This window comes from Pseudorasbora parva, chromosome 18 (assembly GCF_024679245.1).
Source record: "Pseudorasbora parva isolate DD20220531a chromosome 18, ASM2467924v1, whole genome shotgun sequence".
NCBI classification, from domain to species: Eukaryota; Metazoa; Chordata; class Actinopteri; order Cypriniformes; family Gobionidae; genus Pseudorasbora; species Pseudorasbora parva.
The window spans coordinates 31,707,332-32,284,047 of NC_090189.1; the positions used below are offsets into that span (position 1 = coordinate 31,707,332).

The 576,716-nt window shown below is 39.4% G+C and overlaps 5 protein-coding genes and 2 long non-coding RNA genes across 13 annotated transcripts in view; 3 read left to right on the forward strand and 4 right to left on the reverse strand.

Moving 5' to 3' along the window:
- Nucleotides 1–60,824, reverse strand: part of si:dkeyp-23e4.3 (rho GTPase-activating protein 7) — an 81,175-nt gene extending 20,351 nt beyond the window's left edge. The window contains exon 1 of one of the 2 annotated variants that reach the window (XM_067424498.1): nt 60,349–60,824. In XM_067424498.1, coding sequence (XP_067280599.1) covers nt 60,349–60,469 — 121 coding nt within the window. In that variant the 5' untranslated portion in view covers nt 60,470–60,824. Of the gene's footprint in view, nt 1–1,964; nt 2,165–60,348 lie in introns of those variants that run through there. The other variant, XM_067424499.1, reaches the window with a different exon arrangement.
- A 24,831-nt stretch (nt 60,825–85,655) lies between these two features.
- On the reverse strand, nt 85,656–90,629 carry LOC137046110 (uncharacterized). Its single transcript, XM_067423180.1, has 6 exons — nt 90,418–90,629; nt 90,219–90,323; nt 88,848–90,081; nt 87,625–88,708; nt 87,440–87,512; nt 85,656–87,333 (listed from the first exon to the last, which is right to left on the reverse strand). The coding sequence occupies exons 3-6, from the start codon at nt 89,843–89,845 to the stop codon at nt 86,276–86,278; spliced, it is 3,213 nt and encodes a 1,070-aa protein (XP_067279281.1). The 5' UTR covers nt 89,846–90,081; nt 90,219–90,323; nt 90,418–90,629; the 3' UTR covers nt 85,656–86,275.
- A 171-nt stretch (nt 90,630–90,800) lies between these two features.
- Nucleotides 90,801–95,296, reverse strand: LOC137046712 (uncharacterized). 2 transcript variants are annotated; one of them, XM_067424064.1, is made up of 5 exons: nt 95,163–95,296; nt 93,066–93,759; nt 92,892–92,963; nt 92,452–92,523; nt 90,801–91,334 (listed from the first exon to the last, which is right to left on the reverse strand). In XM_067424064.1, exons 2-5 carry the CDS (start codon nt 93,748–93,750, stop codon nt 91,279–91,281), a joined length of 885 nt encoding a protein of 294 aa, XP_067280165.1. In that variant the 5' UTR covers nt 93,751–93,759; nt 95,163–95,296; the 3' UTR covers nt 90,801–91,278. The 2 variants fall into 2 exon arrangements, with proteins under 2 accessions (XP_067280165.1, XP_067280167.1); XM_067424066.1 differs by having other exon boundaries at nt 90,803–91,334; nt 92,461–92,523.
- Nucleotides 95,297–143,836: 48,540 nt separating this feature from the next.
- On the reverse strand, nt 143,837–422,608 carry sgcd (sarcoglycan, delta (dystrophin-associated glycoprotein)). 3 transcript variants are annotated; one of them, XM_067423887.1, is made up of 8 exons: nt 422,170–422,608; nt 274,020–274,205; nt 221,785–221,886; nt 215,045–215,132; nt 212,427–212,546; nt 170,318–170,390; nt 158,078–158,201; nt 143,837–145,708 (listed from the first exon to the last, which is right to left on the reverse strand). In XM_067423887.1, the coding sequence occupies exons 2-8, from the start codon at nt 274,203–274,205 to the stop codon at nt 145,535–145,537; spliced, it is 867 nt and encodes a 288-aa protein (XP_067279988.1). In that variant the 5' UTR covers nt 422,170–422,608; the 3' UTR covers nt 143,837–145,534. The 3 variants fall into 3 exon arrangements, with proteins under 3 accessions (XP_067279988.1, XP_067279986.1, XP_067279987.1); XM_067423885.1 differs by lacking the exon at nt 422,170–422,608 and adding an exon at nt 366,758–366,880; XM_067423886.1 differs by lacking the exon at nt 422,170–422,608 and adding an exon at nt 294,812–295,117.
- A 77,033-nt stretch (nt 422,609–499,641) lies between these two features.
- LOC137046528 (uncharacterized) lies at nt 499,642–500,271 on the forward strand. The gene is made up of 4 exons (XR_010898991.1): nt 499,642–499,656; nt 499,770–499,929; nt 500,026–500,161; nt 500,244–500,271. It is a non-coding gene; the product is annotated as an uncharacterized lncRNA (long non-coding RNA).
- A 2-nt stretch (nt 500,272–500,273) lies between these two features.
- LOC137046530 (uncharacterized) lies at nt 500,274–501,906 on the forward strand. Of its 3 annotated transcripts, none has more exons than XR_010898993.1 (6): nt 500,274–500,333; nt 500,521–500,573; nt 500,646–500,741; nt 500,816–500,883; nt 501,409–501,486; nt 501,566–501,906. It is a non-coding gene; the product is annotated as an uncharacterized lncRNA (long non-coding RNA). The 3 variants fall into 3 exon arrangements; XR_010898994.1 differs by lacking the exon at nt 500,274–500,333 and having other exon boundaries at nt 500,439–500,573; nt 501,566–501,657; nt 501,744–501,906; XR_010898992.1 differs by lacking the exon at nt 500,274–500,333 and having other exon boundaries at nt 500,439–500,573.
- Nucleotides 501,907–534,914: 33,008 nt separating this feature from the next.
- LOC137046045 (zinc finger protein with KRAB and SCAN domains 7-like) lies at nt 534,915–539,364 on the forward strand. The gene is made up of 2 exons (XM_067423098.1): nt 534,915–535,796; nt 539,112–539,364. Exons 1-2 carry the CDS (start codon nt 534,915–534,917, stop codon nt 539,112–539,114), a joined length of 885 nt encoding a protein of 294 aa, XP_067279199.1. The 3' UTR covers nt 539,115–539,364.
- The last annotated feature ends 37,352 nt before the right edge of the window (nt 539,365–576,716 follow it).

Sequence of the window (576,716 nt, forward strand, 5' to 3'; positions counted from 1 at the left end):
TTGTCACTGTACATTTTCATGCCTCTTTGGGGATAGGATATCTAAGAGATATCTAACTATATAAATATATCTGTGATATTAAAGGGTTAGTTCACCCAAAAATGAAATTTCTTTCATTAATGACTCACCCCAATGTTGTTCCACACCCGTAAGACCTCTGTTCATCCTCGGAACACAGTTTAAGATATTTTAGATTTTGTCCGAGGGCTTTCTGTCCCTTGAATGTAAGTGTATGCCCTCTTGCTGTCCACGTCCAGAAGGCAATGAAAACATCATCAATGTAGTCCATATGTGACATCAGTTGGTTAGTTAGACTCTTTTGAAGCGTCGACAATACATTTTGGTCCAAAAATAACAAAAACTACGACTTTATTCAGCATTGTCTTCTCTTCCGTGTTCCTTAAATAAAGATTAAAACGGTCATGAATCATGATTCGGATCGCCTGTCAAACTGGCAAACTGCTGAAATCACGTGACATTGGCGATACGAATTACGAATCAATCTGCTGATTCACGACCGTTTGAATCTTTATTTGAGGTTTGAAAACAAACTCAGAAAAGAAGACAATGCTGAATAAAGCCGTAGTTTTTGTTATTTTTGGACCAAAATGTATTGTCGACGATTCAAAAGAGTCTAACTAACCAACTGATGTCACATATGGACTACTTTGATGATGTTTTCATTGCCTTCTGGACGTGGATAGCAAAGTGTGCATACACTTACATTCAAATTACAGAAAGCCCTCGGACTAAATCTAAAATATCTTAAACTGTGTTCCGAAGATGAACGGAGGTCTTACGGGTGTGGAACGACATTGGGGTGAGTCATTAATGAAAGAAATTTCATTTTTGGGTGAACTAACCATTTAAGTCTTTCTAAATATTCTATATATTTCTTTAGCTGTAAACATGTATTATTGCTTCGATTTTAGAGGTTGCCACTCAGTCCATATTCACTTTACTATGGATTTTTGCATCTCCAAACATACAAAAAAAGTATAGTTTTGTACCTGTAACAGTTACGTACCCCATATAAACAATGAGACCAGGCTGGGTGCTCCCCATCCCAAGTCTTGTTAGTTTTTGCGATCATACATCAAGGGTAAAAGTGACAAGTCACTGGCTTTCTAACCGTCATCATAATCTCCAGATGTGGCACAGAAAGTTTTCGAGCCATGTTAGCCCATTTTCCTACAATGAACTCCCAGCTGTTTTCTGACTGACAAATATGCTCCATTTGATCAGTGACGGGACTGATTTCGATGAAAATGTTGGCAGGTACAGAAATATGAGGTCATTGGGATAATTGCTCAGACACTCTGTTGTTATTCCTGGTTGCTAGCAACAATCTTTTCATAGATCAGATGTGCCAGTGCAAAGAGAGACCCTGTGACTCCTCAGAGCTAAAGTTACCGCTATCCGCTATTCAGAGATCATTACTGCTTGCACAAATCTTTGCAAACTATTAGATATATTGCTGATGAATTAAATGTTCAATGCCAAGGAGTTGTCATAACCAGCAGACAATAAAACCTTCTAGTGGTCTACCAGCAGACCAAAGTATACACTTGTATGATTCCATCTAATCAAAGCAAAACCATGGGCAGGTATTCAGCTCAATAATAACATGCAACATCCTCTGATACGCTCACTTTTGTGACCGAGTATTCTCTCAAAATTATTAAGCGGGTCCATTAAGTCATTAAGATATTACACCGACTTCAGTGATAACATCTCAATAACTGTTGATTTACAAGCGAACAGTTGTATTCGTTCAACTAAATTATGCCCATGCTTGTTCTGCCATATTTATTCGAATATTGAACCGCTCAAATGTACCATGCTCTCATACCCAATGGGCAATATTAGTCATAAAATAGCTTGGATCAGCTTTTGATTCATTTGAGCTGAAACTTTAGAATTGTTTAAAATAAAAATTAGCAGACGTAAAGATTTCTACTTACTTGTAATGAGCATTGTTGTTCGTTTGGTTCTTACGTAGAAAGTTCATATAAAAACTTCAGACTGCTAAGTATAACAAAGTGTTTCAGGCATTTAAAAAAAAAAGAAATCTAGGCAATAAGCTTCAAGCTTCCATAATGGATGCAAAGGATTGCTACTTTTAGGAGAAAGCTAGGCTTCTCATTCACACTGGTCACCATAATGAAATCACAGGAAGGGCATTCCCTCTTTCCTCACTGGACCAAACCAAACACAACGTCGACTGGGTGGGTTGTTCCCTAAGTAAACAGTGACTTTTGTCAAGGTTATTTACAGTGAGTGCTTGGAATTATTCTAAGCATTTTGAACAACTGTTGAAATTTATTGTCTGTTCATTTATGTAATAAGTATTGATTAATCGCGATTAATTGCATCCAAATTAAAGTCTGTCTATACACAGTACACACACATATATTATTGTGTATTGACTGTATTAATACACACTCATGCATGTGTATATTTAAGAAAGATTTGTATGTATATACTGTATATTTATATAATTTATATTATATATAAATAATTGATATATAAATATAACAAATCTTCTTAAATATATACATGCATGTGTGTGTATTAAATACATAATAATCATACACACATATATTATGTAAACACAAACTTTTATTTTGAACTTTTATTCACACACGCACACGCCGCGCACACACACACACACACACACACACACACACACACACACACACACACGCACACACACACACACACACACACGCACACACACACACACACACACACACACACACACACACACACACACACACACACACACACACACACACACACACACACACACACACACACACACACACACACACACACACACACACACACACTGTATATTAGTGCCATTAATATTAAAAAATAACTAATGCATTTTTCTGTAATTTGTCGTGTTTAATCGCACCTTAAAGTTTTTTCAGTATATTTACAATATTTGTTTAATTTCATTGTTTTATAGATGAAGTTTTTTTTTTCTCTTGGCCTATTTAGACCAGTTCAGATGTTTATTAGCCCTGTCAAAATGCACAAAAAATAGAGTTTTCATTGTTTTTGACCCATGTAACCTTGTAAACAGTGCTTTTTAGATTTGTAGGTAGATCTAACAGAAACTGAATACACTTCACATCATTCATTAAATTATGACTCGACTATAGATTAATACGTTTTAAAGCCAAGTTATTCAGTCAAGAGCAATGAGTGATTTTTCTCTTTTTCTTGTGTTTGACTTTGATTAACATTAATCACGGCAGCAGGTTTTTTTAGGCTGCTGTCCTTTTAAGATCTAACACGCGTCCTATTTTCACACAACTCCACGTTCATTAAGACTTTATTTAACTCATTTGAGCCTGATGAATCTTGACATAGTCATCCTGGAATGACGCCAGGATGTGTCTTCCTACATGAAATGAAAAGCTACACACTCCATCAACTAGGGTTAGAAGAACTGTTGCCAAACATGTTAGAAACATAATAATCACTGCAATAATGATCAAGTCAAAGACTCTTAATCATTTGACTATACCCAAACTTTTAGGCATTACACCATATAACCTTTTCGTTTTATTAGGCGTTTCTAGTATAACAGTACTCAGTTACAAGATAATGTCTCGATGGTGCCAGTTCACTGACGCCTCAATGCAAGTTTTGTGAAGGGGTTTTAGATTTGAACATCTGCTCTTTTTTAGCATTTCTTCGAAGGACAGACGCAGCGCTATGATGCTAATGAGACCCTAAATCCCATAAGTATATCGACACAGCCCATCACAGCTAATAGTTTTTGACTCTGAGGCTTCATCAGGACTTACTCCATAGTAACCCATTAGCACTAATGGCTCTCATTAAATACACCGGTGTTTGATTACATCCTCTTAAGTGAGAAAGCCTGAAGTTCTTAGTTTGAAATTCTCTCCTAAGTGAACATTGAAAGTACAGATGAGGACAGGATGGTTTACTTTACTTGGTTTCTGCAAACATTTCCTAAACTTCACCAGAGAACACTAAGAGTGTTTAATAATAGATGCAGTACTATGCAAACCTATTTGTCAGTTTGCTTGCAGACAATTCTGTTGTTTTGTATTTAAAAAAGATCAGTGTCCAGCGGAAAGAAAGGGGACGGAATCACAAACCAGGCATGTGATAAGTCAACGGAAGGCATGACAGCCGTTCCTGGCTCCATCGTGTCCCCAGCCTGTCCCACCCTCGCTGAAGTCATTTGGCGGCAAGGCACGCAGCACTTCAGCGGTGCAGTTTCCTCTCTGGCTCTGTGTCAAATTGTTCAAAAGTGTCACTATAAAAGCCTGTTCCAATGAAAAAGGAGAAGTAATATATGGAGTACTTCTTTATATATAAACAATAGTGTCTGTTCAGCTTGATCGTATTAGTATTCACAGCTATTTGTTAGTAATGTGTCTATGTGGTGTTTTTAATATGCTTTAAGGAAATTCATGTCAACACTATTGCTGAGGATTTTTTTCCTTAAAACTGCAGTGAACTAAAAGAGTCTATAAAATGCGGTTTGATTTCGACAGTGTTTCTTAGGTCACTCACTACCTTGTAACCAATCACAATGACGCATGGTCAGGACATCTCGGCGCAGTTTTACGACACGCGGGGTACTCTATTGATTTCAGTTGTTTGCCCAATGTAACAGATCAAGACGCATTGGTAACACTTTACAATATGGGTGCACTAATATGCATCAATTCATGCTTAACTAATCCACAGATAATCTATTGACTATTAACTAATTCAAAATTAATTCAAAACCTATAACCACAATTACATATTACTTAATCAATTAGTTATTAGTCATGTGCCCCAACAAGTAAAGTCATAACATAATGACACCTTTATAAATCATTAGCTAATGATTAACTAAAGCAGACAAATGGAAGTAGAAATGCACAGCTTTGACCCGTTGTGGTAATTAACACGTTCATTTAAATTATTACTTAATATAATATGTTATTAAGGACTTAATACATTATGACAAATGTAACTAATAACAATGATTACTTCATCTATGAGTTATGTAGAATCTTCATTAGTGTCTGATGCAGTAATCATTAATAAATGTGTTAGTGCACCATTAGTAATACATTAACTCATGATTATCTGTGGATTAGTTAAGCATGAATTAATGCATATTAGTGCACCTGTATTGTATTATATTTATAATATAATATTATATTTTGGAGCAACTAACCCCCCTCAGGTACCCTAAACCTACCCACTTCTCAACAATATAAACAGCCAAATAAAAGTACAGTCACATGTTTTTATTACAAAAATAGTAAAAAAAATAAAAAAATAACTCTTGTTGGATTCCAAGTCTTCTGAATTCATACAATATCTTCATGTGAAGAACAGAGTTGATATTAAAGTTTAAATCACTAAAATTATGATCCCGCCGCTCCATGATATAATTTCTCATTCAAAAGATACACCCGGCTCTTTAGCATGACACAATCTGTCACAAGACACCATGAGACAATTATATTTTACAATCAAAACTGATGTAATTTTTCTCAGGGAAGCAATTTTTGAATGTGTACATGATCTTCGGCACATGGAGACTTCGGCACATGGAGACATGGAAGCTCAGTCTTTTAAGACTGAACACTGGTCTGGTGAGTCTGCTCACCAGAATTCAAGCAGAATTCAAATGAATCTGTTACCGATTGGATAATCCTTCAAACAATCAGACCACAAGAGGCATGATCAATGGGCATCGATCCATCGCTTCTCTATCTGTCATTGCGTTAAACCCGCTAAAAACGCGCCAGGTGGATAAACCTGTGATTGGTTCCCGCCAATGTGTAACAGAAGCAGGATAAATGAATGTACAGGTTTCCAGCCTGAGCTGCAGGGCGAAATCAAATCGGCACCAGATCGGGCTGGGTTTACCCAGTCTAGATGCTGATCTCTTTGGAAGATTTTCTTCAAATCAATTGTTTGGCCACTTGGGATATTTGTACTTTTTAAATAAATTGTGTCTGCAGTCATAGATGTCTGTTATATGCTGTGTTTTATGTCATATAATACACACATGGGTAGGTTTAGGGATGGGGTTGGGTTACGTGTGTGAATAAAAAATAAAAAATAAAATAAAAAAAAATCATTGTAAATAAAATGATTCTGGCTGATTAAATTGAGAATCAAACTCCAAATTGTCATAATGGCAAAATCATAACTCAATATATAGTTTCATCATGATAATAACATTCCCATACCCAACGCGTCTGTGTATGACGACAAAAGTTTCTGACTGAAATCAATGGAAAATGACGCCAAAGGGGTACCCTGTGCATTAAAAAAGTGACGCCGAAGGGTCCTGACTAGAAGCGATATATGACGAGTTGGGAGTGAGAATGTGTTGGTGAAGCAGGTGAGTCTCAAGAGAACGTTATCCTGGTATATTTTTCTTTTGATATGAAAAATAAGGTACTTTTACCAATATAGCGGGTGAATTATGTATATTACGATATGATGAACTATATGCTTTTCTCCATTGATGTTCTATGATGTTCAAAGCATTTCTGAGGATAATGATTTTTAAAAGAACGCTGTATGACTCAGAATGGCGAACGGGAACATGGTTTGTGAATACATTATTAATTGTTTGATAACATAGTCAAGAAAACGACTAATCATATTAATTACCAATATGTGTCCGACATTGTAAAGAACGATACCATTGTGCAGTTTTTAATGCAGTAAGGTTGGCCGAGTGGATCTCTGAGCTGGTGTGAGTTAGAGGCGGGGCTAATTTGCATATTCCCATGTATATTTAATAAAGCAAGGGTTTAGTTACATTCAAACTCTTTTAAGGCATGAAGAAATGTTTTAAATATGTAGTTTTGGTGAAATTGAGTTTAAAATATATATACCCATATGACTAATTAAAAAACAAAAACAAAAACCTTGTTTAAACCTTTAAATACAAAAATGTTCAATCTTAAAATGCGAGAAAATGCATTTATTTAGATTCACAGAATATAAAACCAAATCACCCCGAAGTATGTGAGAAAATGCAAGTGACTAAAAAGTATTGCATATATATTGAATATATCTACATGTGTGTACATGGTTAGATCACATTATTTATATTTTACACATGTATTTTTATAAAAACTATAACATTGTTCAATTTCAGGGAATGACGTTTCACCTTCAAAACATTGAGTCAGTATTCTTGGTAATGTTTAATTGATAAGGACAAGTGCTGACATTTTACACAACTCTCGTAATAAGTATATAACATATATCAAAGAAATAAGTATATTCACACTGCCTGGTTTCCATGGGAATTTTTGTAATCGGAAAAACTCAGTTACTAGTTACAAAATGAAAGAGACTGGAAAAAGAGGTATTCAGGCATGATACAAGTATTCTATATTATTCAAAGTTAAAAGGTCAAAAGCTTTACAGACAGTAAAGCAAATATAAAGTCTCTCTTTTGCTTTTGCATCTAGCTTCTTTGGATATAAAAGACGCACTCAATCCCCCGACATTAATCGCTTGACAAAGTTATTTATTTCTTTTTTAGTTCTTCTGTAGGAGAATTGCTTGTTCGGGGTAGAGCTATTTTGACACCTGGGGATAATTACAGCTCTGTTTAAGATTTGTTTTCTATACCGCCTGGCATTTGGATTGTCACAGACTTGTCAGATCCCTTCAGGAAGAAGTGCATCTTAGAAGAAGAGTCGTTTGGTGAACGGAGCTGGCACAGACGTGAATATACCCCCGTGAAAAAAATCATTCCAGCTCAGCTCACATAATTGTGTGTTTTCGGACGGGCTGACGTGAACCAGTGGTGGCAGGACTATCAGCGCGTTTCATTTCAAGAGAACACAACATGCTACTTTACTCCGGTGGCAGCCTTCCGCATTCATTAAAGGCTAAGGCATCTGTTTGATCAAACTGTGAGAGGACGGCGTGAAAAAGAGCCCGGTGATCGAGACTTGCACTAACAAAAGTGTTCTAAATCGAATGGAGATGAATTGCTTTGTTTTGGACATGTGTGTTCAGTTGTATACAAAGCGACAGATGGCTGACGGCCGTCTTTCATGAACTCTGCAGAAACGGCAGCACTTTTCCTCATTCTCTCAATGCGAATCTGCTGTTTGCGTGATCTTAAAGTTGCGTCTGGGCGTTGTGTTGACCCCCTGGTCACCCTTAACAGAGGTTACACAATCGCATTTCCTTTTCTGAAATACAGGGATGACCGAAAAGATATATTTGTGTAATGTTATTAAAGGGTGAGCCCCTTGTGTTTTGGTTATATTTATAGATGGGCTCTTTTGTAAATGTGAGGAAGAGCTTTGAGAACCGGCCAACTTGAATCCGTGGCTGCCTCCGAGTCTCTCCAGTGGTATTTCCTATATTTCCGTATAGCGTTCTGCTCCAAGAACTGGCTGGCCTTCCTGTACACCCACACACTCTGTCATCACAGTAGCGGCTATCAGCTCCGCTTCCATGCGACCTGGGGCAGTGCGGCCCCTGATCTGACCATTGTGCAGTCATAATCTTCTCTGGTTCTGTCGCTGTGACCTTCTCGGAGGGCGATGGAGATAGGAAATTAAGAGTGTGAAATACATTATCAAGATAATCCACACTGCGGAGATGACTACTATTTGAGACTTTTTCTCCAAGTAATAGCCTTTTAGAACTGAGAGAGCCAGCTAATCAATCTGGTGTGGGGGCAAGAAGAGATGCAGTGGGCTCGGGTCCAGATGCTTTCAAATGAGATTCAATTAGGAGTGAATATGAATAGATTACATTAACAAGAGCACATAGCTGATCTGTGGCACTTAGTGTTTCCTGTGGCCTTGGAAGACCTGGCAAACTACTGTCAAACTCTGAGTCCAACTGGCCCTCAGGTTTTATGTGGCACTCAGAACTTTGCAAAAAGAAAATTATATATTAAGGGCCTTTCATATACTGAAAGTGGGATTCTGAAATACACTGCTTCTGAAATACCGCTTCAGTATACCCATATGTATATACACTCACCTAAAGGATTATTAGGAACACCTGTTCAAGTTCTCATTAATGCAAATATCTAATCAACCAATCACATGGCAGATGTTTCAGTGCATTTGGGGGTGTGGTCCTGGTCAAGACAATCTCCTGAACTCCAAACTGAGTGTCAGAATGGGAAAGAAAGGTAATTTAAGCAATTTTGAGTGTGGCATGATTGTTGGTGCCAGACGGCCTGGTCTGAGTATTTCACAATCTGCTCAGTTACTGGGATTTTCACGCACAACCATTTCTAGGGTTTACAAAGAATGGTGTGAAAAGGGAAAAACATCCAGTATGCGGCAGTCCTGTGGCCGAAAATGCCTTGTTGATGCTAGAGGTCAGAGGAGAATGGGCCGACTGATTCAAGCTGATAGAAGAGCAACTTTGACTGAAATAACCACTCCTTTCAACCGAGGTATGCAGTAAAGCATTTGTGAAGCCACAACACGCACAAACTTGAGGCGGATGGGCAACAACAGCAGAAGACCCCACCGGGTACCACTCATCTCCACTACAAATAGGAAAAAAAAGGCTACAATTTGCACAAGCTCACCAAAATTAGACAGTTGAAGACTGGAAAAATGTTGCCTGGTCTGATAAGTCTCGAGACATTCATATGGTAAAGTCAGAATTTGGCGTAACCAGAATGAGAACATGGATCCATCATGCCTTGTTACCACTGTGCAGGCTGGTGGTGGTTTAATGGTGTGGGGAAATGTTTTCTTGGCATACTTTAGGTCCCTTAGTGCCCTTTATGACCACCATGTACCCATCCTCTGATGGCTACTTCCAGCAGGATAATGCACCATGTCACAAAGCTTGAATCATTTCAAATTGGTTTCTTGAACATGACAATGAGTTCACTGTACTAAAATGTCCCCCACAGTCTCCAGATCTCAACCCAATAGAGCATCTTTGGGATGTGGTGGAACGGGAGCTTCGTGCCCTGGATGTGCATCCCACAAATCTCCATTAACTGCAAGATGCTATCCTATCAATATGGGCCAACATTTCTAAAGAATGCGTTCAGCACCTTGTTGAATCAATGCCATGGAGAATTAAGGCAGTTTTGAAGGCTAAAGGGGGTCAAACACAGTATTAGTATGGTGTTCCTAATAATCCTTTAGGTGAGGGTATATCCTAATTAAATTCATAATCAAAGCCGTAATCAATATTTATCATCCTATATTATTTTAATGAATCTTTCCAGTTATGATTTTGCTTTTTATTTCTTGTTTTTTAAAGTCTCTGAGGAGTGACTGAGGATCTGACCTAGAGTTGTGTAATGTGTCACTAAAACACTTGATCAACAATGTGTCATGTGTTTGGACTTTTGCGGCATCACACACTCCTAACATGTCAGGAGTGCAGAAACAGCGTTTGCTCACTTAGCCCAGCTTCCAGACACGGAATATGGATTTTTCTTTCATTTAATTTATTATATTTTATTCCTTTTATATTTCCTTTTACTGAAACACTAAAGAGTCAAGATGAATATTGCCTGTACTATTGTCTTTACCTCTCACTGAGAGCGAGCACGTTATCAGTATGTTTTGGTTAGAACTTGCAGAGACTGCGGATCTGTGTATGTGCGCAATATTCTGTGTTACAGATCAGTGTTGAGAATGGTGTACAATGGGCACCCTAAGATATGGGTGGACTTGTTGTTCTGGGCAAGCACTACGGGCCTAATTCTGGAGTAAAAGTGTCAACAAGTGACACGTCTATGGAGAGGTGGATCAGATTAACTGACGTGTGGAAATTTACCATGACTGTGCATTGTCTCTGAGCCAATCAGAAACCATCCACATTGCAGTAATGACGTGGATAGACCTTGAAAACGGTATAAGTGTTGAGACAATTGTATGTACGATAGGGCGAGGCAACGAGACGGTGAGAGAGGGAGCGCGCCTACAGTTCTCACAAGTTCACCTTGTGAGACTTGAAGCTGGCTTCTGCTGTTAAAACTGCAAACTATTCTTAAGTACATTTTTAATTTAATTAATTACACTCCTGACTCTTGATCTTTATTTTGTCACTACTGGTCTTGGGTAATAAACTGTTAACCCCTAACAATACTAATGTATGATCCGATGATGAAAGAATAGAACAATAGATCCCGATGAACATAACTTTTTTGGTTTGGTTCTTAAGGGAGCACTTGGAGATGCTGTCTGGTACTCACACTTTATGCAAAACACTTATCCTACAAGATTTCTTGGCACTTTCCTCCAGATCCTCTCTAACTTCGTTTCATCTCGGACATGAATGATGATGCAGGCCTGCTTCATTCTCACTGGTTAAGCCTACGATTTGCTGTTTTCATCTACAAGTTGCTTGTTTTAACCAACAGCTGGTTAAAAATCTCTGTTGTCATTTTAGACAAGTGAATGTAATATTTCTGTCAAGTTAAACCAAACTGTTATTTTGACAGGCTGCTTATTGTTTCTCTGTGTTTATGATAATTTTTCCTCAAATTAAGTAGTAAAATGCTGATGAAGTGACTCTCAGAGCGGCTCTGGAGACGAAGTTCATGTGTTTATGTCCTTATAGAGTTGGCAAAGGCTGAAAACACTGCGAGCACCACACGTGCTTCACGTGTGTGTTTGTGGAGGAAACAAAATGGTGCACCATTCATTTACACAGAGACACGCAGAACATGCTGGATTCGTATTTAAATAGTCTTTTTTGTTGTTTAATATTTACAGACACTTGCCTATATCATGATTTAGTAGGGCTATGGGCACACTTTAAGAAAAAATTTATTACTCCCATAGTGTATGACTGCAGAAAAAAAAAAAAAAATGTTTATATGGACAATTTGGGGAGCAACCGGTTTTGTCTGAAAATAATTCATAAAAGTTGTTTATTTGGTTTAAAAATTGTATAAATGTATGGGGTGGTCACAATACGTCACACAGTATTGAAAAAAACACTTATTTTTTTGCCATCTCGTGGTTTGGAGGAAAATAAAATCAAAGGAGCCTTTTACCTCGTGGAGCCTTTAGCCCCATTGTACCCTACTGACCTGCTCTTTATTTATTCATAAATAAATGTGTGAAATTATACAGTAAATTCATTTTTTATTACTGGATTTCTCTATTACATCTGCTTTTTTGTATCACAAAAACCATAGGGCCCTAGAAAAAGCAACTAATAATTAATGAACACACTTATCGTCATGATTATCTATCCTAGAGATGTAGAACAATCCTAAAAATCTCCAAAAAGGTTGGTTCTCAAAAGTGATTCCCTCCATGTTTTCTGCTGTGCATTGTTTATTTTTTTACCTCACATGCGCACCAGTTATGTACATCCCTGCCTATGGAGCTATTGACAAAAGGGACAATCAATCATGGTGTGACCAAAGCAAGATTTTTTTTTTCTGACAAGTGAGCTTGAGATCACATGCCTGGAGCCGCTGCTGTTCCACAAAAGGGCATGATTGGTGGTGATGTTTTGAAAACCAGTGTAAACACAGAAGCATTCCGGAAGAGAGAAGAGAATGGATGTTGAGTTCTTGTTTCCACTGGTGTCTGAGAACAGATTTATTCTCACGTTTACTTCATATTTCTTTATACAGAATATCATTTCTATCCAGATTCCACTGAATTATGAGATCTGAAGAGCTTGAAACAGCGCACACTCTATGTCTGTTTTCTTCCAGATACGTGTATGTTACGTTAGCATTTGCTCTCCCTTCCGAGTGCCATGGGCAAAGCATGCTGGGAAAGAAAAAAATCCCAGCCCAGTTCCAGTTAAAGTTAAGTTAGTCTAAAATAAAGGAAATTAATTCATAAAACCTAAAACAAATTAAACAGTTCAGTTTACTTAAAATATGTTAGTGCTGTGAACTCAAAAGAAAAAAAAGTTCTAAATACTTATAACAGTTAATTTAACTAATTTGTTTAATTTAAGTTTGTCCTACTCAACCAATTAAGTATTTTGAGCGTTAGGGTTTACAGTGTGGTTAAATACCCTCTGGCTCCGCCTGCTACAGTAGCCACGCCCCAAACTCACACTACTGGTTGAGCTGGAAAGAGAGTGACAGATCTGAGCGGGCCACTCTCAATATTTTGATGGTCCTTGGGAAGCTCAGTGTTTACACTTTTGGGGGAGAAAAAAACAACACAGTCTCACTCCCCACTCTTCAAATGTCTGATGCTTCGTCAGAACCCCTCTGCGTCACTTTTTAACGCAGGGGGTATCCTTTTAGCTTAATTTTTTAACAAGCAGGGTGCTCCATTCATTTAAACTGTTTGCCTTATATGTCAGATCAAGAAGCATTTAATTATTTCCATTTGTAAAAGTAGACATGATTTTATAAATATTTATAGGCTACTTTTATATTTTGGAGCAACTAACCCAACTCCTACCCTAAACCTACCCACTCTGAACAATATAAAACACATAACAGGCAAAAAAAAAGTACAGGTCACAGCCTCACAGGTATTTATTTGCAAAAACTGACCAAAACAGTATAAACATATTAACTCATGTTGCATTCCAAGTCTTCTGAAGTCATACAATATCTTCATGTGAAGAACAGAGTTGATCTTAAAGGACTACTCCGGCGAATTTTTAAGTTTATCTTGATCGTTATATCTTTGTGAGTACAGTCTATAGAAGAAAAAAAAAACGAACCGGATTGGTGACACGGAGCTATTACACGGAGTTATTACAGTTAATAACCAGAGCCCCCCCTCAGCTAAAACGGCAGCTTTGGGGGCATGGACGTAAAGGGTGTCTTTGTGCCCAGGGTATTCTCACAAAAATGCGTATAAATAGTACGAGTGTGCAATGTCGTGGAATGTATACGCCAAAACTCATTTTGGCGTGTCTATGGCACGCTGTTTTTCGCGTGCATATGATACGCATTTTATGGCGTATTATAGATACGACCCCCCCCCCCACCACCCTAAACCTACCCAAGCGCGTGTCATATATACGCCCCACCACCCTAAACCTACCCAAGCGCGTGTCATATATACGCCCCACCACCCTAAACCTACCCAAGCGCGTGTCATAAATACGCCCCACCACCCTAAACCTACCCAAGCGCGTGTCATATATACGCCCCACCACCCTAAACCTACCCAAGCGCGTGTCATATATACGCCCCACCACCCTAAACCTACCCAAGCGCGTGTCATAAATACGCCCCACCACCCTAAACCTACCCAAGCGCGTGTCATATATACGCCCCACCACCCTAAACCTACCCAAGCGCGTGTCATATATACGCCCCACCACCCTAAACCTACCCAAGCGCGTGTCATATAGACGCCCCACCACCCTAAACCTACCCAAGCGCGTGTCATATATACGCCATAAAGTGCGTATCATATGCACGCGAAAAACAGCGTATCATATGCACGCCAAAATGAGTTTTGGCGTATATATTCCACGACATTGCACACTCGTACTATTTATACGCATTTATGTGTGATCGGGTTGTTGTGCCTCTTAACAGACACAAAATGCAATTAAAATGTCTGTCCAACATGAACAGGTCCCTTACATGACAACGAGATGTGTTTAGCCACTTAGCCATTGTTTAAATTGATCTAAATAGTGTTAGAAGGCTAGCTGTGTCTCGCGCTTAAGTCCCGTGGGAACTCAGCAGTAGCCGGAAAAAAGGCAGATCCAGTTGGGAAGAGCGTCGTGTGTGTAAAGTTTTGTTTTTTTATTAATGCACATCTTTCCTTAAGCCGTGTGTGCCCAAATGAAAGGATAAATAAAGTTTACATTACCTCCACAGTGGTTGCACCCGTCTTTAACCACGGAATGGCATTTTTCTTCAGCCAGCCCGGCTGTGTTGTCTGTGTAAGTTAGTCAAGCGTTCGCTGCAAATGTTCTCAATTCGGAAAGGCACAAACGTGAACCATTTCTTCTTAACTTGTGAGCCCAATTGGATCATCACTCTAGTGATGTCCGGTTCACGAACAAATCGCTCTTTTGAAACGGTTCTTTTTAGTGAACCGGGCAAACCAGTTCACCTAATCGGACTGAATCGTTCTAAACGGATCGCGTCTCAAATCAGCGCTGATCCCACAAGTTACTTTAGTTACTCACTTTCTGACATGAGTGACAGTCTCTCAAACTAGAAATAAACGAATGTCTTGAATTATATGTTGTAACTCCAACCGTTCACTGAACTGAGACATGTTTTGCTGAGAGATCTGATGAACTCAAGAGCCGCTGATACTGAGCATACGCGAGTAACTGAACGAGCAGCGGTCCTCAACGGATCAGCAGGACAGAATCAAAACAGAAAACAAGTTTCTCTTGGACACGTTCAATACAGAGAACCGACGAGCGGATGAGCAGAGCCTCTTCATACACACGATGCTCTTCTCGACTGGACTATTTGCCTTTTCCCGGCTACAACGGAGTTCCCATGAGACTTCAGCGCGAGACACAGCTAGCCACCTAAAACAGGTGAATTTAAACAATGGCTAAGTGGCTAAACGCATCTCGTTGTCATGTAAGGGCCTGTTCATGTTGGACAGACATTTTAATTGCATTTTGTGTCTGTTAAGAGGCACAAAAACACCCTTTACGTTTATGCCCCCATAGCTGCCGTTTTAGCTGAGGGGAGGCTCGGGGCATTAACTGTAATAACTCCGTGTTGCAAGGACCAATCCAGTTAGTTTTTTTTCTATAGACTGTACTCACAAAGATATAACGATCAAGATAAACTTAAAAATTTGCCGGAGCTGTCCTTTAATGTTTTAATCGCCGAAATGATGATCCTGCCGTTCTGTGAACAAACTCATTCAAATCTCATTCAAATGATACACACCTGACTCTAGCATGGTCACAAGACACACAAGAGCCAATGACATCTTACAATCAATACTGACGTAATGACGCAATTGGTCACGAGACATACGAGAGCCAATGGAATTGCACTATGAAATCTGACGTAACATTTCGTTGGTCGGCAATTTTGTTGGTGTGCATGATCTTCGAGCGGATGGAGACACTTTTGGGGATTTTCTTCACACAAATCAATCGTTTGTCCTCAGAAATAGTTTTACTTTTTGAATAGATTGTTCATGCAGTCATATCTGCCTGTTATATCCTGTGTTTTATATCATATAATACACACATGGGTAGGTTTAAGGATGGGATGGGGTTGGGTTACTAACTAGTGTAAATAAAAATAAATGTAAATAAAAATATACTCCAACATGTCATAATGGCAAAATCATAACCCAATATATAATTTCATTATGATTATATTCCAGCACGTCTGTGTATGACGGCAAAGGTTCCTCATTGAAATTAATAAGCACCCTGCTCGTGGAAAAAATTGATGCTTAAGGGGTACCCTGTGCATTAAAATGTGACACAGAGGGGTCCGGATCAAGTGTCAATATATGACGAGTTTGGAGTGAGACGTGCTGAAAAAACCCATGAATGTCTCAATTTAATTACTACTAAAACTGGGATATTAAAAGCTAAGGCTTGCCATATATATGCATCTTTTTACTGACCAGCTCATTTTTGTGGATGGCTTAAGCCATCAAAGTCTGAACTTTCTGTCATTCTGGGTAGCTCTTAAATGTTGATTCTCCATTTGACGCCTGCCTAAAGTTTTAGACTTGGAGAATAAAACACGATCAGTCATCAGTTGACAGTGTTGAAACGGGCAGCAGCTGTTTCTGTTAGGGACACAGGCTTTAACAAGTTATCCAGTTGTTCTTGTTGTTGCAATCTGTGGAGTGGAAAATGCTCAGCCTTGTTGGCATGAAGGTCACTGTGTTCTGTTCATGAGGGATAGAGTGTTCCTATCAGGATTTCCCCATGCCAGTCCTGTTGTTGGTATCAGGGGCAAAAATAGTGCTGTTATTCTCTTGGCCATCACAGGAAATGACTGTGCACAGTGGCTACAAAGTTCTATAATTCCCTTAGAAGTTTGATTTAGTGTTTATCATCAAGTCCATAATCTCCATATGTTTTTCTAATATATTTAAATGAATATGCAGGAATGTCCATGTAGGAGTGAGCTAGTCTGCTGTTTGGTCCCAAAGTCATACAGAATGATTTTACATTCACGCCATCTGAAAATGTAGCATCACCCGTCACAAAATAGTTTTTACTGCATTATATCATATGTCCAGGAAAACAAAGATTGCACTTCACACACTTGGACAGTGTGACATGTTCAGATTTCACAATCAGTCTTGTACGACAACATTTCGGCCAAAAGCACTGTCCTTTCTTTTTCTGTTTTGGAGATTCTAATTGAGATTTTAATAAGAGGGAAATTGAAGAATTGCATCAACTGAGAGGATGCATTCAAACAGTTTTCACACAGAGAGAAAGAGATGTGTTTGTTTCTCCGCTCGAGCTGTAATGCCAGCTGCCTGGCTCTCAGGGGAGCTGGAGCCAGTATGCACAGCGTGATTTCAGAGTATGCAAACTGTTTAGATTCAGCTTTGCGTAATATCTTGCCGGCTTCAGTCAGCAGTGCCAGTAACTGTAAACACTCATTCACCTACGTGTATATATACACATGCACCCATGCATAGTCTCTTTACAGCTATAACTATAATAAAAAATAACTCACACTATATAAAAGCTGAATCATTTACTGTAGCTGACGCTTTTATCCAAAGCAGCTTGCAGTTATGTGTTCAGTCACCAGCCTAGATCTTTAACCACTATACAAAAACACTGTGAACTGAAAAGCTTTAAAATGTGCATACAACTACCACAAAAGTACTTGCATATGACATTTTTTTTTTTGATTTTCAGTGGATTAGATAAAAAAAAAAAAAAAACTATCAATCAATACCAAGTGCAATCAAAACCAATCAAATGATACTAGAGATTTTGAGCTAGAAAAGTCCACAAACTACATCCACACAATTGATATTGGCTCTTTTAATTAATTCAAATACATAATATAAAACTACATCAATTATTCTTATTAACTGACTAAAGTATTACAAATGTGAGAAGGATAGATAAAACATGCATTTTAAAGTTAGACTTTAAATTGATGTTAATTCCACTATTGTATTATATATAATGGTTCTACAGTCTATACACAGTATTAAGTCCAATTACTTGTGAAGTAAAAAATAAGATCAATCACTTACTTTACTTTTTCTAGGGAAAAGTAATTTAATTACAGTAACTAATTACTTGGTAATAGTGACACCCAACACTATGATTGGATAACAATTTTGCATATTATAATGAGCTTCCACTCCCTAACACATGAGGAATTGTTTAGAAAACCGTACAATGTGAGAAACGACAACCGGAATGATTCGCCCACAGGGCTCGCACAATCAAACAAACACAATGATTTATCTCACATCCATCCGCAATTAATTGGAATGTTATTTTTTATTACTTGGCCGGCCCGATCAGTGGATATAACCGTGAACTGTGCATAACTAACACACACATGCGAGCCTGCGCACCCACACACAAAGTACTACATGCATCAGCAAGACTTCACCTCAGACAAATCAGCATGTTCAAAATTTCTCTGATTGTATATTGTATTTTTTAAAAAAATTGCAGCACAATGAAGCAACAACAGCTCAAATACAAAGGATTCTTCAGCCTTTGACAGCATGATAAGTTATGTTTAGTTAGACACGTACATAATCAGTAGATATCAAATATAAAACATATAAAAAACATGTTTTACTCACATGATTGTGTTGCATTTTTTCTGTCAGATTGGTTTTTAAATCTCATCCTGTCTGCAAATCCAGTCTCTTTTTTATACAAATGGATCCACAGTGAAATTAAGCGAACAAATGCATTGTGTTCCCCACGTAAGCTGGATCTTTGGTTCAAATAAAGTTCAACCATGCATTCCTAATATTGGAATCTGAAGAATGTTTGAAACATGCCATAAGCTTTATTGCTTGGAAGTTCGATCCGATTTAGCTCCACGTAGACCTATGTTTTTAATCTAACATGTCATGACATGCTCAAGTCGGTGGGCGGGGCTACAGAATCAGACGACCCATGATTACGCACAATCGCAGATCGATCGTTTGCTGAGCCAGCTGTCAATAAAAGCTTTTCTTTAACTAACAAGGATGCTTTCAGCTGTGAAACTTACAGTATATTCTTATATTACACTAACCTTTTATAAATCAAAAGCTCAAGGGAAAGCTGATTTCTCAATTCATGACCCTTTTAAAAGAGTTTATTCTCAAAATATTCATATGGCCAATGAGCCCATGGTTGAAGAAACACCAATATAAGTGCGAGTGTGTTTTGCACCACTGTCTGTCCTACTTGCACCACCTTGTGCTTTATGAGGCGCATGGCCAAGGCAATCTCAAATAACATTGCCCGTGATTAGAGAGACAGGCCGGAAACAGTCAACTGGCAGTATTAAGTATACGTTTTGGAGTAATGGCATGGTTATTTTATGTCACTTAATTATAATGCATCTGTAATTTTATAAACCAGTGATTTACTTTAGTGTCATTTACACAAAAGTTACACGTCCCGCTGCAAGTCCATCTGCTACACCTTGAAAATCCCCTAAAGTACAACATCAACACCTTCACTTTTCTAAAACATATAGAGGACAGACATCTGTTCAAGGAGTTTGATCGTTGAGGTGTTACTTAAAGGGATAGTTCACTTTAAAATTAAAATTCTGTCATCATTTACTCACCCAAGTTGTTTCAAACCTGTATGAATTTCTTTCTTCAGCTGGGTATTTTTTTTCCTACTATGGAAGTCAATGGCTACAGTTAACTGATGGATAACTGACATTCATCAAAAAAAAAAAAAAAATCTTCCCTTGTGTTCAGCTGAAGAAAGAAATTCATACAGGTTTAAAAACAACTTGAGGGATAACAGAATTTTCAATTAAAAGTGAACTATCCCTTTAAATTGGGAAGAATCCTAAACTGGCAGCAGTTTTGGATTATTTGTGAATGTTAAAAAACAAGCCTGAATATGAACACATTAACGATTATCCCATAAACTATAACATAGTAAAACAATAGAAAAGTTGGATTACTCTGCACTGTAAAAAAAAAGTCTGCAAAAATAGGGCACAATGTACTGTATAAATATGAAGGAATTTCCGTATTGGTTTTTTACAGGTGTTTTACTTGTATTTTCAATTACACATTGCATTAGTTTGTGTTTTAAGGGTTAACAATTTTTTTTTTTTTTTACATTTTTATTTTTACAATTTTTATTTTTACAGACTTTTTTTTTTACAGTGAACATTATAAGTGGAAGTAGTATGTATTAATTTACTTCGTCATTATTAAGACCACATTATTTAGTCCAATTCATAACATAAAGTCTCGGGACAGTTAAACTTTATATCTATTTGTATGGAAAAATGTGTGCTTGCCAAATATGGGTCCGTCATTCATTGAGCGTTCAGACGTTGATTTATGAGGAGAGATCGGTCAGTGACACACAGGATGTAATGATGGAAACTGAACTCTGTGATCTTGAGCGGTGATATTGCCGTTTATAGAAGTTTGTCTCCAGAGGAAATCCTTGCCTGATTAACCAAGTCCTGCCCTCAAGCCCAGAGCCCAGCCCTTTCCTGTTTAGTCCCAAGGTGAGAGAGAGACAGACGCGGAAAGATAAGTAACCGTCTGAGGATGTGGACAGTAATGAATGAGGAACTTTATGAAAGGATAGATGTTCATGAGATGAAGATACAAGGAGTTGTGTCCGCGACGTTGATTATCCCTGACGGTAACAAAACCGAACTGGACTCAACTAAATCACTCGGACTCGTCTCTCGCTAATTGTGTTTGACAGGACTAGAGCAGCGCTCCAAAATAATATTTCCGAACCCTCATGGGCCCCATAAACCTTTGATAGGAAGATGACTGATATTTCAGAGGGAAAATTACTCCTCATAGTTATTGGTCATTCATAATCCTGTTTTGAAGTGTTAATGGAGAACCATATTTAAAGTGCCAGATTTAATACACGCATCCAGCAGATATATTAAATCTTTAAGGCTTATTTTAGAAACGTACACGGCCAACTCCCAAGGACAGCTAAGTTCCTTGAAATAAAAATGCTGAAATGCTGTGCTGTGACCTTTTTTCAGAAAGCAGGGGTGAGATTAAAAAAAGGTTGCCGCTGGTAATATCGTTACATGGAAAGTAGCGGGAACTATATATTATATTTGAGTGCCGCTTTGTGTAATTTGGAAGACGCACCGAACCTATTTACTTTGAGTAACATGTTAGTGAAATCTGTCATAATCGGTGCCGTTAAGGTATTTAGTGCTCCAGGGGACAGAATATCATATCCAAATTGAAAAACTGAGTCATTCATAGAAACAGTATATCTTCATTAGGGTCACTTTTGTTTAACTGACTTTTCAAGCTTTGAGAACAAGAACAATTTAGTGTAGCCCTGATGTAATTATAAACCAGTTTGATGTTTTTTGATCCTTAAAGGGAAATATTTCAAAGTCATTTTTTGTGTGCAGTTACAAACAATAAAGTCATACTCACTTATCACCTCATTAATAAATTAACTGTGTTGTTTAGGCTTTAATACATCATTATTCAGGAATCTGACATTCTTAAAGCAGAAATTGAGTCATTAAATCAGTATAATCTACAATAGATCATTTTTTTGTGATACATTTTGCAATCTGACTGATTCACTATCTTGCACAGAAGAAAATGAACCATTCACCCTTCAAATATTCCCGTCTGACAATTATACCCCTTTTCCACCAAGGAGCCAGAGCCTAGTTTCAAAGAACCTAGTTTTGTCTTTCCACAGCCAAAGCACCAGCTCTGAACCAGGAAAAGTGGTTCTTAAGTAACACCAAAACATTGCTAGGCTCGAACTAAGAACCGCTTGCTTCAGCGGCTGGAGGCGGTGTTACCGTGATCAACAAGTCGAACATAAACTTGTAACCGCCATTTTTTAAATAGCAGCTAATCAAGCTAACAGCTGCTCGATTTTAATCTCCGTCTATACAAAACAATGGAGAGCTGCACGAATGCTTTGGATTTGTGGCGTTTTAATGCTGATGTAGGATCATAAAGCCATGAGCCATTGAGGGAAGGCTAATTCGAGATGCATCGGTGTGCACTGTGCGCCGTATGACATCAAAGAACAGTGAGGGCAAAACGACTCCTTATGCTTTTGAATCGCTCATGCCGATGCATCTCGAACAAGCCTGGTGTGTTTGTATTTCCCGCTGCCTCCCTAGCATTGCAAAAACGCTAGCGAGAAAGATGAGACGTATACAGTGACGTAAGACCTAGCTCTGTGGTGGCTCTCTAGCCTGTGGAAAGCCAAACCAGTTCTTAAAGGCGGTCAAGTCGAACCAACTCAGAACTGACATTAGCACTGGCTCTGAACTAGCACTCGGTTCATTCTGGTGGAAAAGGGGTATCAGACAAAACAGCTTTGAAAAGCAAATTTAAACAGCTATGTCCTATCCAGACGCGACGCGATAAGCAATTTGTTTGTCCAAACCAACCTCGACTCGACCCGACCAAATAAAAGGAGCTTGAATATCATTTTGCATTATTGCTTTCAGTAGGCTATGTCTATAAAGGTCACAAAAAATCATATTTAAACTTCTTTTGTTATGCATCTAAGGCTGATTCACCTCAGATCTTAAAAATAAATTAAGAGAAAACAATATTCAACTCAACGTTTACAAACAAGTATATTCTATGATAAAAACTATGGCTTTAGTCACTCATTATGTTATAATAATATTATAATAATATTTTTTATTAATGTTGAAATAGTGTAAGAAGGAATTTCATGTACTTATCAATTTCATTGTGAATGCTTGCATTTGCAGAGAGAGAGAGAGAGAGAGAGAGAGAGAGAGAGAGAGAGAGAGAGAGAGAGAGAGAGAGAGAGAGAGAGAGAGACACGCCCAGACACTCTTTTGATTGGTTGTGATTTTTGATTGATGTTTTTGCGTAACGTTACATTTCATCAGGAAAACTGTGTAGCCTTATAGGGCTGTTTCAGAATTTGTATTTATTTCGTATTGTTCTTATGTCTGCGTGGACTCTGTCCATTATTTTTGATCATTGATATTAAATGATTACTTGTGAATGTCGTTGTTGTATGGCCACAAGGAATCGTGCCATTTAAAAAATGCATCTCAAGACGAGTATATTTTTCCCCCCATTTCAAAGCAAAAATGCGTTCTGTGTGAATGACGGGGACATTTACATGGAAAAAAATTCCTTTGACAGACGAAAATGTTGTCAAAATGATCTGGCAAAAAAAAATGCTGTATTCTGCTGCCAGGCCAGTAGTTGGCAATGTCCCTTTGTAAAGAAACATATGCGTTTCTTTGCGATTCTATGGACTGAAAACTTTGATGTCACCATTTTCACAAATTTGCATTTTTTTAGTTTACACAATATAAATTAGCACAACTAAAGGGACAGTTCACCCAAAAATGAACATTTGATGTTTATCCGCTTACCCTCAGTGCATCCAACATGTAGGTGTGTTTGTTTCTTCAGTAGAACACAAATGAAGATTTTTAACTCCAACCATTGCTCGTATAATGCATATCAATGGGGTCTAATTGGGGGTAAGCAGATAAAAATATTTTATTTTTTATTTTTGGGTGAACTATCCCTTTTATTATTTTCAAAAACATTGACTTTGAAACCCATTTTCAAAAGTTTGAGTTTATTTGCTCCCAAAACGCTGTTGTTGTGTAAATGAACAGCCAATGCAGGGAAAAGAGTTTTCAGTTTTCATCTTCAGAACACCATTGGTTAAAAAGGGTGTAGTATAAATGGCCCCTGAAATTACTCCTAAAATTGCATGAGATTCCATATATTTAAAGTTGGCAACATTTGGCACTGGTCTGGAGTCAGGGCCCATTCACACCAAGGACAATATAACAATAACGACTAGTATTACTATAAAGTTTTTATAATTATTCTTATACTATGAGAATAGGGAAGTCCAGGGAATATTAAGGAGTATTAAAGGGTTAGTTCACCCAAAAATGAAAATGATTTAATTAATTATTCACCCTCATGTCGTTGGACACTTGTAAGACTTTCGTTCATCTTCAGAACATAAATGAAGATATTTTTGTTGAAAGCTGATGGCTGAGAAAGGCTTCAGAAAGGCCTCCATTGGCATTCAGTACATTCTCACTCACAAGACCCATAAAGGCACTAAACACACCGATACAAAGTCCATCTCACTACAGTGGCTGTACAATAATTTTACAATGCGACGAAAATAATTATTGTGCGCACAAAAATCAAAATAACGACTTTATCCACCAAGTTATTGTCGTGAACTCGACGCATGCGCGAGAATATGACGCAGATCCGCCGTTTGGACACATGACCCGGTAGAGGAGGAGCACCGCTATCAAGTGAGCTCACGTCCGAGATCTACACGGTCATTATTTAGATTTAGTTTTTTTGCGCACAAAAACTATTCTCGTCGCTTCGTAAAATGATTGTACAGCCACTGTAGTGAGATGGACTTTGTATCGGTGTGTTTAGTGCCTTTATGGGTCTTGTGAGTGAGAATGTACTGAATGCCAATGGAGGCCTTTCTGAAGCCTTTCTCAGCCATCAGCTTTCAACAAAAATATCTTCATTTGTGTTCTGAAGATGAACGAAGGTGTTGCGGGTGTCCAACGACATGAGGGTGAGTAATTAACGAAATAATTTTCATTTTTGGGTGAACTAACCCTTTAAGGAATAATATTGTTTGAATAACTTTCAGAACTTTTTTCACTACCAGCCAATCAGAATCCACCCGCTACAGAGCTCAAGCATTTAAAGCAGCAGACAACATAACTCGAAAGTTATTGTGTGTTGGTGTGAACATTCCTTCATGGTATACCTTCTGAGATTTACTGTAACACTAATGAGAAAGTGGTGCGTTGATAAGGTAGCATCTTTTAAGACAGTTTTAGATTGGAAGGAAAGGATGCCGGTGACAGAATAAATATGTTGAGGAAGTAACATGCCAATACTCATAACCTTTCTCCCAAATTGTTGGATGAGCCAGACTTTGATGAAAATGTCACACCATCTTTTCTTATTGAAAATCATTACCACCTTAAAGATCATGACATTAAGGAACTAGCCAGGTACTTAAACATCGTACAAGTAAGCAAAAATGCCCGCTGGCCAACACTGAGTCTTGATGTGGCTGTCCCATTGGTGCCTGAGAAAAATATCATGGACAAGATGTCCATTCATCAGCTGTTAAGGAGACAACATTTCACAAGAGCTGTCCAGATGATCCCATTAATGTCCTATTCTTTGACAGTAATTCATTATCAATATGAATTTTATATATACATAGTTTTCAGGAATGTAAAAGTGTTGATTTAAAGCGGTAATGAACTGCATTGTTTTATTGCTTTATAATGTTGTCCGGGGTGCACTTAAAATTTTAGTACAGTTTTTACATTACTAATGGTCATGATTTAGAAATAAAAGGCATTTTTAGCCCTCTGATTTGAATGCTCTGTTTGAAGGGGTGTGTCTGCTGTGAGACTTCAGTGTAAACGCCCACTGCTCTGATTGGCTGACATTTTTACATATGAAATAGCAAATTATTACATGTGGAACTGTCTGAAACAAACCGTTATGAAACAAGCATATTGTTCTTATCGACTGAACATGTTCAATCAGTGATTATCATACTATGGAATATGTGCTTTATCAACAAACCCTGACATATAATCTGCCATAATCATGGAGTCTGTTCAATGGAGTTTCTGTGTTCTCCATAGATATAGATTACAACATATATTTATAGTATTATTTCAGGGTAAGCAGATTTTAAGCAGATCTTATTTTCAAAACTACAATTATTTTCAGATCATGGTTCATAAAAAGACACACCTATAACACACCACATCAGTGATGGCTTCATCTAAAACCACTTGTTTTTTAAGTCCTCCTCATTGTTTGGGATTAAAACATATCATTATTTTTTGTACCAGTTCTATAGACAAAAAATTATAATATTATTTATATTATATTTTCAGCTTAATTTGTTTCTTTATGTTTCCTCATCAACATTAATTAGTGCAATTCCTATTTTCAGCTCTTGTGTAGGATGTCCAGCCATATGGCAACTAAAGGAAAAAAACATTGGTGACTCTCTTGGCTACCGCTTAGTAAGAAAAAGGATGATTTGCAAACTCCTTCGCATATTCCAGAAGGCTTGATTACATTATTATATTTATATATTTGGCCTGGATTATAGTGACCGATAGTGATCAGCCAAAAAATGAAAATAAACATGCAATAAGTAATATCAGTTGGTTTGTCTTAGTTTGCATGTATATCTGAATTTTTTGAAAACTTTTGAGCGACTTTTCAGACTTTTTACCTGTGACAACTAATCTTATTTTCATGATTCATTCTTCCTTAGAACAATACAAACTAACATTTAAGCACATTATCCTGCTGAAAGAGACCAGGGAATACCATTTCCATGAAAGTGTTTACATGGTCTGCAACAATGCTTAGCTAGGTGGTCGTGTCAAAGTAACATTCACATGGATGCATCCACAAATTCAGACCAAACTAGAGTAACGAAGAGATGAGATGAATCCTCCAGTTACTGGCAGCAGCGCTTCAGTCTTAGCCTGACAAGCCAGACCCACATCAAGATGTTTGGTCTGGAAACTCACCATTGACAGGGCTCAATCCGAGGGACGGATAAACGGTTGTCTTTTAAACTCCCTCTGCACGCGATAGGATAGTGCTACAACCAACCAGAGCAACAAAGGTGAAGCGGAGCTGATAGATTAAACTTTCGCCGTATCCGGTCGGCAAAACTCAGAACACATCTTCCCTTTTTAAGAATGACTTCAGTGCCGTTCTTTGTTCTTTTCTCAGAGAAAAGCTCAACTCCAAGCCGTCCAGAGTCGTGGTCAAAGCTGATTCGAAAAGATCGCCGTTCGCCAGCCTCTGTGTTTACTAGAAGCACGCAAGCTTCTAGTAGCTTGCTCAGGAACATTTTGAGGTAAAAATAGGCTAAAATAGACCTAACTACGTCCTGTGCTCTGACCCAGTCACAATGCACAATCTTGGCCCTTTTCAAACTTGCTCAAATGGCCATTTGTCCTGCTTCTAACACATCAATTTTGAACTTAAAATTCAAATTTTGATTTGAATATTAAAAATTCCTTAGAAGTAACAAATGGAATATTACTATATATTATAAATATTATATTATATTATATTATATTATATTATATTATATTATATTATATTATATTATAAAGTGTTACCCATTAAATATTATTATAATGTGTTGATGATTATTTGAATGGTTTTGCCATTTATCAAGGTATGTAAAACATGTAGTGGTTTCTCTATCCACAAGGGGTCATTGGTCTTAAAAGGTTGAAGACTTGAGTTTTAAACTAAAGTAACCCCTTCATTTCCTTTTCTTACTGTTAAAGACAAAAGACAATACATTTTCACTTGGCGGGTTTCATAGCACATTCAGAAATATTGTCTTCATAAGCTTCAAAGCACCTTTTATTGCTTCCTTGCATTGCTACACATACTCAACTGTTATATTTCCTTCAACACCCCAGCTTATTGATACGACAAATGCCAATCAATGAAGCTTTAAATCCCACCAGCCCACAGTGAGTCAGAATATTTCCATTTGCCTGTAGAGATCGCAGGCAGAGGAAAAACTAAAGTTTGAAGCGTTGTTGTTTATTTGTCACACCTGAAAGGGCAGAGGAGACGTCCTTTGCAGCTGTTAAATGAAGTGAATGGTTGAAGACACTAAACAAATGGCAGGAATGGTAATGCGTTTGTTATGCAGTCTTTGGAAGTCTTCTCAATCTGCGAGATACGGCTCAATGGAACTTTCCGTGATTCGTTTCTGAACGTGTTTCACCTCGTAATTATTTCCGCAGTGTTATCCCTGCATGCTTGGGTCAAGTTGATGTCTGGGCATATAAACCACATAGACTCATTGAAAAACATTCCTACATTTATGCAAATAAATGCGAAAATATGCCTATAAATACAATTTTTACTGCAGTTTCCAGGTGAAATGAACACTATGACTGTAGAACACCAACATCTTTTATACCTTTTCACACTGATGATGAGAACAAGAGGAGATCATCAATTAATATAGACTTATTTTCAACCAGTTCCTTGTCGTGGCCTGAGAACACTTATAAAATGGTTAGTTCCAGTTCTGATTGGTCATTGGTTTTATTCACTATAGCGCACGGCTGTGAATGCTTCACCCAAATCTGTGTATCACAGCACAACAGCCTTAGCAACTGCTCTTAGCAACATAAACAAATGTATCAATGCAAGCCTGCCTTCCGCTGAAAAATATTCCCTGACCGTGAACAGCAACAAAAGTTACATTATTTACACCGTTAGATGGCTTAGTTCACCCAAAAACTAAAATTCTCTCATTAATTACTGACCCTAATGTCATCCGACACCCGTAAGACCTCCGTTCATCTTCGGAACACAAAGCTTTTTTTTTTTTTTGTCGAAATCCAATGGCTCAGACAGGCCCTCATTGACACCAAATATAATTTCCTCGCTCAAGACCCATAAAGGCACTAAATACGTTGTTACACAGCCCATCTCACTACAGTAGCTCTACAATCATTTTATGAAGCAACGAGAATAGTTTTTGTGCGCAAAACAACGACTTATATAATGATGGGCCGATTTCAAACCAAGCTTCGAACCATTATGAAATATGACAAAATGATCTGAATTTGAATTGTATAAATCTGAATTATTGACGTGTATTGAATTATTGAAGTGTAATCTAACAAAATTCAATATTATGTTGCATTTTACATAGTTCTGAATTTAAATTTTTAAATGTTGAATATAGAACATTTGAAATTGAACACATCTGAAAAGTTTTTATGTCGAAATTGTTTAGACATGTATTTTCAAATAGCAGATATTTTGTTCTGAATTAATAGACTGGAAATATTCCGTTTTTGAAAATACAGATTCAAGATTTCATATGAAAAAATTCAGAACATCAAATTCAATATTCTAAAATTAAAACCGCAGAAATTCAGGGAAGTCATCAGGGAAGAGTAAAGGATGTCAGAAAAGTCGAATGGGAGCACCATCTGATCATTTCATTTCCTTTTTGTAATGGAATAAAAAGAAAAGATCAAATGACCCTTTTATACTTTTTAGTTTAGTTTAGATTAATGCACAGAAAATGAGATTTCGGCTAGATTTTAAAATTTTCGGGTGGTTTACTGCACAATTAAACAGGCTGTGAAACGCGTTAAGTTGCACAGAAAAGTTGCCTTATCTAGGAACTGCCCTGTACAGTTTAAGAAGTGGTGGCCTACTGTTGCTACAAGACTATTATTTTAGTCTTATTATTTTAGACTATTATGCCAGACTCGTTCAATTTAACTGTGTTAGTGAACTAAAGTAAGGAATAGTGAATGAGGATTTAAGGGGACATTTTGGATTTAGCCCTGGAGATCGACAGATGACATCAATTGCGGATATTTTCTTCACTAATCAACGTTTTGTAAACCACGCACGAAAAATTTCACATGCATTAATCTAAACTAAACAAAAAGTATAAAAGGGCCATTTGATCTTTTCTCTTTATTCCATTACAAAAAGGAAATGAAATGATCAGATGGTGCTCCGTTCGACTTTTCTGACATCCTTTACTCTTCCCTGATGATGACCTCTGACCTTCACTGTACTTTCTGTAAGCTCTGAATTTCTGCGGTTTTAATTTTAAAATATTGAATTTAATGTTATGAATTTCTTCTTCATCTGAAATCTTGAATCTGTATTTTTTCAAAAACTGAATATTTCCAGTCAGTTAATTCAGAACAAAATATCTGCTGTTTGAAAATACATTTCAGATGTGTTCAATTTCAAATGTTCTATATGCAACATTTAAAAATTCAAATTCAAGTAAAATGCAACATAATATTCAATTTTGTTAGATTACACTTGTCAATAATTCAGATTTATACAATTCAAATTCAGATCATTTTGTCATATTTCTAGCTCCATATATGAATCAGCGTATCGATTCGTGATTCAGATTGCGTGTCAAACTGCCAAACTGCTGAAATCACGTGACATTGGCGATCCGGATCCTGAATTGATACACTGATACATAACCGTTCGAATCTTTGTTTTAAAATCGGCCCATCACTATATAAATCGTAATTTAGTTGTTTTTTGTTTTTTTTTCCGCACAAAAACTATTCTCGTCGCTTCATAAAATGATTATAGAATCACTGTAGTGAGATGGGCTTTGTAATGACGTCTTTAGTGCCTTTTATGGGTCTAGAGAGAGGAAATGACATTGGTGTCAATGAAGGCCTGTCTGAGCCATCAGCTTTAATATTTGTATTGTGTGGTGTCATTTTATAAAAGTAATAAACACTCCACTACGCATTGTGCCTAACAACAGCCCTTAGCTGTAAGTTTAAATTCACTGTAAACCACAGCTTCTTAGTGCACGATTTATACAGTAGATTTTGATGTTTGCATCCCTTAACCAGCTCCATATATCTGGCTGTTCTGATGTAGTAAACCTGCTCAGTATTTTGCCTGGTACAGCACTGCACTTGCAGAGCATTTGGGTATGGGTCCTGCAAAAAACTCAAGGAAGCAATCTGAAATGGCATGGTTAACACTATCGGTTGCGTTTTGGCCAGGGTTTAGTGTAGGTAGTACGTTATTTTCAAACACTCTAGCATTAACCTTTTTCAGTGTTGGGAGTAACGCATTACAAATGTAATGTCTTACAGTAACGTGGCGAGGTGGACGAGACATGGAGGGAGTGAGCAAGTCCGTGGTGTGAGTGCAAATGAGTGCCACCTGCGAGCCACACGAGTCCTCTCACGAGGGAGCTCGGAGGCATATAAGGACGAGCGACACCAGTGAAGGGCGAGGGAGGACCAGGCATGGACTTTGTTATGGTTTTGTTTATGTTTTGTTATGTGTGTGCGGGCAGTCGTCCGTGAGGCGCGTTACTTTTGTTTTGTTTATTTCATTAAACTTGTTGAATGTTCGCCAGTTCCCGACTCCTTCCTTCCCATATTTATGAACTGTGTTACAAGTAACTTTTTAATTTTTGCTGTAACACAGTAGTGTAAGGCATTACTAATCAATTTTCAGTAATATTTTACTCGGTACATTAGTTACAATGCACTTACAAGTTATTACTTGTTTGTGGTCAGTCAATAGCCGTGTGGTGTCCAGGTTAGTAAATAAAGACTAAATGACAGCTTCTGATATATTTTTATAGCGATTTATTTAATTAATCTCCCTCTTGCTGGTGTACCTTTTTATTGTTTGACATATTCCATTGAAGGTGTGTTTAGGGCAGATTTTACAGGAGTGCCGCAGGCATGATTTCAGCATCTGTGCTCGAGCTGGCCAGTGGAAAAGCGGCTAAAGAAGGCTTAAAGGCTCTGTCGTGTCAGAATAGCACAACCGCGATTTGTGTTGTGTGAACCTCTTGAATTCAAAGAGAATAAAATAATGACAACAATTAATGAAAGAACAAATGTGCAGTGTTTATGTAGAGTTTACATACAGTTCTGTTGTGTCTATGAATAGACCTAGTCCCATATTGCCAGATAATCACTTGACCTCTACCTGCTACACCATATCGCCTTCTACTGGATGTGAAATGCTCTGTAGTAGCCTAAATTTTGTTATTTTAGAATTTTAAGGTTCTACTTCTGTAGTTATTTTGGCAAAAATAACTCAAAACATAATGCACGAGTAATGTAACACATTACAATTCTGAGACAATAATATTGTAATGTATTGTAATGCATTAATATTGTAATGTAAATATTTACTTTTAAATAGCAGTAACATGTTATATAAAATGCATTACAGTTTGGAAGTAACTTGCACATCACTGACCTTTTTACCCCACTCGCTGTACATTTAATTTCCGACCTGCCGTGGCCAGCAGTACAACTAATGAAATAAAATGTTTTCATATTCATCTGTTCCATATAAAACTGCATGTTTTTAGCACCCACTGACTGGACATTTCATTTCGAAAGTTTTGCAAAATGTGCAAGAAGCAATGTAACATCCTTTTGCAGAAATTTCGCCGAAGACACTTCCAGATGAGCCTGGGTTGCCTATAAAAGAAAGTCTCCCTGTAATATCAGCAGTTGGTTTGGTTTTTTCATTTAGGAATTGTTCTCTCAGTCGTTGTACGACTTTTGCTTGTTGGGTTGAGATCGAAAGGCAATGTTCTCTTGAAACTGATTTGTTGTGGTCCTCTAAAAGTTTGCACTCCCAGTCAATAAGGATCTCAAGCGTGTCAGGCAAGATCCAGGATAGACTAAAATTTGGAAGGGTTACCAAGCAAATGATTGGGTCTGGATTCCAAGCCATAGTCATTTAGCTTGATAAATAGGTTCTTTGATACCCACCCCCTGCCGACTTGTTGACATTACTCTCTTGTGAAGGTTATTTTCCAAGGGGTACGATCCATACCCCAGATTTTAATGTTCACAAAAGATTCAAAAACCTACCGTTATATTAGAACACCTAGAAAAGCTTAAGCAACATCATCCGTTTTTTTGTGAAGGCTAATACAGAATCACAGTCCACTTTTAATTGCTTTGCAGTATTAATCGATCTTCCTTTATCTCTAGCAACAAAACCATTGTAGAGAGTATCTGAACAGAAAGGCCACTGATCATGTTGAACGGGTGGATCAGTTATTAAGCATTATTGTTATTCTCATCTCTTATTCAAGCCTGCAGTCAAGCACCTTAGCGGCTGTGATAGATTCGAAAACTAAGCAGAGCTGACTGAATTTTCAAGGTTAGGGGGCTTTTTATGGACTCTGCGATGGGAGCGCCAAACTTGGTGGTGATCATGGTTTTCCATTATGGTTAACATGGCCCTGCAGACTACTCATCCGTCATGGTGATGCTGAACGAGTGGAGTGTTCCCTACATCAGGCCTGAGCAGGTGGTGGGTAGAACTGCTCTCCCCTGGCTTAGGAAGTCGGACAAGTCAGTCAGACAAGGTAGGACAAAGCACCATGCGGTGATGTGCATTATGCATTCATATTGAATTGATTGAATAATAAAATGTGATCTAATCTCTACAAGATTGTGTTGTCATAGACTAGGGATTAGCCACAATGGTCTAAGCTTGCCTAGTTTAACTAGACTTGTTGTAGCGTGTATGTGTGTGTGTATATATATTACCATGCATAGGCGTGGGGTCAATAAGATTCAATAAGAAGAAGTCTCTTATGTTCAACAATGCTGCATTTATTTGATCAAAAATACAATGAAAACAGTAATATTGTGAAACTGTATTACAATTTAACCCTTAAATGCATGAATGTTTCACCAATCCTTATTACATACTCGGATCGTTAGCGTCACGGATCTATTTCAAGCACGGATGGATCATTACCTGTCGTGATAATATAAAACTCTCCTGATATTAAAGTAAAAATGACAGAAGAATAAAATAAAGCATATTTTGTTACTTTTTGGAGGCTGGAAGGGTTCAGTTTGAGCAGATGTTTTATACCAGGGGTCGGCAAGTAAGTTTGGCATCGGGCCAAAAAATTAAATATGGCCTAGATGGCGGGCCAGACCATAGTCAAGGGATAATTAAAGAAATGAATTGATGAAAAATGCAACTAGAATTGCCTGACGTACTGTTACAGTGTCTTTTGTAACCGGTAGTGAGCTGTTACTCTGTTAAAAAAAATTGGATAAATTAATACAGCAGTAGTGACACGTAACCTGGCAAGTATCTTCATTCACCAACTTGCAGCACAGACCACCTTGCTAAAACACACATATGTAGGAGACGCGGAATGGATAAAAATAACAAACAAAAATAAGGGAGAACTTGAATAAGCCCATTGTGTGAGTCATGCTTTTAACAAACTATGTTGTATTTCCTATTTCCATGTTGTGAATAATAAATAGGGATGCACCGAATCCAGGATTCGGGTTCGGATTCGGCCGAATATTGGGCTTTTTGACTGGGTTCGGTTTCTGCCGAACCTTAGAATTTTTTTCCACCGAACCGAACCCGCTTGCACTACGCGATACTGGTCGAACATGATGCCGCGGTTGATTATGGCAACGTGTTAACTAGGTGGACCTTTCGAATGCAGTAGGCTGTGAGAGAGTGAAAATGGAACTTGTGAACAGAAAATGTGTTGTTTGGCAGTACTTTCAGTCACAAGAAGGCTATTCAAGTAGAGCTTTATGTTCAATTTGCAATGCCGATTTGTCTCGTGGTGGCAAGAACCCTAAACAATAGCCGCTGGATGTCCGGTTCGCGAACGAATCGTTCTTTTTAACCGGATCTTTTTAGTGATCCGGTCAAACCAGTTCACCAAATCGGACTGAATCGTTCTAAACAGTTCGCGTCTCAAATCAGCACTGATCTCACAAGTTACTTTAGTTACTCACTTTCTGACATGAGTGGCAGTCCCTCAGACTAGAAATAAACTAATGTCTTGAAGTATATGTTGTAACTCCAACAGTTCACTGAACTGAGACATGTTTTGCTGTGAGAACCGGTGAGCTGAGATACTGCATGCGTGATAGCGTCGTCTTGAACAGAACTGTTTCTCTCGGAGTGGGACGGCTGCTGTTTCTCTCGGAGTGGGACGGCTGCTGTTTCTCTCGGAGTGGGACAGCTGCTGTTTCTCTTGGAAAACTGATGCTGATAATATATGAGCACGGGTGAACCAAGAATTTGTGTAATATGTTATGTCAATGTAAGTTTATTTAATCTGTGTAAAACATCAGTGTTTGCACGACAGTAGCTGTATTGAGTGCTTTTGCAAAACATGAATTAAAAAACGTATCCAAGATGATGTTGATTACAATAATAATTATTACTATACTAAGTTTTAATTACAAATACTTTACATGAACGTGTTTGAATGTATTTTCATCGGCCGGTAGGATAGAAATGACATCATTACGTAAAGACGTAAAAGAAGCGGTGATCCATTTTTTTTTGTGCATGAAGGAACCTACAGACAGCAAAACGGCACAGTCATCCGGCACAGTCATCATAATTTTTTTTTAATTAAATTAAAAATACACTGCTGTGGGCGTTGTTTATACTGTGATAATGGACTTAGGATGGGAGTTGGATTCGGTATTTGAATTAAAATCGGTTGGATTTATACTAAACTGCATTTTTTTAAAATTGTTTGTGTGCAGAGTGATGTTAACATTTAAGCTTGCCGGTAAGAGAAAATGACATTATCAAAGATTCTACTGTTAGTTCACAGTAAGTTTTATCATATTGCACATTTCATGGCTATTTTAGAGACATGTCTAGCGATCCATTCCACAGACTCTTTTGAATATCCTTCAGAACTTTTCAAATGAAAAGCTTTCAATTCATCCCAAAATAAAACATTGCTGCAAAAAACGTTTTCATCCTTTTTTTGAAGGCAAAATCACTAAAGACAAATTGCTTGTGAGTAACTGTTCTTGTTGTAATCTCTCCGTCCACTCCAAGCGGTGCTCGAACTCAGGTCTTTCCGCATGGAAGTCGGACGGTCTAACATGGAGGCTAAAGGTTGCAGCCTCTAATGTCAGTCACTAGAGCATCTTTTTGACATCAGGGGAGTGAGATTTACCTGCACAGCTCTCCCTAGCTGGCCTCTGTTACACTATCATGACAGTTCTATTATTCTGGCTGCGGGCGCGGACCAGATATCATTGCTGGCGGGCCGATTTTGCCTCATATTCACAATCTCAAACTCTTCTCAAAACTATCATTTTCAACACAACATCAAAATGACAGTGACACTACTATTTGATTGCATTCATTACAGTAAATTGCTGTGCCATTTCAAGTTTTACTGATGATTCTTCCTGTTCTTTTTTTTCCCTTTCTGCAGTAACTATGAGTGAAACGTCACTTTATCATTGTGTGTCAGACATTGTGTGGAATAAAGGTTAATTGCACTTATTTAGTCATCAAAGATTCAATTATTGTTGTGCCGAGAAAATATACTGATGCTGTTACACAGTTTGCTGTTACTGCATTCAATCGTGGTCAAGTTAACCTGAAATCAGTCTAAGACCACTTTCAGATCTTACCACTTTCAGATCGTTTCTTATACAGCACTTACATAACTTACTGTATACTAGGGATCTACACAAAGTGTAAGTGCGACATGTATGTCTCTTTCTGTTGTTTGTGCTTTAAGTTCCTCTTGTTCAGTCACTCCTTGTCTGGTCTTGAGTTGAGTTATGTTAAGAAAGGTGTTTGGTGTTCTGGTTCACGTTCATTTGAATAAATGCCTATCTGTTTGGAAGTCCGGTATCTCCTCATCTCTGCTGCACTACACACCTGTGACAGTAAGTCCTGAAAGGAACATAAGGAAAGTAATGTAGCAAACTATGCACCAACCATGTCTCTTTGGGGCTCTGCTCATTTTCTGTGCCTTTCCGAATTTGGATTTAGGCTTGGAGCACATACTGTATACAGCAAATATTTTATATTGCCTCTTCACTGTACCTCTAACTGCTGCGTACAGTATATGAACCATGTTCAATTAGCTTTAGGTTTCACTCTGTGAAATGTGGGTTCCTTCAGAAGCTATGGTCAGTGGCTAGCAGGCAAAAGCCACACCAGCCCCTGGCAGGTCACTACAGTTTGTACATGGATGATACTCAAGCTGTGCTGACTCTGGAAGAGTCTGATTCCTGTTGTTACATGGCCTTAAGGTTAACTCTTGCCTTTGTATCCTGCAGAGTGGTAGACATTTTTTTCTGCTCTTTCAAGAATTTTTGCACCTGGCAGCAAGTGGCAAAAAAGTGTCTGTTGTTCATTGCCATGAGCAGTGAAACAGACCTCGCTCTGTAAATGAGCAACTGTCTGACGGAGGAGCAACTAAATTTAAACAGGGTGCACTTAACAAAGCAACAGAAAAAAAAAGTTTGGCTTAAGGCCATAGTTTTTATATTCCACTTATTCTGAAAACATGAATTGTGTGTCATATTAATAAACATACATTTTCAAATGTTTTTATAGACACTGAAACGTCCATTTTAAACATATTGAGAGTACTGGAATTTGAGAGCATTTTACGTATAAACAGCTTGATAAACAAATGATTACAAATTGTTTAGGTTCATAGAATACAATTACATTTGTTATGTTTATTAGTACATTTTAGTACATACATTTTTGGCCAAGATCTTGAATTGACAATTCAAGAGTCAAATACTCTGTAAAGTCTAGCCCAGCACATGATACTTCATGGGCCCTTCCAACCATTCCTTCACAATTTGAGCCTGATCAATCTTGACATTGTCATCCTGAAATATGGCAGTTGTAGGGGTGTCCCCGACTAAGGATTTACACATTCAAATCAGAATTGTCGAATCTCTCTATGGTCGACTGATAGTCGAAAAATCTGTGTGTGTGAATGGGTTGGGAGGGCCACGACACTTGTCAGCAGAAGGGTAAAACTATTTTTATTTTCCTTTGCACACTGCACACAGCAACAACCTTTATCCTTTTAAATAAAAGGTAAAGTGGTGGATAAACAGTCATAAACCGTTTTCTCATACCATTAAAGCTGCGATCGAAATACAGAACATCACACAAATATATAAAATAACATTTTGATAAATAAACCTAAAAAAAAATACCTGCCTAGAGAGGAAACGAATACTTTGAGTGCGTTTACATGCACGTTCTTATGCCGATTATGCCTAAAGGGGGTCACACACCGGACATGAGCTGCGCGTCTCAGGTATCTCACACCGGACATGAAGCTCAGCTGCGTGTCTCAGGTATCTCACACCGGACATGAAGCACAGCACTGCGTCTCAGGTATCTCACACCGGACGTGAAGCTCAGCACTGCGTCTTAGGTATCACACACCGGTGGTGAAGCTCAGCACTGCATCTCAGGTATCTCACACCAGACGTGAAGCTCAGCTGCGCGTCTCAGGTATCTCACACCGGACATGAAGCTCAGCACTGCGTCTCAGGTATCTCACACCGGACGTGAAGCGCAGCTGCGCGTCTCAGGTATCTCACACCGGACGTGAAGCTCAGCACTGCGTCTCAGGTATCTCACACCGGACATGAAGCTCAGCACTGCGTCTCAGGGATCTCACACCGGACGTGAAGCTCAGCACTGCGTCTCAGGTATCTCACACCGGACGTGAAGCTCAGCACTGCGTCTCAGGGATCTCACACCGGACGTGAAGCTCAGCACTGCGTCTCAGGTATCTCACACCAGACGTGAAGCTCAGCACTGTGTCTCAGGTATCTCACACCGGACATGAAGCTCAGCTGCGCGACTCAGTTATCTCACACCGGACGTGAAGCGCAGCTGCGCGTCTCAGGTATCTCACACCGGACGTGAAGCTCAGCACTGCGTCTCAGGTATCTCACACCGGACATGAAGCTCAGCTGCGCGTCTCAGGTATCTCACACCGGACATGAAGCTCAGCACTGCGTCTCAGGTATCTCACACCGGACATGAAGCTCAGCACCGCGTCTCAGGTATCTCACACCGGACATGAAGCTCAGCACTGCGTCTCAGGTATCTCACACCGGACGTGAAGCTCAGCACTGCGTCTCAGGGATCTCACACCGGACGTGAAGCTCAGCACAGCGTCTCAGGTATCTCACACCGGACGTGAAGCTCAGCTGCGCGTCTCAGGTATCTCACACCGGACTTGAAGCTCAGCACTGCGTCTCAGGTATCTCACACCGGACGTGAAGCGCAGCTGCGCGTCTCAGGTATCTCACACCGGACGTGAAGCTCAGCACTGCGTCTCAGGTATCTCACACCGGACATGAAGCTCAGCACTGCGTCTCAGGGATCTCACACCGGACGTGAAGCTCAGCACTGCGTCTCAGGTATCTCACACCGGACGTGAAGCTCAGCACTGCGTCTCAGGGATCTCACACCGGACGTGAAGCTCAGCACTGCGTCTCAGGTATCTCACACCAGACGTGAAGCTCAGCACTGTGTCTCAGGTATCTCACACCGGACATGAAGCTCAGCTGCGCGTCTCAGGTATCTCACACCGGACATGAAGCTCAGCACTGCGTCTCAGGTATCTCACACCGGACGTGAAGCTCAGCACTGCGTCTCAGGGATCTCACACCGGACGTGAAGCTCAGCACAGCGTCTCAGGTATCTCACACCGGACGTGAAGCTCAGCACTGCATCTCAGGTATCTCACACCGGACGTGAAGTTTAGCACTGCGTCTCAGGGATCTCACACCGGACGTGAAGCTCAGCTGCGCGTCTCAGGTATCTCACACCAGACGTGAAGCTCAGCACTGTGTCTCAGGTATCTCACACCGGACATGAAGCTCAGCTGCGCGACTCAGGTATCTCACACCGGACGTGAAGCGCAGCTGCGCGTCTCAGGTATCTCACACCGGACGTGAAGCTCAGCACTGCGTCTCAGGTATCTCACACCGGACATGAAGCTCAGCACTGCGTCTCAGGTATCTCACACCGGACATGAAGCTCAGCACTGCGTCTCAGGGATCTCACACCGGACATGAAGCTCAGCACTGCCTCTCAGGTATCTCACACCGGACATGAAGCTCAGCACTGCCTCTCAGGTATCTCACACCGGACATGAAGCTCAGCTGCGCGTCTCAGGTATCTCACACCGGACATGAAGCTCAGTTGCGCGTCTCAGGTATCTCACACCGGATGTGAAGCTCAGCTGCACATCTCAGGTATCTCAAAACGTACATGAAGCTCAGCTGCGCGTCTCAGGTATCTCACAACGGACATGAAGCTCAGCTGCGCGTCTCAGGTATCTCACGCCGGACATGAAGCTCAGCACTGCATCTCGGTTATCTCACACCGGACGTGAAACTTAGCTGCGCGTCTCAGGTATCTCACACCGGACGTGAAGCTCAGCACTGTGTCTCAGGTATCTCACACCGGAAATGAAGCTCAGCACTGCGTCTCAGGTATCTCACACCGGACATGAAGCTCAGCTGCGCCTCTCAGGTATCTCACACCGGACATGAAGCTCAGCTGCTCCTCTTAGGTATCTCACACCGGACATGAAGCTCAGCTGCGTGTCTCAGGTATCTCACACCGGACATGAAGCTCAGCTGCGTGTTCCAGGTATCTCACACCGGACATGAAGCTCAGCTGCGTGTCTCAGGTATCTCACACCGGACATGAAGCTCAGCTGCGCCTCTCAGGTATCTCACACCGGACATGAAGCTCAGCTGCGCGTCTCAGGTATCTCACACCGGACATGAAGCTCAGCTGCGCGTCTCAGGTATCTCACACCGGACATTAAGCTCAGCTGTGCGTCTCAGGTATCTCACACCGGACATGAAGCTCAGCACTGCGTCTCAGGTATCTCACACCGGACATGAAGCGCAGCTGCGCGTCTCAGGTATCTCACACCGGACGTGAAGCTCAGCACTGTGTCTCAGGTATCTCACACCAGACATGAAGCTCAGTTGCGTGTCTCAGGTATCTCACACCGGATGTGAAGCTCAGCTGCACATCTCAGGTATCTCACACCGGACGTGAAGCTCAGCACTGTGTCTCAGGTATCTCACACCGGACATGAAGCTCAGCACTGCGTCTCAGGTATCTCACACCGGACATGAAGCTCAGCTGCGCGTCTCAGGTATCTCACACCGGACATGAAGCTCAGCTGCGCGTCTCAGGTATCTCACACCGGACATGAAGCTCAGCACTGCATCTCAGGTATCTCACACCGGACGTGAAGCTCAGCACTGCGTCTCAGGGATCTCACACCGGACATGAAGCTCAGCTGCGTCTCAGGTATCTCACACCAGACGTGAAGCTCAGCACTGTGTCTCAGGTATCTCACACCGGACATGAAGCTCAGCTGCGCAACTCAGGTATCTCACACCGGACGTGAAGCGCAGCTGCGCGTCTCAGGTATCTCACACCGGACGTGAAGCTCAGCACTGCGTCTCAGGTATCTCACACCGGACATGAAGCTCAGCACTGCGTCTCAGGTATCTCACACCGGACATGAAGCTCAGCTGCGTCTCAGGTATCTCACACCGGACATGAAGCTCAGCTGTGCGTCTCAGGTATCTCACACCAGACATGAAGCTCAGCACTGTGTCTCAGGGATCTCACACCGGACATGAAGCTCAGCACTGCCTCTCAGGTATCTCACACCGGACATGAAGCTCAGCACTGCCTCTCAGGTATCTCACACCGGACATGAAGCTCAGCTGCGCGTCTCAGGTATCTCACACCGGACATGAAGCTCAGTTGTGCGTCTCAGGTATCTCACACCGGATGTGAAGCTCAGCTGCACATCTCAGGTATCTCACAATGCACATGAAGCTCAGCTGCGCGTCTCAGGTATCTCACAACGGACATGAAGCTCAGCTGCGCGTCTCAGGTATCTCACGCCGGACGTGAAGCTCAGCACTGCATCTCGGGTATCTCACACCGGACGTGAAACTCAGCTGCGCGTCTCAGGTATCTCACACCGGACGTGAAGCTCAGCACTGTGTCTCGGGTATCTCACACCGGACATGAAGCTCAGCACTGCGTCTCAGGTATCTCACACCGGACATGAAGCTCAGCTGCGCCTCTCAGGTATCTCACACCGGACATGAAGCTCAGCTGCTCCTCTTAGGTATCTCACACCGGACATGAAGCTCAGCTGCGTGTCTCAGGTATCTCACACCGGACATGAAGCTCAGCTGCGTGTTCCAGGTATCTCACACCGGACATAAAGCTCAGCTGCGTGTCTCAGGTATCTCACACCGGACATGAAGCTCAGCTGCGCCTCTCAGGTATCTCACACCGGACATGAAGCTCAGCTGCGCGTCTCAGGTATCTCACACCGGACATGAAGCTCAGCTGCGCGTCTCAGGTATCTCACACCGGACATTAAGCTCAGCTGCGCGTCTCAGGTATCTCACACCGGACATGAAGCTCAGCACTGCGTCTCAGGTATCTCACACCGGACGTGAAGCGCAGCTGCGCGTCTCAGGTATCTCACACCGGACGTGAAACGCAGCTGCGCGTCTCAGGTATCTCACACCAGACATGAAGCTCAGCACTGCGTCTCAGGTATCTCACACCGGACATGAAGCTCAGCTGCGCGTCTCAGGTATCTCACACCGGACATGAAGCTCAGTTGCGTGTCTCAGGTATCTCACACCGGATGTGAAGCTCAGCTGCGCATCTCAGGTATCTCACACCGGACGTGAAGCTCAGCACTGTGTCTCAGGTATCTCACACCGGACATGAAGCTCAGCACTGCGTCTCAGGTATCTCACACCGGACATGAAGCTCAGCTGCGCGTCTCAGGTATCTCACACCGGACATGAAGCTCAGCTGCGCCTCTCAGGTATCTCACACCGGACATGAAGCTCAGCTGCGCCTCTCAGGTATCTCACACCGGACATGAAGCTCAGCTGCGTGTCTCAGGTATCTCACACCGGACATGAAGCTCAGCTGCGCCTCTCAGGTATCTCACACCGGACATGAAGCTCAGCTGCGCGTCTCAGGTATCTCACACCGGACATGAAGCTCAGCTGCGTGTCTCAGGTATCTCACACCGGACATGAAGCTCAGCTGCGCCTCTCAGGTATCTCACACCGGACATGAAGCTCAGCTGCGCCTCTCAGGTATCTCACACCGGACATGAAGCTCAGCTGCGCCTCTCAGGTATCTCACACCGGACATGAAGCTCAGCTGCGCGTCTCAGGTATCTCACACCGGACATTAAGCTCAGCTGCGTGTCTCAGGTATCTCACACCGGACATGAAGCTCAGCTGCGCGTCTCAGGTATCTCACACCGGACATGAAGCTCAGCTGCGCGTCTCAGGTATCTCACACCGGACATGAAGCTCAGCTGCGCGTCTCAGGTATCTCACACCAGACGTGAAGCTCAGCACTGCGTCTCAGGTATATCACATCGGACGTGAAGCTCAGCTGCGCGTCTCAGGTATCTCACACCGGACATGAAGCTCAGCTGCGCGTCTCAGGTATCTCACACCAGACGTGAAGCTCAGCACTGCGTCTCAGGTATATCACATCGGACGTGAAGCTCAGCACCGCATCTCAGGTATCTGAGTAAAAGAATTCATCTTAGGAGAAGTGTTCAGTTTTTCCCCTCACAAATGCTGCCATGTAAATAGCAATCTGCCATAGTGCAAGCGAATATTGGCCTTTAAAGGGAATGGGAGATCAGACTCACGTGAGACTCATTGCATGTTATGCCCAAAACACACTCATTACTCTGTAAGAGAATAGGGGCAACCCTTTTAGAACCCTTTTAAAATTGGCACCCTAGAAAAATAATAATCACCTGAATAATGATCAAATCATAGACTCTTAAGCATTTGCCTAATTAAATCTATATATAACAACCAAAAATTGTAAGATTTTAAAGATTTTATTTTTTTGCTTTGCACAACATAAAAAATGGCACCTACGTACAATAATTCTCTGTTTTAATTTCAACTTAAGCCTATAATTTCCACTTTGACTGGCAGCTCAGTGTTTGCATGGTCTTATCCCATGTCAATATTACAAATAGGATCAAATGTGTAAAGTGACCTTTTCCTGCCAGTTTACCAGCAGCTTATTTTCTCTCACGGGGAAGATTTATAGCTCTCCAGCATCTCTCTGCCTTATTGCGTTATAGTCAGCTGTTTTCTCTGTCTGTGCCCTGTTCCTTTAGACCTGCTTAGCCAGCATTATTCGTCCCTCGTCTCACCCTAAAATGAGAGTGTCTTATGTCGGCCTGAATCAATCAAGCCGGGTCCTGAATCACTTATTGCAAAAAAAAAAAGGAGACAGCATTCCATATGTAGGGTGCAGGGAGATGGAGCCAGGTTTCTAGCGGATGAATCAGAGTGAGGAAAGGGAGAAAGATTGAGCGTGCGAGGGAGGGCCCAGAATGGAGTGAGCCGGTAGGTGCGATGCCACGGATAAGAAAAGCCGCACAGCGCGGGCGGGAGAGACCGATTTTTCTGATAAGACTGCAGAGAGCCGAAGATAATAAATAGAGAAACACAGGAGGGTTGAACAGCAAATGTGGAAGTTTAAGGACTTCTGAAAGTAGACGGTATCAACTGAGAAATGTTTGGCTCTATGAGTTCAACTGTGGTCTACTGAATGGGAGAAAGGAGCGAGACATTTCATCTGTTGTCTGAAGACTGTGTGACTGAGATTGTATGACATCAATAAGTGGATACACACAACGTGTGTGTGTCCAATTCTGTAAATTGTTCTTGACCATTGCATCCTCATTCATAGAGACTGAACACACAATAGGGTTTTTATTGTTTGTCTGACTGGGTGTCTAGACGCTGCTGACAGAGACATCTAACCTGAGACCCATGAAGGGCAAACCGACAAACAAATCCACACACCTGAGCCCACAAACCAAGGTTTAAAGGACAGATTTGATGAAGGTTTGATGGCGTATCTTGTGAGCTCTAGTCATTACTGACCTGTACAGTAAATCAGCAGGTTCATTCACCCTACAGGTGCTGTGATTTAAAACAAACACACACACAAACACAGACTCAAGGCTGAGGAAATGCAGATAGACATACTGTGACACATCCTCATTTTGGCAGAAGAAGGCACAACACCAAGCCACTGCTCTCCTTTGTGTTCTATGAATATGTTACATCTGGTGTTCCGTTAATTTAATCATCAGAGACACAAATCTCATATAGATAACAATGTGATTGCAAGCAGGCAAGGACCTATTAGCCTGCGCCATCTAGAGTTACATGACAGAACTTTGTATTTTATTAAGAATAACAAACTGATATTGTCTAATATCTATCCCTTACTGACATACGCTACATCGCCAAAAGTATTGGGACACCCCTCCAAATCATTGAATTCAGGTGTCCCAATCACTTCCATGGCCAAGGTTGTATAAAGCACCTAGGCATGCAGACTGCTTCCACAAACATTTGTGAAAGAATGGGTTGCTCTCAGGAGCTCAGTGAATTCAAAGAGTGGTACCTTGATAGGTTGCCACCTGTGCAATGAGGGCATTTGTGATATTTCCTCACTACTAAATATTCCACAGTCAACTGGGAACAACAGCAACTGAACCAAGAAATGGTAGGCCACATAAAATCACAGAGTGGGTCAGAGCATGCTGAGGGGCACAGTGCGCAGAAATCGCCAACTTTATGCAGAATCAATAGCTAGGCCTCCAAACTTTGTGTGGCCTTCAGATTAGCTCAAGAACAGTGCGTAGAGATTTTTATGGAATGGGTTTCCATGGGCTGAGCAGCTGCATCCAAGCCTTACATCACCAAGTGCAATGAAAAGCGTCTCATGCAGTGGTGTAAAGCACAGCGCCACTGGACTCTAGAGCAGTGTAGTGTATCAGTGTACTCTGGAGTGATGATTCACGATTCTCTGTTGGGCAATCCAATGGACGAGTCTGGGTTTGACTGTTGCCAGGAGAATGATACTTGCCTGACTGTATTGTGCCGAGCGTAAAGTTTGGTGGTGGGGGGATTATGGTGTGGGGTTCATTGTTAGTGGTTGGGCTTGGTCCTTTAGTTCCAATGAAAGGAACTCTTAATGCTTCAGCATACCAAGACATTTTGGGCAATTTCATGCTCCCAACTTTGTGGGAACAGTTTGGTGATGGCCCCTTCCTTTTCCAAAACGACTTCAAACCAGTGCACAAAGCAAGGTCCATAAAGACATGAAGGAGCAATTTTGGTGTGGCGGAACTCGTCCAACATCAGTGCCTGACCTCACAAATGAGCTTGTAGAAGAATGGTTAAATATTCCCATAAACACACTCCTAAACCTTATGTAAAGCCTTCCCAGAAGAGTTGAAGCTGTTATAGCTGCGAAGGGTGGGCCAACTCCATATTAAACCCTACGGATTAAGAATGGGATGCATTAAAGTTCATGTGCATGTGAAGGCAGACGTCCCAAAACTTTTGGCAATCTAATATATATTATTTTAGACAAAATTTGCAAAATATGTTGGCATTGTTTCTTTCTTAAAATGTATAATAGGTTGACTTTCAACATTGTAAACTTAAACACCTCCTTTCATTGATCATTTGCTGAAAAAATGCTTTTCTTTTTCTTTTTTTAAAGAGGCCCTTTTTCTCAGCCCCCAGCTGAATTTTACAGTATCAGTGAATCACCAATAAACAGAAGGTTATTTTTATACTTGACTTATTTTACTTACTAACCAGATGATAGTGTTAATCCATTTAATGGATTATGTTAAACTCCCCAAGATAACAAACAACCCATGCTTCACATATTCTCTGGGCCCCAAAAGTGGAAGTACGTCTTAGTTAGATGGCTCAGGAGCTCAACACGCAACTGTCACTTCCTGTTTGCATGTTCATTCTGTACACACAATAGAGCTTCGGGGTTTAAACAAAGCTCAGCATTAAAATATAATCAAGGGATTCTATCTTCCTACTTTTCATGAGTCTACTGGAAATAATCTGCGATCTCTCTCCAGCTGTGCATGAAACTAGATTGAGATCAAAACTAATATGAGGCGTTGGGAAGCGTCTGTGATTCAGTTTCAAAGGCTCCTCCTTTATCGTCCTCTGCCACATGCGGCCCAGCATGTAGATGAATTGGTCTCAGAATTGGTTGTTCTTTAGGAACCAATGGGGATTAGATCTCTCTGGACTTGGTAACATTCTGTTATCAGCAAACAGTAGAAGACATAATGAAAACTATGAGGGGCCCTACTGAATAAATACAAGGCACAATAAAAGTTATATAAGCTCCAAATAATAATAAATAACAGAACAATGGGGTAGTTTTATTTTTGAAGAGGGCCTCAGTAGAAGTAACTAACTGAGCAAAAGTGCATTGAAATGTACAATGTAAAATATTTTGTCAATTCAAATATATTCATACAAATCAATTGCTCAAGCAGTTAATTAAAGCTGCAGTAACTTTTGTCGCTCTATCGCCATCTCTTTTTGAAACATAAAAATGCAAGTTACTTGCAGAGTTTTATTTGATGTGCTTCAGAACTGCTCTGCGCAGATAAATATGATCACCGGAACAATCATTGTGCGAAACTGTCATTGTGTCGTGACAATAAAAAAACAAAGTCCTTGTAGGCATAATCAGAAAAAAAGTAATCTGAACAAGTAATCAACATATCTGTTGCTTTTGTTTTGGAGTGAACTTCTTTCTAAAGCAAAAAACTGAGCCTTGAAATGTCTTTTTTACATGAAACAATTCACATCGTAAACAGAAATTCTCTAATCATGCAATCTGTATGAAACTAACTTTCCAAGCAGCTGCATCCTCAGCACACAGCAAATAAATCTGGTTTTACGAACGTGACATAACCACACAAATACGGATGTGAAAGTAATTTTTTGCAAATAAGCTTAACCCCTTAGCTGGTTGAAACCCCTTAGGGAGACTGGTGTCTTTTGAACACGGATGTCTTATGTTCTTTCTCAACGATTTCTGCTACTTTTTTTTTAACCAAAAATACCAAGTGGCATACTGCAGCTTTAAAGGAGTTTATTATTATTATTATTCCCACTTTTAAGTGTATATGCGACGTTTCAGCTCAAAATACTTAAATACATTTTTTTATTACCATGTTTAAATTATCACTTTTTGAGGATGAGCAAAATGCACTGTTTTTGTGTTTCTCCCTTTAAATGCAAATAAGTTGGCAAGAAGAGGGCGGAGCTTCAAGAGCTTGTTTAGCAGCTCTAATTACCTCATGCAGACATGCACTGAAAATGTCAAAAACTGTTTAGCCTTTTATGTTCAAACTGGAGTCTGACAGTGATAGTGAGAGACTCAAGAAGAAGTGACAACATGTAGACTGCGACAGGACATTTCTGAATGGTAAGTTGATGAATTTTGGACTTGTATATCTTCAAGTCATCGATTAGCATGTCCTGTCATGATAATCTATAAATCGCTTCTGTGGGAGCTGTTGTAAAGTGCCTAATGAGCTAGAGAATATATGCTGCATGAAGATAGAACAGGGGTGGTTTAGTTTAGTTTAAAGGTCCCGTTCTTCACGTGTTTTCCAAGCATTGATTATATTTATAACTTGCAATATAACATGAGTTCATGTTTCGCGTGTAAAAAACCCAGTATTTTTCTCACAATTTACTTATCTGTACAGCGCTGTTTTCTCTGTCCTAAAAACGGCCTGAGGATTTCCTTGTTCTATGAAGTCCCTCCTTCAGAAATACCTAACGAGTTCTGATTGGACCAGCGCTTCCCGTGTTGTGAATGCTGTGATTTCACCAACTCAGTTAGAAGCTTGTTGTCCTATCAGCCGTTTGTTGAAGTCCTTAAAAAACGATTTCTGTTGAAGATTATATTTCCCTTTACATTGAACTTTTGTAACAACTTTATAGATGTTGTTTAGGTTCAAACAGAAACATTACACACTAATTCAAGTTTAAAAATTTGAATCATAATCAAGGACCCCTTGAAGTTTAGTCTAATAAAATTAAGATCTTTCTTTACAGTGTCTCCAAATCAAGAAAGCTGCTTTATATTTTAATTTTGTAGGTGGATGCAGGAAGTAGACAAAAATAGTTTGATTAAATTGTTGAAGGTTAACAGTATTCCGAAACTAGGCTCTTGGATATCTCCCAGACGGTGTCTAACCATTTAAGGCTATGACACTCTCCATGCTTAAGCGAAAGATACTTAAGCTCAGGCCTTGAATAACAGACATGCTTGCCAAATGGCTCTATAGAAGAGACTGTGCAGATTGCAGTGTGAAAAACCATTAGGAAACCTGCACCTTTGGACCTCATACTGATGACGCAAACTGTTGTAAGTCTTAAAAGACTGCTACTTATCAGGCTTTTGAGCCAGAATAGATCAGCGCCCCTGAAACAAGAGACAAAACCTTCAGCTTCCAGTAATCTCTACATTGAGCAATAAAGCTCTGGTTTTAAATTATGCTAAAGCCTTGATTCCCAACTTGGAACTTACGGCCCTGCCAAAACCTAAAAGGTTAGCCTGTTCTGCTCTTTCATGGTGGGAGATTTAGGTGGAGTTGAACTTAAGTTATCATTTAACTTGATATATAAGTTCTCATATTAATTCAAAGTGCTTTACATGGAAATTAATATGATAACTTAAGTTGCATTTTTTTGGATTGCATTAAAGTTGCATTTAAAAAAAAATGCATTAAAATTGCATTTACATAAATGTCTTGATCAGGGGGGTCGATCCACCAATGTGCAGCGTCTACCTGGATGATGAAACGGCAGCCATTTTGCGCCAGAATGCTCACCACACACCAGCTGATTGGTGGAGAGGAGACCGAGTGATGGAGCCAATCAGTAAATGGGGATGATTAGGATGCCATGATGGACAGAGGCTAATGGGCAAATTTGGCCAGAATGCCGGGGTTACACCCCTACTCTTTGCTAAGAACATCCTGGGATTTTAATGACCCCAGAGAGTCAGGACCTCGGTTTATCGTCTCATCCGAAGGACGGTGCTTGTTACAGTATTGTTTCATTTTGACAATTTGATTCAAAATAATGACGTTGAATGACTTGTATTATTGGTTACAGTCAAAAAGGACAAGACCTCTGAGGTAGAACAGGCCAAAACGTGTATACAGACGGATAATTTCTGACGGAGATTTGTGCCAATAATGCGTGTTAAAAAGCCATGTTTGAAAGTGCACTCAGTTTTTTGGCTAGTCTATTTGACTGAATCCTAGAGTGGCTAATATAAGCTGTTTATTCCGATTTGCTCATTGTTTACTCTGAGAAAGTTGTGTTTTCATGGTCAGATGATGTCATAAAGTTGTCGGTGTGCATCAAAAGGATCAAGTTCACATAACCATTTCTATTCATCTTTTTCTATTCATCTTCACTTGTAAAAGCTTAACAAGTGATAACGCAATGTGGCACTGCAATTTCTTTTAAAATATATCTGTAAGCTTTAAGTGGCAAGGGGTGTTAAAGGAAGCACTGTACAAGTATGCATGTATGCAGAATGTTTTTTTTATTTTTATTGTTAAATCAGACTTGACATTGTGTGACTCTTATTCGTGGCAGTCATTTGCATGCACTTAAAAGTATAGAGTGAAGCTGAAAACTATTGATTTAATAACTTGCAGGGCTGTCGTGACAGTTGCTTTGGCTATGCAAGTACTGAGAGATGACAATTTTATGCATCATCGAAGGTAATGAAGGATCTGGATCCTTCCTTCAGGGAAGAGACTTTTGATTAGGCCATAATTCCAGATTATCCTTTTGAACCGGATAAAAATGAGGGAAAGCTGAAGAGCCTGTCTTTTGAAAAAGGGGAGGAAAATGAGGTCATTAGAGAGAGAAAAGTCATAAACAGTGCCCTGAGTATGGAGGACATTTTTGGCAGTTACAGAGGTCTGTCCTCTAAGCGGCCATTTAACATGTAAACTTTAATTTATGAGTTGTGGGGCAGCACAGCAGGGGGCATTCTCAAATGTTTTATTAGCAAACATATTATTGTATTAAGAGTATTTCATTATTCAAGTTGGAAACTGATCCTCAGCATTGGTCTTGTTTTTCATAAAATTTTACATAAATGTCTTGTTAGAGTCTTGAGGCAATAATATATGACCAATGAGATATGAAAAACAGGACATTCTCGGACCACAATGCAGACGTTTTAAGCCATGCACCCTTAGATTATTGGGCCAAGTTGTTTTCAAATGTAACTTCAAGAAAAAGTAAATTATAATTGGTTTAAATGTATTTTTCCAGGTCCCCAGACATCTTGGTTCTAGATAGATGGATAGATGGGTAGATAGGTAGGTGGATGCATTGATGGATGGATGGATGGATGGATGGATGGATGGATGGATGGATGGATGGATGGATGGATGGATGGATGGATGGATGGATGGATAGATAGATAGATAGATAGATAGATAGATAGATAGATAGATAGATAGATAGATAGATAGATAGATAGATAGATAGATAGATAGATAGATGCATTGATGGATGGATGGATGGATGGATGGATGGATGGATGGAAGGATGGAAGGATGGATAGGTAGGTAGGTAGATGGATGGATGGATGAATAAGTGGATGAATAGATGGATTGATAGGTAAATGGATGGATGGATAAATAGTTGGATGGATTGATGGATAGGTAGGTAGGTAGGTAGGTGGATGGATGGATGGATGGATGGATGGATGGATAGATAGATAGATAGATAGATAGATAGATAGATAGATAGATAGATAGATAGATGATAGATAGATAGATAGATGATAGATAGATAGATAGATAGATAGATAGATAGATAGATAGATAGATAGATAGATAGATAGATAGATAGATAGATAGATAGATAGATAGATAGATAGAGGGTGGATGAATAAGTGGATGATGGATGGATGGATGGATGGATAGATGGAAGGATGGATGGGTGGAGAGGTAGATGGATGGGTGGATGATGGATGGATGAATTGATGGATTGATAGGTAGATGAATGGATGGATAAATAGTTGGATAGATGGATGGATGAATGGATAGGTGGATGATGGATATGTGGATGGATAGGTGGATGATGGATATGTAGATGTATGGATCATTGATGGATGGATTCGATGGATAGATAGATGGAGGGATGGAATTGGGTGAATAGATGGATGGATGGATGAAGGGATTTATTAAATTCTTCATTTTATTTATTTATTTGTTTGTTTGATTGAGGGGTTATTACAACATTTGTTTTCATTGCAATTCTGCATTTTGAAAAAGTTAGCATGCTCATGAAGTCTTTGTCAAAGTGATCTATGAACATTTAGCACAGACCATTCAGTCTTATAACAGTTGTACAAACTGACACTGACCGGAGCAGCACAAAATCTAACACATGCGATGTCCAATCAAGCCCTGGTCACATGGGCCAACAGAGGGAGGCTGAGCAGTAAATCTCAGATACAGCTGCTTTAACGAGCCTTGGCCGGCAATGAGAACCCTGATTATATATGCTCATGATGCTGTGGGAACGCCTACCTCATGCCCACCTAACCTTTGAGCCCTATTTATGGAGAGGTAAATCATGTAAATCTGTTACTCGAATCAGCTATTTTAATAATTTATGGAAAATTACTGACAGATGTGATTCATTGTCCGACGTTTAGTATAACATAGGCCAGTTGTAAGTAGTTAGAATTATAATTCGGACACCCCAGAACTCAGCTCAACCTCTTCCCAACTGTTCTTCTGTATTTTTAATTCCTAGATTTTACAATTTTAATTAAAGGTGTCATGAACTGGCTTTTTTTCTTTTTTTATACTGTTGCCTGAGGTCAACGAATGACGTTCGTGTTGTTTTTACTTTCAAAAACATCATAACTAATAAGTAATATTTTCTACAGGCAGTGCTATTTTCTACACTGGTTTTGAGTCTTCTGAACGCTGGGTTTTGGCGGGCGTGCCGCACTGGAGACTTGGAAGTAAACGAACACGGCTAGGATTGGATAAGATTGGCATATTTAAAGAGCTTAAGCTCTTCTGTCATATCTATGCCCCTGTCAGTTCAGTTCACATGAGGGAGCGGAGGGATTGTTTTGAAAGCGGCAGCTGCAAGGATTTTCTCGATCACAGAGCTCGTAAACGTCTTTATCAAACAAACACAAGGATTTATTTCTCATCCACCCGCGATTGTATTACATGGCCCGCACCCACACGATCGGTCGATATAAGCGTGAATCGCACGCTCACACACACACAAACTAGTGATGGGAAGTTCGGTTCTTTTCCGCGAACCAGTTCTTTCGGACAGTTTGTTTCAATGATCCGGTTAAAAAAACGGATCACCGGTTCTTTTACTTCTTTACGTAATGACGTAATTTCTATCATCCCGGCGGATGAAAATACATTCAAACACATCCCTATAAAGTATTTGTAATCAAAACTTAGTATAGTAATAATTATTGTTGAGTTCATCATCATCTTGGATACATTTTTTCATTTATGTTTTGCAACAGCACTCAATACAGTTCACCAAATTGAACTGAATCGATTGTTATAACATCTACTTCAAGATATTAGTTTTATTTCTAGTTTGAGAGACTATCACTGTCACTGTCGTGCAAACACTGATGTTTCACACGGATTAAATAAACTTACATTGACATAATACTTACACAAATCCTCAGTTTACCCGTGCTCATGTATTATCAGCATCAGCTGTCCCAGTCCGAGAGAAACAGTTCGGTTACGATGCTATCACGCATGCTCAGTATCTCCGCTCACCAGTTCTCAGAATCGAACATGTCCGAAAGATCGAACGTGTCCGATAGACGCGGTTCTCGATTCTGTACTGGTGATCCGTTTCAACCCGGTCGATCTGACTCGAGAACCGCTGTATCAGTGTGTGTGTGTGCTGAGCATAGGGTGCTGAGCTGTGAACTGCTGCAAGCTGAATAGTCTATATCAAACCTACTGTTTTGATTACATTTTAAAATGTGTATCGACTTAGAAAAAAGCTGTTCCTGAAATGATCATGCATTATTGATAAAACAAATAAATGTTTAATTTGACCGTTTTACAATCCATTGTTTCCAAACTTTAAAATAATACAGTGATGAGACAGCTTTGTTATGATGTTTCCAAACATGATTAGTTTTATACACTTAACCTGTATTTCGTTCCTCTGAACAAATAACACGCATGCGCAGCTCATCGGCTCATCGGTTCTCAGTATCGAACGTGTCCGACAGAAACGGTTTTCGATTCTGTACTGCTGAACCGAGGATCCGAGAGCCGCTACGTTCGGTTACACGCGCATGCTCAGTATCGGCTGATCGTGAGTTCATCAGATCTCTCAGCAAAACATGTCTCACTTCAGCTAACGATTGGAGTTACAACATCTACTTCAAGATATTAGTTTTATTTCTAGTTTGAGAGACTGTCACTCATGTCAGAAAGTTAATAACTATAGTAACTTGTGGGATCAGCGCTGATTTGAGACGCGAACCGTTTAGAACGATTCAGTTCGATTTGGTGAACTGGTTCGACCGGTTCACTAAAAAGATCCGGTTAAAAAGAATGATTCGTTCTTCACTAACCGGACATCACTAACACAAACACACACGTGCGCGCCCAGATCAGGAAAGAATTTCTGCCGACGGGCATTTTCGTCTGGTACAGCCCCGGGACTACTATTACGTATAAAAAAGACGTTTTACTCACATAAGTTTGTTGCACCATTCCTGTCGGATCCAATAAAGAAGGCACACCATTGTGTCTGCAAATCTAGCACTTGAGACTTGTTTACAAATGATTCTGCAGTGAAATGAAGCGAACACACGTACACGTTCTTCCCCAAGGGAGCTGGAACTTCATTAAAAATAAATGAAGAATCACACATTCCTAATATTATGATCTGAAGGAAGCTTATGCAGCGACTGTGTTCTTCCACAAGATCTTGCTATCTTCTTCCACATTGTTACTGTTGCTGGCTAGTGATCCGAACAGCTCCATGAGTCGGTGGGTGGTGCTTCTGAATTACAAGTCTGTAGAGGTGTGTGTTTCGTAGCACTATGATGTAAGAATGAAGCTCATGCTTGTTTTTTGGGCCTGGAGTTTATAAAAGATTTTCTTTGACTGTGACGTTCAAACAAGGACGTTTTCAGCTCTGAAACTCACAGGATAATCTTATATTACCATGACCTTTTATATATCAAAAGCTCAAGGGAACGTTGATTTCTCAATTCATCACCCCTTTAACAGATGTCAGCTGACTTTTGTAGTCTTCCACAACTGAAAATTGTCATAATTTACTCTCCCTCAAGTTCTTTATGAGTTTCTTTCTTCTGTTGAACACAAAAGAAGATATTTTGAAGAATGCTGGTAATCAGACAGCCATTGACTTGCATAGTAGAAAAAAAACCCTGTTTGGTTACCAACATTCTTCAAAATATCTTCTTTGTGTTCAGCAGAAGAAAGTAACTCATGCAGGTTTGGAACAACATGAGGGTGAGTAAATGATGACAGATTTTTCATTTTGGGGTGAATTATCCCTTTAATAATCTGTTGTACATATAATATGCTATAAACTATAATTTAATACATTTGCGCATTAGGTAAAGCCTTTGAAATGGAGACATGTAGAGGCTCTGAAAAACAAGTCCGTGGAATTTATTGCCTTACTGATGGACTGCAGTTATTCCAGCAAAGCCACTTGTGGAAAACATTAACAGACTCAAAAGTATTCCGGTTTGAAAATGATATAGTAAAACCAAATGTAGGCATAACTTTAGGTTGGCATTAGGTAAAAGCTTAAAAAATTAAAAGAAAACCAAAATAAATTAATTGGTATTCTTGAAAAAAACGGGTTGTGATTACTTCCTCATAAAGAAATATTAATTGTGATTTATAATCTCATAACTGAAAACTTATATGTCAAAATTGTGACTTTATATCTCAATTGTTACTTCATGTTTCATAACTTTATTTCCTCTAATTGTGACTTAATATCATGTCTCACACTTACAACTTTCATATTGTATTTTACATCTCAAAATGTTATTTTTTTTTACTTTAACCTTTATCTATTATATTTTATTTACTCTGAGATAGAAAAGGGCTTCCATAAGATGGACACTCCAGTAATTTAAGTGACCTAGAAAATACAGACTGACATTTTTTTTACTTCATTTATCTTTTACAAGTTTTACTTGGTACACAATACCCAATGACGATAAAATTGGATCATTTTTTAGTATGAATGTGTCATATTGAGTAGAAAATGAACATTAGAGGTCTTCACAGGTCCAAAAATTCGTACCCGAACCCGAAGAGACCCGCGATGTTCTACACAGAACCGACCCAGACCCATCTTTTATTTTTTTTAAACTGTACCTGGAACCATGCAGATCCAAGAAATGCCAAAAATATAGTACCCGGAACCAACGTGGACCCGTCTATTATTTGATAGCTGGAACCGAACCCGGCGGGAAGACACAGACCCGACTGGACCCGATTGTCTCATATTCCACTATAAACTACTGTTAACAAGTTAATAATCAAGCTGCGAAAAATAACTTTGTCTCAGTCAGCCTACCTAACGATATATAGCCATTGTCTCCCTTCCTTTAGGCTACCTTGATTGTGATGTATTACAATATTCCTCTGTAATTGTTCCAAGCATGCTTAGTTCACTCATCATTTCAGCTGTAAAAGTCAACTTTATTTCACAGTGACGGATTTATGAGTTAACTCGCATAATAACTTTGACTGTTTGCCCTTTTGAACTAATGACTATTGCTCGTTCAGTGTTATGTCTGCTTACGTCAGCATTATTTATTTGCCATAATCTCTCTGAGCCGAGTCTGACTAGCAGAACTTTAAGATTAAACAAGATGGTTCATTCATATTACTTTTAAAGTCATTACAGTCACTTCGGAAGCTCGGGTTGCCAGCTGGAGCAACCTGAAATATGAGCTTTTATTTACGCAATTTGTGCATCACAGAAAACATTTATGTGACAGTTCACCTGAGGTCTTCATATATTCTTAAGTACATTATTACCGCGCGCATGCATTAAATTTGCCCGCTTTCTAAACGGCTGAGTGAGAGAGAGAGAGAGAGAGAGAGAGAGAGAGAGAGAGAGAGAGAGAGAGAGAGAGAGAGAGAGAGAGAGAGAGAGAGAGAGAGAGAGAGAGAGAGAGAGAGAGCTTGTGTTTTTGTTGTTGTTGTGTATTTTTTAAACCTCATTTCCTGGCTCACACTTTTCTCATCCTAATTTAGCAATTTGTAAGTTACACAAAACATGCAAGCTGTTCTCCGAGTACTATCGACGTATTACATAGGCTGCAACGTTAACAGACCCGGGACCCCTTTATTTTATTTTTAAAGGTCCCGTTTTTCATGTGTTTTCGAAGCTTTGATTGTGTTTACATTGTGCGATATAACATGTTTTGCGTGTAAAAAAACAACTGTATTTTTCACACTATTTACTTATCTGTACAGCGCTGTTTTCTCTGTCCTAAAAACGGCCTGATGATTTCCTTGTTCTATGAAGTCCCTCCTTCAGAAATACCTAACGGGTTCTGATTGGCCCAGCGCTTCCCGTGTTGCGATTGGACAGCAGCTTAGCGCACGTTGCCAGAAAGGTCGCGCCTCTTACCATAACGGGGAGATGCACGCGCTCAATGTGCACTCTTCTCCACGTGGGAGAGCAACGAGACCTTTAATGTAAACATTGATATTTACGCTTAAATTTCTACAAGCTTAAAGGTGGGGTAAGTGCTATCTGTTAACCGTTGTTGATATTTCAAATCACCAAAACAAACACGCCCCGACTCCCAGAAAGGGTCTCGGCCCTATTTTGATAGCTCCGCCCCACACATACGTAAACCCAGGCAACGACAATGGCAGAATCTATGCGTTACTAATCCAGGGAGAATATTCAATGAAAAAGTCACCCCTTCCATCGCAAATACGCAAACCGTTCTCATGAACAACTCGATAGTACACGGGCATGACAGTCCAACTAACGACATATTACAATTATGGGTTATATAGATGAAAAGAGGAAACAAACATATATTAGGAGTATAGTATCTTAACTGTCGGACACATTTTGTGAGCTGATGCGTGAATGGGGATTTAGATGCTCCACACGGTGTGGAAATGAACGGGTCTTTATCATCGCTGAAGTGAGCCACAATACAATCGCAAATGGACAACCAAGCGAACATGACATGCAAGCAAAAGCCAGCATATATTAATTATTTCTTGGCTAATGTCCGTCCTGTGTGACTCGTGTGTTTTTAATCATTCTGAGCCTCTCTTCTCACCATAGACACGCCCCTTACCTGCTGATTGGCTACAAGTTTGTTATTCGACTTGGCCCGGTTCTTTTTTTTAAAACTGTTTTGAAATAACACTTACCCCACCTTTAAGTTGAGTGCTAATGTAGAATTTACTAGTAGAACGTAGAAATTTGTCATGTACAAATTAGTTTTTTTGTTGTTGTTGTTGTTGTTGTTGAGTAGCCTAGAAATCTAGACGCACCCTAGCGGCAGCAAAATTAATCTGCCCGCAAGTGTCGTCTAGCAACTCTCAATACCCTTCTGAGCTGTATTCCCCTAACTCTTGCCGGGCCAATCTCATAGTGTATAGAGTCGGTGAGCGGGGCCATAATGATGACGGCCGAGTTGCGTTTGCATGCTTCTAGTAAACACAGAAACTGGCGAACGGCGGTCTTTCGAATCAGCTTTGACCGCAAAGACTTGGAGTTAAGCTTTTCTCTGAGAAAAGAACAAAGAACGGCACTGAAGTTATTCTTAAAAAGGGAAGATGTGTTCAGAGTTTTTTTTCCTCTGTTTCACCTTCGTTGCTCTGGTTGGTTGTAGCGCTATCCTATCGCGTGCAGAGGGAGTTTGAAAGACAACCGTTTATCCCGCCCCTTGGCTTGATCTGCCAATGGTGAGTTTCCAGACCAAACATCTTGATGTGGGTCTGGCTTGTCAGGCTAGTTGTTGAGTATTTACATTTTACATTTACATTTTATCAGTGCAGTTTTATTCTACATAGTGACTGCCATTTTGAGAACACTTGGCAATGATGCAAAGTTTTGGTGGCAGAATAAATTAATGATGTGCGATAAATGTGTCGGTGAATAATATTTCAGTGGTAATGGTAACCAAAATCTGTCCACTCCAAAATCATTTGTCACTTCATCACGTCTGGTTAGGACACAGTATTAAAAACAAATGTAATCCCAGAATATTCCAAATTATGCTTTAGGAGGGTCTGTAAAAAAACTTTTTTTGAACTGTCACGAAAACATTTTCCAATCAGGAATCAGAAGAACAATGATTTCCCAGATGCAATGTTTCAAAATCAAACAATTCCTCAAAACGACCTGCAAAATATCCATGTGGTAAAAAGAAGAACCTCTCTTTTTTTCAGTGATTCTGTTATTGTAGCTTTGGAAAATGTGGAATCTGACCCCATTTCCTTCCATTTTTTCCAGCTGTGTATGTTTCTTTTCTACCCCCCCCCCCCATTTTCTTTCTCTCTTTTTTCAAGATTGCAACATCTGGTGAGGCTTTCTCACAGTAATCTCTGGAGCTAACAGGCCTGCTCTGCATCATAATGGAGCTTGGAACTCTTTATACGCAGTTCCTCTATCGTTCGCACACGCAAACACTCCTCTGACAGGCACACCAAAAACACGTGGCTCTGGTTCCCGCGATGAGGTAATGCCTCTTGGCAAGGGTGAACCAAGAGCTGACAGTACTCAATGGCGAGGACAATCTGTTCAGTGTAAACCTCAGGTAAAAATAAGTGAAGCAATACAATAGAAAAGAAGGAAAAGTAATTATCATTGTTTTCGTTGCGCAGACTCGCGCAAGTAGTACGACTTTGACGTAACCCAGATACTGCAATACCTCACACGTCAGCCCACATCGATAAAAGCTCCAATCTTTCCCGGCCAGATGTTTACCACAGATGCCAGACCATCGCTTTGCAAGTGCCGCATTGTATTTTACTTGGCCGTGGTGTCGTGTGAAGTGGCATGGCAAATGCGAGTCCCTGGCGCCGTGCCGCGTTTAATTGGGGTGAGTTAGTGTTTGGCAACAATCTGTTTTAATTGGCTTTTAGTGCATATTCAGTTCTCGCACGTTTATGGGCCACATCTGGCCAGCACGGATCCTTGGATGCACCTCGTGATCTATGCGCGTGCGACCGTATTTGGACCGAGTTATGACAAGCTGGGTCAGGGAGTAAATATTAGGACAGGCTTGTAATGTATGACGGACAGAAATCCCCACCCTTGAGCGAGAGGAGGCCCCATCATAAAGACTTGGAGATAGAAAAACTATTAAGGAAGATTTAGCCCTCTTATCGAGCAAAGGCCATTTCCTGCGGTGCCTTTCATGCTTCTGGGGTGCCAGTGATGTGGATATCCGAGCAATTAACTGGCCAGTGTTAACATGTCAGGGGCTTTTTGTCAATCACAGAGTTCAAAGAAATGTTTCAAACCATTTTAGACATTTGGAAAGCCATCACTGAAAACTTTGAGACATTGTGGATGACTCAAGTGAAGTGTTTCCACAAACCAGCAACCTTTTAAAACAGATATTATCTGCGGTTCACGTATAAAGCCTTGAAACCAGAGATTTCCCTCTGCGCCCTGCTGGTATGCCTAAACAAACGCTTAGCTTGTCATTACACCTCGGTTATGCAAAGTTCACTGAGAAAACATCAATGAAATGTCAATGGACCACCAAGGCGGTCCGTCGACCACAGCAGAGAAACCCACAATCTCTTTACCTGAGAGACGCTTCTCACGTGCGCTTTTCCAAAATATATCCCAAGCCTTGTTAGTGGAATCCTTCACATGCTCGCTAAAAGACCTCCTGAGTGGAGTTTTCACGGTGTGTGCCATATCCATGCGCTGTCCATACGCTCTTCACTCCATCTGTGCGCCGTGAATCCTCCAAATCCAAAGGGGAGCCCAGAGAGAAGGAGGGTTCTTCTTACTAGCTTGACACTTGATGCAAAAAGTCTGCATGTGGTTTGCAGACACCCTCTAAAATGAGATTGTGTAAGAGAGAGGGAAAGAAAAGGGGAGAGGGAAAAGGAAGGGGGAGAAAAAAATGTTCCTCCTAAGTTAGGGGTCAGAGGAGCCTGAAAAGGAAATAGCATGTACTTCGGGTTAAGCGTCACCACCCCTCCTCATCTCCCTTGCCTCTAAGACAAAGTCAGTCAGTCGTGCATCTGGATGGTCACCAGTCATACACATTTCCAAGGACGCTAAGATAAATATTGCATTTGGATGCCTCTTTTGCCGAAGGGTGGGGAACTAGACTGTCCCCTTTTTTCTTTATCTTTGCTTTTTCTCCAGCCGTTTTGGCTTCACCGTGACTTCCCGTTTCACAGGAGAACTTCTCTGTTTTCTATATTTCATAGTGTCAGCCCTTTTGAGGTTGACTCTTTGATTCCAAACAACTATTTGATTCTGAATAAACAGATTTGTCAAGATTGCGTATTGGCTTGTCACAGTGTTAATAATCGAAGTTCTCACTTTGCTTACAAAGGATGACATTTGAAAGAGTGAATTTTCTTGGTGTTCTTTTATATTGCGGGTCAGTGGATTGATTCTTGTGATGTCGTCTTCCAAATTTAAATGCTAATTCACAATGGATTCTAGCTTTCACGGTGTCATTTTCTTAATTCATATCTTTGTCTCGCTGTACACTAAAAATATTGAAATATCCGTAAAATAAGATTTTGTTTTTGTGAGCAAAATTACGTAATATATGTCTTTATTTCTTGTTTTAAGCATAAGTCTGACTAAATATAGAAATGCCTCATGCCTAATGAGGTAAGAAAAATAAACTTTACAGATTCATTCAGTTTATCTAAAACATTTTTTTTTTAAGTTTGCGTTTGCTTCCCATTAAAAATAAGACTATTTTTATTGCAATGATTCAAGTAAACTAAGATTAACTTGTTAAAAAGATTGCTGTCAAGTTACATTTACATTTGCTCATTTATGTAAATGTAACTTGATAGCAATCTTTTTAACATATAAATATATATAATTGTTAATGTGTATAAATTTATATATCATTTTTTTTTCCAACTTTTTATTTTATTGTAAAACATGTAGAAATATGTCCACCCATACATACAAAGTTCTGTCATGAAATTCTAGATGCCTGATAAGTCTAAAAAACAAACCAAAAATTGCTTGCAATCACATTATTCTCTATAGGGTATCAGTAGCCAATGAGCTTGCTGCTCAACATTCAAATACTTGCCTATCATTTGGAGCGTGCTTTTAGAAATCCTATGAAACCCTCCACCTTCCCCAGTTCCACCTGTATAGATCTTCTCTGGGGGATTCATGTACACTTGTACAGCAGCACCATCTAGCTTGCTCAAACCAGCGTGTTGTGTATGAATTGGCAAGGGCAAGCTCTGTACTTGCTCTGCAGCAGCAGTAGCCTAGAAATCTAGATGCACCCTAGCAGGAGCAAATGTAATTTGCAGCCAGGGTCGTCTAGCATCTAGCAAACTCTAGTCAGTGGACGGGCTTAACATAACGACGGCAGAGTTGTGATGGTTACTCGTGAATTCCCGGCTACTTGAAAACAAAGTAGATGGCTGCTGCTGGCGAACAGCGTTCTTTCAAATCGGCTTTGGCTGCGACTCTGGAAGACTTGGAGTTTAGGTATAGTTCACCCAAAAATACAAATTAGCCCGTGATTTACTCACCCTCAAGCTATCCTAGGTGTATACGATATTCCTCTTTCAGACAAATACAATCAGAGTTATATTAAAAATATTGCCTGTAAAAATAACATGATTTCATGTTTTGCGTGTAAAAAAACTGTATTTTTCAAACAATTTACTTATCTGTACAGCACCTTTTTCTCTGTCCTAAAAACGACCTGATGATTTCCTTGTTCTATGAAGTCCCTCCTTCAGAAACACGTAACGAGTTCTGATTGGGCCAGCGCTTCCCGCGCTGTGATTGGACAGCAGCTTAGCGCACTTTGCAACCCCCCCCCATAACGGGGAGATGCAAGCGCTGAATGTACTCTCATCTCCACGTGGGAGAGCAACAAAACCACGGCCCCTATTTTGCGTGTTCTTGTGGGCGGAGGGTTAGTCAACAAACGGTTCTAGTGACGTCATTCATGCCAGGAAGTGCAGGGCTGTAGTCCAAACCGGCCGTTCGCTGTAGGCTTTGAAAGGGAACTTCTGTTAAATAAAATATCTCGCTTGGCATTAAACTTTGAGCTTTATAATTTTACAGGTATTATTTATGCTCTAACAGCAGCATTACACACTAACTAAAGTTTGAAAGATGGAATCGCGAAGAACAGGACCTTTAAGATTTTCTTTGAGAAAAGAACAAAGAACGGCACTTTTTTTCTTAAAAAAGATTCTCTCTCTGACTACGTCACCTTCTTTATTGCTCTGGTTGGTTGTAGCGCTATCCTATTGCGTGCAGAGGGAATTTGAAAGACAACCGTTTATCACACCCTTCGGATTGAGCCCTGTCAACAGTGTGTTCCCAGACCCATTAATGTAATTTAACCACAGACTGCATTTACTCAAAGGGGACCTATTATGCCTTTTTTTTTTTTTTTACAAGATGTAATATGTCTCAGGTGCCCCCAGAATGTGTATGTGAAGTTTTAGCCCAAAATACCCTACAGATCATTTATTTTACCATGCTGTAAATGCCTTTTTGCATTTAAATGCATTATTTCAGTGGAAGGGAAAACACGCTGTTTTCATGAATGTATCTTTAAATGCAAATTAGCTGCTGATCCCCACGCCGCTTTCTAGAAGATGGAGGAGCCTTTACAACTCATACTTCCGATGCTCTGACAAAAACGCAAATATCTGTTTGGCTTTGATTTGATAATCATCTCTATAGCGGCCATGCTCACGTGACATCCACAGAAAGCAGGATGTAAGACGATGTGAGTTCTCTTTCATATTGCGCATAACCCTTCCGTTACCCTCAAATCTGGTAAAAGTTTGACCCCAGCCATTTAAACCCAGGATATGGCGGAAACATGGCAGACTGTGTACAGTTCATCTCTGTAACTGAAAAACAGAACATTGATTAAACATGACTAATAAACACACGACTACGACAATATATGGTTTATCTGAGTTTGTCAAGCCTTCTCAGGTATTTTCATGATAATAAAGTATAGTTATACTTCAATGCTAATGAACATAGCCTTTTTACTGTATAGGTTACTATGAAATAATATGTTTTGTGCCTTATTCTGTGAAAGAAGCCACATCATCTCATACAGGATTCCCAACTCGTTATGAAGTGAGTTATGAAGTGAGTAAATGTTATTAAATGTTGTCTTTTAAATGTAATAAAAAAGATGTTTGACGTGTGTTGCTTTTTCAAATGCATGATATAAGCGACTCAAACTCACAGTGCTTTCAGAGGGAGCAGCATTTACTACTGATCACAAAGCCTTGCTTCACTGACGGACTGTGCGTAAAAAAATAAATTGCATCCATGGCGATTTCAACATTGCTGTAACCCAAATCGTAACCCAGCTCTACTACATTATTTCATGTTGCCAGAACAAACAGCACATGAACACATAAACTGGACTGAGCCGGGCAGATTCTTCCTGCCCTAGAGAATATGTTGAGCTTCTGGGAGTCCGGATCATGGCATGTCACTGGCACAGATGCTGTGCTGCCATATGTCAGACATAATTCAATTCTGTGTTAACATACCAAATACCCAGCATGAGCTACATATTCTACCATCTTTTTTTATTATTTGCCGTCATTCCCTACCCATTTGCCTTTTTAACTTTTAAACCGTAGCTTAAAAATGCAAGGCGTTGTAGTGAAAATCATCAGTTGGACTTGTGTGATGGCTAAAACGACATCCTGCCACCTTTCTTTGAACTCTTCCCCACACGTTAAACGGTGGAATACTGTTAGCAGAAACTGTGGACAGATTGCAAATGGGGGGCGCTTGTTGAAACTTCAAATGTGCATTCATCTCGACCAGTGAAATATAATAAGCAGTGTCTTATCGTCAGCTTTGTTCCTCACGACTAAACATGAAGTTCTGCATGATTGTTTTCAAGATGAAACAGCAGTTCATGATACTTTCGTAAAGGGAACTGTCAGGCTTCTTTCTAGGAAAAAATCATGAACTGGCAATGTTGATTGATTCACAAAAATCCACTTGGGAATATTTAGGTCCTGTGGAATTCTCTGTTTGCCTGTAAATTAGTGTTACAGGCATCTGGTTCACATTTGCGGCGTTTTGTTCGTATACACACACACACACACACACACACACACACACACACACACACACACACACACACACACACACACACACACACACACACACACACACACACACACACACACACACACACACACACACACACGCACGCACACACGTGTCGTGTTTCCATGTTTTATGGGGACTTTCCATAAGCGTAATGGATTTCATACTGTACAAACTGTACATCCTATCCCCTTACACTGCCCTTACCCCTAAACCTACCCATCACAGGAAACATTCTGCATTTTTACTTTCTCAAAAAAACTCCTTCTGTGTGATTTATAAGATGCTTTCCTCATGGGGACCTAAAAATGTCCCCACAAGGACAAGGATTTCGGATATTGCCATCTTTGTGGGGACATTTTGTCCCCATAATGTAGGGATTACCAGGCCCCCCCCCCCCCCACACACACACACATATAATTAATTGTTGGATGAAATAAAAATAAAAAACTCAAACTTGTTACAGGCAATCGGTTTAATTTTTCTCATTATAACAAAAATGACTACACAAATAACATTTCGACTGTCAATTAAAAGTAAGAATACTCGTCATATCTTATGTTGATGCATCTTGATGCTTTATGGAATTTAAACAAGTCAACATGATGGGGATGAGGGGATCAGTGTAACAGAAGTTTCATTTTTTCAGTTCAGTAAATATACTGTACTGAGACCAATACATCTATTAAATGTTAATAAAGAGGAATTATTCAACTATATGACAGCTATGTAACTAAATATGCTAATAAATATGCATGAAATCTATCTTAATCTAAACCGTGAAATGCACTACATTGTTGAGTGAATCACAAAAATCCACTAGTGAATATTTGGGATTATTATGTTCTTGTGGAATTCCCTGGTTGCCTGTAAATGATTGCCTTACAGTCATCTGGTTCACATTAGCAACACCATTTTCACCCACTATGAATCTGATTGACAAGCGACAATGAAAGTCCCATATTTTGTGTTTTCTTTATTTGCGGGGAAATCACTCTTTTATGTTGTGCAGCAGTTTGCTCAGGAAAAAGGTTACACTCACAGGACAGGTGTTATGGGAAAAAGCTCATTATTTTCACCCTGATATAGAAAAGTGTGTGAAGTAACAGAGGCCAATATAATAAGAAGAACCCTTCTCTGCCATACGCTGCATTCATTATTTAGAGTCGTATGCTGTTATCTTTGCTATGATAAAGATTTATTCAAGCAGTATGTATCCTTACATGCAAAACAGACGACATGGTGGACCTTGAGGGGTTGCGGGTGGTGGTAGTAATGATGTGGTAAAGTAAATCTATGCATTCATTAAAACCAAACTTCACTTGCCATGACTTACTGCACAGAATTAATTACACAAAACCACATGATCTTTCTCAACACTCATTGATTGTTTCTGTATAGTCCAAACCTGTTTTGAATTCCTGCAGTACTTGTGCAATCGTGGGAAAGGATGGGATATATTATAAATGTGAATAATTTTAACAATTTACATACAGTCCTGGAGGAAAAAGCCACGATTTGATTGGTGGATCCAGTGGGTCAACAGTAAATTGCACAATAACTTACAGATTGTTCCTGTTTGGGGAGCTCTAGCCACAAAGCAGAAGTTCTGCATTTGTAAGCAGGACATTTGCCATGCTATAGTCATCCTTTCGGAACCCTAATATACACGTGTGCATGTCGGCATCTCTGTTACAGTACATCTCACTCAGGTGCATTCCCTTTGAAATTAATTGTTCATCCTTCCTGGCATATATTTTCCCAGCAAGAATTAATTCTTGTCTCTTTCTCAGCTCTCTGCTAGCTCTGGAATAAAACATGATTAAAGGTGCCATTTTCTCCTTCCTTCTCACATTGTTCTCTTCCTCTCTACCTCTTCCAGTGAGTGAAAGCACTTTGAGACTTTTAAATAGGACTTCAGTGATCACTTTATGTTGCAGTAATAAATACACTTCATTGTATAGCGAATACAAACCCCAACTGAACAGTCTTGTTAAGCTAACTAAAGTCATGTGTTTCAGGATGTAAGATCTTTCATTACTTGTAATGTTGGGCCTTTTACTAAAGATTGTATTTATTAGCCTGCTCATTACTCCTTTTAAAAGTAACAATATTACTTATTACATCATGGCAACAGTAATTTGTTTCAATGCTAGTTATATTACTTTTCAATTACACGTTCAATTACACGTATATTTTCTCCTTAAAATTCTGACTTTGCATGATTGTGTGCCTCTTTGTGAATGTTAAGTGTATATTTAAATTGAGTTCGTATTTCTTTAGACAGAATTATAATTTCTATTAATTTACCACTGCGATCTGATGAGCATATTAGCATTTAGCGCTATCTCCCTTGCTGCCTTCTATAGAGTAGGCGGAAAACAGTATATGAGCTGAGTAGTATGTCTAAATACATAGTATTCATAAAACAGTAGGCGAAAAGTACCTAGATAACCTACTACTTTCGTCGACATTCTGAACTGTGCATACCATGGACACTTTATCTCAGGAGGCCACGGCAGAGTAGTAAGTTTCATTCATACACAATGTAAAAAAAAAAAACATTTTTACGGTCAGAAAAAGTACAAACCTGAAGTTGGGACACTGTACAATTTGTGAATAAAAAAAAGGAATGCAGTAATATAAAAATCTCATAAACGTATTTTTTATTCACAATAGAATATAGATAACATATCAAATGTCGAAAGGGAAACATTTTGAAATGTCATGCCAAATATTGGCTCATTTTAGATTTCATTAGAGCAACACATTACCAAAAAGTTGGGACAGGTAGCAATAAGAGGCCAGAAAAGTTAAATGTACAAATACGGAACAGCTGGAGGACCAATTTGCAACTTATTAGGTCAATTGGCCTAGTTTATATGAGAAAATTGCAAAGAAGTTTGAAGTTATCATCATCTACAGTGCATAATATCATCCAAAGTGTCAGTGAATCTGGAACAATCTCTGTGCGTAAGGGTCAAGGCTTGAAAGCCATACTGGATGCCCGTGATCTTCAGCCCCTTAGACAGCACTGCATCACATACAGGAATGCTACTGTAATGAAAATCAAAACATGGGCTCAGGAATACTTCCAGAAAGCATTGTTGGTGAACAAAATTCACTGTTCTATTTGCCGTTGCCGGCTAAAACTCTTTAGGTCAAAAAAGAAGCCATATCTAAACATGATCCAGAAGCACAGGTGTTTTCTCTGGGACAAGGCTAATTTAAAATGGACTGTGGCAAAGACCACATATATGCTAGACCACATACTGCATCAATTACAACATCATGGCTGGGTAGAAGAAGTATCCGGGTACTGAAATGTCTGTAGTCAGCAGCCATATCACCCTGTAGCCCAAGACTGGTTTCCCACTGAAGCTAAGCAGGGCTGAGCCTGGTCACTACCTGGATGGGAGACCAACTGGGAAAACCAGGTTTCTGCTGGTAGAGGTGTTAGTGAGGCCAGCAGGGGGCGCTCACCCTGTGGCCTGTGTGGGTCCTAACGCCCCAGTATAGTGATGGGGACTCTATACTCTCTAAGAGCACTGTCCTTCGGATGAGACGTTAAACCAGGGTCCTGACTCTCTGTGGTCGTTAAAAGTCCCAGGATGTCCTTCGATAAAAAGTTTTACCTGTTGAGAAATGCATCACAAACACCCATAAGAGCTCTGATTGCTTTGTCTGAGACTGCTTGATTAACCAGGTTGTAAGACTGTAAATATTATGAGAAATAACCATATAATGTGTATACATTAGTTGCCTCTAGAGACAAAAAAAGAAAGAAAAGAAATTAGATGAAATGCTTTTAGACATTTATTTGCAAGCAGATTTGTTTTAACCATGCTGTTACATGAACCATGTAATTTTTAAGTTCATTAGTATTTTGTGTCACACTACTGCCATGTAAATAGATTACATTATCATCTGCATACATTTGGATGTTAGTGCCATGTAATTTTGTAATTTTTTCTATAGCATTCAAAGCTTCTAACTGCAGCTGTAGTGCATGATGAATTTACTAATCAACGAATGGCTCTTTAATTTAGAAGGCGGGGCTTATTTGCCATACTGGAGTTGCATTTTCTCTCATTCATAAGTAATTAGAGTGCAACGTCTTCCTATATATGGTCTTTGGTCAAAGCCAACAATAGTCTAAAACTGAATACATGGGCTTGGCATCCCCTCTGGTGCTCAGAACTGTTGAAGCGAATAGACTTGACAACAACCCCATGATGCTCATGATCTTTATGCTGGCATCCGAACCCCCCTCCGGCAAGGACAACTTCTGAAGCACATGTTGTGGTCCCCCAAGGCTGCCTGACCTACACGACCATCACATGAGCGTCAGCCCCCCGAGCAAGACAGTACAGGCCCAGGAACACCTGCAAAACAAAGGCAAGGGAGGTTAGTTGACTGAATGATCAGACGGTATCTTAATACACAGTGCGTACCTGTGAGACAGTTGTATTGTGTATTACATCCGCTGTGATGTGATCTTGATTCTCTGATTTAATAGGGAGAGGGCAAGGACATGGATAAATATCTTTAGATAACAGCAAATAGATTATAATAAACACTGCATCACTTTTGTTGAAGCCGAGCTGGTGGCTTTGCGTTTCTTTGACTGATGGATAAATTAATTCCACAGCTAAAGTGTGCTTCCCATATCCAAAGTTGTCATGATCACCTGTCAGCACTAAATTTCCCAGAATCCTTCCTGCTTCCCACCCGCACACAATCCACCATCAACCGCACCTGCCATCAATTACCCTCATGACCTCTATACAAAAGCCTGTACCACACACACAGTAATCTTCTGGTCTATGACCAGGACCCTCCAAAGCATTGGATGATATACTCACCTAGAAGGCTAATGTCTGTGTAAATCTTTTCATTACTGCTCCCTCTGGATTCCTCTTCTCCTGTTTCCCAAGTGTGTGTCTCCAAATGACTGTAAGATAAAGAGAATGTACCTCAAGTCTTTGATAACAGCTGCACACTGGTCTTTGTGTGTGTGTGTGTGTGTGTGTGTGTGTGTGTGTGTGTGTGTGTATGGTATTACATACCTGTCCTGGACTGATTCCCTTCGTCTGATCAGTTGTTTGCTGAAATCCTGACCTTGTGCACTCAAGTTCATTTTATTGTGAACTCACCGATTCTGTCAGGAAACGGTGTATATTTTGTATGTTCATTTTGTATTTGATGTGTAATTATTATATTTAATTTCTTTGTATGGCAACTGTTGTATTAAATTGTGCTTTATAAAGTAAGACGACAACTTCATGCACTCAAGTAAAAGTACACATCTTTCAAATCTTAAAGTACAATTTCTCATAAACTACTTGTTTCTTCACACCCCTGCAAGCGGGTCTGACACGTCTGGTGAACGATTTCTCCTTGCAGAAGTCCCTACTTTCAACCTCCCTATCAATGTCATTTAAAGTCGTCCCTCGGTTCAATGTAAAAGTGCAAAGAAGAAAACAAACGTGGCGCAAAAGAAACAACGGTCTACTCACACTGTCACAAACTCTAAAGCTGTAGTCATCCAAGTATTGATCTCATCTAATACAAGCACTGTTAAGTCGGAACTTCTAGGTTGTGTCCTCCAAACCCGCTCAATGAATTCCCATCTCGGTGCACTGTTGAGTGAAGGGGTAGTATACGCTGCAACATTGACAGAGTAGAGAATTTATTCACAGAGAAGCCACTCGTCAAAGGTAGACGCTATTCTTTCCCGCTACCTTTGTTGTGAGTCTGAAGAACTCTTCAAAGTAGTAAACTGTCTGGATTGGACTAAGGCTTGAAAGTACCAGTCAAAAATTCCTCTTGTGTTTTGTTGAGGCATTGCTCTCAAGACACACAGATCAACAAGATTTTAGTGTCTGGTACAAAAGGATCACATTCTTATTTCACAAGAGACCACAACCAGACGAATATATGCATATAACAGTGCCTAGGATATTCACGTTTTATTATTCATGAAGGTAAATGTGTAAAGAAGAAAAGCCAGCTGGGGTCATTGAAGATGATGCATTGATCAAATAATGAGTCAAGTTACCTTGGGCATTGCTGTAGCTCAAACAGTAGCATGTGCCGCTAGTAACACCAAGGTCATGGCTTTGATTCCCATGGAGTGCTTGAACTGATGAAATGTAACCTTCTGTCAAATGCATGAATAAAAATGTTCCTAAGGAAATACGATTCCCTTGTAAATAATTCCCTAAACTATGTTTATTAACCCTCAAATGCACGAATGATTAGCAAAACTCATATTTGGGTCATTAGTGACCCGCGTCTATATCTAACATGGATGGATGTCTACCCGTCGCGATAATATAAAACTCTCCTGATATTAAAGGTGCCCTAGAATGATTTGAAACAATATGTTAAATTGTTCTCTAATATCTACATAGAGGGTATGTGGCTTATTTAAGGGAAAAAATTGTCCAGATACAGTTTTACAGGTCCATTTACAACCTTATAAATTGTCCCCAGGATGTAATGCTCTGTTTTTGCCTTATTTGGAAGAGTCATGAATATTAATGTTGAGCTCTGCTCTGATTGGCTTATTTCAGCAGCTCACACCTTACAGCAGTTCAGTGAAGCGGCTCCTGAGTCCTGACAGTCCTGACAGAACACAGACAGACTAAATGACACTTTTAAGCAAAACATTTCAAATTGAGATTGATAAAATGCAGCTTACTTGTTTATTTGGTGTTTTCAGATCATTCGTGCGCGAGAGAGCTCACGTTCGTGCGGTTGCCAGATTTCAGTAATTAAATCCCCCAAACAGAGCTTTTCTGTGAAAAGAAACCCGTATACTCTCCGGTTTTTACCTAAACATGTCCAATCTGGCAACCATATGCACGCGGGCTCTTTCTCGCGCACGGACGATCTGAAAACACCAATAAACAAGTAAGCTGCATTTCAGCAATCTCCATTTGAGATGTTCTGCTTAAAGTGTGTCATTCAGCCCACATTTTAGACTTGTCTTTTTTCGTCAATGATATTGCATGTTTATATAACGTTAGTCACAATGTAGGCTAACGTCAAGCAGTGACTGTGATGTAGCCTAATCTGAAATACAAATAGGCAAAATCATCATAGGAAACACCATACTTTAGTTCTCAAAAATATAAATATATTACAAAATGAATAGCCTTGTCAAATGACTGCCGTTTTAACTTATATGGTGGAAAAGGTGACGCTTGCTAAAAGGATCACGTGAACGATCTAAGCAAAGTATCTACGGTTGTATTTTGTAATACACAATAATATTACCCTTTGTCATTAGACACACTATTTAGTTTTGTATGGTACTTGGAGTTTCCTATTGTTACTGTACTAGAATCTTGCGTCATCTAGACAATGCGGCCGCTCTAAGAAACTTTCAATTTAATCAGAAATTGTTTAAACATGTTGTTTAAACCATGTACTGAACTGAACTCTTATTATTTCACCATGACAAGGTTAATTCAATTTTTCATTCTAGGGCACCTTTAAAGAAAGAAAATAAAATAAAGCATTTTGGTACCATTTGGAGCTCGGAAGGGTTCAGTTTAAGCAGATGTTGAGATCCCATCATCACTGTCATCATCAGTGACTGTGACACTAATATTTGATTGTTCATTACAGTAAATCACTGAGCCATTTCAAGTTTTGCTGATGATACTTCTTATTCTTTTGTTTTCAGTCTGCGGTAACTATGAGGGAAACTTCATCTTAACTTAACTTCATTATTGCGTATCAGACATTTAAAATAATAAAGGTGGATTGCACCCAGTCATCAAAGATTCAAGTTTTGTTTTTTGGAAAAAATATACACACTGTTACACAGCTTGGGTTGTTAGCGACCCTCAGTTTTTTACAAAAATAAAAAAAAAAATGAATGGGAAAATGGACATTCTTTGATTTTTAAAAAAAATATATTTATTTTATATTGTTTATAATGAATTGATTGAGTAATTCTAAGAAGGTTGATGCCTAATTTTAAAAAATTATTGAGGAGGAGAGAAGTGAATGAATGATGTTTTAAGCACTAAAGTAAAGGTATGTGTTTAAGGGTTACATTTTATCCATATAATGTAATATTCATATAAAGATAATATAAACAATATACAGTTATATATTATAATATATTAAATGTACATATTAACGCTTTAATGTAGTAGCCTATATATTAAAATGTATACATTGAATGCAAAAACATATCTTTATATTTCATATTTAAAATATATGTATTAAATAAAGGACTATATGTAATAAATATATACTGTATTATAAAATATTATCTTTCATAAGAAAGGAAATATATAAATGTACGTATTGAATGATTCCACCTTTCTCTGAACATTTCCTATAGCCTCTTGGTGGATTCCATTCCCTGGTTTGAAAACTCTTAACCTAGGAAACTTTTACTAAGACAACGTACGCTTCCACCTAATGCTAACAGCGAGTTTTCTAAGGTCAAATGAAACTTGAGCTCATCTATACAGTCTAGTTACGCTACCAGAACCTGTTAACCAAAAGTCAAAGTGTTAAATGTAGCATGAAAGTGAAATGGAAGTGTCTTGGGTGCTTTGATTGAAACAAATCCAGTGTAATGGCAAAGAACAAAATTCTCTAACTTACTTCAGTACAGCATATATTTGAGATTTTATGAGGAATTTGTGGCTTAATAGTATACTGTAGCAGCCAAAAGGATGATACGAGGTTATTCATTTTATAATAACTTTTGTAGTTTTGGTTATAGCTTCCACTGAAAAGGCTCTTAAAAAGACCCCACTTGACCTTTATGCATGCGATAATATAAACTGATCTCAATTAAAGAGCAGTATATCACACAAAAATGTAATACTGTAATCATTTACTCATCCTCAAGGTGTGATGTATGAATTTCTTTCTTTTGATGAACACAAAAGAAGATATTTTGAAGAATATCAGTAACCAAACAGTTGAAGGGCCCCACTGACTTCCATCAAAGGATTTTTTTGAACTGAAAATACATAGACTTGATGAGACTTTAATGTTATACGGTTTTAAAAATTGAATTCCAATATATTATATTAATTAGAGTTAGTGATGTTATAGATGTCTTGTGCTTTTACAAATGAAGACTATGTAATAGTTCAGCTAATTTTAAACATGCATTTCCATTGGACTAAAGAATCCAAAAGCAAGACAAGGTGTCCCAAAGCAGCTGAACTGACATCTGCACTTAATCCTTTTAAAACAATACGTCATTTGGCTATAATTTTTAAACTTCACTTTGTTATAGGCTGGTGTCCCTGTTGGCCAGAGTGACTTTGCTTAATACACTCTTTCATCTCATATTTTATAATATCTAGTTGGTTTCATTTTTGTACTTTTGATTATTTTTCGCATGCCAATTTTTTGAAGTGGCACTGCCTCCTCTGAGAAAACACCCCTGCTGCAGACTGGACAAAATAAAATAACATTTCTTCACCCACGGTTAATCTAGACAGTTCCTCAATACAAGTGAAACTTACTGTATCATCAACTTTCTTAGATATAGCCCTGTCAGCAATCATTACTGCAATGTTTTGTCCCTGAAAACAAGGAACTGAAAGCTTTTACTTCTTCGTTTGCTGTTCTGTTTTCTTTGTGAATTTTTAAAATTGCATAGGAGAATTTCTAAATATTATTCTTTTTTGTCGTTGTTGTTTGAATTAAACCACATCTAAAGTGGGTTATATGTATCCTTTATGACTATTCATAAGGTGCAAGGGCAGAGGGCAGAAAAGGTCAGAGAACATTTTCTTGATAACTGAGTGTTGTCATTCGAATGTAACTGTTGGCTATCCAATAAACACATTTGCTGCATAGTTGAATAACATTTTTTTTTCTTGAACTGAACTGAACCAAATATTCCAAACAAGCTATCTGCAGAAGGCCAAACAAAACCCAGCCATGCTAATATTCTGTAGAACAGCCCACATTTAAAGATGCCCCATGTATTTTATTTATTTTTTTAAACCATGGGCCCTATTTTAACGATCTGTGTGCATGGTCTGAAGCGCATGACGTGGGTGCACTTAGGGCGTGTCCGAATCCACTTTTAACGACTGAAAAAAATGGTTGGCACACCAGGAACATGGTCCAAAAGGCCTGAGTCATGAGTGTGTTTTGCGTGTAATTTGCAATAAACCAATCAGAGTCTCATCTCCCATTCCCTTTAAAAGCCAGTTGCGTATTTACATGACGAAATCTGTGTGTGTAATAAGCGTGCGCATTGTGTTCCCGCCTATAGGCGCATATTAATAACACACCCTTTATATAACACAAAAATAATGTGTTAAAAATATAACTGTTATTTTCAGCTGCCTCAAAATAGCAACGTGCCTGAACACACCTCGTTTTCGGACCAGCACACCCATGGGCGAACAGATTTTTAAACAATGTAGGGATGGGGATGAAACTAGCAAAACATTTTAAAAAACGATATTTTGAATGTGGACCACAGTACCCATTTTAACCACTAGCTGTCATTACATACTGTACCTTTAAGTTTAATGTTGTTTTTATACTATAATTTAATAAACATTAAGTTAATATGGAGAAGCTGACTATTGAGTTTTGGACAAAATGGTCTTTTTAAATATAAATGAATATACAGAACTCTTTCGTGTGTGTGTGTGTGTTATAGTACACTTATATTAAAGGAACATGTAAGAAATGTATTTCAATTAATCATAAAATGGCCCTGATATGTCACTAGACATTAAGAAATCATGTTCATTTCAAATACTTACTGACAGCAGTAGTCCGGGCAGCATAGTGTCATTTAAAAGTTGTTGTTGCAGCCCTCAACTGATGTTGATGTTGTCATGTTGTGTTTTGGCCTGAAGCTCCACCCTCTACCTATTGACCAATCACAAAGTCAGTAGTGTCTGGACATCCGGGTTGCCAGATCTGCTCTAGTTACCACAGCTGCAGATCAACAAACGTTCCTTATGGATCTGGCAACCTCGAGTCAGGGGAGAGAGGGAGAGGGGAAACACCTGCAGTACCAGTTTTGGCCACAATCTTACATACACTTAATTTAAAGGAATTTTTAAAAGTATACATTTCATGCATTCTCTCTCAATAATATGTTGCTTTTAAACAAAATACTGCTTAAAATGTTATGCCAACTGTACATTTACTTGTAAATTTACAGGAAAGCACATTTCAACAAATAAAAATGGTTTAAGTTTAGTTTGTTTTAGTAAAAAGAATCAAACAAAAACTTAATTGAAACCAGACAATTGATGGTAGCCGTTGACCTCCATAGTACGAAATAAAAAGGCAGCGGCTATTTGCACTAGCGATAGATGCTATTTACACCAAGTGTAAATAACAATTAGATTCTATTTACACTCAGTGAAAACAGCATTTTTTTAAATGATAATTGCTCTTTACAAATAGCTAGATGCAAATAGTGATAGATGCTATTCAAGTGAAAATTGTGATATACTGTATTCTATTTACACCATATAAAAGCAGCAGTTCTTTGCAATACAAATAATTCATGTCATTTATACTTTATTTTTACAGATACATACATGATGATGCATACATTTGCCCTTCCCAATAAATGCTTTTATAATTATTAAATATTTTGTTAGGCACTTTATTTCCACATTTAGAACATTTACTTAATTTTTATTGAAAGTAAATGCATTTCCGATGTGATTTCTGATAAGAAAAGGGAGAAGAGCGAGCTTTGCAAAAGGCAGATTTGATCCCGTGTTGATCGCGTCAAAACAATTATCTATTAGCCATACACTTTACTGATTACGTCACTGAAGACGATGAATTATGAGCATTTTTTTTAAATGTTGTTTGGCACAGCCAGGCATTGTTAGGCGGAGCTAGTGTGATAGCACTTGCCAAAGGTACGCTATTTGCACTTGGTGTGAATAGACACTCCAGGAAAAAAAAAATACTATTCATGGGTTTCAGTCACGTGACTTTTTTGCCGCGGCCGCCATCTTTAGGACCTTTTGGTTGCGTAGCCGGTTACGCCCCTGTCTTGCAGACCGCAGACAGACCCATCTGATTGAGATGTACATAATAATTACATTATTACATTATTACTAATTGTAATGTACATAAAACATAGTTGTCGGTTTTGAACAGTGTTGCCACAGTTACTTTGAAAAAGTAATCTGATTACTGATTACTGATTACTCCTTTAAAAAGTAACTTAGTTACTTTACAGATTACTTGATTTTAAAAGTAACTAAGTTAGATTACAAGTTACTTTATTAGTTACATTCAGCAGTTGCCGACAACACCGCTGCCGCCTCAAAATAGAAATGACAACCGTTTTTGGCAACACACTTTATTGTATTTATGCCCGAGACTGACGGTCCCGACTTTTTTACGCCCCCTTTTTTAGGCGTCTCCTTCGTTTTATATTTATTTTAATAATTAAAATGAACAATGAGATGTGCTGGTGGAAACAACATGAGACCATGATAGCTTGCGCCACTGTCAAGATATGGCTCGCGCAGGGTTAAAGAGTCCGTTTCTTCAGAGCAGCTGCTAGAGTTATGGCCTTTTTACAACTGGTTCCTTCATTCGTTTTCTCTGACCAGGTATCTATCTGATTGCGAAATGACCAGGAGTAGGCCTAAATGCCTTCCGAGAGTCTTTCCAGACGTATTTAATTCCGATCACTCAAACAAACCAATTCAGAAGGTGCATGAAAGCATTTCAAACTAAACCGGACAAATGTAAATATCTGGTTGTTTAAACCACATGTGTAAATTTTACTCCTGGCAAATAATTAAAAAATAAATGTGTGAGAGCGTGTTATGTTGTAGTCAGATAGATATGACGGTGCTACTGCAACATCGCTGCAGATGAGTAAAGCAAGCCAACGCATATGGCCGTAAATGAAACTTTAAAATAAGTCACACAAAACACAATCATCTTCAATATAAAATAATGAGACTAATGATCTTACCAGTGCTTAGGTCGCTCTCTCTCTCATATTGCGATCATTGAATTTAAAATGAGCTGCTGAATAAAATGCTGGAATCTTTTGCTTTGATGTGAACTCCGTTAAATGAGCATATACCGCGGGAATTGAAGATCGGATTTATATTAATTTTGCTGAAGTGTAAGGTAGGCTATAAGACAACCTGTCTGTACTTTTTTTTTTTGTTTGTTTAGATTGTGTAGCCCGTTTCGGGTTTTTTGAGCACCGTTGCGAGCATGTTGTGAGCAGTAGGCTAATCTATCAGCTGCCTCAGCTCGTCAGAAATGCCTTTGTGGTGGTATAATAACTAGCCTACTTTGTTTTTAATGTCAAAGTAGTTATATTTCGTTTCGTTTATTTTTTAAGTTCATTTAGAAAAATGTTTGGAGCAATTTTTGTTTGTTAAATTAAAGTTTTAATTTTTTTATGTGACGACCCAGTGAGTTAACCGCATAGTCTCTCAAACCAACTCTTGAATTGTCTTGCCTACAGGGGCGTGGGACTGGGGGGATAAAGGGTACTGAGTAACCAGGGCCCGAGGCAGGGGGGGGGCCTTAGAAGTCAGTTTTCTATACATACACATACATGGTATGGGGGCCCAGCAAGATGGTTTGTACCCAGGGCCCAAAATTTGGTGCTACGCCCCTGCTTGCCTATATAAACTTTAATTTAACAAACAAAATTAGGATAATAAAAAACGAAACGAAAAATAACTACTTTGACATTAAAAACAAAACTGAACTATTTTAATGGCTGCAACAATGTAAAAAATAAAATAAATAAATAAAAAACACGGCTCCAGCCCTCGGGCTGAGAACTTTGATAAGCTGTTGGTTTTTACTAAGGAAAATGACTAAAATAGTAACTCACAGTGACTTGGATAAGTAACTTTAATCTGATTACTGGTTTGGAAATAGTAACGCGTTAGATTACTCGTTACTGGAAAAAAGTAGTCAGATTAGAGTAACGCGTTACTATGTAACGCGTTACTGGCATCACTGGTTTTGAAATATTGCACCTCTCAGTAGCCTACATAACGAAATATTCTTTGGCGTGAATACTGCCGATGATGTCTTTTTGGTCTCATTTTAGTACTTTATTATTATAAATGATTGTTAAAAGTTAGCAGAAAAAGAGCAAAGTATTTCTGACGATGCTTAGGTTTTTTTTTGGATATTGTAAAATGTTAATCCATGTTTTATTTTATTTGCTGTTGTCACAGCCCACAGCACAGCAGATAGACGCATGTTGCAATTCAGTCCTACAAATGGCGGCCGCGCCACTGTGTGACGTCACATGAAATCTAAGAATAGAAGTCAGTGGCTACTGTCACCAACGTTTGCGGGTTACTAACATTCTTTAAAATATCTCCTATCTGTGTTCAACAGAAGAAAGAAACTTATACAGGTTTGAAACAAAATTAGGACCAGTAAATGATGACAGAATTTTCTTCTTTTTTTGACGAACTATCCCTTTGAGATGCAATTCATGTTTTTAATATATCAAGTGACTTAATGTCTTTTATTTTTCATGTAGCTACTACATTATGAAAAGAACTTGACTAGCTTATTTCTGTTCGTCTTTTAAAACGCATTTCTGACTTCAGAAGCTGCTAATTGTGAAAATGACCAACCATCTGCAAACAATAGCAGAGACAATGGCTAGATTGACATCAGTGAGCCTACTTCTGGAACCAGGATATACTACACTTGTTGTCCCATAAGGACACACATTGTGAAATGTGACATCTGATCAATATACCTAACATCCATGTAAATACCAGGTGGTAACCTATGCTAAAGTTCTAGAACGCTGGCTGTTTGTGTTTCTTTCTCCTTGCTTTTTCAATCTTCACAGCAGGGGTCCCTCAGAGCATCGGAGTGTCCTCCTCTAACGTCAGCGATCCCTCAGAGGCTGGTTGGTTTGAGCTTGGTCTCGCTACTCAACCCTCTTCAAAGGTCCGGAATCTCCTGGGACCCTGTGAACCAGTGTAGACTGCATTCTCATGAGACCGCAAGCTGAACGGGAAACATCTTACAAACCAAACACAAATCCGAAAGAAGGGCTGAACATCACAGTTTTCTCAAACACTACATATTTGAGGACATCTGGTAAAGCTCATCTGTCTATATTGGGAAATCGGATCTTGATAGTGCATATGCCACTAATGATTCATGTGGAGTTTGGATAATTGATTAAAGCAATGAAAAGCGTATTATTACAGGAAAATTCATGAATTTTACTCTTGCAAAGCAAACTGGATGTCCATTAACATTCCCATCCATCTCAATGACAGTTTCTCAGCTGGTACATGACGTCCTAGAGGCTGCCATCTTTGCATCATTCTAGAAACATGGTCAAATTAGCCCTGGCTGCAACTGCGCAATTATTATATAAGGCAAGACATCTTTATTCATATGCTGTTCAAAAGTAGCCATATATTCAGAAAAATATATATTTCATATATTGGTAAAGCCCATAAACTTTGTTGAATTGAATTACTTCTTTTATCCCCTAATATATATACTGATATATATATAAAACTTTCAAGGAAGTTAACGCTTGTCAATGGAGAGTGGCCAAACTCACTGTAGTGAAATGTATGAGTCTGGCAGAACCAGGCTAGCAACATGCCAGATCTCTGGGAAACATTGTGATTCATCTTTCTTAGTTTAATTTTTTTCCCTTATAGACTTAAAGCAACACAGAAGAATGAACTGATCTGATCTAATTTCAAGCCAAATCAGGCCAAACCTAAATCCATTTGGAGTTTATTTTGTGATTTTTAAGGAGTTTGCCAAATCGAAATGTCCAGAAAAGGTTGAAGCTGTAGTTCCATCCAAACAAGTGTGCAGTGTTTTTTTCAAATGTTCATCAGAACAATGGTTTGAGGAAACAGCAAACCATTGAAACAATTGAACTTGAAACTATAGTTAGCTAACAATGCTTTTGGGTATGAGTGAATTAGTGTATGAGAAGAAAAACAGAAGTGATGAAAGCCAGCTAACAACGAACGACAAGAGCAGAGCCATTTGCAACTTATCAGTCATTTTGTAAATCCATCTGTGGTGATTAAATTGGCGTAAGCGGCAAACAAGCACCGCTTTGTTCACGGTTTGTATATCTGCGGTCGTAGCGTTTTTGGTTTTCTTTTTTGAATGACAAATACAGACCATACTGCCACCTGCTGGTATGGAGAGTTATTTCATCTCACACAGGCGCAGAACATAAATGATGGTTGGAAATTAGCTGTATTCTGTGTAGTGCTGTGTTCAAATGTAAATGATGCAGGTGACACAACAGTCTGCTTTTGCTGCCTCTAGTTATTTGATCTCTGAGCCTTTAACACGCTTCATATTCTCTATTTTTATTTTGCTTGCATCCACTCCTCTTGCATTTATTAACTTATCTATTGCCATTATTCATGCATTAATGTTTTTTTTTATCAATGCTTTTTGGAAGCGTACCCTTAATCGGTTGTAGCTTAGCGAACCAGTTCATGAGATGAAAAATGGAATAAAAGCAAGCCAGCAACAAATTTAAAGACCAGAGCCATTTGCATTTTATCACGCATATTCAAAGAAATTATTTTATAAATCCGTCTGTGTGGTGATTTAAATTGGTGTTAAAATGGCAAACAAGCACTGCTATGTTTATGGTTTATATCTGCAGTTGTAGATCTTCTCAAGATGCAAGAGACACAGACGGCATGAGGCTAGAACAGTCGGCTTTTGTTGACTATTTCTTTGATGTCGGTTTGGAGTGTCTGCGCCTTTAACACTGTTAATTTTCCCTACTTTTTGTTGTTGCCTGCATCGCCTCCTCTTCCATTAGCTTATCTCTTGTCTTTATTCATGCATTAATGCTGTTTTTTTCCTCTCTAAAGGCAAATTCCTTGCGCAGGCATGTCAACATACAGCCCATAAGAGGCTTATCAAATAATGAATAGAAATTGATGGATTATCAAATAATGAATGCTGGGTTTTTACAACATTTAACAGTGATTTCTTAGAATAAAACACTGTTTTTGAAGAGGAGGATGACTGACAATGGTATTGTGTTATCTCTGGTGAACTTTTAATATGGCTTCTTAATCAGAAATGCACAGACTAAGCACACAAAACCGCATAATTTTATATTTATGCAACAGCAAAACAAAACAAAAAATATTACATTAAATAAAATGTTATAACTTTGCAATAAATGTTGTGATCCTAAGTGGAAATATATTATTATGTACTGTGGACAGTTTAGTTACTCTAATTTAGTTTCTCTATACCGATCAGGCATAACATTATGTCATAATATTCTGTTGGCCCCGCTTTTGCTACCTCCAGTAGAGGTAGCAAAAGTTGATTAGAATTATCTAATCAAACAATCACATGGCAGTTGTTTCAATGCGTTAGGGGTGTGGTCCTGGTCAAGACAATCTCCTGAACTCTAAACTGAATGTCCGAATGGGAAGGAAAGGTGATTTAAGTTATTTTGAGCGTGGCATGGTTGTTGGTGCCAGACGGGCCGGTCTGAGTATTTCACAGTCTGCTCAGTTGCTGGGATTATCACACAAAACCATTTCTAGGATATACAAAGAATGGTGTGAAAAGGGAAAACATCCAGTATGCACCTGTCCTATGGGTGAAAATGCCTTGTTGATGCTAGAGGTCAGAGGAGAATGGGCCGACAGATTCAAGCTGATAGAAGAGCAACTTTGACTGAAATAACCACATGTTACAACTGAGGTATGCAGCAAAGCATTTGTGAAGCCACAACATGCACAACCTTGAGGCCTAATATACTGTATATGTTTCTACCTGCTAAAAAATACTGGGTTGTTTCAACCTAAATTCAGGTCAAAAATGGACAACCTCAGCCACTGGGTTACATTTTTAATTACATTTTTAATCCAATGCTTGGGTTTGACTAGCCTGCCTCCGGCCTCCTTCATACTTCATACCGCCCTCCTTCATACAGCTCAATTTTCTGGAATTGCGGTCAAATTTTAACTGGTCCAATAAGCGGACAGAGGGAGTGGCTGAGAATGATGACATTTATTTTGTGCGCTAGTTTGAGATGAGATACGTCATGACCAAAATGTTAGCGATTGGTTATGGCAGATCCAGAGTGGCTCTGGGCCGATCCAATAGTTTTAAACTTCAACAGAATACCCGCCTTCTTTGAAGTTAACGTTTGTCAAAGGAGAGTATCCAGACTCACTGTGCAAATGAAATGTACAAGAGTCTGGTAGGACCAGGCTTGGGTTTGTCCATATTTGACCCCAAATTTTGCTTAAAACAACCCAGCAGTGTATAAGGCAAGAAGGATTTGGGTATGGTGACCATATAACAGTTTTTCTTGTCTATAAGGAGGACACGAAGGAAGGAGTTTCCTTCCTCACATCAAGGACAGAAAAGGTGCCAGGGCAGATCTTTTCAAAAGCTCTCGTTATCCAACCAGTGCAGCAGCCAGCCAGACAGCGACTTGAGCTCTGCAAGGCATCAAACCGAGCAATAAGCTCTTCTGTCGTCTGCTGTGGATTTCCACTTTTATCCTTGCCTTTCATCCACTTTTCCCTCGTTCTGTCCCTCATTCCTGAATGATGATGCCTGTGCTGCTGTTTCTACAGAGAAACACTGATGGTGTGGCCCCTGCGAGGCTCTCGGCAGGGCTCTGACAGGTAACTCCCCTGGCGATCTTTTGCCCCAGCCGGCTGCTATTAATCCTTCATTCCCGCTTGTAAACGTCTCATATGGAAGCTGTTAGCACCCCTGATGGGGGCGGTGGAGGGAACTGTGAGAGATATTGTTTTTAATTGCACTTCCTCATTGTTTCAAATGAAAATTCTGTCATTAGTGGCCATGTACACTCTAAAAACTAATTCAGAGGACCTTTAGTCATTACTTAAATATATATATTTTTGTGAAATAAAAAATCAAGTTCTGAGAAACTATTAGACTTTTTAATTGTAATTGTTATTTTATTGAGTTGGGATGACACACAAATTATGCCTATTGATGAAATATACTATCATGACTTGTCAGAGTTTAACATTTTCAGTTAATCAAGAAACAATTTAATTTTAAGTTCTGTTAATGTAAAAAACAATTTGATGACGTGCAAACAGCTAGCCCACAGTTTCCGCGCGCAAGGCCATGCAACGAGACGAGTGAAGCATGTGGTGAATGGTAAGTAGTTTTATGCTTAATTACACATATTCGCATTCGCTCAGGATTCAGTTGGTGACAGCCTTCAGTGGTCGGCAACTGGCGGCCCGCGGGCCAAAAGTGGCCCGCCAGCGATAATATCTGTCCCGCGGCGCGCCCGCATCTGCCGAATCTGGCAGATGGTTTTGATAGCGGCTGGTTCTGAAATATATCTGTCAGTGTAACGGAGGCGAGTTAATGAGAACTGTGCAGGTAAACTCCCGTTATGTCAAGAGTCGATCACTTCGTCTAGTGGCCAGTGGAAAGTTACACAGCATTTTAGTCTCATCGTTAGAGCATCAGCCCGCGGAGGCCAGTCGCGCGTAGGTGTAGAGCGCTGCTAGCCAATAGAAAGCGAGGAAAATCCAGAGAGGCGGGCCAAAAATAGTGCATAAAATTGGAGGTTCGAATCCCGCCTCGACCACAAATAACATTACATGTATTTAAAGTTACTGTTCATATAGATTCGCGTAGCGTATGATAAACATACATAATCAAGTATTGAACAGTTATTATTCTTGTGTAAGGTCTGCATAAGTTTTAGTTACTAACATCTATAATAGTTCAGGTGTTGTCGTTAATATTTTAATAATTAAAATATGATTAATTAAAATGAAGACACCCTACAAAATATTTCACACACTTCACACAATAAATATATTTTGTGTGAAGTGTGAACAAAATTTATACTATAGTATATATAGTATATACATTTTATACATTATTTAAAAATTGCTAAAGAATGCACAACTGATATGTAGTTTAAATTAAATTTACTAAGTGCATTACTATAATTGTTTCTATAGTGTAATATTAACAATTATAGTAACATTATTTATAGTCTAATTGTTTTTAAGATAGATACAAAAATAAGAAGCTATAACAGATGTCTTTGTGTACGATGTGTATCATTATTTGAAAATATAAAACTATTTAAAATGATTAATATACAAATATGGAGTTGTGTTATAGTAGTATATTTTTTTATTATGTGATTGTTTTTACATTTCTTTTTAATGTCCCTAAAATATCGTAAATCATATTAAACTAAGATTTACAAATATAAGTCATTTCCTAAGAGTTTTCTCTAAGGTGTCCAAAATTACATAGCCATTGGTAATTAATGTTTCACATATTTAAATATTTATATTTAAAATGAAAACACCACACAACATTCTTTTTATATATATTTAGTTTATTATATATTAATACTAGGATAATAGAGGATAAATATATATCACAGCATATTAAACAGACATTGTCAACATTTAGAACGAGTAAAATGAATTGCTAAAAGAGAACGTGAATTGAACATTTTTTTCTATAATAAAAATATAATAATAAACATGTTATAGCAAGTACTGAAAATATTGCAAATATCAGAATGTTTAAAACACAAGCAAGATCAAACAAATATTTACAAATGTATCTTTTTACACAAGATAAATAAGTTTAACATTCAAAAGAACAAAGCAAAATGTATGCATTCTACCACAACATTATGTAAATATTAATTGCACTATGTAGATAATGTGGGAAAAAAGACAATTGTATTGAATAAAAAAATAAATGAACACTGGGAATATCTTAACATAACCAAAATAAATAATCAGTCTATGAAATCAAGTTACAGTTTAAACTGAACAAAGGTCTATGGAAGAATAAAAAAGAAACCACTTAGGCTACTTTTCAGTTGAACACAGATGATCCTACTGCCCATGTGCGTGTATACAGTACAGTTATAAATATGATTGTACCAAAAGTAATAAACTAATAAAATTTAAGAACAGTATAACAACATGCTTAATAAATATTATATGCAAACATTTCTTACAGGTGAGATACAAAGTATTTACAATTTCAAAAGATTAAAAGTAGTGCTTTCAATCATCTAAATAATCTGAGTTTTGAAAATGTTTTGAAACAATTGTAAACACATTTTCATTGATAAATAAACAAAAATGGCAAATGAATCAGTAAAAGTTAAGCAGAATTTTTTACATTTTACAATCCTTCAATCCTGGACCAACATGGCATTCTAAAATAAAAGAAAGAAGAAACCCCAGAAAGACAATAAGGCAAGAACAAACCAGTGGTTTCAGCATGTAACAGACATCCATAACAAACAAGATACACAGTTATATTTTTATAATACAACAATTACAATATGTACATATTCAAAGCCAGGAAACATGAGGGCAGTCACTTTCCCTTTTCTGCTGCCCATCTCTTCCTTTCAGCCTCATAAAAAGAAGACTGACAGAACTCTCCCCAAGTCATCTCGTGAGGCATCCCTTCTGTCCGATATAGGGAAAACACTTTGGCAGGACAATAGACATATTTCCCTGCCACACCAGGGAACCCAGTATGTGTGTGTGGACTCTCTGGACCTTGTTTGAGTGGCTTGTGACAGAACCTACAGAGGCGACCAGTGGGGTGCTGCTCCAAGGCCTTTCTCTTTCCCCGCTCCTCCATTACCTGTCTTGCCTCTGCAGAACGCTGCTTTACGGCCTCTAGCTCTCGGTTAAAAAAAGGCAATTCAGCAAAGTCAGCAAATGGCATTCGAGGATTGGTGAGGCCTTCCGCTGCATACAGCTGGTATACCTTTGTCGAGCAGTAAAAGTACTTCACGGTCCCAGACTGATAGAAGAAATGAATGGAGGAGCCATCACCAAGGTAACGTGACTTTGGCTGCCCACAAGCAAGACAGTTCCGTGTCCTCTTTGTGGCAGGCTGCTGTTGCAGTTGCTTTTGCTGCTGCTTCTCCACAAGCTCTTTCACCATTTCTTCAATCTCACCCTTAGTTAGCGGGGACTCCTGGGGCTTATTACTGGGTGGGTTCACTGGGGCAGGTTGGAGGGTTAACACTGGAACACTTACAGTTTCACTGCCTTCTGTAAGGTGATGCCACAGCTGCTGGGTTTCCAGGAGTTTCTCTGGACTGGTGTTCAGGGATGAACTTGTGTTTGTCATCTTGGCCAGGTGTTTCACATAACGGGAGATATGCTGTTTTGTGGTGGGGTGTAAAAGGCTATTGGGATCCCTGGAGGCAGCCTGCACAAGGGCAGCATACTCTGCATCCACCTGGATGAGGAGGTCTTTCTGCCCGTGGTACTTTACCAGAAGGCCATCAATGCAATCCCTCATGGGCTGTGTCCACCGAACATGGTCCAGGACAAAAAGTAGACCGCCTGCCTTGATGGAACCTGTGCGAGCAGCACGTGGAGAGGGAGTAAAGGGCAGTGGTGGTGTTATCTCATCTAAAGGAGAGTGGAAAATAAATCATGTTTACGTTTATCTCTCAAATAGCCGTAGTATTCATATAAATAAGGAATAATAAAGGGATGAGGATGGGAGTTAAATTACCTTTTACATTGGTGGGCTGTCCAGGCTGGATCATTGTTTTTGAGCCAAGAGGAGCCACACCAAAGATGTCATCCTGGAGCATAGGGTAATTAATTTTGGATAAAATCAGTGATTACATAGTTACATTTTGTGTTTTAGTGAGTGAGATTGACAGTGAAATTCCTATATACAACAGTCAAGTTTACCTGAGCAAAGTGTTCCTCCCTGACCTCCTCGGGTGGGTCATCAGGTGGGAAACTCTCACTGAGTGCAGACAGCTCTGAGGACTGACGCTCTCCCTCCCCTGCAACATGTACCTTTTGGGACTTGTGCTTGTCCCAGTCCAGGGGTACAGGACGACAACCAGGCTCCAGATACTGCAGTCCAAACCTTTCTCTGGTGTCTGTCTGTGAGACAAGTAAAGCAGGGTACTTGGCTTGACCCGTCACCACGTCTGAAAGCTTGTTTAGTTCCATGATCAGCACTGGATCAAAAACTGCAGGCAGCTTCACTTCAGGCTGCTTCAGGTCCACAAGGCGCTGGAAATTCCAACGAGCCACTCCAATCATGCCCTGCGCCTGGAAAAGTTCTGTGGATACCTGAGTGCCGGTGACCCATCTTGCCTGATGGAAATGGAACCCCTCCTGCTGAGAGGTGCCTCTCACAGGGATCCAAACCGGTACAGCTGCTGCCTCTCCCTTCACATGGTTCAGCTGGACCGTTCCACCATGCCTATAGAGGATCCCCTCTGCAACCTCTGGGTCACTCAGGCAGCCTCTGAGGATGTGGACTCTCTGAATCCTCCACACCTTCAACATTGATGGTTTGAACAGTGGCACACCATCAGGATCACATTCTAAAAAAAATCTTTGCAGAACGCTCTCCACTCTCTCCAGCAGCTCTGTGGGGTGTGGGACCCTGGTGCGGCAGTGCTCCCTGATGTGCTGCTTTGTTGGATTTGCAGGCACTATCCCACAGAAGACATACGCCTGCTTCAGTCTCTGTAGGTCCGTCTGGTCCACAACACTGAAAGCTGCTGACAGAAACTTACAGAAAGCACTGTGCAGTGGATGGTGCTCTGACACACACTCTCTGGAGAATCGCCGCATGCAGTGGAACAAGTCCAGCTTGATGTTGATGTCGCTGTTGTATTCTGCGCGGGAGGAACAGGTGTTGATTATATGCCCAGAGGTTGCCACAGTCACTATAGCCTCAGTGGTCGACCAAGAATCCCAAAGGAGGTGCTCCTGTGGCTCAGGGTTTGGGATCCTGAAGGCAGCACAGCAATCTCTGTTTTAAACACAAAGAGAAGTATATTTAAAATATTAAACATTAAAATACATATGATACATGTATTTGTTATACTATATTGTGTTTATGTTACACATATAATATAGGTGGGAAGTAAAATGTGATGGCTGGTTCTTACCTGTCAACCCACTGGTAGTTGGCTTTTGGCAGTCCAGCAAAAATGTAGCGACGAGACAGCCCCTCATACATTGGCTGCAGGGATTTGTCACTTTCAGACTGCAGCATCACCCAGGACAAGATCATCCAGTTTTCATTCATGACGGCATAGGATGACATAGTACCTGATGCAAGCACAACCTTCCGGGCCAGCTTGCGGGTATGGTCAGCCCTTAATACTTGTCCAAACGTGCCTTGGAGGAGCAGATTGAGTGTGCTCTCTTGCCTATGGTACTCCTGAATGAGGCAGTCAACCAAGTAGTGGGGTGAGACTGTTACTCCGCACCAGCCGACCACATCACTATACCCACCAAATGGAGCAGGAGTGTTTGTTGCTCTTAGTGCTCCTGTGATGGTCTGCTGACCATAAAGTCCACTGTCTCCATCCAGCACATTTTTAACAGTGGACAGGTAAGCCAGGTGTGCACGCTCATACCTGAGGTGGAGAGCCTCATTCAACTGATTAGCCATATCGTTGGGAGACTTTGCTGTGCGCCGCAACTCATCCATCACAGTCTTACATATGGCCTTCTTGTGGGTTAGAAAAGCTGGCAAAATGTTGCAGAAACGACTTGGCAGCATGTCCATCCATTGGGGTTTGTCTGCAAACCAGTACTTTTTACAAACTTTACAGCTGAGCCGAGAGGCAAGTATGTAGTATTGGCTGTTCGTACCAATAATGACACGGGGTCGTCCAACACCTGACGAGACAACGTGGGGATTCGGACAGCCGTACAGGCATGGCAGAGTGTAGTTGTTGCGGACTCTTTCCATAATGCTGTGCTCTGGTTTCCAAATGAAGAATGGATGAAGTTGAAAGTATTTTGGTGATGGGAGCTCATAGATAGCATCAATAAGCTCAGGCTGAGGTGGGTAACGCCACAAGGAGATCATGTTCATTGGATGTCTCACCGGTCTAGATCCTGGCCACAGTCCCAAGTCTTCCATTTCAGTTTTCATCCAGATTCTCTGCTGGTGAGAGCAGTGCCATCGGCTCACATCCTGGTCATAGCTTGGCAATGGTGGAACAGCATGCTTCTCCTCCAACTTAGTAGGGTACCCAGCAGAGGCTGCAGGCAGTGCTGTGGGAGGAGTAGAGGCACCAGGGAGTCCAGAGAAAGCCTCGCCAACAGCTGAAGGGGAACGTGAGGGAGGAGTAGAGGCTGTAGACTGTGCAGAGGTAACTGGGAGGAGGGCTACAGGACGACAAGGATGACATTAGTCATAGATGAGCATTACATTTGTTAAATATGTAAAATCTGTTTTAAATTTGATAAAATTATGTTACAAGTAAAAGTTATACAAGTAAAATTATGTTACATTAAGTCCTTACATTGACAGAACACGGTTTCTTGCCCTGGTCTCAAAGGTACTGTGGTCTTGATTGTAGATAACCCCAGTTTAAGCAACTCTGAAGGTACTGGCAAAGGAACCCTCACTGGAGTGAAGGGAATTGGGGAAAAAACATAACTCTGATCAGAAACAGGCATATCCTTACAGCAGTCGACATGTGTACACGTCCATGTACCAACCTGGCCGTGGAGAGGCAGTTGCACTATATTCTTTAGTCCGGTCTGGTTTTGTTGGTGTTGCTGGTGGTTTACGCCTCCCTAACACAGAAAAATGTAATTTAATTCTAATACCCTGTAGTTCTGTCCCTTAGTAAATGTGTTAATAAGTAGTAATGCAAATACATGCAAACCCATAGAACACTTGACTTCAGTACTATTTTTAGGGGAGAGCGGGGCACAACCTAACGCTTTATGACTGTCTCAGTTTGTGTAAATCCACTTGGGGTTCAGAGTATTAACTGAGATGAAAAATGAATTTAATTAAGACATTTACTTTTGCTATAGTTAAATAAATGTTCAGTGAAATCTTCCAAAGATTTTTTTTAAATTTTGGTGCTTTTCTCTAAATAATGTTGATATGGCAACTAGTAAATACACTAAGTTTCGTCATCCTGGCATGTGTGGAAAGTGTTAAAACGTATGTGTTACAACTAACCCAGCGTTAGGTTGTGCCCTGCGCTCTACTAATATTAGGGGTGTGGTATGTTAGTGGGTCTACATTGCATGAGTAGTCTACAACTTCATGTATCAAATGGGATGCGCCATTCTAGTCCAAATTAAAAATATATTTGTACTTTTGCTGTACTTCTGCATTTTGGACATGTGTTTCTTTTACTCTGTAGAACATGTACATACCAAACCTTTAAGTATAGCATGCAAAACAAGAACTCTGTACTTACCCTCAACGATGAGATACAAATGCCTTCAATGTTAGTAGAACAATTGAACACAAGAATTAGAACAGGCCTGAACGTGGCCTAACCAACAAACAGCAAAAAATAAATGTAGAATAGATAATCCTGATTCATGTCAGAATTATCCTTAGTATGCAGCAGGAATAAGACCTTTGACCACTGGGACTCCAACAATGTCTGAACCTAAAAGCACAGTGAAGATAATTTAACTTTCAAGCATTAATAACATAAACAGAAAAAATTACATATGTACACCTTTACTGTTAGTTTTTTAAGGCTTGTTTTGTCAAAACACTATACACACCTCACACAATCAACACACACAAGTAGCAGAACACCTCAGTTCTTTTGCAAAATGAAACAATAATTTAACGAAACCCAATTTTGACACTGTATGGTTCATACATTCTGATTCTGTTTGATTCATTTACACACTGCTGTTCTCAATCTTAAGCACTTGTAAAATTTACTTTTCTAATGATATAATCTGGGTTTGATATTTTTCAGAGATATTGTTTGAGTAAAGTATATGAATATATTGACCAAACAGTACACACAAGACCAGTACTGTCTATTGATGAAACAATTTATCTCTACCCCTCTCATACCCCTCTCTACCCCTCTCATACCCCTCTCATACCCCTCTCTACCCCTTTCATACCCCTCTCTACCCCTTTCATACCCCTCTCTACCCCTTTCATACCCCTCTCTACCCCTCTCATACCCCTCTCTACCCCTCTCTACCCCTCTCATACCCCTCTCTACCCCTCTCATACCCCTCTCTACCCCTCTCATACCCCTCTCTACCCCTTTCATACCCCTCTCTACCCCTTTCATACCCCTCTCATACCCCTCTCTACCCCTTTCATACCCCTCTCTACCCCTTTCATACCCCTCTCTACCCCTTTCATACCCCTCTCTACCCCTCTCATACCCCTTTCATACCCCTCTCATACCCCTCTCTACCCCTTTCATACCCCTCTCTACCCCTCTCATACCCCTCTCTACCCCTTTCATACCCCTCTCTACCCCTCTCATACCCCTCTCTACCCCTCTCATACCCCTCTCTACCTCTCTCATACCCCTCTCATACCCCTCTCATATTGTAAACTGGAATGCACAGCACAGAAACAATGTAACATCCCAAACATTTACCATCTTGAATAATGCTGGATAAAAATGCAATTATGTTTCATGGGAAAAAATCCAGTTTGATAGAGGGCTGAAGTGTGTGTGTGTGTGTGTGTGTGTGTGTGTGTGTGTGTGTGTGTGTGTGTGTAAGCATATATGTGGTTCTCACTCAGTTGACCTGGAAGTTTCGATGAATATGTGGGTAGCATCATCCTTCCGGATTCTTCACCTTCCTCCATGTCTATTAAAAAAGAACAAATCAAAGATTATTCAGTGAAAAGTGACTGAGCATTAAGCTATTTTACACCAATACCCTGAGTTTACATTCAAACGGGTGTACATTTAAAAAAAAAATACATTTAGAAAAAAATTGATAAAGCAACCATTATAAATACCATGTGTGTGTGTGCGCGCTTGTTTGTGTGATTTATGGGGACACAAATTTGTATAATGACATGGGTATTACATTGGTATAAAAACATAAAAGTGGTTTATGAGGACATTTCATATGTGCGCGTATATCAAATAGCTTTAAAAACATACTAAACAATGTTTTATTAAAAATGTAAAAATGCAGAATGTGTTTGTGTGTGTGAGTGATTTTCTTACTCAATTGGCCTTGGATTTTGGATGGGGATATAGAAAGCATCATTCTCTCCAATTCTTCATCATCCTCCATTTCTGTGAAACAAAGCAAAAAAGCAAAAAAGCAAATCATATGTCATCCCACATTTACATATTTCAGTTTTGACCTAATATATACTCAACTGTACTGTAACAAACCTGGAGGATGAGAGGCAGATGCTGCAAGTTCCACTGAAACACTCTGAAGCTTGGTCTTTTTCTGAGTGAGGTACTGCTGCAGCCGATACATTTTGCTGCCTGGAACACACCGTTTCTGGAGGATGAATGCAGCATATCCATCTGCTCTGCTCTCCCAAACCTCCCTCCAAGTCCTGTCTGCATTAACCCCAAAGCCAACCACGTTATCATCTTCATTCCTCACAGGTGGTGCCACTGATCTTCCAGCTAAATACTTTTTGAGGTCCTCGATTTCCTGGAAGCTTCTACTGAACTCAAGGAATGAAAGTAGGCTCTCCTTCTTGGGACCCTCCGGTTTAAACTGTCCGGCTCTCTCCTCCTCCTCAACCGTCTTAGTCAGGAATAGTGTATAGCCTACATCATTCTCTAGCAGCCACCGGAATGACTTGCCTTTGTACTTTCCAAACTGAAGCACAAACTCTCCCATCACCTCCTGTCTGTCTGACACATCTCCTCCTCTCATGAAGACAACAGAGCGGGCATTCTCCTTGACCTTGTCTTCCCTTTGAGGGGCTGATTTGTCCTGGAGATTGGGGTTGTCTTTGATCCTCTTGGCTTCATCTGAGGGATCTTGTCTCAGATATCCAGTTGGTCCTTTCCTGAAGCACACTTTGATCTTGCCTGGGAAGATCACTTTCGACTTCATCTTGCTGTGCTGTACACAAAGAGCTGATTAGTGTTTATTCGTCTGTTGCATTAACACACCGTATTAATTAATACACTTCTATTCTGAATACATTATTAAGAATTATTTCTTAATAAATAAAACAACATTTAAATGTACCAGTTTATTCTAAAAACAAATTAATAAATGAAAATAAATCTATTTATTTTGTAAAATTCTTTGTGTTTAGTTATTTCTTAATAAAATGTTATTCATTTATTATACCATTAAATTGCACACACATATTTTTGTAATTAAAATGCAATATATGTGTGAGTTATATTTATTACATTCAAATTTTTAAAAATACAATACCCGTCAAGTTAGAAAATAGTAAGATTATTTGAAAATACATTTTTACAGTAGTCTCTTCTGTTCACCAAGGATAAAATAGAACATACAATACAAAAATACAAAACATTTACAATTTAAAATAACTTTTTCTATTTTAATATATTTTAAAAGGCAATTTATTACTGTGATGCAAAGCTGAATCTATCATCGTCACATGATCCTTCACAAATCCTTCTGATATGTATTATTATCAGTGTTGAAAACAGTTGTGTAAAAAATAAATCTGATTATTTAATCAATAGAATTTTTAAAAGAACAGCTTTTATTGAAATATAAAGCTTTTGAAACATTATAAATGCTGTCACTTGATCAGCATCCTTGCTGAATAAACGTATTAATGTATTTAAGTTCTTACAAAAGCTTTATTTCAGATAAATACTGTTCTTTTGAACTTTCTATTCATAAAAGAATCCTAAAAAAATGTTTTACACAACTGCTTTCAACAGTGATAATAATCATAAATGTTTCTTGATTAAATCATCTGAGAATGATTAGTGAAGGATCATGTGACACTGACTGGAGTAATCATGATAAATTCAGCTTTGATCGCAGGAATAAATACAAAATGTATATATATTAAAATATAAAAGTCATTTTATATTTCAAAAATGTTTTTTTTTTTTGTGGTATTTTCATAACATAAATGATGTGTAGAAGAGACTTCTTTAAACACATAAAACATTTTACATTCTCAAACTTTTGGCTGGTAAAATAACAGTGTAACTTATATGTTAACCGTGCAGTATGAGGTGACGTTAGCACTAGTTACTACGTTAGATCATAACGTTACCGCACTGTAAATTAAAATACTTTTATATACATAAAATCAATGAAAAAACAATCCCATTTGCAAACAAACATACTCTAATACAATAACAGGTGTATGTTCGTCGAGGAGTTTAGTTTACTATTTTCTAACGGGACAAACCATTCAACACAATTAACATAGGCTAACGTTACAGTTAACGTTAAACATAATACGATAATATACATGCAAATTAATGGCAGAAATATATAAGTAATAAAGTACATGTAGTCACCTGAGGTAAAATCTGTCTGAATGTAGCTTAGGCAGTATTTGGTGGACAAAACAAGTTTGCTGACGGTAAATAAATATCTCTCCGATCGTAAAACGGGTCTCCCCTCCTCCACTGCGAATGATTGACAGATGACAAGATGACACTGCGCTTCTTTTAAATTCCGCGCCACGGAAACGGCGAAACAGCGCCATGAAATCTACCTGCGGTCAAATATATATTGCATCCGTAGTGTTAAGCACTACCATAGAGAATGAATGGGAAAAGTTAAGGGAAGTTAAGCTTAACCATTTTCGGCTCCGTGCAGAAAAGACCCGAGTTCGAGCCCCGCTCAGAGCGGGCAGTTCGAATTTATATCAACATTCAATCAATTTTGTCTTTAGTGATTTTGCCTTTTTTTAAAAATACAGCAACGTTTCAGCAGTAATGTTTTATTTTAGGATAAATTCAGAGCTTTCAATTTGAAAAGTTCTGAAAGACATTCAAGAGTCTGTGGAATAGATCGCTAGACACAACTCTAAAAGAGCCGTCATGAAATGTCTGGTATGATGACAAAACGAACAGTGAAATATTGAAACGTTTGATTATATCGCGGGGCGTCAGCACCAACACGTGAACAATAACAACTAAAATTCAGCTTCCTTTTTATCAAAAAATATTGACAAGAACCAGCAAAAAGGTGCCATGCTTCAACTTCGTTGCAGATTAGACACACCAGCTTTGCATTCACAAAACCAGGTAGGATGCATGCACAGATGTCTTCCCATTCTTATTGTATGCCCTGTTTTCGTTGTTAACTTTCCTCTTTAGACTCTTTGATAGTGCTATCTTAAATGTTAACATCACTCTGTACTTGGAGAGTTTAGCCTGCCTCCAAAACGCAAACGATTGAAAAAAAAAAATGCAGTTTACTACGTGAGGACGCCAAGGAATAATTCTGAGCTAAAAGTATGCTACATGACGTCAAATAAGTATTACAATAGGTTCCATGTGTAACAATCAAATTAAAATACATTTATAATTCACAATATGGAAAGTGGAAATAATAAAACATAGTTCGTTAAGAGCAATCAAACATGCCAATAATGGGCTTATTCAAATCCTCTTTTATGTTTTGACTTATTTTTATTTATTTATTTATTTATTTATTAAATTATCCCTTGACTATATTCTGGCCCGCCATCTAGTGGCAATTTTTTTTGGCCTGTGGCCAAATATACTTGTAACCAAATACTGAAATCTGTAAGTCCTTACTCTGAAATCTGCGCAGTGTTGATGGTAACGTTATAACTAGTCTGTGTACCGAGGCTAACGTTATAGCTGTAGCCTGTCACTAATTGAGCTAACTTAGCTACACTATTTGTTCAGATACTTGCTCAAAACCAGTCGGAATTATGTAGGGCCCTATGAATTATGTTTTATTTTTTCCTAAATTTCGTTTTATTTTTTTCTCCAAATTTCTTTTTTTTTTTTTTACCTTCTGCTCGTATTTTACCACAAAAAAAGTGTGTTTTACAGCCTGCTCTCGTCTGTTAAGAATTTATTTTGGAGAACCATATTTCATAAGGTTTAATATTCACGTTAAGACCGTGAATGTGATAATTAGTTAAACACATGGGTTACAGTGGGGCTGAGCGATAAAACGACATGTCTCGAGATAGACATGTAATCAATAGGCTATTAATAAAAATGCGTTCGATAAAACGTTCGATATATATTTTTTATTTATTACATATACGTTATATTTTTCTGCGTCGGAACAAACGGGAGGCTGAGTGTGGCTAAAGATTTTTTCTCACGGTCATGACAGAAGAGCAAAAACATGGTAAGCCTGAATATCATTAGGAAAATTTTTTTTATCATTAATGGTGTCTGTTTATATTTAAAAAATTGCCTCCTGGAAAACACAGGAAAAATTATTTTCTATAGGACAGGGCTCAACTTAATTATTAAGCTCATGTTACTTAGAAATGTGTTTTATTGTGGCCAAAAAACTTTTTCACCTAACTTAAAACATTATGTTGGATCAACTTAATTACTTGCATTCATGTAGAAAATTATTAAGTTCATGTTACTTAAAAATGCATTTTTATTGTGGCCTAAACTTCTTCACCTAACTTAAAACATTATGTTGGATCAACTTAATTACTTGCATTCATGTAGAAAATTATTAAGTTCATGCTACTTAAAAATGTGTTTTATTGTTGCATAAAAGGTAATTCACCATACTCAAAATATCGTTTAGAATTAATGTAATTCTGCCAGTAGTCTTAACATTAAAATTCTAGTGGAAAACGTTAACATATTTTTTTTTGTTGACCCAATGTTTTATTTTTTAGAGTGTATGCTAAACTTGGGAAAAAAAACAAAGCTCCATGAAGTACACTAAATGTCGCCCATGTATTTTAAAGTCATAAAATAACAATTAAAAATCTTCTCTTCTGCTGCAGCTGCTCTCAAATGTCACTTTACATTCCCAGCCTGTGTTTACACACATTTGTATATATGAGGAAACATTCACAAATGGATCTAATGACAGAATCTATAACGTAAACCAATGTATGCAATATTTATAATTATATAAATTCTCAGTCAATTTGTTTAAACATCTTTAAGATTTGCAAACCAGTAAGTGCATTTCTCAGTACTATTTGTAGAAACAGCACCACACAATGGATTAGGCCTGCCTGCAAAAGCATGTAACTTACTCAAAATCCTTAGTTCATCTCTCAATAGTATTTATGAAGTCCTTGTGTCACTAATGACAAACAAGATAGTCAAAATGCTTAGTCATGTTGTCAATATAACAGTGTACCCTGTCAGTATTTTCAAATGTAATCACATTGCTATGATTTTGATGATAATCATTAAAAATTCACAAGAATGCACTTCAACTGTATGACATTTATACATTTTAAAATTCAATATTACGAATAACTGGGATATTGATTGCAAGGGACTGGACAGGATACGCTTTTACTGTTGGTCTGTCAACAAATTACTGTACAGTACAATGGTTGAGGAGATTTCCCTCCACCAAGTAAAGAGCTTTGAGTGCCTTGAAAAGTGGCATATAATTGTAACAAATTATATGGCACTTTTCAAGGCACCCACAGCTCTTTACTTGGTGGAGGGAATCTCCTCAACCACTGTACTGTACTGTCATTTCTTACCACACACACACACACATCACATGAAACATTCAAAATTTGTACTTTCTAAAAAAAACTCCTTCTGTGATTTATAAGATGTTTTCCTTATGGGGACCCAAAAATGTCCCCACAAGGACAAGGATTTCAGACATTTTGTCCCCATAACGTAGGGAGTACCAACCCATACCCCACCATATATATATATATATGTGTGTGTGTGTGTGTGTGTGTGTGTGTGTGTGTGTGTGTGTGTGTGTGTGTGTGTGTGTGTGTGTGTGTGTGTGTGTGTGTGTGTGTGTGTGTGTGTGTGTGTGTGTGTGTTTCATTATGCCTTTATAAAGTATATTTACTGCATGATGTAAAATCTATCCTTTTGGATCGCTATCCACCTCAGCCATAAGGTCATGGTTGAGAACATTGTCCACAATAGTTGTCCTTATTTAATCAGAAACAAGTCTACAGTCTTGGCCTCTTATACCTCTTCCACTCTTTTGCCTCTGTACCGTTCCACCACACACCTTTTACTCCTCTTCTTCTTCCCGGCTGTTGACCCTGTTTGTTTCCTAGTTGTTCCTCCATTAAATTATAACACTGTGTTGTCACCTGTTTATATGCTTGATAAATGAAGGTTCGTGAGATGCATCTCAGAGAGCTATTTTAGAGAACTGGTTGATCATTGGTTGATCTAGCCCTTTACATTTCCCTTCATTACTGAAATTAAAAATTCTCCGCAATCAATTCAGGACATGTTTACACGCACGCACGCATGTACGCACGCACGCACACACTAAAAGAAATATACAGAAAAAACACTACCCATTATGACAACTAGTTTAAACATTTTGCATTTAATGACTTATGCAAGCAACTAATGCCTATATGTTTTGAGGGGTAAGCCTATTTAAAGATAACCAGTATAATACATTTAGATAAACATGAAAGCAATTGATAATGTAGGTAACAGCAGACAGTTGCACATAATACATTTCATGACTTTACCAAAGCATTTACAATTTCTTCAAAACAATGGGAAATTGCTTTTATGATTTGAACGATAGATAGATAGATAGATAGATAGATAGATAGATAGATAGATAGATAGATAGATAGATAGACAGACAGACAGACAGACAGACAGACAGACAGACAGACAGACAGACAGACAGACAGACAGACAGACAGACAGACAGACAGATAGATAGATAGATAGATAGATAGATAGATAGATAGATAGATAGATAGATAGATAGATAGATAGATAGATAGATAGATAGATAGATAGCCACTCCCACAACATACATGTGTCAACATAGAACAACTTTTCTCTATTTATAGATATGACGAGACATGGACGAATGAGTAACATATCTACGCAATTTTCCGCAAAAAAACATCCCGTTAGGTCTAAAATATTAACACTTTAATAGTTATTAGTTAATAGTTAAATAGTTAATAGGCATTAATAGTTAATCAGGGTAAGACAAAATATGTTTTGATATAAGGATTGATGATGTATTGACATTGATGATGTTTTAAATTTTGTACAATTTGACCAAAAAAGTGACAGTGTACCTTTAATAATTATTAAAAAAAATAGTTTAAAGTGATTAGTTTAATATGATACATACACAGAAAAGAAGGAAATAACAGTTGTCAAATTAGGTAATTCTCTTAATGTCATAATATTGAACATATTTCATAAATAAAATAAAAGGCACAGTATGTAAGTTTCACCATTAGACGTCACTTATTCAAAACAATAACAAATCCTTAGCTTAATGACGCAGTGATGGAGTGTGGGATCATGGAAGTTGTCGCGTTCAATCCATGGCCATTTTTGCTTTTTGGGATTATATTGATGAATTCACATGCTGTAAATTAGACTGACAGGACTCTCTAAACTGTGGGGCAAACAAACATGGCAGCGCCCATCTCACGTTTTTAAATGACAAAGGTCATTCACTCACTCACTCACTCACTCACTCACTCACTCACTCACTCACTCACTCACTCACTCACTCACTCACTCACTCTCTCACTCACTCACTCACTCACTCACTCACTCACTCACTCACTCACTCACTCACTCACTCACTCACTCACTCACTCACTCACTCTCTCACTCACTCACTCACTCACTCACTCACTCACTCACTCACTCACTCACTCTCACTCACTCTCACTCACTCACTCACCCTCTCACTCATTCACTCATTCACTCATTCACTCACTCACTCACTCACTCACTCACTCACTCACTCACTCACTCACTCACTCACCCTCTCACTCATTCACTCATTCACTCATTCATTCACTCACTCACTCACTCACTCACTCACTCACTCACTCACTCACTCACTCACTCACTCACTCACTCACTCACTCACTCACTCACTCACCCTCTCACTCATTCACTCATTCACTCACTCACTCACTCACTTACTCACTCTCTCACTCTCTCACTCACTCACTCACTCTCTCACTCTCTCACTCTCTCACTCACTCACTCACTCACTCACTCACTCACTCACTCACTCACTCACTCACTCACTCACCCTCTCACTCATTCACTCATTCACTCATTCATTCACTCACTCACTCATTCACTCATTCACTCATTCACTCACTCACTCACTCACTCACTCACTCACTCACTCACTCACTCACTCACTCACTCACTCACTCACCCTCTCACTCATTCACTCACTCACTCACTCACTCACTCACTCACTCACTCACTCACTCACTCACCCTCTCACTCATTCACTCACTCACTCACTCACTCACTCACTCACTCACTCACTCACTCACTCACTCACTCACTCACTCACTCATTTTTGTTAATGCAAAAATCGTACATATTGTACCTTTACTTAAATAGAATAAAATCAAACCAAACTATTAGTTTAATGAATTCAATATTGTATGAACCCATGATTTTTTTTAAACATGTTTATGTCTCTAAATGTGTTCATGCATATAAACAGTTACTTATGTTTAGTTATAAAATAACCACATGAAAAATCTAATTTTGAGGAAAAAAGGGAGAGTACAGTATGACAATATGTTTATTTTTGTGTGAACAGTTCCTTTAATTACTGTATGACTGTATCCAATCTCTCCTGTGACCATTTTAGGTAGACAACTTCTACAGTTTTTCTCGATTGCTTAAACACTATAACCAGGCTTTTGAACTAAAATTTCAAAACCATAACGCCATTTATCAAAAAGCACACCCATTTTACTAAACTATAAACACTATTCCCTGTTTTGACACATGAGTCAGATTTGTTGAACTGTCACTGCAAAACTCTACACACAAATTCCTTAATTTCTCATTGCCTAGACCATGTGGTCATTTAGAAAGCACTAGCATTCAATATTGTTCACTCAAGTCAGCATAGTTTCAGCTCAATTAGCACACAATTACCCAGGTGAAAACACTGAGAGTCAAAATTTAACACACATCAATCAGAACTTTCAAGATACATAAAAGTGCCAGAGTCAGTTCATTTGAGCTTTGGAACAATGGATCCACAAAGAAATGAAGGAAGAGGTCGAGGAGGGAGAGGAAGAGGACGTGGGTGGTGAAGGAGGAGGAAGAGGACATAGTGAAGGAGGAGGGAGAGGAAGAGGACGTGGTGAAGGAGGAGGGAGAGGAAGAGGACGTGGTGAAGGAGGAGGAAGAGGACATGGTGAAGGAGGAGGGAGAGGAAGAGGATGAAGGAGGAGGAGGAGGAGGAGGAGGAGGAGGAGTCTCAGATGAAATTAGAGCCAGTTTAGTTGATCATACGAGAGAAGTGCCAATCATATGCATATTCCACATTTTATCATAAGTGTGGGGACATGCACTGGTCTTGGTCTTGACTCGGTCTCGGCCCTTCAAAGTCTTGGTCTTGTCTTGGTCTCGGTTTAGGTGGTCTTGACTACAACACTAGTGGAAAGTGTATGATCGAGAACCTTATATGCTTGTTCACCTCGTCCAGGCCATGTGTCAGTAGATGCGTGCCAGGGGTGGATCAGGCATGCAAGAGGATTTTACCCCCTCTGCCAGGCTAGGGCTAATATAGCCTGGGATGTGGATGAGATTCTCTGGCCTGACCCAGACCAAAGACGGGAGGCTGAGGCGGAAAACAATATTTTTTTTTTTTTTTTTTTTTTTTTTTTGTACTGTGTAGTATGAATGAATGAATAAAAATGTGCCAATGTATCCATTGGTTGTGTCTTTTGTTCATCATGTGAAAAGGTTTGTGAGGAGGGGAACCACAAGTAACATAACTTACCAGTTTTGGAAATGTTGTTTTGAATTTATTGCACCAGTGTGTTAGACTATGTTGTAGTGTGTGTGATTTTGAGGGCTTGTGTGTCTTTTCTGAGGGCAAAGTTTGTTTTTTCAGCAAGAGTGAATGGTTTTGATCTTAGAGCTTCATTTTGACCTGAAAATAGGTTGTTTGGGAAACTGGGTGAGACGTTATGGATTTGTGTTTATAGTTTTGAGAATATGAGGCATAGTTTCAAGAAATGTGTTTAAGCAATCGAGAAAAACTGTAATAAAGATGAAAGATACTGTATGCAGGCTGCTTGTTGCACTGCAGAACCGATATGTTGTTCACCATTTATTCTGACATTTAAACATTGACTACAGCTTGGTGCATGGTTAAACAGAGCAAAGTGTGCAGTCAATGCCTCAGATATGCACAGGTAGCCAGCCAGGAGCTGTTAGAGGTCAGCGACGGTATGCATTAAGTGGGATTGACTGGGCAGAGATGCTGCAAAGCCCCTAAATAATTCACACATTCCCCACACAAAAGGCTCGGCCCGGCCCAGCAACTTTCTAAGTGAGAATATTTGCTTTGTCAGCGCCACCCATGGGTTGTCAGCTCACACCATTTCACATTTTTCTCCCTCGTGCTCACGCCTTCAAGAACGTTTAACGAGCGACACCATCCTATGAGGATCTCTGGGGTCAGCCTTCAAGACATGGGATCTTTTAGACAGGGCTCAACATTAACGCTTGTTAACATACTGCAGTAAAAAGTAAAAAAAAAAAAAAAAAAAATATATATATATATATATATATATATATATATATATATATATATATATATGTATATATATATATATATATATGTATATATATATATATATATATATATATATATATATATATATATATATATATATATATATATATATATATATATATATATATATAGTACAGGTCCTTCTCAAAAAATTAGCATATTGTGTCATTATTTTCCATAATGTAATGATTAAAAATTAAACTTTCATATATTTTAGATTCATTGCACACAAACTGAAATATTTCAGGTCTTTTATTGTTTTAATACTGATGATTTTGGCATACAGCTCATGAAAACCCAAAATTCTCAAAAAATTTGCATATCATGAAAAGGTTCTCTAAACAAGCTATTAACCTAATCATCTGAATCAACTAATTAACTCTAAACACCTGCAAAAGATTCCTGAGGCTTTTAAAAACTCCCAGCCTGGTTCATTACTCAAAACCGCAATCATGGGTAAGACTGCCGACCTGACTGCTGTCCAGAAGGCCATCATTGACACCCTCAAGCGAGAGGGTAAGACACAGAAAGACATTTCTGAACGAATAGGCTGTTCCCAGAGTGCTGTATCAAGGCACCTCAGTGGGAAGTCTGTGGGAAGGAAAAAGTGTGGCAAAAAACGCTGCACAACGAGAAGAGGTGACCGGACCCTGAGGAAGATCGTGGAGAAAGACCGATTCCAGACCTTGGAACAGACCTTTCTGTTCATAAGCAAATGAATCGACTCAATTACTTACTTACTTACTCAATAAGATGGTCACCTGCTGCAAACTACTGGTGGTTTAGTTTCATGTTTAAACATCCTTTGCAATATTTTTATTTGTATATAAAAAACATATGTAAAACAATCTCAAAATGATTTAATGCAGCTGTAATTTTTCAGTGTAAAATGTTTAATTTGATTGGTGACAACCCTGTAGTGTTTAACTTATTTAATTTATTGATCAAATTTAAGAAATCTGAAGCATGGCATATATTCAATAAGAATAGGTTAATATGCCTTTATAAAAGGTAAAACATGTCACAAATATGCAGCTTTAAGTATATCAAAGCTGACTGAACACTGGTGAGATTCATAACCGTTTGAATCTTTATTTGAGGTTTGAAAACAAACGCAGAAGAGAAGACAATGCTGAATTAAGTTGTAGTTTTTGTTATTTTTGGACTGAAATGTATTTTCGATGCTTCAAGAGATTCTAATAACTAACTGATGTCACATATGTACTACTTTGATGATGTTTTTATTCCCTTTCTGAACATGGACAGTAAAGTGTGCATTCACTTGGATACGCTCTCAGACTAAATATAAAATATCTTAAACTGTGTTCCAAAGATGAACGGAGGTTTTACGGGTGTAGAACAAAATTAGGTCATTAATGACATACTTTTCATTGGTGAACTAACCCTTTAAGTCATAATTATGAGATACCAAGTCAAAGTTATCTTTCTGTGTCATAAGGATGTTATGTTTTAACCAGAATTTGTCTTGTTTTTCTCCATAAATTTGGCTTTCATCTTATAAATATGGCTCAGGATGTCATAATTTCAACTTTTTTTATGTCATAATTAAGTTTTTTCTTATGTGGTGTCTTCCAGACATAACCATTCCATTCATAATAAGGAGGTCTGGAAAGCCTCTGGCTTATCTGCCGATAAGGTGATTTCAAGGAACTTAATCAGACTGCAGCTACGGCCGATGAGCGGGACCGCTGTAAATCAATCTATTTATATGCAACTATCTATGAAAATAATTAGCATACAATTATGATACAGTGTGCCCCTCCGAAATAAGCTTAAACAACAGAGAAAGACATTACAAAACGTCTGACTGCATAGAGGACATATATTGTCCATGCCAATAAATGCAGGTTACCTCATACATAACCCCTGCATACATTAAATATGTATGTTGTAAGCATTCACGCATTGCCTATTATATATTGCTTAATGAGTTTATTTTATATCAGACAAATATTTATGAGACCTCATATAGTTTTATTTTAAGGAGATGATTGTGGACTAATAACAACGCAGCTTTGCTAGATTTACAAAACACATTTGGCCCCAGGTATGCGCCTCAATAAATTATGTACGCATAGTGTACATCAAATTTTTTCCCCAGCCCCGTGCTATGTCCCTTTTTGACTCGTGACAGTTTTGCTAACTCAGAATTAGAGGCATTTTATGGTTTAGAGGGGAAGTATCTATTTTAATGGAATGATTGTGAGCAAAACGACTAACAGTACAAAATGTCTCAAAGAAGTTATTTGTGTCACATTACCCACAAATGACTATTCTGTAATCATTTCCTCATGTCGTTCCAAAAAATGTATTCTTTGTATAACTTTCTTTCACCAAAGAAGAACCTTTGAAGAATGCACTTTTTTAAAATTCAATTATACGTAATTGGGATCTTTCAAGCTCTAAATAGAACACAACGTCTGTGAGCCATATTCCGAGTCTTCTGAAGTCTTGTTCTGAAATACGATAGACTACTTTTGTGTGAGGAACAGACAGAAGTTTAAATCATGAGCCACACAAGCTGTCCTTCACATAATGAGTGAAGTAGTGATGCCTAATCTTGAACAAATCTTTGATCAATCAATCAATCAACTGATTCCTAATGATTCATTCACTAATCTGACTGATGTGGTTCTTGAGTTGAACTCAGTGACTCAATGATCCAGTCACAGCAATTAGCTGATTATCAGTGAATAAGGACTGAAATGTTGGAATATTCCCACGGAAGCCCGTTTCCGCCACTAAAACAATAAAAAAAAGTAATTAGGAGTTTATATCTCAGAATTCTGACTTTTTTCTCACATTTGCGAGCTATAAAGTCCGATTTCTGACATATAAACTCGCAATTGCATGATATAAAGTCAGAATTCAGCGAAATAAACTCGCAATTACATGACTCTTCTGACTTTTGCGTGATACAGTCACACTATTATGAATTCTGTCTGACAATAAAGAGTCAGAATTGTGACTTTATATCACGTAATTGCGAGTTTATATCTCAGAATTCTGACTTTTTTGATATATAAACTCGCAATTGTGTGATATAAAGTCATAATTCTGAGAAATAAACCCAATTGCGTGATATAAAGTCACAATTCTGACTTTTGCATATAGTCACACTATTATGAATTCTGACTGAAAATAAAGAATCAGAATTGTGACTTTATATCACGCAATTGCAAGTTTATATCTCAGAATTCTGACTTTTTTGAGATTTAGTTCACACTTGTAGTTCGGTTCGTTTGGTTAGTTTGGTCCGAACCAAAAAACAAAAACAAACATAATAGTCCTGGTCCGCTTAGCGTTCACACGGGCATTTTTAACAGCGAACCTAAAGTTACCGAACCAAAGGCACAGGGAGACGCTCACAACCTGATTGGTCGGCTTATATGACGTAGGAGCTCGTTTACCGAACATTCAAAACAATGCTGTGTGCGGATTACACGCGCGGGCATTTTATGCGTGTACATATGGCATTATTTTTTACCAGAGAACTCATGAAGAGCTCATGAAATGTTCACAACATTCAAAACAACGCTGTGTGCTGGATTAAACGCGATCATTTTATGCGTGTAACACATATGGCATTATTTTTTACCAGAGAACTCATGAAGAGCTCATGAAATGTTCACAACATTCAAAACAACGCTGTGTGCCGGATTAAACGCGATCATTTTATGCGTGTACATATGGCATTATTTTTACCCGCTGAGAACTCATGAAGAGCTCATAAAATGTTCAAAACATTCAAAACAGCAGCAGGATTTCCTCCGTTGTGCAAAAGAGACGGCCGTTCTGTCGTCTGTACTAATAATGGGCAACACAGGAACTTTGATGAGAAGAGCCAGGTTTGCTTTTTGTGTGTTTTTTCTAGCATTTTCGAAACATGCTCGTCAGACCAAATATTGATGAGGCTCTTCCTCGTTGCTCTACGTTTGCCCTCTAACGTTAAAGTTACTCATTTTGGATAACGTACACCGATCTTTCCGCGTCGTTAAATCAGCTGCATTATGCGTCGCATCTTGTGACATTATACGTCCGGTTTTTGGTCCGTTTACATGTCTTTGGTCCGTGTTGCGTTCATATATCAATCGAACCGCACCAGAGTTCGTTTGGAAGCGGACCGAGACCCATCTTTTTAGCGGTCTCGGTCCGCTTGTTTGGTGCGCACCAGAGTTCGGGTGGCAGCGTTCACATATGTTCAAATGAACCGCACTAACCGAGCAACCGCACCAGGGTTCGTTTTAATCGAACCAAACATGACAAGTGTGAACGCACCCTTAAACTCGCAATTGTAAAGTCACAAGCGTGATGTAAAGTCACAATTCGACTTTTTTTCTCACAATTGCGAATTATAAAATCAGAATTCTGACAGAATCTGACAGAAAATAAAGAGTCAGAATTGTGACTTTATAACTCACTATTGTGAGATAAAAAGTCGCAATTACTCTTTTTTTTATTTTTTTTTATTATTATTTAGTGGAGGAAATGGGCTTCCATATGTTCCTCATACAAAACTATATGAAACAAAACATTTATGGTGAAATGAATGACCAGTGGTCTTCAAGTGTTCAATGGAACAAAGAAAGTCCTTCAGGTTTGGAATGGTGTGATGAACTATTCCACCGCTGCTTTTGACATGAAACAGTATGCATAAGTGAAGTTTTTATTAACAAAATTTCGGGAGGAGCACATGCAGATAATTAAACCTAATTAAAGTGGAGCACATCAAGCTAATCAACGATAAGAGGGGTGTATATATACAGCAGATTTACCTTCTTTTAGTTGACCATTTTCATTTTAGAATCCCTCCACTACTCCATCTCCTCACTTGATTCTAACAAACTCTTATTAGATGTCAACACAATCTATAATACACTTCACGGGGCACTCTGGGTTCGGGCCAAATTCCGAGCCCGGAGCCCTCCCCTGGACAGCACGCCAAATACGCATAATCTTTACTCTATTTAGTTTGATGTAAGTGTGAACTAGTGAAATAGGAATATTTGGAACAGAATCTCGCACAGAATGGCAGGATTGACTCTGGCAACTGACTCTTCTCTTCTCTTCTCTTCTCTTCTCTTCTCTTCTCTTCTCTTCTCTTCTCTTCTCTTCTCTTCTCTTCTCCTCTCCTCTCCTCTCCTCTCCTCCTCTCCTCTCCTCTCCTCTCCTCTCCTCTCCTCTCCTCTCCTCTCCTCTCCTCTCCTCTCCTCTCCTCTCCTCTCCTCTTCTCTTCTCTTCTCTTCTCTTCTCTTCTCTTCTCTTCTCTTCTCTTCAATATCCTTCTCTTGTTCAAACCCCCCCAACTTTGCAAAATGCATTCAGCCCCTGGGGTCCAGGAGAGGAAATGACACTGCGCTATGATCCATGTAGTTTAAAAAGTGCAGCTTTTTTGTCAGACACAGAACTTTTAAAAGTTCCTCGGAAATGAGAGTGTAAATTAACCATACTTAAATTATTAACTATGAATTGCATAATTTAAGTTCATTCCTGAGACTATACAGTATCTCAGTTCGAAAGGACACAAGTTGGAATGAGCTGCTTGAGTTTTGCATGAGGTTTTCTGCAGACAACTGCCTGTTTGAAAAGCATGCTGCACTAATTGTAACCTGCCAACGCTGGAGATAAACAAGAGGGAACATGTTCAAACAAACAAGCTAGTGTCACATTTTTCTGTAAACAAATATTCGCTGATACTAAAAGTAAACTTTGGGATGTTAAAATACGTCATGATATATTGCTGAATTAGTCAGAAATGGGGATGGGGAGGTAAGCAGTGTGCAAACTGACAAATACTCAAAAGTTTGCAATCTTTGAGATGTTTTAAAAGAAGTCTCTTATGTTCCCTTTCAGTCGGTCACGTTCGACGTACGTCAGAACTGAACCGACGAATGGGATCTTACTTTAGAGACCAATCCTTCTTCGAGCATCTAACAACGAGCCAATGAAATTTGGCATGCGATCACCCATTCCACGCTCCGCCCCGCAGCGCGGGTATAAAACAGGAAGTGGAATGATAGATCAGCGCTTTCTACTTCGGAGCCGAACAGTTTTCATTGCTGTTTCTACGAAGAGCTTTCTGACTACGAGTCAAAACACATTCCTGTGAAAGAGTTTGCCAGTGCGGGTGATACGGCGCGTCAGCGAGAGACCGTCCACATCAGTGATAGAGTGTACAAAGAGCTGTTGGTTCGCTGAGCGTTTCCTTACACACACATTACAGTTGGTTCGCTGGGCGCTACACACATACATATCACTGAGAGCTCACGCAGGCTTGCACTATCGAACTGCGTGGAGCCGCGGTCATCTCCCTGAGTACTTCAGCACTAAAAGAGCAACTTCCATTCACAAAAGAGCAACACGGTTTGACCCTGCGTCTTTTTCAAGATGTCATTCAAGCCGTGTGTTTCTGGGTGCGGTCGATTTCTGTCTCCGCTTGACGGACACGTTCGTTGTCTCTCGTGTCTGGGCGCACAGCACGCTGAGGCTGCGTTCGTGGATGAGACATGTTCCCATTGCGGGAATATGTCCGTTGCAGTGTTGCGGTCCCGTCTCCAGTACCTCAGAAGAGGTGGAACACCATCGTCCATCCCCCGATCTAGTGGTCCTCCAGCTGCAAAGCAGAGGGCTACTACTTTGGCTGATGACCTTGGTGGGGACCTGAGGGTGTCGGTCAGGGTAAACCCGACGGGTCTCACGGCTCCTCGGGCCCCTCCCCCCTCCACTGTACCGGTGGAGCTTCCGGAAGGGCGCGCTGACCTCCCACGTGGAGCGCCAGTCGTCTCTTTTGGGGCTCCGGCGGAGGACCAGATGTCGGTTGCTGCATCGGGGGATGAGCTAATGGGTTCCGAGGATGAAGACTCGGCTGCATTGCCCCCTTCGGGTGTGACAGCGTTGCCCGAGTCTGACCCGGAACTTACGGCTATGCTTGCCCGGGCCGCCGCCAGTGTCGGGCTTGAGTGGAACCCTCCACCACGTCCCGAACCTTCGCGGCTGGATGATTGGTTTCTCGGGACGGGTCGCGCTGGTTCTCAGCGTCCCGCCCCGGTGCCATTCTTCCCGGAGGTGCATCAGGAGCTCACGAAGTCGTGGGTGGCGCCGTATAGCGCTCGCCAGCGATCGACTGACTCCTCCATCCTCACCACTCTCGATGGTGGTGCAGCTAAGGGCTACGAGGGGATCCCTGCAGTCGAGCGGTCGGTTGCGATGCACCTGTGTCCTAAGACCGCTGCGGACTGGAGGCACACCCCGCGTCTCCCCTCCCGGGCGTGTAAGTTCTCGTCCGGCTTGACGGGCAAGGCTTACTCAGCCTGTGGAGAAGCTGCATCAGCTTTGCACGCCATGGCGCTCCTGCAGGTCCACCAGGCCAAAGCGCTCATGGAACTGCACGAGGGTGGTTCCGACCAGGCAGTTATGCAGGAACTGCGGGCCGCGACGGACCTCGCCCTCCGGGCGACGAAAGTCACGGCACGCTCCCTGGGTCGGGCGATGTCCACTTTGGTGGTCCAGGAACGCCACCTGTGGCTGAACCTGACAGACATGCGGGATTCGGACAAGGTTCGGTTTCTAAACGCCCCTGTCTGTCAGGCCGGCCTCTTCGGCGACGCCATCGAGGACTTTGCCCAGCAGTTCTCGGTGGCCAAGAAGCAGACGGAGGCCATCAAGAATATCCTGCCCTGGCGGCCCGCTGCTGCCTCCACCCAGCCGTCCGGGGCAGCCCCCCAGTCTGCTCGTCGCCGAGGGCGTCCTCCAGCGTCCGCCTCCGCCCCTGCCAAGCCCAAGCAGCAGCCTCCACCCGCGAAGCAGGGTGCCGGACGCAAGGGGGCCGCCCAACCCGTCCAAGGGCCCGCGAAACCTGCCGGCAAGCGCAAGGGGAAGCGGCCCTGAGACGGGCAGCCCAGGGAGAAGAGGAGCTGCTCTGAGGGAGATGATGTCCGCATCCCTCCCACCCCCCCGGAGGAGGACCGGGGGGGCATCACTGGTCATAACATCTCTGCCGCTGGCTCTCCGGAGTCCAGCGGTACCCACATTTTCACCAAAAGAGCAATTTCCTCTCTCTCTGGGCCCCAAGAGGGTCAGGTTGGCAGTGTGCGACGCCCACGGGCCTTGTCACTCCTTTCCTACCCTCCCGTCGCCAGGGGGCAGCTGTGTGGGCCTCGAGGACGCCCCCGGGCCTTCTCACCCACACACTGCCTCTCTCGTGAGCACTCAGTCAACACTCCGGGCCACCCACGGGCCTTCCGGGTCGGGGCTGAGTGCTTCACTTCCCTGCCTCCGGGCAGTGGACAGCAGAGTGGGCTCCGAGGACGCCCCCGGGCCTTCTCACCCACTCTCTGTCCAAACCAGGAGTGCTCAGGCAACACTACGGGCCGCCTCCGGGCCTCCCGAGTCGGGCCAGAGTACTCCGCTTCGCTGCCCCACCCCGGGCACGTCTGTGGTGCCGTTGGTCCCGCTTGTACGGTCTCTGGGGGCCTGGCTAGGTCTCCCCAGGCCGTCTCGCTGGCTCATCCGTACCATCAGACTCGGCTACGCGATTCAGTTCGCACGCCGGCCGCCCAAGTACAAGGGCATCCTCTTCACCTCCGTGCGAAGCAGCGATGCTCAAGTCTTGCGGTCAGAGATCGAGGTCCTACTGGCGAAGGACGCGATCGAGCCGGTTCCTCCAGCCGATATGAAGACGGGGTTCTACAGCCCCTACTTCATTGTGCCCAAGAAAGGGGGTGGGTTACGGCCAATCCTGGACCTGCGAGTTCTGAATCGGGCCCTGCACAAGCTCCCGTTCAGGATGTTGACGCAGAAACGCATTTTCCAATGCATCCGTCCCCAGGATTGGTTTGCAGCGATCGACCTGAAGGACGCGTACTTCCATGTGTCTATTCTCCCTCGACACAGACCGTTCCTACGCTTTGCGTTTGAGGGGAAAGCATATCAGTACAAGGTCCTGCCCTTCGGGCTGTCCCTGTCGCCCCGCGTCTTTACGAAGGTCGCGGAGGCAGCCATTGTTCCACTCAGAGAACGCGGCGTTCGGATTCTCAACTACCTCGACGATTGGCTGATCCTAGCCCAGTCGAAGGACCAGTTGTGCGAACACAGGGACCTGGTGCTCAGTCACCTCAGCCAGTTGGGCCTTCGGGTCAACCGAGAGAAGAACAAACTCTGTCCCACACAGAGGATCTCTTATCTCGGTATGGAGCTGGACTCGGTCAACCGGACGGCGCGCCTCACCGAGGAGCGAGTCCAGTCGGTGTTGAACTGCTTGAATATGTTCAAGAGCAGGACAGCGGTCCCACTGAAATTCTTTCAGAGGCTCCTGGGGCATATGGCATCTGCAGCCGCGGTCACGCCGCTCGGATTGCTTCATATGAGACCGCTTCAACGCTGGCTCAATGGCCGAGTCCCGAGGTGGGCGTGGCAGAGCGGTCAGTACCGGGTCCCAGTGACTCCTTACTGCCGCCAAACCTTCAGCCCATGGTCCAGCACTTCGTTTCTCCGGGCCGGGGTGCCCCTAGAACAAGTGTCCAGGCATGCTGTGCTATTCACGGATGCCTCCACCACAGGCTGGGGGGCCACGTACAACGGTCATGCAGTTGCTGGTCTGTGGACGGGGCCGCAATTGCATTGGCATATCAATTGCCTCGAGTTACTGGCAGTACATCTGGCACTCCTTCCGCCTCAAGGGGCCGCTGCGTGGCAAGCATGTACTGGTCCGTACGGACAGCACCACGGCCGTTGCGTACATCAACCGTCAGGGTGGTCTACGCTCCCGTCGTCTGCTCCAACTCGCCCGCCACCTCCTCCTGTGGAGTCAGAAGCAGCTGAGGTCGCTTCGGGCCATTCATGTCCCTGGTGTGCTGAACCAGACAGCCGACGAGCTCTCTCGTCAGCCGACACCTCCGGGAGAGTGGCGACTCCACCCCCAGGCGGTCCAGCTGATATGGGACCAGTTCGGAGCCGCACAGGTCGACCTGTTTGCCTCTCCGGACTCGACCCATTGCCAGTGGTACTATTCCCTGACCGGGGGTACCCTCGGCACAGATGCACTGGCGCACAGCTGGCCCCGGGACCTACGCAAATATGCGTTTCCCCCAGTGAGCCTTCTTGCACAGACTCTGTGCAAGGTCAGGGAGGACGAGGAGCAGATCTTGTTAGTTGCGCCGTATTGGCCCAACCGGACCTGGTTCCCAGAACTCACACTCCTCGCGACAGCCCCTCCTTGGCCGATTCCCCTGAGGAAGGACCTTCTTTCTCAGGGACGGGGCACACTATGGCACCCGCGTCCAGACCTCTGGAATCTTCATGTCTGGTCCCTGGACGGGACGCAGAGGTTCTAGATGGACTACCACAAGCTGTCGTAGACACCATCGCTTCAGCTAGAGCCCCCTCTACGAGGCGCCTCTATGCTCTGAAGTGGAACCTGTTCGTTGAGTGGTGCGCTTCCCACCGGGAAGACCCCCGAAGGTGTTCGATCAGTGTCGTGCTTTCCTTCCTGCAAGATGGGTTGGAGAGAAGGCTGTCTCCCTCCACCCTCAAGGTATATGCTGCAGCAATAGCAGCGTACCATGATGTAGTAGAAGGTAAGTCCGTGGGAAAGCACGACCTAATCGTCAGGTTCCTCAGAGGTGCGAGGAGACTAAATCCTCCTCGTCCATCCTCGATACCCTCTTGGGACTTAGCTCTAGTGCTCCGAGCACTTCAGAGCCCTCCCTTCGAGCCTTTGGCGTCTTGTGAGCTGAAAATCTTGTCAATGAAGACAGTGCTCCTGACCGCATTGGCCTCGATCAAGAGGGTAGGGGACCTGCATGCACTTTCGGTCAACGAATCGTGCCTAGAGTTCGGGCCAGGTAACTCTCACGTTGTCCTGAGACCCCGGCCCGGATATGTGCCCAAGGTTCCTACCACTCCCTTCCGGGATCAGGTGGTGAACCTGCAAGCGCTGCCTTCGGAGGAGGCAGACCCAGCCCTGGCTTTGCTGTGTCCGGTCCGCGCTCTTCGCGCTTACATTGACCGGACCCAAAGCCTTCGGACCTCAGAGCAACTCTTCGTCTGTTCCGGAGGCCAGCAGAAGGGAAAGGCTGTCTCCAAGCAGAGGTTAGCCCACTGGATAGTGGATGCTATAGTCTTGGCCTACCAGTCCCAAGACGTGCCTTGCCCGTTCGGTGTAAGAGCTCACTCCACTCGGAGTGTTGCTTCTTCCTGGGCGCTGGCTCAAGGCGCCTCGCTGACAGACATATGTAGAGCTGCGGGCTGGGCGACACCTAACACGTTTGCTAGATTCTATAGCTTACGTGTAGAGCCGGTATCTTCCCGCATCCTCGCCCCCAGTGGCCAGGAGCGCTAAGTGCCCGTTCTAAGTGTCGGCTTGCGAAACGCCACTCCCGCCCTCTGGGCCGAATACGTGCGTCTATTATCTCCAGTTGTGTTCCCCGGGAAACCGGCTAACCCTGTCGAGCTCCTCCGTCACCCCTCCGGTGTCAGACGTTGCGGACCGTCTGACGCCAGGCCTGCACCCGTATGCTGGTGAAACGTGGTTGTAGGCTGGGTTCCATATGTAGCGGTTCCCTCACGGCAACCCCATATGTGTATTCTTCCACGGTATCAGCTACCCTTCGGGCTAGCCCCGTGTCTTTCCCTCGACAGAGCCCGCTCTGTCGTCTCTGGGCGTGTTCTTTCCCCCCTTCAGTCAGGCTGGAACCACCCCAGAGACTGCCATATGTTGCACTACCCTGCCAGGTTAGTCCTTATGTGTACTCTGCCACCTCTCCTTCCCTGAAGAACGTGGCCCCGCAGCGTACCCTCTCTCTCAAGAACGAGGTAGGCACGCTTTCCCAGCGTTATCCAATAGTCATTCTGAGTGGGTCTTGCAGAAACAGCAGTGACTGAACTCCCTGCTTGGAGCCCTGACTTCCGTACCATACTAGACGGTGCAGTGCGCTCAAGCAGGACGCTGGAAGGGCCAGCATCCTGGCGTTTTCCATAGGGATCCCATTCGTCGGTTCAGTTCTGACGTACGTCGAACGTGACCAACTGAAAGGGAACGTCTCGGTTACGTATGTAACCCTCGTTCCCTGAAGGAGGGAACGGAGACGTACGTCCCGTCGCCAGGTGCTGTGCTTCCGCTGGGAGTCCGGTCACCTTCGGCTCCTCAGCAGGAAAAGCGCTGATCTATCATTCCACTTCCTGTTTTATACCCGCGCTGCGGGGCGGAGCGTGGAATGCGTGATCGCATGCCAAATTTCATTGGCTCGTTGTTAGATGCTCGAAGTAGGATTGGTCTCTAAAGTAAGATCCCATTCGTCGGTTCAGTTCTGACGTACGTCTCCGTTCCCTCCTTCAGGGAACGAGGGTTACATACGTAACCGAGACGTTCACAAAGGCTGCTCTTATTTTAGCAAAGATACAGTACAACATTAATATAGTGAAATAGTATTAAAACTTACAAACAATACAAGTACTCTTTTTCTATTTAAATATACACTCACCTAAAGGATTATCAGGAACACGAAAACTGTGTTTGACCCCCTTTCACCTTCAGAGCTGCCTTAATTCTAAGAGGCACAGATTTAACAAGGTGCTGAAAGCATTCTTTAGAAATGTTGGCCCATCCAGGGCACAAAGCTCCCGTTCCACCACATCCCAAAGATGCTCTATTGGGTTGAGATCTGGTGACTGTGGCCATTTTAGTACAGTGAACTCATTGTCATGTTCAAGAAACCAATTTGAAATGATTAGAGCTTTGTGACGTGGTGCATTATCCTGCTGGAAGTAGCCATCAGAGGATGGGTACATGGTGCTCATAAAGGGATGGACATGGTCAGGAACAATGCTCAGGTAGGCCATGGCATTTAAATGATGCCTAATTGGCAGTAAGGGGCCTAAAGTGTGCCAAGAAATCATCCCCCACACCATTACACCACCACCACCAGCCTGCACAGTGGTAACAAGGCATGATGGATCCACGCTCTCATTTTGTTTACACCAAATTCTGACTCTACCATCTGAATTTCTCAACAGAAATCGAGACTCATCAGGCCAGGCAAATTTTTTCCAGTCTTTCACTGTCCAATTTTGGTGAGCTTATGCAAATTGTAGCCTCTTTTTCCTATTTGTAGTGGAGATGAGTGGTACCCGGTGGGGTCTTCTGCTGTTGTAGCCCATCCGCCTCAAGGTTGTGTGTGTTGTGGCCTCACAAATGCTTTGCTGCATACCTCAGTTGTAACGAGTGGTTATTTCAGTCAAAGTTGCTCTTCTATCAGCTTCAATCAATCGGCTCATTCTCCTCTGACCTCTAGCATCAACAAGGCATTTTCGCCCACAGGACTGCCATATACTGGATAGTCTTCCCTTTTCACATCATTCTTTTTAAACCCTAAAAATGTTTGTGTGTGAAAATCCCAGTAACTGAGCAGATTTTGAAATACTCAGACCGGCCCGTCTGTAACTAACAACCATGTCATGCTCAAAATTGCTTAAATCACCAGGAGATTCAGGAGATTTCAGGAGATTGTCTTGACCAGGACCACACCCCTAAATGCATATAAACAACTGCCATGTGATTAGTTGATTAGATAATTGCATTAATGAGAAATTAAACAGTTGTTCCTTATAATCCTTTAGATGAGTGTATAGCAAAGCTGAGCTATTTCATCTTTTTCAGCACCCGTTACATTAGTATTCAAGAAATGTTTCTTATTATTATCAATATTCAATTCACATTTATTTGTATAGTGCTTTTCACACTACATATCGATTCAAAGCAGCTTTACAGAAAATGCATACATCTATTACAATTTAGAGTGATCTGTATCAAGTTATGTATTTCATGTACATATACAAATCATGCAGTCAGCTAACAATGTATTCATTTAAACAATGTATTAAAATAAGACAGAAACAATGAGCTAATTTAAGTAATGAATACATGTTTTTAACAAAATAACTAGGATACTGTATATTGAAAACTTTACACAGGTGCATGTTGTTCAGAGTTTGCTACATCTGGAGTTGGAGCTCTCTCGCATCATCTCCTCAGGTGTTGAGGTGTCTGAAGGCTAGATTCAAACTGGAGCTGGTGTACTCTCTAGTTACCACAGAATGGGCATCCAGGGATAAACATAACTGCAAATGGAAAATAATTAGTGTAAATCCTTTTCATAACATTAAGCAAAGGCAATCATGTGCATTTGATATGATATAACTGAGTACAAGGTTGTGTTTTTCTTGGCTAAAGAGATGAGTCTTTAATCTGGATTTAAAATGGAAGACTGAGCCCTGAACATTATCAGGACGGCTATTCTAGAGTTTAGGAACCAAATGCAAAAATGCTCTCCCTACAATCAGAAACCCAGAGTTTTGTGACCTTAAAGAGTGTGATGGATTTTAGGGCGATAGAATATTGTTTAAATACACAGGAGCTAAACGAAATCTGATCTAATGTAATTTCTGACCTGTAAGGTTGCCAGAATAATAATCATACATGGTATGTTATAGGCCAGAGGAGAACTGGCACCCCGACTGAGTCTGGATTCTCCCAAGGTCTATTTTTCTCCATCATGCCCTGATGGAGTTTTGGTTCCTTGCCATTGTCGTCTTTGGCTTGGCTTGCTCAGTTGGGGACACTAAAATTATGATCCAAGTTATTCAACTAAATATACAAATAAAATGTATGAATTAGGTTTTATTTATTCTATGAACTATAATACTGATCTGTCAACATTGTGGCTATATGATAAATTAAAATAAGCTGATAACATCTTTGGTTTCTCCAGAACGTTTGACACTGTGAAGCTGCTTTGACACAATCGTGATTGTAAAAGTGTTTTATAAATAAAGTTGATTGATTGATTGAACATTATGACAAGTGAAGTGAATAACAATGATTATCTCTTCATCACGGCACCTGTTAGTGGTTGGGATATATTACGCACCAAGTGAGCATTTTGTCCTCCAAGTCGATGTGTTAGAAGCAGGAAAAATGGGCAAGCGTAAGGATTTGAGCAAGCTTTACGGTGCCAAATTGTGATTGCTAGAAGACTGGATCAGAGCATCTCCAAAACTGCAGTTCTATCAAAAGTGGTCCAAGGAAGGAACAGTGGTGAAAAAAAGGTCATGGGTGGCCAAGGCTCATTGATGCACGTGGGGCGCGAAGGCTGGCCCATGTGGTCTGATCAAACAGAACACTGTAGCTCAAATTGTAAATGCTGGTTTTGATAGAAAGAGGATAAACAGTGCAAAATAAATAATAGTCAATATAATAATATGATCACCATTTATTTTCATTTTATTGGTCCTGTGGTGACATTTTTGTTATTTTTTTCCATATAGTATTCTGAATAATACATATAAAAAAGCTCCATAATAATAGGCAAATCATAATCAAAAGGCTCTTTACATTTCACACTTAATGACATTACAACTTCTCACGTAAAGACATTGGTTAATAAAGTGAGATTAAATACATAAAGTACACTTATCATTTAATATATTAATTATTGCTTGTTCCCATAATATTCAAAATTTTAGAATTTAGAATTTTTTAGAATTTTGAAAAGAAATTAGTTGTTTTGTTTGTAATTTTAAAAGCAATGCATTACTTTAATTGATCATTTAAAAAAAAAAGCTATCTGATTGTGCAACTCACGTTGCTTATAATGTGTTTCCCACAACACTGAAAATTAAATGCTTGGCAAACTAGACCAAATTGAGTTGAAGACTTAATAAACTCTAGCAATGGTAGAACGTCATAGTAAAAAGGTATCAAGTTCTTAATTTATTATTCCAGGTGTCGGGAATAATTGCTTCAGGATATCATAAAAGAGCCCCTAGGCTACCTGAGCTGACAGTGAATGTGAAACTAACGCAATTTCAAATGCTTACATCGAGTCAACACCCTATGGCTTTTCAGTTCATTTGTGGGATGAACAAAATCCACATATAGTATGAAAACAACCCTATCTGTGTCAGTTCAACCAATCACAAGCTCATTTCAGGGGTTGTGTGGTGTCCGTAGCCTCAGCAGCTCAACCCTTGAGCTAAAACTGCGGTTCCGCCAGCATTCGCTGTTGCAATGTCAGACTAATTGGCTGACTGAATTAGACCGACTGTGAAGTGAGTGATTTTGATTGTCTCAATCTGTTTGTTTTTTAAGTGAAAGGCTTTTAAGTTTCTAAATTCACTTCTGCAAATGAATTGGACGGAAACAACATGCTCGTTTGCTCAGCACAAAATCAAGCTACTTTCATTTTAACATGCATTTTTCCCTCTAAAATGTCTAGTTATACTAGGGATAATGGCAATCAAGGTCAAGGGTCAGAAGAAAAAAACGGGTTAAGAAAAAATATTGTCCCAGGAAGCGAGACAGGCTTAACTCATCTGAGGCTTTGTCTTGCAGAGAGCTATTTTTCTTACCCCTTAATCTGCATGTCCTTGCAGCGTTTGCATAATTGCACTGGATTTGCTTGCATTAAATGTACCGCAACAGGCTCAATAGTGACACATCCCCACTCAAAGCAAGGACAACAATTATGTAATGTAGCTTACACTGTGCCAGCTGAGCCCTCATGTACGGTAATGAAAACCCCACGGACATATTTATTGTTCGGCAAGGCTTCTGATCACGCTAGCCAGGTGTTGCAGTTATTTTCCTGCTTTTCTCAAACAAGTTTTTTGCTCTGGGGAAAGTGCGGCCATGGAAAAGTGAAGACGTGTGCAAGTTAGGATGAGCACTTACATGCCATTGGGGGACGAGTAAAATAATTTAAAAATGAAAATGAAAATTAGTTGTCGACATAATAAAAAGAACAAAAAAAGGTTATTAGTTCATAAACATTGAGGACATGTTTTATCTCGTAGTGTGCATTCACCTAAAGCTGAAAGCGATAAAGAGGTTTGATAGACCCAATGATCTTTCAAAAGTGAGTCTTCAAAACCAGGTTTGAGTTATGACTGCATATAAGTTTACAATAATGCCAGCAGAAGAAACTCAGCTTGCTTTGATTTGTTGTCTTTGTATACTAGCGCATTGAGCAATTCATCATTATGGGTTTCTCAGTCTCACATCCTCACAGCTCTGTAGCAGGGGAAATGTGTATGAATTATTTTTGCATGTAGGTCATAAGCACTATTGAAGGTGACGTGTCATTTTAGTACCCTTGGTAAGACAAACAGATAGTCCCGCCCCCAAACTCACATTATTGCTTGAGTCATTGTTGCTTTGTCAGCCTGATACAGATGTTCAGATAAAAAGAGTGATAATGCCTCAAAGAGCCACAGCAGTGAATGAATGAATGAATGAATGAACGAATGAATGAATGCATGAATGAATGAATGAATGAATGAATGAATGAATGAATGAATGAATGAATGAATGAATGAATGAACATTGTGCTCTGTCGGATTGGATGGACCGACAGACGGGACGGATGGACGGACAGACAGACAGACAGACAGACAGACAGACAGACAGACAGACAGACAGACAGACAGACAGACAGACAGACAGACAGACAGATAGATAGATGATAGATAGATAGATAGATAGATAGATAGATAGATAGATAGATAGATAGATAGATAGATAGATAGATAGATAGATAGATAGATAGATAGATAGATAGATAGATAGATAGATAGATAGATAGATGTAAGATCACAGACAGACAGACAGACAGACAGACAGAGAGAGATAGACAGACAGATAGTTTGTTTACAGTTAAAACTGCAAATTGCAATATAAATAATGTTAGATAATATCAGTAAAACAGATTTCCAGTGGATGGACACAAACACCCAGCCATTTCACTCTGTTCCATGTTCTAATAACTCAAGTACAAACACAAGCTGAACCTTCCCAGAATTTACTCTGCAGGAGTCAGCTGAGATATTCATTTTTGATTTATTATATGAACTGGATCTTTTGAGCCTTTACATGTTAAACTAGCCGTCACATGTCTTATTTAGCTCTGTGTTTTTGATCAATCAAATTCTGCCCCCTAATGGCAGGCCATATGGAGGCTCACTGGTTGGAGGCCAAAGATCCAGCACACGGTCAGAAGCCTCCTCAGCTTTCTTCCATGTCTCCTTCAGATGGCGTCGAGAGAAGATCACACAAACATGGTAAGTTGTGTCAAGGGCCTTTCATATTGCTGGTTATTCCTCATATATTCAACATGCTTACTGGTGCTCATAGATACAGTCTCTATATTGTCTCTATTGTTTTTGCAGATTACCCAGTGGTGTTGATGACAAACAAAAGGCTCAATAAATTTTTAAATATCTTGTGGTAGTTTGCAAATTATTATATATGGAGACCCTTCGAGTTAAATGTAATTCTTAGATCAAATTTAAAATACAAAATAAAGTCATTTTGTGAGATACAAAGTAACAATTATGAAATAAAAAAAAGGTTCTCACGTACCTTTTTACCCCCCCCCCCTTCCAGAAATCTTTCAGCAATATTACACATGGATGTTACAAAACAAATGAAATGGCATCACAACCAGAGGTTGCGTTAACTGCCATTGACAATTTTTTTTTAGCAGTGACGGAAAAATCTGAAAGCCGTCCAGTAGCTCCTCACTGCAGTACAGGAGATCCAGGGGGCGAGGTTGGATCTAGATCCGGGTGGTGGAGGCGGGTAGGTTTAGGGATCAGTGTTTGGTGTGGTAGGCAATCAGGACTGATTGACATGACCAATACAATCTTAAAGGACAACTCTGGTGCAAAATGAACCTAGGGGTAATTAACAGATGGTTACTGAGTAGATCGTTCTCTGGGATGTGTTTTCATGAAAATCGAATGTAAAGAGTGTTATCTCTAAAAACAGATTAGTTTATAACACTTGTCTATGGGGCACAGAGTAGTGAAATTAAATCGCTAGTTAATACCACTAACAAGGCTCAAAATAGCCTCACACTAACACGGCAGCATAATGAGGGTCCCTACATGCAAACCGCAGCATTGAGAACTTTGTAAGTGTACAAACAGTATAATAAGAAGATAATTTATAAACACAGTGCATTACGCGTTTACGGACAGTCGTGGAAGACAGTCTTGACGAGTCGAGCCACGAACGCTGAGTGAAGAACTGTAACTTGAAATCTCCTAGGATCTGTTGTTTCCGGAAAAAAAGCACTGAACGCAGCAGTAAATGAAATAAAATTAAAAAAAAAGGTCCATGTAATTAGATTTCACAAACGTAATTGACCAGCTCACTTAGCACAGCGTTTGTGGCTCGACTCGTCGAGACTGTCTTCCTAAGATGGGGCCTGTCCGTAACTGCTGTCTTTATAAATGATCTTCTTATTAAACTGTTTGTACACTTACAAAGTTCTCAATGCTTTGTTTTTTTTTTAATGTAGGGACCCTCATTATGCTACCGTGTTAGTGTGAGGCTATTTTGAGCCTTGTTAGTGGTATTAACTAGCGATTTAATTTCACTACCCTGTGCCCCATAGACAAGTTTTATAAGATAATCTGTTTTTAGAGATAAAACTCTTTACATTCGATTTTCATGAAAACGCATTTTAGAGAATGAGCTACTCGGTAATATCTGTTAATTACCCCTAGGGTCATTTTTCACCAGAGTTGTCCTTTAAGAATTGGCTGCAGGGCAGCATTGGTCTGGCTTCTGACGTCACACTTGGATGTGGGTGATCTGTTTGTAACTGTAATTCTCACCCCTATCCACTTGGTGGCGAGTGCCTGACTGCTGACTAAAAATAGGAAAGACCTGGACTGCATCTTTCAACATATTTTCTGATGCTCCTCTTCGCTTGAACTGAGCCGCTACAGTGATCTCTCGTGCCACATTAAAGGGATAGTTCTCCCAAAAATGAACATTTTTATGTTCATCTGCTTACCCCCAGGGCATCCAAGATGTAGGTGTGTTATTTCTTCAGTAGAACACGAATTAACAACCATTGCTCGTATAATGCATGTCAATGGGGTCTAATTTGGGTTTTTTTCTTTTTGTGTGAACTATCCCTTTAAAGAGCGCCAAACCAGTAGACTATATTATATCAAATAAAGATAATATTTGAAAGCTGCAAGACTTTGTTTCATGACAAAAGTAACAAAGCACAAAGCTTATTGCGATGTGGGCAAACATTGTGTGACCCACAGTCCCTAATCAACCTTCTCCTCACAAATAAATAAATGCCTTCTAGCCTATTCGTGTCCTGTAAGTTAAATGAAAATGTGAATAAAAACAGAGCCTATTAAATGGCTTATTATCATTAAAATATGAAAATTTTATTGGAAATTTTATGAACTAATACAGAAAAAAAGCTGATACATTGCCATATTTCAAACACCGTGATTCGTACATGAGGCCAATTTGTTATAATTAAAAAAGTATGGCTTGTTTAACTGTGGAAAAAATGGATGTCACCATCAGGGAAACATGAATGTTTGCCTGGTGCACCCGGAATGCTCTCAGACTGCTGGGATTTGTTCCCAGTTATCCCCAGGGTTTGGCTGGCAGACTCACGAGGATGCAAACGCAATGGTGACTGATGATCCGAAGCATGACACCTGTTTATCCAGACATTTGGTCTGATGTGAAACATATGATAATGAAATTAATCTGCGATGACTGCGTTCAGATGAGTGATTTCACAGTTCACATCTTGCGCGGCATGCACACTAAATTGATTTAATAACTTGAGCTGCCATACACTAATTTGCTTTGAAGGGATATCACTTCATTCTAAGTGCATCTGTACAGAAGAAGTATTTACATCTTCATTGTAATTACTGGGGCTAATATTTCAGGCTGACACTGTAAATAAGAGGAATCTGCATAAAAACACGTTTTCAATTAGAAAGGCAAAGGCAATGCTTCCAAATAATAATTTTATAAATCATTTTGACATTGGTTTACTGTATGCAAATCACTATTGTTCAAATGTAACAATAAGCAAACCCACTCACACACTTACCTTGGTTTATCCAAATGCAAAACGAATCAGTTAATAAAAAGAACTGTACACTGTAAAAAAATATTGTTGGTTTAACTTAAAAAAGTAAGGAACCTGGTTGCCTTAAAATATTGAGTTTATTGAAATTAAAAATTTGAGTTGATACAATGAAATAAATTGGTTTAATAAATAGGAACTCAAAATATTACTGTATCTGAACCACATCAAAAATGTGATAAATCATGAAAATAGCACAATTTGGCTCCGTCATTGCAAATGAAACACGCAATTACACAATATGCTCACACATATTTTTAATAATATTTGAAAAAAGGTTGTCAATTCCTATAAAATGTTCATTGTATTAACTAAATGTTTTAATTTCAATTAACTAAAATTTTTAAGGCAACCAGGTAACTTATTTTTAAATAGTGTAATAATAGTGTAATAATAATAATAGTTTTTAGAGTGTACATATTAGCATACTGTATGGCTAGTGATTGTAATTGAATGTCCTGAGAAAATGAAACTGTTAACAACATCTGTTCAACATTTCAAATATGTGTGTTAATACATTCAAGAAGATGGCTGAATAAAGAAAGAGAATGGGCTGAATAAACAGTATCATCAACAGCTCTGTCCTTCACAAGTTCCTTCCTTTATAACTTCTTGATTACTTTAGTATTAAACAGAGATGAAACGGAGTAGGGGGAGAAAATGACTTTCTGATGAAGTGTAATTCTTCCTGGAAATGTTGCACCTACACTAAGTTCGTCTTAAATTTTAATCTCAAAGTCTGGATGATGAAATAAACATAAAACATATGGATGATAAAGCCGCTGCTTCGCTTAATTGATGCTTCATTCAGCCTTGAAGCATCTGATATAAAGAGTAAACTGAGTTGCAGATTGGCTCCCTGCTCCATTCTGCAAGAGTGCATGCTAAAAAAATGTACAGTCGCAATAACATTATAAGCATGCCTTTGGCAACGACGGAAATATGTCTAAAATTTTAGTTCTCAGGTGTCAGATCTCCCCAAGATGCTTTGTAATTATATGTTTGTCTTATGTTCCTTTTGAAGTCAACATGTCTCTATGGTAACTGAGGAGTGAAACAAATAAATTGCATAGCAGCCGTGTTTTTCTTTCTTTTCCTTTTCAAACCAGCTAAAAGCCTATCAGACTGAATTCAACACAATGTTGATTATTTGATGAAGAGACTGCATTGCATTGTCATGGTAGCAGAGTTAATGCTTCTGTTTATTTCATACATTTTTAACCGGATTTCATGTAGCAAGCTTTTGAACATCTTACAGGTAATGGCTACAGAAACCAGTTCATGGGTTTATTTAATTATACGGAAAACAAAGAAGGCCATCCAGGGATTTTTAATGACCACAGAGAGTCAGGAACTCGGTTTAACATCTCATCTGAAGGATGACCTACACAGACCACAGAAACCCTGCTGAAACTTTATTCGCACAAAGTTGGGAGCATGAAATTGTCCAAAATGTCTTGGTATGCTGAAGCAATAAGAGTTCCTTTCACTGGAACTAAGGGGCCTTGCCCAACCCCTGAAAAACAACCCCACACCATAATCCCCCCTCCACCAATCTTTACACTTGGCACAATGCAGTCAGGCAAGTACAATTCACCTGGCAACTGCCAAACCCAGGCTCTTCCGGGTGGAATATCAGCTAGAGACGAGTGATTCGTCACTCCAAAGAACACGTCTCCACTGCTCTAGAATCCAGTGCCGATGTTCTTTACACCATTGTAAAGACGATATGACCTAAAATCAAAACCTTGATTATTTGAACACCATACCTCAATTACGATTAAGCAAAGATTGTTGTTGTTGTTGTTGTTTTTTTTCCCTCATACTGATAAGTGGTGTTTGGATCCTGGCACTTCGGTCTAGTTTGGTTTCGGCCTTGTGTCAGGATTCGGACATTGATGCTCCTTGCATTTGTCTTCTGTCGTGTGAGCATGCAATCTTCTGATCAAAATGTAATTTGATCATTATCCTCTCGGTTGTTTAAAGGCCCACTGAAATCAAAATTGAATTTGTTTAGCTTTTAATATGACTGTGTTAGCCTAAAGTTATGAATAAACTGGTGTGTTCCAAAACAATGACAAAATTTGCATTTAGGAGATATAAGCATTCAAAATTTACAGTCTACAGTCAGATTACAAACGAATCGCAGATTTTGATGACGTCATCGTCGACTTCACTTTCTCATTAAATCTTCTTGTCCAATCAAAACGCTCTCTAGAATCTAAAGCCCGCCTCCTACAGCCTGCTGCTGAAATCGGTCAGTTTTTAACACATTTACTAACTTCTACATGGTGAAAGGCACATAGTACACTATATTTGCGATAGGAAACGAATGAGTGTAAATATGCTTTCAGTTGAGGTGAATGTTTTACATTAGTTTCACACACCGCGGCAGCACGAACACACCCCCACACAGTCTAAATTTAGACTACAGACACGAGAGCGCAGCGCGGATCATATGCGTGAGTCGGCGCAGACAACAAACTTAACGGACCCATTTGAATTCTGCACAGAATCAGTGCAGCATTTCAAGGCGATATGGAGGAGATTATGATGATAAACGGTTAGAGGAAACTGGCTTTACCAAAAAGAAAGCCTCTAGTCAAACTGTATATTAACAAAACGCTATTGGCTGTTTCAAAAAGGGGAGGAGCTGCTAACAGCTGGAGCCAGGGGAAATCACATCAACACATTGAATAATGTGACGTGTTTCAAGGCACTTCAGTGGGCCTTTAAAAGATTAAGGCAATTATCAAAGTTTGATAAAACATTATTTCATTTTCCGATAAAAGATACTATTTCATTTTTTTTTTACACGATTTGTTATATTTAATTACCTCTTAGCAGATTTATATATATGCTCCAGTGTCCATCACAATCCAAAACGTGCAGTATACTGTCGGTGAATAAGAGACGCTAAATTGTTCGCTGGTGTGAATGCGTGAGAAGTCCCAAGCCATGTAAGACCTTATAACCCCCCAAAAAAATCCTTGCTAAGAAAATTATTTGACAGTCTCCGTGTATGACAAGAGATGGCCTTAGAAGCATCAAGAGTCGGATACGACTGAAATTGTGATAGATCTGTTTTCTGAAGCTGGGATCCTTCTGAAGTCTGTGCAGAGGCACAAATGAGCCATCTAAACTGGACGCGCCAAAGGGAACATTCTTTCACTCTTCCATTTGTCCTGTTGTCGACAGACTCAAGCATGAATACATCACAAAGTAAACTGGCATCTGTATACTGTATCTAGTGTAGACAGCATCAGTGGTTATTTATGGGTTCACATTCGGTGTAGGGAAATGTCAGCCAGAAAGCAACTGAATGCCAGTGGGTGGGGCCTATGGTGCTATGATGTATACAACCCAGGCTCACTGGAAATACGTGACTCTGCCTACATTTTTGCAACACCCGAAATATGTACCTCCAGGTACGCTTACCTGCACTTTTTGGGTGAACCGTCCACTGGAGGCGCTCCACCAACCTGATCAAACAGAATGAATATTTATAGCCTAATTTCATATTTTGGAGCAACTAACTCCACTCCTACCCTAAACCTACCCACTCTCAACAATATAAAACACATAACAGGCAAATATTGCACAGTCACATGTATTTATTGCAAAAACTGACCAAAAAACTGTATAAAAGTATTAACTCATGTTGCATTCCAAGTCTTCTGAAGTCATACGATATCTTCATGTGAAGAACAGAGTTAATCTTAATGTTTTAGTCGTTGAAATGATGATCGCGCTCCTTTGCAAACAGAACACACACACACGCACGCACGCACGCACGCACGCACGCACGCACGCACGCACGCACGCACGCTACACAAGTTGAATGACGCGATCGGTCACGAGACACACGAGAGCCAATGGCATTTTACAATCAAAGCTGACGTAATGACGCAATTGGTCACAAGTCATACGACAGCCAACGCTGTCAAAGCTGACGTGACGTTTCTTCCGGCGGCAATATTTGAAATGTATTATTAATATTCGGTGGATGGACTCGACGTTACTGATCGCTTTTGGGGATTTTCTTCACACAAATCAATCGTTTGGCCTCGGAACACTTGGGATATTTGTACTTTCTGAATAAATTGTGCCTGTATAATACACAAATGGGTAGGTTTAGGGAAGCGCTTGTGTTACGCGTTCAAAATGGGTCTGAATATGTGTGTGTGTCCACAAGGTAAATTGATTTATAAACATACTAAATAGTTTTTTTGAAATGTAAAAATGAAGAATTTTTTATGTGATGGGTAAGTTTAGGGGCTGTGTGTGTGTGTGTGTGTGTGTGTGTGTGTGATGGGTAGGTTTAGGGGTAGGGGCAGTGTAGGGGGGATAGAATGAAACGGCGTTGATAAACACGCTAAAAAGCGATTATGCGTCTTGATAGCACGCCAAAATGGCATACGAATTGCCGTGTCATACATACGCCATTTCATGAGATCAGTCTGTGAATGGAGAAAAAATATTACCATCTAGCGCCTCCGGTGGACGGTTCACCCAAAAAGTGAAGGTAAACGTACCTGGAGGTACATAATTAGGGTGTTGCAAAAATGTAGGCAGAGTCACGTATTTCCAATGAGCCTGGGTTGGATGTATAACTATTCGTTAATGTCTTGCTATGGAGGCAGTCATGTGCAAATGTGTGTATTTGCCATGTGACAACAGATCTCACAAGCTTTTCAGAAACCTGCAGGATGTGTTAATGATACAAAACCCCTTTTAACAGATCAATGCAAATTTGATTTCTCATGTCATGACCCTGTTAAAGTTCTCAGTTTGTGCAGTTTGAAATATAAAAGTTTCACTTCAAAAGCATCTTAAAGGCAGCCATAATTCCATCATGACAAGCATAAGAAACTTAAGCCAATACCTTAACAGTAGCCTTGAGAAGAGCAAATATGTCTTATTCTGGTGTGCGACTGGCAAATAACAGTACTTGAGATAAGGAGCCAAATAAGCACTCATGGATGGCCTTGTTTGAGGTTTGAAAGGGCTAAGTGGCTCATTTGGACGTTGTAAACTTTGAATGGCTAGTCGATGTTTTGCGGTTTGCACTTTTGAAAAGAAAAATGTTGACAGTAGTCAAAGCATCTGTTGTTTGGCAGTTCTTCTGAAAATCCTTTTGAGGCAATCTTTTTCTCCCACAAGAACCATATGATTCTTGATCTAAACATTACATAATAATTCATAAAACATTTAAGGTCTGATGATTTCTTTAAGATTCTGCATCCCTTGAATCTTACTAGCAGCAGTATCTCTATCAAGATACCCATTTATCTTCACAAGCCCTCTTTGAGAAAGGCTGTGGATATTATACAAACATTTAAATCCAATGGGAAATGAGTTGCTTGAAAAGATAATGTTGTGTTGACACTTAATGGACGAACAGGCAGTTCACCAATTCTATTTAAATTCAAGCTGCATTAGCCTTCATTAATATATGTCACAAGTAAAGCAGTCTAAAAGTATATTCCAAAAGTCTGTCATGCCAGCTGGAGGAGTTGAGAAAAACATCTACATAGTTAATGGTAAAGGATGGAGAGTTGACTTTAATTACTACATTGGGACAGGAATGAGTCATTTGTTTACTAAGCTTTCAGCGCAGTTCTTTTCTTCTGTTGCATATCTACACAACATGCTCCCCAATACCATCAAATATTTGCTTAAGAAATGTATCAAATATATAAATTCTATCATCATTTACTCATATTTATGTGATTCCAAACTGTCTTTTGTAGAACCAAAACTATTGCGCAAAAATATGAAAACAAATGTCATCACACTATCAATAGAAGTGCATAACTATTTTATGTTTTGGCGTAAAAAATGAGTCCAATACAATACAATATTCAAAAGGGAGGACTTTCATGCTTACATTTTTCTGAAAATCATACATTTCTATATGAATCACTTCATAGAAAATCATACAAAATCACCACCTTGTTAAATAGTTACATTTTCTCATGAGATTTTTTTTTTTTTGGTCCATACAATGAAAGTCTCAATTCTTCAAAATATTTTCTTTTGCATTCAGCAGAAAAAAGAAGTTATTTGGAAAATTCGAGAGTGAGTAAATGATGACTATTTTCATTTTTAGTTACTGTATCTTTATCCAGGGACTAAAATGAACACTCGTCAACCGCCAAATACGAGTCAAATCTATGTTGGCAAGTATATGTAATGGTGTCAATCGCCATTTGGCTGGCAATATTTGTAATAATTTTATCAATGCAATGTTGTGAGAACATCATTGTGAAAGAAAAAAACATAAACTATGCTTGGTGCAGTTGACAGGCCGGTGCTGTATCGACACAACATTTTTAACCGTGCCAAGTAAAATATATTCAAGAGCAAGAACATGAGAACTCAATTTGTTACTCGCTGTGTCGAAAATTTTCTGTGCACAAACATCTGAAGTATGCACACAGAAAGCCGTGTCCCAAGACAGCGTGCAAATTCCGAATGGAACTTTCTTTTGAGTCTTCTTGCACTTGACAATGTCTGTATTGCGAATATCCTCGCAAACATAGTCAGGTATGTCTTAAATGAACATAAACAGTTGATAATGAAAAAGTATGTGTAGTAGTAGCCTATATTATGCTGCATTCCAGACAGTTCAGAATTTGGATTTTTCCCATCTTGTTCTTGGAAAAGGTCTGGAACCCACCGGCCGCTTAAAATCCACAGCCGAATTACTTACTGTTTTTGACAAACACCAAGGTCATGTGGGGATTTAATTAGATTTAAATTGGGGGGGGGGGGGGGGGGGGGGGGGGGCTTTTTACCCTGTTAAAGACTTGGATTCCCATCCTAAACATAGACAAAGTTTCAAAAACGAATGTTGGACGTTTGATGGAGTATTTCTGTGTCAAAAACTTATTCCGGTATTTCTTCCGGTTTCTAACAAGTTTTGGAGAGTTTTTTTCGAGTATGGGTTGGCTTGACGTTAATAGAGCGGAAGGTCCTTGTATGGGCCGTACGGGCTCTTCTCCCGGTAGGGTGCGCGCGCGCGCGACTAGAGCGAGAGAGGAAATGCACGCCCATAAACACTCGCTCAGATGCAGATCCAGTCGTCCGTGAACACTTATGTCGTTATAGTCCGCGCCACGCTCCACTTTATTCCTATGGGTGACATCAAGCGACTTCAACGCTTCAGCACAGCATTCTGGGAAGGCAGCGCTGCATTTGAACCGATTTGAACGCATAAATGACGGGAAGCTTCACAACATCGCTTCAGTCGCGTCGCAAATTGGATTTCCATGGTCACTGCTGTCACAGGACTTCACCAAATCATACCAAAGAAGTGTGTTTTTGACGGAGCGGTCCCAGCGATAAAGGTTCGGTCCTGCTTTGGAAGCAGCCGGTGAGTAAAACTGCTTTAAATGTCTCTGCTATTGGCTATCGTCGCATGAGTAAACATCAGTAAACGACACGATCGCGTGCTTCGTCATTCAAATGCGCTAAAGGTTAACGTTACTCCATTGTTGTTCTATGTATAACGTTACACTAGTCTGACATGTAAAACCCTTTTGTTTGCTACTGCTAAGGTTTAGTCGCATACAATGGTCCATAAACCGAATCATGTCCTCATGAACTGCGAGTAAACACACACAAATGTTGACAGGCCACTAAATACAGTATATACCACAGAGATGGACGTCCTGCTGTTGCTGTTTCTCCTGTTCAATATATTTTATCCTCCGAATCTGATTCTGGATCATATATCTATTAGCTGAGATCGATAGCCATGGGTTTCTCCACGCTTGAGGACGTCACCGCTTTGTGCGCTTGTCATTCTTTAGCTCCGCCCACACGATACGCCTCCAGGCGCTCGTTTTTTTTTTCCGGAAAGACTCAGTACAGCCTATATTTCTTTTATAAATTTAATAAAACTAAAGACTTTTCGGAGATATGAAGGATGCAATACTACTCTATAGGTACTCAAGATTGACATGAGATTGACTGAAACTGAGTGTTTCACCCCCCCCCCCCCCTTAAATATGATGTTATTCTTATTATTCCAAGCATATGACATTTTTACAGCAGACAATCATTCGACTGACCACGTGAGCAGCCATTCCCAGGTCACAGGATCACAAAACTCGCTCCTCCACTTTGAATAAATTGCCATCCGAATGTACGAGTTTTATCACCGAGGTGGCATGCAAATACATTTTTACAGACGTCCATGTGAAACAATTACTGTCCAAATAGGGTTTATTACTGTTTAGTTGTGCTATCTTTCAATCAATAGGCCTAATGTAAGTTAAGCATTGCAGATGTAACCGGTTAAAACTGTAACCGGCTAAAACCGGTTAAAAGTGGCGCAGTAGAAAATCTTTTTTTCTTTTTTCTGCACCGAGTCGAAGTACTCTCTGAAGTGATATTCTGTCATACATTATAGTTCTCCTTTTTAATCCGCTTAGAAAAGCGCCACGTTTTGTTTTATCACTACACTAGGTCGTTCAACTATTCATGTAACTGTATTTAGATAGGGAAAACGTGGAGGTGTTTGGTCGCTTCTAACTTGATCTCTGTCTGGTACCATAGTGAATGAACTGGGCTTAGTGGGCTAATGGCCGTTTCACACATGCTCCGTCTGCAGTGCGTGTGCGGTGCGTATTTTTTTCCATACTCATGTCAACGGATTACAGCTTTCACACTGCACGCGGATGTGGTCCGTCAGTCCGTTCCAGGAGCGTTGCGTCTGCAGCAGTGTCTATAGAGTCTATTTTTTGCTGCGCTGCACTGCTGCATTAAAGTGACAGAACATTGTTCGCATTAAAATTAACATGTACTGACGCAAAATGTAGTAATTTCACCACAGATGCATATAATTTAAAATATACTCTTGTTTCAAAGTCAACATGGCTTTTTTTCTCAAGTAAAGCAACAAAACGACACCTTACCTGGCATTTAGGTTAAAAAAAAGTGCTGTAATGGAGAGCACTCGTACTTTCTTGGAGGTGGAAAACAGTTCTTTATGACATGCAGGATTTAAAGGGACTTTAAAAACGAAAGAAAAGACGAGAGTCGGCTGTTTTTGAATAGCCTATTGTCAGTTTGTAATTTAAAATGTTTGTGATTTTAGTCTATAACCTATGTATAAATGTTTTGCCACTTGTGTGAGCTAAATCTAAAGTATTAGGCTATATAAATATGAATTAATGAATTGAATAAAATGTTTAAATGTAGTACGTTAACCTGATATCTATGAGAGAGTAAAAAAAGAGAATTGCAATTCTGATGAGCCATGTTCAGAAACAACTTTTGGATTTTAAATCAAAATAATGAATAAATGCTGTGTTTGTGGTATGCAACAGCGGATCAGTTGCGGACTGCAAACGCAGCATATGTGAAAGCACAACAGGGCGTGCGGCTCCTGCACCGCATACGTAACGCAACACGCACCGCATACGTAACTCAACACGCACCACACACACACTGCAGACGGAGTATGTGTGAAACGGGCGTAAGCTAAATGCTATCAGAATGTCACCGCACGTCAGAGCGATTAAGTGCACGCACTCAGAAGAGAGAGGTATGCATCAACTCGTCTTAGTTAAGGGAATAACACAGTTTAATATGAAAAAGCGGTGGAGTATCCCTTTAAAATGTATGGAAAGCCTTGAAAAGGTCTTAAAAGGTATTAAATTTAACACCATGAATCCGGTCATTACATTTCTGTACCTGGAAATTGTACATTTTCACTGGCATCTGAAATGTTGCTGTCGGAACTGTCTGTTTTTGGAAAATAGAGTACCGTGTATGTTCTGTCTCTGCAGTGTCTGTGATTCTGTTTGCCTTAGTTCACTAATTAGTCTTGTTGGTTGTTAAGTTCTCCACACCTGTTCTGTTTTACTCCGATTATCTCTTGAATATTTAAGCCCTCAGTTTGAGTTAGTTCTCTGTTCGGTATTGTTTGGTTAACGTGGTTGTGTTTCTTCACTGATCGCCCTTGGATTTATTATTAATGATTGTTTATTCTTTTGCAATCCCTTTATTGTGTGCTCATTACAACCAGATTGAGTGTGACAAACAGATACATGGCTGGTAAAAGTTTTTTTTTTTTTTTTAGGGCTGGTACATTTTCTTAAGTCACTGGCCATTGGCAGATTGGACATCTCCTGCCGGGGTGGCTGTGGCTTTATATCTCCATCATAGTTTATTACTTGCAATTCTGACTTTATAACACATAATTGCAGGTTTATATCTTGCAATTCTGTCAGAATTGTAAGATAAAAACTCATAATTGTGGGAAAAAAATTCAGAATTGCAAGTTTATATATCACAATTCTGACTGTATAACACGCAATCATAACTTTATATCATGCAATCCTGACTTTTTTTCAGAATGGCAAGATAAAAAGTCACAATTACCTTTTTTATTTTGTGGTGGAAACATGCTTCCATAATGAATAAATATACACACAATTATCAAATAATAAGTCAATAATAGATGCTGCATGACTGCAAATAATAATTGTTAAATTAACAATTTATACTGATGACAGTTAATCTCTCACAGTGGAAATTAAAAGTCGAGCACATTTTGGAATACAGTATTTTTCGCAGTATGGTCTGCTGTATACTGGACATTAGTGTTGTGTTGTGTAGTGTAGTGACATCTATCTATCTATCTATCTATCTATCTATCTATCTATCTATCTATCTATCTATCTATCTATCTATCTATCTATCTATCTATCTATCTATCTATCTATCTATCTAACTATCTATCTATCTATCTATCTATCTATCTATCTATCTATCTATCTATCTATCTATCTATCTATCTATCTATCTATCTATCTATCTATCTATCTATCTATCTATCTATCTATCTATCTATCTATCTATCTACTTTAACTGATAACTAATTCAACATATTCAAATATGAAAGAAACACATCGGATCTTGAACAACTGTCAACATGAAATTTAGCTACACCAATCAAAGGCACAGAACAGTGATTATGATTACACCTCATAAAGTCATGAAATTTGTGTATAATCATTCATAAAATTCTAACATAGTAGAGAAAGAAATTATAAAAAAGAAAGAAATTAAGTATCGAAGCCGCCACTAGGTGGCAGCAATTCACTGTTTAAACGAGTGAGCCACTTAAATCGTTCATTTATCCAATTCGTTCAAAAGTCAGATTGATTTAGTAAGAAATCAAAACACTGATGTGAATACTTTTGTCATTGATAATTAAAGACACTATTGAAAAATGAACTAGCAAAACAGTCGGCTGCTTTGGTAACTTATACTGATAGTTATAGCTAAATACATTGCAATAGATTAGCTAGCTAAATATATGTGGTGTGTACTTAGCTATTACACAATATTCTCATACCTCATTCTCAGTACATGCTTTATTTTTTTTGCATCCCTCTCTAACCAGCAGTTAAATATAGTCCGCTGTGCAGCATTTCTTTTCATTTGTGGCGCTGACGTTTGCTCTCCCATTCAAACACCACTCGCGTTGCTTTGGTGAAAGTGTGACTCACTGGTTAGGCGTTACCAATCGGTTCAATGGAGGGGGAGTATTTTTTGTCTGATTTATTATGACAAACTCATTTGATTAGAAACAAACTTATTGTTACAAAATAAAGGAGTTCTACATATTTTTCATTTGATCTACTGTAATTTTCATGTTGAAATATTAGGGGGGTTGTAATGGATGGATTTGAATATTGGGGGTGTTACCCCCCCCCCATCCCCCCATAAACTACACCCCTGCTGAATATTGTACCCAAGTGGCTAGATTTTTTGATAAATGTGAACTGAGTTCAGGCTGTCTTACTCTGCCTTTGAAAAAAAATGTGAGTCCAGATGAGCTGATCTTGAATACTCCTGTTATGACATCATCAGGAAAGGTTTCCTCCCCTTCCTCTGCTTTGCCCGCCCTGGGAATCAGTAGAGAATGGGTTCAGTTTATCAGTCGCGATGTCAGCACAGGCTTTACCATCAGTGTTGGGCAGTAGCGTCACAACAAGCAGGGCCGGCGCTCCGCACACGCACATCACGCACTGCGCGTACGGCACCAAGTGCTTGGGGGGGCACCAAAAAATCTGGGTCGTGAAAAAATCATCACGATAGACTACTAGTATAAATAACAAATACAATATTTCTAAAAGCATGTTAATATACAAAAGCAATACAAAAGTAATATAGGCCTAGACCAAATTAGTCGAGAAAAAGGTGAATCTTTGTGCCAGTCTCCCTCTGGTGACCCCCCCCCCCCCATTTTCAAGAGGTTTCAATCTGTTGGTGAAACTGCAATTAGAAAACAAAAAAACAAAAAAACAATCTCAGTGTTTGTATATTTTTATATTCACAAAGTTGTCAAATTATTAGGGCTGGGAAAAGATTAATCTTGATTAATCGCATCCAAAATAAAAGTTTGTGTCTACATGATATATGTGTGTGTACTGTGTATAATTATTTTGTATATATAAATTATATATACAAAATAATTATACAAATTATATAAATTATATATACAAAATAATTATACACAGTACACAAACATATATCATGTAGACGAACTTATATTGTTATTTGCACTAAACTTTTTTTTTGCACTTTTAACTTTCTGTGTTTACATTGTTCAGTTCCAATTATTCATTTGGGTGGGGGGCACCGCCAAGCATTTGTGCTTAGGGCACCCAAATGGCTATCGTCGGCCCTGACAAAAAGTAGTGATGATAATAGCTTAGCTACATTTTTCAGTAGCGTGGTGTTAGTGTCGCTGTTTTCTCAATCAAATAGCTTTTTATTAGCGAAGCTCCTTTGTTGATTAAGCAGTGCGGCATGACTGACATACTGCAAGCAGAGATCTGTAGATCTCATTTCTGCTTGTCTTCAGCATTCTTTAGAGCATCTGCAGTACATTCGCGGCGGATAGACGCAAGTGCCATTCCGTACAGAAGCTCTAGTAAAAAAATATAAAAAAGTGAGGTGAGCAATGCTATGCATTTTTCCACCATTCAAAAAATGGTCTTGAGTCCAAGACCGGTCTTAAGTACTACCACACTGCTGGACAGATTTACAAATTAATGTAAAGTACATCAAAAACGTGCATACTACAGTATACACTGCAGTGTGTTCCTTACAACATACTACGTGATGTGTCAGAATCAGTTTTTTTAAATCCAGATTTCCTGTATTATAGCTGGCAAAAGTGGTTTTGATCAAACACAGTCAAATATTCACTTTAAACATAATTACTTTCTTTTTGAGTAATCGTGTGAAATTAATTGGAGCATATCGAAGAATTCATTAGAAACCTGACCAAGTCATTACATTTAATTAACTTTTAAACTGGGCTGTCACTTCTGTGGAGGACTACATAATTAGCGACAAATTAGGCCAAAGTGCTGTAGAAAAATCATCCAAGTGACCTAAAAGGAAGTAAATTCACTCTAAACTGCCAGTGAGTGCAGAATCATAGAATATGTTACTATTACAATAATAATGGATTCAAGCAATACATGCTACAATTATATTAATGATGCACTCTGGAGATACCTTAGATAAATGGGATTCATGTGAGGTCTAAGTCACAATTAGAACGTCCTATCATGCGTGATAAATATTCATGAATAATGCATAGGCCACAATAATTATCGGTTGACAATGCAGAGGTTCGGGTGGGGTTCACTGATGCAACCATGGTAACAGATGTTTTAATTGTCAGGGTTTTCTCTCCGCTGTTGACTTTTGGAATGGCTTGGTCTGCATTTTCCCCCCGAAAGTTTTTTCTTACAAAGTCAAGCTGAAATTTTTAATTCAGTATGGAATGTGGGTGGCAGCATATGACGATTAACGCTTGGAAGTGGAAAGTTGCCAATTTGAGCCCTGCAAAGAAACAAGCAAAGCACCAGGGAGGAAAGCAGTCACTGGAATAGGCATACTGTAAGTTGCATTGGATAAAAGCGTCTCCTTAATGATTACTTTCTTATAAGAGGGTGGTAACTGTAGTCATTGAGGTATAATATGGTCTGCATCTTTAAGTATGTAGCTGGGTGTAATTCAGTAGTCTTGCAGTGAGCTAAGAATAGTTTTGGAGCTGTATTACTTGTTCAAGTCTTTGAGTCGTCATTGACATGCTGGTGTGTATAGTGAGCAGGAATCCTATCTATTCCATAATCTATTCTAGCTATTAGTGCCACTCATGAAATCATTTCCTCTGTGGGGTTGCCATGGTTGCCAGGCCTTTAACAAAGAACATGTTAACAGATGTCACACTAACACACCTAATTTTCCAATTTTACCATGGAGTCATGAAAAAATGCTTTGTAAAAATTCAAAAACTGGTAACACTTGAACAGTCTGTAAAAAAAAGTCTGTAAAATAGGGCACAATGTACTGTATGAAGGAATTTTCCGTATTGTTTTTTTTTTTTTTTTTTTTTTTTTTTTTACAGGTGTTTTACCGTATTTTGAATTACACATTGCATTAGTTTGTGTATTAAGGGTTAACATAAATTTCCGTAAAATTACTGGATAATGAACTACTGGCAGAAAATTAAAATCCGGATTAATACTAATACTAATACTAATATATATGTGAGATAGTTGACATGTAGTTGCAAAGTTAGTAGAATGTCTAAAGTAGACTATAAAGATAAATTGTTACCTAAATATTTTACAATATTCTAAGAATTAATATTACTTCAGTACCCAGTACAGTATCATATAAAATGACATTTAAGGGTGTATAATGTCTGTGATCATTAACGCAAAATAAACTCAGCCAGGGTTATTAAGACAACCACTTATTTTGCAATTATGACTGTCATCTCACATATTGCTAATAAATCAATTAAAAGGAATACAAATACAATGCAAGTTAAAATGGCCCAACAAATATTGATTTATCGATTTTAAGTTTAAATATCCTGGTCAACCTTTGTTTTATCTTTTTGGAATAATGTCTGGCTGTCTGTACATTTACCTCTCTTATTACACACCCACTTATCAAATAAATAAATAAACTATTTGGACATGGCAAATTAATGTGAGTTTAAATACAATGTTTGTTTTTTTTGCTTTTGGTAGAGTGGTCAGTTATACAGTGCTGGCCAGGACATCGTCACTCATTATTCAGAAATATTTGGCTGCTGAATGCAGTTGACTGACCAATCAGAATCAAGTGTTCCACAAATGTGTATTAATACTGTAGATATTTCTAGTTTATGTTTGTAAAGATTCAGGTAACAGCTGATTTAAAGGGAATGTAGTACCGCATTAATAACAGTAAATTATGCATAAACTAACCGTAACCTAAACTCTAACTTTTTCCCAATAAGTGTTTTTAGTTCATTCATATTACTCAGTATTTATTTGTGTCATTACACTTTAACAACATATAGTGTAACCAAGATTCCTGAGCAAATGTTAATGAGTGTTTAACCCTTAAACTGCATTAATGTTTCACTAATCACTATTACATATTCAGGTCTTTAGCGACCCGGATCTATATCTATCGCGGCTTAATCTCTACCTGTCACGATAATATAAAACTCTCCTGATATTAGAGTAACAATTACAGAATAATAAACAAAAGCATTTTGTTACCTTTCGGAGCTTGGAAGGATTCCGTTGGAGCAGATGTTTTATCCCATCATCACTGTTCTCTTCAGAGCTCATTTCCTAGTACATTCAGCATCTGGCTCATAAACACATTCTCAAAACTATATTTTTCAACATCTTTAAAATCAATATTGTGATCGCTGACAGGTTCTTCATCAGATCCACCATCAAGTGACGGTGATGGTAATATTTGATTGCGTTCAGTTTACTGCTCTGCAGTAAATCACTGAGCCATTTCAAGTTTTTCTGATGATTCTTCCTGTTCTTTTGTTTTCTGCCTGCGGTGACTGTGAGTGAAAAGTGACTTCATCATTGTGTTTCAGACATTGAAGCATCCACTTGTGAAATAAAGGTGAACTGCAGTTAATCAGTCATTAAAGATTCAATTATTGTTGTAGAAAATACATTAATACAAACATATAATATACATATAATACACTGTTATACACCTTGGGTCGTTAGTGACCCTATAGAGTTTTTGACAGCAAAAGTTTGTTAGAAAAAAGGCCTTCTTTTTTAATGAATTGATTGAGGAATGCTAAGAAGGTTGTCTAATTTTAAAAACAAATAAATGAGGAGGAGGGAAGTGAATGACGTCCCGGGTCACTAAAGACCCGGGGTATGGGTTAACTAGGAGAAATTGGCCCTTATCCATATTTTCTTTTCTCAAGTTTATTGGTTCAGCTTAGGTTGCAAATCAATTAATAAATACAAACTGTATACATTAAGTTTAATCAATTTTATATAGACAGCTGACATTTCTTTGCATCAATAAGTTTCTCTCTACAACCATGTATGTTTTGCATAGAATATGCGAGGATTTTCATCGTTACCTCAAAAAAAAGAAACCAAATAAAACCACAGAAAAGAAGTTAAATGAGTTTCCAGTCATCACAAAAATGTCAAACAATAGTTTAATGTCACTGCAAAGTGGCCAACAAAAGTCTGATAGACCAAATACAGGATAAAACTCTGCACACCATTTTGAAGAAAACCAAAATAAGTGAGCCCCAGCTTCAGCTGAAGGCATTTCGTTTTGTAATATTAGCTGTTTATGTAATCAAATTCTCAGTTTTATTTACACAAATGTATACATGTGGGAGACTCATCAAGTATAGCTGTCACACACTGAAAGCTAGGTTACGCTAGAGCTGATGTCTTGTTTTATTATCAAAAAATATAGGAAACATTTTGTGCTCCTCGTACAAAATCGTACATACACGTTGTTCTGAAGTAACGTCTGGGAAGAGAGGAACCTAAATGCTGTATCTTCTCCTGAACATTTAAATGGCTGTAGATAAAACCTTTATTATAGCACAAAAATTCATCAAACAATATAATGAGCGCATCAAACAACAGAAGTGTCCGTCCTAAAGTCCTGCTTTTAGCCGAGTCATTCAATACAGGGGGGAAATCAATCAAATTGAACATATAGTACACTTAATGCTTTGGCTCTAACCTCATCAAATTATGTCACTGGCGTCCATCTTTGAGTATCAAGCAAGAGTTTATTACAATAGCAATCAAGCAAACACACACAAACACTATCAAATTTCAAATTCTCCTGAAAAATCAAAAGAGAATGAATATGATTAAGCCCTTCTGTGTTGCTGTGTTGTTCCCCACAGAGTTCCCTGTGTTCCTGTCTCCTTCCACTACCCATAGCATTTAGTGTGTTAATTGGATGTCAACAATTGCTGGGGGCTTTAGCTTTTAAACACAATGATCACAGCTGTCACTCCTCATTGCTTCAGATATAGTGGGCAAGTGGCAATGAATTACAGTGAGAGTCACTTAAATTATACCGAGGGATTTTTTTCCCCCTTCATATTTCAGTGAAATGTAATTATACAAGAGACAAGATTCAGTATTTCATAAGGTCAGCTGAGATCTACATTAAAAACAATGTGCGTCCGAAATCTTGTACTGTCTGAGTAGTTTGAATTTGAACTTGCTTTGCGGCCGTTACAAAATTATTTTCTATATAGTGTGAATGTGGGGATTATGAATAAAATTCAGACGTACTTTATCCACCATGTTGTTAATATCAACGTCAGTTGCATCGCTCCATTGCCATTCATAAATCCTCTTCCGTGGCCTCATGGGATAGTAAAGTGTCAATCGAATGCACACTTCAGAATTGCAGGAAGAACTGCCGGTCATCCGGGTACTTTACAATACTATGCGTGCTGTATTTTGCATACTATATAGAAGGGAAGTATTCAATTTTGTATGCCGTAAATATGTTTGCATTTTGCCATATTGTGCATACTATATTGTAGACACACTACCGTTCAAAGGTTTCAGTAAGGGTTAGTAAGATTTTTGGTAACACCAAATTATTAAACCTTTATATATAATGTATTATAAAAGTATTTGTTATGCATTAATTATGCTTTGCAATGCATCTTATAAAACACTGTATGATATCATGAATAGTTGTAAACAGTGTTAAATATTACATTAGGTCACACTTTATATTAGTCTGTCAAACATGTACTTATTGGTAACACTTTATTTTAGTGTTCTTGTTGAAAAATGTACATGTAGTTACTATAGTAATACCTATAAATTAAGCATAATTACAGTACATATATGTAGTAACAGTCCCACTTTATATTAGGTGGCCTTAACTACTATGTACTTAAATCACAAAATTTACACTTTTGCTTATATTGAGGTGGGATAAGGGTTTAAGTTAGGGTCAGGTGTGGTGGTATGGGTCAGTTTAAGGGTAAAGTTAGGGTCAGGTGTGGTGGTATGGGTCAGTTTAAGGGTAAAGTTAGGGTCAGGTGTGGTGGTATGGGTGAGTTTAAGGCTAAAGTTAGGGTCAGGTGTGGTGGTATGGGTGAGTTTAAGGGTAAAGTTAGGGTCAGGTGTGCTGGTATGGGTGAGTTTAACGGTAAAGTTAGGGTCAGGTGTGCTGGTATGGGTGAGTTTAAGGGTAAAGTTAGGGTCAGGTGTGGTGGTATGGGTCAGTTTAAGGGTAAAGTTAGGGTCAGGTGTGGTGGTATGGGTGAGTTTAAGGGTAAAGTTAGGGTCAGGTGTGGAGGTATGGGTGAGGGTAAGGGTAAAGTTAGGGACAGGTGTGCTGGTATGGGTGAGTTTAAGGGTAAAGTTAGGGACAGGTGTGCTGGTATGGGTGAGTTTAAGGGTAAAGTTAGGGACAGGTGTGCTGGTATGGGTGAGTTTAAGGGTAAAGTTAGGGTCAGGTGTGGAGGTATGGGTGAGTTTAAGGGTAAAGTTAGGGACAGGTGTGCTGGTATGGGTGAGTTTAAGGGTAAAGTTAGGGTCAGGTGTGGTGGTATGGTTGAGTTTAAGGGTAAAGTTAGGGTCAGGTGTGGTGGGATGGGTGAGTTTAAGGATAAAGTTAGGGACAGGTGTGCTGGTATGGGTGAGTTTAAGGGTAAAGTTAGGGTCAGGTGTGGAGGTATGGGTGAGTTTAAGGGTAAAGTTAGGGTCAGGTGTGGTGGTATGGGTGAGTTTAAGGGTAAAGTTAGGGTCAGGTGTGGTGGTATGGGTGAGTTTAAGGGTAAAGTTAGGGACAGGTGTGGAGGTATGGGTGAGTTTAAGGGTAAAGTTAGGGTCAGGTGTGGGGGTATGGGTGAGTTTAATGGTAAAGTTAGGGTCAGGTGTGGTGGTATGGGTGAGTTTAAGGGTAAAGTTAGGGTCAGGTGTGCTGGTATGGGTGAGTTTAAGGGTAAAGTTAGGGTCAGGTGTGGTGGTATGGGTGAGTTTAAGGGTAAAGTTAGGCTCAGGTGTGGTGGTATGGGTGAGTTTAAGGGTAAAGTTAGGGTCAGGTGTGGTGGTATGGGTGAGTTTAAGGGTAAAATTAGGGTCAGGTGTGGTGGTATGGGTGAGTTTAAGGGTAAAGTTAGGGTCAGGTGTGGTGGTATGGGTGAGTTTAAGGGTAAAGTTAGGGTCAGGTGTGGTGGTATGGGTGAGTTTAAGAGTAAAGTTAGGGTCAGATGTGGTGGTATGGGTGAGTTTAAGGGTAAAGTTAGGGTCAGGTGTGGTGGTATGGGTGAGTTTAAGAGTAAAGTTAGGGTCAGATGTGGTGGTATGGGTGAGTTTAAGGGTAAAGTTAGGGTCAGGTGTGGTGGTATGGGTGAGTTTAATGGTAAAGTTAGGGTCAGGTGTGGTGGTATGGGTGAGTTTAAGGGTAAAGTTAGGGACAGGTGTGGTGGTATGGGTGAGTTTAAGGGTAAAGTTAGGGACAGGTGTGGTGGTATGGGTGAGTTTAATGGTAAAGTTAGGGTCAGGTGTGGTGGTATGGGTGAGTTTAAGGGTAAAGTTAGGGACAGGTGTGGTGGTATGGGTGAGTTTAAGGGTAAAGTTAGGGACAGGTGTGGTGGGATGTTATTAATTACAGATGTAATTGCATATAGTTTTTTTTTTTTTTAAATGTAAGTACAATGTAAAAACACGTATGAACACAATAAGTGCATTGTATCAAATGGTTAATTTAAATATTAGTAGTACATATAGTATATAAAGACCCTTAATATAAAGTGGGACCCCCCACCCCACATAAAAAAAAACAAAATGTCTGAACGGTAGTGTGTCCATACAAATAAAAACAAAATTAGCCAATTCCTCTTTCAGTCTTGGGATTTGTGAAGTGCGAACTTTCGGTTCATTTTCAACAGCTTTGTTACATGACAGCTTTGCTTTTTGGCTTGGGTGTCTTGGTTTGTTTAACACATTTTATTGTTCAATTATTCAGAAAGAACAAAAGTCACACAAAAACATCCACACACATCAAGAAAGTGTTTTTCCCTAAACTCAACTTTTCTTCATTCTGTGTCAAGCCAAAAACAAAATAGTTTGAAACTAAATCAGAAATGGTCTTATCTCCTTTAACAAATTAAAGTGGAAATCAGCGCTTAACGTGTGAGTTTGGGGTCACTGGGTTTCTCAACATTTTTTTATGCAATTAAAAAAGTTGATCTGTGGGAGTAAAAGGCAAGTAACTTAAATGCAAGTCTCCTTGTCTAAATAAAAGTCAGTGGGGTGTGCTTCTTGCCACGAGTGCATTGTATTAAGGCACAGGCGCTGTTCTCCTTTTTGAACAGAGTGGGTGCACGGGTTCCATCCCAGTGCAAGCACAGTTTGGGTTCAGGTGATCACCGTCATGAGAGGTGTCCCAGATGGAGGACTGTCGATGTAGGACTTGAGTAATAATACAAAATGTGATGTTACAAATAGTTTTGTCCTCAAAACAGAAGAAAAGCACAAGATAAAGCACCCACTGTACTGTCCTCAGCAAAAAAAATATATAGATTCTGATTGAAAATGAGGACGCTAATGAGTAAAAGCGAGGTATGGATCTGATTGGCGACTGTCATGGTGTGTTGAATGGTTTTCTGGTGATCACCTTGAAAGTTTCTGGTTCAAACATTGTTTTACAAAGTATTTTCACGAATCTTGAGGAAATCCTTTTCGGTTCTTGTCGGATTCTTCAAGAGGAACGAGTCCTCTGCATGTACGAGTGTGATGTAGTGTGTGTGGAAGTGAGTTTGTGAGTATCTAGAGGCATAAGTTGCTGCTGATCTGGCAAGTGGAGCCAGTTCCTGCTTGTGATAAGAAGAGTTTTCCATTGGGACAGACACACACCTCAAATACAGTCTGTCTAGTTCCAGAGGTGGAGGCTTTTCCCTCCGGCAGACGCAGGAGTTTGATTTTCCTGGCATCCAAGCTGATCTAAAGAGAGAGAGGGAAGAGGATCTGAAGTTTATTTCATTGTTTCACATAAGAGCTATTTTAAATAAACATACCTTCAAACGGTTTATGTCACTTTCTATGAACAAGGTGCAATGTAGGTTCTTTTTTTATCAACCTCAGAGGCCTTTATTTTACATTCTTTGTTTTAATGGTACTTTTTAAAGCCTGTTACTAAAAACTTGGGCCATGTTTAAAAAGTATGATTTTGTTATTTTCCATCGGTAAACATTTACATCAGCATCAAAATGAAATAATAAACTTTGGGAGGTTATGGTGGTTTATAGACGGAGATAAACGTATAATTTTCATAAATTCAAAGGGTAGAAAAAACATACACACTGTAAAAAGTGATCAGGTAAAAACATGCACTATTGAAAAGAAAAAGAAAAAGTTATGTGGAATTGCCAAGTTCACATGAACATATTTTTTTTTTTTCCAATTAAGATTGAAGTTTATTACTTTATACTTAATAATGTTAAGGCAACAGGTTTCCTCTTTTTACAGTTAAGACAACTGATATTATTATAGTTTTTGTTAATACAATTAGATAATACAGAAAATATTTCACTACAAAGAATATCATTGTCATAACTACATTAAAAGTTTGGAATGATTACAATTTATTTTTTAGAAAGTAGTCTCTTATATGCTCACCAAGACTCATTTTTAAATGAAATATAGTACAACAGTAATATTGTGAAATATTATTACAATTTTGAATAACTGTTTTCTATTAGAATATACTTTAAAATGTAAATTATTCATGTGATGGTATAGCTGAATTTTCAGCATCATGACTCTAGTCTTCAGTGTAACATGATCCTTTAGAAATCATTGTAAAATGCTGGTTTGCTGCTTACTTATTATTAACAATTGTTACTAAATTATTAATTATTTGTCTTATTATTACCAATGTTGAAAACAGTTTTGGCTGCATAATTTTTAGGATTCTCTGATGAACAGAAAGTTCAAAAGGTTAGCATTTATTTGACATAGAAATCTTTTGTAATATTATACACTTAACTGTCATTTTTTTATCACTTTGAGTTATACTAATATTTCATAATATTGTTTTCACAGTATTTTTAATCAAATAAATGCAACCTTGGGGAGAATGATTTTCAAACATGTTAACATGATTTTATGACATTATGACTTTAATTATTGGATACAAAAAAGAAGGTCAAGACCTTTGAGGTGAACAGGACAGAATTATTATTTTAAACTTTTAAGGAACACATTTTTTTTTGAAAATAGGCTCATTTTCTAACTCCCCTAGATTTAAACAGTTGAGTTTTACCATTTTTGAATCCATTCATCCGATCTCCAGGTCTGGCGGTAGCACTTTTAACATAGCTTTGCATAAATAATTGAATCTAATTAGACCGTTAGCATCGCTCATTCCTGCGTAATAATCAAGGAACATGGCTGCTGTATCATGGGTGCAACGGCGCAATGATATTATGCAGTGCCTGAAAATAGGCTAACTTCCATTAACATAACCAGTGTTACAACCTGCTTACACAGAGTGTGTGCTGGGGACTATTTTCAGGTGCTGTCTAATATCATTGCACCACTGCACCCATGGTACGGCAGGAAAGTTCCTTGACTATTACGCAGAATAAGAGAATAGTCCCCAGCCATATCGGCCTAGAAAATCCCAACTTTTCAAATTTCCATTGGTCTAACACGATATAACTACAGAAGAGATAAGTTTTTCCTCTGTAGAACTCTCAATTTGTAGGCCCAAAAAAGAGCAGCACTGTCATTTTATTGAACAAAATATCTCATCTCGCAGCTTGTTCATCCCAGTCAAGTCCTCTAACCTCCTACATCCAACCAATCGAAGCAGTTTCAGTGACATAAGCACTCCAGTAAGTCTGGCTAAGACACACTTTTAGCCTTTTACCCGAGCTGCACCTTTCTCAATTCTCACTTTCTATTTTTCATGGGACCCTTGAGAAAGCATGTATTACCAAGGCTGGGAGAGGAGCTAGTCAAGGTATAAAAAGGTAAGAGGAGTCATTACTGACAGCCTCAAGGAAGCATTCCCGTCAAATGACCTGAAACACTTTTTTAAGCAGGGGTCTCAGCTGACTTCCCCAGACATCTGCTACCGAGCAAATTCGAGTGAGGGAGGGCTTTTCCCCCTCTCTGAGGTGGCTAATGCGCAAACCTCCAGTCTAATTGTGGTGGAACTGTCAAGGGGCAGTCGGGCCGGTGGAGGTGTCTGTTTCTCCTGGTAAAAAAAGAGCGATGAATGAAAGTGCTGAGGGCTAGTGGAGTGGAATATGCGACAGACGAGAGAAAGTCAAGAAAGCATAACCTGAAACTATGAGGGCTGATTGAAGTTCCTTTGACCTCACTGGGACTCGTTTATCTATTAAACTGCAAGTCATATAGCACAACCCAGGAGCGTAGCAATTATTATAAATGAGGGACATGTCCCCCATCACTCGAAATTTTCGGCATGGGTTCCAATACCCTTTTCTTTCTTTTTTTTTGTTGCAGGGATAATTCTGACATTTAGCTCATTTATTAAATTTTTTTTTTTTTAAAGTTTCCAGTAAAGCTACAAAATCAGAAAACAACACAAAAAACACGACTACGTTTAACAGTAATGCATTTTTATTAAAAGCACTTGACACAATGAAACAATCAAAACTCTTTTTAATTTCTCTGATTATTCGCTAAGGTTATTTTTACCACCATTCTTCTACGGTGGCCCAGTAGTGCAGCCGTACTAAATTAAACCACAACACATGGAATCGACACAACACAACGAAATCGCCACAACACAATGAAATCGCCACAACACAACGGAAACAGAAATCGCCACAACACAACAATATCGCCACAACACAATGAAATCGCCACAACACAACGGAAACAGAAATCGCCACAACACAACGATATCGCCACAACACAATGAAATCGCCACAACACAACAGAATCACCAGAACACAATGAAATCGCCACAACATAACGAAAACAGAAATCGCCACAACACAACGACATCGCCACAACACAACGGATTCGCCAGAACACAATGAAATCGCCACAACACAACAGAAACAAGCCATAACACAACGATATCGCCACAACACAATGAAATCGTCACAACACAACGGAAACAGAAATCGCCACAACACAACGATATCGCCACAACACAATGAAATCGTCACAACACAACGGAAACAGAAATCGCCACAACACAACGATATCGCCACAACACAATGAAATCGTCACAACACAACGGAAACAGAAATCGCCAGAACACAACGATATCGCCACAACACAATGAAATCGCCACAACACAACAGAATCACCAGAACACAATGAAATCGCCACAACATAACGAAAACAGAAATCGCCACAACACAACGACATCGCCACAACACAACGGATTCGCCAGAACACAATGAAATTGCCACAACACAACGGAAACAGAAATCGCCACAACACAAAGATATCGCCACAACACAACGGAAACAGAAATCGCCAAAACACAACGATATCGCCACAACACAACGGAAACAGAAATTGCCAAAACACAACGATATTGCCACAACACAACGGAATCGCCACAACACAACGGAATCGCCACAACACAACGGAAACAAGCCATAACACAACAGATTCGCCACAACACAACGGAAACAAGCTACAACACAACGATATCGCCACAACACAACGATATCGCCACAACACAACGGAATCGCCACAACACAACGGAATCGCCACAACACAACGGAAACAAGCCATAACACAACAGATTCGCCACAACACAACGGAATCGCCACAACACAACGGAAACAAGCCATAACACAACAGATTCGCCACAACACAACGGAAACAAGCTACAACACAACGATATCGCCACAACACAACGATATCGCCACAACACAACGATATCGCCACAACACAACGGAATCGCCACAACACAACGGAATCGCCACAACACAACGGAAACAAGCCATAACACAACAGATTCGCCACAACACAACGGAATCGCCACAACACAACGGAAACAAGCTACAACACAACGATATCGCCACAACACAACAATATCGCCACAACACAACAGAATCGCCACAACACAACGGAATCGCCACAACACAACGGAAACAAGCCATAACACAACAGATTCGCCACAACACAACGGAATCGCCACAACACAACGGAAACAAGCTACAACACAAAGATATTGCCACAACACAATGGAAATGCTTCCGACCACAAGGGGGCTCTCGGAGTGCAATAAAGTTAGTTTTCCTTGCCATTGTTCTATAGATTCACCAGTCTTACAAAGATGTGAACACCATGATCAGTTTTAAGTGTTTAACCATTGTATCGACATGAAATATCAATTTAAAATCACTTACATGAATTATAGATGCATATTTATTCTCGAAAACACTTTTACTTGCTATCAGCGCTTGATACCCAAGCGAACGTCTGTGAATTTCACCATGCAGTTTAAACATATAATTTGTATGAATTACAATTACTTTTCACATTTAAAAACAGACATGTTAAAATTGGTATAAGGAAGTAGCTGGCATAATCACATTATGTTTGGCCTGCTGAGGAGCCAAGTTGAACTCTGTTCCATCGGTACAGCGAATGTGGCAGCGGGAAGTTACGTCTCCGTTCCCTCCTCAGGGAATGAGGGTTACATACGTAACCGAGACGTTCCCTTTCGTTCAGTCACTCCGACGTAACGTCAGTGACTGACGAATGGGGGTCCCAATGTAATCCCGCCACTCGGCTGTCTTCCAGTGCCCTTCGCAAGCGTGAGACCCCTGATGCAAGTTAGGACGGTCAAAGGCCTCTACTTAACGCAGGAATACCAAGGTACACTGGGAAGCATATTCCAGGAGGAGATATGCGCCAAGATGCCTACCCGTAGGGAGGACTTAAAAATACACGTATGACCCGAGGGGCTGCATACGGAAGATCACTGGGGTACCAGCCACAGGTGGATTTTTAACCCCAGGGGGTGGCAAGGTTGCCAAGGGAATACACCCGCTCAGGGAGGCTTACGGTGGAAATACACATGTGGGGGTCGCCGGAGGGGAACCATGCACATGGGGCACCTGGCCGGACACGAGTGTCTGGGCTAAGGGCAGACTTACTGGCGTCGGCGTCGTCAGTGCTGGAGGAGCTCAGGGCTCTCGGGGAGCTCACCTGCAAGCATGGCTGTCAGCTCCGGGTCCGACTCGGGCAATGCTGGCGCGCCCGGAGGCGGCAGCACAGCCGAATCATCATCCTCGGAGGACTCTAGCCCACCTTGTGATGCGGTCACCGACATCTCGTCATCCTCTGGAGTGCCGAACGAAACACGCGGACCGGTCGAAACCGAGGCCGCGGGCTCCATCACAGCGCTCGTGGGTACCGGTGCAACAGAGGGGGGTGTGGGCCGAGGCATGAGCGTAAGAGCTGTGTTCCACACCATCACCCTCAGGTCACCCTGGCCACCAGCCGTAGAGACGACCCGCGGACCGGATGATACCGAGGCCGCAGACACGTCAGATCGGGGGGTGACGGTGGGGACTCTCACTCCGGCAGCCGCACATAGATCATTGAGTCTCGTCCGCAACACGGAGATGGCCATATTCCCGCAGTGGGAACATGACGCATCCACAAGCGCCGCCTGAGCATGCTGGAAGCCCAGGCATGCCAGACAGTGCGAGTGCCCATCAGAAGAGGGTAGAGACCAGCCACACCCAGAAGCACACGGGCGAGACATCCTGAAAAGGACAAGCCACGTGTGAGCTCTTTTTGTGAGAGGATTAACCTCGCAGTCGATGCCGAAGCGCCCAGGGGACCACACACCAACTGGAAACCAATCGTCAGACCAGCAGGCAGGAAGTAAGTGACCGCTGGAACGTGCCGAACACCAACACCGACTGGAAGATCCTGATCGTCTCGAAGAACTGACAGTAACTCAGAAGGCTTATAGGAGTGAAAGGTATGTAACCCTTGGCTTCGAAGCATTAAAACATAATGCGATTATGCCAGCTACTTCCTTATATACCCACGTGGGTAGGTAGAGTTACGCATGCAAATCTCGCATGCCCATGGCATTGGCACTGCCATTGGGCGCTTTCTAGTCTCGGAGATGATATAGGCTTCTAAGCGAAACCCCCATTCGTCAGTCACTGACGTTACGTCGGAGTGACTGAACGAAAGGGAACAATGGGTTAATGCATTAACAATGCAATTGTTAATTATGATGGGATTTTGGCAATATTACTATTAAACTTTACCTCAAGGAAATGCAATACTTTGATTAGACTAATGCATTTAAAGCTGCAGTAGGTCACCTTTGTCACCTTTTTTTTTTTTTTTTTTTTTTTACATATTTGTTAAACCTGTCATTATGTCCTGACAAGTAGAATATGAGACAGATAATCTGTGAAAAAATTCCTCCTCTGGCTCCTTCCTTTAAGTTATAAAGTTGTAAACTTACTGCTTATTGATAAAAATAAACTCCTAATTCACTGCTTATTAATAGTTAGTAAAGTATTTTTTGTAGCATTTAAGTTTAGGTATTGTTTAGGATTAGGGGATGTAGAATAAGGTCATGCAGAATAAGGCATTAATATGTGCTTTATAAGTACTAATAAACAGCCAATATCCTAGTAATATGCATGCTAATAAGCAACTAGCTAACAGTTAATAACTGAACCTTAAAATAAAGTGTTACCTTTTGTCTCTTCAGAATTGTGAGATACAATATATTGGCAAACATTTTGGGACACCTGCCTTTACATGCACATTAACTTTAATGACATCCCATTCCTAATCCATAGGGTTTAATATTGAGTTGGCACACCCTTCCCAGCTATAACAGCTTCAACTCTTCTAGAAGGGCTTTACATAAGGTTTAGGAGTGTGTTTATGGGAATATCTGACCATTCTTCTAGAACAGTGTTCTTCGCTATTTTTTTTCCAGAAGAGCCACACTGAGAGGACAAAATCAAGAGGAGAGCCATTTTTACCGCTAAGTATCAGTTGCATCCAATCATGTCATATCTACTTATTAATCTGTCATCCCTGAACATACAGTAAATGCAATAAACACAAAAGGTAGATAGATAGTGGCTATGCATGATATATGTTTTAATGTAAACTTTATTTCAGTGCTGTCAATCAATCAAATATTTTTATTTTTTTAATTTTTTTTAGATTTATCACACATTTTTCTGATTAATTACGATTAATCACATGCAATTAAAAACAAGTGTTTATATGTTTTTATATATTTTGTGATGTAATAATTTCACAGTAAATCGCCAAATTAATATAGAAAAAACAAAGACAGTATATTTTAAATATTTGTTCAATGGAATCTTTTTTTTTTTTTTTTTTTTATAAATGAAGGCCAGTATCACTGATACTAGATATGTCTATTAAAGGAGTACTTCAGCACTGGGAAGATTAATCTGTATTTAAACTGGGTCATTAATGTAGTATAAATGTGAAACTATTTTTGAATTTGGTGCTTTCTAGACTGAGAAAAGACAGAAAATGTATTTTTGTCTCATGGGGATGAAAGACAACAATTCCCAGAATGCTTCGCTGCCCTGCGAGGCCACTCTCAAAGCCACTGCTACTAGATTACTGAATCACTGATCACTTTCCCACCGCGACTGCGATCATCTTCATAAAATCATTTCAGTTAGAGAACAGACACTACAATTAAAAACTGAACATGAGTGTTCAATATGTGATTTAGCCGCTGAGGGAGTCTCAATCACAGCCCAAAACGCTGCAGGAGTCACAATGAGCTTGTGATGAGAGCTGAGGTAAACGCGACGGCACTCGCGCAGGCATAGATTCACAGTGCATGTTCAGTCTGCTGCGTTTTTAGTTCATGCCTTTAAAAGCTTAACTTTCATAGGAATTAGTTTGAGAAGTTAAAAGACTTACTTTGCTCTGCTGGCCACACCGTTTAAACATGAATGCCTGAGGCTGCAGCTGCGAGCTGAGTGCTGTGAGTGTGATCTCCATCCCCCACACGAGTTGAAAACATGCGGAAATGGCTCCCTCTGCTGGCTGCAGTCTTTAGCCTCTGGCCAACAATTCCTCAGATGGCGCAAATTGATGATAATTGCGTCATGGGAGGAATTTTTCCATAAATGAAATGCATAAATCTCTTGTCTCAGGGGGATATGAGGGGGAGAAGCACAATCATTTGAATATACTCCAGGGTTTCTACTGATACAAAGCCATATGCTAATCGCTGAAGTAACCCTAAAGTTCATTTAAGGGGGGGGGGGGGGGGGGGGGTGAAATGCTGTTTCATGCATACTGAGCTTTTTACACTGTTAAAGACTTGGATTCCCATCCTAAACATAGACAAAGTTTCAAAAACTAATGTTGGACGTTTGATGGAGTATTTCTTTGTCAAAAATACTCCTTCTGGTTTCTCACAAGTTTCAGAGTTTTTTTCGACTATGGCTCGGTTTGACGTTAATAGATCGGAAGGTCCTTGTATGGGCCGTACGGGCTCTTCTCCCGGTAGGGTGTGCGCGCGCGTGACTAGAGCGAGAGAGGAAATGCACGCCCATAAACACTCTCTCAGGTGCAGATCCAGTCGTCCGTGAACACTTATGACGTGCCGCGCTCCCGCTCTTATTCCTATGGTTGATGTCAACGCTTCAGCACAGCATTCCCGGAAGGCAGCGCTGCATTTGAACCGATTTGAACGCAGAAATGACGGGAAGCTTCACAACATCGCAGATTTCCACAGTCACTGCTGTCACAGGACTTCACCAAATCATACCAAAGAAGAGTGTTTTTGACGGAGCGGTCCCAGCGATAAAGGTTCGATCCTGCTTTGGAAGCAGCCGGTGAGTAAAACTGCTTCAAATGTCTCTGCTATTGGCTATCGTCGCATGAGTAAACATCAGTAAACGACACGATCGCGTGCTTCGTCATTCAAATGCGCTAACGGTTACTCCATTGTTGTTCTATGTATAACATTACACTAGTCTAACGTGCAAAACCGTTTTGCTTGCTACTGCTAAGGTTTAGTCGCATACAATAGTCCATAAACCGAATCATGTCCTCATAAACTGCAAGTAAAGACACACAAATGTTGACAGGCCACTAAATACAGTACATACCACAGAGACGGACGTCCTGCTGTTGCTGTTTCTCCTATTCAATTTATTTCAGCCTGATTCTGGATCACGTATTAGCTGAATCCGATCGATAGCATACATGGGTCGATAGCATACTTGGGTTTCTCCACGCTTGAGGACGTCACTGCTTTGCGCTCGTCATTCTTTAGCTCCGCCCACACGATACGCCTGCAGGCGCTCGGTTTTTTCCGGAAAGACTCAGTACAGCCTATATTTTTTTTTTATAAATATAATAAAACTAAAGACTTTTCGGAGATATGAAGGATGCAATACTACTCTATAGGTACTCAAGATTGACATGAGATTGACTGAAACTGAGTGTTTCACCCCCCCTTTAAGACGTTATTTCCACTGAGAATACTTGACAAAACTGACATTTTGCCATAATTCTTTCTGTGTGTTATAGTTTGTTCAAGCGCTAAAGAGAACTGGATTCTAGCGCGCTCTCTGTTCTCATGATGCTGGTGCGTAATCCACTAATCCTAGTTGACAATGTGTATCATATGTACGTAAAATGTCATTTTGCCATATAAATAGCACAATAAATACAATTCTAGTTGTAGATATGCATTTCATGAAAACGTGTTGATCTATAAGGGCACATTCGGAGTTAACCGCAGGAAGGACAGCCAAAACTGGTAACCCTGCAGTCAGTCATGGACGTAAGGGCAAATCAAGTTTAAATATAGGCACTGATGTTGGATGAGAAGGCCTGGCTTGCAGTCTCCGCTCTAATTAATCCCAGAGTTGTTGAGGTCAGGACTCTTGTTCAGACCAGTCAGACCAGTTAAGGCCACCACACCAAACTCACTCATCCATGTCTTTATGGACCTTGATTTGTGCACTGGTGTGCAGCCATGTTGGAACAAAGAAGGGGCCATCCCTGAACTTGGGAGCATGAAACTGTCCAAAATGTCTTTGTATGCTGATGCATTAAGAGTTCCTCTCACAGAAACGAAGAGGCCAAGCCCAAGGCCTGAAAAACAACCCACACAATAATCCACCAAACTTTACACTTGGCACAACTGGCCAAGTTGTGCCATGGAAAGCTGCTCGGACATGGAAACCCATTCCATTAAGCTCTCTACGCACTGTTCTTGAGATAATCTGAAGGCGGTTTGGAGGTCTGTGATTGACTTGCCTGAGTTGCTGTTGTTCCCATTTTCTTCGACTTTGTTTTAATACCACTAACATTTGACCGTGGAATATTTAGTAGTGAAGAAATTTTACGAATGGACTTATTGCACGGGTGCCAAACTATCACGGTATCACTCTTAATTTCACTGAGCTCCTGAGAGCGACCCATTCTTTCATAAATGTTGAATTGAATTGAGAAGTGTCTGCATGCCTATGTGCTTGATTTTATACACCTTTGGCCATGGAAGTGATTGGAAAACCTGAATTCAATATTTGGAAGGGTGTCCCAATACTTTTGACAATATAGAATATAAACTCACAATTTCCCCTCAGAATTGGACTTTATAACTTGCAAGTGCAAGATTATATCTCACAATTCTAAGAAAATAAGTCAGAATTGTGAGTTATAATGTCAGAATTCTAACTTTATTATTCACAATTTACAATTGCAATGCCCTTGTATCACAGTCCTTTGGCTGCATGGGATGAGAACACATTTTTTATTTCTTGGGTCAAGAAAAAGTCTTGACAAGGAGTTTGCAATTATTATTATTATTATTTAATTTTTTTACCTCCCTTACTGCAAAATATTCTCTGTGGCTGGATGTACTTAAATCTGCTGTATAAATAGGATACAAGGGCCTTTTATTGTGGCCGGCCTAAGGTACACCTGTGCCATAATCATGCAGTCTAATCAGCATCTTGATATGTCACACCTGTGAGGTGGATGGATTTTCTCTGCAAAGGAGAAGTGCTCACTAACACAGATTTAGAGATTTGTCAACAATATTTGAGAGGAATAGCCTCTGTACATTGTACATAGAAAAAGCCTTAGATCTTTGAGTTCAGCTCATGAAAAATAGGGGCAAAAACAAAAGTTGTATATATATATATGTGCTTATAATTTTGTGCAATGTACATTAAAACAGTGGACATGCCTACTGTGTCTGAGTTCATCATCTGTGTAATGGGGTAAAATTAATCACACTTCTTAGAGAATAATCAGAATAATGAAAACTGCGTGTAAACAAGAGTGAAGAGTTTTTTGTCATGTAAACACGATGAAATCCTTACTCTGATTATTGGAAATAAATGCATTGTTGCTGAACATGCAAATGTATTCATAGTTTAATAAGATTATGGTTACTACGATTATGAGCTTAATCGCATTAGTTTGATTGAAGCATTGTGTTTAGGCTACATGAGGTATTGCCAAAATCCTATTATGAGGGTACATGTAAACATGCTCATCCTCATCAAATAACAGAATGAGGACATTTTTTTTTATGTCTGAAATTTTCATTTTGGAGGGATTTGGACATTTTGTGAATTGTGGTTCCATACAAGTAGGTATCCGGAATTTCAGACATTTCAGGTGTCAGGCATTTCAGCTTCAGGGCACAAAAATAAAACAGGTAATTATGAAATGAAATTGTAAATAAGAAAAAAAAAAAGTCTCACTGTGAAAGTCCCAGTTATGAGAAATAATGTTGCAGTTGTGAGATTTAAAGTAACAATTATGACCAATAAAGTCATAATAAGCACTTTATTAATTTAGTCTGAAGCAGAACATGGACCTCCACAGATTACAGTTTTGTGCTCTCGCCTAATTATTACTTTTCCATGCATTAATGACTCCCTCCACTTTTGAAATCATTCCATAAATGGGAAAATCATTCTTGTTATTTTTGTTTCTGTCTTTCATAATACATATTACATATTAGTTTCATTAATTAAAAAAAAAAAAACGCTGATAATTTAAAATTCATTACATCTCTCATAAACAGATTCCAACTGCATCTCTTAAAAGACCATCAACAGCTCGTTTATCAACACATCAGCAGTCTGCACAATCTAATCACGGACATTTGAGTCAGATAACTGACATCTACATATTGTATTACAGCATAAATGTTTAACTAAACGTCTGCTTCCCTCGGCAGATGAGAAGGAGACATATGGATGTAGATGGAGCGCTTGTTTTGATGACAATTAATGGCAGATGGAAGTGTCAAAAACACAGAGTACATCCAAGCACAGAATGAAGGACAGTTACCTCTCCGTCTTTTGACTCCAGGCGTAAATCGCTCCTGCAGGTCGCTTGGAAATCACCCGCATCGGCTTCTATTTTCACTCCTTTAGGTGCCTCCATGTAAAGCGAACGTGTGGGAGACTCCAGCCTGAGCAGAAGAAATATCACAAAATGGAATATATGTCTAAATAAGACTTTCAAATCAGATCAATCAAAATAGCCCAAAAGGTTACAGCGATGAAGCTGATGAGACTTTAATGCTTCAAAGGGTGGCTTTGCAAAGTGAATGATTCCCTGGAGACAACGCAATTATGCCGTCTCATTTTTATCACCAAATGTAATTGAAAGATTTGTGAGAATATTCAGAGTGTATAATATGAGAATTATGGAACATTCGGATGTTAATCAAGACACTTTGTGATATATAGTGTTGTGTGTATTAGGTTATTAAGCCAGGTCAATTTCTATATAGACATTTACTATAGAGATCAAAACAAAACAAAACGGATATAATTGACACCATTATTTCTAAAAGAAACATTCCTTTAACACTTACTTTGTCCTTTTGGTTTTGTTTACACCTGGTATTAAGATGCGTTTTGGTCGATCGGATCACAAATAGATGAGGGAGACACATTCATGTTTACATCTGGTGTTTTATTCCACTTTCAACCACTTCTGTCCCGATTTCTTCAGAGGGAAGGTATGTGTGAGTAAATGTATGGGCTTTTTCAGATCTTTTGATCTAATGTACAAAATACGCTTATGCAATTTACATATGAAAGCAACCAGAGACGACAGAGCGCATCGGCTTCTGTTTCTGCTCTGATTGTGTGTTAGAAATCAGGAATGGTGAGAGAGCATGGTGTTGATGGGGTTTTCGTCTTCAAACCAAACTTGGGTCTTCAAAGTTCAAACCCGTAGCGTGCGTCCTATAATGTTTATGCATTAGGTCAGTAGGCGGAGAGTGGCTGTTTGAATGCATTCAACCACATGAGCGTTTACACTACAAAAGCAATCCGGTCAAATGTGTTTTCGACTACCTCTGGAGGTGATCGAAGGTGGACAAGTACAAAACATTTTAGGTCCTGTTTACACCTGGATTTAGTGTCATCCACTTTTGATCGGATCGGCCAAAACACATCTTAATACCAGATGTTAACAGGGCCTTTGTGTCAACATGCCCCAATAGTGAGTAAACAATTGTTTTGTCAAACATATATTGTAATTAATTAATAAAATTCCTAACTTCTCTATGCAACAACTTGCTTTTAAATACATTTGGATTTTAAATTAAAAAAAAATAATACATTTATAATACATTTTGATTTATAAAATTACAATTGTAAATACAAAATAAAATAAAATAAAAAAGGATGGAAGAATGTGCGCATATCCAATTAAACCTTTACAGGTGCCAGATTTAATAAAACATAAATCGAAGTAAACACAAATCTGCACACTGCTGTTACTGCTCCCATAGATTAAAAAAAAAAAAATGTTTCGACTCCAAGGGTCTTGGCAAACACCAGGCAAACAACGTGCACACACAGGTATAATTTGTATCGGTGTGAACCATCACACCAAATCTCATTAGTGAGAAAAGTAATAATAATAATAAAAATAATAATAATAATAATAATAATAATAATAATAATAATAATAATAATAATAATAATAATAATAATAATAATAATAATAAAAACCTTTACATTTTAGTTGTACATTCATTAAGCAATGTTGAATTATGCAATGGAGTTACACCAATATGTGGCACAAGATTATAAATATAAAAAAAAAAATTGTTTTACATGATAATAACATACGAAAAGCTTTCTATTTCAGATAAATATTGTTCTTTTGAACTTTCTATTCATCAAAGAATCCTAAAAAAATAAAATAAATAAGCAACTGATCAAAATTGATAATAATAATTAATATTTCTTGAGCAGCAAATCATATTTGAATGATTTCTAAAGGATCATGACACTGAAGGCTGGAGTAATGATGCTGAAAATTCAGCTTTGAATCACAGAAATAAGTTGCATTTTAAAATATATTCAAATAGAAAACAATTATTATTATTATTATTTTTGAAATATTTCACAATATTACAGCTTTTTGTATTTTTAATAAATAACATAAATGAAGCCTTGGTGAGCAGAAGATACTTTTTTTGAAAAACAATCAAATTAGTACAGTTTCTAAACTTTTGACTAGTAGCATATATACATATATTTTTTAATATATATAATATTTCAATTGCAAAAGATAAAAAAGCATTTCTAAAGAAAAGAAAAGGTTTTGAAAACGGCTTTTTATGAAAAACGCTCATGACACAACACAATGACCTGTTACAGTTAATGAGCTGTATAAGAGCTCTGATTAGCATGTTAGTAGGCGAGGCGAAAGTAAAACGTGAGAAAATGTGAATCTGATGCAAATCACTAATAACAATAGGGAAGATGAGACCTAGCTCAGTAGAGATTTAATTGAAAAATCACTTAAAAAACATTTTGTTTAAACAATAGCCTGGATGGTTACGCCTCAAGATGAAATCTATTTTAGAGTTTAAACGTTACACATCAAAGTAAAATTAGGATCATTAGCTTGATGAAACATGAAAGCATCCTTCATTATCTGGAACCCGGCATTCAACCTTTTGAATTTCAAATAGTAAGCATCTGTGAGATATCGGTATTCACAGTGAGGTGGAGCAGCAACGCAGGTGCTAACAAAAAGCAAATTTAAGCAAATTAAGTGACATCGGGTTGGCGCACCTACCAGGGATAAAAGGGATTCGACTAATTTGTCGCAAGTAGAAAAACAAAGGGAAAATTTAATTTACCCCCTCTTGGGTGTGAGAGAAATATTAGGACAGAGGCAACACAACCTGCGCGTGTTCTACTCAGCTGAGGGAATACAGCCCTATAGCCTACAAATGAAGCTGCACAGAAGGAGAGACAGAAGAGGAGTTTAAATAAATCTGTACAGTAGCTCAAACAGTAGCATGGCGCAAACAATGCTACTATGTAAACCTGCAGCTATACCTTTAAGGCACAATATGTATGATTTTTTGGATACAAATATCCAAAAACCACTAGAACAATGTTTTATATTTTGTTGACTTATTCCATAAGCAATTTTAACCAGGACACGGACCATATCTGTGCATCACCAATCAGTAACATCATACCCACGTTATAACACCAAAGATGCTTTAGTATAATATGTCTTTTATTAGACAGGTGAGCAACTGTTTACAACTGTTTACATTCATCCAAAGAAAACATAGAATTTTATAGCCTGACAAGCCAGACCCAAATCAAGATGTTTGGTCTGGAAACTCACCATAGACAGGGCTCAATCCGAGGGTTGTCAATAAACGGTTGTCTTTTAAACTCCCTTTGCACGCGATAGGATAGCGCTACAACCAACCAGAGCAACGAAGGTAAAGCGGAGCTGATAGATTAAACTTTCGCCGTATCCGGTTGGCAAAACTCAGAACATATCTTCCCATTTTAAGAATGACTTCAGTGCCGTTCTTTGTTCTTTTCTCTGAGAAAAGCTTAACTCCAAGTCTTCCAGAGTCGTGGTCAAAGCGGATTCGAAAGACCGTCGTTCACCAGCTTCTGTGTTTACCAGAAGCACGCAAACGCAACTCGGCAATGCTGAATAAAGTCTTATTTTTTGTTATTTTTGCACCAAAATGTATTGTCGACACTTCAAAAGAGTCTAACTAACCAACTGATGTCACATATGGACTACTTTGATGATGTTTTCATTACCTTTCTGGACGTGGACAGCAAGTGGGCCTACACTTACATTCAAAGGACAGAAAGCCCTCGGACTAAATCTAAAATATCTTAAACTGTGTTCTGAAGATGAACGGAGGTCTTACGGGTGTGGAACGACATTGGGGTGAGTCATTAATGAAAGAAATTTCATTTTTGGGTGAACTAACCCTTTAAGGAGCTAGATTGCTTGGTGCATTAAGCTTGATTCAGTGATATTTAATAATGTTTCTGACCACATGAAATATGTTTTCATAGAAGTCTATGACAAATGTAGATACCTAAAGCATTAGTTAGCATTAGCAGTTAGCATTCCAGTTCAATTAAAACCCTTGGCTTTACCATCGTAATTTCTTTTGTTCATGGTTTTATTCGTTCCATGTTATAGGGCCCTATCTTGCACCCAGCGCAATTGACTTTGTACACCGACGCATGTGTCATTCCTATTTTGCGCCAGCGCAAAGCGCGCTTTTCCCTCCACAGAAGCACGTCGCTAAACTAGTGAATGAACTTGCGCTCCCTGGGTGGTTCAGCGCAAAAAAGGAGGCGTGTTCCAGCGCAAACAATCCCTGGTGCTATTTTGCTGTTCCATTAAACAGTTGCGCCACTGACCAGAAAAAAACTAGTCTAAAGTCAGTGGCGCGTTGCGCGTTGTTCATTATGCTATTTTAAGGGCGTATGCTTGACCATAATGTATAGCGTGCACAACGCGCATACACTTTGCTCATGAAATCTACACAGATGCAACAGTTATTTTTGCAAATCATAAATTGTTACACTAAAAAAAAAATATTAACACATTGTGGTGTGCCACGAAGATGTGAAAAAATAGGCATAAATCTAGCTTACAAATTATTCAGGCTTATTGTAGTAATTAAGGATCAGACCTGTTTGCCCAATAGTGGCAAGACATATATGTATATAAAGACATCTGACAAATTGGTTTGTCCGTCAAGAACCAGGAAAAAAAATTGACTGAAAAAATAAAAAACTGTTTAACCGACGCTATTTCGGGTGGGTTTCTCCCATCCCCATACAATACAACTTCTCTGTCTTTCACTCCCTTACGAAAGGAAAATATATTTACCAATATATTAGTTGAAATATATTTTAATATATTGTAAATATATGGAATAATATATTGATGGTATAATAAAATATATTATATATTCATGTAATATATTGCAAAATATACAAATGATTGCCGCTTTCAGTATGTTGCAATATATTGAAAGATATAAATATTAATTCCCATATATGTTAATATATTTCCTAATGTATTGCATGAAATTTTCCAATATACTGCAATATATTTTTGTTTCGTAAGGGCTGCTCTTACAAGAACATCAGTCACGTCGGCTGTGAACCGCTCCTGGGGTGCGCCTGGTAAATACGCCATATTAATAATCCATAAGGGAACTTGCGCACCTGCTTTTAAAGGGAATGTTGGATGCCGCTCTGATTGGTTTATTCACGTTACATCCAACCACACCTATGAATAATGAAGCTACTTCAGACCAACCCATTTTAGATTTGCGCCGGGCGCAAGAGCCATTTATCCCGCCGGGACAATAGCAACAGCGCCGAGACCCACCCACAAAGTTACTTGTGCTCCGCGCTTTGACACTTGCGTTTCAGATCGTTAAAATAGGGCCCATAATCTGCCACGTGTCCGATGAATTTACGGAAAAATACTACAGTTCTTGACTGGATCCAAGCACAGCACAGACTTGACGTAAACAGCATATGTTTTATATAATTATATGTTTTAACAATGCACAGTTCTATTGTTCATTGTGTTTTATAGCATGCTGGCATTTACATTACATTTAGCCTGCTTACGGCTACAACATTGCTTCTAGCCATGACATTTTTTTACATGTAAGGCTACAAGTTTTTATGCACTTTAGTGTGCTTCTGCCAGTCCTGTGCCAGGTTTGCTTCTGCCAATCAGCAAACCTTATACAAAGCACAAAACAACAATGCAGACAGGTGAAACTAGTGCCTGCATCAGGTTGTTTTGGCAGTTTGTTTTGCTTTTTACAGCCTTACACTCTCACTGAAGACTTTTTCAAGCTTTCTGTTACAATTTTCCAGCCCGCAACTGGCTAAGCTGATTATTCGCAGTACGTTTATTCAACGGTAATGAAAGGACCCAAGGGTGACTGTGACCCTGCGCACGGTGCACAGCATCCACCCAATTACTCCCATAAATACAGGCCGCAATGGGGTTCAGCGACACAGTTCTGGGCTCTTTTCAACTCGGATTGGAGCGATGACCGACGGGTCACGAGCAGCGAGCGCGCTTCCATGACCAAGCGCATAGCTTTCAATAATTACTACCGCCTCCATAAGCTGCGAAAGTAGAACGGACATGGCTGTTGAACAGAAAAGATAAGAGATACCACAGAAGCACTCTTGTTATATTACATGCACACTATAAAATGTGTTTTATGGCCTATTGTTTCACTGTATGCCTCTTCCTCCATCTATTCTCACCGCCTTCCCAACTTTTATGGACTGCAAATTTTCCACAGCGGTTCAATCAGTCTGTACCTGCCACAGTCCAATGTCTCAAAAGTTTAATCATTTCTCAATCTTGCATTATGGGAAAGGAATCGAATAATAAAATGTTAAATCCGTATCGACAACGTGGTATTACAAGGACAAAAACGTTTTGTTCCCGAAAGCCACACAATTCCAGATTGCTACCTGCCAAGCCTTTCAGTCTAATGAAAAATAGAGTGAATTTTACTTCAGCCCGGATGGAGAGCATGTCATGCAAAACAATAAAACAAAGGGTCAAAATTTCATTTAATATTCAGTCATGACAGGCTATGAAAAACACAATCCCATCTCGAGGATTAAAATCACGACACAGTTCATCAGTTCACATCAATTCAGTTCACGGTCCATCAGTTCATGATTCAACACCTTTTTTTTTTTATATCTATCAGGTAATATGCACATTTTATGCATACTATTAAAAAAAAAGCTTACAGAAACCAAAAGTCCACAAATAAAGATAACTCAATACAATTATTATAAGTATAATTATTAATAAAATTATACTTTAGGAAAATGATTAAAGCATTGAACAGATATTCAAAAAGTATTCGGATTCACTACTTATCCCCAGTAAGGTTGTTGGTAGAAACATTATGTGATGTTTGTATTAACAAAATTTTGGGAGAAGCACGCGCAGATAATTAAACCTAATTAAACACGAGTGGAGCACATCAAGCTAATCAACGATAAGAGGTGTGTATATATACAGCAGATTTACCTTCTTTTAGTTGACCATTTTCATTTTAGCATCCCTCCACCACCTCTTATTAGAAGATCTATAATACACTTCAGTCTATCTCTATCACGGGGGGTACTCTGGGTTCGGGCCAAATTACGGGCCCGGAGCCCTCCCCCAGACAGCACGCCAAATACGCATAATCTTCACTCTATTTAATTTGATGTAAGTGTGAACTCGTGAAATTATATTACTAGTTACCATGGTTTCTAATAAATTGTGTTAGTTCAGCTCCCTTCGTTGATTCTCTTGTTTATTGTTTGGATCATTCTACTAAAATTCTCCTGAAGATATCTCCTTCCTTCGTGTGCTTTAGGCCCACATCCAGAGGTTTCAACAACTGCTGTGCCTCACTATCTCTCCAGACATATGACTATGGCTTTTGTGGAATGGATGGTTAAAAACTATAGCGCTATCAGCACCAGCTCCCCAGCAGAGGATCCAGGAGCCTTTTCCAGGATCCATTCCAATGAGTAATGTTCCTGAGTCCACTCCAGTGAGTAAATTCCAGAGTTCTTTCCAGTGTGTGATATTCCTGATTCTCCTTCAGAATCTGTTCCTGTGGTTGATATATCTGATTCCGTTCCAGTTTATTCCAGTTTGTGCAATCTCCAAGTCTGTTCCAGAGAGTGAAGTCCCTGAATATGCACCAGAGTGAAATCCTGAATCTGCTCCAGAGAGTGAAGTCCCTGAGTCTGTTCCAGTGAGTGAAGTCCCCAAGTTCATTCCAGAAAGTGAAGTCCCTAAGTTTGTTCCAGAAAGTGAAGTCCCCAAGTTCGTTCCAGAGAGTGAAGTCCCTAAGTTCGTTCCAAAGAGTGAAATCCTGAATCTGCTCCAGAAAGTGAAGTCCCTGAGTCTGTTCCAGTGAGTGAAGTCCCTAAGTTCGTTCCAGAAAGTGAAGTCCCCAAGTTCGCTCCAGAGAGTGAAGTCCCCGAGTCTGTTCCATTGAGTGAAGTCCCCAAATTCGCTCTGGTGAGAGAAATCCCAGAATCCGCTCAAGTGAGAGAAATTCCAGAGTCTATCTTTCCTGTCTGCCCTGTTGGGATCGAAGAAGTGGTCCTTACCTTCATGTGGCTGCTGTCATGTGTGTTTGAGCCACACACACAGCAACTCCAACCCCTGACTAGAGTCCAGTGAAAGCTCCAGCCCCAGAGACTGTTTCAGAGTCTGCTCCAACCCAGGAGCCAGCTCCAGTACATAAACCCATAGCTCCTCCATAGCCGATCTGTTTCTCTGTTCTGTTCATGTTTGAGTTATTTGTTCATCCTCCAGTCTGTTAATTGGTTCAGTTCTCTCCCTCTTGGTTTCTAAGTTTTCTTATTTATTATTTTAGTTCAGTTCAGGTGTGTTTCAATCTCATCAGCTCCTCTATTTGCCCTCAAATATTAAGCCCTCAGTTTCTGTCTGTTCTTTGTCTAGCTTTGTTTAAAAATCAAGTGTGAATGCAGTATGTTCCTTCTCATTTCTTCTCCTGTTTGAAATATTCTTTTCTATTTGTTGTGTCTGTAACATTTTCTCCTGAACTAGTTAAACACACACGTCTTTTTACAGGGATTCCAGGAGGTTTCACCCCTCAAATTGATTGATGGCTGTCAGTGTGTTGTCCTTGTTCATCACAGAAAGCTTGATAAGCCACAACACCTGTCTGTGCTTGTGGCTTTACTTCTGCTTGCTCCGTCAGCAGAACAGACAGGAATGGGCCAGTAATGTGTTTGTGTGTGTGTGCGGGCCATTCTGCAGGAGCCCGTCTCCCCACAGGCCATTTATTGCTCATTATTTCCTGCTAAATGTGCATTCCCAGCCATATCTGACCCAGTTGCCAATGCTCTACCGTTCATGTTCGCCTTCTGCTTGGGGTATTGGCATTGCGCTTCATGTGTTTGTTTTAGTTAATGAGAATCTACTTTAATTAGATTTTGATGAGCATCCAGGCATCGATCAGGACAGGAAAGTGCGTCTGTCCAAGAGAGGAGGTGCAAGCGACACGCACATTGATCTTCCTTTGTCTGCATGTATACAACATTACTTGGATCGAGCCCTGGTCTTAATGAGTAGCTTCACCACGGGTAAACTGTACTTTACAGCGCCAGCACTTTCTCCAAAGAGGTCTCCGATACTACATAGAGACCAAGGACATATTTTGTTGTGACATTTGGATGCGACAAAGGCAGAAAATAACACTTAAATTGTCCATAATTGCTCAAAGCTTTCACAGCATAGAGCAAAAGCGATTATCCCCTCAAGAACTCTCATAATGCGCTGCCTGATCTTTGGAAGCGGCGTGTTGGAGAAGGTTGGAATTTTATCCGAACCATTATTACACGACAATGACATCGGCCTAATGTATAACTCTTATCTTCTCCCACCACAACGCTGACCAATAATAACCATGGAACAATGTATCTGATTGAATTCCACAAGCCTGCAACAATAGGGAACATTTGTCTGAATTTAGACAGCCTTCAATAGCTTAGAAAAGAACATAATCTCCATTCAAAGCAATCGTAAACCATTAACATTACAGAACACTGACATCCTGTTTGTTTTATGAGTACCTTAGACGAGATAGTATTCAAATATCCTGACAACTGTCTCTACCAACATCCATTTGGGTGGGGTGATTCTTAAATAAGAAGTATAGGATAGGTTTACAAATTTCCGTGCAGATCCTTTACAACCGTTAGTGATGCATTTAAAAGGCGGTAATCTGAAGTGTGCCCACCCTTCCTCTCTGCTGTCGGAAACAGCTTACAGAGGTGCTCTATAATCTGCTGTCAACCAGAAGCATACGGTAAAAACCTAAATGTTGGGATAAGTGGAATTTGCACAAATGTCATGCTTTATTTCCCTGCTTTGTAACTTTCAACAGAGACGTGTAGTGCTGGCTGGAAAAGAATCATTTTTCACTGCAATCTTTGATCATTACGCTCTGTGTGGGAAATTGCAATCGACGTGCAATCATCTCCCTATGCAGCTTGGTAGCACGGCTCTGAATGTGGCGTCTTCTGCAGCTGTACTTTGGTGAAGGGCTTACTGTTAATGATTTGGATAATGCTAGCAGATGCAGATCTATAAACAGCTTATTTCAAAAGAAAAAAAAATGCTTTACTGAGAAATCTAAAGTGTTCTTAAATGGTTCATAATTTTGAAATGCGATATTTAAACTTCCATCAGTTTCATGGCTTTAGATTCAAGCACTAATTATTTTTATCTGTACTAAAAAAAACTATAAAATAAATACATTTTATTTATTAATTTTTATTTATTCTTTATTTATTAAAACACACACACACACACACACACACACACACACACACACACACACACACACACACACACACACACACACACACACATGTTGGTCTATGTGGTTTACAGGGACTCTCCATAGGCGTAATGGTTTTTATACCGTACAAACCGTATTTTCTATCCCCTTACACTGCCCGTGCCCCTAAACCTACCCATCACAGGAAACATTCTGCATTTTTTCTTTCTCAAAAACATCATTTAGTATGCTTTTAAGGCCATTTGAATTATGAGGACATTTGATATGTCCTCATAAACCACATTTATAGTGTAATACCAGTGTAATACCCATGTAGTTATACAAATTTGTGTCCTCATAAACCACATAAACAGGCTCACACACACACACACACACACACACACACACACACACACACACACACACACACACACACACACACACACACACACACACACACACACACCACACATATATATATATATATATTTTATATATATTTTTTACTATAATATTTAATATTTAAATTAAGGATGTGCTAATAATACCATGTTGGTTATATACTAATATTAGAATTTAGAACACTCTCAGCTTCAACGCTTCAGCACAGCATTCCGGGAAGGCAGCGCTGCATTTGAACCGATTTGAACGCAGAAATGACGAGAAGCATCACAACATCACGCTTTAATCGTGTCGCAAAAGTGGATCTCCACAGTCACTGCTGTCAGGACTTCACGAAATCAACACTGTTACCAAAGAAGTGTGTTTTAGACAGAGCGGTCCCAACGATAAAGGTTCACGGTCGTGCTTTGGAAACAGGCGGTGAGTAAAACTGCTTCAATGTCTATGCTGTTGGCTATCGTCACGCAAGTAAACATCAGTAAACAACACGATCGTGTATAACGTTAGTTAATTTATCAATGGAGCATGTGATCTATGGTGTGTGTTTAAATACATTTATTTAGCTGATCACTATAGGTGTCAGTTTGTTTATTGTAAAACCACCCAAACATAAACCTAGCGTTTTCACAAAGCGTTCTTCGTCATTCAAATGCGCTAACGGTTACTCCATTGTTGTTCTATGTATAACGTTACACTAGTCTGACGTGCATAACCGTTTTGCTTGCTACTGCTAAGGTTTAGTCACATACAATAGTCCATAAACCGAATCATGTCCTCATAAACTGTGAGTAAACACACACAAATGTTGACGCTAAATACAGTACATACCACAGAGACGGATGCCCTGCTGTTGCTGTTTCCCCTGTTCAATTTATTTCAGCCTCTGGATCTGATTCTGGATCATATATCTATTAGTTGAATCTGATTGATAGCTATGGTTTATTTAGGGTAGCGTTTTCTTCTCCACGCTTGAGGACGTCACCGCTTTGTGCACACTCGTATATCTTTAGCTCCGCCCACACGATACGCCTCCAGGCGCTCGTTTTTTCGGAAAGACTCGGTACAGCCTATCTTTCTTTTATAAATATAATAAAACTAAAGACTTTTGGGAGATATGAAGGATGCAATACTACTCTATAGGTACTCATGAGATTGGCTGAAACTGAGTGTTTCACCCCCCCCCCCCTTTAATTATGGGATACTTTTCATTTTTGGGTAAACTGTTCATTTAATATTTTTTACTGTAAAACAAGATAAATACAATTTCTTTTTTTATATTATTTTTGTTAGTAGTGTTTTAGTAGTTTTTATTTATATTTCTTTAGCTATCATGTATGACTCTTTAAAGTTCAGTTTATGATAAAACTTTGGAACAAATTGGAAAAGAACGTGGTCAATAAACTTTTTGTCGTGCTGTTAGAGAAAATGAAAACACCTTGGAACACCTATTTGGAATTCAGAAATCAATAACGACATCAGATGTTGTTAAACTGTCTTACCGTAGCTCTTTGAATGGCTCGGCCCTCACATGCGGGGTCTCCACTGAGTTACTGAACACTGCACCCTCTGCTCCTGCAAACACAATCCGACATGTACAATCTCAGTCATGCTCTCAACGAAGCAGTGGTCCACATGCTAAAATCAATGGACATAATCTGTGAAGCTCCTCTATTGATCCATACAGTCTAGCTGTGTCCCTGCAGATGTGACCTAAAGTTGAGTCACCAAAACCTTTCCACAAGGCTTTGCTGAAGCAACTGAAGTCGTTACGTCACAGGTTACAGCCTCAGATCCGATCAATAGGCTTCGGTAAGGACTGTGGAGGTGCCTCTTGGAATGCTAATGCCAATTTGGATTCCTGTTGTAAACTACGCCTAGAGCTCTATACGAGTGCAGCAGTATCTGGAAGTGTGATTTTCCTCTTGCAGACTCTAAAGGATGATCTGACTGAGACCTGACGAAAACTTTTTAACACCGAAAAGATCATGACTAACAGAATAGCATGGCTTGGGCGCTTTAGGAGTGTATGTACAGCTCAGATGTTTCCTGTGGAGATGTTCTCAAATTACAGTGCATCCTAGGAGGCTGAAGTGTTCATAAAAAAAGGGGGCTACAAGGCCTATCTCACGGGGGAGTGCTACCATTTGGCTTAATGGCTGCTCCGGGAGGTGTAAGATCTATTACCCACATGGAGGTTGAGAGAGCAACTGGATGGATTTGTACCAAAACATCAGGAGGGGGCAAAACAGGCTTCTCTGCTGGTGTTTTATTCCAATAAGTTGACGGTTGCATCTTAGTACAGCTCACCACAGGGGACAGATTTAGAGTCACAAATATGATTTTGTTAATTGAACGAATTCAAACATCAGAGCATCTGTCCAGACACCAGTACAATCACAAGGAAATCAATAGTTATTACACTAGCATCACTGCGAAAAGCATTTGTAAGGACGAAAATCAGCAAAGATTTTGCTTTCTAGTTCCAACCCCCTCTTTTTCATTTGGAATTCCTAAAGGCACAAGAGGTGCTGATAGTGATCAAGGCCTGTAGGTCAAGATGTGCGTACATCTCGGGTGTGCTAATTGTTTGGCGGGAGAGCTGTAATCTGGCTCTGCTCTCCTACGTACTTCTGCTCATTTTCATTTTCCTTCAGTACTCCGTCTGGGATTGTAACCGGTCCAATCAGCGAATAGAGAGAGCGGATGACAATGATGACATGTCGTGCGCTAGTTTGGGCTGACATACGTCACGACCAAATGTTAGCGATTGATTATGGCAGATCCAGAGTGGCTCTGGGCAGATCCAATAGTTTTAAACCTCAACAGAGTACACGCCTTCAAGGAAGTTAACACTTGTCAATGGAGAGTGGCCAAACTCGGGTAGAACCAGGGTAGCTGATTGGTCAGTTTGAATGTCTCACATTTGGGTTTCAGTCACATGGTCAAGGAAGTGATAAAAGAATATTGTAACTGTTGACCTGGCTCTTCTTTTGGTCTCTTTCTTGGAGCACTTTTTCCTTGCACTCTTTTCATCGTCTCTTCTTTGTCAGGGCTTTGCTCTTCCTCTCTCTAGCTTCCATCTCTCGTTCTCTCTGCTCACTCTATCTCTCAGGTATCAACTATCTCCCAGGTAACAATTTGGTTACACTTAACTATATGTTTTATAATCCCATACATCTATTTTTTAACCAGTTGAAAGAAAAAATAGCTCAGTTATAAACTATGTGTAACTAGTTTTGATTCAGTATTAACATAGAAGTGCTACCTTTTGCATCAACATCACACAGACTCTCCCATAGGGCTCACCCATATATTGTGTTATTATAACTGTACTTTTCATTATTGGTATAAGGAACAGTGGGTGGTAATAGACAAGAAATGTACAGTAGTATACCATCTTGCTGATAAAGTTTCTTTAGTCATTCATCCTGCAGCCTGAACCGCTGCAGTGTAACCACCCTTCTTAGGGAACATTTTTTGTGTAGTTTACATTAGAGCAAAATTGTGTGAAATAATAAAATTTAAAAAAGTGTTTTTAAGTCACTTGTTCTCACCAAGGGTGCATTTATTAAAGGGTTAGTTCACCCAAAAATACAAATTCTGTCATTAATTATTCACCCTCATGTCATTCCAAAAATTGCATGACGGTCTTTTGGGTTTGGAACAACAATGAAGGACATCATTTTGGGGTGAACTAACACTTTACGATGTGACATTAAAAATAACTTATTTCTATTTGAATTTATTTTAAAAAAGTAGTTTTTTCCTGTGATGGAAAAGCACATTTTCAGCAGCCCTTACTCCAGTCTTTAGTGTCACATGATGCAGAAATCATTCTACGTTTATACTGATTTGCTGCTCAGAAAACAAAGGTTATTATTATCAGTGTTGAAGACAGTTGTGCAATCTTCACTGAGTAAAAGTTGAAGAACAACACTGCTTTGAAATATAAATCTTTTGTAACATTACAAATGGCTTTACTGTTACGTTTGATCAATTTAGCATGTTCTTGCTGAATAAATGCATGAATTTCTTTGAAAAAAAAAGGTTGTGTTACTATTACTATTACTGAATATATAGACGAGCTCTTAGAGAAACAATGTTTCTTTGGCCAATACAAAAAAATATGGTAGAATTCAAAGTAAGCGAGTTGTGTGAAGAACTATCTCTAAGGTAAATATATACATCAACATGCCATGTGCCTGTGATAACATCGCTTTTGGAGTAATAGAGGAAGCAGGACAGGCTACATATGAGATCAGATAAACATCTCTCCTGTGGCACACTAGGTGGGCTTGTTCATGGAGAATAGCTGGAGGCAGGCCACGGCAGATTCCCTCAAGGTCAGGAATCACTCTACGGCACAGCAACAAAGCGGCCATACCTGAAGGCCTTGGGATTTAGCAGAAAATGAAAAACAAGTTTATCATCTATACTGTATGAACTTTATACTGTGCTTCCAATTGAAATACCCACTCCTCTACAACAATAACATAGATCATGGTGGTAGTTTTAGAAGACAACACTTCGAGACGACAGATATAAGGGCCTTATGAATGGCAAGCAGATTATGAAAAGCTCAGTCACCTGTGGATTCATTGAGGGCCTCAAAAGAAGTTTTGTTTGCAGAGAGGCACCCATGGCTATATATTTTACAGAAATCATACACATATTTTAATGCCCCCTGGATGATTTTTTTTTTTTTTTTGCCAGGGTATCAAAAAACAACATATCACTACAATGTGATATAAAACAAATACAAAATTGCTGAATTCACAAGTATTCACACCCCTTTAATATGGCATAAATTTACAGATGCCACATTTTCAGAAGAAATAAATGTTAAACAAGATGTTTAAATGGCCTGTACTATAAATCTGGTGAGTCAAATTGCTGTTAAGTCTTAATTTATATCAAGAAAATAAGTAAGACGGCTCCAAGTTAGACATTGAACATTTCAAAGCGTGGATAATAAATAAATACAAACAGATTTCCATGGCAGGAAGTGATCTCAGCTGAAGGAGAATGGAGAGGCTGTGCATATAACAACTGCTGTCTGGGTATGTGGAGACTATACGAAGCCAGCTGGATGAAGGCTTAATCTTGAGAGACCAAAATCAAGCTTTTTGCCATCAGACGAAATTACATGTTTGACCAGACAGACACTTCTTATCAGAAACTCAGCATCCCTGCAGTGAAGCACGATGGTGGCAGCATCATGCTAGAGGCTTCTCTGTAACTTGGGAGAAGATTTGTTTTCTGGCAAGATTTGATACTTGATTGCTTTAAAATGATGAACAGATATAATTAGACTTTTATTCACATATAAACATTCATCCACTCATATACAGAGCACATGAAATAATGGTAAATAAGAGCTCCACTGTATTTAAAATAGCATACTTAAGCACAATTTATTCATATGTACTTTAGCATAACTAAATGTATTTGTGACACACTATAAATTGGTATACTTGAAGTATGTTAAATTGAAAGAACTAATCTTGTACTAAATGCATTTTAGTTGTACAAAAGCAGGGCTGAATTTCAACTTAAGTTGTATCAAATATAATTGTTTGTGCTCAACTGGAACTATTCCAATTATGCTTAAGTACAATTTAAATATACTTTTATATTTAAGTTTTGAAATGCATAATTCTCTCAGCAAAAACTTTTTGTTGACAGTACAATTGCAATTAAATTAGACTGTAAGAGTGTTGAACAATAATTCATTTTATACTGATAAAAAGCTTTTAGAGCCATCCCTTTCCAAGATCGGATACGGCCTCAGATTACTATTGTTCAACTTTTACTGCTCGTTAAACATCACACGATTATTTATCTGGACAAACTCAGTATCATCAGAAAGATTAAAGACTCCAGCTTCGATATTTGAACACTGTTTATGATAAAACTGGGTTGCAATGACATTAATTTCTTAATTTATGTCAGAAATGCATTATTATCGATCTGTTAGGAACAAATTTTGAATAGATTATCAGACGCACGTTCATTCTCTCTCGTCTGCACTGGCTCATTTGTGTTCACAGAGATCGCAAAGAACAGCTTTCATTTTAGTTCTTAGTTCAAAAGTGCTTATGTTTGGAGAAATATTGACATATTAACACGTTTGCAAAATATTTTGTCATACAGAATATCATTTCTATTCATTTCTCACTGAATTATTTGATATAAAAGAGTTAAAACATGCGCAGACCTCTCCCTGGGTCTCTTCTTAATGATATGCATCGGATATGACTCATCAGACGTTCATTTGCTCTCTGATCTGTCAGTCTTATGATATTGCTCAACACCACCCTCCCTCACGACGCCCACCTCCTTTCTCTGACACTTCCTCATTCTGGCTCTATGAAGAACGAGTCTATTCTACATTTCTACTTGTGAACTAAGAAGCTAATAAACACACGATAACTATGTAATAAGGTTTTTGTGTGATTTGTCATGTGATTTTGGCTATTTTATATCAATAATGGATGTTTACATTATGGCTGCTAACAGGTGTAGCAATTAGCTCCATATAAAATGATAAATATAACACGTTTTACCATCACCATTAGAATAAAATCCCCATTATATCACGACAGGAAACTAATAAAAACACTCGATGGTGGTCTCAAGTCAGATAAAGAATGAAGGTGTAATTTTAATGTTGTAAATTGTGTTATGTAGCATGATGCTAAATTAAGCTCTAATTCACCTTTTGGACCAGGAGCTTTGTCTATTTTGTTACTATAATTCACAGAATGTGCTTTTAGTTTAGTTTTTAGTTTTTTTTTTTTAGATTATTGTGGCTTACTAAAGGAAATACTGCACTGTTAATGGGCCATTTAGGGAGGCATACATGTTATAATGGCTGTGAATAATGGCTGTTAAAAAACAAAAGATTCATAACAAAACAATAATGAGGATTACGCCTCAGACATTCATAAGCGTGAAACGATCGTCGAGTGAGCACGTTGTAGGATTAATTGAGCTGTTTTCCTTGCCCGACATTAGACAAAAGACTGCAAACGTGTCTTCAGGTCAACAAACTTATTTGATAAAAAAACATCCTAAAAAAAATCCAGACATGGTCTTAGAAAATGTTTCATATAATTTATAAATTTGGACATAACAGCCTCAGATTTTAAATAATGCATGACCACACTTGTGCCTTCAATTTAGTTGTAGTTATAAGCCGTTAAACTACATTCACATAATATTTTTATACATGAAGAAAAATATTTAAAATATTTTTATTTTTATATTTCAGCCTATATATCTCTATATTAATATACTTATATATAATATAACTGTGTGAGTAATTTCAGCTGTACAATGAGTGTTCAGCTGTAAACTCTCAAGTGTTGGCTTTCTAAATATATATTGGTTATGTGTATATTCAGAATACCGTATGAGCAGCTGTCTTTATACTATGAGTATGTCTAAATGCTCCATTTGCCAAATTGGGAAATGACAGGTAAGGGGTTAATGATTTGAGAACACATCGCAATGGGATTCCAAGTAAACTTTAAGTGTGCTAATGGCATCATTATAGTGTAATTCAAATAGGCTACAATAAAGCACAGCTTATGAATTAGTTTTATGCTGACATTTTATAGACACCCCACAGTATACCAGTAACTAGCTTATCCAGTGAACATCAGTGAGACAATGGGAACAGATGTATGTGTGCATTAAATGTAGGAACCAGTACGGACTGGAATCAAACCCGGGTCGCTGCCACAAGTGCCATCGCTTGACTTGTTGCGCCACCACCAAGCTGCAGCCTCCCGCAGTTTCTGTTGAAGCCAATACAGAAGTAACTTAAACTGCAATTCATCAACTGGCCACTAGGGACAGGTAACAAGGGAAAACAATCTCATCGAGCCCCATGTTAAAATGTCCCACTTTACAGCGAAATAAAACACATTTACAGCCTGGTACAAACTGTGGTTTTGGTCTATACAGCAAATTTTGCACTTCATGACAACTGTGAGTGGGGTGTTTTTTTTTTATAACTCATTCATTTACATTATATAAAGCCTTAAAGTTCTGCATAATTAAGGACATGGCCACTTTGAGTGACAGGTTGATAGCTATTTATCTACTGTCTGTTATTCATCGCGTCACATAAGCTCCACATCCCGCCTCTTTGCCCATTTTCTGTTATCCAGGCGATGACGCGCTGGCAAGATGGCAACGACCAGCTCGTCTCTTACTTTACGCTTCAGAGCGGCTCATTGGAATATTATGGGTGACGTCATGGACACTAAATCCATAATTTTTAACAGTCTATGGCCACCACACAGACAAGGACACAAAACTGGGGTTACTTTGTGTTGTATTATATGGATTTAAATACTGTGGATCGCAGAAAAAAGTCTTAATATACTGTAAGCAGTGCATGAAAATAAATACAAACGGACTGTATTAACATAAAAGTGCGTTTAACTTGGAGCTGGTGAGGAAATAAAGCCAGCAGACACAACATTAAATATCAGCTGCAGAATGTTTTGCTTCCCTTTACCTGATATGATGCATAAACTTGGATAACATTACTTTTATTCCTGTGCACACACTTGTAAGGGTGGTTCACCTACAGTGGTTCAGGCTGCAGGGCTGCCGAATGACTAAAGAAACGTTATCAGCAAGATTAAAGGAAACTGTACATTTCTCATCTATTACCACCCACTCCAACTTAAACCAATTACAGAAATAAGCACAGTTACAATAGCAACAAATATGTGGGAGAGTGTTGTGAATATATTGTATTCCAATAAGAAAAACGTCAATGTCAATACCAAATCAAAACTAATTACCACATAATTTGTAATAGATTTAATCACAAAATCTGCTTATGGTTACACTTAATAGATGTGTGAGATGATAAAAACTTAAACCATTAATCGTACCCAGCATGAATCGAATGTTGCCTGAGGGATATAAAAAGAGAGAGAGGAAGTGTAGAGAGAAAGAGACAAAGAGAATAAGAGAGCAAAGAAGAAAAGAGCCAAAGAATCAAGAAAAAAGAGCCAAAGAGCAGGCCACAAGAAAAGAGAGAGTCCGAGAATAACAGACCAAGAGCAACAGTTGCAATCTCCTTTTATCCCTTCCTTGACCATGTGACTGAAATCCAAATGTGAGACATTCAAACTGACCAATCAGATAATTACAATATCCCCCACTGTACTAAAGGTGTGACGTACATTTAGGCTTACAAGCCTTGGGGACTATCAAAGGTTCCTTGTGATAAGAAAGATGGGTGTTGACACATTAAAGCAAATATCTTTGTTTATTTTCACATATTTTGGATTATTTTCAATCCTACAAATTCCACCTGGGCACCGTGGGCCACACTCATGGAGTCCACAGGTGGCACAGTCCACGAAGACATGGTTTCTGTTGTGTGTAGATGTCATCTTTAGACTTATCGTCCAGACTTGCTGCAATAGCATCATCATTGTTGGTTAAAAAAAAAAATCACGAAGAGTATCAGCAAAATATTCAGTGTAACCAAATACAGAGATTCAATTTAATTAATGTCCAAACATTGGGTGCGTTTACATGCACGTTCTTAAGCCGATTATGCCTAATAAGCCGACAATGAACATGGTCATGTAAACGCGGTAACCCGTTTTCTTTTATTGGAGTAAGGTCATACACGGCAAAAGCATAAACCGGTCGGAACAGGTAGTTTTTTGCGTCTTACCCTGATTTCGCACTGCATGTAAATGCATTAACCTGCTTTCTGTCGGCTTACTGACATGCGCATGTGTGATAGGTGACGTAAAAACGTAAACTTAGAGCAGATTTAAATGCATCCAGACAGAGCGAGCTAGCGTTTCGCATGAAATAAGGACATATATCACAAACACAGACTCTTTTAAGACCCAGAAAATTGTAAAGATGTGTTCTCTCTTCTCATGCAGCAGAAATAGAAAAGGTCCAGTCAAAACGCTGCATCTGGAACTGCATGAGGGATAAAATGAGACGAAAAACCACCCTTACACACTAAAACACAGACAGTTCCATCCGTTGGTAGAAGAATGTGATTGTGCAGAGCTACTACATCCATTTCTGAAGTAGTACTTAAATACAAATAAAATAATTTTGTTTGCAAATTGCTCATTGTTACATTTGCGAGCTATGAAAATTCTGCCCTGGTTTCAGTTCATCCCTCACGTTTCATAATATAAAATGACGGCATCATCTAAAAATATAATCTTTCTCGGATTTGAAATACATGGTGAGACTTGTGTTTAGCTGCAAAGAGTTTCTAGACTCTAAAAGGGTTTGCTTCTGAGAAATGTGCCAAATCTGCAACATTTCCAATAGTATACACTCTAGCGAGATGGATTATTTAGCAAAAGTCCAGCAAAACTGATTTTTGGATGTGATGGCATTGGCTTTATGGCGTATTCGAAGAATAGATCAAGCATATTGGTCTGACATGTCAACATCTGGTTCAGCCAATGATACGATGGGGCAGGGCAATAGGGGTCAGGGTTTTACTGACATATCGCTTGAGACTTACTGATATAAATATTATAATTACACTTTATCTGCAGTTATTCTTTTGCGAAATGCACATTTCTTTATATTACGCCTAAATATAAGCACAAACCGTGCATCGCACACACACGGTTGAGCTCTCTGTAGGCCTATGTCATGCGAGGCACGAGTTGGTGGGCGGGGCAACAGAATCTGAGGTTGTTCATCTCATGTTGAGGCAGTGTTTCACCACACTATGACGTCAAGATGTGCAATTTTCTGAGATTGATCATTTGCTGGGCTTGGTGTCAAAAAAAAGCTTTTCTCTGAAGGATGTTTTCAGCTCTGAAATGTACAGGATATTCTTATATTACCATGACCTTTTATATATCAGAAGCTCAAGGGAAAGTTGATTTCTCAATTCATCACCCCTGTAATATCACTATTACTAAGATAGTATGATCACTGTATAGTTTAAATGCAAGTTATTTAAAGTACACCTAAAGTATACTTGCAATTGTTCCACTTAAGCATAAGCAAATATACTTGAGTTTATCTATTTGGACCTCGGCACTATTTCTGGATAACTAAAGTGCATTAAATACAAAATTACTTGTTCCAATTTAGCAGACTTAGGTATGCCAATTTAGTACACTAAAAGTATAATCACAGGGATTAAGTACACAAAATCTGTAGTATGAAATAAATGTATTTCAAATACAATTTGTATGTTTATTTTTCCCTAGGGAAACCTCATTGGTTCTCACGTTTCAGCTTCTGTGTCCGCAAAACTATTTAAATCAGTTGTACTACTTTATTCATTTGGAAAAATTATCAACAACAATTTGTTGCCCATATTGTGAATTGCATTATATTAGCAAAACTTCCTGGACTGCAGAAAACATCACAGATCACTTCATGCATTTTTATTTTATTTTATATATATATATATATATATATATATATATATATATATATATATATATATATATATATATATATATATATATATATATATATATATATATATATTTTTTTTTTTTTTACAAAAATGCTATACAGTAATATAATCATATAAGCAATATGAGTGCAAATCATGCTGGTCTATGTCTGTGTTTATGGATCCAGTGCTTTATTGCACCGATGGCTCTTACATTTCAACAGAATATCTGCTTTTTCACTTTTTTCACACTCCTTGAGTTAGGCAGAGCAAATGAACAAATATTTTGTAGAGGCGATGCTTTTTACAAAATACTTCACTTGTTTGTGGTAAAAGTGCTGCTGTTCAAAGATGCTTATTATTGCCCTTGAAGTGCGTCGCAAGTTTTTATCTTGTTTTTATAACAGTTTTACAGAGCTCAAGGTCGCTTTAAAGGAAAGGTCATACTGTATGAGTCACTATATTATAAAATGCATTACAAACACAAACCACACAATAGTACAAGAGCACACAACATCATACATGTCTTAATGATGCAAAACTTACTGTTGCCGTTTTACAATTAAATGTCCATGCAGATTTACCCTTTAAAGGTGAAGTGTGTATTTTCTGTAGCATCACCGGGATTGCAAAAATAGACACAAACTCACATTAATGCTTCCTCCCTCATTGAGCCATGGCTCACTTAGGCTCTTTATTTATTTATTTTTTTGTTATTATTTATTATTATTATTATTATTTATTAAGTTATAATTAATAGACAGAACTGCTTATACATCCATCCATCCATCCATCCATCCATCCATCCATCCATCCATCCATCCATCCATCCATCCATCCATCCATCCATCCATCTAAAAGCCAGTCCAAAGGCTGAACTATAAGAATGAATGAATGAATGAATGAATGAATGAATGAATGAATGAATGAATGAATGAATGAATGAATGAATGAATGAATGAATGAATGAAAGATCTGGACATGTATGCTGTATGATGCCCTGTCCCTGAGAACGAGAAAGAAGGTCTTTCCTCAGGGGAATCTGCCAGGATGGGGCTGTCGTGAGTAGCAACATGTCTGAGAACCAGGTCTGGGTTGGCCAGTAAGACACAGCCAGTAAGACCTGCTCCTCATTATCTCTGACCTTGGCTCACTAGGGAAATGGATATTTGTGTAGGCCCCGGGGCCAGCTGTGTGCCAGCGTGTCCGTGCCTAGGGATGCCTCAGTCAGACAGTAAAAGAACGGGCAGATGGAGGATTTCTGGGAGGCAAACAGGTCTGCCTGTGTGTCTCCGAATCGACTCCAGATCAGCTGGACCACCTGTGGATGGAGTCTCCATTCTTCCAGGAGTGCGAGCTCTCATGTGAGCGTGTTGACCGCATGATTGAGCTTGCCCAGAATATAAATGGCACTGATCAACCTGAGCCACTGCTGACTGCAGAGGAGGAGATGGCTGGCATAAAAGGTAAACCTCCCTGGTGGTTGATGTACAACAACGTTGCAGAGTTGTCTGTCCGGACCTATACATGCTTGGCCTGCAGCTCTGGTTGAAACTGACACAGGGCCAGCAGTACTGCTAGCCATTTGAGGCAGTTGATATGCCATTGCAGTCGAGGTCCTGTCCAGGAGCCTGAAATTAACGATTCCGCCAGATGGCGGCACTTTGCGGGCATAAATGCACTGCAATTGTATGCTCCAACTGAGGAATATTTGTGTACAACTCGGCTGCCCCACCATAGAGGGTAGTGAGAGTGGTAAAAGCAGCAAAGCGGCTTTGGCCAGTAAATGGTGCCTTACATGAACTTGTGACATCCTCATGCACCTCCAGGGAGAAAGGTAGCAGAGCAGGACGATTAGGGAAAGCATGCCCTGCGTTGAGAAACCAATCGACCAACTGCGAGCATTCAGGGCAGGGTAAAGGGTTCTTCTCAAGCCCAACACTCGCAACGGCCCGGGAAAGCAGAGGGAAAACTCTGGGTCCAACTTAAACTGCACCAGTCTCCCAGAAGGGGGTAGCACTGCTGAGTCTTCATCCCCAGGAGGACTCAAGCCCACCCACGATGCAGTGATCAATATCTGGGCCACCCGCAGGAGCTCGAAATGAGATGCTGGGTCCCCCATGAGAAGGTCCCGCAGAGACATCAGGAAGCTCCACAGCCTCGCGGCTGTATGAGGAGTGGGAGGCCGGTGGGGACAGACCCGGTGGGAGAGCTTTCACTACAATCCTCAGATCACCCTACTAATTATCCGAAGTGGCTCTCTGTGGTGCAGAGAAAATAGAAAGGGGAATAATGGAGGGGAATCCACATTTTTCAAGGTTCACAAGTCACGATCTTAACAGCGTGGTGGTCATGTTCCCACAGTGAGAAGATAAACCATCAAGAAACACCTCAGCGAGTTGATGATCCCGACACGTAAGGCAGGGATAGTGGTTTTCAGATGGGGCCAGGAAGCAACTGCCTTTTCTCCAACGGAAGAACAAAGGCAAATGGCAGAGCAAGTAAAGGCTTCATGGCTCCGAAGCAAAAAACTAAATGATTCAGTTGCCGGGCAGCTTATATATATCTGTATGTCAGGGGAGGGGCTTGGCATGCAAATCTGCCTGAAGGTGATCGGACTCCCAAGTGAAACCCCATATGTCGACATAACGTTAAACGTGACTGACTGAAAGGAAACTAGTAGTATGTATATATTGAAGTATGCTTTAGCAACCTAATAAAAACAAAATCAATACTTATAATGGGAGCTCGTAAATACTACAAAATGAACATTTCTGCAAGGTTATTTTAAAAACAAATAGTTGACTAGAATATTTCAGAACTTTCTACTGCAATAAGTAAATATGGAAGTACCATGGCATAAATATTCTTTACACAAGCCTAATGAAATCTGTGTACATAATATACAAGTACATTTAATGGATAAGGAAATAATATGAATAAACCCAGGAGTATTTTTTTACATTGACTGTTCATTAGCATCCAGTTTTCTCTGCTCCATTAGCGTTACATTATTCTCAGACTGTCTGTAGCCAAATTAGCTGTAAACTCCAACAACATCAGCTCGATAAACCACCTGTGGAGGTATTGATATATCATTTTTTCAATCCTCCACCTCATTAAAGCCAACACTTTCAATGACTTGCACAAAACCTAGATAATCACGAGCTAATTCTTCCAAACAAACCTGCAGCTGCTGCTCCCTGCTGACACCCTGCAAAATAAACTTCATAAACAGATTGAGGGTGTAATCAATAAAGCCATTCGAGTTTCACGTTACCGTCCACATACCGGCCCCATCTCAAATGATTTTATCATTGTGTTTCTATTTCATTGGCCATGACTCTCCTCTTCCCTCAGTGTCACATCTGATCAATCCTGGAGTTATGGGCCAGCGCTCAAGTGTTCTGGGCACTCATAAAGATTCACTTAATGGATTTGTCCATTGGCACAGGAACCACAATAGAATCTGACCCGTGTGCCGGAAGGTGCTCCCTCTAAAAAGATGCTTTGTTTACTTATGAACCTGCCAGTTGTGGCATCGGGTAAAATGCTTTGGAGTGTGTCCGATCAAAGACAATATCTCCGCTGAGCGACTGCTGCCTGACAAGTTGGCAAACTTTCAAAATACACTGTCAAATCATTTTTTTAGTCAGAACTTTTTCCCCAGTAGCAGTATCATCACATGCTTGAAACAAGATGGCTTCAGAGCCAATCCTTGTAAAAAAAAGAATTACTTTAGTATATTTAGGAAAAAAACTGAACTTACAGAATATACTTTAAAAGAATATGCAAACTAAATGTTTGCGGACACTTAATTACATGTTATTTTCAAATAAATTAAAATAATAAAGCATAATAGCTTTTGTAAACCACACTGTCAAATCTAATTAGTTAGACTTGAAAAAATGCAAGTGAAGTGAAATAGGAATAGTATGTTGTGCTAACAAAGGCATAGTTAGTATAGTTCACTTAAGCCCCTTTCACACTGCACGTCGGACCCGCAATATTCCCGGAACATTGCCGGATCGCCTTCTGTGTGAAAGCAACCACGTCCCGGGATTGATTACCGAATTCGACCCGGGTCGGGGTCCTAGTAATATTGCGGTATTCGACCCGGGACGAGCGCTGTGTGAACAAAAGCCGAAACTAATGCCGCAACGTGTGCGTAGTTATCATGCGACTCCTAGAGCTTGTTTTTTTAATAACACAACCCTGCAGTGCCAGAAGAGCTCGTCTGTGTTTTAAACGCAGAGAGTGTTCGTATACAAAAGATACTAAAATTAAACAAGCAGAAATGAGCGCAAACTGGACACAAGTCGAGACCACGGAGCTCCTTACTATCCGCGCTGAAGCTGAGATCGCTCGCCATTATACGTCACATCCGGATGTCACGTGTCAACTCGACCCGGGACCGTTAAGCGTTGTGTGTGAAAGCGCACATATTACAGTATTTCGCTGGCAGTGTGAATGGACCAAATCTAGCGGCCCGGGAACAAATGCCGGGTCGCATTATCCATGTATTTGCCGGAATCACAGTGTGAAAGGGGCTTTACAGAAGAGTTCAATTAACTAAAAAACCTGTAGAGAGTACTTGATAACTTACTTTAGGTTTACCCTTGACTTAGTACAGCTACCATAGATGTTACCATTGTTGTGTTTTGCATGCTGAATGTTGAAGTCTATGTGTGACTAAAGCATGGTCAACTGCAAAATATTGTAACATACTGTATATAGAGTGATTATGTCATCTCCATTAAAATTTCCACAGGAGTTTACGTAAGTGTAAGCAATAAAACTGCAAACGATCATTATATGACATAAAGGGAAATATTGCATAGGTTTAATTGTATATTGCATTTTAAAAGATTCTTAATTTCTGACTAAATCATGAATTATATATTAGTCATTATTTATGAATAACATATTAGTTATTCAGTCAGAAGCTAGGTCATCTTGTAAAAGCGACATATTCATTACTTCTCTTCCTTTAACCAAATAACTGTGATTTCTCATTCCATTGCTGCATCCATCAGAAAGAAAGTTATAATAATAGTAATATTCCAAGTGCCCAACCAAAGTGAACACTGATCACCATAATGGTGATTTTTTTAAGTTCCTTTTTTTGTTTTTGTTTTTGCTTATTTTTTGTACACATAAAAAGGATTGTATTTTAAGAAGCATAACAAAAAAGCATTACAATAATATGATTTAAAACGTATTTTAAAGTAAAACTTTAAATATATATATATATATATATATATATATATATATATATATATATATATATATATATATATATATATATATATATATACAGTATACCTTTAAGATTTGCATTTGAAGACACTACCGATTCACATTAATACAATTAAGCACACTATTTTTTCTGTTTTTACCACAAGGGACAATTGTGTAAGAGAATTTATCTTGTAGCCTGATTTAATTAATATTTGTCTGTAATATTTACAGCAGAAGTATATTTTTGCATGTTTGGATCAAACTTGTATAAAACTCAACATAAATGTGCTGACAGCATCTAAATGCATAGTAAAATCTTTACGAAACCTTTATATTTATATTTTTAATATAGGTATAGTTACATTTTACTATTAGATACTTAAACGATTAAGTAACTATTTATTTATTTATTTATTTATTGCACAAGAGAAGTCAAAATAAACTGAAATAAACCACTGTAATATTATAAGAGGTAAATGCATTAAACAAATGCAATGTGTTGAACATATTCAATTAATCTAATTAACAGAACATAATCAATTAATCTGATTAAAGATAATACAATCAAACTATTAATTTATATTTTATGAACCTAAAAGGATTCACAAACATGTGCCCATCTCAAACATTAATAAGTAAAATGTTTACATTGTAGATGCTGTCACACATTAATAATGCATGCTTCAGTGTCTACGCAAATGTGTCATGTATGGAATGTGTGCTCAACCAATTAAATACACAATATGTAATGTTTCAGCATTAAAAATATAAAAGATCACTATATCTATGTTATATATTTTTTAAAGTTGTGTGTTTACATTATCCCGACAGTTCCAATTAACTTCTAAATCCAGAGAAATTAATATTTTAATTCGAAGACACGGACCGTGTCTTTATTTCCTTTATGTCGCCCGTCTTTCACGTCATATCCACGTTTGCGTCTTGCTTCCTGCGGAACTCGGCGGAACCGCCAAACTCAAAGAGGATCACTGACAGTATAAGGGGAACACCCGTATAAAAAAGTCTGTATGATAATGGATCATGACTACTCTTTGCCTGTACGTTTTGCCAGCTCAACAAAGCGCAAACGTACGGGTGAAAAAAAATGACCCGAGAAGATTTTGGGACAGTAGAAAAGCAAGAGATGTGTAAACCTTGGAGAAGCCTTTGAAAGATGACGAAATCTTCGTGACAAGCTCGGACTGCAGAGAGATATGCTGATCTCGCTTTCGTTTTAATGAACAGGTAATTTAAGTAACCATTCAGCTAACATAATAATCATATAATCATAACATGCTGTATGTTTGCATATTGCATAGCAATCTTGACCACATTGAGACGAGTTTAGCTGAATACGTAATGTTATACATTTTGTATCGGCTTTTCAAACAGGCGGATTCTCTGTTTTTGGAGACTGAAACTGAGACTTTTTAAAACTGATTCAAAAGTATATTTATATCCGTATATTTGGTGACACGATGATGTCATGTGTAAAACGCAGATGGACTAGCTATTATTGGTTTTATATGTAGCTGGAGAAAGTAACGTTAGCTTCATAAGGTAATATGCCACTATCTTGGTCAATTAATATAAGGTGACCGTCACTTTTATCATATTTTAATACTAGCTACATATAATATCGATTTAATAATGATCTACTTATTCATATATCTCTGAGCTCCAAAATAAATATTTATTAGAATGATTGATGAACGTGGGGAGCGACACAGCGCGTGTTCCAATGAACAACGTATTGCTGGTGCTGGTTCTCTCATTTACTGTTTTATGTTGGTAATGATAAACTAAAATGAAATGTATTTCCTTATTGAACAGTTGATATACAGAATGTTCGACAATCGCGGATGCCATGTCAACATATCTATAATTTGAGTAACTCAAATTATGATGCACGCTTAATATGTCAACATAGCCTACCAACTTATAGGTATGTTGACATAGCGACCGCCCGCACAACATTCTGTCTCACACATTAGCTAATGTTACTGATAAGTTTGTTAAGTAACGGTAGCTCGCTGCTATTTCATTAGATTGACATTATATAAAGTGAAAAGCCGTAACTAAACTTAACAATAATAGAGATGTAATATAACAATTACCTTGTCAGTGAACATGTTTTCTGCTGGAGATGCCAGATTCGCTGGTTGACAGTGACAATGACAACAACTCCCATGAGCCCACGCACTTTCCCGACGTCATCAAAGTACGTCTGTTGTTATTATTTTGAATGAGTGACCCCTAGTGGCCAAAAGTTGCATACTGCACGTTTAGGTGAAGGCAACAACATAAACTGAACAATTTTACAGTGACACTGGACTTCATCCATTCACTTCCACTGAAACACATGTGAATGGGGTAACTGGAAACGCAAGCACAAGCAGAGAAGTTCAAAACTGGAGAGCCCTGACCTGTGAATTCACATAGCGAAAGCTGTTTGACCAGAGGAGGACATAAATGTCAGGAATTGCCCTCTTGGCTCAAATGAAAGAACAAACAAGCTTTAAAGCTGCATGGTTTGCAGTGTTCGGATCCAAAGTTTGGTCCAAATGGTGCATTATCAAGATCTATGCTGCATCAAAATTCAATTACTTACACTATGCCCTAAATGTACAGCCAAACCAAAATGTATTCAGACACCTTTAACATCTTCTCACATCATCACAGTTTATTTGCAAGAACTCAGTTAAACTGTGTCAGAAAGAATTTATATTATTCAGTGATAATCAATGTAATGTTCTTGAGCTTGTCTTAAAGCATTAGTTTACCCCAAAATTAAAATTCTGTCAATAATTACCCTCATGTCATTTGACACCCGTAAGACCTTTCATCTTTGGAGCACAAATGAAGATATTTTTGTTGAAATCCGATGGCTTAGAATTGCCTTCATTTACACCAATGTCATTTCCTCTCTCAAGACCCATAAAGGCACTAAAGACGTCATTACAAAGCCTATCTCACTACAATGGTTCTATTATAATTTTATGAAGCGACGGGAATAGTTTTTGGTCAGGCCAATCACATTGAGTATAGAGTCGGTGGGCGGGCTGGTAACACTTCACAATACGGGTGCACTAATATGCATTAATTCATGCTTAACTAATGCACAGATAATCATGAGTTAATGTATTATTAATGGTGAACTAACCCATTTATTAATGATTACTGCATCAGACACTAATGAAGATTCTACATGATTCATAGATGAAGTAATCATTACATTGTTATTAGTTAAATATGTCATAATGCATTAATTCCTTAATAACATTATTTTAATTAATAATTTAAATTAAGGTGTTAATTAACACAACGGGTCAAAGCCATGCATTTCTACTTCCATTTGTCTGCTTTAGTTAATCATTAGCTAATGATTTATAAAGGTGTCATTATCTTATGACTTTACTTGTTGGGGCACATGACTATTAACTAATTGATTAAGTAATATGTAATTGTGGTTATAGGTTTTGAATTAATTTTGAATTAGTTAAAAGTCAAGTGCTCCAACAAGTAAAGTCATAAGATAATGACAACAAAATCATTAGCTAATGATTAATTAAAGCAGACAACTTGAAGTTGAAATGCATGGCTTTGACCCGTTGTGGTAATTAACACATTAATTAACATTAATATAATATGCTATTAAGGAATTAATACATTATAACATATTTAACTAATAACAATGATTACTTCATCTATGAATCATGTAGAATCTTCATTAGTGTCTGATGCAGTAATCATTAATAATGGGGCGGCAGTGGCTCAGTGGTTCATGTAGGTTGTCTACAAACCAGAAGGTTGGTGGTTCAATCCCCGGTTCCACCTGACCAAGTGTCGAAGTGTCCATGAGCAAGACACCTAACCCCAGCTGCTCCCGACGAGCTGGATGGCGCCTTACATGGCTGACATCGCCGTCGGTGTATGAATGGGTGAATGTGAGGCAAAATGTAAAGCGCTTTGGATAAAAGCGCTATATAAGTGCAGTCCATTTACCATTTAATAAATGGGTTAGTTCACCATGATTATCTGTGCATTAGTTAAGCATGAATTAATGCATATTAGTGCACCCGTATTGTAAAGTGTTACCGGTGGGCCTAACATAATGACGGCAGAGTAGCGGAGGTTCCGCACGCTACTTGTAAACAAAGAATCTGGCGAACGCCGGTTTTTAGAACCGGCATTGATCGCGACCCTGGAAGACTTGGAGTTAAGCTTTTCATTGAGAAAAGAACAAAGAACTGCACTGAAATAATTCTCAAGAAGGGAAGAATTTTTGGGAGTTTTTCCAACCGGATACGACGAAAGTTTAATCTATCAACAAGCTCTGCTTCATGTTGCTCTTGTTGGTGGTAGAGCTATCCTATCACGTGCAGAGGGAATCTGAAAGATAGCCGTTTATCCCGTCCCTCGGATTGAGCCCTGTCAATGGTGAGTTCCCAGACCAAACATCTTGATGTGGGTCTGGCTTGTCAGGCTAGGTTTGTCTACAAACAAAAAAACAACAACATGGCTTATATATCCAAACGATATATTCGGATAACATTTTCCTCTGATCTTTCAAATAAATGAACACAAGTGGAGAAATCTCTCCCTTTTGTCACTCTCTGTTCTCTGCAGCGCCTTCTAGCAGCAACTATTGTAGCATGTCAAGCACAAAATGAATTCAGACATTTTTTGGGACTACAACAAATTTGTTAATCACATTACTTTAAATACTCCCCGACTATAATTTTTGTGTTTGAAAGGGAAACTCAGCTGTGTTCATTACTTTTCTTTCCTTATTTTCAATTGCATAAATAAACTATGAAATTCTAAATTTTAAAGCCAAAAGAGTGTACAAGGTTTGCAGTGAAGAAATAACAGTGTTTCTCTGAACAGATATACTATGAGGTTCTTTTTTACTGTTGGCCTTTTGGCCCTCTTTATTGGCATTGTGGTGGAATGACAGGAAACTATGGGGAACAGGATTAGAAAAATGTCAACACTCTACAAAACAACAACAAAAGTATACGTACTCTTTACTACAATACATCTGCAATAAGTGATGCAATTACTTTTAACCTTTAGACTGACGACATAAGCCTGGACTCTATCACAGCTTTCATTGGCCAAGGACTGCCCAAGAGGACTTTTGACTGACATGTAACGCAACCAATCACAGTTCACTTTGTTCCGCGTCATGTTTAGGTATGTGAAAATCTCGATGGCCATGCAAAACAGGCCGCAATGCATCTATAAATGATTCATTCAAGAACGTTGTGCAAGTTTACTGCAACAATGGATCCGCAAACTTTACATGCTTTTTGAAAATGTAGTTGAATGCTAATTTAATGCTAATGCTAATGGGAATATTAATAGAATGGTAAACGCTCATTATAACAGTTGTAATCACGACTGCGTTCTTCTTCCACAGGAAATTTTGGCATCACAGCATTCGTTTCAAGGCAGACCGTTAAAGAACACACGACTCACGGACATCCTCTAGAATTTAACTAATCAGATGACAACTTCAAAAAAAAAATAAGTGTGCCATATTCATCAGACGTTCAACCAATGGTCCAAGTGGCATATGAGGCTGAGACTACATTTTGCATGGCACCTTACTTTTTCAGTAGCGGTTTATTTCTGCTACAAAAGAGGTTATATCATCAAATTGAAGGTAGTACTATATCTTCTACTATAGCTTCATTATATGAATGGGATTACATTAGCAGGTAATTACTGAATTGCAGCTGTTTTTATATATGAGATGAGGACAAGACTGCAGCCAATGATGAGGCTATTACTATTCAATTTTAATTAAAAATATTATATTATTCATTATATTGAAGAGACAAAGATATTGATAACTTATGCTCATTTGAGTGTTTATAGGCTGTTGTTTCTTGTTTTTCACTGCCATATCTCTCAGGTGTTGAGGACTGGTGCAAACTTGAGCCTACCTTCAATACGAGTAAAATAAATATGAATTGAAATACTGTTCAAATCAGATACTTTAAGACTTTTAGTCTCAAGTCGTATTGGAATGGGTGACTTTTACTCAAGTAGTATTGACACCTATAGCTGGATGTTAGGGTTGGATTGCATCCAGCAGAGAAGTGTAGTGCATTGACTGAGACAGGCTCCACATGAACGTGAGTAAATCACAGGCAGAACCACGGGGCGGTATGACTGTATAATGCTTAGAGTGCGGTCAGAGCACAACGGCTTGTTACCGCTGATTAATGGAGACAACCGGGTACCATCCGTTAACGGCAATGCAGGCAACTGTGTCAGTGGAACACCGCTGCAGGTGGCCAAATGAGGGGAAATTGCAGCTATCTGTCTGCAGCCAATAGCACATTACAATCAGACCAGCTTGTAAGATTCCCTGTGGGTATCTTATTGTGACAAAGGAAGATTATTATAATTTTGCATTTTATTAGTATAATTAATTTTATATTTTAATTTAGGGGTCACAGTTTATATTAGGTGTCTTTACAGGGATAGTTCACCCAGAAATGAAAATTTGATGTTTATCTGCTTACCCCCAGGGCATTCAACATGTAGGTGTGTTTGTTTCTTCAGTAGAACACAAATGAAGATTTTTAACTCAAACCGTTGCTGTGTAGGTCATATAATCATGTGACCGGGTAACGTTCTATGGGCCTCATTCATGAAACTTTCCTAAATATAAGAGTTATTTGCGTGTAAAATGGACCTTTACGAAAACTCTCCTCCAGATTCACAAACACTTCGTATACCATGGATTCGTTAGTTAAACATGTGTATATTAGTGAATTCCAAACATGCGTACATAGGAAACGCGTGCACGCTCATTCATAATTAGCATAATCCCCGCCCATGAGTTACAACTGCAAATGACGTGACCAGGAACACTGTGGACTCTTCTGGACTACTTTCTCAGGTTTTCGCTCCAGGATTTTGCATAAATGTTGAAGAGACTAATTGGCCAAATGGCTAGAAATAAAAATGTAACTGTTGTGTGTCCACCAAGCGGCAACCTCCCGCGATCTCTCTTGAAGCCAATACGGAAGTAATGTAAACTGCAATTCCTCAACTGGCCACTAGGGACAGGCTCCAGAAGGGAGCAGAATCTCATTGAGCCCCATGTTAAAATTCTCAACTTTAAAGCAGAAAAAAACATGTTTACAGCCTGGTACAAATTGTGGTTTGGGCTTATAAGGCTAATGTTGATCTTCATGACAACTCTGAGGGGGGTGAATTTTTTTATAACTCATTCGTTTACGTTATATAAAGCCTTAAAGTTCTGCATAATTAAGGGCGTGGTTACAAGTGGATAGCCATTTATCCGCCGTCCATAGTTATTGCGTCACCTCAGCTCCGCGCACATCCCGCCTTTTTGCCCATTTTCTGTTATCCGGGAGTGGCACGCGTTGACCCGCTCACAAGATGGCAACGCCCAGCTCGCCCCTACTTTAAGCTTCAGAACGGCTTATCAGAATCCTATGGGTGACGTCACGGACACTACGTCCATATTTTTTTTACAGTCTATGGTGTCCACCAAAGCATGTTTTAGCCAACTAAACACCTGGTGCTCTTCTGAAAACGGCCAACTGGTGGCGCTTGAAAGCACTTTGCAAGGGCAGCGTTTTTCCAGCTGAGATACTTTGATACAGAATATCCATGGCAGTAATGTGTTACTAGTATCTAATTTTAAAGAATATTACTAAATTTAGAAATGCAATAAAAAGCAAATCAACTCTTGAAATACTATGGTAGGCCTGCCCTACATAGTGCATCAAAACGCAATGTCATCAGTTTGCCTAAATTAGAACACAGAACGTTCAAATGTTTTACGCACCATTTACACATGGTAGGGAGCAGGTGCAAATTTCTTCCGTACCAAAATTTCGCAGATTTCGCTTTTTGCTCATTCCTTACCCATTTAGCTTTCACCTGCCAGCAACTGTAAGTAATTCATATAGTATCTTCAAGCTCATCCCTTGATTACAGGAATGCAATCAATCAAACATGGGCCACACTGCACCATTTCTTGAAACCACTATCATTCGCCCCAGTTTCCTTTCCCAGAGTCTTACTGTAAAATGACTGGGGAGCATCAGTGATGTTGAGAACATGAGATGAGATATAGCAGCGCTCCGCTGTGATAATCGAAACGAGCCGTGACAGGGAATTTGCTGAATGTGTCAGATTGTGCTTGTAGCTCTTCCTCACTTGTACATTCACCGTTAGCAGCAGTCAGTGTGATAATGATATTAGCAGTCAGAGTCTTTGCTTAAATTGTAATTAACCCGCATTGATTAGCATTAATTACATTCCAGTGACTCACAGCAGTGGAAGTTATTATTTTTTTTATATATAAAGTATGTACATTTATTATATTAAGGCTGTCAAAGTTAACGCGTTAACGCAAATTCATTTTAACTAAATTTATTAACGCGAGTTAACGCAGCGCGCATTTTCTGTTTGATCCTCGGCATAGCCCTTAGTTTGAAAAGTGAGAGCAGCAGCAGCAAACATTAATAGGGAAAGAAAAGGGTTTACATTAACATTAATATTCTAAACCAAAAAGTGCAGCATTGCTTCTTAAGCTAACATATTTTCTTGTTTAACTTTTATTAGACTCCAGAAAGAAAAGTGTGTTTTTTCACTGAGCACATTCTCTGCAGTCTGAGCGCGATGCACTGCAGCTCACTCTTGCTCATGTCTGAGGTAAATCATTAACAACATCACTGCTTACGTGTTTTATTGAACTAAATACATTATAATCGGCTAAAACGAATGCACAGGTTACTGTCCTGAACAAGCGCGCGCCCGAGTCCGTGTTCTTCACACTGTCCACGTGAATCGCGGCACAGTTCGGCGCGCACACGCAAAATACAGTTCAATAGGGAATGCGGATCTCTTAAAGGGGCCGCACTATATTCCTACTCGTGGAATATGGACCTCCTCCAGTCAGGTATGGTGTGGTTCTGGTGTGCTCACTGGTACACATTACCAATTTTTTTATACGAACTGTGCCCTGCTCCGAATTAATCTGCCAGTGTAAAAACTCCCTTTATATTCTTAAAGTGAGAGAAATCACTACTTACTCTTAATTTTTAAGTTTAGGCTTAAGAGACATGAACAATTTCTTAGATAAACATCTATCACCTTTGATATGTCTAGTCTTCATGCTGTATTGATTATTATTATTGAATAAGTATGGTTTCACTAATAATAAATGTACATTTGCATAAAGCATGCATATTTGTCCATACCCATGTTGATTAGAGTATTAAAAACTTAATTTAAACTTAATTTAAGATACATTTACAATTGCTAAAAATGTGCAATTAAATTGTGATTAATCGCGAGTTAACTCATGACAATCATGCGATTAATCGCAATTAAATATTTTAATCGATTGACAGCCCTAATATATATATATAATATATATAATATATATATAATATAATATATATAATATATATATATATATAACTATATTATATTATATACTATAATATATATATATATATATATATATATATATATATATATATATATATATATATATATATATATATATATATATATATATATATATATATATATATAACTATATTATATACTATATAATATATATTAATATATTTAACTAACTGCTTTATGACAGCATACATCGCTTAACATTGCCTGTAATTAAAGCTGTTAATTTAAACTATAGACCTTTTCAATCCACAATGCATTTGTAGGGGTGATGGAGATTAACAGTCTGTGAAATGTGGTACAGGAGATTCCTTTACAGAGGAAATATGGCCCCTGCATTTCACCGTTTTATCATGGCTGAATGGAAAATTTGCTGTGCTGAGTGACCATTGGAATTCTGTCAGATGACCATGGTAAGCAGATGATAAAGAGTCAATAAAAGCGGGTAAATTATAGTTAAGGCTCCTCTGTACCCACACAAAGAGAAATAATTCAGCTTGTCTCTGGTCACCAAGCAATATTAGATTTTCACACCAAGCACAGTATGTGTCTCGCTATCTATCTGTCTTGTTACCTGAAGCCTGATGACATTATGAGCACGCAAACATACCAATAAAATCATTCTCCATATTTTGTGATATTTATACGGGGTATTCTTTTTATAACATTTTCTTGCTATTTTTATAAATAGGAGCTGGATTAGTTGAGGCTACTCACCAATTTAATAATTTAGCCTTACAACAATAACTTCTGTAAGATACAATATAATGAGGAGCAAATTTAGTGCTAGGCCTGCATGGAACTATTTGAGCGTGTTTTTGACCAAATTACACAATATGAGATAAACGCGAAACATGAACTTCTCCATTATCTGCTGTATTAGAGAGAATGGCTAACTTAAAGTACTCCTATTATGCTAAAGATTTCAAATGTAGTTTTGGAAGTCTCCGACAAACAGAAAAAAAGAAAAGAAAAAAAAAATACAAATCTCATAATATACATTGCAATGTTTAATGATTCTCAAAAGAAAAATGGATGAATGAGTCTCTCTAAATCCCTTCTTTCCGCGAGTCTACTCTGCACTGATTGGTCAGATGGCCCAGTCTGTTGTGATTGGTCTATCGTGTACAGCTTGTATTTCGGAAACAAACGCTCATTACCATAACTGAACTCCATCTCCGTGTGGAGGCTTCCTAATGCTTAGCGATAGTATAAACTGTAAAGATAGTAACAATGACATCGATTTAACATCAATCCCAGCGCGAGTTCGAATCGATGATGAAACATCGGAACAACTATAGTTTTTCAATCTGAACCTTGAGCAGGACTTTTCTCAGTGATGCTACTCAGCTGGACATTATGAGATGTTTCAACTGTAATTCCTGACTATCAGCATTAACAAGTGTGTGTCCAGCAACAAACCTGTGTGTGTGTCTGTGTGTGTTTCTAATTTATTGCAGTGCACATGGGAACTCTATCAATAACAGCACATAATTTTAGCCGAGCGCTACATGAATGACTGATGTAACATTAAAGTTTGCCAAACAAATCTCGCTCCATCCTTTATCTACTCAAAGTAGTAAGAATTACAGACAATCTGATTTAATATACACAGTTTTAGGTAATACTGCAGCCCACAGCTGATTTACAGTAGTATTTCAGTAAGACAGTAATAACGTGAGTTAGCTAGATACCTACACAATATGAAACACAATAAACAGATTGTAGAGCACAGCGTCTTCTCGACATGATGCAAACCGGTTTTGGCTGCAGTGTTTGAGGCGGTTTAAGTTCTCCCTGGTGTCTGCGCATAAGCGGATGGGCAATATGCTAATGTTTCATCTTGACGTCACAACAAAACGGCTAGCGATTCATTTGATAAACAATTTGTTTACAGTCCTGAAATCAAAATTGACCCTATTTACTTTGTTAGCACATATTACAGGTCTTAGGGTGAATAATTAATAGACAGAAAAAAAGGGTAAAAACTAAGGTAAAACCCTGCCCTCTATTCCATATTCCGTTTCACTTGGAAATACGTCACAGCACTGAAGAAAACTCACTTGCTACTTCTGTTACACTTTAACTGACTCGGAGTTGACTCTTACATTTGAGAGACAATTCCTTTATATACGCTGCACTTTCAGATTAAACATTTTGCAGGATGTTTTCATTCTCCTAAAACTATGCTACACAATACATAAAAAAAAAAAAAAAAAATCCATAATAGGGGCACTTTAATAAGCAGCAGTTGGACACACTCTATTGTGAAGAAGTCTGCACAATGTCTGTCTGAAGCAGTTTGATTGCACAATATATAAACCACTGATCAAATAAATGATTCACCGAATCTTTTACGTTTAGGCTCATTCTTTTTTTAGATAAATTGTTTGGTTAAAGGTATAGTTTAGCAACAACAACAACAACACAAATCTGTCATTATTTTCTTATCCTCAAGTCGTTCCAATTCCATAAGACTTTGGTTAATCTTCCGAACTTTAATGAAATCTGAATTTTATTTTGAAAGTTTTATTTTTATGGTAGCACGACTGTACAGTGTTTTAAATTTGAAAACGCTTACCTAATATCGACTCTCTGTATATTCTTTAGTGAAGAAATAGCGTCTACACTGCACTACTCTCTGTACATTTTGATTAATTTGATGAAGGATACACTCCATTTCTCTTATATAAACCTATATGTGCTCACAGCCTCTGTAAACATTTCTTCTCTCCCCGAGGCTGGTCATGCTCACTGTAGCGATGACAAATGGCCCTATTGCAGAGGATGATGTTATCTCCTTAACAGAAGGTCTGTTCATCCAAGCTCATGTGATGCTGCATTCTTGTGTTTGAGGTTGGCTCAATAAACACACTATCCACATACAAAATCTGGACAGGCTTTGTGGAGGTAATCACCTGAGGCTTTTAATAAGTGTTGCAATTTTATTAAAAATCCCTTCACTCATGCTTTCAAAACTAACTTTTGAAGCTACCCTTGACAATTAACTACATGGATTTTTTTTTTTTTTTTTTTTTTTTTTTGCAAGCTTCTGAGATTCAAATGCTACAGCTGTCTCACGAATGCCTAGTCAAGTGCGCCAAGATGCTGTGGTCCTCATGCGGTGCAGGTTCAAATCAGGGTTGACCATTTCATGCATTAATTGTAATAATCTCAGTCAGGATATTTTCTTATGTGTTTTCATTACTTTTATAGGGCAAGGAGATTTTCAGATGTCCTGACTGAGGTTACCATAATTGATGCACAAAAGGGTTAAAAAATGTGGACCCACTTTATATATGGTGGTCTTAACTACTATGTACTAACATTTTTATTAATAATTTGATACAATGCACTTATTGTGTACATGTTTTTACATTGTTCTTACATTTTAAAAAAGCACCTGCATGTAATTACGTCTGGAATTAATTTCTGTAGTTACATCTGTAATTACACAGTTGGAACTTCCCTTACACCTAACCCTACCCTTAAACTTACCCACACCACCACACCTGTCCCTAACTCTACCCGTATCCCACCTCAATATCAGCAAAGGTGTTTTGCAATAGAATTTGAATACAGTAGGTACATTGTACTTATTTTTCTGATGTAAGTAAGGCCACCTAATATAAAGTTGGGCCAAAAATATCCCTGATTTGAACCTTTAACAGCATGCATTTATGATTTAAAATGAAGAGAATTAAACATAGTACAGTAGAAGCTGTCACATGCCTGTCCTGTCTTGTGTGCACATCTGGGTTTTGTCAGTATGGCCTTTGTGCTTCTGTCATTGTCTGATCCCTCCCCCTTGTTATCTGATGAGTGTTTCATTTCTCCCACCTGTTCCCTCTTAATTTCTACCCTTTATAAGCTCCTTGTGTTTGTCAGTCTTTGTGGAATCCTTGTTATGTCTACGTATCCTGTTTCCCTGTGTTGGTGTGTTTTGAGTTTGTTTTTGGAACTAGTTGTTTTGCCCCCTCATGGGTTTTGTTTTGTGTTGTTTAATTTATGTTTAATAAATTCACATTTCTCTGCAATTGAGTTCTCACTTTAGTTTCTTTAGTGTTACGTGACAGAAGGATTCCACCATTATTAGAACTCAGCAGAGAACGGACTCGCCGCAACCACCAACCACTACTGTCTCCTGTCCCCAATGGGACCGTATAGTCAAGGTGAGATCCCTGGCTGCTATGAGGCAACGGGGAACTGACTTAAGGGAGTTTGCGCAGGAGTTCAGGAGGGCGGTGGAAGGACTCGGTTACAACCACAATGCTTTGAAGGACCTTTTCAATTATGCCTTGGATGAACCATTCGAGTGGATCGTCATTAGAGCACTGGATGGTTTAACGTTTGATGCAGCAGTGGATTATTTCACTGGCCAGAGGAAGAGGGCTCTCCCCCTGAGACTGGTGGGCCCAGTTCCGGTGGACCCTGTTCCGGTGGTCTTGAAACGGAGGAGGAGAAGGAAGGCTCCCTCCGTGCCTGTTCCGGTGGATATAGTTCCTGTGGTCCCTGTGCCGGTGGTCCCACTGCGGGCGGACCGTATGCCGGTGGTCCCAGTGCTGGCGGATCGTGTTCCGGTGGTCCCAATGCTGGCAGATCGTATTCCGGTGGTCCCAGTGCCGGCGGATCATATTCCGGTGGTCCCAATGCTGGCAGATCGTGTTTCGGTGGTCCCTGCGCCGGTGGATCGTGTTCCGGTGGTCCCAATGCTGGCAGATCGTATTCCGGTGGTCCCAGTGCCGGCAGATCGTATTCCGGTGGTCCCAGTGCCGGCAGATCGTATTCCGGTGGTCCCAGTGACGGCGGATCATGTTCCGGTGGTCCCAATGCCGGCGGATCATATTCCGGTGGTCCCAGTGCCGTTGGATCATGTTCTGGTGGTCCCTGTGCCGGTGGATCGTGTTCCGGTGGTCCCTGTGCCGGTGGATCGTGTTCCGGTGGTCCCTGTGCCGGTGGATCGTGTACCGGTGGTCCCTGTGCCGGTGGATCGTGTTCCGGTGGTCCCAGTTCTGGTTGTCCCTATGCCGGTGGACTCTGTTCCAGTGGACGCCGCTGGGCAGGAGATGCCTCCCAGGCGTCCTGCTCTCCCTGCGCCCCTGAGGCGCCCTGCGCCCTTGAGGCGCCCTGCTCTGACCGCGCCGACCCGGCGCCCTGCTCTGACCGCGCCGACCCGGCGTCCTGCTCTGATCGCGCCGACCCGGCGTCCTGCTCTCACCGCGCCTCCCAGGCGTCCAGCTCTCACCGCGCCTCCCAGGCGTCCAGCTCTCACCGCGCCTCACAGGCGTCCAGCTCTCACCGCGCCTCCCAGGCGTCCAGCTCTCACCGCGTCTCCCAGGCGTCCAGCTCTCACCGCGCCTCCCAGGCGTCCTGCTCTGCTCACGCCTCCCTGGCGCCCTGCTCTGCCTGCGCCGCTGAGGCGCCCTGCTCTGCCTGCGCCGCTGAGGCGCCCTGCTCTGCCTGCGCCGCTGAGGCGTCCTGCTCTCCGTGCGCCGCTGAGGCGTCCTGCTCTCCGTGCGCCGCTGAGGCGTCCTGCTCTCCGTGCGCCGCTGAGGCGTCCTGCTCTCCGTGCGCCGCTGAGGCGTCCTGCTCTCCGTGCGCCGCTGAGGCGTCCTGCTCTCCGTGCGCCGCTGAGGCGTCCTGCTCTCCGTGCGCCGCTGAGGCGCCCTGCTCTCCGTGCGCCGCTGAGGCGTCCTGCTCTCCGTGCGCCGCTGAGGCGTCCTGCTCTCCGTGCGCAGCTGAGGCGTCCTGCTCTCCCTGCGCCGCTGAGGCGTCCTGCTCTCCGTGCGCCGCTGAGGCGTCCTGCTCTCCGTGCGCCGCTGAGGCGTCCTGCTCTTCCAGCGCCGCTGAGGCGTCCTGCTCTGACCGTGCATCCCTGGGCGCCTGAACTTTGTGGGCCACCATGGCCTCCTGAAAGTTTTGTTTTCCCCATTCCCTCCTTGTTGACCCTTCCCTTGTTTGTTCCTTCCTTCTCTGTTTCCCCTGTTCCTCCTGTCCCGCCCTGGTCTGTCCCGCCCGTCCCGCCCTGGTCTGTCCCTCCCGTCCCGCCCTGTCCCGCCCGTCCCTAGTGGAGCGTCTGGTAGCCGCTCCTTAAGGAGGGGGTAATGTCACATGCCTGTCCTGTCTTGTGTGCACATGTGGGTTTTGTCAGTATGGCCTTTGTGCTTCTGTCATTGTCTGATCCCTCCCCCTTGTTATCTGATTAGTGTTTCATTTCTCCCACCTGTTCCCTCTTAATTTCTACCCTTTATAAGCTCCTTGTGTTTGTCAAGTTCAAATACCATATTTTCTTAGCAATACAGTGAAAAAGCAATGCAGTCTATTTATGTTATATAAAAGTAGAGGTTATTTAGCCTAGAAATTTAGATGCACCCTAGCGGCAGCAAATCTAATCTGCCGTGAGTGTCGTCTAGCAACTCTCAATACACTTCTGAGCTGTAAAAGCCAAACTGGTCGGGCCAATCACATCGTGTATAGAGTCGGCGGGCGGGGCTCAGTGATGCCAGTAACGCTACTCTAATCTGACTACTTTTTTCTAGTAACGAGTAATCTAACACGTTACTATTTCCAAACCAGTAATCAGATTAAAGTTACTTATCCAAGTCACTGTGAGTTACTATTTTAGTCATTTTCCTTAGTAAAAACCAACAGCTTATCAAAATTCTCAGCCCAAGTCCGGCTGGAGCCTGTGTATTTTTTTTATTTTTTATTTTTACATTGTTGGAGCCATTAAAATAGTTTAGTTTTGTTTTTAATGTCAAAGTAGTTATATTTCGTTTCGTTTCTTTATTAACCTAATTTAGAAAAATGTTCAGAGCAATTTTTTAAATTAAAAGTTTACATAGGCAAGACAATTCAAGAGTTGGTTTGAGAGACTAAATTGATTAAACATGCGGTTAGCTCACTGGGTCATCACATAAAAAAATTAAAACTTTAATTTAACAAACATAAAAATGCTCTAAACATTTTTCTAAATGAACTTAATAAAGAAACGAAATATAACTACTTTGACATAGCATTTTATTCAGCAGTCCATTTCAAATTCAAAGATCGCAATATGAGAGAGAGAGAGAGAGTGACCTAAGCACTGGTAAGATCCTTTAGTCTTATTAATTTATATTGAAGATGATTGTGTTTTGTGTGACTTATTTTAAAGTTTCATTTACGGCCATTTGCGTTGGCTTGCTTTAGGCTACTCATTTGCAGCGATGTTGCAGTAGCACCATCATATCTATCTGACTACAACATAACACGCTCTCACACATTTATTTTTTAATTATTTGCCAGGAGTAAAAAATTAACACATGTGGTTTAAACAACCAGATACATTTACATTTGTCCGGTTTCGTCTGAAATGTTTTCATGCACCTTCTGAATTGGTTTGTTTGAGTGATCGGAATGAAATACGTCTCAAAAGACTCTCGGAAGGCATTTAGGCCTACTCCTGGTCATTTCGCAATCAGATAGATACCCGGTCAGAGAAAATGAATGAAGAAACCAGTTGTAAAAAGGCCATAACTCTAGCAGCTGCACTGAAGAAACGGACTCTTTAACCCTGTGCGAGCCATATCGTGACAGTGGCATAAGCTATCATGGTCTCATGTTGTTTCCAACAGCACAGCACATCTCATTGTTCCTTTTAATTATTAAAATAAATATAATGGACTGCATTTATATAGCGCTTTTAACAGACCCTATGGCCATCCAAAGCGCTTTACATCTTGCCTCACATTCACACATTCATACACCGACGGCGATGTCAGCCATGTAAGGCGCCATCCAACTCATCGGGAGCAGCTGGGGTTAGGTGTCTTGCTCATGGACACCTCGACACTTGGTCAGGTGGAACCGGGGATTGAACCACCAACCTTCTGGTTTGTAGACAACCTACATGAACCACTGAGCCACTGCCGCCCCATTATAATATAAAAAGAAGGAGAAGCCTAAAAAAAGGGGCGTAAAAAAAGTCGGGGCCGTCAGGCTCAGGCATAAATGCAGGGCTCTAGTCAGGATACATTGTTGACGTAACTGTTAAAAATGCACTTCCAATAAAGTGTGTTGCCAAAAACGGTCGTCATTTCTATGTTGAGGCGGCAGGGGTGTTGTCGGCAACTGCTGAATGTAACTAATAAAGTAACTTGTAATCTAACTTAGTTACTTTTAAGTAATCTGTAAAGTAACCAAGTTACTTTTTAAAGGAGTAATCAGTAATCAGCAATCAGATTCACCAACCTGCCAAATTGCTTACGTTTTGGTAGCCTGTCTGGAAAACACACATTCCGGGGACGTTGGGCTTTTCGAGCCCTGGGAGTCTAAACCCAAATCGCAATGAACCAACAAATAAGGGGTTCTCCAGCCTGTGACAGCGTGCTAAGGTATGTTCTGTTAGATACGTCACACACACATAATCAATACGACCTGTAACAATGCAATACTATCACAAATAAAAAACACATTTTACTTACATAAGTGTGCTGCACCATTCCTGTCAGATTCAATATAGAAAGCACAGCATTGTGTTTTAATGTGTTTTGCCTGTGTCTTGTTTACAAACAATTATCTTTCTATCTTCGGCGTGTTTATTGCTCGGTAACGCGATCAGTTTAGTGGCACGAGTCTGTGGGCGGGGCTACAGAAGCAGCGTACACATAGAGGCGGCGTTTCACCAGTCTATTACCTCATTTTCTGGGACTGGTGTCTAAAAAAGCTTTTCTTGACTAACAATGAAGTTTTCAGCTTTGAAATTTACAGTATATTCTTATATTACCATGACCTTTTATATATCGAAGGCTCAAGGGAAAGTTGATTTCTCAATTCATCACCCCTTTAATGTAGTATTTATTGCCTCAGATGTTGTTTTAGAATATTGCAAGTTGTGTAGGAATTCCAGTGAGGAAAGTCATGTCTATTCTCAGAACAAATGTAAAACAAACACAACAGAACTACTGCAGATGCACAGGTTTACACTTGCCATTTTTGGGGCACTGCAGGGCTAAGGAGGGCTAGAGACCGGCTGCCCCACCAAATGTCATGAATACATGTCTGCCGTATCCATCCACTTCATTTTAATATATCCTTCTCACTTCACGACTTAAAGCGGTCATGAATTGGCATTTAAAAAAAAAAATGTATACTGTTGTCTGAGGTCAACTTATGAAATGTGCATGTTTTTTTTAACATTAAAAACATCATAATGAATAAGCAATAGACTATTGTCTACCCTAGTTTTGAGCCTAGCTCTTGAAACGTTCGGTTTTTATGGGTGTAACGCATTGAAGACTTGGAAGTAAACACCCTCTGCTATCATTGGATAACAGTTTTGCATATTATAATGAGATTCGACTCGCTTAAACATAAGGAATTGTTTTAAAAACTTCTAATGTGGAGAAAGGGCAACCGGATTGATTCGCCCACATGGCTTGCAAAATTTCTTTATCAAACACAATGATTTATCTCTCATCCACCCACAATTAATTGGAGTTTTATTTTTTATTTCTATCCCCTTACACTGCCCCTACCCCTAAACCTACCCATCACAGGAAACATTCTGCATTTTTAAAAACTCATCCTGTATGATTATAAGCATATTTTTTTGGGATTTCCAAAATTTGTGTTTAATTAATTTAAGTTTAATTCATGTTTGAGACATGCCATAAACGTTATTGCTTGGAAGTTCGATCCGGCTCCAAGTAGGCCTATGTTTTTTAAGCCAGGCATAAATCGGTGGGCGGGGCTACAGAAGCAGGTGTACTTCTTCTGTTGGAGCGGTGTTTCACTGCACTCTGACGTCACAGGAAGGCACATTCACAGATCGATCGTTTGCTGAGCCAGCTGTCAATAAAAGCTTTTCTTTAACTAACAAGGACATTTTCAGCTCTGAAACTTACAGGATATTCTTATATTACCATGACGTTTTATATATCAAAAGCTCAAGGGAAAGTTGATTTCTCAATTCAAATTTCTAACCCGAGAAATATTTGTTGCAGAATTCTGAATACATTTACAATTTATTATTAATTCAGTGTATATCGAGGTCTATGTTTGGATGAATATTCCACCTGCTGATACAGACGAGCTGTGACTGCTGAAAATCCTAACAAAATAATAATTCTGCAGATTCTGTCTGGCCTTGACTATGAGCTTAAACCAACATTTCATTATTTCTCTGCTGAGTTTCAACTATAATATTTCTTAATGCCCTCAGAAACCATAAAATAAAAGATTACATGAAAGAATGGAATAAACAAACGGCTACATATGGCAATTTTTAAAAACCATCTAACATTTTTATGTAAAATTGCCTAATTACGCATACATTATGAGACTCGAAGCTTGACATAGCATCTCTCGGGAGTGACTTTGGTACCCAAGCAAATTGCTTTCCCCTCTTTAACATCTGATTGTTAAAATTAATGAAGAATAACATTCAGCTCTGACTAAAACAATGCTCCAGGGGCAACATCAGCATGGAGGCCAAATCAGTGTTTCAGATATAAATAACTCTTTCATTTCAGTCTTACAGAAAAATATTGCAGCCTTTCATTAGTAAATTTGAATGCTTGGCATTTTAGTGTTTGGGGTTAGGTGACAGTTTCCTGAATTTTGTCTCATTTAAAAGCACAAAAAATAAAACTACTAGCTTGGTAAAATAGTCAAGGTCTTTCCAGTAGCTCATATTGAAATAAAGCAGCGAGCCCGAGCAGATGTTTCAGGGTTTGTCCTAATTTGCTCTTTTAGCTCTTCCCGTGGAGCTGAACAAAATACGAACTGAATTCCGCAGCTCCCCCGCCCCTCGTGAGACATTTTGAATTTCCTTCCCTGCTCTGTATTCTTTTATATCAGAGCCGACACTTAAACTATGGCAGTCTCTCATCAGATGAAGCGCTGCTTATCATAAAAGAGTTGCAAAATACTGTAATCGAATGTCTCCAGCTGGGAATGATTCTCCTCTGCACTGAGACGAGCACATGAAAGGAAAGTGAGTGAATGAAAAGAAAAGTTTTCAGTGCGAGTTCTTCATGTCCTGAAAGACTTTAAGGTTGGATTGTTTTATGAAACTATGATTCATCCCATTTAGTGACTGTATATGTGTTTGCAATTATTTGTGCGTACACTGTTAAAAATAAAGCCTCTAATTAGAAGCAAAAAGGCCTACATGGTATAGCGAACTTTTTTAAGTCCCTCAAGGAACATTGTTCTCTAAATCTTCAGAAAATGCTCAGTTTGCACTGAAAAAATCTTAACTTAAAAATGGGTTGCATGTGGTAATTATATTCATGTACAAATGATAAACAATCAACCTAAATCTCGAAGAACAGAATATATCCCAATATCACAACTAAATTGGGATGACTAATGATCTTTATGTATGCTATACAATCAATTAACATGACACATTAACAATGTATGGGCCAATAACACATATTAAACCCTTTTTAACTCTTAAAAAAAAACGTTTTAAAATTTTACTTTTTAAAAAGCCACCGCCAGCTTTTTTGATAATTTTCAAAAATATGTCATGTCACGACCAATTATTATGTATTTGTAGGAGTTGGGTAATTCGTACAATTTTGTACGACCTCACTCATATGAATTTGTACGTTTTATACTGCAGTGATGGGTTTGTCTGGCGCTAGGTAGATAAGCCGGTCTGTGATTGGTCCCCACAAAAGTGTAACAAAAGCAGGATAAATGAAGGTAACACTTTGCGGTAAGGGTACATGAATTATCATGAATTCATGCATTAATTAATGCATGACTTATGCATTACTACATGCATTAATATCTCATGAATCATCAGGAACTAACAGGAATTCAACGTCTTTCATTCATGACTTCATGGATAAACAACGCCCTAATTAAAACATTAACTAAGGTGAGTAAATCATCATACATTATGGTTTATTACTCATGATCATGATGTTTTCAGTGTTCACAAAAAACATTCATGCATGTAAGACTACTTTTAATTATGTTTTATTATATTTATCGGAAGGAGCACATTCAAACAATTAACCTAATTAATTTGCTTTACTCTAGTTGTGTAATGTAAGTGAGACATTGTGAATTATTAAAGGAATATTCGAAAATCAACGTTACCTAGGTAACGTTGATTTTCGAATATTCCTTTAATAATTCACAAGTTCACACTTACATTACACAACTAGAGTAAGTATTATTATTATTTGTATTTATTTGTTTATTTTAATGGATCCGATAGCTTGAAAGTCTATATAATCAGCCTTCCTGGGGTCCATTCTAAAATGTTACATTGCAACTACAACAACAACATTACATCATAGTAGGTAAAATATACACAAATTACATAAATACATTCAAACATACATAAATTCTGGTTTCGAAAGTAGTCTTACATGCGTGAATTAGACCAATTTTTAAACATAGAAAACATCATGATCATGAGTAATAAACCATAATGTATGATGATTTACTCACCTTAATTAATGTTTTAATTAAGGCATTGTTCATCCATGAAGTCATGAATGAAAGACGTTGAATTCCTGTTAGTTCCTGATGATTCATGAGATATTAATGCATGTAGTAATGCATAAGTCATGCATTAATTAATGCATGAATTCATGATAATTCATGTACCCTTACCGCAAAGTGTTACCTAAATGAATGTAGAGGTTCCAAGCCTGAGCTGCAGGGCAAAATCAAATCGCCAGAAGATCAGGCTGGGTTTACTCAGGCTAGTGACGGGTAGGTTTAGAGGGGAGATGTGAGGTTAGGTCATTTGAACTAAATCATATAAATTGACCAAAAATCGTACTAATTCATGTGAGTGAGGTCATACAAATACGAACTAATTAGCCACCTCGTAAAATATGTAAAAACTGCCATGAGATCGGCTTGGTATGTCAGGGATATGCAGGTGGGCGGTGCACAACATCAGGAAGATCAGGCCTTTCCTAAAGGCGGGCAAACACTGTGCGACTGCAGTGAGATTTATGTGCGATGTCTGCATGGTTACCTACTCACACTGTACGAGTAGATCGCATGCGATGTTAAGCCAGAGCTTACCACTCGCTGTTCGCATTGAGTTATTTTGACGCTTGCTTACAGATCTACCACAGGCTCAGCACCTGCATACTTCCATTCGCTCTTACAAGTGTACATTCCCTACCAGAAGGAAAGGAGTAACAGAGAGTACCATCACTGAGGCACAAAATCAATCTGCAGAACATTTTCATTCACTGTTCCTTCCTGGTGAAACGGTCTGCCCGTCTTCATTCGGAAAGCAGTCTCCCTGACAACATTCAAAAAGACAGCTGTACTTAACCGTGAAAAAAAAAGAGCCCGACCCGCTTTCTGACCCGCATTTTTTTAAAGTAGGCCAGTAAATGCTCCATAGCATAATATCTATTAATCCAGCCTATGAAGGAGATAAATGTTTCAGGCCCTGACGTGCGCTCAGAGGTGCGGAGGCGAGAGCAGGCAGTTCTTGAGGCGGCCCATCATTGTCCATTTCAGCTTCTAGATGCATATTATTAAAGGGGTTCTTCAGAGCTAGGAAGATGAATCTGTAGTTAAACTGGGTCATCAATGTAGTAGAAATGTGAAATATTTTTTTAATTTGGTGCCTTTTAGACTGAGAAAAGACAAAAAATGTATTTTTGTCTCATGGGGATGAAAGACTACAATTCCCAGAATGCTTCGCTGCCCTGTGAGGCCATTCCCAAAGTCACCAACTTGATTACAGTGACTGAGTTAGAGAAGACACTACAATTAAAAACTAAACGTGTCTGTTCTATATAATTAGTGAGTCACCGCGCGAGTATCACAGCACTGAACACTAACTGCAGGAGTGAAAAAAATGAGCTGATGAGGTCTCGTGATGAGAGCTGAGGTAATCGCGACTACACTCACAGCATACATTCACAACGCAAGTTCAGTCTGGCACGTGTTTCAGTTCATGCCTTAGCAAGCTTAACTTTCATAGAAATTAATTTGAGAAGTTAGAAGACTTACATTGCTCACCATAGTTTAAATGAGTGCCTGTAGCTGAGCTGAGCTCTGAGTGTAATCTCCCATCCCCCATGCGCAGATTTAAAACATGCGGAAATGGCTCCCTCTGCTGGCTGTAGTCTTTAGCCTTTGGGCAAACCTTCCTCCTATGATGCAAATATTGTCAATTTGCATCATAGGAGGAATTTTTCCAGAAATAAAATGCATAAATCTCTTGTCTCAGGGGGATATGAGGGGGGAAAGCACAATCATTTGAATATACTCCAGGGTTTCTACTGATACAAAGCCATATGCTAATCGCTGAAGTAACCCTTTAATGAAAGCAATGTTTATGTTTCGACTCTGCTTGGAGAATTCATCAGCAGGTCAACTGAGAGAAAGCCCACTTTTGGAAACGTGGGAAGCCCTTACTTTTGTGAAAGCAAAGTCGCAAACCGTTTTTTTCTCCTCTTCTGAATGCTGTATGGTGTTATGCAATAAAGGCTTGATTTTTTTCATTTATTTTGTTTCATTTTCTTAACATGTAAGATGCTGCATGTGTTTATCCAGTCCAATCGAAGTGTGAGTCTGTCCCCCGACTTTCCCAACAAAAATCCAGCCCTGGAATGTATACGCCTTGCATGCAGTTTTTCGCATGCATATGATATGCACTTTAGGTGTATTATAGGCAACGCACGAACCACCCACCCAATCACCCCCATTCTACCCAAGAGTGTGTCATATACACGCCATAAAGTGCATATCATATGCACGCAAAAAACTGCATAGCATATGCACACACAAAAACTCATTTTGGCGTATAAATTCCACAAGATTCCACACTTGTAGGCTACTATTGATACGCATTACTATGTGATCGTGTTGTACATTACTGAGCTATATGCATTTAAAAGTATAGCCTATTCAAATGGTACAATGCTCAGTTTAACGTGTTGGGAAATCGGGAATTTTGTTCCGCGTCATCTTTATTTCAAACGACCTGACCGACCACGACCCGGATATCATTAAAAATATTTTTGGATGACTTGTAACCGCGGGTATCCGCGGGTATCCGCGGGTGACCGCGGGTATCCGCGGGTGACCTCAGGCACCCGCTCATTTTGGATCAACCCGTGCATCACTGATACATATATACGCTTTCACTTTCCTCGCTATAGCTTATGCTACCCTAAGCAATGTCTAAAGTTTTGTATTTTGAACAATTTTTGTTTATTCGTCTCTTCACGAAAAATCGCTTACTGTATTCCTCATTCTTAAGTTGCTTCGGATAAAAGTGTCTACAAAATGAATAAATGTACATGTCATGTAAATGTATATAATTTGTTTTCGTGTCTTCTTCGCCTTTGCTTTGAACTTTTGATCTGGAGATTTTGTACTCTTTCAGAAGATGTGTCGTAGTGCCCCCCCCTAGCATATAAGCTGAACCAAATGTATGCCCATCGATTGCTTTTGATCTACTGTTTATGAATTATGATAACGTTTACTTTATGGTGTAATATGTTGTAGATGGTTGTAAGAGTGCATATTTTATCTCCCTCGTCTGTTTGAGTGTGCTGCTAAAAGTAATAAAGTCCTTTCAAAATAAGTCCAGGTCTATTTCAGGCTAGTTTATAATTAATGAAAGCTTTAGCATAAATTAACTCAATTGTTACGTCACTTCAACTTTTTAGGGGGTTGGCTGCGCCTCTGCCTTCGTCTTAAGGCAGGATATGCAGAGTCCGTACCCTCTGATTGGGAGCTACGGACGGGGCCTATACCAAAGTAATTTATTGCTTGCTGGGTTGTTAATAAATGGATAATTGTCACAGTATTTATTCTCCCAAGTCTTTCTGGCAGAACTTTTTTTCTGGTTATTATTAGTATTTTGGTTACACAATAACCAGAATACGATCAGGCATTTAATAAATAATCCCATAATTATTTAATAAATACAGTTTGAAACTAAAAACCTAGTGTACTTTTTGAATTCAAATAAATGAAATAATTTTGCTTGAAATTGTCTCCTTATATTTCTTAATTAAGGAAAAACTCATTATTTTATCAATCAGCATTGCAATAAAGTTATGTTTTATTTTCTTGGGGGAAAACATGAGGTGTCAAGCCCTGCAAGTTATTGGATGAACCAGATTTTTATAGGATTTTCCCAATAGTGAACATTGGTATTTGTTTGTTTTGCTTTGATTGGCAGTTGCCATGCCTACTAAAGTTCTATAGAAGTGAATTCAGTTGTGTTCTGATGACAGTTGAAGTTATGCTTACCCTAGACTGAATCTCAGCTGTCATGACATTAGAGAGTAGTCCTATTACATGGCAGGAGCTCTTAAGATTCTAAGCTATATACCTAGAGACATAGGCAGTTTTAAAGTAGCAGGATTTTCCTGACCTTAAAACGTGCACATTGTCCCTGTGTGGTCCACCAAACTAATTCAGATGCCTGGCATCACTCCAGGAACACTTGAGATAAAATCCGAAAGAGAAACATCCAGTTCTAAATACTCCTGTTCTTGCTGCAGTCCGTCGCTGAGTTCGAGTGGATGTAAAGTAATGAACTGTGGCTTAGGGAAAATCATCGGGGGAAAAATGGATGTACACAGGCTTGAGTAATCACTTTAAAGGAAGTTTAGCTCTACCCCTGAGACAAGCAGGCACCATGATCAAATACGGCACACAACAACCTTGAAAAACCCAGGATTTTTTTTTCTCACTTCCCAAAATAAATCATTGAAAAAAAAGATAAACTGTTGAAAAAAAACAACATAAATATATATTCTTACCGTCTGGGGTTGTGGGAAAGCACTGCCAAGTGCTTCTTGTTTTAATGCCAAATGCAACCAGAAACCGATAGGCCTTTTCAAAACAGGTTGTGCCAACATTCTAATAGGACTGGTGATTAAATGGGGCATACATTTTTATATAACATATATTTTAAAGACAATTTGTCTTCTGAACGCATGGTCCGAAGCGCATGGAGCAGGAGCACTTAAGGACGTGTCTGAATCCACTTTTGTTAGTTTAACAATGAAAAAAAAAGGGTCCGTGCACCAGGCGCATGGTCTAAAAGGGGTGTACATAGTCTCTTAATGAGTCACGGGTGTGTTTCAAGGGACCCACTCGTTTTCAGTTGCCTCAAAATAGAAACATGCTAACAATGCGCCTAAACACACCTCGCTTTCAGAGCAGCACGCCAATTATGTTGTAGTAGACTTTGCCGTTGTTTTTGGAGGGTAAAATGGTCTTTGTCGTCATATACTTATTGAATTATACCACTGTATCAATTACCAACACAATTTGCACAAGAAGCACAATGCCTAATGCCAGTCTGTGTTTAAAAGCAGATTTCTGTGTGGCTCATTTAGCACTTCAGCTTTCTCTTTGTAGACTGTGCCAAACAACTGTGTGGGAACAGGGCTAAGCTTCCTGTGAGCAGACCAAAGTGTAATACCCTCAAATGTGTTATAATGTAAATGTTCACTCACCCATAACTCGTAATCTCTCTGCACCAACTACCACCTCATGGTCATCCGCAGAGAAGAGCAGTTTTCCTGCACTTGATTTTACCTCCAGCATTTTGCCCCGTGCATGAACTCCATGAGAACCTGACAAAAAATATTTTTACAGTTTATGATAAGCATTTATTCGTACCCAAAGAATCTAGCTCAAATTAAGACAATGGGAGATATCCTGACATAATGTTTATATATGATTATCATAATGTTATTGGTACTCGTCCTAAACCGTCACGGTACGGACGTCACGGTTCCATGCATACAGTCAGACGAAGAATACAGTCAGTCACAGGCGATCCACGCTCCAATCCAGAAGAGTTCAGATGCCATGCTAGTGGCCTTAGTCTTGTTTCAGCCTGACGGCAGAAGGCCTGGACTCTATCGCAGCTTTCATTGGGCCATCTGACTGACAACCAATCACATTTCGTTTTGTTCCGTTTATTGTTGAGAGGCGTGAAAATGAAACGCCAGTGTCCCAACAATAACAGCGCGTTGTGTAAAACTCTTGGACGTATTTTAATGAGTCGTGAACTTTACATACTTCCCCTTCTTTTGAAAATCTAGTGTTTAGTTTATTCTGATAAGTGCTTATTGTCACAGTTATAAAACTGACGGAGTTTGGCTTCACTCCATCTTTGTTTCCAGATGGACCGTTAAAGAACGTGACACACACGTCTCCTGGACATCCTGTAGAATTTAACCAGATGGATTCAGCCGGCGATCCATGGGCCTGACGTCTGAGGCTAAGACTAGTAGCCAATACGCTGAGTTTCGATACATTTTTGATGCACTCCACAAACTTCACATGAAGAGAACCGGGACAGCAGAAGCCGGCAACCTGTTTTTTAAGTGTATACCAAATAAAAATAGACCCTGGAGTCTCACATGGTGTCTTACTCTTATCTGTATGACCATAAATGATGGAGTGTTTTAAAGTTGTTTCCGCTATTATAATGAGACATAAACTTTGGCATTGAGCCGATTTGTGTCGTGGAAGTCTCACTACTACAGTCCAGTGATGAAATATGCGTGTCCTGGAAATTAAAAAAATGTCTCGGAAAAGTGAAGTAGGCTGAGATGTAGATGCCTCTTTTTCTCCTTCTAGCTTATCTTTCCGTGACTGAAGAAGCGTTATATTGAACTTTGCGCATCGGCCATTTTCTCCTGCATGTTAAAGGATTAGTTCACTTTAAAATTTAAATGATCCTATGATTGACTCACCCTCAAGCCATCCTACGTGTATATGACTTTCTTCTTTCTGATGAACACAATCAGAGTTATATTAATAATTATCCTGATGCTTCAACGCTTTATAATAGCAGTGAATGGGGTTAACAAGTTTGAAGTCCATCAAAAAAGTGCGTCCATCCATATGCTCCGGGGAGTTAATAATGTTATAAAAAAAAACATTATAAAGTAAAATATAGCTTTCGCTAGAGCGCCTTCTGCATTCAACTTATGAAGAAAGTGTCTCTTGCTGTTCAAAATGCCAACGTCATACGTCGCACCAGTTTTTTTTTCAGTAAGTTGAATATGGAAGGCGTTCTGGCGGAAGCTAGATATTCTACTTTGTAAAGTTTTAAATATAGATACTTTTCTTACAAAAGCCCATCACTTCAGAAGGCCTTTATTAACCCTCCGGAGCCATGTGAAGTAAGTTTATGATGGATGGATTTTTTTGAGCTTCAAACATGTCATTCACTGCCATTATAAAGCTTGACAGCATCAGGATATTTATTAATGTAACTCTGATTGTGTTCATCAGAAGAAAGTCATATACACTTAAGATGGCTTGAGGGTGAGAAAATCATCATTTTTATTTTAAAATGAACTAATCCTTTAATGAAAATGTCAATGTAGGCTAAGCACAACACGATAATACGTTTGAAAACAGCCGTTACATTTTACAGCGCAGCGCTGGTCAACCTATCAATTAGAGAAACAAATCTTGTAATTTACTTAATGACTTTTCTGACCAGCTAGTACACAAAACACTTTAGAATTCAATTAATGGAACACATGCTTGTTCTTACTCTTCCGTTTTAATTTGGTTTTGTATACAGTTGCTCTAGCACCATAACTCAAGTGAAAGTCACTTAACTAGTCCATTTAAGGCAAAATTACTTTCATTAAAATATGGCCTCACTATTACACTATTAACCAGGACTTAATAGTACATGCATCCATGCACATGCAATTACTGCGCTGTAATGAAGTCTCTAGTCACAGTTATAAAGGCTACATCACTAGAGAGATGAGACTAACAACCTGGCTATCAAAGAACCCTTTAACTCTTTCAAAATAGTAATTTAACCATCTGTCCCATAAAATCTAACATAATAGCTGCCTGGATTCATTTTCCTTCCGTGAGCGGATTGGCCCTTAGACGCCTCCTGAGTTCAGTGAATATTTCATTTCATGCTATCTACCCTAATATAAACGCCCACAGAGATGGGGCGAGAAATCTTCATTCCAATTTATAGTCTGCGAAATCGTGGGGAGCAAGACAATTGTAGTTATCACAAAGGGGTTGCATGAGGGTTTTTAAACAATTCTTAACTTAAGTGCGTTAGTATTTGTGTGCTTACCTGCAACGAGTTGAGATACTAATTGCTTCTTCTCATTGAGGATGTTGACAGACACGTTCTTAGAAGACTGCAGGAACAATGGGCTTCCCTGACATTAAAAAATAAAATAAAATAAATAAATAAATCAAAAATTAATAAATTGCACTTTTTTACTTGCAAAAAATAGAGGTAACCTGCAATTGTTACACTGCGCATAAGCAATTTATGAGAATCATTGTTGAACACTGTAGATACTTGAAATCAATCCAAAAAAACACACCATTGCACATTGCTCTGGCTCCAAAATGTAAAGTTGACAGGATTGTCACTTGCACAGTCAGGCCAGTGCTGCGCATCGTTCACTAAAGTTTATTATTTGCTCATCTTTTTAAGTCTTATCAATTTAAACATCTAAGCGATTGTAAACTAGTCAGTACTCAAGCGCTTTCTTGTGAGATGGTTTTCTTTGCGTGCATACATAAAGCCACCTGACAAACAGCTCACGAGTAACAAAACGCTCATTATTTTTCGCTAATTATAGTGCTTTAACGGTCAAAAACACACAACATTATGTCAAAATTCCAGCTAGTATCCTTTTAAACACAGTTGGTTATGTCTTAAATAAACGTGTAGCAGTATAAAATGGATCCGTGCACTAGCACTTAAAGTGACAGCAGCATAATATGAGTCTGATAAAACACAAAAGATAAATTTAATTGTAAGGAATCAGAATTGTGTTTCATTTATACAGGACTAAAAGACAATCCAGTGTTCGTCAATCTACTGAGACAGAGCCCTGAAACTTCTGTATTGTTTTTCTTGTCTTGTGTGAGTGCACAGTTTTGAGCAAACTCAAGCGTGGTGTTCGGATCCCAGCACTTTGCTCTAGTTTGGTTTCGGTTTTGTGATGAGATTCGGACATTCATGCTCCTTGTGTTTGTCTTCTGTTGTGAGCGCAATGATTTAGCATTCCCTTGTTCTTGTGCGCTCTGTCTTGTCGTGAGAGTGCGCACTTTTATGTCCATGTGTGTTGTGTTTGTGTAGCACGCGGTTTATGCGGTTTCATGATATGTTTTGTCTTGTGTGGTATAGCACGCAGCTTTTTTGTGAGAACATGCAGCTTTTGAGTTCTCATGTTCATGTCACGTTTAATGTGAGCACATGGCTTGTCATGTGTTCCTTTGTGCCATGTGCTCTCATGTCTATTGTCTAACCCCGCCCACCTTATTTCCTGATTTTTGGTTAATTGACCCCACCTGTCTTCCCTCGTTACCCTCTTTTGTTTGCTCCCTATTTATTCTCCTTGTGTTTGCAGAATGTGCGTTGTGTTTCTCTGCTCCTTAAGCCAAGCCAAGTCCACGTCAAGTCTTTTTTTCCCCCTTGGGGTAGTTTTTGTTGTCTTGTTTTATTTTATTGTTATTATTAAAGGATTAGTTCACCCAAAAAATAGCTCACCCTAATGTCGTTCCACACACATAAGACCTCCGTTCATCTTCGGAACACAGTTTAAGATATTTTATATTAAGTCCGAGAGATTCTGCCTCTCCATTGAAAATGTATGCACAGTGTACTGTCCCTTTCCAGAAGGACCAGAAAGGTAATAAAAACATCATCAAAGTAGTCCATTTGTGACATCTGTGAGAATCTCTTGAATCAGTGAATCGATTCATGATTCGGATCGCCAATGTCACATGATTTCAGAGGTTTGGCAGTTTGACACGCAATCCGAATCATGAATCAATACGCTGATTCATAACCGTTCGCATCTTTGTTTGAGGATTGAAAACAAACCTGAAAGAGAACATAATGCTGAATAAAGTCATAGTTTTTGTTATTTTGGGACCAAAATGTATTTTTGATGCTTCAAGAGATTCTAACTAACCCATAGATGTCACATATGGACTACTTTGACCATGTTTTTATTACCATTCTGGTCCTTCTGGAAAGGGACAAAATACTGTGCATACGTTTTCAATGGAGAGACAGATGAAAGGAGGTCTTACGGGTGTGGATCGACATTAGGTTGAGTCATTATTTACATACATTTCATTTTTGGGTGAACTAACCCTTTAAAGAAACCCACTTATCTGCATTATTGAGTCCTCTCTTCTTCCCTACACCCAACCCTACAGGAAGTCATTCATTTTCAATGTGAGCTGAGTCTTGGACGAAGTCAGGTCAACTTTATGGTAATGAGCTATGACGCAGTCTGGCAACAACCAATCAGAATGTAGAAGTCATCTGCTTGAGAGGATTCCAGAGAACGCAATCCTATAAACTTTGGTTCCGACCACATTAGTTCCCAAGCAAAATGGAAGAGAGGTTGATCTTTGCTGTGGCGGGTTTGATAAGGAAATATTTTCACACTAGGACAAATTAATTTACTCAAAACAACACAGATGTGACCAATTGCATTAAGGCTACACTTCAACCAGGACATATATTGTAATGTAGGCTGCACACAAATTAATGTGAATGTTAATTAAAGATCTAGGCTGGTAAACATCTTTTATAAACTGCATTTTGAAATTAGATTAGCACTTAAACATGAGCACAAAAGCCATACTACACAATTGGCTTTTAATTGATTTATTTAATTAGCAAACATGTAACTGTAATTGTTAAGTTCTGTCACTATCCAAAGTAAAAACAAAACAAAAAAACAAGCATTCAGTATATCAGAGAGTCCACAAATCTTTCTTCAGTGTTTGGTTTCCTGATTATAACCCTTCTTTTTCCAGTACTATTCCTTTGAGCTCTGAATCTCTCTTTCAACAGTCTTTCTTCAAATCTCCTTCTTGCATACTCTCTCTCCTCCCCCTCACGAGTGGACATGCCCCCTTCTACTGATTGGCTACAAGTTTGTTGCTGCGCTCGGTCCGATCCACTTTCAACAGCGTTTCTCAGAAATTGCTTACTGCGCCTTTAAATTGCTATTTCAACCTGATCTTACCCTGTATTTTGTCTTATTGCACTGGCTATTTTCTTTTTCTTTTCTGGCTATTCTATTTATTTGTATTTCTGCTTGAAACAAATGAAAGAAAAAAAAAGAAAAAAAACAGCCGGTGCAAAACACACACAATCAAGATACATTCTCTGAAAACATCTTAATATTTTATGCAGTCATGCTTATCAGGTGAATGTATCTTATGTTAAGGCTGTTTAGGCAATGTGTCTGGGAAATAAGACAATGATACTTGGTCAAAAATGATTTTGCAGTGTTACACGTTTGCCTGTGAGTGCACAAAATGAGCATTTGTGAAGTCTCTCCTCAGGCAGGGTACTGTGCAAACACTGTGCAAAAAAATTCTCTCTATGCTTAGGGGCCATTCAAAAATGAACACAGCATGCGTGTCTGGGTTGATTTAAGAGTTGGGCAGATGGTCTCCTCCAAGAATACATAAAAATAAAAATAAATAAAAATCCAAGACATCCATCTGCATTCAGCTGAAAATAGCCAACAAAAACAATGATACTGCATTAAAGTCTTTGGTAGTAACATCCGGCATGCAAGATATGGATACAGATATCTGTCATAATCTATTTTAGAACAAGATTTTATGCTCCAGTTGACTATTTAAATAAAGATACTACTATTGTGTTGCATATTAAAAACTAGAGATAGGTCTTTAATGTAAATTATGCATTGTAGTTTTGCTGTTCTGTTTTAACTCAAGTGTAAAATGTTTTCTTTGCAGATGCTCTTCATTATTATGAGAACATCTGGTTTTCTGAAAAAATAGGTCAGAAAAAAAAAAATCTACTGTTGTTGTAAGGCTTATTAAGACAAACAAAAACTGTTACTTGACACAAGCTATATTTTCCATGACATGCACTCCCATTATATTTCATTAATTTCTTTGTTATTGAGGAAATATAATGTCCTGGTATCAGGAAAATACATTTTATATCTTAAAATCTAAAGCTTTTTTTGTTTTGTTTTTTGAGTTGGGTGTTAGAATTATATGTTAATTATAACACTACTATAAATGTGATTGAAAATCAAACAAATGTAATCTGACATATTTCAGAAAATGCAATGAGAAAAAAAAAAAAAAAAGACTGGGTGGTTAAAAAGGATGGTTTAGGAGAAATTTGGAAGGATTTGTGACATAAGCCAAAAAGGAAAGTTTTTAAGAACTTAGTGGAGAATAAGAACAAAAATGTGCAATGACAAAGTAAACAAGGTCAATTCTGATTTAATTTTGACTTTAAAGTCTCAATGCAATAGAAATGTGAACCAGATTCATCTTATGCTGATACTAGTAGAGTGTTGTTTACACAGAGAAACATCAGGAATGCAACAGGTGTTCAATTATTCATGACACTGTGACCTTCTGAATAAAACATACATCTAAAATGTACCATCTAACATACATCGAACAAAGAAAAGGTTTGGAATGTTACACAAAAGGGAGTGCGAAATAATGAATAACAGTAGTGGATGTCTACGGTCTATTTCAAGTAATCTTATGTAATTATAGAACATCATTTTATATCCTTTATTTTAAACATTTTTCTTTTTATTCGTTAAACATTTTGTATGCTCCAGTGTGTGGCAGTCAGTTAAGCACCAGCGGATCAATAGGTTGGTTGATTCATCCCTAGGTTGCTATGAACTAGAAATGTGGCAACAGCTGGTGGGTGACTGAGGTTACAGTTCTGTGCCTATGGCACTTTATGGGAATGCTCCTGCAATGCATTTTCTGCAACTTGCTTTGAATTAAATCATCTGAAAGTTTTTTTTTTTTTTTTTTTTTTTTTTATGAAATCATGAAAAATCCTGGTTTAATGCATGGCAATTTAGATAGAAAGGCAGACAGATATGGATGGATGGATGGATGGATGGATGGATGGATGGATGGATGGATGGATGGATGGATGGATGGATGGATGGATGGATGGATGGATGGATGGATGGATGGATGGATGGATGGATGGATGGATATTGTAATATCATGGATTGATGGATGGATATTGTAATATAATGGATGAAAGGATGGATTGATAGATATTGTAATATCATAGATGAAAGGATGGATGGATATTGTAATACCATGGATGGATTGATAGACATTGTAATATCATGGATTGATGGATGATGGATGGATGGATGGATGGATGGATATTGTAAAATCATGGATAATGGATGGATGGATGGATGGATGGATGGGTGGATATTGTAATATCATGGATGGATGGAGGATGGATGGATTGACTGATTGATAGATATAGTAATATCATGGATGGATGGATGATATTGTAATATCATGGATGGATGGATGGATATTGTAATATCATGGATAAAAGGATGGATGGATGGATGGATGGATGGATATTATAATATCATGGATGGATGGGGGATGAATGGATTGGTGTATATTGTGATATCATGGATAAAAGGATGAATGGATGTATGGATGGATGGATGGATGGATTGGTGGATATTATAATATCATGGATGGATGGAGGATGGATGGATTGGTGGATATTGTGATATCATGGATAAAAGGATGAATGGATGGATGGATGGATGGATGGATTGGTGGATATTATAATATCATGGATGGATGGAGGATGGATGGATTGGTGTATATTGTGATATCATGGATGGATGGATGGATGGATGGATGGATTGGTGGATATTGTAATATCATGGATGGATGGAGGATGGATGGATTGGTGTATATTGTGATATCATGGATGGATGGATGGATGGATTGGTGGATATTGTAATATCATGGATGGATGGAAGATGGATGGATTGATTGATTGATCGATTGATTGATAGATATTGTAATATCATGGATAAAAGGATGGATGGATGGATGGATGGATGGATGGATGGATGGATATTATAATATCATGGATGGATGGGGGATGAATGGATTGGTGTATATTGTGATATCATGGATAAAAGGATGGAAGGATGGATGGATGGATGGATGGATTGGTGGATATTATAATATCATGGATGGATGGATGGAGGATGATGGATTGGTGGATATTGTGATATCATGGATAAAAGGATGGATGGATGGATGGATGGATGGATGGATGGATGGATGGAGGATGGATGGATTGGTGGATATTGTAATATCATGGATGGATGGATGGATGGATGGATGGATTGGTGGATATTGTAATATCATGGATGGATGGATATATAATTATAATTCAGAATAGTAAATGAGTATAATTTCTTATTTGATAAATGCATGAAATAAACGTTATGCCATTTAATTAATCTTATTTGAACATATATATTTGATTAATTAAGCAATTAATTATGTTGTTCACATGTAAAATGCTTATAAATATTAAAATATTAATAATGTATATTTAGATTCTATGTAAACATAAGAAACTGTACGTTTTAGAACCACACTTAATGTACAAATATGTGTGTGTTGGTTATTTCTCCTGCTGTCGCCATCTTAGCGTGCGCTGATTGTCTAATTCTTAGGGCGACTCTTTCACTCCTACCGCAGTGGATGGGAGTTTCCTCTCATCACCGGTCCCATCAGGCCATTGCTATTCACCTCACCTCATCTCCTCTGTCTGTTTCTCTCTATCACTCTGTCTTTCACTCTCTCCGGTCTCACTCGTGCTAGACAGATGAGATAACGCCAGCACCCTACACATTATCAAGCCATCCATCCACTGCAGCCTCACTGATATTATTACGCCTGGACATTGTGTGCGAGAGAGAATGTATGTCCTCTTTGCTATCGCGCTGACAGGCCCTGATGTGCACTTACTGGTCTGGACTGGATTTCTTTGGCATACAGGGGCTGAAGGAATTCGGAATCGCCCTCCAGTTTCAGGCCTCTATCTGTGATACGCAGGTGACCCATGCCATCCTGCAGAAAGTGAACAAAAGAAAAGGAGAGAAAAAAGCAACAGGTTAATGGGATTTTAAAAACGCTTAAGAGTTTTATTAAAACATTTCTAGATGGTGAATGGAAGCCAAATGGAAGCCATTTGGAAGTAATTGATGTGATTAGAATTTGCCTCACTGCAATGAGTGAATTAATATTTATCTTAAAGCTACACTGTGTGATATTTCCCCCCATCTAGTGGTGAAAAGGTATATGACCATCCAGTGAATAATAGTTTCTGTTCCTCTCAATTCTGATTTCTTTTTAACTCCTACGGTGGCCAATTTAGTCCAAGATTAACATGGCAATCCCCCTCTTCACATTCGACATGGTGCCATCGAGTGTTAAAACGCGAAAGGGGAAGCTTGGATTTATGGGTATGTCCCTCTTTGGCTAATGTACTTTCAAGATGGAGGGGCAACATGGCGACCAGCATTCGAACCCCTCACCCGTATGTATTTTCAATGGCATATTATAAATTTACGAGAATACTTTATTACTTGAAAGAAGTAAATATACATTAATGAGCACATTTATTTTTGAAAGAACTAAGTGATTTTAGCTAAGAATAAACAAAAAAAGTTACACAGTGTAGCTTTAAACAAATTAACACATATGAATTAGTAAAAAAATTATAAACATCCTTTACATAACATTTAAACTAAAAGCAAAATTATATTTTAAAAATCTTAATTTTAAAATAAATAAAACCTCACAAACCTTGTTAGATTTAAAATGGCAACAAGGTAAAAGGAGTAAACTTAATTCAATATATATTCTCTGGAAAAAAAAAGCTTTTGAAATACACGTACAGTATCTTCTTTAAGGTTTTTCACTGGACAATAACAAAACACAAACACTCTTTAACATTTTTACAGTGTTTTATATGATGTCAATGATCATATTTCAATTCCCATTGACAAGGAAAACTAACAAATCAAGCAGATTAAACAAGCCATCATCATTTTATTTTATTTTTGTTAGACAACTCCATGCTAATGTATGTATAATTCTATACTTCGTCTAGGTATGTATGTTTTTTGTTGATGAAATCCAGTCGTTTCAATAGGAGTCCAATGCTGCGTCCCAGTTCGCATGCTGTCCTGAATAGTATTTGAAAATAAAACTACTGTGTCCCAAATGAAAAGAGTATTCCAAAGATACTCGGACGTTCTCCTATTTACGGTCAGAATTCAAAGTGCAGATTGGCGCACTCTAACGGCTGATATTGCCCACAACCCATTGTGAGTTGGACAAGGATTCGATTAGAACTACAAACGCGGATAAAAGTGTTACAAAAACTACAAGCATGACGGATGTGCGAGTCCAGTGGTTAAGTGGAGAGGTTTATGTCGCTTTCCAGGCAACCCGTAACCCGTGTTAGTCCAACCTTCTACCTGTGAAAGTGCTCTGAATCTGCAGTCAAACCTGTGACTTCCCACCCGCGAACTCGCACTAGATCGATGTGCTCCCAGTTACGAGTCTTATGTCAGCAAAACAACAATGGCAGCCCCTACCGATGTGGTGTTTTTGGAAGTCGTACATGGTATTTTACATATAATGTAACATAAGGTATAACAGCTTCTCTTCCCTTATGCGCCATTTTTCTCCTCAGTTTCCCTCAAATACACCCTTAAAATAAAGGTGGCAGGAAGAACCAAAAATTAGTTTTGATGCTATAGAGGAACATTCAGTTATGCATTCTGTGATGCCATAGATGAACCATTTTTGGTTCGCCAAAGAACCGTTTTGTGAAAGGTTCTTTTTTTTCTAGAGAAGAACCATTTTTTTTCTAACCATTTTGTAGTCTAAAGAAACTTTTTGCACTACAAATAACTTCTGCAATGGAAAGGTTCTTTGGATATAAAAGGTTCTTCATGGAACCATACACCCTGCCAAAGAACATCGTCATGTATATACTTTCCATTTGAAATGTCTGTGGATGAGTTATGATGTCATATGATGTCATAAGCTTAGAGTCTCTACTTTCTGGAGATATGCATCACTTTGGCATTTACACAGAGTAATGTATTTACACTAAATTACTCTGGTGCCATTTCCGCCTGGATTTGGCCTACCCAAATTGAGAAGCCTCCCATACACACATACAGTGGTCTAGGTTCAAAATGTTGGTGTCATTTTACAGGAAACCTTTTGAAGTTACAAAAAACACTGCTAAAAGTGATAAACATGTAAGTATATGTTTTGTAAGCTGTTATACCCCCCCCCCCCCAAAAAAAGGTGCTTTTTTATTTTTTTTATATAAATTCATGAAATTGTGTAACTCAGGCCCTGTGTGCTCAAGGACCCTGCAGACAGTTTGGGATGTTTCCAGCTTGTATAATTAATTTAATGACACTGGAATATTGCATTTATATCACTGTATATGGTGGTGGGATGGGGTGGTGGAGGAAAAGGGGGAAAAAGGGGGGGTCATCCCTTCAGACCCATTTGAATAAATCTGCCATACAACATGACACAGACAAACTTATTTTTTCCACTATTTTCTGGAATTTAGTGGAAATAGCCCAAACTGCCTGCAGGTTCCTAGAGCACACAGGGCCTGAGTTACACACTTTCAAAAATGAATTTATGGGGGGAAAAAATCACAACTTTTTGGGGGGGTTATTACAGCTTAGACAACATATACTTCCATGTTAATGACTTTTAGCAGTGTTATATGTAACTTTAAAGGGTTTCCTGTATGGCACCAACATTTTGAACCTAGACCACTGTATGCGTGTATGGGAAGCTTTTCAATTTGGGTAGGCCAAATCCAGGCGGAAATCCCCAAAAATGGCCCTGAGTGTAAGAGGTTAAGAACCTTCATTTTTAAGATTGTAAGCAAGAAGTAAGCTCCTTTGGCGATAGAAATGATTGTAAACGCGCATAAGCCCCGCCACGCTTTATTTGCATCATAACATCCGGACTGAAAAAGAAATGATAATCTTTCATTGCGCAAAAGTATTATAATATGAAAGGCTTCAATATAGAGCAGCACAACGCATGCATGCGCTAATGCGCATCCTGTACGCAGATTGATGTGCTTGAAGCAACATGGAGTCATAGAGCACCCGCGCAGAGGCAGCGCTGCCGCTTCACAACATTCAAAGCACAAAGGAGAGAGATATTGATGCGTACTGTAGGCCTAATATGGCCTATCTATGAGATTGTTTGTTAAGCCTTTTCTGTAAACTCTTTTAAGTATAATAATAGGAATATTGAATCATCATTGTGTTGACTGTCATAACGTGACATAGTTTGAAAACGACAGCCGCAGCAGAGGGAGGGAAGAGTTTATGTGAACTTGAATTTATCGACTTCAATATTCATCTGTACCTCACATAAAACTATGAAAAAAAGCTAACGATAACTGTGTGTAAAGGCTTGAACTTTCATTTCATTTCACAATGCCATTTAATAACACATCATCATTGTTTCAAATGACCAAGTCACCACTTTAGATGAGGGGCCACAAACATGATGAAATCATGAGAAGCTAATGCTTAGTTAATGATGACTACTGTATTATAATGTCAACAGAATTCATGTGCTATGTGCTGAGCCTGTGGCCAGTTAGGGGGTCTGACCATTTACCTGCAGGCTACTATGAAAAAGAGATAAACATGCTTAACTCAGAGATCATGATTAATAAAAAACATTATTGATATACTGGTCTAGCCTGTGCATGCATAAGGTAGTGTGGATTTTTGTATATTCCTTTAATAATTCACTAGTTCACACTTACATTACACAAATAGAGTAAAGCTAATTAATTAGGTTAATTGTCTGAATGTGCTCTTTCCGATAAATTATAATAAAGCATAATTTAAAGTATTAAAGTAATTTAAAGTCTTACATTACATGCATGAATTAGATCAATGTTTTTTTGTGAATATGGAAACATCACGATCATGTGTAATAAACCATAATGTAGTATGATGTTGTACTCACCTTAGTTAATGTTTTAATTAAAGGGATCCCCTGGTGTTGAGACTTGTATGGCTTAATATAACATAAATGATGTCTCTTACTGAATTAGTAGAAAACCCATGAAAGATCTACGTTATTTAAAAAATCGATTTTTTATTTGGACCATGGGCGGCGCCATTTTGTTTGCGTTCTAGGTTGATGACGTATAATGGTTGAACTCCTCAATCAGCTGGCGTTACCCGTAGCTATTTTTACCACAACGCAACTCGAAAATTGTTTCAGAGTTAAACAAAACCAATGAATTGCTTTGTAATTGTACTTAAACACACTCAAACATACATGTGCACACAAACTCACCTACACAAGTCACAAACAGATCGGCGGCCGGGCACACACACCTGACAGACTGCGTTGTCTCAATCGAGATGTTGGGCTGCTCAGTCTCCACGACAGGGGCTGAATCCGAAATCGACCCCCTATACCCTGAAATAGGGCATTATTTGAAGGGACGGCCATTTGTAGTGTTGTCCGACATAGTGGACATGTTCGAGTGCAGTCATTCAGTCTCACGTTGCACCGCAGTGTACAGCCGATTTACAACAGCTGTCCGACTTCACGCACCCAAACATACATGTGCACACAAACTCTCTCGCTCACACAGACTCACACACACCCCAACAGATCGGCGCGAACACACACACACACACACCCCAACAGATCGGCGCGAACACACACGCACTGCGTGCGCGCATACATAACCCTCAATCACTATTCCCTGTGTGGATATCATAGATAGACTGTTGATATGCAGTAGATTAACTGTAATGCCTAATGTATCCAGCAGAGGGAAATATCTAGGTAGGATGATGGGATAAATTAACGTGAGGAAGAGAGGCAGGATGTTTTGGTGATGATGCATGGGAATGGTTTGTGCATTAAAGTTTGAGCACAAGCTCAGTGAATTAACCTCAATCTTTAAACTTTCACTTTTAAGACACAAATTACTTTCGCTACTTTTGTTCACTAATACAACTTGAAGGAGTTAATGAAGACGATCGAGTGCGTGAAGTCGGACAGCTGTTTGTAAATCGGCTGTACACTCGTTATTGCGGTGAACGTGAGACTGAATGACTGCACTTGAACATGTCCCTATGGTGTCGGACAACACTACAAATGGCCGTCCCTTCAAATAATGCCCTATTTCAAGGTATAGGGGGTCGATTTCGGATTCAGCCCCTGTCGTGGAGACTGAGCAGCCCAAAATCTCGATTGAGACAGCGCAGTCTGTCAGGTGTGTGTGCCCGCCCACCGATCTGTTTGTGACTTGTGTAGGTGAGTTTGTTTGCACATGTATGTTTGAGTGTGTTTTTAGTACAATTACAAAGCAATTCATTGGTTTTGTTTAACTCTGAAACAATTTTCGAGTTGCGTTGTGGTAAAAAATAGCTACGGGTAACGCCAGCTGATTGAGGAGTTCAACCATTCTACGTCATCAACCTAGAACGCAAACAAAATGGCGCCGCCCATTGTCCAAATATAAAATCGATTTTTTAAATAACGTAGATCTTTCATGGGTTTTCTACTACATAATTCAGTAAGAGACATCATTTATGTTATATTAAGCCATACAAGTCTCAACACCAGGGGATCCCTTTAAGGTGTTGTTCATCCATGAAGTCATGAATGAAAGACTTTAAATTCCTGTTAGTTCCTGATGATTCATGAGATATTAATGCATGTAGTAATGCATAAGCCATGCATGGATAAATGCATGGATTCATGATAATTCATGTACCCTTACCATAAAGTGTTACTCTTACATGTTTATCACTTTTAGCAGTGTTTTATGTAACTTTAAAGGGTTTCCTGTAAAATGACACCAACATTTTGAACCTAGACCACTGTATGCATGAATGGGAGGCTTTTCAATTTGGGTAGGCCAAATCCAGGCCCAAAAATGGTCTTGGAGTTTAAGTAGATAATAATATCTGCAAGACGTTGGTTCTGTTCTGTTGAAAATAAACTAGAGACTTATGCTTTCCTCATTCCTTGTGATACTGTGTTTATGTCGGAAAAAAGTGATAGGTTTCTACCGGTCCAATCTAAGAGCGGCTCACCAGGAATTCTCGCAATTCTCCCCTGATGGCCACTCTGGGTCTGCGCTAAGCATTAAATGCATGCAAATGTATTTTGATGCAGGGTCCCAATAGCTCATCTTGCTATTTTAACATTACTCTTACAGTAAACATAGACTGTTTGCTTTGAAGTTAGAATCCTTTGGTGAGGAATCTTCTGCCACTTCCCATCCCTCACATGCTCTTATCACCATATTTAAGAACGTTCACATCAAAGGATCAAAGTGCCTGTCACAATTGCACCCTGCTTTGGTCTGCTGGCCATTTTCTCTGCACAATCGCCATTAACATAAGCAAATGTAGGGAATGAGTTTTATTATGTCTGACTTACATGAAAGTCTGTAACAATCTCTTTGAGTCATGCTGCTGCAATTTGAAGGTCTGTGTGGATTAAGAAGACACATTAGCATTAGCATGTGGATAGGAATCAAAGGCTACATTCATTACGTGTTTGGAATCTCAGTGTTTATTTGGCTATTATTTTACCTTACTAGCCTACATAAAAAGGGGCAGAAGAGGATCAACTAATGTCCGTATGGACGGGTAACCGAAATCAGATCGATTAGATTTTAGTTGAATTATGTAAACAACTCAATCAATTAATTTTTTGTTTGGAATATTGTAAATGGAAATCGCTCCCCAGACAGTAGCAGTTTCACACATAGCAGATGTGGACCGGATCTGGGCCGACACTATGTTGCTTTCTGGGTCTAATTTCACTTTCCAAATGAAACCTTAATGCAAGCAGATTAAAAAAAAAAACTACAACATTTTTGTGAGCAAACTCTTAAAGGTGCACTGTGTAAATTTTAGCAGTGAAAAATCTAGTAGTGTGACTGCAAATTACAACCATCCACTGCTTAACCACCCCTTTCGAAGCTATGGTGTCCAACACAGGACAAAGCTATGTATGTAGATAAAAATGTCCCATTCTAAGGTAATAAAATCATATTGTTCATTATCTAAGGTCTTTATACACTGCTGAAAACTTAGTTGTGTGTATTATATTGCATTTCTGTCAATATATTCTCATAAATACTAAACGGTGCACCTTTAAGGTGCTGGCAATTTTATCTTTGTTTAATTTTCATGCCCAAAATCCAGTCATTTTAATATACATTTAATGTGTAGCGACTCAGGCGAATCAAACACACAATCGCCAGTTACATTTAACAAATATGTTTTGAAAGTTGTGCTCACTAGCATACCTTCCCCCAACACAACAGAGGGAGATTCTTCAGTCACCCTGGAAACCATCTGATAAGGTGTTTTTATGGCCCCGAAAGGAATTTGGCCACATGAAGTTTCAGACACAAAGACACAGAGCTTTTGCCTCAAATTATAGACAAACCATCTATAAATGAACATGCACCCCAGGACATTATATGTAAACACATAACTGTCTTGTAAAATGTTTATTCTGTATGGTATTTTGCATCTTTTTGTCTTTGTCTTAACAAAGTACTAGTTCAGATAACCTCATATATGTCATGTCTCCTATCAAATTAATGCTCACTTCACGACTTACACTTCCATGTATATCACTTATTCAGAAAATGCAGTGTGTGTTTGTTGCATTAATTATAGTATGAAGACTCAGAGACCCACTGAGTCGAACCTTCAAACAAAGAGCTATAAATTCTGCTGAGGAATTTCCCGCCGGGAAATCCCAACACTCTCATTGGTTAAGTCTAACCCTGGAGGGTGGGACTATTTCCAGACCTTAAAAGACCAGTGAAGACAAGCTCTTCCCCCTCTTCCTCCCCTCTCTCTTCTCTCTCTGGCTGAACCAACACGTCATCGTGGCTGGCCCTTGAGCCAGGCCACCAATGCAGGCCCTCCAAGCAGGCCTCATCTCTTCCAAAAATCTTCTCTTCTACAATCCGATCTTCAAGAACACGAAGCATCGCTAAAGCAAACAGCCGCTTCCCTCCCAACCTCGGAAAGGACCGCCGGACACGCAGAGACACGCAGAGACACGCAGAGACACATACGCACACAAGCGAGAAGCCAAAACGAAACCAAAAAGAATGCAAGTATTCTTATTCTTACTGCTGTAAAGAGGATGTGTTATTCTCCCGTTGGGATAAATTAACTCCGTGAAGGTCGTATTTGTTGAACTGAAGGAAAAGCTGTTTCTTACCCTCCCCCACTCTCTTTGTCTCTCTCTCTCTCTCACTCTCTTTGTCTCTCTCTCTCTCTTTTATCTCTCTCTAACTTCAGTCTATTCATTATTCTCTTTTATGTATTCTTTCGTTAATATCTATACTTCTACTCTCTTGATGCATATTTAGTATGTACTTTCTGTGTGAATTGTAGTGTTATTTTTAGTCTGTGTTTATTAAACCTTCAAAAGACATTTAATGAGTTGAATCTGTTATTCTGCCACATACACAAAGTCAATGAAACTTGCGATCTAAACGTTACCTAACTGCTTATGCTACTATGTTAGTAAAGTAAACTGTATGACCATTTGAAATATTGAACTTATCCTGATCAGTAAAGTTAATGTTTCTTATGCGCTCGTAAAGCAGTAATCCCTTTATTGAGAATTGATTTGAAAAGTCTATAACTAATTTGCAGGACAAACTTAGTAGGATAAGTTCAAGCAATTCCATAAAGGGTTACTTGTATTTAATTAAACAATTTTCCCTATCGGAAAATTTTAATACGTAATGAACAACTGGCAAATTATATTCATAAATTCATGAATATTGAATATTAAATCCCTTTTGAGTTAATTATTCCCCGAGACATTAAACTCATGAGTCGTTGTTGTTACAAATGTAAGGGCAATCAACTAAAACCTAACTAAACAAAAAAATTGGATAGCTTGACTAAATATGATAGAAATTTAAAAAGGACATTTGACACAGGACTAAAACCAATTGAGAAAATTAGCTAACCAAATTAGCAAGTAACCATCTATCATGTTCCAAAACTAGTTCCAAAAATCCAAAGTTTAAAAATCTTCTCTCACTTTAGTAGAAGAGATTTAGGACAGGTTGGAAGTAAAACTTGACTTTTGTGGTGACAGAATGCAAACTAAGTAAAGATGCAGGAGAAGGGGAAGACAGGAGAATGCGATTAGGCGCCATGCGATGGGGAATCTTTCCAGGTCTTTCTCTACACGAATCAAAGCAGAATCGAAGGACTGGCAGATACGGGCAGAGGAAAGGCAAATGATATGATGAATTATTCCGGCATGTTTGCAACAACTGACATAAAGGCCGAAAAGTCTCAGGTGTGTTTCTGCACAGTACCATAAGTGAATCAGCAAACCTCCTCTGGCGTGCCACAGTTTATGCAGCATCAAGGAGTAAATTGATTTCCACCACCAGTGTCACTGCACTGGCTGTTTGATATTTATTGTGGAAGAGAATGTGTGAGAGAGGAGAGAAAGAGGAGACAAGAATTGCAAAAAAGGGGTCTGGTGAAAAAACAATCTCCTTTATCTGATGCCGTGACATTGAGGGGAGGGACAGTTTAGAGTGCTTTAAAAAGAAAGAGACAAGGGAGAAAGACACAGATCTTTTGAGATGTTATTGTGGAATTAGCAGAAAATTGCTTCCAGGTAATCTAATGTAAGGGGTTTTCCAGACCTCCAAATACGACCATTCCCCTTTGGACAATGATGGGACCCCCTTCCAAAAATATAAATGCACCTATATATGTTCATGTATTAAGAAAATATGCCATAATGGCCACCTGGCTAATATGCTGTTGATCCTCCATGTTCTGCCAAAACAGTATTGACCCGCCGAGGCATAGACTCTGCAAAACTCCAGAATGTGTCCTGTGGTATCTGAGACCAAGATCTTAGCAGCAAGTTCTGTAGGTTTCAAGGTAGAGTCACCATGGATCGAACTTTTTGGATTGAGATCTGGGGAATTTGGAGGCCAGAGCGACACCCTGAACTCTCTGTCAACTTGTTGGTCTAGGACATATCACAGATGCTCAATTGGATTGAGATCTGAGGAATTTGGAGGCCAGGATGACACCCTGACCTCTTAGTCATGTGGCGGGGTGCTTTATCCTGCTGAAAGAGGCTACTTCCACGTGTACCTTGTCTGCAACAATAATTATGTAGGTAACACGTCAAAATTACATCCACATGAATGGACGGACTTAGTTGCCTGAGTCAGAACACTGCCCAGAGCATCACATTTCCTCCACCTGCTTGCCGTCATCCCACTGTGCCTCCTGGTGCCATCAATTGCACAGATAATGGAGCACACATACACAGACATTCACGTGACGTAAAATAAAATGAGACTCATCGGACAGGGTGACCTTCTTCCACTGTTCCAAGGTCCAGTTCCAATGCTCACGTGCCCATTGTATGTACTTTTGATGGTGGACAGAGTTCATACCCCTTTTCCACTAGAATGAACCAGGTGCTAGATCAGAGCCAGTGCTAGTGCCAGTTTGTAGTTGGTTCGACTGAGGAGCCTTCTAAGAACCGTTTGCTTTTCCACATGCTGAGAGCCACAACAGAGCCAGGTCTTATGTCACTGTATACATGTCATCTTTCTCAGCAACGCTAACAGGGCAGCGGGAAACACACACATATCAGGCATGTTCTAGATGCATCGACGCTGTGCGGACCGATCCACATATGATATCAAAATACCGCATGAGCGATTCAAAAGCATAAGGAGTCATTTGCTCTCGCCGTTACATTAATGTCATACGGCAATAGGGCTGCACAGCGCCGATCCATCTTGAACAAGCCTTCCATCAATGGTGAACGTTGCGTTATTGATTCACATGGCTTTATGACTTTGTAAATCCTTGGCATCAAAACACAGCGAATCCAACGCATTCATGCAGTTCGCAGTAACTTGTATAGACATGATTACAAATGAGCAACAACTATTAGCTCCATTAGCTGCAATTTAAAAAATGGCGATCTCAAGTTTGTGTTGAGGCCCCCAGCGCCTGATGTAATCGGTTCTTACTTCTAGCCCAGCAATGTTTTGGTGCTACTTAAGAACCACTTTTCCTGGCTTGGAGCTGGTACTTTGGGTGTGGATACACAAAGAACTGATTTGAAACTAGGCTCTGGCTCCAAACTAGCACCAGCACTGCGTTGGTGGAAAAGGGGTATTTGATTGGTCTGCAGCTAAGCCCCATTTGACTGCGACACATTCCTCCCATAAACATCATTAAAATACTGTGTGACTTGTGACACAACAGACCTTCTGTTGGTTTTGTCCAGAAGGGATAGGCTTTGCTGCCCTTGTGCATCGATAAGCCTTGGGCGCCCAACACCCTGTCGCAGGTTTGTGGTTTGTCCCTCTTCAGACCACTGTTAGTAAATTCTCACCCTTATTGACCGGGAGAACACACAAGCCTAGCCATTTCAGAGATACTCTGACCCAGTCGCCTTGCCATACAAATTTAGGCCTTGTCAAAGTCGCTCAGATCTTCCATTGCTGCATTTCTCTGGCATCCAACAGGATTATTAGAACTGATTGTTTGCCTACCAACTATCTACCCAGACATTGATAGTGGCCTTGGTAGGAGATGATCAATGATATTTACTTCTCCTGTATTATGTTGACATTTGAGTTTTGACACCTCGGAGATGCGCTCTCCTACAAATCTTTTGATCATTTATTCATTATTATTAAAAGGTAATGACAAGGAAAAATATATGTCTGAGCAAGCATAAACTGGCTTGATATATGCATCTCAGTGCCAAAACAGCACAGAAAGCCTGCAAGGCCATACAACTCAAGCGGCACACTGCACAGGATAGCAATTTCAGAACAGTACAAGGCGAAGGTTTAGCTCTTGAATCTTAATTAGCTAACATGACTGGACAGTCTAGGAAGATTACCTAGCAATTTCAGTGCAGGCTAATTAATATTCATGAGCTCAGTCTTCAGCATATATTGACAATACAACCCAACTATCTTCTTTCCCGAGAATTTAAAAGCCATTCTGTTGCGTTCTAAACGTTCTAAAGCCACAAGATAGCTTCCTCTCAAAGCTATCTCAAGATATCTCAAGATATCATATGTGATCATGTACACTAACTAGGGCTGCTAATTTTTCGGATAAATTTTTTGATTGTGATCTATATGTGCCCCTGTAATCTTTAATCAAAATAACTTCCCCCTCCATCACAGTAATAGCAAAAAAAAAAAATATATATATATTGAATCAATTCCTGATGGACATGTTTCAGAAGCTGTTCGACACAGATATATATCATAACAGGGAAGGATATTTTGTATTCTGAATAAAATATTAAAATTTGAAACTTCCACATCATCAGATTCTGTTTTGAATCACAATGTGTACAGTGTCACAACTTTTTTGGAATCGGGTTTGTATATTTACGGTAGGAAATTTACGAAATACCTTCATGAAACATGTTCTTAATAAATTTTGGCATAAAAGAAAAATCAATAATTTTGACCTACTATTGTTGGCTATTGCCACAAATATACCTGTGCAGCTTATGACTGATTTGGTGGCCCAGGGTCACATTTATGAAATGGACATGCTCCCATTATTTTCAGTTTGTCAGAGAAAAGGACAAAAATGTAATAGTCAAGTCAAATGCAATCTATGTGCGACACTGAGGGAACTCTCTAAATCAAGACTGGTGCCATGCTAACACTACACAAACTGAGAGACCTGCAGGGTCGGAGAAGAGAAAGAATTTGGCAGACAAGACCAAGGGTAAGACAGAGCTAAATAAATTAAGTTTCTCTTAGTCTGCCATGGTGCTTGAACTATGAGAATCGAAGAGACTTGTGTTCAACCAATTCACACCAGGTTTGTGCTGTGAACTTGAATTAAAATAAAATAAAATAACTGAAAAAGTGAAAAAGTTGCGTTACAGTGGGCTCTACCTCTGTTGTGTTTGGTATCCATATCATAATTTAGTTTGGTTGTTTGTCTACTTTTGTGATTCTGACAGTGATTGGATGTATAATGAGCAGCAATAAACTACATGTTTGCAGTTTAGAATGCCTAATCATACTTCAGTGGTTATTTTGGTGAAAGTAACTCAAAATATAGTAAATGTCACCCATGTACAGGGTAACCGTTACATGCTACACAGAACAAAACATGAAAGTATACGCCATGGCTAATGATGAGCACAAACCGCATGCTAAACAAACAACCCTAAACACATGGACAAAAGAGTGTATACTGCCCAAGCAAAACTAGATGCTCACACGAGACCAAGCAAATGCTCAAACTGTACACTCACAATGGGGAGAAACCATGGTGCTTTTAATGTCCGAAGCCTCAACCAAATCTAAATTAGAATGAAATTCCAGGATTCAAACACCACTATATAAATCCATATAAAATCCTATATAAGCATACTGAATGTTTGCATATATTATGTTTAAATAAACTTACATATATAAATTCGACATATATTGTTTACATATATGGCATTAACATACAAAAAGTAATCATATAAATAATTTTAATATATGTATATATAATAATTCTTCTATGGGTATTTCATACATGGTATAAACCTATATCTTCATATATCGTGAGAATGTATATATGTGCTGATAATGTATTGCTTTATATGAAACATATATGACATCACTACTCGGATATAGGGACATATATGTACATATATTACATTTCCGTATGGGGGATAGTTTGTGATTCCATCTGTCATGCTTCCTTCATTGCCTTTAGCCTTCACTTTGCCAATTAAATGCTATATTGTTAGTAGCCTGGATAGCCCACAGTCATATGCTACATCTCAGCTTCTACTGGATGTAAAATGCTCTGTAGCCTACATTTTGTCATTTTAGGATGTTAAGTTCTACTTCTGTAGTTATTTTGGGGAAAGTAACTCAAAAGTAATACAGAAGTAATGTAACATTACAATTCTGAGACAGTAATATTGTAATGTAAAGAATTACTTTGAAAAAAACAGTAGTAAGTATTATATAATGTATTACAGTCTGGAAGTAACTTGAACATCGCTGGAGTACTGGAATTAGCATTAAGCTAACACGTCGCTTAGGTAGCCATTTGTTTACACTCGTTTCCAGAAGTCAGTTGCTAGATCCACCTTCTCAACAACATCACGCATGTCGTTAAAGGAACACTCCACCGTCTTTAGAAATTGGGCTTATTCAACTTCTTTCCTACATTTAGATATGTGGGCAAATGCCTGTTTGTCTCAGTGCATCCATTGTTTTAGTTTGGCAGAGTCGCTAATAGCTTAGCTTAGCGTAATGAATGGAATCCTATGTTGCCAGCTAGCATGTCCAGAGTAAAAGTGATCCAAAAAACCCCACAAAAAACACCCGCCTAATTACTCCTTGTGGCCTGCGTATTCACAACGAGTAGCCTATAAATAGCGATGCAGATTAAGACTAGGCGATTTCCTAGGCAGATATTGACTTGGGACTATATTATGGGGAAGCACAGGCGAAGCATTGCTACTTGGGCGCAGAGATATCACAGGAGTCATCCTCACATCCTCTGGCTGTAGATCAATCCAAATGTGTTGCATGAAATCCCTGTGCCCAGGTAGCAGTTCTTCACCTGTGCTCCCAAGTCAATATCTGCCTAGGAAATCGCCTAGTCTTGATCTGCATCGCTATTTGTATTCGTTGTGAATATGCAGGCCACAAGGAGTAATTAGGTGGGTGTTTTTTTATTTTTTTATTTGTGGATCACTTTTACTCTGGACATGCTAGCAGGCAACATAGGATTCCATTCATTATGCTAAGCTAAGCTAGCGGCGAAAAGTTGAATAAGTTAAAGTTGAATAAGCACTATTTCTAAAAACGGTGGAGTATTCCTTTAAAGATCGCAAGCGATGATTGGTTGGGAAGCAACGTGTGGCTTTACGTTTCTTGTCCATGACACAACAATAATTTAGGGGTCAACATCGCATAATCTGACGCCATTACTAGACAGACAAAAGCATTTTGAAGTCAGAATCCGGCATTCAAGTCCATAAGTGAATGAATTAGGAAAACACATGGGCCTACATAACCAGAACACCCTTGTTGACCGATGAGTGACTGAAAGCCTGTGATTCTACCTGGAACGGACACTCATTTGCATTACAGTCACACAAGGCTCTGCACTTAGTTGATGTGCATGCTTTGATGCCATTGGCAGAGCGCACGTCAATGCTCAGTGAGCTCTGCGGAGCGCTGCGACCTCTCCACAGAACACGGCGCCCTAAAAGGACTTACCACTGCGAGATTCAAATGCACCTTTGTTGCATTATCGCCATGAATCATGAAAGTCAGAGCAAGAGGGTGAATGATTATTACTGAGACGTCAATGGTTTTGCATTCCTTTCCCTTTTTACCTGAGGAGAGAACAAATAAAGAGCCGGAATTGCTCATACAGGAGGCTTTTTGGACAACCTGTAGTGTTTCAATCGCAGCAAAAATTATTCACAGAGTAAATAAGCGGGGTTAATTGGTGTACAAATCGATTAGGATTTTTCAGTGTAATTGCATTTCATAAGTCGGCAAAATGCCACCAATGAAAAATGACATTTTCAAAACACACACCACATTTGCAATGCAAATAATGTGAGCATTCTATTGCTGTCTCTGTATGTTTTGCCTGTTAACTTTAGATAATTTGTCTTGGCTTTGTAAAATATATAATTGTATATATATATACGGATGATGTTTCACTGTGCCAATTCGTAAAAGCTATATGAGTTGCTTTTCATGTATGGTGAAGGAGATATATATGCTACTAATAAGAAATTGTGCATCCAAGCAGAAAAATATCTAAGATGACATGACACATGCAAAGCTAGGTGTCAGTGTTTCCATGGGAAAGAATTTGGTCTGAATCCTGTTCAGATTAAGAAGCAGCATTTAAATGTGCTGAAGGATTACAACATTTAATTCCATGCCAATCCACCCTCGGTTTAATCTAATGGAGAATAGCTTGTGATCATAAATAATGCATAGTTGTAGGTTCGTATCACTTTCCTCATCCTGCAATTTTATGCAGGCGGCAGAAGTGAAGATATTAAAGTAAAAAAGTTAAAAAAAGAAAGAAAAAAAGATTGAACCTTATGTAAAAAAAAAATGTATCTTTTCAACCTAGGATCATTGGGAAAAAAACATGCCTACTATATCTATATTTTAGTAAAACTCCAAAAAGCATTACTGTACATACAATTCCGTGCGCCGTTCCTTCAAATGATGATTGCAGGGGAACATTAACATTTAACGAATATTTACTTTCACACTTGCACAATGCTATGTTATGAACTCAAAACACTTGTACCATAGTGATTTGTAAAAAAATACATCTTGGCATTTGCATCACATAAAAAGCTCCTTAGCTTTTCTGACATAGTAAACTTGCTCAGTAACTCACCTGGTACAGCAGTGCACATGTGAGGTGGAGCGCTTGGGTAACAGTGTCCCATTAAACAGGACAAAAGTAAATTTTGCTTTTGTTAACACTTTTGGATAGGTTTAGGTCAGGCTTTAGTTTATGTAGTCTGATTGTCTCAGATAAAGCTGAAAGCACCTCACTTTGAAAGTCTCATGAAACATGTAACAAGTGATAGGGGCTTTTCCATATACTGCCTACTTTCTTTGTATAACAGTTATATCTAATTATGTATCGTAATTAATGCAGACAGAGAATGCAAGCACTGTGTGCTCAGGCTCTGGCATTCTCAGTGTCATCAAAATAAAGGTCCGCCACATCGCCAAAATAAAAGTGTGGCTTATACGTCACTTCAGATTTTCTACTGCCGCAGGAATGCAACCAGGAAAATGCCCCTAGGGCTAATTTGAGTTCTCAGGGAACCACCCGGGTGGTTAATGCCTATAACTTGTACGAAAGCCCCTAATGTAACACATAGCCACCGGCATGTTTTTACAATGAGCCTGAGGTGTTTATTTTATATACTATTATGCAGAAACACCAAGCATGCCGCACACAACCTGAAAAGTGAAGCCAAAGCGTCTCGATTGCCTCCAGGTCACAGTATAGCTCATAAACCCAGCCCCCTCCATATATTCCAATGGGATGCAAGACAAGCGTAACAATAAAGATGGTTTCTGTCATTTTAGTTAGTTTTAGCACGCTGATGTAAGTGTTATTTTTTTTTTTAAAATAAGTTTGGTTTTAGTTAGCTATTTGATGCTATAACAATGGGGATGTGACATCATGATTGACAGATGTGATTGAAAGCTTCTCTGAGTGAAGCAGTCACTGAGGCACCAACAGACATTTTCTGGATTTTTATGAGGGGATTGGAGCATTAACTTAATTCCTACATTTCCACAACTGTTTATTTCAAATGATATAATGAGTTGTTCTCCAGTAATCTGTACTAACAGATACTGCAGATGGGGGGGGGGGGGGGGGGGGTGATATCGCGGCTCTACTTCCTGCTAGACTCCGTTCCCGAGGTCACTACTGCGGTTCCGACCATAGCGCGATGATCGAGGCATTGCTTCCCCTTACGGGACTTTTCCTCATTCATTACCAAGCACAAACTTCAGTGCACTCATTAGGGTATCAGCTTTAAGACAATGGGGACAGAGGAGGCGCACCTCCCCCTGCAACTTCCCCTGCGGGTGTCACTTTTGGACAGTATTACTTTATAAAAACAAGGTGACTTTTACAGTTGTAATCGTAAAAGTTTGCCACATTTGCTGTGTTTTATTTCTGTAATATTGATTATTTTCTCATCCAGTTTTTTTGAGGAGGCACTCTCTCCCTTGTCTCCTTGGAGGAAAAAGCTCCCACCACAGGGTAATCCAATGTTCTTTTGTCTGGTCCAGATTATTATTATTGGAAAAAAAAAATGAAATTAATGATTAATTAAAATGTAAAGATTGTTTATTTAAGAACAGTGAAGTGGTGCTTTTTTGTATCTTGCTGTCTGGTGAAGTGTTTGGAAGCCTATTTCGCTGGGATCACAGGTGATAGCCATATCCCTGCTGTAGCCCATGTGTACCCTCAGATGCCTATCGATGGAATTGCCTCTCAGCTTGCTGGAGGCTCCATCTTGAGATCTGATCAAGTTCTTCAAAGTCGGAGAAGCTGCCTTTATATTATCTATCATAGGAACATGGCATTCCTCGGGAGTGCAGGGAGAAATGGAAAGAATGTGAAATGCACTGTTAAGTGGTGAAGAATAAATGTTTGTTGCATTTAAAGGAATAGCGAATACAAATGAATTTAGAAGTGCATTTTGGAGTGAGATATTTCCTGTCGTCCTTGGCAAAACAATAAATCAGTGTGTTCATCCAAATGAAACTGGTGCTGCTTTCATGTCTTTCATTTCACACTCGTTCTCTCTTGCTTTACCCAAACAAAACTGTCTTCATATGGTCCCTATTTTTTTATTGTAGAGAAAAGTGCAGCACCAACATTTTTTAAAACTTCTCCTTCAGTGTTTCACAGAAGACAGGAAGGCACACAATAAATGATGACAGGAATTTCATTTTGGAGGTTAACTATCTCTTCAATTCAAGAAATACAATACTTGTGGCAACATTGCTGCAAAAGGCACATTATTCAACACTTTTAAAGTGGACTGTCCAGTAAATGGCGCTAAAAACACATTCAGTTCTTTTTTCAGGAACAGATGAATGTGAATCTGGGGATGGTTATTGGTTATTGTACATGCTCAGCAAGCAGTTTTGCATTCAAGATGTCTAATAGCCATCCAAACTCAACAATGATGTCTATGCTAAAACTAAATTTGGCCTGTCTGTGAAAATGTAATAGACATCCAACCAAGAATAGACTAGTCATTTAGAATATGAAAATGTCAAAGAAATGAAACCAAACACTTTGTAATCACTGTTGGCTTTGCTTCCATGATGGAATATCATACATCTCAAGCAAGTTATTTTGGCAAAAACCACATGTAACCAAATTCAAGGTTATTTTGGCTATAAGTGGGTTACTCGTAGCCGGACTATATGAGTCTATACTTCACCTAGACGGGGAAATGATGGTTATTGCTTGCTGGGTATTGCAGAACTTGTACAAGGCAATGTCAATGTTCTGTCGTGTTTGAAAATCACCTACACTTAACCGTACCCATTGTGTTAACAAAAGCAAACGCGGCATAAAAAGTGCAATTTCTGCAGCAGCCATGCCATTTTAACTTGCTTCTTTTATTCGGAGTCTTTTGAGTTCTTGAGTTTGTGACTCAGACTTGCAATTCTGTGCCAGGTGAGCTACCGAGCAGGTTTACTACGTCAGGGCTGGATATGTGATGCAAACATCAAAATAGTATTGTGCAAGGAACCGCACATATTGACAATCTGCCACAGTAATCCAGATTTGTGTTAAAAGTTTTTTTTTTTGCTTTTTTTTTACTGGCTCTTGTGTTCATTTCGGATGGAAACTGCAGCGAATCGTATGTACGGTTTTGACAGAGAGTTTTTTCTTCCAGGGAGCATAGGTTGTTTTAATTAGCCAGGTGGATAAACATGAGCGATTCATCTGATCTGACCCACAAACAGCAGATGAGTGAAGCTTCATTAATACTTCCCCAGGGCACCATCACCACCAATCACTGTCAGCCCTCATAGATTTCCTATAGAGTTCATATCACTTTGGACCGTACTGATCCGTCTCAGGCTGCCTATAGAAGCGCTGAATCGAAAGATTGCAGAACACACATTTTGAGTCAAAGAAATTTGAACCTATTTTGCAAAGTCAACAGAGCTCCGCTGGGCTTTTATCTGAAAAGTTAAATCTTCTTAGAGACATTCATGATCATGTGGATTGTGAATTAGACTGACCATCAGCTGCGCACAGATTTAGGGTCTATTTTCAAACCTGATGCAAATTACTGCTGACTGACCAAACTCCAGCCAGCAGGTGAGCTTCGTCTCGCTTGAGTCTCTCAAACGGCAGAAAGCAATCCTGTGGACTTTGAGTGACAAGGCTGCTGATGGGACACAATGTCCTACTTGTGTTCGGATGTGGTCGGTCGGCAGTCCTCCGTTCTCTAGCGGAAAGAACATTGACTGAGGTGTCTGCTTGCCAAAGACATGTACGATAAGGTCTTTTTCACCCTTCGATCTAGGACGGACGATCAGGATCCTATAAAGTTCTGTGGGCGGCAAATTTACAGCTCTCTCACCCCACCGCAGGCCACTTTATTGAATCAGGGCACAGGGAGATTGAATAGCCTTGCTTTCAAGGAACAACATTAAAGAGGGGTGTCCACTTCAAGGTCTTAATAGATTCCTCCACACACTAGGGGGTGTAACTCAGTGGGTGTCAACTAAATGCTTTCATCTTTTTATTTCTTTCATCTTTTTATTTCTGGGTCACTGTGACCGCACATTCAGTGCGGTATGTATACTGATATGGATCAGATTAACAATGCCATGATGAATGATTCATTTGGTTTTACTTAAAGGTGCACTACTTTTGTGTCTGCTAGAGGTCGCCTATTCAAAATAAAGGCGCCGTGTGATGACACCAAGTTTGAGCTCAGAATCTTGGGACATGTGCTCTTTACCTCACAGGAGGTGGGAAAGAATCGGGATAGAACTCGGGCAGAAATCATGTTCATGGATGTGATTATTAATGTTACTGTAGTAAGCAGAGCAGGACCGAGTGTTGAGGGAGCTGAACAAGGCCACTGGAGCGAATGTTAATAAGATGAACGCAACACACATGCCTTGCAAGCAGCGGGACTTTTATTATGCCACAGTCGCCATTTCTGCTTTTCCGGTCATGAGTATGAGGTTACGCAGCTCTGTTTATAATATCAGATACATTTAAGCGTGTTTAAAATTATGTTATGACATTACTCTGTGCGTTCACTCAGCGGCTGCTGTGACACTTGTTGTAACTGAGGGTAACGCAGATATAACACAATTGACTGGCGACTCCCTCAGACACCTCAGTTCCTTGGTAAAAATAGAAATTTTCTCACAATTTACAAATTATTGGAAACATTAGGGATATTGTAAGAACTCAACTGAACAAAATATATAACACTGGCCTAGTGGTTTTTGGATATTTACTGCAAAAATCCTACATTATGCACCTTTTTGTTAGCCTGACAAGCCAGACCCACATCAAGATGTTTGGTCTGGAAACTCACCATAGACAGGGCTCAATCCGAGGGGCGGGATAAACGGTTGTCTTTCAAACTCCCTCTGCATGCGATAGGATAGCGCTACACCAACCAGAGCAACGAAGGTGAAACAGAGCTTGTTGATAGATTAAACATTCACCGTATCCGGTCGGCTAAACTCCGAACACATCTTCCCTTTTTAAGAATGACTTCAGTGCCGTTCTTTGTTCTTTTCTCAGAGAAAAGCTTAACTCCAAGTCTTCCAGAATCACAGTCAAAGCTGATTCGAAAGACCGCCGCCTTTACCAGTTTCTGTGTTTACTAAAAGCACGCAAACGCAACTCGGCCGTCGTCATTATGGCCCCGCCCGCCGACTCTATACACGATGTGATTGGCCCGTCCAGAGTGAGAGGAATACAGCTCAGAAGGGTATTGAGAGTTCCTAGACGACACTTGCGGGCAAATTAAATTTGCTGCCGCTAGGGTGCGTCTAGATTTCTAGGCTACCTTTATGTAGTTTTGAAACCAGAACTTTTACACTTCAGAAGTCTTTTTAAACCCAAGTATCTATACTTTTACCTGAGGTATGAATGCAAAAACTTTCGACACTTGGGTAGGCTTTCAAAAACTTGGGTAGGCTGTAAATGTATGCAAAATAAGATCTACATCTGATTATCCTCCATAATGAAGTCGTTTTTTATATCTCATATCATCAATAAACTATTGTGTTACCAAGGCAACGACTGACGCTTTTTTTTCTTGACATTCATGACAAGAGCGGCCATTATCAGCCCCACAGTGGAAAATCAAATCAGAACCGTACCAGCTGGAGCTAGCCTGGATTGGCATGGAATGGAATGGTTACACAATGAGAACCATTCGGCCCAATATCAAAAGCTTACTTAAGAGTTTCAAAGTGCAGACAAGCAGCTTTTAATTTGAATATATTTTTATTTATTTATTTATTTGTTTGTTTGTTTTTTGCACCGTTTTGAAGCAAATGAAAAACGAGTCACAAAAGTGCTGTAGCGAAAAGTGATTTCACTCCCTGAACAGTAAAGAAAACAAGTCACTATGCCCTTTGGGCCAGACATAATAATCATAATAACAGCTAGTCTTTGAATGGCACTCATACTGTTTACTTTTTATCAATACTGCCTGAGTGGCCACTGTAAACCTCTGTAGGTTTAAAACTGTCTGGTGCTTTTATAACCAGGGCTGAGAGTGGCTTAGATTGGTTTCAGATGGGAACGGAGGACAGTTAAAGCGTACTGCATCAAAGTATTACAGCTGCCTGGATGCTGCTGTCTCCACCATATACTGTAGATAAACAAGCAGAGTACACATGTAACAGGGTTCATAGATGGGAAGGAAGGAGGCGGGAACCGGTGAACGTTCAACAACTTTTAATCAAATAAAACTAAACAAAACGAAAGTACGCGGGCAGCACCTCACGGACGACTGCCCGCACACACAATAACACGTAAACAAAACATAACATAAATCCAGGCCTGGGCCCGTATTCATCAAGCTTCTTAAAGTTCCATTTTAGTCTTAAGTGATGAGAATTCATGAAAAAAGCAAGTATTTTTTAAGGCTAAAAATCATTCTTACTCTCCCAGTTATTCAAGACAGCTCAAGAGGTCTCTCAAGTGGTTAGGAGTTGCCAGTAGGGGCTTGTGATGGAGACAGAGATGTGTGTGAACCTTTCTGGAGAGGAAGAATGTGTTCTAAATGACCAATTCATAAAATGGTATCGTTTGGACAGAGCGGGAATCATCTTTTTCAGCGCTGGTTAATGTAGGGCTTTATAAAAAAAAATATTGCTGTTTCACTAATTCAGCAAGTAGTGGCACTTCTTCCTCCAGTCAGTTTGGTTTTCTTTTGGAATCCATGGTGGCTGATTATTTATTTAAAGGGTCATGAAACCCCAAAACACTTTTTTTGAGATGTAAACAGATATGTATAGGCTGCACATCATTGAAAACACTAAGGGTACTCATTAATGGTATGCATATGTGAAAATAGTTATTTTTGCATTTTTCAGAGCGATTTCTGTCTCCCGGTTTGAAAAGCTTAGTCGGAGCAACGTCACAAATACTGACGTCGGCACGGCCTTTTCGGCCCAAGTATGGGGTGCTGGGCACATGCTGACGTCGACCGCTCCGAGCGATTCTCGATATATATTCATGACATAAAGCTCATTCAGTCCAATCCCTGCGCTGTAGTATGCATACAAGATAATTTAGTTAATATGCATGAGACAGTCACTTCTGTCAGGCTCGTCTTCCATCATTATTGTAGAGATATGGTGGGGAAGTTTTGGAAGCAGCGTGCGGAAAAGTCACGGAGGAAAGCTAGGCGTTGTGCTGATACGAAGTAACGTAAAGGGCGCCGAGCGAGCTGTAACCGGCGCCGTCTGTGGAAGCCTTTGCTACAAAGGCTCGGTAAAGTAAAATTCACTTGAGGAATCGCACGCCGAACCTGCAAGCGTTGACTATCTATGTCAGGAGTGCAAAATAACCAATCTGTAATCTGTAGGCTAATGAACAAAAGCCACGTCCTCTCCGTTTTATTTGTCGTCACAGCCATGCACTAAACAGCATGTGTTCGGGCTCTTTGTGAAACAGTGCTGCATATTTGGACAAATATAGATTTAGCTGCCGAGTGATAGACAGCGCGGATCGTCACGGCAATGCGCGGTCGAGACTAGCCGCAAACCTCTTCGCTTTTACACCGATCTAGAATTACACATCTCTATCACATCGCATGTTGGGTGGTTCACGTTCTCTTATCACGTCGGCGCGTTGTTCATCTTGCCAAACAGCGTGCATATTTGGACAAATATAGTTTTATCACGTTTGCAAAATATTTCGTCATGCAGAATAACATTGATTTTCATTTCTCACTGAATTATGCTGGTTTGAACTTTGAAGAGCTGAATGATTTGCGATCTCTGCTGCACGCCACTCATAGCTCTCTCATTCGCTGTACTCATCCCTCATTTAATCTCTCTGTGGTAAACAATGCCAACGTGAACCAAGAACATGTCTCAGATCCGCTGTAACTGCTGCTGTTGGTATCGCTAATCTTAATGCACCTACTGACACTCCTCTATTTATGCAAACCATTCCCTCTTTCCACACAATACCATCCCACCTTTTCACAGTCGACCACTCCCCTTTTAACAAGCTTTTTCAAATCGAAGGTGTGAAAAACACCGCTGCAGCAGGGGGGTTTCATGACCCTTTAAAAAAAAATCTAGGTTTCTAGCCATATATAGGCTAGGCAGGTCGGTGAACACCACAGCAGTTTAAAATTTGTAATTAAGACATGGTGGAAAATGTGTTTATCTTTCATTTCAAATGTGTATATTATAATGTGTGTTGAATGTAAACTACTTGTATGAATTCCACCATTCAATGTGAATTTATCTCAGAATGTTCTTAAATAAGGACATCTATTCAGTGATTGGTTCATGCCTATGACATCATCCAAAATCGCGTTTATGGCACAGCAAAGTGTCGTGAATCAACTCTAAAACTGACACTTAAGATTTAGTCCTACACTTTTCTTAAAGTATGATTGGAATGCTTAAGTAACTTTTAAGCGCAGCTTTGAGCCAAACATTTTTTCACTCCCAAGTCAATACGGGCCCAGGTCTTGTCTTCCACTGTCTTCGCTCCTCCATTTATACTCCCGTCACTCCTCCGTGAGACGAGACCGGTGTGGCGTGCAGCTGGCGCTCATTATCACTCGCCACTCGCCTCGCTGCTTGCCACAACACATTACAACACTTAAGTTTACTTTTAGCAGATTGCTTTGATTTAATGGTATTTAAATACTTATTTTTATAGTAATACTACAATAGCAAATAATTATGCAGTACCTTAGCCACTACATAATCAGAACTCTACTGCATGAATATGACATAATTTTTGGTAACACTATATTTTATTGTCCCTGTTACACATTTTACATGTTCCTTTAGTGATAACACCATATTTGTGAAAATATCTTGCAATTGACCATTCTTTGAGTCACACACAGACTTCAACATCCAGCAATCAGAACACACCAATGTGAACACCAATGGTAGGTACTCGAAAGTAAATCAAGAGTAATTCTAAAGTAAATTATCAAGTACGCGCTACAGTTCTTTTTTAGTTATTAAATCTCTTTTGATTTTGTCAGTACAACATACTTTTCGTATTTCATGTTACTTAATGTTTTAAGGCAATTGGTTTGCATGCTTTATTAACCCTAAAACAGCCAACTCGAACTCTCGAACTCTCAAATACTCTTTAGTGTTTTTTTAAATTAAATCCTTTTATAATTTATCATAGCCTGGTCTGTCTGTGTGTTGTTGTGCTCCCTGGACTGGTCATCGTTATTGCAAATATCAGGTATGATGAGTGAGGGGTCGGTTGTGAGTGGTGGGAGGGCCAGTAGAAATCTCGTTTCAGGACCGGGGCCCTAAAGGGATTCTATTATAGGCCTGACAAGCCTTTGAGCCCACTGTACACAGTCCCTTCAATCTATGTATTTATTTTGTAGTCAAGATGTGGTCAACAAAATTGTAGTCGACAGCTAATTGTAGACTACACCAAAGATGTAGTCAACAAAAAGTAATTTCAGTTTTACGTGTGAATATTAAAGGAAGTGTATGTAAGATTGTGGCCAAAACTGGTACTGCAATCACTTTCAAATTACTGTAGAGCGGTGTATCCCCTCTCTCCCTCCTCCCTGACTCAAGGTTGTCAGATTGGCTGCAGGATCCAGCAGGAACGTTTGTAGCTGCAGCTGTGGTAACTAGAGCAGATCTGGCAACCCGGATGACCAAACACTACTGACTTCATGATTGGTCGATAGGTGGAGGGCGGAGCTTCAAGCCAAAACACAACATGACAACATCAACATCAGTTGAGGGCTGCAACAACAACTTTTAAATGACAATATCCTGTCCGGACTACTGCTGTCAGTGATATAAGTATTTGAAATGAACATGATTTCTTAATGTCTTATGACATATCAGGGCCATTTTATGATTAATTTAATTAAATTAATACATACAATTCCTTTAACATTTGCAAAAAAAATTTAACTCAAGACCCCTCACTCATCACCCCAGAATTCGCAATAATGCAATGACCAGTACAGGGAACCCAGTTGACCTTGAAACACCATTCATTGTCAATCCTGTGGATGATCCTTTTTTATAACCTCAGGCAATGTGAACTGGGAGTTACAACTCATAAAATCCAAACTACACCAAATATACAAAAAAATCCAGCTGATAATTTTCCAGTCGTGCCTGTTTAAGGGTTGAGTAAGTCGAGCTAACTTGACAATGACAGTGTAGTACAATTTTACAGTGTAGTATATTATTTTTATTTTTTACAGTGTAGGGATATCTGGGCTGGCAGGAAAGGACACAAAGGCAGTGAAGCACTGTGTACCTTAGCGGCAAAACAATAAAAGTGACAGACAAAATGAGTGTCATTCCCTTGGCGCATCAGTTTACTTCTGAGATCGCACCCGAGAGAAATCTAGTCTCTATAGTGTGCTTCCAGGAGCGTTGAACAGTGAATTGTTGTTACATTTAACTTCCATTCTTTCAGGGTAAACCATAGGTGGGGTACACTAACATGTGAGGGTTACATTTTAACATGACCAAATGACCACTTAAAATGTTATCTGATATAATCAAAAGCAAGAAAGACTAAAATATTAATGAAACAAACTCATTACCTTTAAAAAAAATAATAATAATGGAATTTTTTTATTTGATTTTTTAATCATTAAAATGTTTGAGTTTGACAACAAACACATCACTAAATACGCAACATGACATCATGACTTTGCATGACTTAAACATACACGGGACTTTCTAACGTCAAGTGGCGTGTTATCTGTACGCATTTTGAGCTATCCGCGTGTATGTCTACGCTGTGTGATTCCACGTGAATGTCTACGCCGAAATGAAACATTATGTGTGTGTGTGTGTGTGTGTGTGTGTGTGTGTGTGTGTGTGTGTGTGTGTATCCACAATGTAAATGGATTTATTAACATACTATGTTTTTTTGAAAGTGTAAAAAAACTGAATGTTTCTTGTGATAGGTAGGTTTAGGGGCAGTGTGTGTGTGTGTGTGTGTCGGGGCATGTTTTTGTGACATTTGAGGACACAAAAGTGTATAATGACATTGGTATGACATATTACAAGGAGAGGGTGAAATATGAGGACATTGGCCATGTCCCCACTTTTCAACATACTTATAAATCATAAAGGATGAGGTTTTTTTTTTCTTTTTTAAGTAAAAATGTTTCCTGTGATGGGTAGGTTTAGGTGCAGGGGCAGTGTAAGGGGATAGAAAATACGGTTTTTACCATATAAAAACCATTACGCCTATGGAATGTCCCCATTTGTCACAAAAACAAACGTATGTGTGCATGCGTGTGTGTGTGTGTGTGTTGGGTAGGTTTAGGGGTAGGGGCAGTGTAGGGGGATAGAATAAAACGGCGTTGATAAACACGCTAAAAAGCGATTATGCGTCTTGATAGCAAGTCAAAATGGCATACGAATTGGCGTGTCATACATACGCCATTTCATAAGATCTGTCTGAAATACAGCTATACAGCATAGTTCAAAACATAATAATAACGAATAATTTCTGAACATTGACTCTCAGTCATTATTCACATTTTTTCATGGTTTCTCAAAAGAATTCATAAAAGTATAGAATAGAATAGCATATTTCTAAAAGGGGCTCATTGTAACGCAGTGTGACAACATACCCCACCTGTACAACTGGGATTTAACCGCAGCTCGTGTCTTCTGCTGTTAGATCAGCATTAAAGAACGATCTCAACTGCTAAATAACAGATATAAGATTACAATAATATCAGATTTGTCTTATTTTAAATAAACACAAAAAACAAAAAACAGAGATGAAAAATAAACTTAAGAAATGTACTTTTGCTATGCTATTTTAAATAAATGTTCAGTGATATCGTCCCAAAAAAAAAAAAAAAAAAAAAAAAAATATATATATATATATATATATATATATATATATATATATATATATATATATATATATATATATATATATATATATATATATATATATATATATTTTTTTTTTTTTTTTTTTTGGCACAATTGTTTTTCTCTAAATAATGTTGATATGGCAACAATTAAATACACAAAGTTTCATTGTGCTGGCATGTTTGGAAAGTGTTAAACCATGTGTGGCACAGCTAACCCCGCGTTAGGTTGTGCCCCGCACTCCCCTACTTACTTTAAAGCCCTGTCAAAATTAGATCTGAATTCAGAAGTAAATAATTTTGTCAAATATATATATATATATCTTTGCTGAATACCTTTAGATTTCATAAATAAATCCTTTCGCAGCATTTTGAATAGCCCAGCATTTGTGACAGGCTCACAGAGAATCTTCTCTCAAGGTTCTTCAGGTTGGTCTCAACACTTAGGGGTTAACTGCTTCCTCCCCCGAGAGTCTCCCTCTGGCTTTGATCCACATTTCAAAGGCATTCTGACCTACCCCAGCTCTTCTAGCCTATCTATCTATTTTTTTATGCTTTTCATAATGCATAATCTTTTTTGGAGGTACAAACAAAGACTTGATCAATGGAATCGTCTTCTGCAAGAGACAAAAAGGCATTGCGATTTACCCTCTGTGCTTCTGTTTGTCCATAGAGACAGGCTAACGGCCCGCCTGCTAATGTTAGCCTGTGATAGAACAAAAGAAGTCAGTTGCATCACTCTCTTATTTGTGACTAGAGGGAAAGTGCAAGCGCATATCATTATAGTAACATCTAAGAGAAAAAAAAAACTCAGAGTACACAAGCATTAGAATAAGGTTAACATTTTTAAGTAGGTGTTACATAATGCTAACGTTAGCATAATGTAAGGCGAATCAGGGTTCTGTCATGTCTGGTTTAATCTTGAGCGTGCGGTTTGAGTTTGAGCTCTTCTGTTCATGTGTGTTGTTGTGTTCTGTGTGAAGCGGTCGTGTTTGTATCAGCCACATGCTTTCTTGTGCTGTCTAGCACGTGGATCGGGTTTTTCATAGACCACGTGCTTTCATGTTGTCATGTTTTGTGTGAACATTCAGTCGCTCTCATTGGCTGTGTGGTCGTGTCTTGTTTGAGCAAATGGCTTGTGATTGTGTTCACTTAAGGCTCATTTGAAATTAGCAACACCTGCACAGAAGCAATCAGAAATGTTAGAAATGTGCCAAAAAAACCTCCCGCGATGATGAGGCGGGCATGTGGGATTCTGCAGTCAGGCACAGTTGCACTCCACAGACTGCGCTGATCAAAAGGATGATGGGAATCCACTTGCTCAAAGGGTTAGTTCACCCAAAAATGAAAATGATGTCATTAATGACCCTAATGTCATTCCACACCCGTAAAGACCTCCGTTCATCTTCAGAACACAGTTTCGTGCCAAACTGCTGGAATCACGTGACATTGGCGATCCGAATGATGAATCAATCTGCTGTTACATAACCATTCAAATCTTTGTTTGCGGATTGAAAACAAACGCGGAAGAGAAGACAATGCTGAATAAAGTCGTAGTTTTTGTTATTTTTGGACCAAAATGTATTTTCGATGCTTCAAGAGATTCTAACTGAATGGTAAATGGACTGCATTTATATAGCGCTTTTTAACAGACCTATGGCCATCCAAAGCGCTTTACATTTTTGCCTCACATTCACCCATTCATACACCGACAGCGATGTCAGCCATGTAAGGCACCATCCAGCTCATCGGGAGCAGCTGGGGTTAGGTGACTTGTTCAAGGACACCTCGACACTTGGTCAGGTGGAACCGGGGATCAAACCACCAACCTTTCATTTTGTAGACAATCTACATGAACCACTGAGCCACTGCCGCCATCACTAACTAACTGATGTCACATATGGACTACTTTGATGATATTTTTATTCCCTTTCTGGACAGTATAGTGTGCATACACTTAGATACGCTGTCAGACTAAATATAAAATATCTTCAACTGTGTTCTGAAGATGAACGGAGATCTTACAGGTGTGAAATGACATTAGGGTGAGTCACTAATGACATCATTTTTGGGTGAACTAACCCTTTAATGCTTTTTGGTTTAAAAAACTGTGATGTATTGTTCTCGCCTTATCCCTTCTCCAACCAATTACCCCCTCTCTTAAAACTCTAAACCCGTATGACTCTTTAGTATTGCATGACCTGGAATTCTAGAACTCATGTGAAACAGATTCTGCTGTCATTAAAAGTGGAAAGCTGTTGAGTATCTATCTGATATTTTCTTTGTTCTTTATATCTCAAAAGCTACTTAAGAAGCCACTAGCAGCATATTACAGTGCCCTTAGTGTAAAAAGACATTAATGAAATATCCTGCCAACACTACTGGATCCTCTACCTCCCATTATCTACAGTTTTAATATCAGAGAAACTCTAATCTCCCTATTCTTCTTGGGTTAAATTAATTATCTACTAATCCAAGTTAAGGATGTAAAGAAACTTTTCAAACTCTCTGCAATTGTAATGTTGAAATGTGTAATTGAAATGACATGAACGTTAATTTGTCAGATGGTGTAAGCCTTCCCTAACGATTGTTTATTTCGGCTGCACATAATGTGCCATTAGGACAAACACCTTAGACAATCCACACATAGCTGACGTTATGAAACTCAAATGCTACACCGGGCTGTTCGGCCTCCTCATTTACATTTAACTCCCAAACAATTAATTACTTTTGTCAGGGCAGTAAAATCTGTTACATTTTCCTTTTGCTCCCACGCCTGACCTTTTCATGCTGCTGCTGCTGCTGCTGAGTGGGATAAACCATTTTTTGAAAACCATTGGCTATCCTGCGAAAAAATGAATGAAACTGCTCTGAATGAAAATAAAAAAGCACTAAATCCAGCAATGTGGCGCCTGAGCTCTTTAGATGCAAATCGGACCAATTCATTCGGAATAAAGTCAACAAGCTTCTCGAAAGAACAATTGTCTTGTATGCTTTTTCCTCTATCTCTCCATCTGTCTATTTCTCTTTCAGGCAAACTGAAAATGTCAAAATGGACAGGAACTAATCAGACTCCATTGAAATTGCTTCACTTTCTTCTGCTTAAAAACGAATAGCTTAAGCTACTTCCTCTAGGGAAGTACACACTATGATTTTAATGCAGAGGAAACCTCAAAGCACTGACATATTATTTTGTGTTTACAAATGTAAATAATCCAATTATTATTGAATAGAAAACCTGCCATAAAGAACATCTCTTTGTATCTTTGTGTTTTAAAGTTGAGGGCTGCAACAACCAAAGAAATATTATGTAGTAATATGTAGTGTTGGGGAAAGTTACTTTTAAAGGGGTGATGAATTAAGAAATCAACTTTCCCTTGAGCCTTTGATGTATAAAAGGTCTTGGTAATATAAGAATATACTGTAAATTTTAGAGCTGAAAACTTCATTGTTAGTCAAAGAAAAGCTTTTATAGACACCAGACTCAGAAAACAAGGTAATAGAAGGGTGAAACGCCGCCTCTATGCTATGTGTTTTCCAGACCGGCTACCAAAACACAAGCACGTTGGCAGGCCGGTGAATCTTAAATAGAGAAATAACATTCATTTCTAGATCTCCGTTGTGTTTGAAAAGTGCACGCGCGTGTGTGTTTCACGCTTATATCTACTGATCGGGTGGGTCAAGTAATAAAAAAATAAATCAATCACGGGTGGACGAGAGATGAATCATTTTCAATCATGTTTGTTTGATAAATACATTTTGAGACTGAGCCCCGTCAGAGAATCATTCCAGTTGCCGCTTTCAAAACAATCCCTCCCTCATGTGAACTGACAGGGGAGAAGAAGCTCATTAAATATGCAAATCATATCCGTGGGTGTTTACTTCTAAGTCTTCAGTGCAGCACGCCAATCAAAACCCAGCGTTTTGGAGAGACCATAGGAAATAGCCTATTAGTAATATGTATTAGTAATGATGTTTTCGAATGTAAAAACCACACAAACGTCCTTAGTTGACCTCATACAACAGTATAAAAAGTAAAATTAAAAAGCCAGTTCATGACACATTGAAAAGTAATGTGTTACAATATTGTATTACTCCCAAAAGTAACTAATTGCATTACTTAGTTACTTTTTATTGAAAGTAAAGTTATGGTACTTTTATGGTTCACAAAATAAATAAATAAATAAATACATTCAAAATAAATACAAAATAAAATACTTTTTTAAAAGTTAAGTATACTAAATATAATAGTAAACTTAAAGTACCGTATTTCCTCAAATAAAAGCCTGTAGTCAAATAAACGCCGGGCTTCTGATAGTGGCCAGAGGCATGGTCTGCACGAAAAAATAAAGGCCGGTCACAAATAAAGGCAGGGGTAAAAGGTGTTGAAAATCTCCTAAATGCCGTAAATTTAATGTGCATACAAGTTCATCGTAATGTTCAATAGGGTTGAGCCGTGACGGCTGACCGACATCACGATGGAGCAAAACCATCCTGATGCCACGCGCCCCGATGCGACGTCTGTGAAAATGCCGTGTCAGGCAGGCTACAAATATCAATCTTCACAATGCGCCCAATGCACCCAATGGATGGGCGTGTCTTAATCAGCTCTCTAGTTCAGTAGTCAGGGCACTGATCAGAGAGCCAGTCCATTGACTTACCGGTATGTCCTGATCAGTGCCCTGACTACTGAACTAGAGAGCTGATTCAGACGCACCTAATATTCTAAATATTCTACACCCCAAACGGACGAGGCATTTATACTTGACGCTCTCGCCCTTGTACTATTCTTTGAAACGACAGAGGGCGACTCGGAGTAATTGTTCTATAAACCAACAGGAAAAAGCATCGAGAAGAAGTGGGCTAATGTACACAGGTGATGATATTGATTTTAGTACATTTCACCAAAAACCACACCACAAAAGAATCGTGTAAAACTCAGTAAACCTTGGCTTGATATTATTTGCCTACTTGTGAGATGAGAACAAAAAATGCACTAAATTAACAATCTTTTAAATATTTCCTAATGTCACTAACCTTTAGTGTCGTGATTTATTTATTTATTTGATTAAACATGGATCTTTATTTAAAATGGCTTATTTCTGCATTTGTAGGCTCATTCAGTAAATATAAGCACCTGATGTGCAAACTGGGGGCTGGTGTGATGAGACGTCATGCGCGGCCATCTTCGGATGCGGAGCTGCGCGCGGAGTTACAAAAAAATGCGTATTATGTTGTTGTATGGTGATATTTTTGCAAATGTTTCTTAAATAAATCAATGATATTTGTCCACTGGAACGATCACTTTAAATTGACAACGGTTTACTTAAAGCAGTTATATTTTAAACAGATGGAATAAGAAATACAGGCCTGCCCCTAATAAAAGCCTGCTTCAAATAAAAGCCGGTCTATCGGCAGTTCAGGTAAATAAAGGCCCGGTCTTTATATGAGGAATTACGGTATATACTTGGCAAATGTAAATGCTCTTTCACTACAAAGTTGAAATTAATAACTCGCAGACTGAAGGAAATAGAAATCCACTTGCATTAGTTATTTGCAAAAGTAACTCAGATATTGAAACATTTTAAAGGTCCCGTTCTTCGCCATTCCATCTTTCAAACTTTATTTAGTGTGTAATGTTGCTGTTAGAGCATAAATAATACCTGTAAAATTATAAAGCTCAAAGTTCAATGCCAAGCGAGATATTTTATTTAACAGAAGTTCCCTTTCAAAGCTTACAGCGAACGGCCGGTTTGGACTACAGCAGGAAGTGCAGGGATGTAATGACGTCACTAGAACCGTTTATTGACTAACCCTCCGCCTACAAGAACACGCAAAATAGGGGGCGTGGTCTCGTTGCTTTTCCACGTGGAGAAGAGCGTGCATTCAGCGCTTGCATCTCCCCGTTATGGTAAGAGGCGGGACCTTTCCGGGCAAAGTAAGCTAAGCTGCTGTCCAATCACAACACGGGAAGCGCTGGCCCAATCAGAACTCGTTACGTGTTTCTGAAGGAGGGACTTCATAGAACAAGGAAATCATCAGGCCGTTTTTAGGACAGAGAAAACAGCGCTGTACAGATAAGTCAATTGTGTGAAAAATACTGTTTTTTAGACGCGAAACATGAAGTCATGTTATATTGCACACTGTAATCATAATCAAAGCTTCGAAAACACGCGAAGAACGGGACCTTTAAACATTTTAGATATTTACTTGTTACTTGACAAAAATTAATCTGATTATGTATGTAGATAATCTGACTTGTATTGCTTCCTACACTGGTTTGGGTGTGAGTTTCCTTCTAACAGTATATTTTCAAAGAAATTTAGCAAAAGCTGGACAATTTTGAAAGACATTAATACTTTAATTCAGCAAGGACACATTACGTTGTTCAAATATGACAGTAAAGACATTTCTAATGTTACAAAAGACTTATACTTCATAATGTGCTTTTGATTCTTCAAAGACTCCTGAAAAAAAGACTCTCTGTCAAAAACATCCACAGACTAAATATAATTTGCATTTACAATAAACAAAAAATTTTTTTGTTGTTGTTGCAAAACACACTGTGATAGACTGTACATTTTAAAAGCATTTTTTCTGATAAAAATGATTTTTGTCAAGTTTATTTAAACAAGAAAATATAATATAGCATCAAAGCTAGACATGAATTCAAAGCCATAAAACGCTCATTTTGATTTCATGAGATTTTTAACGATGAGGACTGAGGACAGACAGAACAGATTCACTCCAGTGTCCATATATTGCCAGAGCAGTGGTTTATGATAGGCTTGAAAAATTGATATCCACTTGTGAATTATCAAATAACCTCAAGTGCTATTACTGGCTGACATCATGTAGTCTATTTCACCCACCTTGGTCTGTCTAAATGGACAACACCTGGACAATGTTGTCTTTCCTCATCCTCAAGATCAAGATCAAAAAGTTTGGTCCATCTAACTTCATTCTGCCTTGTACTCTTAAAAACAGAGGTTCCAAGACTGGGTTTTTGCAGTGATATCATAAAGAAAAAAACATTTTTGGTTTCCAAAAGAACCTTTCAATGAACAGTTCTTAAAATAAACATTTTTCTTTGTGTGAGGAACATACATCTAAAGAACCCTTTTCCACTATGAAGAACCTGTTGTGGAATGTAAAGGTTCCATGGATGTTAAAGGTTCTTCATGTATTTTTAAGAGTGTAGGAGCCCGAAACAATCAGATCTGGACTAGAGGCTCTGCTATTTAGTGATACCTAAGAGATGCATGCTAGATGAGAGGCTAGAAGCAGGACCGTCCTGGAGAGTTTACTTGAGTTTCATTTTCAACACATTTGAGCTTCTAGAAGGACCAATGAAGTTCATGTTTGTGTTACGCAGCATGTTTGAGCTTCTTAGAAGAAAGAGTGAGGTTAATTTTTGTGTTATGCAGCACGTTTTAGCTTCTGCAAGAACCAATGAGGTTTATTCTCATGTTACGCAGCACATTTGAGCTTCAGCAAGAACCAATGAGGTTCACTCTTGTGTTACTCAGCACCTTTGAGCTTCGGAAAGAACCAATGAGGTTCACTCTTGTGTTAAGCAGCACGTTTGAGCTTCAGCAAGAACCAATGAAGTTCACTCTTGTGTTACTCAGCACCTTTGAGCTTCGGAAAGAACCAATGAGGTTCACTCTTGTGTTAAGCAGCACGTTTGAGCTTCAGCAAGAACCAATGAGGTTCACTCTTGTGGTACTCAGCACATTTGAGCTTCAGCAAGAACCAATGAGGTTCATTCTTGTGTTACTCAGCACCTTTGAGCTTCGGAAAGAACCAATGAGGTTCACTCTTGTGTTACTCAGCACATTTGAGCTTCAGCAAGAACCAATGAGGTTCATTCTTGTGTTACTCAGCACCTTTGAGCTTCGGAAAGAACCAATGAGGTTCACTCTTGTCTTACTCAACACATTTGAGCTTCAGCAAGAACCAATGAGGTTCACTCTTGTGTTACTCAGCACCTTTGAGCTTCGGAAAGAACCAATGAGGTTCACTCTTGTGTTACTCAACACATTTGAGCTTCAGCAAGAACCAATGAGGTTCATTCTTGTGTTACTCAGCACCTTTGAGCTTCGGAAAGAACCAATGAGGTTCACTCTTGTGTTACTCAGCACCTTTGAGCTTCGGAAAGAACCAATGAGGTTCACTCTTGTGTTACTCAGCACATTTGAGCTTCGGAAAGAACCAATGAGGTTTACTCTTGTGTTACTCAGCACATTTGAGCTTCAGAAAGAACCAATGAGGTTCACTCTTGTGTTACTCAGCACCTTTGAGCTTCGGAAAGAACCAATGAGGTTCACTCTTGTGTTACTCAGCACATTTGAGCTTCGAAAAGAACAAATGAGGTTCACTCTTGTGTTACTCAGCACATTTGAGCTTCAGAAAGAACCAATGAGGTTCACTCTTGTTTTAATCAGCATATTTGAGCTTCGGAAAGAACCAATGAGGTTCACTCTTGTTTTAATCAGCATATTTGAGCTTCGGAAAGAACCAATGAGGTTCACTCTTGTGTTACTCAGCACGTTTGAGCTTCAGCAAGAACCAATAAGGTTAATTCCAATAAGTTAATTCCAATTTCAATAAGTTACCATGGCAATCCACTTTTGCGACACAACTGAAGTGCAATGTTTTGACACTTCCCCTCATTTGTGTGTTGATGGGCGTCCCTCAAGTTTACCACTATGGGCATGCTTTTGAGCCAGCGGGGAATGAAAAACAAACGACCCGCGAGAGACTTCCCCCAGCGCTCTACTTCTATTGGATAGTCACGTCACGTCACGTCCAACGGATTCATTTGCATAAAGATGGGAATCGGTCAGCTTTTCTTATGTGTAGCATTTTTTCAAATGCAGCGATGCCTTCCCGAAAATCTATCTGGACGCGTTAAAATCGCTTGACATCACCCATAGGAATAAAGTGGAGCGCCGTGCGACAGAAGTGTGGCACGGACGAGTGGATCTGCACCTTTACGAGCACGTTTGAGCTTCAGCAAGAACCAATGAGGATTGTTTACCCATCACGCATTTTTGGTTAATCTTCTGTTTATGTTCACTGATCCATGTTTATATGTAAATAAATAATAATAAAATAAATAAAAATCCAATCGGTTCATCATATAACGCTATTGAGTATCTTTAGAAAATTTGGACAAATCTCTTTATTAACTTTTTGAAGCATCTAAGTGGTAGTTGTGTAGCTGTCCATGGAGGAAAAGAAAGCTCTCAGGTTTTATCAATAATATCTTCATTTGTATTCCGAAGATGAACTTCTTACTTGTTTGGAACGACATACGTAACATAAGAACGAAGTAAGTAATTAATGACAGAATGTTCACTGTTGCTGTAGGATATTGACACAATGAATAACATTGTTTTTTTTGTTTTTGTTTTTTTGGTAACACTTTACAATACGGGTGCACTAATATGCAACAATATGGGTGCACTAATATGCATTAATTCATGCTTAACTAATGCACAGATAAACATGAGTTAATGTATTACTAATGGTGAACTAACCCATTTATTAATGATTACTGCATCAGACACTAATGAAGATTCTATTAACTAATTGATTAAGTAATATTGTGGTTATGGGTTTTTAAATAATTTTGAATTAGTTAGTCATATACCCCAACAAGTAAAGTACAAGTACCCCAACATAACATAATGACACCTTTATAAATCAGCTAATGATTAATTAAAGCAGACAACTGGAAGTTGAAATGCAAAGCTGTGACCCCTTGTGGTAATTAACACATTAATTTAAATTATTAGTTAATATAATATGCTATTAAGAAATTAATACACTGTCAGAAAAAAAAAAAAAAAAAAAAAAAAACATTAGTACATTGCTATCATTGGGGCGGTACCCTAAGGTACAAACCCAAAAAGGTATCAATATGTAGCTTTAAGGTAATACTCTTAAAGTACCCTTTACTGTACTAATATATACACTGTAAAAAATGTGTGGTGTTTTTTGTTGGTTTAACTTAAAAAAGTAAGTAACCTGGTTGCCTTAAAATTTTGAGTTTATTGAAATTAAAAATTTGAGTTGATACAATGAAGGAAATTAGTTTAATAAATAGAAACTCAAAATATTTTTGTATCTGAACCACATAAAAAAAAAGTGATAAATCATGAAAATAGCACTATTTGGCATGTTTCACATGCATCATCAGAAATAACACACACATAATTACCCAATATGCTTACAAAAGGTTGTCAAATCTCAAAAAATGTTCATTGTATTAACTCAAATTTTTTATTTCAATGAACTCAAAATTGTAAGGCAAATCATTTTTTACAGTGTACCATTTAGGGGTGAGTAAGGTACAAATATGTACCTTGTCACTTTTGTACCGGGTACCACCACAGTGACAGCACTGTACCTTTTTTTCTGAGAGTGTACATTATGACATATTTAACTAATAACAATGATTACTTAATTTATGAATCATGTAGAATCTTCATCAGTGTCTGATGCAGTAATCATTAATAAATGGGTTAGTTCACCATTAGTAAAACATTAACTCATGATTATCTGTGCATTAGTTAAGCATGAATTAATGCATATTAGTGCACCCGTATTGTAAAGTGTCACCATCTTTATTTATTAGAAAGATAAAAAAGATAAAAAAAGATAAATAAAAAAAAACATATTCTAATAATATTATTTTATGTACAACTTCAAAAATGTTGTTTTGCTGGAAAAGCTGGCATGATTTTTCATCCTTGTTGATGTCAGGTTTTAAATTCATTATATCAGTATCAAACTGGAACAGACACAGTTCTGGCATGATGTATTTTGTTTTTAAGAGGATTGCTAGCAAGTTATTTTCTTATATCAGTATAACAGGGTTTTGTACTGCCATTTCAACTATTCATTTTTATTTATTATGAATACAGGGCAGGGCATATTTTTTGGCTTCAGATGGCCCATACCATATGAATCCTACTAAATAAGCTTTAAAAAGCTAATATCTGCTTGCATAAAGCTAATTAGTGATTTGTAAGTGCTATTAAAGGTTCAACTACTGTGCCCAGAGAGTTTACAGTATATGCAAAGGCAGCACAAGAACATTTCGAATAGTGCATTGATGACTCACTGTAAAAAGAGCTTTATGAGATGATGTGTCTGCACTTCTTATCTTGCCCTGTAGGGGAGGGCTTTAGAGATTGTGAATGTGCAGCAGCAGCCTCAGTGTTAGTTTCAGTTTATGGATGGCGTAGTGGTGCCACAGTGGCAGCTCATGTTTGTCGGCAGGTTGAAAATGGTGCTGCGTTCTATTAACCCAAGTACGCCATTGCTTAATATGTCACGTCTAGCAAATGATGTTTTTATCCTCGTAGGTCCTGGAAAAGCCTGTGGCTTTGGCACAGCATGTTGCATTTGTTCACTTTTTATTGTCTTGGAGTCATTCTTTTCCAGCTTACATTAGCTATTTACTGCAAGAAAAATACAGAGTACAGTACCATAGAGGAAGGACAAATGCAATGAAAGTACATAAAAAAAATACTCGCTTTGTTAGATCTTTTCAATTGAAATTTAGGCTAGAGTGAATTTGAATGCAATTCGCAAGCTGCTGATTTAGATTCTGATTAATTTGGGTATACAGTACAGAGCAGTGTTCAAAGCTAATTCAATCTGACACCTTAAAGTAATTTCTTTAGAATGATTTACTAATCATTCATTTGTGTGCAAGCGTTGGGTTTAGAGGATAAGTTTAGAATGACATTTTCAACAAGAATGCAATTCTAGGATCAACAACATGGTAGCCAAAATGTTTCAACCGTATAATGGCCCAGATTGTTTTTTTTTAAATCCTGCATATTGCTTGATTACCACAACCGTCCTGGCACTTGTGCTGCATGATCAAATGGCTATTACTATGAATACTACGGAATGAATAATGCATTGTCTCTATAACCAGAGCATTAGACACTGAATGAGATCAGTGATTCAGCCACTACATGACGACTATGACATCATCAATAAATAGCCAAATAACCTGATCACATTTTCTCTTGGCTTTCCTTGCCATAACAAACGTGTTTTATAAACACAGTAAAAGCAGCCAGAGAACTAATGTTAAAGAGTCAAGGGTCAAGAGCCCAACTAAAGCAAAGTGCTCACCATCATGGTGAAAATGAAACTATTATTTTCATTAAAACATAAATTACATAAATAAAGTCAGTCTGATTAGTAATGTGTGAAGCTGGTAATGCTGAAAACTTTCTTGTTAGTCAAAGAAAAGCTTTTATAGACACCAGACCCAGCAAACAGTCCTGTGCTTCATACTTACATCATTGCGCAACAAAACACACACTTCTACAGCACGTCTAATCCAGTAGCCTCGCCACACCGACTCATGGAGGGCTTGTACTAGCTGGTCAACAACAATAAATATGGCGAGGAAGGTTAAGATATTGCGCTATTCCTGATTGTGGAAGAACACAGTCGCTGCATAAGCTTCCTTCAAATCCTAATATTAGGAATGTGTGATTGAACTTTATTTTGAATGAAGTTCCAGCTTAGCCTGACAATCCAGACCCACATCAAGATGTTTGGTCTGGAAACTCACCATAGACAGGGCTCAATTCGAGGGGCGGATAAACGGTTGTCTTTCAAACTCCCTCTGCACGCGATAGGATAGCGCTACACCAACCAGAGCAACGAAGGTGAAGCAGAGCTTGCTGACTGATTAAACATTCGCCGTATCCGGTCGGCTAAACTCAGAACACATCTTCCCTTTTTAAGAATGACTTCAGTGCCGCTCTTTGTTCTTTTCTCAGAGAAAAGCTTAACTCCAAGTCTTCCAGAGTCGCGGTCAGAGCTGATTCGAAAGACCGCCGCCGTTCACCAGTTTCTGTGTTTACTAGAAGCACGCAAACGCAACTCGGCCGTCGTCATTATGGCCCCGGCCGCCGACTCTATACATGATGTGATTGGGCCGTCCAGATTGTGAGGAATACAGCTCAGAAGGGTATTGAGAGTTCCTAGACGACACTTGCGGGCAAATTAATTTTGCTGCCGCTAGGGTGCGTCAAGATTTCTAGGCTAGTTCCAGCTCACGTGGGGAAGACATGTTCACTTCAGTTCACTGCGGGATCGTTTGTGAACAAATCTCCGGTCGATGCTTGATTTGGATCCGACAGGAATGGTGCAACACACTTATGTGAGTAAAATGTCAGGGTTACGTATGTATCCCTCGTTCCCTGAAGGAAGGGAACGGAGACGTTACGTCAGTACTTTACTTTACAGGCGAGACATCTTTAAAAAGACGTGCCACGTGCAGCTCTTTTTGTAAGGAGTTTTTACTCAAGCAGAGTGCTGAGATGTCCAGGGAGAACACACAGACCTGCACAGACCACTGCACAGATTGACAGGAATGCGGAACCCGCTGGAATGTGCCGTCACACCAACACTCTGGGGAGATACTTGTCTTGAAGTGAAAGATCGCTAAGGTAGGCAAGTTTGAACTCGGCTCCGAAGCAGAAACATGAATGCGTGACTGCTATGCAACGCCGTTTATACCCACGCTGTGGGGCGGGCTTGCATTAGGCAAATTCCGCAGACCCATGACATTTCCATGTCCTTAGATCGTTTTGATTGAGATTGAAGGCAGCTGGCTTTCTAACCGAAACCCCCATTTCGTCAGTAATGACGTCTGGACACGTATGGGCCAGGGCTCACAAAGCCTGGAAGGCCGATGAATCTTATTATATTCCGTTCTTGTTCTGCTATTCTCTCTCTCTCGAGTTGACATCTGAAAGGCCACGCACACGTGTATGTGTGTGCGCGCGGTTCACGCTTATATTGTCTGATCTTGCAGGCTATGTTCAACATAAAAATAATAGTCCAATCAATCGCGGGTCGATGAGAAATAAATCATTGTGTTTGTTTGACAAAGACGTTAATGAGCCCTGTGGTGGAGAGAATCATTCTGATTGCTGCTTCTCCCTCAATCTCTCCTCTCCCTCATGAACTGACAGGGGAGCTTAAGCTCATTAAATATGCAAATCTTATCCAATCCTAGCCGTGGGCGTTTACTTCCAAGTCTCCAGTGTCAGGCCCACCAAAACCCAGCGTTTTGGAGAGAGTATCAAAACCAGTGTAAGAAAATAGCCTATTACTTATTGGTTGTGATGTTTTTGAATGTAAAAACCAGATGAACATCATTAGTTGACCTCAGACAACAGTATAAAAAAAAAAAAAAGGCCAGTTCATGACACCTTTAACTCAGTAGTGAGCACACACATGAACACTAAGTGTATTTTATTGTGTACAATTACCTAATTCTTCACTGTTTAATTTACGTATTACTGGCATATGTGAATCAAATTCAGTTTATTACTACAATTACGTACATCGAATGCCGAGTTCAGACTGCACGATTTTCAAACTGGTCGGATCACAGTTCTTTTCACAGTGCATGACTATCTCGTCATTCAGTCACTGCTATGTTCACACTGCACAAGGAATTGGCGATGTGGTTTCCGACCACATGATTTTATAATAGGAAGAATCACTGACTCTCTCCGGTGCACAAACTACGTTTGCCAACATTCCTAACCCAAACATAAAAGTTATGTTTAGAAATTAATTATTATTATTTTTTGTGTAAACTGTCCAGGTCTGTATATAGCCATATATTGCCAAAAATCAGACCAGCTCCTTTGGTATGCAATTGGGCCAAATGTGACTAAATTGGCAAATCGGGCCAAATACACACATCCAAAGCCTAGCCAAATCTGGTAACCATTACTGGGCCAGAGCTGGCTGAATTTTGGAGAGCTGCTGCCAGAACACGGCAGAGAGAGCCGACACACTGCCACATTTGGCCTGAGTGTGCTGCTATCTGGGATGTTGACACATGAATGCACCCAACTCTACAAAAAAAGTCAGGACTTGTTGACTGCTACAAGAATGTTAGTGCTATACAAATATGTTTTTACGCAGCTATTGAAAATAAACATTACCATAATCTTAATTTGAACAATCCCAATATGGTCTATATTGGGATTGTTCGAAATAAGATAATGGTAATTCAGAAAATCTATGTTTTTGTTGTTTAGAGAACGCCATCTGAATGATTCAACCGCACTGAGTTCAAACATGCATGTGGCAGTGAAACCGGTCTGACTGAACACTCACAACGGAAAAACTTCCTTCCAGTACTCAGAGCTCAAAGTACTGACATGGAGGGCAGGCCTTCAGGGAAAGGACATCATCACTTGGTCATTTAGAGACTCTCCACACCAGCTTTTGAACTGACACTTATTGTTTCCCCCCAAGAGCTCAATTAGTTCTGGTGTGAGTTTCACCGCAGGCCAAGAGAGGCGCGTGCGAATGTACGAGTTCTCTAGAGCTCGCTGATTCATGTTCACAGTTGACCCGTGCCTCACACAAAACCCCAGTGACAGGCTGTTGGTGGGACCGCTACAAAATGGCAGAGTTAGTCATGACATACATTTCCATAATAGCTTCAGAGGGTGTCAACGAGGTGGCACTTGAATGAGAGCAGGCAGCACAAGCTAACAGTTGTATTATTGATATAAATAGAGCTGCCAGAATCAGAGGATCTATGAGAGACACTCTGAAATCCTGTAGCCCAATTGTGTATTTTTGTCTTAAAAGAAATGTGAAGATGCAATAGCTTTTCCTTTTGTTTCATTTGTTTCAACCCCCCCCCCCCCCCCACCCTCTCTCTCTTCCTCCTCCCCCTCCTCCTCCTCCTCATCAGAGTTTTCTCGTACACTCATAGCTAAACTCATGGGATGCATAGAACAATGCTGCTCAAACAGCCCTAGGTCTGAAAATCCAGTATAATCGTATTAGTATCTGTGTGGTTGTAGCATGTTTTTGAAAGAAGTCTATTATGCCCACTATAGGTTGCATTTTTAAGAAAAAAATATAATGTAAAAACAGTAATAGTATACTATAATTAAAACAAAACAAAATGTTTTTCATTAATACCTGTGATGGCAAACAGTCTTCAGTGTCACTTGATCCTTCAGAAATCATTCTAATATGCAGATTTTGTGCACAAGGAACATTTATTATTATAATCATCACTAGCTACATCGCTGCTTTTTGTGATATGTTAAGTTAAATAGCATTCGATTATATTCACATTAAGTGCACAATAGATTATATTTAATGGCGATAGCTATATACACTATAGTGGGAATTTTATATATATATATATATATATATATATATATATATATATATATATATATATATATATATATATATATATATATATATATATATATATATATATATATATATATATATATATATATATATATATATACATATAAATTCCCACAATATAAATATATATATTGTGCAAGGCTAAGTGTAAATAGTAATATACAGTAACAGCTAGCCAACTATTTGCATATTGTATTGTTGTACATTAAACAGTTAGCAATAATAAAACTGTGTAAATAATTCTATTTATTAAAATTATCAAATGTAAAGGAACCCCCCCCCCCCCAAACCTATCCCTAATCCTAACCAATAAACACTTTTTTTTGTCTTCCTAAATGTAAAATATATTGCCTTACAAATGTATCAATATTAATATTAATACAAAAACTGCCTTGTTGGCAGAAGTAATTTACACTAACTCTGTCCACTGACATCTGGTTGGGCCAGACAAAATTACAGAAGATGTTGGATTGTCAATAGTAACAATAGGGGTAAGAGGCAGAGAGTTTGGACAAAAACCGAGCGGAATTCAAATCTACCTTTTGCTGAATTTCTCTATCATTTTCTGATTTCCACCTTGAGATTGTGAGTATTGAAATCTGGTCATTTTAGCTCCTAGCAGTCTTCGTCTGAAGTTCACTTGACGTTTTAACTGTCAATACAGTGATAGATAACATGCATACAAAAAAGTATGCATTTTTGTATGTAATGTATGCAACACTGTGATATCATCTTGGAAAATATGAGCTTACAGTTCGACCAAGCTGAAATCTCAGCATTGACTGAGCGCAGAGATGTGTCAAAATATTATAAAATCACCTCTGAGATGTAAAACATGCCTCATTACTCCTGAAATGGGCATTCACTGCCAAATAGCTATGAAACGAAGACATTAAGACTTCTGCATGGTACTATATTAATCAAATTAATATGATATAATGCTAATTACATTTTGTCTAGAGAATGAATACAGTGTGGAGAGAGACAAAGATGTGCAAACTCAATTTCTAATGCATTCTCCTGTGATGTTAACATTGATATGCACCGTCCTTTGGCATCTGAGGACACTAAATATTTAATTCCGTTCCAGCCCTGACACATCGGCCATCCTGCAATCCGAGGTGACATAAATCAGCAAAACATCCAGCTGCTCATCTGCATCTGCACTCTGCACAGACCTGATCTCCACAGGTCCCTTGAGAACCCGATGCCCTTCACACCATCTTACTCCAGTCTAACATTCTCTTTACAGGAAGGCTCAGAATCTTGACAAAAACAAGTATCTTGAGTTGAATGTATCACCCCACATAAACATCACATTTCATCTGCATAAATCTGCATTGCAAAATCATTTTAGTCACAGTAAGGGATCAGGCCCCAGGCCTTCACTGTGAAAATGTTTTGTCAGGTAACCTAAATATGTGCTTCCTGTGGTAACAAATTAAAGCGTTTAATTCAAGTTAAAAAAAATAAAAAAAATAATATGACTAAATCAATCAGACTGCATCCCATCACTAACATTCTTTGTATGGAGGAATGTAATTATCATTGAAGCTGAAAAAGTATAAAATATCACTCGTGAGTGAAATATACTATCACTACAAAGCAGAGAAGGAATGTTGAGGTAGGCAAGAGGCAAAAGCATGTTTGAGAAATATAGATTTGTAGAATCAAAAACTTGTAGACAAGTGAGACAAGCCCTCACGATCTCATGGTAATGCGTATCAATAGTACGAGTGTGAAATCTCGTGGAATGGATAAAAAAAAAAAAATTTGGCGTGCAAATGCTACGCAGTTTTTCACATGCATATGTTATGCACTTTATGTTGTGTATATGACACACTCTTGGGTAGGATTAGGGTGGTCGGGTGGGGGGTACGTACGTATAATACGCCATAAAGTGCATATCATATGCACGTGAAAAACAGCATAGCATATTCACGCCAAAACTCATTTTGGTGTATCCATTCTACAAGATTTCACACTCGCACTACTGATACGCATAGTTCAGTCAATACATTCCACAAGATTGCACATTCGTACTATTTATACGCATTTTTGTGAGATGGGGCTCGACAAGCACTGTTAAAACAGACACACACACACACACACTTACACACGCACACACACACACATGTTGGTCTATGTGGTTTACAGGGACTCTTCATAGGCGTAATGGTTTTTATATGGTAAAAACCGTATTTTCTATCCCCTTACACTGCCCCTGCCCCTAAACCTACCCATCACAGGAAACATTCTGCATTTTTACTTTCTCAAAAAAACATCATTTAGTATGTTTTTAAGGCCATTTGAATTATGGGGACATTTGATATGTCCTCATAAACCACATTTATAGTGTAATACCAGTGTAATACCCATGTAGTTATACAAATTTGTGTCCTCATAAACCACATAAACAGGCTCACACACACACACGCACACACACACACAGCGTTATCCCTGGTTTCATGTCTCTCGGTTTCATTGGAATTCTTGCCTGTCTCGAATTACCCTTTACCTCTGTCCCTTGTTTTGTTTGCTTGATTGGACTACCTGTGTATGACCTTTTTCCTGTTCTCTGACAACGATTGTGAATTATCCTTTAAATTAAACTGCGTTTGGATCCTACTGTCAGGGTTTGTAGAGTGGAAAAGGAGCGAGGACTCAATTGCAGGCAGAATGGGCTTTATTTCATAAAAATAAATAAAGACAAACAAAAACAACCCCGAGGGGGAAAAACAAGACTTGACTTTTCTTGGCTTGGCTCGACTTGACTTCAGGAGCAGGGAAACATGAGGAAGGTTTGACGACGATCCAGCACAGGACTGCAAACAAGGAGATTAAATGGGGAGCAAACAAACGAGGGTAATGGGAGAAGACAGGTGGGGCAAATGAACCAATAATCAGGAAACAAGGTGGGTGGGGTTAGACAATTGACATGAGAGCACATGGGACAAAGAAACACATGAACATGTGCTCACACCAAACATGACATGAACATGCAGTTAATGAAAACTCATAAACTGCATGTTCACACGAAACATGACAACAAGCATGCAGCAAGTAAAACACCAGCTGCATGCTACACAACACAAAACACAGACAGGACAGCGCACACACACACAACAACACAGTGCACAAGAATGAGCGAATGCTCATTCTGTGCACTCACAACAGAAGACAAAACAAGGAGCATGAATGTCCGAATCCCAACACAAAACCGAAATCCAACTAGACAGAAGTGCTGGGACCCGAACACCACGCCCCACACAGAAAATGACAGGGACAGAAGAGCACGCAGCTCGAGCATGCTCAAAGCTGCGTGCTCACACAAGACAGGACAAAATACAGGAGTGTCAGGACTCTGTCACCAAACCAAGAGAAAGCTAGACCGAAGTGACAGAACCCTGACACTACCCCCCATCTAAAGGGACGCCACCTGGCGTCCCCAAAGAGGGACACCAAAACAAGACAGGAACATAAGACCGACACAGACAACACAAGACAGGAAAATCAAAACACAGAGACAAAGAGGGGAGGGAGGGAGGGGAGCCAAGTCAGAGCCAGCAGGACAGCCCTGAACATCTCTAGAAGGGACCAGGGAGGGACGGGAGGGTTGAGCCGGGGAGGCTCAGGCAGGTCTGGAGTCCCAGCAGAAGGCCAGGGCAGAGCCAGAGGGGCACACCAGGGTGACTCTGGCCAATCAGGAACCCCATCAGATGACCAGGGTGGTGCTGGAGGGACAGTCCAGGCGGGCTCCAGTGGATCTGGAGTCATGGCTGAGGGCCAGGGAGGGATGGACCAGGCAGGTTCTGGTGGATCTGGAGCCCTTGCTGAGGGCCAGGGAGGATCAGGTGGGTCTGGATGCTTGACTGGGGCTGGCTGGACAGGAGGCCTGAGCGGGACCGGCAGAGCATGGGACTTGAGTGGGGTCGGCAGGACAAGCAGATCAGACAAGACTGGAATCAGGGTGAGAGCGGGCTCTGGGACGGCCTCCGGGCAGGCAGAGGGCTCTGGGACGGCCTCCGGGCAGGCAGAGGGCTCTGGGACGGCCTCCGGGCAGGCAGAGGGCTCTGGGACGGCCTCCGGGCAGGCAGAGGGCTCTGGGACGGCCTCCGGGCAGGCAGAGGGCTCTGGGACGGCCTCCGGGCAGGCAGAGGGCTCTGGGACGGCCTCCGGGCAGGCAGAGGGCTCTGGGACGGTCTCAGGAGTGCAGACAGGACAAGAGACACCCAGCTGAGAGGTGTGTGCTTCCCAGGCACGCAGGAAAATGATGGCATAAAAGGCGAGGATAGCCCTCTGGGCCATGGCAGGGCATAAGGGGGAAACAGTTGGCTCAGGAATAGTCTCTGGGCAGATAACAGGCTTCAAGGCAGCCTCTGGGCTGGGAACCGATGCTGTGTGAGTGGCCCAGACACACACAAGGGCAGTGACATAGAGAGAAAGGGCAACCTCTTCAGACATGACAGGAAATTCAGGTACCGTCAGACTTGACGATATGGAGGAAGCCTTCCTTCTCCTTCTCCGCCTACGTTGGTTCGGTGATGGCATGGAGATAGATGCTTCTAGGTCAACAGAAGCGTTCACTGCCATCTCAGGGAGAGCTGCAGCATCTTCAGCCACCTCGGGGGGAACTGCAGCAAAGCTAGAGGTGGACTTCTTTCTCCTCCTTCTGCAGGAGAGTGTTGGAGAACTGGAGGTCTCAGTGTCTGAGGGAGGAAGGATGTGCACCACATGAGGAGGCACCTCTTGCTGCAGTGCTGACTGCCTCCTACTTTGGGCTAGAAACTCCACAAACCCCTCAAATGAAAGATCTCTCATGCCCAACATCCTCCAAAAGCTAATAGGCTCATCAAGGGCATAGTTAAACAAGTCCTTGAGAGCCGCATCATTGTAACCCAGCCCATCCGCTGCCTTCTTGAACTCCAGGGCAAATTCCCTCAGGTCATTCCCCCGTTGACGAAGGGAACTCAATGCTGTTACCTGGAGCATGCGTTGGAAGAGGGGACTGTAGGCAGTGGATACTGGTAGATGGTTGGAGCCCATTCTCCGCTGAGTCCTCATGATGGCTGGATCGTTCTGTCAGGGTTTGTAGAGTGGAAAAGGAGCGAGGACTCAATTGCAGGCAGAATGGGCTTTATTTCATAAAAATAAATAAAGACAAACAAAAACAACCCCGAGGGGGAAAAACAAGACTTGACTTTTCTTGGCTTGGCTTGACTTGACTTGACTTCAGGAGCAGGGAAACATGAGGAAGGTTTGACGACGATCCAGCACAGGACTGCAAACACAAGGAGATTAAATGGGGAGCAAACAAACGAGGGTAATGGGAGAAGACAGGTGGGGCAAATGAACCAATAATCAGGAAACAAGGTGGGTGGGGTTAGACAATTGACATGAGAGCACATGGGACAAAGAAACACATGAACATGTGCTCACACCAAACATGACATGAACATGCAGTTAATGAAAACTCATAAACTGCATGTTCACACGAAACATGACAACAAGCATGCAGCAAGTAAAACACCAGCTGCATGCTACACAACACAAAACACAGACAGGACAGCGCACACACACACAACAACACAGTGCACAAGAATGAGCGAATGCTCATTCTGTGCACTCACAACAGAAGACAAAACAAGGAGCATGAATGTCCGAATCCCAACACAAAACCGAAATCCAACTAGACAGAAGTGCTGGGACCCGAACACCACGCCCCACACAGAAAATGACAGGGACAGAAGAGCACGCAGCTCGAGCATGCTCAAAGCTGCGTGCTCACACAAGACAGGACAAAATACAGGAGTGTCAGGACTCTGTCACCAAACCAAGAGAAAGCTAGACCGAAGTGACAGAACCCTGACACCTACCTTCAGAGCAGTCGTTACACACACACACACACACACACACACACACACACATGCACGCACAAACACACAACCATGACTTATCACAGGTGATAAGGATTACCACAGCAATAAGAGAAAATGGCAACAATAAAAAATAAGAAGGATTCTACAACATATATTCTTTCATTAGGTGCAGCAACAAAATCAGAAAGAATTTACCACTTGTTATCTACAGCTTTTAATGAGTTGCAAATATATTTACAACAATAGAGTTCTGCAGTTATGACGTATTTTTGTAGGTCAACCTGTAAAGTTGTACAGGTATAGGTAATATATTACGCCGCTTTCACAAGATCCCGCTGCTCTGTGAATGCACTCACTCCACTCAGTCATTCAAAAGATACACCGAGACACACGAGAGCCAATGACATTTTACAATCAAAGCTGATGTAATGATGTAATAGGTAAATTGTGCCTGCAGTCATATCTGTCTGTTATAACCCGTTTTTTTTATATCATATAATACACACATGGGTCGGTTTAGAGATTGGATGGGGTTGGGTTATGTGTTCAAACGTGTCTAAAAAAAATGTAATAAATGTAAAGTAAATTATGCTGGCTTATTAAATTGAGAATTACACTCCAACATGTCATAATGGTAAAATAATAACCCAATATATAATTTCATCATGATAGCAGTCCTATCCCATGTCTGTGTATGACGGCTAAGGTTTCTCATTGAAATTAATGAAGTACCTTGGTGTCGATAAAAAAAAAAAAAAAAAAAAAAAAAAAGATATATATATATATATATATTAGAAAGCCTACATACTTTTAAGTGTGTAGCAGAAGAGAAGGCAATATTTAGCAAGTCCCCCCTCCGATAAGTGGAAATGGTCAAATTGTCCCCCCAATATATGCTATTTCTTGAAGCTGCTCTCCATTATGCATCACTCGGTTTTTTGTTAGGATGGCAGACAGTGTTAAAATGTACATTTTTAGCCTGGTTTGCCTCAGAGGTCTAACAGCGTTCGTCAATGTCAAAATGCTGGCCAATCAGATCAAAGAAACGCTTTTTACATTTAGACACAAACAAGAGTGAATGTGAGCATATTAAATAAAATATCATTTTGCAGACTTAGAACTTCCCGTCGAGTTCTTATTTCTTCTTTATTTCCTTAAGTCCAGCAACACAGTGTCTGTCTAGATCCGGGCCACATCTGGTACACATCTGGGCTGGATCTGGGCCGACATTATGTTGCTGTCTGGGTTAATTATTTAGAATACAAAAAGAAAATGATTATTAAAATACAAAGATGTTCTTCCTCAACAATCTTATTCCAACAGATTTCCAGTTCCTCTGCATCCCTCAGTACCATCATGTAAGGATATAAATCCTACAAAGTACTAAATCACACAACAAATGTTACATGAAAGTTAGGAGAGTTTGTTTATAGAGGGCGTTGCATCGCTGGGTGGGTTTGGGGTCCTGTGACAGTTCTGCCCCGGGGCCCCTCCTTTGATCCGGCCCTGCTGTACATCCAATTAATCAAGACCCAAAGCACAGTAGGAGAAAGTTGAAAAGATCAGTAAACACATGAAGGGAGGGAAGGCAGTTGGCCCCAGAGAACTGACTGTACGTGCGAAAACCTGAACAGATCGACCACTGAGAGGCAAATGAAAGCAGTGGTTTGCCTGGCTGAAGCTCAGAAAATACACAGATAGAATTGACGGATCACTATGATGGAGACCCGTTATTTCAGCTCACTTCTGAGTCGTTGAAAGAATCAATGCCCAGCAGCAGTAATGAAGCCCAGAGTAAAAGACTGCACTTACTATAGTGAAGTTCATAACTTTGAGGATCCAGATGGTGAGAGCGAGGTTGACCACTATGAGGATCATGAGGAGGAGGACAAAGAAGTAAAGGCAACGTTTCCGCCAGCCGTAGATCCCCACTTTATACACTTGCGGTTTTTCAGTACTCTGGACATTGTTCCTATGAGGGCACTGTTCCTGGGTCATCTGCAAGAAAACACAAATAAAATATTAATTATGTGAAGATTTTGTTAGAGGCATTGAAACTTTTACTGATTTAGGGGTCAATGACATGCAACCTGTCCTCCCAAAAAATACGACTCTATAGGCCGTTGTTCAAGCGCCTTATTACGACCTATATTTACGTTTTAAAGTCATGCGCCCTCTAGCTGGCGTAAAAATAATGACAGTGTCGTGTTACGTCTGACGTCATGAAATTACGTATGACTGTCGTTACCAATCAAAATGTGTATTCATTTTAATGCAATGTGTGGACTTTTTTACAACCATTTGTCATTTTTAGCAAAAATATTTTTTAAAATTTACAACTACACTCACCCCACCCCTAAACCTACACAGTGATTTATAGTGCATACACTCTAAAAAATGCTGGGTTAAAAACAACCCAAGTTGGGTTGAAAATGCACTAACCCAACAATTGGGTTGTTTTAACCCAATGGCTAAGTTGTTTTAACCCAGCCATTGGGTTGTCTTAAGCAACATTTAACCCAACCGCTGGGTTAAAACAACTCAACCGTTGGGTAAAATCAACCCAGTTATTGGGTTAGTGCATTTTCAACCCAACTTGGGTTGTTTTAAACCCAGCATTTTTTAGAGTGTACACATTTTTTGAGCACGTGTTCCCTGGGATCGAACTCACAATCGCATGATCACATGTTGTTGTTGTATAGTGCAATGCTTTACCAACTGAGCTATGCAAAACCTGAAATTTAAAGCAGATAAAAGGGAAAAATGCTTTAAAATGAAAGCTTCCTGCTGTCAATAGTAGCACAACTTTAGAAAACGTTCCTGCGCGTCGTATTTAATTAATTAAAATATTGTCGATAGGGGCGCACCTTTAGTAAACGCTCCCATGGGTCGTATTTCAAGGAAGTGTCAAACAACCTATATAGGCGTATTGGTTGGAGGACATGTTGATGATATGACAAAATTTTTGCCTGACACACTATTTATTCAAAAGTATACATCCCATACATCAACATAGGCCCCATTTACACTGCATGGTTCAAGTGACCCAACTGCGATTTTTCCCTCTCATGGGGCACAGATTGGATTTGACGTGAACAGGAAAAAAAACACATGAATTCTGATATCCTCAGATGGAATTCAGGTTTCACTCATATGTGGTAATAAATCCGATATGATTGGGATACGTGCATTTGCATCATTTGCGAGTCATACGTCATTGAAAAAGGGAAGGAGGCAAATGACGTCAACTAAGGTGGACACAAACTGCGATCACATGACACTAAGGGCTCTCCTCTTTTTTCTCCACCTTAGGAGAGCAATGTTTTGCTGACCTTTAAAGATGGAAAGCAAAACATTGAATAATCATTCTGTCTGAATCTATTGTGTCATTTGCATATCGCCCCCTTTTACTTCCTTTTCCAGGTCAGAACGTATTGGGCTGTTTTGCCAGTGTACAGTGTATATGCAAATATTGGATACAGGTCGGTTTTAAAATATGACAATAATAATAAAAATTTCTTACATTTATATATCGCTTTTTCTAGACACCCAAAGCGCTTTACATATAGAAGGGGGAATCTCCTTAACCACCACCAATGTGCAGCATCCACCTGGATGATGCGACGGCAGCCATATTGCGCCAGAACGCCCACCACACACCAGCTGATTGGTGGAGAAGAGACAGTGATTAGGCCAATCATTATATGGGGATGATTAGGAGGCCATGATAGACAGGGGCTAATGGACAAATTTGGCCAGTATGCCGGGTTACACCCCTACTCTTTGTCGAAGGACATCCTGGGATTTTTAATGACCTCAGAGAATCGGGACCTCGGTTTAACGTCTCACCCAAAGGACGGATGTAAGCGTCATGATGTAAGTGTCATCAAAAAAATCCGATTTTAAAGATTTTATTCAACAAATCGGAATTGTGCATCGAGACCTGCAGTGTAAATGCGGCCATAGTGTCTGTCCAGATCCGGGCCACATCTGGTTCATGTGGATTTCACACGTACCAGATGTGGGCTGGATCTGGGCCAACACTATGTTGCTGACTGGGAGGAAAATGCAATTCATAGAGTGGTGGCCAAAATGATTAGAACGCTTGGAATCTGGGAGCCGTCTTATTTGGCCTGGATTTATTTTCCAAGAAGACAATGACCCGACACATTCTTCTAACTATTGCCGGAACTATCTGTGTTGGAAGGAATCTGCTGGAACGTTGAAAATGATGGACTGACCCCTCAAAGTCCGGACCTCAACCTCATCGAGCAGATTTGGGGAGAGTTGGAAAATAAACTGGACAGGTCTATTGTACATTCAAAGGAAAGCCTTTGGCTTCAGTTGCAGAAGGCATGAGATAACAGTAGTGTTGAAGTTCTCAGAGGAAATATATTGACACTGTGCCAGAGAGATGTGCTGATGTAATTGCTGCAAAAGGTGGACATACCAAATATTAAAGTTAAAAGTGGATGAAAACTAGACTGGTTAAACCCAGCCTGATCTGCCGGCGATTTGATTTCGCCCTGTAACTCAGTCTGGAAACCTGTACATTCATTTCTTCTGCTTCTGTTACACATTTGAGGGGACTAATCACAGACATGGGTTTAACGCAATGACAGATAGAGCAATGGGTCATTGCCCGATGATCACGCCTCTTGTGGTCTGATTGGTTGAAGGACTATCCAATTGCATACCGAGTTATTTGAATAATGCCAGCTGATCAGGCCTCTTGTGCATAAGAAAATACAGAGCAGACTCCCCAGACCAATGTTCAATATTATTTTGAGCTTGGTCTGGTGATAGCAAGACAAGATGAAAAGAGTACGACGTACTGTTATTTGATGGTCAGAGCAACCATCTGCATGTGTCATGAACATTATAAAATGAAATCATGTTTTGGAGGCAAAAACAAGTCATTATTTTCAGTCAGGTGTTCTAATAATTTTGTCCACCACTGTACATACAATTACTTGAAACATAAAGAACACGACAGGGAATTTAATTAACATCATGGACAGCAGTTAAATAAAAAAATGTAATTAATTAATGTCATATTATCTTAAATATTTACAACAGGACAAGGTTAGTTCGGGTTGTACATTGTGATGTGGTGCATATATATATATATATATATATATATATATATATATATATATATATATATATATATATATATATATATATATATATATATATATATATATATATATATATATATATATATATATATATGAATAATAGATGAAAGATGAATTCAATGTGTAAGCAAAACTCTTTAACTTTAAATAAAACATATTTATTTATTTATTACATTACAAAATAAATGGAAGTACATGTGTTTTTGAAAACAGTTATGTTATTGACCCCATTATTGTAAATATAAATGGAGAAAATGTGGAAAAATGTTTGGAGAAAATGTGGGAAAAAAGTTGCTGCCTTGATTTTTTATGCAAAATCAACTTGGACGGTTAAGTCATTTCAACTTAAATTAAATTAAACTTAAAACAAAATAATAATAATTGGACAAGGTGCGTTAAAGCAATGTAAAAAAATATGTTGCCATAACTTGCAATAATTGTTTTTACGGTGCAGTGAAGACTCCAATAAAGAACAATTGAAAATAATTCCAATTCTAAAAATCAGGATACAAAAGGTAAAAGACACTGTATATTTGAACCGTCATACTAATATCTCTGCGCAGAATACAATTTGCTGTCGACTGTGTTTTGAGCAGCACTCTTTGCTGGCAATCGCATTTGACAAGCACGCACATTCAGGCCGAACTGAAACAAATGACTTCCGACAGCTCTGTGAAAGTTCCAATACAGGAACGCACAATGAAAAATTAAACAAGTCTCTCTTTCTCCATATCATAGGGTTTTACCCATTCTGTCCTTATCATCAACTCCTCATATTGTATAATCACCAGCATTTTAAACACACAATCTGTCATGATGTAGCTCTTCAAAGGGAATCGCAAAGAACGTCAGGCTTATTGCCATTAAAGTAGGCCCTGAGTTCAATTGTATTTGAACAGTGGGGAATTTGACCATCTGTAATAGGTTTGAGTCTCGCTGCTCTTTTTAGCATCCTCTCTGTATTGTAAATATAAATGGAGAAGCAAATGTGTACAGTAAAGGCACTGCAATACAGACTAACGGAAAATAATGCTTTGAAAGACTGTGCATTTGGGATTGTCTGTCACTTTTGCCCTATTTATAAATAAATCATTCACTCACGCAACCATCTACGCTGGTTACAAAATAAATGGAAGTCAATAAAGGGGAATCAGTGGGCTGGGAGTGTATCACTGCTCAGCCAGCATGGAAACACTGACTGTAGGATATTCCTGATATGAGTTTGAGTTAAGTGGAAAAGTTTCCTATTTTTTTTCCGCACTGCCCTGTAAAACCAACATTTTATTTCTAGGCAAGAGAATTGTACCAGTTTCACATGAGTAGGTCTATGAATCAGAAAAAAGAAGGCTGAAGAATAATCAGTAATATAGCAATGGTCCAGTTTTTAAACTGTGACATGATCAGCTTCCGGAAGAATTATGACTACTTCAGCTGGTTTAATCCAAACAGGCTACAGAGGTGGATTAAAATAAAACAAATTCAAAACAAAGTTTTGAACCGTTATGAATCAGCGTATCGATTCATGATTCAGATTGCGTACCAAACTGCTGAAATCACGTGACATTGGTGATCCTAATCATGATTCGATACGCTGATTCATAACCGTTCAAATCTTTGTTTTGAAATCGGCCCATCTCTATATAAGTCATTATTTAGGGGTTTTTTTGCACACAAAAACTATTCCCGTCGCTTCATAAAATGATTGTAGAGCCACTGTAGTAAGATGGGCTTTGTAATGATGTCTTTAGTGCCTTTATGGGTCTTGAGAGAGGAAATGACATTGGTGTCACTGAAGGCCTGTCTGAGCCATCGGATTTCAACAAAAATATCTTCATTTGTGCTTAGGAGGTCTTATGGGTGTCGAACGACATTAGGGTGAGTAATTATTGACAGAATTATCATTTTTGGCTAATAATCATTCAAAATATTAGAACACTTGGCATCTGGGAGTCGACTTATTGGGTCTGGATCTTATCTATTGTACATTCAAAGGAAAGCCTTTGGCTTCAGTTGCAGAAGGCATGAGATAACATTAGTGTTGAAGTTAACAACTAGATAACAACTGTGCCAGAGAGATGTGCTGATGTAATTGCTGCAAAAGGTGGACATACCAAATATTAAAGTAAAAAGTGGATGAAAACAGTACAAATCACTTTATCTGATATTTGATGGTAAGAGCAACCATCTGCATATTTCATGAACATTATGAAATGAAATGTTTTGAAGGCAAAAAAGGTCAATATTTTCAGATCTGTCAGATATAATAATTCTGGCTACCATTGTATATTTATTGCTTTTTTTTTTTTTTTTTTAAAAAAAGGGAAAAAAAGCAAAGAAAATAACAGGTAAATCAAATATTTTCTTTCTAGGACAGCTTATTGAAAATGATTGATGTAAATGATCCAGTCTCCACAATTAAGGATAAAAACCTCTTTGTGAAATTTTCAAAATATGCACATAAATAATACAACGTCCTTTGGCTATTCTGATGTTCAGCGTATCTATAGGAATTTGGTTTCTGAGCCTTTCAAATATTTAACCTAAATGAGAAGTGGTGAAGTGATAAATGGGACTCGATGAGGAAAAACAACATAATTCATTTTTTGCTAAAACTCTTCTGCAAGGGGAAAGGCAAACCACCTTCCATTAGTTAAAGGGGTGGTTGCGTGTTTTTTTTTTTTTTTTTAGCCTTGGTTGTGTTAATGGGGCGCAGTATTACATGTCTTAATACTTCTTTTTTTTTTTTATTAAAACAAAAACACTGTATTTTTCTTATATGTGACCTTTGTTCCACACCGCTGTCTCCACTGTCCTCTGAACGGCTCATTTGCTTCCTGCTTCTATGAAGCCCGTCCCATTGTTAGATGGCCAAATGTAGTTTCATGTTTTTTTATTGGCTGAAGTGCCAAGCACAGGTTGTCCGGAAACGCCATGGCCCTTACCATTACGGGCAGAAGTCACATCTCCGGAGACTAGCAAGGGTTTACGATGTCACCAAACCGTGAAGAAGCTAGTTGTAGTCCAATCCAGCCGTTTTTGTAGGCAATAAACTGCCATAACATTGGTTGATTCTACCCAGCGCTTGGTTGTTTCACATGCTTCCCGCCTTGATTCATTTAAATTCGCTCCCAAACTGTCATTTTGAAAGGACAATGCAAAATACAAAGCCACTGGTTGCAGATGTTTTAAGATAAGTTCATATATTTTCATTAATAATATTTTGAATTAGCATAATTATAGCTTTTTTTCTTCTTCGCGGCAACAATTCTTAAGCTTACATGACCTTAAGACCACAAAAGTTTTACCTCAGAATCCGATGCAATGTAACTGACTTGTGTTAGTTCAGGTAAGCATGTGAGACGATAGATTAATACAGTTTGTGATTATACGGAACCATGATCCCCTTACGAAAATTAAACATGGTTGTATGTAGGGATGTCACAAGTACCGGTACTTCTGTACCAAGTATACTGAAATGTTAAAAATGTGAGGATACAAGTAGACTATATTCGGTCCCACAGCTGCGTTCAGTCGTGTCACGCAGGGCTCCAGACTGTAGCCGAATATATACGAGTGTCTGTGTATATTAAATACTATTTAAATATTACTCTTCTATGTTTTGCGTCTCTATGTGAATGACGGGGGCGCGTGATCATGAACACTGAGACTCAAAAGTCACGGCAACCCGTCAAAATAAAAGTTTGATTTAAACGTGAATAGATTGACAGAATATATTAGGTTTGTAGTTGTCATTGTGGCCAATTTTAACACATTTGTGTGTTGTACCATTTGTCAAGCAATAAAAATTATTGTTTAAACAGTCTAAACATGCATTTTTCATTTGTTCTTTCATGATGTCTAGTTTTACAGTAGGCTAATGCACAGGAGATTTTTTAAGAACAACCCAGCAAGAATAACCCAGAATAGCAAATCCATTAATGGTAAAAAATGGACTACATTTTGGGTTTTCTCAACAGCCCAGCCTGCTGGGTTAAAATGCCACTGGGTTAATTTAACCCAGCATGTGTTCTGTCCAATATTTACCCAGCGCTAGGTTGCCAATTAGGTTGTTTTTAACCCAGCCATTTTTAGAGAGTAACCCTAATGTTTTACTATGCTAGTTTAGAAGAGGTTCTGTTATGCTGTTTTTTTTGTGTTTGTTTTTTTGTAGGGTTACCATCATGGTGACGTATGGAGCATGAGCTCAGTTTGAGAACATTGAGATTATACAATAATCATTAGTTAAATGTATGAATTAGCGTACTCAAATATGTCAAGTTAGGAGCAATTCACGTGTATGGGTACAATATACAATTTGCCAGTTCTGCTTACTAAAACGTAGAATTTTTTTATATTGCAGATTTTTTTTAAATTTATTTTTATATTTTTTATATTTAACCTTGTATGAAAATACCATATTAAAAGTTAATGCAAAATTTAAAATATTTTAAAAAGACATAAGGGCACAAATTTAGTAGATAAAGTAAACGTTTTGTTGATTCAGTCATCATTGCGTGATTACATCACAAGCAAGCCTGCATTCTCCCTCTCAGATACTGAAGCTTTCGTGCCTCGATCACCAGATTAGAGCTTTAGCTTTAATTTCTACATTTCCATAACTGTTTATTTCACACCAACATAATTAATTGTTCTGCATCTGCGAGAGTGTGGGCGGGCTTTTGATATCGCAGCTGTACTACTTGCTCTACTCCTGCGCTCTACTGCGCATCTCCGGTCCCGAAAGCGCTACTGCGCAGACTCGGTCCCAAGATGTCCGCGCCGTGCAAGGCTGCCTGAAAGCTTCAAATCTGCCAAGCGGAAACGGATGATGTCGAGTCGTCCATATTTTTTTACGGTCTATGATCACAAGAGGGAGTTAGTTGCCGGGCTCTGCATTGGCTCAGTGGAGAATACGTTGGTATTCAGGAGTGTGTTTTCAGTAGTTTTTCAATTTCATTGTATCATCGTAATGGTACATGATTGTGTCCAGTCTGTCAGGACATCAGGTGTACAGGTTTTCAACAACAACAAAAAAAAGTTAGGAAACCTGCCTGGGTGGTGTTTTCTGCCAGTAAAAAAAGGACTTCACTTCTGCATCTGCTTCAAAACACGCGGGGGTGTGTATAGCATTCTCTTCTTTAGACCAGAGGATTTTCATATTACATTGTAATACTCATGTAAAGTATTATAATAAATGCATGATTTGTTAAAAGCATGATAATAAATGAATAAACATCCACAAGTGATGCTTCTTTGCCGTTGGTTTTACGTGAATACATTTCAACAATGATGAATACAAAGCATGTACATTAATGCCGAATGATTTGTGTGAAGGGTATAATTTCTCTTTAAGAATCTGGAAGCTCAATTACATATCTGCAAAGTGCCCTTGGTATGCTGGAAACAACAGCCAGGCTTTTACCAACCATAATAAAACATACCCTGCAATTAAAAGAAGACTAAGATACAAATCTCAATGTCTTTCCTGTTTCTGAAGATATTCCTGGGCTCACACAACTGTAAATGGAGTTGCTGAAGAACAGGTCAGGTGAAGTGAAAGCACTACTCGACACTGCTGGTTCCTCGGGGAGAAGCTGAGATGGCAAGTTACTCATCTGTGAACTGAAGTGTTAGTGTCCTGCCCTTGTCAGCAGCAAACACTACAGATGTTGTCCGTATCGTAACAGGGACTGGTAACAAAATAAAGTGAAAAAGGACTTGCAGCTAAAGATCAAGAACTATTGATCTCAAAAGAGAGCAAAATACACTTAACCACTCTGAGAATATCACTGTAATTTATCCAAACCGCTCTTTCCGACATTGACACAATATGAAATTACTGTACGTTTATTATGAACTCCAAAGGCCCATATGCATTTTTTTCTTCTTATGGGTCCTGCACACTCTGCGATTTTTCAAAACCCTTTGCGAATGTTCCTTGTCAGACTGTACAGACATGATCCCCAATGTAAGCCATGTCACACTGTAAGATCTCAGTTGTCATTAATGTCAGACTGCACGATAGTCAAGGCGTGCTAAAAACGGACGCACGCAAGAAAACTCGTTCAGAGTTTTATATAATCAATAAATGACGCGTTCGGTAACAGTGAGCTGCATTACACGCGAGACTGAAATGGTGGCTACAAAGAAATCGTTTGGTCATAGTTTGTCTTGAAAAACCTAGATATTTGACGGTCGTCGTAAGAGAAGTCACAATGCAGGAGGATTGTGCTTCAAATCTTCTGACACTGCTAGAATTTCGTCTGAGGTAAAATTTGATCGCAGCGGTCATTAATTGGCAAACTAACGATCAAAGACGTCCAACTTTAGCCTAGGATCACAAGGAATCTTTTAAGATTTGCTAAATTTGTCTCAGAAGGCCAAATCGTGGGCAAAATCGCACAGTGTGCACCTGGCTTTAATTGCATTTTCTGCACACAAAAGAGAAAACAGTGGTTCTACATTTCTTAAAGGGTTAGTTCACCCAAAAATGAAATTGATGTCATTAACGACTCACCCTTATGTCGTTCCACACCCGTAAGACCTCCGTTCATCTTCAGACACAGTTTAAAGGGATCCCCTGGTGTTGAGACTTGTATGGCTTAATACAACATAAATTATGTCTCTTATTGAATTATGTAGTATAAAACCCATGAAAGATCTACGTTATTTAAAAAATCGATTTTATATTTGGACCATTGGCGGCGCCATTTTGTTTGCGTTCTAGGTTGATGACGTAGAATGGTTGCACTCCTCAATCAGCTGGCGCTACCCGTAGCTATTTTTACCACAACGCAACTCGAAAATTGTTTCAGAGTTAAACAAAACCAATGAATTGCTTTGTAATTGTACTTAAACACACTCAAACATACATGTGCACACAAACTCTCTTTCTCTCTCACAGACTCACACACACCCCAACAGATCGGCGCGAACACACACACACACACACACACACACACACACACACACACACACACACACACACACACACACACACACGCACTGCGTGCGCGCATACATAACCCTCAATCACTATTCCCTGTGTTGATATCATAGATAGACTGTTGATATGCAGTAGATTAACTGTAATGCCTAATGTAACCAGCAGAGGGAAATATCTAGGTTGGAGGATGGGATGGTAACGTGAGGAAGAGAGGCAGGATGTTTTGGTGATGATGCATGGGATTGGTTTGTGCATTAAAGTTTGAGCACAAGCTCAGTGAATTAACCTCAATCTTTAAACTTTCACTTTTAAGACACAAATAACATTCCCTACTTTTGTTCACTAATACAACTTGAAGGACTGAATTAAGACGAGTGCGTGAAGTCGGACAGCTGTTTGTAAATCGGCTGTACACTCGTTATTGCGGTGCAACGTGAGACTGAATGACTGCACTTGAACATGTCCACTATGGTGTCGGACAACACTACAAATGGCCGTCCCTTCAAATAATGCCCTATTTCAGGGTATAGGGGGTCAATTTCAGATTCAGCCCCTGTCGTGGAGACTGAGCAGCCCAACATCTCGATTGAGACAGCGTAGTCTGTCAGGTGTGTGTGCCCGCCCGCCGATCTGTTTGTGACTTGTGTAGGTGAGTTTGTGTGCACATGTATGTTTGAGTGTGTTTAAGTACAATTACAAAGCAATTCATTCGTTTTGTTTAACTCTGAAAAATTTTTCGAGTTGCGTTGTGGTAAAAATAGCTACGGGTAGCGCCAGCTGATTGAGGAGTGCAACCATTCTACGTCATCAACCTAGAACGCAAACAAAATGGCGCCGCCCATGGTCCAAATATAAAATCGATTTTTTAAATAACGTAGATCTTTCATGGGTTTTCTACTACATATTTCAGTAAGAGACATCATTTATGTTATATTAAGCCATACAAGTCTCAACACCACGGGATCCCTTTAAGATATTTTATATTTAGTCTGAGAGCGTATCTGCCCATGTCCAGAAAGGGAATAAAAACAACAAAGTAGTCCATATGTGACATCAGTTAGTTAAGTAGAATCTCTTGAAGCATTGAAAATACATTTTGGTCAAAAAAAAAATCAGAATCATGAATCAGTATGCTGATTCATGACTGTTTGAATCTTTATTTGAAGTTTAAAAACAAACGCGGAAGAGAAGAAAATGCTGAATAAAGTCATCGTTTTTGTTATTTTTGGACCAAAATGTATTTTCGATGCTTCAAGAGATTCTAACTAACTAACTGATGTCACATATGGACTACTTTGATTATGTTTTTATTCCCTTTCTGGACATGGACAGTATAGTGTGCATACACTTAGATACGCTGTTGGACTAAATATAAAATATCTTAAACTGTGTTCTGAAGATGAATGGAGGTCTTACGGGTGTGGAACGACATTAGGGTGATTAATTAATAACATACATTTAATTTTTGGGTTAACTAACCCTTTAACATTAAGCATATCTCAAAGGGATAGTTTAGCTAAAACTGACAATTGTCATTATTCCATAATCCTCAAATTGTTCCAATCCTGTATAAGTTTCTTTCTCCAGCAGAACACAAAATATATTTAAAAAACATTGACTTTCATAGTATTTTTTTTCTCTCCATACTATGGAAGTCAATGGGGCCCATCAACTGTTTAGGTTAAAAATATATTTTATGTTCAGCAGAAGAATGGAATTCATACAGATATGAAACAGCTACAGGCTGAGTAAATGATAACCGTATCTTAATTTGTGAGTGAACTTTAATCTTTACCATTATTATTAACTGAACTCTATAGACGCCAATACCCCAACACCCAATAACATAAACAATATACATAACATAATATAAACTCTTCAAATTACCAACTATACAGAACAATAAACACACTTCTCATTCTTCACATTGCTCAGAAACACATGAACAGTGCATTCCAAATGGCATAAATAATGCCTTTATGGGCACTTCAAAGAGCGAACAATAATCGCTGCCATATTGTTGGGTCGTTCCAAAAAGGACAAGAAGACAAGAAGACTCATTACCGATACGACCAGTATGCATTAAGAAAACAAATAGGGTTCATTTTGACTTAATGCCAGCTTTAAATGTGCTGAGACCACAAAACACAGGTTTGCGGGGCAGAGCTTGAATTCTACACTAACAGTTGTTTTGGAGGCACAGTGTGGAGCGTTGAGGCTCAGGATTCTAGACTAAATCCTGCTTTTATAACAAATGTCATATGTATCCTTTGTTCTTTTTGTGAGTCTGGCAGGTTGCAGCGCTTGAGATTTTAGAGAGGATGATGCTTTACTGTTGGCTCTAAAAAAAGGAGGATTGTCAGAAAGCCGCAGAATATGAAACACCTGCTTGTAGTTTAGCCTCCCTCCCTGGTGCCTGCATTTATTGGCAGCTCACTAGAAGACTTGCAGGAGAACTGCTCTTACACCCTCATCCATTCCTCAGTTTCTCAACATCGCTTAGAGCCAAACGCAAATATATGAACCATCTACTTTTTTTTTCTTTCTTTTTTTAAAAGCACAAAGTGTATTTGTTTGTTTATACATTCAGCATTACAGTGATTTTGTCACAGAGACTCAAGGGGCCACTTGTTTCCTCTGAGCTATAAAGCAGTCATCTATGCAGTCTTGTGATTGTGCCTTCACGGTAGAGTCTGTTGTGATCCCTGCAAAATATCATCATAACCATATCAATATTGGATGAAAGAGACCACTCAGTCTCGAGATCATAAAGAGAGGCAGACAATTACCCAATGGCCTATAAAGCTCCTTCTATCCTCAAAAACAAGAAAAGCAAAACTCCAAGCAAAAAAGGTTTGTCTTTTGTGACAACAGGTTCAATCAAATTTCTAGATTTATGGATATGTTGATGAATAGAACTTTCAAAAGAACAACATGTATTTGAAATATAGCCTACATCTCTTGTAACATTATAGATGTCTTCCATCTTTACAAATTTAATGGGTTCATGAACTGAGTAAGCACATTTTCCTTGAGCTTTTGAAATATAAGAGGTCATCATATTATAAGAATATCCTGTAAGTTTCAGAAATGAAAAATACCTTGTTAGTTCAAAAACAGCTTTTATTGTAACCAGTGGTGGAAAGAGAACTGAAAAAGCATACTCAGGTAGAAGTACTGTTACTTGTCAAAAAATGTAGTTCTAGTAGAGTAAAAGTACCTGTCCTAAATACTAGGGATGCACCGAATCCAGGATTCGGGTTCGGATTTGGCCGAATATTGGGTTTTTTGACTGGGTTCGGTTTCTGCCGAACCTTAGAATTTTTTTTCACCGAACCGAACCCGCTTGCACTACGCGATACTAGTCGAACATGATGCCGCGGTTGATTATGGCAACGTGTTAACTAGGTGGACCGTTCGAATGCAGTAGGCTGTGAGAGAGTGAAAATGGAACAGAAAATGTGTTGTTTGGCAGTACTTTCAGTCACAAGAAGGCAATTCAAGGCTAGCTATATATGTTCAATTTGCAATGGCAATTTGTCTCGTGGTGGCAAGAACCCTAAACAATAGCCGCTGGATGTCCGGTACGCGAACGAATCGTTCTTCTTAACCGGATCTTTTTAGTGATCCGGTTGAACCAGTTCACCAAATCGGACTGAATCGTTCTAAACGGTTCGCGTCTCAAATCAGCACTGATCTCACAAGTTACTTTAGTTACTCACTTTCTGACATGAGTGGCAGTCCCTCAGACTAGAAATAAACTAAGATCTTGAATTATATGTTGTAACTCCAACAGTTCACTGAACTGAGACATGTTTTGCTGTGAGAACCGGTGAGCTGAGATACTGCATGCGTGACAGCGTCGTCTTGAACAGAACTCTTTCTCTCGGAGTGGGACGGCTGCTGTTTCTCTCGGAAAACGGATGCTGATAATATTTGGGGAGGATTAAACTGAGGATTTGTGTAATATGTTATGTCAATGTAAGTTTATTTAATCTGTGTAAAACATCAGTGTTTGCACGACAGTGGCTGTATTGAGTGCTTTGGCAAAACATGAATTAAAAAACGTATCCAAGATGATGTTGATTACAATAATAATTATTACTATACTAAGTTTTGATTACAAATACTTTAGATGAATGTGTTTGAATGCATTTCCATCCGCCGGTAGGATAGAAATGACGTCATTACGTAAGGACGTAAAAGAAGCGGTGATCCGTTTTTTTTGTGCATGAAGGAATCTACAGACAGCAAAACGGCAAAGTCATCCTGGCATAATGTTGCTTTAAAAAAAAAAAAAAAAAAAAATTAAATTAAAAATACACTGCTGTGGGCGTTGTTTATGTCATTAATGTGTTTACTGTGATAATGGACTGAGGATGGGAGTTGGATTCGGTATTTGGTTTCGGCAGAATCTTAACCAGTGGATTCGGTATTTGGCCGAACCTCAAAAATCTGGATTCCTGAGAAAAACTACTCAATTACAGTAACGAGAGTATTTGTAATTCGTAACTTTACACCACTGATTGTAACCAAGCCCAAAGAAACGACTCATTGTGGAATGTGCCTATTGATAGGTGAAAGACCGCCTCTACAGAAGAAAATCCCCGCCCACTGGCGTGTTAGTGAGATGACGAGGAGAGAAGAGCGGCAGGATTACTGGACTAAAAATAACATTACCTTCCAAAGAATGCTAATGCTAGGAATTTGCTTGTATATTTTCAACAATGTGAAGGTCTCAGTTGAGCATTATTTATCTGTATTTGGTTATTCTTTGAAAAATCACTGCGTAAATTAACCATGTTAATTCTAACGCCTGATCTGTGACCAGTGATTCATGTACAGTCAGATGTTCTTTGTCTATGTTTAAGTAAATCAAACCAGTGACTAAACTGTCAATTTCACATTGTTTCTTAGTATGATGAAAATAATCTGTTAGTGATTAAATAACATAGAAAGCGAACAAAGAACGCTCCCTTTGATATCGCTGGAGCTGTCAATCAAACAGCATGAGTTTATCAGTGACTGAGTTCTGGACTCAACAAATCCACAAATCTCTTATGCGCATTGTGTTTGCACTGTTAGTTATGACGAAAGCATTCGTTAGTGTGTAGAAATCACTGCATTCATGAGCTCAACATGTCTGCGATCGGCTACATGCTCATCACTGCAACCTTTCATCCCACGATATAAATATAATGTCTACACTGAAGTCTCACAGCAGACACACCCCTTAAAACAGAGCATTCAAATCAAAGGGCTAAAATGTCTTTTATTTCTAAATTATGACATAAAATCATACCAACAGTGTAAGCGCACCACAGGAAACATTATAAAACAATGCAGTGCATGATCCCTTTAATGTGTCCTTGCTGAATAAAAATATCAATTTCATTAAAAGGAAAAAAAATCTTGCCTAGAAGCTGGATCTGATATATTCTGACCTAAAAGACAGTTCGCACAATCTGACTTGGCTTGGCACAGACTCACTTATCAAGCTACAATTGTAAAGGACAGGGGGAAAAAATGCAACTGAACTCTGGGTTAGTTTAGTTCATACCCATTCACTAATTTAACTTTACTCTTTATTTTCACAACTGTCCTTCAGATCCACAAGCAGTATAATGAACCCGTGACTGTGGGGGGTTCAGAAAATGTGCTTGTTATTTTAACGATTCACAGGTAGAGGCCAATTGCAAGGCAAATGTCTCGTCATTAAAGCGAATGTTTTGCGTAAACTCGTGCGAAAAAGCATCTTTTAGTGTTTTAATTTTATCAGACAAATGAATTGGTTGACGATTGAAGTACTTTTGCAAAGCATCCAATGTAAATATGGCTCATTAGCCTCACTGTTTGCTAAGGTAAACTGGTGCTTTAGCTAATGTTGCAGCACTCCACAGGTAATATCAGTTCTGATTAAAATTGACTTGTTGGGAAATAAAATGTGCTTTCAGTAAATTAGAACTCAGTCGGGTAACTATAATTGGAATCTTGCAACATGGATTTGCTTAGCTTGACTCTGGTGCTACATGTCACAGAATTCAAAATGATTCCAAACTATTTCTTGTCATGCTCTAGGACTAGGTTAACGACTGAAAAACTGGAGCTGGTGACCAAGTGAATATGGCAGGAAATCCTGAGGTAGTATGTCTCTTAAAGCGAAGAAAACAAAACAATAGTCAAGTTTGGCAAAAAATGTGCATAGTAGCAAGCATTCCCAAATAGTATGAATAGTGTTTAGATCATATATATATATATACAAATTAAGTTTGTGTTTTACAGCGAAGGTACGGGCTTAGAATAAATTAAATCTAAAAATGGCATTTAGCTTTTGTAACTTACCACTGTAAATTTGAAAGTTATTTTATATTGTTTTTTTTTTTTTTTCTATATTAGTGAGGCGAGTGGACTATATTGCATCTGATACAACCAAAATCTTGGTATGAGTAATTTTACTTGATGATAATAGTACTCCAGTAAAAATAAGTAGTGCTGTCAAATTGATTCATTGTGATTAATCGCTTATAACATACATTTTAAAATATCACATAGCCTACACATTGTGTATGAAACGCTATTCTTCTTCCAGTTCACCGGCCACTTACTTTTATGTCTTTCAGAAAAAAAATATTTTTACGTGATGTGAATCCGGCAGATCCTCTGAACTTTAGTCAAATCTCATAGCGCACATGATCATTATAAAGGTGTTTAGACAACACCACCCCTTCACTTCCACATATTTGAAAATCAGAATATATCATATAATTCATATGCTGGTTAACAAGCTTGTGAATATTTTAAATAAAAAAAGAAAAATAAAATAAACGTGATAGCCTACATAGGCTATACTGTATGTCATAGTGTGACTTTATGACACATCATCGGCAAAGAAATAATACGTTCAATGATAATAATCTAAAATAACGCCGCCTTAAAACACTTCCGCTGGGGGCTCAGTTAGAATAAGCAGTGAGCACCAACCAATGAGAGTGATTTTGAAATTTAAAAAAGGTGATCAAAAATATATATGCCAATAACAAATCATAGCCTTCAAATACATATAGGCATTAACCCGCTCTCGCTCTCTATTTCGCTGTGTGTGGATGTTTTCAAGACATTCTGAAACACTCACTCTGCTCCGCTCGTTTCGAAATGCACTTGTATATGCCAGAACGTTTAAAAAACAATGCCGGAATGCAAAATCTAAAATCTGACATTTTCCAGAAGAGGGTCCGGAAGGATTGGGCTCAAATTAAGCACTGTTTGCTGAGCAACATTGCCAATTAGGCGCATTAATATAAAATTCAAATGATGTGTGCTCACAGATGTATGTGTATTGGCTTTGTACAATAGCTTCAAATGTGGCTCATCCATCATATTCCTAATGTAATAGCCCACTGGTTTAAGTCTTTTGTTTTTTACTCAAGTGTTACATAATGAGAAGCTGTTTTTAGCAGTGATGAATAATCCTATCATTTGTTTCACTTCAGTGAAGTTCCAAAATAAATAAATTAAAATTAAATAATCAAAACTAAGATAAATAAACTTTCTTTTGTAAAATAATGAGCTCACTTTGTTTTTATGTCAGCGCCTTATTTGACTATCAATTTTGGGTTTGCTTTTTCCAATAAAAAGAAATGGAAGCTTCAGCTTAAGTTCTGCCAGGAAGACAGGGTGCTTTCACACCTACCTTGTTTAGTCCGGATTTTCGGACTTTTCAGTTTGGTACGAACCAAATTTACAGGTGTGAAACCTCCCTCGGACCACGGTCCGGACCAAACAGACGAAATTTGGTCCGACGAAAAGAGGTAGTCTCGGTCCGGACCAAACTGAACAAAGGTTCGGTTCGTTTCTTGTGTGAAAGCATTTTCTGTATAGTTCGGACTTTCAGACCATTTACAGGAAGTTCTGGTGTAGGATTAGTGAAAAAACACAGATTAAACTCACAGCACATGCAGTGATGGAGCTCGCAGCATTTTAAACAGAACCGCTTGTGTAGCCAGTCAGCTCGCGTGAACAGCTCTGCTTGTGAATATATATATATATATATATATATATATATATATATATATATATATATATATATATATATATATATATATATATATATATATATATATATATTTCTAATGTCTGTGAGACAAGTAACGTTATGCTGAGTTTCGGTTTATTTATGAGACCACTCCAGTTCATGTGCAACGCAAATGATCACGGGATGTCTGCTATTTAAGCTTATTTATTAAACTCAGGCAAATGATGAAACATTTATTAAAATTAAGATACAAAATACAAAGCTTTCTACAAAACATTCTACAAAAAGTGGTCAAAATTATTTCTGACTCGATGTCTTTGATATATTGCACATCTGTGCACGTTTCATAATCAATATAGCCTAGATGAAATTTAAAAATAACATTATAATATTTAAACATAACTATAAAATAAAACACATTGTTTGGCTAAAAAGCCTATCTTCTAGGAGCTCCTCCTTTCCTGTCGGCGCCGATCAAATGTTTGCACAACGAGGACGTTCATTTGGTGAATTTGCCTCGAGTATAGTTGGTGCTGCAGATAGTAGTGCCATAATATTAACAGTATTGCCAACGATATGTGTCTGTTCATTCATTCTTGTCAAAGTTAGCCGCTGAATTGACAACACACTGACGTCAGACGCACGTCCGCTAACAAACCAATCAATGTTAAGATGCAGCCCACATAGATGATGACGACAGGACGCCAGTGCGTCATGTAAAGTTCTTTGGTGCGCTGACATAACTGCAGTGTGAAAGCAAACCAAAAAGAACCAAATGTCCAAACACAAACTTTGGTTCGGACCTTGGTGCGGACTTTCAGGTGTGAAAACACCCTTAATCACTTCGTCACTTATTAACCTAATCTCTGGCCAATCACGTCTTCAATGCTCACTCTGCAGTGACCAAGCCTCTTATCAGCAGAAAGATTCAAAAGGCTAGACTAACCTTTGCTGAGGAGCATGTTGTGTGAACAGAGGAGAACTGGTCCATTCATCACTAAAATTTTAATTTTAGTGATGAATGCAAGTTTAATTGATTTGTGTCTGAAACATTATGTCCGGCATCAAACTGGGGAAAGATTGAACCCAAAATGGTCAAAGAAGTCAATGAAAGATGGAGGAGGAAGAGACATGGTTTTGGTTTTTTTCTGCAGCAGGAATTGGGCCTATTATACAGCTACATGGCAGAACCTCAGAACCTGTTTATCAGAACCTCCTTCGGCAACATGTGGTTCCTTCACTGCGAGCATCTCCCAATCAACCCGCAATTTTTATGCAAGACAATGCCCCCTATCACACTGCAAAACGGGTAAGGCAGTTCCTTGAAAGTGAGAACATTGAAATAATGGCCAGTCCAGAGTCTGATCTAAAGAGATTTTCAATCTCTGACCATTGAAAATCTACGTAAAATCATTGGCGACAAAGTTATGGCTAGAAAAAAACCCACTACAGTTACCGAACTGTGGAAGAAACTGAAAGAAGAGTGGACCAAGATCACACCGGAGCAGTGTGAGTATCTGGTGATGTCCTTTGGATGTGCTGAGCTCATTTAAAGCAAGGATATATATATAGTACTCCATTTGCATGTCTATTTAAATGTCTTAAAACTGAAATAAACATATAGTTGTGATATTTCAGAAGCAGTGAGGTGTCCAAAACCCAAAACAGTCCACATTTTTCTCTTTTGTTTTTGTCTACCACAAACCATAGTGGAATCTTAAAAAGCTTCCATTGGCTGATCTCAGGCTGGTTTAAATTCTCAGAGGCCTATGATCACGTCTGGGGCGGGGAAAAGCTGTTTTTGACTCGGACACTAAAGGGCAGACAGTAACCAAACGTCCCATAACCTTCACAGCTGTTTCCTTCACTCTCCAGCCAAAGTCACACCCCCTCCTTTCCCTCCTTATCTGCCATTCCCACTCCAACCTGGCATCATCACAGAGAATTGCAACAATCACCTTTCTTACAATGTCCTTTCGTCAGAGGAGCGTGAGCGTAAAACAGCACCGTGAACCCTGTCTGTAACTGCGATCTTTCCACAGCGAACCCCGTTGTTACTTATTTATAGTAGCATGTTTCCCAGAGGGCCAAAGTAATTGAAACCAAATGTGTGGAGGCAGTGAGATGGGGAAATAGAGCAGCAGTAGCATCTGGACAGGAGAAAAAGAGAAAGAAACAGAAGCGGGACGGACAGGAAAACCCTTTGTCTACTATCGGGACAAACTTTTTGGCTTCAAATTGACACAAGACTCCTATTCGGAGAGCACAGTGCACCGCCAGAATAATCCAATGCAATGGGACTGAAAGAAGAGAGACTGAGACAAAAATATCACAGCAACCCCAACTCCAGCGCAGTCAGAAAACTTCCCCCCCAAAAATGAAGTAGGATTTCATATTAAGCGCAGCCCTGTCTCTCTGCTGCCAGGAAGTCACATGCGTTTCCTCGCACAAAGCACAAGTCAAAAACAATGAGCTAAAAACTTACCATCCTGACCATGGCTCTCAATCTGAAGTCCAAACTAGCTCACACAGGGTGTGACAGGCGGATAAAAGTAGACTGAGACACCACTTAAAGATGGCATGAGGCCTATTTTCTCTGTCTCTCGCTCTCTTTCTTTTTCCGACTGACTTCAGGCAGTTACAATCCCCCCTTCAGACACTGTCAGCTTTTCCAATAGCAGACGCGCAAGCCGAAATCCCTGCCCAAGAGTTTGCAGGAATTTCCTGGACGCTTCTGCGGCAGAACCACGGTGAACAGTGACTGAGCCTTGTGACGCTCTGCTACCGTCTGCCTGAGTAACTGCCCCCTGGTTTGTGGCCAGATATAGCACTAGGAGACACATGGGGGAAGTTAGGGGGTTGATGTCTGGGGTTTTTATTTTAGTACGTCCCCTCACCCTCCATATGTGTGAGTTTCAGAATGCAGCCATGGGAATTGGAAATGCATTTACTTTTCTACTTGATGTTCCTGCCTGGCTGACTATGAGGAATAAAATTGCCACAAAGCCTTTCCTACGCAGCATTTTCTGCAGGCATGAAGTCATCAGACTGATGAATAATAGTAATCATTGTTTAGGTCGCTTCCTTTAAATGGCCAGTTCAGCATTAGCAGGACGTCCCACGGGGAGCATACAAACCACGACCACATGCGTAATCAATATCCAGAATCCCCAGGACGATTAATCAGCATGTTCATTGCGAACGCCAGTGGTGTGCTGGGTTACAGCGTGTGTTAAGTTACAAAAAATTAACATAAATATATTCATACTGTGTTTTACCATACTGCGGTGACAAAGAATTATGTTTGGGATGTTTAGGCTTGAATTTATTCAGGGGTTGTTTGCTTCACACTTTTTGTTAAGGGTTCGAAAACAACCAATTAGAGTAAGAAGTCTGAATCAGGGTTTAGGCAGAATTTCCATGTAACCTTGCTGAATAATGTTGTGGTTGTGTCGAATAAATTCACAACCAAACCTTCTGCATGCTGTTTTTTTGGAGGTGTCTCCTAGATTTTACTTGTAAATACAAACCCAACAGTTTAACATAGTGAATGTGTAAATTAGATTAAATAGAAGTGAGTGCAGTTATTCACACAGTTTGCCTATAGCTGTAACATGTACTGTACTTCATATACAGTAGCTGCTCTTTCCCAAAAAAGCTTTTATATAGGCTTATAATATATTATAATCTGTATTTTTTAAATATAATTATTATTTAATCCAAATAATATTTCTCATCAGCATCAGATATAATTTAACCACAAAACAGATGTGCTCAGCATCAAAACAAATCTTACTCTTTCCTTGCATTTAGTTTTGTCGCTCACCTATTATTAAGTGAATACTTTTCCAGCTAATATGATATATTAGCCTCTACATTTTATGGAAACCTGCTGAATGACTGCCAACTATAATATATTGGCAGTCTGAATTATATTATCTACTCCCAAAAAACAACTATAGCCTTGAAAACCTGGAATCCAAAAGGTCCTCTGAGGAGCAGAGCCAATAGGCCTACAACAAAAGTAAATAGAACTGGAGCAAAGAAAGTGAAGAAACAGATGTGTCTTCCCTGTATCAGTAAGTGGAACCACTGTCTAGGTTTAAACATTTTGGTCAACAAATCATATTGTGTTTATCGTTTACAAAAACTGCAATTGGTATTTGATTGTGATATAATAAACATTTAGCATTTCATATTGCTTCTGCTTTGATATCAACCAAAAATAATACTAATCAAATAAAATAATAGAAACCAAAAATGGTACCAAATGACTTATGCACCTTATCATCCGATCATGGTTGTATCTCTCTATTAGTGTTACTGGATCTTAGTGCTGCATTTGATACCGCAACATTCTTTTGAATAGATTTGGCATTAGTGGAATTGTACTGGTTTAAATCATACTTATCTGACCATTATCAGTTTAGAGCAGTAAATGAAGAGATGTCACACCAATCACAATTTCAGCATGGAGTACTGCAAGGCTCAGTGCTAGGGCCATTGCTTTTTACCCTGTACATGCTACCAACTGGGAGATATCATTGAGAATTACATGACATTAGTTTACACTGTTACGCTGATGGTACTCAGCTCTATATTTCTTCCCGACCTGACAAGACATACCAATTTACTAAATAAATGAAATGCCTAGGTGATATACATATGGGATGACTAGTAATTTCCCACACATTTTTTTTCCTTCTAATTATCAGATCAAAAACCTCCACACATAATACTGTCTAAAACTTAATGGCTGCACTCTAAATAATGATGGGGGTTTTTTTTAACCCAAAATGCTGGGTTAAGACTGTTGGGTAACTTTTGTTGGTTTATTTGATCACATTTTAAACACCATTGGGTAGTTTCAAATTTCCAGTCGTTGGGTTAAACCCGCTGGGTCGCAATGCTTGGTTAATTCTACCCAGCGCTTGGTTGTTTCACGTGCTTCCCGCCTTGATTCGTTTAAATTCGCTCCCAAACTGTCATTTTGAAAGGACAATGCAAAAGGCAAACTCACTGGTTGCAGATGTTTTAAGATAAGTTCATATGTTTTCATTAATAATAATTTGAATTAGCATAATTATATATTTTTTCTTCGCGTCAATAATTCTTAAGCTTACATGACGTTAAGACGACAAAATTTCACCTCAGAATCCGATGCAATGTAACTGACTCGTGTTAGTTCAGGTAACATTAGGCATGTGAGACGATAGATTAATACAGTTTGTGATTATACGGAACCATGATCCGCTTACGAAAATTAAACATGATTTTATGTAGGGATGTCACAAGTACCGGTACTTCGGTACCAAGTACATACTGAAATTTTAAAAATGTGACATATAGTATATGTAGGCTATAGCATTAACTCACAAGTAGACTATATTCGGTCCCGCAGCTGCGTTCAGTCGCGTCATGCAGGGCTCCAGACTTTAGCTGAATATATACAAGTGTCTGTGTAACGTTATATTAAATATTATTTAAATATTACTCTTCCATGTTTTGCGTCTCTGTGTGAATGACGGGGGCGCGTGATCATGAACACAGACACTCAAATGTCACGGCAACCGTCAAAATAAAAGTTCGATTTAAACGAACTTAACATAAATTGACAGAATATATTAGGTTTGTAGTTGTCATTGTGGCCAAGTTTAACACATTTGTGTGTTGTACCATTTTTCAAGCAATAAAAATGATTGCTTGAACAGTCTAAACATGCATTCTTCATTTGTTCTTTCATGATTGTCTAATTACAGCTAATGCACAGGAGAAATTTTAAGAACAACCAAGCAAGAATAACCCAGAATAGCAAATCCAATAATGGTAAAAAAAAAAATGGGTTCTACATTTTGGGTTTTCTCAACAGCCCAGCCTGCTGGGTTAAAATGCCACTGGGTTAATTTAACCCAGCATGTGTTCTGTCCAATATTTACCCAGCGCTGGGTTTGCCAATTGGGTTGTTTTTAACCCAGCCATTTAGAGTGTGCTCTGTCAAGTCGTTGTCAGTTAGGAACCTGTGTGTGCTCTTTGATACCAATATTTTATTTGAAAGCCAGATATCTAGTATCTGCAAAACTATGTTTTCCATATTAAAATTATATCTAAATTACTACATATGGTCTCAGTGACAAATGCAGAAAAGTTATTGAATTTGTTCATGACCTCAAGGCTAGATTATTGTAACGATCTACTGGGTGGCTGCCCTGCTCACTTAATAAACAAACTCCAGCTGGTCCAAATGCAGCAGCTAGAGTTTTTACTAGAACCAGGAAGTATGACCATATTAGCACCATTATGTCAACATTGCATTGGCTTTATGGCATTATAGTCCTTCACTATAAACTTCATCTATTGCAATCTCAAAATTCTGGCCAGTTGATAACAGGACAAATTCTGGTCTATTTCGATCCTATCAAAGTCAACTGCAAGCAGTAGAGTCTTTTCCTATTTAACCCTCTGGAATAGTCTTTTCTAGCCTTGTTCGGGATGCATCTCTTCAACCTTGCATACACACTTTCAATTTCTATTTTTCAGATTAGTTAAATGATTGTTTGGCTTTATAAATTAGGTCAATGGGAACTGGGAACATGTCCTATAACATCCAATGTACGTATTACATCATAAGAAGAATGGCATACTAATATTTGTCTGTCTTAAAGTTTTTCCCGAGGTTACTGTATCAGCCTGATTTGGTCCAGATCAGATTGTGGACCTGCACATTGTGCATATTGTTTTAGAACTTTGTTCATAAGCCTAATGAACTAAACAGGCCACCACCCATTAACTATTCTGCATGTAGATTACAACATTTATTTTAAACATATTAATGTATATGCTTTTGTTGTTTAATGGTATCACTTGGACATTATTTCCACCTCAACAAATAAATATGAGAAATTATGCTTCAGTAAAGTTTGGTCCATTTGGTTTCACATCTCAGTTATTCTCTAAAACAGATAAATTCCAAGAGGATCACATCTGCAGTTTAATACAATTGTTACATAAAGTGTCAGGAAGTTTTTATATCAAGTACAAATAAATGTATTATATTACATTATCTACATCTGGTTGAATCAAAATGGTTTACTTAACTGCTAGACCATGGGTACGACAATTTGGTGAGCTGTGGTGTTAAACTTGACATGAACGTCAATATACGGTAAGGGCAGGGACGACTGGGCTCCAGAAAGGGAACTGAGCATGATACTTAAGGGGACCAGGGGAACAAAATAATCAGTGTTTACCAGTGAGGGAGCTCACTTATTAAGCATAATGAAATCGGCTTCTTTCCATTACCGCAGTTGTACCGTGGGGGGCACACATTAGTCCTGTTTGTGCTGGTGTGTGCGTGTAGCCCAAAAGGCTCATTGGAATAATGTGCCTCAATGTGCCTATTTTTTTGCAAAATTCCAAAAAACATACCAATACACAGTTCACTGTGTTTTCCAGCTGAAATCAAAACTAGTGCCAGTAAAACAGCAACAACTTTTATTCCTCTTTAAACAAATCATGATTACAGATGCCCAGCCTGATCTGCCGGCGCTTTGATTTCGCCCTGCAGCTCAGGCTGGAAACCTGTACAAATTAATATCCTGCTTCTGTCACACTTTTGCTGGAACCAATCACATACTGGCTTATCCACTATTGGCGGGTTTAACACAATGATGGATAGAGAAGGATGGATCGATGCCCATTTATTATGCCTCTTGTGGTCTGATTGGTTGAAGGAATATCCAACTAAGTACATTTGTCATTTGAACTATGCCTGTTGATCACATTTCTTGTGCAGTAGAAAACATAGAGCAGACTCCCCAGACCAATGTTCAATCTTAAAAGACTGAGCTTGGTCTGGTGATAGCCAGACAAGGTGCAGATTACTGGTTAAGATTTTTTTTTTCAGCAATACTTTAGAATACTGATCCGACTTTAATGAATATCTACACAGGAACAAATAAGTAATGAACTATTAGCACTCTAAATACTAACAAGTGACTTTGATTAACAAATTAATAGGTAATAGTTTTAAGTCGAATGTGGTAGTTCACTATTAGCTAAACAATACATTAACATACCTTCGGGAGGACTACTAAGAACTACAGGTTCATAATTAACATGAATGATAATGTGTAATTAAATTCTAAAGTGAAGATAATGGCAACCCACTAGTATTACTAACTATTACCAAATCCTCCAGAAGGAACTACTAATTACACTCACCTAAATGATTATTAGGAACACCATACTAATACTGTATTTGACCCTCTTTCACCTCCAGAACTGCCTTAATTCTACGTGGCATTTATTCAAAAAGGTGCTGAAAGCATTCTTTAGAAATGTTGGCCCATATTGATAGGATAAATACATATTGAATCTTGCAGTTGATGGAGGTTTGTGGGATGCACATCCAGGGCACGAAGCTCCCGTTCCCCCACATCCGGATGCTCTATTGGGTTGAGATCTGGTGACTGTGGGGGCCATTTTAGTACAGTGAACTCATTGTCATGTTCAAGAAAACAATTTGAAATGATTCGAGCTTTGTGACATGGTGCATTATCCTGCTGGAAGTAGCCATCAGAGGATGGGTACATGGTGTTCATAAAGGGATGGACATGGTCAGAAACAATGCTCAGGTAGGCCGTGGCATTTAAACGATGCCCAATTGGCACTAAGGGGCCTAAAGTGTACCAAGAAAACATCCCCCACACCATTACACCACCACCACCAGCCTGCACAGTGGTAACAAGGCATGATGAATCCATGTTCTCATTCTGTTTACGCCAAATTCTGACTCTACCATCTGAATGTCTCAACAGAAATCGAGACTCATCAGACCAGGCAAGATTTTTCCAGTCTTCAACTGTCCAATTTTGGTGAGCTCATGCAAATTGTAGCCTCTTTTTCCTATTTGTAGTGGAGATGTAGTGAGTTTGTGACCACTACGATTGTAGTGGTACTCGGTGGGGTCTTCTGCTGTTGTTGCGCATCCGCCTCAAGGTTGTGTGTGTTGTGGCTTCACAAATGCTTTGCTGCATACCTCAGTTGTAACGATGTAGTTATTTCAGTCAAAGTTGCTCTTCTATCAGCTTGAATCTGTCGGCCCATTCTCCTCTGACCTCTAGCATCAACAAGGCATTTTCACCCATAGGATTGCCGCATACTGGATGTTTTTCCCTTTTCACACCATTCTTTGTAAACCCTAGAAATGGTTGTGTGTGTGAAAATCCCAGTAACTGAGCAGATTGTGAAATACTCAGACCAACAACCATGGCATGCTCAAAATTGCTTAAATCACCTTTCTTTCCCATTCTGACATTCAGGGTGCTTTCATACTTGGTTCGATTACCTGGACCGAACCCGAGTTGGACTGCTCCCCCCACCCCTTGCCCCCGCTGGACTGTGTTCATATTCTATTATTTGGTTCCGAACCGGGGTTCATTTGCGTCATTAAAGCAGCAGCTGTTTACCCAGTTGCTTAGTAACGACAGCCAGCGTGAAGGCGGCGAAATACCTACGTTCCCCTTTCAGTTTTATATTTTTGTTTTTGAACCGTTGGTTTTGTTACCAAAGCTTGTGTACGTAATGCCAGTTGCGTCTATCTGCCGCGAATACACTGCAAATGCTCTAAAGAACGGCGAAGACGAGCAGAAATGAGATTTACAGCTCTCTGCTTGCAGTATCTCAGTCACACTCATCAGGTAATTGAGTGAAACACACACAAAACACAAATTTTTATAAACTCATATGTCATTAATAGCGGTTCACTTCACATCAGCAGCAAACCGAGTTCACATGAAACGAACCCTAGACCACCTTTTTTTAAATGGACTCGGGTGTTCTGACGTCAATCGAACCTGGGTGCGATCCAAAAGTGCTAGTGTGAAAGCACCCTCAGTTTGGAGTTCAGGAGATTGTCTTGACCAGGACCACACCCCTAAATGCATTGAAGCAACTGCCATGTGATTAGTTGATTAGATAACTGTATTAATGAGAAATTAAACAGGTGTTCCCAATAATCCTTTAGGTGAGTGTATATGGATCAGTATTCTAAAGAAAAAGAAACATGATAACTCTCTAGTAATGACTTAAATCATTGTAAGCTTTTGAGGTTTTTGTAAGGTTTTGGACAGTAATGACTCAAGTGTAACTACATCCTTCAAAAGGAATTACAAATTGTTTCAATTTAGTATTCTAAAGTGAAGATCAAGGTAACCTACTAGTAGCCTAATGACTCAGGTGTTTCCAAACCCATCGGAAGTAATTGCTATCCAAAACCTTACAAAAACCCTCAAAAGCTTACAATGACTTACTAGGGAGTTATCACTTTTTTCCACTTTAGAATTAATGATTTAAAAGCGAGGTGCAAAGGAGAGAAATCTCCAATGTCACCCTCTCTTGGTGATACCTGTATTACCGCTGTTGGAACACGTTTATTAAATGGAGGAAAATGTCTTACTTCATATCATATCTTCACTTTAGAATGAATTATGTATTATGCATTACTCATATTAATTATGGACCTGTATAAAGTCGTTTTTAGTAATCCTCTAAGAGGTATAAAAAAATAGCAGTTATTGATTAGCTAAAAGTGAACTACCACATTCAACTGATCACTATTATCTCATTATATATTATTACAATTAGCATTTTTTCATGCTGTTCCTTGCACAATATTCTGGTATGACCACTTGATTTGTAAATGTAAACATTTTGGGCCAGATTTACTAAACAGGGGAAACTATTATGAGAGCATATTTCCAAAAAAGTGCAGATGGGAGTGGATAGGTCAACGTGTAATCTACTGACCACGTGCAAATTAATGAACACAGATGCAGCCGGATCATTTCCAAAATGACCAGTGCAATCTACCCATTCATTAGGTCTGGTTTAAGCCACGTTTTTTTGTGCAGTAAATAATGGCGCAAACTCCAGTAAATTGACCAGCGCAAACCTTAGTAAATCCAACCCGATGCCAGCAATTTGTATATTTTTTCGAGGTGGCTAATTCGTACAAATTTGTACCACCTCATTTGTGCGTTTTTTGCTAAATCGTACGTATTTGATGAGTTGCCAAATTCACATGAATTTGTGATGACCTACCACAAACCCCGCCCCTAAACCTACCGTAAATGGGGTTTAGACAAAACGTACAAATTTGTACAAGTGAGGTCTTACAAATTCGTATGAATTAGCCACCTCGTAAAATACATACGAATTGGTCATGAGATTAAAGGTAAGGTGAGGTAAATCACCTTGCATGATACTATTAAACACTGTCCTCCCATGAATTTTGCACCTGAAAGGAAAACTCCTACAAATGCATATGCAATAAGGTCAGCCATAAAAATAACCCTGTCCACACCTTTTCAGTACAAAATTATCACTAGGGTCTTTACTAATTCCTGACAGAAGTTTTTTAACGCCAGAGGGTTTGTGCTGGTGCAAGCTGTTAGTAAATCTGGCCCATTGACACCACATAACCCGCTCCTTTCTGAGTCACAGCAGCTAATAAAAGAGCTTAAAAGACTTGTAGAAGCAAGTTAAAAATGGCATTGTTGCTTCAGAAAACACTCCCCTCCCCCTAACATTTTCTTTTTTAACACTGTCAGTTGGTTTGGGGTAGGGTTAAGTGTAGGTGGCGTGTTATTTTCTAACTCTTAGCGCTAATTACCAAACAATTCATTTCCAAACTGCCACAAAACATTCCACAACCAACATAAAACATTGCTACATTCACACTCATCTGTTTTGGATAAAACTTTAAGTACCAAATACAGAAGATTAAAGTGTTGTGAAACGTGCAAGTAGCAACATAATATCATTTTGCAGAAACGTCGCCACAAGCGTGTATTTAATATGAGCCTGGGTTGGTGCAGTCAGAAATGCTTTCTGACCAATGTCTATGATTTGCAGTCAAGTGCTACCAAGAAGAATTGCAACACTGTTTAACATTTGAACTCCTTGGGAAATTTCTGCAAAGTTGAGCAACTGTTCACGCAGCTTCTGATGTCTGTGTTTCGATGCAGTGCGAAACTGCCACGCACAGACCAAGCATTAAGAAGACAGATTTCATATCAGCACAGCTGAGGACACAAACTCGGCCGTTCTATCAAAACAACCCTGCAGGGTGGAAATGCTATTAGCCTCTGTTAATCAAAATGCCTGCCACTGCATCAGACATTCCTCCCACAGTTTGCGCAAAACATATTGCCGTCATTATGCAAAGCCGCTTTTCTGGGTCGAAGTGCTGATTGTTCCTCAGAAGCTGTGAGTGATCAACATGACGAGTCTGGCATGGCAAGACAAGGCAGTGTCTGCGGGCAAGTCGTCTTGGGAGAGAGGATAAAGGGGAGGGCTTGAAAAATCCACCCATCCGATGCGAGTGAAGCCGCTGTTAAATGTTCCTTGGCACTGTAACTATTGTTTAACTGTTCAGTGGGTCAAAAATAAGAGGGGCCTTTTTTATTGACTTGATCGTTAAAAGGATGAAGGATCACCTCCCAGGTTTTGGACTTTACACATGCGTGGCTGAACAGATACAGTTGAACGCTTACTATTCAACTTTTTCTGGTGATTCAACGTATGCTAAATACAACAGGAATTTACATAACCAAGTCAAAAAATGTAAACCTAGTTAGTTGCATTGCTATCTTTGAAGGCATCCTAAATGCCATGGAACCATGTGACTGATTTGAAACAATACACTTAACTGTCTAGCGTAAAGTTTTGCATTGGTATGTTGCTATTTGCATTCCATGATTGCCTACTTTAGAAAGGATACATTTACATCTGCCTATTTTGGCAATAATTAGATCTTAGAAGGATGTATAATCCTGCTGCCTAACAGCTTTTGTGCCAAAAGCATGTCTATGATGCCTTAAAAAATTCACTAGGTTTTGGAACAAAGTTGTAGTAAATCCTCCATACCATCTGCCACAACCATATGTCCTCAAACTCGCTCGCACGCATATATCCGGGCCTACATATTTTGACACACCATTATCCCAAGATCTGACAGCTGTGCGGACATACCTAAGCACATGGAGCCTGGGGAGCACGGTATAGTTGAAAAGGGCCAATCGATCGCTAAGCAAATAGCATTTCTGGGATCAAATCTGCTTGGCAGTGGTCTGACAAACCTGGCCATGTCAAATAACTGACTGCCGCATCTATAAGCATTCAATAGGTAATAGAGAGCTATCTGGGGAGGGAGTGGAAATGTTAACAAAGACCCTGGAGCGGCGTTCGGTGTGTAAACAGGAGTCCCGTTGGTGGATAAAGACAGGAAAGATATTATGCTGCCTAAATGCCATAGGACTTTCCCATTTACACATTAGCTCACTGCACTTAGTCGTCTATTTTGTGGCTAATAAAGGTAAGCTGGGTAAAAATGACTTATGAATGTACAATTCACTAGTTATTTCCAAACTCGAGGGCACGACAAAGTTAAAGAGCATATTGCAGGTTAGAGACTCCAGTGAGTGTATAGAAAAATAATGTAGGGCCTAGATTTTCTTTAACCCTTAAATGCATGACTGTTTCGCCAAACATTCTTACATATTAGGGTCGTTAGTGACCCGGACCTATATTTAACATGGATAGACCTCTACCTGTCGTGATAATATATAAAACTCCTGATGTTCGAGTAACACTTACAGAAGAATAAAATAAAACCTATTTCGTTACCTTTTGGAGCTTGGAAGGATTCAGTTTGAGCAGATGTTTAATACCACCATCATCTGTCCTCGTCAGAGTTCGTTTACCAGTATATTCAGCATCTGCCTCATATTCGCAATCTCGAGCATATTCTTCAAACTCTTTTTCAACGTCTTCAAAATCAACATTTTGATCACTGACAGCTTCTTGAGCACATCCATCATCAAGAGACAGTGACACTAATATATGATTGTGTTTAGTACTTCCTCTCTGCAGTAAATCACTAAGCCATTTCAAGTTTTGCAGATTATAATTATTATTGTTTCGTTTTCTGTCAGAGGTAACTATGAGTGAAACGTCACTTCATCATTGCGTATCAGACATTGCCACCTTGTGGAATAAAGGTGAATTGCGCCCTATTTTGTAATGATAGATTTATTTATCATTGTGCAAAAAATATATACGTACAATCCTACACACCTCGGGTCGTTAGCGACCCTATACAATTTTGACAAAAAACTAGTGAAAAAACAGGCATTCAATTATAATTCTATTATTTATTTCTTGTTATATTGTTTAAAATGGATTGATTGAGGAATACTAAGAAGGTTGATATCTAAGTTAAAAAAAATAATGAGGAGCAGGGTAGTGAATGATGTCTCGGGTCACTAACGACCCGAGGTATGCAATTAAGGGTTAAAGGTGCCCTATAATTATTTGAAACAATATGTTAAATTGTTCTCTGATATCTACATAGAGGGTATGTGGCTTATTTAAGGGCAAAAAAATGTCTAGATACAGTTTTACAGGTCCATTTAAAACTCTATAAATTGTCCCTAGGATGTAATGCTCTGTTTTTGCCTTATTTGGAAGAGTCATGAATATTAATGTTGAGCTCTGCTCTGATTGGCTTATTTCAGCAGCTCACAGCACACAGCAGTTTCAGTTGTTCAGCAAAGCAGTTCGTGAGTCCTGACCGTCCTGACAGAACACAGACCGACTGAATGCCACTTTAAGCAGAACATCTCAAATGGAGATTGATAAAATGCAGCCTGCTTGTTTATTGGTGTTTTCAGATCATCCGTTCGTGAGAGAGAGAGCCTGCATGCATATGGTTGCCAGATTGTACGTTTAGGTTATACACTGGATAGTATACGTGTTCTTTCACAGAAAAGCTCTGATTGGGGGATTTGAATTACTGAAATCTGGCAACTGCAAGCAAAAACATTCTTCTTCTTCCCCCCCCCTCCCAACAAAACGAAAACCAGTGTTTTTTTCTTAAGTTTAAATTTTTTAAACTACATTTTAGACTCGTCTTTTTTGTCAACGATATTGCATGTTTATATAACGTTAGTCACAATGTAGGCTACGCAGTGACTGTGACTCTGAAATACAAGCATGCAACCAACTGGCATAAGTCACACTCGTTAAGAACCGTCCACACTAAACTTTGAAGCCGGGTGTTTTTTGCTGTCATACGAGCTGGCAAACTATTCATTTCTCTCGACATCGTGGATGCTCTTCGTGGTTCGCAGCATGTGAGCAGAAATATGAGATGAGCCGAGCACGTTAGAACACCTCCCGATCATTTTTAAACATACAAAAATAAAAATAAACACTACAAAGATATTTTCACCAGCGTATGGCTGTCCCCTATTGCCAAAATCATGCACAATTATGTCACATAGTCTAGATCTATGAGTATTATTATGCTATAGCTCAGTGGCTGAAACCATACAGCATGCATACACACCAGATACACACACCAGATACACACACCAGATACACACACACACACACACACACACACACACACACACACACACACACTCCCTCTCTGGTTGATTCTGAAAGGAATGGCTGCTGTTCTCTGCTTTTCAACAAATCATTTACACACAAAAAAATGTTTTCTATCTGAAGCTATAGCAGCAACATTGAAACCTCCAGTCTCTGTTTAACGCAGAAGCTTGTGTGACTGCACAGTGTACGCCCGCCTTAGTTACGGTGCACGGTTCATGTTTTCTTCGAACTGCATCTCTGATGGATCCGTGACTGTCACATCTTCCGCCGCGGCTGAACCACAGACAGTATAACGTTAGTGTTATTGTGTGTTTCATGTTATCCTTTATTCACTCCTTCTGTGTTATGGGTTTATTTTGTGCAGATTCACCGATAGTGTGAGGATGACGTTTTGCTAGGCCTATGTATTTGAGTGAATTTGAATGTAGATATACACGTCATGAATAAAATATTTACATTATCAGCTAATTCCAGACTTTTTTTAAATGTAGCCTACATACTTTGTATTCATCAATGTTGAAATTGCGTAAAAACAACAACAAAGAAGGATCATGTGTGAGTTAAAGGGGTGATGAATTGAAAAAGCAACTTTCTATTGAGATTTTGATATATCAAAAGGTTATGATAGCATAAGATTATCCTTTAAGTTTCAGAGCTGAAAACTTCCTTTTTAGTCAAAGAAAAGCTTTTATAGACACCAGGCCCAGAAAACAATTGTGAGCTTCATTCTTTCATCATAGCGCTACGAAACACACACCTCTACAGAACGTGTAATTCAGTAGCACCGCCCACCAACTCATGGAGCTGTTCAGTTGATCACACAAGCCAGCAGCAAGAACAATGTGGAATTTAAATTATGCCCAATTGGCAATAAGGGGTCTAAAGTGTGCCAAGAAAACATCCCCCACACCATTACACCACCACCACCAGCCTGCACAGTGGTAACAAGGCATGATGGATCCATTCTCTTTACGCCAAATTCTGACTCTACAATCTGAATGTCTTAACAGAAATTGAGACTCATCAGACCAGGCAACATTTTTACAGTCTTCAACTGTCCAATTTTGGTGAGCTTGTACAAATTGTAGCCTCATTTTCCTATTTCTAGTGGAGATGAGTGGTACCCAGTGGGGTCTTTTGCTGTTGTAGCCCATCCGCCTCAAGTTTCTACGTGTTGTGGCTTCAAAAATGCTTTGCTCCATACATCAGTTGCAACGTGTGGTTATTTCAGTCAAAGTTGCTCTTCTATCAGCTTGAATCGGTCGGCCCATTCACCTCTGACCTCTAGCATCAACAAGGCATTTTCTCCCACAGGACTGCCGCATACTGGATGTTTTTCCCTTTTCACACCATTCTTTGTAAACCCTAGAAATGGTTGTACGTGAAAATCCAAGTAACTGAGCAGATTGTAAAATACTCAGACCGGCCCATCTGGTACCAACTACTATGCCACACTCAAAATAGCCACACTTAAATCCCCTTTCTTTCCCATTCTGACATTCAGTTTGGAGTTCAGGAGATTGTCTTGACCAGGACCACACCCCTAAAGGCATTGAAGCAACTGTCATGTGATTGGTTGATTGGATAATGGCATTAATGAGAAATTTAACTGGTGTTTTTAATAATCCTTTAGGTGAGTGTAAAATCCGTGCATGAAATGTATGCCATTTTATTGTTGGTATAATTACTACAGCAACACTTGTTTTCATCATCTTTACTCTTTCTACATTCTTTATAACCTCCCACCATGATCAGCACTGTAAAATTCCCACATTGCCTCCGAGGGTTATAATTAGACTCTATTACACTCCAGGAGAATCAGAGCTTGATTGGACCTGAAGACAGACTACAGATCTTCACTGTGATGGCCTTTAAACACTTTGAATCACACAAGCTTGAGTGATGCAGGAGAGAGACACATTCTCTCTGATGGCTTTAATCACCTTTCACAAGATTGATTTGTGTTTATTTTGCTGACAAAACATTGATTACCATGACTGCACCAAGCCTCAAAAGGCTGAGCAGATTGTACTTGGCTGTCTGCACGGGTACATTGGCATCTTCTTTGGGAAGGAAACGAGAGTCATGGAGTTTGAGGCTGAATGGTGATTACATGTTATGAGTGAATACAAGCGAGCTGTCTATCTCTTTGCTGCTGGAATCATTTTCTTTTCACATAAAAGTTTCAGATGCACTGAGCTGCACAGCTGTTCCACAGTAGACATCATGTCAATCAGTTTCCATTGCTGAAAAATGAAGAATATTCCACATTGTAAAAATATCGAAACATTCTTAAAACAACATTTGCCTATCAATCAATCAATCAATCAATCAATCAATCAATCAATCAATCAATCAATCAATCAATCAATCAATCAATCAATCAATCAATCAATCAATCAATCAATCAATCAATCTATCTATCTATCTATCTATCTATCTATCTATCTATCTATCTATCTATCTATCTATCTATCTATCTATCTATCTATCTATCTATCTATCTATCTATCTATCTATCTATCTATCTATCTATCTATCTATCTATCTATCTATTAATCCGATTTATGTGTAGTTAGATTATGACTTTAATCAGATTAAGGTCATTAGAAATCGCTGTCTGCATGGTAGCCTGTTAATCAGAGTATTGTCTTAATCATATTAATATCGGAATATTGTTGTCCATGTAAACGTAGTCATGGAGTATGCCTATTTTAGTCGCATTATCGGAGAGCATTACAGACATGTACACACCTTAATCTAACTATTAACGTTGTGTCGGAGATTTCGCCGCATTTTGTGACAGGACACATAACGTTACGCACAACAGAAGTGCAGAGGGGAGGGTTTGTGGGTTTGAGCCCCTGCCCTTTTTGAAAATTAATCAAAAGTGCTCAACAATCATTGATAATATTGTGGCCAATAAAACAGAATTGGAATTATTATTAATATAAGAACGTCTACAAACCAGTAACAAGTGGTGGAAAAGTCCCGTTTATATTTTAACGTATGTATCTGTCAGTCTGAAATGTCATTGCCATAACGCGTTGCTATGGGCGGTGTGTGTTTTACTTGACTGTTCATTCTGAACACTGCGTCCTCTCTCTATATTTTTATTTTTATTTTTGTTGTAATTATTATGCTCATTGTAAAAGTAAAATACAATAAGTTTGTATTTGTAATCGCGAACCAGATGGGTCATTCAGTGAACACCTGTGGCTCGACGGCAGGAAAAACAATCCAAACAGTCATGATGTTTAAACCTTTTTCATCATTAATCAAAGCTATTATTCTAAATGTAGGCTGTCAATAAGGAGGAAAGAGGGGTAGTGTCTCTTCAAAAAAACAGAAAGAGACAATACATAATATTACAAAAATAAATCAACGTAAATGTATATAAAACATTATAAAAACGCATGTTTTTTATACTTCTTAATGTAAAGTAACACTGTCCAACAGTGACACCCGCAGGTGAAGTTAGCGAGTTTCCCGAGCCCATAAAATTAACACACCTGCCAAAGTCACGCTATGATTGGATGTTGGAGAACATAGCGTGGCATGGGGACGTAATGACGTGCCATAATCGATCTATGTTCTATCACATGTAAAACGGGAACATGAACGGAGTACTCTAAAAGCAACTCATGTAAACACATTAATCAGAATATTGTCTTATTTAGAATAAGGTCAATAATTAGATTACTGCTGTCCATGTAAACATAGTCAATGTGTGAGTGTAATCAGTAATCCTAATTGAATCATGCACAAAAAAAAACCCCGGGAGCATGCATTAAGAAAGTAAATGGTGTCGTTTTTGATTTAAGGTTGACTTCACGGGATGTGTGGGTGTGCTGTTTTTGTTTTTCCTTTCTAGCCTAGGCGGCACATGAAATGTATTTGGACAAAATCGGGGGTGACAGAAGTGATATTTTCTTCCAGAGGGCTTAGAAAGGTCCTTCATTTCCAGGCCCCTTCTTGAAGCCACTGGCAATACTTCCCCGCTGTCCACAACACCACGTGGCATAACCAATTAAAGCGCAGCCATAAACATCACGTAAGGGATGACAGCTAGAACCGCCCCCAAACAGCAAACTAACAACCTGGAACAGACATTCCACATCTAGAAATGATGATGCATCAATTAAAGAAGCCCTCAGTAACCTTGGACATAAGCACATTAGGAATTCAGCTTTCAAGTGGATTTGTCCTAAAGGGCATTTTTAACAGCTTTTATTTCTGAGCTATAATAACACTCTGCTCTCTTTCTTTTACTCTTCCTCTCTGAAACATGGTAACCCTGAAGAATTCAGTGTGCTGTTAAAGAAGTCCCCGGATATTTCAGCACATCTGAAAGCCCTTTATGCGTGGGGGTGATTATGTCTAACTCATCACCACAATAAGATTCAGTAGCGAGATGTTCAAAAGGCGCTTATACGTAACATTTGTTGGACATTAATTAATTCTCTCTGCCTGTGCGAGTTCGCATAACACTCACAAGAATGTATGTAGTTGTAGCTGCTTTATAAATAGAAAGAGCTTTGTTGGCCTAAACTGAAATACATTAGTTGTTCTTGAATATTGAAAGGCAATTTAGACTCTTGCACTATTTATACTGTTACGGCATGATTTGATGCTTTATATGTTGGACGATTCTGTGTTGGAAATGTTGGTTGACACCAGTGGTTGTACCCAGTATCTTTTTATTTGGGTGACTCTGGGTAAATAGGAACATATATTGACTGATAAAATAAGGATGTCCAATTCTGCTCCATGGTGGATTTTTTGCTAGTTTCAGCACAAAGTAGTTATCATTTTCACGTCCAGCACCACATTGTTTAAACAGCAAATGCACTCGCGCCAATCTGTTTGCTCATGAGCGTGCTGGTCTGAAAACAAGGTGTATTCAGCTAGCCTAGAAATCTAGATGCACCCTAGCGGCAGCAAATCTAATCTGCCCGCGAGTGTCGTCTAGCAACTCTCAATACCCTTCTGAGCGGTAATCGCCAAACTCTTGCCGGGCCAATCACATCGTGTATAGAGTCGGTGGGCGGGGTCATAATGACGACGGCCGAGTTGCGTTTGCTAGTAAACACAGAAACTGGCGAACCGCGGCGGTCTTTCGAATCAGCTTTGACCGCGACTCTGGAAGACTTGGAGTTAAGCTTTTCTCTGAGAAAAGAACAAAGAACGGCACTGAAGTCATTCTTAAAAAGGGAAGATGTGTTCGGAGTTTAGCCGACCGGATACGGTGAATGTTTAATCTATCAACAAGCTCTGTTTCACCTTCGTTGCTCTGGTAGGTTGTAGCGCTATCCTATCGCGTGCAGAGGGAGTTTGAAAGACAACCGTTTATCCCGCCCCTCGGATTGAGCCCTGTCGATGGTGAGTCTCCAGACCAAACATCTTGATGTGGGTCTGGTTTATCAGGTTAGTGTTCAGCCGCATTGTTGGCGCGTTGCTATTTTGAGGCAAATGAAAACGACTGCGCCATTGAGCACCAACAATCTGGTCTAAAGTCAATAGCACAGAATTTTGTGTGTGTGTGCGTGTGTGTGTTATTTAAAGGGCCCGTTAGTAATATGCGCCGGTAACTTTGCACATCCATAAAGGTACCTCAGGATACAGGAAGTGAAGCTAACATTGAATTCAGACGTGCCTTTTGATGCATTCCTACTTATGTTTCCTCCAAATGCAGCATTTTAATGCTTTCAGATGCAGCCCATCTAACTGCTTGACATAAATTGTGTTAGTAAGGCAATTTCACGTGTTTCAGTAATTTGTTTGTGTTATTTGTGTTCAATTTTTTAATCATAGTAAGGATTTTAAATTAATTGTATATATTAGTATTCACAGATCAGGCCTAACATTAAGCCCTAATATTGTGCTGGTCCCCCTTTTACTGCCAAAACAGCCCTGACCCCTCGAAGCATGGACTCCACTAGACTGTAGATGTTAGTAGCAAATCATTTAAGTCCTGTAAGTTGCGATGTGGGGCCTCCATGGATCAGATTTATTTGTTCAACGCATCTCACAGATGCTCGATTAGATTTCGATGGAATGTCAACACCTCAAATTCGTTTTTGTGCTCCGTAAACCATTCCTGAACTTTTTTTTGCTTTGTGGCGGGGTGCATTATCTTGCTGAAAGAGCCCACAGCCACCAGGGAATAAAGTTTCCATAAAAGGGTGCACTTGCTCTGCAACAATGCTTAGGTAGTTGGTTGTGTCAAAGTAATTCCACATGGATGGAAGAACCCAAGGTTTCTCAGCAGAACATTGCCCAAAGCTTCACACTGCCTCCAACAGCTTGCCTTCTTACCATAATGCATCCTGGTGCCATGTGTTCCCAAGGTAAGTGACGCACATGCACCCAGCCATCCACTTGATGTAAGAAAATATGATCCATCAGACCAGCATTAACTTCTTGAGCAGTTTGAGCTACAGTAGGTTGTCTGTTTGATCTGACCACACGGGCCAGCCTTTCCTCCCCACGTGCATCAATGAGCCCATGACCCTGTTGCTGGTTCACCATTGTTCCTTCCTAGGACACTTTTGATAAATAATGACCACTGCAGAGCAGGAACACCCTAAAAGAGCTGCAGTTTTGGAAAAGCTCTGACCCTTGTCCTCTAGCTATCCCAATTTCGTACCTTTAAAAAAAAAAAAAAAAAAATAGTTTAAATTCTTTCTTACCCAGTGTTCCTGCTTCTAACATCAACTTTGAGGACCCACTAACAAGCGCCGTGATGAAGAGATAATGTTATACCTGATCGGTGTAAATATATTTCACTGACAGTGGCCTTTTCAAATACATGAACCTTTGCAATGACCTTTCAGAAAGTTTTTTTTTTTTTAATCTGCATAGTAAAATGTATTTTAGGTATTCCATTAAACTGCTTTATTTCAAGAGGGCAAAGTCGTTGTAGGCTTAACAACATTGTTATGGTGCTATGACTAATTTGCCAGTTCAAGCACAAAGCAATATATTCGTAATACCAGTCTGGACATGATTACTACTATCATCTATTAATGGTACACATGACACGACTGAGACTGCTCATCTTTTTGCTGAGTGAATTAGTTTGCTGGGACGGGGAAGGTGACATTGTGCACTACGGAAGAAGATGCCCCAAGGTCGATTATTACACTAATACAATTTCCACGTAATTACAGTTAAAGTCTCACATCCTCTGGCCCGTCCTTGAACCACGCTTACACATTTGCAAACAGGCACAAACACGGCCTCCTCGAACCCCACCGTAACAAAGCGGGACCAAATCACGAAACAAAAAAAGCAATCAGGGAAAAATCAATGCTTTTCAGTTTCATTTTCACATCTCTGCCAACCTCTTATCTTTTCCTGGCAATGGCGTTTTGGCAATCATCTGTTGTTTGTACCTGTCTACATTTCGAAATTCTCTATAGTTTATAGGCCCCAACACTTGGTCAATACTACTTTTCCGCTTTACAAAGTGCTCTCCTGTATTTTCCAATGAAAGACTAGATGGTCTAACTGGCATGAATTTTCTTTTCCTACCCGATTTGTTATTTTTGTCTACGTTCCAAACATTTCGACAGCAGGTGACTTTCAAACTGACAGACAAACAGATAGATCAAAGGAAACAGAGCAACGATTGTGCTACCTGACAGAAAACGCTTGACTTTTTTTCATTGTACAAAGGAATCACTTGTGAGCAGCACGTAGGGATGTCAAAGCGGTCATGAGTCAAAGTATGTTTGTATTGCATGAATGCAATAGTGATAATTGCAGTTTGCTGTGAGAGGGTAATGATAGTCCTACATGTCACAATCGAGCTGCCTAGTGCCAAATTATTACACATCATCACTCTTGAGCTTATGGAATTCCAAAGCTGACAATTTTAAATTAATAATAAAAAAAACACATACATAAAAAAATATACAAAGAAATGCATGTTTATACTTTTATTTTCTTATTTAATATAATACACATATAATTTAGTATTTTGTATTTATTTATACATTTATCTATTTCCACATTTCTTTATCTTTATGGTAATGAGGGGGCGTGTTTTACCTCAGAAACCACAATCAAGCTTAGAATGGTTTTGAGGCTAGAGTGACACCTTGTGGTGTGACCAAACAAAATGTCTTTTCAAGTCACACAGGCAATGAATGATTTAGAGATGGGCAGTATGGCCAAAATCTTATATTAATGTTTAAGTCATTTAATAGCAACCCTAACTGTAAGTACACTATATTGCCAAAAATGTTGGGATGCCTGCCTTTACATACACATTAACTTTAAAGGCATACCATTCTTATTCTTTAGGGTTTAATATGGAGTTTGCCCACCCTTTGCAGCTATAACAGCTTTAACTCTTCTGAGAAGGCTTTCCGCAAGGTTTAGGAGTGTATTTAAAGGAATTTTCCAAAATGTCTTGGTATGCTAAAGCATTAAGAGTTAATTTTACTGGGACCAAGGCTCCAATCCCAACCCCTGAAAACAACCCCAAACTAAAATCCCCTCTCCACCAAACTTTACCCTTGGCACAATGCAGTCAGGCAAGTACAATTCACCTGGCAACCCAACTCAGACTCATCCATTGGATTGCCAGACAGTGAAGCGTGATTCGTCACTCCAGAGAGTCTCCATTGCTGTAGAGTCCAGTGGCGCTGTGCTTTACACCACTGCATCCAATGCTTTGCATTGCACTTGGTGATGTAAGGCTTGGATGCAGCTGCTCGGCCATGGAAACCCATTCCATGAAGCTCTCTACGCACTGTTCTTGAGCTGATCTGAAGGCTACACAAAGTTTGGAGGTCTGTACCTACTGACTCTGCAGAAAGTTAGTGACTTTGCACACTGTGTGCCTCAGCAAGACCCCACTTTTTATGAGTTTCTATTGTTCCCAATTGCTTCCATTTTGTTATAATACCACTAAGAGTTGACCCTGGAATATTTGCATGCCTAGGTGCATGCCTAGGTGATTTTATACACCTTTGGCCATGGAAGTGATCGGAAAACCTGAATTCAATGATTTGGAGGGTTGTCCCAATACATTTGGCAATGTCTGACATTTATTTCTTGGCATATTTATTTATTTATTTATTTATTTATTTATTTATTTATTTATTTATTTATTTATTTATTTATTTATTTATTTATTTATTTATTTATTTATTTATTTATTTATTTATTTATTTATGTCAGCTTTGGAATCCCATATGAGCTTGCGTGCTGAATGTTTAATTTGTAATGCTGGTTTTGCATAAAATGTGTATCCCAGAAAAGGAGGCAATTCAGAAACCTGACAAACTGTCTGGAGGCTGACAGGTAGTACACACACTTTCAACCCTTCTACATTAGAAATTACCTGTGCGTTTGTAACATTTGCACTTAGCCAGACGAAAACATGCTATTTCTAAATGAAACATCCTCAATATTACTGTCATGTTTTCATATGCACTAATGCATGCCTGTGTTTATTCTGCCTTACAGCTAACTGGGAGTTTATTTTCTTTTCCGTGTCTCCTAGTGGAGTTGTCCGATCCGACTGTGATAGTTGTTGCTCATGGCAAACCATGAATTTTATACTTTCATTCCAAGTGTGACAGGATTGAAAACAGAAAGGTGTGTAAACCTAAACTTCATTAGTTACATAACAAGTGGTACGTTTTTATTTGAAATTTCTGTATATCATCTATCTATCTATCTATCTATCTATCTATCTATCTATCTATCTATCTATCTATCTATCTATCTATCTATCTATTTATCTATCTATCTATCTATCTATCTATCTATCTATCTATCTATCTATCTATCTATCTATCTATCTATCTATCTATCTATCTATCTATCTATCTATCTATCTATCTATCTATCTATCTAGCCTTTGCCTAAATACAACACAGTTTTCCTTTACAACAAACAATATTAACAACACTAAATAGAACAAATAGCTCAGAATATCACAACTTTGGGAAATTAACCAATTAGAAGCATGCAAAAGAGTACTTGCCAAACTCACAAAATAATTATCTATATTTGTGTTTATAGATCACATAATATAATAGCTTATACATATTATAAATGATGAGGACTTACCATGAGAATCGAATTATTCAATTCAATTAATTATTTTATTTTGTTGTATTTTTGTGTTCATTGAACATCAGGGTGTACTGTGTTGGAAGGTTTAAAGTGGAACAGTTTTGGCTCTTTATTCTGGTGGGGGTGTGACATTGAAAATATATGCCTTGAGATGACATATGACTTGTAAGATGAGTTTTCCCCCTAATAGCCAGTGGACTTCACTGCCAGACCACCCCTGGGTGATGAGGGAGCGTTGTCTTCAAGAGCAAAACACACACTCGCTCACTCATTAAATGTCACTCTCCCTGCCAATAACTCTTTGTGCATTCAGTGGCACACGACACATGTCAGTGTACTTCTTCACCACTGCCCTTTAAGGCAGTTACAGTTCCATCTTCTTGTCACTCTAGTGGGACCCTCTATGCTTCAACTTAATTTGGTGGGAGAGCAGAGCAAGAGATTTTCCCCCAACCTGACAGGCCCTTGAAGGAACACTTAGGGACAGCAGAAAAGAATCCACATTCATTTGCTGAAGACATAGATCTCCCAGCAGGCCGCGTCCCCGGTGTTGTCGCTTTGCGTCTTGCACATACGCAGAAGAAAGCTTGACCTTACTGTGCATTGAAATGCTTAATCTTGTGAGACAGAGGCTGAGTGGATGAATCAAAGCTTATATATAAAGGTCAACAAGATAGTTAATCTACTGCAGCGTTTCAGTGGACCTTGAAAAAACACTTGCAAAAATTATTTCATCAAAAATGGACTTCCATATAAGCTCTGAAAAAGTAAGAATGAGCTTTTCTGAATTAACTTTTCTAAGCCTTTTTTTGAAAGGATTGGTGTCGGGGTGATTTTTTAGTGAATGCTTGAAGTTAGTTTTCCCATCACGTTGTCACAGGTGTTCTAGCAGAGTAAGGGCAGTGACACCCTTTGGCCAGTTTGACCCTCGTGAGAGTTTTTGCGGTGTGTTCCGCACCTCTGCTCAAGTTTCAGCATGTTGAATACGCTTTGGCGCTGTCGGTGAGAGAGATTGCTCTGATTGGACGTTTAACTGAGTCAATGAGTCAGTGCACGAGAATAAAAGCGAAACTGATGAAAGCGAGCAAAGTCGTCAAAGTCGCACAGACAGAAGGCTGTTCTAATTTTACGCCATCTTACCTGAGCATTCCAATACGCAAATATTTTAATAATAACATGAGATGCCTGGAATTAATAAAGTTATTGATATTCAAAATGGTACGAAAGTGCCCATTTGTTTATGGTTTGTATATATTCAGTCCTAGTTAGTTTCCTTATTTGAGTGACAGATATAGACCTATAGATTATGTTGAGCATGTGCTGGTCCCCCTTATCAACAAACTTTGTTACACTGGTGCTGAAACCCGGGAAGAAGGAGAAACGCGCTGTCAAAGAGCTCTCGCTGCTGTGGAAAATCTGCAGTGCCATCAAGCTGAGCAGACTCTGCCATGGGTGCTCAAGGCGCTGGGCAGGAGTGACTTGCCGGGGGACGGACAGACTCGCTGCCATCCGCCTGGGTTCTGAAGAGACGGCTGGCGTCTGAGAGGGAGCGGAGGAGTCGCCACCTTTTGCTGTAGGCTGGAGCCTGCTGCCATCTTCCATGATGGGAGGAGCAGAGAACAGGGGACTCGATGCCAACTGCCCGAAAGCAGCAGCAGGTGCCGCAGCCGTACAGCGTTGTACAGCCGTTTCCTCGTTTCATAACACGCGGGAAGATTTGATTGCGAGATCGGTGGTTAAATCCGGTTCCGCATATCGATGCATCAAATCTCTATATAAATGCATTGTTTTGCTAATACTTAGGTTTAAATGTCTGAAACCTAAAATAAAGATCTTGTAGATGTAAAAGCTGAATAGTGGTGATATAATTAACAAGCGCTGAGCGCATCCGTCTCTGCCCCAGCACCAAAGCATTAAAGCACATTTAAATTTAGCAGTTGATCATGTGATGCCCTGAACGCACTAATCACACCGGTGTGATCGTACGCATCAAAGGGTAAAGTCTGCAAATTATTTTTGGAGTCTCTCTGTGTGATTTTATCTACATTTGTGTGCTTTTAAATGTAACACAGTAGGCCTAGAAGCAACACAGCTTTTAAAGAAATAAAAAATTAAATAACCAAGGTTCTTATGATGTGAGCATTAAAAATGTGTAAGGATTAAAGTGGGCCAAATTTTTTGCAGTGTCAAAAATGTATTTTATTCTTACAAAACTATTTTCCAGACTTAGCTGTGAAGTGAGCTAGTTTTAACAGGCTTTACTTAGCAAGGTTTGGAAACAGCTGGAAGTCCGCCCCACAGGCTTATTCTTATTCTGGTTGAACCCACTGCTGAGCAAATTCCAGCTGCTTATAAACTTTAAGCTTTTAAGCATTGCCAAAAGACTGGACCTTTCAGAAAACATACCACAATGATTCAAGACAGATAAGATGTTTTCACTGGTTTTCATCGTTCAGGAAAACAATGTTCGATCTTACAACCTTAACCAAGCCAAACTTTACCCATCAGATTACAGTCAAAACAAGTCAGTTGTTTATTACTTACTAGAAATAAAACAATACAGGTTTGGAACGACAGGTGAGTGAATGATTTTCATTGTTGAGTGAAATATCCCTTCAGAAAAGTAATAAAGTATTTTCTGTACACCTTAAATTAACGTGAGTGTACACATCACAACGTTTTTTTATTTAATAATATAGGTTTTTATGAGTAATATGAGTTTTAATGAAAATAGTAGAGAAATGAACCCCAAACAGAACGGACATGAGCAACGATGTCAATGCAAAACTTAGAGGTCAACTTAGAGGTGTATACTTGCATACGATGGACTAAAAGCCTAAATCAACGTTGATTTCATAGGATCTTTAAGGACAAATAATCATAAAGCAGTTTTGGTTTTATTTAGAAAGGCTCCCGCTTAAAGTGGCCCAGACTGGCATGTGCGAGTGAGACGAGGCAGTGCACTTTCAGCTATTTTTTATTATTTTTTCCCCTATTTCTCTGGTGGCCTCATTAGCTGTCTCTCCACCGCCTCAGCAGTGCTGCAGCTCCAGCCCAGCCTGATGCTGACAGTCGTTGCTCCGTTCCAGTCCCATGCAGATCAAAACCGGTCTTATTCCCTCAAAACTGCCTCTCCCACCGGCATGTCCAGGGAGTGTCGAACAAAACCACGCCGTCCCACATAGGAAGTCACTAAAACATCACCATTAGACTCAACAACCAAAGGCATCTTAAAACTGTTCGCTGGTTTTGACGTCGTCATCGTCGAAGTGGTTTAATGAAGTCCCGCAGACATGTTGACTATTTGCTTGGGAAACTCACTCGGGACTCACTGTTAAATCAAGACTGAGTAGAAGAGTTTCCTCCTTAGAAACTCCCTTCCCTTAATCCTTTGGTAAACCACACCACTGTCAGAAACTAACTTTAGTATTGATTTGATCACACAATTTTCTCAAAGCCAGTGGAGGCAAAAGCCATTAAATAAGGTGCATTGTATGCTGTACCACAACACAAGCCGATGTTTCCTTATAATGACTCACCTGAGATAAGAAGGAAAAAAAAAAAAACATTTGTCTCGTAGACGCGCATGGTTTTCCCTCAGGACAAACAAAGAGAATATCGACTCCCTATGTATACCCTAAATGGTGTAGAAGATTCCCAAACTAAAACATCACAACAAGTCTAGCCTTTGATAAACAACACTGTCTAGAGTCTTTCCAGTCTTTTATTGCCTGATAATTGTTGCATCTCCATTTAGCTGTCCGATATAGACAAGCGTTATTCTCATCTCAGACAGGCTGAATCACTGCAACGAGGCAGTATTTTTATATATATATATATATATATATATATATATATATATATATATATATATATATATATATATATATATATATATATATATATATATATATATATATATATATATATATATATATATATATATACTGGACTGGATGTTGTCTGTAATATACATTATTGTAGCATTTTGGTTACTGTTATTTTGAAGAGGGAATGTAACTATAGAAATTTGAATGTTTCTGAAAGTTTTGATGAAAACGCAGGGGCAGATCGGCCTGTCGTTGAGGCTGTTGACTCATCATTTTTCGTCCTCATATGCGACAGTCGTAAAGTCACACAGGCAGAAAAAGCTGACAGTGTAAGAAAAAAAGGCAGTGTTTGGCTTTTTCTGTAATCATTATGTTGCATATCAGTACAGGTATTTGTCATAGTCTGAAATGTTAAAGAAAATTCATTTTGGCTTTCATAAAATGTTTTAAAAAACGCATATTGAATATTTCAATGACATGATCACAGTTATAAAATTCATCCATTTTCTCTTGTTGTTCCCCTGTGATCGATTAAAAACTTAAGTAGCTGGCTTTAATCACAGACACATATTTCATGAAACCAACATGAAAATCAAAGCTGATCCTTTTAAACTGTACACTCTACACATCCCTGCACTTATCAAGCATAATTCATAAGCATTCATCATTCTTTCATTTATTTTTAGATGTAAGTCTAATTTCATGTATAGCTGATATGACCAGTATAATTTATAAAATGTATTCTTTTTAAGGTAATTATTTTAAGGTAATTATGAGAAATTCAACATTTTAAATAGTAAGAAGTTATTTTGGTAACACATTTTTATTATGGCTTCATTTATACTTATTTATAAGTAAGTATTGCTATTTTATAAATATAATTATAAAGACTAGACCTATACTGCATAAGAACAGTTATAGTTACACTTATAAGTATAAGTCATGCATTTGCTTTTTCAGTGTGCTTTTTCATAATCCGTGATTCAATTTATAAATGATCAAATATAAAATAGTTCCAGAGACACTTGTTTGCTGTACCAATTAGTTATCGATTTTGTCTTTAATGGCTAAGGTTTGCATTAGAGCTCATGAATGGTCATTTTGATTTGTTAAAATTTATATCTCCACAGCCACATGCATGCATGGTAAATTATATTGTTGCTGTGGTAACCTTAAAAAATACTTTTTTTATCAAATATTTGTATGAATGATTTATGATAATTATTTTTCATAGTTACGTTTACAAAAATAAATTAATAATAATACTACTACTACTAATAATATATATATATATATATATATATATATATATATATATATATATATATATATATATATATATATATATATATAGCAAATACATGACTTGTTAATAATTATAAAAATAATAAAATTAGTCTTTATAACTATAGTTATAAAATAGTAATACTTACTTATACTTAGTAGTATTACGAATTAATTATACATAAAGTTATATTCATTATGAGAATGGCCTTTCATAGAAAGTGGTTACCCTTATGTTATGTTCTTATAGTATTTAAGACTCAAAGGTTTAAGGTGGCACACATTTGAAAGTAATTCCATAAATGACTTTCAAAAATGACACCAAAACCGTACAGAATAATTCAGATGGTAATATCAAAGACAGACACTACAATAAGCTCTTGTCAGTGGACCAAGTGCTGCTTTTTCTGTAGGAAAGTGTGTGTGTATGTGCGTGTGTGTGTGTGTGTGTGTGTGTGTGTGTGTGTGTGTGTGTGTGTGTGTGTGTGTGTGTGTGTGTGTGTGTGTGTGTGTGTGTGTGTGTGTGTGTGTGTGTGTGTGTGTGTGTGTGTGTAATAGCTAATAGCTACTTTCATGCTTTATGACTCACAAGAAGAGGCTCATTTGTGTAAGAAACAAATGAACACAAATAATTATTTACCACCAGTTAGAAGAAAAAGCCTAGCTAATTGCATATGCTTAATTAACTGAAGAACAATAATTTCTGCTTTAAAGTAGTAATGCAAAAATGAAAATATTACATCATGACTTCTTAGTGGAACACCAAATAATTTAGAAATATATATAGATAAAATATAATTTATGATAATTTATACAGATTTTTTTTTCTGCACAGCTCTTTTCTATACAACAACAGAGCATGCTTGCAAAATGTTTGCGTTCCCCTAAGAACCTTTGCATTCGCTCACAAATCTTTTACATTTTTTGTAAGCGAACGCAAAGTTTCCCAGGAGAACTTAAATATATATTTTTTACCCTTCAGTGTCATTTCTTTTTTCACCACGTCCCTTTCGAGGCTCTGTAATCTACTGGGGTCATATTCTCATGAGTTCTTCTTTTGCTCTCCATTTCATCTCATTCGAGTCTTGAAACTAATGAGATGTTCAAAATGTGTTATCATTTTCCTTTACGAGTTTTCACTCCTTTTCTGCATTCTGTCAGAAACCTTTAGGTGTTTTTTTTCTTTTCTTTTTCTCTCGAATTTTACCACAAAATTGCGAGTCAAAGACAAGGAGGGCTTGAGATATAGGCTGAGAGTGTCCCTCTCAGGATATATTTAATAGCCTTCTCTAATTCTCAAAAAGCTTTTTCTTGCTCTTCTCTCTCTCTCTCTCTCTCTCTCTCTCTCTCTCTCTCTCTCTCTCTCTCTCTCTCTCTCTCTCTCTCTCTCTCTCTCTCTCTCTCTCTCTGCCAGAGCTTTGGTGGTTGGATACATAAAAAATAAAAATGTAATTCTTTGCCGCTCTTAATGGCGCTCTCGGCCTTCATACCTCAGTCTTTTCATAGGTCGCCCACCCCTTAATTAAGGTATGTGGAAAGCTCTCAAAGCATTGTGTGAAGAGGAAGCTCTCCACGGGACATGCCTAGCAGCTCAGATAGGCCAAATTCAGCTCTGATACAGCTGATAGGAAGTCATTAGGTAAGACTGCACTGAAAGAAAGCAGCAGACTGGGAGAAGAAAGCCAGACAATGAGCAAAAAGCACTGGGTGAATGTGAACCATGGGTAGTCAAGCTAACCAAAATGCCAGACACAATGAGTGTCAGCTGGAACTGCTGTTCTCTCTCATTTCCTGTGCTGGCCTTTTGATGAATATGGTATGACGGCAACAGAACACAACCGATTCGAACCCTGATTGCTTATAATTCCCTTCTCAAAGCAGAAAAATTTGATTTAGCAGTGTTTGGGATGTAGAGTGGTATTTAGAAGAAAGAGGAAATGGATATAGATCTGACAACAAAAATAATGGACCGAGTTATAGTCATTCGCTCAGAGACGGAAATTGATTGGTGTGATAGGAAATAAAATCAGTACAGCTGACACAACGCCTTGTATCAGATGTCCATTCCTGCAAATTCCATTTGGCAGAAATGCAAATTAAATGAAAGTTAATCACCCTTTCTGAGCGCGCCTTTTTTCAGATTTATCGCGCAGCCCTAATATAAATATACACTCACCTAAATGATTATTAGGAACACCATACTAATACTGTGTTTGACCCCCTTTCGTCTTCAGAACTGCCTTTATTCGATGTGGCATTGATTCAACAAGGTGCTGAAAGCATTCTTTAGAAATGTTGGCCCATATTGATAGGATAGCATCTTGTATTTGATGGAGATTTGTGGGATGCACATCCAGGACACAATGCTCCCGTTCCACCACATCCCAAAGATGCTCTATTGGGTTGAGATCTGGTGACTGTGGGGGCCATTTTAGTACAGTGAACTCATTGTCATGTTCAAGAAACCAGTTTGAAATGATTTGAGCTTTGTGACATGGTGCATTATCCTGCTGGAAATAGCCATCAGAGGATGGGTACATGGTGTTCATAAAGGAATGGACATGGTCAGGTCAAGATATGTTGCATACCGCGGTTGTAAGTTCAACCGGTTGTTGGTTATTTCAGTCAAAGTTGCTCTTCTATCAGCTTGAATCAGTCGGCCCATTCTCCTCTGACCTCTAGCATCAACAAGGCATTTTCGAGGACTGCCGCATACTGGATGTTTTTCCCTTTTCACACCATTCTTTGTAAACCCTAGAAATGGTTGTGTGTGTGAAAATCCCAGTAACTGAGCAGATTGTGAAATACTCAGACCGGCCCGTCTGGCACGCTCAAAATTGCTTAAATCCCCTTTCCTTTCCCTTCTTACATTCAGTTTGGAGTTCAGGAGATTGTCTTGACCAGGACCACACCCCTAAATGCATTGAAGCAACTGCCATGTGATTGGTTGATTGGATAATTGCATTAATGAGAAATTAAACAGGTGTTCCTAATAATCCTTCAGGTGAGTGTGTGAGTGTGCGTGTATATATATATATATATATATATATATATATATATATATATATATATATATATATATATATATATATATATATATATATATACACAGTGGTCATAACATTATGACTACTGACAGGTAAAGTGAATTATACTGATTATCTCTTCATCACAGAGCCTGTTAGTGGGTGGGATATATTAGGCAGCAATTTTTGTTTCTATATATCAAGCAACCACATTTTTCTGTATATCCAAATCATTTGTTAACATGTACTCATTACTCCAGTGAGCTCATTGATTCTGCTTTAAATGAATACATTGTTTAAACGAATACATTGTTAACTAACTGTGTATATTTTTGAAATACATAATTTGGACAGTCACCTCTGGTAACAGATCTAAATTTTAAAATATATATATTTTAAAAAATGGAAAATATGTGATATAGTTCCTTAATTTAATTTAATATTGTTTTAAAAAAGAGGCTGCAAAATGGTTCCCAATTCTAAATGTAAAATTACACCATGTGCATTTCAAAGTTTGCACTTTACCCATACCAGCTTTAAAAACTCACTCTTGTTATTTTAGATATTAAAAATATTGTTTCACCCCCGATTTGATACTCAGTCTAACAAAGATTTGATTGAGATTATATGTTGATTATTATTATAATAAGCTATTTGGCTTACATCCCTAACACCACATTATATTACAAAAGTTAAATGTGGAATAAACTTTGTATTGTCTTTAATATCAATGACAAAAGGTGTTGCTCCTAAACAATGACCAACTACTACTATCCTCAATAATTACACACACAAGTATCCATCCTTTCTCAAAAGAAGGTGGTTTTATGAGAAATGGCTTGTATTGTGTTTGCAATTCCCATTATCATGGCAGGCAATCATTATTTTAAATAACGCCCAGCCTATGAGGTTCGTAAGGTGTCTTTTGTAACAGTAAGGCTAACTAGCCCTGTTGTTTCTTGAGCCATTGACTTTAAAAAGGCCTATCGATGGCAATCACGCTGCCCACACCAGGACGGCATGATGATTATAGAGTTCAGGAGTTAGAAGCAGGCTTTGAATGTGGAGTAATCTTGCCTGAATGCTCAGTCAATGATAGAAGGCAACGAATTGGGAGGGTTCGTTCTCCGCACGATCATATGGCTCAGGAGATTACTGCTGGCCCATAGGGAAATGAAGAAGCTTTCCTTAAATCATCTCTCTCTATTCACTCAAAAAAGCCGTCGCTGGAAGGCTTTACGCGACACCCTCGACTAATGTGGCCTTTCCGGTGACCTTTCCCAGCAAACTGACACAATCACCTTTTTGCGTCAGCGTCCCATTATGTGCTGGTGATTTTCCCAGCACCCTGCATGATGAAGACAGAGTCTTTTTGCACAGCGGAACTAAAGCGAACGGAACATTTCAGGTCAGAATCTTTGAACGAGTGCTAACTTGTGTATGCCAAAGCTGTCCGCTGTGACAAATGCCTGGAAACTATATGTGCGCAGTGAATACAAGGCATTAGGCTTTATCGCAGCTTAAAATACATCCTTGCAGCCTCAAGGGTGGCAACAGTGCGCGCCATAGAATTTTAGCAGATAAATGTTTAAAACATTGACAAAATGTTATTTGTTGACATTTACCCACAGAAGGTCCCAGAAGCTTCAGGCTTGACAGGCTACTAGGCCAAAGCCTTTAAAGAGTGCCAAGATTTGGCAATATATATGCATGAAAAACAAAGCCTTTTCAGGATGTTAAGGCGTTTTGAGATTCCATGTTGTTTTGGTTAAAGTAGGGCTCCTCTGTAAAATGCATGGCAGGTTTCTCCTGTGCACTTTTGACAGGTGGAGCTCTCTACTTCCAGAAGGTCTTAGCATCTTCCCCGTCTCCATCTGAAATCATTGATACTGATTTCCTGGGGCTGTCATATTGATTTTTAAGATTTATGAGTGCTAGGCTCCTGAATAGAGGTCCCTGGTCTGTTCGTCCTCATGTAGTCTTTGACAGGCGTTGTCCAAACCAGTCCAATTTTTCTATTAACCTTAAACGGTTAGTTCACCCAAAAATTTAAATTCTGTCATTAGTTACTCACACGCATGCCGTTCCAAACTTTTGATCATCTTCGAGGGGTCCATCATAAAAATAAATACAAATAAATACCTTTAAAAATTTGAGTTTACACCAAATGTGTCAAATTCTCAGATATGTGTACAGTTAAAATAATAATAACTGACTTTGACACACAGCCATGAGTGTCTTCGCATAACAGTGTTGGTTGCACCAGATGACTTGAATGACTTCAAATATTAACCCTTAAACGCATACCTCGGGTCTTTAGGGATGCCATTCAATACCCTCCTCCTCATTTTTTTAAAGTTAGACATCAACCTTCTTAGTAGTCCTCAATGAATTCATTATAAACAATATATTATACATTATAAAATATATAAAATAATGCCTTTTTCCATTCATTTTTTATAAAACAATTGTATATGGTCGCTAATGACTCGAGGTGTGTACCAGTGTAAAGGGGTGATGAATTGAGAAATCAGCTTTCCCTTGAGCCTTTGATATATAAAATGTCATGGTAATATAAACATATTTTGTAAGTTTGGGAGCTGAAAACTTCCTTGTTAGTAATAGAAAAAGTTGTATAGTTACAAGGCCCAGAAAACAAGAGCTCTCAAATGAATGACGTATTAGAAGGGGGGAACGCTCGCCTTTACATATAAATGTGTACGCCTGCTTCTGTAGCCCAGGCCATCGACTCGTGGAGTTAAACGAGCGATAAACCTGCCATAGATAGCAAGATGTAAACAGGATACAGGTCAAAATTTTGCAGACATATTGCAGTGCCTTGTTACAGATCGTTTTGATTATGTACACGTGTCTAACTGTACATATTTTAGCATGTTGTCAAAGGCTGAAGAATCCTTTATTTGTTGGTTCATTGCGAATCAGGATCAGATCGGACATTTTTGGGGCAGGGCTCGCAAAGCCCAATGTCCCGGGGCTAGCTGTTTTCCAGATGGGCAACCAAAACGTTAGCACGTCGGCAGGCCGGTGAATCTTAAATAGTGAAATAACATTCAATTCTTGATCTGCGGTGTTCACTCTCTTGACTTGATATTTGAAGAGAGCATGCCCGCATGCGTGTGTGTGTAGTTCACGCTTATATCGGGCAAGGCAAGTAATTAAAAAAAAAAAATTCATTCACGGGTGGATGAGAGATCATTCATTGTGTTTGTTTGAAAAATACGTTTTGAGAGCCCTGTCAGAGAATTATTCCGGTTGCTGCTTTCAAAACAATCCAAATTAAATATGCAAATCGTATACAATCTTAGCCTCTCATACTTCTAAGCCTCCAGTCCGGCACACCCATCAAAATGTTCAGGAGAGAGCCTCAAAACCAGTGTAAAAAATAGCCTATTACTTATTCATTATGATGTTTTTGAATGTAAAAATATGCAAACATCATAAATTGACCTCAGGCAACAATATATAAAATAGCCAGTTCATGACACCTTTAAGTATAATTTTAATGCACAACAATAATTTAATCTTTGATGACTAAATAAATGCAATTCACCTTTATTCCACAAGGTGGCAATGTCTGAAATGAAGACATACATAATGTTATGAAATGACATTTCACTCATAGTTACAGCAGGCAGAAACCAAAAGAACAGGAAGAATCATCAGAAAAACTTGAAACGGCTAAGTGATTTACAACAGAGCACTGAACGCAATCAAATATTAGTGTCACTGTCACTCGATGGTGGATCTGATGAAGAACCTGTCAGCGATCAAAATATTGATTTTGAAGATGTTGAAAAATATAGTTTTGAGATGGTGAATATGAGCCAGGTACTAAATGTGCTGGGAAATAAATAAAAAACATCTGATCAAACTGAACCCTTCCAAGCTCCAAAAGGGTAAACATATTGTTTAAAAATAAATCATGAATTTTCTGCAATTGTTACTCTAATATCAGGAGAGTTTTTTATTATTGCAACATGCAGAGATCCGTGTTAGCTATATTAATAATGAAACGTGCATGCATTTAAGGGTGAATAAGCAGTGAAGCTGTTTTGTTAAATATGTGCTGTGTAAGTGTATAAATATACAGTATATTAGCGTTCTTGTTAGCACACCTGCCTCTCATGCTGGAGACCCCCGTTCGAAATCTGCTCGGAGCTGGTTGAGTAGGACCGGTTACATTTGGTGCCGTGACCCGGATGGGAGAGAGGTTTAGTGAGGTAACGAACGTATGCCAGTAAGAGCTGTGCATCTCAACCTCACTCTCCTGGCCTCAAGAGGAACACTAACAGCTACAGAATTTACCATCCTTGTTAGTGTGCACACCTCCCATACCAGAGACCCTAGTTTGAATCCCCCTCGGAGCGCGTAGGACTGATTACATATACCCCTTTATATAAAATACAAAAATATTAAAATACATTTTAATCAAGAGGTATATTCAAGTCATTGTACAATATATTTGAATTAAATTTTAATGGATCCAGACACAAAAAAAGAGTGTCATGGAACTGACCCATAAATTGTGTCTAAAAGCCCAACTGGTAAATGACAATGACCAAAAGTAACATACAGTATTGATTAGTAGGGTTGAAATTGCCCAAGGTCCACCGAATAAGAATCAGGTGTATGAACAGAAAGGTCCTGGGTGACCTGTGCTGTGGGAAGGCCAGGTCTGTCGAGGCCTGTCAAGTGTAATTGCTGCAATATCAGTCGCAGAGGGTTTCCAGCTCACTTGTCAATGTGTTGTGTATCTGTGGAGGAAATGGGTTCAGCAAAGAGCTTATGTAGGGACTGATGGCGCTATCAAGAGAGGTCACTGTCAAGCCTCCCACCTCCCGGCAGCTGACAGCTTTAGTTTAGCGAGTGCAGATGACTGGATGGCTTTTCTTGCTGCTGGACTCACGTGGGCTACAAGGGTACGTCATGTGTGGGAGAACTGGACCGTTTCAATTAGCTGGATTAGCATTGATCCAGAGGCTGTGGCAGTCATAGAGCAGCAATAGAGGTTACAGGACTTCGTTTTCAACATGCAACAATGTGACTGACAGTACTAAACCTGTGCACTTCCTTTGATGAACTACGTAAGTATCATATGGATACGGATAACTTTAAAGGTGCCCTATAATGATTTGAAACATTATTTTAAATTGTTCTCTGATATCTAAATAGAGGTTATGTGGCATATTTAAGGTATAAAATTGTCCAGATACGGTTTTACAGGTCCATTTACAACCCTATAAGGATGTAATGCTCTGTTTTGCCTTATTTGGAAGGGTCAAGGGCTGCAAAATAATCATATTTCAGTTCTCAAAAGGGAATATTTATTTAACAAATTGACTAAGCCTTGACAAATGATTATAATTTCAACTTAGATGGTGAAGAAGGTGATGTTAGCTACAAGGATCGAGTGCGCGATTGGTCAGCAACTAAACAGTAGTAGTAAACGTAGTTAGCTTTTGAGTTATGTGTTAATGATGAAATATAGGCTAATTTAGATTTCAATCCGTCAAAATGGATCGACATACGCATCTAATGTTTTTTTTTTTTTTTTTTTATGACAACACTGGCAGGAAATAATATTAACCTTTGTCATTTGACAAACTGTTATGTGTGCTACTTGGCGTTTCCAATATAGGCATCTTGCGTTACGTTAGATCTAGACAACACATGGGATATTATCATAATGTTGTCTTACTAAGAAACTTTTTTTTTTTTCAGAAATGGGTTTGACAGTCAAGAAGTAGATACAATCACTACTTACTGTTTGCAGGAATATGTTTAGAATCGGCCCTTTCTTCAGTTTTAGATGCTGAGCGAATCCTGCTATATTGCCCCAGGTTAGAAAAACTCTCCGTGGTGAAATGGACAGAGCAAATTTTTTGTGGTATCTGATTGTAAATAAACATCAACCATGACTGTTCACATTTTTTATCTGTGGGAAGGGTATGAAAAGTCAAGGGACTTGCACAGCCTGGAACATGACATTTGTGTCCATGAGAGCTGCCATTTTCGGTATCCTCGCGTGACGCTTGTTTATCTGCTGAACTCCCGACAGCTGCGCACTGCGCAGTTCTGCCTGACAATGAACATTGGCTGACATGCAAATGTTAGGGGTTGTACATATTAAGCATCCCATCGATTGCGTCACAAACAAAATTGTTTGTCTGCATCCAGTGATGATTTAAACCAAAAAGGTTATATCTTATCTGTTATCCCGCCTCTGACTGCACCCATTTTGGTCCCACTTTACGTGGGAGGACGTGGGAGGAGCGGTGGGACGGAGAGCTTGCTGCCGTGCCCCTGGGTCGAGGTGGGGGGGGGGGGGGGGGGGACTGTCCGAGAGGGAGCGGAGGAGTCGCCACCGTTCGCCTCCCCATCCGCCATTGTGGGGAGGAGCAGGGAGTGCAGGACTCGCTGCTGACTGCGCTAAACCGGAGGAGCCACCCCTGGCTGCCAGGGGGCGGAGGAGGATTGAGCTGTCCACCGAGCGTCCAGTAACATTGCATGGCACAGCGAGAAAGAGCCTCTCGGCTGGCTGAGGACAGAGCGGCAGTGTGTCCGGAAACCGGACCAGAATTTTTCTCCACTCTCTTGTCCGGTCGCTCTCAGTGTCTCCGCTGGGCCTCCCGTGCATGATTTGAGAATGAGTGTCACCTGCGAGGCACACCAGTCTCGAGTCCTTTCATGAGGGAGCTCGGAGGCATATAAGGATGAGCGACTCCAGTGAAAGACGAGAGAGGACCAGGCGTGGAATTCATGTTGTGTTTTGTTTGTGTTTTATTACCCAGTTAGGTGGCGGCAAAGACTGTCTTTATGAATTAATCTCTGGTCAGAACTAGGAAGTGGTTTTAGTGCTGTCATGGGAATCTAAAGCTATCGCTTTCCTCAGCAAACATTCAGTCATGGACATTGACCTGAAGAATGAATGCTTTATCCGAGGCAGATAATATACTCGTTCAGTCAATCTCTCTCTCACCATACATAATAGCATACTACTCTACTCTACAAAATACAATAAGCTTCATTGAAGCGATCCTTCCTTACTAGTTCAAAAGTGACATTTTAAAAATAGTAAAGAAGGCCTGGTCACAATTGTTAAACTGTCAACTTGAGATTTGAATCAAAGGCAGAAGGAAGTTGTTCTGCACAAAAGAGGGTTTTGAACAACTCTGTAGTTGTTTCTTATTTATATATTCTTGTGCCATCAAAGTGTTGGTAGGGTTGTCACGATTTCTCAATTAAATTTGAGCACTCGATTTAAAAAAAAAAATTGCCTGTGTCTATTAACCGGAAAATTACCTGAAGTGTCGCATCCATGTACAAACAGCATTATAACCTCATTAACCAACACAGTCTAAATCCCTACTTGTCAAATGTCTGACGCTTGGTCAGGATTTTTGAATGACTTGTTTGCCTAATATGTCAGATCAAGACACATTTAATTATTTGCATTTGTAAAAGTAGACATGATTTTATGAATATTTATAGGCTCATATTTTGGAGCAACTAACCCAACTGCTACCCTAAACCTACCCACTCTCAACAATATAAAACATATAACAAGCAAATAAAAGTACAGGTTACGGGTATTTATCGCAAAAACTAACCAAAACAGTATAAAAGTAATAACTCATGTTGCATTCCAAGTCTTCTGAAGTCATACAATATCTGCATGTGAAGAACAGAACTCTTAATGTTTTAATCGTTGAAATTTTGAGGTTGCAGCTCTGTGAATGAGCTCATTCATATCTCATTCAAATGATACACACCTGACTCTTTAGCATGACGCAATCATTCACAAGACACATCATTTTACAATCAATGTTGACGTAATGACCCATTGGTCAAGAGACATACGAGAACCAATGGAATTTCACTATGAAATCTGACGTAACGTTTAAAATTTGATGTGTACATGATATTCGGTGGACGAACACTGGATATTTGTACTTTTTGAATAAATTGTGCATGCAGTCGTATCTGCCTTTTATATAATTTGTTTTATATCATATAATACACACATAGGTATGTTTAGGGATGGGATGGGGTTGGGTTACATGTTAAAACGTGTCTACCTAGTGTAAATAAAAATAAATGTAAACAAAAATATACTCCAACATATCATGATGGCAAAATCATAACCCAATATATAATTTCATCATGGTGATATTCTCAGCATGTCTGTGTATGACGGCAAAAGTTTCTCATTTAAATGAATAAAGCACCCTGCTCGTCGAAAAATGACGGGTACCCTGTGCGCTAAAATGTGACACAGGGGTCCTGATCAAGCGGCAATATATGACGAGTTGGGAGTGAGACCGTGTTGCATTAACACGCTTTGTGTTTCATTCAAAGGGCCCCATCTTGCACCCAGCGCAATTGACTTTGTACACCGATATGCATGTGTCATTCCTATTTTGCACCCGTGCAAAGCGTGCTTTTCCCTCCACAGAAGCACGTCGCCAAACTAGTGAATGAACTTGCGCTCCCTGGGCGGTTCAGCGCAAAAAAGGAGGCGTGTTCCGGCGCAAACAATCCCTGGTGCTATTTTGCTGTTCCATTAAACAATTGCGCCACTGACCAGAAAAAACCTAGTCTAAAGTCAGTGGCGCGTTGCGCGTTGTTCATTATGCTATTTTAAGGGCGCATGCTTCACAAAATTATGTATAGCGTGCACAACGCGCATACACTTTGCTCATGTAATCTACACAGATGCAGCAGTTATTTTTGCAAATCATAAATTGTTATACAAAAAAAATATTAACACATGAGATGATGGAAATCATTGTGGTGTGCCACGAAGATGTGAAAAAATAGGCATAAATCTAGCTTACAAATTATTCAGGCTAATTGTAGTAATTAAGGATCAGACCTGTTTGCCCAATAGTGGCAAGACATATATGTATATAAGGACATCTGTCTTTCACTGCTCTTACAAAAACATCAGTCTCCTCGGCTGTGAACTGCTCCTGGTGTGCGCCTGGTAAATACGCCATAATAATAGCAATCCATAATGGAACTTGAGCACCTGCTTTTAAAGGGAATGTTGGATGACGCTCTGATTGGTTTATTCACGTTACGCCCAAACCACACCTATGAATAATGAAGCTACTTCAGACCAACCCATTTTAGATTTGCGCCAGGCGCAAGACCCATTTATCCCGCTGGGAAAATAGCAACAGCGCCGAGACCCGCCCACAAAGTTACTTGCGCTTCGCGCTTTGACACTTGCGTTTCAAATCGTTAAAATAGAGCCCAAAGTGTTGCACTTTTATCAATCACATGCGTGGAGCACATCTCACCAGTTTGGTTAACAAACTCCATCTTTGCATATGCTGGTTTGGGTGGCTTATAACGTTCACCCTGGAACGCACTGTGTGCATTTTCACCAGATTTCTAACGTAGGCCTAAATCATTTACAAACCTATGCCAACACAGGAGATTACACCAATGAGCACATTTACATGCACACCAGTAAGCTGATTACTCACAAATATCAGCTCATTGAAATAACCAGATTTCTGCTGCATGAGATGAGAATAACACATCTTTACAATTTTCTGGGTCTTAAAAGAGTCTGCGTTTGTGATATATGTCCTTATTTCATGTATAATGCTAGCTTGCTCTGTCAGGATGCATTTAAATCTACTTAAAGTTTGCGTTTTTGTCACCTATAACACATGCACAATTCATTATTTCAATATTAATGCAGTGCAAATGCAGTGCGAAATCGGGTAAGAGGCAAAAAGCTACCTGTTCCGACCGGTTTATGTTTACGCCGTTTATGACCTTACTCCGATAAATGAAAAGGGGTTACAGCGTTTACATGACCATGTTCATTGTCGGCTTATTAGGCATAATCGGCTTAAGAACGTGCATGTAAACGCACCCATATGCAAACTGTTGTTCATTGTAATTTCAAACTAAAAGTTTAAACCCTCGCTCTTAGTTTGTGTTTTGAAATTACAGTAAACTGAACTTGAATTGTATCTGCAAACAACATACTTCTAATTCATCTTTGCAGTTTCTCTTTTTATTGATGTTTTACAACATCTAGTCTTTGCACTCTGATAGGGTCATGAGCTTTTTCTTGCTGGATTAATCATAGAGATGTTGTCTGGAGAAAGAGCTGGTAACTTTCAGAATTAATCTTTGTAGTTAAAATGCCAGCCTGTCAAGGCAGACCCTGTACTCCTGACAGGCAGATTTGTCACTGTACTGGGTGGCCCAGCCAGTGACACAGTGATGGATCGTGGGATAGAAGGCCAGGATGTCGGGGTGCATGAATAGGGTGCAGGCGTTCTTCTCACTCTATCTCGTCTTTATTATTATGCCTTCGTGTGCTATCGTCCTCTCATCTTTGATCGTGTGAGAGGAGTGACATTTCCTCGCCTGTATGTGTTCGCAAACTTTTGAGAGATCTCCCAAAGCCTTTGTTTTGCGATGTTGGGGCACGGAAGGCACACAAACATCCTTGTTTTGATGTCCATTAAATGTGAAAATGTCAAAAGTCATGGCGGATGAAAACAAAAGACAAACATCATTCGCACCAGATCGTCGTAAGACCTTTCCTCCGGACAAAATCAAAAGCCAAGCCTTACACCATCCTGGAAAAGGTGACACTGTCTCGGTTATGAAATGTACACATCCCTGAGAGTAAACTGACATCTAACGCGGCTGGGTGACACTGCTGACAGAAGCTTTCTGAATACAGAGAAAATGCTTTTCTTCTTTGGATAATTAGTTCTTGCTTTCCAGCAGAGTCGCGTGTCACGCAATCAGTGTCGCATGGCGGTTATGAATGGGGAGAGAGTGCCCTGCTGGGTGAGGGCTTGTCAACATGATCCAATTCATCTCAACAAAACCAATCATACTAATCTAATGTGAAGATTTTCTGAGAACTACTGTAGTAGACATAACACTGGATTTTACACTGTTTATTTTGTGTTTATTTTGGGTTGCAGTAACAAGTTGTTGTAATCCAAACTTGTAAAGCCGGTTGTCTCCCTTTCTTTTACAGATAGACACAATTGACCCTTCACGAAGCCCCGCCCCCCTTAGTTACTGTTGCTACGCCTGTCAAGCTTTGCGCCTGACACGTCTATTACAGTATGCATGTGTTGGTGTCAGACATTTCCAAGGAGATAATTAGTCATTTTTTGGAGAACAGCTGAAATATTTGAGAGGACAAGACAAACGGGATTGCACTGTGCATTCGCGGGATATATCCATGACATACTTTGCAACCGATTTGAGAATAATTTCATTAAAATTGAAGCTAAAGTATATAGTCCCAGCACAATCAGCAGCCGTCTCAAACTTGTTCATGCACAGCAGGGTAAGTGAAATTAGAAAATATTAAAATAATTATAAATCAAACATCTTTTTTATAAATCTTGTGGAAAAAACACAAGACATGAGCCTGAACACTTAGAAATGATTCTCCCGCTTATATTTAGCGCACCGGCGAACACGTCATGGGTCTAAACTACCCCTTTGACCTGAAAAACTGACCTAAGCCATTCATCAAAAACCCCGGAGTTACTGAAATACAGCCTTATAACAGAAAGTCACTCTCTCAAACATGATGGGCTTTATTCATTTTATAAACACAGCCACTGCAACAATCCCTATGATGGTCTTAGTTTGCACACAATTTGCCTAAACAAACTACAATATAAAACTAATAAATAAAGCTACAAGACAGTCCTTTTTATAGCCTACATGCTGCACATATGTAATAATTTGCATCAGTCAAAAACCTCATGTTTTTTTCAGTTCGTTGGAGCAAACGTAGGCTAACGTTTTTGTTAATCCTGTGGACATTTAGTTGTGAATGTGGCCTCGTACACACTTGATTCACTCCTGGCATTTCTCCCCTTGGGTTTTAGGTTTGGGGAAGGAAAAAAAATTCCACCCTCCATCCAAACATTTAGGATGATATGCACAATCCACACGCACCAGTTCGCATCGGCATGTTTCCCTCGCTCGAAAGCTTGACAGAACTTCCGCACCTAGTTACGGTTGCTAAGCCACGATTGGCCTGTTGTGGTTTTCGGGCGTGGCTTAGCGAAGGGTCAATTTCGCCTATCAGTAAGCCCCGCCCCCTTAGTTACTGTTGCTAACTCAGACAAACAAACAGATTTGTTATGTCTTACAATGACAGGTGTCAGTGTGAAAACCTCATCCCAAAATGTTTTAGGCACAAAATGTAGCGTATTCCCCCTCTGAATGATGACCAAACTTTACTGTTGTTTTATGAAGTTTATTAAACTTGCGCATTAACGGCGTGCGCATTAACGTCTCATTCACAAACTCTCCCTCTATCTCCGTTGCATTATCATTAACATACACAGCAAATGACACAAAAACACTCATACAACTAACAATAAACAAACATACAAAGACCATGTGCCCTTTCATGGGTGCAGTTTATAACTGGTAAATCTGTAACTTTTCTGCAAAACAACTCTAAACTGTGTGCAAGCTCTCCCTTTCACTACCCGTAAAATATAATACCCATCAAAATAGGAGTCCCTCAACTATAGTAAGACAGACAATGTAGACATTAAACATGTTTAAACTCACAGAAATATCCAAAATGTTCACAAAATACACAGTTAAATACTATTTTCCACTTTTTGAATCATTTGATACATTTACAGCCTACCCAGAGGTCTCAAAGGTATTCACATTCATTACGCAGGTAAAATTATAGATACTATGGTTTAAAAAGACTTCTGTAGAAGTTGAAGTGTCAACTAAAGCTTTTTACTCAAGTAAAAGTGTAAAAGTTCTGGTTTCAAAACTACTTTAAGTATAAAAGTAAAAGTAATGGAAGGAAAAAAGGCCATTAAGGACAAAAGCTTAGGCTGCGCCACAGGGGCCTATAGTGCCACCTTCTATAGTACCCCACCTCCTCATCCTCCTCCTCCTCAAAAAAAAAAAAAAAAAATTCTTAATGATGACTATTATGTTATATTAAATGTTAATGTTGAAAATGTTTCAGCTGCACATATACCCATTAAATATGAACACATTGGAATGGAAATACATTAAAGAACCATATATGTGTATATCCTGGGTTTCATTGAGCAAAATATATGACGGCTAGTTGCCTGAGTGTTGTAATGGTGCAAAAAGTCAAGCTTCAGAGGTGTGTTATCAATAACCTTTATTGGAATGTAAATGTACATGTGTGATCAGTGTTGCCGACGATTCGACCCCCCAAAAACAAAAAACAAAACAAAAAACCCACAACTTTAACTGCCAAAATAATGTGATATTATTTCATTTCCAAATCAATCAAGATTAAGTACCATTTTATTTCCTTAAACCATAATGATGATGATGATAATAATAATAATAATAATAATAATAATAATAATAATAATTTACAAAAAATCTATTTCCCAAGAAAACCGATCAAATATGACTATGTCAGAAAAACATGTGCATCATTTTCAGTGTCAACAGTAAGAATAAGCCACTTTAAGTGCAAAAAAGTGCCCAATATAAGAGGTCGTAAAAAGCAACGTAATTAACAGGCATTTCACACATTAATGTACACACCACTGCCAAAATGTGTCATTCATTGATACTGTACAATAATCCGCCAACAAAACAACAATGCGAATATATTTATGTTGCGCTTTGCTCTGACAAAACTACAGTACGTCTTTCGTGAAGTACATAGACCACACACTTAGCAGTCAAAACTGATTAATTGTTGATTTAAACCTCTTTCAGCAGCTGTCTGGGTTGCTATTTGCAGATGTCCTGAGTGTGTATGACAATGGACAGGAGTCATGGTTATAGTATTTATAAATAGCCTTCGAGTCACAGGTGTAATCCACGTTTTGAGAGTTGGGTCACTCTCACACTCTTTACTGTAGATACTGTAGATACTTACTGTATTTGTATGGCACTTTAGAATAGGGATCACTAGAATATACAGCTATGTGTTATTGCGCTAAAAAAAATGCTTTCAGTCGTGAATAAGCATGTCTGCCTGCTGATCGCTGATTGGTTAAAAGTGCATGCTCGTCGCCCAATCTGGCAACAATGTGTTTGATTTGTGTCATCTGCAGGTGGGATGGATCACGTACAAAGCAGTAGGGTGTCAGAATGGTGTCACTTTAGGTGTGGCATTTACTTAAAAAGTAACTAAGTAATGCAATAGGTTACTTTTTTAGGGAATAACACAATATTGTACTGCATTACTTTTAAAAGTAACTTTCCCCCACACTGTTAATTAAAATAACTATTTAAGGCCCTGCTTTCACAAATAGGGCCAAAATTTTATTCTAGGGTCATGCATTCCTTTTTTATCAACACTTGAATATGGGTAGGTTTCATTAGAAAAGCAATATTTTGAACAAAAAGCTGAGAAAATCATGTTTTTGTGAAAGACTGCATCCAGATCAGATTCAGAACAATGATCAAACGCAGATGGAGTAGATCGAGTCCATCAACACTCCTAATGCTTGCACAGTCCTGTAGCTCATCCTGGGTCCACATTTCATTCAGTAACATTAGATAGTTTTGATTTATATGCTGTTTAATGTTGATTATCACGTTATTTTGCATATGCATCTGTTGTCGTACATATGACCGCTTGTTGCACTGTGCCTTCCTCACCAGGAGATTCATTACTTATTCAGAAGTTGCATAACAGCACCCCCTAGCGTCTAACAGTGAAAACATGGAAACTCTGAAAAATTCTGTGTTGGGTGGGAAAGCGTTTTCTCGCAAATAGCGGAACATTCTGTGTTTGGCTGGGAAGCGTTCTCTCGCAAATAATGGAAAATTCTGAAAGAATTAAACGTGCCTTGGAAAAAAAAAAGACTGGTGTGCATCTTGAGACAAAACAATGGCACTGATTAGGATATGTCAGCACCAGTGAGGCCAGTAATGCATTACTTAGTAATGCGTTACTCTAATCTGACTACTTTTTCAAGTAACGTGTAATCTAATGTGTTACTATTTCCAAACCAGTAAATCAGACTAAAGTAATTTATCCAAGTCATTGTGAGTTATTATTTTAGTCATTTTCCTTAGTAAAAATAAATAAATACAAATGTTTTGCTTTCTTCTTGCATCTTGGAGAGAGTTTTTTTTTTTAAGGAAAATTTTTTTTAATTTCAACTTAAAATGTCAGGAAATACATTGTTGACGTTACTGTTAAATATTCACTTCCAATAAAGTGAGTGTTGGCAAAAACGGTTGAAACGGCAGGGTTGTCGGCAACTGCTGAATGTAACTAATAAAGTAACTTGAAATCTTATCTAGTTACCTTTAAAATCAAGTAATCTGTAAAATAACTAAGTTACTTTTTAAAAGAGTAATCAGTAATCAGAGTGGTTGGCACAAGTTACTTTCAGCTAAAACGGCTCAAACATGTATTTTAGTCTGGGACTATGCTTAAACCTTATCTGTGAAACTGGGGGAAGGTTATTTAAAGTCAATTTCAAGTAATTTAAGGTCAATTTTTAAATCTGGTGACCCCCTTAAGGGTCACTGCCCCACCGGTGGGCCCAAAGCCGTTACATATTTAAAACCGTAATATTCTATACTAAACCTAAACTAATATTGACAAACTATATATCATTGGAGACCTTAGAGATTGTATTTTTCATATTTAACCACTGTTTGATATTTAATGCAGTGACAGTAAATCATTAATTTGTGACAAGAAAATGTAGCAAAAAAGAAGCTAAATTTGTGTAGAATGTGGTTTCATTAGTAGTTGTTTTATTGTATATGGTCATATAATTTTTTATATGTCATATTTATGCTTTAAACATTAATTTACAAACTATCTAGAATGTTTTATTGCTGTTTGTCGTCCATTACAAATCATACAAGGAGCATGACTAGTACCTAGTGGACATTGTTGGTATAGCGACTAAAAATAACACAGAAACCTCATTTTTTGTGATATCAATGTCAAATTTGGAACACAACTTATTTAGACTTAAGGCTTTTTATTTGACATGAAAATAAATTCAACACATTTTTTTAATAAAATATAAATAAATATTAAATTACTTAAACAAACTTAAACACCTGTTTTTAATTTTATTCAACTTCTTTCACATGTACAAGAAACTTCCAAGTGTGTTTTTAAAAAGGAGCCCAAAATTAGGTTCATATTCCAAACCCTTCCAGAATTACATTAATTTGAATCTGGACATCCCCTTTTCAGATCTACCCCCCCAAAAGGGGGGTGACACTTAAGGGGTTAAAACCCCATGGAGCATAAAATGTATCTAAGTTGAAGAAACACCCTACTGATACTACTTGTTCTTGTTTGATAAAATTGTACATACTACATTCTTGTAATAAATATCACTGAATCCTTTTAGCTCACGTCTATCACACTGCAGCAGTCTAGTACTGTAAAATGTGTATTGTTGCCACAAAAGATTTAAAGGAAAGATTCCACTTGTGAGGGTTTTTTTTTATTTTATACTTGACCATCTTCCACATGAACATGGAGACCGTCAATGGTGCTTCTGTGTTTGGCAGAGATCAGACCTTACAGCGAGTGAAGTGGACAATACGCCCACATTAGATGAGGGCACTCTCTACGAATCATAACGATCACATATCAATGGCTCTTTGTGCTGCTCTCCTTTGATGTGATTAGTCGCAAGGGCAAGGGCAACACGAAGATAGCTTCCCTTAATATATTCCTCTCTCAGGAGCGTATATACGGTGCCACCGTGAAGAGAAGCTGGAGAAGTAAAAATAGAAGCTGTCACGGCCGCTGACCTAATGGATCGGAAAACAAATAAACAAGCGTGAAGTGAGGGGGAAAATAAAAATGAATGAATGCATTGCAAGGCCGCGTTAATGAACCCCACCGGTAGCATGGAGAGGGGCTATCATGCAGCTTTTAAAAGATTGTTTTACAGCACTGCTGAATCTTTAGGGGGGTCATAACCAGAGAGATGTTCCCTTTGTGCAGTGCAGGGTTTGTAGTATAAGTTGTATGCTAATAATGATGTAATTTAACATGCATCGATAAGAATGAGGTTAAAGGGTTAGTTTGCCCAAAAATGAAAATTCTGTCATTAATTACCCACCCTTATTTCGTTCCAAACCTGTAAGAATCTCACCATTGACAGGGCTCAATCTGAGGGGTGGGATAAACGGTTGTCTTTCAAACTCCCTCTGCACGCGATAGGATAGCGCTACACCCAACCAGAGCAACAAAGGTGAAGCAGAGCTTGTTGATAGATTAAACTTTCGCCGTATCCGGACGGCAAAACTCAGAACACATCTTCCCTTTTAAAGAATGACTTCAATGCCGTTTTTTGTTCATTTATCAGAGAAAAGCTTAACTCCAAGTCTTCCAGAGTCACGGTCAGAGCTGATTCGAAAGACCGCCGCTGTTCGCCAGTTTCTGTGTTTACTAGAAGCACGCAAAAGGAACTCGGCCGTCGTCATTATGGCCCCGCCCACCGACTCTATACACGATGTGATTGGCCCGGCAAGAGTTAGGGGAATACAGCTCAGAAGGATATTGAGAGTTGGTAGACGACACTCACGGGTAGATTAGATTTGCTGCCGCTAGGGTGGGTCTAGATTTCTAGGCTAGTAAGAATCATCTTCTGAACAGAAATGAAGATATTTTTGATGCAATCTGAGAGCTCTCTGACCCCACTTTGACAGCAACACAACGGCCACTTTCAAGGCCCAGAAAAGCAGTAAAGAGACAGTTAAAGGAACAATATGTAAGAAATGTATTTCAATTAATCTTAAAATGGCGCCGATATGTCACTAGACATTAGTGCTGCAACGACGCGTCGACGTCATCGATGACGTCGACTACGGAAATACGTCGACGTTCGTGAAATGCGTCGACGCGTCGTGTCAGACGTTCATCTCGCGTAATGTTGGTTTCTGCTCCTGGTTCTATCACAAAAACCTAGACCGCGAATATCAAAAGTATGGGAATACTTTAAACAGAGGCCAAACAGTGTTTCCCACACATAGACTAATTTGTGCCGGACTGCCACATAATCAATAACGGCCGCCACATTCGTCATTCATTCATTTTTACGCAATTTAAAAGACGCACGCATATTCGTTTAGCTGCATTTCCTTAAGTTCTCTCTCCGTCCTTTTGCGAGTCTCTTATTCACTCACACACACACACGCGTTGCATTCGACCGTAAAACAAGTTTTATTGCATTTTGGCGCATTTAGTATGACATAGCTTTTAAAACCAGAGCAGTTGAATAACAGAGTTGCGACACGCCTTCATCACGCGGTCACGGCGCTCATATAATTCTAAACAAACCAGCGCGGTGTCAATCAATACAGGCCAGTGTTCCCCAACCGGGATCCCGAGCAAAAGTTGCGGGGACGCACTTACGCTTCGGTTCATCTCGCATCTGATGACGCATCTTTAATATGGGTTGTAACTTGGAAATAATGCTGTATGTATGTATGTTTCTGTCAATGGATTCACATGCTGACTCCTCAGGTATGCACTACAACAACAGCGATAATAAAAGAAAAACGTGGGCAAAACGGTCTCTCTTTGTAAACTTTATAAAACGCATGCGAGTGCTGCTGTACGTCCGAATATGAGCAGTCATTTTCACCGTCATCACCCCCGTGTAGCCAGGAGACTCGAATGAGAAGATCTTTCTTTGTGCACTCGTCCCAATGCGCGCAAATATTGAGTTATCTTTCAAATCCTGTGCTTAAACGGACAAACTCACGAAAAGTATGTCAAACTGTCATAGCCTACTCTGTGCCTTAAGTGAACTTTATACAGAAAATACGACGACTATCCGTGGGTCTTAAAGGGGCAATAGCATTCACTGCTGTCTGTTTAATGTCAAACAAAAGAATAAGACATCACTCACTGCTCCTGACTGAATAGCTTTTGTAAGTTTAATAAGGATTATTTTTTTGATTTTAAACAGTTAAATGTGTGGTTATTTTACTTTTGATTACTTCATTCCATTTCTCTACCTAAAAACTAATGTTAGACCTACCTGAAAATCCTGAAAAGCATTGTTTATTTTATTCTCATCTTTGCTCAATAGTATTTATTTGTGCTGCTGCTTCTATTTAAGTTATCTGTTCTTATTTTCTTTATTTTCATTTGACAGTAGTCCTTTTTCCCCTGAACATAGCAAATACCGAACTGTACTGAAACGTGAACCTAAAACCGTGATACAAAGTGAACTGTGAGCAGTCTGTACTGTTACACCTCTAGCGTAACTTATGCGAGGGGGTGCCACAGAATTTTGAAAAATTTCAAAGGGTAAAAAAATAAATCGTTAGATTAGTCGACTAATCGAAAAAATAATCGTTAGATTAGTCGACAGAAAAAATAATCGTTAGTTGCAGCTCTACTAGACATTAAGAAATCATGTTAATTTCAAATACATATATCACTGACAACAGTAGTCTGGCCAGGATATTGTCATTTAAAATTTGTTGTTGCAGCCCTCAACCGATGTTGATGTTGACATGTTGTGTTTTGTCCTGAAGCTCCGCCCTCCACCTATCTACCAATCATGAAGTCAGTAGTGTTTGGGCATCTGGGCTGCCAGATCTGCTCTAGTTACCACAGCTGCAGCTACAAACGTTCCTTATGGATCCTGCAGCCTATCTGACAACCTCGAGTCAGGGGAGAGAGGGAGAGGGGATACACCTGCAGTACCAGTTTTGGCCACAACCTTACATACACTTCCTTTAAAATAGTCCATGTGGTTCAGCCTTAATGCTATGAAATGAAAATAATACTTTTTGTGTGCAATTTATTTATTTTTTAAATAAAATTACTTTATTCAACAATTTATTCTCTTCTGTGTCAGTCTCTTATGCTGTTCATGTAAACACAGTGGAGTGCAATGTTGTTGTGATTATTAGTCGTAGGTTTTTGCAGTCGAAGTGTTTTTTTGTTTTTGTTTTTTTGTTTTTTCGTCTCCTTGTGGTTTTGTTCAGTATCGAAGCTTGATGTCTAAAATGAAAACAATCTCATTTGTTGTTGTAAGCTTTTTTATGTAATGTTTTTTTTTTTTTTTTCATGGGTGCTTAGGTGTGTATAAATGTATTATATAATACAATTATATGGACTCCTTATATTTGGATAGTTGGTGTCATTTTGGAGTCTCAAATGGCCCTTGAAAGCTTGCAGAAAATACAGTTTTGTGAGAATCACTCTTCAATCTGATCTTGGATATAACAAATTATGACAAAATGAATGTTTAATGCGAAAAATGAAGTATTACTAATGTCACGGTAAGTGTGTGATTAAAAATAAACTATTGACAGATAGTATATATATATATATATATATATATATATATATATATATATATATATATATATATATATATATATATATATATATATATATATATATATATACATATAGTATATAACATCCATTAATTCTTTCTTTTTTTAAAGTCTGTCTATGCTACATAGACAGACCTTAATACATGATGTGATATTCACATGTCTGTAGCTTAAAAGCTTTTTTTATTCCCAATAGTCCTTTCACTACAGTCAGAGCTTTCATATTATAGAACGGACAGATATATTACCTTCATTTCTCTACATAAAATGCAACGTTGTGTCTGAGAGTCTTCAAGTGGCATTCTTTCTTTGGGTTTCAAAGGGACGGTTAAAACCGTTTTTCATGCACCACTGCTCTCTTAAAAACCGACATTGCACTTATTTTCTGTCTTCCAGTGCTGTCTGGGACCTGTCACTACTCCCACCGGGTGGTCCGAGAATGGAAGACACAAACGACAACAGATGCCAAGCAGTGACATCTCTGTCATGTGACAGCCACATCCTAATGAATCTGAGTGGACGCAGCCTCTCTGTATTGTCTACTCTTCTAAAGGCGGCCATGTTCATCTCAGTAGATCTTACAGTCTCCTTGCACTATTTTAGAGTTACACGAACAGTCGGAAGGGTGGGCATCACTTTAACATGCTCCACAGTACTTCCTCTTTCCATCTGATGTTTTAACTCTAAACTGCTGCCAACATCTGCTGCATTGTTCCAGCTGTCAATCACAGCGAAACTGAGCTGCCCTTCCATCGCTGTCCTCCAGAGTTCGGTTCCATCTCAGTGCTTCTCCAAACTATAGGACTTCACTGCTGGGTGCAGTCGTGATTAATGGCACAGTCATGGTGTAATCAGCCAAGAACCATGTTTGACCTTCCTCTATCATGGTACAGAAGTCCTAACAAAAGCTCTAACATGGGAAAATCCAATTCCAATGTTGTAACTCGAGGGCATAGTGACCTTTCTGTCTCATTTCAGCACTTGCACTGCACTAATACGACACAGAGACATGAAGATATTATTGTGCATGTGTGTTCATCAGAGAGTAAGTATGAAGAATATCTCTACAGGAGACACTTTGTAACAATCAACCGTCCATTTATCACATCATTTAAAAATTCTGGAAACCCATTAGTTTTCCAATTTGCCTCAAAATAACTGCAATGAATCACCTTGGAGCAATTGTTCAACACCGGGAGCATCAAAACTATTACTCCAGGAATAGTTCATCCCAAAAAATGAAAAATCGGTCATTATTTATTCAACCTCATGTCATTCCAAACCAGTCTGACCTTCGTCGCAGGGTTATTATAGTTAACTATAACTAAAAGTATAGAAGCTTGTTTCCGACCACAAAATAAAACAAGAATATTGCGAGTTATAAAGTCAGAATTTCGAGATATAAACTCACAATTGTGAGACAAAGTCGCAATTATTTTTGACATCTTTTATCAGAATTGTGATATATAAACTTGTGATTGTGAGAAAAATGTCAGAATTGCGGGAGATATAAACTCACAATTGTGTTGTCCGGCTATCACCAGACCAGGCTCAAACTTTTAAGACTGAATATTGGTCTAGGGAGTCTGCTCTGTATTTTCTACTGCATAATTGGATTGTCCTTCAACCAATCAGATCAATGATCCATCGCTTCTCTATCTGTCATTGTGTTAAACCCGCCAATAGCACACCAGGTGGATAAGCTGGTTTGTAATTGGTCCCCGCAAAATTGTAACAGAAGCAAGATGGAAATATGTACAGGTTTCCAGCCTGAGCTGCAGGGCAAAATCAATGGGTTTACCCAGTCTAGCAATTGTGAGATAAAAAGTTAAATTCTGAGAGGAGAAACAATTATTGCAAGAATCTCACACTTCTGACTTTATAACTTGCAATTGAGACTTTATGTCACACTATTGCGAGAAAAACGTCAGAACTGTGAGATAAAAAATTGCAATTATAGGTATTTTTTAATCTTTGGAAGAAACACGCTTCCATACAAAAGGGAAAAAATGTTTTGTTTATTGCTTTCTGCTTCTATGAAGCCCATATCTCCAAAAACGCAATGGTCTTAGATTGGTTAGATGGCCAAATGTAGTTTCATGTATTTGTATTGGCTGAAGTGTCAAGCACAGGTTGTCTGGAAACACCATCCCCCTTACCATTACGGGCAGAAATCACATCTAAGGCAGTGTTTATGTTAATAGTAAGGGTTTATGATGTCACCAACCCTGGAAGAAGCTTGTTGTAGTCCAAACCGGACGTTTTTGTAGGCAATAAACTGCCATAACATTAAAAGACAATATCTCCATTTACATTGAACTTTCAGCGCTGTAACTTTGCAGATATTCTTTATGCGCAAGCAGCAACATTACACACTAACTAAAGTTAAAAAAGTAAAATCGCATGCATGCAACCACCCCTTTAAAACCGTTATTATTTCAGTTAGTTGTCAAGGAAAAATTTCTCATTTTCTAAACTACTAAATTAACTAAAACAAAAAAAAACGAAAATGCCTAAAACGAAATAAATACCAGAACATGATTTCTACTGCAGATTTGTGCTATGCCTCTGTTTATAGCTGCAGAACAATGATTAGGTAAGTCACATTAATTATATTTACGTTATGTTTATGGTTCTTACATCATTTTGAAGCTTCCGTCTCCATCACTTGTAATTGGAAAAGACCAGCATGTGCAGTCTATAGAGTTTCTCCTTTTGTGTTTTGAGGGGGGAACTATCCCTTCAATCTAGCAAATAATAGATGAGAAACATCATAACTAGTTATTCTCAACTAGTCCCAGTTGTCAAACTTACAATGTTCAACGTTGTGGGAAAAAGTGTGATGTGATCCCTCTGACACAAACTCAAAAGCGTAACAAAATATTAATGCACTTTGCACCATAAAGGGGAACAGAACATAATAGCTATAGCACCTATATAAACAATTAATGAGACAAGCACCATGGCAATTCAAACAGTTGAGCAGAAGTTGCCTCAAAGTGTCAAGAATATAAACCACCTGCTGTTCTTCAGACGCTTCACCCATCTACACAGAATAAATGAGGAAAAAAACACAGTTTTGGATCATTACAAGGGAACTGAAGTGCATGATTATTTTTACTCAAACATCAGATAGTCCAGGAGTGTATTTCCCATCTTCAGTTGCTAAAGCGTCACTGTCTTGGGTGTATCTGATGAAGACAAATTATATCAAACTTAATACCGCATTCTTTCCTCCAGCAATCCCAACTTTTGCTACAAAAAAAGTTTCAGCTTATGACACGTACCAATATTGATGGATGGGACTTTCTCATGCAAAGTATCCACATAATAATGTTAGAGCTTCATCCTTGCCAGGATTCCATTTAAAAGTAATTTTTCTGAATTTTCTATAATATTTTAGAAAGTAGGTTGGACTTTTATGGGCAATATTTACATTAAAAAGAAAAAAAATGACAATATTTGTCAATTCCAACATCAAAATTCAATGTAATTTGATATGATAATTCACCACTTTCTTTCTGAGCACAGTTGATGTGCACTGAACCTAACCAGGGACATTTAAATATACTGTCCTTCGCTATGATTGGCTAACCTTGCTGCATACATGCATAATACTCACACTCTAAAAACAAAGAGTGTTGGCTCAACTAATAATAATTAATACAACAGTTTGCATAAAAAATTTTTTGGAGTGAATTTACATTCAACAAATAAGCTACATTGAGCTAGAGGAACTTAAAGGGTCATGAAACCCCCTCTTTCAGCTCAAATCCACCTGGTAATCTTTTTGAAAAATGCTACTTAAATGGGCGTGGATGCCGTGAGAAGAGGGGAGGGGGTGGCAGAGCGAGGCAGGGGGAGAACGAGGGGGGCGAGCAACTGTCATCTGTCAGTGCAGTGCAACGTGCCCCATGCCAAATCTCAACAAAAATATGGGGTTAAACGGAACGAAATGCAGGATTTTTAAAGCTGGCAACATTAAAGTCCAATAAAATACACTGACAACCATCTGTTTGACCTTTAAAAGTAACCGAATGCCTTGCTACATATATTAGATTTATCGGAATTGTGTTAAAATATAGAAATGCACACACACAATTATTATTGTCATTATAAATATATAAGTATGTTTGTATACACAGTATAATTGCATATACAACCGTTCCGTAGCCTCCATATAGCCGAGATCTAACTTATGCACGTCCCAGATTGAACACCCATAATAAAGATGGACAGCGACAGTGAAGTCTACAGTGATAGCAGTACAGAGGGCTCTGCTGAGGTGGAGGACTTTTCTCCTCGTGAAACCCCACGGGAAGACTTCAGATAGCGGTGCAGGTCCTCAGTGCTATCAATTCGAACCGTTAGCTCATGCCGTGATTGTGGAGGAAATGCTTGTTACACACAAACAGCTTTGAGGTAGGCTATCGCTAGTTGATGGCCAACCAACCGCCCACAGCCAGAGACTAGCCCCGGCAGCATCGCGGGGGAAAGCCATGCAACACACCCAAACCTTTACACCAGGGAAACAAACACTTACAACCCATGATCATAAACTCCTCTCATCTACTGTTACGTCATAGACAAGGAAAGATGGTGCGACGTGACATCTACTCCGTGAACACGCAGACTGTCACTTCTGTCATTTGAAAGAACTACGTGCTGTCATGAATAATTAAGAGACGGTGTCTTCTCATAGGATAAGAAAACTCATTCTCATTAATAATAATGAGACACCGATGCGTCACGTAGCACTATTAGAGCGATGGTACATCACAAGCTGTGACGTGGACGCAATGTAGTTTTTAAACCCGGAAGACGAAAATAGGGTGAAAAACAAAACCCATCCGCCCATCCGCCCATCCGCCCACCTAGCCTGACCGACCATCGAAGCCCTTTCTGGGCTTGGGTGACTGCCTCGAACACCCCGACACTCTGGAGGACTTCCATCCATCCAGGCAGGTGACCCATCCGCCCACCTAGCCTGCCCGACCAGTGAAGCCTCTGCTGGGCTTGGCTCGAACGCTCCGGAGCTGGCCTCCAGACTAATCAGTATAGCATAAACACTTTTTTTTTTTTAAAGGGAGTTTAAATTCCATACGATATTAAGTTGATGTGATGATCAACATAATTGTGTCAACAGAACTTTACAAAATAATGTTTAATTAAAACTTTACATTTAAATTTTTAACTCGCAAAAATGCATTTATTTAAGTACGAATTAATTACTTTAACTAATTATTTAAATTAGATTGAGATCTGTGGAGGCCATGTCAACACCTCAAACTCGTTGTTGTGATCCTTAAACCATTCCTGAAACATTTTTGCTTGTAGCAGGGCACGTTATCCTGCTGAAAGCCACCACATCCACCAAGGAATACTGTTTCCATGGATATACATGGTCCGCAACAATGCTTTGTGGTACGTTTGTCAAAGTAACATCCACATGGATGGCAGGACTCAAGGTTTCCCAGCAGTACATTGCCCAAAGCTTCCCATAGTGCATCCTGGTGCCATGTGTTCCCCAGGTAAGTGTTGCACACGCACCTGGCCATTCACGTGATGTAAAAGAAAAAGTGATTTATCTGATCAGGCCACCTTCTTCCATCTTCTTGCTCGCGTGCTTACTCTGTTGGTGCTTTCGGCAGTGGTTGAACAATTTACAACAAAATAATAAAACTGGAAACTAAAAATACACACTGTAAATTCAGCTGTAAATAAATAATTTAAATTCCAGCCTGAACCATCAAAATATCCCACAAACAGAAAGCACTTGAAAAAACAGCATCTGGTCCTATCTATTTTTGTCTGAAGTGAGAAAGAACTGTCCGGAAACTTTTTTTTTTTTTTTGTCTCAATCAGACAGACCTGTTTTAAACTGTCGAGGGAAAAGCAATTCCCAGATTAATCAAGCATAATGCATATGTGCATCAACAAGCTTGGCACCTTCTCAGAGAGCATACAGTTTACGGCTGCTGCAGCTAATCAGCCTCCGACCAGCTTGTAGACAATTTGCGATCCTTGACTTTGAACGTTTTCTCCAGTCCCCGGTTCTCTGAGCTTCGAAAATGTATTTTTAGATTTTAGCAAGCTTAGGAATCTGCATCTATAATTTCCTTATGATTCTAGGTTATAGAAAAAGTCATAGTCTCATTGTAAAATTAATGGATTCGGTTAAATTCAGCCAGTCCTCTGAACATAATGGCACTCACTTCATCATCACATAATTAGAAGTATTGAATTAGGTGCCACTTTATTCAAATAATGTATAATTAGACCATTATCAATAATTGCTCTTTTACTTAATTAGCTGCTTTCAACATCAATCAGCCAATGCTAGGTTCAAATGTAAAAGTAGGTCTTCACACCAGGAGCTTGGAGATAAAGGATGTGCAGTAGACGGATTCAAGGCGTGAACTTTCTGTTGCTGCCCCGACTTTGTACCTTGAAAAATGCTGCGTTCTTACTTTTCGGTGCCTAATCCTGTTATAGAGCGTAACCGTGCCTCATTATGACAACATTATCAGCCATTCCACACATATTCAAAACCTTTTGTGCCTTTACGGAACTCAATTTCTGCTCTTTTTTTGTTGCCAGGCACTTTTGGAATGAAATTAGAACAGCATCCACTTCAAAAGCTTCTCGCTTTGCTCTGGGTGATTTCTGAAGCATTGTCTAACTTTGGGAAAAGCCCAAGTGCTGGCATTGACTAAACTCAGCTGCTAAAGCCACACAGGCAGTGCAGAAACTGTGCTACACTGGTTTATGGTTCTCATGCTTTTGCTTCTGTATTCAGATTTTGCAGTTTATCATACAAAAGTCACCTTTTGAAATGTATTATTATTACTGCAAACTGCATGTGCTCAAGTGTTCAAGTGGGCGAGGGTGCATGTGTGTGTTTGATTACCCGATGAGACACACTTATAGGGCCAGATTTACTAACAGCTTACACCAGCGCAAACCCTTCACTGTCAGGACTTACTAAAGATGCAATTTTCAATGCAGACAGTGATAAATTATCGTTGAAAAGGCATGGACACAGTTATTTTGCAGCTGATCTTATAGCATATGTATTTGTAGGATCTATGGAAGGAGAGTATTTAAATGAATCACGCAAGGTGATTTACAAAGGTTTGTACTCGTAAATTTACAAAGGTTTCTTGAACCAGACGCTAACGGGTGATTTGGCTAAAATGATTCGGCTGTGTCTGTGTGTTTTATTTTCGTACATGCTTTAAACTGTCAACTCCCATTGGCACTTTAATGCGCTCTCATGCTAATTTGCCCTGTTTAGTAAATCTGGCCCATGTTGTACAAAATACTCATACTCAACTTTGCACCAATAAAATATGCAACACTTGTAATATCTCTTTAACTTACAGTGGAATGCTTTACTCAAAATGTCCTCTCATTTTCCTCTCAAGTGGCCAAGGCTGCAAGTGTGAGTATTTGGATAGGCCCTAATGCGTTTAAAATAAATGCCGTTAAAATAAGTCGTTGAATCATTCGCTGATGATTTGAGCAAAATCACTGATTCATTTTATCTTTAAGATTAATTTAGGAATGAAACAAGTGGTTATCTTTATGCGCATGACACTGAAACATGCACTTTTATCAGATTTGTTCATAAACACTGATTCCTTCTTTGTGAGTGAATCAGTAAATCGTTCGTGTGACCAAATAGTTCAAGTAGCTTATGGCTCTGAATCATTCAATCAACCAATTCACAGCAGCACACATGCCAAATATTACAAATAAAAGGATTACAATGTAAAAGATTATTATTGTGTACATAATGATAAAAATCCCTACATATGGATAGTCATTGCACATTTCAGAATTACCTATTTGCAGTACTGCCGAATTAAATTGGCTAATTATTTAACCGCTTGTGGCAATACACACATGTTATAATTGACTCGTCAGGTTGAGTGTATCTATATTCCGTCATGTAAATAGTGACTTTACCATGGTGCAATCACAAATGGCTTTTAAAGGGAATGGGAGATGAGACTCTGATTGGTTTATTACACGTTATGCCCGAAACACACTCATGACTCATTAAGAGACAACCATTTTGGACCATTTTTTCCATTGTTAAACCCACCATAAGTGCATCTGCGCCATGCGCTTCAGACCACGCACTTAGATAGTTAAAAATGGGCCCTGAATCAAATACAGTTTTAAAACAATGATTCATTGGGGACAAAACAACTGAATGTATTGGAGTGAATCCTTGTATCACATTCAAATAATGTTCAAAAACAGGTATGAAATGAGTGAGACTGTCTTTAAGTGAGTCCCTTAATCATTCCATGAACCAATTTGTTCAAATATACATATTTCTTTGTGAACAAAACAAGTGACTGTCTTTATGAGTGAGTCACTGAATCATTCCATTAACCAATTATTTCTAATACACTCAAAAGTGTAACATATTCTGTTATGACTTTGTTTGGGACTGCTTTCCTTGACAGAGCAAAGTAGGCTAACTGCAATATAAATGATAGATACTTAATACTTATTAAGTATTTATGATCATTGTTAAAGGTTTAAAAAGTATATCTATTTGCTGCCCTTACTTTTCAAGGTGTGGTTAGCTGCATCTTATTTAATTCCTGAAATCCTATAAGAATCCTATCAGAACAGACTGACCTGCAACCCATTTTTGGGTCATGACCCACCAGTTGCGAACTAAACAACTTCTGACGAAGTCCGGTAACTGCTCATCTAAATAGACTTCAGAGGCAGCAGTTTTTAAAAGCTGCTAGCTGTTTATCAGCCCACCATTTGGCAAGCTCCATCGACGACGAGAAAATAAGTGCAGTGTCTAGAGGGGTATCGATCCAAATCAAATAAATTGCCATCGGCTCAGTTCTGTGTTGATGACTCAATGATGCTAGATTGTCACAGAAGAACATTTGGGTTCTAACTAGTGCCGAGAACACACCTCCACTGCTGGATCTATTAAACCAATTTGACATTCTTTATGGTGGAACCCATTTCCTTTTGCTTTTATGGCCGCTTTTATTTCGGCTGAGAGAGGGGCTTAGCATACTTATAAATGACGGAAAGTACGAATGTGAAGATAATGGCTCCTGCTTGACTGTCAGAGAATAAACAAGCAAGAAGACTTATGCGTTCAGGGTGACTGCAAATCACAGAGTAGAGGCAGAGCCTCTAAATGAAGTAGAAAGGCCCCAGAGTGCAGAGTCAGGAGGGAGGCAGAGTGACAGGTGTGCTTTAAGCCTGACATACATTCAAAGACGAGCACAGCCTGTCTAGAGCTCATGGGAGCATCGCAGAGATAGAAATAGCATCTATCATTTCTAGTACATCGGTTGTAAACCTCCAAATCTCTATGGTGGCGAAGTCATACATTTTGGGGTTTCTGGGATTGTTTTTAAAGGGGTGGTAAAATGCATTCTTCCGAAGGCTTGATTGTGTTTGCGGGGTGCACTGTAACATGTGTTCATGCTTGGTTTTCAAAAAATTGCATTATTTTTCATACTTTTTACCTTTATTGTACACTGTTCTGTCTCTCCTTGTAAAAACGGTCTGATAGTTTCCTGGTTCTATGAAGCCGGTCCCTCAAAAATACACAATGGGTTTAGATTGGTTAGCTGGCCCAGCTGTGTTGTGATTGGCTTATCGCCTAGTACACTCCAGCCTACTCTTCTCCACAGCAATAAAAAATGGCCTCGCCCACCTTAATTAATATTCTCGAAGGAGGGGTTTATGTAAATATTGGAGCTACTGATTTCAGCAAATCTGGAGGAAAAGGCTGTAGTTCCCTACCGGCCATTTGCTGTAGTACTTAGAAATTGATTTCTTTAAAATCTGAAAACTCTGAGCGTTGTAACTTTGCAGATGTCGTTTATGCTTATACAGCAACATTACACACTAGCTAAAGTTAGAAAAGTGAAATCGTGTTTTACCACCTCTTTAATTTGATGCAGAATTCATTTTGTGTAGAGGTTTCAAACACACTCCCAAACGCATTTGTCTTTTTTTTTCTTCTTCTTTTTTTTTATGTGCATAATTATGTGCATCATTTGGTCGATCTTTAGGAGAGAGATTTTACAGTTTACATTAATATTAAACAGATACAAAGAGAAATGTATTACCCCAAATAATTCAATTATACAGTTATTAGGTGTCATTATGTTATGACTTTACTTGTTGGGGCACATTAGTATTAACTAATTGATTAAGTAATATGTAATTGTGATTATGGGTTTTGAATTAGTCATGTGCCACAACAAGTATAGTCATAAGATAATGACACCTTTATAAATCATTAGCTAATGATTAATTAAAGCAGACAAATGGAAGTTGAAATGCATGGCTTTGACCCCTTGTGGTAATTAACACATTCATTTACACTATTAGTGAATATAATATGTTATTAAGGACTTAATACATTATGACATATTTAACTAATAACAATGATTACTTCATCTATGAGTTATGTAGAATCTTCATCAGTGTCTGATGCAGTAATCATTAATAAATGGGTTAGTTCACCATTAGTAATACATTAACTCATGATTATCTGTGCATTAGTTAAGCATGAATTAATGCATATTAGTGCACCCGTATTGTAAAGTGTTACCCAGTTATTCCCAAACATGCATTAAATAAATATGAAATATGACTCATTATAATACTGGATCAATGCTTGCTTTGCTGAGTTTGACAGAGAAGCAGGCTAGTCATTAAAATTATTTTCTATTCTAGCAATAAGTCTTGAAAGACCATTTTAAAACGTGAATAAATAAATCGATTTGACAGTACCAAATATTATGTTATTCCAAGTGTGCTGATATTTATATTGTAGCCTTATCAAATTTATTGTAATGTAAAGTTAATGTCACTTTTAAGTTGTATAAAGAACAAGTGCACAAGATATATGTGTGTTGTTTATTTTTTTTATGGGGGTCAGATAAACCTCATTCAATGGGACTGATCTACAGCAATTTGCAGTGTCTACAATACCTGCAGTCTCTCCTTCTGGATAACAAATAATAGATCCACTTGTGTTTTAGCTCAACAAGTGTTCATGTTGATTGTTTTCCTGGCACAGCTGGTCGTCTCCTTCTCTCATTCTGTCTGTGAGCTCCTAATGAGATGCAAAAAGCAAACCCCCCAGAGTACGTGTCCGACATTCAGCGCAGCATTCAGAGTGGAAGGAGAGCCGGAGACACGTAGGCTCTTCACTCCGCTCTCATTCTGCATGGCCACACAAGCACTCCGGCCATTGCTCCATCTGCCCCGCATGCCAATTGAGTCTCGTCGCGCCAATCACAAAACTTTCCCCTTCTCACATCCCTGTCTGAAGCACTTAGATAGATAGAATGATTCATGCTCTTTTCTTTTCAGAATTTCAGGAATCCCGGATATGTTTCAGCTGTTTATAGTGTGTATTTATTTTTGTGATCATATAATATCACAGCATCAAGCAGGGTGCAGGATTCTTCAGAATTCCAGTAATTAAAACAGGGATATATCAGAGAATTTTAACATTTTGTTTTTCAGAATGCGTGTTTTTGTAGTTTAAACAGACAATACCATATTGTTTTCAAAAAGGTGCATTTTGAAACCCATTTACAAAAACTTTTACACGTTTGGTTAAAAATGGTCTGGTATAAAAAGCCCCTGACAATAGTGAGGGAAACGGTTTGAACATGAACTTTTTTTTATGTCCAGAGTTATTATCATTAAATGGACATTTCATTTTTGTAAAAGTTAATATGAATATTTAGTGTCTAAATGAAAACTTTGTAATATACTTTAATTAAAAATTCTCATTGGTATTGTAAGAAAACACTCATTTACCTGGTCAAAAACAGCTCTGTTTTCACCAAGCCACTTTAAATGATAAATGACCCTGCCCCTCTGTTCTGTGGGCCGGCACTGTTGCCCTTGACAACAGTAGAGGTGAAAGAATGGTGACAGGAGACTCTGAGGACACATCTGTGCAACTGTATCAATTTGAACCAGAGTTGGACCTGGGACAAGATGACAGCACCAACAAAATTCGATCTATCTTTATGTACTGGCAGGGTAACGTTAGCGCAGTTAGATACAAATGCTATGTGTTTACTAATGTATACGTCAGTTCATTGACAGATTGATGTTACACCTGCCAATATATATATTTTTTTCTATTAATGTCGGTTTGTCAATGATGCGTCTTGGGCAGTAACAGACCCACTGTTACTGACCCACTTTAGCCGCATTCATCGTGAAGCGTTTCAAACTACACTCACTTCTGGAGGGGCAGCAGGAACACAAATAGCTGGTACCGATCCTTTATTCTGGAGCAGCTTCTTAGCAAAACCGGCTTCATACCAAACCTCGGTTATAAAGCAGTCTGGTGAGAGATGCTTTGCGGTTTGCGCAAACATAAAAGCATTGACGAAAACAAAACTCAGCCACTGCGTCTTCAGCGGTTCGGATTTAGGAACATCAAAATGACTTTTGTGTTCATTATTAAACCCAAGAACAGAACACTACAATCGCTAGATGCTGTTCGGCTCCAATGTATCAACAATGGCAGACTGTGATGAAGACAGAGCTCGCTCAGGGCGGGTCTAAGGTGAAACTGCTTGTCAATCAAAAGTCGTGGGAAAAGCGTCCGACCGGTTTGATTTGAGACAGGGGAAAACATATAAGGAGATTTAAAAAAAAAAAAAAAAAAAAAAAAAAGAATTTTTATCATTATAGGATGGTTGTGTACAGGCACTGCCAACACACATTTCCATACAATCAGCTTGTAAAAGTGCATGTACCATTATATGACCCCTTTAACTATATATATATATATATATATATATATATATATATATATATATATATATATATATATATATATATATATATATATATATATATATATATATATATATATTCACTAATTTAACTAAAAAAAACAAACAGAAATAAAACAGCATTGTGTTTTAATCTCAAATTGTCTACAAATCCAGCATCGACCAGAGATTTGTTTACTAACGATTCCACACTGAAATGAAGCAAACACACACGTCTTATCCACGTGAGCTCGAACTTCATTAAAAATAAAGTTCAACCACACATTCCTAATATTAGGATCAGAAGGAAGCTTATGCAGCGACTGTGTTCTTCCACAATCAGGAATAGCGCAATATCTTGCTATATTCTTCGGCATCTTTATTTTTGTTGGCTAGCGCGAGCCGATCACCTCCATGAGTCGGTGGGCGGGGCTTCTGGATTAGACTGTAGAGTCGTGTTTCATCGCACGATGACGTAAAGATGTGCACACGATCGTTTTCTGGGCCTGGTGTCTATAAAAGCTTTTCTTTGACTTACAATTATGTTTTCAGCTCTGAAACGTAGAGGATATTCTTACCATGAACTTTTATAAAAAGCTCAAGGAAAAGTTGAGTTCTCAATTCATCACTCCGTCAAATCCTGTCTGGCTAGCACACTTCCCTCAATGTTTATGTATTAGGTCAGTTAGCAGAGTGTAGCTGTCAAGACAGTGTTTAAAGGGTTACTTCAGCGATTAGCATATGGCTTTGTATCAGTAGAAACCCTGGAGTATATTCAAATGATTGTGCTTTCCCCCCTCATATCCCCCTGAGACAAGAGATTTATGCATTGTATTTCTGGAAAAATTCCTCCTATGATGCAAATTGACGATATTTACATCATAGGAGGAATGTTTGCCCAAAGCAGAGCCAGCAGAGGGAGCCATTTCCGCATGTTTTGAATCTGCGCATGGGGGATGGGAGATAACACTCAGCTGGCAGGGAGAGCTCAGCTTGCAGCTACAGGCACTCATTTAAACCGAGCTATGGTGAGCAATGTAAGTCTTCTAACTTCTCAAATTAATTTCTATGAAAGTTAAGCTTGCAAAGGCATGAACTGAAACACACCAGACTGAACTCGTGTTGTGAATGTATGCCGCGAGTGTAGTCGCGATTACCTCAGCTCTCATCACGAGACCTCATCAGCTCATTTTTTACACTCCTGCAGTTAGTGCTCAGTGCTGTGATACTTGCGCGGTGACTCACTCATTATATTGAACAGACACGTTTAGTTTTTAATTGTAGTGTCTTCTCTAACTCAGTCACTGTAATCCAGTAGCAGTGGCTTTGGGAATGGCCCCACAAGGCAGGGAAGCATTCTGGGAATTGTAGTCTTTCATCCCCATGAGACAAAAATAATTTTTTTGTCTTTTCTCAGTCTAGAAGGCACAAATTAAAAAAATAATTTCACATTTCTACTACATTGATGACCCAGTTTAAATACAGATTCATCTTCCCAGCGCTGAAGTACCCCTTTAATGTATTTAAAAAAAATAAAACAATAAAAAACAGCCTGGGTGTGCGTAAGATACTTCTTTAAAAAAACATTTTAAAATGTACTTTAAAATGTTTAAAGGTCCCATGGCATGGTTGTTTTATTGTTTTATAATGTCTCCTGGGGTGTACTTAGATTGATAGTATGGTTTTTACATCAAAAAATGTCATAATTTAGAAATAAAAGGCATTTTTTCTTTACTGATATTAGCCCTCAGTTTAGAATGCTCTGTTTCAAGGGGCGTGTCTGCTGTGAGTCTTCAGTGAAAACACCCAATGTTGTGATTGGCTGACATCTTTGCATTTAAATTAGATAACGTGCGGATGGGGGCGTGGTTTAGTTAGGCGCGACTAGCAGAGCAGCGCTGCCAGTCGAGAGAGAGACAGAGAGAAACGGAGCTGGGGAAAGATTGCTGAGGAAATGTTATTGCACCAAGTTTTTGAGAGCGTGAGTTTATTTTGTTTGTATCTGAGAGCTCTGAATAAACACGAGTGAACTTTGCAACGTTATTTCTCTCGCAAAATGCTTTCACCACAGCGAACAACAAACACAACATGGACATGAATACAGTAAGAGCTTCTGTTGAGCATAATGAGCAGCGTCATTCAAACGTGTGATTGACCAATCCGAACATTATAAAGAGGGTTCTTTTAATGCTCTCTGTAGTTTAGTCATTTAAATAACAGATTTGTTTCATACTGCTAACAGAAATGATGTGAGGTTGATGGTTTTAGTCACTGGCTTGATTCACTGATGCATCAAGACGGCCAGCTGCAGGAATGACAGTTTTAAACGATTTAGAAAGAAAGTCTGTGTGAACTTAAAGGATTAGCTACATATCAGAACTCACTGATCCCAGATCAGGCATTAATGAACACTGTTACTCACTGTATGTGGCGGTGCTGTTGAATCCATATGGTAAAGCCTGTGCTGCTAAAGTCCACTGATAAACTGACTCCTTTCTCTACTGATTCTCTGGGCGGGCAAAGCAGAGGAAGGGGCGGTAACCTTTCCTGGTATGACGTCATAACAGGAGAATTCTAGATCAGCTCATCTGAGCTCTCATTTTCTCAAAGGCAGAGAAAGACAGCCTGAACTCGTTTTATACTGATCAAAATTTCTAGCGACTTGGGGACCACATTCAGGCTAGGGGAACTCTTATTAATGTTGAAAAACCTCATAAAATAAAAATGTAATGCCATGGGACCTTTAATTTTAGATGTACAGTATTTTCTTATGGATGGATGGATGGTTGGAATGTGTGTAGGACGCATTCAAAGGGATGACAAAATGCTTCCCGTGTTTTTTGTAGTTGATGTCAAAGGTCCAATCGAACTTTACTGTATTTTGGCACAAAGTCATCTGTCGCTTGGCAGAAGTAGCCTAATTAAGCAGATGCCAACATAGACTAAGGGTGCGTTCACACTTGTAGTTCGGTTCGTTTGGTTAGTTTGGTCCGGACCAAAAAACAAAAACAAACATAATTGTCCTGGTCCGCTTAGCGTTCACACGGGCATTTTTAACAGCGAACCTAAAGTTACCGAACCAAAGGCACAGGGAGACGCTCACAACCTGATTGGTCGGCTTATATGACGTAGGAGCTCGCTTACCGAACATTCAAAACAATGCTGTGTGCGGATTACACGCGCGGGCATTTTATGCGTGTACATATGGCATTATTTTTTACCAGAGAACTCATGAAGAGCTCATGAAATGTTCACAACATTCAAAACAACGCTGTGTGCTGGATTAAACGCGATCATTTTATGCGTGTAACACATATGGCATTATTTTTTACCAGAGAACTCATGAAGAGCTCATGAAATGTTCAAAACAACGCTGTGTGCTGGATTAAACGCGATCATTTTATGCGTGTACATGTGGCATTATTTTTACCCGCTGAGAACTCATGAAGAGCTCATAAAATGTTCAAAACATTCAAAACAGCAGCAGGATATCCTGTTGTGCAGAGACGGCCGTTCTGTCGTCTGTACCTGCTAATAATGGGCAACACAGGAACTTTGATGAGAAGAGCCAGGTATGCTTTTTGTGTGTTTTTTCTAGCATTTTCGAAACATGCTCGTCAGACCAAATATTGATGAGGCTCTTCCTCGTTGCTCTACGTTTGCCCTCTAACGTTAAAGTTACTCATTTTGGATACACCGATCTTTCCGCGTCGTCAAATCAGCTGCATTATGCGTGGCATCTTGTGACATTATACGTCCGGTTTTTGGTCCGTTTACATGTCTTTGGTCCGTGTTGCGTTCATATATCAATCGAACCGCACCAGAGTTCGTTTGGAAGCGGACCGAGACCCATCTTTTTAGCGGTCTCGGTCCGCTTGTTTGGTGCGCACCAGAGTTCGGGTGGCAGCGTTCACATATGTTCAAATGAACCGCACTAACCGAGCAACCGCACCAGGGTTCGTTTTAATCGAACCAAACATGACAAGTGTGAACGCACCCTTAAACTCTCTCATCCTCAAATACCATACTGAGATATGCAGTAATATTAATAAATAATATGTTTTAAGAATTAGTTTTTGTTATTTTCTTGTGATAATTTCAATTTTGATTCAGTGTTGGTCACTACTTGATATCTGGTGTCAGGTCGGTCCAGCAACCGTGTAGATTGGCTCATATTACGAGAAACAGTGACCAGAGGACAGTGTGCACAGGCCAGTGGTTAGGGGAATTAATCAGAAAGGTCAGGAAATTTGGAATACAGCCGTTGTTTCGATTTGGCAGGATACAAGTGCAGAGGCCACTCAAGCTTGAAATGATGTTTCCTCCCAGAGCTAGAAGTGTGCGTGTCCCATCCTTACCCACTGTAGGTTAACAGCCATATATATATATATATATATATATATATATATATATATATATATATATATATATATATATATATATATATATATATATATATATAAATTTATTTATTTTTTTATTTTATTTTTTTCTGTGTGAATGAACATCAGTTTTAGGAAGCATCTTCAGGCCAGTTTTCTCTTTATTTCTTTAAGATTCCTATCCTAACATCGCTGCATTAATCAAGTGTACTTTGACATTCTCTGGGGTAAAAACTAATTGTCATGAGCTGAAATGACGCATATTTAATTTGTAAACATTGTTGGCTTTTATCATCTCTAGAGAGTGAGCATAGCATTATTAAGAAGACAAATAACAGTTTCAAAATTAAAACCATTATAGCAGCTTACTTCGTGATAACACCTCATTCTCAACTTTTGTCCCCAAAGCATTTAAAATATCATCATGCCCCTGTTCAGAATTTTCAATAGACCATTAGGTATACAAGTATAGTTCACCCTAAAATAAAAACTCTGCAATCATGTTTTACCCTCATGCCATTTCTAAGCCTATGGAAGCTAAGAAAAAAAAGGATAATTTTGAGTTTATTACAGTGCCCCTAAAGGGGTTTTTGCCAAAAAAAAAAAAAAAACTTACTTTAGCATGCGTGCAAGAAACTGTTCACATGCCCACATGATTTTTTTTTTTTATGTTTAAATTTTTTTTTTTTTTTTTTTTTTGCGTGCTCATTGAAATATACTGTCTGTAACATATTGTTGAAAAATGAGAGCATGGATGAACATGAATTAATAAAGATCTATTTGCTCAAAAACTGCCCTTCGTTAAGACAACATAGGATTTCTCTCTCTCTTTCTCTCTCTCTCTCTCTCTCTCTCTCTCTCTCTCTCTCTCTCTCTCTCTCTCTCTCTCTCTCTCTCTCTCTCTCTCTCTCTCTCTAGAATCAGAATTTGGCGTAAACAGAATGAGAGCATGGATCCATCATGCTTTGTTACCACTGTGCAGGCTGGTGGTGGTGGTGTAATGGTGTGGGGGATGTTCAGCACCTTGTTGAATCAATGCCACGTAGAATTAAGGCAGTTCTGAAGACGAAAAGGGGTCAAACACAGTATTAGTATGGTGTTCCTAATTATCCTTTATGTGAGTGTATATATTAGAGAAAGCCTATACTGCCTTAACAATATATTGCCAAACGTTTTGGGATGCCTACCTTTCCATGCACATGAACTTTAATGGCATTCCATTCTTAATGGTTTAATATGGAGTTGGCCGACCCTTTGCAGCTATAATGGCTTCAGCTCTTCTGGGAAGGCTTTCCACAAGGTTTTTGTAGTGTGTTTATGGGAGTTTGAAGCTCCGCTTTAATTCATCCCAAAGGTATTCTATCAGGTTGAGGTCAGGACTCTGTGCAGGCCAGTCAAGTTTCTCCACTCCACACTTGCTCATCCATGACTTTATGGACCTTGATTTGTGCACCGGTGGGCAGTCATGTTGGAACAGGAAGTCTCTAACCTGTCCTCACAAAGTTGGGAGCATGAAATTGTCAAAAATGTCTTGGGATGCTGAAGCATTAAGAGTTTATTTCACTATAACTAATGGGCCAAGCCCAACCCCTAAAAACCACCTCACACCATAATCCCCCTCCACCAAACTTTACACTTGTATGCTAATCTGAAGGCCACATGAAGATTGGAGATCTGTACCTATTGATTCTGCAGAAAGTTGCTTGCCATGTGCTGACTCAGTTGCTTCGTTGCATTGTTATAAATCGTAATCGTTTATAACATTGCATTGTTATAAATCGTTTTGCTTATGTGTACGTGTCAAACAGAACATATCAACTTTAGCACTCTGGACTCTGGACATGTATGGGCCAGCGTTGCAAAGCCCAACAGGACATTAAAAAAACAATCAAGCTATGTGTTTTCCAGACGGGTTACCAAAGCCAGTCAGCAGGTAAATTAATCTTGAATAGTGAAATAATATTCCTTTCTTGATCGGTTCACTCTCTCTTTAATTTGACATTTGAAGGGCACGTGCGCACGTGTGTGTGTGTGTGTGTGTGTGTGTGTGTGTGTGTGTGCCCGGTTTGCCTTTCTACCAACCGATCGGGCGTGCATGTAATACAAAAATAATAGTCCAATCAATCGCGGGTTGATGAGAAATAAAACATTGTGTTTGTTTGATAAAGACATTTACGAGCCCTGTGATTGAGAGAATCATTCTAGTTGTCACTTTCAAAACAATCTCCCTCATGTGAACTGAACTGACAGGGGAGCTGAAGCTCATTAAATATGCAAACCTTATCCAATCCTAACCGTGGGCGTTTACTTCCAACTCTCCAGTGTGTCAAGCCCACCAAAACCCAGCGTTCAGGAGAGAGCTTCAAAATCAGAGTAGAAAATAGCCTATTACTTTTTGTTATGATGTTTTTGAATGTAAAAACGACACAAACGTCATTAGTTGACCTCAGACAACAGTATAAAAAAATAAAATAAAAAACAATTCATGACATCTTTAAACTTTTGGATTGAAGACGAAATAATATGAAGCACAATATTCTCTCACCATTCCTATCTTGATATAAAAATCCATGCTTTCTAACACGCACATTGTGTGCCGTGGTTTTGTGGCTGTCAGAGTAGAAACAAAAGCTGCTGCTCTCTGTATGTTGCTCTGTGGTCTCCGGGTGCATTTATATGTAAATTGTGCATGTTTTTTTTATTTTTTTTCTATTAGATTTAAAGATCTGAAAATCACTGACATTTACCCACCCATGGACTTTTCCCTCGAAGAAATCAGAACAGAAGTGAATGAAAGTGGACAGAAGAGATGGATTTAAACACCAGGTGTAAAACACCCTCGTCTACTTGTGATTCGATCTTAAAACTAGGTGTAAAAAGGACCTAAATTTGATTTGCAAGCTTTGCTTAGCATCTTATAGACAAATAAAAATGCAGCCAGAGGGCAAAAAGTGGAGAACTTTCCATTATTGCATTTTGTTTCTGTAGCATATTGTATACCATAAAAAAAAAATGCCTCTGAATTAAGTGCTGTGACACACCTGGCTGCTCCTCTAACTATATACTGTGTCGAGCACAAATGTGCTTAACCAATCATAGCTCACGACCCATGTCTAATAATTGCCCAGATGGTGACTACCATACCCGATCTTGCATAATTAAAACCAAAGAGAAAAACAGAGACTCACTCTTCCCCCCCTAAATGTTGGCCTTGGATGACCTAGTAGCCGTCCGCCTAGCGCAGGAGGATCGCGAGGCAGTAATAGCCCACCTGTTCGTCCAAACGGCCCTTCCCTGTTAGACCCGAGGCCCTGTCGTCCTGCCATGTAATAAAACTCAGACAGAGGCTAGCGCTGTCTCCACTAAGGACCTTCATTAAAACTCTGGAGTTGTTTGAAAGTCAACCAGTTTGGGGCCACAGAATGGTGGCTGGAGCTATAGAAAGGCCTCCGATTGGAAGACCTCTAAACCGGGGAGGAACAAACATCCCGAGTGGGGGGTTTACATGCCCCACAGGCCATACCCCAATCAAACGCAGTGTTATGAAGACAAAGGGTCTTTGCAACTCAAAGGGGGTTGAATTAAAACAAGGCCAAGAGCAAAATCCCAGTGGGCTGTGGCATTTGAATAATATGGACTCGCATCAACAAGCCTCAGTGTGCTGTGGGCCCACTGCTTGTTCTGTCAAAGGCTTTCTTGTGTGTAAGTTTCCAGGGTCACAGAGAAATCTAGGTAATTTCACACATGTAGAGCAGGAAAATATGATGACATAAGAGATGACATAAACTGTGAACAGGCAAAACAAAATAATAAAAAGATTGCAAGGAGGCTTTCATGAACATAATAGACAGTGTACTTTACATTAACGTGTCCTTGTCTAAGCAATTACATGTGTATATAAAGGATGTATATGTAATATTGTGGCCAAAACTGGTACTGCAATCACTAGCCCCTCTCCCCTTCCCCCCTGAATCGAGGTTGCCAGATAGGCTGCAGGATCCAGCTGTGGTAACTAGAGCAGAGCTGGCAACCCGAATGCCCAAACACTACTGACTTCATGATTGGCCGATAGGTGGAGGGCGGAGCTTCAGGACAAAACACAACATGTCAACATCAACATCAATTAAGGGCTGCAACAACAACCTTTAAAGGATAATATCCTGGCCAGACTACTGTTGTCAGTGATATATGTATTTGTAATTTGTATGATTTCTTAATGTCTAGTGACATATCAGGGCCATTTTATGATTAATTAATGGATCGGTAGCAATTTATTTTACAGTGTCCTTATTGTGTACATGTGTACATGGGATGGTGATGGCGTCGGGAGCGGCGGTACGTTCGAGAGGTGCTGTGTGCCCTAGAACAAAATCCGAGAATTTTATTTACAAAGCTGATGATGGGAAAGTGATAGTGGAGGATGAGTTTTTGAACTTTATCACCGTCAAAATGAGAACACTGTCCCAAGATGAAATTGTTTTGTTAGCCTCAAACAATTTCTCATCTGAGTGGATTGAGGAGTCTAAGCGATTGCTATTTGAAATGACTACAACTACCATACGCTGCATCAAACATAAAGGCCCTCAGAAGGACATTAATAACATCAAGGATTGTCTTAGGGTGCTTAATGAGTGCGGTGAAAATATTCCCAGGTTTGTTTCGCACTATCTGGATGAACTTCCACCTGTTGGATTTGGCAACATGGACGCCTCGGCGTTACTCAGCAGAGTGGAACAGCTGAGCCGGGAGGTTTCTAGTCTGAGAGAGGCCCTGGAAGCTCAGACAAGCGTGAATGAAAACTTGGGGGCGGTTACAGCGGTCATGGATCGCCGAGTGACTGCTATGGAGAAGCTCCATGGATCGCTTGGCCGGGCACATGGGGCTGGTGTTGCCTCAGCGTCTCGGGAGAGAGATTTGCCGGTTTCGGAGCCGTCGGCTTGTCAGTCACAGGGAGAGGCTCCTAGTCCTTTACCACAGTCCCCGGCGTGGAGTACTGTTGTGGGGAAAGGGGTACGTAAGACCAATAAGCCTTCAAACGCAGTCGTGCAGCCACATAACGGTGCTCTGCAGGCTCGACTGAAACGGGAGCAGCGGAGGAATATGGGGATAATTGGAACCGGCACAGAGAGCAATATTCCAGTGGTAAAAACTAAGCTGGTGAGTGTGTTTGCTACTAGATTTTCTCCTAGTCTTGATGCTGGCAATCTATGCTCTTACTTGACGGAGAAATTGGGAAAATCGGTTATATGTCGGAAAATTGACTCAACACGGAACAGATTTAGTTCGTTTCATGTCACTGCTGAGTGTAATGAAGTAGCAAACATGTACGACCCACAACTGTGGCCGGCGGGGATTTATGTCCGCCGTTATTATGAGGCTCGCAGACCTAAACTTAACAGTAACAGCGCGGCCCACGGATTAGGAGAGAGGGCTGATCTGCAGCAGCGCGCTGTGTCTGACATTACATCTGTAGCCCGACAGGAGCACAGCTGCCATGTGGGTACCTGCGATACACTCACATAAATGAATATTAATATTGTGTCATATAATGCTCGGGGATTGCGCGTTGGGCATACGACAGCAGATAAATCACGTCGCTTTGTGGTGGATAAACTGTTGGAGACCTATGATGTACTGTGTGTTCAAGAGACTTTTCTACCTAAGCAAGATTTGGAAAGACTGAACTCCCTACATAAAGACTTCTATGGGGCAGGTGAATCAACCACTGACTTGAGTACCGAAATAGTTCGTGGCAGAATAGCTGGTGGTGTTGCTGTATTATGGCACAAAAAGTTTGATCAGTTAGTGAAAGTGGTCAGATTGGATGTTGACTGGGCTATAGGAATTGAGTTCAGCTGTGGTGGAAAAAAGTTCATCATTTTAAATGTTTATACACCATACGAGTGTTCTCAAAATGAAGATGAATATCTTAATAGGCTGGCTTGTGTTATGTCCTTTATTCAGGATAATGCTTCCACATGTTTTTTTATTGTGGGTGACATGAATGCAGATGTTTCTGATAGTAGCTCTTTATTTAGCAATCATTTATCACAGTTTTGCTCTGATAATGGTTTGATTCTCTCCAGTAAAGTGCTTTTACCTGTAAATAGCTTCACTTACATCAGTGAGGCATGGCACACAACTTCATGGTTAGATCACTGCATCTGCACAGCTGATGCACATGATTCATTGGAGGCCATGAGAATTAACTATGAATTTGCCACTACAGATCATGTGCCTTTTTCATTATTGATAAATGTGGGTAATTTACCTACTCTATCATCTGTGAACAATGCTATGAGTGTAGGGAAAATAGACTGGTCTAACGTGACTATGGAGGATCTTAATGTATACTGTGTTCAGTCGGACGCACTGCTCAGTAATATCAAGTTACCAATAGATTCAGCTGCATGCTGTGATATTAACTGTAAGAACCCGCAACATGGTATTGAGCTGTGTTCCCTATATGATAATATTGTTGAGTCACTCCTTGCCTCAAGCAGGCCTTTGTACAAGACCAAGAGTTTTAAAGCTAAACCAGGCTGGAATGAATATGTGGAAGAGCTTTATATTGAGGCTAGAAGGGCTTTTAAAGCTTGGGCTGAGTCAGGTAAACATAAATATGGTCCCCTTTTTGAATGTAAGAAACAGGCTAACGCAAGATTTAAATATGCCATGCGGTTCATTAAGAGGAACGAAAACACAATGAGAGCTGATTCTCTCGCAAGGAAACTGCAAAATAATAATCCAAATGACTTCTGGAAAGAAATCAAAAGAATGAATAATTGTAAAACATCAGTGCCAACAAATATTGATGGTGTAACTGATTCAGAGCAAATAACTCAGTTGTGGCAAAAACATTATTACGAGCTGTTCAATTGTGTTAAAAGTAACTCCTTTGCAGTGGGCGATATTGACACTAATGAAGAGGTGACTGTCTCCACAAAAGAAATATATGATGCAGTTAGGATGTTAAAAGATAATAAAGCATGTGGTATGGATAAGATATCTGCTGAACATTTAAAATTTGCAAGTAGAAAACTTTGTCCTCTGCTTGCGATATGTTTCACTGGGTTTTTAGTTCATGGTATTTTGCCTGATTCAATTTTATCTGTTATGTTAATGCCTATTATTAAAGACAAAGCGGGCAAAATAAATAGTATCGATAATTACCGTCCAATTGCTCTGGCAAGTATCTTGTCCAAGGTCATTGAGAGGACATTACTGAATAAATTGGAACAGTTTTTCCTGACCTCTGACAACCAGTTTGGATTTAAACAGAAACATGGCACTGATATGTGTATTTTTGCTTTAAAAGAGATTTTGGATTTGTATAACAGGCACAATTCCACAATTTTTATGTGTTTTATTGATGCTTCGAAAGCTTTTGATCGTGTAAATCATGAAAAATTATTTTATAAATTATATAACCGAGGGGTTCCCAAATGTCTGGTCAGAATTCTGGCTTTTTGGTATGCGCATCAGTCAATGTATGTAAAATGGGGTAGTTTTGTGTCAGCTCCATTCAATGTATGTAATGGAGTTAGACAGGGAAGCATTTTGTCTCCGTTTCTTTTTAATGTCTATTTGGATGATTTATCGAAGCTGCTAAACAGCTGTGGAACAGGCTGTATGGTTGGTAATATGATTATAAACCACTTGTTGTATGCGGATGATCTGGTGATTTTTAGTCCGTATAGTGCTGGTCTTCAAGAGTTATTGAGCATCTGCTCACAATATGGCACAGATTTTGACATTAATTATAATGCATTAAAGAGTAATATTATGATTGTCAGGAGTAGGGAGGACATGAAACTTACATTTCCTGATTTCTCTCTGTCTGGTATTGTTCTTAAGGTGTGTGATGAGACTAAATATTTAGGACATTACATAACTGATGACCTGTCTGATGATAGGGACATTTTTAGACAATGTCGTATGATATATGCACAAGCTAATATGTTAATCCGAAAATTTCATATGTGCTCAGGATCAGTGAAAACTACCCTTTTTAGAGCATTTTGTACCCCTATGTATACTGCTCATTTATGGCGCCGGTATAGGAAGAGCAGCATGCAGAAACTTACTGTTGCATATAATGATGGGATGAGGCTGCTGCTTAAGGTGCCACGTTGGAGCAGTGCGAGTCAGATGTTTGTCAGTGCTGGTGTGCCCACCTGCTCTGCAGTGCTGCGCAATATCATGTACAGAAGTATGTGTAGACTGACTGACTCAGCAAATAGAATAATCTTAGCACTAACGAACCCAACACTAAGTTCAGTCAGATTCTTCTCCAGTATGTGGAGCCACTGGCGTTTTAGCTTGTATGTAAACGTGTGATATTGTGGGTTTGTTTTTTGTTTTGTTTTTTTGTGTGTGTGTTTGTACTGCTATTGTTGTATTGGTTTTACATGTTTTGGACCGTGTGTGTCCTGAATAAAAGTTTGATGATGATTACATATGTTACATGTGCTTACCATAAAAATAACAGTAAATTATGCATAATTAAATGCAACTAATCCTCAACCATACCCTAACCCTAGCAGGTACATGTAGTTAATTAATATTATTTAGTACTTAAATATATAATTATACTTAAACAATTACACTGTAAATTAAAGTGTAACCCTTTTTCTTTATATAGCATTGTGATTGCTATGCAACATGATAACTAATATAAAAAAGTGATCAAGATGATGTGCTGTATGATAGCAGTGTCCTGAATGCACTCTGTATGTCTGATGAAAATGTCCTCGACTCCCCTTCACACATCCAGAAGAAATTTACATGGAAATCTGTTGAGGTTTCTGAATATCAGCACACTTTGCAATAGTAACGGTATGTTTTGGAGGATGCCATTTGCAATAATGTGGGTGATATCAAGCAGAAAATTAGCTGGCCCCATCTGGCCCAAAGTCAATGGCCTCTGAATTTTCCTTTCAGGGAAACTTGCTGTTCAAATACAGACATGAAACCCACAAGTTGTACCATCTCAGGTATTATGGGTTAATTCATGATAGATTTCATACCCTAATTCATTTCATCCTAATATTTGCATAAAATGTACGAGCAACCTGGAGTAATCTTCCTGCTTTGTTTAATGCTGACAGTACAAGGCACTTAATACCTGTTGAGGAGAAAGAGAAGAAGAAAAAAAAAAAACACTAAGCACTATGCAAACACCATGTTGAGCCACACAGCGCTGAATAAAACTCAGCTTTGGCGGAACAATAATGGCATAGATTACCCGCCAAATGTCATACAAGCAGGCAGGGTTAGGATGCTATGAAGTGGGATCCACTGCCGGCTTGGCAAACAGAGGTGCGCTTCTCGCCTCGTTTGATAAATACGCATTTGCCAAATTGGATTTAGATAGGATGTTCTCTATCTAAGGTTCTACAGATGCTCATTTGCATCTAAGTTCAATGTGGAGGCAACAGCATGGAGGGATGAGAGATTTCCCTCACAATAATATAGAACCGGCCCTCCGCACCTGCAGTTGCTTGCGTTGTTATATTTTTTAAATCTGGCAAGAAACGCTCTTCCTTCTAATCTGAGAATATTGCCCTAAGGTATAACAGATATGACAGATAAACTTAGTTGTTAAATTGCTAGCCTAAGCATCCCCTGTCAGAGATTTTGGATAGCTACTGTAAAGTTAAAAAAGAAAAAAATATATTTAAATAAATAAATAAATCACTAAAATCTAAACCTTAAATTCAATTGCTTCAATTTGAAAGAGGTGCAAAAGTCACAATCCGCAGTGATAAGTACATTTCATTGTGTCAACCACTTTGAATTGAACTCTTTTCCCTGCATTGACAGACATTTCCATCATTCATGAGATAACAACCCGATCTCACGCAATTTGTCCATATTTTACGAGGTGGTTTTTGCTAAATTGTACATATTTTTAATTGGTCGTGGGATAGCTTTGGAGACAAAATTATAAAATGTTCATAATTTATGAGACAACACTAACTGTCACTAACTAGACTGCCATTAACGGAAATTTCCAGCGTTTTGTGTTTTCGCTGTTATACACTGAAAAGATGACTTTGTGGTATTATAAAATCTATTACATTAATTCATGTAATTTATACATTGTTTGATACAAGATTAAGTTGCAACTATATATCATGTAAAATTTACACAATTTATTATTGTAATAAATTAACTGAGAAGAAAGAGTACATTTTACCATATATTTAGAAAAACGAATGTTTTATAGTCACAGCACAATCACCTAAAAAATAGTAAGTACATTTTAATCTGAAAAGCAAAGTGTGTTTGAATCCGCCCGCAAGTTTTTTTTTTTTTTTTTTTTTTTCAAAGATCCCGTTTGTTCAGTGGTGGCAGAGACGGTTGATTTGAGATGTCGCTTTTACATGGCTGGCTTATTCTCGGTAAGTTTTGACTTTTCTATTTTAGATTTGTGATAACAGCTATGTGTTCATGTTGATGGTTTGATTTGATGGTTTGATTATTGCATAGATGTTACGGTTCAAAATTAACTGAATGTGAGTTTTAATCACAACAACGTTAGCTGAAGTGCCGGCATTATCGCCTTCTATAAAGTTGAGACTGGTGGTTAGTTAAAAATAAAGGGCATTAAATGTAGTTCTTATAGAAAAAGTCACCCAGTCTGGTTAACTTCAAAATAATTGAATGTTAGCTGGTCGTGATTAAGTGCTGGCTGCCTGTGTGTGTGTTGTTAGCCTGCCGTCTAGTCCTTTTTATATCCACCGAAAATTTCACAGCAATTAATTTATCAAAGCTAATTACCAAAGAATGTCAAAGGGTGTTTTGGTGTTGGGTTCATGTTTTATATTTTTAGGTTTTCATGTTCACTGTCATGTTCTGTCATGCACTTCCTGGTTTGTCATGTGATCCTGCCATGTGCTCCCTTGTCTGATGTGTCATTGGTTTATTGGTTGATCATTGTTCACAGGTGTGTCTTGTCTAGTCCTCAGTCTTTATGTATTTAAGCTCTCATGTTTGCCATGTATCTTTTTCTGTTATTGTGAATGAATATGAACCCGTTTGTTTGTGAAGGTTTAAGTTTTAAGTTTTAAGTTTATGCTTAGATTCATGCCAAGCCAAGCCTTTTGTTTATGGTTGGATGTAAGTTTGTGAGTTAGGTTTAGTCATTTTTAGCAAGCATGTTCGTTCTGCACTGATAATGAATCTATTTTGTATTTGGTTCTCAATAGAATTGAGCAGTGATGCCGCTGAACACATCGAGAGGATCCAGTCGATGTGTGAATGAGCATGAAGGAGAAGTGTTCATTCTGTTTGAGCTGGACTATGCATGTGCTCGTGTTCGTTATGCCACTGTTGGCTGCTGAGGTTTATGGGTCCTGCACACTGTGCGATTTTTCAAAATCCTTTGCGAATGTCCCTTGTCAGACTGTACGAACATGATCGCCATGTCACACTGTAAGATCTCAGTTGACATTAATGTCAGACTGCACGATAGTGAAGGCGCGCTAAAAACGGACGCGCGCAAGAAAACTCGTCCAGTGTTTTATATCATCAATGAATGACGCGTTCAGTGACAGTGAGCTGCATTACACGCGGGACTGAAATGCTGGCTACAAAGAAATCTCTAGCACTCGTTTTGGTCATAGTTTGTCTTGAAAAACGGAGATATTTGACGGTCGTCGTAGGAGAAGTCACACTGCAGGATTCTGTGCCAAATCTTCTGACACTGCCACACTCTAAAAAATGCTGGGTTAAAAACAACCCAAGTTGGGTTGAAAATGCACCGACCCAACAATTGGGTTGTTTTAACCCAATGGTTGAGTTGTTCTTACCCAGCAATTGGGTTGTCTTAAGCAACATTTAACCCAACCACTGGGTTAAAACAACTCAACCACTGGGTTAAAACAACTCAACCATTGGGTTAAAACATCTCAATTGTTGGGTCGGTGCATTTTCAACCCAGCTTGGGTTGTTTTTAACCCAGCATTTTTTAGAGTGCAGAATTTCGTCTGAGTTAAAATTTGATCGCAGCGCTCATTAATCGGCGGCCGGTGAACATGTCAAACTAACGACCAAAGACGTCAGATTTTAGCCTAGGATCAGAGGAATCTTTTAGGATTTGCTAAATTTGTCCCAGACGGCCAAATCGTGGCCAAAAATCGCACAGTGTGCACCCGGCTTTAGTTGAACCATACAAGGTTAATTCTACAGTTATTGTAAATTATACTGAATCTACCTAAACTACTAATCAGTTGATGTGAAGATTACTGATTTAATGGTTGATTGTGAATGTTGACATTAACTGTTAAACTTTATTGTATTTTTTTGTGGTAAAAGTATTTGATGCAGAGAAATTTATTCAATTTATGTAACACTTTAAAAAAAGCAACATTCACATAATAGTAGGGAGTGATATAAATTCATTAAACTAAGTAATTCAAAATGTGAAATGGACAGACATTATAAAATCTAATTAGTTACTTCATAACAGTAAATATTACAGATTTATAAAATGTACTTGATATTTTCACAACAGTGATGTTCCTATGCATATTTACAATAATGCGATCATCAACATTAAACAGCATCAAAACTGTCTAATGTTACTGGACGAAATGCTGGCAGAGAAAGAGTTAATTGCTTGGTTTTATTAGGAAAACCAAGTTAAAAATCTTCTGAAAACCTTAATGATGAATTATATTTACAATATAGAATGCAAGCCATGTGAACAAGTAGTGTAATGTTCAACATTCATTTTATTTAATAAGTATCCACTGCTATATTTCAACTCAATCTCCTGCAAAAACAACAACAACATTTTTTTTTGCTATATATATATATATATATATATATATATATATATAATATATATATATATATATATATATATATATGAGGCAGTACTTTTGAATGAATTTGAGAAAGATTTGAACCAAAATACATTTGTTTTTGTTTTTTGGAGGAAAGTAAACAAGAAAGTCTTTATCCATAAATCCATTAATACGCGTTAGTAATATGCGTCTATAGGTGGGTGCACAACGAACATACACTCTGTTTATTACACACACAGGGATGCCAAACGCACTCATGACTCATTAAGAGACTATAGGTACAACCTTTTTATACCATGCGCCGACCATTTTTCCCATTGTTAAACTAGCAAAAGTGGATTACGGACAAGCCCTAAGTGAACTTGGCCGTACGCTTTAGACCACAAGCTTAGATCTTTAAAATAGGGCCCTTAATGTTTAATCATATACAGATGGTACTCAACTGAAATATTCTTTATTTGCAACACAGGTACCGCTATCATATCTGCAGAAACATGTCATTTCTGCGTTTGACTTCTAAGTGGTGAGGCCATAACTTGTAGAAATCTGTGCCAAATTAATTTCCATGATGTCAATAGTACATCATAAACATTGTTATATTTCTTTGCATGCTTGTTATCAAAGCATCAAGAAAGCTCTGGTGTCTAATTTGAATATGATTATTTGCTATATTGGGGAACTATGGGGCTTTGCCTGAGGGTGTAGGAGTGAATCAAAGAACTTTGAGTTTGAGTTTGTTTACACCATTTTAATGAACTTCAGGTTATGATGAGAGCGATACAGACACCTTCTGAAAGAATGCGAGATATCCCTACTTCCATTATTCTATACAATGCATGATTTCACTAAACTGTAACATGTGTATTAATAAAATAATCCGTTTTGGTGAATTCTTCTTATTCATGTAAGACTATAGTTATTATTCTTTCCATTTCCTCCGACAAGACAAGAGTAGGTGACTTTCACTGCACATTCATTTTACCTGGAGATGTTCACCCTGTCATGTCATTCTCTTTTTAGATTAGCCTGGCATTGATGTTCAACAGCAAAGACGTGGATTTAAAAGAAAGGAAAGCACAAGAAACCATGACAATGAAGTCGAGATTGACTTGACAGTACAACAACATCCAGAGCCTGCTCTAAAAGATAGCTCAAATATACATTCAAAGACAAACATCCATCAAAACTAAAGGAGATTGAAAGGGCTGAGATGAAATGTCTTCTATATAGTCAAGGGAGTAATTGATGAAATCGTTCTAAAATCGCTGCTTTTGAAAACCAAAATCGGAATTCTATTTGATGCTAAAATGGTGTCTAGTACAACAAAAGATGTTATATATGTCAGCTATATGTTGCAGTTATAAGCTATATGATGGTTTTAAACCACAAATGTTTTATATCATGATATGAGCTGTGTTTGATTGTCTGACAGTAATAACCAACCTTCAGATTGTGAAAGACTTCAAAAAACCAACTAAACTTTTTTTTTTTTTTAAGACTGCAATTTAAGGTCCAGTTGACAGATGCATTGACAAATGCCTGCAGGAAAATTTGAAATCCCATTAAATCATATACTGACATTTTCAAACAACTTAAGACTTCACACACTGCAGAGAGATCTTCTAAAGGAATATGAGTCAAAATTCCATCCTATGAAACACAGTATAGGGGATACTAAGGGCTAGAGATTAGGGGGCACAACCTAACGCAGATTTTAAAGAGAAAATTTGTCAAAATTTCTGAACACTGAATCACTGGACATTTATCTAAAGATAGCAAAAGTAATTTTCTTACGTTTATTGTTCATCTCAGTGTCAATATCAGACAAATCTGCTATTGAGCCGCGGTTCAAATCCCAGTTGCTTTAGTTGAGGCATGTTGTCACACTGCGTTACAATGAGCTCCTTTTGGAACTACACTATTATATTCGATACCTTTATTAATTCTATTGAAAAACCTTGAGAAAAAGGTGAATAATGACTTGTGAGGGAGGGATTGTTTTGAAAGTGGCAACTGGAATGATTCTCTCGACCAAAGGGCTCGTAAACGTCTTTATAAAACAAAGACGTTTATAAATCAGAAATGCTTAATTATTATTATTTCTAGGGGTGAAATTCCCAAAAGCATATATGTGGCAAGGGGGGCGTGGTTCAGCGAGGTCTGCAGCGGGAGAGAGAGAGCCGCGGGACGAGCGGTAAGTGAGTGGGTTGGACGCAGATTGATAACACCTGTCTCTTGTTCCAGTAATGGGCGTGGAGAGAGCTTAAAACGCTGGCGGAATCGGAGGCAGGGAAGAGAGAGACGGACTGCTGACGCACCCCCTGAGACACTGAGTTATCCGGAACCCGAAAGTTGTGTGACCCGGAAGTGAAACTGAGACTGAGCATATGAGAAAAGACACACGCTGAAGTGTGCACGTTGTGATTTAAGTTATTGAATAAAAGAGACGTCAGCAGTCCAAGCCGACCCCTTGTCCTCTTCCTTCCTTATCTTACGAACTCTTTACACGGGTGCCGAAAACCCGGGAAGGAAGTATAGAGGATTCTGCGTGGACTATCGCAAGGTGAATGCTGTGTCGAAATTCGACGCCTATCCAATTCCGCGGGTTGACGAGTTGCTTGTTCGGCTGGGCACGGCTCGATTTTATTCGACATTGGACTTAACGAAGGGCTATTGGCAGATCCCCTTGTCTCCATTGTCCAAAGAAAAGACAGCTTTCACCACGCCGTTTGGATTGCACCAATTTGTCACACTTCCATTCGGGTTGTTCGGGGCTCCCGCCACCTTTCAGCGGCTCATGGACAGGATTTTGCATCCCCATGCCGCAAATGCTGCTGCTTATCTGGATGATATCGTGATTTACAGTCACAATTGGCAGCGGCATATGCAGCATGTCTGGGCGGTCCTGAGGTCGCTGAGAGGAGCGGGGCTCACGGCCAACCCGAAGAAGTGTGCAATTGGGCGGGTGGAAGTAAGGTATCTGGGCTTCCACTTGGGCCATGGACAGGTGCGTCCCCAAATTGATAAGACCGCAGCGATTGCGACCTGCCCGAGGCCCAAGACCAAAAAGGAGGTAAGGCAGTTGTTAGGGCTGGCGGGATATTATAGGCAGTTTATTCCCAATTATTCGGACCTCACCAGCCCTCTGACTGACCTCACTAGAAAGGGGCTACCAGATACGGTCCAGTGGACGGAGCCGTGCCAGCAGGCCTTCACCCAAGTTAAGGCTGCTCTGTGTGGCGGCCCGCTTTTACACTCCCCTGACTTTTCTCTCCCTTTTGTGTTGCAGACTGATGCGTCGGACAGAGGGTTGGGCGCAGTCCTGACCCAGGAGGTGGAGGGGGGAGAGCGGCCGGTGCTGTACATTAGCCGCAAGCTCTCCAAGAGAGAGGCTAAGTACAGCACCATAGAAAAGGAATGCCTCACCATCAGGTGGGCCGTTCTCACCCTCCGCTACTACCTCCTGGGGAGGGAGTTCACCCTTTGTTCGGACCACGCTCCTCTCCAATGGCTCCACCGCATGAAGGATACCAACGCGCGGATCACCCGTTGGTATCTAGCTCTACAGCCTTTTAAATTCAAGGTGGTCCACAGGCCGGGTGCTCAGATGGCTGTGGCCGACTTCCTCTCCAGAAATGGGGGGAGGGGGCTGCAGGCCGGACGGCTCCCCGGCCTGAGTCGGGCGGTGGGGGTATGTGGCAAGGGGGGCGTGGTTCAGCGAGGTCTGCAGCGGGAGAGAGAGAGCCGCGGGACGAGCGGTAAGTGAGTGGGTTGGACGCAGATTGATAACACCTGTCTCTTGTTCCAGTAATGGGCGTGGAGAGAGCTTAAAACGCTGGCGGAATCGGAGGCAGGGAAGAGAGAGACGGACTGCTGACGTTCCCCCCTGAGACACTGAGTTATCTGGAACCCGGAAGTTGTGTGACCCGGAAGTGAAACTGAGACTGAGCATATGAGAAAAGACACACGCTGAAGTGTGCACGTTGTGATTTAAGTTATTGAATAAAAGAGACGTCAGCAGTCCAAGCCGACCCCTTGTCCTCTTCCTTCCTTATCTTACGAACTCTTTACAATATAGTTAGCCAACTATGATTGCAAGTTCCGTCGTTATCAGTTAATCGAGTCGTTGTTTCCTGAAGCGATCATTTCAACGAACATTTGCAAACAGCATGGCAGAGTTGAGTGGTTGAAACCACAGCTCTCTGCCTTTGGTTAGAAGCATAGTTTCTTGTTTGCATGACGTGGACTTAATAAATCCTTATCTTGAGCAACATGAGCAAGATGACATTTACTACAATCTATATATTTTATTTCCAATACATACTGTCATTTATGTCTTTTAGTTTGTCAAGAGATTTAAAGCACTGTTTTTGAATATGCTCTCTATATGTAAGAACGGATTGATTCTTGAAAATAAAGCAAAATAACTGAGAAATATAAGAATTAATTCTCAGATGCCATGTCCATAATTTATAGCAAAAAATCTAGCATGAATTTGATCTCAGAATAATTCATTAAAAGCAGTAATTACATTTGAAGAGCGCGCGCGCACGTGTGTGTTTGCACGGTTCGCCCTTATATCCACCGATCGAGTGGGCCAAGCAATACAAAAATAATATTCTAATCAATCGCGGGTGGATGAGAAATAAATCATTGTGTTTGCTTTATAAAGACGTTTACGAGCCCTGTGGTCGAGAGAATCATTCCGTTGCCGCTTTCAAAACAATCTCCCTCATGTGAACTGAACTGACAGGGGAGCTGAAGCTCATTAAATATGCAAATCTTCTCCAATCCTAACCGTGGGCGTTTACTTCCAAGTCTTCAGTGCGACATGCCCACCAAAACCAAGCGTTCAGGAGAGAGCTTCAAAACCAGTGTTGAAAATAGCCTATCACTTATTAGTTGATGTTTTTGAACCTAAAAACCACATAAACGTTAATAGTTGACCTCAGACAACTGTATGAAATAATTTAAAAGCCAGCTCTTGACACTATAAAGCTTAGTAGGCTCAGGGAAGGAAAAACAGACGCAGACTGGTTGTCACCATTGGACAATATTTCTATGTTTTATGGGGACTTTCCATAGGCGTAATGGTTTTTATATTGTACAAACCGTATTTTCTATCCCCCTACACTGCCCTTACCCCTAAACCTACCCATCACAGGAAACATTCTGCATTTTTGCTTTCTCAAAAAAAAAAAAAAAAAACCTCCTTCTGTATGATTTAAGTGATAAGTGATTCGATATTGCCATCTTTGTGGGGATATTTTGTCCCCATAACGTTTATATATATATATGCTATATCATGCTAATGTGTCTGGTCTGGGTGGCAGAACACGATCAAGCTGATGTCTACCTCCGTCTGCCAAACAAGTCACACCTCATTTGCATCAGGTCAGCCTACCGTGTCCATTTGACTTACGTGTGCAGTGACCTGAATGGAATTTAATTGGTGCTAAACATTCCATCTGTCTTATTAATCATGTGAGTCTCCCCATCTCACCTCCATATTTGTCCAAAACTGAGTGATTATTAACTGAACAATTTCTGATGGCCTGCGTAAGTCTGCCCAAAGCGCCAGGGTTAACTGAATCCAATTAGCAATGAAATGTGTACAAATGAATTTTCACCTGGACTTGTGTGTCTTTTGTGTTTGAGTGTGAACAATCGGTTACAGGCTTAAACAACCAAAAGGTAAACCCTTTTTTCAAACAGTAGTTGGTCCTCACAAGCAAAAACACAAATTGCCTTGTGGGGTCTTTCCTTTTTTCGTGGGCTGATCTGTCAAAGCACATCAGTTTTCAGCCTTTTCTTCTTCAACAACCAAAGTTATCACCTTAAAATAAATTGGTGGGATAAAACGATTACACTCCCTTGGGTTTCTTGTGTTCCCAGCACCCTGGCACGTTTGATCTGGAATAAAGCTTCAGCGAAATGGGAAGCACCCCAACTGTAAAGGAGAAAGACAGTCGTTTAAATGAGGTTTCTTATCAACCAGCTGTTTATTCAGTCTGCCTGGAGCCCACTGGGACCCTGATAATTCCACCCTCGCGGAAAAGATGTTATTTACGGGGCCATATGGGGAGCACGGCCCTCAGGAGTACCTTATCGGGTGACAGGGTTAACGGCGTAATCGCAATCGCAAAAAGCTGTTAACCTTGCCCGTGCTCACTGAACTTTCTTTAAGAGAGATGGAGACATGGAATAAATATGTTTAATTATAGATCGCAATCACAAAATTACAGTATTTACATTGTGCTGATTACTGTAATAAATGTCTAATGGCAGGAATTTGTCAGTGATTAGAGTAACGCTTGCACGAAACAATCACTGTAGACACACAGACAAACAAACCATCAATTACATATATGCCTAGATGAATAGCACTGATTTCAAATACATATAATTTTTATTAAAAAGTTTAGCTTAACAACCTTAGTTTAAATGAACTGCAAGATGACACTTACTTAGATATTTTGTTGACTAATGCATCGTAAGTTAGATTTATACACCGATCAGGCATAACATTATAACCACCTCCTAATAGCAATAGTGTTGCCTTTTGCTGGCAAATTCCACAGGTAAGTGATGCACACGCACCATCCACGTGATGTAAATGAAAATGTGATTCATCAGACCAGACCACCTTCTTCCATTGCTCTGTGGTCCAGTTGTGATGCTCACGTGCCCACTGATGGCGCTTTTGCCAGTGGACAGGGGTCAGCATGGGCACCCTCTCTGGACTGCGGCTATGCAGCCCCATACGCAACAAACTGTAATGCACTGTGTATTCTGACTCCTTTCTATCAAAACCATCATTAACTTCTTGAGCAATTTGAGCTACAGTAGCTTGTGTGTTTGATCCGACCAAACAGGCCACCCTTTGCTCCCCACGTGCATCAATGAGCCTTGACCACACATAACCCTTTTGCCGGTTCTCCACTGTTCCTTCCTTGGAAAACTTTTAGATACTGACCACTGCAGACCGTGAACACCCCACAAGAGCTGCAGTTTTAGAGATGCTCTGACTCTGTCATCTAGCCATTCACAATTTGGCCCTTGTCAAACTCCTTATGCTTGCCCATTTTTCCTGATTCTAGTGCTGTGATGAAGAGATAATCAGTGTTATTCACTTCACCTGTCGGTGGTCATAATGTTACGCCTGATTGGTGTATGCCTACATACTAGAGGGGTTAATATATGTACATTTTTATTTGGGTGAATTACAAAAAAGATTGTCCTTGATAACACAAAACAAAAAAAAAGAAGAAAAAAATCATATTATTCATAATTAAATAAATAGCGTATTTTGGGAGACACAAATCATAATACTATGCAATCTGAACTAACCTTGCTGTATCATAAAAAGGTCAAATTATATGATATTTTTATTGACTTATGTTGTATCACGTCAGAACAGTTTTATCATCCTATTCGACCTTATTCCCCTTTAAAAATATTAAATGTATTTTAATTTAGACATTATGCTACATATTCAAGTCACAGTATATATGAAGCGAATTTCTACATATTTTTAATACATTCAGACAAAACATTAGTGGTGTGCAAGAACTACAAGAGCAGTGACATGAACCCAAATATTCCAGTTCATTTTTAGATCAGGTCTTTGATCATATGCCATCCCGGCAAGCCCGATTTCTTTAGCTCTTTATATGCTTCTTTGAACAGTGATATAATTAAGTAAGAATGTCGGATGCTAAAAGACACAAAAATTCCTCACCCCTCACCAGCACCCCTCATAATAATTTTGAAAACATTCTCCACTCCAATAATCTAATGACCCATGACGGAACCCTGGTGCATGCCAGCAGCTAAATCCAGCCCCTGCTTTTGGCAGTGTCTTGAAATAACCGCTGTCACTGACAGAGTGGGCCAGGTGGCACCAGCTGGAATAGATGCCACTGTTGATTGATAAAGTGCCGTGGGTGTTGCCGGACCAGCACTTCACTCGTGCCCCTTGCACACTCCTCTTCTGACCATCACAGAGTCAGCCAGGTCAGCTCAACCAGCACAGCATTAGCTTCAATACACCAGCATGAAGGTACTGTGATTGGCCTTTTGGGATGTACATCTAATGTACGGGTCCCAGCATGAGCAAAATAATGACAGAAGACAATGAGGCATTAAAATGTCATTTGGAGGAAACTGCTGTGTGATCGAGGAAGTCCAGTTTAGTCCAGTTATTATGACACATTGTTCCTCCCTCCGCTTTGGTGGTTTAAATAGTTTAGCGTCCATTATGCATTTTTTTTTTTTTTTTACCTCAGCATTTGGCAAGCGACCAATAAAGATTCCAAAGTGTATTCCAAAGAGCCATGTTTTAATTAGCTAAATGAAAGAAAAAAAGAGTATAGTTGACGTACAATCAGATTTTTTTGCACATTTTTGTCCCTTTTCTGACATTTAAATATATAATAATAATGAATAGGTACTGTAATATTATTATGAATTACATAATATAAAATGCCATTATTATTTATATTATAAAATTACAATTTATTATTTACTAAAAAAAGTATTATTTATTATTTACTAAATATAAGATCTATTATGTGCAAATGTTTGAATGAATATATTATAAGGCATTAACACCAGGGTTATTATTGTTAAATTAAAGTAAAACTACCAAAATAAAAATAAATAAAAGGAACTGAAAAAAACCTAAACTTATTTTATTTAAGCTAGGTGGCAAGGCAACATTTCTCATTTTTGTTTGGTTGAAGTTGAAATACTAAAATAACTAAAACTAAATGAATTTATAAAATCTATATAGACATATTTAAAAATAATAATACAAAAATAAGTTAATAATAAGCAAATAATTGTATCCTTATTGTAACTTATCTTTGATCAGCAAAATGACACACTGTTTTGCCAAAAGTATCGGGACGCCCCTCCAAATCGCTAAATTCATGTTAAGTTAGTACTACTAAATATTCCACGGTCAAATGAAGCAATTGGGAACAACAGCAGTTAGCCATGAAGTGGTAGGCCATGTAAAATCACAGAGCGGGGTCAGCGCATGCTGAGGCGCACAGTGCGCAGAAGTCGCCAACTTTCTGCAGAGTCAATTGCTACAGGATTTCCATGGTTGAGCAGCTGCATCCACGCTTTACATCACCAAGTGTAATGCAAAGCATCGGATGCAGTGGTGTAAAGCACGCCTCCACTGAACTCTAGAGAAATGTAGACGTGTTCTCTGGATTGGCGAATTATGCTTCTCTTTTTGGCAATAATAGACAAGTCTGGATTTGGCAGTTGCCAGGAGAACGGTACTTGCCTGACTGTATTGTGCCAAGTGTAAAGTTTGGTGGAGGGGGGGGGTGTTTTCAGGGATTGGGCTTGGCCCCTTACTTCCAGTGAAAGGAATTCTTAATGCTTCAGCATACCAGCAATCATTTTAGACATGCTCCCAACTTTGTGGAGATGGCCCCTCCTTGTTCCAACATGACTATGCACCAGTGCACAAAACAAGGTCTCTAAAGACATGGAAGAGAAACTTAACTGGCCAACAAAGAGTCCTGACCACACCTTTAGGCCTTTGGGAGAAATTAGACCGGACACTGCGATTCAGTCTCATCCAACATCAGTGTCTGACCTCACAAATGAGCTTCCAGAAGAATGGTCAAAAATTCCCATAAACACGCGTCTAAACTTGTCTAAAGCCAGAACAGAAGAGTTGAAGCTGCTACATCTGCAAAGGGTGTGCCAACTCAATATTAAACCCTACGGGTTAAAATTGGGATGTTATTAAAGTTCATGTGCATGTAAAGGCACATTATTTAATGTTATGTTTTTTTTTTCCCTGTGAAAAAAAAAAAATATTCATGCCTTAAAATAGCATGAATGTAACTCTACACCATTGCATCATTTATTATACGCAGATCCATGAATATGCTTATTATCCCCGCCTCCATTATTATCCCCGCCTCCATCCATCTATTACTATGATGGCCTTTGTCAGCTAAAACTCTATTAAGCATCATCCTCTGTGCTGGAGGACATCCCATAGCCTTTTATTTCATTAAATGCTAGTCAAGACTCTCTTAACAGGAAAATAGGAGAACACCTTCTAGAGGAGATGTTTCAAGCATTTCACCTGATGAATAGCCTCAACTTGGGATGACATCTGATTGGTTGGTCAAAGCCCAAATGCCTCTGAGGCAAATCAAATCGATCCTGTTTTTTTTCTTTTCTTTTTTTTCTTCTTTTTTTCAGGTCATCTCCTCAATCAATCGGAGGTGATAGGCTCAGTAAAATCAATATCAATTTCAAAAGTGTATAGTACATCCTTCGTCAAAATACAGGGACCATTCGCACTACAATCCAAAATAATAAACTGTGTACTAGCTCAGCATAATATAATATAATATAATATAATATAATATAATATAATATAATATAATATAATATAATATAATATAATATAATATAAATATCATAATATTTATCATTCAAAGTTTTATTTTATATATTATATTATATTATATTATATTATATTATATTATATTATATTATATTATATTATATTATATTATATTATATTTTTTATAGAAAGGGAGTGCAAATGCTCCATGCATGCAAGGGTTAAAAATTGACAGTGTATATTTATTGTTCATTGCATCAGTTTTTCACTGCAGGTTTTCTTAATATTAAACCAGTGAAACAGTGCTGTATACCAAAAAAGTTTTGATTAGTTTGCTAAGATTTCTAGAAATGCAATGCCTCTCCAAACAAAACTCTCACAAAGGGGATGCATTTTGCCTCAAATCCATAACCACACAAATAAAATAGGAATGTAGTGGCATGCAGACTTTTATGAACACTTTCCATCTTCAGATATCCAATCTACTAAAAAGCAGCGTGGCTACGGCCAGCCAAGCGGCTCAGCACTACCTCATCTTAACATGGAATATTTTTTTTTTTTTATTTAAAAGTGAAGTGAAAATTAATTTGAGTCTCAAAGATAGAGCTACCACTCATTTATACATGTCACTACGTATGCGGGTCGTCCGTTGTACCGCTTTATCTCGTTCCAGAGTGGGAGCACAATAGCACGTCCTCCGGAAGCCAATGATTCACAAATTACATTCGCATGCTGGGAACAAAACTGGAGGAGAAAGGAAAGGGGGAAAAAAATCTCATATAAATGATACAAATTAGGAAGAAGTCACAAAACAAACTAATATGATACATGTGGTTTACATTCTGCCATGTAGGGATATGAAATGTAATCACATCAAACCTGAAAAATAAATATAATATAATATAATATAATATAATATAATATAATATAATATAATATAATATAATATAATATAATATAATATAATATAATATAATATAATATAATTGTGGATACAATCACCTAGGTCAAACTGGTTATTTATTTTCTATCAATCAATGTTTAAATGACAGGACACCCATGTGATACATATTCATATGTAATCGAGTCAAAAAGCCAGGGGAGTGATTGACAGGTGAGATGTATGAGGGGTGTTTCTGAGCCATTGTTTCATAATACCTCCCAACTTCCATTCAGACAACACAATATTCCTTCAGTTAATTGCTTGTCAGGAAAGCATGCAGGTCTGAGACAGTGATATAATGCCTTTGCTTTGTTGACTGGCAACGAGATCAGTCTGAAAACTCGCTAATGAAATAGATGCGGGGAAACTTCCAATTCAAGAAAGATGACTTTGCCACTCATTTCTAAAATTCACTTACATGCACAAGTATGGATGTACGGTAAAAGATTGGCCAGTTAAAGCCAAAAGTTGCTGGCACTGTATGGGATAAACACTTGGCTATAATGAAACCATTTTAAATGACAATATCTATGTTGTAAATTAAATTTAGAACTCAGAAAGAGAGCTGTCAAGCAAATTCTTAACTGCTAGTGAATGTATTAGATATGCTTTCATGCCTCTAGTGCGATCTGTAATTACTATACAATTTGTTTTATACTTTACCTTATAATTCACAGCTTGTGATTAGATTGCTGTGCAAGTTGACATCAACAGCTGTGTTCTGTTACATAACAAACATATGGCCTTCCAAAGACCAAAAAAAAACAAACATAAAAAGTCAGATCACAATTATGAATCAGTTCAGTCTGGGGAGTCTCCTCTGTATTTTCTACTGCACAAAAGGCATGATAAACAAGACTCTGTATGCAATTGGATAGTGCTTCAACCAATCAGACCACAAGAGGCGTGATCAACTTGCATTATTCAAATGACTCTGTATGCAATTGGATAGTCCTTCAACCAATCAGACCAACGATCCATTCATACAGAAAAACACATCAGTCAGCAGGATGTGTTATGCGCATATTATATTTTCACAGATGCCGACAGTGAGCCAACAGTGGCGCCTTTTATCGTTGGAAGAGCCTGCATACATCACGATGGCAAACAACGTCCAATAGAAAAATTCAACTGCAGTAGCCACCGTTCAACCTTTAGAGGGCAGTACTCAGACATTTTTACACCATATATTGTAGAATTAAAACACTTTATACCCAAATGTCAAAACATTTATTTGAATCAATGAACAGCAATAAAGCCCCAGTCTTGCGGATCATTAACAAAAAAAAAAAGGCTTTAGTTACCCTTTAAATGTGTTTCATTTTGGTGTACTTGAGCTATTTAGTGTTCCATTTAACGTTTGCATTCCTGAGACTTTATCTCAATTCTGAGCAGCACAGATTTTTTCAGTTCATTTAAGTTCTATTCGTGAACATCAGATATTGTAGCCTAGAAATCTAGACACACCCTAGCGGCAGCAAATCTAATCTGCCGTGAGTGTCGTCTAGCAGCTCTCAATACACTTCTGAGCTGTAAAAACCAAACTCTGGTCAGGCCAATCACATCGTGTATAGAGTCGGTGGGCGGGGCTTAACATAACGACGGACGAGTTTTGCTTGCGTGCTTCTAGTAAACACAGAAACTGGCGAACGGCGGTCTTTCGAATCAGCTTTAACCGCGACTCTGGAAGACTTGGAGTTAAGCTTTTCTCTGAGTAAAGAACAAAGAGCGGCACTGAAGTCATTCTTAAAAAGGGAAGATGTGTTCTGAGTTTTGCTGACCGGATACGGTGGAAGTTTAATCTATCAGCTCTGCTTCACTTTCGTTTTTCTGGTTGGTTGTAGCGCTATCCTATCGCGTGCAGAGGGAGTTTATAAAAGACAACAATTTATACCTTCCCTCGGATTGAGCCCTGTCAATGGTGAGTTTCCAGACCAATCTTGATGTGGGTCTGGCTTATCAGGCTACAGATATTGTATTTTGTTGCCTTAATATATCTCACTGTAGGGCGGTAGATGCCTTTTTTATTCTACTGTGTTCTCTCCCCGCAACTTTTGTTACCCTCCTTTCCTGCCCCTAGACTAGAAAGGGGGATTGTATCACATGCAACTAACCCTCAACAAAACCCTAATTCTACCCTAACCTTAATATTACTCGGTACCGAAATATATAATTACACAGTAACAAATTAACAATGACACCTTAAAATAAAGTGTAACCAAAACCAAACTCTAATCCTAACCCTATAGTAAGAAGGTTAATATTGTTGATTAATCTTATTCAGTACTTAAATATAATTACACTGTAACAATGACACCTTAAAATAAAGTGTAACACAAACCAAACTCGAATCCTAACCCTATAGTTACTTAATATTACTCTGTACTTAAATGTCTGCAGTGCAACAAACACAATCCTAACTCTAATCATAACCCTTTAGTAAGTAAAGTTAATTAATATTAGTGCATACTTGCATAATTACACTGTACGTATAACCATAACTTATATTTACTGTACTTATTGTAAGGCTGGAAAAAGCTAGTAGATGTTGAAATGTATAATCGCTCTGAGAAAACAAAGGAAATTAGCATCTGAACTCATTCATACAGTTAGAGTCTCTGTCCGAGACGACATCACACTGAGTGGACCATCTATGAATGACTCTAATTTACATGCCTTTCCTTTCGCATGAAAATTCCCCCAAACTACTGCTCCCCCAAACTTGAGATCACCTGAAATGCACCAGAAATCTCTTTGTTACAATATCAATCCTCACGATATAGTATTATATGTGTTTGATATCATTTGAAATGTCTCAGTGCGACTGGTACAAATATCTCTACTCCACAGAAGTAAACTAGAACATCATAAACGTTTTAAGAGTTTAAAGATATCTTTCCTTGGTGTATGGTGGGTGTGGCTTTCAGCCATTTGCCCTCTCTTCTAATCAAGTCTATAAGACCTGATCAATGCAAATTCCTATTGTGAACTGGTGTTTCCATTTGAAAGAGTTTCAAATGGTTCTGGGTATGCATCTGGTTCTGGGTATTTAAAGAAATGTTGCAAAGAGCTCAGGGCTCGATACTGTACTCAGGTCAGCCCGTAATGCTGGACGTTTTAACCCATGCAGCATTATGTAACCTTGATAAGTCAGGTATACATCTCATTCTTTACTTTTGAGTATTTGATGTGAAGTATATCTTTGAATTGATTATGTAATTGGCATTATACATTTACCTGATTGTTAATAAATTGTTAAACTTTGATTGATTCTGACTTGCTCTGGAATTATTCAGGTTGGATATAATTTCAGCAAAGGGTTAAACGGAATAATTAAATGTGTACTTAAACTATTAAATATAAATGACCAAATAACCAATTGGCATTCTAACCTAAATTCAAAATTATAATTAAATGGAGTCAGATTAAGAGGAATTGGAATAAAATCCCTTTTCCCCGCTGAAAAGACGAACGCGCAGCGACCTTCAACCGCCGATCGTTGGCTTCCATTGGGACGATTTGGGCGGCCCTACATTATACTGCTTCGTCTTTTTACCCTCAAAGTGCTTATGCATTGTTGAAGTCATTAATCATTCTCATCTTTATTAGGCATCACAGATATCATTTATTAAAACCTGCTGAATAAAAGTGCGAAATGTATCCAGTTGAAGTGTTGAGCACTTAGCGTCTCCGTTTGCCCGTTCTGAGCAGCGAAGATGACAGCTCACTAATGCGAAGACCATGTTTCTTCTTTGGGATCCAGAAGGCAAAACTTGACCTTCTCAGATGGATCTTGTTAGGTCATTTGTTGATGTTACTGTTTCTATGCACTTCAAAGGCACCCTTGATATCTGCAATTGCTGCGGAGCTACTCTCCACCACTGAGCACGCTGGGATTGCTTACAATAGCCTATCCTTTTCATCCATTTCAGTCACAGCCACGATGAAGCAAAAAATGCCTTGATATTGCTCTGAAACCGAATCGCAAGCTTCAACAAGCAATTTTGCAGCAATCTGTCCTTTTCAGTTTCATTAAGCACCCTATTTTTATAGTAATTAGAATCATACATTATCGCTTATACTGATGAATGCCGCAAAACATAAAGCTTAATGCAAGTTATCAGCGTCCAAAAGAACTCTGGATCCCAATTACTTTTATTTTATGATAAACAACGAGGACAACAACAACAACAACAACAACAACAAAGAAAAACTCTTAGACCTTCTTCAAAATATCTAATTTTGTATTTCACAGTGAAAATAAAGTAATAGAGCTTTGGAATGACATGTTGACCACCTGATTACTTCTCTGTTGCAGGAAAGTAGATATAGGGCTTCCGATTCCGATTCTAATTCCTGGTTATGGAATCGATGGAGCTAACAAAAGCTTGAAGGAACCTAGTCCCGGAGTGACCACAGTATATAAGGGTGTAGAAAGTAGGGGAGACCAGGTTGTAACTTTTAGGCAAAGTACCTACATGTGTCTACTGGGGCGGCAGTGGCTCAGTGGTTCATGTAGATTGTCTACAAACCAAAAGGTTGGTGGTTCGATCCCCAGTTCCACCTGACCAAGTGTCGAGGTGTCCTTGAGCAAGACACCTAACCCCAGCTGCTCCCGACGAGCTGGATGGCGCCTTACATGGCTGACATCGCCGTCGGTGTATGAATGGGTGAATGTGAGGCAAAAATGTAATGCGCTTTGGATGGCCATAGGGTCTGTTAAAAGCGCTATATAAATGCAGTCCATTTACTACAAATGGCAACCATTTTAATTTCTCCAACTATATGACAGACTTTGTGAGATGATGACAAATACTTATTGGTATTTAAGTATGAAATTGAATGAATAAATGTAGGCTACAATTAAAACGACATAGTCGTCCATATACATTGTTTAAAAGCTACTGTATTATTACTTTATTTAAGAGGATTGTTTTTATTAACATAATTTTAGAGGTGAACTGTCCCTTTAAGGGCAAGTGTTCACAATAACTAAGCTGCACTCCGAAGACCTGTTTGCATCTCATACAGACGCACACGATTTTACTTTCAATTTAGACATAACCGGCTGTGTTTGTATATGTTAACCATGTGTGTATTTGACAGTATTCGTGCAGTAAGACTACTTAGTACAGTAATCATGTGTGTTTGACAGGCTTTTAGTGCGCGCGCTCAGCGCATGTAAAACGCAAATGAAATGTTTAACCGGCAAGGCTTTAAAAGGCTGAAAACCCCTAACTTTAGTGCATATGATTGGATATTTGCTCATATCAGCACGTAGTCTCACAGACACACTCAAACAGAGCCGAAATAAACTACGAGAAATATTTCAAACGGAGAGAAATATAAATAATTAATAATAGATTTAAAAAAAACGCAAGAGTGAGAGCAAGAGAGCAAGAGAGCAAGAGCAAGTTAACATAAACATAGGCATTCTGCAGAATTAATACAACCACAAAAATGTTCTTAGTTGTATGTAAGTGGATGTTGTTTCAAAACGTGTTACAACCTACCCCGCTACTGTCACCCACTGTTTAGCTAGCTGTATTACCGGTGCTTTAAATCAACAGCCCAGTCTCCCTTATCATTCCCTGAAGCTTTATTTGTAAACTGAAGATACAGTTCAATGACTCTGATTGACCTTAAATTATGAATGTCCCTGAAACGGCTCACTGTCCAGCAGAAAATGCGCTTAAAAAAGCATGTCATTCAAGGATGTGGCATTATTGCATGGATGGCATGTCTAAAATGCATGTGCACAATTCAGTTAAAGGACAAAGTTTACTTTAACGGTGTGCTTTTGCTCAGAATGTATGAAGCAAACCACAATATTCACAACACCACTGAAATAAGAGTACACGGCTCAGATGCATGGGGAAGTTGCACCTGTTATTATATCAATAGTAGGTTCTCAGCCACTAATCTGTTATTGTAGACCAAGCATTCTCAGCTCACAGTCACAATTTAAGCTTAATCATTGAGTTTATAAGACTATTTTTACAGACTCCTTGAACATATCTCCTTTTGTGCATCAATGCCATCCTGTATTACATATTGTGTGCCTTGGGTGCAAAATGAAGCATATGCAGGAAAGGAAACATTGAGAACAAACACCATTAACTTAAGTGAATGAAAGTTAATAATTAGCAATATACATTCACATATATGTTTGTTTCAGCCCGACATACCTCAAAACGTAGTTGTTATAAATACGTTCTAATGATGTAATTACGTAATGACACAAAAGAACCTCAGAATTTTTTTTTTTTTTTTTTTTTTTTTTTTACTGGTTCATTGAAACCAGAAATTGAATGCTTCCAATTCCAAACTTCCAAACCAATGCTATGTGAGAGTTTCAACTTCTCAAATTAATTCCTATGAAAGTGAAACTTCCAAAGGCATGAAAAATGCGACTGAACATGAGCTGTGAATGTATGCTGTGGTCGCGTTTACCTCAGCTCTCATCAGGAAAGCTCATTCAGCTCATTCATCACGATAAATGTAATCTGACTCCTGCTGCGTTTGTGCCGTGACACTCGCTCGGCGACTCGATCATTATATTGAACAGACACATTGAGTTTTAATTGTAGTGTCAGTTGTCCAACTGAACTGATTTTATGAAATTGAATGCGGTGGGAAAGTGATCCAGTGATCCAGTAGCAGTGGCTTTGGGAGCGGCCTCACAGGGCAGCAAAGCATTCTGGAAATTGTTGTCTTTCATCCCCATAAGACAACAAATACTTTTCCTGTCTTTTCTCAGTCTTGAAGGCACCAAATTCAAAAATATTTTCACATTTCTACTACATTATTGACCAGTTTAAATACAGATTTATCTTCCCAGTGCTAAAGTACCCCTTTGACTCTGTTGAACTAAAAAAATGCCTGTTAAAGAGGAGTCGATTCCCATTGATGGAATCCATTCTGAACTTTGGAATCATTTCTTGATTCCCAATAATTTATTCTTTTTGCAATGGATTCCCAGCCCTAAGTAGATGATTTTGCGGGAAAATGTGGGACATGTGAGTGAGAGAGAAATGTAATATTACTATAGTAAATATTAATTTACATTAGCTGGAAAGCCTAATTGCCATCACATTGGATGATAACATGTAAACTGATAACATGTAAACTGATAACATGAACCATGTAATTTGCCGAATGCACTTCTTTAATTGTGATTGGCTCTGTCACTTAGACATTTAGATTTGATCACATTTTAGGCTAAAATAAATTTTGTTAAAGGGATAGTTTTGATGATAATGCCATCATTTTCTCACCCTCATGTTGTTATAAACCTGTATACATTTTTTTTCTTCTATATATATATTCTGAATATACAGTATATATATATATATATATATATATATATATATATATATATATATATATATATATATATATATATTTATTCTACTATAGAAGTCAATGGTGCCTCAAATGCGGCCTGGTTACATATTTTCTTCAAAAAAACTTCCTTTGTGTTCAACAGAACAAAGAGAAATGTATTCAGGTTTGGAACAACATGATGACAGAATTTACATTTTTGGTAGCGACTAGTTTATTTATTCGGCTATGCAAACAATAAATGCGTACCGGATTTAGTGCATCTCAAACTTGTATATTTTGTTGGAACTTGCAGGTTTATTCATGATGTCCTGATCAAGATGTCCTAGCTGGAGTAGCTTTTTAGATGAGGTCGTCGTCAGCGGAAAAAATCCTTTGAATACATTGGCTGGATATTTTCCCACTCTAGCTAGAGCATAATGGCTGCGTAAAAAAAGATTTTAAACCAGCAATAGCATTTTTTTTTCTTTTATATTTCTTATTGTGGTATTGTAATTTTAGGGAAGAATACAGGATTGCAGGACACTGCTTATGCCTTGCAGGATGCGGGACCAAGCTTCCAATTTTGGGACTGTGAAATGCGGGATAGGTTGTCACCCTATGATGGAAGGAGAGACATGAGAGAATCAGACTGAATCAGACTTTGAGTGGCGCTAAAAGGTTAATGCTCAATGGTGTTTGAAATGAACGTACAATCTATATTAAACCCCAAACCCACTGATAGTGCAAACAAAAGCAAATGTTAGATTAAAATGCATTTGCTGAAGTTTTTGCCGAATTTGTTTTTGTGTGTAATTTAAAGAGCACGTTAGTAATATAAGCAGGTGTACAACGAGCATACACACACAGGGCAGCAGCACACAAACATTTTTTTAAATATTTAAAATAAAAGGTTTCCTCTCCAGTCTTTCCACTCAAAAAAACTCCATCATGTAAATAGCGAATCCGCCATGGTACAAGCGCAACTGGCTTTTAAAGGGAATGGGAGATGAAACACGTGCCTGGCACGCCAACCATTTTTTTCTGTTGTTAAGCAAGCAAAAGCCGATTCAGACATGACCTAAGTGCACCTGCGCCATTCACTCTGATTGTTAATAGGGCCCTTTCAGTGTACAAATCTTTGAGCTCTTTTATCGTGGCTTGTTTCTCGCACAAAACGCTCTGCATTGTAAGAGCAATGCTATACCACGTGAGCTACTGAGCAAGTTTACTACATCAGAACAGCCATATGAATGGAGCTTGTTAGTCTACCCAGCGGAGTAAATGATGGCAACATTTTTATGGGTGAACTACCAAGATGTACTGTTGGCAAAATTATTATTCTTATTATTATTATTATTATTATTATTATTATTATTATTATTATTATTATTATTATTATTATTATTATTATTATTATTATTATTATTATTATTATTAATCGATAATGAGTTTCACTGCCTCTAATATGCATATCAACTGGAAACTGCAGTGAATAATATGTACTGTAGTTTCTCCTATTAGCCTATGTTGTGATATTCAGCATAAAAATATAATACAAAAATACAATACATCAAATAGGTTCAAACCCTTTTTTTTAGTAATGTAACCCTAAAATCAGGGGGAGCTGAAATTAGATAATGTTCCAATTCTCCAGGAATATAGTTCCACTTGTCCAAATGACATTAAGCCCACAGTACAGCCGGAACAGCTCTGCACATGGTTAGCTGTGTGTTGCAGCAAAGCAACACTAACATATGTAAAGACCAGATACATTCCTAATTGAAATTCTAAATTATATACAGGTGTGTATGTAAAAATAATGTGGTGGAAAGAGAAAACTAGCAAACATATCTGTCTCCTTGACAGCATTTGTTCTTCTCCCACATTGTCTTTTCTGTCAGCCTTTGCCAAAATATGTTTTCTTTCTTCACCCGCTCCATGAGCAGACCAACAAACTTCCAATTAACTAAAGGAAGCCAGGAGAATACCATCAATAAATCTAGAGAGAGCTGACACTGAGATGTTTTTTCCCTTCCTCTCAATTGCAAGGGTTCGTAGATGGATGCCAAATAATAGCCAGGATGACACTGCAGAGGAGAGGAGATTCTAATTATATGGCAAATGGGCACGATGGGTGTACATTTAGCGCACCTGTGTGAACCGGGCGGTCGTTTTTAAATCCCATCTGCCCGTATCGCAGACATTCACGGTCATTAACACACTTCATTCTGGGATATGGGAGAGTCAATCAAGTGTCTTGTCAGAAGAAATGGACCTTTGCTTTGGGACCAAAGAAAGATATTCTAAGTTACTAGTCAGTGGTGGGGGTGAGGTGGGGGGTCCTGTTAAAACTTCTTCTGCTGTATCAGACCTGACATCTTTGATTGATGATGTCACAGCGTGGTTGCAGCAAAGGATGGAAAAAAATTGAATAGTAGTTGTTTTAATAATAACATACTAAGGGGTCTTTTACATGTCACTATTTATGACAAAAAAATGACAATTTTTTTCTGCTTTTTGTCTGTTAATTTTCACCACAACTGCATTTTGGGGGCCTGAAAATGCTAACATTTGGATTCAAAGTGCACATTTTTGAAAATGATAACGTTATCTTCATCTAGTACATCACATGTTCAGTCTATAGGTGCTTTGTGTTTCTTTACACTGTGACATCGCCAACTACTGGCCTGGCAGTAGAATACAGCATTTGTAGTTGTTTTCATGGATCTGTGTTATTGTAACCTGGATGCCAGCCGAATTTAGCACCGCCCACAACATTTGATATCAGGCAATTCGGTCTGGACTTGATCTGTTCAGGAGTAATTATGCCTGAACAGAAACTAGTTGAACCAATGAATTTGTCAGGGAGGGCTTTATACGATGATTGACAGATAATGCAATGTAATCATCCACGTCCATTATCATCCAACTGCGGCTACAAATTAGAGGTTAGATCAGGCTCAAAAAATCAAGCCCGACCCTACCTAACAATTTCCGTGAATCAATTGATCCCGAACAGAGACTGGCAGTATGTCTATGAATCCGATCACACACACATTGCGGATGCGAAAACGCAGAAAATCGAACCTGTTCCAAAAAACGGATGAAAGGTTCGGAGGCAGTGTGCAAGCGTGATTGACATAACATGAGATTGAATTTATTTTTTTACATGCGTAAATTTTGCATGCGAATTACGGACTCAGTGTGCAAAGGCCTTAAGGCCGCATTTACACTGTTTAAGGGACCAAATTCAGATTTTTTTCCTCCCATGTGGCACAGATCGGATATGACCCACAAATGTGTAAGCGGGAAAACAGCGCATGGATTACGATATTCTCAGATCAATTTCAGGCCGATTCTTAAGTGTAAATAAAATCGGATATGTGCATTGTGGCAGTTGCTCAGTGGTTTATGTTGGTGGTCTACGAACCAGAGGGAAGGTGGTTCCATCCTCGGTTCCACCTAACCAAGTGTCGAGGCGTCCATGAGCAAGACACCTGACCCCAGCTGCTCCTGACGAGCTGGATGGCGCCTTGCATGAGTGACACAGACGTCTGTGTATGAATGAGTAAATGAATGGGTGACTGAGGCAATATGTAAAGCGCTTCGGTAGCCATGGGTCTGTTGAAAGCGCTATATAAATGCAGTCCATTTACCACTGCATCGCTGTTATCAGTGAGGAAGGCTTCAGTCCCGTTGTGGAGACTCGTTCCAGTGAAATCACAAAATAAAATGCACACAAACATGTCCCTTCTCTGAACATACAATAAATGATGAACACATTTGGTTTTAATGAGGAAGATATGGAGGCAGATTCGAACCCAAAACCTCTGACGTGCTTAGCGGATCTGTGTACATAATCACTGTCTTAAAGAATTTGTATATAATGATTTTGATATACGGCTAAAACTATTGATATGAATTCCATGTCAAAAATGTTTTACTCGGTGTACTATTGAAATTGATTTCTTGATATCATCATGCTTTGTTATAACTAATTAACCTGAATACTTAACTAGAAACAGGTGTGACTGTGGCAACAGATGAACAGAGGCAAAGGAAACTAAACTGGGAACAGTGCAAAACTAAATCAAAGTCCAAAACCAACGTTTTTCCTTTGCGCTTTTTGTGTACAGATGACAACACTGTCAAAGCGATTTCCGTTCACACAGAGCCACGGAAACAACTATGAAGCACTGTATTCATGGCCGTAGCCAGCTATGAGTTGACCAAAGTCTGGACCTCTGTATTTTTCTGAGGTTGATATAATAAAGGTTGTGAAATAATTGCCTAATATAGTATTACCTCTACTTTAGCGCTGCAAGGATATTGCATTTTTCATCTCATCTGAGCAACCTCATTGGTCTGTCACTGCTCATCATTGTCAAAATAATTGAGATGACCAATCAAATCAATGTAGGTGGGGTTTATATTTGCAGAAGCTGCTAAGCGCAAATTCCAGTGCAGCGCCACACTTCAGGGATACTTCAAGGGATAGTTCACCCAAAAATGAAAATGCTGTTATCATTTAGGGTGCGTTCACACTTGTCATGTTTGGTTGGATTAAAACGAACCCTGGTACGGTTGCTCGGTTAGTGCGGTTCATTTGAACATATGTGAACGCTGCCATCCGAACCCTGGTGCGCACCAAACAAGCGGACCGAGACCGCTAAAAAGATGGGTCTCGGTCCGCTTCCAAACGAACTCTGGTGCGGTTCGATTGATATATGAACACAACACGGACCAAAGACATGTAAACGGACCAAAAACCGGACGTAATGTCACAAGATGCGACGCATAATGCAGCTGATTTGACGACGCGGAAAGATCGGTGTATCCAAAATGAGTAACTTTAACATTAGAGGGCAAACGTGGAGCAACGAGGAAGTGCCTAATCAATATTTGGTCAGACGAGCATGTTTCGAAAATGCTAGAAAAAACACACAAAAAGCATACCTGGCTCTTCTCATCAAAGTTCCCGTGTTGCCCATTATTAGCAGGTAGGCCTACAGACGACAGCGGCCGTCTCTGTTCTGCACAACGGAGGAAATCCTGCTGCTGTTTTGAATGTTTTGAACATTTTATGAGCTCTTCATGAGTTCTCAGCGGGTAAAAATAATGCCACATGTACACGCATAAAATGATCGCGTTTAATCCAGCACACAGCGTTGTTTTGAACATTTCATGAGCTCTTCATGAGTTCTCTGGTAAGAAATAATGCCAAATGTGTTACACGCATAAAATGATCGCGTTTAATCCAGCACACAGCGTTGTTTTGAACATTTCATGAGCTCTTCATGAGTTCTCTGGTAAAAAATAATACCATGTACACGCATAAAATGCCTGCGCGTGTAATCCGCACACAGCATTGTTTTGAATGTTCGGTAAACGAGCTCCTACGTCATATAAGCCGACCAATCAGGTTGTGAGCGTCTCCCTGTGCCTTTGGTTCGGTAACTTTAGGTTCGCTGTTAGAAATGCCCGTGTGAACGCTGAGCGGACCAGGACTATTATGTTTGTTTTTGTTTTTTGGTCCGGACCAAACGAACCAAACGAACTGAACTACAAGTGTGAACGCACCCTTACTCACCCTTAAGTTGTTCCAAACCTGTATGAGCTTCTTTGTTCTGCTGAACACAAATATTTGGAAGAATGTTTGTATTAAAAGCAGAGAGAACAACCATTAACTATAGTAGGGGGGAAATACTATGGTAGTCAATGGTTGCTCTATCTGCTTTGTTACAAACATTCTTCCAAATATCTTCTTTTGTGTTCAGCAGAACAAAGAAACTCAAACAGGTTTGGAACAACTTAAGGGTGAGTAAATGAGGACAGAATTTTCATTTTTGGGTGAACTATCCCTTTAACAGTCATAAACGCTAGATAAAATGTAAGTAGTTAAAGGGTTAACCCTTTAACTACTTACATTTTATCTAGCGTTTATGACTGTTAAAGGGATAGTTAACAGTCAGATAGTTAACAGTAAAGGGTTAACCCTTTAACTACTTACATTTTATCTAGCGTTTATGACTGTTAAAGGGATAGTTAACAGTCAGATAGTTAACAGTAAAGGGTTAACCCTTTAACTACTTACATTTTATCTAGCGTTTATGACTGTTAAAGGGATAGTTAACAGTCAGATAGTTAACAGTAAAGGGTTAACCCTTTAACTACTTACATTTTATCTAGCGTTTATGACTGTTAAAGGGATAGTTAACAGTCAGATAGTTAACAGTAAAGGGTTAACCCTTTAACTACTTACATTTTATCTAGCGTTTATGACTGTTAAAGGGATAGTTAACAGTCAGATAGTTAACAGTAAAGGGTTAACCCTTTAACTACTTACATTTTATCTAGCGTTTATGACTGTTAAAGGGATAGTTAACAGTCAGATAGTTAACAGTAAAGGGTTAACCCTTTAACTACTTACATTTTATCTAGCGTTTATGACTGTTAAAGGGATAGTTAACAGTCAGATAGTTAACAGTAAAGGGTTAACCCTTTAACTACTTACATTTTATCTAGCATTTATGACTGTTAAAGGGATAGTTAACAGTCAGATAGTTAACAGTAAAGGGTTAACCCTTTAACTACTTACATTTATCTAGCGTTTATGACTGTTAAAGGGATAGTTCACCCAAAAATTAAAATTATTTCATTAATTACTCACCCTCATGTCGTTGGACACCCGTAAGACCTTTGTTAATCTTCTGTAGCGACTCAGGCGAATCAAACACACAATCGCCAGTTACATTTAACAAATATGTTGAATGCTTTGTGCTTAGTAACAGACCTTCCCCCAACACAACAGAGAAAGAGTCTCCGTTACCCTGGAAACCATCTGATAAGAAGTTTTACGGCCCAAAAGAATTTGGCCACATGAAAAGTCTCATACACAGAGAGTTAAACCTTGTAAAACACACGCTTTTGCCTCAAATTATAGACAAACCATCTATAAATGAACATGCACCCCAGGACATTATATGTAAACACATAACTGTCTTGTAAAATGTTTATTCTGTATGGTATTTTGCATCTTTTTGTATTTGTCTTAACAACTTACTAGTTCAGGTAACCTCATATATGTCATGTCTCCTATCAAATTAATGCTCACTTCACGACTTACACTTCCATGTATATGCATGCTCCTTGATTCATGCCTACTCAATCATGGTGTAGAAACAATGTAAGTTCATTTTAAATGCTTGTATTTCTGTGTAAGAATGTATCTCTGCTTTAATATCTCCCAGCCATAAGATGTTTGACATCTAAATATTCCTATTTCTCTGACTTACTCAACGATGCACAAAATGGGATTATGAAATGTATCATTAATATGTTTAGCAAACTTGGGAGTAAAACCATACAAAATCAACACCCCTTTACGACACCTCATAAACATGCAAAGCAGGTCGTAAACCAAGACAAAGAGAACTTTTCCCGCTCAGAATTCACCCTCTGGATTGGGTAAACTAACCCAGAAGGGGGCGTGGATTAATTGTCTTAAAAGACCAGGGGAGACAACTCCTCCTCTTCTTTTCTCTTCTCTCTCTGGCTGAACCAACACGTCCCTCCAAGCAGGGAGGGCCTCCATATACAGAGCCATGTGCTGTGTGGGACCAGAAACCGAGGCCCACCACCCTAGTGGGCCAGCAGGCCCCAGCTCTTCCTCTCTTCCACAATCCTCTTCTCCTCGCTTCCCTACTGCCTCATCAACTTACTAGCCCCAAGGGCATTCTTCAGAAGGAGAACACGGAGCAACCAGCCGCTCCCCCCGACCTCGGAAAGAACCGCCGGACACGCAGGACATTTGAACTCGGAACACACGCACACACGCGAGAAGCCAAAACTAAAGCAAGTATTCTTATTTCCAAATTCAAACTGCTGTTAAGAGGGTGTGTTATTTTCCCGTTGGGACAAGTTAACTCCGTGAAGGTTGTATTTGATGAACTGAAGGAAGCTGTTCCCCCCCCCACTCTCTTTCTCTCTCTCTCTCTCTCTCTCTCTCTCTCTCTCTCTCTCTCTCTCTCTCTCTCTCTCTCTCTCTCTCTTTTATCTCTCTAAGTTCAGTCTATTCATTATCTTCGTTTATGTACCATATTCTTTCGTTTACTATCTATATTTCTACTCTCTCGATGCATATTTAGTATGTACTTTCTGTGTGAATTGTAGTGTTATTTTTAGTCTGTGTTTATTAAACCTCCAAAAGACATTTAATGAGTTGAATCTGTTATTCTGCCACATACACGAAGTCAATGAAACTTACGATCTAACGTTACCTAACTGCTTATGCTACTATTTTAGTAAAGTAAACTGTATGACCATTTGAAATATTGAACTTGTCCTGATCAGTAAAGTTAATGTTTCTTATGCGCTCGTAAAGCAGTAATCCCTTATTGAGAATTGATTTGAAAAGTCTATAACTAATTTGCAGGACAAACTTAGTAGGATAATTTCAAGCAATTCCGTAAAGGGTTACTTGTATTTAATTAAACAATTTTCCCTATCGGAAAATTTTAATACGTAATGAACGACTAGCAAATTATATTCATAAATTCATGAATATTGAATATTAAATCCCTTTTGAGTTAATTATTCCCCGAGACATTAAACTCATAAGTCATTGTCGTTACACTTCGGAACAGAAATGAAGATATTTTTGTTGAAAGCTGATGGCTGAGAAAGGCTTCAGCAAGGCCTCCATTGGCATTCAGTACATTTCCACTCACAAGACCCATAAAGCCACTAAATACACCGATACAAAGTCCATCTCACTACAGTGGCTATACAATAATAATGTGACGAAAATAGTTTTTGTGCTAAAAAAAAATCAACATAATGACTTTATCTGCCAAGTTATTGTCTTCCGTGTAGGTCTCGGACGTGAACTCACGTGATAGCGGCGCTCCTCCTCTACCGGGTCATGTGTCCAAACGGCGGATCTGCGTCATATTCTCACGCATGCATCGAGTTCACGTCAAAAACTTGGTGGATAAAGTTGTTATTTTGAGTTTTTTTGTGCGCACAATAACTATTTCTGTCGCATTGTAAAATCATTGTACAGCCACTGTATCTGAGATGCCTATATTTTTTGCCTATATTATTTACATAGCAGTAACTTTGAAAAATGTGAGAGGGCAAGAAACATTAACAAAACCTTTTTCATCATATTAGGCATAAGATTAATAATGAATGTCTTTATATTGTGAATTAATTTAATAAACTTAGTTACTTAGCTTTCCTGGAAGCCTTCAGTAAATTAACGTGTCTAAGAAGATGATTCATAAAACGTATAAATATCAGTTGACCCTATGATTGCTTTCTTCACAGACACAGATGAACATGAAAAGACCATCAATCAAAGCTCAGCTTTAGGAGGGGAAGAGACAGGGCAAGATAAGGAGAAAAAGAAAGAGTGATGAAGATGAGGAGACATGGTTTGAAGCTTGTTATCCAAATGTTTGGCATTAAAACATCCTAAACTGCACACATGGAGATCCGAGATGTCCAAGTTTTCTTGGAGGAAATTGGGTCCTCTGTGGCTGTATTATGTTGCCAGGCCAGTACTTGGCGATGTTATTTTGTAGAGAAACACTGGGTGCCTACAAACTAAACAGGTAATATGCATGTATTAAAATTAAGCTTTTTTTGTTTACCTGTACAGCTGACATCTTGAAAAGCATGATTAAAAGAATAAAATTATTGAGAAAATGATATAATAATATCATAATAATAATAACAATGATAATTAGTAGCAATATAAAAAAATATTTTTTTATTATTATGACAAGGCAAGGTTGTGAAATGTCATGTGGTGCAACTCATAAACTGCTGTTGATATGATGCTGTTTATATATATATATATATATATATATATATATATATATATATATATATATATATATATATATATATATATATATATATATATATATATTATAGCCATACATTATGTACATGTACATTACAGACAGTAATTATTATTATTATTATTTATTAAATTAAATTATTAAATTATTATTATTATGACAAGGCAAGGTTGTGAAATGTCATGTGGTGCAACTCATAAACTGCTGTTGATATGATGCTGTTTATATATATATATATATATATATATATATATATATATATATATATATATATATATATATATATATATATATATATATATATATATATATATATATATATATATATATATATATATATATATATATTATAGCCATACATTATGTACATGTACATTACAGACAGGGATGCATGAATCATCCTTTGCAGTATCATATTCTGAAATCTCCATAGCAGTGTAGGATAAAAGATTTGCAATGCTATGAAAGATATTTTCCTGAGCTGAGGTCCTTCAGCCGAGGTAAAGACACAAACTACATTAGACAGTGGACAGAGAGTATCCTTCACAAAGATAGACCTTCAGGACAGAGAGAGAATACAGAGGGAAGAAGAAAGCAAAGTGTGTGCTCCTCCGAAGGACAGGGAGGGAAATGAGAAGAAATCAAAAGGCTTAGGCCAAGAGCCAGAAAAACAGAGACGGAGGCTGAAAGCACATCATGGATAAAAGAGAAACATCATTCTCCAAACGTGACAACATAATACAGAAAGGAAAGCTTCTCCCACCCTCTGGGGCTCCTCAATGTATGAAACCTGCAGAAAAATACCAAATACTCTGCTTTTTCATACCAACATATCTCTCTCTCTCTCTCTCTCTCTCTCTCTCTCTCTCTCTCTCTCTCTCTCTCTCTCTCTCTCTCTCTCTCTCTCTCTCTCTCTCTCTCTCCCTCTGTCTGTCTGTTTTTGTTTGTTTGTTTGTTTGTTTGTTTGTTTTTCACATATGCACAAGACACTGCATTTAGTATTTTTGTAATCGATTTTCTTAAACAATATTTTTGACTTTTTTTCTACTGAGGACTGAGAATAAGGTATGAGAATATTGTGTAATAGCTAAGTACACACCACATATATTTAGCTAGCTAATCCATTGCAACGTATTTAGCTATAACTATCAGTATAAGTTACTAAAGCCGCTGACTGTTTTGCTAGTTCATTTTTCAATAGTGTCTTTAATTATCAATGACAAAAGTATTCACATCGGTGTTTTGTTTTCTTCCTAAATTAATCTGACTTTTGAACGAATTGGATAAATGAACGATTCAAGTGGCTCACTCATTTAAACAGTGAATCGCTGCCACCTACTGGCGGCTTCAATACTTAATTTCTTTCTTTTTATTATCTCTACTATGTTAGAATTTTATGAATGATTATACACAAATTGGATAAGGTTATGAGGTGTATAATCTCTTAACATGTTTTAAACATGTTTTTATAACAGATTCGAGGTAAATATACCAGCAGGATAGAAAAAGTCAGCAGAGGGAGAGGAGGAGCAGGGGATCAGGTAAAGAAAAACAGCAGCTTTGTAAAGTTAGGCTGTACAGACAGATAGATAGATAGATAGATAGATAGATAGATAGATAGATAGATAGATAGATAGATAGATAGATAGATAGATAGATAGATAGATAGATAGATAGATAGATAGATAGATAGATAGATAGATAGATAGATAGATAGATAGATAGATAGATAGATAGATCCAATAACAGTACACACACACACACACACACACACACACACACACACATATATATATATATATATATATATATATATATATATATATATATATATATAAAATAACAGGCAGCATACCAACGTTCAACCCCCCCAATGTTCAAACCGAATCTAAACCCTTGCCATGACTAACACAAAGGTAGCAGGACTCAGGTTAGGAAGGAGCGAGCTAGTTCTTATCTATGTATGGAAATGTCTGCTACATCATCTGTTATTCAGTTTGCATATAAGAGCCACAAAGAGTTCACATGTAGTAAGACTCTAAAAAAAAAAACACTTTCTGCGATGTGTAAATTCTGCGGTACATCAATTACTATAGCAAAGGGAACAACGTCCAATTTTCATTGACATGTGGAGCGAAAGCACAAAGATTAAGAACTAATAATATCTGTACCTATATGCATAAAATCTCAGCATTTTGACAGCTAATGCTTAGTAGTTCGTTCTTTGTAGAAGTCTGCAAGTGATTTTTTTGCCCGTGCTCATGCTTGCGCTTCTATTTGACTGTGTCCACCTGGCATCCTGTAGTGATCACGTTTTCCAGAAAGTCACATTGCTGCTCAAATGTTATTTGTCTCAACTGTTATTTTTAATATATTTACTGTTTACAAAGTAGGACAAAAGTGTCACAGAGAAATCCAAACCTTTAATTAATAATAAAATGAGCATCTCCACCAAAAATGTCTAAGGTCGCCCACCCTCTCTTCCTCCGGCATACCTCTCAAACGCACACCCTGAGAGAGCTTTCTATGCTATGTATGATTTTCTCAATATAATTCATAATCCCACTTTTACAATAAACAATGCGTTATGGTTATTGTGTTATTACAAACTGTGTACGCTGGTGATAAAGTTATCGTGGACGTGGTAACACTACACCAAGCTTAATTATGTAATAATTAAAGCAAACTCTTTCTTACCCCGGAATAGGGGGGCTTTGGACACATATAGCAGGCGACCTCAAGCTAAACAGACTGAAAGAGAGCTCCGTGGATCCTTTAAATGTCCTCTTCTTATGTTTTACTTGGGTAAAATGAGTACATCGGTTCCAAATACCCAAATGTCTGTTCTCCCATTAAGTGAATGGTGTTTTAATTCCGGGGGGTCAGCACGTTCCACCAAACCGTTTTGCCATTAGGCTAGTGGGGGTCACTCAGGGTGGGTGGCCAGCATCCCACAAATACACTATGTGTCCAATTACCCAGTAAATTTGCCCAAAGGCCAGTTATTTGTCCATCTCTCCATTGGTGCCCCAGGGGTTCCGCGGGAGGCCACACCCACATCTCATGAACCTACTATTTGTCCGATTAGCCACTAAACCTACAGGAAGCACCCCCTGGTGGTCCGATGGGGATATGCATCTTAAGTTGCAGTTGTGCTTTTAGTCCTTTTTTTTTTTACACGAAAACACAACGGGGCAGACGTACGCGACCCCTCAAATCTGTAAAATCTGTATCTCCTCCCTATTGTTAAAATGCCCAACTTTACAGCGGGAAAAAAAGTATGTTTACAGCCTGGTACAAAACGTTTTTTTTTGTCTATGTAGCTAATTTTGCACTTCATGACAACTGGGGGCCACATTTTTATATATAACTCATCCGTTTAAATTATATTAAGCCTTAAAGTTCTGCATAATTAAGGGCGTGGTCACTTGAGTGACAGGTGGATTGCCAGATTGGTCGAGCCTGATGTGCGTGGATTCCCTTCCGCTCCACCCACGTCCCGCCTCTTTGACCATCAACAGAAATGACGCACAATGATGCGCTGCCAAGATGGCAACAGCCCACTTTAGGCATCAAAAATGCTCTTTAGAAACCTACGAGTGACGTCATGGACACTGCATCCATTTTTTTACAGTCTATGGCTGTCACCATCAAATCCTCGGCTTTTCTCTGCATGCTTTCCAGTCACACTATAACACCTCTCACCAGGCCTTCATAAGACCACAATTCTTTAAGCTTCATATACACATGCACAACATGTTCAGGCAGACGGCTGCAAGAAAAGAAAAAGAAACAAACAGACAAAACAATAAAAGCAACAACAACAAAAAAATACACTTAAAGATACATGAATAGACAATCTGTCCATTCATATAATAATAACAACTCTGTGCTCCTTCTGTGTGAGTATATTTTATAGCTTTTCAGCTAGTCTCTCAAAGCAACTGTGTGATTATTATGCAGCCACTCGATCTTACACTCAGGGCAGCATTTATGGGTTTCCTTTCCTGCAAGCATTATCCTCCAGAGGTGATCTGACTGCTATACACCGAGCCCATGAAAATGCTCTTATTTGCCATAATCATTTCTCCTAGGACCATGCCAGGCTTGTTTAATTGGACTCAAAGGCACCTATTCCTTAATTCTGGAGTCATGAATTTGAAATCAATAAGCAATGAAAATGAAAGGAAACATCAGGCTGAATTAGTAATCCTTATATAGGCTGCTTGCAAGGGAACGTCTAGGCTACCCAGGGTAATTATGAATATGCACAGACCTATTAATTGCATTGTTATGTAATTAGCCAGATGTGAAAGGTGTAATACAACATAGGTGTCAAGGCACCCTGGTATATGGATCTCTACGCAATATTGAATTACACTCTTGCACCAGATATTGCATTATACTACTGTATTACCAGTAAGTGAATTTATTTATTTATTTATTCATTTTTTTGAATACCACATAAAATGTCCCTATGGACACATATCACTGAGATGACGAGCCCGATTTCAGGAAAATGCGTGTAAATAGTACGAGTTTGCAATCTCGTGGAATGTATACGTCAAAATGAGGTTTGGTGTGCATATGGTACGCGGTTTTCCGCGCGCATATGATACGCACTTTATGGCGAACCCCCCACCACCCTAAACCTACCCAAGAGCGTTATGTGCACGCCATAAAGTGCGTATCATATGCACGCAAAAAACAGCGTAGCATTTGCACACCAAAACTCAATTTGGCGTATCCATTCTACGAGATTTCACACTCTTACTATTTATACGCATGACCATGAGATCGTGTTGAGATGACTGTGGGAATTACGTCCTCACAACGGAAGGTTCGGAACAGGACGTGTCCTCCGGAGGACGCAGTCTTCGAAATTTAACGAAATGAGACACAGCTTATATGGTGCAGGGCCGTAACCACTAGTCGTTGAGGAGGACAAGTCTCACCAAATAATTAGAAATGGCCAAATTGACATGTTTAGGTTGGTCTACCTCAGTGGTCTAACAGCGCATGTCACTATCAGAATGAGTGAGATTGCCAATCAAATCAAAGAAGGCGGGGATTACGGTCAGTGCAAAATCCATCGCAATGCTTGAATTCTAGCAGTGAAAGACTGTTTTATAAGATGCAAGCTAAACATTTAATAATTGACAATGTTGCACAATAAAAATGTTCATTGACCAACAGTAATAACTAGTGATGCAAACTTCTTGCATTTTTTATGAAATTTCACCATTTTGAATTGAAATTATTACATTATTTATGTAAATCATAACTGAATTTGACATCATTTTTTGTTGTTGCATTTTTCCATATTATCATTTCTATTATAGTGTCATAACCATGTTCTGTTTGTGTTCGTTTTCATGGACTATCAGTTGTTTTCATTGGTCACGTCTTCCTTTGTTCTATGTTTCCGCCACAGTCTGTCACCATGGACACTGATCACATTAATCACAGCTGTTGGCCATTTTAGTTAATCATCTGTGTATTTCAGTTCCTGCTTGTTTTCTGTTCAGTTATCCGGAATTGTCTGTACTTAAGTGCACACTGTTGCGCACCTTGCCTTCTTCTTTGTTAATAAACCTTGTATTTACCTTGTATCCTGCTCATCTGCTGATCACTTGTACTGGATTTCCTGAAACCTTCTTAACACTACGTCATCCATAAGTTATATGATCAATATACAGTATAAATAAAATGATAAAAATGACTCTTTCAAACTGCTAGTAGTGGGTTTACTCATGATGCAGATGAGCATGAGATTGCTGGTTTGTGCACTCATTTTAGAATTATGTAAAATTTAGTTGCAATTTTGTATTATAAAAGTTCAACTATTTCTCAAGTGCTTCTTTTGTAAAGAACATAATTTTTTCGCATAATGCAGTGAAACAGCCTGTGCTGCATGGAGTAACTAATCGATTATTGAGCCATCGATATAAGCCAATTCAGCACCGCTGCCACAAAAACAGCACCCGCTAATGTCGCACTTAGGCCGCGTGTCCACCAAAGCGTTTTTTTTCACGCTGCTGGCTGGCGTTTTCAATCGTTTTCAATGAGAGCGCCGCGTTTTTAGAACGCCTTGAGCGCAACGAGGCACTGAGCGAGTATTTCACGCTCACGCGCTGAGCGCTCAGCGTTTTTTACTGGTCGCCGAGAGTAAAGAATGTTCAACTTTGAGTAAAACGCAGCGCTCATCACTGTCACTCTTCACTCAGCCGTCCAATCACAGTGGAGGAGGGGCAGGACTAATACTACACAGACCACCTGCCACATTCTGCGTGTCGTCATCAGATAAAAACAAGCAATAATAACGTAACAAAATGATTTAAAATAAAAGCCAGACCAAATACTTTACATTGGATCTGCAGTTTTATATAGAATCAATACAGAAACAAACTACCTGTGAAATTAGTAAGACTTCCTCGGATTTTCCATATCATAATAAGCATAGAGTCTCAACTGAAGAAAAAAAACGCTGCCTGCCAAAACGCTCTCAAGCACTCACGGCGAGGTGTTTTCAGCAGAGCGCCTAGCGTATTCTGCTGGCTAAAAACCTTTTGGTGGACACACGGCCTTAAGAAGGTTTACCTTAAGAAACCTCCTAAGGTATAGTTCGGGGAACACACCAAAAATGGGATACCTTCAGTTAGGTTATACCTTTACAGTATTTATAGTAGCCTTGACCTTACAAATAGAACTGAAACTTTTACAGTTCTTATATCTTTTTCTTTAAATCCCTTTAATAATTAAATTCATTTAAACAAACCAATAGCTAAAATCACTGATAAAAAAAGTGAACAGCCAATCAGACAGCCTATCAGAATCCAAAGACTTTAAAGAGCACCATTCACTGGGCAGATTGTCTTTTTTAAGATACTCAAGGGTTGTTCTGGGCTGCATTTCCTGATAACATTGTCTCTATAGCACGCTATGAAGACTCTAAAGGTATAACTTAACTGAAGGTATCGATGGCTCAATAATCAATTATTTACTCTATGCAGGGGCTGTTTCACTGCGTTATGCAAAAAAAAAAAAAAATAATAATAATAATAATAATAATGTTCTTTATAAAAGAAGCACTTCAGAATTAGTTGAACTTCCATTTATCATACAAAATTGCAACTAAATGTTACATAATTCTGAAATAAGTGCACGAACCAGCAATCTCATGCTCAACCACATCATGACTAAACCCGGTACATTAACTGGCAGTTTGAAAGAGTAATTTATATTATTACAATATATTTTTCATAGTGTCTTGATTTACTCCACAACCAGGGATGACTGCCCAGCAGCTGCATCACATTATTGTGTAAATAACTCATTTCTGCTATTAGATGGCCTATACTCAATAAAAATGCAACACATATAATCACCTGCTACTATGCCGGAGAAAAAAGAAAGAAAGAGGAGAGCTGCCAGCAGCTGGATTTCAGGGCTGAGGGGGTAGCTCCAGTTTGTCTCCATAAAGTTGGTCCAATAAGATCTAAAAGCTGCTGAATTTGCTTTCGTGGCAGGCGGAATTTATTTTGAATAGCAGCTCCTGACATGGTAGCCAGGGGACTAAAGTTTTCACGGATGAAATAGTGCACATACACTAAATGGCTCCACGGACGGCACCGTCTTTGATTTAACACAACTATTGGCTGTCTCGCTTCCATAGTTTGACCAAACTCCTCCACAGTCATTAATTCCCTTTAAATAGGCTCCTAAGCCTCTCCTGTCTACTGGTTTGCCAGCTGATGTACCTTAGGATAATATAATTAAAAAGCTAACAACCATTAGTGTAATGACAAGTTAAAACACAAAAAACTAAAAACAATTCAATAGCCTAATTGAACACTGGGTGTATATTACAACTTCAGATTTATATTCACATAGACTGACATGTAAAGAAGCTTTTTGCACAGTGGTGGCCACTAGTGGTCCAGACCAACCTTACGTAAGTATGACTTACAGAAGTTATTCCTAACTAAGATCGTTTCGGGGAACACATGTTGCCCATCTTAAGGTATACCTTAAGAATGACGTAGAGTTAAGATGGTTTCGGGAAATCCAGCCAAGAACCTGAATTTCTCTTCCTCACCTTTTGTGTTGTGTCATTGTAGAAGCTGAGTGCTATGGCCCAGAGGATCTGTGGCACGACAAAAAACAAACAAAAAACAAAAACAAAAGAAGGAGCAAGACAAATGAAAGTGCTACTGAAAGGCACTCAACCTGCCAGCTGGCTCCAAACAGCCTCAAATTGGCTAAAAAGCGGCGTGTGCTAGTTGCCAAACATATTTCTTCAGCCGAGGACAACGCAATGACGTCCATCCAGTATCTGATACAGTCCTTATTGTTATTTCTGACTGAAATCATCATTTCCTGTGGGGGATATTGTACAGTGAGAAAGCCGGCAAGGCTGATGAAGGGTGAATGGGCTGTCTGTTCGCTGTCAGAGCGGGCCTCACGTCCACTGCCAGAGCTTGCGGCCGGCCTTAAATGAATCTGTCGGCGTAATTGCTCTGTGAGTGCGCTGCTGTGTGAGAAGACTACATTCCATTAGGCTGAGAAGACCCTGGGGGGAGACGGCGGGATCTTGGCTAGATGTTTTTGTGTGATAGGGCAGGACATCGTAAAGTGAGTGTTGTAACGTCTGGGGACGAGAACTCTCAGGAATACGCGTCTGCCCATTGATGGGGTGTAGATGTTCCGGTTTGTGGAGAAATGTCATTCGCTCATGTGTGAAGTTAAAGCATTCCCGACGGTACGGTTATGGTTGGCTTTTTCATGGGAAGGCTGATTTGTACATGTCAGTGGGACATGTAGAGCATGGCATGTAGCCTGTACTGTAAAAAAAAGGGAAAAAAAAGAAAGCCTGAGGTAGATAATGAAAAAAAGTGTTGAGGAATTTAAAAACTAAATAAATAAATTAACGTAAATAGGCCTAAATGTAAAAAAAACAAACAAAAAAAACCTTTTAAAACATATTTTTAGTGTTTCTGTTTCTTCAAATAAAATAAAAAAAGTTAAATACATTAATACATAGTATATATACATACACATTTTTTATATTTTTTATATATTATTGAACATTGGTCTGGGGAGTCTGCTCTGTATTTTCTACTGCACAAGAATCATGATCAACGGGCATAGTTCAAATGACTCTGTACGCAATTGGATAGTCCTTCAAACAATCAGACCAACAATTCATCTCTTTTCTATCCATCATTGCGTTAAACCTGCCAATAGCGAGCCGGGTGGATAAGCCAGTTTGTGATTGGACCCCGTAAATTTGTAACAGAAGCAGGATAGAAAAATGTACAGGTTTCCAGCCTGAGCTTCAGGAATCAATCAAATCGACGGCAGATTGGGCGGGTTTTCCGCAGTCTAGGTTACAATGGACTTTGAAATGCATTTACATTTTCTTTAAAAATGACTTGGTCCCAGGGAAAATGTAAGTTAAAGTAAAAGTCCATTTGCATCTGTTCTGTGTTCTTTAAAGTGTTCTTTAAAGTAATGCTGCATCAACCTCAGGTAGACATCTGATTAAGTGCCCTTCTAATGTGGAAAAATTGGCAGCTTTCTTACCCAGCCCAGGTGCAGTAAGAAAGACATTAGCAATCAATGTTGCTTGCTACCACTCTGCATTTCAGATTTGTTATTTATAGATTTGGCTAGCACGCATTTTCTCTGGCTGAAAAAACAACAACAACAACCTCTCAACAACAAATCTGACAGCCTTTAGCAGTTAGACAGGAGACCTGAGGCTGAAGGTACGGCTGGACATTGATATGGGTCTGTGTAAGTGCACAAGACAGCAGTCACTCCTGTATGTTTCAGACATTCCCAAATTATATAGAAAAACTGTGTGGAGATCAAATTCATGCAAGCGTATATGTGGGAGTTTATTTGACTGCCTAGACTAAGATCGTCATTCCAATCACATTTCATTAAATCAGACTACCCAGTTCCACCTAGTCAAAATGGAGCATTGGAGCACATTTATATCTTTTTATATCTGGCCTTTTTTTTAAATATTTTTTTATACTGTTGTCTGAGGTCAACTTAAGACTGGTTTTTACATTCAAAAACATCATAAGTAATAGGCTATTTTCTACACTGGTTTTGAGGCCCTCTCCAAAACGCTGGGTTTTGATGGCCGTGCTGCACTGAAGACTAAAGGCTGGAATACACTACACGATTTTTGCCCCGATTTCCCCCCGATTTACAGTCTGAACAAGTTGACGCTAGTTGACAAAAGTCAGAGCCAGTCTGCAGATTTGAGCCAACAGATTCCATGAAAAATCGCGTAATATATCATGGCCATAGACCATTTTTTAGCTTCAGATTTTGATTCCATCCAGTCGGAGGAAATCAAACATGTTTGATATTTTGAGCCGATTTTAGAACACATATGATGCATCGCTACTAAAACCGGAAATCGGTGACTGCAAGGCCAAGAAAATCAACGAACAAGAAACGGAGACCAGGATCACAAAGTGGAACTCCTCCATGGAAGAAAAACTTATTCAGCTGTGGCAGGAGCGCGAGTGTCTCTATAATGTGGACGACAACTGTTGCCACAACAGAGTAGGCAAAGAAAAAAGCTGGTTTTATGTCATTTTGACATGAATACATATTAATAAATGACATGTTCATGTTTGAAAGTCTGTAGGTTAACATAAATGCAGATATAGGCCTAATTGTAATAATATAAAAATGCTGCAAGCGTGGCGTGAGCATGGCGTTTCTGTTGCGTGTTAGCCGCGGGGCTGCTGCCTGGCATTTTCTCACACCTGAAGCGTGTCTGACGCGCCGTCCGCTGCTGCGTTTATATATATATATATATATATATATATATATATATATATATATATATATATATATATATATATATATATATATATATATATATAATACTGTGCCAAAACATATACACACCATTTAAATGTTATGGCAAAGTATTATATATACACCGATCAGGTATAACATTATGACCACTGACAGGTGAAGTGAATAACACTGATTATCTCTTTATCACGTCACCTTTTAGTGGGTGGGATAAAGTTAACATTTTGTCATCAAAGTTGATGTGTTAGAAGCAGGAAAAATGGTCAAGTGTAAGGATTTGAGCGAGTTTGACAAGGGCCAAATTGTGACGGCTAGAGGACTAGGTCAGAGCATCTCCAAAACTGCAGCTCTTGTGGGGTGTCCCCGGTCTGCAGTGGTCAGTATCTATCAAGGAAGGAACAGTGGTTAACCGGTGTCAGGGTCATGGGCGGCCAAGGCTCATTGATGCAAGTGGGGAGCGAAGGCTGGCCCATGTGGTCCGATCAAACAAATGAGCTGTAGCTTAAATTGCTTAAGATATTATGCTGCCTCTGATAGAAAGGAGTCAGGATACACAGTGAATCACAGGTTGTTGCTTATGGGGCTGCATAACCGCAGACCAGTCAGGGTGCCCATGCTGACCCCTGTCCACCGCCAAAAGGGCCAATAGTGTGCATCAGAACTTGACCACAGAGCAATGGAAGACAGAGACCTGGTCTGATGAATCACATTTTCTTTTACATCACGTGAATGGCCGGGTGTGTGTGCGTCGTTTACCTGGGGAACACATGGCACTAGGAGGCACTCCGGGAAGAAGTCAAGCCGGCTGAGGCAGTGTGATGCTTTGGGCAATGTTCTGCGGGAAACCTTGGGTCCTGCCATCCATGTGGGTTATACTTTTACACGTTCCACCTACCAAAAGCGTTGTTGCAGAGCATGTACACCATTATTCGGTATTCCCTGGTAGCTGTGGCCTCTTTCAGCAGGATAATGCGCCCCGCCACAAAGCAAAAATGGTTCAGGAATGGTTTGAGGAGCACAACAACAAGTGTTTTTGTTCCTATTGTTTATAATATTATTTGCTTGGTCTGTGTCTTTAGGAGTTTTGGTTCATTTGCTGTTGTTGTCTGCAGGACCTTTGAAATAACTGAAAAGATGAAGTGAAGTGATATGGAACTGTAAGCATGACCTGCCTGAAACTACTTCAGCCGTGCGTTTCCTGTAAAATAATTGCAACGTCCATCAACCAATCAGAATCAAGGATTCAGCAGCCCTGTAGTATAGTTATAAAATAAAAATGCTACTTATTTAAATTCATAAAATGATGGGTACATTTATAATTTGAATTCAGATTCAGATCGTGCATGTACACTGCTGATAACAAAACATGCATTCATGAAGCAAAACAGCAGCCGTTTGCAGGTGTAATCCATTGTTTGAATGTTAAATCTCTTCAACCATTCAGTGCTGCAGAATAACGGGTTAAATAAATCTAACTCCACAAGCTCATTAGTCAATGCAGCCATCCATACAGCAGGTAAATATGACCATCACTCACACAGACAATATTATCCATAATCCATTTGCTTACATTAACATACTTGAAAATATGCATAAACCCCTGATTATTTGTGTATTTACAAAAGGCTCCCATCAGCTTATTATAAAGAAGTGATTTGTGTGCACCCAACTGGCATTTACAGCATTATGAATAATATTAATTATTTACTCATATTTTACAATTTAGAAAATACTTACATGAGTATCCGCCTAAACGGATCTTCTATAGGACATTTTCAGTGCTCAGTCTGTCAAGATTTGGCTCATGCAACCCAAACTGCATTTAGTGTCCCTAATACAGTAAACCATTTATTCATTTATTTTTTATGATATACTAGTACCTATTTTGTAAGTTCAACTCCCTTATGATTCTTCAAGCTTTTGTTTTGACTTCCTTCGGGGTGGTTCAAACCTTAATTGAGGTGGTGAGACCCCTACAAACTCCCCTGTCTAATTTGCACCATTTTCTCCAGCAAATCATGGAGTTGGAGGCTAGCAGATGTCGGCAGTATAATAAGGTGACCCTCATTCTACATTATGTGTCAGTCACGGAGGATCACCCCTTAAGCTGAGCCCCAGAGCTCCTGAATTCATTCGTGCAGCTGTGCAGGTCTGCATCAAAACGATACGCGGAGTTATTGTGCACTTAATGCCGTGCCGGGGGCCCACGTGCCGCATTTATTATGGCTGAGAATTCAGCAGGCGTTACATATAAGATGGCAATCAAATAATGAAAGCGCTCGCACCCACACGGCCTCCGCTGTTCGCCGGGGCCAGACGCATGTGAACGCGGGTGGCAATTCTTCATGTGACGCCTTCCGAAAGGTACAAGCATCTCCGTGACACAGACGGGGAGGTTGACATAGGTTTCATTCTCCCACGTGGAGCAGCTGGACAGCTTTGTGCGAGATAACGGATTTAAATAACCAAAAAGAGGATGCGAGGACTTCTTCTCACAGGAAGAAGAGGCATTTTATAGGCAAATGCGGCAGTTTTGACAGTCGAAATGGATTCGCATCCTCTCCGCTTTGGGGGACTGGTGTGTCAAACGCTGTTCTCCTGAAGAAATCCCAAGGCAAACATAAGACCTCACGTGAAGGGTAACGTATCAGTTTGAGGTTTGGGCGAGAAGGGGTTTAAAGAACAGGAGACTCCGCTGGCCTTTCAATCCCTATAATATTCGACAGGTAATAAGTGCAAGTCATTTTTCACTGTCGGATTTTATTGGCCAGATATCAAATTGTAATTGGCCAATCTATACAAAGACACTGTTTAAGTTCAAGGCCGTATATTTTAGAACAGATACATCCAAACTGTAACCAATATAAATGGATCCTGGGCAATAGTAATGGTTGCTTTGTAAATTTCCCCTTAAACTGCACAAATAAAATAAAATAAAACATTAAAAAATTAAATATATAGGGTGAATTCAGGGTGATTGGGACCCTTTTTCAAGTCATCTCAATAGCAGAAAGTGTCCCAATCACCCTGAAAAAAAAATAATAATAATAATTATATATATATATATATATATATATATATATATATATATATATATATATATATATATATATATATATATATATATATATATATATATCTTAAACTTTCTTTATACTTATACTTTATCAGAAAATAAGACATAAATACTGTTTTTACTACACTGTACAAAATGTTTGTTAGTTTTTATTGGTTTAACTTAAAAAAGTAAGTAACCTGGTTGCCTTGAAATCTCGAGTTTATTGAAATAAAAAAAATGAGTTGATATAATGAAGGAAATTTGTTTAATAAATAGAAACTCAATATTATTGTATCTGAACCACATAAAATATGTGATAAATCATGAAAATAGCACTATTTGGCATGTTTCACTGCGTCATCAGAAATAAAATAAAAATATTTAAAAAAATAAATCAAACAAGAAATACACATATTATATGTATTTGCCAAAGGTGTATGAAAAACAAATCAAATTCAAGAAATATAAGTATCTTGCAGTAATGTAAATGTAACTTTTAAGCATGTTTAGGTATTTTTATTGGATGTTATAATAATAAATAAAAAAAGTAATAATAATAATACTAATAATGTTTGAAATGTCCTCATAAACCCCATTTATAGTGTAATACCAGTGTAATACCTATGTAGTTATACAAATTTGTGTCCTCATAAACCACATTAACAGGCACACACACACACACACACACACACACACACACACACACACACACACACACACACACACACACACTAATTTTCAGGTAATTTTCACAATTTAGGTGGCCAGGTACATTACCACTGTTTTTCCTTCTTTTTCTTTTTCTTTCTTTTTTTTTCTGAATGAGAGACATAGGCAGATAAATATTTGAAAAGAAGCCATGTTTTGTAGTGGATCAGCTCTAGACAGCTTGAATACCCATTTAAATGCATCAGCATGACACAACATACAGTACAAGAGACAGTCCGCTTGTAGAAAAAAAAAATCGAACACATATGTGTGTGCCGGCATGCGTTCAGCTGGATCGAAGAGCAAATGACAGCAACCAAATTCGGTACACATTTCTGAGCATCTTCTTAAGAGTCAAATACGTCCTCATTTTTAATGCATCACGGTCCTGTAGGCTCAGATTACATATTTATTCAAACAGGATTCCTGCTTGATTTGAGTGCACAGACCCAGCTTCTACTACCTTCACATCCTGCCTGGTCTTTTCCCGAACCACTTCAAAAGAATGTTGACGGATTGTTTCGTTTTTTTACATATTCATTTCGTCTCACCCTCCTTTTAGCCTTTTTTCCTCTTTCATTTCTCAACACATCAAATGCAAACTAGGGGCCACCAATTAAGTTGGAGCTTGTAGTAGACTAATTAGAGTGCAAAAAATAATCCTCCCGTTTCCTGTCTCTGTGGAGTCTGCTGTTGATATACATGCCTCCCACCCAAACAGAATTAATAATCGCTATAGAAGCCCTTGCACAGATGCGCTGTGTGGCACAGAGCTCTTATGCTAATATAAGGGATTTCAGAAGGAACTCATTTCACACAAGTTAAAGAAAGCAGCAGGGATTGAAATGTATAGCAGACCCTTGGGGGACAACAGGGATAATTGTAACATTTAATGAATGTAACAGAAAATATATAAAAAAATGATTAAAAATGTTAACATTTTCTTAATTTGTGTTCCACAGAAGAAAAAAAGTTTGCAACTGCAACATGGCAAGTTTGGAATGTTAACTGTCCCTTTATCTTTTTCATTACTAGTTCTCTCTCTAATATTTATATATGCTTTGTGAGGCTTTAGGCCTAATTTGGGAGAAATATTATGATATTCCTCTACAGGACTGTGGAAATGTACATCCCAGAATGCATTTGCAATAACTTTTTTATATTACAGTGCGAATGAATGTGGATTTAAAACAACTTAAACTAAATTGTTACTTTAAGGTCTAAATATCTGGGCATATTTTGATATGTTTTCCTCATTAAATTCTTGTTTGTCTCGTTTGCTATGTGTTTCCATTCAAAATCTCAAATTATATCTGGTATTATTCACATTACGGATTTTTTATATATTTTTTAACGTAATACTGACCTTTGTGTGCTTCTAGTTTAATTGTATCCAACTCTACATAGTTATACATTTATTTGACTCAAAAATGACTTCTGTCAAATATGTCTAATGCAAAACAAAAGAGCAAAGAAAGTGTTACAATTATCCCTGCTCATTTCTATTTGGTAACTCAAGCAGTTCAGAATAACGACAGGTATCAATACCAAAAAAGCATTTTATAATATTCTGTAATATTCTACTTCTCGGAATGTATATTTTATTAACAAATGTTGCAAACACATGGTGATTTCATATTTTATATTGCCATTGCTGGGCTTCCGATCTGACAAACAGGTGAGCAAAACAGCTAATTTCCTTTTTTTTATTATTACAATTAATTCTGTTGAAATCTATAGAGGGATTTTTCCACCCTATGGTCAGACAGTCTGTCAACCTGCCCTCAGGTGCTCATTAGATCTCCAGCAAAACTGACTAGTTAATGACACATTTGGCCCAAAGTACACATTTAAGATGCCTGCACATCTCCACAATGACCTTTTGGCAACCAGAAACACCTTTTTAAGTGGAATATAGGGAATATAATACTTTATAAGGTGCTTGAAGAGATGTGTGGGTGGGAGAGAGTGGATATAGACTGAATGGCACTAAAAAATTATGGAAAGAAAGTGGCAGAAAAGTGCCTTCTGGCTAAACCAGATCATTGAGATGCAGCAACAACTCCCTGAAGACAAAGATTCTGCCATACAACACATCTTCCTTTTCAGAGACCGGATATACAGCCTGCCATCGTGGATGGGGAAATACGCCACGGCGTGTTTGGCATTTGTGAGAGTGGCTGAGATGTTTTGGCTGAGCAACAAAACTGGTTTCAGCCGATGTGTAGCCTCAGTCTCTTGGCTCAGAGTAATGAGCTACCTCAGCAGGCATCGCACATCACCTGCGTCCACAATATTGCAAGAAGTCACCATGTGGTTCCGCTCGGTGTGTCAAAAGCAACACACATGGCTCAAATGAGGGTCCCTGAACGTCTTTAAGTCTCTTCTAACCCAAAAACCAAATTATGGGGGTCAGAACTTTCATTTTGGAGTCTTCTTAGTTTCCACAACATAATGAGAGGTGGAGGGTATCATAACAAATTGTATTAAAACTTTAATTTTAAATCTCAAGTGCATCCAGAAATATCCCAAAATACCACATAGCAAATTTACTGAACCACCATGAGCAATACAAGTATAAAAAGTGCAGTCAAAAGCACAGAAAACACTAAATCGGGAGGGACAAAATAGAATTGAATTTCCTACCTCTTTATCAGATGCCAAAAATCACAGCCTTGATAAAGTCAGAAAACCATGGAGTTGATCAGATGCCAATGTTTCTAATCTCTTTGCCTCTTTTTTTTCCCCCTATTGCCAAGCACAAATTTGGAGTGGACCATCTACCATGGGGATGGACTCCATGGGCTCCTCTGGCTGGCAAGATCAGTGGCTCTCTGACGGGTAGGTGGAAACAGTGAGAAAAGTCTAGTAGTCCTCGCTGTGTGTACGGCAGCGGCAGGAGTGCCGTCAGAACAGAGCATCCTTCAGTGGGCAAGAAATCCAAAGGGAACGTGCATGTAATCCCCAGACTGGAAGCATGCGCTGAAGATAAACAGGGGAGAGTTGCCTCAACATTGTTCTTTTTCCACTGGCAGCAACATCTCTCTTCTCCCACATCCTTCTGACGCTATTTATTTATGTGGGACCGGAGTGGAGGGAGCGCGAGTGTGAGTGAGAGAGAGAGAGAGAGAGAGAGAGAGAGAGAGAGAGCAGGAGAGAGCTTGCACTGTCAGTGACTACATTAGCAGCTCTGAGTAGGTGGAGTTTTCTTTGCAGCAGAGGGGATCATGATTCGAAATCCAAAGGAGGGAGAGAGAGAAAGACAGATAGAGAGAGAGAACGCAGTATGAATAGGTTAAGAAGCAGAGGAAGGGATAAAGTAGCGCCGAGGTTCAAAGAAATTAGGGATAGAAATACATCAGGGGTTCGTAACCTAGTCGACTAGTCAATTAGTTCTGCCACTAGTAGACGTGTCAAGGAGATATCCGCTAGCATTATCATTTAACTCAATGGCAGCTGCTCGGCTGACACAGGACCGGACGGAAGAGTGCTGTCATCTTGGTACACTAAACATTTTTGAGCCAACCACCTGAGCTATAAATGCCATGTGACAAATAGCTCTGGAGCTGCAGGCAAATGATGCTGATTTTCTGATAAGACAAGAATGTACAGAGTTTAAAACCCTTCACTAGTTTTTTTTAATCTGTGATATGACATGCAGCAGACAGGGGAAAACGCTAATAAAAAGTGCACTGCACACTTTTAAGAGCCCTTCAAAAAAGATTCAGACTAAGATTTCTAATAAAGTATAATGCAATATTAGCAATTTCAATTTAGTATTACACTATACTATACACTATACACTATTAGAGGTAGTGTAGATTTAAAGGGATAGTTCCCCAAAAAATGAAAATTCTGTCAATAATGACTTACCCTGATGTCCCTGAGACCTCCATTCATCTTCGGAACACAATTTAAGATATTTTATATTTAGCCCAAGAGCTTTCTCTTCCTCCATTAAATGTATGTACGCTATACTGTCCCTTTCCAGAAAGGGAATAAAACATCATCAAAGTAGTCCATATGTGACATCAATTGGTTAGTTAGAATCTCTTGAAGCATCAGAAATACATTTTGGTCCCAAAATAACAAAAACTACGACTTTATTCAGCATTGTCTTCTCTTCCGGGTTTGTTTTCAATCTGCAAACAAAGATTCTAACGGTTATGAATTAGCGTATTGATTCAGAATTCGGATCCGCCAATGTCACAGAATTTCAGCAGTTTGACACTTGATCCGAAATATGCATTATCATGAATAATCATCAATACGTTGAGTCACATATGGACAACTTTGATGACGTTTTTATTACCTTGCTGGAAAGAGACAGTATACTGTATATACATTCAATGGAGGAAGAGAAAGCTCTCGGACTAAATATAAAATATCTTAAACTGTGTTCCAAAGATGAACGGAGGTCTTTAGTAATTATTGACAGAATTTTCATTTTTTTGGGTGAACTAACACTTTAAGCCCAAACTATACTTCAGTCGTCCATGTTCCAGGATGGTCTGTGTACTGTCCTTGTGGCCTAATTTTCATCATCAGGAGAGTCATTGCGCATACAAAAGTGCCTGTGAAAAAGGGACTTGTGCATTTGAAAACACAAGACAGTGTGCCGAACACGTCTCCGTGCTTATGGCCAAAGGAGTATACTTTGAAAGATTTTTATGCATTTAGAAAGCAGAGTGCAATGCAGAAAATTAAACATACCCAGGCCTTTAGTGTCTCATTAGGGCACAAAGCTTTTGTGAATTGACCTAGGACAGTTTTGTGATTTACTTTATGCAAGTAATCTCAATTGGCCAAGTCCGCAGGTGTCAGTATTGGGACAGGCCCTTGTTCTACATAATTGGTGTCCAATCCTGGGCCACTGTCCAGCAAAGTTCAGCTCCAAACCTAAATGAGCACACCTCAACCAGTTAATCAATATCTTGAGGATTTCTCGAAAGTACAAGTCAGGTATGTTGGGCCAAGTTGGAGCAAGTAAGTTGACAATCATTCGGTCCTAAAACTGTGTCCAAATCAATGAAATTAAATGCAGGGTCTTTTTTTTCTCAAAAATGGAAAAAACAAGAAGACATGATACAACAACAAAGAAGAAAGAGCTCAGAACCTCTGCTTTAAAAAAATATCCTAGCTTAATGCACTCTTTTTATAAACACTTGAATGTGAGTATGTTTCATTAAAAGCAACATTTTGAGCAAAAAGTTGATTTTTTTTTCCAGAATATATATTTTTCAAAACAATAATCAAAACATAGATCAAGTCCATCAACAGCCCATAAGGTTGTCCCATCTATATATAGTCCTATAGCAGTCATATAGCTCATCCTGGGTTGACATTTCAGTTAGGCAGTTTTGAATTATATGGTGTTTAATGGCGATGATCATGCTTTTTACAAATGCATCCACTTATGCTATCACTTGTTTCTGCTTCTTTGTGCCTGTGCTTTGCTCAGGAGATTCAGTACTCATTCAGAAGAGTTGTCATGGCACCCCCCTACAGTACAACAGAGAAAACACAGAAAGCTGAAATTTTCATCAATGGTAGAATGTGTCGTCTCATAAATCAGAGAGAGATAAATTTAATTGCAACGCAAAGAAAAAAATATTGAAATATTTTTTGCAGGACAAAATTTTACTGTCATGAAACAAAATAAGTGTTGTCCAAAGGCTCAAAGACACTTGAATGATCTAGACCATATTGTAAACCATATGCAATGAAGCAATCTGGCAGTGGAGATAAAGACACTTTAATTCACTTATATCACTCTTCATCAGCACAGCCCAGAAACAGCAAAGATTGAAAATGAAGATGTTCATTTACAGAAGACCAACACTGACTCGTCTATTAGTATTCAAAAACAAATACATGGTAGGACGGATAAAAAGATTAGAAAAGGTTAGAACTAGTCATCTGCTTCTGGTTTTGAACTTCTGTGGCCTGTTTTCTCCTGTTTCTAAGCAAAGATTGAATTATTAAAGTCAGTGAGGTGACATTATGTGCCTAATATGTAAATGATCATACTCAGTAATGTTTACATGATCTGTTAGAAATGATCTCTATAATTCAGTCAAGAAGCCAATTTAAATGTAATTTGTGCAGCTAAACAGAATATTTGATGTCATGATTTCATGCAGGTTTTATCAATTTCACAAGACTTAACAATTCTACAAACATCTCTCATTTGAAATCAGCAATGCACAGTCGGGCTTTAAAACTCAGGCTTTGGATCAGAAAGTGTTTGATTTAGAGAGTATATCTGCAGACTTTATATAAGAACCAGAATTCTGAATAATTCAATAATTCCTTTGCATTGGGGAGATGTAGAAGAAGTTTTTATTGAAAGTGCCTTACATGCCACATTTATTGAAGCACCCTTTTTGAAACAACTTTATGTTAAGTGTCTTGCTCAGGAACACATCTGTGATATTTTATGGAGTATCCTTTGTGGCATTTGAACCAACAACCCTTCTTTTACATGTCGATATCTTTGACCATTTGACAACACAATCCCTAGTAGAATCAACACTCTAACATATAGGCTACTTTTCAATATGGAGAGAATTGTTCCATTTTGTTTAAACAGGATCAAGTCACTCACTCTCTGTACTAAAGCTACCCAAAGAAACTGAATGTTCTTTCTTGGTAAACAGTATTTATAGATTACTGCCTTGTATGCAGACAAGACTCCTCTGTTGATGCAGGTCAGTTCAAATTACCTTAAGAGAGAATAGTGTTTCTGATACTCACAATACAAATGTAAGTTATTCAAACCACTGGATTGCTGTTGTTTTACATGTAAGTAGTGAACAATAAACCGATATCTCAATATTTTCCTTGGAGATTAGACCAAAAAGTCAATCCAGTGACATTTCTAGCAGTCAATGTGCTATTTATATATTTAGAAAACAATTAATTACGGCCTTCAAATCGGAAACGTCGATCAGAACTCCAAGAGTGCTATTATAAGTCAACAACACAGAGACTTTCAGTGTATGACTCTGTTTGTGTCATAGTATTAGATCAGTAGTAATCTCAGCCTCAGATGTCATGCCCAAGAACTGTTGGCTGAATGTCTGATGCATATGACACACAAAATGAGAAACACTTTGGGAGTTTGTACTGTCAGTCTAAAGGTCTGTCTATGTGAGACAATAGTGCTGGGAATTTTTCAGTGATTCTTTCTACAGGTTACATCGTTGCGGGTCTTAATGAGTGAGTCAATTAATAATTCATTCAACCAATTATTTCCAGAATGAAACAAATGACTGGTTTTATAAGTGAGTTATTGAATTACTCATTCAACCGATTCAGTCAAAGATGCTCATTCATTAAGTAACTCGACAAGGTGGTGCTTTAAGGAGTGAGTCACTGTATCATTTGTAACCTCTCAGAAATAGCTGCTACTTGCTAGTTTCATTGTGACTTTTCTATGTTAAAGGGGTGATGAATTGAGAAACAAACTTTTCCTTGAGCCTTTGATATATAAAAGGTCATGGTAATATAAGAATACCTTGTAAGTTTCGGAGCTGAAGACTTCCTTGTTAGTCAAAGAAAAGCTTTTATAGACACCAGTCCCAGAAAACGAGACTCTTAAATCAATGACGTATTAGAAGGGTGAAACGCCGCCTCTATGTGTACGCTGCTTCTGTAGCCCCGCCCACCGACTCGTGCAGCTAAACATCCAAAGATAGCAAGATAATCGTTTGCATTGTTACAGATCGATTATGTGTAGATGTGTCTAACAGAAAATACCTTAGCACACTGTCACAGTCTAACACAATCTCATGGTCATGCGTATAAATAGTACGAGTGTGAAATCTTGTAGAATGGATACGCCAAAATGAGTTTTGGCGTGCAAATGCTACGCAGTTTTTTGCGTGCATATGGTACACACTTTATGGCGTGCATATGACATGCTCTTGGGTAGGTTTAGGGTGGTGGGGTGGGGGGTTCGTATGTATAATACGCCATAAAGTGCGTATCATATGCACGCGAAAAACCGCGTACCACATGCACGCCAAAACTCATTTTGGCTTATACATTCCACGAGATTGCAAACTTGTACTATTTATGCTCATTTTCGTGAGATCGGACTCCACAGGCTTTAGAATCCCTTATTTGTTGGTTTATTGCGATTCGGGATCAGAACAGATCAGATCGAATATGTTATTGGCCAGGGGGCTCGCAAAGCCCAAGGGCTATGTGTTTTCCAGACCAAAACGTAAGCACGTCGGCAGGCCGGTCAATCTTAAATAATGAAATAACATTCATTTCTTGTTCTGTGCTGTTCACTGTCTTGACTTGAAATTTAAAGAGCGTGCGCCTGCTTACGTGTGTCCGGTTCACGCTTATATCCAGTGTTCAGGCGGGCCATTTATTTAATAAATAAATCGCGGGTGGATGAGAGATTGATAAATACATTTTGAGAGCCCTGTCAGATAATTATTCTGGTTGCTGCTTTCAAAACAATCCCTCCTGTGAACTTACAAGAGAAGTTGAAGCTCATAAATTATGCAAATCTTCTTCAATCCTAGCTGTGGGCGTTTACTTCTAAGTCTCCAGTGCGGCATGCCCATCAAAACCCAGTGTTCAGGAGAGAGGCTCAAAAGCAGTGTAGAAAATAGCCTATTACTTATTCATGATGATGTTTTTGAATGTACAATCCACAAAAATGTTATAAGACCTCAGACAGTATAAAAACAGTATAAAAAAATAAAAAAGCCAGTTCATGACACCTTTAAAGGGGCTATATGTATTAAAAAATTCAGAAACCCATGTTATTAGTGACACCAGTGGCCGTTAAGTGAACTGCAGCCTGCAACTTTTTGTTCATGCTCGCACTCGTGCACTCATAATGTAAAAGAGACTAAATGTGATTCAAGACCCCGTCATACAGCGTATTCCGAAATACATTTGCAACGCTATACTTCACAGACATCCCGATGCTATCCACACTGCTATAAGTAAAGTTTAAATATAATGTAAATATAAATGAAAAAATGACAGTGGTGAGAAAAAAGCCGTTAAGAAAGCATCTGATAGCGATGTGGATATGTTTGCAACAGCTTCACCATCCTAATGTCGACAGATGAGGTCATTAACATTACACTGTTATGATAGTATGATTATAAATTATATTTGAGACTATATAGATCTGATTATGTGAGACTATAGTTTAAACCAATCCCTTTCATGAAACTGATGTACAGAATGGCTCTATACTAATGGTAATACTTTTATTAAAAAAGTATTTTAGTATTGCTCCATCAAAGCAATAATTATTCTTTGAGTTATTTGATATTTACATGTGTTATGTCACTGTATAGATTTATGTTATCCTATGCCTCTTAATGGTATGCATTTTGTGTTATATTTTATCATACATATTATTAATGAGTTTGATGGTGGTGATTATGTTGATATATTGCGGGTATATAGCAATTATTTGTGATGCATTATAACTGCATGGCTTTTAAATCAATATAAAAATGTACATGGTGACATAACCAGGGCCATCAGTTGTGGGCCGTTGTTGTTTTTTTTCAAGTCAACATCTGTGGAGCAAGGGCATCATTGTTACCTAGCAACCACTATATTTATATACTATACATTGCACCCTGACATCACAAACACCAAAGCAAGACCTGTGAATCAATCTGTCTCTTAGAGGCAAATATATGTCCCTCTTTCTATCTCTCTCTCTCTTAAGACTAGTTCAGACTGCACGATTTTCAAACTCATCGGGTCACTGCTCTTTTCACACTGCATGACTAACTGGGGCAGTATTCAGTCACTGCTGTGTTTACACTTCACTATGGATCGGTGACTTGAGGTTTCACACTACATGACTATACAGGAGGAACAATCGCCGACAGCTCTCTCTCTCCGGAGCGCAAACTGCATTTCCCAACTAAACCCACGTAAGATGTGACAGCAACGCAAGATCACACGTGCGCCAGACCAGAGTTATCGTGCGAGACTTGGAATTGTTATTAAAAATAATAAAATTTAGAAAGTTTGCACTCCAAATTGTCTGTATGCTGATTTGTGGAGAAAAAGAAAAAAAGATTATGGTGGAGGAACTTTTTGGGGAGACACAGGAAGCAAGGATTATGTTCTGCAAAGAGAGTTTGAGGTAAAACAATAATTTTGTAATGTGCTGCTGCTGCGGCTGGATGTGCAAATGTTTGGGCTTTTTTTTCTGTTTGATATAATTGTAAACATATCTATTAAAATACTGAGTTTCTGGTCTATAACTCCTCCCTGAACCTCCTGCTGCCTTGTATCTTGCTCTTTCATTGGCTGTAGGTCATCGACAATGTAATTTTGAGTCAGAACTCCTTTCACACAGCAGAAGTTTGAATCGCCAACAGGTCCAGATATTCCGCATGCCAAATATCTCACGGGCGTTGCCGATTTGTCGCAATATCATCCAAATGCGGCCACAAATGGCCGTTATCGTGCCTGTGGGGGTTACCATTTTTGCAGACCAGAACCCCTTCTTTTTCTTAGCTGAAATGCTAGCTGTCAACATCCAGATTAATATGTTCAACATTTGCTAGTTAGTTTTTCTCAAACAGAAGCTTCAAAATAAGATCTAGTATCTTGTAACATGACATCATGACTTTGCGTAAACATACATGCCACTTTCTAAAGCTAAGTGGCGTGTTATTTGTACACATTTTGAGCTGGTTTGGGGGGGAAATCACGCATATGGAAGGGAAAATGACATCATACCCAGTGTGCCTTGAGAAACTCACCACGATTGGTCGATGAGACACTACCGTCCAATAGGCATTCTTGTTTCATGACGGGAACGCCCAAGCCGCAGCTGGACTCTCGTCACTTGTCGGTGATTCTCTCTGATCGCGTCTTTGATCATTCACACTGTGTGATCTTCACTCGCGCACACGAGCACCGATTTGCCTATGATCTCAGGCATTTGTCAGCGATTTCGCAAAAACTAGTCAAAATCGGAGCTAAAATCAGACAGTGTGAACTTGGCTTTACACACACATTCTTACTTAGCATAATTCACAGGGAGGTGGAGCCACACACAAACACACACACACGCCACTCAGCTTGCTTCATATGAGACCACTTCAACACTGGCTCCATGGCCGAGTCCCGAGGTGGGCGTGGCAGAGCTGTCAGTACCGGGTCCCAGTTACTCCTTACTGCCGCCAAACTTTTAGCTCGTGGTCCAACACTTTGTTTCCCCGGGCCTGGGTGCCCTTAGAACAAGTGTCCTGGCATGCTGTGCTTTTCATGGATGCCTCTGCCACTGCCTGAGGGGCCACATACAACAAAAACTGTATTTTCAACAAAAAAATAACAAAAACTACAACTTTATTCATCATTGTCTTCTCCTCTGCGTTTTTTTTTCTTCAAACCTCAAATAAAAATTCAAACGGTAATGAATCAGCAGATTAATTCAACGATTCGGATCACGTGTCAAACTGTCAAACTGCTGAAATCACGAGACATTGGCGATCCAAATCACGAATCAATCCGCTGATTCATTACCATTTGAAATTTATTTGAGGTTTGAAAACAAACGCGAAAGAGAAGACGATGATGAGTAAAGTCATAGTTTTAGTTTTTTTTGGACCAAAATGTATTTTTGATGTTTCAAAAGATTCTAATTAACTAACTGATGTCACATACGGACTACTTTGATGATGTTTTTATTCCCTTTCTGGACATGGACAGTAAAGTGTGCCTACACTTGGATACGCTCTCGGACTAAATATAAAATATCTTAAACTGTGTTCCGAAGATGAACAGAGGTCTTACGGGTGTGGAACAACATTAGGGTGAGTCAGTAATGACAATTTCATTTTTAGGTGAACTAAACCCTTTAAGCTCCATTGTTAATTCGAATAGCATTAATTTCTAACTGCACGCACTGCAAAATACTTTAAAACTGGTGGTAGAAATACAATTCTGTGTGGAGTTAACCAATCAAAATGCTGCTTGAACTCATCCAATCTGGGTGAGTTTCCCAAACACATCGTTAGCCAACTATGGTCGCAAGTTCTGCGTTATAAACATAGTGCATAGTTCTGTGTTTCCAGAAACCATAGTTCCAACGAACATTCACAAACAGCATCACAAAGTAGTGTGGTTGCAATGACAGCTCTCGACCTTTGGTTAGAAGCATAGTTTCTTGTTTGCATGACATGTGGACTTAATAAATCCTTATCTTGAGCAAAATAAGCAAGCTGACATTTAGTACAATCTATATATTTTATATCCAATACATACAAATGTCATTTATGTCTTTTAGTTTTTCAAGAGGTTTAAAGCATTGTTTTTGAAGAGTGCGGATGTGCATACGTGCTCTAGTACGTAAGAAAGAGCATATGATTGAATCTGGAAGTGTGCCGTTTAAAAACAGACAGCAAAGAGGCCTGTCTAAAGGGCAGTGGCAGATCATTCCAAAGTTTAGGAGCAGCCACAACAAAGGCACAGTCCCCTCTAAGCTTACGCTTTGTTTCGGGCACTCTCAGGAGCAGTTGATCAGCTTTCCTGAGAGAACGGGTGGGTGTATAAGGGTGTAGCAGCTCAGAGATGTAGGGTGGGGTAAGATCATTCAGGGATTTAAAAACAAATAAAATAACTTGAGGGGGACTTTCTGAGGAGGACATTTTTTAAGCTAAACTTGAATGAATGAATGAATGAATGAATGAATGAATGAATGAATGAATGAATGAATGAATGAATGAATGAATGAATGAAGCATTTATATAGCGTTTTCATATGTACTACTGTACACCCAAAGCGCTTTACAGTCATGTCAAGGGTCTCTCCTCAACCACCACCAGTAGGTGCCATAGATAGGTGCCATAGACTTAATTTAGAGTCTTCTCCCTGCGGTCGAAACACATCAAGAACCACCCCAAAGTCCCTAGTTCCTGGGGCAAGTTCTTGTGGTGGAAATGCGGCTTTAGACAGTTTTAAAGTGAAATGCCCAGGTACTAATGTGGGTACTAAAAGCATGTTCAGTTAATAATCTTAGTTTGTCAAAATCTTTTTGTGTGGGGGGAAACAGTGTTTTTTTTATTTGTTAGCTTTAAAGTGCTCAATAGGATGAGGTCATGTGGTCTTAGCAATATTAATAAAGTACATGCATTCATACCATTTCTTTCACTTTCTAAACAAAGGACACCACAAGAAGACTTGAATGGCCCTCTGCTGCATGATGCAAGGTGCAGATGTTCTGTTTTAATTAAGAATTCTAAGCGAGGAGGCAATACGTCAGGTCCGTGGAGTGAGCTACCTTAACGTCTCATCCAACTCAATTAAATTTCACCAGTAATTCTTGGCTTCAGCTCACCCTCAGGTCTTGCCACTAAAGCACAGAACAATAAATCACCTCAACCTTGTTGTATCTCCTGAAATCTAACTGAGACAACGAACTTTAATTTATCACAGGGTGGGAGTTTGAGGCAGGTGTGGCTACTGCCTCAACTTCCTCACCAAAATTCCAAGTCTAGTTGTGGGAGTTGTATTCATTGACACAAACTATGGAATATATGAATGAAATGATGAAACTCAATGTCAGTTTTCTTCAGGCTGTTGGGTGCCAGGAACAAAGTACATCTGATTTGGAATGGATATTGAGTGACTGGTTTGTTCATTTTATCTGCCCAGTAGGTTTCTGCTTATTAAAGAATTATGAGATCAGTCAATATGGTGAAATTAACAGGCTCACAATAGGTTTGATTTAAAGTGCTAGGGTTCCGTATGAAAGCTTAAACCTTTAAATTAGACAATAAATTCACTGTCAAAGACTCTCTTGGTCATAATGGACTGCAACACATCGTTTAAAGACTTAAAATGCATTTGTAGTGCCATAAAGATGATGCAAGAATGTTCCAATTTCTCATTAAAGAAATAAGACATGAGAGGCAGTGATTCTACCACTGAGTGCTTTTTGGCATTGTAGAGGACTAGGAATGTCACTTGGAAATATTGTGAAGGTTGTCAACTTTTCAAATTGACAAACAGACATAATTAAATGGCCAAATGCTTTTATCAATTCATTGGCCACCAGCTTTTCTTCGCAAAATGCTTGAGTGAACAGTTTACATGGGTGAGCAATTAATGAACTTTTAAGAATTAACTGAATTTTAAGAAACGCGCAAGCATCTTAAAATCCTGTCAAAAGTTCATTGGCTGCAACCATGTGTCCCAGCTGTCCAGTGACATTTTTGACTCAAATGGCGAATGAATAAAGAAAAGCATCTTGCAAAAGTATAAAGTAAAGCTACTAGCAAAAGGATAAAGAAAAGCCATTTTCAACCCAAGCTCTGATGATAGCAGAGTTTGGCTGTCATGGCTGCCACCTCAGAGTCCTTAGCCATCATGGCCACCACGCCCAAGTCTCCAGCCATCATAGTTTCTAGTGGTCACGTCCCCCGCATTCCGAAGCTGCAATGGCAGGCCCAAGGCATTCTAGACTGATTTCCAGTGTGACAGATCAGAAGTTGACCCTGAACTTCCTGTATGCCCTGAAATGACCATGGAGGTCATCCCTGAACTCCCTGCCTGCACTGTTTTAGCTACAGAAGTCGTTTCTGAACTCATTGTGTCCCCTAATAGCTGGGTTATGGTCACAGAGGCCATTACTGAACTCCCTGACTGTTTTGTCTCAGCCAGAGAGGTTGTTCTTAGTTCTCCAGTCTCATTGGCTCCCCTGAAGTGGTCTTCTGTCCTGCCTACTCCCCTGTGGGGGACTTCACCATCCTTCCTCCTGGTCCATCTCTGCTCAACCACCCACCTGGACATTTGTTTTTGGGTATTTTCTAGAGAATGTATATTTGTACTTAATGTAAATGGGCTCTACTCCAGTAAATTGTTTCTGAGAAGGACCCACCCACATTTGTTTTGCTTTTGACACCCATGTCATGAACCGATCATCTCTTCCTTCTAGTTAATGTAAAGTATCAAATAAACACGAATGAACTTCACAAGTAAGTTGTTTCAACCCCGGAAGATGTCAGTACAGAGTCCACCGACGTTAATCTATGAACAAATGGTGGATTCGGCGGATGGCAGAGGTGGACAGTAACTAAGTACATTTACTTGAGTACTGTACTTAAGTACACTTTTTGAGTATCTGTACTTTACTGGAGTATATTTTTTTCTGGATACTTTTACTTTTACTTCACTACATTTGAAAGACAAATATCTAACTTTTTACTCCACTACATTTCTATCTAGGTCGAAAGTCGTTTCTGCAGCAGCTCTGAAAGTCGGAGGATGATTTTTTCCATCTTTAAACGTTTTTTTTTTTGTGTTGTTGTTTCAGACAGTCTATCACACATCACTCTTAAAGGGTCATATACATTTTCCCAACTTTTTTTGAACACTGATCAGTTCATAGCAAAATGGAAGAAGACGGTTCTTAGGCACAAGTATGTGCACCCAAAGCCATACTTTGAAAGTATGTTTCAGTTTAAAAAAAAATCAAGATTAGCTTAGTTGGCATACACTTGGTGTATGTCTTATAAAATATTAACAATATAAACATCTGGGAGAAAGAGAAGAGGAAAGTTGGGAGAATATCATGTGTATCAGTGTATTGGATTTGTGCATTCGCCTTAAAGTGACATCAGCTTTGTAAAGAGCTTTGTAACTTATATACAAGTATTTAAATGAGTTTAAGGTAGTCGTATGCTAGTATGTCAGATGGAGCATCACTGACTGGCTTAAACCATAATGACAGTGTGCATTTATACAACAATAATAAAAGAATGCATTGGTATAAAAAAGGAAATATACTTTGATACTTAAGTACTTTTGAAAACAAATACTTCTGTACTTTTACTTGAGTAAAAATCTATTTTTACAACTTTCACTTGTAACGGAGTAATATTTGAACAGTAGTACTTTTACTTTTACTCAAGTAATAGAGTTGTGTACTTTGTCCACCTCTGGAGGACGGTGGATTGTGTTTGGTCCGATCACGAGTCAATCAAACTGCAGGCGAAGGGTGATTTAGAATTAAGATATGAAAAAAACAAGATAAAAACTTTTTTTTTTTTTTTGGACAAGTTTGCACAATGTCAATATTTTATAGTTTTTAGCACAGTACTGTGCATAGTTTATCAGTTTATGCAAGCAATTATAAGTTGGTATAGCCATTAAATTGTATATGTTATAAATATTTATAATATGTAAAGTTAAAAACAGCTGCACAGTAAAGAGGGTATAATGATTGACAGCAGCAATAAGCAGCCCACCTGAATGCATCTCAGCCATGAAATAACTTTGCTTAACTTTAGTATTCTGAAGCTATTCCTGTAAAAAAGTTTTTATGAATTCAGTTCAGCTGAATACCAATCACTGAATGGCCATAACATGACATAATCGCAGGCGAAAGCAGAGGCAAAACAGGAAATAAGAAGAAAAAAAAAAACTCATCCCCGCTTCAGCTGCTTTTTTTTAATATATTTTTGGGAGAAGATGAGTTTGTTATTGCACATTTTCCTGATGCAGTTCTGGCAGCTCCATCCTAACAAAAGCAAGAGACAGCATAGAGAAGAACATAGTGATTCTGATGTTGGGGTGGGCAATACGATTAAAATCTTATATCACAAAATAAGTCATTTTATTTCACAATAACATTATCACAATAGTTATATTTTCTTTAAATAAGGATTTTATGATATAAAACAAATGGATACCATTGAAATTACATAATTCTCATCACCAATTTCAGTATCATAAAAAAACTAATACTAGCCTAGTAAAAATAAAATAAAAATAAAAATAACCTTACTGAAGAAAAGGTAACAGTTAGTGATAAAATAAGATCAAAGAAGCTAATTACAGGCCAAAGGACAACAAACATCAATAGAACAAATAAAGACAAATGAAATCCAAGCACTAAGAAATACCACATGCTGTAAAGTAAGTAATTCAATACAAATTATTCTTATTAAAGTTACAAAAGTGTAACTTTTGTCACTAACAGGAGCAGTTAGTGATTTCACGAGTTCACACTTACATCAAATTAAATAGAGTAAAGATTGTGCCGTGCTGTCTGGGGGAGGGCTCTGAGTTCTGAATTTTGGTCCAAACCCAGAGTAACCAGAGTAAAAAAGTGTTTTTTTAACGGTATTGCTTAAAAAAAAGAGCATGCAAATAAGCTTCAGTGACAGCACGGCAATGTCATGCGAGCACATAAACACGATAGAGCTGATAGTCCAGATAGTCCCTGTTGATACATTTTTAACTGGTTAATCACGTCTAGTACTATACCACCCACTGTGATGTTCTTGATAAAGAGGAGTCAAAAAGAGCAATCTAGAAGGGCAACACTATGTTAATTTGATCATTTACATATGTGATTAAGGGAAACAATGTTGACTATATAAATCAAGCTGCTAAACCTCTCCTTTTGTGTTTCCTTTTGCTATGATTTGAAATACTTGTTAGTGGTCACTTTTGAAGTATGTATGTATGTATGAATGTATATGTGTGTGTGGATATAGGGGTATAGATATATATGGGTGTATGTATGTGTATATACAAATATGTACATGTGTATGTATGTATATATATATATATATATATGTTATTTAAAGGAAAGTAAGAATTAAAAAGGGGTAGGGGAATATAAGTTTTACTTTTTCCTACTCCTTTTTGGTACATGAGATAGAAGCATGTTTTACAGGAAAGTATACTTTGTTGTGTTTTTATTTTATTTTTTATTGTTCTATTTTTCATCTTTACTTTTCTTTTTTAAATGTTTGAACATTATTGTATTTTTATTATGCTCTCATTTCTGAAAATAAATAAATAAATAAAAAATTACAAAATAAAATTACAAAAAAAAACGTTACAAAATGGAAGAATGGACTTTTTTCTGCACACTTGTGTGCTTGTGGTGGACTTGAATGAGTGTTTGCTGATGGCTTGAAGTGAGCTCAGAGCTGTAAGTGTTAGAGGATCTGGTGTTGATAGCTCAGAGATCAGGAGGCACAGGTGAGTCAGCGCTGTGGTCAGAAGTAATTAAAAAAAGGGCTGGTCATCCGTGGCCAGTAGAGAGACCTTTCGGAACAAACTGACAGAAATAAATATCTTGTTTTTAAACGAATTCAACGTTCAAAACACACACAAACCCGCAGATAAAAATGTATTTTACAGTGTCATTGCTACATGTAGTTAATGAAGTAATAACTATAAATGATGCATAATTACATGCAAATAATTATAAACCAAAACAAAACATAATCATAACCCTATAATAAGTGCATGTAGTTGTTTAATATTAGTAATTAAATGTATAATTACAGTATATCAAAGACCCCATAAAATAAAGTGTAATCAAACCACTATAGCAAAACTAACTTTCCAAATCTGATGTCAAAATCTAAAAAATAATCCATAATTTATTGTAGTTGAAGATGTAGATGTAGATGACAAGTGTAAATCTCATCTGAGCACATGCACTGGCTATGTTCTTATTAATCTTGACTCAAATCCGTAAATACATTTTTGTAAGATTAAATATATAATATATATTATGTAACCCTTGGTGTAAAATGTAATTATTATAATTCATTATAATATATACACAATTATATAGACACCGATCAGTCATAACATCATGATGTGAAGTAATAACACTGATTATCTCTTCATCATGGCACCTGTTAGTGGGCGAGTATGTGAGGAAGATGTAAGGATTTGTGCGAGTTTGACAAGGACTAAATTGTGATGGCTAGATGACTGGGAGAGCATCTCTAAAACTGCAGCTCTTGTGGGGTGTTCCCGGTCTGCAGTGGTCAGTATCTATCAAAAGTGGTCCAAAGAAGGAACAGTGGTCATGGGCGGCCGAGGCTCATTGATGCACGTATGGTGTAAAAGGTGGCCCGTGTGGTCCGATCAAACAGACGAGCTACTGTAGCTCAAATTGCTTAAGAAGTGAATGCTGGTTCTGATAGAAAGGTGTCAGAATTCACAGTAAATGCGTCTGATGAATCATGTTTTCTTTTATATCATGTGGATGGCCAGCTGTGTGTATTACCTGGTGGGTGATAATGCGCCCTGCCACAAAGAAAAAAATGCTTCGGGAATGATTTGAGGAGTAAAACAAGAAGTTTGAGGTGTTGACTTGGCCTCCAAATTCCACAGATCTCAATCCAATTGAGCATCTATGGGACTAGCTGAACAAACAAGTCTGATCAATGGAGACCCCACCTCACAACATACAGGACTTAAAAGATCTGCTGCTGACATCCTGGTGCCAGTTACCACAGCACACCTTCAGGGGTCTAGTGGAGTCCATGTATAGACAGGTCAGGGCAACAAAAGGGGGACCAACACAAGATTAGACATAATTATTATATAATACATCATAATTACATTATTTAGATGTAGGCAATGTGAGTGTGTTTATGTTTACTTCCGCACATTCTATTCCATTAGCAACATTTGCATTTGCTGTAGCAAGAAACTTGTATACGAAACTTGGATAGATATAATAATGTTTTTAAAAGTAAATAGAAGATGGTGGTCTGTCAGAGACACACAAAAAACAGAATTACGTGATTGTGTACCTCTGTGCAGTAAATCATCAAGATACTGCTCAAAGCCCAGTAATACGTTATGTTATTGAAATAAAATGATTGTGTCTGAAAAGCCAAGAAACATACAGAGAGCAATTACTGATTGTTTGAAATCATTTGCAGTTGATGTTTCATATTGATCAACCAGTTGTAGCAATTACATACTACCTGCAACATTGTGACACAAATGTTTTCAACATTATGACTATTGTGAGAGTTTGCAGTCCAAACGTTATGACTGTGGGCATGTTGTGGTTCTGTCCTCAAAGGCATAATGTCAAATATTTATTGACAAAACATCTCACTGGCAAATTATGAAAAGTCCCAGATGAAATGCAATGAAAGGCGCAACGTTTTCAGCCTAAACAAATAAATGTTAGCAATCAGTTGGATTCATGCACTCCGTTTTGAAGAAGTCATATAAATACAACCACACTAAATGACAGTGTAGTGGTTCTCTATTCCTTAACCCATGCCAAACTATAAGTGTTTTAAAGCAGCTTGCAATAATTATTTGAACCATGTGCATGTTATACATCAATATATCAACAGTTTATTTAATTTACCACAGTGGATAAACTCCTGCTTTGCTGAACATGTTCAGAATCTTAAATATTTTTGTTACTGTGCAGGAACACAGCATGCATTTTGAAGTAAGTCTATATATGACTTCAGTTGTTCATTATAAGCACTGGGAACAGCTTGACTCTTGTTGTAGGAAGTGCCCTTTTAGCTAAGATTATAACTAAAGGTAATATAAAAAAATATAGGACAAGGGCAAACATTACTGTGGGCACCATATAGGAGAGAAAAATCAAAGGGCTGTCTGAGTCTCTTGGTCTTCCAACAGAATTGTCTGGACTGGCGGGACTGATGCTACCTCTCCAGTATGACTGGAGGGCTTTTGTAATGATTTTACACAGACAGTCCACCACTCACCCAGCACTGATGCTAGCATAATGAACTAGCATAGTGATGAGTGAGTCTGCCTGGAAAATTATGAAGACTTTATTACATTGTTATAAAGAGGTTACTACATGCTAATAAATTATGTGTCGCTGTAACATGAACAAAGTAGACCTGTTCAGGTGACTTGACCGGGTTTTTTAAATATTCTATAAGTCATACTTGTCACAGTTAAAGCATTAATAGTGAACTTAAGATAAACACACTAACACAATCACACAATCACACACTCACATCATCATTTCATGCATACTGGGCTTTTTACACTGTTAAAGACTTGGATTCCCATCCTAAACATAGACAAAATTTCAAAAACTAATGTTGGACGATTGATGGAGTATTTTTGTGTTAAAAATACTCCTTCCGGTTTCTCACAAGTTTCGGAGAGTTTTTTTTGAGTATGGGTCGACTTGACGTTAATAGACCGGAAGGTCCTTGTACGGGCCGTACGGGCTCTTCTCCCGGTAGGGTGCGTGCGCGCGCGCGTGACTAGAGGGAGAGAGGAAATGCACGGCCGTAAACACTCGCTCAGCTGCACGCAGAAATGCAGAAATGCTTCAGTCGCATCGCAAAGTGGATCTCCACACTCCAAGAAGTGTGTTTTTGACAGAGCCGTCCCAGCGATAAAGGTTCGGTCCTGCTTTGGAAGCAGCCGGTGAGTAAAACTGCTTCAAATATCTGTGCTGTTGCTTATCGTCGCGTATGTAAACATCAGTAAACGACACGATCGCGTGCTTCGTCATTCAAATGCACTAACGGACTTCATTGCTGTTCTATGTAACTTATAACGTTACACTAGTCTGACATGCAAAACCGTTTTGCTTGCTACTAAGGTTTGGTCGCATACAATAGTCCATAAACCGAATCATGTGCTCATAAACTGAGAGTAAAGACAAATGTTGACAGGCCTCTAAATACAGTACATACCACAGAGACGGACGTCCTGCTGTTGCTGTTTTTATTTCAGCCTCCGAATTAGATTCTGGATCATATCTATTAGCTGAGATCGATAGCCATGGGTTTCTCCACGCTTGAGGACGTCACCGCTTTGCGCATTAGTCATTCTTTAGCTCCGCCCACACGATACGCCTCCAGGGGCTCGGTTTTTTCCGGAAAGACTCGGTACAGCCCATATTTCTTTTACAAATATAATCAAACTAAAGACTTTTCGGAGATATGAAGGATGCAATACTACTCTATAGGTACTCAAGATTGACATGAGATTGACTGAAACTGAGTGTTTCAACCCCCCCTTTAAGGTTGCGAGACTCGTGACTCTTGTCCCAAACATAGGCTTCATTCAGTGATTGAAACAAATATTATTATTATTAATTGAAGTTTTACAGGATATTGAACGCTCAGAGCGAGCTATGCTGTGCTAAACATGGAACTTTTCCTTGACACGAAACCAGTGTTAGCAGTGCATTTATCCTTTATTCAAGCAATATTTATTCAGTCAGTACAGTAGCCTACACTTTATTAATGTTTCTGTTTAACGTTAAATAAAATGAGGCATGGTATGCTAACTGTATCTTACATAGCTTGCATATAACTTTATCTCTCGGCTCAACAATTTTACCTCCTACCGACCAAAATCCAACGTACTTCCAGACATGTTTTTTTAGATTTTGGAGTTAAAATCTCTTTCTCTGCTGCAGTCGAGTTAAGCGCTGCACTTTATGCCATCTTCACTGCAAGACATGTCAACTTTCAGCAGCGACTCCTGAGACCTGTCCCTGAACCACCAATGCGCACGCTCACTCGAAAAGCAGAGAGCCACGCCTCTAGTACACAGCATTTTCCCCGCTTTTTTTTTTTTTTTTAATTCAAATATAAATTTTCACCTTCGAAATTCGTTTTTTAAAAACTATTTGAATATATATTCGAATTTAGAATATTCGTTGACAGCCCTAGCGCACACACACACACACACACACACACACACACGCACGCACATACACACACACAAATTGTGATGGCTAGACGACAGAGCATCTCCAAAACTGCAGCTCTTCTGGGGTATTCTATGCAGTGGTCAGTATCCATCAAAAGTGGTCCAAGGAAGGAACAGTGGATAACTCGCGACAGGGTCATGGCTGGTCAAGGCTCATTGATGCACGTGGGGAGTAATGGCTGGCCCGTGTTGTCCAATCAAACAGACAACCTACTGTAGCTCAAATTGCTCAAGAAGTTAATACTGGTTCTAATAGAAAGGTGTCAGAATACACAGTGCATTGCACTTTGTTGTGTATGGGGCTGTATAGCCGTAGACCAGTCAGGGTGCCAAGGCTGAACCCTGTCCACCACTGAAAGTGCCAACAGTGGGTATGTGATCCTTAGAACTGGATCATAGAGCAATGGAAGAAGGTGGCCTGGTCTGATGAATCATATTTTCTTTTACATCACGTGGATGGCCAGGTGCGTACGCACAGGTTCCCTGGGGAACACATGGCACCAGGATGCACTATAGGAAGAAGCCAAGCCAGCGGAGGCAGTGTGATGCTTTGGTCAATGTTCTGCTGGGAAACATTGGGTCCTGCCATCCATGTGGATGTTACTTTGACACGTCCACCAACCTAAGCATTGTTGCAGACTATGTACACCATTATTCAGTATTCCCTGGTGGCTGTGGCCTCTTTCAGCAGGATAATGCGCCCTGCCACAAAGCAAACATGGTTCAGGAATGATTTGAGGAGTTTGAGGTGTTGACTTTGTCATTTCAATCCAATCAAGCATCTATATGGAATGTGCTGAACAAATAAGTCTGATCCACCTTGCAACTTATTGAACGTAAAGGATCTGCTGCTGTTTTAATAAAGAATATTTACTTCTTTTTATGTTAACATTTTTATTTTTATTTTTACAGCATAACTCTATACATTATTAGAGTTATATAAATGTATTTCAATTTAGAAAATAAAGGGTTGTTTTATGGGGGCAACAACATTAATATTTTAAAGAATGCAATAACACTTTCAATCATAGATCAGCCCATCAGATATTCCGGCCCCCAAGCTCATGCTGTGCTAAGCCAATGCTGCTGACTTGGTCGAAATGCTTAAACAAACATGTTTATCACTTTTAAGGGAAATCAACCTACATATATTATACTTTTACTTTTCTCTGCCTATTAAACTGAAAACATTTTAAGTGACAGATATACTTTGTCCAAAAAAAACAAAACAAAAAGTATTCATATAGTTTGTGAGACTGTATAATTTATGTAAAATGCTGAAATAACTAAAATGCTCCTATGGGGAATGTTGATTTTTGTTGTGCATACAGTATTCATCCAAGGAATTCTGAGTTGACATTTTTGTAATTACTTTAATTTGCAATATGAAACACTCTGGAGTAAAAATCCTGTTGAAATGGTAGTGAGGAGACTGACCTCTGGGAAGCACATCAAACCGCACATCCATACTCTATATACGTGCAGACACTCATAAACACACACCTCCTTACACAGGCTATTACCACCTAACCAACTTGTCTGAAGCAGCAAATAACATGTCAGAATTCCCTATGTGGCCACCATATTTACAGCATTACAGCCCGGCACTCTCTAATGATGTGTTTTATCTCGTTGCTTTTATGGCTGACATCTCCCTGACACACACCCACACACATAAAGACACACACCTATCTGATGCTTCTCACATCTCATCTGATCAGCAATACTAGGGACTCTCTCGGGTTGACCTTTTGACGGTGGACGCTTGACCTTGGCTTTCCTTGTCACTCAGCCCCTAATTCTCCAGGAAAAAGCATCCTATGTTTATTGGGATCTCATTTAGACGGAGTAGAAGATGTAATGCCGAGCCAACACTCATCAGTCAGAGAGAGAGAGAGACAGGGCGAGTGTTGGGGGAATTCACAGCCGCCTGTCTGACCTACACTATTCAGCGAATGAGGGTAAGTATTAGCAACCATTCTAGGATGGTCACAATGGTCAGCCAGTCGACTAGTCATCCAACAACTGACTAGTCAATTAATGAGGTTGATTAATTCAGGGATTTTGAAACTCGTGTGAGGGATTCCTTTTCTTATATACTCCACCAATTCATATACACATTTCTTTACAAACCCGATTCTAAAAAAGTTTGGACACTGTACAAATTATGGAGAAAAAAACCCAGAATGCAATAATGTGGATGTTTCAAATGTCAATATTTAATTTAGAATACAACATGACATATCAAAAGTTTAAACTGAGAAATAGTATCATTTTAAGGGGAAAATACATTGATTTTAAATTTCATGGCATCAACACATCTCAAAAAAGTTAGGATAAGGCTGTGTTTACCACTGTGTGGCATCCCCTCTTCTTTTTATAACAGTCTGCAAATGTCTCGTGACTGTTGGAATAGGAATGTTGTCCCATTCTTGTCTAATACAAGCTTCTAGATGCCCAACTGCCTTAGGTCTTCTTTGTCGTATCTTCCTCTTTATGATGCACCAAATGTTTTCTATGGGTGAAAGATCTGGACTACAGTCTGCCCATTTCAGTACCCGGATCCTTCTTCTACGCAGCCATTATTTTGTAATTGATGCAGTATGTGGTCTGGCATTGTCATGTTGGAAAATGCAAGGTCTTCCCTGAAAGAGACGATGTCTGGATGGGAGCATATGTTCTAGAACTTGGCTGTACCTTTCAGCATTGATGGTGCCTTTCCAGATGTGTAAGCTGCCCATGCCACACACACTCATAGAGCCCCATACCATCAGAGATGTGGCTTCTGAACTGAGCACTGATAACAACTTGGGTTGTCCTTGTCCTCTTTAGTCCGGATGACATGGCATCCCAGTTTTACAAAAAGAACTTCAAATTTTGATTTGTTTGACCACAGAATAGTTTTCCACTTTGCCACAGTCTATTTTAAATGAGCCTTGGCCCAGAGAAAAAGGCTGCGCTTCTGGATCATGTTTAGATATGGCTTCTTTTTTGACCTATACACTGTAAAAAAAAAAAAAAAATGTTGGTTTTTGTTGGTTTAACTTAAAAAAGTAAGTAACCTGGTTGCCTTAAAATTTTGAGTTTATTGAAATTAAAATTTTTAGTTCATACAATGAAGGAAATTTGTTTAATAAATAGAAAATCAAAATATTATTGTATCTGAACCACATAAAAAATGTGATAAATCATGAAAATAGCACAATTTGGTTATTGGTTTCACTGCATCATCAGAAATAAAACACACACAATTACCCAATATGCTTACAAAATCTTTTAATAATATTTTAATAAAGGTTGTCGAATCTCCAAAAAGTGTTCATTGCATTAACTCAAAATTTTAATTTCAATGAACTAAACATTTTAAGGCAACCAGGAAACTTTTTTTCTAAATAATTTTTTACAGTGTAGAGTTTTACCCGGCAACGGCGAATGACACGGTGGATTGTGTTCAGCAAAGTATTCTGTGAAGTTTTCTGGAAGTATTCCTGAGCCCATGTTGCAATTTCCATTACAGTAGCATATCATGTATGTTATATGTAGATTTAACTTTTTTAATTGCTACCTGTCCCAACTTGAAATGTGTAGCTCTCATGAAATCCAAAACATGCCAATATTTGGCATGACATTTCAAAATGTCTCACTTCCAACATTTGATATGGTATCTATATTATGTTGTGAATAAAATATAAGTTTATGAGATTTGTAAATTTTAATTCCTTTTGTATTCACAATTTGGACAGTTTCCCAACTTTTTTGGAATCGGATTTGTATTTAGCTTTTGTCCTTTAATAAGCATGCTATGATTAATACATTTGTATGTTAAGAACATTTTGGAAATGTTGTTTATTTAAATTAATTACCTTTAAAGAAGATGTTTTTTTTTTTTTTTTTTTTTTTTTTTTTTTTTTTTTTTTTTACATTGCAACACGTCCGATGGGCCATTCCTAGAGATTTATTTGAAAAACGTATTTTCTGCCATTTAGCTATTTTTGAATTCGTCATCATGTAAAATACCTGATCTAGGTCTTTTGAAACCAGCCTAAGGCTTTCATTTAAGACAAATTATTCAACAATTCTTTTCAACTACCTTGAGTCAGTTTGTAAATATGTAGTTTGCACATCCCAAGCAGTCACCCGAGGAGGTTCACACTTCCTAGACTGTCTGGTACGTACACGCTTTTATTTATACACACGCTTTCATGGATGCATAACTGAACAGATTATTTGTGATGTGAAGTAAATAAGTAAATAAACGCTACACCCAATCAGTGAGTGTATATCTAGTTACTGTTATAGAAAGATAAAGATGTAATTGTATTAACATGCAAAGGTAATGGTTTGAGTTGATTTAAAACGTGGATGGGTTAAATGCAGCGGACGAATTCCGAGTGTGCTTTACCATACTTGGCCTTGAAATGTCAATTTCACTTTCAGCCTTATGAATTAATGAATTGTTTCTCCTCTCAGGGCTGATTTGTTTGCAGAATACAACCACAAAGAAAAGACAACCTAAAAAAAAACTTGATTCCACCAAGCTAATAAAAGAGTGAGCAGCACATACCTTATATAAACCAACTTTTTGAGATTACTGTTAAACTGAACAACTCACTGTTAAACTGTATTCTAGTTTTCCATTCCAAAGCTCACATACAATCCACAGTTACCAAAATCCAATAGACTCTACCAATACCATCAAAAATCCCAGTCTGGCTGAATAAGACCACAAATTACCTTTGTTTAAATTAATTTGCTTTCAAATACTGCCCACTTAAGCCCAGAAAGCTTACAAATGGAACAAATTCCCTACCGTTTGATGCTTCGGGTATTAAATCTCTTGTCTTGGAGACCTTGACTGAGTTTACTGCCTGACTGTCTATTTTTAGCGTTTCCTTCCTAAACCGTATTTGGTGGTCTCCAACTCCGCATGCTAATTTACCAGGCATAACAACAATTTAAAGCTGGACTCAGCTGTCTGAAGTTATCACCATGCTTGAGAGTACAGCCAGGCTTCCTGACTGGGACAGTAGGCTATTTTGAGCTTCTTTTTTTATATAAAACACGGCTCCTTTTACCAATGCAGATGCTTCCTAGCTGAAACTACTCTGCCAGAAGATTCCTTAATAATACAAGTACTGAAGCTCTGTATAAATGCAAAATCACACTGGTAGCACTCAAAAATATTGGTATAGGCTTTGTTATAACCCCTACCCCTAAGTATGAGCAATAGCAGAGTATGTCTTTAACTGAAATTGTGCTGGAAACTTTACAGCATGTCCCAGAGGTTGATTTTTATGGGGCTCCACATATGACAGGCTAAATCTAGATTTATACATTTGTTCCATCGATTTATAAATTGTGCGCATGATTTACTAATTTGTTATCTCGATTTGCTAAATCGTGCGCACAATTTATAAATTAAGGGAACAAATTAGTAAATCGTGTGGACGGTTTAGCAAGTCAAGGGAACGAAGTAGTGAATCGTCCGCACGATTTAGCAAATCGAGGGAACTATATAGTAAATTGTGCACATGATTTATAAATCGAGGGAACTAATTAGTCAATTGTGATTTACAATTTACTTTTTATATCTTGCACGTCATGTGCGGGGTCTTAGAAACTTTTGTTGTTGTTGTTGCTGATATTCAATTTGTATCGTTATTTATTAATTATTACAGTATTTATCAATGTTATGAATTAGCTTACATTTTTTGGATTTTTATGTTTGCATTGTTATTTTAGTTTAAGTAATGTTGTTGTATTTTTTGTTAATCAATGAAGAATCAATGAGAATAGGTGGGGCGCATGCTCATGCAGCGACCAGCAGCAAGGCACAGGTTTAATGTTTTGTAAATGTTTAATGTTTACGTTACGTTTTTGTTTATTGTTTGTTTATATTCATTTATTTCAAGTAGTCTAGTATGGAGTGGACTATTTTGTTTTTGTGGTGGACGGCGCTACACCTCGTGGAGACGCTGAATGAGTTGTCCAACCCTACGCACATTCGATACAGCAGAGACTTTCTCTTAAAATGGAGTAACTTTCAAGTCAATAACCCTCCCTCGGATTTAATCTTCCCTAACCTGGGCTGTTTCGCCGATAAATCGAGAGGAAAGGGGGAATTTATAGATGAGCCACCCCGCAAGACCAGGAAACGAGGTAAGCGAGGTGGCGTACTTCATAGACTGAGGAAAAAATCTCTTTCCCGGTTCCCCCTGCCTTCTATCATTTTATCAAATGCCCAGTCACTTCGAAATAAAACTGAGGAGCTACAAGCCAATGTACGTTTCCAGCATGAATTCAGAGACGCGTGTTTACTGGCGATCACAGAGACATGGCTTTCAGAAAGGGATTTGAACTCGGAGCTGGTCATTGATGGTTTTGGGGCACCTGTCCGCCTGGACCGAGATGCGAGTGTTACTGGAAGGACGCGGGGTGGAGGGGTTTGCCTATACGTGAATCAAAGATATTGTAAAAATGTCCTTGTTAGAGAAAGCTTATGCACTAAGGATGTTGAACTTCTGTCAGTGTCCCTGCGCCCCCCATACTTGCCCCGGGAGTTTCCCCAAATATTTGTGACAGTTGTGTATATTCATCCAAGAGCAAATGCGGATAAAGCCGCGGAGTCGATATTGCAAGTAACACAAAAACTGCAAGGAATATCGCCCGAAGCACCTGTCTTCGTTCTTGGTGATTTTAACCATTGTTCGCTGAAGAAATGTCTGAGAGACTTTCACCAATATGTTACGTGCCCGACCAGACAAAAGAAGTCACTGGACTTGTGTTATGGTTCTATCAAGGACGCATATAAAGCTCTCCCGCTCCCTCCGCTGGGCGGGGCCGATCATAACTGTGTCCAGCTCATCCCGTCATATCGCACGGCCCTAAGGAGGGGAAAAACCCTCATTAAACACGTTAAGAACTGGACTGAGGAAGCAATCCTGAGTTTACAGGGTTGTTTTGATTGCACCGACTGGGGCATGTTTAAGGACTCCTGTACCAACATAAATGATCTTACAGATGTTGTTAGTTGTTATGCTTCCTATTGTGTTGATAATGTAATCCCTGATAAAATTGTACAGGTATATCCAAACAATAAGCCATGGGTAAGGAAATCACTAAAGCTGTTACTAAACAAAAAGAGGCAGGCATTTAGGGAAGGAAACTTTTTAAAATTAAATGAATTGAAAAAGGAAATAAGAAGTGAAATAAGGAGGGCAAAGCAGGGTTACAAAGAAAAAATAGAGAAAGACTTTGGTGGTAGGAATTTACGTTCAGCCTGGGATGGTATGAGAACTGTTATCGGAACCAGGAGAGAAAAGAATGTCAAGGTTGTGTTAGAAGGGTTTAGTTGTGACAGTTTGCTTGCAACAGAGCTAAACAAATTTTACTTGAGGTTTGATACCAATAATTTTAGTAATGTTATTTTAGAGCAGAAATCACATTTATCTGGAAATGGTGTTGTCCCCTTTTTTGACGAACAAGCTGTGGTCAATATGTTTAAGCACTCTAGGTCAGGAAAAAGCCCTGGGCCTGACAATATAAGTAGTCGCCTGCTCATCTCTTGTGCAGAGCAGTTAGGTCCAATTTTTCATTATATTTTCCAGATGTCCCTAGAGCAACAGAGAGTGCCGAACATATGGAAACAGTCAACAGTTATTCCAGTGGCCAAACTAAATCATCCAAAATTATTAAATGACTTTAGGCCAGTAGCTCTGACCTCCTTAGTCATGAAGTGTTTTGAAAAACTGGTTAAAAAAGTCATACTTTCAAAAACAGAGAATCTCTTAGATCCACTACAGTTCGCTTATAGGGCTAAGCGAGGGGTAGATGATGCCACCACTACCTTGTTAAACTTATTATTCAAACATCTTGAAGGCAGTAAAACACACGCAAGGATTTTATTTGTTGATTTTTCATCGGCTTTTAATACAATACAACCACATATTTTAGTCGATAAGCTCTTAAAGAATTTTGATCTCGATTTTAATATTGTAGGATGGATTCTTGATTTTTTAACCGACAGAACTCAGAGAGTGAGGGTAAATGGTTGCTTGTCTGAGGAGATGTCATCATCCACTGGGTCTCCTCAGGGGTGTGTCCTCTCACCTCTCCTTTATATTCTTTATTCTGACGACTGCCGCAGTCAGCATGAAAATAGACATATTTTAAAATTTGCCGATGACTCTGCTATTGTTAGTCTCCTCTCTAATGAGGAAAGTGACCATGGTCCTGTTGTGGATGATTTTGCACTTTGGTGTGATAGGGCATTCCTTCAACTAAATGTTGAAAAGACAAAGGATATGCTGATTGATTTTAGGCGAAAGTCATCAACTCCACAGATCACTATTATAAATGGGAAGATGGTGGAATTCGTAGAAACATACAAGTATCTAGGCAGTTTGATCGACAATAAGTTAACTTTTATCTCCAACACTGAAATGCTTTGCAAAAGAGGCCAACAAAGACTGTTTTGTCTTCGCAAACTGTCAAAATTTCGTGTTGACAAGACTCTCATGACCCTTTTTTATAAATCATACATTGAGTCTGTTTTAACATTCTCATTAATTTGCTGGTATGGTAGTCTCACTGTCAAGGCCAAAGCTGCCCTTTCCAATATAGTGAAGGTCAGTAGTAAAATTATAGGTGTCCAGCAGAGTAGCCTTTCTGTCCTGTACGATAGACAGATAGTTAGGAAGGCCAACGCAGTTATCTCTGATAGCTCCCACCCCCTTCATTCTGAGTTCCAGATATTGCCTTCCGGGTTTCGGTACCGCTTACCTCCTGTGAAGAATAACAGATATAAGCATTCATTCGTCCCGAGAGCCATCTTGTTTATGAATTCAGCCCGGACGAGTAGACAGACTATAACTATTAAATAGTGATGGGGTTATTATTATTATTATTATAATATGTATAGTATTGCTTGTTTTTTGATGATGTTGTTGCTGAAATGGGGTTGGTTATGAAATTGTTTATGAAAATGTCAGATTTTACTATAACAAGGGCCAGTTACATAAATTATTTCTTATGTGTTTTTGTCTTGTATTTGTGCATCTGTAAACTGTTCTGTGTTTATCTTGCTGCAAAACCAATTGCCCTATGGGGACAAATAAAGTATATAAAGATAAAGATTAATTAGGTGATTTAGTTTAATATTTCTATTTAGCTTTTATTTATTTCATATTTTGTAACTTTAATACTGTGTTAATTCATCATAAAATCGTGAATTATTACATATTTAAAACTATAATAATGAAATAAACATAAACTAATTTAGTATTTTTTCTGTAAAAAGTTTTTTATATCAACTCCAAGTTTCCAAACATGACGAGCACCAAAATTTGCACCATACTAAACTATTTTGGTTGTTTATTATTATTATTATTATTATTATTATTATTATTATTATTATTATTATTTGTGTACTTGTTTACCAGCAGTGTCCGATATAAACTTATACGTGTACAAATATTAAAAATGGGAAGAAAATTAAGTAAAATTAAAGTAAATATCACTTATGAACAGAATATCAGGATAATTTCCATTGGAGTCAAATAAAGTTTAGTGATTGAAAACGAGAGAGTGAATTCGGACAGCTTTTGAGTGTACATTGGCTGTACACTTGTGATTGCGGTGTAATGTGGGATAGAATGAGTGCACATGAAAACGTCCACTATGGTTTCAGACACCATTACAAATTGCTATTCAGCCAAAGTTTCACCTTTCAGTCAGCATCTGGCCTTGTTTGGGACTATAGACTCACCTGCCTGCATACTTTCTACTGCAGTGAGTTATTCTATGTTTCTCCAGTTGTCTTTAGCATCTGCTCTTTACCTGTTTGTCTCCTCTGTTAGCTTGTTGCCTTCTGGTATCTTTTAGTATCCCTCTGCACCTGGATAAAAGGAGCAAGATTCAGTCCAGTTATTTCATGCAAGTGCTGCTTTACTCTTGAACTGAATAATTTCCTGTGTCTCCGATTGTGCTAATAAACTGCGTGTGGTTCACAGTCTGTATATCACTGTATATAACTTATTCTAATAACCCTAACTTAACAGTATATTAATACTCTGAGAGTTAGTTGACATGTAGTTACAAAGTTACTTATAGTAAGTAGAGTGTATATAGTGGACTAGCAGAATAAAGTGTATCCAGGCATTTTATATCAAATATTTTTATGAAAAATGTAATTTCCCCAACCGTGATTTGCATTACAAACTATGATATTAAAAAATAAATCATATGAGGTGTGGTGCAAATGACACTTAAGTAATTGTCATTACTTAATTCATTAAATAAACTAATGAAAAGGGGAAAATTGTTTTAAGAGTTTACCAGAAAAAAAACATTTCAACATTACATTTCGAAGCAAGAAAAAACAACCTACAATGTATTTAATAGAAAATATAACTCCTACCTAAACGCTCTGAGACTGCAGAGCTTCACACATGAATGTGTCATTCAGAATGTTCTGAATCCATTTCATTTCTGGCCTGCAGTATTGTTTCCTTCATATCTGTCTTACTGGTCGGAGCCGTGCCTCTCCTATTAATTGTCAGCGAGGGCTGGAGGGCCAGCGCAGGCAGCGTCTGGTTCATTGAATTATAGACACCAGCCTTCATTTTTATGCCTGGGGGTGCTTGGTTGTAATGTCAAGATGAGGGCCAGCGTTTCTGTTCTGCCAGTGTCTAGAGTAACATGACACAGTTCTATTGATTTGGCTCAGTGTATGTACTTGGGAGGTGTCTAACATCATGAAGAGCCGTGCAAATAATACTGTCAACTTTTTTTTGTCTTTCATTCCAACAAATTCTCCTCAATGAGAAGATTTAGATTTGTCCTCACTTTACCCCAGCGACATTTAAGAATCTAAAATGAAGGCTCTACACATAAAAGTATGTACACACAGTTTGTAGTTCTAGATTTAAACTGTGCACTAAGATTTTGAGTCACAAATACAAAAAAAATGACTCGTGACTAAAAAAACTAACATTTTAGACCAACAGAATGCTGCTCCAGCTAGTCAAATACAGATGTCGGACCAACACATTTTTAATTGAACAATATTACCAAAATGTTAGGGGTTTGTGGGTTCCCAGCATGTGGTTACTCTGATAAGATTCCACTTTTTGCTGAATTAAAAAATGACTTGTCATATTTAGCTGCGTTTCCATCAAAAGTTGTAATGTAAAAAAGTTGTAGAGTACAACTTTTTTAAAGTTGTAAATAGTAAAAGTAAAGTTGTAAATAAAACATTTAGGAATAAACTACTGTTTCTATCCCATGTCTTCAAGTGCACAAATAATCACTTTTTGGAAAAATGGATCAAAATACTGCGAGTTGGACGAGGATTCGATTAGAACTACAAACGTAGATAAAAAGCATTAAAAAAACTACAAACCTGATGGATGTGCGAGTCTGACGGTTAAATAGAGAAGTTTAGATAAAGGCGTTTGAGTGAACAACTATCAATATTTAACCTGACAAAAATATATTTATTCAGCGTTGTCCACATTATATTTCACCTTCAGCAGCATTGTGAACTTTTGTAATGACATGTTTGGCCATTAACTTTTAAATGCATCATTATATTTAAACTGCAAACACCTGAGGAGAGTCTGCATTAAATACCCACAAATGGCAGATCAACGTGCGGCTACATTTCTCTCTGATACGGTAGGAGAATAAACTGAATGTGGAGGATTTGAACTGTGACGAATATGACAATGCCTTACAGGGCAGTTAAACGGTGACGGGATGCTCGTAACTAAGTGACAGAGTCTGTTAAAGATGGTGAAGTAGTATGTCCCGAAGCTTGCATACTTTTCTGCTACACACTCAAAAGTATATATTTTGTCTTCACAATAAGAGTACATACTTTTAGGACGTAGTATAAGTAGGCAAATTGGGAAGCAGCATTGGTGTCGTAAGCACATGTGAACCTAAGCCAATCCTGATTGGCTGCTGAGAGGTCAAGTGACCATTAAAGCTAATCTACATCACGGAATCCCCAGATTCTATTTATCTGAAGGAAGCCATACAGAGATGCACAAAGTGTGGCAATGTGATCTCATTCCCTTCTCAAGGAACCAGGTTACATACAAAACCTGAGACATCCCCTTAAGAATGGAACTCCACACTGCATCATGATGTTGATGCTATGGGAACCTCAAATTAAAACACCTTGGAAGATGTTTTCCCATCAATGCTGTGAAACACTGGCAAAGAATTGTGTTAAGCAAAAACCCAGAAGGACCTGTCATCTCAGGCTTGAATCCATCTCCTGACTTTTAAAATCTTATGAATGTGGGCGGAGAGGACTATCCTGCCACAGCGCAAACATTTTGCAAGGATGCACCCTTTCAGGACTCACTGAGAGATGCTGGGCAGAAGTTCAAACACTGCAGCAAAGCCTGACAAAGAATAGTATTGGTCAGTTCTAACAATCAAAGCCATCCCACGCACAAGAGAAAATGCATCTGTTATCCAATGTGAACAGCACAGCTCGGTGACCGCAGACCCTTTGCTGCGACCACCAAGCAGACCAATAATTTTGTGGATTTATGCCACTGGCCTGTAGCCTAGAAATCTAGACGCACCCTAGCGGCAGCAAATTTAATCTGCCCGCAAGTGTCGTCTAGGAACTCTCAATACTCTTCTGAGCTGTATTCCTCTCAATCTGGACTGGCCAATCACATCGTGTATAGAGTCGGCGGGCGGGGCCATAATGACGACGGCCGAGTTGCGTTTACATGCTTCTAGTAAACACAGAAACTGGCGAACGGCGGTCTTTCGAATCAGCTTTGACTGCGATTCTGGAAGACTTGGAGTAAAGCTTTTCTCTGAGAAAAGAACAAAGAACGGCACTGAAGTCATTCTTAAAAAGGGAAGATGTGTTCGGAGTTTAGCCGACCGGATACGGCGAATGTTTAATCTATCAACAAGCTCTGTTTCACCTTCGTTGCTCTGGTTGGTGTAGCACTATCCTATCGCATGCAGAGGGAGTTTGAAAGACAACCGTTTATCCCGCCCCTCGGATTGAGCCCTGTCTATGGTGAGTTTCCAGACCAAACATCTTGATGTGGGTCTGGCTTGTCAGGCTAACTGGCCTGAGCAGTGGATGTAAATCCTAAGAGTCTGAATAGATTAAGCCTTTCTTGCTACTCCACTGATTCATGTGGTGGACTAATAAGGCCCAAAGTAAGACTGGATGAGCATTCAAAGAAGGCTGTAAAACATCTTTGTCGGGATTGGAAGACTTTGCAGAGTAAGCTTCCAAATCCAAAAAGAGATCCTGTGAGTCGGTGGGCATAGTAAGAGAAATGGGAACACATCTTAAGGTCCTCCTCCAACTCCACCTGTGACCCCCATGATCTAAGCTGCCGTGTTGCCTCCGGTCTGGGGTGCAAAATCCAAGCAGGAAAGCTACTCTTCTAAACAAAGTCAATGCTAACAAAAGAGCAACTTAAAGAGTCAGTAACTACTCTGAGGCTGACTCTAAGGGTTCATTGGAACCTCTGATAAACCTTCCAGGACCACAGAGAGATCTCAAGAAGGAACTTGTGCCTGCAGGTAGGCCTTAGGCATTAAAATGCAAAAATGGAGATGCCAAGGTTGCAACTTACAATGTTGCAACGTTACAACTAAATAAAACTGAGGTGAGGACTCAAATGCAGAAAAGGAGTGATTTATTAACAAACGATAAAGATGAACACAAAACTTGAGGGAAAAAAAACACATAATCAGAAATAACTAGGGCTGTCAATTGATTAAAATATTTAATAAATTTTAAGAATATAGAGGGTAAAATGCAGGTCCGAGGTCGAGTAGAGAATAGCCCAAAGAAATGTTTCCACTTTCTTTTAAGACAGTTAATCCACACGTCTCCTGGTTTAGCTTGACCAATCCAGAGGGTGAATTCTGAGCGGGAAAGATTCTCTTTGTCTCTGTTTACAACCCACTTTGCATGTTTTATCAGGTGTTGTAAAGGGTGTCGAGTTAATTACTCCCAAGTTCGCTAAACATACTAATGATATATTTCATAATCATATTCTGTGCATCGTTGATTAAGACAAAGAGAGAGGAATATTTAGATATCAAACACGTTATGGCTGGGAGATATTAAAACAGAGATACATTCTTACACAGGAATACAAGCATTTAAAATTAACTTACATTGTTCATACATCATGACTATGTTGGCATGACAGAGAGCATACATACACACAGGGATATATCATATACATTCTTGAATAGTTTAATTGAAGGCTGCATAAAGAACATGTGTGTCTGTCTGAGAGAGGGGGGTCATGGAACCAGATTAGAATCTGATTGAAGTTGTCAGATTCCTCCAAAGATGTTGCATATTCTACTTCAGCTAGGTCACAAAACCTTCGGAGATGTCAACTCCCCCAGACTCATCGGCATCAGGCCCCTAATTTATATGCAACTAAAAGCTATCCACCATAAACGTTAGAAATGACTCATCTTTGATACTGGTGAAAGAGACTCCAGACGCTACAGTGATATAGTTAAGAGATTTGTTTAATAAAATGGGAGTCACTGATAAACTCTCCCTGTTGATTGACAGCTTCAGCCGCTGCTGCTACAACAATTGCAAAGGAAGCTTTCTTTGATCGCTTCCTTTGTAGGAATTTAATCACCATTAAATAACAGATTATTTTCATCCTACTAAGAGAAACAACGCAAGTTGATGTTTAGTCACTAGTTTGATTTACTGACACACAGACAAAAAACATTTGATCATTAAAGGAACTGTATGTAAGAAATGTATTACAATGAATCATAAAATGGCCCTGATATGTCACTAGACATTAAAGGTGCCCTAGAATGATTTGATACGATATGTTAAATTGTTCTTTGATATCTAAATAGATAGGAAGTGGCTTATTTAAGGTCAAAAATTGTCCTAAGGTCCGTTTTCAACCCTAGAAATCGTCCCTAGGACGTAATGCTCTGTTTTTGCCTTATTTGGAAGAGTCATGAATATTAATGCAGAGTTTGGCTCTGATTGGCTGTTTCAATGACAGCTAACACATCTATATCATCCGTCATGGCAATGATTCTACAATAATAGCTTCTCAACTTTAAATATGATACGCGTTAATATGTTGTTTGTACAGTAACGTCACAGTTTGACAGTAGAGCACTGATTTAAAAGTCGATTTATTTAACCAAACAAAGTAATGTGGAAGCCACTCAAAATAGTCAGTGTCATGTTTACTACTCATCCGCTGCAAAATAATCATACTTCAGATCTCAAAAATGTATATTTATTTAACAAATTGACTAGAAGCCTTGTCAAATGACTATCGTTTTAAGATGGTGGAGAAGGTGATGTTAGCTACAAGGCTCGAGTGAGCGATCGTTCAGCAACTAAACAGTAGTAGTAAATGTATTTGCTTGCTGAGTTATGTGCTAATGATGAAATATGGGCTAATTTAGATTGCAATCCATCAAAAGGGATCGACATACGTATCTATTGTTGTATTTTATGACAGCACTGGCAGGAAATTATATTAACCTTTGTAATTTGACAAACTGTTCCCTTTATCGAGGGAACTCGCACTGCGTCATCGTAGATGACACATCGGGGAATGCCCTCGGCGTGACGCTGCTGAGTTCATATCAAAAAAGTCCAATCTTGATTGGTGTTGCGTGATGACGTAACGAGTGACGGCATACCCGGAGGTATAAAGGGACGCCGGCACAAGCAAATGCAGCTTCCTGCTTTCAGCGGTCGCGCTCTGTGTTCTGTCTGTCTATTTGGTGTTGTTTGTCCCGTAGGGCTTTCATTATCATTAGAGAAATGGCGAGCGAGCAATTCAGACGGTGTGTGCCTCCCTGTCCGCGTTTTATTTCGGGCACGGACACACACCAGCTCTGTGTGCAGTGTCTCGGCGTGCAGCACGCCCGGGCGAGTGGCGTCGAGTTGCGGCGAGTTTGATAAGCTGCCGCTGAGAGTACTGCGCTCGCGGCTGGCGGTCTTTGACGAGGCCGGTCAGCCTCGCGAGCCTCGCGGTTCTGGGCCCGCTGTTGCCGAGGCAGAGCGATGGATCTGTCAGCTGGATTAGGGAATGTTGAGGCATCTCTCTCTTCCTCTGACGATTCAGAGGATCTTCCGCCACGTGTGGAAGCCCGCGCTGTGGCTTCTTCCCACGAGGCGGAGGATCAGGTGCTCATGCTGTCGGATTCTGAGGGGTCGTTGACGATGAGCACCGAAGCAGGCGCAGTGGGGCAGTTGCCACCCCACTCGCAGGCTAAGGAGGAGCTTGTGGAGGTTTTGACTTGCGCTGTGGCCAAGCTTAGCCTAGATTGGCCACAAGAAGAGGTGCACGTCCAGCCGCCAAGTAAGCTGGACGAGCGCTTCTTCAAGCGACGAACCCAGCCTCCACGCCGGGGTCTGCCGTTTTTCCCCGACCTGCACAGTGAGCTGTGCAGGGCGTGGGAGAAACCCTTCTCAGCGCGTTTGACTACGCCCCCTGCGCTTGACTTCGCTAATGTGCTGGGGGCGTCTGAGAAGGGATATGTTGCGCTGCCGAGGGTTGAAGAGGCGCTCGCGGGCCACCTCTGAGAGCTGTCCCCCACGGGGCGGAGCGACCGAGGTCGTTCTCCCCCCGGAGCTCTCGGGAAATCGATGTTGTGCTCCCGCAGTCAAAAGGGCTCCGGGCCACGTCATTTCCCCATGTTCGCGCGCGGCTCTGGCCAGCACACATAAAATCTGCGGCAGAGCAGCGATTGCGTTCACACACCGAAAATCTACCTCTACCTGGTGCCCTTCTACCTGGTGTCTACCTGGTGCCCTTATCAGAATATCTCGGCGCATGGTCATGCCTTCCGAATATCTCTGTGTGGGCCCTGCGCACTGTAGAACGGGGCTACAGACTGCAGTTCAGAGTTCCCCCCCAAAAAATTTGGGGGGATAGTCTGGACAGTGGTCGGTCCCGAGCAGGTGGGGGTAATGGGGCAGGAAGTACACTCTCTGCTGGTAAAAGGGGCGATAGAAAGGGTCCCCCCGCCAGAGAGGGAGGTCGGGTTCTACAGCCGGTACTCCATAGTCCCCAAGAAGGATGGGGGGTTGCGTCCAATTTTAGATCTCAGGCTTCTGAATCGGTCTCTGAGGAGATACAGGTTCAGGATGCTAACTATTCCTGTTATCGTGAGTCGGATCCAGTTCGAGGACTGGTTCGTCACGATAGATCTAAAGGACGCTTATATCCATATATCCATCCTTCCCAGTCACAGGAAGTTCCTGAGGTTCGCTTTCGGGGGCGAAGCGTTCCAATATCGGGTCCTTCCCTTTGGCCTAACCTTGTCACCTCGCACAAAGTGCATGGACGCAGCCCTGGCTCCGCTAAGACTCCAGGGCATCCGTGTACTGAATTATATCGACGACTGGTTGATCATGGCCAGATCGTACGATATGGCAGTTCAGCATCGAGATGCTGTTCTAGCCCACATGAGGTGCTTGGGACTGAGACTCAATGCGAAAAAGAGCGCGTTGACGCCCTCCCAGAGAATCATGTTCCTGGGAATAGTGTGGGACTCGGTAACGATGCGGGCACACATGTCACCCGCACGTATCGAGACCATACGGGCGGAAGTCTCCAGTATAAGGTTGGGCCACAGCATCACTGTCAAGCAGTTCCAAAGACTGCTGGGTCTCATGGCAGCAGCGTCCAGTGTGATTCCGCTCGGCCTGCTCCACATGAGACCACTACAGTGGTGGCTGAGAACCAAGGGGTTTTCTCCGAAGGGGAATCCCTTCCGTATGATCAGGGTAACGCGCAAATGCATTCGTTCCCTCGTTATATGGAAGAAACCTTGGTTTCTGTCCCTGGGGCTGGTATTGGGAGCATCATGTTGCCGGAAAACCGTTTCAACAGATGCATCCCTTACTGGTTGGGGCGCGGTCATGGAAGGCCGAGGAGCGAGAGGTCCTTGGACAGCCCAGCATGCTTCATGGCACATCAACTGCCTAGAGATGCTGGCGGTCTGGAAAGCTCTGAGGAGTTTTCTCGAGGACCTTCGCGGCCACCATGTCCTGATACGATCCGACAACGCTGCCGTAGTATCGTATCTAAATCATTAGGGGGGTCTAAGATCGCGCCCTCTGTACAGACTGGCGCATCAGGTCCTCCTGTGGTCCCACGGGAAACTGTCGTCTCTCAGGGCAGTTTACATCCCGGGGGACCAGAACCAGGGAGCAGACATTCTGTCGAGGCAGGGGCTGAGGCCCGGGGAGTGGCGTCTCCATCCAGAGGTGGTGGAGGCCATATGCGAGAGGTTTGGCCAAATGGAAGTGGATTTGTTTGCGTCTCGAGAGACGAACCACTGTCCACTTTGGTTCTCCCTCAGGCATCCGGCTCCGTTGGGCCTGGATGCCATGTCACAGGCGTGGCCAAGGCTGCGTCTGTACGCATTTTCCCCGATTGCTCTGCTCCCGGGAGTTCTGGAGCATGTCCGCCGGGAAGGCATTCGCCTGCTTCTGATAGCACCCCGGTGGCCGACCAGGGTATGGTTCTCCGACATTATGGACCTGCTAGACGACCTTCCATGGCAGATTCCTCTGAGGAGGAATCTGTTGACTCAGGCGGGGGGCTCGATCTTTCACCCCCAGCCAGAGTTATTGAACCTGTGGGCTTGGCCCCTGAGGGGGCAGAGCTCATAGAGGAAGGTCTGTCGGCAAGTGTCGTGGAGACTATACTCAGCTCCAGGGCTCCTTCCACCAGGAAGCTGTACAACTTGAAGTGGAGAGTGTTCTCCATATGGTGTAGAGACCGTGAAGTAGACCCAGTTAACTGTGCTGTGGCTTCAGTACTGGAGTTTCTGCAAGATCGGTTTTCCGCCGGGCTTACCCCGTCCACACTTAAGGTGTATGTGGCAGCGATAGGAGCTTTCCACGCACCATTAGGTGAAGGACCTCTGGGGAGGCACCATCTGGTTGTACGGTTCCTCCGAGGAGCGCGGAGGATGAGACCTGTGGCTCGTTCCAGGATCCCTGCGTGGGATCTGGCAGTGTTGCTCGAAGGGTTGGTTGAGGCCCCCTTCGAACCGCTGGAGTTGGCTGAGGCCAAGAACTTTACGCTTAAGGTAGCGTTTCTCTTAGCCATCACCTCTCTGAGGAGGGTGAGGGACCTTCAGGCATTGGCAGTCACACCCAATTGCTTGGAGTTTGCCCCAGGTGGAGTGAAAGCTATCTTGCGGCCGATCCCGGGATACATTCCCAAGGTACTGTCTAATGCGGTACGTTCGGTGGTTCTCCAGGCTTTTCATCCCCCACCTCATGTGACAGCAGATGAGGTCAGGCTTCACCTCCTCTGCCCGGTGCGGGCATTGAGGATTTATTTGGAGAGGTCTGCCCAGTGGAGGAAGTCAGACCAGTTGTTAGTGTGCTTTGGTCCACCTAGGAAAGGGCTGCCTGCGGCAAAACAGACGATTAGTAACTGGATTGTCCAGGCAATAGCCACGGCCTATCAGGTGCGCAACTTGCCTTCACCGATAGCCGTGAGGGCTCATTCTACCAGGGGCATGGCCTCCTCGGTAGCCCTCCTTTCCGGAGCTTCTTTGCAAGAGATTTGCGAAGCGGCTGGGTGGGCCACACCGCATACTTTCGTGAGATATTATAGTCTGCACCTCCCGGCGACGCCAGGCGCTAGGGTGCTCGCCCCCTGATTATACACTCCGGTTCATATCATGGGGCACAAGATAGGCGAGGACTAGTGGGTACTCGTTCCCCGATGTGTCATCTACGATGACGCAGTGCGAGTTCCCTCGATAAAGGGAACGTCTCGGGTTATGAATATAACCCATGTTCCCTGAGAGGGAACGAGACACTGCATCTCGTAGCCCCGCCTATCTACAGAGCGGCCCGCTTCATAGCAGTAAGCTGCGTTTGCTTGTGCCGGCGTCCCTTTATACCTCCGGGTATGCCGTCACTCGTTACGTCATCATGCAACACCAATCAAGATTGGACTTTTTTGATATGAACTCAGCAGCGTCACGCCGAGGGCGTTCCCCGATGTGTCATCTACGATGACGCAGTGTCTCGTTCCCTCTCAGGGAACATGGGTTATATTCATAACCCGAGACGTTATGTGAGCTACTTGGAGTTTCATTACTGCGCGAAGAATACGGTTGAAATCGGCCCTTTCTTCAATATCAGACGCTGAGCAAATCCTGCTATATTGCCCCAGGTTAGAGAAACTCTCCATGGTGAAATGGGCAGAGCAAACAAACAACTTTGAATTGCTTTGTTGCGGTATCCGAATGTAAATAAACATTAACCATGACTGTTGACATTGTGTATCTGTGGGAAGGCTACAAAAAGTTCTCACATCCCCTGCACAGCCTGGAACATGATATTTGTGTCCATGCTGCAGTTTTCGCTATCGTCGCGTGACGCTTGTTTATCTGCTGAACTCCCGCAGTATACACCTGCAGTACCAGTATTGGCCACAATCTTACATACACTTCCTTTAAATATCAGATCAGGCATTAGAATTAACACAGTTACTTACATGTTGCATTACTGTCCCGCTCAGGCACTGCACAATATTTTGTAATCCTCAATGGCCTGCTTATTGCTTGGTAACTCGATCTGGTTATAACACTAGGCCTATGTTACTTGTGTGAATAGGTGGGTGGGGCTATAAAGGCAATGATGAAGTAGGCATTGACCTTCTTGTGCAGAGGCGGTGTTTCACCACACTCAGATGTCACAGCCTGGTACATTCTGAGATAAAGCTTTTGTTGGGCCTAGTGTCTATAAATGCATTACTTTGACTAACATAGAAGTTTTCAGCTTCAAAATTTACAGGATATTCTTATATCACGATGAGCTTTTATATTGTAACAACAGGATTTAATGGAAGAAGCATCACCTGTGCACATTACTTTCATTACGGGTACACGTTAACTTTCTTTCTTTCTTTATCTATCTCTTTCTCTTTGGCCACCCAGATAATGGCTCTTGTCTCTATTGCTTTGATATCAGTTTTAAACTGGCCAACAAAAAAATGAAAAAAGAACAAAGAAAAACTGCTGGAGCAGCCCCAATAGCTTTGCTGATTCTGTTTTTTTTTCTCCTGTCAGCTGTCACAACTGTTGTGAGAACTTCAGGCGATATAAGGTGGGCTTTTGTAAAACCAAAGAATCCTAATGAGGCTCTGCCTATCAGACCTGATTTATCTAACACATGTAGAGAATTGAACCCGCATGGGCTTTCTGTCCCTTATTCAGGCCTTGCAATGTTCCTCCAGCAACTATCCAGCAGTGACAGACAGAGAAAAATTGATATTCATCTTAATATGGAATAGTATTGGGGTTTCATTACACGGAAAACTGTCAAAACACATCAAACACATTCACACTCTAGATAAAAGGCGATTTTAAATAAGATTATGATTATTAGAGGTGTACATAATCCTTACTGAGATGTATTTGTGCTGACACCATTGTAGGTATCATTCGGTGCCACATATTACCATAGTCATTTATATTAGATGATATCTGTTCTCAGAGGGTGTTTGTTATGGATTAGGATCTGAGAAATGAAAGGAAGGTGAAAGCTAATGCCCTGGCCCTGTATGTTCTTATTCTCCTTACAATGTTCAGGAGTAGGAAAAAAATTGTTAGTATTTGTTGTTTTTTAGCTCCATTTTCACATTTTTCACACACACACAGAAAAACAAACAAACAAACAAACAAACAAGTTTGTTTGTTTTTCAACAAAAAAAAAAAAAAAAAACCTCATGGAGCTCATGCTGTTTGTTTCTGAGCAGTTGCATTCAAACAGACAGGCGGGTGCATTTAAGGGGCTGCTAGAGTTTGTGACTCGTACTGTGGCCAGCCTGAATCTAGCAACCCAGGCTCATTGGAAATACGTGACTCTGCCTACATTTTTGCAACACCCAAATTATGTACCTCCAGGTACGTTTACCTGCACTTTTGGGGTAAAACGTCCACCGGAGGCGCTAAGTGGTAATATTTTTTTCTCCATTCCAGATGTGCAACATGACATCATGACTGATCTCACAGAATGAATATTTATAGCATAATTTTATATTTTGGAGTAACTAACTCCCCTCCTACCCTAAACCTAGCAACTCTTAACAATATAAAACACGTAACAGTAACAGGCAAATAAATGTACAGTCACATGTATTTATTGCAAAAACTGACCAAAAAACAGTATAAAAGTATTTACTCATGTTGCATTCCAAGTCTTCTGAAGTCATACGATATCTTCATGTGAAGAACACAGTTGATCTTAATGTTTTAGTCGTTGAAATGATGATCGCGCTCCTTTGCGAACAGAACACACACGCACTCGTTCATTCATATTTCTGATTCAAATGATACACACAAGTTGAATGACGCGATCGGTCACGAGACACACAAGAGCCAATGGCATTTTACAATCAAAGCTGACGTAATGACGCAATTGGTCACGAGACACACGACAGCCAATGCAGTCAAAGCTGACGTGACGTTTCTTCCGGCGGCAATATTTGAAATTTATTATTAATCTTTGGCGGATGGATTCAACATTAGTGATCGCTTTTGGGGATTTTCTTCACACTAGGGGGGATAGAATGTAATGGCGTTGATAAACACGCTAAAAAGCGATTATGCGTCTTGATAGCACGCTAAAATGGCATATGAATTGACGTGTTATATATACGCCATTTCATGAGATCAGTCTGGGAATGGAGAAAAAATATTACCACTTAGCGCCTCCGGTGGACGCTTCACCCAAAAAGTGCAGGTAAACGTACCTGGAGGTACATAATTAGGGTGTTGCAAAAATGTAGGCAGAGTCACGTATTTCCAATGAGCCTGGGTTGGAATCTAGTGGCATGACAGAGACAGGGCTCACAGTCTAAACTAGATTATTTTCATCTAACATCTGGCCAAGAGCTCTGAGCTTCTAGATCCAAGGGGACTTAACAGTATTCGTCGGACCTACAGTTTCAAGATGCTCCCCCCTGAAGTTAATTGTGTTGCAAATCCAGTTAAAGTAATGGTTTGTGACGATAGATCTAAAGGACGCATACTTTCACTTTGAGATTTTGCCAGAACACATGAAGTTTATTAGATTTGCTTTCGGGGGCAAAGCATACCTTTATCAAGTTCTTCCATTCGGGCTAGCTTTATCCCCATGCACATTCACCAACTGCATGGATGCTGCTCTGGCTCATTTGTGACTACAGGGCAATGTGAACTCAACTACAATGACGATCAGCTGATACTGGCTAAATCAGTATCAGTAATTAATATAAATATGTATATATATAAATCAGTAATTAATATATATATATATATATATATATATATATATATATATATATATATATATATATATATATATATATATATATATATATATAGATTTATTATTCCAATGAACATGATAATAATAATTTCACTTTTATTGTACAACTGTATTATTTTGTTAAATGTCATATACACAAGAAGAAATGGTCAGGATCCAAGCCACATTTTATTCATTTTCTTCAGGAGACTATTGCACCAGTTTAAAGAATATTATGAATAAAAAAGCAAGAGCGACTTGTAATATTCTTAAAGAATAAAAATGTTTTGATTAATTTATCAAGGTTTATATAGTCTGGTATTTTTTTGTTTCATTGTTCTTTTTTTTCTTTTTTTCTTTTCTTTTTTGTTGTTGTATATGTGTATTAAAATATTTTCTTTGCTGTATTGTACATGTTTTTTTTCTGGCAATAAAAACAAAAAACAAAGATTAATTGCACAATGTGTGTAAACCTCCAATACATCTATAAAGTAATCATTCCATCACAATTCACAAATAAAAATCTGTCAATCAAGTGACTGTGTCTATAGTATTATACACAAATTTTACACAACATTAAAATATTATGATCAAATAAACTTTTATATTTATTATTATTTTAAATTATTATTGCCCCTGGTTCAGTAATGAACTCTTGTAATAAAGTAGCAGTGGCTGGGACAGATTTTAAGTTTCACCTCAAGATGCAATCTAATCCTGTTTACATGAAATAAGCCTGCTCCCGAGCAGGTTTAAGCTAATGGACCTGTTGCTATGACAGCAAGTCCAGGATGAGCTTCGAAGAACCAAACAATCAGAGATCAAGCCAAAACGTCAACAATCAAATCCAGCTAACTGAGTTAGCGACGTATGAAGAACAGGCCCCAGTTGGCCAATGTGCACAGATGAACACAACTTGAGTCAGTGTTGCAGTAAGAGAAGGAGAATTATCACAAAAATGCAGCATTATAGTTGAAAAGGTTAGGTCCTTGTTTCCTTTGTACTGACTTCTTTCAGCTGAAAACAAAATGTAACAGAAATAATTTGAAATAAATAGTTTTCAACTCAAATATTGGCTCCTTGTGCATTTCCTATTTGACTGACAAACAGACAGGGGCGGTAAGATGAACAAAACTAATTAAACTAGAAAACAGACCCTGCAACTCAGGCATTAACAGAACAGAGAAGGGGACAAATGTGTGTGTGTGTGTGTGTGTGTGGGGGGGGGGGGGGGTATTTGAACCCTTACAGTAAACCTCCCTTGCACCGTAATAAATTCACTGGGGTTGGAGAGTGGTCCCCCTCTAGGTTGATGAGGGGCTGGTGAAGGGTATGGCCTTGGGGGGCTTAGGACAGGAAGCTTCCAGGGCAGGACCGACGCAACATCACAGGAGACAGGGCTGGGGACATGGGCTGGAGTCGACACTGGGCTGTGCCTAGTGGCTAGAGTGGATGCGCATGTGGCCTAGACACACTTAGAATAAACATTGTATAGGGAAAGTGATACCTCTTTGATTACGCCAGAACAGACAGGAAAAGCTGGCTCTAGAATATCACTCTGTGGAGCAGAGATTCAGAAATTTACTCCCTGGAGATGACTGGGGGAGTTTCACTCACTGGCATGGACTCAGGAATTTCACTATCTGGAGATGTCTGGGGAATTTCACTCACTGGAACGGACTCGGGAACTTCACTCTCCAAAGTGGCAGTCCAAAGAAGCAGTCCAAAGTAGGCAGTCCAATTACAGCAAACCAAAGCAGCAATCCAAGTAGGTTCTGGATTGGACTCTGGAAGCAGGATGCATGGGCTTGAGTAGAATCTGGAGCGAGCTTATGGGCTACAGCAGACTCTGAAGTCGGCTAATTTGCTGGAGATCAGAAACCACAGCAGAGTGTTCATACTCCCAAAAACCTATTTTTTCTTCTAGGATTAGTATGGTGCTCAACCTGGAGGATGTGGAAGATTCTGGGGCTGGAATGAATTTTCATTAATAATTTTCATAATTCATCAATACCTCCATTTTTACAGTCCACACTACAATGCAAAATTAATCCAATATTATCCACTTGGAAAAGCATTTTCAAACAGTAGTTGGCTATGTCACTGTCTAGAAGTAATTTACATGCATAAACATATTACGCATAATGTATATATTACGTATTAACGTAATATGCATGCGCATGACATCACCATTTACACGTTTTTTTGTTGTTTACATGGAGGCAGTAAAGGCATCGTTTTCAGAAACGTACTTTTGAGAGACAGTAATTCAGTGCACTTTTAGATTTAAAACTTTGTAGAATGTTTTCATTCGCTTAGAACTACTGTATGTTACACATTACATGAAAGGTGATTACAGCTTAGACAAGATATACTTACATGTTTATCACTTTTAGAAGTGTTTTATGTAACTTCAAAGGGTTTCCTGTAAATGACACCAACATTTTGAACTAAGACATCCCATATGTGTGTATGGGAAGTTTTTCAATTTAGGTAGGTCAAATCCAGGCAGAAATCCCAAAAATTGTACCAAATGTGAAGTGGTTACAAAACGCAGATACGCAAACTCTGAGATGTCTCAGAATACGTATGTAACTTGGTTCCCTGAGAATGGTGCAAGATACCGTGTTAGGCTGCCACACCCCTGGCCATGCCTGTGCTCTTCTTCAGACTATTAAAATTTGGCGATGCACTGACATTGCATCTATTTTTGGTTCCGGTGGCGTACTATGCTACGTCATCCCGCTCAGTCAATTCTTGGTTGTATGTGTAAACACGTGCTTCAGACACTGGCTCACGCCAAGCGTTCCCATAGCATCAAGCCATAGGGGCATCTCGACTCCCTTACAAGAAACCAAGTTACTGACAAAACAGAGTTGTTTTTGTTTTGTTTTGTTTTTTGTTTTTTTTCTGACCTCATTTGAAGATATATTTGTATTAAATCATTTTGAAAACATTGAAAATAAGACATAATACCTTGAGTAAGTTTGGACCTCAAGTAAATTTACCCTAATTTAAAATTGTTTAGATGTTAGTACTGAAAAAATACTGTGAGAAACTTTTTTTTTATAATGTATGAGGTTTACAGTTCACTGGATTGACCTTAAGTTATTAGGCTTTCGACTAATCACACATGTAACAAATAGAGCAGTATAGTTTGAGCATGCACATCCGTAATTGCTTTCTCACCATTTTGCATTTCCTCATCAAATGTTAATGAGCGTGCAAATGGTTTCTAATAGACACTTCAAAGAGATCATCAAAGCCTCATCTAACAAAATACAGTATGTGCATATTTTATCGACTTGCCAACAACACGGCATAAAGCACTTGCAGAACTGCTGAAGTCTTGATTTAACTGCAAACCATATTTATGTGGTACTCTCATCTCACACCCTCAAGGTTATATGTAACTATGTGTTAGTGATGCATTTTCAACATGCAGTGTGCTATAATTGTAAACATAGTGCCAAGCACAAAAGTTAATAATGTCCTTTGCAGATGCCCGCTGATGAAGGATGAGACCTATGGTGCCCAGTTCCTATAGGGATACCCCCTCTCCAACTATTCTATGGCCTGCGGTGCATCATAATTTGTTTCCTACCAAGTTATTGGGCATCCTTTTGTGAGAGCTGATTAGTGCGATTTAGAAGCTGATTAGAAAAATGACTCTTACCAACAGGGTTTTGTATAAACAGAGCCGAACAGTAACGGAGTACATTTACTTGAGTACAGTACTCAAAGGACAACTCCGGGGAATTTTTTTCACGTTTATCTTGATCATGATACCTTTGTGAGTACAGTCCATAGAAGAAGAAAAAAAAAAAAAAACGAACCAGATTGGTCCTGGCAACATGGAGTTATTACAGTTAATTCCCAGAGCCCCCACACAGCTGGCAGTTATGGGGGCATAGACGTAAACGGTGCTTTTGTGCCTCTTAACAGACACACAATGCAAGTAAAATGTCTGTCCAACATTAACAGGGCCCTTACATGACAACAAAATGTTTTTAGCCTCTTAGCCATTGTTTAAATTCACCGAAACAGTGTTTTAGACGGCTAGCTGTATCTCGCGCTGAAGTCCCGTGGGAACTTAGCGGTAGCCAGAAAAAAAGGCAAATAGTCCAGTTGGGAAGAGCGTAATGTGTGTAAAGCATGATTATTTTGTTACTCCACATCTTTCCTCAAGCCGTGTGTGCCCAAATGGAAGGATAAATAAAGTTTACATTACTTCCACAGCTGCACCACAGTCTTCAACCATGGAATGGCATTTTTCTTCAACTGGCCCCGCTGTGTTGTGTCTGTGTAAGTTAGTCAAGTGTTCGCTGCAAATTTTTGCATTCTGTTGCCACAATTTGGAAAGGCACAAACGTGAACCATTTCTTGTGCACTTGTGAGCCCGATTGGATCATCACTTTATGCCCGATTGGATCATCACTCTATTATCACAAACTAATCATTCTTTTTAACCGGTTCTTTTTAGTGAACCGTTCAAACCAGTTCACCAAATCGGACTGAATCGTTCTAAACGGTTCGCGTCTCAAATCAGAGCTAATGACACAAGTTACTTTAGTTACTCACTTTCTGACATGAGTGACAGTCCCTCTGAATAGAAATAAACGAATGTCTTGAATTATATGTTGTAACTCCAACCGTTGTTAGAGTTACATGTTTTGCTCTGAGAACCGATGAACTCACGAGAAGCTGATCATGAGCATGCAAATGTAACTGAACAAGCAGCGGTTCTAGGATCAGCAGTACAGAATCGAAAACCTTTTCTTTCGGACACGTTCGATACGGAGAACCGACGAGCCAATGAGCAGAGCTTCTTCATACACACGGCGCTCTTCCCAACTGGACTATTTGTCGCTCTGGGCATTAACTGTAATAACTCCGTGTTGCAAGGATCAATCCGGTTATTTATTTTTTCTATAGACTGTACTCACAAAGATATAATGATCAAGATCAACTTAAAAATTCGCCGGAGTTGTCCTTTAAGTACAATTTTGAGGGATCTGTACTTTACTCGATTATCATTTTTGGGGAGTATTCATGACTTTACTCAAGTACATCTGAATGGGGTTGCACACCGGACACGAAGCTCGGCGCCGCGGCGTGTCTCAGATATCTGAAGTGGGTCGCAAACCGGACACACACATTAAATACGCACAAGCTCACTTTTGAATCGACTTCTAACAGAAGAGCTGCATGATGGGTGTATCTTGTAGCACAGGGTGAAATCAGTATGTAAATTGACGATTTGAGGGAAATATTAATATACATTTAATATAAAACCTTGAAATGGCACTCTGTGGTGCGGCAGGATTTTCAACAACTTCCTGAGTCGGCGCGGGCAGGTGCCGAATGCTGCCGTCGGTGTGCGTACAGTCATTGAAAATAATGTGTTCGAATTTTAAAGACGTGGCGTTGTGCGGTGCTGAGCTTTATGTCCAGTGTGCAACGCCCTTAAGATTTGTACTCTTTACTCCACTACATTTCTTTCCATTACCGTAAGTACTCGTTACTTAAAAAAAAAAAAAAACTCTGAAACCCTCCATTTGTTGCTTCCCTCTCAGACGTGACTGGATTGGGCAGGCGCCTACAGCCTATGGCAGGGCCACACGGAATCTGTGGAATTTATTTGTGATTTCTGCACAGATTTTTTTTTTTTTTTTTTATATGCGGAATCATGTGCAATTTATCAATTGCATTGTAGACAATTCATTAAATAAACTATTTCATATCTTTCAACAAAGGCATTTTTAAAAATACCTGCATGTAATTGCGTCTGTTATTAATTTCTGTAGTTACATTTGTAATTACACTGTTGGCACTTCCCTTACACCTAACCCTACCCTTAAACGTACCCATACCACCACACCTGTCCCTAATTCTACCCATATCCCACCTCAATATCAGCAAAGGTGTTTTGCAATACAATTTGAACACAGTAAGTACAGTTTACTTATTTATTACGTCTGTAATAAATTTCTGTAGTTACATTTGTAATTACACAGTTGGCACTTCCCTTACACCTAAACCTACCCTTAAACTGACCCATATCACCACACCTGTCCCTAACTCTACCCGTATCCCACCTCAATATCAGCAAAAGTGCTTTGCAATACAATTTGAACACAGTAAGTACATTGTACTTATTTTTTATGTAATTACATAGTACTTAAGGCCACCTAATGTAAAGTGGGGCCAAAAAAAATTCACATCAATAAGCGCAGCCTACTACCCCCTTACAATCACACACGCGATTGTGTGCGCTTCTCAAATGACGGACACTAAAATCTGCGGAAATCTGCAGAGTTTTTTCGCTCGCAGATTCCATGTGGGCCTGTATCAGCAATCACCTTCAGGTTTCTGCCAAAGTCAACTCCATGGTCAGATTTAGATAAGAGACGAAACCATGAATGAAACAATGGATAAAGACGCAGCAAGTCCATCCCAAGAAACATGCCAACCTGTGATGTTCTTAAGTATGTAGTGCGTTTAAAACAGTCAGGTTCAAATGTGGGTGCAAAAAATCCCTTTAAACTCTAGCAGAGGTTTTTCTCAAAGCGTTGCCATTGTGCTTATTGCCTTGTGGACAAGTGAGAAATGTTAAATAAAACAACATGATAAGAAGATGAAAATTAATTGACTTTACTTTCAATTCCTTTCTAACTCCATGTAGGATGTTTCTGTAAATAAATGTAAACATTGTGGCAATAGTAATGCAATATTTACAAAATGTACTCTTGTACTCTGATACTCAAGTACTTTTAAAAACAAGTACTTTAGTTATTTTACTTAAGTAGACATCTAACTTTTGTACTTTTACTTGTACTTGAGTAAATTTTAGCAAGGGGTATCTGTACTTTTACTCAAGTAATGAAGCTGTTTACTCTGTCCGCCTTTGTGTATAAATTATATAATTTCAAAGCACTCTCCGCACTAGCATTTTCCAAAAGTTTCTTATCCACACTAAAACATCAACAACAACAAAAAAACTTCTTGAGATGATACTGACGAAACAGACAAATAAAGTTCTCATGCTATTCTTCTGGCAGGATCATTTTATTTACCAAATTATATTACCATTCACTTATGCGTCGCACTCAGTCACCATTATATGTTTGGCATTAAACGCAACTGCTCTCATGTTTTTCCGGAGGAAAAAAATTGTGATTACGTTTTCTGTCATCTTCAACACACGGCACATTCAAAAAGCTCAGTTTTCCCAGGACAACAACGACATCTCAGTGTACGGAACGCCAAGATGGAGAGAAACAAATTTTTCGACAAAACAATTGTGTGGACAAGGCCTAAGATACTAATGTCACGGGAATAAAGGCAGAGGATTCAAAAGCAAGTGCAAACTCGTTTATTATAACAATGCAAGAAGAAAGAGAGTCAGAGTTCGATGGGGTGATGGTGACGTCAGCACTGGTAGCGCAGGATCCCAATGGGCAGACCCGATCCCGGGTCCGTGCAATGGTGAGTGAAGGACGCTGCAGAGTGACGAATCCCGTGTGTGGCGATGTCCTGTGTGTGTGTGTCGATGTCCTGAGTGTGTGTGGCGAACCCTCAGCAGAGGGGAAGGCAAGATCCACAGAAGGCAGAGCGGGTCAGAGATCTGCCAGGAAAATCCTCGAGGGCAGAGAAGAGCGATCCTCTGGAAAGCAAGCAGAGCGATCCTCCGAGACAAACAAGCAAAGTCCAAACTCAGGCAATGTCAACAATCCTGCTGGAGAGAGAGAGAGAATGCCAAACACAACCACACACACCAACACAGGGAACGAAAACAACGATCTGACAAACACAAAACGCTAGACAATGGGTATAAGTAGACCCAGGAAACAAGTGGCAGCTGGTGCTGTAATCAGCGGGGAAATAATCAGCTGCCACGCCCACCACCACACACATGCACCAACACTCACGTACCACATAACACAGTGCAGGGCGAACAGGTGAATTCATGAACCGTGACAGTACCCCTCCCCCTAAGAGCGCCTCTTGGCGCTCCCAGGAGGACCTACCTGTCGATTGAAATCATCGATAAGAGAGTGATCCAGAATGTCCCTAGCAGGAACCCAACTTCTCTCCTCCGGACCGTAACCTTCCCAGTCCACCAAATACTGAAATCCGCGTCCCCTCCGTCTCGAGTCCAGGATACGATTAACCGAATATGTTGGTTCCCCATCTACGAGACGCGGCGGTGGAGGAACCGGGACCGGCGGATTAATAGGTGAATGAAACACAGGTTTTAATTTGGAAACATGGAATACGGAATGGATCCTCCTGTACACTGGAGGGAGTTTGAGGCGGACTGCCACCGGATTAATGATCTTGGTGACAGTGAACGGGCCAATAAATTTGGGAGCTAACTTATTGCTAACGGCGCGGATCGGAATATTCTTGGTAGAAAGCCACACTTTTTGGCCTACGACGTAAACGGGTGGCTTCGACCGGTGGCGATCGGCCTTAGCCTTGGTGCGTGCTCCCACTTGGAGCAGAGTCTCGCGGGCTCTGGTCCATGTGCGACGGCACCTCTGGACGAAGGCGTGAGCGGAGGGGACCGCGACTTCGGATTCCAGACTGGGAAAAATAGGTGGCTGGTACCCTATACTAGCTTCAAACGGAGTGAGGCCCGTGGATGACACTGGTAACGAATTGTGTGCGTACTCCACCATAGAGAGTTGTTGGCTCCAGGAGGAAGGATTCTTGGCAACCATACATCGTAACACTCTCTCAAGATCCTGATTGGCTCGCTCCGTCTGCCCATTGCTCTGGGGATGGAAACCCGAAGACAGACTAACCGTCGCCCCCAGCAATCTACAAAACTCACGCCAGAATTTGGACACAAATTGGGGCCCCCTGTCAGAGACCACATCTATCGGGAGGCCATGTAAGCGAAAGACCTGGTCTATGACAGCCACCGCTGTCTCCTTGGCAGAAGGTAATTTGGCCAAGGGGATAAAATGAGTTGCCTTCGAGAACCGGTCCACGACGGTTAAAACCACCGTCTTGCCTTGGGAGGGTGGGAGGGCGGTTACAAAATCTAGCGCTATGTGGGACCAGGGTCTCGAAGGAACAGACAGCGGTTGGAGTAACCCATCTGGAGGGCGATTGGAAGTCTTACCTGTGGCACAGACCGAACAAGCCAAAACAAAATCTCGGATGTCACGAGCCATAGTTGGCCACCAGAACCGTTGCTTGACCAAAAAACTGGTGCGATTAGCTCCTGGATGGCATGCTACGTTAGAACAATGACCCCAACGGATGACGTCTGAACGTAGCCCCTCTGGCACAAATAAACGACTCGGTGGCCCACCGGGCGGAGGCGTTACCCCTTCTAAGGCCGCTTGGACCTTCGACTCGATCTCCCATGTGAGTGTGGAAACAATGATGTTCTCCGGTAAAATACACTCGGGAGTAGACGGGCGTTCGGAACGGTCAAAAACACGAGACAACGCGTCGGGCTTGATGTTTTTCGAACCCGGCCGGTATGAAAGCGAAAAATCGAAGCGACCGAAAAATAGGGCCCACCGAGCCTGCCTAGAGTTAAGCCTTTTAGCAGTTCTGATATATTCCAAATTCTTGTGATCGGTCCAGACTATAAAAGGCACCCCTGACCCTTCTAACCAGTGACGCCATTCTTCCAACGCGAACTTTACTGCCAACAACTCTCTATTACCAATGTCATAATTGCGTTCGGCCGGCGATAGACGATGAGAAAGAAACGCGCATGGGTGCATCTTGTCATCCGAGGAAGAACGCTGGGAAAGAACCGCTCCTATCCCCACCTCTGACGCGTCGACCTCTACCACGAACTGACGTGATGGATCAGGGGTAATCAGGATGGGAGCCGAAACGAAGCGGCTCTTCAGGTTGGAAAATGCCGCCTCGGCGGCATTAGACCACCTGAACGTAGTCTTGGGAGAGGTCAAGGCAGTCAGAGGTGCGGCTAGTTGGCTGAAATTGCGAATGAAACGCCGGTAGAAGTTGGCGAACCCCAGAAACCGCTGTAGGGCCTTACGGGAATCTGGACTTGGCCACTCTACCACAGCCTTAACCTTATCGGGATCCATGCGTATTCCCTCGGACGAGATGATGTAACCTAGGAAAGGAACAGACTGTGCATGAAAATCGCATTTCTCCGCCTTGACAAAAAGCCCATTCACTAGCAACCTCTGGAGCACTCGTCTGACGTGCTGAACGTGTTCCTGGAGAGACGACGAAAATATCAGTATGTCGTCCAGGTAGACATAAATGAACTGATCTACCATGTCTCTCAGCACGTCATTGACGAGTGCTTGGAAAACGGCAGGGGAGTTGGACAGCCCGAAGGGCATGACCAAGTATTCAAAATGGCCCCTAGGGGTGTTAAACGCAGTCTTCCATTCATCCCCCTCTCTTATGCGAACCAAATGATAAGCATTACGTAAATCCAATTTCGTGAAAAACGATGCTCCCTGCAACCTCTCGAAGGCTGAAGACATTAACGGCAAAGGGTAGGTATTCTTTACCGTAATGTTGTTCAGCCCTCGGTAATCAATGCAAGGTCGCAGAGAACCATCCTTCTTACCAACGAAAAAGAACCCCGCCCCCGCTGGAGAAGAAGATTGACGAATGAACCCAGCTGCTAGTGAATCAGAAATGTATTTCTCCATGGCCTCCCTCTCAGGAATCGAGAGAGAGTATAACTTGCCCTTAGGCGGAGACGTACCTGGCAGTAAATCTATAGCACAGTCGTAGGGACGGTGCGGAGGTAGAGAGGCAGCTCGGGACTTACTGAACACTTCCTTCAGATCGAGGTACTCAGCGGGCACGTTAGACAAATTCACCGGCTCCTCCTGTAAAACAACACTAGAAACAGACGAACAGGCAGAGACAAGACAAGAGGCATAACACTCCTTACTCCATGCCAGGATCGCACTCCTACCCCAATCCACCTGCGGGCAGTGCTTCACCAACCAGGGGTGACCCAACACCACCGGAGTCTGAGGTGAGTCCATAGCAAACAGGGATATTTCCTCGGAGTGATTCCCGGATGTGATGAGGCGTAACGGTTCCGTGCGGTGGGTGATGCGGGGTAAATCTTGACCGTTGAGTGCGTTGACATGGATGGGATTGGTGAGAGGTGTGAGTGTTATCCCCAGCTGGTGAGCAAGTTGAGAGTCAATGAAACTTCCCTCGGCCCCCGAGTCCAACAGTGCTTGGCAGCGATGAGATCGGGTTGCCCATTGGAGTGTCACCGGGAGGAGAGTTGATGAGGAGGCGTTCTTCCTGGAGATCCCGCCCGATAGTAGCCTCCTACTTACTACCGGGCTCGATCTTTTACCGGGCATTCCTTGAGAAAGTGACCGTTGCCACCACAGTACATGCACAGCCTCTGGGACCTCCGGCGTTCTCTCTCCTCCCGGGAGAGCCGGGCTCCACCCACCTGCATGGGTTCGTGATGGCAATCCGGACTGACCGTGTCGCCGCCGATCGCCAGTGGACGTTCCTGCCGACTCTGGACTCTGGACCGTAGAACTCTTGACTCCGCACGATGAAGACGAGCATCCACTCGTAAGGCCAGGTCGATGAGCCCCTCTAGGGTCTTAGGCAGGTCCAGCGCGTAAATCTCCGCCTGGACACGGTCAGCCAACCCATGCAGGAACATGTCCCACTGCGCCTCCTCGTTCCAGTTGCATTCGGCAGCGAGTGTTCGGAATTCGATGGAGTAGTCCGAGACGGATCCGGCCCCTTGGCGAAGATCAGCCAGCACGCGAGCGGCCTCTCGTCCGCTCACCGCCCGGTCGAACACTCGCCGCATCTCCTCTTGAAGGTCTTGGAACGAGGCACAGCATGGTAATTGATTCTCCCACGCCGCCGTACCCCACTGGGCCGCCCGTCCAGTGAGTAAGGTGAGTACGAAGGCCACCTTGGACGCTTCGGACTCAAAGGTGATAGGCTGTAGTGAGAAGAACAGTGAACACTTCGTCAGAAATGGTCTGCAGAAATTAGGCTCACCGGAATAGGGCTCTGGAGTGGGTAGTCGTGGTTCGCGGGGTCGTTCCCCGGAGGATGGAGTGGGGGGAGTAGGCGGCGTGGGTGGCGCAGCGGGCATGTGTGATTGTTGTAGTTGTTGGGTGAGCCCGGACACCTGCGCTACCAATGCTTGAATAGCCCGACCAGTCGCGGCCATCTGCTCCTCCTGTTGATCCATGCGGGTGACGCATCGGGAAACGAATTCAGATAATCCTGGTGCACTCGCTGAATCCATGCTTGGTCAGATCGTTCTGTCACGGGAATAAAGGCAGAGGATTCAAAAGCAAGTGCAAACTCGTTTATTATAACAATGCAAGAAGAAAGAGAGTCAGAGTTCGATGGGGTGATGGTGACGTCAGCACTGGTAGCGCAGGATCCCAATGGGCAGACCCGATCCCGGGTCCGTGCAATGGTGAGTGAAGGACGCTGCAGAGTGACGAATCCCGTGTGTGGCGATGTCCTGTGTGTGTGTGTCGATGTCCTGAGTGTGTGTGGCGAACCCTCAGCAGAGGGGAAGGCAAGATCCACAGAAGGCAGAGCGGGTCAGAGATCTGCCAGGAAAATCCTCGAGGGCAGAGAAGAGCGATCCTCTGGAAAGCAAGCAGAGCGATCCTCCGAGACAAACAAGCAAAGTCCAAACTCAGGCAATGTCAACAATCCTGCTGGAGAGAGAGAGAGAATGCCAAACACAACCACACACACCAACACAGGGAACGAAAACAACGATCTGACAAACACAAGACGCTAGACAATGGGTATAAGTAGACCCAGGAAACAAGTGGCAGCTGGTGCTGTAATCAGCGGGGAAATAATCAGCTGCCACGCCCACCACCACACACATGCACCAACACTCACGTACCACATAACACAGTGCAGGGCGAACAGGTGAATTCATGAACCGTGACAACTAAATGTGAGTAACTTTCAGTAGTTCCAGAACTTGCAGTAGTTTCAGTAGTAATTTTCAGTAGTTTCAGTAGTAAACAAATGAAACTGTCAAATTTGGCAGGTTACAACTGTAACCCTAGCTCCCTGAGAAAGCAAGGAGACGCTGCATCAATTTACGCTTTGGGAACAACTCTACATGATTGCATCTGAAGCACGTGTGTCAACTAGTCCAATGGCGAGACAGAACGGTATCACGACCAGGAAAGCATAAGAACATTAGCATTAGTTTAAAAAAAAACAAAGCAAGTTAATCTCAGGGATGCAGGAAGTATGGCAGGGCGACGCAGTGTCTCGTTCCCTTCTCAGGGATGCTCTGCATCAATTATGCTTTGGAAATGATAATACCTAAACAATATTTTACACACTATGTCAGTATTGCACTCTGGTCTCTCAACTGAGATTGTAGAGTCCATACTTCACCGGAGAGCTCCATCCACGAGGAAGCTTTATGCAAAGTAGAGAGAGATTTCTCTTCATGTATTTAATAATACTGAGAATAGACTATTTTGCTACAAGTAACAACTATTTCAGTAATTTAGGGGGTTATTGAATTTGGTTTAGATGCAATGATACATTTATTTAGCTCTTCCTATACTATAGGTATAAATCACTGCATTTGTTCTTGATGGGGTGAAAATTGAGTCTGAAAATGTACATTTTCTCAGGTAAGAAATTAATTAATGATTCTTAAATTATTAAAATAACCACACCACAACACTTGTCCCTAACTTTACCCGTAAACTTACCCATACTACCACACCTGTCCCTAACTTTACCCTTAAACTTACCCATATCACTAGCTTAGAAATCTAGACGCACCCTAGCGGCAGCAAATCTAATCTGCCCGCGAGTGTCGTCTAGCAACTCTCAATACCCTGAGTTTAATAAATTTCAGAATTTATTAAAGTTCAGAATATTCTGAGCTGTAAACGCCAAACTCTTGGCAGAGCAATTACATTGTGTATAGAGTCGGTGGGCGGGGCCATAATGACGACGGCCGAGTTGCGTTTGCGTGCTTCTAGTAAACACAGAAACTGGCGAATGGCGGTCTTTCGAATTAGCTTTCACTACGACTCTGGAAGACTTGGAGTTAAGCTTTTCTCTGAGAAAAGAACAAAGAACTGCACTGAAGTCATTCTTAAAAAGGGAAGATGTGTTCGGAGTTTTTTCGACCGGATACCGTGAATGTGTAATCTATCAACAAGCTGTTTCACCTTCGTTGCTCTGGTTGGTTGTAGCACTATCCTATCGCGTGCATAGGGAGTTTGAAAGACAACCGTTTATCCCACCCCTTGGATTGAGCCCTGTCAATGGTGAGTTTCCAGACTAAACATCTTGATGTGGGTCTGGCTTGTCAGGCTACCATACCACCACAACTGACCCTAACTTTACACTTAAACTTACCCATACCACCACACCTGTACCTAACTTTACCCTTAAACTCACGCATTCCACCACAACTGACCCTAACTTTACCCTTAAACTCACCCATACCACCACACCTGACCCTAACTTTACCCTTAAACTCACTCATACCACCACACCTGACCATAACTTTACCCTTAAACTCACCCATACCACCACACCTGACCCTAACTTTACCCTTAAACTCACCCATACCACCACAACTGACCCTAACTTTACCCTTAAACTCACCCATACCACCACACCTGTCCCTGACTTTACCCTTAAACTCACCCATACCACCACACCTGACCATAACTTTACCCTTAAACTCACTCATACCACCACACCTGACCATAACTTTACCCTTAAACTCACCCATACCACCATACCTGACCCTAACTTTACCCTTAAACTCACCCATACCACCACACCTGACCCTAACTTTACCCTTAAACTCACCCATACCACCACACCTGTCCCTAACTTTACCCTTAAACTCACCCATACCACCACACCTGACCATAACTTTACCCTTAAACTCACCCATAACACCACACCTGACCATAACTTTACCCTTAAACTCACCCATACCACCACACCTGACCCTAACTTTACCCTTAAACTCACCCATACCTCCACACCTGACCCTAACTTTACCCTTAAACTCACCCATAACACCACACCTGACCATAACTTTACCCTTAAACTCACCCATACCACCACACCTGACCCTAACTTTACTCTTAAACTCACTCATTCCACCACACCTGACCCCAACTTTACCCTTAAACTCAGCTAACTTAAGCTCTGATTTTTCAGAGATGCAAGGCAGATATTTATCACCTCAAACACAACATTACTGACTGAGCTTGCTTTAACACTGTGCTGTAGTGCACATGTGAGTGAAAAGTTTGGATATAGCTTGATGTGATGGGTTGGTTCCCCAATGAGGCAAGTAGAGGATCTGTTAGGCGTATTACATTATTAATCTAAATAAAACAAAACATTCTGTCTCAGAAGAAATTCACAAGAGAAACAAAAACCAACCTTCAAAATAGATGCCACCAGACAAAGGCTGCACCCGAAACCTGGAAATGCTGCCTTCAGAGAACACATTTCAAGGTACGAAGGCATCAAGTCACGTCCAAATCTAATGTTAACTTCCCTTCCTGTGTCCTGAGATACCTTTATCTAATCAATTTTTGAAGGTAGCAAAACGTATCCTTCGCTACCTTTGATATCCCACAATCCTGTGCGTTCCATTCTGACAGTTGAGCTAGAAAAAAACAGGGTGTCCGAAAGTTGCGTTTGATGGTCAGTTTGTGTGTACATGTTTATTTTTGTCCAACATTTTCCACTTCTGATGTGATTTCTAGTGAGAAATGACTAATGTAATAATTAAATATTTGTTTAGTTCTCACCAAAGCTCTCTCGAATGATCTGCTGTAGATCATTAAACTGTTACACTGCCTCAGAAGTCTGTCCGAAATCAGTTTCGTGAGGTGCCTTCATGCACAAATGCTGTTTTACAAGTCATTGTCTGATAAGGCAAATAAGTAATCTGCCTAGGTTTTCAGATGCAAATTGGGAATTGAACAAACCAAGGGAACAACATAAACAGGATGACAAGGAACTCAATAAGAAAGGTTAATATCATAATCAGTATCAATTAGGGCTGCCAATCGATTAAAATTTTGAGTTAACTCGCGATTAATCGCAATTTATTCACACATTGTTATCAGTTCTAAATGCACCTTAAATTAATATGTTTTTAAGTTTTTAATACCCTAATCAACATGGGTATGGACAAATATGCATGCTTTATGCAAATGTACGTTTATTATTAGTGAGATCATACTCAGAGCATGACGACTAGACATGTATCAAAGGTCACAGATGTTTTTCAAAGAACTAGTTCCTGTCTCTTAAGCCTAAGCTTAAAAATGCAAAATAAGCTGTGATTTCTCTCATTTTAAGAATATTAATAAAGGGAATGTTTACACTAACAGTTTAATTCAATTTAATTCGAACTGTGTTGCGATTCATGTGAACAGTGTAAAGAACACGGACTCGGGAGTGTGCTTGTTCAGAAAATTCCTCAGAAGGAATCAGGTCTACAGGACTACAGGTCATGGATCAAACATGTAGTCTAAGGACTACAGGTCATGGATCAAACAGAAAATGTGCACGTTAAATGTGTTACTAGTTAATCACGCGTTAATAAAATTAGTGCCATTAAAGTTAATTTGCGTTAACGCGTTAATTTTGACAGCCCTATTATCAATAGAAACAAACTAGTGACTAGAACGGGGCGGCAGTGGCTCAGTGGTTCATGTAGGTTGTCTACAAACCAGAAGGTTGGTGGTTCAATCCCCGGTTTGAGTTGACCAAGGGCAAGGGCACACCTGACCAAGTGTCGAAGTGTCCATGAGCAAGACACCTAACCCCAGCTGCTCCTGACGAGCTGGATGGCGCCTTACATGGCTGACATCGCCGTCGGTGTATGAATGGGTGAATGTGAGGCAAAATGTAAAGCGCTTTGGATAAAAGCGCTATATAAATGCAGTCCATTTACCAGTCCATTTAGAACAAAAAGAAACAGGAAAACAAGGAAATAAAAGTCCATAATCATAAAACTGAAACTAACTGTGACAGCTGCAACATTTTCCAAACTTTTTTCTCATTGCCTGTATTCCCTCCAATGTTATACCAATAAAATGCACCAAAAAAGGTAATTGCTAAAAGAGATTCACTCATAGTTTCGTGCTCGATAATCTATACAAGCAGAATCTATGCATGCAGAATAATCAAAATGGCTTGTGTGAACTTGAGTTTACAGGTAATTATTTGTTTTTTTTTATTTGTTTTTTATTTATTTATTTTTTACTTTGACTACTATTGCAGTTATTTTTATGTTTCAACTCAGACTGAAGTTGGTGACAAGTATTCTCAGATTGAGCTATACGATCTAGAGTTGGGGGGCAATTCCAGTCCTGGAGGGCCACTGTCCTGCAGAGTTTAGCCCCTACCCTGATCAAACCCACCTGCCTGTAGCCTTCTAGTAATCCTAAAGACATTGATTTACTAGTTCAGGTGTTTTATTAGGGTTAGAGCTAAACTCTGCAGCAGATCTAGCTGTACTGTTCAGCATGGCAAACTGAGCAAATAACTGAAAGCATCAAATATGAAATGAAACAATTATTTCTGTCTTATATTGTTGAAAACTAAAAAAGTGCAATGACAACTATGTAAAATGATCTATACAAAATATGCAATGAGACATTGGGGCAGAGGGATAAATCAAATCAAATGTGAAAGCCAATGATTTGGATCCCTATCTGAACTCCTATCTTGACTGGATGTTTCTACTTATTTTTAAACCCTAAGCCATTGTCCTACAACAGGCCTCACAGATACAAACTATTCTGTGTCTGACAACCCATGGAGCACAAGAACCATCTGAACAAATTTGCTTTGATGCCAGAACACCTACATACAGTATTATAGCTAAAATGACAGCAGCTCTGGGAAATCTTTTTTTTCTGCTATCTCAAATATACAATGTTTAAATGAAAACTGCTCACATATACTGTGTATACCCATATATAATAATTCATGTTCTCACATCATACTCTTTTGAGCTTCAGTTTGGCTGCCTGTTATAATCATTATCAAGTGTCGTAAATGTCACAGATTATCATCTTTTATCTTTTGTCTTCTACTTCCAATCCAAGTACAGAGTGCCATCCAAACAGTAAAACAGCATTAAGTCCATTAACACGCTAACATGGCAACTTGGAGGAAAAAAAGGAAAGAGAATGTAATGTTGGAGTATTTGTGCTTGAAATGTGGAACTATGTTAATTATTGAGTGTGGCTCACAAGATTCACACTGTCTTGGGAGTGAAGTGTGCTAGAAGTAAATAATTAAAATGTAGCTAGAGGGGGTTGAAGACATTTTCTGCCAAACACAGAGATGTAACTATAACCAAGACAGATATTTTTACCCAGTCTAACTGCATTGAAGAGGGAAAGTTGTATGCTGGTGTTGTGACCCTACACCTTCAATGTAAAATGTCACATAAGTTTTACAGAGTTTTTGAATCAAATGGTCATATGAAGAACATTGTAAAAGAAAATCGTTTATGGATATAAAACGCCACATTTCATTTACACTCTAGAAAATTATTAATTCAAGTTTTGGTGGTTATGTTAAATAACTGGCTTTAACTTTAGTTTGCTATTTTTACAAAATAAGTAAATAGCATGTTTATATTAATATTTAGCTTTTATATTGCTGGGGGAAAATTTGTTGTGATTAATGGCATCCAAAATAAAAGTTTGTGTTTACATAATATGTGTGTGTGTGTACTGTGTATAATTATTATGCATATAAGAATACACACACACACACACATGCATGTATATATTTAAGAAAAATATGTTCCCTTTCAGTCCGTCACGTTCAACTTACTTCCCAGCCCGTCTTCGCTGGCTCATCTGCACTATCAGACTCGGCTACGCGATTCAGTTTGCCCGTTGTTACCTGGTCTTCAGGGGTATTCTGTTCATCCGTATGCTGGCGGAGAATGCTTCGGGAGGAGTTCGCAGTCCTACTGGCGAAGGATACAATTGAGCCATTTCTTCCAGCCGAGGTCGGGGTTCTAGCGCCCTTACTTCATCGTAGCCAAGAAAAGCGGTAGGTTACAGACGATCTGTGAGCCTTGAATCGGTCCCTTCACAGGCTGCTGTTCAAGATGTTGACGCAGAAATACATTTCTACCAGAAAGACTCGGGAGATAGAATGATGAATGAAGCATACATTTATTGACAGCCCAGCAAGCATAATAAAGTTTTGTCCATAGTTTATAATCTGAGGGTAGCGGATCAGCATATTCCTGCCTGAAGATGAAGGCAGGGTTGCAGCCTACCTCCTTTGGTGGTATGGACGGAACCATCCTGGTGGTGGTGGGGAGGATGGAGGTTATTGTCGCATCGGCATCTGCAAATTTAAACGTGTAAGTATGACCTTTATACAGAAACTATGAAGACATGACTGGATAGAGATTAGGTTAATAAGTCACTAATTGATTAAGTCTTCCTGGCAGAACTTAACCTGAAGCTTCCATTTTCGAATGCATCCATCCTCAAGATTAGTTTGCAGTGATAAGGTGGGCACACCACTACAAGGACCTACCCATCAGACTGGCCCTGTTGGCCCATGTCTTTACGAATGTCGTGGAGGCGGCCATTGCTCCCATGAAAGAGTGTGGTTTTCACATTCTCAAGTACCTCAATGCCTGGCTCAGTCCGGGTCCCGAGATGGGCGTGGCAACGCGGCACATTCCATGTGGCTGTCAAACTGAGCTGCCATCGTACCCTCACTCTGTGGTCAGACCCTTTGTTCACGAGGGCGAGTGTTTTCTTGGAACAAGTGTCCAGGCATGCTGTGGTCTCCACGGATGCCTCCACCACTGAATGGGGGGCCACGTACAATGGGCAGGGCCTCAACTGCAGTGGCACGTTAATTGCCTCAAGTTGCTAGCATTACGTCTTAAGCTGGGCTGCCTCTGGGCTGTTACGAGGCAAGCACGTACTGGTCTGAACAGACAGCAGCAAGACCATTGCGTACATCAACCAACCCGTCACATGTTGCAACTCGCCTGCCATCTTCTCCCATGGAGTCAGAAGCATCTGAGATTGCTTCATGCCATTCATATCCCAGGCTTCCACAACCATGCAGCCAAAGAGCTCCCACGGTAGCCTCCACTTACGGAAGAATGAAGACTTCGTCCCCAAGTAATCCTGCTGAAATGGGACCTCTTCGGAGTCACACAGATAGACCTGTTTGCTGCTCTGGAGTTGACCCATTTCAGTAGGATTACTTGGGCATGAAGTCTTCATTCTTTGTCCCCAAGTAATCCTGCTGAAATGGGACCTCTTCGGAGCCACACAGGTAGACCTGTTTGCTGCTCTGGAGTTGACCCATTGCCAGTGGTTTAACTCCCTGACAGAGAGCACTCTTGGCATGCATGCACTGGCAATGTGTTTCCCCCAATGAGCCTTCTCGCACAGACATTGTGCATGGTCAGGGAGGATGAGGAGCAAGTCTTGTTGGCAGCACCCTATTGGCCCAACCGAACCTGGTTCCCAGAACTTATGCTTCTAGCGACAGCCCCTCCTTGGCCCATTCGTCTGAGGAAGGACCTTCTGACTCAGAGACAGGGCACTCTCTGGCACCTGTATCCAGAACTCTGACCTACCTTAACATTTTACCTCTCACAATTTCCTCTACATGATATGAAATTGGTTTAAAATTCTTGTTAAAATAAAACAGCTCACTCTACCACTCACATTTGAATAATGACTTAATACAGATTCCTTCATCCGAATCAACCACATTTTCTTTAGTTTCTACTATGAGTTTCTAATTAAAAAGCTATCTATGTTTTTCTGTTCCATTTCTTAAAAACTCTGTGCTCTTTTTTTAAATTATTTGCACCAGTATCATTCATAAGTGCAATATGTATATTATAGTGAAGAAAAAGAAACACCCCAATTTAGCACAGAAAAAGAAAAAATATATTTTTTCTTCATCTTATACAACATCATTATTCCTGCTGTTATATTTTCTTCAATCTATACAGTTCTTTGTTGGTAAAGGAATATCTAGCCATCCAACAATCCTTTTTCATGTTTTTTTTTTCGACCTGAGGAACAATTTGATGTCCTCAAGATCATAACCGTACTAAACTCATACTACATTGACGATTCACTTAATGTTTCTTGCCTTTCCTCAATTTGTAATTCCACCGTCTTGCTTATTTTAGAACATTACAATTTGAATCCACTTGCTCAATCTGAGAAGATACTGTTTCAGCCTCAACTTCTACTGGATGATCCAAAACATTCTTTACCAAAACCAAACCTGTTTCCTGAGCTTCCACCTCAAACTCCTTTACATCTTTTTCTTCACTTCCTTGTTCAACTGTTCCGTTTTCTTTTCCTTCCACTCCCTCATTATTTTTGTTTGGGCAGTTGCGGATTAAGTGCCCTGCATCACCACATCCAAAGCATTTGACTTTTAGTGATATTAATAGCATAAAATAGTGCCATTCAGTGTAAAATCTAGATCAGTATTATTTGGAATAATCATATACACAAAACACCTAAATGAAATGTCTTGGGTTCCTGAGAAAAGAAACAAGACACAGCGTTTAACAACACTTTGGGAATGCTCCCTTAACACAGGGCATCTGAAATATGAATGAAACTATTCCAGTCCTGATTCCTGTTGCGTCATGATATAATAATAATACTAAATAATAATAATAATTTGTTTGATTTATATAGCACTTTTCAAGGCACTCAAAGTGCTTAACTTTGAAGGGGGGAATTTTCTCAGCCACCACCAATGTGCAGCATCCACCTGGATGGTGCGACAGCAGCCATATTGCGGCAGAACAGTGCTAGCTTCAGTGGGAAACCAGTCTTGGGCTACAGGGTGATCTGACTTCCCCCACTGCGAAGACTTCTTCAAATATACTTTCAGTGCTCTGATCAGACAGAGCAGGTGAAGTCTACCTTCTTCCGCCATCATGTGAGGTGGAGGATGGAAGTCCTGAAGAACCACTGAATAACCACTTTGAATATGGGCGGGGTAAGACCTCCAGAGAAGCAATCTTAGAGGCACTGAAACCACTGGGCAGTTAACTGGGTCCACCTCATACTCTCTCCACACCAAGTGGCAAAGACATTCCACTTTAGACTATACAGTCTCCTTGTGGAAGGAGCCCTGGAGCTAAGTAAGGTCTATACTACATCTACTGACAGGTCGACATCTGCCGACAGGCAAGCCTCTAGGAACCTTAGCTTCCATATCTCTTCCATATCTTCCATATCTTTAATTTATCTTTGTTAAAAAATTTAACAAAGAAGAATCAATCTGTTCAGCACTTTCTGAGTAGCATCATTCCTGACATATTCTAAAAAAAAAAAAAAAAAAAAAAAAATGTACAAAAGTTATACTTATACGTACGTAACACTTTCCCACCACAAACAGGCAAAACTCAGTCAAAACAAATGCCACCAATTTAAGTGTTCCATTCCAACCAATAGAAGGCACAGTTCATTGTTCTCATGTGTGAGGGGGAGTTTGGTGATCTGTTTGATTTTTGCCTTAGTATTTTTAAACCTTAAAAGTGAACTTTTTGTTTGTTTTTTTCCCAAATGTTTATATATTTTTGAATCATTATCATTATAATGGTCTCACTCTTTGTTACTGTAAAAATCATTTTTCTTGCCTTTTTTTAAATGTGTTACCTTTTTATTCCTAAATGGTTTAGTCCAAGAAGGAGGGGCTTGTCTTTTTAGAGGGCCTTTCAGAGTATCTTGTACAGTGTGTTGGAGATAGTTATTGCTGCATTATATATATATATATATATATATATATATATATATATATATATATATATATATATATATATATATATATATATATATATATATATATACAACTTTTGAACAGTAGCAGTTTTTGCTTTGTTTTTTGTCTTTGTTTTTTTATTCTCACTATAAAATACCATTTGTACTCGATTGGAAACCTTTATTTGTGCAGTTTTTGGAATAAACACTGGATCTTACGCCTCCATCTGCCAGTACATTCAGAGCAGTTGGCACACCCTAGTCTCCAATATAAGTCCTTAAAATCTGGGAAAATGTCCCCGGTTACGTATGTAACCTTGGTTCCCTGAGAACATGGAACGAGACGCTGCGTCAGCTGATGCTACAGGGAACACCTTCAGCGTGACAGGTGTCTGAAATCGCTATCAAATCACAATCCTACTGACTGTCGGCAGCTGGTGATGTCATCACCGTGCGACCAGGAAGTATAAAAGGGCACCGTGCCAACATGACAATATCCGCTTCGTCTGAAGGGACTGTGGGCAGGCACACCTTGAAGCATGGCCATGTGACGCAGCGTCTCGTTCCCTGTTCTCAGGGAACCAAGGTTACATACATAACCGGGGACATTCCCTTTCGAAAGGGAACTCGAGCTGCGTCAGCTGACGCTACGGGGAACAATATACCCATGCCGCCATGCTGAGGGGAGTGCACGCCCCTTACTGGCAGTGAGAACTGCCTGGACGAGAGTTTGCAGAAAGTCTGAACCACTCCCCCTCTAGCCACACAGGCTGCCAGTGACATCATTCCCTACGGTCATAGCCCAAACTATATGCCTAAGAGGTTTCTGAGGTTTCCTACCCTCGGCTTGCTCGAAGGCCTGGGACCTACTACTTCGACAGAAGGAGTCCCTTAAGGGAATGCAGCTAGGGGACCCGAGGAAAAACCTTCACCGAACGCCACCAGGGAGGCCTCACCTGGCATCACTTCTGTGGGACACCCCAGCTTGGCCAACCCTGTCTGTCAAAACAGAGCCTCCGGACATCGCTCTTACTCATGAGCATCCAGACTGAGGGACTGCAAACTGGCAGTGTCCTCCTCAGACCAGAACTCAGAGACGGGAATCCTGGAGAACAGTACTCAGCTTAGTGCTTCTTACCCTTGCCAGCGAGGGGAGTCTCTTCTGCTCGATCCTAGGATCTACTGAACACATTTATTACAGGGGTGCTCAGGAGGCCTAATAAAGGCCTATGGACTGATCTACCCGGGATGCCTCAAGGGGGGCCTGCCTGTCTGATCAGACTCAAGCGGCCGTAAGCTCGCAGACGACCCTCAATGAGGGGAGCTCTTAAGCCAGCTTGGTAGGTAAACCATGCTGTAGGCTAGCCAGTCCCTGTCCTGAAGGGACTGCGCAGCAGAAACGGAGTCTCGTTGTGCTAGGGCATGAGCCCGCCCTTGAGTTATACCGACCCAGGCTAGCTGTCAGCCCAAAGCCAGTTATACGTTCCCGCTCAAGGGAACTGTTTCCCCTCCAGGGAGGCCATGAGGCGCCTCCACCCGGCAACGTTAGTGTTAGCTGTTAGCTGTTAGCTGTTAAGAGCCGCAGGAAGGTGGCTTTACTGTTTCCTCAGGGGGCTCATGAGGCTATAATGCCAGAAGCCACCCATGCTAATGGCTAGCTTGTCACCGAGACCTTTGGTCCGGGAATCCTTTCCCAAAAAGGCCCAAAAAGGCCTGACAGCATAATACACTGGCCTACCGATCGTCCCAGCTCGGGGGCTCACCCTCAGGCGGCCTGCAGGAAGGTGGCTTTACTGGTTCCTCAGGGGGCTCATGAGGCTATAACGCCAGAAGCCACCCATGCTAATAGCTAGCTTGTCACCGAGACCTGGTCCGGGAATCCCTTCCCAAAAAGGCCCAGAAAAGGCCTGACAGCATAATACACTGGCCTACCGAGCGTCCCCTTTTCTTTCCCCCCGATGTCCGCCAGGTTCAGCCACAGATGCCTCTCCGTGGCGACCATAGCCGCCATCGACCGTCCGATGGTGACTGCTGTGTGTTTGGCCGCCCGGAGAGAGAGATCCGTGGTGCAGCGCAACTCAGCCATCGCATCAGGGGGTAGGCCCTCCCCCTGATCGAGGTCCCTCAGCAGATCAGCTTGATAGGCCTGCATCACCGCCATTGTGTGCAAGGCCGCCGCCGCCTGACCCGCCGACGTGTATGCCCTGCCGTTAAGACGCGAAGTCATCTTTAATGGTTTAGACGGCAGGGCTGGAGCTCTTAGTGTCGTTGGCCGCCCGGACGCGAGATAGTTTGCGAACGTCTCGTCGATGGGCGGCATCGACACATACCCTGCCTCGGCCAATCCCTCGACATCAGCGAAGTTAAAACGCTGATGCCGATGGATTCGCGCTGAGTAGGGTTTCTTCCATGCCCCCACGACCTGCTCGTGAAGGTCGGGGAGGAATGGAAGGCTCTCGGGAGCTGGGCGGCTATGGTCGGGGAGAAACCGATCGCCCAATCTGTCAGGGCGTGCGGCCTCTCCCCTGGCTCTCTGCCACGGCAGCTGAAGTCTCTGCGCCATCCGACTCCTCCTCCGTCAGCCTGCTCTCACGACCTGGCTGATCGTCCGCGAGAACTGCACTCTCCAGACGGTAAGCCAGGTCCATCTGGGAGCCCCAGGACAGATGGCGCTGCTCAGCCTCAGCGTGAGCGGGACCGCTCCCAGATGCTGGCTCTTCTTCCCTCGAGAAGAAGGCCAGGCGAGAGCGGAGCGTCCTCAACGGAAAACGCTCGCAGTTCGCGCAGGGAGCCCCCTCGAGAACCTCCCGCGCGTGCTCTTCCCCCAGGCAGAGCACACAAAGGGTGTGTGTGTCCTCAGGCGTGAGAAACCTGGGACATGGATCAGCGCACTTCCTGTACGCTCCCTTCACTTTACGTGTGCACTTCATTTTTAGACTTTCCAGCGAACCAGACAAAACAGTCCCTGAAGATGAAAGGATATTGTCATGTTGGCACGGTGCCCTTTTATACTTCCTGGTCGCACGGTGATGACATCACCAGCTGCCGACGGTCAGTAGGATTGTGATTTGATAGCGATTTCAGACACCTGTCACGCTGAAGGCGTTCCCCGTAGCGTCAGCTGACGCAGCTCGAGTTCCCTTTCGAAAGGGAACTTTAACCTTTAAACAGATTCCAGACTTTGTACAGTCTACAATAAAAACTTGGTAATCCACTGGTGTTGAGTTGCTTTAAATCCATCAAAAACATAATTCTATTTCATCCGAGTCTACCAAGTTGATTCAAAATAGTGCATGCCTGCTGTCTCAATACCAGATATATAGGAACACACAGAAACCTCCGCACAAACTGAAAAAAGTTAAAGATAAATTAAGCCTTATCCTCCTTCATCTTTCGGCAACAATAATACTCTTTGAGGTGTCCAATGCAGACGTTCCTAAAATAAATCAAGAAGAAGCGCCTGAATCTTTGACAGCAAATCTGGAGAAGGATCAACACATATTAGGCGATACCATAATGTGGATGAAATCAGACTGTTAATGACAAAAACTCAACCTCTATAAGATTTTTTTTTTTTTTTTGGTAGAATCCACTTCCATCTTGCAAAATGACCTTTAGTCTTCTCAAGAACATTATCCCAGTTTTTAAGGACAAAGGTTTCCTCACCCTAAAACGCACCTTAATATTTTACCTATATAATAAAGGGGAATAAAGGGGTAACTATCAGGAAAATGTACTTATTATTTATACTGGAAGTATTTTTTTAATTAAGGGATAAATATCTGTGTAGTTACAGAGTAAGTACAAATCTATGGACTGTAAATTAAAGTGACTCTTGTTCCCCTCGTTTCATGTAGTTACATGGTAAGTACAATAAAAACACAAATACAATCTGATATCACTCGGAAACCTTTATTTAAAAAATGAAAAATAAAAAAGTTTTTTTTTCTTTTTTAAACAGATTTGCAACACATTAATTTCTCTTGCTTAGCTTCATCCTCCTCTTGTTCCTCTTCTTTTTCGTCCTTGCCACAGATGAATCTTAACAAGAAATCCCATGTCTCTAGCTAGTATTCTGTATTATGTAACTGTTACACTGAAAATACAGTATATGTAGAAATGTCCACACCGTTTACTCGTCTATTACCCTAATGCCATCTGAGATGTATACGACTTTATTCTAAATCAAGAATAAAGTCGTATACATAAATATATAATCTCTGATAATAAAAACTCATTTGGGATTGTAAGAGTTAAAGCATCAAACAACACGTACAGTAATAACTACAGTAATCCATACGATCCCAATAGATGAATCAATGTCTTCTGAAGTTAAAGGGGGGGTGAAACACTCAGTTTCAGTCAATCTCATGTCAATCTTGAGAACCTATAGAGTAGTATTGCATCCTTCATATCTACGAAAAGTCTTTAGTTTTATTATATTTATAAAATAAATATGGGCTGTACCGAGTCTTTCCCGAAAAAAACGAGCGCCTGGAGGCGTATCGTGTGGGCGGAGCTAAAGAATGACAAGCGCGCAAAGCAGTGAGCGTGGAGAAACTCATGGCTATCACAGATAATGCTCCAGAATCATTCGGAGGCTGAAATAAATTGAACAGGAGAAACGGCAACAGCAGGACGTCCGTCTCTGTGGTATGTACTGTATTTAGTGGCCTGTCAATATTTGTTTGTGTTTACTTGCAGTTTATGAGGGCATGATTCGGTTTATGGACTATTGTATGTGATTAAACCTTAGCAGTAGCAAGCAAAATGGTTTTGCACGTCAGACTAGTGTAACATTATACATAGAACAACAATGGAGTCCGTTAGCGCATTTGAATGACGAAGCACTCGTGTCGTTTACTGATGTTTACTCACGCGACGAGCCAACAGCATAGACATTTGAAGCAGTTTTACTCACCGGCTGCTTTCAAAGCAGGACCGAACCTTTATCGCTGGTACCGCTCCGTCAAAAACACACTTCTATGGTATGATTTGGTGAAGTCCTGACAGCAGTGAACGATGGAGATCCACTTTTGCGTCGCGACAGAAGCAATTTTGTGAAGCTTCCCGTCATTTCTGCGTTCTAATCGGGTCAAATGCAGCGCTGCCTTCCCGGAAAGCTGTGCTGAAGCGTTGAAGTCACCCATAGGAATAAAGTGGAGCACGGCGTCTGGATCGACTGGATCTGCACCTGAGTAGTGTTTATGGCCATGCATTTCCTCTCACGCGCACGCACCCTTCCGGGAGAAGAGCCCGTACAGCCCATACAAGGACCTTCCGATCTATTAACGTCAAGTCGACCCATACTCGAAAAAACTCTCCGAAACTTGAGAGAAACCGGAAGGAGTATTTATAACACAGAAATACTCCATCAAACGTCCAACATTAGTTTTTGAAACTTTGTCTACGTTTAGGATGGGAATCCAAGTCTTTAACAGTGTAAAATGCTCAGTATGCATGAAACAGCATTTCACCCCCCCTTTAAACGATAAATGTTTGTAAGAAAAAGAACAATATTTGACTTTTTTAAACTGTAGACTATATCGCTTCCAACGAGCAGTCATCTGCGTGCATACGAGGGTTGATTTCCCGCTTAATGTAACTTGAAGTCTTTAATGTAACCCGAAAAACACTGGTCGTGTGGATGTTGGATGTTGTCGTATTTTATTTTATTTTTTTATGCTCACAACAGTATACAAACAATAACATAATATATGTGTTACATGTATGGTCTGTTTTGGTTGTGTTTTTCTCCTTGTACTTCCTGTTTTGAGTTGTCACATGTTCCTTTGTTTTGTTTCCCGCCACTTTTCCGTTGTCATAGTTAACCTCGTTAGTTTAGTCCCATTCAGCTGTGTTTAGTTAATTGTCATCTCTGTCACCTGTCCTCCTCGTTTAGTCTGGTAATCAGTGTGTGTATTTAAGTTCCTCTTGTTCTCTCTGTCTTTGTCTGGTTGTTATGTAATGTTCAGTACATGTTAAGGTAATGGTGTTTAATGTTATGTTTTGAGTCTGATTTGAATAAAGCCTGTTTTGTTTGGAAGTCCTGGATCTCCTCATCTCTGCTTTATCCAACACCTGTTACAATATCATAATAGCAATTAGAAACAAACAAGACTAAAAGACAAGAGACCCCAGTTCTCGTGTATGTTTCTAATGAAACACGCATGAGAACGTCATGAAAGCTTGAAGCGTCTCATCTCATGTACACGCTGGTAACTGCTGATCAGATAAGAAGATTACTAAATTATAACAGCATTTCTTGGTGTACTACTTTTCTTTTAATAAATAATAATACAGCATTTCAAAAGACATGGGATTCCTCTTGAATCTGAATTTCATCAATGGAAATAATGACAAAGAAGAAGAGGAGCAAGAAAAGGGGGCAAAACATGCCTCTTTCTGTCAGGAAATCATCATTTGAAATTAAAAGTTTATTTTTTTTAAAGAATTAAGTTGTTTTTCAAATAAATATTTCTGAGTGATATCAAATTGTGTATGTGTTTTTGTTGTACTTACCCTGTAACTACATGAAACAAGAGGGAAACAAGAGCCACTTTAATATACAGCCCGCAGATTCATACTTACCCTGTAACTACATGAAACAAGAGGATAACAAACACTATTTTATTTGACAGCCCGCAGAATCATACTTACCCTGTAACTAAACAGATAATTACCCTTTAATTAAAAAATACTTACAGTATAAATAATTTGTTTATTTTCCTGATAGTTACCCCTTTATTCCCAAAATATTACATATTGTTCCTTTATACCTACAAGTACTTACTTTACAGTTACAATATAATTACCGAAAGTTATGCTGTAAATTCCCTTTATTTATGCAGTATTTATTTATTTCCGGGACGTAATTGTCAGGGACCAATCAAGCCCGGTCCCATCCACCACTCAATGATCACTGTCACCTGAATTTTGATAAACACCACCTGTTCCCAATCAGCACAGCCATTATCCAGCACTATATTACGCCTCTCACATCAGCACTCTAGCGTCAAGCCTCAACTAGGACAGACCACTTACCTGCCTGTCTCTTTACGAAGAGTTGTATCCCGATCTGAAGTCCGTTTTACCCTGTCTCTTTTGATCCCCTTCCAGATCCGCCAAAGGAATTCTGATCGGAGCTCCCGGTTTCTGTGTATCCCCTTAGACGCTGCTTCCCCCCGTTTTATCCATCGCTGTAAGGAATGAACCAAGTATTGTTGACTTTCATCTGCATTATTGTGAAGTGTAGTATCGCAGGCATTATCCCCGACTCCCGGTTGGGTGTTTATCTCCTAGCTGGACATTGATTCACTAACTGACTCATTGTGCACTAATCTCTTGTAAATAAACACTGTATTTGGATTCACCTACCTAGTCTCCTATGTGTGTATGTCCTAAAAGTAATCTAAAGTGTTACCGAAAGAAATGCCAAATTGAGCTACCACATTTGTTAGCGTTTTAATATCTGATTATCAACCATGATGACTAAATCAGCTGCATATGCAGATAACTTTAGAGGCATATCACACCCTGGTAAAATCACACCTTTTAAAACAGATCTAAATTTATTTAATAAAGGTTCAAAAGCCAGAGAATATAACATGCCAGATAGGGCACAGCCCTGTCTAATTCTCCACTGGACCTAAAAATGAGTGCTTAAAACAACATTGATCTTCAAAACACTCTGAATACAAAGTCTTCGTGATACAGTTTTGTATTGATTTTATTGATAAAAAGTCTTGATTTTATTGATAAAACAAGGAGTAAACCCAAAGGCAAGTCATTGTTTTCCAAAAATATTTGTGGCCAATATGATCAAAAGCTTTTACCCGATCAGTTTAAGACCTAAAAAAACTTCGTGTAATTCTCGAATGAGAACAATATTGTCAGAAATCAAATATTCCAGGCACACAGTTTATCTAATCAGGATAAACTACTTGTTCCATTATTTTACTAAGTGTACTTGCCAACATTTTGGAGAGGAGTTTATAATCAGTACAATGCAGGGACACGGGTCTTCATTTTTTTATGAGCTGCAGGTCACCTTTTTTTGGCAGCAGGGTAAGAACTGCCCTTCTGCAACTTAAAGGCACATTTTCATTGGCTCTACTATCATTAAGCACTGCCAAAAGATCTTCTTCAGTTACAAACCAAAAATATTATAAAAATCAAAAGGCTAATCCATCTAACCTAGCAGTTTTTTTCTGTTCTGTTTACTCTGCAAAGCTGCACGAATTTCATCCAGGGAAATTAACTTTCCAACACTGCATTGCTTTCTTTTTGACCTGTTTGACCTGGGGAAGACCCGTGTAAAAACTCTGAACCATCACCTCCTTTTCTTGGTGCTCACATTTGTAGATCACAATCACTATAAAAACTCACAGCATGCCCATGAATAGCAGCATGATCAGACATCTCATGTCAAAAATCTGATTTTAAACTATGAATAAGTCTTCTTTGACCATTTTCACTCTCCAATCCCCAAAAAAGTATGATAAAACACCCATTTCTACCTCATTCTTAAACCAGGACCTAATCAGACCTCCTTGTGCTGATACTCCAAGCAGGTCAGTTAACACAGACTTTTTAACCTCAAGAGCTTCAAAATAGCATTGCTCCTTTATGACCTCAGCTAAAATCTTGAGTTCTTCCACTTCAGACTTTATTTAGTAAAACTGTATTAAAGTGCTAATAAGCAGTACTAGGCTTTACACGTTTCCGAAAGACAAACATTTGCAGCGAGTTGTAACACTCCGCCTGATAAAGGCTGTTTACACAACTATCACGGTACGTTAATCCTTTTCTTAAAAGGTGCTCAAATAAACTTTTCACAACATCCACTTAGATAATAAACCAAAGTGTATTGAATCAGCAACCCCAAACCCCATAAACAAATATATATGTATACAATATTAACAATGGTAGAAAAATAATGTAAAGAAAATTCAGTCCAAGTCCTGTGTGTGTGTGTGTGTGTGTGTGTGACGAATCGGTCTCACCGGTGCAATATTATAGTCCGGGAGCTCGATGAAGCAAAGTTATCCTGTGCTGGATCCTCAACCAGAAATAGTCCACTCTTATTTCCTTAGGGAGATAAACATCCACAGACGGTGATAACCAAGCTCTTGTGCAATGATCGATCGATCGCGTAATCCGCTATTCCTGAGAGCGTCCTCTCTCGAGCGCCGGTAAGCCGGCTTCTTTTATTTGATGTGCCACATCAGCCGTCAGGACCGATGACGTCACTGGGGATTCCCTGACGCTCCCGCCGGAAGTCACGCGAGAGTGAGAACGAGAACCAACACATATCCGGGGCAAACAACGACAAGGGGAAATACATACAACAGCTGTAATGTGTTAATAATTAAATGAATTAACGGCAGTCTATATATATATGTATCCCTTTATGTGGCAGCGCTACATAGATCCCCTCCCCCAGCCAGCGGCATCGGAGGAGAACGTCCGTAATAACGCTTCAGGTTTACCACATTTAATACATCGATTCTAGGTGGGTTGCCCCAGCACACAGTGTAATTTATTGGCCCCGTTTTACTTTTTATTTCAGCTGGACCCTCCCACTTGGGCGCTAGCTTGGCAGAGAACCTATTCGATGAACTAGAGAGAGGATGAGTTTTAATCCAAACTAGGTCACCCATTTGAAACTGCGCATTTTTTCTACGGTAATTATAATACCTAGCTTGTTTGGCTTGACACATCCTCATTCTATTCTTCACCTCCTCCACCATGATGTTTTGTCGTTCCACCAGGGAATATGCAGCTTGATCTGGCAACGGTGGCCGATGGATTAGGCGCTCCAGTGGTCCCCTAATTTGCCTGCCCATCATAAGCTCCGCAGGTGTCCTTCCTGTGGTTTCCTGTTGGGCATTGTTGATGGCATAGCGGAACTCGGGCCGCCACTGGTCCCAGGTCTGATGTTGTTGACCCACATAAGCCGCAATCATGGTCTTTATGGTCCGGTTGAATCTTTCAGTGAGATTTGATTGGGGATGATAGCTCGTGGTGAGTTTTTGAACGCAACCCCATGTCTTGCACAGATCCCCCAGCAGACCAGAAGTGAATTGGGGACCCCGATCAGACACCAGATATTTGGGCACCCCCCATCGGGTAAATATCTCCTCTCGGAGTATTTTCACTAACTTCTGGGTCTTTCCATCCCTCAATGGAAACATTTCCACCCACTTAGTGAAATAATCCACAATGACCAGGAGGTAGGTGTTCTGTTTTTTACTGCGGAGAAAGGGTCCCATTAAGTCCACCCCGAGCATGTAACCTGGTTCTGTGATCGGTGAACTTTGCATAAATCCAGACGGTTTTGTGTTACAGGGTTTATATTTCTGGCATACCTCACAGCCTTTGACGTGCTGCCACACATCCTTCCTGACGGAGGGCCACCATGCCACATCTAGGATTTTCAGCAGGGTTTTCAACTGTCCCAGATGGCCACCTAGGGGGTTATCATGGTAATAATGCATGAAGTCAGTGGTTAATGATTTGGGTACTACCAACTGGAACTTCTCTCCCTTAGTTCTTAAAGGCACTTTGCGGTACAACACCCCCTGGTGGTCTTCAAAGGTGATGGGCTGTTCCTTGGCAGACCGAGGGTTGAGGCCAGACTGCAGGTGAGTAATAGTATCGTCCCCCCGTTGAGCTTGAGCTATTTCTTCCAGAGAGTGTGGTAATGTGGTCGAATGTTGTGTAGACATGGCTAGACATTGGGCATCATCTGTAGAAAACGGCTCCTGAACCCGGGATAGAGCGTCGGGTCCCATGTTGAGGCAGCCCTTTCTATGGTGAACCTGAAAGTTGAATTGTTGCAGGCGGAGTGTCCAGCGAGTGAGTCGAGAGGAGGTTTTAGGGCAGTTGAATGCCCATGTGAGAGCTGCGTGGTCAGTGAAAACCTCAAAAGGCCATCCCTCCAGGTAATGCCTCCACTTCTCCACCGCCCACACCACTGCTAGACATTCCTTTTCAGAAGTGCTGTAATTTTTCTCTGCTCCTGTTAAGGTCCGTGATGCATAAGCCACCACTTGTTCTCCTTCCTCAGAGTGTTGCGTGAGTATAGCGCCCAGTCCTAAATCACTCGCGTCCGTGTGAACCTGGAAGGTTTTGTTGAGTTCAGGTTGAATTAAGACGGGTGCATTCTGTAGTGCTTGTTTCAAACCATCCATACTAGCCTGACACTCTGTAGTCCAGTCCCACTTTACTCCTTTCTTTTTTAGATGGTTCAATGGGGCGGATATGTCTGCGAAGTGGGGTATGAACTTATGATACCACCCCGCCAGGCCCAGAAACCTTTGCAAGCTCTTGAGATCTTGTGGTGGCGGGTACTCAGCCACAGCTCTGCTCTTCTCTCTGTTAATCTCCACCCCCCTCTCAGAGACTATATGGCCCAGAAATTTGAGCTGGCGCTTGAAGAAGTGGCATTTCTTCATGTTCAATGTCAAATTGGCTTGGGTAAGTTTCTGAAAAACAGAGTTAATGTCTTGAATGTGGTGCTCTTGAGACTTTGAATAGATGATTATGTCGTCAATATATACAAAGCAGATTTTCCCTCTCAACTCTGCTAGCACACTCTCCATCAAACGCTGGAAGGTGGCCGCGGCATTTCTGAGTCCATAGGGCATGGACTTGAATTGGTATAACCCTTTGGTGGTGATAAAAGCCGTCTTCTCCTTGCTCAACTCCTCCATCTCCACCTGCCAGTACCCAGACTGCAGATCTAAGGAGGTAAACCATGAGGCCCCTTCTAGTGATTCCAGAATGTCGTGAATCAAAGGCATTGGGTAAGCATCCGGTACGGTCTTGCTGTTAAGCTTTCTATAGTCCACACAGAAACGATATGCACCATCCGGTTTGGGGACCAGAACCACCGGAGAAGACCAAGGAGAGAAGGAGGGCTCAATGATGCTGTCCCGCAGCATCTGATCCACCTGCTCCTCTATGACCTGCTTCTTTAGAGGTGACACTCTATATGCCCGTGATTTGATGGGTATATCTTCGGTTACCATAATCTTGTGTCGTACCACTGATGTTTTACCCAGGGTGTTAGAGGTGGTGAATGGCCAGGTGTAGATCAATTTTGCCATCTCTTCCGGATTGTCGGAGTCCCACTGGCTGATCTCTGTGTTGAGGTACGGGAGTTCAGAAAACCTGCCAGTTGGTGGTAAGGCGTAATATAGGTTCAGCGTTGCAGCCGTAAGAGTATGAGCTTGTTCTTCCGGGGTCGCTGCGCCTGTTGGTATCAGTGATGGCAAGAAAGGGTAGTATGTGTATCCTTTTTCCGATTTTAACCCATACCTCCGTTGTCCCACCTCCAAGACTGCTCCTGTGACCCTCAGGAAATCCAGACCCGCAATAAGAGGAAAGGCGAGGTGAGTGTTTTTCAGGATATAAGTATCCATAATACACTCCTGGTCATGCCATTGAAACCTAACCTTTTGCAGGTCTCTGGACTGATGAATGGTTCCATCTGCCATAATAAATCGCTGAGGGCTGGAGTTCATTGTCACTGGCTTCTCTGCCTTCAACTGATTCCACAGGTTTTCTTGCATTAAGGTATAAGTGCTTCCTGTGTCCAATACAGCATTCACTTCTTTACCATTCACCTTTACAGGCACCACAAGGAGTGAAGACCCCGGATGGTGTTGTGCCAGAGTTACTCCTGCCAGGTTTTTGTTGAAGGTACGTTCTCCAGATTTCTTGTAGGCCTTCTCTTTGCTGCTCTGAGAGCCGACTTTTTGCCAATAGTCCTTGGCTCCCATGCAGTCCTTTTCCACCCTTGAGCCAACCTTCACCAGTTGTTCCACTGAATTCACCGTTCCCCTTAGACATCCTGCGACCCTGGGGTTGATGTTGTTTAGTATTCGGTTCACCAGTTCCTCCTCAGATATCTCAGGCTTCCACTTCAGACAGAGAGCTCTGTAGTCGTAAGCAAAGTCCCTCAGGCGTTGTTGTGGCTGCTGAACCAGAGTCCTCAGTTTTTCCTCCACTTCAGAGAGGTAATCATCTGCGAGGAAAGCAGCCATGAATGCCTTTTTGAAGGATTTCCAATCTGTTATCTTTGACTTCTCTGCCTTCCACCAGCTCAGAGCTGGTCCCTTCAAGACTGTGCTTAAGGTTCCAATAAGCTCGACACCAGGAAGTGGCCTGATCTCTAGGAAGTTCTCACATTGTTCAAGGAAGTTAAGCACCTCCGCTGTTTCACAGGAGTCTCCAAAGGACGGGAACTCCAGGCGGATGGGAGGTCGAGCGTAGAATGAGGATGTACCAGCCCCTACTGCAGAGGTAAACACATTAGGAGTTTTAGAATGCACAGTAGGTTGAATGTCATATGTATCATTAACCGTGGGAATTCGCTGCCTAGTTACAGGAGCTGGGGTTGGGGGATGTCGGACCGAAGCCACCCGAGAGGCCTCAGGGGTGAAGGCCTGCAACCTGGAGAGTGTGGGAGTGCTAGTTAGTCTCAACTTCCTCATTTGACTTTCCCATTTATGGTCTCGCCTGAGAAAACAGTTTGTGACTGCTTTTTCTAATTTTTCTAGCGACTTTAAAAAATAGTCCTCCAAACCTGCCAAGCTAGAATCCACGGCCTCCCTGAAACTGGTTTCTCTGTTCAATGTACTGTCCATTGACTGTTTAAAATCATTTTCTAAGGTGTGTACCTTTTGATTAAGAGCCAATAAATCCACTTTACATTGTGCCAGATCTGTGTGTATTGATTGTACTACCTCAGCATTCCTCATATGACCTTCATCATCATCATCATCATCATCAGACTGTTCAGAGTCAGACATGTACAGTGAACTAATCATAGAAGTTATTTCTGCAGTAGGATTACGCCGGGTCACAAACGGGCCTGCAGTAAAATCTGTCTCATTTTGTTCTACATCATCTTGAACATTTACTGGCATCACCGGGTTATCAGTATTCTCTATCTGAACTTGAACTACTGCATCCCTATTTACCTCATCCATAATTCCGGTTGAAAAAAAACAAAAACAACAAAAAAAACAATTCAAACACCTTAATAAGGAAAATCCCCGTACGGGCCACCAATATGTAACACTCCGCCTGATAAAGGCTGTTTACACAACTATCACGGTACGTTAATCCTTTTCTTAAAAGGTGCTCAAATAAACTGGCGCTGCCACATAAAGGGATACATATATATATAGACTGCCGTTAATTCATTTAATTATTAACACATTACAGCTGTTGTATGTATTTCCCCTTGTCGTTGTTTGCCCCGGATATGTGTTGGTTCTCGTTCTCACTCTCGCGTGACTTCCGGCGGGAGCGTCAGGGAATCCCCAGTGGCGTCATCGGTCCTGACGGCTGATGTGGCACATCAAATAAAAGAAGCCGGCTTACCGGCGCTCGAGAGAGGACGCTCTCAGGAATAGCGGATTACGCGATCGATCGATCATTGCACAAGAGCTTGGTTATCACCGTCTGTGGATGTTTATCTCCCTAAGGAAATAAGAGTGGACTATTTCTGGTTGAGGATCCAGCACAGGATAACTTTGCTTCATCGAGCTCCCGGACTATAATATTGCACCGGTGAGACCGATTCGTCACACACACACACACACACACACAGGACTTGGACTGAATTTTCTATACATAATTTTTCTACCATTGTTAATATTGTATACATATATATTTGTTTATGGGGTTTGGGGTTGCTGATTCAATACACTTTGGTTTATTATCTAAGTGGATGTTGTGAAAAGTTTATTTGAGCACCTTTTAAGAAAAGGATTAACGTACCGTGATAGTTGTGTAAACAGCCTTTATCAGGCGGAGTGTTACAGAGTGATCAGAAAACCGAACAGAGATAATGAAACTGAGAAAAATGTTTTTTTAACAACATTAACATGATATTTAAAACAATAAAAATGATCAAGTCTGGCCATGTACAATAAATTGTCTTTACAATGAGTCCAGGTATACTGACTTTAATTGACATGTAACCTTCTCCACACATCATACAATGCACGAGTCTCTAACACTTGAATTATACAGGTACGAGAGGGAGAATGAGGCTCTAAATGATTTGAAGCCTACAAGCCTATTCTCTGTGCAATTCCAGTCCCCACCTATAAATAAAAATGGTTTATCATTACAATCTCTAATAAAACTATTTACATTCTCCATAAAATTCATACCCTACAAGGTGGTCATGGAGAGGTGAAGTGCCTAAGTCATCTAGCTCCTGGGGTTCCCCAGGGCTCAGTTCTTGGACCACTTCTCTTCTCCATCTACATGTCATCATTAGGATCTGTCATTCAGAAACACAGATTTTCCTATCACTGCTATGCTGATGACACTTAACTCTACTTCTCATTTCAACCAGATGATCTTACAGTTGGTGTTCTTATCGCTGCCTGCCTGACAGACATTCCTGGCTGGATGAAGGAGCATCACCTTTAACTCAATCTTGCAAAGACAGATCTGCTTGTGGTCTCATCCAACCCAGAACTCCATCAAAATTTCTCCCTTCAGCTAGGTTTGTCCACCATAACTCTGTCCAGGACAGTCAGGAACCTTGTAGTTGTGACTGATGACCAGTTAAACTTCACTGACCACATTACTACAACAGCCCGGTCCTGCAGATTTGCCTTATGCAACATTAGGAAGATTAGACCCTTCCTATCAGAACAGGCCACACAACTCCTGGTCCAAGGTCTTGTTCTCTCTAGACTGGAATACTCTGATACTCTTCTGGCTGGCCTTCCGGCATGCACTATCAAACCGTTGCAACTGATCCAGAATGCAGCAGCGACAGTCGCCTTTAATGAGGCAAAGAGAGCGCATGTCAAGCCTCTCTTCATCAGTTTGCACTGGCTGCCAATAGTCGCTCGCATCAAATTCAAGGCACTGGTGCTCACCTACAAAGCAGCCACCAGCTCTGCACCAATATTCCTAAAATCGCTTGTTCAGACTTACACACTCTCCAGAAGCTTGCATTCTGCAAGTGAATGTCGTCTCATGGTTCCATCCCAAAGAGGCATAAAATCCCTCGCACTGACCTTTTCCTGGACCGTTCCCACCTGGGGGAATGGCCTACCTATCTTAATTTGAGCAGCCGATGTCCTTGCAAAAGAGGCTGGCTGTTCACAGAGCTCTGTGTCCAAGCATATCAATAGAGAGGTGAAGGGAAGGAAAATATGTGGTATAAAATAATGTAAAAGCAATAGGGATAACCACACCCCTGAAGAGAATTGTGAAGCAAAACCCATTAAAAGATGTGGGGGAGATTCACAAAGGGTGGACTGCAGCTGGAATCAGTGCTTCAAGAACCACTACGCAAAGATGTATACAAGACTTGGGTTTCAGCTTTTGCATTCCTGGTGTCAAGCCACTCTTGAAAAACAGACAGCGTCAGAAGCGTGTTGTCTGGGCTAAAGACAAAAAGGACTGGACTGCTGCAGAGTGGTCCAAATTTATGTCCTCTGATGAAAGTAAATTTTGCATTTCCTTAATGAATCAGGATCAGTCTGGAGGAAAAGAGGAGAGGCACACAATCCACGTTGCTTGAGGTCCAGTCTAAGGTTTCCAGAGTCAGTGAGGGTTCGGGTGCCATGTCATCTGCAGTTGTTGGTCCACTTTATTTTCTGAGGTCTAAGGTCAATAGAAAATCTATGGTGTTTTGTAAACAGGAAGATGCGATACGCCAGACCCAACAATGCAGAAGAGCTGAAGGCCACTATCAGAGTAACCTAGGCTCTCATAACACCTGAGCAGAGCCACAGACTGATCGACTCCTAAAGGGTTAGTTCACCCAAAAATGAAATTGATTTCATTACTGACTCACCCTAATGTCATTCCACACCCGTAAGACCTCCGTTCATCTTCAGAACACAGTTTAAGATATTATATATTTTAGTCCCAGAGCATATGCAGTCTATGCACACATCACTGTCCATGTCCAGAAAGGTAATAAAACATCATCAAAGTACTCCATATGTGACATCAGTTGGTTAAGTAGAATCTCTTAAAGCATCGAAAATACATTTTGGTCCAAAAATAACAAAAACTGCGACTTCATTCAGCATTGTCTTCTGTTACGTATTCCTCAAATAAAGATTCAAATGGTCATGAATCAGTGAATCGATCAATGATTCAGATCGCCAATGTCATGTGATTTCAGCAGTTTGGTAGTTTGACATGCGATCCAAACTGCTGAAATCACGTGACATTGGCAATCCGAATCATTGATCGATTCACTGATTCATGACCGTTTGAATCTTTATTTGAGTAACACGGAAGAAAAGTCAATGCTGAATAAATTTGTACTTTTTGATATTTTTGGACCAAAATGTATTTTTGATGCTTCAAGAGATTCTAATCAATCAACTGATGTCTGAACGGAGGTCTTACGGGTGTGGAACGACATTAGAGTGAGTATTATTGACAGAAATTTCATTTTTGTGTGAACTAACCCTTTAAGTAATATTCTAATTTTCTGAGATACTGAATTTGGGATTTTCCTTAGTTGTCAGTTATATTCATTAAAATGAAAAGAAATAAACATTTGAAATATATAATTCTGTGTGTAATGAATTAATATAATCTCAAGTTTCACTTTTTGAATGAAATTAGTTCAATAAATCAACTTTTTGATAATACTCTAATTGTACGACTAGGACCTGTACTTTGTGTCTCTTGTACAAAGATAACATCCAGTTGTTGTTGTTTTTAAGGGAGCACAGCCAGTCTGAAACATGAAGCTCTTTTTCTTTCGTCTCTAGCTCCATTTAAATTTCAACTGCCTATTTTTAACTCACTCATAAAACCAAAAGAAAAACTAATTAAAACAAAAACTAAACCTAATCACCATCTTCTAACTGCATTTCAACTTTCAAAACAAGTTTCTTTAAACGATAAATTGCTTGGTCAGTGAAAATTTTCAGAACTTTTATGAAAATTCTTAACTGAATCTATGAAAAGTTGCAGATAAGGAAACACTCTCAATCTTCACATGCCTAGCTCCTTTAGTACTCTAAAGAAACCTATTAAGTCTCAACATAGAGTAGCCGCTTCTTTCCAGGGGCAAGGACTGTGAGTCTACCTCAAAACCAATATCTAGAGACTGAGAACAATCACGAAGGGGAAATGTTTTCATTTTTTCAGAGGATTAAAAAACAACTCTATTTTTTTTTATTTCCCAGCTTTATTTTTAATAGATTTTTCATCCACAAGCATCTCACTTTCTTTATCTAAAGAACAATCTACCTCCTCTTCTTCCTTCTGAGTGCTAGTACTAGCCTCCTCGTCAATCACAACAACATGCATTCTCAATTTGATCATTCTCAATTAAGTCCTTTTGAACAACTGGAGAGGGATCCTGAAAGATCTCTCTATTTTCCAGTATTGGTCTTTTATTTTGATTAAGCCTCTGAACTTTGTGTGATTGTTTTGGTTCTTTTCCATTTTATTTGTTTGGTTTTTGTACCTAACTCATTCAATTAAAGGACAACTCCAGGGATTTTTTAAGTTTATCTTTATCGTTATACCTTTGTGAGTACAGTCTATAGAAAAAAAAATAAAAAATGAACTGGATTGGTACTTGCAACACGGAGCTATTACAGTTAATGCTCAGAGCCCCCACTCAGCTAAAACGGCTGCTTTGTGGGCATAAACATAAAAGGGTGTATTTGTGCCTCTTAACAGACACAAAATGCAATTAAAATGACTGTCCAACATTAACAGGTCCCTTACATGACAACGATATGTGTTTAGCCACTTAGCCATTGTTTAAATTCACCTAAATAGTGTTTTAGACGGCTAGCTGTAGTCTCGTGCTGAAGTCCCATGGGAACGCAGTTTTAGCCGGAAGAAAAAGTCAAATAGTCCAGTTGGGAAGAGCATTGTGTGTGTAAAGCATGATTATTTTATTACTGCACATCTTTCCTCATGCCGTGTGTGCCCAAATGGAAGGATAAATAAAGTATACTTTACCGCCACAGTGGTTGCACCCGTCTTCGACCACAGAATGGCATTTCTTCAACCGGCCCTCCTGTGTTGTGTCTGTAAGCTAGTCATCCTTGTCAGAGCGTTCGCTGCAAATTTTTGCATTCTGTTGCCACAATTCGGAAAGGCACAAACACGAACCATTTCTTCTTCACTTGAGCCCGATCGGATCATCACTCTAGTGATGTCCGGTTCACGAATGAATCGTTCTTGTTTAACTGGTTCTTTTTAGTGTTCAAATCAGCGCTAATCTCACAAGTTACTTTAGTTGCTCACTTTCTGACATGAGTGACAGTCCCTCAGAATAGAAATAAACTAATGTCTTGAATTATATGTTGTAACTCCAACCTGTGGCAAGGGGGGCGTGGTTCAGCGAGGTCTGCAGCGGGAGAGAGAGCTGCGGGACGAGCGGTAAGTGAGTGGGTTGGACGCAGATTGATAATACCTGTCTCTTGTTCCAGTAATGGGCGTGGAGAGAGGTTAAAACGCTGGCGGAATCGGAAGCAGAGGAGAGAGAGACGGACTGCTGACACTCTGAGATACCCGGAAACCGGAAGGACTGCAACCCGGAAGTAAAACTGAGACTGAGCATATGAGAAAAAGACACACGCTGAAGTGTGCACGTTGTGATTTAAGTTATACAATAAAAAGACGTCAGCAGTCCAAGCCGACCCCTTGTCCTCTTCCTTACTTACCTCACGAATCGTTACACAACCTTTCACTGAACTGAGAATTTTTTTGCTGAGAGAACCGATAAACTCACGAGAAGCTGATACTGAGCATGCGCAAGTAACTGAACATGCAGCGGATCTCGGATCAGCAGTACAGAATCGAAAACCGTTTCTTTCAGACATGTTCGATACTGAGAACCGACGAGCTGATGAGCAGAGCCTCTTTACACACACGTCGCTCTTCCCAACTGGACTGTTTGCCTTTTTTCCAGCTACAACAGCATTCCCACGGGACTGCAGCGCAAGACTACAGCTAGCCGTCTAAAACAGGTGAATTTAAACAATGGCTAAGTGGCTGAATGCATCTTGTTGTCATGCAAGGGACCTGTTCTTGTTGGACAGAAATTTTAATTGCATTTTGTGTCTGTTAAGAGGCACAAAGACACCCTTTATGTCTATGCCCCCATAACGGCCGTTTTAGCTGAGTTGGGGCTCTGGGCATTAACTGTAACAGCTCCGTGTTGCAAGAACAAATCCCGTTCATTTATTTTTCTTCTATAGACTGTACGCACAAAGATATAACAATCAAGATAACGTCTCTGGTTATGACTGTAACCTTATTTCCTTGAGAACAGGGAACAAGATGCTGCGTCAGCTTGACACTACGGAGAACGCCTCCAGCGTTACAGGTGTCTGAACTACTATCGAATTACAGCAATCCTATTGACTAGCGACAGCCTATGATGTCATCAAGGTGCGACCAGGAAGTATACAGGGAGTGCAGAATTATTAGGCAAATGAGTATTTTGACCACATCATCCTCGTTATGCATGTTGTCTTACTCCAAGCTGTATAGGCTGGAAAGCCTACTACCAATTAAGCATATTAGGTGATGTGCATCTCTGTAATGAGAAGGGGTGTGGTCTAATGACATCAACACCCTATATCAGGTGTGCATAATTATTAGGCAACTTCCTTTCCTTTGGCAAAATGGGTCAAAAGAAGGACTTGACAGGCTCAGAAAAGTCAAAAATAGTGAGATATATTGCAGAGGGATGCAGCAGTCTTAAAATAGCCAAGCTTCTGAAGCGTGATCATCAAACAATCAAGCGTTTCATTCAAAATAGTCAACAGGGTCGCAAGAAGCGTGTGGAAAAACCAAGGCGCAAAATAACTGCCCGTGTACTGAGAAAAGTCAAGCGTGCAGCTGCCAAGATGCCACTTGCCACCAGTTTGGCCATATTTCAGAGCCGCAACATCACTGGAGTGCCCAAAAGCACAAGGTGTGCAATACTCAGAGACATGGCCAAGGTAAGAAAGGCAGAAAGTCGACCACCACTGAACAAGACACACAAGCTGAAACGTCAAGACTGGGCCAAGAAATATCTCAAGACTGATTTTTCTAAGGTTTTATGGACTGATGAAATGAGAGTGAGTCTTGATGGGCCAGATGGATGGGCCCGTGGCTGGATTGGTAAAGGGCAGAGAGCTCCAGTCCGACTCAGACGCCAGCAAGGTGGAGGTGGAGTACTGGTTTGGGCTGGTATCATCAAAGATGAGCTTGTGGGGCCTTTTCGGGATGAGGATGGAGTCAAGCTCAACTCCCAGTCCTACTGCCAGTTTCTGAAAGACACCTTCTTCAAGCAGTGGTACAGGAAAATGTCTGCATCCTTCAAGAAAAATACGAGAAAAATCTAATAATAGAGAAAAATCTAATGATATGGCCTCCTTGTTCACCTGATCTGAACCCCATTGAGAACCTGCGGTCCATCATCAAATGTGCGATTTACAAGGAGGGAAAACAGTACACCTCTCTGAACAGTGTCTGGGAGGCTGTGGTTGCTGCTGCACGCAATGTTGATGGTGAACAGATCAAAACACTGACAGAATCCATGGATGGCAGGCTTTTGAGTGTCCTTGCAAAGAAAGGTGGCTATATTGGTCACTGATTTGTTTTTGTTTGGTTTTTGAATGTCAGAAATGTATATTTGTGAATGTTGAGATGTTATATTGGTTTCACTGGTAAAAATAAATAATTGAAATGGGTATAAATTTGTTTTTTGTTAAGTTGCCTAATAATTATGCACAGTAATAGTCACCTGCACACACAGATATCCCCCTAAAATAGCTAAAACTAAACACTAAAAACTAAAACTTCCAAAAATATTCAGCTTTGATATTAATGAGTTTTTTGTGTTCATTGAGAACATGGTTGTTGTTCAATAATAAAATTAATCCTCAAAAATACAACTTGCCTAATAATTCTGCACTCCCTGTATAAGTGCGCCTTGCAAACATGACCCCAGCTTCTTCGTCTGAAAGGACTGTTCGCAGGCAGGCCCCGAGGCATGGCAAAGCGACGCAGCGTCTCGTTCCCTGTTCTTAGGGAACTAAGGTTACAGTTGTAACCAGAGACGTTACCTTTCGAAAGGGAACTCGCGCTGTGTCAGCTTGACGCTACGGGGAAAGATATACCCACGCCGCCAATGCCGAGGGGAGTGCATGGGAACTAGCAGTGAAAACTGTTAGGACAAGCAAATGCAAATGAAATGCCTGAACCACTCTGGTCACACTAGGCTGTCAGTGACAGCATTCTCTATGGTCATAGCCCGAGCTATGGCCTTGGGGGGCATCTTCATGTACCGACAACAGAAGAACCCCCAGGGAGGCCCCAAAGGGCCTACTACCTGCCAGCTACTCCTAGCCGGCACTGGGGCTGGGGAACAACCTCAGGGAAGCCTGGTGAGGCCTAATACCTGTCATCAGTTATAGGCTAGTGACAATGCCCCCAAATTTTTGAGATACCCCTACCGGAGGTAGAACCAAACCCAACAATGTTTTTCCTCCTCTCTAAGGTCTCCCATTTATGAAATGGATTCTTGGCTAAAAATATTTTACTGCTAAGATTGTTAAATTAACAGATATTGTTATACACCCCAAAACCAAAAAGGGACTAAAATATAGCCTGTCCGTATGGGAGTTAAGGCATATAAACTAATGCAGATCAATCACACAAGCTCTGAGAGCTTTGAAACTTGACATGTTTGTAGTCAGGAAGTTGAGTTAACTGCTAGAAAAGACTGGATGTGAATATATTGATGTGTGGAATAAATAGAGACATATAAACACATACCTAAAATAACCGGACATGCACAAATTGAATATCTATACAGAATGTTTTCATTTACTTTATGGTTGCTTAGCCAGGGATTGTCATATAAACACATATGATGGCTTGTTGGAAAGGTGAGGTTGTGCTGAATCCAGCAATACCAAATATGAAAATATAGCATGATCAAATCAGGGTATTCTGTTACTCAATGTATGATGTGTCTAAAATGAATGGAAATGGAACACTAGCATAATTTAGTAGGCCTACAAAGCCCATTATCAGTGGTGAGAAGAATGTTGAGAAATTCAAATATGAGATACATCTAATAATGAAACATTTCATATGGCACCTTGTACTATATGGAAGCAAAGACTGAAATCGAAAGATAACACGTTACCATAGCACAAACAGGAGACTCGGAGTTAGGATAGCAGTTTGACTTTAATGAGCCTTTTAATAGTACTATAACTTAACATCACACAATACAAATTAAATTACTGTCTTAAATCAAACAAATGGCAATCTAACTAAACAAACACTCCACGGGGGAATGAGCCCTGTCTTCTCAGGCTGTTTTTTTTTTTCTAGTAGCAACCATTTGGAACATGAACTGCTTTTGGTAGCCATTCTTAGGTCAGCCCCTCATGATGTTACAACTGCAACACACCACTGTCACTCATCCACATTGTCATCAGTGACAAAGTTGGTCATATTTGGAGAGTCTGGGAAAGGGCAAGAGCAAAACCCTGTGCAGGTCAAGCCCACTGAAAGATACTGGCATTTGGTGGCAGCATTGCAGTTTTCATCTTTACAGTAGAGGTGGGTGATGTTTCTAACTTCTTTAGGTGCTGGTGCTTTCTGTAACATCACAGGTTCAATACACCCATCTTCTCTGAGCCTCCATCCTCTACCAACTGGGTTCCAGAGAAGAGGTTTGGCCAGGTGGCTGTGGCGCCACACTGCTGTTTGGTACAAAGCTCTCAGCACATGTTGCTGGAAGGCATCTTCTGTTGGGGGTAGATTTGCTGCTGACAAATCTGTGGTAGATGCTAGTGTGTACCTCAGCTCATCCAGGTTGGTGCAAGGATGCCTATCCACCTTTTTCTTTTGGCCATACAGGAGGAGGGCATACCTTCTTGCCACAGGCAAAGCCTCTTCCAGGCTACCAGAGAGTCCAAATTTGGTCATTTCCTGTAACTCACAAAGATGGGTCTTCCGTCTTGTGAGGGCAGTGGCCTTCCCAATTCTGTACAAACTGCTTGTGGTGTCACAACCCGTGAGGGCGTGGCATGCAGGTAAACACTCACAAAGCACTGCTCCAAGCTTCTGAGCGATCGAACAGATAGGGACAAATCTTTCCTTAAGGCCATGTCCCGAGTGCATAAACACTACTGAGGATCCAAACATCCCTTTGCTTGAATAGTACAGAAGCAAAACGAGTACATCTGTATCATCACAGATGTTCTACCGATCACAGGTTTGGTTCTACCTCCGGTAGGGGTATCTCAAAAACTAAAGCACTTTTTGACCATTTGTCACTAGCCTATTAGTAATCAGCAGAAAGTACCTTCGACCCTCTAAGCGAGGGAAGTACAACTTACGTCACCAGCGTCAGGGCGGCCGCTCTTCCTTCATGCAGCGGCCTGCCGTTCACGCTAGGGCGTCAGCCACGGCAATGCTTCGGCTTCCAGGGGAGCATCCGACCGAACCATCACGAAGAATTTCGTTCGAGCCAAGATAAATCGTTCTGTTCGGTGACATCCTCTGTCTGTATATTTTTTGCCAGATTAGCGAGTTAACTAAAATGTTTCGAATTGTCAAAACTTGCTCAACAACTGTTGTAGCTTTAATAAAACTATCCACAAAAATCACAACTCTGGCATTTGTATCCAACAGTCCCTCCGACTGCTAAAGCACAATCCTAGTCCTAGAACACTCTAGTCAGACAAAGCTTAAACCCATGCCGGTGTGTGAGCATCTCTAGCCCCACACGTCCAACTCCATGAACCGACCTGACTCCCAGTTACACCAGTTGTTGCCGTCAATTAAAAAATTATGAACCACTTAAACTACATCTCTAAAATAAATTAATCCTACAAATAAACATTTAAAAAACATGGAAAAATTGAGAAAAGATAAGAAAAACATACACCAAAACGCACTTTCTCACATCCACTCACTCAGAGAGAAACATGTCCTTAGTCTTGTCAAACCTGTCCACACCTCTCTTTGAGTAACTTGACCATTACAAAGTGTGCATTTTGAGCAGGAGAGAGTTGCCTTTGTCTCTGTTTAAGGCCTAATTTGCCTGATTTATAATGGTGTCATTTTTATTCCAAAGGATGGTTAACAATAGTATAATACATTTTATCGTAATCTACTACCCATATTTGATTGAGCCTTAATGAAAGGAGAATTTCAAATCCAAGAAGTATATAGTTGAAAGACATAAAAGCAGAGATGCATTTTTAAACATGAATACATCTTTTTGTATATGAGCTTTTTACATTGTTAAAGACTTGGATTCCCATCCTAAACATAGAGAAGTTTCAAAAACTAATGTTGGACATTTGATGGAGTATTTCTGTGTCAAAAATACTCCTTCCGGTTTCTCACAAGTTTCTGAGAGTTTTTTTCGAGTATGGGTCGACTTGACGTCGATAGAGCGGAAGGTCCTTGTATGGGCCGTACGGGCTCTTCTCCCGGAAAGGTGCACGCGCACGTTACTAGAGCGAGAGAGGAAATGCACGCCCATAAACACTCTCTCAGGTGCAGATCCAGTCGTCCGTGCAACACTTCTGTCATCCCGCGCTATAATATAAAAATTTGATACCACTGAAATTTCATAAACCTCACAATCAGTTTCAATATCATAAAAAATAGGACTAGCCTAACTAACATAAGTTACATAAGTATACAGTTGGTGATAAAATAGGAACAAAGAAAATAATTACAAGAATTAGGACAAAAATCTACAATAGAACAAAGATACAAATTAGGCCTATTTGAAAAACTTCATGTGTGTGTTTAAATGACTGTGTTTACAGGGAAACAGGCATTTTGACACATACGGGTGTGTGTTTGAGAGTTTAAGCCCAATATGGTACCAAAAAGAAATCCGTTCAAGGTTCACGTGCATTATGAGCAGAGGCTTCATTTCTGGGCGGCTCTCAGACAGTGTAGGCTTATAACGAAATGAGTCCTCTTTCACTGCTTATTGCGCTTGAATGGTTTAAAGTCAGTTGTTTTTATAAATGAGCGAGTATAAACGGGCAGCAGGTGCTCGATTTTAATCAGCTTGTCGTTTTGGAACGGTGTATTTTTCCTGTTCTCTACAAAGTGTGTGTAATCATTATAAGAGTCAAGCTCTTCAAGTGGACCTCTCCTTGTCTGGTGTTGGAGTGATGGCACTGCTGCAGGGTCGATTTTCTCTCCTCTTCTATATTTCTTTTTCTATTTTGTTTCTATTGAGCGAAAGGAAAAGGCTGTTCTCACAGCTCGTTAGGTGCACTGTTAAGAGCACTGAAAACCCTTTCTCATGGCTGGTAAGAAGGTGCCTTCTATGAGAGAGAGAGAGAGAGAGAGAGAGAGAGAGAGAGAGAGAGAGAGAGAGAGAGAGAGAGAGAGAGAGAGAGAGAGAGAGAGAGAGAGAGACATGTCAAGCTACACAATCCCTGTCTGCATCGTCGCAACCATCCCCTCACTTGCTTCAGCACCAAGGAGAGCAGTTTCCTTCAAAAGAGCTTACACATTTAGAACTTGCATCTTTTTAAAGATGACGGATCCAGTTGTTTCCTGTCCTCACTGACGACTGTCTCACATGCCTGGGTGTGTGCATGCTGAGATGGTATTCGTGGGTGGTTCACATCTTCATGTCTTCACACTAGGCATGTGCCGATTTTCGGTAATGCGATATATCAAGATAATGAATATGCACAATATTGTTATCGTGAGCACTTCAAAATATTGTAAATAATAATTTATTAACAATTATTACATTTTTTATAATGCACTCAAGAATACTTTGCCCATCAACCGTATAAATGCTCAACACCGCTGTATTCTGCGTCAAAGGGACACGCGCTCAGATGTAAACGAGAAGCACACGACTAAAGGAGGCGCTGAATGAAGTGCCCACAATTACAGCAGAGGGCGCTGATGAACTGCAGAATGCAGCGTTTACCCCGGAAAGCCCGCAAAACAAAAGCAACCGCTAGTGATTTTTTTTTTTAAACAGCCATTCGTTTTTGTAATCTCAATGTTGTTCATCACAGCATCAAATACTTAATACGTAAATACTTAATAGGCTATTTATTTTCAAACTTAAACATTTTTATGTTTTAATCTGGACTACAACATGCCCTAATGATTAGAATTTTTTGGATTATTTGTCCAAAAGACATACGACTTCATTAGTTAACATTATTATCATTATTAACTGACAATGAAAACTTCTTATAAAGATTTAATTATTCTAAGTAATGTTAATTTCTTAGTTACTGTTTAATAACATTAAAACCAAAATCAATTCTAAATTCTTTTGCACTCTAATCTGTTTGAAAATTGTACTTTTACAGATATGGAAAAAATTAAGAGACCACTTAACATTGATTTCTCTTAATTTTTATCCAGAGCTGTGTGTATTTCTGGTGCATTATATTATTGTATTTAAGCATTCAGTTATTTTTGTTATTACAAAAATAGTTCTTAAAGCTATTATGCTATGGCAACAATTTTTTTCGCAACTTATTTCAATATCATGGTAATATAAAAGTAAAGCCGCAGTTGTGCTCAACACTCTTGGAGGAAGAGGAGTTTAGCGAGTTTTCCACTTCCTTCTCAGCATGTTGCGTGCATGTAGGTGCTTTGTCCCCTTGCCTATTTCCTGTTGTAGCGCCCTCACTGGTGGCCACCAGGAGAGGTATACTTTGGTTAAATAGCTTGGGTGACCTGAGGGGAGGGCTTCTCCTTCAAGGAACCAACCCCTATGGCTCCTTTCCCTCTAACGCATCACAAGCTGAGTAGCTTCTAGACGGTCCTTCTCATGGGGGAACCTAGCGTTTCATTCAGGATTCCAGATGAGGATTAGATGTCAATCACGGCATCAGAGAGAGAGCTGTTGAACTCCTCTGAAAATGAGGATGATGCCCACTGCAATGGTGTGTGCTTAGGCTGAATCAGAGTTAGCAGCCATGATTTCCCAGAGTCTTTCTCAGATGTGCATAAAAAAACGTGCCAGTATATTGGTGCCAAGAATATGGATCGCCTAAAGTGCCATATATATATATATATATATAGCACTTTAGGTTATATATAGCCTAAAGTATATATAAAATATACTATATATAAAATATAAAATAAAATATATATAATTTAGAAAAAAAGTTTCCTGGTTGCCTTAAAATTTTGAGTTCATTGAAATTGAAATTTTGAGTTAAAACAATAAGCATTTTTTGAGATTCGACAACCTTTATTAAAATATTATTAAAAGATTTTGTAAGTATATTGGGTAATTGTGTGTGTTTTATTTCTGATGATGCAGTGAAACCAATAACCAAATTGTGCTATTTTCATGATATATCAAATTTTTTATGTGGTTCAGAGACAAAAATATTTTTAGTTTCTATTTATTAAACAAATTTCCTTCATTGTATCAACTCAAATTTTTAATTTCAATAAACTCAAAAATGTTTACAGTGTGTATATATATATATATATATATATATATATATATATATATATATATATATATATATATATATATATATATATATATATATATATATATATATAATCCTGCACAATTAATCACAAAGAAAATCTGCAGCAGATGTATTTTTTTATTTTTTACAGTTGGCTAATTTGAGTATTGCCAATCATTCATTCTGTTTCAGCATCTTGCCTCTGGGCATGGTCTGGCCAAATTACTTCATCTACATCACAGGCAATCATCTCCCTTGCTAAACAACGGGGATAGAATAATTTAGAATGTCGAAACCAACCTTAATAGATTCCACACCTATGTCAGACGCTGCATCCATTGACTGGAGGAGATTTTCCTGGGTATAAGGGTTTCTGTCATACACCTTCCACTGCATAGTGTTAGACGAGATGAGACTAAATATGTTCATCAATGACCTTTTTTTCCATGACTAAGACAGGAAAATGACGAGACTGCACCAATGTCCAAAAACGCTGACTTAAGCCCTATTCGGACGGTAATTGTTTCTCATGTGGACGTCCGTAAAAATACATTTGCATGCCACCTCATTGATAAAACTTATATTCCGATGGTGATTTATTCACGGTGGAGCATGTTTTGTGATCCTCCACACCTGGGAACACTGCTCACGTTTTCAGTTGACTGATTGTCTCTTGTAAAAATGTCATATGCTTGGAATAATAATAATAAAAAAAAATATATATATATATATATATATATATATATATATATATATATATATATATATATATATATATATATATATATATATATATATATATATATGTATTTAAATTTAATAATAGGACATTATTATTTATTTAAATGTCCTGTTTAAAAAAATGTGGAAAGGAGCAGAAATAAGTGAATACAATGCTGCATATTGAACCTATAAAACATTAATTACTGCCGTAATAATGGCTAATTTAAATTGATTACGTGTTTTTCTTCTCCTTCTCTTATGAGCGGTGATGAAAGATTATTCTTGTAAATACTTTCCAGCATTTCAGTAATAAAAGTGTAGGCTTTAGATCTTTAAAATGCATCCGAATTACAGCGAAGCGCAATGATACGGTGCTCCGCAGGGGTCAATTAATTTTTAAGCGATGTGGATTCGGACGACAATTAAATCACCACACAAATTTTGTGTTTGTCTAAAAATTTAGTCTTAATTTAGTCTGGGATTTTTAGGCTGGTGGTGGGAGAAAAAACACTGACATTCTGGATTTCCGACAGCAATAAGATCACAGAGTAGCCCCTGTAAATAATGAAAATACCTTACAACCCCACGAGAAACATTACCATCCGAATAGGGCTTAAGACTAAATTAACATCCATTATTTTTGACAAAAAAGGACGAGACTAAATGTTTTGCATAAAATAAAAACGACGATAAAATCTCTCTTCATTTTCGTCTACAATCGTCTCTACATATAGAATATTCAGCTGTTATGCCTTCAAAATACTCCAAATGAGTTTGTGCTGCTGTTGCTGCTATCCTGTGGCTGCAACAAAAAAAAACTACATGGAGCAAGAAAACAGTTGCCAACTGTAACGCATTTTGCGTAAGGCACACGCTTTCACGCTCTCACTCTGGCCAAGTAAATCTCACGACAAAATTGTAAAGTTTTATTTACGAAATTCAAACAATAAATAGCGTTTTGCTTAATATGGCATAACAGTTAAAGCCCGTGTCATTGAATAATGGAGTTGCGACATGCGTTCATCTCCCGGTGGCACGTGCAGCCACGTGGTTCATAGAGCTCTCAATAGTTCCACACAAGCCAGCTCTGTCAATACATTTGAATAGACAACAGCTTCAGTATACAGGTAAACTGTACAGCACAGTGTGAATTGGTTATTACGTAAAACACATTTACATTATAGTTTTATTATGGAGAGTGACTGAGATGCAACATATTTAACATTAATGTCACACTTATACTCATTGGTGGTCAAATGTGACCATACACCTTAACTATTTTTCAGTGTTCTATATCTATATAAATGTTCTATATTTTAGTACAATCATATTTATTGAACATTTTGAGGAGAGTTTTTGGCAGAAAAAAAAATTAGTTGTGTAATAATTATGGTCCATTAATGAGCACTTAAAATATTTATATTACTATTAGTGTAGTGATTAATGTTAAAACAGAGAATTCCAATGCAAAGAGTCAAATTTAGTCATTTTGTGGTTGGAAATATAATATATATTTTTTTCAATCCCATGGTTTACCAACTAGGTGCCTGTATGGCTCTTTAATAAATAAATAAATAAATAAATAAATAAATAAATAAATAAATAAATAAATAAATAAATAAATAAATAAATAAATAAATAAATAAATAAATAAATAAATAAATAAATAAATAAATAAATAAATATCTAGTCTCTATTCATGTATCTCATGTATCTATTATGTATCTATTGCTTAAAGTATTGCCATCATAACTGCTTACTTTTTGCATTTGAATAAATATTTTGACATTGTCAAACACTAGATTTCTTTAAATGTGAAAGTTTAAAACGTAAATAACTTACACCCTATTATTTTTAATGATACTTATATAAGCACACACAAGTGAATATTAATGAATGCAAGCAAATATAATTTAACCCAAGACATTTTTTTTTACCCATGTTTAAAATGTTACTTAAAAACTACTAACTTATTTTTCCTTATATGTACAGTAGGCTATATTAATTAATAGGCTACTGATCGAAATCGATAAATTGAAGAAAGTTGTATTCAAGAAAAATCATTAATCAAGTGTTTTTTTGTCTGGTAATTATGACATTTAACCAATATTTGAGATGTGTGAATTTGAAAATAATCTGTTTTTTTTTTTTTTTTTTTTTTTTTAAGACTAAAATGTTTTAACTAAAACTTGACTGATTTTTCTTTTGAATAAAACTTGACTAAGATACCTTGAGTTGTCTTTTGACTAAAACTAGACTAAGATGACGAGACTTTTAGTCGACTAAAACTTGACTAAGATACCTTGAGTTGTCTTTTGATTAAAACTAGACTAAAATGACAAGACTTATAGTTGACTAAAACATGACTAAAAAAGATATGTGAATGACTAAATATGACTAAAACTAACAAGGACATTTAGAACAAGACTAAGACTAAATTAAAAATAGGTGACAAAATTAACATTGCACCGCCCTGCTGAGAAAAAATATTCTATAGGATTAAGGAAGGACGAGTATGGTGGGAGACACACATCTAAAAAACATGGGTTGTTAGTAAACCATTCCCGAATTCTTGGACCGCAGTGAAAGTTTGCTCTGCCTGCTCATGACCTCTTTGTTCACGTCTGAGCAGAGCATTCTGTAGGGCATCCAGAAATGTTATAAGATGGGCAGTGCTGCATGGCCACAAAGTAACATGGCAGCGGAGAACCCTAGAGTCGCTGATGGCAGGTCATATAGTCACGTTGCCACCACGCTGCCCAGGGACCTCTAAATGGCACCAATAATGTTGCAACCTATTCTTCTCTTTGTGAGATTGAACCCAGCTTTATCCAAGAAGATGCATTTATGAGGCCTTTCCATGGAGTCCAATTCAAACATTTTCTATATACAGGAAAAATAGACTAAAATTGCTTTTTACGTAAATGACATAGCATCTCAGGCATCATGTCTCTGCATACATGTGCTGCTGTACATACAATACAGTAAAGATGTACTTTAATTCAGTAGTGTTGTAGATTCACTGTAAATGTTCACTTACTTGCAAATACTGATACCGTAGCTCTTTTACCCTTTTCTGAATTTCTCTTAAATGGTACTCTATAGGCTTGTTTCAAACTTATCAGGTTGCATTGCAGAACCTGGTTCAATGGTGGAAAGACTCACAGATGAGTCCTTCAAAATTCACATTGTCTTCAACAACTCGCTGTTGTATTTCATGCAGTCAAATCACATTATTTTGAAGGGCCATATTGACAATTGTGAGTCTCATGTTGTTGTTAGAATATACCTCTCCTTTCTCCCTCATATGGCAGTCTTGCACTTCTACAAAAATATAATTTTGTTAGAAGTGTATATAGTACAAAACAGTATTGACATGTTTCCCCAAATATGGACTGTGCAATACAGATAAAGTATAGTACTGCAAGGAAGGTTACACTGACTACTTCACTGTAAGTTTCAGGGACCAAAAATGAGTGAAAATGATGTGTTAGTTGTGTTTAACTTTTGAGGCCTGTGTGCATGTCATTCTGAGTCAAAGTGCACCACACTGCTAAATGTTTCTTGTGAATGAGAATGTTCACAGTTTTGCCTAACAAGTTTGTTTGCCAATATAATCTTAAGATATTAGAGTAAACGTATTTGGCTTGCTGTCCTCTGAGGAGTGGCTCGATAAAGCAGCTTCAACTCGAGCTCTTGATATACACACACAGTGACTAAATATACACTCTTAAAATATATGTATGTATTGTTTCATAAAGAACCTTTATTTTCCAAAGAAACTTTCCATTGCACAAAAGGTTATTTGTAGTGCAAAAAGGTTCTTTAGACTATAAAATGGTTAGGGAAAATGGTTCTTTAAAGAGCCTTTCACAAAACGGTTCTTTGGGGAACCAAAAATGGTTCTTCTATGGCTGTGAAAACTCATTTTAGTTTTTTCCTGGCACGTTTATTTTTAAGGGTGTAGTAGGATATTATTATTTAGGGCAAGGTACCTAAGATGAAGGTGGAGTTTGAGAAGGTGCTGAGATTCTGGAACAGGTAAGACTGAGTAGAGGTAAGCAGCTGCATATATACGCTGGCTGGTGGGTGTTGATTGAAAGGAGGCTCGCTCCTCCTTAAATTATGTTTAGGAAATTTACAAAATGGGTGATTCAGGTTTGCAAATTGTGTCTAACCACAGGAACAGTTTTGCTTCTTCTGAAATTGAGGTTTAGTGTTTTAGCAAATTAGAAAAAACTGTAATACCTCAGTGTAGTCTGAGCCGGGGCCCGAAGTCCTACCCTTCGGGCTATCCCTGTCTCCCCATGTCTTTACGAAGGTCGCAGAGGAGGTGCTTGAGAGAACATGGTGTTCGCATCCTCCATTATCTCCATTACCAGCCCGGGATCAGCTGTGCATGTTGACTGAGCATGATCCATGTCATGACGCAGGCCCTCGGAGAGATGATGTCGACCTCGGTGGTCAAACCCTGAGATGGTCGGAGCTAGGATTTTTTACAGTCCTTACTTCATTGTACAGCCCTTACTCCATTAAAGGACGCGTACTTTCATGTCTATAGCCTCATACGACACAGGCTGTTTCTGTGCTTAGCATTCGAGTGACGAGCATATCGGTACAAAGTCCTACCCTTCGGGCTATCCCTGTCTCCCCGTGTCTTTACGAAGGTTGCAGAGGGGGTGCTTGAGAGAACATGGTGTTCGCAACCTCCATTATCTCCATTACCAGTCCGGGATCAGTTGTGCAAACACAGGGACCTGGTGCTCAGACACCTCAGCCAGTTGGGAAAAAAGCAAATAATCCCTGTGCAGAGGATCCTTTTCTCTTTATGTCTAAAAATGTAGTTAAATGCTGCCCGAGGTATGTGAGACCGATTTAAAAAAAACAAACGAAACTGTCTGCTCTCTAATTTCATACACGTATTAGTCTGTACTGCACCACTTCTAGACTTCTGGGTTATCCCAAAAGGACACTCTATTTTGTTGTAAATAATTAAACCGTTACACTGTCTCAGAAGCTTGTCCGAATTTAGTTTTGTGAGGCACCATTGTGTGCCACAAGTCAAACGATTTCGGAGGCACCGGATAGTCCAAAATCCCCTAAAATGTTACGATACGATTATAAATGAAATGCCTGACTGAACCCTTTAAGGTTCTATATAGAGCCTTTCTTTCTAAACCTAAACCTAACCCTCACAAACCTGTTGGCATTATTAGGTTTACAGCAAAATACTGTATAATTTGGCCAATTTATTAGCCCTTCATAAAATGAGAACCACTGCAAATGTCCTTACAAGTCTGTTTATTACATTTGTATATATATATATATATATATATATATATATATATATATATATATATATATATATATATATATATATATATATATATATATATATATACATATATATATAAATTATTTTGTCATTACAAGCATAGCCAAACCAAAACACATGAACTAAGTTATCATTTGAATGCATTTTTGAAATGCAAACAAAACCAGTAGTGTTATTGCCACAGGGTGTTTTTGTGTTGGGATTATGTTTCTTGTTTTTGAGTTTATCATGTTCACAAACTGTGTCTCATTTCAGAAGGCTGCGTCCTCCGGAGGTCGCATTTGAAGGCTGTATACGTCATAAGGCCGTCTCATTTCAAAAAAGTGAGTAGGACACTCCAAATGCTACCTTCGAATGCGTCCTTCTTTTACAGGATTTCGGAGTGTGCATGAGGTGTAGCCTTCGCGGCTGGAGATAACCCACAATTCTTTGCATCGCCATTAACAACCGTCATATATATATATTTTTATATTATACGAAAAAAACTGCACCACTGCCAGATATACATGTGAGCATAGGTGTGGTGTTTAAAATGTAAGTTCAAGCTTGTTTTTGTTTTTTAAGCTCTATTACCTCAAACAGATAGTTGTGGTTAACAGGATTACAACGCTTTAGTGCTTTTTAAACGTTTAGAACAGTACATTGCTGTCAAGACAAGAACATTTCATAGTAATTTTCAAGTTATAAATATTTTTCATTCATATAAACTGGCGTGAGTGCGCAACGAGGCTGAGCGTGTTGGTATAGCAACATGATACTTCCTGCCTGTGTGTCCTACAAAGGACGTCTTGTTTAATTCTGACTGAGGACTAGTGATGGGACATCTGAAGCGAGGCTCCGGAGCTTGTGTCGAGCAAAAAGGGGCGTTCCAGATGAAGCCCTGATTCGAGGCTTGTATCGTTTCTGTGAAAATCACGTGACGATGACAAACGAGGCCTCGTTTTCTGTTGAATACGTCATTGCTTCATTCTGAGTATCGCTTTCGGACAAAAGTGGTTAGAAACCTCACGGCTCTTGTGGGGTTTGCAGTAGGCATTTGCATTGGTGTTGAGGTGTTGGTCGTATGTAGTAGCGATATCATTATATATCATAGCTTGTATTATATATTATATTACATTATACTTAGTTTAGTAGATTATTAGAGTAAATTATGCATAGTAAATTAGCCTATATCTAGTTGTAATACCTATACTACGTAATTATATGTATATAATTATAATAAAGACTGCACTTGGGTTCATCACCTCGCCTTCAGTGGATTTATGTTAAATTTATAAAGAATTCAGGATGCATCTTATCACATTAATTATATGAGATAACAAATTACCATTTATAAAAAAATATATTCCTTAAATTCAACTTTTTGTGCGATTGCTTAGTTTCAGACTTGGATTGTTTTTAAACTAAATATTCACACAAAGTGCCCTGTATAATTGACCATTTTACCAACGTACCAAAAGTAGAAGGCTGATGTAACTATTTAGGTTAACAAACAAATGCACACATAAAAACTGCACCTATTTACAGTGGTTCTAGAAAGCTAGTAGTACTACATGGTATTTAAAAGTTAAAATTAAATATTCATAAGATTAGTGATTGAAAGTGAATCATTCCCTTAGCAAAAATGTTAATGGACAAAAACAATGCTCAATTCCATCAGTGCATCACTGTTAATGTGATACAAAGAAGCTGCAAAGAGCACCAGTGAAAAGAGACAAAGAGACTTTTACCTGACAGACAAAGCAAAGTTATGAACAAAACTTTCAGGAAGCGAGCAGCAAATTACAATTTACTTGCCGACTATAAGTGGTTTTTAATTCTAACTTTTCAGCCGTTACAATCAGTGCCATAATAGAGGTGAGACAGAATCTTTTCACAAAACTAAGTGTCGTCTCCTACACTCATTTTCAGGTTCAAATTGAAAAGGCCTGTCTCTAAATATACCATAGCGTTCTTTGCTATGTTGACACCGTAATAAGCATACAAATGTTTAACTGGCACCCACAGAGTGCGCACGGGAGCCAAGAAACAAATGCTTCTGGAATGAGAATGGATAAACATGCCCAACAGGACAAGTGTGCATGATTTGATTGAGTTGCCTCAATCCATTACAGTAAATCAGCCCTCTGCTATTGTTTCCTTAAGAGCTGTTTTTTCAATTCCATTCAAATGTGTGAATAAAATTGTAGTGGGGAGGAGAATATCTCATTGCTTAGGCATAGAGAGCGCATACAATGGCTAATCACTAAAGGGGTATGACATCTCCCTATAAGAGGCCTCTGGTCCATGTCCAAATATCTGTACGGACTGCATGTGGGGGAAACTCAGCTAAGCTTGCCATGAATTTGCAGCTCATGTACCTTTGAGATAAGCTTGATGTGATATTGCCAGCTTGATATTCTGTTTTCACAAATGCAAAGTGCTGTCTGTGAACGTCTCTGTGGTAAACTGTGTTAACGATTCGAACAGTAATCATAGATACTAATATGGTGTATGCCCTATAAACAAAACTAAATAAAGCCACAACAGAACAAAATAAAGCCTCAACACAACAAAATAAAGCTATAACACAAAGAAATAAAGCCACAACTCCATGAAATCAAGCCACAACACAATGAAATAAAGCCAAAACAGAACAAAATAAAGCCACAACACAACAAAATAAAGCTATAACACAAAGAAATAAAGCCACAACACCATGAAATCAAGCCACAACACAATGAAATAAAGCCACAACAGAACAAAATAAAGCCACAACACCATGAAATCAAGCCACAACACAATGAAATAAAGCCACAACAGAACAAAATAAAGCCACAACACCATGAAATCAAGCCACAGCACAAAGACAGGGCTCTCAAGTTTTGAACTGAGTTCAGAGTGAGATTTCGGCCATGGCGGCAGCAAACGGGGGTTTGGCTGGGTACAGGGGTCTGATATGAAAAATGACAAATTCGTACAAATAAAATAAATATGTATTTAATTAGTGTGTCTGTGTGTGTGTTTGTGAGAGAGAGTGTGTGAGAGAGAGAGAATGGTTAGTGTTGTTTATTGGTGTTGGTAGCAGGTTTTTGAGGCCTTCAGCCCAGAGGTTGGTGGCGCCTTAACATGATTATTTCACTCTCAAATAATCTTAGACAAGCTGCCTATGATTATTGTTTGCTATATCAGTATGGTTGTATTTTTTCCTCTCTTTATGACAGCGGAAACAACTCCCACACCAATACACCATCATTTTTTAGCCATACAGATAGGCTAAGAACAAGACATAATTATAAACTGTCTACTTTTATTTGTGTACACTCAAAATAACAACAAAGGCTGTGGATTCAGGGAACGGAGCACCCAACTCCAAACAGTCTTTATTTCAAATATGTATTTTGTTAATTAAAAGCAAAGTTTTTAATTTCAAAAGCATTTCTGAATTCATTTAAAATTACAAAATGTAAAAAAAAAAAAAAATGTTTTGCCACCATGCAAAATTTAATTAATGCTTGAATAACACCTATGTCTCCTTTCCATTAAAAATAATGGCTAGTGCGGTGACGTGGCATAATTTTTGGAATTGCTTGAACATGTTAAACACATCTAATTATTTCTGTAATAGATTTTAATTTTAATTTTGCAACTTATATAAAGTATTAGCCTACAATATACAATTTATGTTTAAATTTTATGTTAAAACTAGTTTAGGAAATAGCAAATGTAAATTATATTATTCAATTTGAATTAGTATGTTGCACACATGGTATGGAAAATGTAAATGTAAATTTTGAAATGCATTGCCATTTTGCATATTGCATTGCAAATTTTATATCGCTACACTTCAGCTTCCATAAATAGGGGTGAGCACGAATATATTTGATCTGTAATTAATGTTCGAAAAATAAAAATAATATTGAAATTTTACTATATTGCTTCGCTGGCCTAAATGCAGTGAATCCATTATGCATCCCTCTAAATCTTGCAGTTATAACTAAATCCACTGGGTAGTGCTGTGGAGCGTGTTAATAACTCGACTGTATTTGATCACTAATGCCGTCTGCCTCGTGATGTTTGGAATTACTTAAATGAAAATGATCTTACAAAATGGAGTTACTTTTAATCAATTAATTAATGAAAGTGAGTTTTAAAAAAAATCACATCCAAACACCAGTGGAATGAGGACAGCTGTCCATCACCGCATTCACGAGTGAGCACAGATGTTCACTGAGTGAGAGCGCAATAACGTATGATAGCAAAATGCAATTCATGCAAATCATGATTGAGACAAGGCTTCCTTTAAGTTTTGTTGAGGGATTAAGAACAGAAAACAAAGTGCTGTCAGAAACTTAACTTAACTGATATCTTTTGTGTCTCTGTGTCTGTCATCGGGGCTTGTTGCCAACTAACGGTACTTCAGCGAGCATTTGATTCAATGAGCGAGGCCGTGGCATGAATCACAGAATGTTGGAATCAGAACGTAAACGTTCTTGGGTGGAGGGAATATCTATATCTTACCCAGATATAGCAAATCTATTTTATGATTGGCTGTTCGGTCTCTATTTTTATTAGATTAACTGGTGCGTGGCAGGGCCATCAGAACTCTAAGGGGAACTCGCTTGATTCCTCTAATAGCGCGCAACCAAGTGTGTGTTACCCTGGCGATTTCTCTGCGTGAGAAATACAAGGTGTGGCGTGTGAGCGTGTGAGCGGGTTGAAATGCGTGTGTCTCATGCCCAATGCGTGAGACTTGAGAGCTCTGCAAAGAACTCAAGCCACAACACAACGAAAATGCCACAACAAAACAAAAACAACGCAACACAACTATATTAATTAATTAAAAATATCAATATTTAAAACTAAAATAACTAGCTTCCGACAGATAACCTAAGCAAGGCAATTTACGGCAAAAGAGTAGTCACTGACTTGATGTATGACATAGGATTAGCATAAGTTCAAACAAATAGGACTGGGTAACAAACTTGAAATCTGATATTTCTCTTTAAAATTCTAATTTTAAATCCTAATTGGTGACCGATGATTTGTTTTGCTCTATCCTCTGTGCTTCCGTGTTCGTCAATGTGCCATGCGTCAGGTCGGGGGTTACTCTTTTGCTGTAAATTGGTGTGTGCGGCACTAAATGGTTTAATCTCCCCAGTACTTGAGCGGGCTCTTAATGCATTATACTCCATCATGTCTATTGTGAAATTCTGGCCAGTTGATAATACCTAGAATATCAAAATCAACTGCAGGCAGTCTACCCTTTTCCTGTTTAGCACCTAAACATTGCATTTGTTCGGGAAGACACACTCTGTCAAATCTAGACTAAAAACACATCTCTTTAACCTTGCAAACACAGACTATTATATATATATATATATATATATATATATATATATATATATATATATATATATATATATATATATATATATATATATATATATATACTATCATATATATTTTTAAAATCAGTTCATTCTTGTTAGGCTGCATTAACTAGATCAGCCAGAACCAGAAACACTTACTTTAACACCCAATGTAATTGTTACATCATAAGAAGAATGGCATCTTATTCTAATGTCACTCTCTCTGTTTATGAAAAAGCCTCGTCCACAGATCCTCAGCAAAGACCACAAGAACCAAACAGGTCCTCCTCACTGATCCTATAGTCTGCTTTGGCTCCATACATCTGATCTTCAAGCAAAAGGAACTGGATGAATATTTGAATGTTACTGATCCCGATCTGAATTCTGACTTGTGATGCCTGAATCATAATCACACCATGTTCATTGGTTGGCGGGATGAGAACTGGCCCCCCGACTGAGCCTGGTTTTTGCCAAGGTTTTTTTTCTCCATTTTCCTTGCCACTGTCGCCTCTGGCTTGCTTAGTTGGGGACACTTAATACTCAACAATTGATCTGACTGCAACTGACTGTTGTATGAGAACAGACTTGAGCTGGATGATAACATCATCTTTTGCAGAGCTAAAAAGAAAATTTGGTCATCATTGCAAGGAATAATGATGACCAAATTTTCTTTTTATCATTTTTTCACAGCCTTTAAGCTAAATAAATTGATTTTTACATAGCCAGATTTAAATCACTATAAATATGTACAGCATCATATCATGAAAGCATGTTCTACCTGCTAACACCAGAGAGTTGCGCACATGTGGTCTACTAATCTTGTGACTGTATTATTGTACAACATGCCTGTTTGCTGCCCATGTGAGAGATCCAATGTCCCATTGATAAGTAGCTGGGAGTGATGAGGCACAGAGGAGAGGAGAGGCTCGTCGTCTCATCTACCATGTGCCTCACTGCTGATAAGGAGCCTTGCTTGAGCTGTCACTGGTCACCGGGGCCACACCAGGGGCCGCATTGTGCATCAGGTCCCCAGAGCTCCTTTTGGTTAAGTCACCTCACCTAAAAGCAAGGGCATAACTGTCTGTATTTAGAGGACAGTTTTGACATTCATGACAGAGTCACTTATTTGCTCTTTCCCTCCTTAAGGCAGTGGAGAGTCTCTTAGGGCTAAGCCAGACAGACAGAGTCAAAAATCTCATTAACCTTTAAATGCTTCCAATGAATGTGAATCCTTAATTTGTGAGTATTCATTCTTAATTTGTTGGCCCCACTTTATATTAGATGGCCTTAAGTACTATGTACTTATATCAAAAAATAAGTAAAATTTACTTACTGTGTTCAAATTGTATTGCAAAATACCTTTGCTGATATTGAGGTGGGATATGGGTATAGATTTAGGGACAGGTGTGGTGGTATGGGTACGTTTAAGGGTAGGGTTAGGTGTAAGGGAAGTGCCAACTGTGTAATTGTAATTTTTTTTTTTTTTTTTTTTTTTTTTTTTTTTTTTTTTTTTTTTTTTTTTATGTAAGTACAATTTAAAAACATGTATGTACACAATAAGTACTTTGTAACAAATGATTAATTAAAATGTGAGTACATAGTACTTAATGGCACCTAATATAAAGTGAATCCAATTTTTCTTTTTGTGTGTGTGTGTGCATGTGCAGTGGGGCAAAAAAAAAGTATTTAGTCAGCCACCAATTATGCAAGTTTTCCGACTTAAAAAGATAAGAGAAGCCTATTATTTTCATCATAGGTACATTTCAACTATGTGAGACAGAATGAGAAACAAAAAATCTAGAATATAACACTGTCTAATTTTTTAATAATTTATTAGCAAATTATGGTGTAAAATAAGTATTTGGTCACCTACAAAAAAGCAAGATTTTCTCATAGTCCTGTAACTTCTTCTTTAAGAGGCTCCTCTGTCCTCCACTCGTGAGCTGTATTAATGGCACCTTTTTGAACTCATTATCAGTATAAAAGACACCTGTCCACAGCCTCAAACAGTTGGACTCCAAACTCCACTATGGCCAAGACCAAAGAGCTGTCAAAGGACACCAGAAATAAAATTGTAGACCTGCACCAGGCTGGGAAGGCTGGTAAGCAGCATGGTGTGAAGAAATCAACTGTGGGAGCAATTCTTAGAAAATGGAAGACATGCAAGACCACTGATAATCTCCCTCGATCTGGGGCTCCATGCAAGGTTTCATCTTCAATGCCCTTGCGGATGGAAGAAGGTTTTTACTCAAAATCTCAAGATACATGATCTTTTTCATTCTTTCCTTGGTCCTGGTCCCTTTGCATAAAAAACAGCCCCACCCCACTGTATGTATGTATGGCACCATCACCAGTCAGCACTATATCAGCCCGGCTCACCTTCTCTCCCATTGTCTGGTCTTGCACCAATCCCATCGTTGACTACCTGTCCTTCGTAGAAGCCCTCACCTGTACCATCTTCATCGTCATCGTCATCTTCGTCTTCCCCATCATCGTCTTCACCATCTTCGTCCATCGTCTGAGTGTCACAATCAATCAATCAACTTTATTTATATAGCGCTTTTACAATCACGATTGTGTCAAAGCAGCTTCACAGTGTCAAACAGGATAATATTGCGACAAAATTAGATTTGGCTGTACAGTCGTACTGGAGAAACAAAATCCTCACAAAATCCGTCACCTAAGTATCACCTGTGTTCAAAACCTCTGATAATAAACGTTGCACTTGCGCTAATCCCTCTGTGTCCTTGTCTGTGTCTGGCATCTATCAGCTACAATTCAGACCCTCAAAGATCTGTTAGTCTGCTTTTAAAATTTCCACTTCCACTCCATTTATTATCCTAAATTAGATGCACCTGTTTGAGGTCCTTAGCTGCATAAAGACACCTGTCCAACCAATACAATCAGTAAGAATCCAACTACTAACATGGCCAAGACCAAAGACACTAGAGACTAAATTTTACACCTCCACAAGTCTGGAAAGGGCTACGGGGAAATTTCAAGCAGCTTGGTGAAAAAAGGTCCACTGTTGGAGCAATCATTAGAAAATGGAAGAAGCTAAACATGACAGTCAATCTCCCTCGGACTGGGGGTCCATGCAAGATCTCACCTCGTGGGATCTCAATGATCCTAAGAAAGGTGAGAAATCACCCCAGAACTTCACGGGAGGAGATGGTCCTTGACTTGAAAAGAGTTGGGACCACCGTTTCCAAGGTTACTGTTGGTAATACAAGATGTCATGCTTTGAAATCATTGGAGCATCATTTATTTTTAGATGTATTTGATGGCCAGATGGGGTCTGTGCAATAAATATTACAGTTCTAAACAATCTATTTAGTTTTATTGTTCCACTATATTACTGATATTTACAAAAATGTATTGAATTGTATAGGTGTCTCACATTGTCACAGCAACATTAAAATAGTGCAGATTAGTGTACAATGTTTTAATCATAATTTATTCTATTTATCCATTTAATTCCTTTAACATTTAATATTGGGGGCATCCAAGTTATTTTACATATTTGAACATTTAAAAAAAAAAAAGTGTTAAAAAACTTGACCAACACTGGCAATAAATATTGAAAGTTATGTACAACCACTTGTCTGTTCTACTCATTTCAATTGACTTCAAAAAGCAAAATTCTATAGCAACTTAACAAATAACTAAGTAATGCAAATAGTTAGCTGGTAACAAGTTACTTTTATTATAGAGTAATTCAGTTCCTAACAGTACTTTTTGGAACTAGTTGTGAGTAACTATAACTACTTTTTAAAAATAACATTTCCTACACTGTATTGTGTACTTGTATCTTAATTCAAGACATAATTTGGTCAAGACTTATTATCTTATGCAGTTTTGCTAATCTAGAAAATATATTATGTTCAGATATTTGTATTAGAAAATCACTGTGTGATTTTAAAACACAAGTTAAATTTTTTAAGGATTCAAGGATTCATGACAGAAATATATATATATATATATATATATATATATATATATATATATATATATATATATATATATATATATATATATATATATATATATATATATATATATATATATATATATATATATATATATATAATAAAAACAATAAAATCTCAAGTTAGGCAAAACTTTTAAACAGTGCAAGTAAATAAGTAATGAATAAATATGACTATAAATATTTAAGTGTTATTGCACAATGATGTACTGTTGGCAATTATTGTACATAAAACAGTCAGTATTATGTGGCTACTGTTAAAGCGCATAAAAACTTTAATGCATGATTGTTATTCCACATGAAAGTGTCAGTGAGTATGAATGTTATTGCGTATGAAGAGTTTGTAAGTCTAACAGCTTCTCCCTGAAGGAAGGGGAGTAAACAGTCCATGACCGGGGTGGGTAGAGTTCTTAATGACACTGGCAGCCCTGCTCCTGCATCTGCTGTATGTCCTCAATTATTGGATCCTTATTGGAAGCCAGTGATCCTCTGTACAGATTTAAGAGCCTTCCTGTCTGCAGCAGAGCAGTTTCCGTACCATGCAGTGATACATGATGTAGGGATGCTCTCCACACCACATCTGTAAAAATAGGACTATTGTTCCCAGGCCAGCCTGCTTAAGCTTCCCCAAGAAGTATTTGATGGGCCTTCTTTATTAAGGTGACAGAGTTGGTATGCCAGATTAAATTGTTGTTGATGTGTATCCTCAAGCATTTACAACTGGGAAAAACCTCCACAGCTGTTCCCCCGATGTAAAGTGGGACGGGAAGGCTTCTAAAAATTTTCTAACAATTTTCCTGAAGTACACAATAATTTCCTTTGTCTTCTTCACTTTCATACAGAGTTTGTTAGCTCTGTACCGAGCCTCCAGTTTCTTTCACTTCTAGCCTGTGCTCCAACTTATCACTATGGGAATGTAGACACGTCACATGCTGTGTCATCCGCAAAGTTAACAACTTGAGTTTATTAACAGACTCAAAACTTATAGAATATTATATTGAAATGAGTGAGGTAGGTCAATGAAATGTTGCCAAATCCCAGAACTCACTTACTGGTCCCAGCAATGAGGTTCATAGATCACAGTTCAAGGTTAGGTTGAGAGGAGGTGAGTCTGCAATGCTCGTGCATATGAGAGGGTTGTAGGTTGTGCAAAACAGTGTCTGATTAATGAATTTATCAGGTCAGGAAGACAAGGCAAGCGGCTAGGAATATGGGATGAGGTTGCTTTGGTAGCACGGTGTTAGACCTCTGAAATTGAATATGTCATGTTAGCTGTCCTGTCCTGTGAATGTGAGCAACAAATGATAATGGGTGCAGTCTGGCTGGCAGGCATGAATTTTATACAGTGAACCTGTAATCCTATTCCTAGAATTATGAGATTTGTTGATATGAAAGCTAGACAGATTTCAATGTATATGTAGGGCAATTACATATAACAGGTGATTATGGTTATGTTATTAATGTAGTAATGCAGCTCAAAATTCTCATATAATAGTAATGGTGCAAATCAAAATATTTAAAAATGACACTTACCAAATCAATCAAATCAATGCATCCCTGTGTTTAAGTCTTGGAATTTTTAGTAGTGCGAGATCACAAGATCTAAGCGATCTTGAAGGGGCGTGATTTGAGAAAAGTTCTGCAAGATACGATGGAGCAAGGTTATTAATAGACTTATATAACAGAAGAGTTTTGAACTTCATTCTGTGTCTTACAGGCAGCCAGCGCAATGGGTGTAATATGATCATCCTTTCGTTTCTGAGACTAACGCATAGCGACAGCATTCTGCACTAGTTGCAACCGAGCTAAAATTGAAGATTAATACCCAGGCAAAGCAAGTTGCAGCAGTCTAAACGGGAACATATAAAAGCATGAATGACTTTTTGTGTATCTGTAAAATTTTTAAAAAATGGCTTAACCTTTGAGATTTGACGAAGATGAAAGGAGCTACGGAATTAATTTGGCTATCCATTTTAAAGCTGCAATTCATAACTTTTTTGGGTTAAAATGGTCCAAAATCGCACTTTAAACAAGTACATAACCAGCAAGTGTTCAAAACTTTCTCCTTACCTTATTCCAAGTGGTACAGATGGATTTCTGCTGGAAATTTAAGCATTTCTTTGCGTATTACATGGTTTAGAAAATGGATTCATGTTGTACATTGTCAATATGTACAATATGTCATGTCATTGCTTAACCCTTGTATGGGGTTCGGGTCTGCTGGACCCGTTTTCATTTTTTATCAAAAAAAAAATGATATGATTGTGGCAAGGGGGGCGTGGTTCAGCGAGGTCTGCAGCGGGAGAGAGAGCCGCGGGACAAGCGGTAAGTGAGTGGGTTGGAAGCAGATTAATAACACCTGTCTCTTGTTCTAGTAATGAGCGCGGAGAGGGGATAAAACATCAGTGGAACCGGAGATTGAGGAGAGAGAGAGCCCGGACGGTTGATGCCAAACCCCCCTCACAGAGACTGAGTAACCGGAAGCCGGAAGTGCCGACCCGGAAGTGATCGAGTGATCGTGTTTATGTGATTCCACACCTGAGTGTGTGTTTATGAGTTATAGAGAAAATAAAGAGACAAGCATCAACCGTCCAGCCGACCCCCGTGTCCTCTTCCTTCCTCATTATATCGAACATTGTTACAGTGGTGCCGAAAACCCGGGAAGGAAGTAGGACCGCGCCGCCGCCATGACTACACCAACGCCCTCCGCCTCGCCGTTTGCGGACATTATCACCTCTCTCGCGGCCCTCCACCAGGAACAACATCAGTCCATGCTGGACCTGCGGGCGGACCAGGAGCGCCGATTCGAGGCCATCGTCCGCGGCCAGCAAGAGGACCGCGTGCCCCTACACAAGATGGGGCCACAGGACGATCCCGAGGCCTTCATCGATCTTTTTCAGAAAGCAGCGGAGGCCTGCGGGTGGCCCCGGGCACAGTGGCCGGTGCGCCTCATTCCACTGCTCACGGGAGAAGCCCAGGCGGCCGCCCAACAACTGCCGGTGGCGAACCTCCTGGATTATGAAGATCTGAAGAGGGCCATCATCCAGCGGGTCGGTCGGACCCCCGAACAGCACCGTCAGCGATTCCGCTCGCTGGAGTGGGGTGAGACCGGCCGGCCCTTCGCGATGGCCCAACAGCTCCGGGACGCGTGCCGCAAATGGCTATTGGCCGGTGGAAGCGACGTGGACCACATCGTCGATCTGGTGGTACTGGAGCAGTTCATCGCTCGGCTACCTAAGAAGACCGCCGAGTGGGTCCAGTGCCACCGGCCCACGTCGCTGACGACGGCCATCAACCTGGCGGAGGACCATCTGGTGGCGTGCCCGGGGGTCGGCGAGCCCCTACTAACCTCTCCCTCTCTCTCTCCCCCCTCTGTCTCTCCTTCTCGCCCTGTCCCTCTCCCTAGGTCCCGCCCTCCAGGGCCCCCTCGCATTCCCCCCAGAGGCCGGGGTGGAATGGGCCCAGGGCAGTACGGGAGTTCGAGGGCCCCGCCCAGGGGGGCGGGGCTGCTGGGGTCGGGCGGGGATAACGGTTCCGGTTCCACCCCCCCTCCACGCTCATATTCCAACCCACTCCCCGCCGCAGGGGCGGCGGGCAGGCCTGGGCTGGCCTGCTGGCGGTGCGGCGACCCGGACCATTTTGTGGACCGATGTCCAATGATGGACATCGGGACAATGATCCGGGTCCCGGACATCCAGCGGACCACCCCTGATCAAGCAGGAGAGTACCAAGTTCCTGTGAGTATCAAGGGGGGTACATATCAGGCTTTGGTGGATTCAGGATGTAACCAAACCTCGATCCATCAAAGCCTGATGCAGCCTGGGGCATTGGATACAAGCCGCATGGTTAAGGTGCGGTGTGTGCACGGGGATGTGGTGGAATATCCGGTTGTCCCAGTCACGATACAGTTTAGGGGAGAAAATCATAGTGTTGAGGTGGCGGTTAGTCCCCACCTCCGGCATCCGCTAATTCTGGGGACGAACTGGCCCGCCTTTCCGGCGTTATTGGGGTCGATATGCGCGGATGCCGCTTGGGAGAACAAGGCTAGGAACGGGGCGGTGCGGGTGCAGGTTGGCGAGACTGATACGGGGCCCTCGGGAACTGCTTCAGAGGAACCGAGCGGGGTCGAGAGACTGATTCTCTCGGACCGCAATGACTTCCCTCTGGAGCAGTCTCAAGACGATACCCTAAAACATGCTTTCCAACAGGTCCGCACTATCGACGGTCAGTCCCTTCAACCCGCCTTGGCCGTCACGTATCCTTATTTTGCCATAATTAAGGACAGGTTGTATCGAGTGACCCAAGACGCTCAGACAAAAGTGGATACAACCCAGTTGTTAGTACCAAAGAGCCGCCGGGAAATGCTTTTCCAGGCGGCTCACTCTAACCCAATGGCGGGCCACCTGGGACAGGCGGCCACGCTGAATCGTTTAATGACCCGATTTTTTTGGCCAGGCATTCACGACAATGTGCGCAGGTGGTGCGCGTCTTGTCCTGAATGTCAGTTGGTGAATCCACTGGCCTCCCCAAAAGCGCCATTGCGCCCCCTTCCATTAATGCAGGTCCCCTTCGAGAGAATTGCGATGGACCTCATCGGGCCATTAGAGCGATCCGCACGCGGACATCGTTTTGCGCTAGTTATCGTGGACTACGCAACACGATATCCGGAAGCAGTGGCTCTCCGCAACATCTCGGCGAAGAGTGTTGCGGACGCACTGTTTCGTTTAATCTCCCGAGTGGGGATTCCGAAGGAAATCCTCACTGATCAAGGCACGGCGTTTATGTCACGCACGCTAAGCGAATTATACGGGTTATTGGGCATCAAATCGATTCGGACAAGCGTCTATCACCCACAAACAGACGGCTTGGTCGAACGATTTAATCGCACTCTTAAATCCATGATCCATAAATTCGTACAGGAAGACGCCAAAAATTGGGATCGGTGGTTAGAACCCCTCTTATTCGCTGTGCGGGAGGTCCCGCAAGCCTCCACGGGGTTTTCCCCCTTCGAGCTTCTCTACGGACGGCAGCCCCGGGGGGTGCTGGACGTCCTACGAGAAACTTGGGAGGAGGGGCCTTCTTTGGCCAAAAACGAAATTCAATATGTGCTGGACTTGCGAACAAAACTCCACACCTTGGGGCGGCTATCTAGGGAGAATTTGTTGCAAGCCCAGGACCGCCAAAGCCGGTCGTATAACAGGGGTACCAGACTACGCAAATTTACACCGGGAGAGAAAGTGCTCGTATTACTCCCTACATCGAGCTCTAAATTAATGTCGAAGTGGTAGGGGCCGTTTGAGGTCGCACGACAGGTTGGAGACCTCGATTATGAAGTGATACGGTCCGATAGGAACGGGGCACGGCAAATATATATTACCTCAATCTCCTGAAGAAATGGAATGAGGTGGAATCAGTGTTGTTGGCGACGGTGATCGGGGGAGAGGATGATCTCGGGCCAGAGGCGAGCATCAAAGCACAATCGGTCGCACTGGCCCCTGGGGGAGATCACCTCTCACCGTCCCAACTCACTGATCTCTCTAAACTACAGGCGGAATTCGCCGACGTGTTTTCGCCCCTACCGGGACGTACCGACTTAATTCAGCACCATATCGAGACCGAGCCGGGCGTGGTAGTTCGCAGCCGGCCGTATCGCTTACCTGAACACAAAAAAAAAGTAGTTCAGGAAGAATTAGGGGCAATGCTCGATATGGGAGTAATAGAGGAGTCCAACAGTGACTGGGCGAGCCCGATCGTTTTGGTTCCTAAAACCGACGGCTCGGTCAGGTTCTGTGTGGACTACCGCAAGGTGAACGCAGTGTCGAAATTCGACGCGTATCCAATGCCGCGGGTTGACGAGTTGCTTGATCGGCTGGGCACGGCTCGATTTTATTCGACATTGGACTTAACGAAGGGCTATTGGCAGATCCCCTTGTCTCCATTGTCCAAAGAAAAGACAGCCTTCACCACGCCGTTCGGATTGCACCAATTCGTCACGCTTCCCTTCGGCTTGTTCGGGGCACCCGCTACCTTTCAGCGCCTCATGGACAGGATTTTGCGTCCCCATGCCGCATATGCTGCTGCCTACCTGGACGATATCGTGATTTACAGTCACGATTGGCAGCGGCATATGCAGCATGTCCGGGCAGTCTTGAGGTCGTTGAGGGGAGCGGGGCTCACGGCCAATCCGAAGAAGTGTGCAATTGGGCGGGTGGAGGTAAGGTATCTGGGCTTCCACTTGGGTCATGGGCAGGTGCGTCCCCAAATTGATAAGACCGCCGCAATTGCAACCTGTCCGAGGCCCAAGACCAAAAAGGAGGTAAGGCAGTTCTTGGGGCTGGCGGGATATTATAGACGGTTTATACCAAATTATTCGGACCTCACCAGCCCTCTGACTGACCTTACTAAAAAGGGGCTACCAGATACGGTCCAATGGACGGAGCCGTGCCAGCAGGCCTTCACCCGAGTTAAGGCTGCTCTATGTGGCGGGCCGCTTTTACACTCCCCTGACTTTTCTCTCCCTTTTCTGTTGCAGACTGACGCGTCGGACAGGGGGCTGGGCGCAGTCCTGGCCCAGGAGGTGGAGGGGGGAGAGCGGCCGGTGCTGTACATTAGCCGTAAGCTCTCGAAGAGAGAGGCTAAGTACAGCACCATCGAAAAAGAGTGCCTTGCCATCAGGTGGGCCGTTCTCACCCTCCGCTATTACCTTCTGGGGCGGGAGTTCACCCTCGGTTCGGACCACGCTCCTCTCCAATGGCTCCACCGCATGAAGGATACCAACGCGCGGATCACCCGTTGGTATCTAGCTCTTCAGCCTTTTAAGTTCCAGGTGGTCCACAGGCCGGGTGCTCAGATGGCTGTGGCCGACTTCCTCTCCAGAAATGGGGGGGGGGGGGGGCTGCAGGCCGGACGGCTCCCCGGCCTGAGTCGGGCGGTGGGGGTATGTGGCAAGGGGGGCGTGGTTCAGCGAGGTCTGCAGCGGGAGAGAGAGCCGCGGGACAAGCGGTAAGTGAGTGGGTTGGAAGCAGATTAATAACACCTGTCTCTTGTTCTAGTAATGAGCGCGGAGAGGGGATAAAACATCAGTGGAACCGGAGATCGAGGAGAGAGAGAGCCCGGACGGTTGATGCCAAACCCCCCTCACAGAGACTGAGTAACCGGAAGCCGGAAGTGCCGACCCGGAAGTGATCGAGTGATCGTGTTTATGTGATTCCACACCTGAGTGTGTGTTTATGAGTTATAGAGAAAATAAAGAGACAAGCATCAACCGTCCAGCCGACCCCCGTGTCCTCTTCCTTCCTCATTATATCGAACATTGTTACAATGATTAATTATTTTTTCAAACTGAGACTCATTGGCCTTGGCTTATTTTCTGTGAGGGGATATATATCTGAACACATTTTCAATGACCACACACTTTACACCCCCCCTACACATTTATATTACACACAGGATGTTCGGGTCCACTGGAACCGGGGCTAATAAAAGTGTGGGAATTGTAGGTCCTGTGTACCTTTACTCTGTCCTCCTCCTGTGTAGAGAACTTTGGTCAAAAATGTGCATTTACACAAAAACTGACCACCAACCAAAATGTTCAGATGCCATCTTTATATATTTTTAGATTAACTGTCACAGAATGGAATGCAAATGATTGTGGGATATCAAATGTATACGTGGTCTGCTGCCTTCGATCAGATGAAGGTCTCTCAGGAGACAACCTTGGACCCCTAAAGCAAAACAATGCCGCATACAGGTAAGAAAGCTGTTGGCATAGTGTTTTTTTTTTACCATAATGCTGTTTAAAGGGTAGACATAGTATGATACCATTTTCTTAAAATATCTGTTCTTTTAATAACCTCTGTAGAACTGACAGTACATATATGGGGATACAAAAATCCAGAAATATAATCTGTAGTTTTCATGAAAGCCCTGGAGCTGTCAAAGTGTTTCGACTTTTTCTGACTTTTTTTTTCTTCTTTCACATTGGTTGACAGTGAAAAATTGCTTGACAAAAAGTGCTTGGCATTTGATGGAGCTTTACCAAGACATCGGATAAAGTATACTTATGATATGTATGCCCATAAACCTTGTGGCTCAATGTAAATTTAATCTATGAGTTGGTCTCACTTATTTCATCCTGACAATATTTAGAATTGCAATATTAAAACTTTGACTTGACCTCACAGGACCTGTGCGCCACAAAAATAAACTAGTATTTTATTTTATTTTTTTCCTTCTTGGACCGATCCATGAAAAGCCAATTGTATATAAGCAGCAAATCTTCCTTTTAGAAGCTGCAGCATGCTTGTCTGCGTGACCTTGCAATACACAGTGGATCCATAAAATATGTTTAAGCATTTCTTCTGTGTCTACAAGACAGGCATTTGTTGTTTTTTACTGGTCGGCTGAAAGCAGTTTTACCCCTGCTTGGACAATCAGACAGCCTAAATCGTACGCAAAAGGTGTTTTTGTGCACTTGCTGATATAATTCAGGCCGAGCTTATCTTGCTTACAACTCAAACCAGGCAAAATTATTGCTAACGCCGGCAATGCAGATGGCCTCCATAAAAAGAGTCCCTTTGTCGTGCATTTGTTTGCCATGTTGAGTTGCTGAGCACAACACAGAGACATGGCTGGCATAGCACTTCAGGGCCTCAATAATTCATGCAATGTCATTGTGAAGCACAGTGTGCACTTGCTACTTAAAAAAAAGGAGTGAAGGTCATTTGTTTAGACACTCTTCTCCTTGTTACTGCAACAATAATTAAACAATCACATTGATTATATGTCCACCTGCAGGAGATTCAGCGACCCAGAAACATGCCAGGTTTTTACTTCCCTTTACATGCACAGACGTTAACATGATTTGGGTCACGCTGTGCTTTTTCTTTTTGACCTCTTGGCCTATAATATATAGGCCTATTAAATGTCCTATTTTTCATTAAATCCTAGATAGTTAATACGATCAAGTTAGCCCTGGTGATAGATGCTGTAACTACACCATTCGGCTGCCATTGAAATGAATGAAAGGTTAACGGATAACTCTCCCCAGGTATTTTGGACCACATTAGTGCACACAATAGTACTTAATTAACATGAAAGTTTCGGGGGAAATGAGTTAGTACATGGATGTATGGGTGTATAAGTGGCTTTTCAGAGAGCGGTTCATTAAAGGGTCACTTCAGCGATTAGCATATGGCTTTGTATCAGTAGAAACCCTGGAGTATATTCAAATAAATGTGCTTTCCCCCCTCATATCCCCCTGAGACAAGAGATTTATGCATTTTTTTTCTGGAAAATTTCCTCCAATGACCCAAATTGACAATATTTGCGTCATTGGAGGAATTTTTGGCCAAAGGCTAAAGACTACAGCCAGCAGAGGGAGCTATTTCCGCATGTTTTCAACCCGCACATGGGGGATGGGACATCACACTCACAGCTCTGCTGGCAGCTGCAGGCATTCATTTAAACGGAGCTATGCTGAACAATATAAGTGTTTTAACTTCTCAAATTAATTTCTATTAAAGTTAAGCTTCCAAAGGCATGAACTGAAAAAGCGGCAGACTGATGCACTGTGAATCTATGCCGCAAGCGTGGTCGCGATTACCTCAGCTCTCATCACGAGAGCTCATTCAGTAAATGACAGTAAATGTAATCAGACTCCTGCAGTTAGTGCTGTGACACTCGTGTGGCGACTCATCATATTGAACTGACACGTTCAGTTTTTAATTGTAGTGTCTGTTTTCCAACTCAGGCACAGTAGCTGTGTCTCATTTCGTTAAATTTCGAAGGCTGCGTCCTCCGGAGGACACATCCTGTGTAGGATGCAGTATATGGAGTGTCCTCAATCAGAATTGAACGAGACGTCCTTCGTAGGACACACAGGCAGGAAGTATCACATTGCTATGCCAACAAGTTCAGCCTCGTTGCGCTCTCATGCCAGTTTATATGAATGAAAATTATTTATAACTTGAAAATGACTATGAAATGTGTCTTGTCTTGACAGCAATGTACTGTTCTACACATTTAAAAAGCACTAAAGCATTGTAATCCTGTTTACCACAACTATCTGTTTGAGGTAATAGAGCTTAAAAAAAAAAAAAAAAAAAAAGCTTGAACTACTTAATTTAAACACCACACCTACGCTCGCATGTATATCTGGCGGTGTTGCTGGTTTTTTCATATAATATAAAAAAAATATGACGGTTGTTAACGGAGATGCAAAGAATTGTGGGTTGTCTCCAGCCATGAAGGATACTCCTCATGCACACTCCTGTGAAAGAAGGACACATTCAGAGGTCGCATTTGGAGGGTCCTGCTCACTTTTTTGAAATGAGACGGCCTTATGACGTATGCACCCTTCGAATGCGACCTCCAGAAGACGCAGCCCTCTGAAATGAGACACAGCTAGTGATTCAGTAGTTGTGGCTTTGGGAGTGGCCTCACAGGGCAGCGAAGCATTCTGGGAATTGTTGTCTTACATCCCAATAAGACAAAAATACATTTTCTGTCTTTTCTCAGTCTAGAAGGCACCAAATTCAAAAAATAATTTAACATTTTTACTACATTAATGACCCAGTTTAAATATAGAGTTATCCTCCCAGCGCTGAAGTACCCCTTTAAGTACTTTGTTGAGGTTGCACAATGTTTGCAATGCATAAAAAAAGACCTCATCCTGTTCACTGAAATGCTCATTGGCATTTGACATGATTTATTTATTTTTTTAGTTTATTTAATTTATTTTTGTGTTTTACAAAATAACATGTCACAAAGAAGAGCATCTTTAAGGTATGATCATCTAATTTTACCTATTTTGAAATGACTGGCATTAACCATCCTAAAACTGCCACAAAACAATGACCCCTGATAATGCATTCTACAGGAATAATCAACGATGGTGTAAAATAATCAAGGATGCATTATGAATTTAAAATACAGTTTCAAAGCCTGGAGATTTTTTCACCCACTGTGAAGCAATCATTAAAATAAATAATTCTGCAGAATCGGAGGTACACATCATTTTTGAGCACTTTATATTTAAAAACAAAAGATATTTTGAAGAATGGTGGTTGGGGGGATGGGGGGGGGTAACCTTTTGATGTTTCTTTTTCATTATTGGACAAACAATCCCTTAGACATTTAAGGATAACTTTCATGTTGATTTAATGTTTGTATGCTTACTTGATTAAAAGGTGCTGAAAACAAATTTTAACTTCATTTAAGTGTAAAAACTTTGGCTCTGCTCATACCAACTGGTGCTTCGTTACCCAAAAGCATCATAGGTAGATCATAGAGGGGTCTCTACAATTTGCAGTTAAGCTTATTATTCTTTTGGGAAACACAGTCCACCCTGACATGGCAACATTGGTTCAGAAAATAAGTTTAGGGCTTTTTTGCTGTCCAGTGGCAGATGAGGAGTGTTTGGGAATCCTTATTGAATAAATAGCCATTCAACTTGAAGCATCGCTCTACAGTCAGATCGGTTTATGACAAAGTACCGTTCGTCTTTAATGCATACATCAAGTCTTTAGTGACCTGGAAAGCCATTCCTCATTATTAGGGGAGTAACAATATATTGTTAAATTATGTATCGCAATATAAAAATGTGACGATATGTGATCGTTGACGGAAACGATATGATTCACGATATAGAGTTGTTTTATTCAAGGCTCAACATGCTGTAGGAGGCCAATTTATAATGTATAATTCACTAAAACAAAACAAAATTTACAAATGTACCACAAATATAAACTCAGTCATCATGTACTCACTATCATCCTGTTTTTCGATTGACTTCCAAACACAAATGAAGATATTCTTTATGAAACCTGGATTTGTGTAGGATTTCTGTCGCTCCATTTACATTTTTCCTCTCAAACTTAAAAGATCCAAAAAATGTCATAAAGGCATCATAAAAAGTCTTCTGGAGAGACGCAAATGGCTTATGATGAACAGATTTACAACGACGCACATAGGCGACTGTAGTAAACACAGACGTTCAAATGATTGCGTGACATGCAGGAACAACACGAGAGTGAGTAAATGCAGAATTACAATTATTTGATGAGTTAAACATTTACAGTTTGAGAGGGTTCATTTTGAGGAGCTTTCTTGCTATTAGAACTATGACGGATTGCATTGATCATCTGAAGCACACGCGGTGACGGAATAGCGCTTCTCAAAGTCAAAGCAAACATCATTTAAAGCGGCACTCCTTAAAGTGCAAACATCATTTAATTCACCAAATCAAAGTTTTAGTGACATTACAGTCTGTAATGTCACTGAAACTGTGATTTTGGTGATTTAAATTATGTTTGCACTTAACGTAGACTCACTGTATTCCGGACATCACGGTATTCCGGACACTTGAACTTTTCCGCAAATTCTATAAATAAACACTTTCCTGGTCACTGCATCTATAAATATCCTTGTGATCTTTGCCTCCTCCTCTTTCAATTCCAACATACCTTGTGTTCACAGAGCCAGTCATTTTAATGGGAAAAAAACGCTAACGTGCACCAATGACTGTTCAAAAAATGGCAGGGGGAGGGTTTTCCGGCAGGACAAAAGGAAGAGGGGAGAATACCTTGTCTCTTAAAACATGCTTACCTATTACCAAGAATGGGACCATTCCTATTCCTAAACTTGACCAACTTGTCCTCTTCCCCCAGACATTTGCAGACTGTTTTATAAAAGAAGAGGGTTTGCCACACAGTCATAAACATGGCCATGTCCCAACTTTTTTCAGATGAAATTTAAAAACTACAACACCAACAACAAAAAATCCTTAAAAGTATACATTTTCTTAGTTTAAACAGTTGATATGTCATCTATGTTGTATTCTGAATAAAATATTGAAATTTGAAACTTCCACATCATTGTATTGTTCAGTCAATCAATTGTTTTATTCACAATTTTTAAAGTGTCCCAACTTTTTTGGAATCAGGATTGTAGACCAGACAATTATGCAATGTAAAGTGTGTGATCTTACAATGCTTTTGATGGCTATTGGCTAGTGATTGGTTTCCGGTGTGGTTGATGGCTGAAAGGAGTGCAGAGGAGAACCAGGAAGGATGCTTGGAAATGTAGCCTAGAGTGCACATGTGACAGAGAGATGATAATGATGAAATATGCATGAACTTTTCTTCTCAAAGGAAGAAGCTGATGATTTATGGTTAGAAATGATCTTGACGTTATGAACCACTCATGTGATCATTAATTATTCTATTAAGAGAAGAATGTGAGGTTGAACATACTGTACAACGACAGCTTGATATTCGTAGCACCATCTGTTTAAGACACTGTCGTCAGGGCTAAGGTCTCATTCCGATAGCCCAGGAAAGCACTCAGCAGTTTTATGACATCATGAATAGTGCAGTCAGCACAGGACACATGATTGGATCTTACATAAACATATCTTACATATTCAGACAGGCACTGTCAGCCTGGAGACAGACTGATTTAACCAGAGTAAATGCAGGTCAGCCATCTGTACATGCTGTACATCTCACAAAAACGTTATTTAACAACACTAAACAGAATAATTCACTAAACGGTTGCGTCTCTTTAGCATTCTTTTTCATCACAATCTGTTTTTTATTTGGTAGCAATTCAGTCTATTGTTGCTGAAATAATACAGTAACACTTATCTGTGAATATTTAGGCTTATTATAAATGTGTGTTATTAAAAGACTCATTGTGCAATGAACATATTGTGCAGTTACTGACAATATGGCAAACTTAATTCTAAAAAGTGATGTTGCACATTTTATGTTTCTCACAGCAGCAAAAAGAAAAAGAAAAAAATGAAATAATTAACAAATAAGTGACATAACAGAGCATATTCAGATATTAAGTAGTTATGTAATCTATAATTAAAATACAGATGAAATAAAGTAATTAAGCAATTAAACATTAAATGAAAAAAATGACTGAAACTATGTAGAAATATTAAAAATACATTAATAAAAATGACAAAAGTGCATAACAAAACAATATATTTTTTAAACTTAAAATCTAAATGAAAGCTAAAGTCAAAATATAAATAAATATATAATATGATAGAAAAACTACATAATATTTAAACAGTCCAATTGTATTATTTATTTATTTCAGTTCATAATTCATAGTCAAAAACAGTGTAAATATATTCAGATTAACTATAGATTATAAATGAGAATAAAACATTTGTGAACCCTTTGACAATATCTGGTTTTGGGTAAATGAGAGACATGAGATTATCTATTTTCGGCATCAGAGGTTTCCTATGTATTAACCTTTTAATGAATATCATTTTTATTCAGTGGTTTTCTGGTAGTGGACACAAACAAAATTGTCTGGCGGTCTTCAGCTGTTGTCCTTGGGTTCTTTCTCTCATCTTGCAAGCTTGCCTGTTGTGTTCTTGGAGAGATATTTGCAGGATGTCCACTTCTAGTGTGAGTAACAAAAGTCCAGAATTTTCTACATTTGTAGACAGGGAATCTTCTAGTTAACTGAAAAAAAAAAAAAAACACTATTAGCATTAGCAATGATTTTGTAGCCTTTTTCAACTTTGTGCATCTCTGTAATGCATTTTTTAAGGTGAAAGCTTTTGGGATCCAAGCATGGTTCACTAACCAATCTTTCTTGAGAAGAACAGATTTGTAAGCTTTGTGCGCTTTTATTTAAAGGGCACACTCTTAAAAAAAAAAAGATTTTTTTTTTTTTTCAGCGAAGCCATAGAAGAACCTTTTTGAGTTCTCCGCAAGAACAGTTCTTTAAAAAAAACTCATGACGTTTGATTGACAGCTCCAGCAATTGCAAATGGAATGTTCTTTAATCGATTTCTATATCATTTAATCACAGTTTAAATAACTGATTATTTCATCATACTAAGAGATATGATGCGAAGTTGACTGTTTAGTCGCTAGTTTGATTTATTGACATCTGAATGTACATGGAACATTACATCTCAGACATCACTGATAACTGGTGATTTTGGTTAGACACTTATATATAATCAGTTTATATCAAATGATAGCAAAGCAATTGACCCAGTAAAAACTTTTTTTAATCACACAAAAGGAACATTTGATTTCTCAATTCATTCCCCCTTTAATAATCTAAATAACATATTTTCAAAGTAAATTATAATCGTGCATTTACATTAAATATGTACAATCAATCAATTTATAAAAGTTTGCCTTTATCAAAAGTCATTGTTCTTATGGATGGTGGACCATGGATAATCCACCAGTTGGCAGAAGATGGGTAATCGAATGTATGCACACAAAACAAATGAAAAAATTGGATTGTGTTTTTGGTGGGCATAGTGTCTGCCTTGTGTGATTACTTTAGTGAGTCTGGTGTAAAAACAACACAGACATCATGTGTGCAAATAAACAATGTTATCAGCGCACACAATTCCTCTCACCTCAGGAATTATATTAATAGTCCAATTGCCCCCTTTCATTCTTATCCATAAACCCATGATGGGTGAATTAAATCTATAAGATTTTATAACTAACTATTACATCAGGATATTAATCTCTGTATTAACGAAAGTGGCCATTATATAAGCACACTCTTTAAAGTGTTTTAAAGGCTCGATAAAACAATCAATTATTATTTACATCTCTATAGGTAATCTGTATACAGATTACTATGCACATGCAAGTTTTCTTCCTATATGCATATGGCTTGCACTCAAGGAGGAATTTGCTTGTATGCAAACCATCAAATCATTGTACAATAGGCATAATTCCATGAACATATTTATTCACCTTGACATATGTTGCCTTAGGCTACATTATATAATGTGTCAACACGAGGGCTGATAATGGTTATTGCATGAATTAGGGCAAACAAACAGCTGAAATTGCGAAACATTTCTCCCCTAAAGCTCATTTTGCTTTAGTTTCAAATGAAACACAAATAATGATCATGGTATGAAAGGAAATCATTTAAAATGCTTCTGACTTCACTTAGTGTAGGATGAATAGACTATGCAGAATACTGCAAAAACAAATAATGGAAAATTTTCAATTAATCTGTAGTGCTGTGCCTTTGAAAGAATTTGAATGGGATGCAAATACAAACCAGAATAAATTAATAATCTATGATTGCTTGTGTTTAAGGTTTGATCTCCAGCTGAGCATTCCAAAAACAAAGGAAACAAAGCTAAAAATTATAAATATGTCAGGTCTGTCACAACCTGAAATTTACAAAAAATTACAAATTTATCAATTCAAAAGTAACATTGACCCTCAAAGTTACACTTTCATGACATAATTTCCATGTACTCAAATCCACTTTAATGCTCAGTATAATTTGCATGAGAAGTACAGCCTCAAGTGATTAGATTATGCTGATTAGAAATTAGTTTGTGCTGTGAAATAGGCTTTTCGTGCAATTTTTCGACATTAAAATATTTCCTCAGTTTAAAGTTTATATATATATATATATATATATATATATATATATATATATATATATATATATATATATATATATATATATATATATATATATATATATATATATATATACATATATATATATTGTGGCAGGCACATGAAAGAAGCCACAGCCTTCAGGGAAAACCGTTTCCATGAAAGGGTGAACATGGTCTGCAACAATGCTTAGGTAGGTTCAGGAGCCAAGATTTCCTAGCAGAATATTGCACAAAGAATCACACTTCTCTGGCTTGCCTTCTTCCCATAGTGCATCCTGGTGAACAATGCAGATGCACCTGGCCATCCATGTTATGTTAAAGAAAACGTGATTCATCAGACCAGGCCACCTTCTTCCCTTGAGTGGTCTGTGGCTATGCAGCCCCATACGTAACAAACTGTGATGCACTGTGTATTCTGACACCTTTCAGAACCAGCATTAACTTCTTGAGCAATTTGAGCTACAGCTTGTCTGTTTTATCAGACTTCATGGGCCAGCCTACGGTCCCTATGTACATCAATGAACCCTGGCCATCCATGACCCTGTCACCTCACCGGTTCACCACTGTTGGTGGATACTGACCAAGCAGACCAGGAATACCCCACAAGAACTGAAGTTTTGGAGATGCTCTGACCCATTCATCTAGCCATCACAATTTGTCCCTTTGCAAACGTGTTCAAATCCTTACTCTTGCCCATTTTTCCTTCTTCTAACACATCAACTTTAAGGACAAAATGGTAACTCGCTGCCTAATATATCCCACCCACTAACAGGTCATGTGATGAAGAGATAATCAGTGTTACTCACTAATATACTGTAATTAAATTAAAAATTGAATCCCAGGTCGAAGGACAATAATTCAAAATATCTTAAACTTTTCATAAAGCACAATTTCAAACTTGCATGAAATTGAAGGTTCACTTCATTTTCCAAAGCAAATGACTGTTATTTCTGACATTTCCATTTCACCTATAACACATTAAAAATATCTAAAGAGAAATTGATATAAAAGATATATATATATATTTTTTTTTTTGCCTTGTGTAAAATATCTGCTTTACCCCCAACAAACATTGACCTCGTAGCTTTGCTTTCAATAGTAATGCCAAGAACCTCAGCGAAATGATGGACGTACCATTGAACTCAGATAAGATTATCAGTTGAATGGAACCTCAGCACTGGCAAAGGATCAGGAAGCTAACATAGGGACCTATGAATAGAGCCATAATTTTGCAAGAAACAAGTTTATTTTAGCACTCTTGCACATAACATCTAAATAAAGAATCTGGCGGATGTCGGTGACATGATTCTTGTTTACTATTTGAGCTGTAGGTTATAAGAGAATTTAAAATGGCATTCCCAGAGGACATGATAGGTGAGTGCTGTTTGAAATCATTTCGAGAAAATGGCTTTTCATCAGGCTTAAATAACCACAGTCCAAACTAAGTATTTAACTCTTAACTTATAGGGCTGGACTTATTCCTAATACAACTCTGTAGAAGAAACCTAATGAAACTTTGTTTGGCAAAAAAAAGATTTTACATATTGGTTTCTAGAGACTGACTCATGTACATTAGTGTATATGGATCTCAAAACTATAACTCACTGGGGGTTTTGCTCTCTGATCAACCCTGGAATATTGCTGATCAAAGTGCTTCCTCAAATGAGCATATATTAATATCCTATTTAAAAAAGTATAATTCTCTCTCTCAAGATTCCCTCTCATTTGCAAGACTGTGCTCTAAGAAAAAGAAATATATCTTCAGAAGTCAACCATCACTATCACAAAAGTCGCCTAACTTCAGTATGCCAATAAAGAGTGATTTTTTCCTCATTAATTTATATAATTTAAATTTCAGATGGTCCAAGGACTATCAAGTCAACTGTGTCATTTAATTATGGCCGTTTGAAATGAGTTTCCTCTTTTCTTTAAAGTTTTTGAGCTGTGATAAGAGCTAGCTCATCACATTACATTCTGCCGTTGCGATAACCACTTCAGCAGCGCTCTCAGTCTAATTGTTCAGATGAGAATTCATCCCAGGCTGTACAGAGCAAAAAGCAGTGGAGGTAGACATGGCACATTTTTGACCGTTTATGAAATTTATCCTTGCTTTTGTGCATCAGTGGTACACCTTTTATTTTCTACTTTCTAAAATGTTTTGCTTTAAAGAAATGTTTAATAATTTCACAAGTTCACACTTACATCAAATTAAATAGAGTGGCGTGCTGTCCGGGGGAGGGCTACGGGGGAGGAATTTGGCCCGAACCCAGAGTACCCCCCGTGATATAGATACTCTAGAACTAGACTGAAGTATATTATAGATTGTGTTGACATCTAATAAGAGTTTGTTAGAATCAAGTGAGGAGATGGGGTGGTGGAGGGATTCTGAAATGAAAATGGTCAACGAAAGAAGGTAAATATGATGTATATATACACACCTCTTATCGTTGATTAGCTTGATGTGCTCTACTTGTGTTTAATTAGGTTTGATTATCTGAGCGTGCTCCTCCCAAAATTGTGTTAATAAAAACATCCCTAATTGTGTGTGTGTGTACTTATATTACATTACGGGGATTAAATCCCCACAATGTAATATAAACCTGAGTATAAACCAATGTAATATAAACCAGCCAGCAGTCCCCACAATGTAAATTTATAAACATACTAAATTATGTTTTTTTGAAAATGTAAAAATGCAGCATGTTTCCTGTGATGAAAAACAGGAAAGGGGCAGGGACAGGGACAGTGTAGGGGGATACATTGTAAAAAAAAAAAAATCTAGTAACTGATCACATCTAAATTGCCCATACGTGTCTGAGTCCAGCGTGCTAAAGGTAGGTTCTATTAGACACGTACACATAAGCAAAACGATCTATAACAATGCAATACTATTACATATACTATTACATATTACTCACATAAGTGTGTTGCTCCATTCCTGTGGGATCCAAATCCAGCATAGACAGGAGAGTTGTTTACAAAAGATTCCGCAGTGAAATGAAGTGAACATGTCTTCCCCACGTGAGCTGGAACTTTATTAAAAATAAAGTTCAACCACTCATTCCTTATATTAGGATCTGAAGGAAGCTTATGCAGCAACTGTGTTCTTCCACAACCAGAAATAGCGTAATATCTTGCTGTCTTCCTCGGCATGTTTATTGTTGTTAACCAGCTAGCACGAGCCCTCCATGAGTCGGTGGGTGAGGCTACTGAATTACACGTTCTGTAGGGGTGTGTTTCGTCACGCAATGACGTAAGTATGAAGCACACAATCGTTTTCTGGGCCTGGTGTCTATAAAAGCTTTTCTTTGACTAAAAAGGAAGTTGTCAGCTCTGAAACGTACAGGATATTCTTACATGGCCATGACCTTTACATATATTATAGTCAGTGCTTACACTATCAGATTCCAAAAATTAACTAATTATATTGTTAGAATTTAAAATACACATAATCAGACTACAGTTACCTTTTTATTGATTGCATGATGCTCAGTGATGCCAGTAACGTAGTTACTTAGTAACACGTTACTCTGACTACTTTTTTCCAGTAACGAGTAATCTAACGCGTTACTATTTTCAAACCAGTAATCAGATTAAAGTATTTTATCAAAGTCAATGTGAGTCACTATTTTAGTCATTTTCCTTAGTAAAAATTTTTGAAATACGTATATATTTTTGCTTTCTTCTTGTGTCTCGGGGAGATTATTTTTTTTAGGAAAACATTTTTTAATTTCAACTTAAAATGTCAGGAAATACATTGTTGACATTACTGTTAAAAATGCACTTCCAATAAAGTAATTGTTGGCCAAAACGGTTGTCATTTCTATGTTAAGGCGGCAGGGGTGTTATCGGCAACTGCTGAATGTAACTAATGAAGTAATTTGTAATCTTACTTAGTTACTTTTAAAATAAAGTAATCTGTAAAGTAACTAAGTTACATTTTAAAGGAGTAATCAGTAATCAGATTACTTTTTCAAAGTAACTGTGGCAACACTGATGATGCTATTCTCACAGTGTTAGTACATTATTTATAACTAATTCTCCCTACCACTTTTGTATCATAAATTTTCCTTTCTAAAAAAGTCTACTGCTTATGAAGGTCTGCCATTGGAATTGTGGTTGAGGTGTTTTCTCAAAAAAGTCAACATTGCATATCTAATCAGATTCACATCATTTTTTGTATTCAAATGCAGTCCTAACTTTTGAATCACCTGAATCTCTTTGACTTAATCATTTACTTAATTCACTCAAAGTATCCACCACGGCAAAAAAAAAAAAAAAAAAAAAAAAAAATGGCTCCAATTGAACATTTTCTAGTGACTGATCACACCTACATTTTTCAGTTGGCCAAATTGAAATTCTGTGAATTGATGCAATTTAATTCACAGAAATTCAATTCGGCCAACTGAAAAATTTAGATGTGATCAATCACTTGAAAAATGTCAATTCAGACCTGATTTTTTTTTTTACAGTGTATAAAGAACCCCCTGCAGTTCCACCATGAAACCCTTCATAACCAGACCTTCAGACTGACGGCAGCTTCTATTGGCCAAGCATGTCTGAACGACATGTAAAGCAACCAATCACAGTTTGTCTGTGTTAATTTTGCAAGAGACTGTTGAATCTGTTGAACAACACTATACTGTCTAAAAAGGCAGGTCCAAGGCACTCAGTTAAGTGAAGGATGAGAAAATAATTAACAAGCCTTTATTTGGTATGGCTTAAATCATTTTAAAATACAAGAGCCAACATGTTTCGACCCAAATTGGTCTTCATCAGGGCAGAGCAACACAATGAATGAGAATGTTAACAATTTATATGTTACCAAGAGCACCGATCACAGACTATTTAAACTCCACCAGAGCGCCGGGTTGAATCTGTTACAACACTATACTGTCTATCGACATAATAATGTTGGGGGAAATGTTAATGTTAACACACACACATTACACCCTCAGCCTAAATATAAATTCCTACTAACTACATCACACTATTCATGTAGTGTCACCTTCAGCTGTAGCTGACACAAAGGGAGTTAGGATACCAGATACAAAACATACAGGTCCTTCTCAAAAAATTAGCATATTGTGAAAAAGTTCATTATTTTCCATAATGTAATGATACAAATTAAACTTTCATATATTTTAGATTCATTGCACACCAACCGAAATATTTCAGGTCTTTTATTGTTTTAATACTGATGATTTTGGCATACAGCTCATGAAAACCCATCTCAAAAAATTTGCATATCATGAAAAGGTTTTCTAAACGAGCTATTAACCTAATCATCTGAATGAACTAATTAACTCTAAACACCTGCAAAAGATTCCTGAGGCTTTTAAAAACTCCCAGCCTGGTTCATTATTCAAAACCGCAATCATGGTAAGACTGCCGACCGACCCTGTCCAGAAGGCCATCATTGACACCCTCAAGCGAGAGGGTAAGACACAGAAAGAAATTTCTGAACGAATAGGCTGTTCCCAGAGTGCTGTATCAAGGCACCTCAGTGGGAAGTCTGTGGGAAGGAAAAAGTGTGGCAAAAAACACTGCACAATGAGAAGAGGTGACCGGACCATGAGGAAGATTGCGGAGAAGGACCGATTCCAGACCTTGGGGGATCTGCGGAAGCAGTGGACTGAGTCTGGAGTAGAAACATCCAGAGCCACCGTGTACAGGCGTGTGCAGGAAATGGGCTACAGGTGCCGCATTCCCCAGGTCAAGACACTTTGGGCTACAGAGAAGCAGCACTGGACTGTTGCTCAGTGGTCCAAAGTACTTTTTTCGGATGAAAGCAATTTTTGCATGTCATTCGCAAATCAAGGTCCCAGAGTCTGGAGGAAGACTGGGGAGAAGGAAATGCCAAAATGCCTGAAGTCCAGTGTCAAGTACCCACAGTCAGTGATGGTCTGGGGTGCCATGTCAGCTGCTGGTGTTGGTCCACAGTGTTTTATCAAGCACAGAGTCAATGCAGCTAGCTATCAGGAGATTCTATGTATCTCCCGATGTATCAAATCTCCTTCATCAATACGCTATCGAATCAGCGTATCGATGAACCGCTGATCCGATACACTGATTCATAACGGTCCATCACTATGTAAGTCTTTTGTGTGCAACTTTTTTTGCACACAATAACTATTCTCGTCGCTTCAGTGAGATGGGCTTTGTAGGGCTTTAGTGCCTTTTATGGGTCTTGCGAGAGGAAATGACATTTGGTATCAATGAAGGCCTCTCTGAGCCATCTAATTTCAACAAAAATATGTTAAATTGTCTCACGGGTGTCGAACGACATGGGGGTAAGTAATTAATGACAGAATTTTTGGGTGAACTAACCCTTTAAGAGACCTTTCCTACCTCCAGTGCCATGAGTTCAAAATACACCAGGGACAAATTGGCTATTACGAATCAGACATCACATACACCAGCATATGTAGACAAATCAAAAGATAGGACCAAAGAGAATTTTTGTGAAGAAGAATTAATCAGGGGCAGTCCTCGAGTAATAAAACCAGGAGGTTTCAAGGACATGTTAATGAATAGGGAAGACATGATGGTCGAGGAGCTCAGAGGGTTTCACAAGTCACACCTGTAGGAGACAAAAATAGTAGTTATTCCAAGAATTAAAGGGACATATTATGCAAAATTCACTTTTATATTGTTTTAAACATATTTATTGTTTAAATTGTGGTAAAAATTCATCCACTCCAATGGTGATGTAATCTGCCAAATTAGCTTAGCTCTTCCCCTGAGTGAGGTGTACACAGATTGCCATGTGTATCTTCTCGCCATAGCATTTAAAAGCAGCATTCAAGGTAAGAAATTTATTTTAATACTTAAAAGATGTGCCGTCTGACAACCAGCTTTCTGTGTGCGTGCTTTAGATGTGCGTAGTCAGAAATCCATATATCAGAAGTTTAAACTTTATTTCCGTTCAAACATTAGCATTTACAACATGGCATAATAAATTGTCTATGGTGTAGTTTGAGATGAAAATTCACAGGCATATTCTAGGGACACCTGAGACTCATATTGTATCTTGTAAAAAGGGACATAATAGGTCCCCTTTAATGTGTGCAAAACAGATTGAAAAAAAAAACATTTCAATTCTTGGATAGGAAAAAAAATCCTCTTTGCTGCAAAACAAACAAAACACTGATGTTAGATACAGCTAGGCAACTATTCAGAATGTGAAAATGTCCCAAAGCCTGGGACACAAACATAAGGACATCTGTAGTAAAACCCTTTCTGACCAACCCCACTATTACAGATGAAGCATTACTGAAAAGCGTAACGAACCACCAGCAACGAGAACAAAGGGTGCAAAGACTGGGTCCAGTAACTCCTGCTACACAAAGCACTGCAAGCTGTGCCCAGCTTGAAAGTGAGCCTGTAATAGATGTTAAAGAGATTCCTGAGCATTCAAACGAGATTGACCCTATCAAACAACTGACAGACGGAATTTATGCACTCAATGAGATACAGTATTAAACACAGCTGGCACACCCTGAATGTGCCTGTGCTCCGTGAGTAAGCCACTTTTCACAAAGGGGAGTAAAACCCAGTGGCTGCCCAAAGTGTGGTTAAGCTGGACATAATTTTACTCACTGCTTTCTGTGTTGTGAAGGTAGGGAATGTGACTAGAGGATGTCTACGAAAACACAGACTTCAGGGAAATGAAAAATGGTCACTGCTAAGGGACGACGTGACCAAGCCTTTATCATCCCAAAACTTCAAACATCCCAAAAATTCTGAGTTGAACCTGAAAACACAAAACAAAAACACAGAAGAACATTAAAGTTGAATCATCCATTGACAAGGGAAAAAATAATGAGACTTCTATTCGAAGACCACCCAAGACAAAAATGCCAATATTTTCAACCAAATAGGAAGAAAAGCTTTAACTCAGTGTAACATCAATGGCCTTGTAGTAAACACTCTGCATGGGCAAAATACCAGTGCCACTGGATCAGCCTCAACCAGTAGCACCGCTTAAGCCAGAGGAAAACAAGCCCCTCCAATTTCCCCTTGGCCTTGAAAGAGAGGACCTCATGGTGCTGTGGTAAACATGTTTTCTGTTCAACTGGTGTGCCAAAACAAATTGATTCAAATATAAAAACATATATCATACATGTTAATAAACTACCAACATATAAAACCATATGATGATGCTAGCTAAAGATTAGAATTGCTAAGAGCAATAAAATGTGGTGGTGGGGTAAAAGTGAGACAAATGCTGTGGGGTAAAGTGAGACATGAGGGACAAGTTAAGTTTAGTCTTAAACTTATTTTAATGTAATATTACTGTTACGGGTTGTTGTCCCAAGGAAGGAGATACCAAGACTTTCAAACTCAAAGACTCTTTATTAAAGATTACATTACATATGTTTTATTTTTAATGTCATAAACATTTTAGAAAAGCCATCATGTCAATGCAATACACCAGGAAGACAACCAGGGGAAAATGTTCCTATAAATGATGTGATGAAGAGCTGCCTCAACCTAAAAGGCCTGGAGGAACTACATGGAGAGAGCAACTACTCATCTTTACCTGTAACCTTCAGGGATGGAATGTAGCATAGGGCCAGATATAGAGTATGACAGTAGGTTGATGTTCTAATCTAAGTGGGTCTAGTCCTGTGTTCTGAGTCCCAGGCTGTTCTAACTGGTTCTGATTGTCCTTTGCTCTTTCCCCAGACACTAGCTGGCTCTAATGCTGCGTTCACACCGGACGTGAATGACGCGAATAAAATGGTCTATTAGAATCCATTTGCCTCATTCGCACGTGAAATTCACTACATTCACGTGTGACATTCACTACACAACAGACCCGAATTTGCGTCATGGGAGGGGCCAGGCAGCAGCATTAGTCAGAAGGACTAGCCGAGTTAAGGCTGCTCTCACCGGGGTTAATGTGCGCTGAGCGCCGCTGAACGCCTGGGTCTCACACCTCCGAAAACGGCAGATCAAATTTTCAAATAGGCACTCTTTTAATAAATAAACCACATAATTGAGTTTTAAACAACTACATTCTTGCCTGAAAAACTCTTAAAACTACATTTTGTGACACAATATTTAAATTACTCTGGACACGGGGTTTCCCATCCATCACTTCACCACTTGACAGCAGTAAGCAGGCTCCTCCTCCGCAATTCAGATTTTTCAACTTGAGCGATTTAAAACGTTCAATTTGCGTGATTCTTGCTGCATCATTCACGCCGCAGAATGCCTATTCGCGTCTCTGCATTGACTTAACATGTGAACGCAGCATGAGGGTCCTGGGTTCTGACCCCCAGACTGTGTTCTAATCTAACTGGTTCTATCTGTCATTTGAATGCTTATTTAAACATTTTAAATTATATTATGTTGTCTTTGATGTTCTTCAGAGTTACTTTCAAGGGTTTAAAAAAATATCTTAATTGAAAGTAAGACACAAGACAACTTTTATTAAAACAATCGCAATTTTCACTGACATTCGTCTTGAATACATTGTGATCATTTCCATTGCTAGAAAACATCCTGAATTAATGGGAAATGTGTCAATTTTACTGATACATAATTTTAGCTCACAGAGGAGAGCAAATGTAAAAAATGTCTCATTTTACCCCACTTTCCCCTACGATTATAAAAGCTGAATATAGTGTAGGTGAGGGTCTTCTGCAAATCCAGAACTAAAAATAGTCCCTATGTCTCCATTGCAATAGGTTTCACATGTTTTATTACCCTACCAGTAACAGTATATCCAGCCAATTAGCTGGCTGAACTGCCGGAAAAGACAAAGTGTAATGTGAGTGTCCCGGACACAAATGCTTCAGCAACTGAAGAAAACTTGTCACTGTCGCATCCATCAGTAGACCTCAGCCAGGAACAGCAAGAAGTAGTCAAGAAAATGCTGTACGAAGAGTCTCCAGCCTTCGCCCGTGACAGAAGTGACTTTGGCTGCATCCCAAGTCTGCAAATATCAATCAACCTCAAAGACGACATAACAGTTTAACGTACTCATCAGTTCCTAAGCTTTTCAAAGACTTCAAAGAAGTCAAGGACTACATTCAAGATCTACTGGCAAAAGGTTGGATTGTGAAGTCTAAATCCCCTTATTCTGCCTCAGTGGTCTCTGTCAGAAAGAAGGATGGCTCGCTGTGTCTGCGTATCGATTATCACCTTCTCAATAAAAAGACTGAACCAGATAGGCACCCTCAGCCAAAAATTCAGGATTTGATCGATACTCTTGTGGGTTATGAATGGTTCAGCATTCTTGACCAGAGGAAATCTTACCATCAGGGCTTTATAGCCAAAGGGTCCAGGCATATGACTGATTTATAACACCTTGAGGGCTTTATAAATGGGTGAGAATTCCGTTTGGCCTGTCTAATGCACCTGCTGCATTCTAGAAACTTGTTGAAGGAATCCGCAAATTCATCCATCCCCATGAGGTCATGCTCAGGCTTGAGAAGTGTGTGCTATTCCACTACAAGGTTCGATATTTTGGTCGCCTTGTGTCTGCCAAATGTGTGTGAATAGATCTCAAAGATCTTTAAGCAATTCTGTCACTCAAATATTGAATCCCAAAGACGATTGGTGACATAAGGAGAAAGCTTGGTTTCCTAAGCTACTATCTTTTTTATCTAAGATATATTATGTCATGAGCACAGCAAAACTGAATGCAGTTCGCCATCACTGGCTGGGAGAATTGTCTTTGATATCAGATGTCGGCCTGGTAAAGGACATATTGATGCACACTTTTGCGCATGCCCTTTGACATGGAGAAGTATGTCACAGATTGCACTGAGGACATGTCATCAGAAGTCGTGCAAGCATTCTGGGATGGGAATCACATGGCAAAAAAAGAAAAGAAAAAAGATGTAGCTTGGAGTGCGGCGCTCAGTTTCTCCTCCATAGACACTGACTGTCCATCCCAATGTTTGTTGTTGGCAACAATAGGTAAAGCTGAACTTTCCAGAAATCAAAAGGAAGATTAAGTAGTCTTAAGTACTGTTAGGTAATCATCCGTTCATTGCAACAGCATGTCAGAAAAAGTATGTAGTAGAGATAGCTGCTGCCTGAATAAACCATATATGTAACTGGGGTGAAGTTTGCCAAAATATGGTGAATTCAGGTTAAGTGGGCTGTTTAGGATCGATTGTACTGTGCTCATTAGGTTTAAACTTTCAGAGCATAGCAATGGTCTTTAATTAAAGAGGCACTATTTCTTTAAATGATAAAATGACTGATAGATGCTTTGTTTGCAAACAGCAATGGTGTGTTTTGTGGGCATAGTCTACCTGGTGATAGATCAGTTTTATTGACAATTCTGCTGCAGCAGTCTGTGGAAATTATGGAATAAAAGGGTTATTTGAAGTTTATATCTCAATTCTGAAAAGAAAAATCATATATATCCAGGCAATTCTGATTGACTTATGGATCCTGCGATGATGCCCATACTTTTAAAGCATAAATTTGATGTAAAATATAGATCTACATAATATTCACAGGTCATAACTGAATTATAAAAAGAATGGAATTCTTTTTTTTTTTTTCTGTATTTTGATTCTATCTAATATTAAACAGTATGACTGTAAGTCATTCAAGAGAAACAAAAGCCAAAGTCTCTTTGCATGCTGTAAAACAATCTTGTAAACACAAAAATGTCATTGTGTTTGGAAGTGTTTGGTGGTTACAGTGTTATATATATATGGTAATCCTTATTTCCTTGTGGCTGCTGAATGTTATGATTCTTAGAGGTATTTTTGTGCCTTTGAATATTTGCTGGTAAATATTTGGGGAATAGTATTAGAACATTTCAAAAAGAAAACCACTATTACTGAGCACTTTAAATCTGTATGCTTTTGGAAAAACACAAATCCATCTGTCTGTTTGAAAGTCTGATAAATAAACTATCCACATGTCAGAGTAGGTAAACCATCAGCTCTGTAGTTTGCATAGTGTTTGATTGTCAGTGAGACACAGACATCTCTGAAGGAAATATGCAGGCCTTCATATGTGACATTCCCTTAGTAACTGACGTTAGTGACAAGAAAAGTGCTGATTTTGTACAAAACAAAGTTTTTTGACACAAGTTCTACTTCAGAGAAAAGGCTTTTGCAATGTTGTTGGATACAAGCCATTGCTCCAGATTTTCTGCAGAAATTGTGTCATTGTTTAGCCAGGGATCTGCAAACCAACCCACGTTTTCACTGATTTGGAACTGAACAACTGCATAAGTTGCCCAACAAACAAGCATGGTGCATTATGGTCTTTGTTCACTTACTCATCTGAATATCCAGATCAACTGAATTTATAGTATTTACATCATTACAAGCTGGCTTTTTGTGCAATTGTCAAGTATTTTAAATACTTATGTTAAAAGTGGCATTATTAAATACTGACAATATGGCTAGAAATTAAATATGAAGATAAATAGATTAATATATAAATAGATACATAGACTGTGGTTATTTACCATAGCATATAATTCAGTAAAATCCCCTGATTTAAAAAAAATAAAAAAGAAAGAAAAGAAACTGAATTACAGTAATTCGGTTACAACAGAAGTCTAACAGGCAAGATAGCCAAAGGGTTTAAAAGTACTAATATGAAACTCTAATATTCATCTCTAATATGAAGAAAATGTACAATATTGGTGCATTCATGGATCTAAATTTCTTCAATTATAAAAGTGCAGTATATGCTTTATATGTTATTTTATTAGTAAACAGTTCCTGTTCACTGTCACTGATGCCTCAAAAAGGAATGCAAAGAGGAATATCTTCCCTGTCCACACTGTATGATTTATAGTGCTAGGCCAGAGCAAATTGATCAAAGGTCGATTGATCTACATAATACTCATTGTCCGTTATCCAGACACTGTGACCCACCCCTGTCCTGCCAAGAAGTCTGGAGTGGGATTTAAAGGTATCACTCTCAGGAGCACTTTATCTTCCCCTCTGAGTTTACTTCATGTTTTGATTCACAGTGCCCTGTTGTTGCACTGCATGACATGTCGCTTTGTCAAACCTGCATTGGTACCAGACACATCGGATATATCGGAAATAAATGGTTCACGAGCTGGAGTACTGGAGGCAGGGAACATATAAACCAGCTTTGTCATCTTTGGTTCATGGCAATGCTGTATAATTAAGAAATATCTTATGCTCACCAAAGCTGCATTTATTTAGCTAAAAATATGGGTTATGACTGTAATATTGAAGAAAAAACTGTAATATTGTGAATATGTTCTTTTGAACTGTCTATTTATCAACATTGATAATAATGTTGATGTTTCTAAATGTTTCCTAAATTTATATATATATATATATATATATACATTATAGATAGATAGATAGATAGATAGATAGATAGATAGATAGATAGATAGATAGATAGATAGATAGATAGATAGATAGATTCATTGTTGTTGACGTTGTATCCGAAACTCATGTAAAGGAACCGCTGGAAAGGGGCGGGGAGCAGCAGCTCATTTGCATTTTAAGGGACAAAATTTAGCTCACACCCAAATAGGGGCAAATTTGACAAGCTTATACAAGTGATCTGTGGGGTATTTTGAGCTGAAACTTCACAGACACATTCTGGGGACACCAGAGATTTATATTACATCTTGTTTCAGAACAAAACAAACAATCTGCAGGTGTGAAAGCACCCTAAGTAAGAAAACATGCATGAAAAATGTGTGAAAAAAACGCCCCAGCCCATTTACCCATATTGGTGTCTCCTCTGAATTTGCCTAACCGGGCACATATTTCTCAATAAACCCGTTTTCGGCGCAATAACTCCAATCTTTCAAGTATTCATAATCTTGTGTAATCGACGCGCCATCCTAAATGAACCCGTCTCTTGCGTGATACCCACAATTTTGAATATTCCTATCTAATAGGGGTTGAATGACTTCTGATTGTTTTAATGTCGACATTTATGTGATGAAAGTCGAGTCGACGTCGACTAGTCGCTGGTGATGTCAAAAGAGAACAAAAAACCCTGAACCTTGAGCTGAGACGCGAACGTGGGTCTTCTTGTGCACAGGCCAGCTATAGCATATGACACAGCGCTGCCCATAAGGTTATTGGTCCTATATAACAGCTTTTGTATCAGTTCTTTTGTCTTATAGTCGTTATATTTCTCACAGATTTCAGATACAGATAAAGTAGCACAATAAAGATTACATGTATATGAATGCATTAGTAAGTGATGGCATGTGAATTAATTCTACCTGGCAGCGTCTCTCTACTAATAGTGAAGCTGTGAGTTTTAGTTTTCAAGAAATATATGCTAGAACTTTTCAGTTTCTATGCTGTTTATTGATAAATCACAGAACAGTGTTGATAATACATTTCTGCGCTACTGAATGGTTTTTTGTGAGGCGTGCACGATCTTCGCCTCCGCGTGATGTGCGATCGGCTATGTGTGTGCGTGGCAATGCAAGCATGCAATAGTTTAGCGCGATGATTAATTTACGTGTACAATAAGCGTGCATTCTCCCGATCAATTTTGAGCATCCAGATGGTATAATCAAACATGTCTTGTGGAGAGCTCACAGACTATGCATTTATTTGTAATTTTAACTGTTCAAAACCGAGCCTGCATGTCGGGAAATTATCCTGTTGCCCCTCTATAGGCCAGCGACTAGTCAATGTCAAGCTTAAAGCGTCATAGCAGAGCATCAAGGTCGACTAGTCGACTAGTTGGTGCAACCTCTACTATCTAATATGATTTATGACCTGCAGGGTTACCAGAATAATAATTATACACTGTTTGATAATAGGCCAGAGAAGAACTGGCACCCCGACTGAGTCTGGTTTCTCCCAAGATTTATTTTTCTCCATCATGCCCTGATGGAGTTTTGGTTCCTTGCCACTGTCGCCTTTGGCTTGGCTTGCTCAGTTGGGGACACTAAAATTATGATCAAAGTTATTCAACTAAATATACAAATTAAATGTATTAATTAGGTCATATTTAATTCTATAAATTATTCAAATCAAACTAGCCAAATTAAATTTTGTTGTAATATTTTCCTGTTTAACACTGTGAGGCTGCTTTGAAACAATCGCCATTGTAAAAGCGCTATATAAATAAAGTTGATTGATTGATTAAAAATATATTTGCAAGCATTATTCTTATGTAATTTTGAGAGTGAAATAAAAATCATTATATTTGTTAAGCATCTTCCTGGAACATTTTACCCTTATTTGTCAAAGGCTTCAATCGTGGCATCGGCTCATTCAGCTCTTTCCTAAAATGTGTTGTTGTTCATGTATGCTGCATAAGGTGCCATCACATTAGTGAAATTTCTGTAACATTTTACAAGCAATATCATTGTCGATAGTGTAGCAATGTATGAAGCACAGCTAACAAAAAAAAATTGTTTTCAAACCATGGAACTTTCTTTTGGTCAATGCAGCGAATTTGCTTGACCAGCAACCCAGTGAGGAAAATAAGTATTTGAACACCCTGCTATTTTACAAGTTCTAAGAAATCATGGAGGGGTCTGAAATTGTCATTGTATGTGTATTTCCACTGTGATAGACATAATCTAAAAAAAAAAAAAAAAAAAATCCAGGGAAGGAGGTTGTTCCCCAAAATCTCGCAATACATGGCCCTGGTCATCCTCTCCTTAATACAGTGCAGTCGCTCTTTCCCATGTGCAGAAAAACACCCCCCAAAGCATGATGCTACCACCCCCATGCTTCACAGTAGGGATGGTGTTCTTGGGATGGTACTCATCATTCTTCTTCCTCCAAACATGTTTAGTGGAATTATAACTAAAAAGTTAGTTAACTAATTAATTAATTTGTTCGATTTAAATAGCGCTTTTCAAGGCAAAACATTCAAAGTGCTTTACATTGAAGGGGGGAATCTCCTTAAACCACCACCAATGTGCAGCACCCACCTGGATGATGCAAAGGCAGCCATATTGCGCAAATGGGCAAATTTGGCCAGGATGCCGGGGTTACACCCCTACTTTTTGTCGAAGGACATCCTGGTATTTTTAATGACCACAGAGAGCCTGGACCTCGGTTTAACGACTCATCCGAAGGAAGGTTCTCTTTTGTCAGTATAGTGTCCCCATCACTATACTGGGGTGTTAGGACCCACACAGACCACAGGGTGAGCACCCCCTGCTGGCCTCACTAACACCTCTACCAGCAGCTACCTGGTTTTCCCAGTTGGTCTCCCATCCAGGTAGTGACCAGGCTCAGCCCTACTTAGCTTCAGTGGGAAACCAGTCTTGAGCTAAAGGGTGATATGGCTGCTGGTAAAGTTATATTTTGGTCTCATCTGACCACATGACTTTCTCCCATGACTCCTCTGGATCATCCAAATGGTCATTAGCAAACTTAAGAGGGGCCTGGACATGTGCTGGTTTAAGCAGGGGAACCTTCCATGCCATGCATTATTTCAAACCATGACGTCTTAGTGTATTACCAACAGTAACCTTGGAAACAGTGTTCCCAGCTCTTTATCACTAGAAGATTGTTGCATCTTGTTGCTAGGCCAATTGTTCTTATCTGAGCATTATAATTGACTATTTATTTTAATAGCACAAGCTTTAACATAATAAATTGGCAGGTATGATTCTAAAATAATTTGATCTTAAATCAATATTTTATTGAGGCTTTTCATGGTTGGTTGGTGTATCTGTATAACAGTCACAAATGAATTTACGTAACACCAACAATGGTGCCGCCATTGACATTTAATGTGTTTTAAAAGAATGTGTCAACCAACAAACGTATTGAATGACTTGAAAGGAAGATAATGTATTCCATATTCCATCATCCTAAAATACCATGTAAGACTTAAAAGTGGCTCTTTACATTTAAAACTAGTGAGATTAGTCTGCATACCTATTATATATTCCAAGAAGGACTATGCAAGACCTCCATGCAAATTAGGTTAGTCCTATTCAAAGGAGTTAAAGATAAAGTGTTAACTAGGGATGTGGGAAAATATGTGTTTTCATAAGAGATAAGTACAGCATAAGAATTTTACTGCAATCAAGAGCTCTTCATCTCAAGGTTCTCTGCTTTTATAAATGAGATTTAAGGATTTAATGAACGATTCATTAAAGAACAATAACACAGGACAAGGCTGCAGTAAACATCTCTACTAATGAAGGGGATTTTTTAAAACAGTTAAATAAATCTGATTTGCTTAAACATTTCAAAAACCATGATTCTTAATAAGTTAAAACTGTGTATTTTAAGATTACATATTATAAATCACCTCAAGCTTTAAAACCCTTGCCAGACTTTTAGTGTTGCTTATCATTTTGATGTGCATGAATGTTTTGGTACGGTATTTTCTCATCTATTCAGAAGATATTTATCCTAAATCACCGACATTTTAGCAGTCATTACCAAAATAATTTATTATTTTACATTTTTAAAACTTAAATTATTCAGATCCAGAAATCAATGCTAAAACAGGTGATTTCATGGATTTGCAATGCAAATTTTCAACTGATTATAATTTAATAGGCTAGAAGAAAAGACTTTTACCAATTTGACCTAAATAAATTTAAATAATTGGACTATTATCCTTATCCCATGTCCACAGAATGCCAATTTATGTTATAATTTTTAATTATTTATAATTGTTAATTAAATCATTCAGTGGTCAAGTATTTCTAAATAATAATTTGTCCATACTGTATATAATGACCCGTTGACTGCACATTATCTCATTTCAATAAATGCTCATTTTAACATCTGTCCACAGGTGGACATCTAGACAAAATAAATGGACTGCATTTACAGTGGGGCAGAAAAAAGTATTTAGTCAGCCACCAATTGTGCAATTTCTCCCACTTAAAAAACAGGAAAGGACTGTAATTTTCATCATAGGCACACTTCAACTATGAGAGACAGAATAAAAATAAAAAAAACAGAACAATCAGTATGTTCTCCCAATCCTCTTGTGGATCATCCAAATGCTCTCTAGCAAACTTCAGACAGGCAGGGACATGGCTTAAGCAGGGGGACACATCTGCCACTGCAGGATTTAAGTCCCTGGTGTGGTTCTGGGATTTTTGCTCACTGTTCTTGTGATCATTTTGACCCCATGGTGTGAGATCTTGCATGGAGCCCCAGATCAAGGGATATTATCAATGGTCTTGTATGTCTTCCATTTTCTAATAATTGTTCCCACAGTTGATTTCTTCACACCAAGCTGCTAGCAGATTCCATTTTCCCAGCCTGGTGCAGGTCTACAATTTTGTTTCTGGTGTCCTTTGACAGCTCTTTGGTCTTGGCCATATTGGAATTTTGAATCTGACTGTTTGAGGCTGTTGACTAATCAAGGTTCATAAAGACATGATGAGCGAGTTGCCTGCACAGCGTCCTGACCTCAACCCGAGAGAACACCACTGGGATGAATTAGAGCGGAGACTGCGAGTCAGGCCTCATCATCCAACATCAGTGCCTGACCTCACAAATGTGCTTCTATAAGAATGGTCAAAAACTCCCATAAACAGACTCCTAAACCTTGTGAAAAGCCTTCTCAGAAGAGTTGACTTTGGTATAGATGCAAAGGGTGGGCCAACTCCATATAAAAACCCTAGAGATTAAAAATGCGATGTCATTAAAGTTCATGTGCATGTAAAGACAGATGTCCCAAAACATTTGGCAATATAGTGTAAGAATATAGTGTCTGAATTATCAGCTCAAAATACCCCACAGATTCACATCATGAAATCATCCCAAAATGCTCTTTTTGGGGTGAAAACAAAAACACACTGTTTTTGTGTGTGTATCTTTAAATGCCAATGAGATCCTGATCCCCTTCCCCCTTTCCAGAAGAGGGCTGTGCCTTTCTTGCTTGTTTCTCTGACACTCTGGACACAACAATACAGGATGAGGTTGTTTCTATGTAAACACGCTTAAGGCATATTCAAATGGTGGACTGTGGTCTAGGTCCCGGACCCTGACTTGGTTCCAACTGGACTGGGAGGCATAATGACAACTCTGGCACCATTTTATCATTTCTAGTTAAAATTAACAGCATGTCGAACAATGGAGCGGTACACACCACAAGTGCTCAGAGTTGTTTATGGCAATGATATTTCAACACTATTTATCCTCTAATATTTTTATCTAGAGGCAAAAGCACTTAATCCAAGCTCTTTCCACTCCGTGTACATCTCGCTAAAGCATCACACTAAAAGCTTTTTTAACAATAGTAGCAGAAATACAGTGAGCTGTAAAATAGATGGATACTTTCACTAAAACATTGCAGACAACCACAATGCTGCAAATACAGTTATTTGTATGTCATATAATTCTGACCATTCAAACAAGGGTTGTGACCAGGCATTTTTTCAAACAAGAGTTTGATTGCTTTTAGTAGATACTTAAGCAAAATATAAAAATGTTCCAGACTTCAAGATGAACACCCTCAACCCCTATTCAGTATATTTTCTGTCACATGGTCTTCTGCCTAACATTTGGGAATGTTTATCATTTAGGAGAATAAAGTGGATTTTTACCAGTTTAGGGTGTTTTTTACACTAACTGCCGACACATTTTTATGTTCAAACACTGTGTAAAAGTGAATTTTACATAATAGGTCCCCTTTAAGATATTAAATGACAATTAACCTAGCAAAGAGCAGGTTTCTCAGAGTCTCTGGTTTAATTTTGCTGGTATAGTGGAAAAGCGACAAGCTGCCCTGCTTTAAGATATCAGTGTCGGTTTTTGTATGCCCCTAACCTGGAAACTGTATGGAACTGCACAGCATGATTTTAGTGTCAAAATATTTCAGATTAATCATAATGTTTTGATCATTTTATTTTTATGAGCATAAAGTCACTGTTTTCACGAAAAAGAATAAGATTACAATTGAAGTAGCTAATATTTTGTTAATAACATCCACATAAAAAAGCCAGTGAACCAATCATTGATTATTCCATGGGTTGCAGTACAGCTTCAATCACAGAAGAAAAAAAAAAGTTTAATCAATCAGAAATCTAGAAGAAAAAAAGCTAATTCCAGTTCCATTGCAGTCATCCCTATTTGAGCCTTCTTCATTTCCTCTTTTCCCACAAAATCGCTCACACTGCAGGATCCACTGCAGACAGTATAAAGAGCCCTGGATCCCCACAGCACATCTGATATGAAGAAGGCAAAAGCAAAACCTATACCATTCATCCTTCCATATTAATACAGGACAAAAAGGATGATAGCTTTGATCTGAACAGGAAGGTTGAGCTGCTCAGCTTTTTAAAAAGTGATGCAGGTTGATGGAGCCCGTTCTGATCACCCAAGGGAATCCGCCGGCCGTATTACAAGAGCTCTTGAATCTCCTGCATGTTCTCTGTGGCAACCAGCAGAAAGGCTTTCATTTTTTACAGTTTAAATACATACTTTTGAAGGATTTTTTGCTCTCTTTTTTTTTGTCTTTTGTGAAGCTGTTGAAGTTTTAGAGTTTTAGTGAGTCACCATGAAGCTTATGTGCTTTGATATGTTCACACACTATAATTCCCCTACATATTCCATTTTGGACAAATGAATATGACTTTCCAGATGACATTCAAAGACATCCACAATATATTCAAAATATGCTTAACTCTCAAAATAATCAGAAATTCACATGCATATATAGGGTGAATTCGGGGTGATTGGGACACTTTTTCCAAGTCATCTCAATGGCAAACGTTTCCAGATCACCCTGATTTCACCCTACACCTAAAGCACTGTTTGAACCCACATTCTTCCATCTTAAAAATATATCAAAACTATGACATATGCAGGCGAAAATGCCTCAGTTCATGGTTTAATGACCTCAATATTATTGTAATGCTCTACTGGGTGGTTGCCCTGCTCGCTTAATAATCAAACTCCAGCTTCTCCAAAATGTAGCAGCTAGAGTTCTTACTAGAACCAGGAAGTATGACCATATTAGCCCAGCTATGTCAACACTGCATTGGCTCTATATTGAACATTGTATACATTTTACAATCTTGCTTATTAGTTACAAAGCACTAAATGGTTTAGCTCTCCAGTACTTAAGCGAGCTCTTAACACATTATGCTCCATCATGTCTATTGCAATCTCAAAATTCTGGCCAGTTGATAATACCTAGACTATCAAAATCAACTGCAGACGGTCGATCCTTTTTCCTATTTAGCACCTAAACTCTGGAAAAGTCTAAAAACACATCTCTTTACTATGATATACTGTACATGCTCTTATCTATACTATGTTAATGCATACTATACATATATATATCTATTCTATGTTAATGCAATTAACATTTAAAGTTATCACAAACAAAATCCAGGGCACTAACAGGTTCTAGCTTAATTTGGCCAAAAACCTAGCAAGTAGTGGCCATTAACACAAGAACTGGATCATTGAACTTGAGAACTGAATCAGTTTGATTCATGAATGAATTATTATTTTGAACAGGTTCTTGAGTCACAATAAAGGAAATGGAAAATCTTAAAAATAGCTTAACACACTTATCTCAAGTTCTTAGAAATATAAAATGTAATATTCATGTGATGTAACATGTATAATAACATTTTCCTTACATCAAGAATATATGTGGGCATACTCATCTAAAAAAAAAAAAAAAAAAAAAAAAAAAAACTACATTTTATTATTTATTCACACGTCATTTTTTGGGAGTCACACCACATGATATGTTACAGCTAATCTTGCCTTGTCAGAAAAAGTAAAATTGTCTTAAGTTTTAAGAGGCATACAGACTATGAGTTTTTAAAATATTAATAAGCAGTTTGGTTAAAATATTATTATGACCCTCTCAGTAATCCAGTCACAATGGTTTTTCGAGCTCAATGGAGGGGAAAAAGAATATTCTCTACTTCCGTAAGCTCTGTAACTGGTGATATATACACATGATATATACACTCTATCATTACCAAACGTGCTTTCAGGGCTCCATCTGTCCTCATATTCAAGTAAACTGTCTTTATGCTTTTTTTTCTCTGAAGAGCATTTCTGAATGAAAGAGACAATGTACTATAAATATCTGTTTAGGGGTTGTTGGTTTTCACAATCGTATTGCAATTCGCTGCTCACAGCTTAAAGGGGAGGAGACCCTCTTCACACACCCTGGGGTTGTGTGCGCTAAACATTTTCATGCACTGCTACATTGATTTTGCATCATAGTCTACAGTGCAGTATAGCAGTTTACTGGTTCCTGCAAATATCAAGCAATCACTGCTTCAAAGGTCAGTATGTTTTAGAATGTTTAACATGTCAAAGAGATCACTATGACATTTACGCAGCTGTAGGGTGAATCTTCTCAGAATATGTCTGAACACATGACAAACACATTCTTATTCACAACAATAGACAGGATTATGCAGGATAGATTTAACAGTAAACAATGCAACTTTAACAAAATAATACCGTAGGCTTCTCATTTCTTTCCCCATGCATATATATTATAATATTTCTTACATATTTTCAGCATTCCTCCTGGATCAAGATAAAGATAACGGAATATACATTTACACTAAGTGCAAATAGTCCACCTTGTTGACAGATGTTATTAACACTAACTCTGCACACTGACGTCTGATTGGGCCAGACAAAATTAAGGTAGATGCTGCATTGTAAATAATAGCAGTAGAGTAGGGGTAAGACATGTGGCAGAATTTTCTTATGCAAATGGACCTGAGTTCGAATCCCCCTTTTGCCAAAGTCATTCTACTCCCATCACATATCAGAACAAGAATTGCTATTTACACTTAAAGCAAATTTCCGCTGCCTAAAGATAAATGCCAGCTCAGGAATTCAGTAGTGGTATGTCAAGTTGTAGGTTCAAAATCCAGATTTCTCCTGTGTTATGAACCTAGAAGTGTGACGATACAGCACTGGCATGGATCATAGACAGTCATTCACATTTTTTTCACATCACAATATTTAAAAGGGATAGTTGATATTAAAATGAAAATTCTGCCATCCTTTACTCATCCTCAAGTTGTTTCAAACCTGTATGAATTTCTTTCTTCAGCTGAGCACAAAGTAAGATATTTTAAAGAATGTCAGTAACCAAACAGTTAACTGGAGCCATTGACTTCCATAGTATTTTTTTTTCCCTACTATGTAAGTAAATGGTTCCAGTTAACTGCTTGGTTACTGACATTCAGGGTGAGTAAAGGATGACAGAATTTTAATTTTAAAGTCAACTATCCCTTTAAGTTGTTCTTGTAGTTCAATTTGTAGAGTATGTCACTAGCAACACCTGGGTTCAAATCCCAGGATACAAACTAGCAAAAATGTGAATTGAATAAATAATGCAATTAACCTTTCAAAATGATACAGACAAAATCCACATAACAAACATGTTCTAGCAATGCTAAATTAAAACTGTATTTATCTTTAGCTTATACACAATCCATATTCAGACAAGCAACCAAACTTCCCTTACAGAAAAATGAATGTCTCACTGCACTTATTAGTTTGACTAGTTTTCTCTTAGACATTCTAGATTTTTTTTTTTTTAAATGTATTAATCAAATTAATGAAGATGACAGATTTTACATTTTTGGCTAAACCATGTCTTTAAATGTATTATCAGTATTCAGAAAATAATAATTATTTTTGATATAAAAAATATAACATTTATTTTTGATATAACAAAATCTGGATCCCCATGTTTCCCAATCAGTGTCGTTTTAAGATTTAAACATCCGAATATGATATGCTTGTTAGATAGCAAACTAATTTATTAATATATATTAAAAACAAATAACAGCCAGTAACACACATTAATTCATTAACTTCATTATCACAATTCTCTTTTGCACAGTTTTACAATTTCATCATAATGATTTTTTTTTTTAAATGGCTTAACCGTGTCTTTAAATGTATTATCAGTATTCAGAAAATAATTATAATATTGGCTGATATTTGGTTTTAATATTAATACATTGGTGTGCTATGTAACAAGCAGATCCTATTGATGTTTAAATCTTAAAACGACACTGATTGGCAAACATGGGGCTTCAGATTGTATTTTATATCAAAAATCCCAGGCTCCTAACAAAAGTTTAGAGCAAGGAAAAGTGATTCATCACTTTTGAGAGACATCGAGTGAATTAAATTGCCATACACAGCCTTCAGACTCGCTCTTGGTAGCTTTTGAAATTCATTTCCATGGATTGCCCTCATTAAAACCAGCAACGAGAGTTCAGTGCAGTTGAAGTCTGTAGTGGAGGCGACTGCTCGACTAACAGTATGGCTGGAATAAACCAGACCTTTTTAGCATGAGGCCAAATGTACTCACCCTTCCCTCCTACTCTCACACTTCAGCTAACTCACTCAGTGGTTTCTACATGAATAATTGGCTATGGGTGAAGAAAACGATCAAACACCTGAGCAGAATCAAAATGGTCATTTTTTTTATACAAAAAAAACATGTTTATGCAAGCTAGAGTTGATAATGAGACAGTCATGCGGAAGATAATTAGAGTTCAGTAAAGTGCATGGCCTTATTTAGTCAAAAACTGTTTATCTGTCAGGAGTGTGACATGAGTTCAAGTGTATTTTTAGTCAAGAAGTCTGGCATTAGACTTCATTTGTTTGGTTGTTAAAATTCTTGATTTAATATGAATAACATGCTGTACACTTTAGTTTTTTAGTACTTTTGAGCTATAATATTGCCACATGCACACACTGCAGTTTAATTCAGCAAGTGGCATGCCGTTATCGCCGAAATAAATGCAATTATTTAGCATTTTTAATGCAAGTTTGTGTGGAAAAAAGTCTAATTTCCTGGTAATTCAATCAAAAGAGAATAAGTGTGTTTCCTTGCTACAAAGTCTGATAAGCAGGAAGTCTAATATTGGATAACATACTGCATCTGTTAATGCGACCAAGTTGGTGGCATGAGGACTGTGCTGGGTGGAAACACAAAAAAAAAAAAAATAATAATTTCCATGCATAGTTCTTGTATACATTTAAGTCCTTAAAGGGGGGTGAAATGCTGATCCATGCATACTGAGCTTTTTACACTGTTAAAGACTTGGATTCCCATCCTTAACATAGACAAAGTTTCAAAAACTAATGTTGGACGTTTGATGGAGTATTTCTGTGTTAAAAATACTCCTTCTGGTTTCTCACAAGTTTCGGAGAGTTTTTTTTGAGTATGGGTCGGTTTGACGTTAATAGAACGGAAGGACCTTGTATGGGCCGTGCGGTCTCTTCTCCCGGTAGGGTGCGGACGCGTGACTAGAGCGAGAGAGGAAATGCACGCCTATAAACATTGCTCTCAAGCTGCAGATCCAGTTGTCCGTGAACACTTATGTCGTTATAGTCCGCGCCGCGCTCCACTTCATTCCTACACTTTGACATTAAGCGACTTCAACGCTTCAGCACAGCATTCCGCGAAGGCAGCGCTGCATTTGAACCGTTTTTAATGCAGAAATGACGGGAAGCTTCACAATATCGCTTCAGTCGCATCGCAAAGTGGATCTCCACACTCCAAGAAGTGTGTTTTTGACGGAGCGCTCCCAGCGATAAAGGTTCGGTCCTGCTTTGGAAGCAGCCGGTGAGTAAAACTGCTTTAAATGTCTGTGCTGTTGCTTATCGTTGCGTGAGTAAACCTCAGTAAATGACACGATCGCGTGCTTCGTCATTCAAATGCGCTAACGGTTACTCCATTGTTGTTCTATATATAACGTTACACTAGTCTGACGTGCAAAACCGTTTTGCTTGCTACTGCTAAGGTTTGTCGCATACAATAGTCCATAAACCGAATCATGTCCTCATAAACTGCGAGTAAAGACACACAAATGTTGATAGGCCACTAAATACAGTACATACCACAGAGACGGACGTCCTGCTGTTGCTGGTTTTCCTGTTCAATTTATTTCAGCCTCCGAATGTGTTTCTAGATCATATCTATGAGCTAAGATCGATAGCAAAGTGTTTCTCCACGCTTGAGGACGTCATCGCTTTGCGCATTCGTCATTCTTTAGCTCCGCCCACACGATACGCCCCCAGACGCTCGTTTTTTTCCGGAAAGTCTCGGTACAGCCCATATTTCTTTTATAAATATAATAAAACTAAAGACTTTTCGGAGATATGAAGGATGCAATACTACTCCATAGGTACTCAAGATTGACATGAGATTGACTGAAACTGAGTGTTTCACCCCCTCTTTAAATATGTAAACCAGTTGTATTTTCTCAGAGGAACCACAAAGCAATCATCTTACTGTTTAAAAATAAAAAAATAACAAAAATACAATATCCAATGTACAAAGACATTGTCTATTAAACATACCAACAGATCCCAGATAGCTCTACAATCAGGACCTTTTTATTAATTTAATTTGGTGTTTCTGTTGGATAGCAAATAGGTCTACAGTATATGAGCAGGGCTTGACATTAACATTTTTACTCACCAGCCACTGCGGCTAGTGGCTAGTGGCTAGTGGCTACTGGCTACAATTTTGACATTGATACCATTGGGAAAAAAGCTATACAGATATATAGCTATACAGTATATACAGTATTGTTCAAAATAATAGCAGTACAATGTGACTAACCAGAATAATCAAGGTTTTTAGTATATTTTTTATTGCTACGTGGCAAACAAGTTACCAGTAGGTTCAGTAGATTCTCAGAAAACAAACAAGACCCAGCATTCATGATATGCACGCTCTTATGGCTGTGCAATTGGGCAATTAGTTGAATTAGTTGAAAGGGGTGTGTTCAAAGAAATAGCAGTGTGGCATTCAATCACTGAGGTCATCAATTTTGTGAAGAAACAGGTGTGAATCAGGTGGCCCCTATTTAAGGATGAAGCCAACACTTGTTGAACATGCATTTGAAAGCTGAGGAAAATGGGTCGTTCAAGACATTGTTCAGAAGAACAGCGTACTTTGATTAAAAAGTTGATTAGAGAGGGGAAAACTTATAAAGAGGTGCAAAAAATGATCAGCTAAAATGATCTCCAATGCCTTAAAATGGAGAGCAAAACCAGAGAGACGTGGAAGAAAACGGAAGGCAACCATCAAAATGGACAGAAGAATAACCAGAATGGCAAAGGCTCAGCCAATGATCACCTCCAGGATGATCAAAGACAGTCTGGAGTTACCTTTAAGTACTGTGACAGTTAGAAGACGTCTGTGTGAAGCTAATCTATTTTCAAGAATCCCTAAATCCCTAGTAAAGAGAAATGGAGGAACATTTTGTGGACTGATGAGAGTAAAATTGTTCTTTTTAGGTCCAAGGGCCACAGGCAGTTTGTGAGACGACCCCCAAACTCTGAATTCAAGCCACAGTACACAGTGAAGACAGTGAAGCATGGAGGTGCAAGCATCATGATATGGGCATGTTTCTCCTACTATGGTGTTGGGCCTATTTATCGCATACCAGGGATCATGGATCAGTTTGCATATGTTAAAATACTTGAAGAGGTCATGTTGCCCTATGCTAAAGAGGACATGCCCTTGAAACGGTTGTTTCAACAAGACAAAGACCCAAAACACACTAGTAAACGGGCAAAGTCTTGGTTCCAAACCAACAAAATTAATGTTATGGAGTGGCCAGCCCAATCTCCAGACCTTAATCCAATTGAGAACTTGTGGGGTGATATCAAAAATGCTGTTTCTGAAGCAAAACCAAGAAATGTGAATGAATTGTGGAATGTTGTTAAAGGGGGGGTGAAACACTCAGTTTCAGTCAGTGTCATGTCAATCTTGAGTACCTATAGAGTAGCATTGCATCCTGCATATCTCCGAAAAGTCTTTATTTTTTAAATAATTATATAAGAAAGATGCGCTGTTCCGAGTCTTTCCGAAAAAAGCCGAGCGGGTGGGGGCGTGTCGTGTGAGCGGAGCTAAATAATGACGTGTGCAGCAGCGCGCTGTGTGTTGAGTCGAGCGTCATCCCTAACAGCGGTAAAAAAACTTTATTCAAAAAAAAAATATGGCTTTTAATCAGATACAGCCATACATCTATGATCCGGAATCAGACCCAGAGGCTGCAGTTGAACAGGAGCAGCAGCAAAAACGACTAGAGCAGGACGTCTGTATGTGGTAAGTTACAAGTTATACACTAACTATATAATATGCTTAGCGGCTTGTGTTATTTACATATTTATACTTGAATTATATCGTCGTATTTTTGTCTTTGAAGGTGTACATGTGGGAAGTGCAGTTGTGCACGTGTGTTTGTGTGTTTACGCGTGGTTTGTGTAGACAATTGTAACGTTAGTAAGCGGACTGGTTTTGCACCGCAGGC

Bases quoted from the DNA above. Each gene is read 5' to 3' on its own strand.
- LOC137046110 (XM_067423180.1), bottom strand. From the start codon at position 89,845: ATGAAAACTGAAATGGAAGACTTGGGACTGTGGCCAGGATCTAGACCG. The intron at 87,513-87,624 runs GTAAACTTGACT...CCTATGCTCCAG, and splicing joins GGGAGGAACACTTTGCTCAG to GATGACATCTTTGGTGTGGC. The intron at 87,334-87,439 runs GTAATTTAACTC...ACTCTCCTTTAG, and splicing joins ACAGCCCACCAATGTAAAAG to ATGAGATAACACCACCACTG.
- LOC137046712 (XM_067424064.1), bottom strand. From the start codon at position 93,750: ATGAAGTCGAAAGTGATCTTCCCAGGCAAGATCAAAGTGTGCTTCAGG. The intron at 92,524-92,891 runs GTAAGAAAATCA...CTTTTTTAATAG, and splicing joins CAAAATCCAAGGCCAATTGA to ACATGGAGGAAGGTGAAGAA. The intron at 91,335-92,451 runs GTGAGAACCACA...CTGTGCTTTTAG, and splicing joins GAAACTTCCAGGTCAACTGA to GTTCAGACATTGTTGGAGTC.
- sgcd (XM_067423886.1), bottom strand. The intron at 212,547-215,044 runs GTAAGCACACAA...ATTTTTTGTCAG, and splicing joins AGTATCTCAACTCGTTGCAG to GTTCTCATGGAGTTCATGCA. The intron at 158,202-170,317 runs GTAAGACAGTTT...TCTTCTGCTCAG, and splicing joins GAGCCATTCAAAGAGCTACG to GCTGGAGTCTCCCACACGTT.
- LOC137046045 (XM_067423098.1), top strand. From the start codon at position 534,915: ATGGGGCCACAGGACGATCCCGAGGCCTTCATCGATCTTTTTCAGAAA.